Below are 576,716 nucleotides of genomic sequence, written 5' to 3'. Positions count from 1 at the left end.
CAACATTAGCATTCATTTGTAATCAAGTTTCTGGCTACCTGATCAATGAAAATCGAAAATTCACTCTTTTAGCTCTGTTTTGGTCTCAGCCAGCTCCTCAGACAAAATATCCTACTATTTAGCATTGAAATGCACGACTATAATCACAAGCCACTTGCTGACATAAAGCTGTGGTCCATAAAATCATCACAAAACATAAAAGATCATGACGATGCTATTATTGCCATCTAAATATAGTCTAGAATTACAGCACTGTGGTTGTATGCCTCCGCCAACTGGTACAGTTTCTGTAAGTTTGTACCAAATTTGAAGACATTCCCTCAAGCTGGGCTTAAGATATCATGTTCAAGAAAAACATAAACATACTTTGTGAGGCCACCGTGGCCTTGACCTTTGACCTTTGGCTACCAAAATCAAGTGAGTTAATCATTGAATCCAAGTGAATGTTTTGTGCCAATGTGAAAGCATTCCATGATGGTGTTCCAGAGATATCACCTTCACAAGTATATAGCTGAATATTTGCTTTGTGCGGTCACCTTGACGTTTGACCTTTGGCCACCAAAATCTAATCTGTGCATCAATGAGTAGAAGTGAATATATGAACCAAATTTTAGGAAATTCTGTCAAGGCATTCTTGAGAAATAGCTTTCAGGGGAATGGGACAGACAGACGGACAATCCGAAAACAAGGCCTCCGGGCCACTGGCTTTCGCCGGCGCGAATATAATTATTTTAAGCGTTTTGCGAATTTTGACTCTCTATCGGCAAATTAACTACACATACCATTCAGTGTAGGGAGCTGGAGAAAGAGTCTATATCTGTGCTTTAAAACCCAGCATCTCAACATTTCTTAAGTACGTCATGTCTTCTGCTATGAAGTAGGCCAATGATTTAGTTATGGCTTCACCCTGACCTGCTCGCCATGTTTGTTTTTCCTTTCTTATCCACTGACTCAAACAGTGTTAACTGACCTGAATCCCTGGCTGAATCGCTCTCGCTTCTTAAGACACTGCCTCACATAAAAAAGAGGGAAAACACTATCAACTCCAATGCTATGATAAATTGACTTTAGCGACACAACTTAGACCTTAATGTAGCATTTCCTGTTTCTAGTGTTTGATGTCTTGTGTGTATATTTACCCTATGACATTGTGATATACTGGCCTTGCACTGTTTGATATGAGATGCTCAGCTTTATCTAACCTTCTTACTATCTCACAAGCGATAAAACCTATTCAGTCAGCGTCATGGAACGGTTTAATCTTGTCTTGTGTTGTTGAAATGGTTTTGGTGAAAGTGAAGAACACTTGAAGCTACTGTATGTGTAGTTTTTTATGGTTTCACACTACAGATGAAATAAACAGTATATAAAGAGTGTTGCTCTTTGAGTTTGCCTGTGAGGGTCACAACACTTCTATCACAGTATTCCTATTTGTCTTTTTGGTTTCCTGAACATTTAAAGAACCTGCAATTACAACAACTGAAACAAGCTGAATTCCACACTGCAGTTAAACTTAGCTACATATTAACGTGTATAAAACTCAGAATCATTAGTAGTAAGGGAATAAAAGCTATCAGCTACTCCGGACAAATATTGCATATAAATAACTATTAATTGAAACCATCTTCCCTGGAGATGTGTCAGCTCCCGGGTTCTTTCTCATGTATAGATACTTGCTAAGTGTTTTCCTTCCTTCCCCGGCCTGTAAACAGCTGCTTGTGCTTAAGCAGTAAGATGTAAATCTTGACGCTGGCTGTTTACGTAGCCCAACCTTCTAATCAGGCAGACGTATAATTGAGTGACGCGTGGTGTCTTTATGAGTGGAGCTGCATTCAAAGGGCAGATCCCTGTATTTATGTCTCTCTTTCTCTCTAAAATGGAAGTAGCTGCCTCTCATCCCGGTTAGTTCGCCAAATGGAGCATGTGTTTATACGATTTCTATTGTAAGTTGTTTAAGTGTGAGGTCCGCACAGAGCTAAACGTTTCCTACTGGTAAACTGATTTTTATAGCTGAGCGGAGCATCAGGCATCAAACGGTTTTCGCTTCATTCCGTTTGCGTAAGAAAAAGTTATAATGACATGGTATTGGCTTTAAAACAAAAGCATCTTGTAAATAAAGTCATTGTGCACATTCTTCTGATATGAGACAAGTGATAGACTTAAAAACTTAAATATAGACATCTCCTTTTTTGGTTTTAACCAAAATCTAACAAAAGTAATTTCACAATTTGATAATAACCCCCTTTCCTAATGATGATGGTAATTATAAACTGCGTATCTGGATCAAGGAGCAACCCTCACTGTCTGATCAAAGCTTCCGTGTCCCCTATTTACACAGGAAATTAAAACAAAAACAAATAAACACTGTGCCAATTATGTGCAGCTTCTAGTCAGAGACCAACCTCAACATATTTCTTCAATATTTGAAACACGCGAGCAAGGTTTGGACCCTCTCTTGTGATCTCTGAGATCCCATATAATCTGGAGGTGGACTTGTTGCTCAAATTAGTGGGTAGAGAAGTGTGCCACATGTTCAGTATCCATAAATATTGACTCTGGCTTTCTAGCTGGCCGTCTCTGACCTTGGTGGGTTTCCATTTTGGGACCAACCGACCAAGCAGTCGTGCTTCTGCTGTCAAACACATGTGGATTGATGAAGATTTTATTGGTTTCCAAATTAAAAAGACAACGTTGCCCGAGCATGGAATTAGAGGTGAGTCACTACAACAAATCGTTCCCTGGTTTTCGAGCACCATCTCTGAAGATTATCTCCTCATAGGTATGTTACTGTATGTTAGGACTACAGCTGGCTCAAGACGGAGGAATGCGAGCTCTGTGTCTAGCCAAGTTGCTGTTAACAGCAGGTGAAAGGCTAATAGTTGGATCTGCAGTGTCATCTCAGGGCTTTGTCTGCCCCCTGACTCCTGGAATGTACATGATGACAAGAGAAGGCCGCACCGTCCACATCCAGCACAACATGTGTGCACGCATACACACACACAGGGTCCATAAACATACTGCAGCATGCAAAAATATTGAGCATGAACAGGACCCTGGTGAGCAGGGGACAATAAACAGTGTCTTCTTTCCTCCTCCTCAGGATGTACGTATTAAAACAACGAAACACATACTATCCTAATCTCCCTCCAATAACCTCAAACATTCCCCATTGAATAGATTCATTATGCTTTTCTCCTAAGTGTTATGTATTGCACATTGTTCTCCCTTAAGGGAGTTTCCATACAAGAAAAAGATACATCAATTAGCTGAAGCAAAAGTACACAATAGTGGTCATGATAGTGCATATTATTCTTTTGGTTAGTGAAGATGGGGGATGAATGGAAGACACTGTACCAGCGAAGAAATCTGACTTTCAGATGATTAGTACAGGTGAGTGTGTGAGCCGCGTGTTTCATAAGACAAAACCTCCTCTCACTAACCAAAATTTTAGGCCTATATTGTCTTCCACTCGTCAAAGAGGGGCAATAAATTATGATGACATGGGTCAGAGCATAACATAAAGAAAAAAGAGAGAGTCGAACAGTAACTACAGATGGGACAGAGTCGAGTGATTCATGACAGAGGGTTCAGTGGTCTGAGAAATTTCAGTTTTGTTGTTCCTGAGCGCAGACCTCGAGGCCTCAGGGGGTCGGATTTAAAGACTAGTCTTATTAGTCCTTGCCGCTTGGACAAAATGATTCCCAAGAATTCCAGTTTAAGCTGATAACTACAGGCTGAGGCTAAATAATTATTGTGAGGATGTACACATGCTCTAATGAATTGTTTTTAAACCCACCTGTGGCTCCCGGGAAGACTTTGAACAAATTGCTAAGGGACCACAAAGTATTTAGCTCAAGTCAGCTGAGGATTATCATAATAAAACTGGTAACCTTCATTGAGTTTTCCTGCAGTTGCATTGTGGTTATTTTCATCTAATAGAGCGTAACAGTGACTGCCCACGGCTCTGGTCCCGGAAGTAAATTTCCCACTCATTTTCTCCATTGATGTTTTCAGAAAATCCTTGTAAAATGTGTTCAGCCCGGAACCAGGCCGACAGGCTATGAAATTAATTGTGACCATGAAACATTTGATTCTGAGCAAAATAAAAAAAAACAAGACTGTGTAGATAATTATTTTAAGAGTGAAGAAACTACGCATCCCATAAACCATTGCGAATGATCCCTTTCCAAAGACTTCCACTGCTTCTTGAATGTCATTTTCACCTCTTTGGACTCTTTTCCTCATCTCTAAAATACCGCAACTTGTTAGAAAGGGAAATTATTGCGCTGTGGTGAATGTAAAGTAATGCTGAACCATCCAATATTAACCAACATGATTTTCGCAGTAGCGGTAAACACTTCCATGGTCACAGCGAGCCTCACCAATCGGAGACGTCACTATTACACTTCACATTGTAGGGCAGTGTAGCACTTCTCCATGACATGTTTTTCTTAAAACGCAGTGAATATCACACTAAGTTGATGCTTCTACAGAAGCATATAATATAATTTAACAATCTCGTAGTTTTTGGTAAGTCTACCATGGATGGTTACAATATTATGGCTGATCTCTTATCTTTGAGATGCATTAGCCAAACTAATCTAAACTAAGTGTTTACATTTTTCCACAGCAAAGGTGCCTTGGTTTATTTCCTTTTTTGTATCAAAACTTAGAAAAGACTTTTGGGATTTTTTATTACAGACGTGCTCCTTTTTTGCCTTAAAAAATGACAACCTGCTTCTTTCCTGCAGAAAGTAAAGCAAGTACAATGTTATTTATGAGTATAGAGTCATTATCTCTTCTTCAAGCTTCAGTCCATAAATACTATACTAAAACTAGTTCTTGTTAGGGAAATATTCTGGAATGGACGTTAAATGTGAGTGTGGGAAACTGCACCTTGAATGTTCTTGTTTTGACAAAACTGCATTTTCACTTGAATAATGTTTCCTCTTCCTCTTCCAAGCTATGAGTCATTGCTCTATAAAGCATCTAAAAATATTGCCGGAAGAAAAAGTTGGTAAACTTGTGTCCCGATGTGGCCGAATGGTGCACAGTGTTACAGTATTATCAAATGTCTTGACCTTGAGTTTTACGCTGCGACATTTGGAGACTATTTGCTGCTATCAGGAACAAACAAATGCATGCTAGAAGGAAATAACGACACTGGTGATGACGACGGTCACACTGGGGTTAATGCAGTCTGGCTAAGTCACATTTAACCCCTCATAGCCCTCCTCAGTAGGTCGTTCATTTCTGATTCAGATAGCATATCTTGACCTTGCCCTGTTGGGCTGCCAGGGTTTCGCTCTGTGATGTTGTTCTTTCAATCAGAATATAATTGGATCAGCGGCGGCGATTAGATAAGTGCGATGTATCTGGCTCAAAACAATGATATATATGGTATCAAAGCTGCATGATCTTCTCAAAACCACTCCAACCGTCACTGATCAAGTCCCTCAACGGCCTCGGCTAGACACATTCCACAGTGTTGGCCTGACACAAGCAGTGCCAACACACACACCTTCACATGCCCACTAGTTAAAATCACACACTTTATATACAGGAAAAAAAGAGGGAGAAAGCACTACATAAAGCCGTCTCTTTCTAATCCTCTCACTCAGGTAATTAAAGATACTCACTGCAAACGGACTGAGGCCTCATCCCCCCCCAATCTACAGCTTCTAACTGAAGCCAAGCAGCGTTTACCTCCTGGGTTTGAGTTTAGAGCACTAGGTTCACCAAGTGGTGTTTTGACAACAGCCGAGACTCAACATTCACTGCCGACAGATTAACACAACAAGAGAGCAAATCCAAGCAGCATGAATGAATTAACAAGTTCTCCCACACCCTGAGTTTATGAATGACCAGAAGGTATTAATGACCGAATGAAGAGTGGAATAGATTTATTGGGGAAATTGGAATAAAGTTTATGACACTAAGAGTTACTTGTAATTGATTTTATTGATTAACTAAAAAGCAAAAAAAAAGACAGAAGAGATTCACAAAAACTGTATACAATGAAAAGTTTTTGGATCCGTGTAGAGGAGAGACCGAGAAACTTGCACACTGCCAGTCAGGTAATGGGACACACCTACGGGCCACTCTGTATTTTAATTGCTAAGTGGATGATCTGGGATTATCCCTCATAAAATGTAACTGTCCTGAATAGAAACAAAGATATCTTGTGATCTCTGCGGGATTTAATCTATTGCCATCTCTGCAAAGAAAACAGGCCCGGTGCTTTGCCTATAAACACAGCCGCCTGCCCCACCATCATCACCTAATGGAAGTCACTAGAGGGAATCAGAGGGGGCCTTTCTTATGGAGATGACCCGACCATTAATGCTTTTGACTACACCCCGCAGGCTAAAAACAACCGAGCAAAGTTTCTCTCACCCCTCTGAGAGCCACTGAGAGCTTGCGCTGAACAAATGCGGCAGGGACTCTCCTAAGCATGCATGAATCTTTCTGCATAAATGAAAATCGTTTTACACATGTTAAAATATGATATGCACCATATGTATCTGGCCAAGGTGGATCTTTAGGCATGATTTAGTGAGCACAGAGTTTAAGAGTATGGAGTTTCAAGAGGGAAAAAAAGTATTGTCTTCCTGGGAAATTGATGGGGTTTGTGTTGAGACAACCTCACTTTGCTCACACGCAGTATTGCAGTATTGCAGATATAAGACACCGACACGTGTTGCCAAAATCTGCCACCGATATTTTGATAAAGTGCCGTGAATTTGGAATGCAATGAAAAGATTAATCCAGCCAGGAGGAAGCGTGAATAAATCAACTGTGATGTCAGACACACACGAACAAGCACCCACACACAGTGCATTTCAGCAGGAGGATGTGATAGTTCCTTCGCGGGGTCCAATCTAAAACCACAAAAGCAAGAAATAGCAATGACGTTATCTATTAGCCTCATTCCAAAATCGACATTTGTTTGATCCGGATATTAACACCACATGATGGATTATCTGTTCATTGGGGAAAAAAAGCATAGAGTGATGTGTTTTTTGCTGTGTGTGGTCAAATTTGGAGGATCTTTATGTTATTTTAAGTTATTTAAAAGTATGAAGCAACTGCTATACCTATAAATGGAAAAATCACCCCAAAACAAACAACTAAAAGCAACAGTATGGGTTTGCATGTTGACTTAACAACTATTTTTATGGTGTGAATTTCCAGGAAATGTACAGACACCAGAGAAGCAGAGTAGTTGGTATTGAGGATACATTTTCTTATTTTAAATATATGTGCTTAAAGAGTTACTGGGATAGGGGGTGGTGGGCTGGGCATGAGATTGTAAAAGTGACTTTTTCAATAGTTTTCACTCTTATGACCCAGTCAATTGCAAAGAAACTTCATTTGAGGGTGTCCATGAGAGAATCTTACCAAAAATGGGGTTCCCTGGCTCTAATGTGTGCTTATTTGGCATGCGTTAAAGTCTGGAGCTTCTGGGCTAGTGGTCCGCAGGAGGTGCTTTATAGTGGACGAATGATTGACAGCCCCTCGGTGACATCACTGTACGACAAAAAGAGTCGCTGGGGGAAGAGAAGGCACCAATCAATTGAACCAGTGCAGTGTGGCGCACTGAGCAGAGGCGACGCGGCTCCTCGCACTAGCAGCAACAGGGTCCAACGGAGCGACACTTGGAGTGGAGGGCGCGTATCTCTCTCCAAAAACTTTTTTACGCCAGCGACTTGTTCTCTGTTTGAAGATGTTCAGCCAAGATGCTTTATACTTAGATCGCTCCTGTCTTCGCGAGCCCGCTTCCTCATAGAGCTCACATAACTTTTCTTCTCCTTCGTTCCGTACCGACGGAGACCTATAACCCGAACTTGCATCTGGTGAGAAGTATGTGCGAGAGGCGATCGGCGACGGGCACGGACTCTCTTCGGTCCCCCAAGAAGAAGCAGCGTGGATTAAACACGAATTAATGTGGAATTTAGCGGAGCCCAAAGGTGGAACGACGACCAGACACAGCGCTTCCTCGTCAGGTAAAATACGGCTGATGTTTTATTGAAACTATTAAAAGTATCCCCCAGAAGCTAAGTCTTAATATCAGCAGGTATAAAATAACTTTCTTTGTGGGGGGGAAACTGTATTTTAAAGATGCAACCCGTCACTTCTTCTCCTATGTGGCTTCTGGGGTGTGTGCGTAAAAGTTAAAGCGTTCCCAACTTAAACCTCGGGGAATACGCTAAGAAAGTTTTAAAAAGTTGCGTCTTTGGAGATTGTGATACTCAGATGATATACTTGGTTTATTGATGTCCCCTGTCCCGGGCTACATCTGGCCCTGGTACGCACGTCAGATCTAACACCTGCGAGCCTCTTGAAGTAACTCTATCCCTTATGATTATACATGACCGTCAAAGCCTCTGCAAATAGAGGCTTGCAGCACCGTCTGTGCGCCTTCTCCTGCCGCTGTGTGCCCCTGCTCCTTCTCCTCACCGCATTCTTTCATGCTTCTTCTTGTGATCTTCACAGCTATGCAGACCTGAATTCCCCTTCCTTTCATTTCATTTCTCCAAACATGATTTCTTTTCCTTTCTAACCGGATACCCTTTAAAAAAAAAAAGAAGAAAATCTGAAATCCTCTTTGATTTGTCATTCCCCCTCTGCTTTTTTTTTTTTATTTGTTCTTCTCTTCCACTGCCTCCTCACCTTGATATTTTCATGTTTCTGCTCATGTTAAGATCAATCCTCTGCTTCACTTAGACGCGCTGTATTGCCGACGGGCTTGCTGTCCACAGCCCCCCCCCCCCTCTCCCTCCCTCTTTTTTGTTCTACTTCAAAGTGAAGAGGTGTCTTCCCTTTTTAACCTGCTCTCCTTCAATCATTCCTACTGTATGGAGGGATCACACACAGTTTGGGGAATGCCGCAGTGAAGCCTCCGCCGTGTCTACCTCATGTCAATACCTCAGCGCCAGTGTATTGACAGAAACCAACTTTCTCCACAGGGACTGACTGATCATGGTCGCCGTGGTCCGCTCTTTCATGGTACTGCTGATCGCTCAGGTGTTGCTGGAAGGTGCTACGGGACTTATCCCCGAGGTCGGCCGGAGGAAATACAGCGAGTCCGGGAAGCAGAGCCCCGAGCGGTCGGAGAGCTTCCTCAACGAGTTCGAGCTGCGGCTTCTCAACATGTTTGGACTGAGGCGCAGGCCGACGCCGAGCAAGCAAGCGGTGGTGCCGCAGTACATGGTGGACCTTTACCGCATGCACTCAGCAAACGGAGACCACAGCACTAAACGGCCCAAGAGCATGGGGAAGCACGCAGATAGAGCCGCCAGCAAGGCCAACACGATTAGAAGCTTTCACCATGAAGGTATGTATTAGTGACATACCTTTACCTGTCAGCCGGAGAGCTCATAGCTCTCTCAGACAACCCAAACCTATATTTAAGCATGACTCAGTGCCTCAACACTGAACTCAGTCTTCACTGTTTTATGTATGGTTAGTCATTTACAGGTGACACGCGTCCAAGTTATTTGTGACTCTTAAATAAGTTTTGGGGGGCAGCTGAAAAAGTCACTGATAGGATTTACAAACAAGCATCTCATGCGTAATCAGCCGAAATTAACGTTATATGAAGTGATGCAACCTTTAAGCAAACATTGCCCCTGCGGAGCTGTCACTGGCTTCAGAAACATCAAGGCGCGGTGGTTTCCCTGGGGTAATTTGTTTCTTAATAATTGATGGTGTTTGCGTGGGCTCTGAAAACAGTTTTTCCAGACACGCACCGCAGGAGCAGGATAAAGGGCGGTGTGCCTTCGCACAGGTGATAGTCATCACCCCGTAACTTCAATAACACACGACGTGACATTATACTAACACGCATTATGACAAAGTTATCCTGTCAGACTGAATTCTGAGTCATTTTTTAACAGGGCTGAAATTAGTGCGTGGTGAAGGAGGAGGAGGAGGAGGGCTTGCGCTCCTTATTCTTTCCAAATCACCCCTCTCTCCGCGCTGTGCGCCATTACGCACGTTCCAATAACACCATAATTGCTCACTTAGTTTATATGCTGGGTACCCGCTGATTGTTGAATTCAGTGTTTCAGTTTAATTGCATCTTACGTCCATGGCAACACATGCTGCTCAGATGAATAAGGATCACACACAACGTTTATAGGGCCTGGGTTAAGTGCATTATAGTTCACCAGTCATACACTACGTGTTTATACAAGGTCATTTATTTGGGACAGTGCACGTTAATAAACAGTGCTGTAAATGCACCACAGTTAGCCAACAGGCTATTTCTCATGTGCAAGTGGGTTATTCTAAACTGTCTTAAATAATCCAACAGGTGACATTTAAATACGACTAATGCTTTATTTATATACTATTAAGTTCAAGGAAACAGAGCGCTTCGTCTATTCATAGTGTTATAATGATTTATGTATGATTAAAAAAGATCAAAGCATCTGCTGTTAAACATAAACTGACTGTATCAACCATTCAATCTCCTGCAGCCTATGTTCTGGTTTTTACAATATACAAGTTACTGCGTCCATAGGGGCTCTACACAAAGTTCTTATACAGAGTCTTAAGTGTTTGAGTGGGGAAGTTTCCATCAGGGGTGAGTCAGAGGGGTGGCTGAGTGGTTGCTTGGGTGCTCTCCAGAGGCCGAGTGCAATGACACCCAGTGGCTACATTGACACACTACAAACAAGCCTGGCCCGGGCAGCCAGCCCGAGTGAGTGCTCCCCTGCCCACTACTGGAAACGTCTGCCCATGGCCAGCACACACCTTGACACCACTAGCCATTACAAATGTGTTCAAACTGCGTAAACATGCGCCCCCTGGCTCTTTCATCCTACGCTAACAGAGCTGAAGGATTGTTAGTCTTTGTCAAGCGCTGTTAAATTATTGGCTTTAGTCCAAGCATGTATCTACAGATGTAAGTTCAGCACATCAAAGCTCTAATCATTCATCACATCTCACTGCTGATATTAATTTCACTCAGATAATTAGTTTCACTGCTATCAGTTTTCAAAAATGAGCATTTTTCCGTGCCAAATTGAACATTTCTACTATTACACAGGAAGTGGCTGCCAGAAACAGGTCTGTGATGAATGACCCAACATTAGCCTTTATCTTTTGTTTTGGCATGGAGTGCAAAAAGAAATTAGGAATGTTGATACACTCATATCTGTGGTTCACACGTTTTTGTCAAGCCTAAACTTGTTCACGCAGCCGTTCATCTAAAGGGAGACAGACAGGGAGAAGAGTGAGAGCGCTCCTGCAGAAAGAGACAGAGAAACAAGCGACAGAGGAGACAGAATGAAAAGAGGATTTGGGGCTAAGAGAACAGAGGAAGAAGGAGATTTGGGAAGCTGGGGAAAGGAAGAAAGAGGGGGATTGGGGACAGACCAGAGGGAACGAGAGACGGGGGGCTTTCCCACACCAAATGAGGAGTGATATGCCTAATTGAGGTCTTTGTACCTCTGGAGAGAGGTTTAGGATGAGATGGTGGAATTTCCTAACTGCCTCCTTTGAAAAGGCTCAGAGTTCAAAGTTTGTGTTTATGTTAGCTCACCAAAAAAAGATTAAAAAGTGCGTCTACACATCATCTATGATCTTCATAAAGTGAGAGTTCAAAGTGGCACTGCATTAAAGAAAATTGCAGCTTTTACAAAGATTTCTATCATTCACAGTACAGTCAGGACAGATGTCTTAGATGCACTTTCAGGGATGATAGCATTTCCTGACTTTGAACTGTAAAGAGTTCAAACTGTTGATATCAAACATTGTGCAGCCACATTTTCCTTTGGGGTCTATACATTTTTCTCTAGATCACAATAGATATTACCAGCTTTTAACAATACCATATTTACAAGTGGTATTAGAGCTGGCTCTTCCTGTATATTAGCCTTAACCTAATCAATACTAAACAGGTTTCTATATACTTTTTTGTCTATAAAGATTTTTGATTTCCATGTGCACTTATGGAAATTGTATGCAGCAGTCAGTTCACATCAGGCATGTTTGATCTTATAAATAGATGGAAGCATACTGCTTTCATCTTCTGACATGTAAGCAGGTAAATTTATGAGCATGACACTAATGCTGTTATTACATCGCCATGATAATTTGTCTGCTATTACTCAGTCAAACATGCAAAGTGTTGTGCCTGCATGACAATGCCCCACACCCACTCACTACAAACACGTGGCAGCTTGGCTGACTGCACAAAAAGAAGGCTGCAAGTTGTAAGTGTGTGAGTGGGAGAGGGAGCAAAAGAAACCATGGGAGAAACCATCCTTTCATGGTTTCATACATCATTCCATGCTCACAGGGGAACCATAAAACTGACAAGGCTTTAATCCTAGAAGTTGCTTCCCATTATTGTACCATGCATAACTGCTTTGTTTCATCTTTGGCATGCATTTCACACCCCTATCGTCTTACAATATGTTCGCCTCTTTTTTGTCTTTTGTAGAGTCTATGGAGGCCCTGGCCAGCCTGAAAGGCAAAACAACCCAGCAGTTCTACTTCAACCTCACTTCTATCCCTGATGAGGAGCTAATCACTTCTGCGGAGCTACGCATCTACAGGGATCAGGTCATGGGAGCAGCAGCCCCGAACATCAGCTCCAGAAACAGCACTACTAGCGATAGTGGTCCTGCTGGTGGCTTCCATCGAATCAACATTTATGAGATATTCAGAGTTCCTGCCACTCATGGCAGGGAACCTCTAGCACGTCTGCTGGACACTCGGCTAGTGCAGGACTCTTTAAGCCGCTGGGAGAGCTTTGATGTCAGCCCCGCTGTATCTCAGTGGACCTCCGGCAAAGGCCACAACCATGGCTTCATGGTGGAGGTACTTCACCCAGAGCAAGGGGCGATGGATGGGGAGCATGCTAAGAAGCGTAGTAAGCATGTCAGGGTGAGCCGGTCCCTGCACCAGGACCAGGACTCTTGGCCACAGGCTCGGCCCTTGCTGGTGACGTATGGCCACGACGGCCGCGGGGACTCAGTGCTCCACACACGAGAAAAACGTCAAGCAGCCCTCCGCAAACAACGCAGAAAGCAACAGCACAAGGCAAGCTGCAAGAGGCATGCCCTGTATGTGGACTTCAGTGATGTTGGCTGGAATGAGTGGATAGTGGCACCCCCTGGTTACCACGCCTTTTATTGCCAAGGGGAATGTCCATTCCCCCTTGCAGACCACCTCAATTCTACCAATCATGCCATTGTGCAGACGCTGGTCAACTCAGTCAACTCAAACATCCCCAGAGCGTGTTGTGTGCCCACTGACCTCAGCCCCATCTCCCTGCTCTACCTGGATGAATATGAGAAGGTCATCCTGAAAAACTACCAGGACATGGTTGTGGAGGGATGTGGCTGCCGGTGAGCAACGGACAGTGGGATGGAGAGAAAGCGGGAGTGGGAAAGAAAGACTGAAAGGTTATTATGGACACCCGGTTTCCCAATGAAGACGTTTATTTATATGAAAGATAGACAAAAAAGAGCTATTGTGGAAGAAGAAAAAAAACTATATATGAATATATTTATGTCTACGTAAAGTTGGGAAAAATAAATATTTTAATCAGAGGAATATTCCTTTACTGGTTTTGAAAATGTATTTCTGATGTACATTTCGAAATGGGTGCAATACCACATGAAGTATAATGCTCAGATTTTTATTTTGTATTTATTTCTATTATAACCACTTTATTTGTAAATAAATGTGTATTTATCATGAAAAAAAACACATGGTCATTCCGATTTTCCAACATCAGCTACAGGGAACCTCACTCGCTGTTGATGTATCTGTGACAGGGGCCAACATGAGCGTCTGACATGAACAGGAGGGAGTTTCGAATTCTGACAGAAATTAGCTGCAAAAATATAACACATGGCAAGAGGCTCACACTGCACTGATTGCAAACCAAGCATTGAACTCTTTTGGTAAATGTAACTGGAAACCAACAACAACAGAAGCGAAACGAGGAAAGTGACGGGGGCAGGTCAGGGTGCCACTGGTGTAATGAACTGTAGTAGGGCGTAGGGTCACGGGACGGGAGTGACAAGTTACAAGCTCACAAATGTGATAGACTCCCAGGGGAGGATTAGAAAAACACCAGAGCATGTTTTCATGCAGCACATCTCACTGCAAAGATCCATGGGAAGGAACTTCCAAAAGCTAGCTTGTTTTTTCAGTTCCGAACCAATATTACAGATTTTTCTTTTTTTAAAGAAAAACTACAGCATTTCTGAAAGAGGTCTGACAGGGCACAAGGTTTACTTATCATGAGATTTGAGAATGAAAGATTGCGAACTATGGCAGCCAGACAACAGACCTTCAGCAAGAACAGAGCCTACTGACACTTTAATTATTTAAGACAAACAAACACACACCTGCACCTGTCCACACGCTGCACATGCTCAAACAGATTCTGCTCCACTTTGGCTGCCTTCCTTTGTCATTTCTCAGTCATAAGGCGTTGATGTGTTTTGGGCTGAAAGATAAAACAAAAACAAGGTATATTTCACTCTGAAGCAGCAGATAATGAATTGCAACAGAAACAATACCAAAGATTGACACAAAAAAAAAGCTAAAGAGTCACATTTTAGTCACTAAGACAGTTGGAATAGCTGGCTGGCTAAAACAATACATATGACATGTTGTGATAAGACAGTTTGAAGTGTTAACACCTGAGTCAATAGCATTATTCTGCAGTGTTTGCAGTGGAAACAATATAATAGGTTAGACCCAAACTGCCCTAGAAAAAGACATCAAAATTCATAATGCAGCCACAATAGCAGATCAGATAATGAGAGGGAGAAGAGAAACATAGACCAAGAGTTCTGTCTGACTGCGTTTTCTGCTGTGTTTGCATTAGAAAGGACTTGGAGGGATCACAAGGCAGCTCAAAATGCTCTAAATAGAATGTTTTTTATGTGAGCGCACATTGGGACCGTGGAATGTTGGTTTTCAATCTCAGACACATGCATACGCTTGCATGGAAAACCAACATGGTTGTTTTTTCAATCATCTATTCAAGGGTTTCCTGGTGGGCTTTTTCTCTTCAAAAACAAATGTGCATTGAACAAAGATACGCTTGTTACTTATATAGGAAATGTAAATCAAAACATTTCGGAGGAGCCATGAGACTTTATTCACGGGCAGTAAAAACACTGAAATGTCCCATTTTTTTCGCGGGCCTCAGATCGCGTCTGTTTACTCATTCTTATCCTCCAAGGGTGTGCAGCACCAGTTTACTCCAGATGATGCAACGATCCAATTATTTCATTCTCTCCCAACATGCACACAAAAGATCCACATACACACACATGCACCTCCTCCTTTCCTACCACAGCTCAGTTTCAATCTTCTGCATGTGTTATTTTATTCTACCTTGCATCTCCACCCCCCTTGGTCCCATCTGGTGTCCATTTCTCCTCTGCGGATCCCACCATACCACAGCCCCGCATATGGGCTGCACATACCTCTGTCAGTAGCAGCACCGTTTTAATGGACTTCGGGGGGAAGTCACTTCACTGGCAGACTTAATTAACATTTGATAAAAAAATCTTTAGACCCTCCCCCGCCCCCCCACACACAAAAAAATAAGAAATTGCCAAGAGTTTCTGGAGTGGCGTGGGGGATATTTTTCGCATAAAAAAAGTGTGAGATTTAGTGGTTTTCCTTTATAGTTCCAGTCCATAAACCTTTCATTGGGTTGGGTGGAAATACTGCTCACTGGGAGGGTGACACATGGGAAGCATGGCTGAAACGCCCCTCCCGCACCCCATCCAAGCTGAACTGGGTTCCATTTGTACTGTGAGTTGGCCAGTGTTCTTCCGAAAATCTGGGGTTTCTTGTTTTAGAGCCACATTACTATCAGGCAGCTCCTCAGGGACCACTCCTTAACTTCTCACTAAGAACAGGGGTCAGGGGTCAAAGTAATAAGGACCTATTATCTCCACCATTACTGACTGACTTCCAGGCTCATCACGTCATCACAGGCTAGTGGCTTCAAGTGTGGTCAACCACTGGTTGGGAAAGAGAACATATTTGTTTTGCAGGATCCATTCTGTTTATCCTACGTGCACAAAATGGATTGTAAAAAATTATTTAAAGACATGAAAGAATTCACGATGAGCTAAAAAAAAAAGAAAAAACAAGTCTGTGTGTGACTGTGTACTCCACGATTTAGTTATAAAAGCGAAATTGAGAGATATGTGTTCTTGGCAAAGTCCTCTTCACCTGCTACACAGACCTCTGCAGAGTCACTCTCCGAAAACAGATTCCCCCCTTCCTTCTCCGTGAACATCTGGTAAATCAGTTAAAGGTGTCCTTCGCTCTTTGTTTACGCACAAACACACAACAGAGCAGCCGCACGGCTGATGAGCATAACACTGGAAGCTGGGCTCGACTAGCGTGGCAGGGCGCATTCGTTTTGTTTGGTGCGCAGAAAACCACACCAAAACTATCTGCAGCTCCAAACAACCCAAATCATAAGGGTTGTAAAATCATATTTCCAGATTTCTGGCTGGCCCAGAATTGGAAAGTATGTGGCATTCCATGTATCTTTGATGAAACAGAGGACTTGGTCGCTATGGGAGATCTCAGTTAGCTCGGTGCCAAAGTGGGACACGAAAATGTAGAGGAGTGAGGAGAGACAGGGGCCACTTTAGAGTCTTTTCTAACTTCGGATCTTTTCTCCTTCATGTGCGGCACACGCTAATTTTAGAGGTGGTGCACATGGTGTTTTTTCTGTATTCCGAGAACAGCCAGCGAGATGACGTCCAGCATAGCTATGACTGTGGCATCTGTGCTGCAGCTCTGAACACATCAAACAGTCGGGCGTCCACAGATTCAGGAGCAGAGCAAATATGGAAATAACTTTTCCAGAATGACTGCGAATTCGATAGTACTTTTACATATATACAGTCTTAGCCTTTCATTTGTCCACATGCACATGTCTGCAAGACAGTGCAAACACAAATTAAAGCATACCTGTGAGCACAGAAGTTTGGACCTTTTTTAATGTTGGTTCATTCAGACAACAAAATGGTTGTAGTAAATGACAGCAACATTACTAAATACAATTAGTACCTTGCTTTTTAAATATGCACTGCTACTACCATTAGTGTAACAACTAATCATCCCTGCAATCACAGTGGAGTTGGCCTGGAGTGACATGCTGAAATCATTAAGTCTGGCTCGGGCTCAATGGAAGAGACCATAATATGGCCTTATATTCACAGCAGAATAGTCTTACTGTTCAGCTATGGAAGAGTTAAAAAGCTGTCTTATAATACTCTCGAGAACAAGGCAATGAAACCTTAGAAGATGGACAAGAACTTAGGCCAAACACTTTTTATTGATGAGCGATGGGGGGCAGCAGCAGGGGGAACAACCTCATGACATGAGAGCTTTTCACAGTGACACAGTGGATACAGTGCGCAGCTCTCGCACTATCCTGTTCTCTATCGCTGTTTTGATTGCAGTAAATAATATGAAATACAGTGAGAGAAAATACTGGGGGATTTTGGTACATTTTCCTTTCCTCTTATTTTCACTGTTAATCTGTAATGAAAAAGTCCACTTTGTGGACTAACACATTTCCACAGAGGGTACAGGAAGGAGTTCCATGTGGACCACATATGGGCTTTCTAAAACTGGCTTGAGGATGGATTTGCCTCTAGACACTGATCTAAGGTCAGTGTCATGTTTACTCCTCTGATGGTTACAGTTAGGTTTGGGTGGGGGGAGGGTGAACCGAACTGATCCTGGAACCTTGCCGAAGGGCGTCTTCTACACCCTGAGCTTGAAAGGGGCTGTGTGGTTATGGGAGCGGCCTCCATCTTTGTAGCAGGAAGTGAAGAGATCAATCACAGGGAGCTACATGACATCTCCCAGCATGCCTGTTAAATAAATGTCAATCTCTGCCACAGTAAATCTCACGCATTACCACGCATATGACTTCAAATCAGCAGTCTTCTCTCGGAGCTGGCAGTGATAAAGAATCCCTCATCTATTTTGTCTGATGACAGATCGTAGATAAAAGCTCATAATACACAGTTAATAATGTCAGATAGCTACAATATTTCACACACACACTCCATTTCTCTTATGCATACACACATACCAGTCTACATTAATAAATATTTTTCGTTTTATAATGCAAGTATAAAATGTTTATGTTTACAGGATCTTTTAATCATCAGTAACCAGTAGGTGGCAACAACCTATCTCTAAAACTGTCTGGATGACACTAGGAAGTCCCTTGAAGTGCTCCAGGTGTGGAACCCAGTCCACCAGGCATCAGTAGATCTTCAAATATAAAAAGAGACCTGTTATTGAGTTGGGGGCCTCACTCGGTGGTCTATGAGAACAAGCTGGTGCAGAATCTTTTGTACTTACAGCAGATTACCAGGGGGCTGCTTCCAGATGCAGTGCACCAGGGGAAAACAGACTGTCCTTCCCTGGGTGGTACAGGACAAATCCACTCCCCACACTTTTCTCATTAGCGTAATAAGCTTTGTATAAACCACTGGGTTGCCATTGTCAAGGACACACGCACCATCTATCCATCCATCCGTCCATCCAGTACATCTGTCATACATCTCTGTGCTGATGTAGTGCAGGTTGGAAAATGTTGAAATGCGATGCTTGCGAACACTTTTGGTCCAAATTGTATGTTGACAGTATGTGCTTTGTTTTATTAAAATTGCTGTTTCGAATCGTGCATTGTGTATAGTACTTTTCTAAAATATATCAAATTTAAAGGTGTACAGTACAATACAGTGCACATCTCTGTACACCAAAAGGAACATTAATGCTGGAAAAATGGGAGAGACCGGAAAAGCAAAATATTATGTATTGTTTTGTAACGCTATATGTATAATGGCACAAGGGGAAAATAATTTTCCATTTGCAGCACTTATATTCAAAGCAGGCTTCATCAACCTGATTGCAGAGGGAGATGAGAGAAGCCTGTTTATGTAAAGAGCAGGTCCACAACCTGAGGGCCCCAGCCAGCTCTGCTACGGGGTGTAACTCACACTCCTTCACCCCGCTCTCCCACAGCCTGTCAGTGGCATGGCAAAGTCTGCCTCACCATGCTTCCTGTGACTCACTTCCTGTCCCAGCCCTGCACCTGCACTCCCCTGGGTGATGTCATGGCAGGTTTTCCTTTTGGTGTCGCACTGCTGAGCACACTCCCCATCTGGCATAATGCGCGTATGCATGCGCGTGTGTTTGTGTGTGTACATCTATTAGCATTATATAGCACAGACATCAGTCAATGGAGGTGCAGTGAATGTGGCCCTTCATAGATTTAGTGATGACCTCTTCAGTGACATAAAGACTTTGACTGCAAAGTAGACACATCAAAACAGACAGGTGAGGACGAGGATAGTGCTAGATGGAACATTGACTCATTCCCAAAGCGGAATAATTGTGATTCTTTTTCTCCTTTTCTTCTTTCTTCTGTGACATATAAATATGTCCTTTTGTTGCCTCCTTGTGTTTATGCATTCAATTACTTGAATCCCACTGAAAATCCTTCCTGAGCTTCACGTAATGAAAACTTGACCTTTGTGAGAAAGGAGTAGTTCTGTTTTCCAGTGAGGAGAAACAACCTCTAGATGTCCTCAATATCTGTAGGAATAATTACAGTAGGCCTTTCTACCATTGGTGACCGCAGTGAAAATGATAGATGGAGGGGAACACACTACTTGGACAGACCCATGAGTAAATGGAAATATTGTATGAGAATGAGTGCATACTTTTTTCCCTTATCCTGGGCCGTAAGAAGTAATGTTTTTTTAACCAAACCAACCATTTTTTTGCTCTTTTCCCCTCAGATTGAAGACAAGTATGTACGTGAACAGGCAGGAAATGCCTCACAGGTCCGGTCAGCAGAGGAGAAACCCGTTAGAGGTCAAGGGTCGCAAGAAGAAGGCAGCAGCCTTGTATCAATTGTCATTTCCTTTTCTGGTACATTCACAGACCTCTTGCTAGTTTCACTCCTTTATAGAGTGTGTTGTAGATCATTAGTTTTTGCTAGCTCCCTGTTGACAACATTGGTTGCTGTACTGGTTGTCTGTGAGAAACTTAGCGCTGTGTCCTCTGGTTTGGTGTCTGTGACACATCCATCTAGCTCTGATCCTGATAGATGGTACAGACCAAAAAGAGGCAAGAGTGCAAGAGCAAAGAAAGACTCAGACCCAATCTGGTTTTCTTTGACATCCACATAACTCCCTCATGACTGGACTCATATCAAGTATATTCATTGCCGGTTTAGGACAAAGCAGTCTTGGTGAAAGTTTAGTTGTCATGCACTGTGGTTATCTAGTATCCACAGTCATGACAGTGGAAATTGATAAAGTATACTTAGAAATGTATTTTCCTCATTAGAATGGGCAGCATTTACAGAGCCACAGTTTACCAACATTCAGGGGTTGACTGAATCTCTGTACTGTCACTGTGCAAACAGCGGGCGTTCTGTTGACTGGGACATAAAATAGTGCTGTTGGGTTTTGGGTTTCCAGAGTGGGATCAGGGCTGCAGTATATTGAGTCCATGTGGGGAGTGCGTTTTTAATCTGAGCCTTACCCACAGTCCTTCCTGTTTCTAATTTGGTGCTGCAGTGGTTTTGTCCCGAGGCCAAAAGCCTCTCTTCCACAGAGTGTCTATTTCCTCTGAAGTGAATAGTAGCAGGTGTGCTGGCCTGAGATCCCTTGGAGAAGTCTGCTTATGAATGGCCCACATCTCAGTCTTTCTCACCTGTCTTTGTTTTCTTTCTTCTTCCTTTCATTCTTATTTTCCATTCTGTCTCCCATTCTTTCTCTCTTCTTCACATACTTTCTTTCTTTCCTTGTTGTTATGTCTTCACCACTGTGCGGTCACTCCTATGTCTCGCTCATCTCTCCTGTTTTTCTTTTATTCATACCCTTTGCTCTCTTTTCTTCCTTCAAGATCAAGGTGTAGTACTTTGATAAGTCATAAAGCAGAAGCTTATGCTGATGAAAACAATAAAATACCACACCAAGAACAAGGGCAACGCAATCACTTATCAACACAGCCAGACATCGGACATAACAAATCACATACAACAGTGAAACTGTCAAAACATCCAAATTAGGTTTAGAACTCGGTTTATTGAAATTGCCTTTGTTGCGCCAGACAAAATACCACAAATCCTTTCGCAGTAAGAACCATTACTAAACTGAGTAAATTTAACTTAGACAATTACAAATGTATACTCAAAGCAGACATCCCCTAAATAATGAATACAGACATATGCAGAAAGAGGAGCAGGACAATGTGTCTGTGTGAGTGAAAGACTTAATCTTCCACATGCTATCATGAGGCCAGTCTGATAGCTGAGAACTCATCCAATCTGTGAGCAGAGGAGACATGCTGTCACGCTGTTTCAAGGAGGCACTGCGATTGGAATTAACCTATAGTGACCTTCACTCCTCCTCCCCCCTTGCCCAAAACACACTCCCTAATGAGTTGGGCTTGAAAGGGTGCAGCCTTTGTTGTAAGGCAAATAAATCCTATCAGAGCAAAGTCATATTCTCACTCATCTCTGAGAAAAACGAGGCAAAAGAAATCATGTTGGTTGCCAATGATTTGTAATTTAACACAGGGTGAAATGCAGCTGCAAGGCCATTAAGAAAATGAGAGTCTAACAAAAGGGTTGCTTAACTGAAACACATGAACTCTTAATGATGTTTGTGTTCGTTCAACTTTGCTTCCACATCATTTGCCAAAGTACACTTTGGTGTAAAGATAATGTGCTTGCAAATTCTGTTCCCAGATTCTGGGAGTCTGGTCAGACCATTGTCCATTCTGGCTATATTTTCTTTAATGACAATCATAATCTAAATCAATATTAACTGTACTTTAAGAGGGATTTTAACTTTCAAAATTATAGAAATTATTTAAATTCTTGTCATTGTCAGCCACAGTCAACGTGCCTATTCAATGTACTAATTTCTCCATCAAATAAATAGCATTTGACCCTTTAGTAACAATGGAGGTTCTCCAGCCTCTGTTCAGGGCTCCTTCTCCCTCCTGCTCTTCTGATTCAGTGCCAAAGTCAACCATTGGCATTTACATTTCCAGCCATGGTGTTTCCGGCATCTGCACACGCTTGTGTTTACACAGGATGTTCAAACTTGATGCAGATTAAACAAATCCAATTTGGAGGCTGAGTTCAATCACCTCCTTTATTTCAACATTAAGTAGATGAAGCTGGGGGCCAGATCACCACTAACATTTCCAAAAGCATTGGGTGGGGGGAATGATCTGCAGACCAATAAGTCCAGAAAGTATTTTGAGAGTATTTATATGCGGATAGATGTCATCCGCTAGTTCCCACAGGCTTGCATGTGGTTGGTTTTGCTCAGTGTGGTGTCGTTTTTTTTTTTTTAAATCCAGCTCTCTCTGGCAAGTATTGTGGGCCTTCTAAGGGCCCATGGGTAGTTTGGCATTGGTGCTGTTCCCACACTTATGGTGTAAACGGAGGCCTGGCTTTGTGCTCACATGCCCAGACCAGGCACACGTAGCACAATTTTTTGTTATGAACACTGAATTATGGCAGAACTTTTTACTTCTTGCATCAGATAATCACTGATTACTTAAACTCAGGAAACACAGTATAGGTCAGACGCCAATCGTGCCAAGTTCACTTTCTCATATGGGAGAGTCGACAGCTTCCAAGTTTGGCTGATGGCAGTCTACAGGCTTCCTATCCCAGACCGCTTGTTGAGAAGACTTCAACTCCACGGGATCAGGATTGAGAAGAGAAATGCTACAAAACTCTGACCTTTTCACAAGTAGAAAGGGACCTTTTTGGATTCAGAACAGCAGTCATTTGTTCAACAGGAACTTTTAATTGCTGCTCACTCCAAGTAAGTTTGACTGGTGTTTGTGTCCACACCTGGGTCCTCTTTCACATTTGTGAGGGGTTCTGACGTTCCGTGGCACCTGTTTGGCTATTGTCCAACTGCCCATCTGCTCGTAGCCAATGCTGCCATCCCACTTCTACAGACCAACTCCTTTCAGGATGGCTAGCCGTCCACCTAATTGTATCACATTCTACAGGCTTTATCCTGGCATTCCCTTGCCAGCTAAAGGTTGCCGAAATCTCATCCGCCACATCAGAGGGGCCCTATTAACCCCTGACCCCTGGTTGGTGTGTGTGGACAAGGTCGCTCCTCACACCCAACGTCGGGCCCATTAACACGTCGCCCAACAGCAGAAAAACTATTTTGACGGGCTGTAATTGGCGCTAAGTGATGGTGGACAAAGGCCCCCTCTGTGCTGCCCGCTGGACTGAGCGGTACTGACCACTCTTGGAGCTTCACGCTTGACATTTCCTTTCTGAGTCCAATGTGAGAAGAGAGGAAATGGGGAAGCCCCTTCCTGCACCACCACCTCCTTCTATTTCTCCATCCCTTCAGCCCCTTATGCTATTTGCCATGTTGCTTCTTTGAAAACGTGAGATAATGAGGTTCTAGGGTGAGAGCTGGCCAGAGCAGAATTGCACAGTCCAGATCTGTGGAGGATGATTAATCCAATGGCAGGCCATTCCTTTCAGAGCCAGCCTAATTAGTTTATGTTAGCTGGACAAGGTCAGGGGGCGTGTTTGACTGAGGCCTTTTCTTAAAATGCCACAATGGTGTGATGATCTGTGACTGCAGGTGCAGCAATCAGCTGCTTTAATGTTGGTTTCATTGGGTATTGGCTCGATGGTTTAGTTGCAAATTGGCAAAGACAATGATGTCTTCTGCTAATATTTCATTTTCAAACAAATCTACTGCCATCTGGATTTGCACGTTCTATATTCATGAACTCAAAAGTTAAACTGGTCTACAAATAACCAGGGAAAACCCCTCAGTATTGTATGTGGGATATATGATGGCAAGCCAGGACTTCAAATAACTAAAAACTATGAAGAATAATTTAACTGGTAGTCTTGGCTCACATTATTGTATTGCTAACCCAGAGTGCACCCAGTGAATTACAAACCACGTAGAGTGAGTCATTACGCTAGTATATGAAAGTCCCTCCTCCTTCATTCGTATCACCATTTACCTTGACTGAATTCATACTTATGGCAGATGTGGATCCCTTTAATGATTGACTGTAATCCCAAATTCCCCCTTGCTGTGTACAGCTTGTGTCCTTAGCAACACTCAATGAAATCCAGCCAGGCTTCTCTCACACAAAGATGTATACTTAAGACAGGTCTAACTCCCTTCCCCATAGGCCATGCCATGCTCTCATCCCCATATTTAACAGCCTGACGTCAGACAGGAGCATAGCAGGCAGCAGAAGAGACTTTAATACTAAATCTCTCCCCCTGTCATTACCAGCCTGTGTGACCGCCTATCAGAGGCCCTTGAGTGATGTGGGAAACCCTGGGCCCTGTCCTCCCAACCCCTGTAGGCCAGGCCGCCTGTTCTGTCCAAACCAAACTGAAAACTACAGGACAGGCACAGTTAGGGTTGACATCAATGAGGCACTGGGCTCTTTATGCCCACTCTGTGGTCAGGAGGGGAGAAGCCTGGATATTAATCTCTCTCTCGTCTTTACTCGAATGCTTTTTTCCCTCTTTCCTCTTCTCACCACGCAGGCCGTATTTCTGGGCTCTCCATCCCATTAAGGCTAAATCAAACGAAGGCAAAGACTGTTCCTTTTGATAGCTGTTGTAACTGCAGTTGCAGAAGCATCCTCTACCTAACATGGACGTTAGGTAGAATGAAAATAATGATCTGGCTGGTCCAGAGGGATGGATTGTACCAGCAGCTCAAGTTGAGGTCTGGGTTATTTTTGAAGACAATCTCTCAATTAATAATTGCCTGGATTGTGTTGATTTAATCTGAATGAGTCAACCAAACCTCCATTGGCAGTCAAGACCACTGAATCCCACCATATTTTTATTAAATCCACACACAATTCAAGTGCTGGCCTCTTATTTGCATACCTTGAAAATATGAAGATACAAAAATTGTTATTCCAACTAACAACCCAAACTATGCTTGCACAGGATATATGCCGCCTTTTTCCCAACACCTGTGAGGAAAATAAATAACCCAAACATGCCAGCTCAATCAGTGCACCAGCCCATGTGATGTGGGTCATTATGAGAGGACACCTGCAGCACCCAGCGTCCCCAGTTGACTTTGTAAAAGCCTCATAACTGGGTGGGGGACAGAGGGGAGAGCTACAGGGCCAGAACCAGGTTTGGCCCCAAAGGCCTTAACTATCACTCCAGTCCAAGGGTTGCCTTTGGCCTTGCTAACTGTTCCATGAAATGGGCCCCAGGAACAGTGCAACAGGCCGCTCACTGTTAGCCAACAGTGCTCCCTTTGTGTGAAAATTGTCAAAGCTGGCTCTTTTCTGCACTGGTCCTGTCCTTCTTTTGAGCCTCAGCTGTGAGCAAACAAAGCTGGCTTAAAGTTTTGCATGATGGTTAACTAGCTAGCTGGCTAGCCACATTCGTGTTTGTGTGAATGGAGCAATGGAGTTTGTGTTTCCTGTGTTCTGCAGGTGCGGCTTCAATTGCTAATGAGAGAAGGCCCAGTCAATGCCGCACTGATGAGGCCATCATAAAAAACGATAACTGTATTTTTCATGGTTTGTGCGTAATGGAGCTCAAGAATTCATAATGTGATCCAAATTCTACATTAAATGCATTGGCAGTCCAGTTATTGAAATGTTCATTGTTTAAAAAAATTACTACAAACTGTTTAAATTTATTGTAATTGTTAAATTTAATCGAAAACCATTCTCAAACTTTTGTGATAAATAACAGCGAAGCAATTTAAATAAATGGGATGACAAGCACTGTATTATATTCCTATAAGGACTTAATGGTAAACGTTTGGGATTTTATCTTTTCAGATTTAGTGGTTTTGCAGTGACAATATCTGGGGTATTCTACTTAATTTCTTACTATATATAAGTACATATCCATACATATAAACATTTGTATTAATTCCAAATGTGTCAACACAATACTGTCAGAGAGATTAATATGGAAAATATTGAGATATCAATATTATATTCTACTATATGTCTGGACTTAATCCAAATGTATAAGTACAGTGTTTTTAATTTGCATATTATAATATATATAATTTGTTTCCTCTTCTCTATCTTCAACTGCTCATCTGTGAGTTTATTAGATTTTTTTAATATGGTATCAATATAATTTTATAGTCACTATTTAATTTGGATAGTTTGGTATGGCTTCTACTGTAGTTTATTTTTCAACTCAGTCTTTCCAGAGAATGACAAGGTTGTTGTTTGGCTGTCACTATAGATACATTATTCAAACTTGAGGACTGTCAACAAAGGTGTTCAATAGTATATTACATTGCATATAATACAGTAGCAAAAAGCTATATAACACTACAAAAATGAGCTATAGCTACAATGTCGTATTATATTATTTATATTATATTTTTTCTTATATATTGAGAAAATGTATGTTGTGATTAGGCATTATACAAACAATGTTTTATTGAATTAAAAAAAGTGTTGGCTTACAAAGTCACACAGCCACAGCAAAGTTGCCAACAAGTGATTCCAATACCAAGCACAATGATGGATTCTATTAGCCAATTCAGTCTGCGTTATCATACACCTGGGCTTCATTTATTCCTCTAATATACTTGTACAAACGCATTAATTATCCTCTATTCATTTCATTTTAGGCACAGACATCATTGCTGTTTATCTCAAATGAAATTTATTGTGTTGTTACAGCATAAAATGTTTTCCTGAAACAGAAGAAACATCTATTAACAGCTATTTGTTACGGGGCTTTATCTGTGGTTGAAATGGACCATCAAGTCACCACAGAGCTGGGTTCACATGAATGAACTCCAGAGAAACTGTGTTCAATTTTAAAAGCCACGTGTAATACCAAGAAGCTATACAACATGACAAAAATTTGCTATAGCTACAACTTCCATGGTAAAGATAAATGCTTCACTATAGATAAACTTTACTAAAGCACCTTTTTCTCTATTTCCCCCTTTTGGATGGAAAGGAAAACCAGTAGCACTTGGTTTAACCACGTTTCGTTTTTCATAATTGTTCCCAAGGTTGCTGTTTTTTATTTCTGGGCTTTCCGTGCCAATATAATTCAATTTCTGCGGCCAAGCTAAATATTTGCAGCATGGCTTATGCTTCTAAACTGAGCTGTAGTTTGGGCAAAAAATGAGGTTTGCCTTGCAAGCAGTGCTGTGTAGACAAGGCAACTAACACATTCACTGCTCATCAACAACAACTCTAGTTCTAGTCACACCATCATTGTCATTAATTGCTCTGTTGTGCAATCTTCCTTGGCATTAAAGTCTTATTGCACTTCAATCCACCCCTTGTGTCTTTGGGCTACGTGCTACACGGTTTGATGGTAAACTGGCTGTTTACAACTTCTTAGGAACACATGACACAAACTGAAGGGAGTAAGAGTCATTTACAGTCAGTTAAATTCCCTGCTGAGAGGCCCTGCTAAATGCTTCTTCCACAGACCTTGCTGGGAAATATTTGCAATGGTTTCCATCCAGATTTGGGTCACTTGGTTCCACATTCACTGCACAGGTGAGCTGGAGCAGGTTTGTTTGGCATTGGTCATTGGCTGTCCTTTCCTTTCAACAGGGCTGGGAAAGCAGCACCACAAACAGCTTGCGACGACAAGAGATGTTTTTGTCCGTAGCTCACCGAGGCGAAAGGACACAGCTAAGCCGCCTGCTGCCAAAGCAGACCCGGTCTCCCAGGACAGTCCCTGGGGGCTACGAGACCTGCTGCAGTCCAGTCCAACAGAGGCAGAAGGAGAGTGAGAACTCTCAGGAGAAAAGGTAACTCTGTCAGCCAGCCGTGCTGCTGCAGCATGCCGATGAAAACAACCTCTTTCACATGAAGTGTGTTTTGGCTTCCAAGGCTGTAATCATGGATGATTAGTCTAAGAACTCAATTCTGGAAGGGGACTATTCCTTATTCCTGTCACAGTGTCATAAATTATATTTACCTACCACCTTTCCCAACTGTCCTGAGACATAAAGGGAGACTTGACTGATCAGTGGAAATCAGGCAGGTGTGTAATATTAATTTAAATATTACAAAGTTAAATACACCTCATTACAGAATGTGTCTGGTCCAGGTACAAACACATGATCTCATGAGAGGTTTAATTTTAGTTTAAGATGTCGGGAAGAAAGATTTATTGAAAAGCCTCTAAGCTAGTTCAGCTGTTACTTTTTTTACTTCATAGTTTAATGAATACAATAACAAAAGTAAACTTTTGTAAAGGGTTTCGGCAAAGTTAAATGTAAGACTTTTTAAGAAAGAAATTTAAAGCCTATGTGAGGTAAGACAGAATCCCAGGAGTCCCAGAATGACTTACAATTCCCTATAATTGAAAATAAGGTAGAGTGGCCAAGTAGAGAATAACCCTCGACACTCTACGTTATATTGCTAACTACAGGCAGGGACAGTAGGAATCCATATCTTTACTACCACCAAGTGGAGTATACTGTTATAAAATAAGACCAGGGTGTTTGTAGGCCATCAGTTATCAGTTTCACCTTGGTCTTGTTTGTAGTTTTATTATAGCGTGCGGATATGTGAAGTGAGGATATATTATGAAATTCATTCATGGAAGTTTTTTTGGCTTGTAGTTGGTTAATGACTCAAGCAGCATGACATGTTACGAGGACTGATGTCAACCGTGGCCAGATCATCACCCCACAACAGGTGCAGCCTTCTCTCTTCCCGTTCCTCATTCTCATCCTACTACAGTTTGTTTTCCCTCTAACATGTGGAAAACATCTGCATAGGTGGTCCCTCTGACCCCCCCCCTCCCAATTTCCACCCTCCTCATTTACTCCCACCCCTCAATTCTCTGTCTGTCTCTCTCTCTCTCTCTCTGTCCCCTTGAGTCTTTCTCTTTTTCGTTAGTGAAGGGAAGCACTGATTGTAAATATGGAGAGGTGTCAGTGCCAGAAGAAACGAACCGCGTATTTCTGGATCCAAGCTGCGAGGTTTACCGAAGCATATTTTTATCATGAAAAGCCAACATGGAATGGGACGGCCGTGCGCAGCTGCTGGTCTAATTTGCTCTAAGCATGTACAAATAGGACGGCCCACACAGACCATAAAAGTGGAGTGGAGGTTTTGCTCAACGCGGCACTTTTGTCTGACCAGAGGCACAAGGATGCCTTCCAAAGAACAAACAGATCACAAAAGAAAAGAGAAGATAAAACACACAGGCACACTCACATGATAGTTTAAAATACAGTGGAATAACTCAGAGGAGGACAGACTCTGCTGCCTCAGTGTTATTCCACAAGTAAAGTGCTTCAAGCACTGTTTACTAGTATCAACTCTATTTCATATTTAAGTGCTAAAGTTATGTAATATGACCTCATTGTTACTCATGTACTTACACATTTCAAACTTCCTATCCTCGTTATTATTATTTTTTTTATTTGAATCAATGTCTATCATATACTGTATGAATGTATGTATGTATCTGTATCTGTATCTATATATACTGTATATATATATCTATATATATAGATAGATAGAGAGAGATATATACATAAATACATACATACTCACACACACACTTTTGTATTGTATGTTGCACTATTGTATGTTTTGTATGTGTGTCATGTATGTACTTTTGTTGTATTTGGGAGAAGCCAAATACAACAAATCCATCAATCCATTATTTTTTTTTTCATAACGTTGTTTCCCATCTTCAGAGCAGCACCAGTGTCTCTGTACATGTTTGATCTCCATACATTTTATTGCACCATGGGAAGTTTTATTTGCTCTTCAGCAATTTGCTCTGGAAACCCCCAGCAGATGCTGTGAGCACTTTACGTTTGAACACGTACACGTTACATGCCTGTGCATGAATACACAGGTACACTCACATTTACATGTGTCTGAATGGGGTTCCCCTTTAGATACCGGATAAATAACGAACTTCAAACAGTAAACTAGGTGCTAATGAACTGGATCCTGACAGGGTTTGCTTTCCGAGAGCAGAGACCCACCCCACAATGGATCCATTCACAGGATCTCAGCCATGGAAAGTGTTGGTAAAGTAATCCCGCTAGAGTTTATGCAACCTTTTCTAACTCTCAGTACGTCTTTCTCCCCTAAGGCCTTTAAGGCCCGGCCAAAAACAACACTGACCTGCATCAGCTGATACAGGCAGAGGCTACCCACATTTGCATGTTTCAAAATGGCACCCATTCACAAACAGTTGGCAAATTGATGTGGGGAGGAAAGGAACACAACGCCCTGCTTCCTCTTACACTGTACCTGTGAAATCAGTCACTGCAACTTCAAAGCCAGTGTCAAGGGTCGTTGCTTCCATGTCGCTCTGCGGCACAGGACGTGGTGGGTTGGAATCTGAACGCCTCCTTGCACATGTGGCCAAATCGCCCGACATCCTCTGCATGCAAGAAAAGGTGTTATTTTATCTTTGAGAGAGTATGGGCAGTGTTCCCACTCTGTGTGCACTGACAAATCGAATAAAAGTCAAAGCATTGCATATGGCTCTATTCAACACATTTGATAGTCACACAGGAACAAAAATGTCAGCTGCTCAAAAACTTTCAAGCGCACCTGCTGAAACTGACAAAGAAGGATAGAGAGAGTTGGACGTGAGCGGGGGCACTTCATCATAAATTCTGCCAACAAAAAGAACAGTGAACTCCTCGGGCTTAATATCTAAAGAAAGCCCACTTATCTGTCTTTCTTTCTTTTTTTGTTCCTTTCAATTTTGGACAAGCAGAGTATTCCTGAGGTGAACGATTTCCAACTATCCGTATGTGCTGTGTTGCTCTATATCTTTTATGCATCTGGGCAGCGAAGGGATGAAATACTGCCGGTGACAGGTAAAGCGATACTCTGCGATGGAAGTTGTTTTACAGTAGCCACTTTTCAGAAAGAAGTGCAATATTCAAACATGTGATATCCTGTTCCAAACCACAGCTCAGAGCCGCCTCTCCTCTCCATGTGAGGGTCACACTGTGCTGACAACCTGTATTTATGGCTATCTGACCTGACACCATGAAAAGTTTTATTTCTATCAGATGTTTCCACGCAAGGAGAGGTGAACAAAAAAAAAAAAGGGATATCAGTCTTGGCAGTGTTGTACGGAAAGTTCAAATGTAATTGAAAATGCATGGACGTTTTTGCAAGTTTTACTTCTTTTGCACTTATTAAAAACCTTACTTCTTTTTTTATATTTTGAATTTTTTATAGCATTGGCTGCGGCTTGGTAACATTTTTTTTTAAAGCTTTCAATGGAAACATCAACAAGCAACGACGTAAGATGCCACTGAAGCTCCTATGGCTCCACCCATATAAATAAACAATTAATTTTAGAAATAAAAGAGCCTTTGTACTGAGCTTCCACTGCAGTGCAACGGTTACACAGTCTATCTGAGGAGGGTAAATAGAGATACTTTTATCAACAAAGACTCTATATTTAGTCAACCACACAGCTCTAAGACATAGATCCTGTCTTGACCATCACACCTGGGCCTGCCTGATTCTCATCATGACAGAATTTTATATTATACTGACATTTGTAAAACAAATAACCTGCCAGGTGCAGGCTGTCCTTTCTTGACTTTTCTGGTTTGGTATTTCATGACAGCTACGGAGGTCAGTGAATCACGTTGAAAAAGAAAGTAAGAAACGGGACGAAGACATGATTTTAACAGCCACGAAGAGACAGAAAAAGAATCTGCGCTGTAACACTCCGTAGGCCAAGGGGCAGTGTAGCGTTTATTCCCCAGAGCCCTGTGCTGTCAAGAGACTCTCTGCCAGTGCCGTTTCTCATGCCTCCTGACCCCCTCAGCCCCGGTCCCACAGGATAACAGCCGTGGTTGTGTTGGGATATAGGGGCTGAGGTGAAGGGGATGCGGAACACCAAGGTGAGCGGCGGTTAGTAACCTTATGAAAACAACACCTTTGAACAGTGTTTACCTCTGAACCGTGTATGAGGTCTTCATTGACACGTCAAAGACGGCGGTGAGGTAAGTTAGGGTTCTTGTTGCATTCATTACTCCCCTCTCATCTATCCTACCTCCTCACACACATCCTAAGACGAACAACCCCCCCTTGCTCCATCTCACCCCAAAAGCATGGGGCTCAGCAGCATGAATGGGGCATTGTGATGCGTCTCCGTCACGGCAGTGAATGTTTTCACTTCCATTTGATCCGTCGGCGAGGCTGCTAATTGGGTAAGCGTGTTCCCAGGTCACCAGGAGGTTTCTCTTTCCATAAATACAGAAAGCCGGCAAAGGCTTCTACAGATGTTGTTTCCCACCCGCTTCCAAGTAGGTTCAGACCAGCTTCAGGCAGTAGATGTAATTTATTGTGTCTAAAACCACAGTCCAAAATTTTCCCTTCTCTCTCTCCTCATCACTCTAAAAGCTGCATTTTATCATTCTCCCTGGCACTGCAGTAGAGCTGATATTTGTCCTGTGCTTTAGCTTGGACGGTGTGTACTATGTTGCCATTAGAACCACAGGTGTCATGATGACATGGACGTTACTTTGTCTGTACTCCATCCAGGCCTGACAGCTCCAGATGATGTTATTTTCCATGTGTCTGTCCACCAGTGACACAGTTTATGAGGCTCAGGGTTTATTTGTTTGTTTTTGTCATGGAACTTGCATTGCCTCTCCTACACAAGGACTCAAGACAACCTTGTTTGCCAGCACTAAACTCTCAGCTGGAACAGGGAGTTTAGACAGACTCACGGCAGTGTTGGCTGCACTTGATCGGCGAGGTGTGGTAAAAAAATTGGTTACATGTTTGAAGAAACTGTCCTTTAACTGGAGAGTCTAGGGTGAAGTCCTTGTGTTGGCAAAGACCCATCACGCTGAAATGTCCGTGAATACTCATCAGTTCTAGGGCGGTCCTCCTGCAGCCGACTGTGACAGATTTTCTCCCTGGATAGGACAAATAGTTCATCACTTAGTAAATAATAAAGTCCATCAAAAAAGGAGACAACACTTCTGATGTCTTCTAAGATGGCATGTGGTGCTTTTACTGGACTAAGAAATTAGAGGTAGAAAAAAAGTATGACAGCCAGGTCAGCTACTGTTAGTACATGAACAGAGTTACTCAAAAATATTCCATTTGTGTAAATATGCTGATGAAATTGCTATTTCATACCATGATATGAGTTGTACAATATAATGATACATTTTAATATACAAATACAAAATACAAATAACAAAAAGCAACTGGGAGTATCCTAGAATACATTGCTGTCTTCCAGTGGTAAATTATTATATCATGAGATGAAGGGGATGATAAATATTCTTATTGTTAGTACAGATTGGAATGTGTCTCTCCAAACTGGTTCATAAACTTTCTTCACTCCCCTGCTCCTACAACTCTGACATGGTCCGATGGCGCCACTATGTGGCAGCAGCTGAGCTCTGTTCGTATGTGGTGAAAGGTTGTATTGGATGACAGAAAGTCTCAGTCTACTTACAACCACAAGACCTCCTCTCATAACCCATTATTCCCTTACCTTTCTTAATTTCAAATTGCTTATTGTCTCTCTAAAAATAAATACATTCGTGCAGAAGGATCCGTGCAATACTTTTAAAGACTGTGTGAATATTACTGCGGTGCTAGATTAAACTATTCTGGTTACAGCAGGACTAATTACTCTGTGATTTTTGCCCTTCAAAAGACCATGAAAATGATGAATCGCCTAAAACAGTCAAAAAAGAATAACAGATTTTTTGACTGTTTGACTAAAAAGTGACAGCCTCAACATCATGTGGATTTATTGCATTACAAATATTTGGTTTTCGTCTGTTTGCTTATAGTACTTACAATAGTAAATTGAGCATTTCCTAATTCACACCTGGTTGACACGTGCATTGGAGAATTAATCATGTACAAAGCAAATATTTATGTAATAACCTCCACCAAGGAATTGATTTCTTTCTTTTGCCAGTTAGAGGTTGTCATTTGTCAAAAATACAAACATTCGTATTATATAAACTAACATAACTTGTGACGGCTTTGCTTAAGCTGCCCAATTGCCCCCTACAGACATAATCTCTTTTTTTCCATTTGATACATGATGTCCCTATGTAGTGGAAGTATGCCTTTTCTTTAAGTACAAGCAGGGCAAAAATATATTATATGATCTTACCAATAGAAACCAGGGGGTGGCAGGCTTCACACATGGGCTCACCTCATGACCAAGTCACTGAGAGTCCACATCATGCACAAACTGCTGAAGAAACACACCTACATATAAAAAGCTACAAAATTGGCTGTAACTCAGTGTGATTGGCTGGTTATCAGTCGAACACCATTTGTCCAAATAGGAGAAATGCCAGCCATCCGTTTTACTGATGTGTATTGTAGTTTCATAAGCTCATAATGGGCAAAAGCCACATTCTGGTGATTCATCTTGAATTACTCATTGGGTGGGATGTGGGAATTAAGGAGGTGTGGGCTGATTCATCGGAGGTAAATACTCATCATGTGGTGGGTCTGTCTACTGAATCCACTTGAACTGAAGAAACACCCCTGATAGGATTTTCTCATTTTCATCATAGAGAAAGAATGACAACAAACTACAGCATTGCAAACTGTACATGTCACCAAAACACGTCTAAATGAACATTAGCATAACCAAGACCTACCTTAACGTATTTAAGATAAGATTAAACTTTATTGATCCACACACCCGGGAAATTCATTTGTTACAGCAGCAGGCAGGTCAAAATGAGGTTGACAAGAGAATACAAATATTTAAAAAAGGCAATAAAATTCAAATAAAAAAATTACATAAAAAATGCAGAGTACTTCCTACGCAGACTTAGACTGTTCGGTATGAGCACCGACGTCTTTATTCTGCTGTGCTTGAAAGCATAATTAGATATGGAATGGCTTCATGGTTCGGCACTCTCACGATCCAGCAAAATAAAAAATTGAGAGCATAGTAAAAACAGCTATGAAGGTGATGGGAATAAAGGACTATCCTTCCCTTCAGATCATCTACGAAGGTTCTGTGGTCAGACTGGCTCACAGGATCCTTAATGACCCGTCACACATTCTGTTCCCCGAATTTGACCGGTTTCCATCAGGCAGACGTTACAGAGCCTATAAGTGTAAAGCCAACCGCCTCAAGCTCTCGTTCATCCCAACGTCCATCATACTATTCAATAAGGAGACGAGTTGATTCGGTCATGTATCTTTATAACCCTTGCACTGGTCTAGCACATTTCACACTTTGGTTTTTAAGATTTAATGCCAGTTTCTGTTTTTCATCTTGCTTTCTCCTTTTAGTGTTTTATCATTTTAAGTGTTTTAGGGAAGGTGCAATATTCAACTCACTTTTATTCTGCATTATTATTCTGGGTCTAGCGCGATATGTCCTTGTGTACTGTGTTTTGTTGTTGTTGTTTGTTGTGAAATGTACTATTCTGCAGCTGCTGTAGCACTTTGGCCCAAGACAAAATTCCCTGTGGAACAATAAAGTACATTTGATTTGATTTGATGTACATTATATACACCAAGAAAAAAACTGCTGTATCCTCCTCTTCTATTGTGTCATTGTTGATAAAGACAGAACAAACTGGTCTCAGGTTAATTATCTACTTAAAAATACTATCAGGTTAAAAGACACTGTAAATAATTGAACACAAGAGGTAATGGTAAACCCAAAGGTTAGAATTTATTATTTGTTTATCATCTGCCAAGGGACAACAGATGGAAATTAGCATTCTTGCTAACTCCAAAACAAATGTTTGTTACACTAAGTACACAGGAAAAACACATATTTTCAAACTATATAAATGTTCTCCAAAGTACAGTGTATGCGCGCACTGTATTGATATGTTACTACATTAATATGTAACGGACAATTAGAATAATAAGGACTGATGAAGAGTGAGCTAACTGTTATTCTAGCTAATTCTGGTGTTTACTTTGGCCATAGTTTTCTGGTGAGGCGGCTAGCTACGTGCAACGTCTGCGTGACGTCATATAGCTAGCTAGCCCTTTATATTTATCTCGCAACGACTACGTAGCCTGAACGCGTTTGGTGACATGAATGAAACTTGTGTTATGGTGTGTGACCACTGAACACACTCACCTCCACCTCCACCACTTCCTGTTCCCACCTCCCTCCTCCTCCACAGACAGACGCTGCCCTCCAGCTTTACCTGTGTGAACCAACGGGTTGCGTCTGGTGTGTCCCTCCAGGAGGAAGCCTCATTCCTGCGTCACCTCACTCCACAACACACTTCCAAGAAAAACTGCTGACCGGCAAGAAACTTTAAATCCAGGTAAGAACTGTTTCACACTTTTATTTAGGCAGAGTTTAGGAGCTTTTATCCATGTGGGTTTCAATAAAGGTGGAGCCTCATGTGCCTGATGGAAAACAATTGTATGATCCATACTTGGGAACGTGTGATGTGTCTCTAATAGACGCGCAGGTCAATGTTTCATTTATATAGTGTTATTATACATAGTATTTGTCTTTGGTGGCTGAACAGCAAAACCTGATACTTGATAGTTGTTGTCACAGGGTTCAGTTTCTCTATTTCAGACCATTTGGATCAGTTTGAAAGATTTTAACAATACCAAAAAATGCACGATGGTTTTAAACACTGTTTTGTGTTTGGTGTGTGTGTGTTGCAAAGAAGCGTTGTTGTCTTTTTACAGCACTGGAATCCTCCACTTGTCACAGTGTAAGTCCGATCTTTCCGCGTGGAAATGAGACATTCAAATGCTTGTATGTATAAATCAGAGATAACACATAAAGATTTAGTATAAAGAACACTTAACACGCCTCCTTTCAAACATTTTGCATTTGATCTTCTGTTTTGTTTTTTACTTTTTCATGAGCCCCAAATTGCCCTCGGTGCACCTTCCATCACCTTTAATCGATATAGTTTAATATTTTAAGAGTGAGCTCATCCCACTTCCAACACACCTCAACAAGAATTCCCTCAGCAGACGTGCAAGCCCGTACCCTGCTCCCTACAGCTGCAAAGGGAGGGCGCAGCACAAAGAAAAGTAGAGTGTGTTCTCAAAACCGAGCCCTCCAGCAACATAGTTTTACACAGTGTACACATACAACAGGCTACCCAATAAATCATACAGGTATATCTGTTAATAGCCCCAGTCTAAAACGATTGTGTGCTTATGACTTTGCATCTCTTTGTTCGCCCGATTTACAGCGTTCAGGTGTGAAATGGAGAGAGAATGGTGCAGCGTGTGGAGATTGTTGTTTTGCATGGTCTCTCCTGCACCAGATTCATGTCCCTGCTCGTCACACATTCCACGGCTCTACCCTCCCTGCTCCTCCTCCACCCGTCTCCGCTTCCTAACCTGGCTGATTTCATCCATTTCTCTCTTTCGCCTCTTTAAACTCCAACAAACCTCCATGATATATGTGTCTTTTAAGTGCAGAGCTGCGTTGTGTCTGTTCTGTGTCCTCCGGAGTCTCATCTCCTTGTCCTGCTGGCACCATCCAGTACATCTGTGTGTTCACTGATATCTTATTCATAAATGTATGGGTTGAGACGAGTACTTCGGGGGCTGCAGTGTGAACCTGCAGAGATACTGCAGGTTGAAAATCAGTTTCACTTAGAGCAGAAAAACTGAGAGGCCTGTTTGTTAACTGCAAGCCAAGTTAATTTGGAAGTTCCCACAGGATGTTGAGAAACACTTAATCTGCTTACTCATGTTTTCACCGCAGATGTTTCCTAACCTTCCAAGGAAAAGCGGCCAAATGACGTCCCCGCTGTGTTTCTAAAAGGGATCCTCCCAACACTCCTTGTGATGCGATATCTAAACCCCCATGCACGGTCTCCCCTCTTGTCTTTTCACAACAGGGCGATGATCACGGCAGAGTATGGAGAGACCTCATGGGAGCTGTCCGTGCAGGTGGATCAAAAAGACGGAGACGAGTCCATGAAATTTAAGCTGAGGGTGAAGGGAGACTTGCACATCGGAGGCCTCATGCTGAAGTTAGTGGAGAAAATCAGTGAGTGTCTTTGAAAGGTTAAAAAAAACAAACTCTTAATGCATTCTGCCTTCTGGGTCTTACTGTGTTTACATTGGGTAGAATCTGCTTTAAATACCACTGAGAAAGACACCAAATGTGTACGCATGTGTAACAACAGAGGTCAGAGACATTAGAAATCAAGCTTCCAGTTGTGGCTTTGGTCCCCAGACTGCTGCCACAACAGGTCTGTTAGTCATGCCACACCCTTATTTGCCCTGTATTTCTCTACACTGCAGTGGCATTGTTTAGTCACAGTGCACCAGATTGTCTAGCCTCAGGGGCTAAAGTTCAGCCGGGATCTGATATCTTGTCACAATGCTCTGTAACCGTGGAGTGGCTAACCTTAGCAAGGTGGTTTAAAGAGCATGAGACTAAGAGCAATAGATGACTAAGTAGCTTGTCATCGGCAGACGGATTTCAGCCCAGCGCAATAACATGATGTCAGGTCGACTCATAATGCTGCACTTTTATCATGGTCAGCCACCTAGGCAACAGTGGGAACAGGAAGTGATTGTTTTGCTAGCTGTAGTAGTGAGATTTCAAAGTCTCAAAGTCCATTTCAAATTGACCAATAAATGTGAACAATGCCTTTAGATTCCAACAACCCGTTCAACTGGATATATGACAGAAGTATGGGACCAATAATGCCAGTATTATAATAGTATGATTGACTTTGTCTGCAGAGGCTCCACAGGACTGGTCAGACCATGCCTTGTGGTGGGAGCAGAGGAAATGCTGGCTGCTTAAGACCCACTGGACCCTGGACAAGTATGGAGTTCAGGTAATATCTCATTTTTGTATTTTACTCTCCACAAAGCAATTCAAATATCCCCTATAAATGTATTTCTACAAATCCATTTGAATGCCAATGGCACAGTTGTATATCCCTATATCTATTCAAAGCCATACATTCAATTCTCTGTATCAAAGCTCCTTAAGGCAGGGAGAACCATCAGTGGTTTTATATAGTCAGCCACCTGTGGAAGCTTCTGAAATCAAATCATAGCTTCATACTCCATCCATCCATTATCTATACAGATAGACGACCCTCAAAGGATATACAGCTTATCCTTTGAGGGTTGTGGGAGGGGAACCGGAGCCAATCCCAGCAGACTTTGGGCGGTGTGCCCTGGACAGGTTGCCAGTGTATTGCAGGGCCAACATACATAGAGACAAACACTCTCATCTATGGACATTTTAGAGTCTCCAATTAAACTAACTGTCTTTGAACTGTTGGCGGAAGCTGGAAAACCCAGGGAACACCCACACACACAAAGGGAGATCATGCAAACTCCACATAGAAAGACACTGGCCGAACCAGGATTTGAACCCAGCTGTAACAAGCTCAATTTGACTAACCACGTCAACACAGCCCATAGCCGTTTGTCGGGTCAAAAATTCTACCTCATGTTGGATAGGTCAAGGAACCATAGAACTCCTGTTGATAAAGTGATAACATAATGTTATTGTGCAGAAACTGCCGAATGTAGGTGTCCATTACATACACTGCATGTGCAAACATCATTTTATACCACATACCGTGTAAATGTAATCTGCTCCACAGATATTTAAGGAATTACCTCTTGGTGTTAGAATCCATGAATGGGGACGTTTACATTAGCCCAGCCAAGGCTACAAAAACTTCAAATCTGCTCATTAAAGAAGGAGGAGAATAAGTATTAATTTTGCTTGGGCGACTCATATGATTTCAAATATTTTGCTCCCCAGTCTGATGCTTTCCTGCGCTACACACCCCAACACAAACCCCTGCTGCTGCTGCTTCCCAACATGAAGACCATCATAATGACTGTCAGCTTCTCCAGTGTGGTCTTCAAGGCGGTGGGAGAGATCTGTCGAGTGCTCGGTGAGTTTCTCCGTCTTTTCTGAGTACATTACCCCTCTCTTCTTTCTGCTTGTGTGATTATTAGGACTCACTTGTCTTCCCTCAACCTTCTGCGTTTTGCTCCATTCCAGGCCTCAGGAGGGCAGAGGAGCTGTCCCTGCTGAAGCTTCCAGATGATCCCTCCAAGAAGAAGAAGAAGAAAGACAAGAACTCAGCAGAGCAGGACATCTGGGACATCGATTTACCCAGTGGGGGAGCAGGAGGCCAAGGTACCGTGAAAGACATGAATGTGTCTCACAAAAGGCCGGCAGCATCTCTGAAGAAATTATACACTAATACTCCTGTATTGAAAAGAGAAAGATGCACTCATCAGAAAACCTTTGAACCTTTGAGGGTCGTGGGACCCATCCATAACAATTTGACCGAATGTGGTCTGGTGTGATCGGATCTATATCCGAGCTAAGTGCGTTCACACCTGAACTTAAAGCTATCCACTTGAGATTGGATTACAAAAACCACATGTTAATACCAGGTGTGTAAGGGGCCTTTGGCCTTGACAGGGGCGCTCTACTTTAAAGTTTAGATGGATTTGATGAATTTAGAACAAGGGGAGTGGTTCCTAACCTGGGTTATGGGCCCCCTGAGAGGAATGCAGCGCGCTGGCAGGTTAAGGTTAAACTAAAACTGAATAGATCATTTTAAAGGAAAAAACAAATAATATCGGTAGCTGCCGCACTGCATTAATTGATGAAGCAGTCAATAATGTAAGAATATATAGTAATAAGAATAATATAATAAAACAAAAGTGGTCTCTATTGCTAGTGTCACTGTCACTGTCACTGATTCAGTTTAAAGCAATACTATGTAACTTTTACCAAGCAACAGCTCCCTCTGCAGCCACATGTGGTGATTCATTATGTTGGGTGATAAAGTGGTTTTCATGTGGAGAAAAAACAAAGCCTATGACTGTGTTGAGAGGAGCTCTGACTGAACTGAACGGTGAATGTTACCCATGATCCCCGGCGTCTGGTCTACTGTACTGTGCTATGGAACTTATTGGTTGAACTTTCTTTAACTTGAAGGGATTTTGACAGTGAAACTGACTAAAGGTAGTCGGCCAGAGATTGTCTGCAATAAGATATAAATTCTGGTTATTGAGGGTGCAGCATATTTAATTCTGTGTTGCTTTGGCTGCAGGAGAAGCAGTGAAAGTAATAATATCCATTTCCAGTACACTGCCTGCTACTGAGATCTACAGTTTTCATCAGTGAGATCTGAAAGAATTGTTTAGTGTTCTTCCTCAGTCCTACGCTGAATATGCAGCTCAGACTTCACTACTGTAAAAATCTTTCTAATGAAGAACTTTAATCTCTGCTGCCTCTAAGGTCAGACCAGGTTTTACCTTTCAAGTTCCATCATCCTTTATTTAGTGATTCTTGTCCTCCCTGTCAAAGTTTTATTACCTCCGCTCTGTCGGTTTTCTTTGTTTGTTGGTTCCTTGGTCAGCAGAATTGCGCAAAAACTACTAAACATATTTCCGCAAGTCATTGTTGATGGGTGGAACATGGGCCAAGAAGGAAATCTGTTATGTTTTGGGATGGATCCAGGGAAATTATTGTGAGATAGGTTGCTTTTTATATTTTCACTGATTTTCCCTGGGAATAATGCATTGAACTTAATGTTGGCATTAGCAGACTGCCCTACAGTGACAAATAGGGCTACAAACCTGTAACTACCACCAATATTCAACTGAAATAATGTTGATTCAATTGGGAATACCGTTTATATGTCTCTTCAACAGTTTTAGAATCTATGTGTAAATGTACTTGGCAGAGTTGGTGCAGAATGTCAGAGTTCTGTTGGGCCTTGGGAGAGCTTTTCGCTCCACTGAGTGTTATTCTAGTTTCTTTGTCTTTGAAAGTTAAAGTTGAAAATTATCTTTTGGTTTCATAAGTTCTTTTGACCTAACACTCATTTTAAATGCTAATTCTTAGCAATTTATGCTGAATCATATACTTTTTAATGCATGCATGCATTTATCAATCCTCTATTTTCCCCAAAGGCTTCATGTACATGACAGCTACCTACGACTCAGAGAACAGGCTGCCTGCGTCTGCCACCAGCCAGTGTTTTGGAGAAATCCCTCTTGCTGATGCTCAGCCAAACTTGCCGCCCGCTGAGTTGGCCAAGATGTACAAGTCGCTCTCGCTAGTGGACAAAGCAGTCAACAACGCAGGGTAGAAACACTGTTGATTCAAAAGTGGTGCTGTTACACAATTTGGATGATATTTTTCTATCCTCAGCCCATATGATTCGTTATTGTTGTGATTGACAGGTGGTTGGACTCGTCTCGATCCCTCATGGAGCAAGATATTCAAGATGACGACAAGCTTTTACTTCGGTTTAAGTACAATGTTTTCTTTGACCTCAATCCCAAAGTAAGTGACCCAGAATTTATCAGAATTTATTTGGGGGGGGGGGGAAACTGAAATAACAAGGACAGACTTTACTTGAAATTTGTGTCTGTGTGTGTGTGTCCGTGTTTGTGTGTTTTAGTACGACGCTGTTAGGATAACTCAGCTGTATGAACAGGCCCGCTGGTCCATCCTGCTGGAGGAGATAGACTGCACTGAGGAGGAAATGCTCATGTTCGCTTCACTACAGGTAAACACCTCCTCGTCATAGTTGTGAAAATCATTTGAAGGGGATGTATATTGTTTCATACACAAAGGCAGGTTAGATATGCGAAGGTAGCAATTGTACAGCAGCTTGTCCCCTTTATTATGATTTCCTTGCATTGTCGTGTCAGGGCTGGTCACTGTATTAGCCAATAAGAATTTTAAATAGTCAACTTGCTCATCACTGGAGCCCAATTTTCCATTTTCAATTTATTGTGTACAAAAGTTTATGATAACTGTAAAGTTTTAGCTGAGGCTCTCACTGTGTCTAAATGTCAGCCGGTCTCAGCTGTTATTTTGCAACTGTTGGGACAGTGATTCAGAAATCACAGTGATTCAGAGGGAGATCAGCGTTGCGCTCACCTACACACTGATGCAGCGGCTGGCTCACAGGGCTGTGCTCCAACCTCCCTCTGACTCACGGCAGCTTTGCATAACCTCTAAAGTCGTGTCGGAGATCTTCATAATGGCTTATACTTTGAAAAGTAAATGTTTGATCAATGTTCTAACAAGTAAAACCTCTCTTTTCTCCTCAGTATCATATTTGTAAACTGACCATGTCGAGTGAACCACTGGACCGCTCCAACGAACCAGAGATAGATGAAGTGGAGGCGGCGCTGTCCAACCTGGAGACAACGCTTGAAGGCGGACACCCGGACAGAATTCTGGTAAACATTTTTTTTTTAGAGCTGCGGTGAATATTAACAGTAATTTCCAGGTTTTCTGGTCTGTTACAGTCGGACACCTGTTTTTAAGCTGAAGTTGATAGCTAGGCCTCTGATGATTGCATGTCTTAACACGGTGATGTAACGAGAAGACACAGGATGATTGACTGTTGTTTGACCCGCCCCCAGGAAGACATTACAGACATTCCAGAACTGGCAGATTCCCTCCGGCTATTTAGGTAAAACCACCTTTGTACACATTTTACTGTCTCACATGAACATGGCCATCTTTTTTTCTGTTCCGCTTACAGCCTCGTTCTTTTTTGTGTCTTAAATCAGGCCTAAAAGACTGACCCTGCGGCCTTACAAAGAATACTGGTTTGTGTTCAAGGACATCACCATTTCCTACTACAAGAACAAGGAGACTGCCAATGGAGAACCCTTAGAGCAGTTTCACCTCCGAGGTTAGTGAGAAGAAACGATCTGGAAACCCTGTTTTAATATCTTTTGTGTTGTTGCGGATCAATAACCCTCAGTTAAAGCAATCTCATTACGTTTGATTATGTGAGTAATTCTTCTCATAGGGTAGAAAACAAAGTTATTCTCATTTCCTCATAATGAATATAAAGTTGTATGAATTCACAGTTTGTATTAGATTGTGGTTAGAGAATTAAATGAATTATATCCCGGTATTGAAATGACAAAGCACAAAATCTAAGATTCTGTGGTAATCACCATAGTAACTGCAGTTTTATTATCTATAAGCAGATCTACTGTATCCCACTGCTCTGTATCTGCAGCTTAAGTGAATACAACATATATTCACATATCTTCCTCCTCATTTGACAGGTTGTGAGGTTGTTCCCGATGTCAACGTCACAGACAAGAAGTTTGGCATCAAGCTCCTGCTCCCAGTCGCTGATGGGATGAACGAGGTCTACATCCGATGTGACAATGTAAGGTCCAGCTCCATATCCGTTCGCTCCACAATTTATGAGATTGCATTCTTTGGTAACTGGAATTAGCAGATCATTTTGTCACTGTTGTACTGTTTTACGCTCTTCAGGAAACACAGTACGCCAAGTGGAAAGCCGCGTGCATCCTCGCCTCCAAGGGCAAGACGATGGCCTACAGCTCCTACAAGTCAGAAGTGAGAAACATCCAGTCCTTTTTGCAAATGAAGAGCCTGGCGCCCCCTCCCGGTCAGGCGGCTCCCGACCTCGACACGATGGAGATGAACGCCGAGTGTTTTGTTTCCCCGCGCTACGCCAAAAAGCACAAGACCAAACAGGTTGGTTTGAGGCTCAAACCAAAGAGCTCGACTTTGCCAACAGCCATCAGTGTTGCATCACTGTTATAGCTAGGAAAAATGTTTGCTAAATCTGCCCGTCGTGATTTTGTTTTAAGCTGACAGCTCGTATCCTGGAGGCCCATCAGAACATAGCACGGCTGTCGCTAATGGAGGCCAAGATGCGCTTCATTCAGGCATGGCAGTCACTTCCAGAGTTTGGTATCAACTACTACATTGTCAGGTACGGTGCAGTATGTACATGTCTGTATATACTAATATACATTTAACTTCACCTGAATGATAACTTGAGGGATTATCCTTTTCTACGTGATTCAGATTCAGAGGCAGTAAGAAGGATGAGCTTCTGGGGATCTCGTACAACCGTCTGATTCGTATTGACATGTCCTCTGGCCTTCCTGTCACCACGTGGAGGTTCGCCAACATGAAGCAGTGGAATGTCAACTGGGAGATTAGACAGGTGGGCGATCCTTTCACCTGACTCAGCTGTTTCTGGGTTATTGCATACAGACAGAATTATCTCAGAGACACGAATACCTAATCTACTTCATGTAATTCCAGGTGACCATAGAGTTTGACCAGAATGTGACAATAGCCTTCTGCTGTCTGAGCTGCGACTGCAAGGTGGTGCACGAGTTCATCGGCGGATACATCTTCCTGTCCACACGAGGCAAAGACCAGAACGAGTCACTGGATGAAGAACTGTTCCACAAACTTACTGGAGGACAGGAATGAGATTAGATATGAGACTGTGCTTCTTCGAGTGCAGCTGTTGTTTATTTACGTAGCTGTTACAATGTGAGAGTTCCGTGTTGCAGTGTCAAATCACAGCCAAAGAAAATGTCTTACTGCATCACAGTCAGAGATGATACATCGTCACTCACAGAACATCATCATTTTTTGTCATCATATATCCTCCCTCAAACAGTGATAACAATGTACCCTGCACTAGAACAATAATGGTGTTGATGTAAATATGTAGTGAAGATTTGTCTTTCTCTCAAAACTTGGATGAACTTAAGATTTGTAAGAATTAAGCTTTTTTTTTTTTTAAAGGTGAAGTTATGTCCTCATTTCAACAGACACAATGTTTGTAAAAAAAAATATTAAAGGGTGTTTTTATAATTCACTGCTTGTTTTGCATCTGTTCAACCGCTGAAACTCAAACTGAATTTTCTTTTTACATTTAAGGTAAAACTAAAATTTCATTGTGGACATATAATCAGATGTTAATGTGACAAAGAAATGTCGTACTTTTTCTTGAATATCCTAATATCCTTCTTGTTTCTGGTGCCACACAGCATGAAAACCAAAAAGCTCTGAGGATGTGTCAGATTCTTGAGTGATTTTATGAACAATTTGACTTTAAATCTGCTTTTAGAAACAATGAAAGCTTTAGAGAAATCTTTGAGACATTCTTTGCGTAGAGAAGTCTGATACTTGATTGGCTGCTATTTTCTATGCGGTGGCTGAACCTATGTATTTTGAATGTACTGGTATGCCATATGTTTCACATTGGTAACAACCTAAATTATTATAGTCATAAATTAGTCTGCACTGAACTTCAGCCAGGAGGTTTGAGTCATTCCAACCCACACTGACCGTTTTGACTTAACGCAGCAAATCAATGCTACTTTTAGCATGACTGGCAGAGGCTTTTATCCAAAGCGACTTTCGAATCATTGACAACACTAAGCTTCACATTGCTATACTTATGCTGTATTTAATTCAACTTCAGTCGAACTTAAAACATTTTTTCCTGACATCACTATGATTTACCCTCCGACTGTCATTAGGTAATTTGAAAATTACTCACAACTTTCTAGCTGTCTCCCAGGCTAGATCATTTATTGCATTTTGATTGAATCGTGTTGTTGTGTTGTGTAGGATGCTGTCTTTTGCTCGTGTCAGCCACCTCACTGCTGCACTGCTCTACACTACACTGTGGGCTGGTTGAGTTGGCACACCATTGAGAAGCGGTTATAAAACAGCAGATTGTGGCCCCATGGTGGGATGACGCGGCACATCTGCTGGATTGCATTTCAACACAGTTTATTAACAGCGTTTGGGTGCAGAATAACTGTTAACTGAGCTGGAAAGCAATCCAGCAGTATCAGTGTGTGTAGTCTGTAAACATCCAGTTTGAATTCAATACAGTGTTTGAGAATTTATCACGCAATATTGAACTCTTTTTTTGTATTGTAGTATTTTTAAGAATGCACATCACCCATTTCCCATCTGTTCACACATTTATGGAACATGTTGTGAAAAATGCAAAACATGTTGAAATATGATTGGTTCAGTTAATTCTTTCTATAAAAATAAATATGTACAATAGTTTATTATTAAACATAACAATGTAATAAAAAAGCATATTTTAACATATTACAACTACTTGCTATACTGCACATAACTTTCCCTCATAAATATGTGAATAAATGAAAAATGGGTGAAGCGCAATAGACTTTTTTAAAAGTCTAGAATATTAGCTTTTTCATACTGTGATAATTCATAAAAGTCTATCATAATCATCTCTCTCTCTCTCTCTCTCTCTCTCTCTCTCTCTCTCTCCATTTATATTTATGTGTGTGTGTGTGATTTAAACATATTACAACTACTTTTTAAAAACATATTACAACTACTTGGTATATTCCATCACTGTAATGCCCTAATCCTAACAGGAAAATACAAGTTGTGGAACCAATCATGCACGAAATTCGTGAAAACAGATCAAATGGATGAAACAAAACCTGGGTGAATATACCCTAGATTGAATATATAAACTAAACTATGAAACTAAGCTATATTCATACATTTCCATCAATTTATCTTAAAATAAAATGAATCTATGTTCAGTCCAGTCCTTGCTTATCGATGATTCAAATTTCTACACCTCTACCTGGCCTCATCGCACTTCGCTCCTATTGGCCGCCGAGCTCAGCGACGCGTCTCCAGCGAATCACAGACGGCGACACTGAAGCGCGGGCGCTGTCTCCACTCTGCAGTCGATTGGCCGTCCTGAGAAGCAGAAAGGTACGCTAACACGTGGAAATTGTAACTCGTCGTGTTTTGCTCTCACTTCAGGGTCGTTTCGTGCCTTCTCCCCACGGTGCCTTGTCCACGGAGACTCAGCGCGGTTAGCTGAAGGCTTCAGTTCGCTGGCAGCTCCGCAGTGAGCCGCTTTATCTGCCCGATCATGGCGGACAACGGGGACGACGATGCTCAGTACAGAATCAAAGAGGGAGACTACGTAGTGTTGAAGCGAGGCGACATCTTCAAAGCTATGCAAATACAACCCAGGAAGTAAGTTATAAACTCTGGAATGTAAATATTTTAAATACAAAAGGAACCTCAGATTGTTATCATTTATTAAGATTTCTTGACAGGCAGGGTCCGGGTCCTAGCGAAACCAAAACTGGCATCTCACAAAGTGACGGATGCATGTGACCGTGTTTGAGCTTCACAACACTGCAGCCCTACACAGTGAACTATCATGACGCGCCATGTTCATCCCTGGTTTGATTCCCTCACAGGAAGGTGATTTTTGAGAAGCAGTGGTTCTTCTTGGATAAAGCAGTGGGTCATTTATACAGCACCAAGTTTGAGATCCTGTCCGGAGGGAACCTGCAGCCCAAGAAGCCGAAGGACCCGGAGAGTCCTGGTGGTGTGTAACACAGCAGGAGCATTCAGTACACCTGTCTGCTGCGAGAGCCTTTGACAACAAGTTGTTCTTTCTTTTCACTCACAAGTTCTTCTCATGTGTCCTTTACAGATGCAAAGGAGGCAGGCACAGACAACAGACACATCCTGGATGATGGGAGATCACAGAAACTGACCAGGGACGACATAGAGACGCTCAAAGAGCAAGGTCTGAAGGGCCAGGTACATCAGCAGCCTTGAATTTACACACATACAAAGAGAAAATCATAGCACGGACACTTATCAGGTCTGTTTTAATAAAGCTTTTTCACTCCTAGGATTCTGGACCAAGGTCTGAATGAAGGTTCATGTCTTTGTGACATTGTTTACATTTGATCCAGTTAGTTTTGATGTGACATTGCAATTCAGGCAGCACACTATAGACTTTTATATGACATGCATACGTCCTGTCCTCATCACCTAAGTTGGCTGCGTCTACCTAAACTTGACGTTTATTAGTTTGTAGACTGGCGTGCGTCTGACTAGTGTGTGTTATCTGCTTAAACGAAGAAAATTCATGAATTGAACATTTCATTAATTTTGACGGTATGGATTGTTTCTCACCTCCTCCTCTTGGTTTACCATAATACAATATCAGTATGGTATTCCTACCTGCATCACAAACGTCAGGTGCAGCTTAGTTCAAATGCACCAAATACAAGTCCTCGCTCAAACATGATATCGTTGGAGGTGAAGAATGCAAGCAATCGTGTGAGCCTCTTCCGCTTCTTTCAGCATTTGGTCCAAAAGTCTGAACTATTCACTATGCACCTGTTACACCTGTTATTATAGTTCAGGCTAAAGTAAAACAAAAAAAACCTTTCACACACATGTTCTTTGGGCAACGTAGTTGAATTTGAGTTGATCCACATACTCAGTGGTAGTTCTGTTAATACACGCTCTATCATCAAATGTGTAATAATCTGCAGCTGAGAATAGTCTCCAACAAATGCACTTTTAAATCCTGTTTTGAGAAATGTGTGCTAAAACCTTCAGTTAAAGATGTGTCTGTGGCAGAAATGCCACAGGCAGAGAAGGGAAATCGAAAAGTATTAAGATGCGATCGAGCACATTGCTGGTTTCTGTCTCGTCTTTGGACACTTATCTTTAAAACTATCAGATAAAATTAAGTGTGTTTGTGTGTATGTGTGTGTGTTCCACAGGAAATCGTTCAGCAGCTTATAGAGAACAGCTCCACATTCAGAGATAAGACTGAGTTTGCTCAGGATAAGTACATCAAGAAGAAAAAGAAGAAGTGAGTCACTTCCAATTACACAAACTCAAACTGTTACGGACTAGGAATAATGCAGAGTGCTGTAATTAGTGTTATCAGCTGTTCCCGTCTCGTGTTCTTCCAGGTACGAAAATACCGTAACGGTTCTAAAACCGTCCTGTCGCATCCTGGCTATGATGTACCACGGCCGGGAGCCGGGGAAGATCTGGTGAGTCAGCACGTGGATCAACAGAATGTGTGAAAATGGCCTTTTAATGAGCAGGAAGATGTGGAAGTAAGATGTGTATGTTTCTGTGTAACGCAGCCACCTGCGGTATGACTCACTCGCCCAGATGTTGACTCTAGCAAACATCCACGCTGGCAGCAAGGTTTTGGTGTTTGAGACTTGTGCCGGCCTCGTGCTGGGCTCCGTCATGGAAAGAATGGGAGGTAATTAAGTCCTGTTAACTCTCCTGCTGTTTTACTTAAAGATACTTATACTTTCTATTGTATTTTGTTCGGAACTTTCAAAACAAAGCCCTTTCTTTGCCCTCTGCGTAATTACCCTCCATTTCCTCCTCATTTAGGCTACGGTTCAGTGATCCAAATGTACCCAGGAGGTGGGCCCGTTCGAGCGGGTGTGGAGAGCTTTGGCTTCCCTGCACATTTCCACGATACGCTGCATGACTTTCCCATCTGCCATGTCAATGCTCTGCTGGCAGGGACTCTGGACACTGCAGCCAAAGACCCATGTGCTGGTAGGACCTCCCTGTTTTTTTAAATCATCTCTCAAAGATGTTTATAGGTTTGTTTTCACATGAAACAGAGTCAATACGAGCAAGTACTGAAATGCCCCCAAAATACCAACCGTTTCCTGGCATTTATGCTGCCAGTGCGTGCGAAAACAGGACAAAGTAACATCATATAGAAAGATGCCTGTAGTTTCTTACCAATTTGAAAAGTCTCTTCTCAAAAAGTGCCACCATTGTTGGGCGTGTCATTTGGCCGCCTCGCTTCGTCCATATCTTTAAGCTTTTAGAAGACGTTTATAAATATGGTCGAAATACAAGCAGGAGTGTGGACAGAAGGCTCTGTCTGTTCTAGAGAATCTAATGTTGAGCAATGTCTAAATGAGCCATATCAACTGATTAAAAAGTCTTATGTGTTCCTCTGATAACTATTTTACTATTATCTTTGCCATTTATAAACCAAAACATAGACTAGATTAATCTGCTGTTTTAGAGAATAATATGCAGAAAAGGTTGTGATTAGTTTTATTCTGTGACACTAAACTGACGTGTATAATTCCAGATGAGAAGCAGTCCAACACGGCTGAGGAGCAAAACCCGCCCGAGGCAGAACCGCGGGGCAGTCCGGAGGAACAGAGCATGGAGACCAATGCTGGTGATGACACCGCTGCGGACCAGGAGAAAAAAGAGAGGGAGAAACTCAAAGAGGCTAAAGTATGTCCAATATTTACTAACCCCACTTTCATACAAATACTTTACTCATTTACTTTTATGCTTATAATGAGAAGGAAGTAGTCATTGGGCACATCTGTAAACTCAAACTGAGTAAAAACCATAATTTGCTCTTAGCGAAGACAGTTGACGTACGTGTGTATTTGCATATAGAGCGTGGAAATGAGATCCGATCCCAAGTGGTCACAGGAAATACATTCACAATGAATTTTAATACCACCTATGAACACATGTACTTAACGCTGTCCAGGACAGATGTTGATATCAGGTTTGAACAGGTCCTTGTGTCTATAAAATCATTTGTTGAAAGAAAGACGATCCATTGATGTTTCCTACCTGATATAAAGTTGCCTTTTTATTTGGTATAATCAGGGTATCACCAAGAAATAGAAATGTCAAAATTTAATGTGGCAAAAAAGAGAGTTGGGGCACTGATTTGTTTTGTTTTCTTTCTTTTTTTTAGGCTCAGGGAAAAAGGGTGAAGCTGGAGGAGAAGCGAAAGAAGCTGGCAGCCGCCGCCTCCCTGCTGGAAGGCAGAAACGCAGACGGGTTGGTGTCAAATTGTTTATTATTTAGTTCTCCTCCCCTCCGCTGTTCCGCTCTTTTCAGCATCAGCATCTCTCTCTTCCGACTGTCTGGACTGCACCGTGTAGTCAACAACGGTAATTAAAACTGATCCGCAGAGATGAAGATTTGATGAATGATAATTAAAGTAAAGTTAATCATCTCCATAAAAGTCATGATAAATAATTTGCCTTCCTCTTAGCTCACGCACACATTACTGCACAGTGCCCGTACAAGGTGGACAGAGTGATTGCATTGCAGTTTCCTGTCATGTTAAATGAAAACGATTTGCTTCACAGCTTCTGTGTAATTGATGGATGTGGTGTTGTGAGGGTCAGATGAATAAGTATTGATCTGGTTAGGCTGTTAACTTGCCCCCCCTCTATATCATACCAGCCACATCATACACACCACAATAGATTTTCCACATGTTCCTAAATCAGAGTCCTTTTTACCTGACTGTCATCTCATTATAGGAAGTGAAATGAATGTCTGCAGTAGGAAGGCACTAAATCCTGAAGCTTTCCAGTGAGAAGTCACATGGAGAGAGATCCCCTACCTCCACATTTCCAATAACGTGTATTTCACATCAGACATGTTTGCGTGATCATCCGTTTCTTTTGAATTACAGGTTGATAATCGCCAGCCGCTTTCACCCGTGTCCCGTCCTCATGGTCCTGCTCAAATTCCTCTCCCCCTCCAGGCCTTTCGTCGTCTACTCCCAGTACAAAGAGGTACGGTCGTCATGACTACTCGCGTCTGCTCGAACCAACGCTATCGATGTCCTTCACAGAGTTTAGTTTAATTCAGCTGAAGGATCTCTCATTATCTGCCTCTGCACACGGGTTTTATTGCTAAAGAGTTCCAGCGGGAAATGTCCTTATTTCATTACTGCGGCGGACATCGCTGTCCCTGCCAAGGAGTTACAATGCCTATCACGTCCCTGCACTTATTACCTCTATTGTGCTTATGTTGCTAAAACGATAACGTGTGTGTGTGTGTGTGTGTGTGTGTGTGTGTGTGTGTGTGTGTGTGTGTGTGTGTGTGTGTGTGTGTGTGTGTGTGTGTGTGTGTGTGTGTGTGTGTGTGTGTGTGTGTGTGTGTCGAGAGTCATTGCATCTGCGGTCGTCTTCCTTAATGCCTCTTTTTCATTCCCCCCCTCAATCTCTGCAGCCTCTCATCGAGTGCTACACAAAGCTCAAGGAACAAGGTGGTACGGTCAGCCTCAGACTCGCAGACACCTGGCTCAGACATTATCAGGTAAATTAGTTTTTATGCCTCCACGCCAGCGACAAGCTGTGGCCTGAGTCCTTATGTTTTCAGGTTGACCATCTGTCCAAGGTTATGTCCCATTCTTCCTTATCTCAGTAACACTTTGAGGGGAGTTTCATTACATCTGTACGACAGACTCAAACTGAAGAAAAATAAGAAAACAAATATCTCAAGATGATAAAGCGGAGCCCTACATTTTCGAAGACTCAGATGAAGATGTTAAAAAAGCTTTGGGTGATAAGTGCCGACAGCGGTGTCGATGTGCTTTAAAACAGCAGCAGCAGAATTAATACGTTACGTCCTTCCCTCCGTCTGCTGCGCCGCCTCTCACCAGAACGGGCCGGAGATCTCCTGCTGCGTTGTTCATGTGTGAAAAGGCAAACTCCGGAGAAAGTCCAGACTTCTTCGTGCAGACATTCTCTAGAGTTCATGCCTGAAAACGACGTATGCAACAGCGCCCTCCGAAGCCACAAATGGTGATTAATTCTGTCAAACTCTGCTGCTAAAAGCAAGTGTCGCTTTAAGTTTATCATGTCTTTCCCGAAGAAGAAAATCATTAATGCAGTCCGTCAAGTGTGGATTTACTGGAGTCACCCCTCAGGCCACATCTCAGTCAGTGATCTCAGGGCAGGTAATCTACATTTGGCAGAATCAATTATTTGCGATAAGATACTTGTCACTGCCTCGAACCCCATTATCACAGACCCTCCACAGCATTAACTCCCACTGCCCCTTTTTTTGTACTTTTGTGTTTACATACTCAAGAGTTTTTTCCCCTTCAGGACCAATGTGTTATTTCCTGCAGCTCTTCCTGTAGAATTAATGCATCCTGACTTTCTGTGCCGTGCCTCTAGGTGTTGCCCAACAGGACCCATCCTCTGCTGCTGATGAGCGGTGGCGGGGGCTACCTCCTCTCAGGGACAACGGTCGCCACGGACCGCGCCAAACCCACAGGCTCCCAGCGAGCTGATGAACCAGCACCAAAGAGACTGAAAGTGACAGACACTGAGGGATAAACAAACACAGAAGCATCAGATCTTATAAGGGCACATTTCTAACGGCCTACAGGGATTTTTCCTCCGGGCGCTGACCTTCCTTTGTGCTGAACTGATTTGACACATCTGTGATAAGGGAGACAGAGTGTCTGCTTTGCACACATCAAGCCTCTTCTCCCGTCTTGCATGTTCAGATCAGTGCAGAGGAAGGCGTCATACTAAGGAGTCGATTGTAAGCCAGTTTAGGCTCTCGGAGCTCAGTGTATGTTTTATGGAAGAAACGGCGGAAATAATCATTTGCGTGCTGAGAGAAACTGACAGGTTTGTGTCTCACGCCTCAAGACCTGGTGTAAAAACAATAAGTCTCTCCAGCCTCTAGGTTATTACCTTTTTTTTTTTTAACTTTGTTATCCCTGCAGAAAGTGCCATTTGTTTTATGATCCTGTTGCTTATGAAGCTTCACAGTGCGCTACATCTGTATCTTTACAGAATAAAAAAAGTACTAAAAGATGTCTGAGAGCTTTTTGTTTTTGTTTTTCATCAAAAAAATAATCATAATAAAGAGAGATCTTTGTTTGGTCCCAGAATAACTCCCTTTTATTGAGCACAGACTGAGCAAACTCTTCAGAACACAATTATTCCAATAATCTGTTCCAGATATATATTATGTATTATTTTCACATTTTCTCTTTACATGTATAAACATCAAAACCATTCCCATGCGGATTAAATTGAGAACATCAAAATATCACAAATACAATGATAAACAAGTTGGTATTTTTTGGCAAGGCTCCAGGTTTTGTTTATGTTGGTACACAGTAAGCACACTGAATTGGCAGACATGCGGTAGGACGGCAGCTGCAATCCTCAGATGGCGTCTTCATATGCTGTCCGTCCTGGCTTAAGCACTGTTCTCATGCAGCTTGGTGGCGATTTTCTGGAACTCCACGTCCATGGCTGCTAGGTTTCCCAGATCTTTATCCTGAAAAACACGCAGTATTTATACATGAGTGATTAAATACCATCCGTTTTGCTGTCATACCTAAAAGAGCGTGTTTTTGATCATGTGTGGGACATAAATCTGGAGTGAATGAATTGACCCCTTTTCTCTAGGCCTGCTTCACATTTGCCTAATAAGCAGAATTTGTCATTTCAGTTGATAGAACCATTATCCCTTGAGCTGTAGTGCTCTTGAAATCATAAATAACCGCCCATGGGACGAGATGGGGAGGTAGCCACGGCCTTTGCTCTCCTTTTAATGGGCACATTACAGTTTGATTGCCCTGGGAGGCTATAATCACGAGATTCCTAGTGTGGTTATTGCAGCAGTCGTGAATGCTGGTGAGTGCAAAAAGTAAAAGTGGGACAAACCAGCCCAGTGAGACTAGAGCCCATGTGAGTAATGCAGGAGTAGATTCTGAGTATGACAAGAGTTGGAACGAGTCACTGCCCGTGCTTTTCTCTGGTGTCTCTGGGACATGCTCGTGAGGGACAGTTCTGGATGCCCATTTGCGCAGATGCATATTCACTGATGCTCTGTGGTCGTGAGGGCTAAATCCTGACATCTCCGTGTCAACTGGAGATTTCCATAATGAGCCCGTGGCTGCTTTCCCCCCCCAGTGAAGCTGATTGGTGGAGGGATGAGCTTAATGTCCGCACGAGGTCATTGGGATATATGGTGGAAACTGTTCATGGAAATGGCTTTAGACTGAAAATGATATGTTGTGTTTCTTTTATCCTTCTCTTTCGCCATTACTTTTAAAGTATGTATTGTTTTATCTGCTGTCTTTGGATGTTTACACTATTAATTTGCTTTGCTGTGATCTTTTAAATTGTATTTCCACTCTCCTCTTTGTGAAGCACTTTGTAACAGCTGTTTTATTATCATTATCATTATTGATCATCGATATTATGCAACATGCAGGTGTCTCTTCGGGGTAGACTGTTTTATTGTAAACTTTTATGATTTGCATTTATACTAAAATGATCAATTTCTGCCTGAACCCTTGCTGCTGCATAGTGCTGCCATCAGCACAATTAGATCTACTATAGATATAGCTAAGTATTCTTCCTAGACTTCTGTACAGTGGCCTAGTTAGAGCTTTAGCAAAGTCAACATGACAGCGATTGCACCCCCACATCAGCCATAAAGGTCTTTTTCTTCGCAGTTAGTGAGTGCAGTGTTTACCTCCTGCGGAGTGAGGGCTCTCTGGTGCGTGCTTCTCTTTGCAACCTCCTGATTAGAATGGTCGGACAGCTGGTTTATCTTGTAGCTCAGCAACTTGGCCAGGTCGTCCATCTGAGCACATTCAATGCAAAAATGTGTGGTCCATATAAGGATGCAAAGAAACAAGCAATTATATTGTTCCCGTTTCATACAAGCAGGCAGAGAGTGGAAGTCGTCTCATCACGCTCACCTTAGTTGCTGCGTGTTGATCTGAATCCCTTTTAAACCAGGCGGGATGGTAGAACCCTCTGTAAATCCAGGGATTACGCTTCTCTGCCAGATACCTGAAAAGCGGCTGCAGTTAGATGCTGAACTTTTCATGCCAGTATATGCAGGGATTTGTTCATTTTCACTATGCAAAAGTTGATTTTGATTTGGCTGCTATTACTGAACACTGCAACGTTTTGTGCACTGGGATGCAAAATACAGACATGCACAATTTAAGAGACAAGAGAGGAGTACCTCAGGGCTTCGTCCCTGTCCTTTGCAGCCTCCTCTGATTCCTCTGAAACACCCCTCTGTTCCTCCTCGTCCTCTGATGAGTCTCCACCACGTTTGTGAAGTTTCTTTTTGTGGTGGTACCGGTGTGTCGGCTTCCATATGCGCTTTTCCACCTCTCCCTCTTCTTTTCCGTGTCTTTTGTCAAACCCCCAGTACTCCTGGCTGCGTTCTCCGTCCGCCTCGTCTCGTCTGTCCTCTGAGAGTTCTTCATCACGTTTGGTTCTCCTCTGGTGGTACCTGCCAGGCCTCCAGTTCCTCTTCTCTCTTCCAGAGTCAAAGTCCCAGTTCTCCTGGCTGCGCTCTTCATCTGGTTCTTCCCTGGCTTCTTCTGAGAGCTCTTCATCACGTTTGCTTCTCTTCTGTTGGTACCTGCCAGGCCTCCATTTCCTCTTCTCTCTTCCAGAGTCAAAGTCCCAGTTCTCCTGGCTGCGTTCTTCATCTGGTTCTTCCCTGGCTTCTTCTGAGAGCTCTTCATCACGTTTGCTTCTCTTCTGCTGGTACCTGCCAGGCCTCCATTTCCTCTTCTCTCTTCCAGAGTCAAAGTCCCAGTTCTCCTGGCTGCGTTCTTCATCTGGTTCTTCCCTGGGTCCTTCTGAGAGCTCTTCATCACGTTTGCTTCTCTTCTGCTGGTACCTGCCAGGCCTCCATTTCCTCTTCTCTCTTCCAGAGTCAAAGTCCCAGTTCTCCTGGCTGCGCTCTTCATCTGGTTCTTCCCTAGCTTCCTCTGAAAGCTCTTCATCACGTTTGGTTCTCCTCTGGTGGTACCTGCCAGGCCTCCAGTTCCTCTTTTCTCTTCCTGTGTCAAAGTCCCAGTTCTCCTGGCTGCGTTCTTCATCTGGTTCTTCCCTGGCTTCTTCTGAGAGCTCTTCATCACGTTTGCTTCTCTTCTGTTGGTACCTGCCAGGCCTCCATTTCCTCTTCTCTCTTCCAGCGTCAAAGTCCCAGTTCTCCTGGCTGCGCTCTTCATCTGGTTCTTCCCTGGCTTCTTCTGAGAGCTCTTCATCACGTTTGGTTCTCCTCTGGTGGTACCTGCCAGGCCTCCAGTTCCTCTTTTCTCTTCCTGTGTCAAAGTCCCAGTTCTCCTGGCTGCGTTCTTCATCTGGTTCTTCCCTGGCTTCTTCTGAGAGCTCTTCATCACGTTTGGTTCTCCTCTGGTGGTACCTGCCAGGCCTCCAGTTCCTCTTGTCTCTCTCATTGTCAAGACCCCAATACTCCTGGCTGCGCTGTTCGTCTCCCTCTTCTTCTGATGGCTCATCGCCACGTTTGTGAAGTTTTTTCTTGTGGTGGTAGCGGTGTGTGGGTTTCCATATGCGCTTATTTCTCTGGTCCTCCACCTCGTTCGCATGCCTTTTGTCTACATCCCAGGACTCTTGGCTACGTTCCTCCTCTGGCTCGTCCCTCTCGTCTCCTAAAGACTCCTCATCTCGTTTGGCTTTCTTTTGGTGGTATCTCCCAGGCCTCCATTTGCTCCTTTTCTCCCGCTCTTCTTCTGCGTTCTCATCTCTCTTTTCCTTCTCGTCACCCAGACTCCAGGACTCTTGGCTGCGCTCGTCCTCTGGGTTTTCCCTCTTCTCCTCCACGGATTTCAGGAGTGCCTCGATGTCTTTCACATCGGCTGTCTTTGTCTCTGTATCCTTGGGCTGAACTTGGACCACCTCCTCATGAGTTACTATCCCGTCCCCGCTCTTCTTGTCCAGCGGGACTTGTTTAACCCCTGTGACAGAGCAAAAGAAAGATCACGAGTGATGTATAGATCCCTTTAAAATTGCCCTTAGGGACACGTTATGATGGATTTGTCATTTAATTTCAGTCTAGATCAAATTGATTGTGACGGCGAATCACTTCTGTCATATAAGAGAAAATGTTCTCTTGAAGGTAGAAGTGGCATGAAAACTGTGATCATAATAATCTCAATTACTCTTTTTTAATGTTACCAGCTACTTGGCAAGATATTCAGCGTGACTGTATTTTTATCAGCTTGAATCTACCAGCTCCTCAGTGTGCAGCGCATCAACAAACAGCATTCTCCTTAAATGACCTATTTTAAATCTATGTAGGCTACATATTACAGTATTTTAATGTTCTGTTCTGAAGCAACATGGGACATAACAGCTACCCGTGCGCTACAGACCTGCTTGGAGAATGTCCCTGCATTCCTGATCCAGCTGAGAGTCCGGTGTGGAGAGAGCTTTGGACAGGACCTCAACCAGGCATCGTGTTACCTGCAAGAAATCAAACAAACTAAACATGCAGCTCCATGCTCGCATCCAGGATTCACTTTATAATCATTGAATTTTATCAGAAAAAAACATACCACTTCTTCTCTCTGACCTTCTTTCCCCACTGGAAGCGCTAGATTTTCTGCATAAGAGGAAAGAAAAAGTATTTAAATGTGACATAACAGAAAATGGGTTTGTCTGCATGCATTCAAATAGAGGAGCCGTCTCTGCCTCTGTCCGTGGTCCTGAACTGACTTCCACTAACTTCAACAGGGAAAAGCAACAGTAATCCACCAACCTGTCAACAGAGCCGCCACCGCAACAACAAGAAGAAGTCTCATGTTGGGGCGAGGATGAGATCAGGGTAAATCCCACATGTAACAACAGCAGCCGTGCCAGGGAGTCCCGTCTCTTCGCAGCAGCAGGAGAGAGCTGCGCTGCTCTGGAGCACCGGAGCAGAGGGGAGCGCCTCAAATAGGCAGGAGGAGTGGGCTGGGGGAGCGTGGGAGGAAGCCTCCAGGCTCACGGCTCCCTTTAGTGTCACGACTCATTAGACCTGCAAGAGAGGGAGAGAGTGTGAGTGGACTGGAATTGCGCACGGCGTCGACATTTCATGACAAGCTCGTTAGAAATCCCGTTAGTGTCACGTTTCGTTCAGGTGATGTGGTTTTAAACTGGTTTTCATCTTGTGTTGTGCGGTAAATGCCACAAGACGCTTGAGGACAAACCAGGAAGATTTGTTAATCCTGCACCATGACTTTGTGTTTATTTATCATTCATCAATTGTTGCCTTTTAATCACAACTTGAGGTTTGATTCTTACAGTTTTTCCCTGGATCCTGCTAGTCCTTGATTATCTTGATTTTCTTAACCATGTATTAATGAGCCTGTTAGTATAGTGCATGTCTATTTGGAATGGGCATTTTTCTTGTTGTGTGTTGATGCTCTGAAGCTACTTAAGAATTATTAGTTAGTCCTCCTCAAACAGTTCTACAATATACTGTCACTTTTTATTGTTTGTGTGCTGGACAGCTTTTAAAAACATGGGTAGAGTGAAGTTACCAAACTTTTTGTTCATCCTACCTGGTTTATCTGCATTGAAGATTTTCTAGTCTCATGTTAAAATTTGTAAAAATGGGGTTTAAATATAAGTTTGAAGGATTTACTTAACTGCTGTTATATTTCCATACATTGCATGTCTATGGCTATTTCCGAGGTCTGTTAAGTAATCCACACAATCTTCAGACCCAAGTTCACAAACTTTCAAAATCAATGCTCTGTAATTCCGCTCGGTATAATGTATTCCATCAACAAAATTAACATTTTCCTTTTACTTTGAAGACATACTTGTAAAGAGGAAGTGATTCTATGAATGTTGTTGCCATAACGAAGATCACATTTGTGGAATTAGTAGGTAGATACTGAAAGGCTTCTGTGTCTTTGGTTTGACTGTCCGCATTTATGTTAGACCAATACAGATCCATGTTATATTAAAAAAAAACTCTATTCCCCGCTGTGAACACAGATTAGAGATCCAGGCATCTTTCGTCTGACGTCTGTTTTTCTGTTTTTAATATTTTAATGTCATAACCTGATTCAGCTCAGTTATCCCTCTGTTGAATTGCATCATTTCAAGTTATGTGGAAAGCCCTCTATAGTGCTGCTGCTGTTGCATTAAATCAGATCCCAGACATATTCACATTATTACTCTGTAATTAATTCACTCAAAATAAGATGCGTATTTTCTCCTTTGTGTTTCAGAACAGGCATAACAATGTCTCCCGTTGAAGTTATGTAATACAGCCTTTTTGCCCTACTTGTATGCTATCTTAAATTAATAAATATATGATAATGTGCAATTTATTAAACAGAGTAAATGTCACAACATGTGCAGCTGAGGGGTTTGACCAACCCTGAGTCCGAATTAAGCCCAACTGACTCCTCGGTAATTCATTCAGCCAATATCTCATCATATTCCTCATGAGATCTATTGAGCTTCAGCATCAGCAGAGGGAAACTAGTTAATGAGACGTGGATCAATAGCGGTTGTGGTTAACAGTCAAGGGACATGGACGTATTAGAGGACTGCACTTTTTCTGCATATTTCCAGTTGCAGACCCAGTGATGCTCTGACCAGAGTGACTGAATGTCTTTTAAAAAAGCATTGCTGCAGAGAAAAAATTATAATTTGTGTTTGTATATGTGAAAGGACAGTGATCTTATCCTCACTTTGCATTTCTTCTGTTTCTAATTCTGTGAAACTAGGCTACGTCTGAGCTGTATCTCAATCAGAGACGGCCGCTGTCTCCTTGGGATGAGCTGACATGTGCGGCGACAGAGCTCGAACATAGTGGGCACGGCTCAGCGTGGCTCAGAACATTCAAACTGACAACTACTGGCATCTTCTTTTTTGTCACTTTGCATAATATTTTTGTTCTCTTGCTTTCTTGTGCCGCGTTTTGTGCAGTGGCACATGATTGCAAATTATGTAATCTGTATTTGTACATTAGTATATAGAAATATTTATATGTATATGCTTGTATATAAACAGGTAGGAATTCACCATAGAATACTACTATACTATACTACACTATATTATACTATAGTGTACAGTACGATAATGCACTGTAAATAACTATACTATGCTGTAGTGTACTGTACGATACTATACTATACTATACTATACTATACTATACTGTAGTGCACTGCACGTTACTGCACTATACATAACTATACTATACTATATAGTACTAGTATGATTTAAAATGTAATTTTACATGGGGTTTTTCTCAGCCTTGACCTTAATGCATATGGCAAAGCACATGCAGTCACGTCTCAGGCACCATGAGCCCAGAAACTGCAACAGCTGCGAGCGAAATGTGAATGTCCTGCTCTCTCATCTGTGCTCCTCATGCCTGCACGACTGGTCGCTGACATCCATCTTTGTTTCTGCAGACGGCCTCCACTGTGGTCGCTGAAACAATTACTGCTCAGAGCATAAAACAATAATGTCAGGCAGTGAAACTGAACATCCAGTGCAGCCAGTGAACCTGGTCTTTTGTGTGAAAGATAGAGGGATAACTTTCAATTTCACATGCACTGTGCACAGTGAGAAGTAGCAGCAGCAGCAGGATAACGGCACTCTGCAATTTCCTCTTTGTTCCCCAGGGAGCAAGTCATGTCTGTGACCGAGGATCAGCGCTGCACTGTGAGCCTTCCAGCCACTGGATATCAAAGGCAGTGAACCACTAAATTATACAAGTATCTCGCTCGGGACAATGTGTGTGTTCCCCGTGAATGTTTGTGCACTCGCATGTGACACCGTGTATGTGTTTGTTTGTGTGGCCGTCACTGTTATTGCTCCAGGCCTGATTAATATTTTAGTGAGCCATGAAGACATAGGCGCTTACAGTCAGAAGGCGAAGGAGGGGGGGGATTTCAGAGGGAAAGCTCAATGTGTTGGGATAGGCTCCGAGAGCACGACTCGCAGATCAGTCCCTGTCTGCGACTACGCCACTCCTTTCATCACGACAATTTACATGCATGAGCAAAAGGCGAGCGGCAAAGTGCCACGCTGCATGAAAGCCTCAGCCAGGCCTTGATGTTTGGTGGGGACAAGCTTTGTGTTGGGCTTTGATTATAGTCCAGGAACAATGGGGAGTATTTCTGTGGTCGCCTTTGGTCAAATAAACTCACTTTTAACAATAGGAGTCTGTTAATGTAGGATTATGGATTCTTTTGTTAAGTAGGAGGTTTTATTTATAGCACAGTCTCATGTCTAAAGGTCTAAAGCAAAGGATTCTCACCAATTAGTAAACATCTATCAATTTCCAGGATGTGAAAACGATTTTTAATTAACAAAAGTATTAATGCCGACTTAAATGACGTGAAAACTTGCTGAAAAACATTTAAAAACTTGCAAGAAAATGTGTTGTACTACCAGCCCTCAAGAAGCATCATCATCTGTTAGTGATAGAGACAGTAATACAACACAATCAATATTATGTGTTAAGAACTACTTATAAAATGAAAAACAACCATTGAATGGATTGACCTAAAACATGGTACAGATATTCATGGCACCCAGAAGATGAGTCTCAGTGACTTTGGTGGCCTCCTGATGACTTCCCTGTGTCATCAGAAGGTAACATTTGTCAATTATCCAGTCAAGTATCTCAACATGTGCAGGACATTGACTGAATCGATACAGTCTTGGTCCCCAGAGGATGGACCTATAGACATTGGCGATCCCTTAATTTTTTCTCTGGTGCCACTGTGAGGTCGTCATCTGTAGCTTTGCGTGAAATGTTTCAACATCTGGACTTTCATTACATTTGTACCTACCTTCATGGTCTCCATGGATAAATCCTAATGACTTTGATGACACCCCCAAGTTTCATCTATCGCCTATTCGTCCAATACTGACGTTTCTGACCACACGCCTGCAAAACTAATGACAGTCCCATCAGCATGTTAGCTCTACGTTAAACGTGGTAGGCATTAGCATGTTAGCTCAGCCTTTGTGCACATATTAGCGTTAGCACTTAGGTAAAGCTCCCACAGAGCTGCTATCAAGGATTCATTGACACAGGGGTCCTCTTCAAGACAGAACATTAAGATTATACTATACAGCAGCACTTACTAGGTCGTATTTAAGTGGTGCATAAACTAAATCAATAAACACTCTTAGAGACGTTTATACTTACTTACAGTAAACCAGCAGGGTAACAGGTGAAGTGGTGCGGAAAATGAAGCCGGATAGGCTGCACACTGCAGGTATCATTACAAAGCTGCTTGGCTGATTATGCATTAACAGGATGATCGATACTTGTATCTTTTACACAATGTGTCTGTGTTCCCAGATTCATCAACTGTAGTGTTAGTACCTCTGCTATTGTAGCAGCAAGGGTGCTTCTCAATACAACGCTCAATAGGACCTCAAGGGCCTGTGCAAGAGTGAAATGGCCAATAAAGAGGATTCAGCTCTGAGTTATTGTGTAATACGGGATGTGAATTATCCTAATTACCAGACACACCGGTGAAGGCTTATTAAAATATGTTTCCTAATTATAATCCTTTAGTTCCCCTTCACTTCTCTCTGTTTTTGAATTCAAATACGAATGAACTCCACAATTAAACATCCTGAACTACAGTGACCTGTGAAAAAGTGTGTGTGTGTGTGTGTGTGTGTGTGTGTGTGTGTGTGTGTGTGTGTGTGTGTGTGTGTGTAAAAGTTGCAAGCTTGAGTTCCTCTGCCCTCTATAATTCAGACAGTGTTTTGGTAAAATTTCTTCATTCCAGTAATACAGAGTAAAAGTGAAGATCTTAATGAGATCTGTGGGGAAGAAAAGGATCATGACTAAGTGAAGATAAATCTGATTAAATTATAAAGTTGGGAAGAGGAGGACAGTGTTTATGAACACAAGTAAAAATTGGAACTATTGGATTTCACTCCTCGACTTGGAGGACTGGAGCTGGAGGTTTCACTCCGAAAGGACGAATTTTGTTTTATTTATTCATTTTATTTCATTTAAATTTTAAAGAGCTCTACTTTTGTGTTCTACACTTATGTATAAAATTCACAACGCAGTGCCGGTAACTCCTCTCGTGAGAAAACAAAAGTCTTTGATTTCAATGGTCAAATGGTCACGATATCATCAAAACTGGCTGCATACTCCACTTCTCTTATATTTGCTTTATTTCCAGAATAAAAATCAATTCCAGACAATATCATTTCACTGGATGATTCTTTTTTCTATGTGGTTGTGTCAGGGTGCGCAAAAATGGCAAACGTGAACCCAAAAGCACGACACTTGAGCAGTCTTAGGAATAGCAAGAGTTCTGGTTTAATGGATGATCAGGGGTCAAAAGCCAGGCAGACAGTCAGAGTCAGCAAACAAATCCGATAGGGAGCAGGCGAAAAGGGAATCCAGAGTCCAAAAAGGCAAGTCAGAGCGGAGATCAGGCAGAGCAGTGAAACAAGAGATAACACTGGAAAGCTAGGAAAAACACACTAGACAATCTGGCAAAGAACGGAGGAATTGGGCCGGTATATCTACTGGGTGACTGATGACTGATAGAAAGCAGGTGAGTCTTGGGGTGGGGTGAGGTGAGGAGTGGCTGAATTCTGAAAGGACATGAGAATTAGTATATGTAAAACAAGATAACAGAAAATGAGAACGCTATGAACTGACTGAAGTTGTGACAGGTTGACGGTTAACTGAAAAGTGCTAATGAAAGCCACATGGTTATGGATGATGATAGGTCAACAACAGCCCAAAGAGGAGGTTAATACAAAGTGTAGATCAGTAGCAGACAGGAGGGATTTATTGACCTCATTAAATCCGTGTCCATCATGGTTGTAAATTGATGTTTTGTTTTGATCATTCTTTTTATGGTCCTTTTAATTGTAGCTTGATTCATTTGTTTATATAATGAAGACATTCAACAATATAGGGGTCATTTGATCAGAGGATTCAATTGAATTGCTAAACTCTGATTTGTGCTTGAGGAAAGAAAAAGTAAGTGAAGCCTTTGGAATTATCTGCACTTATATATGTTATTCTTCTTTTGGTCAATCATGTCAATCGTCATCAATTATTAATTTATTATTCTCATCTATAATAATTACATCGCTGGAACATTTACTGTGTAGGTGAGAAAAACGTGCGTGAACTCAAAGGCTAATGACACTAATAAAAGCTAATTGGAGTCAGTGGTTAGTGAACCTATGAAACAAGATTGGAGGTGTGGGTTAGAGCTATCCTGACCTATATAAAACACTCTGATGTGATCCGTGGTCATTATTTGTCGATAAAGCTCTGTAACTTAAGCTTAGTCTAGAAGAAATAATGTTCCCATATCCATTAAAATAATAATAAATGAATAATTTGATTTTCATAGTGATGATGTTTGGACCCAAAGCTCTTCTCTTTCCTAAAACACTGCTGCTGTTGCTGCCGCACATCTGAGAAGATGCTCACAAAGCTTTTGTGTCGAACCTCTGCAGTAAATAAAACTTTTATCGGCATGCTGCTGCATATGATTTCCATCGTGATATGCGTTTTTAATAATTCATAGATCTTCATGAAGAAAAAAGGCATGTGTAGGGGACTAATATTTCTGAGGTTGTGCATTTCAGTGCAGATCAAATAAATCTCCACAACTGGTGAATTTAAATGTGGTCTCATAAGGTCACGTTGGGCCGTAGTGAAGTTGCCCGTTTTCCACCAAAAGTAAACCTAGTGCTAGTGCTGAGCTGATGCCAGTTCAGAGCTGATTCAACTTGTGAACCTTGTAAGAAACCAAGTTTTGGTTGGTCTTGTTGGGCAAGATAATCCCGCCCCCAGCCTCTGACGTAGAAAGTTCTTTCTTCTAGACCAGCAAAGAATTAGTGCCACGCTGGAACCAGTTGTTAGGCTGAAGCATAAAGAACTGGTTCCAGATTAGGCTCTGACTCTGAACCAGCCTTGGTCCTTTAAATATCTTGGTGGAATAGGGCTATTAGTGCTCTCTAGTTTACTGTAAGAGATAGTTAAAGGACCATTCACGTCCTTCCATCATTCCGTTACTTCCTTTCTTAGCAGTTTCAGCAAGTAGTTTTTTGTTGCTGTCTGTACATATGACTTCAGTACTTTACATGAAAGAGCTCACTGGAGAGAAAACGTCTTCAGTTTCCTAATCTGTTTGAGGCAGGTAACAGGCCAAACAGGCAGGTGCACAAATCGGCAGGCAGACGATGATCTGAGGTGAAAAAACAGGAGCCAAGATTTGTCGATACCGCCGCGTAGTCAAACTGTACAACATGGCAAAGGAAGACCAGTGTTCTTATACATGCATCAGGTGATTGGTGGAAATCAGCTGCAGGTGTCCCAGGAACCTGCAGAGGTAAAAACACGCCCATGCTCAGACCTGCCAAAAAACACACACACACACACACTCACACACATCAAGCATGCCAAACCAAAAAGTGTTCATTCATCCAACATTATTCATTCACACTAACCGACAGAGGAGGGAGGGGCGATCAAGGTGCAACCCACGATACATTCCTATGGCTGGTTTCTGATTTCACATGCAGTGTCTGTTTCAGTCTGTCTTTTCAAGGCGACCCTTTAAATCCCTGCTTTCCACACTCGCTTCACGTCATCGATGTTCCCCCCACTGATGGCCGCCGAGGAGCAGCACCAAAGACCCTCACTGCTGGAGAGGTGCAGTTCGCAGGTAATCATTTCAGTGCTCTTGGTCTGTTTGACCCTCTGCTTCCACACCGAGTGAATGTCAAACACCTGCAAGAACAACTTTATTTTATCTTGGGCTGCAAGTGATGTCTTTTTTATTGCAGGAAAGTGTTTTCTTTTATGAGTTTTGGTTGCAAAGGAAGATTTATGGATTTATTCCTGCTCCCTATAGGAGACCATACATAAAGTGTTGAGAATCTCTTAATCTTTCCTGCTGTGACCTTTAGCTCTTTGGTTAAACTGATACTCGAGTGATATGGATTCAGGACTCAGACAAGAGCAGGACAGAATTTGATTATTTGTTTGATTTCCGCCTCAGGCTCAAAGGTTCAAAGGTTATCAATAAGGCTATATCCATACCACTATGGATACACTGGATCAACTCCAATCTGTCACATCACACATGTTTTTCTTATTTAAGAAGGGAGGAAATGTTATCCATGCAAATAGATTGCTAAATATAATAGGCCTGTAGAGTCACTGCCTCATTTAAGTGGCACTTTCACAAAGGGCTCCTCACTGAGATACAAAGAGAGGAATACAAAAATGGGTGAAACGAATAAAGGAAAAGCAATAGCATTAAAATAAATAAGAACAACAAACATTAGCATAAAGGACTTTTACAAGGAGTGCGTCGCCCTTTGTAATGAAAATCTACAGAGGAGGTTTAAATCGATAGCGGCGAGCCTGCCTCTCTGCGAGGACACCCCCACCGGTGTCGAGATCAATGGCAGTTTGGGAACGGAGTCGTGTTTTTTCCTCACCCTGACTCACTTTTGAATGGATTGGTGTTGGCACTTGTTTGCTTTGAAAAGGTCTGAACTTTTTTATTGGACATGAGCCGCTCAGACTTTAATCTGATTTCACTCAGCTGGGGGAGTTGGGGGCAAGAATGCATGTTTGAAGTGAGTCGTGCAGATCCTCAACAGGCGGAGTCAATCTCTGCTGGTCTGTGTGGAGGAAGACATGGATGTCTCGCCACTCACTATCACTCATTGTTGGAAAGTGATGGCAGTGTATGCTGTTGCCTTAAAGAGCGTTCAAGTAGAGAAGAGTCTTTGTCTTCTTTCTTTCATTCCCTCTGGTGCTACTGAGAGACAGTGGCTCGTTGCCACGGGAGCAATTGCTTTATTTGCGGTGACATATGCTAACTGAATGTTCCTTGCTGCTTTTAACCCCTGCATCATTTTGGATTCAATTCAGTTTTATTTATAAAGCACCAAATCTATGGGTGCTGTAACCATAGATTCATCCATCCATTATGCCAATTATCCTTTTAGGGATAAGGCAGAGGAGCTGGAGCCAATCCCAGCTGACATTGGGCGAGAGGTACACGCTTGACAAGTCGCCAGCGTATCACAGTCCAATCCAAGAACATCAAAGTACCTACTTTTCCTAAAGAACCTGCTCAGACGTAACATCTTGGAGAGATTGCATGAAAAGATGCAGTACATGGGACAAGGGCCCTGACTCAGCCCTCGACTACTTCAATTTCATATGCACCCATGAATACATATTGATTGAAGCATTGACGGAGCAGATAGAGTTGCCAGCTCATAGAGTAAATGCCCTCATGTGGAAAATGGAAAAAGATTTTCCATCTGTTGAGATACCGGCAGTTCAAGGGACAAGGGGGCAGAACAATTTTCATTTGTCAACACTACTCCTGGCACTCTATTGGTTGGGAAATTTGGACAGACTTGGAGGAAACCCGTCCAAGCAACAACATATCTGATTGCAAGCAGAGCAAATCTAACCCCATCCGGGTATATTTAAGTGGGAGCGTAGGCTTTTGAGTGAAAGCATTACAAAATTGGAGTCCTGATCTAAAAGTGAAAAACCAGGCTCATAACATACATAATAAAAGGCACTTGACAGAGAAAGGTTGTGAACTTACAATATTATAGAGAAACCCGACAGTTCTTACAACGAGCTAGCACATGGTGACAGTGGAGAACTGGAAGAAACATCGAGCAGAGCTGGACTCAGGGAGGGCAGACATCTACCTCGACTGGTTGGGGTGAGAGGAGAGAAATGAGGGAGAGAGAATATGTATTTACACTACTGTAACATCGATATTAGTCGTACTACTATTAAATGAAGAGCAAACGTAAATCGGCTGCATCACAGCTGTCCTATCCCCTAAACAATGAAATGTCAGACAGCACAGGGTGATGGGTGTTGATTCGGTGCAGTGCTGATGTTGATGTGGGACATTTTCCTGAGGGCACAGTTTGTTGCAGGACTTGTGGCAGGCCTTTTTCTCCCATGAAGAGTGAGCGTGAGCAAGAGCCATTGCCCAACAGACGCTTCCCCCCCCTAAACACACACAAGATGACTGATTAACGAGCGAGGCTTCAGTTTTTTAATGAGCTGAAGATTAAAAAAAACTCCAGAATACCACATCATGCATAAACTCCCCCACAAATTGGCTGCGTTGCCTCTCTAAAACCAACCATGAAAAATCAACCTGTCCGCTAATGATTCATAAAATGACAAAGCTGCAATATTTTTGATAAATCATCGCAGGGAGTTAATGATGTGCCAGTGACAATAAAGTTTAGTGGTCTGCAAAGAGCATCCTTTAGAAAATAAATGAGTTCCCTAAACCGCCATGCACTTTGCAAATAAACCAGTATATGTTAGTATGAAGAGAAAAAACAAAGAATATATCAAAGTGCCTCCGTGCCCTGTTTCGATGTGTCGCTGTCTTGATTGTGGCAGAGTTGTTTTCATCCTGCGATACTGTTTCTACTTGTGTTAACATTTCAAACTAGTGAGGAGGAAAGAGAGGATGAAGGAGATTGTGATTGTGATTGTGCTGCTGTCCAATCAGTGTTACGATTTGGTTTATTAACTGAGACTGATGAGTGGGTTTTTTTACATAAATATTTCCCATGATACTCTGCTGCGCCTCCCTTGACACATTTAACAGCATCACACAGAGAGATCATATCAAATCTGTGGATTCTTCTTCTCCCTCTTAATCTCTTTATGTGACTATCTTCCCAATTTTTCCCCCTCAGCACAATTTGAGTAAATTAATGAAGTAAGCAGCCCGAAAGTGAATATGCTGTAATCTTGATACCACGGCTACATTAGCTGTGTTAGCATTCTAACTACGATTCATAATACTATCAGCACACAGACTCAAAATAACAAATTATAATCAAACTTACCCAAAAAAGAATAAATTGCACATACAGTACATCAGTTTGATAAGAACTACCGACACCATGTTTGAAAAACTAAATTGACGTGTATTTTGACTTTTTATTTCGGCCCATGTCCCATCCACTAACATGGAGGAGACAGGGTTTATGGGCAATACTGTAAGGGTTTTGTATTCTGTATTCTTTATTAAGAGTGTTTTCTGTTTTGTCATTACCTTGTGTTTCTTGACTTCCTTGTGTTTATGTTTGTCTGAGTTGTTTCGGTGTCCCTGTGTTCTGTTTCCTGTTTTATTTTGTAGTCTCTGTTCATAGTGTGTTTTCTCTCTTCACTTCCTGTTTTATTTTGTTGTCTGGGTTCTTGTGTCTAGTGTCTAGTTTTACTTCCTGTCTGTGATTGTCTGCACCGGTCCTCGTGTGTTTCACCTGTGTCCAATTGCCCCTGCCTTCCCTGTGTGTGGATATAAGTCTCTGTGCTCCCCTTTGTCCTGGTCGGATCGTTGTCTATCGTCATTATGTCCCGTCCTGATCTCCTGTGTAAGCCTCCTGTGTTTTCTCCCGTGTGCTTTTGTTTCTTCAGTTTTGACCTTTTTGAGATTCCTGCGTTTATTCTTATTTTTCTGTTAAAGACTGTTTATTAAAAAGACTCTTTAGCTCAAACTCTGCATCTGGGTCCATCTGCCTCACCTATCCCTGACAAATACTGCAGCCAGCCACCTGGGTGCAATCAAGATGCAGGGGAGTTGTTGTGTCACCCAACTTTATATACAGGTGCATCTCAATAAATTAGAATATCATGGAAAAGTTCGTTTATTTCGATAATTAAATTCAAAAAGTGAAACTCATATATTATACAGATTCATTACACACAGAGTGAAATATTTCAAGCGTTTACTTCTTTTAATTTTGGTGATTATGGCTTACAGCTAATGAAAACCCAAAATTCAGTATCTCAGAAAATTAGAATATTGTGAAAAAGTTCAATATTGTAGACTCACGATGTCCCACTCTATTCAGATAATTAACTCAAAACACCTGCAAAGGTTTCCTGAGCCTTTAAATGGTCTCTAAGGCTGGTTCAGTAGCCTACACAATCCTGGGGAAGACTGCTGACTTGACAGTTGTCCAGAAGACAGTCATTGACACCCTCCACAAGGAGGGTAAGCCACAAAAGGTCATTGCTAAATATGCTGGCTGTTCACGGAGTGTTGTATCTAAGCATATTCATAGAAAGTTGAGTGGAAGGAAAAAGTGTGGTAGAGAAAGGTGCGCAAGCAACCGGGATAACCGCAGCCTTGAGAGGATTGTGAAGCAACGGCCATTCAAGAATTTGGGGGAGATTCACAAGGAGTGGACTGAGGCTGGAGTCAGTGCATCAAGAGCCACCACGCACAGACGTATCCAGGACATGGGCTACAACTGTCAAGCCACTCCTGAACCAGAGACAACGTCAGAAGCGTGTTACCTGGGCTACGGAGAAAAAGGACTGGACTGTTGCTCAGTGGTCCAAAGTCCTCTTTTCAGATGAAAGTAAATTTTGCATTTCATTTGGAAATCAAGGTCCCTGAGTCTGGAGGAAGAGTGGAGAGGCACATAATCCATGTTGCTTGAAGTCCAGTGTGAAGTTTCCACAGTCAGTGATGATTTGGGGAGCCATGTCATCTGCTGGTGTTGGTCCACTGTGTTTTATCAAGTCCAAAGTCAACGCAGCCGTCTACCAGGACATTTTTGAGCACTTCATGCTTCCTTCTGCTGATAAGGTTTATGGAGATGCTGATTTCATTTTCCAGCAGGACTTGGAACCTGCCCACACTGCCAAAAGTACCAATACCTGGTTTAATGACCATGGTATCACTGTGGTTGATTGGCCAGCCAACTCGCTTGCTATTGCTGCAAAACAGAAAATACAAAACAAAAAACCACAGCAGTAACTACAGCGAACGCTATAAACCTTTTGTGACCTATGGTGAAACCCAGATGTGCCAAACGCCCAGTCTGGAATTTACCAAATGCAATAACGTTGGCTGTTATCTTGACCATACATTTACAACTCTCTCAGTAAAAAGGAGACACTTCAAGGACTGAAGATTACCTCTTTGTCCTGCTTTGCCCACTAGTCAGTCTGCCTGTTTTTTTGTCTTCAGTTATTAATCCACCTCTGGTTAGAAGAACAGACTCAGGTTTTTATTTTATCCTCTTATCGAAATGGCTCCAGGGAAGGAAAGCGGTGGACTTGACAATCTGGCCCTTGATGTAGGTATCGTGACTTTTTCTGAGCGGGAAATCATTTACTTAACTTTACTTACTTTTGCTGTCATATTGTGGTAAATAGTTATGCTTCTGATTAAATGCTTCTCATAGGTTTTTAATAGATTTGTAATGGTTTATATTTCTCTGCTTTTCTTGCTTTAGTGGATTTGCAACCACTTTATACAAACACTTAACAATAGATACGATTAACAGATTAACAACATGGAAATAAACATATATCTCCATGTACTTTCATCCACATATATATATGAGATAAGATAAACTGTATTGATCCCACGCCATTGCAGCAGCAGATAGTCAGAATGAGGCGAACACGTGAATGTAGAAAAAATGTATAAAATAAAAAATAAAACATTAAATAGAATAAAAATACACAGAATATTTATATAATACACACATTGTATCCAACCATTGCTTCATGTATGATACTACTTACATTACTTACTGTATTACTTATTTTATCAAATGTTTACTTAATGACAATTAAGAATTGTTTTGTTTTAACATAACAACAATCATAGCGATGGTTTGTGCAATCCTTTATTAAGGTCTGACCTAATTGGCGGCATATGTTTGATCCAGTTCTCTCAAACTACCTCAAGTTTTCCACTTCCATTCTGGAAAAGAAAGTTGCTTCTCTATCTTATACTATGTATTACCTCCAGCCAGTCCCCATCCCCATCTGGATGTTGAAGTTGAAGAGAAAAAGTGCTGCCCATAGATGCACTATATAAATGTGTGTGTGTGTGAATGGGTGAATGGCAATAGCCTGTACTGTAAAGCGCTTTGAGTGGTCATCAAGACTAAAGTGCTGTATAAATACAGACCACAGACCATAGTCCTCTATCTTAGCTACTGCTTTTCTTCAGCCTCTTTTTACTAAAAGCCTTTTTTCATCTCTTATGTTCACAGATGATGGACACTCTTCATGGTCAACATGTTTTTAATAATGCAATGTTAAACTTAAATGGACTGTATAGGTCATAAAAAGTTATCTTAGGATAACTGATAATTGTTCTATGGCTCTGGGCGAGCCCTTGATATTTATTTACTCTGTCTTTGGTTGTGCTTGTTTTTTAATGACACGACAGATTGGAGAACAAGTGAATGATCAACCCAGAGAAAAGGCGCTGAAGACACACGGAAGGAGCTGTGCAGAAGATGGCGACAGAAATAAACCAACGTATTGCGTGACTGATGTTCCCCCATGGTACCTCTGTATTTTCCTAGCCATACAGGTGGGTGTGACCCAACAAGTGTTAATCAGCACATTCAGATTTAGTTTACACAGGAGATATGCAATCCCTCTTTGCCTTGTATCAATTCTATTAAAGAAGACAATACTGAATGGAGTGTAAACCACTATTCTTAATGTGTTGGGTATTAGTAGTGGTGTCCTCTCTACCATCTCTACCATCTCTGTCATTTTTGTCCTCTGCAGCATTACCTGACAGCATTTGGTGGGATTATCGCCATCCCTCTCATTCTCTCCGAGGGCCTGTGTCTGCAGCACGACAGCCTGACCCAGAGTCGCCTCATCAACACAATTTTCTTTGTCTCTGGCCTGTGCACCCTGTTGCAGGTCACATTCGGTGTCAGGTCAGAATGTCGTTCATGTAACCATTCACCATCCTGTGAGGATATATTGAAGATTATAGAGATGAACTTTAATTTTAACCTAAATTTGGACCATTTCTCACTTACTCACATTATGGAAACAACCTTAAAGTTGCACGAAACAATATTTTTCGATTAATAATGTTTGTTTACAGTAACAGACCCACGGCCCTGTCAGCCTGTTTTCCAGCAGCACCATTTTTGCCATTTCAAAACCTTCCCACTATCTATTGGCTACGACCATAGCGAATTGCCAGTGAAGATTTTCATGCAAGCAGCTGAAGCTGCAGATATTTTTTCTTAAGACTTGACAGAGACCAGAACAGATTTGAGATGAGAGTGAATAAATAGTCTTAAATTCATCTGCTAGACACCTGTCAATAGTGATCTTGCTAAAGTGTTTGCTAACATGTTCACCATTCTTAACGGTATTAAGTCACTGCTATCTTTTAGCCCGAAATTCAAGAAGAATCTTAAAATTCTTAATTTTACAAGCTAATGTTTTTCTTCAATTGTTAGTAAAATAAGTGTAATTATATATAAATAAATTTGCTATTAGCATGTTAGCCTTGTCATTTTGAGCATGTTAGCATGCAGACGTTAGCATTTCAGCTCAAATTAATTCTAACAGCGATCATGAAGACCTCGTCTTGTTATGTAGAAAAAAGGCTCACCTCCATTACTGCGTTTGTTGTTGCACATGCAAATTTGGTTTATTACAAAATCAGTTTCAATAAAGGCAAAAATGTCCGTCAAATGGGAGCTAACAAGCTGCACATATTAAAACATGTACAACTTAGCTCATGTCCTTTAACTGCTTTGTTTTGGATTGTCTTTCTCTTGTTAACTAATTTGTCTGACACAATCATTATTGTTTATGTCGAACTCCGTAGGCTTCCCATCCTACAGGGAGGTACATTTGCCTTGGTGGCACCTGCTATGGCTATGTTGTCAATGCCAGAATGGGAATGTCCAGCATGGACTCAGAACGCCAGTCTGGTCAACACCTCCTCGCCTGTCTTCATAGAAGTGTGGCAGACGCGCATGAGAACAGTGAGCCCTAAACATTTGTCTTTGCAGATTTAGATAAGCCATCGAAAACTGCTGTGGAGCTCATGATGAATTCAGTCAACTTATGTGGTTCCTGCTCTGGGACGTGACCACAGATTGTAAATAAAGATGGACAACGTGTCTGCAATTCCTCCCACTAACCAGAAATGAAGCCAAAATCTCCCAGATGCGAGTGTTGCTGTGTAGCAGTCTGTGCAGAAGTTATCAGGGAAGGAGCCACGCGGACAACAAAAGCTTCAACTAATTAAAACCAAATTTACCAGAAAAATATACACTTGGACAATCAGAAACTATAAAAAAAAAAATGGATTTGATGTGTACTTTTTAGTTTGGTCCATGTCTATAAACTTCCATGTACAACCTATACTGCAGCCAGCCAGCAGGTGGCGATCAAAAATCTTTGGCTTCACTTTTGAGGAGTTGTCATGTCATCCACCTTTTATATACAGTCTATGGATGTAACCAGTACCTCTGCCAAGGAGGTTATGTTTTCTGTTCTGTTTGTCTCTCTGCAGCTTTACGTACATAACTCTGGACTGATTTTCTTGACACTTGATGGACGGATGGGGTATCGGGCCAGAAAGGCACAGATCCGGACCAACTCGACATTTTCACCAATTTTCTCCTTCAATAATTTGTGTATCTCAATGAAAGAAGGATATTTGGGGCCTAATATCTATGGTGTGAAATTTCATGTAGCTTGATTGATTTTAAGACTGTTGGGCCTTGGCGGAGGTATGCACTCTACTCAGTGCTCTACTCTTCTAGTTTTTGTTGTCTCGAACTCAACTAAAGGAAGAGTGTTGATGCAAATGCTTATATTCTCCATTATTATGTTCCTGTCAGTTGCAAGGTTCCATCATGGTGGCCTCCCTCCTCCAGATCCTGGTCGGTTTCTCTGGCCTCATCGGTTTCCTCATGCGCTTCATTGGACCATTAACCATGGCCCCCATTGTCTCTCTCATAGGCCTGTCACTGTATGACCAAGCTGGAGCCAAGACCGGCAGCCACTGGGGCATCTCTGCCATGTACGTGAGCACCAGGGTCATGGTGAATGCCTCAGCTGGAAAGGAAATGTTTTACTGTGTGAACAGGCAGCATTGGGTTATAGAGTTAGAACTGACCTTCTTTCTAAAAATCTGAAATTATAAGACAAACTAAATTCAGCTTTAATCTATCGCCAATCAATTCAGAATTTTTTTAATTTGCACATCATCATGCAAATGACAGTTTTTCTCATACATGCAGGACCACAGTGCTGATCATCCTGTTCTCCCAGTACCTCCGTCTCATACCGATCCCGGTTCCTGCGTACAGCAAAACTAAGAAACTGCACACTTCGAAATTCTTTATCTTCCAGACAATGCCTGTAGGTCCTTTGGAAACTCATCACTCTTTGTGATACATAACTCCTGCCTCTACCTCGAAATACTGACACTCACACTAATATTAGATATTGATTAGATTCTGCTGGGCATTGCGGTCTCATGGCTAGTCTGCTACATCCTCACCATCTATGATGTCCTACCATCTGACCCAGCTCAATATGGCCACCTGGCCCGCACTGATGTGAAGGGAAATGTGGTCAATGAAGCTCCCTGGTTCATGTTACCTTATCCTGGTAAGTTCACAAGAAAAGACAAGCCTGCTGTGAGATGTTTTTTATAGACTGGTCCAATAATCATCAGTTTCGCTCATCACTCAGGTCAATGGGGGATGCCAACTGTGAGCCTGGCAGGTGTGCTTGGCATCATGGCTGGAATAATATGCTCCATGGTGGAGTCCGTGGGCGACTACCATGCATGTGCCAGGCTGTCAGGGGCACCGCCTCCGCCCAAGCACGCAATCAACCGGGGCATTGGTGTTGAAGGGCTTGGCTGTTTGTTGGCAGGAGCTTTTGGCACAGGCAATGGCACCACCTCGTTCAGCGAGAACGTGGCAGCCCTCGGTATCACCAAGGTAATAAAAAACCATAGAACAATATTGACTGCTAACACTTTTCACTTCTACCAACTCGAGAGTTTACTCATTTCAAATGATCTTTTGTGTGACAACAGGTGGGTAGTCGCACTGTGATTCTCCTGAGTGGAGTTTTCATGATTTTGATAGGGATGCTGGGTAAAATTGGGGCGGCATTTGCAACTCTCCCCACCCCTGTGATTGGAGGGATGTTCCTGATCATGTTTGGAGTCATAGCTGCTGCTGGAATTTCTAATCTACAGGTAAACAACAGCATGGTTTTATTTTTTTCAGTGCTTCCTGAAAAAACTATTCTCATTTGCTTATAGCACTGTTTTGCTGACACATCTAATTTTTCAGTCCACAGACATGAATTCCTCCAGGAATATCTTTGTTTTTGGGTTTTCCTTGTTTTCTGCACTCGTCATTCCAAACTGGATCAAGAAGAATCCGGATTGCATAAACACAGGTATTATCAACTGGAAATGTTCATTTGTTTTTTTGGCTTTCACTTAATATATTATTTTATTCAATCAATTAGCACAGACACTGGTCTGAAGATGTAATGACTTGACTGGTACTTTTCTGTCTTGATTTTGCTGCGTGACTCAGGTTTGAAAGAGCTGGACCAGGTGTTGTTCATATTGCTGACCACTCAGATGTTTGTAGGAGGGTTCCTCGGCTTCTTCCTCGATAACACAGTTCCTGGTAAGCAAGTTGTTCCTGAATGAAAGAGCATTAAATGCACTTGACAAATTTATAGCAGTTCAAGAGCTGTGTGTGCACCTCTACTCTCTTAAGAGTAATTTCCAATGATTTCTAGATAAATCAAGTCTTCTTTCAAATGAAAAAACATGTCTGATGTGTCATTTGAAGTATTTTTCTGGGAGAATTCATAAATACAAAACATCCTGTAGCATAAAGTTTCTTTGCGGTGTACACCTGTAGCAGAGCTGAGATTCTGTGGCTTCTTAATATGCCTGTCAGTCAGTCTAATATTTCCGAGGTGCTGCTGCCTCTTAAATCTGTCTTCTCATTGCTCGCTCCACAACATTGTTAGAGAACCACAAAATAAGAAACATGTTTTGCTTATTTTCTTGAATTTGATGCAATCATCAGCAACTGTTACCATGGAAATGTGGCTCTCAGTCGTAGCCTGGGGGTCGAAAGGCTAACTGGGCTGATACATATCTTCAGTATTTTGTCATTAAAGCATTATAAAAAATAAAAAAAAACATAACCTTAAATACTGATTAAGGACTTGAATAATTTAATTGCTAACTGAGCTCTTTGTCGTCCATCTGTTTCTTGAGGGTGGTGTGTTTTGAGTTTAAAATATATTTGCGAAACCGGGCCCAGGGCATATCATTTATTACAGTTGTATTGATTTTTCTGCTGATATTAAATCATTATGTAAATCACAGCCTGTTACAATGTTATTATGGAGAATAAAGGTTGAACTCCTGTAACAGTCTTTTCAAAATACCATTTAGGGACTAAACGTGAACGTGGCCTTTTAGCCGGGGACAAAGTGCACCTTGAAGACACTGGCAACACCTTAGGAAGTGAAGAAGTGTACGACCTTCCCTTCGGTATTACCTCTTGCCTCGCATCCCGGTCTTGGGTTCATTACATCCCTTTCTGCCCATGGAAGGGCAACAATGTGTCACAGGGCCAAGGGACTCAGCACAGCACAGAGGGCACTGATGAATTTGCTCTATAAGGTCTGAGGTTGTTTAATAAAATACTAAAACAAAAGCTACTTTTTTTTAAGTCACATTTCTGTTTCTTTTAAATTCCTCTAAGCCTTAGAGTCTAAGGCTTAGACTGTAAATAAAGATGGACAACATGACTGATCCTCCTCCGTGTTAGTGGATGGGACATTTTATTTATTCTAATGATATAAAAACAAGGAGAAATGTCACAGTCAACTTTATTGTCAATTCTGCTGTATATACAGGACAGAAAGAGTACTGAAATGTCGTTTCTCTCTAACCCCCGGTGTAAATAAACTGTAGACACAACATATGTATAAATACGCAACATATAAAGTACTCAGCAGTCAAAAGGCACAGGGAAGATATGATGTGTGTAGTGCAAACTGGAAAAGTGTAAAAATGAATTCAGAAGTGCAAATATACTTCATGGAAAGTTGTGTAAAATAGCAGTTAAAGCAGCCGCAGACATAGTAAGATTGCAGTATTTACAGCGATTGACAGCTGAGCATGTGCATGTTAAACTGTTTTACAGAAAGAAATTGATTATTTTTGCTCTCATGTTCTTTGCACCTTATGATTCAAACAGATATGAATTCCTTTATATTCTTTATTATCATTATCATGATAGCATATAATGGCTTCATCCCACCGTCGCTGCTGCGCAAACTCTGGCACTAAATGCGCAAAATGGCAGCATCCAAATCTAGGATATGTGTTCTGGGAAGAACACAATGAAACAATCAGAGCGCCACCATGTTCTACCACCACTCAAAATTATTACAGTAACTCACAGCAGACAGAAAACTAGAATAATGTGCTCTTCATTCGCCCTCATTCAAAAGGAAATGAAATTGAGCCAGTGGGTGAATGTATTATCGCCCGGCCCTATCTCCACACAGATCCAGACTTCTGCTTTAAAAAATCCACAGCAGCGGTAACCCTCTAGCTGTTATTGTGTTGGCTTTTGCAAAAAGCAAACAAGAGATAACGCATCTCCTCGGCCTCTCTCTTTGTTTCCCATGCCTGCATCTCTTCCTCTCTGTATTCATTTCCTCTGTCTGACCACCTCTGACAGGCAGGTGGGATACGATGCAACGCTTTTGATGTGTGGAGCCATCACTTTTTTCCCCCCAGGCCCATTTCGACTGCTGGTCAATGGTTGGCTGCACACTGATATTATTTCAGGATGGTAAAGCACTGGGTCCTGAGCGTTAGTTATATTCTAATTTTTTCTCTGTGTCTATATTGCCACCTCACCGAGAACACATTACAAAATATTCCATTTTGTCAGGTGGCGTTCCCAAAAGTGATTTTGCACAGTAATTCACACAAGGGTTTTATATAACTGTGCCTGCAATCTGCGTTTCAATGGGAAATGATCCCAATAACTCAGCATTTCAATGCTTATCAAGGACAGTTTCAAATTTACCAGCATTTTTCTCCCCTGGCTCCTTGAGGAATTGCTTTTATTTCCCTTTTCGAACTCGACGGCATATCATCTGTCCTCCCGGCTTCCAGGCATTTCATGAGATCTATTGAAAGCTCTTGAAAAGCTTCTCAACTGCCAACTTTATCTTTCTGACATAAAAATGACTGCTAATGGAGTTTGCAAGAGAACGGGCCAAGGAGACAAACACGACAGAAAGAAAACAAGGGAGATGTATTCATGACCAGAAGACGGGACCATGATGCAGGCAAACGTTCTCTACACACTCGTGATTAATTCATTCAAACACAAACAATGTAAATAGGGACTATATTTAAACTGATATAATCCACTGTACCCATGTTCTGCATCCTGCATGTTAACTGTATGTGCCTTCAAATGTCTCCTCTGCCTCACGGGCTGGATTTCCAATATCAGCCGTCGTTTCTCTGTTCCTAGCAATTTATGTAATGATCACCAGAGTCAAATCGGCCGTAGATTTTGACCCTAAGCTGGACATTAAGAGCCCATTCTGAGAGTATTGATCTGCTCCCATTGAGTGTAAGGTTGTGGCAAGAGCAGGGAAGTGTGTAATGTCCTCGCAGCAACAGATCGTGACAATAACGATTATTACATCACAGTGCATAAGTCAGGTTAAGCCTCGGGCTGCTTTAGTGGGTCTGTTGATTTCCTGAGCTCAGCACAAGTTTCATGATTCTTCACTGTTCAGAAATACTGAATGAATCAGCAGCACTGAGCAGGAACTGCCACTCGGGATTAATTCCATCAATTCTTTCTACTTCAATTGTTACGTCCTTAGACTGTATATAAAGATGTCTGACATGACAGCTCCCCTACAGTGAAGCCACGATCATCACCTTGATCGCCCCCTAGTGGCTGGCTGCAGTATAGGTCATAAACCCCGCCTCCTCCATGTTAGTGGATAGGACTAAAATGTGAAAATAAGTTATTCTCAAAGATGGTTTCTGTCATTTTAGTTTCTCTCATCACACCGATGCTTGGACAGGTTTTCTGTTAAGTTTGCTTTTAATTAACATCATGATTGAGAGCTGAAAATGAGTCGCGATTGGTCAAGCCAGACCTTATAGGATAGTGGGAGGACATGGAGACGTGTCGTCCACCTTTATATTCAATCAATGGCTGTGTCTCAGTATCCTGTGCTTCATTTTCCTTATTTTTCCTTATAGTAAATACTGTAATTTAATTCGTTATTGAAAAGCACCTGGAAATGGACCAACTTAACATCTTCATTTAATGGTTGGATTTGAATAATTGTTTGAATGTTGCTTCGTAACATCCCAGAAGCACGTATGGGCACTGCCCTCACACTGTTCTCACCTCCAACAAAATATGCTACTTATGTATTTGTATATAAGTAACTATGAGTAACTGTGATTTATTCTTGTTATAATTAAAGACATTTTCCTCCATAATTAATCTGCTACTGTTTAATGATGGAAGCAAGTATAGAGAAGCTACAAACATGTAGATGAATGAGCTCAGGAGGTTGCGACTGATAAATTTAGTCTGTAATGAGAGCACAGCTGGGTGCTGAGAAATAGCCTGAAATATTCATAATGCTGCAGTCTCATCACTCATCGTGGGTCTTTCCTTTACTCTGATATCAAGTCCTCATGTTCACTCAGCCTCTCCTCTCGCTCACCACTTTTCTGCACTGATCCTCTGTGACAGACACTAGAGAAATCAGGCGCTCAAACATGCACTTTGCACAACCTTTCCCGCCCGTAGGAGGTTTCAAGCACTTTCCCAGGTCAGATAAAGACCATGCTTCATCACAGCAGCCTCCCATTGGTATTCATTAACAAAGCCAGACAAAATGAAGACAGCCCTCTTCAAGGAGCAGCTCATCCCAAAATAAAAACTCTCATCATTCTCATTGCCCTCATCAGCCCGTTTCACTGTCTACAAACTGTGAACACTACAATCACTGGTTACAGGCCAGTTGCATGTCAGGAATGAGGGATTACACTGAAGGGAGCCACAGTGCTGATATTGTATTTTCTGCGTCAGTGATATGCTCACATTTTACTGCAATGTGTTTCCCGCCTTGCCTCTCAATGTGTAGTACTTTCATTTAAACGCTAGAGGGGGCTACATGTTAAACCTTATAGTTCTTTCTCAACTATGGTTGAATGTTATGTCACAAAGTCAAATTTTAACCAAAACAAATTGTTAGACCTCAGGGGTACACACAAGTTGCTGCGTCCACATAACAAAAGTTTATCTGGCCTATATTGCCACATTATCATCAAGCCCACATACTGTGTGCAATGATGCCGATTGGTCGGTCCGCTCCTGTTTTCTGGATCTGAGCCACAAGTAAGCCATAGCAATACTGAATGTGAACCAAAGGTGCCAAAGGTGGCTTGAATTAGTTTTGCGCCACATTTGCTATTTTATGAGTAAGGGTTCACATCCATTTTGAGTGGGCCAACAAGAAGGCCGGACATGCTGCATCATTGCCTGAAGTGGCCCCCATCCGAATGCTACCAGGGCTGCTGCCTCGACCTCTCTGGATCATCAGGAGTGCTCCCCCACACACACCCAACAAACACATACAACTGCTTTTCTTCTAGAACAGATAAACCACACTGCAAATGATATCTGACCACAATTTATTTCCTTGTAACCAGCAAAAACTGTAAAAAGAAAAAACTGACATACAATAAAAAAAAATACAAGCTCCAACATACTAGTCCAACCTGAAATTACGTAAAAATACAGTGTGTGCCTTCTATTCATTGTCGATAAACTTAACCACTATCTTACAGCAGCACATGCAACCCTCTCTGATTGGTGATTGTGTGGACACAGCATGCTGCTCATTTAAAGCAGTGCACATGCTCGACCAGTAGGTGTCGCCACCACCCAAGAAACTAAAAACACTTGCATAAGAAAGCAGTTCACTTTTTTTCCCCCACACACACCGTCCTCCTCCTCCTACTCCTCCTCCTCCCCCTCCTCTCCTTCCCCCGACATCATCACTTCTATCAGACATAAATCAGAGTGTATGGAGACCCAGCTGTCAGACATTGAAGAGCACCTCCAGTGTCAGGTGCAGCAGGGGCTTTCGTCACAGAGATCATCTAGCACCATTCTCCTCTCACGACAACAGAGATGATCTTTGCTTTGGTACAAACTGTACTAAACTTAGAGACTCCAATAGTCACACAGCAGCTGCACTCCGGAATCCTGCAGCTTGTTTTCTTTCAGCTTCAGATCTCTGACTGGTCTTGTGCGGCAAATTTCGTTTGAGAATCTATGAAAGTTTTTATCAGGCTGAACTTTTGGGAGTAATGTGAACAAAGCTTGAGCTCGGCAATGTCTGACATTCACTTGAATGGGAAAGCTGAAGCTGGTGCCAGATGACATTGGGTGAGAGGTGGAATCCAGATCATGCTGTGCCGGGCCTCATGACAGGAAAAGTTGTTCTATAACGCTGAAGTGTCTTTCAACTGACCTATCATACTTTTAAGCTGTTTTTATCTCCTGGCCTTACCCAAGGCAACTGGTGATACTCTGTATTTTGATCTGGACATAAGGCTATTCTAACCTCCTGAATGGACTATGACCCTTCACCTCTTGCCAACCAAAGTAGAGTTAATGTGTGAGAATGTGTTGAGTCTACAGGGTCATCAGGTTGGCCCCCATGCTTCATGAGTTACTTCTTCTCTGCACTTTCTCGATTTCATTTTTGTTTTTCGTTGCAGATCTGAAGATCAGTGTCTTGAAATTATGACAAGTGAGACACTGACAGTCTGTTTGGTTTCTATATTTCTATACCAGTGAAGGTATATGGATATACTCTTATATAGAGATACTCATAGATAAAGATAAGATTTGTTAGATACACAGAGGGTGGACTTCAGGTGTTACTGCAGTGTGCAAATTTACAAGACATACTTTAAAAAATTGCTAAATAATATAGAACACTAGATATAGTATGGAAGAGGAGAGTAGTACAACAACACATGCGTACATACATACATACATACATACATACATACATACATACAAAACGTGGGGGGAAATGAAAAAAGAGAAGACATAGTATCCAAAAGTGAAATTAACACATACAGAACTGTTACATATCTATAAATTGACTTGATAAAGATATTCATTTTTCTTCTCCACAGCTTTACCCAGATATCTGTCTAAGTTATATGTTTCAAACCAATACAGCCAACTCAATATTTGCACATCATCCATATTTACAAAATCCATATATTAACTATACTCGCAAAGCAGGACATAGACTGCAGAAGACTGAGAGGTTTAGAAAAATATTATTGTTAATCTCACTTACTTCGTAACTTATTTAGACTTTAATATCAACTCAGTTTCTGGAACAGAAGGCCCACAGTCATCTCAGGTTTAACTGTCTGTAAGATTTCATTTAAGTCTATTTTCTGAATCAGACCTCAGTGTGTGTTCCTGACAACCAAGCACCAGGGACTGCTCGCTGACAAACAGCCGAGGGGGTCGTGTTCTCCCGTGCGAGTTTCTGTGAACCCACATGTCCACGCTTTCCAGGAAAAGAGTCGTCGCCAACTTTAGAGGGAAATATTTGGGTCAACGGTCATGGAGGCCGCGTTGATGACGTCAGTGAGACGCCCCCCCTCCTCCGATCACCGCCCCCGCCACATCCCCGAAGCACATCGTTCACGTGTGTCCCTCTCAGCGGGACAGTATGTCCACACGTGTTCATACTTTTTCTTTTCTTTAACATACATGTGTGTCTACCGCTAATTTGACCTATGTGCCGTCGGCTTTGTTGACAGCTCGTAAACTTCCCACACATCGATTACACGATTAAAGCACATTTGTCATTTCCTATTTTCCAATTATCTTACAAGCTCTGATCGCATTTGCTCTTAAATCATCAAGCATCAAGATTCCACTGAATTACATTGACATATTGGTAAAGAAAAAAATAGGTGTTGTTAAGGCGCTAAAAAAGATATAGTTTTAAATGCTGTCAACTGCGTCGCTTTTGCCTTTTATAGTAACATCCAGGCAGCATTGAGATTCAAAAATCTCCCCTTCCCACTTTGTTTACCACTGTCAGGGGTCAAACATGTGCGCTCAGCTCGTGGTGTAGGAATTTCCGACAAACATGTAATGCAGCATGGTTTACAGGCCAACAGAGATCCGGAGCAGGGCGGAATGAAGCAGATCCGTCAAGATGGAGAAACAAAGTTCAGCACCACAAGGAAACAAGGAAACCGTGTTTTCAGAAATAAAAGCGTCTGATGTCCAACTCAAAAGGTTTAACACTTGAAATCCCTTTTCGAAATATTTGATCTGACAGACATTAAAGGGATGGTTCACCCACAAATGAAAAACCACTCCTTATGTGCCAATCTGTGTGACAATACACATCTGTTGGATCTAGAATTTATAGCTGCAAAACTCTATTTGCTCAGTATTTGCTGTGTAAAATATTAGTTAATGGCCATTGTCACGTTAATACTGAATAATCAGGGAGGCAATTTTTTAATGTATAAACAAGCAAGCCATTTTACATTAATACTACTACTAGTACTACTAATAACAATAATAATAGTAATAATAAAAATAATTAACTGTTATAATGACAACAGCTATATAACAATAATTGTAATAGATTATTGGTTCATACACACCCTGTACTCTAAAATATGAAAAAACAAACAAATAATATAGATCCAATTTATGTTAATACTAGGGCTGCCAAGCAGCACTGTGTGGGGGAGCACTTGCGAACTCGGGACCTGATGTCGCAGCCAGGGAGGGCGGACGGGGACCGGGCGAAACGGCTCTGTGTTGCGTGCGTTTTGTGCACTGCGGGAAGGATAGACACGTCACTTCCTGCGTCCGTCATGCGGTGCTGGTCCACGCCCACTAATCACGCATTATGGTCCACGCCATCAAGTGCAGACCACACCAAAATTCGCACCTATGATCAGAGTCCTGACCTGAACAGAACTCTGATCAGCAAAGAATTCCATGTTGTCAATTTGCTTTAATGAACCAGTGTCAGTGGTCATATATTCCTTTGATGTGTTAGACTGTTGCAAAGGTGAAATATGTATACGATCTGTAGAGAAACAAGTGTTTTGGACCTGAACAGATCTATTAGAATTTGTAGGCAGCACCTACTGCCAAATGAAGTAAGCCTCGTCTACAACTTTAATTCGATTTACATTAAATTCTCACCGTGTGGTCTGCACTTGATGGCGTGGCCCGTAATGCGTGATTGGTGAGCGTGGTTCGCCGTTGCGTGACAGAAACAGGAAGTGAAGCCTGTTTCCGTCACGCAACGGTCCCCGGCCGCCCTCCCTCGCAGCAAGTGCAAGTTTAAATTTAGTTTTACTAGTTAATATTGAAGGGTCTAATTTCCCACCTAACGCCGCGTACTGCAGTGCAGCAATCAGTTAGCGTTTTATTTTGAAAACCCAAACCGGAAGCCAGGTGTTATTCCCGGCGCAGTCAGCTGGACGGATGCTCGTGTAGCGGCTCGTCTGCTGTTCGCTCTCATCTTGAATCCTTTGTTAATGGCGGCTGGTTGCCGTTCGCTTTGTCCGGAACTTTCTGGCTGAATTTTAACCGACACCTCCCGTCAACCACTGTTTTTCTGCTCGTTCCATCTTTATTTCCTCCCGAGCTCAGGCTAATATTGACTTGTTTTTACGAACAAGGCAGTAATGGCTAACGGAGGAGTGACGCTACTGCCGCTGCCTCTGCCGCCGCTGGCTCGGGTTTCCTGTGCCTGATCTGAGACGTCTCTCTGCGGGGTAGAAGATGATTTCATCCTGAACAGAGGAGGAAGAGGCGAAGGAAGAGGCGAAGGAGGAGGCTTCCAAGAGCTGACGAGACACCACTGCCATAAAGTCAGAAGGTATTTATCTTTAACTCCTGTTTATTCTACGTATGTTTTTTTTCTCTGCCAGTAACTGCTGCTTTACCAGCTTGTTATTTAACGCTCGAGTAAACGACCAGCAGGACGAGTCAGCTGCTTTTCAGGTGATATTTGAACGTGATGACAACAGACACTTGGGCTTTTCTCTCCTACTCCTCATGGCCGACGTGTTGATCTATTGATAATGAAACGTATCTTTTATATAGCTCTGCTCCTGCCGCCAACCTTTGTGTGTGACTGTGTCAACCATGGAGACCACTCAGCTGACTCTAGTTGTCAGAGGAGAAACATCCCCAGGTATGTGTGTCAAACCTGAATGAAAACTATTAAACATAAAAAGGGCTGGCACTTATTTGTCAGAACAGGTTTGACCTCAGGAGTTCTCGTTAGATTTAATTATAGATCCAAGGTTTTGTTTTGCCAGTAGATCCTTCAGTTTGTCCTCACATGAATACAGTGCCTGCTCTAAACCTGATGTTTTGGAATGGGCTGTTCTCTTGTCCTGTGTTTATGCTCCAGAGCTGCTTCAGAATTATTCCTTGACATTAGTGAGTCCTCCTCAAACAGTTCTACGATATACTGTCACCTTTTATAGTTTCTGTGCAGAGCTTTTTTATAAACAGTCTATGGTGCAGTATGAAGTTAGAAAACCTTGTGTTCATCCTACCTGGTTTATTTGATTTTATAGTCAATGTTTTTCAATGAATTGAAACCAAAATTGCGTCATTACTGTTCAAATATGTGATTTATATTTAAGTTTGAGTTAACCGGTTTCATACATTACTTGTCGGCTATTTTAGAGGCGCAAGAGGCACAAACTTCAGACCCAGGTTTACAACTTTTCAAAATTAAAGCTCTGTAATTCAGCTCGATATAAACATTGCAGCAACACAACAAATGGTCTGCTCTTTTCTTTGAAGACAAACAGGAAGTCATTCTAATAATGTTGCTTTGACTGTACCTGTGAATGTCTGTCGGTCGGGTATAAAAAATAATCAAATTATCACAATGATCTGCCGTGGTTTGACCCAGTTGTCGAACACTGCTGTAGTTTATCAGAGGATGTAGAATAAGACGCCTCGACCCGCAGAGCACTGGTTGCCTGTTTATTCAAAGTTTATAAATATTGAACTTATTGTGTGTCCAAATTGCACAAAATGTCACTGCACCTTCTTGGGCCATAAAGAATACACATGCCAAGTGTGATGCATTCCACATACAGACAGACAGACAGACAGACAGATGTTAGTGGAATTAGTAGCTAGCTAGATATTGAAATCATGTTTTAGTTGTGATGTGTGTTCTCAGTTAAATTTCATTAATTAGAAAACAGGTCAAACCATTTTGTTGGCCCCATGTCAGCATTTCCAAACAAGTTAACACATGAGCACGTTGTCTATTGTTGTAATATCTAAATTTACATCAGCTAACATGTGAGTTTGAACATTTCTAGGTGAGTTGTTTGCTGTTGTCGGTAGCTGTGAAGCCCTGGGATGCTGGAGCTGTGAAAAAGCTGTCATCTTACATCCTGACAGCAATGATGGGTAAGTTCAACTATACGTTAAATACCTCACTTTTTAAAAACACATGTGTGGTTATGAGGTTACATGAAAATAGTGGTCTGCCCTTCTAATATGTGTGTACGTTGATTCCCTGACAGAAATACATGGACTACAACGGTCACTGTACCTACAGGAGTTGTTACCAACTACCGGTATTTCAAGGGCTTCTTTTTGGAGTCTAAGGTGAGCAGAGTCTCCTTTCTGTATAGTTGTTTACCTTTATAAATAACTGATTTATTTTCTAATATGTATCACAGAGAAATCCTTTCATCTTAATTGTGTTTTTCTTGTCAAAATGATGAATACTGTTTAATTCATGGCTAAGTAAATTCATAGTAAATGTCAGTGTTGTTGTGTTTTTTTTATTGCTCTGACTTTTAAACTGTGATTAAGAGAACATTACATTTGCCACAGTTCTTAAGGAAATACCACTTAAGATCACTTTCACATCCCCCACATGTGTGTTAATGGCCTTACTTAGAGCTCCAGGCAATCTGCCTACTGTAATCTAAGCATGTGAGCCTCGTCCAAGCCTCTGCTAAGCTCATCTCTCATCTGAATATAGATGTATAAAGGTCCCCTGAAATGAAGGAGAAGAAAGTGAGTCAGGTGTTTTCCTGGGAACATTGTTTATTGCAAAGTACATGTTGGGTGGAGCTCACATTGTGTAAGAATGAAAGCCTGCTCTAACTTGACTTCCTCTTTGCCGTGTGGTTTGTCAGACGGCTCCCTTTGATTACTGCAGTGCAATATAGATGACAATAATATCAATACACATTTTTTTTTTTTGGACCTGTGGATGTATGTAGGTACGATGGGTACAATTTCCTCAGCCTCAAATCTACAAAGAGTTCATTAAATGGCGGAGGTCAAAAATCGTTGCGGAAATCGTTGCGATTGCTAATTATGGCTTTATTACAGGTGAATAGGTCAGCCCAATGCGTAACTACAGACCCTTTTCCAAGTCCTTTTATTCTTCACTAACAAATCGACTTTTCAGATTTTAAACCAATGGTGTCTGACTGCCCTAGCTGGGGATTGGTGACCATACCAGCTCTAATTCCTTTCTCACACTCTGGTCCGAAGCCAGCTTTGACGCCGGACTGAAAAGCAGTCCACTGTATATGATTTGAAAACCTTAACATTTTTGCCAAACATTGAAATTGCAGAGCGCAGATGGTCCCTGTCAAGTGATAGTCAATGTGTGGGAGACACATCACCATCCCCGCACGATGAGCCCCACAGGTATAAAATAACAATAAAAAGGTGCACAATGTGGTTGGGTTTGGGAAAGTGTGTCATGCTCACACCTGACATACATGTGAGCATATCGTTCACAGTGCAACATGCATGACAGACGATGTTTTAGTTTTAAAATGCATCACTGTTGTTTGGCGTCCACACTACTCCAGAGTTTTCGAGAGCCCAAAACGGGGACGGCTGCGTTTTAGTCTGGCCGGGCAAAGACAGAGATTTACAGTTCCACCTTGCTATCTGTCCAAAAAGAGAAAACCCTCATCTTACTTTTCCCAATTGTTGCTTTTTGTTAGTATTTTCTGGAAGCAACAACCACAACCAACTGCAGAGTGGACAATCTGCTTCCTGTTTACACCGACACGCACGTCATGTGTGGTTACTGCTGAATATCTTTATATGCAGTAACAATAATTTCCTATATACTGTACAGTACACAAGATATGTTACAATATCTGCTCAGCACTGTGTGCCATGTAGGGATGATAGCAAATATTATAATTTAGGAAATTAATAGGGATTCTACTGGAACTGTAATATACTGGTAGTCTCTGGAACTATTTGGTTTTGTTGCCGTGTGTGTGTTTGTGTGTTTGCTTTGACAGAGATCAGACACTACACTCATTGGAATAATCTATAGCCAATGAGGAAGCACTGCAGTGAAGTAGATGTCACAACCTGATGTAGTAGACCTCTGTAGTTCAAACCCCATTATGTTTGCCTAACACAGACAAAGCTCATTCAGGATGAGCATGATAGGAAGAATAGTTGCAGCCGAGGCCACACCCTGCTCAATGTCCTTTTTGACCCCAGGTTGTCACCCCATCCCTGTTTGTTTGTTTGTTTGTTTGTTTGTTTTTTTTTTTTTTTTTTTTTTTGTATATCCTACTAAAACACTCCAATTTGTTAAAAAATATGAGGTTTATTTTGGTATTCAACCCTGAAGTGTTTGGTTTGGTTTCTGCTAAATTAACCATAATGACATGTGTATACTTAAAGCTGTAGTTTAAGGGTTATAAGGTTTTTGGGAAACAAATGTATTTTATTACCTGCATTTGAGGCAAATCAAATTGAGAGCAAACCAGTGGAGGCTTTAATACGGCACCTTTTTTTTTTGAAAGATGAATGCAAAATGAGGAAAATGCTGTGGTTTGATTTGTTTTAAATTTTTAGGATGATTTTATCCTGTTTCTAATATGTTTATCCTTTATTGCAGCATCACACCAGAATATTGATGACGGTCAATTTGGAATTAACAGTAAGTTGGATAAAAAACATTAAGCCATCTCTTAACTACAAACAGGACGGATAAGACAATATATAAACGCTCCATTTGGTAAAAGTACGATTCCATAAATTTGCTTATTTGTGTATTTAATACTTCAGGATAACTAAAACCCCCTTAGATTTCATTGTTATCTCTTCCTCTTCTTTTATACAGTCATATCGTATACAGTTTATACCGTTCATAACAGAACACAAAACTGTCTCCCCCTTGCTTTTGTTGCTGCCTCCATTTCTCTGGTCGTCATTCATAGGAGGCAAAGTGGATAAACATTTTTCATCCGAAAGCTAAGACGTCCTGCCTGTGTCCTTTCTTTTCTGCAGATGGGGTAAATTGTGTCGACGCTGGGTGGCTTACGTGCCAGACAGAGATTCGCCTGCGTCTGCACCATTCTAAGACGCCTCCGGTGTCCATCACCAAGAAGAAATTCAAGAAGTCTCGCTTCAGGTAGGGATGACACGCAGGTCGATTTCGACACCAGCCAGTGAAAGTTCTCTTTGAAAGTGACATGAGGCAGATCAGCATTACAGTTCTAGTGTTACATTGCCTGCCTGTTACCTGAGTAACAGAAGCCCTGCATACATAACTATTGTAAGAGGAGCTGAGTAGAACATTATCATGATTTAATCTTGTTTTCATGCATTTTATTTACTCTTTGTTTTACCAATCTGTCCAGGATCAAGCTAGCATTGGAGGGCTTTGAGGAGGATGGGGAAGATGAAGAGGAAGAGGAAGATACGTCCAGTGCTGCTTCTTGGAACAAGATGACCACCACTCTGGAGATCAGTATGATCAGTGCCAATGGCTACAGGTCGCGTCACTCGCAGCCTGAGTGTGGCTATGCCCTGGAGCCGTCCCAGTGGACCGAGTACAGTATCCACACCATGGACCCAGACAACCTAGAGCTCACATTTGAGTTCTTTGAGGTAATAACTCCGTTATCTTTATTTACGTGTTTAAAAAAAAAAAAAAGGAAGAACAAATCCGGAATCAAATTTAGATTTATATGGTTTCATTTGATTTATAATCATACAAATCTCATATTTGTTTACAGGAGGATATGGGTCAGCATGTTGTACAAGGGGATGATCATCCGGGACATATGGGCACAGCCTGCCTCCTCTCCTCCACTTTCTGGGAGACTGGCAAAGACAGGGGAGTAGTCACACTTCCCATCATGGGCAGAAATTCCAGACAGACCATCGGGAAAGTGAGAGGTAAGATTTTGTGCAAAGGACTCCCACGCTGATAACTGGAATAGCACTCAAATGAGCGCATACCTCTGCCAAGGGCCCTATCGCCGATGTTCCTGTTTACGCCCTTTCACAGGATCTTTGCCAAAACTTAGGCCTACGCCTTATGAAAACACGTTTAAATGTGCTAGATCTGGATTTTTATTTGGATCCTCACCAAATTTTAAATATTCATAGATATTAGTCACCTAAATATCTTTTCCATCAGGATCTGGGAAATTGGTGAAAATGTCAAAAGAATTCGTCCTGTCTCACAATGTTGAAGAAATAGAAATCTGGATCCAGACCGAAGTTAAAAGGAGTCATACCACATCCTTCCATTAAATGTCATGGCAATCCATTCAGTAGTTTTTGTGTAATGATGCTAACTAACAGACAAACAAACAAAGATAAGAACGTAACCTCCTTGGCGGAAGTAACGATCTGACTTAGAGCTTTGTACAATTATTTTTCTGTTGTACAATTTCTCACCTCAATCATCTCTCTCTCCTAGTGGATTACCTGGTGATTCAGCCCATCCAGGGGCTGCAGTGTGACATGAGCTCCTCGTTCACCAGGTACTGGAAGAAAAGAAGTGCTCTGAAGGTGGGTCACAGAGGAGCTGGCAGCACGCACGCGGCAAAGTGAGTCACAACAACTCGATAGGATGCTTTGTATATCAAATCATTGGTAATATTAGAAATATTAGTTGCAAATATTATTAAATACCACAAGAAGCTGTGTTCTTGTCCTGCATCTGTTCCCTTTCAACAATGTTCTTTTTGAATTTGTGTTTTACAGGCACCACAAAGTGAGAGAGAACACCATAGCTTCATTCAAAAGTGCTTCTCAGCATGTAAGTAACTCAGATGATTAATCTCTGAGCAAATATTTACCGTCAACATTACACCAGCCTTAATTACATGTTATTGTTTCCATGCAGGGTGCAGCCTATGTAGAGTTTGATGTTCACCTCTCTAAGGACGCCGTTCCTATCGTGTACCATGATCTGACATGCTGCATATCCACCAAGAAGGTACATTTAAGGTCGATTGTATTTGATGATGGGCAACTGTAAGGGATTTAGTGTTGAAACCCTTGTTTATTTTCTGAAACGTTATTTTCTGAATCTGTTGGTATTTTCACTTTCCATTAACTAATAATCACTGGAGTGCCATATATTTAGGAAAGTGGTGAGCATAAACAAATATGTAATCATTGTTTCCCCTCGACAGAAAAATGACAAGACTTCACTGGAGCTCGTTGAGGTTCCAGTCAAAGACTTGACTTATGATCAGCTGCAGCTTCTGAAGGTTAAAAAACACAAAACTATGCAAATAAAAAATACACGTTACCCCGTAGATTAAAGTAAAGTAAATAAGAGTTACAGCTGTGCTCTCTCTGCCGTGAGAATCAATATGTCTGTTTCTTAGTGCTTTACACATCTTACAAATGAATAGAAGGTCAAAATGATCAGTGAACAAACCTTTGTTTCGGAGTACTGTAATTATCAGGGCACAGTCACACAGAGAACCTGCTCAGCTAGATTTGTGTAACTTTCACCAGCTCCATTTATAAAACCGTGAAACAACACACTCTTCTGCCAAAGCCAAATTAGACAAGCCCTGTTGGCAAAGTATATGTTTCAACATGTATGGGAAATCGTGGAAATGTAATAATTTGTCTCACTCACCGATACGATCATGCGTGTTTTGTTTCCTAGCTGGCCCACGTTACAGCAATGAAAGGAGATGATCACAAAGGTATGCTCCTATTGGTTGTGTAGTGGTTTTATTTTTTCTCATTTGGCATCACAGCATTTTGCAAAGTGGCTTTGAGTGTGATGAGGTCAGCAGATAATCTATTCTGTTTGTTGTTTAGATCTGCTGGACGATGAAGAGGAAATTGACGATCACCAACCATTCCCTTCACTCTCACAGGTATATTACTTTATGGCGATGATCCTAATTAAATACCTTGTCTAGTCTTCATGAGCTGGTCCCCTTCACATATCGCTGGGTAAACTGTATAGCCAGGAACTCCCTGCCCTCAATAATAATATAGTTAATAATAACATATAACTCATGGCACTGCCGCTGTGAATTACCTGGTAAATAACCAGTTGTTTTCAATTATTTATTCCCCACCTCTCTTCCTCTTGTCCTGCTTCTCAATGTCTTTTGTCATGTCAAAATAAAATCAATGAATTGCATGTTTCACACCTGTTTTTTAAATTTTTCTTACAGATCTTTCAGGCTGTTCCTGAGCGTGTGGGTTTTAACATAGAGCTCAAATGGATCTGCCAGTTAAAGGTGATTTAACAGTGTAAAGCAAGAATTACTTTGAGTTGAATGAGTCATTGTGTGATTATCTGTTATTAATTAATCCTTTGTATTGACAGGACGGGTCATGGGACGGCAACCTCTCATCCTACTTCAACATGAACACCTTCCTTGATGTCATCCTGTCGTGTGTTCTGCAGAGAGGTGGCAATAGACGTGTTGTCTTCTCCTGCTTTGACCCAGACATCTGCACCATGTGAGCACAATTACATCTTATTTTGATTTAATAGTATGGTCATTTTGATCAGCATGCCGAGCTCGGTTTCCCTGTCAATCATTGAAACGTTTCAACGAATCAATTTCTGAATATTTTCCGAATTTAAAAAGACTCATTATCTGAAGAAGTACCCTTATTACTCAGAAGTTTAGTTTCAGTCAGTTAAATGACGACATTTGGAACTGCCACTTATTGCAAAATGTAAAAAATACTGAAAAGATTCTTGCTCTTTACAAACCAATCCTGAAGAAAAACTAAGTTAGCCAGAAAACAGACGCTGTCGTAGTTGCAAATAATTACTCTGCTGAATTCTTGTCATGTTTCCCTCAGGGTGCGACACAAGCAGAACAAGTACCCCATCCTCTTCCTCACTCAGGGAATTTCAGACAGGTATCCTGAACTGATGGACATCCGCTGCCAGACCACTCAGATCGCCATAAGCTTCGCCCAGAGCGAGAACATCCTGGTGAGCAGTTGTAGCAGCAAGTTAAAGATTTATCATGATGTAGCCACTGAGTTTTCCAGATTATATATATTTTTCTACAAAAATCAATTAATGAAGGTAGTTTCATACAGTTTTAAAAAAAGCCACATATAGTATACCTCAGTTCAATTTGGTTTACATTTTGTAACCGTTGTTCTTTCAGTAATAGTGTTTAGACTAAAACGTGACAATCCAGTTGGACGGCATTATTGAGAACGTGGAACTCTCCTCAAATGTACAGCAAGATGTCAGCAGTTCAACTTTAAGTGAATCCATTCAGACACTATTGAAACACAATTGAAATTTCCTAAATCTAAAAAGGTCAGGATTTCTCATTTTATTTGACTTGTTTTAGCATCATGTGCCTCCTCAGGACTGTGTGTAATAGCCCACGGCCCTCACGTCAGTGACAACAGCAGTCCTCATAACAAACAAGTCAGCCAGCACAGTGCAGTGTCAGCTGTTTCTAAGATCATCTGTGGTGGTTTAAGCGAGGATCACAAATGGACTCCAAACAACTTGGACAGTATAATCTGTTATTAGAGTTGAGCTCGGGCTGCAATTTTCTGTCGGAACCCATCAGAGCCTGAGAGAAAACGAACCGAGCCCGACTCAGACCTGACAGGCCTTTTGGCAGTCAGTGTAAAAAATGAAACGGATAGCCAAGGTGACCAACATGTTTTGTCTGGACCTTTCAGAACACAACGAGTCGGAGTTGGTATCTACACTCTGTTATCACGTGTTATGTTGAAGACACATTTGAAGTTGAATAAACTATTACATGTTATGAGGGCACACAGACATTACCAATGCTTAAGCCAACATGAGTATGAGTACATTAGAAGACAATTTATTTTGAGATGAAACGAGACCATTTTGTTTTCTCACTGGACTTCTTTGGCGGCTCCTTTAGGGAATCAGTGCCCACTCCGAGGAGCTGCTGAAGAACCTCACCCACATTCGTGACGCCCAGTCTAAAGGCCTGGTGCTTTTCAGCTGGGGAGATGACAACAACGACCACGAGACCAGAATTAAACTGAGGGAGCAGGGAATCGACGGGTTGATCTATGATAGGTAGGTAGGTTAAAGTGTGACATGCTTATCTGTGGCTGCTTTAGGTGTAGGCAATAAACACACACACACACACACACACACACACACACACACAACCCAACATGACCAGCTTTATACTGTATATCCAGTATAAATGTTCATTGTAAAAGTGCATAGTGTGGTACAAACTACCGCCGGGAAAACAAAGCTTATTTTGATCACTCTTAGAAAAATCTAATCAAACATTCAACACACTTTCCTGTCTTTCCTATTACGACAAACCTCATCATTGTGTTTCCGTCTATTACCTAGTGTCCTGCAAACTCTACAGTACACACTGTGCTGTTGTCTTGTGTTCAGCCTGAAACCACAACAGAGTCACTGAGCAGGGCATTCTCTTCCATTATTTAATGAGTGTGTTCCCAGTGCGGCACCTCTTCATGCGACAGTATGATCACATGGCCTTTGTTATCACTACAGGATTCAAAGTTGTGTAACCAAGTATTGGCACCCATGTTAATCACTTGGCACTTGTGTGTTCGTGCATAAGATGGGTCTGTGTTGTTAGATAAAGCCTGAGTGCACCCGCAGGTCCTTTTCCCTGCGTGGTCAGTGGAGGCTGCTTGCTCAGCTGTTTCAGTTCTGTTTCACTTTTTCATTTACTCCTTGCTTTGGACTCTGTTACCTCCGCCCAGTCCTTGATGATTCCAGACGCATCTTTCATTGAGCAGATTTGTCACCTCCAGGTTGTTGTTATAACTGTAACCTCTTTTTGTTTTTTTACAGAATTTGTGAATGCTTGGTGCCATATTATGACTCAAGTTCTCCAGAGTCATGTAATGTCTGTCTGGTTCCTGCCTGTGTTCTGTCCATTTACTCACTTCCACTTTTCCAACCCTTGGCTGATTTTGGTTTCGGTTCCCCACTCAAATGCTGCTTGACGTCCCATATGTTGCTCATTAAAATGCAACAGGAGCTAAATACAGCTCCTTGACAATGATACAAGACGGTTGACTTCTCACACAGTGCTGCACAAATGTTCAAGGCACTAAAAGTAAAGTGAGCTCTTCAAAAATATAAATTATAAATTATTTTTCAGTTAATTGTAGACAGAGTGCAGTAAACAGAAATAACTTAGATGTAACCCCCCCCCCAACCCTAACACACATGTGAACAGTGATAAGGCAAATGCTGTCTCATTTTATGAAAAACATTGACTTTAAAATTCTAGTTTTTCCTGATTCCAGCCTCTAAGACATATGCTAATCAGATTTAGACAACTTAAACCAATATTTGGTGTGGATACATTTTGCCTTTGCCACACCAATTCTCCCTGGTGCACTTGGAGAAAAGTGTGTCTACATTTACATGGAATATTCTGACTCTTGACCTTATTCAGAATAAGACATTTCTCCAATTATGATGTTTACATGAGCTGCTAATTGAATACTCCATTCATATTCCAGTTGACATGTTACAGATCCTAGTGATTATGGCTCATGTCAACATTACATCACTATGTCATATGTCATAGTCATTCCTCTAATGTCTCTCTGGTTCCTGCCTGTGATCTGTTCATTTACTCACTTTCACTTTACAGTGTCATGCCACTTGTGCACAGCACTGTAGGTCCAATGGCCTAATATTACATTCATGTTTCAGTGATGATAGTTTTTGGGATTTTCCTGTACATGAACTTGTTGTTGATTGGTCAACTGCCATGTTTATCATTTCTGAGGCCTCCTTATGTTATGCTTGGTATGTTACTTGGGGATATTCAATTTAGTTTCAGAAGCAAAGGAGGCAACAAGAGTGAATGGCTTGTTTCGTGCATGAGACTGTTTTCCTTCATTTATTTGCCTTTGTTAACTAAACAAAGTGCATATTTGCATTTGGCTCAAACAACCTTGATCCAGGAGACCTGCACTCAAGCCTTGTGTGTCGAACTATTCAACACACAGACACACAAGCCTATTTCATTTTTCACAAGCATATCTTCTAATACATCCTGTTCCATTTGTGGATTATCTGCTTGTGCTGCAGTTTGGTCCCTTTATAAAGGTGGTGAATGCACTGGATGCTCTTTGCAACCTTTTATCTTTTATTTGGTGAAGCATTTTAGCAGCTTGTTTGTTGACACAATCTATGTTGTATTACATTTCCCACCTTGGATCACTTTGCTCACAGAGGTGACTGACCTTCCTCTCTTGAGACCACTCATTTTAGGAGATGATAACGATACCTTCTAGGACATTTTTGGAATGTCACAGTGGGAAAAGCACAGGTGTAATTCTTGTAACCCCTATGTTATTTGATTATTTTAATTATTTGATATTATTCTATCTTTTTCTTAATTTTATTTTCCTTCTCATGATTAATGATTGCTTGACTTTTATACAGTTTGTATTAGCTTTCATTATTTATTCCTGTAAAAAACTGCTATATAAGCAAAGTTTATAATCTTATGATAATAATGCAAATTAATATTGGCTGAATTGTATTTAGCTGCTTCAGTTTCAAGGTCCTGGTGTTTTGCATTCTACAAATGTTATGGCAAGTCATCAAATATTAACTTTACAACCATTTAATCAAATTTCTTCGAACTTCCGCCTGTATATATCATATGGGTTTGGACAGACATAGATGTAAATTGCAACTTGACTTTTTGGAGGAGGCTCACAACTGTGTCTTGCCTCCAGTAATTCTAGTTCACCCTCTTAAGACATTTATCTATGTTAATTTGACTTGTGTAGAAGTGTTGCCCTAAATGAAACCACCTGTGACTTGCCGTAAGCTATTAACAGGGTTTCTGCTGGGTTATTTATTCTAGGGAAGTGTAATTAATTCTGGGACTCTGATATTCCTTCATATCTGTCGTACATGACATAGGTCTTACATTTCATTCACTTTGGTCTTCAGAAATATCTCAAATGTAACTTGTTGAAACCTGTGTGAAGAATACAGAGGAGTGGCTCACTCTGCGACCAAACCTTCCAAAACACTTATCCAATATCATCACATGACTACTCAGTGGTGCTTGGCAATAATTCAGTATTATCAGTAGGATGGGTCCTTTCATGTTAGTATAATCATACCATCATATGCTCATGTATTATGTCATATTATTGAAATATAAAGTCTCTGATGTGAAGAATAATGATGGATCATCGTAAACTTGATCGTCTCATGATTCATTTTACATGTGCCATATTATGACAACCCATGTTTCAACCTTATCGCCAAGCCCCACTGCTCATCTACTCAAATTCCTACTTTATTTTAGCAAAAATGTTTTCTGATCAGGAAATCTCTGCCATGACTCTGGTATTTAAATGACGGACAATATTCGAAAAATAAACTGACTACTGACCACTAATCTAACTGATGGATATTCTCTTCCTTGACTCTGGTATTTAAATGACGGACAATATTCGAAAAATAAACTGACTACTGACCACTAATCTAACTGATGGATATCTCTTCCTTCTCCTCCAGTATCTGTGAGGAACAAGGAGAGCAGCCCAATATCTTCCAGGTAGAGGAGCAGCACTCCCTGCAGGAGGTCATCACAGAAGAGACCATGCAGAGCTCCTCCTGCTCCTGCTACTCCATCCCCTGCTCCGTGGCTCCCTGCATCGCCTCCAAGACCCATAACGGCAGCACCGAGTCCGATTCTGGCCACAGCTCATTATAATCACACCTAAACTACCTGTCAGTAGACCTCACTGCGCACACACACTCACTCAAGACAACCAAATACAAACGAATAACATAATTACTGTCATGTGTCTTCACATATTTGTTCTGTTTTCTGTTGAAATAGGTGGATGGTTTGCCAAAACTTAAAGGCAGTCATGCCTGTTTCTTAAATGACGGGTGTAGGTATTAGAACTGTCTGCACAAAGGTCAGCAGACACTAAAAGTTGATATTTATTCAGCCAATATATTTCACCTCTATAGTTTAAAGTGCTAAAAGGTGATGCTATGATTTTTATACAGGTGTAAAATTGTATATGTGGCAACCTCATAAGATTTATGATGATGCTGGTTTTCTGTTTCAGCTGTTATGTCTTATCTGTGCATGTAGCCATTGCCTTAAGGGTTGTTTTTAAATTGCAATGAGTACTAGCTTCGGATTGCTATTTCAGGTTTTGAGAAATCATTTGAGAGTGTGTGGCACATCCATCGCTGGGTTAGATTGGCATACTACACAGTGCACGGAGATGTGCGTGAGGATGACAGTGCAGGTTGCCATAAATGAAAGAATATCTCCTGGTGGATAGAACACAGCACTTAGAAACAAGTCGACATGATTGATTTCCTTTTGAATGGACAGTTACCCCTCCTTTCCACAACTTCAAATTCATGCTTATTGACCTTATTCAGGTTGATGATTACACGCTGCATGCATACTGGATGTATTATGTCCTTTATTCATTTTATCTACTTGATTTGAGGCAAAGCTGACGAATGTTATGCAACAGTGCACATGTACCACAGCCTTAATGGTGAAAAGTCTGTGTCTGTTTCTTGTATATTATTTCAAAATCACCAACACTTAACTGATGATCTATTGTAATAGACTTGCGTGAACAAATACTCCAACTCCAACTACCATACTTCCTATAAATCTCCTGTCACAACGCAAAGCTATTTGTTGCTTGGCCGATCTTTTTTGGGAAGAAAATACACTTGAAATAATCATGAAATGAGTATTTAAGGACAAGTGTGTAGGGTATTGGTAGAAATGGGATATACTATTCACAAATTTTTAATGCCGCAAAACACAACCATTTATAGTATGTAGTATACCGTCTGTATATTGATGAAGCCATGCATGGTCTGTTTCTGTATGAATGAGAAACCAGGGAGAATGAAAGGCTCTAGTGTGTAATATGAACTGTGACAAGGTAGTGTAAATAAAAGGAAAAAAAATTAACTTGTTTATTTGACTTATCTCTCTTTCACATTACTTGAGTTTGTCTTGCTGATCAGGTAAAAGTGATCGTTTTGAAAGAATGAATGAAGCAACATTTTGAACGTGGGAGATAAATATAAAGTGCAATGGCTCCCTCTAGTGTATTCAGGACAGTGAATATTGAGGGGTCGCTCCAACTATTAATTATCATTATCACCCATTCCTGTAAGATGGATAAACCAACAGTGTTTGTTTACCTGTAAACTTGTACCTACAGTATCTTACATGAGGCTGTAAGACGATATAATACAATAAAGACAATGATAAGAGGCATTAATCAAACTGACTATCAGTAGCTGCGTTTTATCGATGGTACAGGCACAACCTACATAGGCAACACCCATGTCACACTAGCTGGCACTGCAGTTTAGTTAATAATTGATCAAATAATACAATCACACTTATTTGTAGTTGGCAAAACTAATGATGCAGGTTTTATTTTTTAATCTCAAGGTGATTGTGGAGGGCAGAGGCAATCAGAGTGAATCTTGAAATTTAATTCTCAGCCTTAGATTGCAAATACCTTGGCTACTGTTTAACAATGCTTTAAGATGAGAGAACATACACGTCCTTTACCACTCGTTTGAATCTTTGATGACATGGAGACCTCTACAGGAGGCCCGACGACAGGAGGCCCGACGACAGGAGGCCCGACAACAGGAGGCCTGACGACAGGTAAAGCAGGAAATGTGTCATTCAGAACCTAATCTTTGCACATTCCAAGCATTGTAAGTACATTCCAAGCATTGTAAATGGTCTGTGTTTATATAAAGCCTTTCTAGTCTTATAACCACTCAAAGCCCTTTACAGCCCAGTTTTGTCATTCACCCATATCCATACAGTGCATCTATGTGCAGCACTCTCACTCCCATACAGTTGGCACAGGCAATTTGGGGTTCAGTATCTTCAATATCTTGCCCAAGGACACTTCAGCACACGAAATGGGGGAGACTGGGAACCGAACCAGTTGAGGTAGAGCCAGTGCTGTGAGGGCAAACAAGGAAAGCATAGGCCGGGGCAGAGGTCATCATTATACTATTGTACTCAGATGCCCGACTCTTCATCCCTCCTCTAGTGTGCCATGGCTGCATTGCTCTCTCTTATTCTGCTCCACCATCAATGACTGCTTTCAAATACAGCCATGACAAAAGCAGGATAAGTTACAGTGTAAGTCACCTGTTAACTCACTACACTGCTACCTTTTATCCTGCAGTCACTTCTGTGTGATAACCCTGTCAGTATCTCTCAGACGCCCTGGTCGTCTCCTTCCATTGCACTGGTCCGCCTCACAATTATTAGATAAGCTGGTTAAGAGTCAACATGTTCTGAAACGTAAATAAAACTGTCAGACAAATGTAGTGGAGTACAAAGTACAACGTTTCCTGCTGACATGTAGTAGAAGTTGCATAGTTGCATGAATGTCAACAGTAATTTAGTACCTCAAATGTGTACTTAAGTATAGTACTTGAGTAAATGCACTTAGTTACTGACCAACGCTTGAAATGTACTTTCAGCTTGTTTGCACAAGAGGTCAGTTGTAATGTTTCAGCGCCCCCTACTGTACATATAAGCATCGTACACTGGTTTAGTTGCTTCTTTAAGATTATTTTCCAGACGATAAGATTTTCTATTTTATTTTCAGATCAAAAACTGTTTTTTAAAACTGTTGAATCAAATGACAAACATTTTATGAATATTAAATATCTATCTATCTATCTATCTATCTATCTATCTATCTATCTATCTATCTATCTATCTATCTATCTATCCATTTATCTATCTATTTATCTATCTACCTATCTATCTATCTATCTATCTATCTATTAGTTGTGTTGATATATTCTTTAAATGCACATAGAACTCCAGTGAAATAGTTGGTATTATTTACCTGCATTATTATTCTGCATTTCTGGGTGTGAAATGAAGTCAATATTATTTTCTAAAATGTGTTATAACATTTAACAGTCAATTAATCTTAAAGATACTTTTCACAATTTGCCATCAGCTATTACGTAACACTGGATATAGAAACCACTTCCTCGTTTTGCGCGGGAGTTGTAGTTCCTTCTGCCGTGAAGCCAACTCTCTTTGCCGCATCTGGAAACTTCACCTCCCAGGATGCCGCGCGGCTCGTCTTAAACCGCTAGCTGGTGCACGCCCACGCTAAATCAACCCGTCTTCTGTAATCCTCGGTGCACGCAGCTCGGTCCTCTGCGGGATTTACACTTTGTGCACATTCTCTCCTGAACACCGACACTACAAGATGGACAACTCGGGGAAGGAGAAGGAAGCCATTCAGCTGATGGCCGACGCCGATAAGAAAGTCAAGTCGTCCGGCTCCTTTCTGGGCGGGATGTTTGGAGGGTAAGACAGTACTGCAGCAGAGAAACAGACAGCTAGCTAACTCACAGCAGCCCCAGTGTCTGTACATGCACCCAGCTAGCGTCCAGTTAGCGTCCAGTTAGCGTCCAGTTAGCTCCCAGTTAGCTCCGCGGCTACACACCAGAGGCGTCTGCTTGTGTTTTAGCGTAATTTACAGTGAAATAAAACCTGCAGGTCAGTTAGCTACGTTAGCCCGGTTAGCTGTGATCCCTGTAAACACACCCCTCTCTCCTGGACGCTAGCATGGAAGCTGCGCAGTAGTTAAGCTAACTCGAAACGTGAAGGTACCTCACAGGACCTGCTGGTAGCCTGTCGGGTCGTTTCACACAGTCTATATGAAAATGGAAGTATGTGCCAGTATTTATATGTTGGATTATTTCTTAGGCTCTTGTGTAAAAACCTCCTTTAATCGACCACGTGACCTCACATCATGACTGTGGATGTACAGCCTTTAACCCCATCACACACAGACCTGCAGTTTGTGATGGTTGCCACTCAGCCTGTGTGTGTGTCACACGTTCTCATTGACCACACCATCATTGGTTTGGAGCATCAGCTGCACACACAACACAGTGAAAGCAATGGCATCTATCTATTTGAACCTCTTGCTTCCTTGTTGTGCAGCACTTTCCACTTTGTGTTGAAGGTGATCCATAAATAGTTATTATTATGAAGTTGTAATCAAGTGCAAAATCAAGGAATCTCCAAGGATACAGCTCATTTACAAGATTTTGGCTCATGTGATAGTTAATAATAAAATTAACTAAAATCCAGAGACAGTTGGCATGTACTTTTCCCTGTTATTCGTTTTGCCTATATTCTTATAACAAATGTACCTCCTAAATGTGTTTGCAGATGCTGATTCCTATCCCCTGCTTTATATCTAGGTTTATTTTTAGATTTCATTAAGCACAGATTAAAAGAAATGCATAGTAAGAGGAAAAGTAATAATATACAGTGGGCCAGTGACTTTTGGGAGCTCCATAAATTAGGTGATATATAATTCATGCCATCTTATATGTGGATTATTAAACCGTACAATAGAGATGCAGCAGATAAAGCTGTGTTTGCATGTGTCCAAAATAGAACAAGCAGTTATGCTCCTGTGTGACTGTGTTTTCCCTAAAGCTCCGTCTGAGGTGACCTCCAAATGTTACTACTCAGCAGTATTCATTCTGGGCAGGTTTTTTAATGCTAATTCTGTGGCTGACCAAGCAGTGATGTAATCCTCCGCTGTGATTGAATGGCCAGAGTATCATAACAAATCCAGGCAGCTCCCAGGGGTCCACTTCTCGTCGTGGAGATCTATAATGCCTGTATAGGGTGATGCCTGTGTAAAGGGTGGAGTCCATCCATCTCAGCATTGCATCACCCTGTGACCTATGATGCCAAATGTTTTAGTTTAAATTTCGTACACAATAGTCTGTATGGAAATGTATAGTATGTTCAGTGTATTTACAACCGTTTTCTTTTTTTCTGTGGTTTCTAGAGGACCTCACAAAGTGGAAGAAGCATGTGAGATGTACTGCAGAGCGGCCAACATGTTCAAGATGGCCAAAAACTGGAGCGGTGAGTTTTGTTTCCTTAAGATATCCAACTTATCTTTTTCAACACACCTGAGACGCTGTGGGATTGTGTGCTTTTATTTATTTATTTTTGCTCTGTAAATGCAAAGTGCAGCACTTTCTGAAGGAGCCACAAGCTAAAACGGTGGAATGATGTGCATAAATTAGAGTGTAAGCTAAAAGCAGAGTGTACAGTATGTGTGCATGACATTTTCTTTTCTCTTTTTGTCCGTCTTCAGCTGCTGGAAATGCGTTTTGCAAGGCCGCACGTCTCCATTCGCAGCTGCAGAACAAACATGACTGCGCCACCAGTTTCATCGACGCAGGGAACGCTTTCAAGAAGTCTGACCCAAATGGTAAGAGACGACTGACTGGGTTCAAACCTGACTTCAATCTCTATAGCTGCTTTCAGACATGCACTGAAATCCGGATAATCTCGCACACAGCCACACAAACACACACTCACCTCACTGTGTATAGCGCGTCTGAGTGGAGATTCTCCTGCTGCATCGTTCATGGACAAAGTCCAGACCCAACATGTCAGAAAACGGCTCATTTGATACTTAATGACACTAATCTGATTCTAAAATGAAACATCAACTTCAAAGTTTGATGCAATACAATTATTGCGTGATTTTTTAACAAACTTTAAAATATATATATAAGCCATCCCAGACTAAATCCTGTGTAATTTAGTGTTAACTTGAAAACAGTTTTGTTGTAAAGTTGTGGAGCAAGAGGCTTTCCATAACCAGCAGTGACGAGATGAGGCTGTTCAAGTGGGACTCTCAGAGGATATTAATTAAATATCCCAAGATGAGTCAATGTAGATTGTGTGTTTTTCTAGATTACTGAAACATATTTCTATCCCCAGGCTGAATTTTTAGATTTTGGATAGGAACTCGGGACTGTTTAACACTTTGTGTTAGGCTCTGGTTATGAAGCTGCACTTTACTGTACAATTTGCCTGAGTTGCTTCGCTGTGGATATTTCAAGCAATTGATCCTGTGAGAGTTATTACCCCTAAATTGCCTGGCATTTACAGTTAGTTGATTTATAGGGCTCTTTGTTCTCTCTCTGGCCTCATTTAATATTCTCCCTAAGCAGAGATGTGACCATTGGTTTTGGGGGAGGGGAGCAGTCCACTGAAGAGGAGGCTCTTTCTTGCGGTTTTGCTCTATCTTTACTTTTTTGATTCTCTAACATAAATAACACGAGTGTTGTATCTAAGTGTGAAGGTTCTGTTAAAAGGAATCATGTCTAACTGATGTCTAACCGTTCCCTCCTCTTCCCTTAATGCTGCCAAAAGAGGCAATCAAGTGTTTAAATGCTTCCATCGAAATATACACAGACATGGTAAGATGCTCGTAGAACTTCTGCATCTCATTCACAAGAGTAAATCTGCCTTTAACAGAGCTGGATATCACATCGTCACGATAGATCCCATTCATAATGAGTTCTCTCCTCTTCCTCTTCCCTCCCAGGGAAGATTCACCATCGCAGCCAAACACCACATCAATATCGCAGAGATCTACGAGTCTGAAATGGTGGATATCGAAAAGGTAACGCAATCTACATAGTCAATACGACCATTAGGAGCAATATTTGTTTCAAACAACACTTAAGATTGCACTGTTTGTTGTTTTTCTTTTGTAAAGGCCATTGCACATTATGAACAAGCAGCCGACTACTACAAAGGAGAAGAATCAAACAGGTACTGTTCTCTCTGTTTCTTCTACCAAACTAAAATACTGCATATTATCTATATTATCTCCTATTATCTATTTTCAGCTCTAAAACCTGATACTACCATGTTCAGTTTCCAAAGATCAGGGATAAGACAGTACTCTAATAGTCAACGAGAATGAGCAGCGGTTGAAATAGAGCTTGTATCATAGTATTGTGTAACTTTAACTTTTACATTATTCCCTTGAATGTCATAAACAGACAAAATATTGTCACACAAAGTTCATTCATTTTAACTGCTGCAGCTTAAAGGCTAACATTAATGAAACTTGCACTAAGGCTGGGAGATAAAGCAATCACAAGAATGGTTGCAACATCATTTTCATCAATAGCAATACAAAAAAAGTTCAATTTATATCAATATGTTGCTTATGCTTTGTAAAGGAGGCAAAGAACATGCTTGTTTTCAATGTTCAACCTCAGATTTGAACGTGTTTGCCTTTCTCTACTCATAAAGAGTTTAAAAGTACAACCTTCATTCAGTATTTAAAAACAGAAATAATAATGTGATAATTATCGATACCACTGATAGGAAACGTTTTATCTTGATAACGTTTGTTATACTTTGTACTGTTTGGATCGACCAGATTTCAGCTGTCGCACCTGCATTTTTGTTTGACTGTCTTATTCTCCAATGTTCCATGCTATTGAGCTTAACATTTAAAAAATATAAATAATAGACCAATAGTTCTCATGTACTCTGTACATACAGCATTCATGGTTGGTAACACATTTAGTCTTATTTCAATTTCTCTTTAGTTCTGCTAACAAGTGTCTGCTGAAGGTCGGGGGTTACTCTGCTCAGCTGGAGCAGTACCAGAAAGCGATTGAGATCTACGAGCAGGTGGCTACTGCTGAGATTCATTGTGTCATGCTTTCCCTTTCTCAACCCCTCTAATTAACGACATTTCTAATACATTTCTTATGATTTGGATGCATCTAGGTCGGAGCTAACACGATGGACAACCCGCTGCTGAAATACAGCGCCAAAGAGTATTTCTTCAAAGCCTCCCTCTGTCATTTCATCGTCGACGAGCTCAACGCCAAGGCGAGTTTATACCTTTGTGGTTCGGTCTCGGGATAGGGACGGAGAGCTGTGGTACAATCTAACACGCTGTGTCTCCACAGATTGCTATTGAAAAATATGAGGAGATGTTCCCGGCTTTTACAGACTCCAGAGAATGCAAGTTGTTGAAGGTAAGTGGATGCTGACAACTCAGAGGCAGCCGGTGGCTCAGTGAATCAGTTCTATGAGTAACCTACATTTCTTTTTTTTGCTTGACAGAAACTTCTTGAGGCACATGAAGAGCAGAACACTGAAGCTTTTACAGAGGCAGTAAGTCATGTGTACACTATGAAAGTTTTTGCTGAGCTCAGAAATCCCTCTGCTTCAGCTATTGTAGTTTTGTTGAATCCCGTGTGTATTCAGGAAAGCAGAAAACTGGATCTCAGGAATCTGTGAAGTCTCTCAGGGCTGTGTTTATATGAAACTCGTGCAGACGGAGCCGACCTTCAAAAAACATGTTTTAAAATGAACTCAAAGTCAGAGAGGGAAGAGGCCTCATCAGAGAATTAGAGAAATACTTAACAATATGAAAGATGTTAGTTTATACATTTGCAAAGCTGCTGGTTAAATCACATAACTCTTCTCAGATTATGGAGGTTATGTTTTTCTCCCGTCCGTTTGATTCCAAGCAAGATTGTGTAAAATCTGAATGGATTTCCACCAAAGTTGGGGGAAGGGTGCAGTATGGGTCAGGGGAGAAACCATTCAATTAAGGTGGGGATCCAGGATTTCTTTTGGTCACTTAAACATTGAGAGAGGGTGTTTTTCTTTTACATCAATTTCAGTTTTTTCTCATGGAATAATTCATGGATCTTGATTTAAAAATCAGGCACACTTAGGAAACTGATATCGGTGATTGTGTGAAATGTGGTGCAGCTTGATTGTATTTAAGGGGACTGTTGGGCCTGGCTGAGGTATGGGCTCTACTGAGTGCGATTGTAGTTGAGACGGTGATTCTTGTTGCAGCAAAGGGCTAATATGTGTTTTCAGTCTATTTTTAGATGCAATTTCATGTCTCACTGTGCAAATTTGATAAGAATGTTTATTACGCTAAACCGCAGACAAACACCTATACAAATGTCTTATATCGGGTAACTATTGAGTCAGTCGTGCTCTAGTGTCTGCGTTCTTTTCTGTCTGCAGGTAAAGGAGTTTGACTCGATCTCACGTCTGGACCAGTGGCACACAACCCTCCTGCTGCGCATCAAAAAGACCATCCAGGGCGACGAAGGGGATCTGAAATGAGCGACACGCGGGTTAGAAGCACAGCACGGAGGGACAAATCCATCACGCATGCTTACATACATCCATACACACACACACAGCCACACAAACACACACTCACCTCACTGTGTATAGCATCAGGACAGGGGCGTCTGCTGATGATTTTGAACATCCCACTGCTACCCGTTCAGAGCACTACCTTGCTTTCCTGCAGAGCATATCTGAATCTAGTCAGAATGTAAATCCTCTCGCCCTCACCTCTGCCCAGGGGATTGCTGCATACCTTTTTCTGCTGGAATCCGTGCTGGTGGATTTCCGAGCGGTATATCGTATTGAACCTAGTATTAACGACAACCACTGCATGTTTTGTACTATTATTGTTTCCTAGTCAGACGCAGCTTGTTTTTTTAAAGCTAGTTTATTATATATTTTAAATTATTTAAATGTCTCAGTTTGTTGTACATAAGATTATCATTGTATTTATTTAAAGAATCTACTATTATCTTAATTTGTATTGTGTTGAAGTAGAAGGGAAGGATGAAATAAATGTCACAAACGTTATTCAAAGTCATTACCATTATAAAAAAAAAAAAAATACACTAAAAAAAGATTTTACTTTCCTTTTTATCACCTTCTAGACGAAGGGGGATGATATGCACCAAATGTAGACTGTTAAACATTTCTACCTTTTCCATACATATTCATGATTTGATTACTTAAAAGCTCCTTTATTATCATTTCATTTTTTGTTGATGTAGTAATACTTTAACGTTTGAGGCTGAGATGTTTAGATTTGACCATGTGAGCTGTATTTTTGAATGAGAAGCACTGACGTGGGAACCGTTGCTCCTTCTTCCCAGGGCAGTAATCTTGGGATTACCGCGCATCATTAGTCACTCCTCTCTGTGCCGTGTGCCGTGTCGTGTCGTTTACTAACTCGGTGAAGGTTTACTACCTTTCATCTGGCCAGTCGCTAAGCATGTCATTATGTGTAGGTTACAGTCGTGTCACATCCACTAGTGAGCCAGACCAAAGTTTTTACTAAAGGGTCAGTCGCCCTGCGTATCCAGCTTCTTCCAGAGTGGAATGACAATGGACCTAGGATATGATCTGTATGCTTGTGCGAATGGACAATAATAAAGGTATTCTATCCCACAATGCCCTGCCTTTGACCTCATGTGTGCGATAGAAGTGTTGTGTGATGAGCATCAGTCTGTCCTTTAATCATCTTTCGTGTTCCTATATCAAACATACTGTAGCTTCAGTTCAGTACTACACAGTACACACATTACCAGTAGTGCTTGATCCTATATTGAGATTATAGAAAATCTGGTGTATATTGATAATTTATTAGTGTACCTAAGATTGTCACCCAAGTGGAAATATATATACAGTATTACAAGCTAAAGTGACTTGTTTTTATGAGGAAGGCTATTAAATACATTGTGTTGCTAATGTTTGGCCTGATAAATATGTATAATATATAATTCTGTTGATATATACCTTTTATTGAACTGTTACCTTCCTCTGTGTCTCCGCTGCCATAGACCTGCTGCTCTGTCCAACTGTAACCTGATGCTGTCACATTTGACTGGTGAAAAAAAACGAATCAATATAATCAATCACCTATAATCTAGTTTTGACACGACTGCATCCTGCTCTTATACAACACAATGTCCGTGTCATGTTTAGTGGGCATTCTTTTTAACTGCCCGTCTTTATTACAGTATTTTGATCGGGTACCATGTCTATAACAAATCTACATTTTCTTGTCAAATTAACTCATTTGAAAAGAAACTAACTAATTTCATTTACCTTTTGTGAGGTTTGGCATTATGTGTTAGTAACTAACAATCGCCTTCATTTGTATTCAACTTCATTTATGCAACATTTCACGCGGTACATTAACAAACCATTTGCTAATAATACCCAATACTTGAAATACCTTAGTTACATCTCTTAAGCATGTAGCATTTCCCACTGAATACCTTAACATCGCAACATGTCGTGATAAACACTGAAGATCACAGATGTGACAAAGTCAGAATACGTATTCAGACGTTGCTAATTCCAAAGTATATACAAAAAATTGCATTACTGAGGGGTTGAAACGTGGCCCCGGATAAAGAGCTTTATATTTACATCCACTTTCTACACAGCGTCTTGATCGGGGGTCTTTTTAATTTCATCCAAAGAGTTCTCTGCTGTCTTTTCCTTTTCCTGTCCATCGACGGCTGCCGTTTGTTCGCTTCCGCAAACCATGTCACTGACAATCACAGTCTGAATATCAGGTTCTGATTGGTTGATCTTGGTCTCGGAAACTGGAGACAGAATCGTCTGTGACACAGCAGCTTCCAGGACGGATGACGTTGAAACAGCTGGGATCTCGGAGACCGATGCCAATGTGGCGTCAGAGACGGGAAGGGAGAGAACTGAGGGTACGGACAAAGAGGTGGTGGAGGAGGACAAGGGGATGGGATGAGCCATAGAGACAGGTATAGCGAAGGGGATGGCGGAACCATCTAAGGAAATGAGGTTGGTGCTTGTGCCGTCAGTGGTCATGATGGGCTGGATATGCGTCCCAGGTGGCACCTCGGTGTGGATGACGGTGATCCCGCCGTGACTGACCAGAGCAATGGTTCCATGGCTGGTCCAATCAGGTGGAAGAGTGATTGGCTCGGCGGGAACCACAATGGAATCTGTGGTGGTTTTACCGGCAGCAGCATCAACAGCACAAGTGGCATCAGCGGCAGCAACAGCGTCACCTTCAGCACCAGTGGAAACAGTGTCACCAGTTGCAGCACCACCGCCACTTTTTCTTGATGGGCTCGTTTTCTCCCCTGCTCCTGCTTTTTTTGTCTTTCCCTTGGGGGTGGATTTGGGTTTCTTGTCCTCCACATTTCCCTCCAGAACCACCAGGTAGGTCTTCCAGGGAGCATCGGCGTCGTGAGTCTGAACGTCAAAAGAACTCACGTTAGTTTTCATAGCAGTCAAAGCACTTTAAGCACAACTTATCAGGCGATAAGCATGGACTAGTAGCCCTTATACCATTAATAAAGTAATTTTTTTTTAAAAATGTGTCGGCCCAGTCAAAAAGCCAGTTTCAGCGACACTGTACCCAAACAGTCACATTTGAAAAAACCCTTTCAGATAGAACGACGATAGTAAGGTAAGCACCACTAACCATAGCGTGCCTGCGGAGGGTGGACTTGTCCGTGAAGGTGCGGTTACAAAGGGCACACATGTAGGGTTTCTCCCCCGTGTGGATACGCTGGTGCCTCTGCAGGGCGTTGATCTGGGTAAAGTGCTTGTCACATTCTTTACAACTGTACGGACGCTCGCCTTCAGAGGGAACAAACACACGCAGGTGGAATTAAAACAGGGGGACAGTGAGGAGGTTGAGGTTAAAAGCAGACGATGCCCTCAAATGACCGAAAAACTAAGTGTGACCGATCTTGCAGTTACCTGTGTGTATCTTTAAATGCTGGTGGAGAGAATTCCTCTGAGCGAAGCCTCGGCCACACTGTTCACACTTGTACGGCTTGAAGCCAGTGTGGATGTTTGAGTGGTGCCGGAGGTATTCTTTAGATGCAAAGCTTTTCCCACACGCCTCACACATGAAAGGCTTCTCTCCTAACAAGAGAAAAAAGAAACAGCAGAAGAAACATCATCTTCACATGTGTAGACAGCAGTGTGGGTACGATCCTAAAGGACTACTTAAAGGGACAATCTTAGCTAAGGCACAAACAAAGAGGATAATACAGAAATGTTGAGAGTTGTAATATTAAATCAGTCTTACCTGTGTGTGATCTCTTATGATAAGCCAACATGTGCTTCTGAGTGAACCTGGCTTCGCACTCATCACATGCAAAAGGCTTCTCTCCTGTGTGAATCCTACAAATAGGCACAGTTTAGACCTCAAATACACACACATATGGTATTTGTGTGTATAAATAAAACTCCCAGCTATCATCATCAAATCATAATTACTCACTGGTTTTGTATATTTATGTCCACAGTTGATGATTGGACAGATCATAGACTGTTTTATAAAGACGGACGACATGACGGCTCCCAAAAGTGAAGCCAAAGCATCTCGATCACTTCCTCCATGTTAATGGATGGGATATGGACCAGACTAAAAAGTTAAAGTACCCGTCAAATACATTTTTCTCAAAGATAGTCTGTCATTGTAGGTGCTTCTTATCACTCTGCTGTTTGTTCAATTTTTCCAGTAAGTTTGGTTAAATTCCGTTGTTTGATGCTATAAAAACACTGCACAGAGTCTGGCTCTAAATGCGCATCATGGCAAAGTTTGTATCCAGGATCTTTTAGTGTCATGTTGTTATTCCAGTGGGAGGAAGTGGAGACGCGTCGCTCATCTTTATATACAGTCTATGGGACGGACAGGGACCATATAAAAAAATTTAACTGGAGTTTCTGTGCGACACATTCTCAGACACAGCACTCTGGGAATTTGTCCAAACAGGTGAGTATTGCTCCCTCAACTTACTTTCTTCTTGACTTCCCCAAATTTAAAACCTCAACCCTCTGGTTTACATCGTTATCATTTACACAGCTCCTTCCCCTATTCTCACTTCCAGTCATCATCTGTGAGTTCTGTACCTGCGGTGCATCTTGAGAGCAGCATTCTGGGTAAATCTGGCGCTGCATTCAGTGCACTCAAAAGGCTTTGCGCCAGTGTGTATCCGCTCATGCAGCAACAGAGCCGTTTTGGAGCTGAGTGACTTTCCACAATCAGGGCAGACGTGACGCATATTGTTACGTTCGTGCACCTGAGAAGCAACAGGGGTGGGAGAGAAAAAATGCAGATAAAGAAGTCACGATTAAATATTTTATCAGTAGAATAGCTCTGAATTGGACTTTTAGATAGAGACATTGTTTCGTGCATCCTCACCTGTCTTTGATGGCGGACGACATCCTTCTTTCGTTTGAAGGTCTTCGAGCAGGAGGCGCAGGAAAAGAGTCTCTCGCTGCTGTGGACGTGCTTCTCGTGGATCTTCAAGTTGCTGCGGTTGGCGAAGGTCTGCTGGCAGGTCTCACAGCGGTAGACGACGTCTGCTTTCACTCCATGGTACGTGCTGGGCAAGAGAACGGGAATGGGTCACAGCAATATCAGAAGTGTTGTTTTGAAGTATCATGATAGCTGATCATCTGACATAGCTCCAGCCTTAGAGGTGGATAAACTATTTACTTCAGGTAACATCGGAGAGCTGTGGTTGGAGACTGCCATGCTGAGGAACTGGTGTGCAAAATAATTCCATGTCTTCTTGTTGTGGGTACACGTTGACACATTTCTGAAATCAGTAGCTAACTACTTGACTGTCTCTGAAAACTCTGAAGGTACAGTATGATTTTTTTTGTTCATTTTGGTAATTAAGTATTGATCGTGCTGTTAAGAAGCTGACTATACTATGACTGTCTACTATAACACTTTTGACTGAGTTTTCAGAATCCACTATGTAATTACACTTTATTCCCTTCTCCCTCTTTCTTCCTCATCTAGACAGGTTATTGAAAGAGTGAATTTAGGTTTTTACCAGATTCTTAACAGATCATAAATTGTGTTTGAGAAAGTAGGACACACTAATAAACTAGAATGGCACTGGGTAGAATGCATACCTCTGTCAAGGCCCTTTATGAATCTAGATTTAAATCCAGATTTTTATTTGGACCTGCACCAAATTGCACAACTAGTAAATATCATTTTTTTCTCATTAAGATCAATTAATGATTTTTGAGAAATGAATGAAAATGTTGAAAAAACGCCCCATCTCGCCTGCTTATCTAGATCTGCATAAAAAATCCCACCCCTCCATGAAAATTCATGGAAATCCATTGAGTAGTTTGTGTGTAATTCTGCTGACTAACAAACAAACAAACGCAGATGTTGGTGGAGATGAAAAACAAACAACTGCACAGCAGCAGCTGAGGTTCTTCTCCCCCAGCATCTAACAAAAGCCAGTGACTAGGGAGCGCTAGAGGAAAACCAAATGTTAGTGGTATCACACTATAATACCAACTATGAGATTATCAGGATGTTTGATAATGAGGTTGTGAGCTTGCTATCAGCTGGGCGTGATTGTTGAAAATCTGCTTTAAATTAATCTGAAACTAGTCCCATCTCCTGTCAAATAGTGGATTATAATAAACAATATCAGTGTTTGCTTTAGGGAGCTGTTGTAGAGATCAGTGAATTAATCTGAGGATAACTACAATGTCCAACCTGATGTGCTTCAAGTAGCTCCTCTCGTAGTGGAAGGTCCGCTGGCACTTTTCACACTGGAACTGGGCTTTGGACGTTCGTTTGGACGTCACCTTGGACTCTCCCTCTTCCCCCTCCTCCTCCTCCTCCTCCTCTTCCTCTTCATCCACAGATAACATGGGGTCTTCGGGATTACTTTGCACATCGTCCTCGTTTTCACCGTTGTCCACATCAGAGCCCGGCACTCTGCATGAAGACTCATCCCTTCTCTCTGCTCCGTTCTCTGGCTGAGCCTCGACTTCAGTCCTGTCCTCAAACCCCTCTGCGTCTTCATTGGTAACTTGGTTTTCACTGTTCGAAGCCTCTCTTGTCGCGTTTAGACGCCTCTGAAGGATTCTGCGGCTGGATTTCCTCGGCTGCACCTGTCCCCCTTCGCTTTTTTCATTCGTCACTGTTTTCTTCACCTGAGATGTTTTTGCGGTGACTTCATTCTCAGAGCTCTGTGGTGAGAGCTGCCGCTTCAGAACTAGCCTGCCCAGCTGCTTCTTCCCTTTGGGCCCTTTTTCTTTATCGTCACACTGTAAGTAATAATGATCCGCAACATTTGATGCAGGCGTTTTCTTTTTAGGGGGTTCTAAAGTCTCAGCACGCATGGCCTCATCACAAACCTCTGACAGATCCCTACAGTCCAACAACTCTGCCGCTGCTTGCACGTCAGCGATCTTTTTGCTGGCAACTTCCACTTTACCCGTGTACACAAACTCCAGAAACTTGGAGAAATCGTCAGAATGCACATTTGAGAGGGAGACTGTGTCTCGGGCTACATCCTGGATGAGAAGGGTGTTCTTGAAGTAGCCACTGGATGCTGCGAGCACCACCTGATGGGCCCGAAACTCCTGCTTGTCCCCCTGGAAGTCAACGTGCACGGTGACATCACACAACTGTCCCTGCAGCCTCAGCTGATGCAGAGAAGCCAGGATGTTTTCATGGTGCGACCTGGAGGTGAGCTGGACCACTTTGCGCCTCATGATGCATTTGTGCTGCGGACAGAAACAGAAAAGGAACGGAGACTTGTAAGGCATATGAGTTACCTTAACTTCGCAAAGGTGGTTATTACACAAAAACACAAAAACGTCTCAACCTATTTCTATGGAGGGGTGCGGCATGATCCAAGGAAGAACACGGATCTAGATTACAGCACGTTTAATTCTTAAACATTTTTGTTGACTCCTCAGAGAACAACTCCATGTTGTTCGGTTTATACATCGCACACCCCACTTTTAAAGTATAATCCGGGTTGCTTCAAGCACAGATGATTGCATGGTTGTTGTCTGTTGTTTTGCCCTTGAAATTACACATTTTCCCCCTTAAAGCAGGAGCACACTTTGACCTCTGGGTCCAGTGAGCTGCATGTGTGCCCCTGCTGATCCCCCTATCGAAGCCCTCTATTTGTCCTAGTCTCTGCAATATCTATGTATTTGGTTATAATTACTTCTGCCCAAGGAGGTTAAGTTTTCATCTGCGTTTATTTGTTCGTATGCAGGATTACGCATAAACTACAGGATGGATTATCACGAAACTTGTTGGGAAAAGGACAGAATTCATTAAATGTTGGTGCGGATCTAGTTGATGTGGCAGAGAATAACTCCTGGAACTTGACGAGGGGGGGGAAATCATGCATATCAAGTGGACTGACATTTATGAATGTGTGCAGTTAGGTGAAGATCAGATAAAAATAGAGTTTACACGTGGTTTCATGATGGGACTGACGGGCCTGGGTGGAGGTATGAACTGTGCTGAGTCACGTTTTATTTCTGATCACATGTGAGTGTCAGGAAATCGTGGGGGCAGTTGTGTTGACAGTGCAATTTTTTTTTTTTTTTCACTCATGTAACTACTTATCTTGAGCAGTAGTTCGAGTATTACATGCATCATCACTACTGGGGCGAATATTAGGGCAACGATTGCTTCCCCACGAGCAAAGGGAGCAGCTACTACTCAGCTAATGCTTGTAAAACTCTCTTTACAAGACAATGTGGATCTGAAACACTTCATACATGCGCATCTAAAAGCTCCTCTAGCGGGACAACACAGTGAATAAGATGCGTTGTCTTCATAATGTCCACGGCTAGGACACTCAGCGGCTAACAGCAGAGCCACGGACACGATGCTAAACGAGCTAGGTTGAGCTAACGTTGACTTAGTTATGCAAAAACAAAACCGGAGGAGACAAATGACTTCAACACGGGACATGTGTGAAGCAGCCGCAGCCGCAGCAGCTCGGCGAAACTACCGCACAACAACACGGAGCAAGTTTTCTTACCGTAAGCTTGCTAAAATGGCAGCCCTTCACAAATGCTCGCTGCGTCGGACGGTATATTTCCTGTAGAAATCGCTTCCCCGAGACATCCGGTGCCGAGGAGGCTGATTCCGGATCAGTTCTCCGTCGACGTTAAAGCCGCAGCACCAGAGTGCCACCACTGCTCCTGGATCAGTGTAACGGGTTTGTTCACGAACACGCAACGTAACTTGTCGATATTGAAGATGTTGTACATTCAGGGCATTTCCGGGTTTACTGTCAAGCTAACGTAGCTAGCTAGTGTTAGCTCGTACTTTAAACAGTTTGCATATATTTAATTTTAACCTGTATTCTTTTCAAAAGCTGGGTTGGCTATAAGAAATGTCTCCTAACTTTAAATGCAAGTGTGGGAGAAACGTTAAAATGCTACTTGATGCTAAAGCTGTTCAAATAATACTGAAACTAACAATATTCAGGAATCTATTAATTATTTATACATTATTTCACAGTAAAGGGTGTTAAATTAGCTAATGTTAGCTAGCTGTTAAATCAGATAATGCTATCTAGCTAATTAAACACTCTTCAATGCGAAATAATGTATAAAGGTTTGGTTTGGTTTAAATATTGTTCGTTTAAATATTATTTGAACAGCTTTGGCATCAGTAAGTTCCATCTTAACGTCTCTTTCACGCTTAATTTAAAGTAAGACCACATTTCTTATAGTCACCCCAACCGTAGCGAAGAATACAGGTGAAATATCTACAGAAACTGTTTAAAGTTTAGATTATGTCACAATTGGTGTTACCGTAATTCTAAGCAGAAGCAACCCAAACTGTATTTGTTGTTGCACTGATGCCCTGTGGCCACACGGGGGCGCCGTTGTACAAAGGGAACCGTGATGTGCTTTGCAAGTATTGGGGGGGGGGGGACATAAAAAAAAAACAAGTTTACATTCTTCAGCATGATCAGTTTTCACGCTGATTACTCTGATTCGAGCAGAAAGTTCAACTGGGCAGACGTACTAAACTATGTGCTTTACACTAGTTCTTTTATTGTAATTTATTGTATTGTAGTTTTAGGAGATTGGTACCAAACCTAATAGAAAACAGGTCCGACATGCTGAAAGATTTAAGTGAACTTGTTTACATCCACACGGACATAACTCAGAAATGCATAAAGCCTGCTGTCATTCCAGAGGTGTCTGGAAAGCTACTTGCGGAGTCACTGGGGTTCAGCTCCTCCAGCTGCCAACGGATGTTTTTCTTTCTTTCTCTCTCTCTCTCTCTCTCTCTCTCTCTCTCTCTTCCAGAGGAAATCCATATACCTTACATTTGTCTTAATGAATTCTGCAAGCTAGCAATCTCTCCTCCGTTCCGGTGACTCATGCTGCTCTCTGGACCAAAGCTGCGCAGACAGACCTGACCTGGAACACAGTGTTCCCCTGTCTTTTATCTCATTACTCCCTTGTAAATCACACACATAATATTTTATAGATCTGTACACTATTCATAACTGGTGCTTTCTGGTTCATGTTTCCGTGGAAAACTACCGCACTCTATTCTACATGTGCAGATTTAATCATCTGTAAGTGAATGCTCATGGGAATCAAAAGTATTTGCATAGATATTAATATGCTGTGTTTTATGGTAAATAAGCCCAGAGTTTAATAGAATGCCGAATGTGAAAATTAATGAGACAAGTCATACAAATTAATTCTTGGTTTCCATTAGTGCAAGTTCTGACATGACTGAGGAATGGAAGGAAAACATTTTTCACTTTGGGCACAGTAGTGAAAATGCATTTTTCATTTGTATTTTTCACACTGGACTCAGTCTCATAGAAATGTCATAAAAATGCTGTCAGCTCAGGAACGGCTCCAGTAAAATGATAAGATAACACATGCAGGTTAGGCAGTTATTGTAGTTACTAGTCATGTGCAGCAAGTATAGTCATGTGGAGCATAATGTGATATATTTTCTGAAAGTTCAGCGGCTACAGATTCAGGTCAATGTCAGACGTAAACAGGTCGGTTGTTTGTGATGGTGTCCCAGGACGCTTTGTCAGGTTAAAGATACAGCAGAGAAGCAGACTTGAGGTTTCTACATTTCATCACTGGTTGACACGTGTAATCAAGGGAATGAACTCTCAGCGTGTTGCATCACCGAAATAACAAAAGGTCAAACAGTCGTCTCAAAAACATGTCATTTTCAGCAGTGAGGGATACTGGCTGACTTTTCACATTCCTCCAGGGGCATTTTGTGTTATTCAGAGGGGAGCTGGGGGGAAACAGACGAGGGTTGAGGTGTAGCCTCAGTAGCCAGCTGCATCACCAAGTGGTCCAGTAACAAATTAAAATCCCCACAGATTCATCATCACGTTGTCAGGGGGGGGGAAGAAAGGGTGAGGTGCAAACACTCTCTGAAAGGCGATGAGCTCAGCAAACAAAACATTTAGTCGACGATGGGTCATGTTTGCTCTGCTATGGGTTGACTCCTCCGCAGAACCGAAAATATCAGCCCTGACGCTCCACAGTGCACAAACAGCCGTATATAATATGCACTGTGCAAGAGGGCAAATCTCAAAACCAAGGCCGGTTTGAATTTGAGGCTACACATACACACAGTGCATGAAGCAAAAAGAAAAACACAGAAGAACTCAGTGAGTTCGGTGTTGGTGGTTGTAGCCCGGGTTGGTTTGCGTGCTGGCTCGTACGCACACCCTAATTTGGATGCAGTGAGGGTAAGTCAGTCAGTCAGTGTCCTCGCAGGACCTCTCCGAGACTCATAATCCCCGGCAAGATGAACTTAACCAGTGATGGTAAGCACCAGAACGATTCATGGAAGTGCAGACACTGGTGGTCCAACAATAACCGCAGCATTCTCTTTGTGCTCGCCCATACGACCACACAGCCGATGCCAGACCAATCGAAAACCAGTCCAACTCAGTATTCTGTGGTGTCCCTCTCTTCCCCCTCCAGTCACTGAGCTCTGGTTAAGAGAAAACATGCATCGTGAACTTTGTTTAATCCTCTTAGACTTGTGTTTCAACAGGCACCAATACCTTTTTTTTTTTTTTTTAACAATAGCATGTTTCTGCTTTGACAACGGGATACATTTAATTGATTGAATGCGGATTTGGAGGGCGGTTTAAGTAAATGGACATGGAACTCCACCCATATTTATATAAGTAAGAAATTGGCAGGAGGCAAATATTATAGATGTTTGTGTAGTCTTGTCAAGGCCAAGGTTGGTTTGCCAGGCTACACACAGCAGGCCAGGCCTGTCGATGGCAGTCTCTCCGAACACTTTCCCCTTCCCCTCTTCTATCTTCCCCTTCTTTTTCACTGGCTGGATGCCACACCACACTCAGCCTATCCAGAATATCGCTGGAACCCCTAAAACCTCAGAGGAACATCAAGCAATGATTCACAAAGATGGCAGAAGACTCTTTCGGGGCCAGACACGGTGTTTACCGAAGACAGAGGCCACACACAGGGTCAAATATGATCACAACACGCAAGGTCAAAATCTTATGGCCTTGCTAGTGGCCCCAGGGATCCGCTAGTCAGACGCTTTGGTCCGGTCGGAAATATTTAAACAGCTATTGAATGGTTTGCCATAAAATGTTATACAGATATGTACGGTGCCCAGAATCCTAATGACCGTAGTGACTTTTCATCTTGTCAAAATGTTTATGTTTCCATAACTTTGCTTTACGAGCGCTTTCAAATTTCATGGCAATCTCATCACCCTCAGATTTGCTTAATGTTTACTAGTAAAAATAAAGCGTTAGTAGATGGTGAACCTGCTGCTGAACATGCGATTGTTCAGTCTCGCCCTGAACCTCCTCCCCCCACATTGCACTGTGACAAATAACTTCACCTATATAAAGTAAATTCAGTGCAAAAATAAAGAGAAGCCTATGAATGGTGTCGGTCCTCTTCCCCCTCAAAATAGACTCAATTTCACCGAAAAGAGATGTTTTTTCTTCTCGCGTCTGCCTCGCTCGGAAAAAAAGACTTTCCTTTCATTGATGAAAAGATATACGGCATTCAGAGATGAAATTACTTTCCAAATGGCCTCTGACTCACCATCTCTATTCCCAGTGCTCTCGCTCTCTCTCTGTCTGTCTCTCTCACACCCTCCCTCCCTCCCTCACCCCCTCCTCCACCTTCACTCGTCCTTGCGAATGTTCTACAGTATCTATTGTAACTGTATATGCCACTTAGCACTTCAGACGGCAGACAAACCAGCTCAAGGACGGCCCGCGCCCACTCTTGTGATGCTCATAAATAGACTATTTGTCCAGCCTTACCAAATCACCTTACCCACCGAGCCTGTGTGGGTACTTACGGACATGGAATAGGTTGCACCAAAATAGATCCGTTCTGCTGTGAGAGGGTGGATTCGGGCCTGTAGCCTGCAGCCATAGAGACTAGTGTGTTCCGGGAGACAGCAACATAAAAAGATTGTTGTGCCTTTTTTAAATGAAAAGTAATGACTCACAAAGTCTATCCGTTTATAATGTGTGGAGACTTTTAACATCCGTTTGCAATCTGCAGCACACGAAAACAGGTGGTGTCACCTCCGCAGAGTTTCCCACAATGCAACTCTCTCCCCGCGACTGCGTGGGACATGACCATCAGCACATTCCTGGAGAGCTGGATCCCCAGAAGCAACAATTCCTCCTTCCTCTCTTCCCTCCCTTCCTTCCTGTCGCCCTCTTGTCCTCTCCTTCGCTTCCCGCGGATTGCATCACTCGCCTGCCTCCTGGCCTCCTCTGCTCGGATCCTTTAATCACATATGGCACACATGCACGCTCACATGCATACACGCAGAAGCACACCACAGACACACACACACACACACACTGTGGGTAGAGGGCACCCTCGTCAAGTCCTCATACTGGTTTTGTGGCTTCAGTTGGAATTTTATGGTTGGTTTGAGCGGAGGATTCTGGAGGATTTACAGCTGCTCTCCAAAGACTCCGCTCCTCTCTTTTTCTCCCTCCATGTCTTTGTTCCTTCCCTTCCACCCCCGGTTCCCCAAACCCCGCTCTACCCACTCGCCCTCAAGGTCAGAAATATCCTGCGGTTTAGGTTTTGATCCCCTTGGATATGCCCTTGCTCTTTCCGTCTCTCCCTTCCTTTTCTGTCTCGCTTGTGCTCCGCTCAGACACACACACACACACACACACACACACACACACACACACACACACACACACACACACACACACACACACACACACACACACACTTACTGTAAGTACGCTGCACTACTCCAAGTATTCCCATACAGGAAACACAAGTTTGGATCAGCATAGGCAGGTCTTGGTGCCTTGCAATTGCACACTCACACACACACACACCCTCCCTCCCACCCGGGGTCAACAGGCTATCCATTGGGGGAAGAAAAAAAAAAAGTCATCATAGCTCTCTAAGCTTAAGTTGTCATCACTGACGACCTTATCCATCTTAAATCCACTGGTTCAGCGACAGTAAATCAAAGAGACTGATCCCTAACTTCTTCCTGTAGAGTCACAGTCCGTGGACTGCAACGGCCCCAGCCAGGTTAGCCCTGCTCCTCTGGCTTCTCTGTGTTGTGTAACATGGCAGGGATCCAGCACTTGTGTAATACCAGGGACCTTGGCTGGCTGAAAGAATGCCAGTTCAACCAGTCATCCTTCCATATCCGCGGGTGAATGGAGGAACACCAAGTCTTGCCCATTAAAGCCCTGATCCTGAGTCTCTTTCATGAGCATCAGTCTTTGTAACACAGGTTGCAAGTTTTCGGGAAAATAATAACTAATCTACATGATAATGATTTTGCCATAAATTATTTTTATTCCTCTACCATTCAATATAGTTTGTTTGGAGTTTTTTCACATCATTTGCGAAACTTATTTTTCCGCATCTTTTGAAATCTGCCTTGTTCACATCTATGTTAACATGTTAACAGTGTTTTTCTTCTCTGCCTTTTTTTATGTTGCAGCACTTGTTGAATGTTTGTAAGAAAAAACAATATTGCTCTGTACTGCCTCTAGTGGTCAGAATCTCCACCGTACAACTTTAATGTCAATCCCATAGACTGTTTACAAAAATGTATGACATGACTGCACCCCAAAAATGAAGCCAAAGCGTCTTGATCACCACCTTGTGCCTGGCTGCATCTGCCTCCACCATGTTAGTGGATGGGACACGTACTTAACAAACAAAAAAATAAAAGTGCACATCAAATAAATGGTTTCTGTCCAAGATGGCTGCGTTTCGTATCTGGTATATTTTGGCATCATTTCTGGAAACTGTGGGGAAGTGGAAACGACTTGTTTATAACAGTCATTGGTTAATCCCAAAGAGCCCTACATGGTTCGTCTATGGCCAAATGGCCCCAATCTGCAAAAACAAATCTATTACATCTATTTCACATTACACTTGAATTCACTATGACACAGATAATGTTATGCAACAATACAGAGAGAGCAAATATTGAACTTGGATGTGAATAACAAAGCCCTAATACAGTTGCTCTCTGCAGGGTCCATAGTGATTTCCTGTACCATTAACAGCATTTTGTATTTGATTGTTTATTCAGGAGAAAAAAAGAGCGTGCAGGTAGTCTGTACGGCTCTGTTATCTTTTGTAACCACACGGAACAGGCCTAATTAATTTCTGTCACCACTTTGTGCTTGTAAAACAGGCTGAGCCTCCAGGTGTGCACCCAGGAAGTCCTGCTGGTTTATCTGGCCTCAAGCTGAGTCATCCAATTGTGGGGACAGGAGATTTGACAGGGATCGCCACGGCACTGTTTCCAATTGACGCCTTAACCGGGAAGAAGAAAGACTCCCCCAGTAAAATAAACCACAAATAGTTCTCGAGAAACACTGCACCCCGCCGCTCAGTTTCAGCTTGTTGACACAGCGGCTCAAGACAGATTGTTTTTCAAATACGCAACCGGCTGTCAAATATACAGTGTCAAATTAACTTTGGAGCTGCCTCCCAAAGGTCTGTGTTTTTCATACTGCATTTGTCCATTTTCTTTGGGTTGTCTCCCAGAAGTGGCGGAGACCACAGACATGAAAATACCTGTGAAATGAAGCCCGACCATACGGCCAACTGGCCCAGCCCACATAGTATATGCTGCCTGTCGACATACAGTTAGATGGCAACAGCGTTTTTAATTATTCTCATCAGGGTTTTGTTAATCCGACACAGTTTATTGTTTCAAATGCACTGTGACGGTTTGATTTCTGCTGCCACCAGTTTTTGTTTCCAGAAAAGGGCCTTGTGAGATAAAACACAATCTCACACTGGGTGAGAAAACGGAGGCCTTGAAGTAAGATCTTCAGTGCTGACCTATTCCCTTTTTTACGCTTTGTGGATAATCACAAAATCCTGATAATCCAAAGAAACACAGCTTTGCTTTAAGAGCCACCATTTTCTCTTTGTGTGAACCCTGCTCTCCCTCAACATCCTTTTTGAAAAAGTCCATAAATGGAGAGGAGAGGGGAAAAAGAGTCGGAGGGGGAAATGGGCAGTGGTGGGGGGGGTTGCAGATCTGACAGGCTGTTCCAGCGATGAGACCCATGACTGACACATTTACTGCGGAACAAGACAAGTATGTGAGTGTGTGAGAGGGATAGGATAGACGCAAGGAGTGAGAGGACGAGATAGAAATAATGCAATCGCTCTATTTTGCTCTCTCACTCTCACACGCACACACACAGAGACAGTGTGTGATGTGAACACACAGTGTCTCTTTCTGTCGGCTGAGTGAACTCACGGGACCGAACCTCCAGCTCACTAATTTCATTCCACCAGGGGGTGGGGGGGCACAGGCATCTCACCAGGCCTGTGATCTCTTTATACTCGGAGTGCGAGCCTCGCCACAGACACTGACGTGCCACTTTTTCCATAACGAGCCCTCATTTGATCCGCTGCCACCGAAATGGCCTTCAGTCTGAGACAACTGTCACTGTTTATCCATATTATGGCGATAACAGGGCCTTCCTCTGTGTGGTAGTGTCAGATGAGTGGAGTGTGGAGGAGATTGTCAGTGGAGAAGAGAATGATTCATTGTGCAGCTCTATAATTGTATGATCCAGCATTTTATCGTGGGCATGATGGTGAGATCATCCCCCGCCATTAGACCTGGAGCTGGACCTCAGGACAGTAACATCGTGCACAGACGTTTAAAGGATCAAATCTGTGGTTCTGCACGTCGTATCCCATTAATGGGATAGTTCATCCAGAAATGGAAATTCATTCATTATCTACTCTGCTAACTGCCACTAGCTTAGCAACTTCTGGTGGACATTTAGGCCAAAAACATGGTGTGAATGACCTTGTTTGGAGTTGAATATGATTGTCAGGGCTTGCGGACACTTGGATGACACCATACAAGCAGTATGGATGCATGTTATGTTGTTTGTAGTTTTATTACGTCTGAAGCTTTGGTCACTAGTTACTTCAGTTGTATTGGATTCTGCCCTAACAAAGTTTACCCCTGAGACTCCAAAAGTGTTTTTTGGACACAAATACTTCACCCACTAATAATGAATGAATTTTCATTTCTGGGTGAACTATCCCTTTAACAACGATTTACAAATTCTTCACTTTACTGCTGACCAGTTTCCATCGAACATGAGAGTAAGATTTATCTCCCTCCTCTTACAGGCTGCCACTGGTTTCCATGTATTTCACCACAGTGTGAAAATCATTTAGCTGCAGCTTCAAACTTCTCTGAACCAGATAATCAATCAGATCATTTTACTGTCTTTTCTTTTTGTTCAACCGTCTTTTCAAATGTCATATCACAGATGTACTCAGGTAAATTTGGTGGAGGGCTCTTTAATACTTACTCACTTCCACGATCTTTGACTGAGGCAAAAGATGACATGCATGTTTCTTTCCTTCTTTCTGTCTTTCTTGGAATATGATATGTTATGTTACAAAAAACTTTATTCATCCCTAATTATTCTTTCCTTTTTTATTTCTTACGATGTGATAGGATGCAGTAGGATACAATATGATACAAGATGGATACTTCATTAATTCCTCAACTTTCTTTCTTTCTTTCTTTTTTGATAAAAATTCATTCAAACACTATAACTGTAGCGATTTAGCTTGCCTGGAATAACCTGCATTGATTAACCTTGACATAAACAAACCTTCAAAAGCACCAGCAATCATTCAACAACAACAACAACAGCTACAGCAGCACTGAGATGATATCACTGCTTTATGGCTGCGTGATATTTGATGCATTATGTATGATTTACCGTTTGGAATTGTGTCAAATAATTTCTTTACAATAAATGTAATCCTGCCTCATAGACTATTAGAGTGGGATTACAGTATCAATTACACTTCATTAGTTTGACATAGTGTTATCGTAACATTGTGCACAGAAGTGTGGAGGTCGCCATGACTTTGTCACTGCACTGCAAGTGAGGAAGTTAGTGAAGGTAATTTTATTACAATTTGTCTATCGCGAGTCTCACATCAGAGCACAGAGAAGCAATACACCTCCTCAGCATTGCAAAAGGTAAATACACAAACTGCAGTCATAACCTCTTCTCCTCCATCCCCCCCCCGCCTCCGCCTCGCTCCGTGTGCATGAGTGATAAAAGGCACGAGGACGGGAGAAAAGACGACTGGGTACACAGGTAGATGGACAAAATGATCCAGTTTGCCTCATTAGAGGAAAGCGTGATGTTCCCGGTGATCCGAGCAGGGTAAGAGCCGGGTTGTCATGGCGACCGCGCGGCATTGTCACCGACTGTTTCCGTGGGGTTCTCGTTTCTGTCTGTCTCTGCACATTTGTTCTTCATCAGGGACACTCAGATCACTGTTATTCTACACCACGAGGCTATGAGTCATACACGTTTTCTATTTTTTATTATTCTGCATCTGGAGCAAAAAGGGGGTTTAGAACGCAGTGATACACATGCACATCCATAATAGATAGGAGATACATATACACAACTTGATACACATATACAAACATACACATGTCCATATGCTCTCCGTGCACATGCAAACACGCACTTTCAAATCGCTTTCAACAACGTTTAAGATGTGAGGGTTTGTCAGTATATGACAGATGTGCACCGCACCGTGCACTTCCCATTTCTGAGTGCTTATCTTTCTGTCTCTCTGCCTTTGTGTTCCGGGGCGGTTTCCCCTCATTATATATCAGGTAGATTATGTGCTTTAATCGCCCCTTCAGTCTCACAGATCAGCTGATGTGCTCAGTGTGTTTCCTGCTTATCTAGGCCACCAGATGTCAAAATCCGGGGCTTTATAGAAAAAGAAGAGAACAGCCTTCTCAGCACCAGGCAGCGATAGGAGATGACTGATGTGGAGGAGAAGACCAAACTCTGAGGAGGGGGGGGTTATGAGATGCATGTTTCAGGTACACCGGAGTTGTAGTTAGGGATGCGTAGGACACACAATGACACACACACAGACACACCCCGAGGTCCAAGGTAGAACACAGTGATGAGTGACTGTCTCATCGTTCTGCTGCCATGGCCTACAGCTGTTTCATCAAAGCATCTCTTCTGCTGGCACCTCTTCACACACACGCACACACACACACACACACACACACACCACATATGCCTCTGGGTCATTCATTTCTCCTACCCGCTTGATCTGTCCGCTTATCTCTTCAATCTCCCCCTAACTTGGACGGACACACACACAGACACACACGCACACACACAGACACACACGCACACGCACACACACACACACGCACACACGCACACTGGCATTAACTACATATGGCTTAACTTCCCTTTACATTCCACATATGGATCTATGGAGGGAGGATAAAAACATATCCAAGACATTTGATGTGGATTCTGTGTCAGGGAGAAAGCCTTTAATCATTACAATCCCTTTACTGCAGCGTCTTCCCTCAGTGACTCCCCCTCCCCACGTAAAGATCATGTGCTTTCCATGTTTATCACTCTCAAAGTATCCATATTTGCCAATTAGTGTTTTTAGCGTTTACAACCAACTGGAGAATCATTACAGAATGAACGGTAAAACTCTAGTGTGTGCATGGGTTCTGTAATGATACCTTTGCTTGGAGCCCCAGTTTGTCAATATTAAGACCATAGTCCCATTATAAGTCCTGGTTATTGTCACAAAGGGAATGATGGTTGTTGAGTCTCTCTTTCGCTGCTTGGCTTTTTTTCAGGGCTGCCTCATGCAGGACAAACATGCTAACGGGGATTTTTCAAGCCTCCCTAAATTCGGTCCACTCATAGATTGTATATAAAGATGGACGACATGAAAGTGAAGTGAAATCATCTCGATCTCCCCATTAGCTGGCTGCAGTATGAGTCATAAACCAAGCCTACTCCATGATAATGGATGAGACATGGATAAATCAATGAGCGGTCCGATCTGTCCCAGAATCCATTCTTCAGAATCTATACTTCAGCCGACAAGCGACGAGGTGTCCAACGCTTGAGTATCATGCTTCAACTCATCCAAACAGCTAATGGTACACATGTTCAACAACCAAGGGGGCATTCAACTTCAGCTCTGTTACTAGGCAACAGCAATAAAGGCGGGACGAGCAGGTGACAGAGATCACGGAATGGCTCGGACCAGACTTTCTCATTTCAGGACCAAGGATGCAGCCCCTGAATTAAGACACATCTTATGGGTCCACTGTTATTTCAAGTGTCTGTCCAGGAAGAATTGCAGCCCTGCTCACGTTTGTTCTGCTCAGTAAAACCATGCAGCAGATTTAGTCTTGTGAATATCTCAACACCTTTAACCGTGTAGTTCAGTACCACCGGTCTCCTCTATGTATGTGTGCAGTTTGTGAAATTCTGCTTTAGCTATGCTCTTATTAATCATTTTATAACACAGTAAGATTGGGTTGATTAAGTAATTAAAAAAATCTAATATGAAATTAATGTGACTTCCATAAATCTTCAACCGTCTTTGAAACTGCTTCGATCACGAGCAGATAACCTAAACGAGAAAGACTTGTGTGGTGGAACACGCAGGATTTCGCCATCCTGCAACTGCCTCTCTGCAAAACCATCTGTATCCATCTTCCAATACATTAAATGAACTAATGAGGTGTGAAACTGCCTGTTAAAGGCACTGATTGCAAAGTGTGGGGCGGCTTCCACAACAGGACAGCATGTAAGATGTGAAGGCAGCCACTTTGCAGCCAAGTGCAAATCAAACATCAGTTAACAAGAAAGTCGGAGTCTTGCGTGAATCTCACTGGAGTCTTGAGCTCAGCGGTGCATAGCTGATGAGTTTCCTGCCTAACTCCTTCCACCAGCCAGCCAGCCGCTCCCTGGCAAGCAAGCCTGTGTATGACTCATCACTCGGAGCATGTGATCCTTCTCTTAATGCACGCACGCACACACGCACATACCCACACGCACGCACGCACTCACACACACACAAATGCCACATGCACGCACACTGCCAGGGGCTTCCCTCCCCAGTTGGGCATTACATGCATTAAATCCCTGACAAGCATAAAGAGAAGGGAAGCCCTTTGTGTTTAGGATTGTGTCCGCATCCAATGCGCACGTGTGTGTGTGTGCACGTCTTTGTGCGGCTATGTTTGAGAGTGTGTTGATTTTCCTACAGGGCCACCGTTTGATGAGGGATGAGTCATACGGATGGAGACCCCGAGGAAGACTGGCAGGTTGGTGATTCACCATGTAAAAAAAACAAACTGTGTGCGTGCGAGCGTGCGTGTGCATGTTCTATGCTCCACTCATGTCCTATACACGTTCAGTAACTCATTATATGTGCATGTATGTCCCCATGCATATTTATGTATGCACACAAACATATGCTAGCATTCCAAGTGTATGTGTGTGTACATGTTGTATATACAGTATGTGCAGTGCCGCCTGCTTTGGGCTGTTTTTGTTTATCTTCCTGCAGAGTGAGAGTGGGTATATGCATAATCAGAGAAGCGCCACGGGGGAATTGTTGACTCCATTAATCCAGGACGCAGGAGAGCGTTCCTCATTCCTCGCCACACACCCTCAAATTCACACTCTTATCAGCCCAGCCGAAAAAAAACAATATGAATGACATAATGCAACATGGAGGCAAGAGTCCCCGAGTTCTGTGCAGATTTGATTGAAGTGATCTCATTATTTTCTTGTCAGATGTGTCTACACCTTCGAGGCAGGAGAGTGCAACACACTCTGCAGCAGAGAGGACTTCATCAAAAGATATCACAGGCTGAGAGGAGTAAATTGATATTCTGGTGCCCCCCAACATATCTGCATCTTTCTCTATTATTCAAGTCTTTTGTGTCTGGTGAGGAACATTCCAGATTTGGCGGACAGATTTGGATTGCTAAATGATTCGTTTTGATCATGCGGCTCTGCAAGTTTTCACGAAACTGCGAGTTCCCAATAAACTGCGACAGAGGTTCCTCTGGCAAGCATCATGACAAATGGCAACTACTCCACACTTTAATTAACCTAGCTCCACTCACTTTGAATCATTTAAGGCCAATAAAAGCCCTTGGTTGTGTTATGGATGTGCTGTGTACACCGCGGCAGCACGGGAGGAGTTTACCGGGGCCATAATGAGCAATCATCAGACGAATGCGTCTATCTTTTTACATTAAGATGATTGATCAGCAAGGCGGGGATGCTCGGCTGATGATGAGGCAGTTATCTAGGGGAGACAACGGCGAGATCATTAATCTTCCCCCGTGATGAGGAGGCAGGGGTGTGTGGGTGTTGGGATGCCCATGTGTGGCTTTTTGATAGGTGGAAGCAGCACTTGTTTGTTCACAGCAGCGCTGATGAGGATTTATCAAAAAATGGGAACACTGTGTCTCTCGGTCTCACACACACTTGCACACACTTGCACACACACACACTGACTCGATCTCCCGAGGGTCACCTTGTGCTGCACAAATTGGCTTTGGTTGGTTGAGGTCTCAGTGGTTGCAAATTAGTCAGGCGCTGCATCTCTTTGAAAGTCTGAACTCGGCTCACTCTCCCAACTGTCGTTCCAAGCATCATGCTTTCCGTCTTTTGTTCTCCTCCTCCAGCCTCTCCTCCCCTTTTCTGTCTTTTCGCTGCGTTCTCTTGTTTTCTCCTTTTCCCTAATAATTCCCCCTCGCTTGCCCCCCTCATTTATCAAATCTGTATCTCTTTTTCATCCCCACTTCATCTTTGTCTCCCCCTCACTCACTCACTCCTCGCTCCGTCCTTCGCCGATGATTGGAGTGGAAAGTTCTCCCGCAGTATCACTCAATGCAGCTGCTGTGGCATTTCTTTACTCATTCATTCAGAAGGCTGTTTAATACATCCCGAGTCTACAACTGTTATTCTCCCTCTGCCGTTTGTGTGAATGCATTACTTCAGCTTTACTTATCGTCGCGGTGAATGAGCTTGTTTGCTCGGCGGATGCGCAGGAACTTGGGAAAGTGCTTTCATTTAGGAAGAATGATACTGCTGTGTCACCAAAGTAGCTGAGGCTATTCATTTCCCCAGAAGCTACACTGTCAGTGGAAAGCAACTGACATCAGCATGCATCTTTTCAAAATGGAGAATCCAAAGAGTGTTAACAATCAGGTTTGCAAAGAGCAAATGCATCAATAAATCACAACGAGCATTGATTGCACACTGACAGGTTATTATGTTATGGAATTTGGTTTGTAATTTTGATTAGCAGCCATGTTTGCATCAGTTTTTTTTTCATTCTGTCTCAGACCTGTACTGTGGATTTGAATATTTAGCAACTTATTTTTCACTTATTCTTAATGATGACATGTTTTTCCTGTTTCATTCCTAATTAGTACTGTCATGCATTTCAAAAGCAACAATTGGCGACACGGTGGTGCAGTGGTTTTCAGGTTTCAGGTTTGAATCTCTGTTCTTTCTGTGTGGAATTTGCATGTTCTCACCGGTTCTGCGTGGGTTTTCTCCGGGTACACCAACTTCCTTGTTAGGTTAATTGGGGACTGTAAAGTGACTGTAGGTGTGGGATTTCTTGGGATTGGCTCCAGCTCCCCTGTGACCGTCAAAAGATTGAGCGGTATAGATAACGGATGGATGGATATTTACACCGTCCTAGGGCACAGTGCACAAACACACTTCAATGAATTCATATCTATAATCTACAACAGTGAAACCTGTGAATCCCAGGTAGTGGTACATCCTTCTGCAGTTGCCAGTGGATACATGGAGAGCTTCATCTATCTACCAATTCCAGAAAATGTCCGTCTGTCCGACTGTGGCTCGCATATCTCGATAACCGCCGGCTTCACACTTGGTATGTGTATTGTTAAGGGCCCAAGGAAGTGTAGTGTTGCATTTGCACACGCAATATGTTTAATATTAATACATTTTGAATAAACACATGCCTGGCACCCTGTAGCAGCGGTGGCTACGACTCGTCAACGTAAGTGACGTTGTCGATCATGACGAGTGCGTCCACAACAGCAGGCGCGTGACTCCTGACTCGAGCTTCACCGAACTTTGAATACACAGGTGAGCAGCTCTTTGTGCAGCCGCGCCGGCTTCAGGGTTTTGCAGACTCCCACAGTCGGTCTCTACTTGCTGCACTGCGCTACTTCAATAAGTTAAAAAAGCTCTACTGTAAGATATTGATTTAGATTTGACAAACAAGTGAACATCCATATGTTAGTTCAAATTGTTAGCCAAAGGTGGATACATGGTTGAAACAGCTGTCACTTTAAGTGGTAGTAGTATGAATGCAAACTGACTATCGTTGACAATTGCAGCAAGGTTGTAATATGCATGTTTATCGTACTAATAAGGTTAAATAATATGCAGTTGATAGGACATTAATAATACCTTTAATACATGATGAGTGGTGAAGGTATACTTGAGCTCATCTGACAGGGCTCTGAGGTTTCATCTAAAAAGGATGGGAACCGGTGTTGTATTACAGTATTATCTCTGCCTTATATCTGTGCATTATGTCACTTTGAGAACATACTAGATAGCACGAGCAACAGTGTGAAGCAGTGGTCTCTTTGATCAGAAACCAGCCGAGTCCTCCTCATCTTTTGTCTTGCCACTGGCTGCGTTGGCATGGAAACCCCAGCAGAGTGGGGAACACTGTGGTCGATCGGCAAATGGGTCACATGGACAGGAAAACAAGCGCACGCACACACACACACACACACACACACACACACACACACACACACACACACACACACACACACACACACACACACACACACACACACACACACACACACACACACACACACACTTAAAACTTATGTGGCAACCCACTTAGCATCAAGTGCAGGGTTACAAAGTAAAGAAACCCCTGACCTATTTCACCACCAGGCCAAAGACTGAGCCCCTTTCTTTTGCGCAACATCCCTATGTTGCAACATTATACAGTTAAACTATAAGCTATTAACCATGTGTTTCACAAAGACTCTTTGGACCATTGCAGAGGACTATTTACTTCACTTTCCTTTTTAAACATTCCCCTTTTAAGCTATGTATTATTAATATCTTAGGATGGCTGCTGGTTTGGAAGATGGAAAAGCCATTTGGAAGGCAGATGCAAAGGAAAGTGTCGAGAGGAGCGTTTTTAAAATGAACACTGGTCTCAGCCTCAGCTTCCTGCTGGTGATGCTGAGGCAGGAGGCAGGAAGAGGGTTAGGGAGGCACTGTCCTCGCTGCGAATGAGAGCCCCACACAGTGACTCGTGGCTAGGAGGAGAGGAGAGGAGAGGAGAGGAGGAGAGAGGAGAGGAGAGGAGAGGAGAGGAGAGCTCATTCTCTGACATCCATTCAGATCTTCAGATGCCCTCCTGACCACTTCACAGCCTGAGACACTATGTACTTGGCTCCAAAACAATGTTTATGGTCCAGAAAAGCAGTCTAAAGATTTAGAGTAACAGGAGTTATGTGTGTCTTGGGCCGCTGCCACATCTTGGTGACCTTGTAAAAGTAGCTGCAGGGCGACGTGATGCAATAAAAGATCACGTTTACTGCAGCAAAATCTGGGGAGGCAAACAAAAAGTTTGCAACGGAAAAATAACTTCTTTGTCTGACAACCTTTTGCAATTAGTAGTAAATTGCGACACGAGTGATGTAAAGGGATATAAATCATGCACACACACAGACACACACACACACACATGTGCTTCGACAATCCCACATTTCGGTGTGTCTGGCTGGCTGGCTCTCCTACTTGGTTTGGGGCTGGCATTCAGTTACATCATTCTTCAGAGAACGGAAGCTCAGATTACAGGAAAGGCAAACACAGGCCTCTGGGGTCTGTATGAGTGTGTGTGTGTGTCTGTGTGTGTGTGTGTGTGTGTGTGTGCAATTGCTCTCTCCGTATGCTCATCTTATATAACCAATCAGAATGCCCAACACGTTTCTCTCTATGGATGCCGTTTCGTTTGGGTTCAGATTTCATCATTTAATCTGACACACAGTTTCGGGCCTGTTTGTATAGCTGAGATTCAGGTGATGTGTTTGTCTCTTGTATGTATCCTGCTGAGAATATTCCTCGTTACTGTGCTGGGATACACTTAAATCATTGATTTGAATATCTAAAAACGGCTTTAAAAATCCATTTCAGTAATATTAAATGAACTCAAATGTAATAACTCCACAATGAAGCATCAGCAATAGGAAATATCTGTATTCTGAGAGGGTCATTTGAGGTCTTTGCATTTTACCTCACAGGTTGAGCCTTCGCTTACTGCAAAAAACCCGCCACTCTTCGCTAGAAGGCAACATATTACTGCTGCATTTCTCACTGAGTAGGTAGATAATAATATTTCCAGGCAATGGAGCAGTTTACCACGCACAGGGCTGCATAATTACCATGGAGACGTACAGTAGCTGAGAGCGTCATCGTGAGGCAGGTTGAACGGGAGATAAAGCAGAAGTGGAGACACGGTGCCCCACGGTTCACCGAGCATCTCCTCCCTCGTCTCCGCCACCGAGCGTGAGTTAAATTAGCGGCTGTACAATTAACACGACCGAACGGGCCTCGCAGATGTTCCAAAAGTCAATCACACATCAATAACTCCAGCTGAGGCCGCTGAGCGCCTCTCGCTTTATCTCTCCCACAACTCTCCCCTCCCTCCTGCCTGTCTCTTTCTATCTGTCTCTTTGTCAGACTCTGTCCCTCGCTCCTTCAAACTGTGGCTGGATAACACAGTCTGTTTGAAGCTGTGCGTTTCAGCCCCGAGGATAGATGCATGGGGTACGGTGCGTTTGTGTATGCCGCTGCTGATGCGGCTACTTCTCTCTAGGCGTCTCCGGCTGTCACATATGTCTGCCGCTCTCTTCTCTCTGCCACTCACAGCTTTCATGCCCTGATCTTGGTGATTTGAGCCGGCCCTATTGATTATGTGTGTTGCAGTTCTGCGTCCTATGGGGAGACAGGGCCATGCCAGCAACACTCACATAACGTAATCTCAGTGGGCACCGCTGCCCTTTTGGCCTCAGACGTTGAGGAAAATGATCGCAGACATTTTCGTACAGCAAAAAAAACAAGGTGTGAGTCCAGCTGAAGGAAATCTGGTGCTGGTTATCGTGCATCTTACTCACCCAGTTTGGCAAAAAAACTGATTTCCCCTCCCATAACCCCTGGAGTACCAAGCCACACACGTAGTTCTGGTTTTATTTGTCCAAGTTTTGACAAATCTGTTTGGTTATTTCTATGATCTTAACAGTGTGCAGGTTTCTAATCATCTGCATGTACTGTAGGTGCATGAGCTAAATTCCACAATGATATACATTTCACTATCAAAATTGAATGATGACGCTGGAGTTTAATCTGTAGGACTTTGCATGTAGCAGAATGTTCCATTTTGTAAACAACGAAAAAGGCCTCACCTCATCTTCTTGCATTTAGGAAAACCTATGGGGACCTTCAGTTAATGTGAAAATACAAAAGGCCTTTCTTGTGCTGGGCTACTGTAGAAACATGGTGGTGCAACATGCAGGGGAAGAGGACCCGCCTCGGATGTAGATATTTGCTGTGTCTCTGTTAAGGGTGCGACATCCTTTGGAGGACTTGGTCTACAAGGGTGTGGCATCTATAGACCTATTCCCCGAAATGAGACAGTGTGGTCGAAAGAGGCTTTCTTGTTTGTGTCAACAGCTTGTCTTGCTTCTACCATCTGATGAATTCTACTTGGACTTGGCCCTCAACCACCCGCATAGCTAGCCCTTTAGTTTTGGCACCCACGTGCAATGAATCCTGGGAATAGAATCATTCCAAGAATCCTTTGTTGCTCGGGAATGGAAGGATGCATCAGCTGCATTTGAAGGGGCATGTGAAATGGTACAGCCTATATTTGCACCACTGTGCAGCAATCAGTCTTCAAATGAATGCAGCCTCTTTATTGGGACACAGCCATTAAGGGTTCATGAAGGGTAATTAAAACACAACAGTTACTAGTTTCAGTGGATAATACACTGATATAATCATCATTACGAACATTATATTTGATTTGTGCCGATAAATCCTCCCAAATCCTACACATAAGATGAACAATGCATAGAGAACAGAGACACTTATCTTTAATAAATGTCCTATTCTGACGTTCTTGCTTGTTCCAGAGGTTTTGGTCAAAATCCCACAGCACAATAAATATGCAGCTACAACCATTAGCTTGGTGCTAAGACAGGAATCAGGAGGAAACAGCTAGTTTGGCTCTGTCCAGAGTTAAGATGTTTAACCTACCAGCTCACTAATTAACATGATTTATATCATTAGTTTATTGTGTAAATAAAGTGTAAAATCCACTATTTGTAGTTTATGGGGTTATGTGCAGAATGATTTCTCGAGCTTTATACTGTACGTGCTGGGTGGTAGATTTTATTACCTGTGGAGACAGCAGAGAAGGATAAGTGTTGACTCTTTGTGCCAAGACTTTATCACGTCAGGGATTGTGGTGGCGACCTCTGTTGAGTTAGTGGCATCTCTTTTGGTCTCGAGTTGGGGAGGGATTCTCCACATTCCCTCCACGTAGCCATAGTAAACGATTTTTGGGTTTCTCATATTTCATAACAGATGTGGTCAAGGTAAACAATAAGTCTTCACACTTAACAGGGGTAAAGGTATTACATTGCATCAGTGTCCTTTACTTATTTCTCAGTGTCTGGTTGATTTAACCTATATAATGTGAGTAATATACTTGTTTTGCCTAAATCGTGTGTACAACTCTGTTCACTAAAGTAAAGTGGACTTCTGTTCCTGGAGTGAATGACAGCCCAGACTTATCCTACATGTTCTGAGACATTTTTGGAGACATAAGTTTTGTGTTCGAAGATATTACATATCTTACTTCAGTTATTTTCATGCAAGGACAGTTGTCGATGTAAAGGATGCATTTTGGGGAATCTGACGCAATGTACTTACTTTCAGATGAATTTGATCTCTGTCATAAGCATTTTGGCAGTTATATCATGTGACGTCTCATGCAAAGTGGGCCTGCGCGGGCCGTTGTGTAAATAGGAAGGCATGCAGGCAACAGTGTACACATGAATGGCTCGAATGAAATGTCGTCTCCTTCTAATGTAAGCAGTTGTCAACAAAGACAACAGGGTCAGCAACGCTTGTCATTGATTATCCATGTTGCGTTCTACACTCGTAGCCGAGGCTAACGCCGGTTGTTTTCTTCAAGAAGGGGGTCATGTGATAGGAGCCTTGCGATTCAGCTAAAGCTACGTCGTAACAGATACAAACCTGTGTTTTCAAATGTAGTAGTATAGATATTGACTAAAAGGTTGGGCACTTCTTGAAAGATTACTCTCTCTGCTTGTGTTCTTTTGCAATCCCAGTTTCATCCTGGAAAGTAGTGTCATCATGGATGATGATGAAAGCATTGGTTAGATTACCCCAGACAAACTTGTTTTACTAATTTAATTTCACCAGCCAAATTAAGCAAATGTAGCAAGGTTTTAAGTGAAATCAACAAGTAGATATAAAGTATGCAGTTGCCTAGATTTGTTTTTTGAAGTAAGATCAACTTGAAACATTTTACACATTGTGATGCTTTTGTCAATTGTCTAATCTTGCTGTAATTCAGAGGCTACTCTTTTGTGATATTGTCCTAAATAAAAGTCTGCACTTGCAGCCACACATTGATATGCTGACTCGAGTTGGTCCAAACTAGGCCAACATCCCACATGACTTCAAAGGCTGCGAGACAAAAAAAACACACACACACACATTGTAGTTTTTTTTTTTTCCTCAGCAAGGATTCACGGAGAATTACGATCTTTTAAAATTTGACTAGAACAGCAAGTTCTGCAGTTAATTAGTTCAAGAAATAGTGCACTTCCACCCTGAGGCTTTATTAGCAGAGAATCAGATTGAGCTGTGATTAATCTGTGCTGTGGTAAAATTGAAGTAAAAGGGCACAACATATACTGCACACGCCCGACGCTACTGTTGACACTACTGCTACAGGTTGAAAACTCCCCTCGAGTGAGTGCAGATTGAATTCACCCTCGCCCGGGAAAGAAATTCTCTCCCTCTCCCTTTTTTTCTCTCTCCAGCGTCTCCATCACTTACTTTCTATAATGCAATTCAGCAAGGTGACAATAATGTGGCCCGCATGCAAAACCTGTTGGCCGTATGCAAAACACAGTCACTCAACTCCCGGGGAAGACAAAGCCGATAAGATGGCAGTGATGAGGGAGAAAGGCTGATGGCTAGAGGTTGATGCTGAGGACTCTCATTTCAATTTGCGTAACTCTTTCATAAATCATGTGCAGAGATAGTTATCTGCAGTCGTCTTCCGCGGCGGATGTCGTCCTTGCGAGTAATTTTTCCTCGAGATGGCCAGCTGCACAAAAGTTGTGCCAACTGACGTCTTTTATTGTTGTCTCCCTCTTGAATTATGCTCTTTTTAATTGTTGCGCTCCCTTCCTGACTCGATTGCTCTTTCTCTCCGTGTATTTCCGTCTCTCCAACTGTGGCAGCGGCGTGACTCAGGCACACTGATAGGCTGACTGACTCTTCCACTCTGTTCTCGCTTTTCCACGAAACATCACAAGTGTCATGAACCCCCCCCGACTCCAACTCGAGGAGGGGGGGGGGATGATAGAAGGGAAGGGTAATGGAGGTGAGGCGGGGGTAGATTGACAGAGCTACAGAGACACGCTGAGAAAGCCGGAGATAAACTTTTGACTTCTAGGTCGGGAATAAGGAATCCTGCCTGAAGATAAAGGCAGCACGAATATTAAACCGAGGCAGGGGGAAAAAAAGCCCTTTTTTTTTTAGTGTCGTGATGTGGAGTGTGACTGCAAGTTGTGTCAATGGCAGTGAACAGCTCTCTTAGCAATGAGAAGACGGTGTTCAGCCAAGTGATAATGACTGGTCAATGTACTATTGGTGAACGAATAACCCACAAGTGATCCTATAAAGGTTTTGCAGCGTCTGCCCTGTGATACCACAACATGAAACTGTTGTAACACTCATAAAGATCTACAACAGAAATATACTCACATCAACCACATCAGGGGAAATTGCTGTGTTGCAGCAGCAGAGAGGACATCAGTAATAGTAATAATAAGTAAACATGCAATATAACCACAATTATAAATATAATAGAAATAGTATACAGTACAGTGTAAACAGAATATATTCAAGGAAAACTGAATATATACAGTGTGAGCAGAATGTACAGTACACTGTGTAATGGATTATATGTCAGCCATAGAAATGATAGGAGTGAGTATAGCCACAGGTAAATTAATTTAAACCTGAATGAGTTTGTAGTGACCCTTCACAAAGAAAAAAATGGTGTGTGATATATCTGAAAATAAAAATAAAACTTGCAATAATTGTCTTTTTGTCCTTTGGACAACATATACTTATATACAATGTCACCACCTTTTACATGGAGCATTATTACCTCCCCCAAGGTTTGTTGGTTAGTTAGTTAGCAGGACTATGCAAAAACTACTTGGCAGATTATCAAGAAACTTGGTGGAAGTTGCAGTATGTGTCAGGGAAGTACCAATTACATTTTTGGTGCGGATTCTAATCAGGTGGTGGAGCTAGGATTTTACCTCGTGTTTCCCCCCCGATCATAGGCACGTGCAGTGTATTTTCCCTTATACACACACAACTACGATTCACATCAAAAGACACACATGAATTTCAGTGTTATACCTCACACACATACAGAAGTAAAGCAAATCATGGAGTTCTATTCCAATCAGTTGTCAGACTCCGTGTGTTGTCTGCGTTACTATGTGACTTTGCCATCATACCTACTCTGCCAGTGAATCATTTCCCAAAGTCAAATGATGTAAATCTATGTAAAACCACCCTGGAGTGACGCACACGAGCCAGATGCATTTACATGTTTGAAGTGTGTGTGTGGATAAGAAATCATGTAGAAGAGTATTATTAGAGATGGTTCTCCGTAAAAAGATGTATAGAATAGATGCATAAGGATTTCAGTTTTGCAGTTGCAGAGAAACACACGACCAGGCAGGGACCCATTGATTGAGTGAGTAATATTTGTTGGGAGGTTTATTAGTTTTGTGAGAGGATGAGCACTTCGTACAATACTGTCACTTTTTTGGCCATCGGCCATCCTTTACTGCAATGCAGTATATCACATCTGCAACAGTGTAAAGGAATCAAACTTTTAGTCCTTCTTCTCTGTGATAAATATTGGAAGCCGAGCGACTGAGACCAAATAAATTTGAAACTATTGCCCCAGTGCTTCAAAAACGTTGAGGGGTGAATTATTCACTGAGGCATCCTGATGAAAAAGTCATTAATCAGTCCATCCGAGCCCGAATGGAGACACAGTCTTCAAACCCTGCAGAGAGGTATAAAGGCTGGTTGGAATAAATGACGACAATCTTATTAAAGGGGCCAACAGCATGTAATCTCCTTCCTCTTTCCCCCCCGTCCCCTCTGTCTCCCTGTTACTTGTTCTTATTCTTGTTCCTTCAAATATGCAAAGGAGGCATTTTCCTCCCGCGCTGTAATGAGCACAAAATATGCAAAGTAGATCAAAAGTTGGAATTTAATAAGTTTCATACTCACAACAAATTAGGTTTTTATGGAAGTGTCTCCTCCCACATTTACGAGCTCGCACATGTTTAATTACCGAGCATCAAAGCTGACCTTGGAACAATCAATTTAAATAAAAGCCACATTTTTCAAGACAATTACACCCCCCCAGTCAAAGAGGGGATTGTAAAACTGGAGAATGGAGAGGTCAAACACGAGCAGGTTCGTACCAGTGATGATCTGCAAGCGCGGCAGCGACTGTGCTCCGCTGAACTGATATAACCTCTGATATCTGCAGAGGTCTAATGTCTGCAACACAGTGTGTCAGTCTCTGAAACCCACATCCATTTATGAGACTAGGCCTGCTGAGTCACACCCACACACACACTCGTACACACACAAACACAAACACACACACAAACATAAACGAAGATGCCGCAAGCTCTGTATTCACAAGCTGTATCTCTGCATGAATGTGTCGGTGATATGCAAGAGTGCACGCACATGTGCATACATGTATGCCTTTCTCTGTGTGTGCGTGTCAATGAGTAATCATCATGTCATTACAAAAGCACACATCTTGTACAACCGGGATAATTTTTTATGCCAAGCATGAACCCTCAGGGTGATGCATTAGCTTTAACTCATAAAATATATTGTGAATAAGGCTGGGGCGATGGTAATGTTCCACCTGAGAGTGGCTGGGTTTTAAAGACTGGGTTTTTTCTTCACCACTTTTCAAAGGATGGCCCCTGCAGAATGGCATTATGGGCTTACGGCAGGAAACACATGGTTATGATAATAATGACCCTATTTTAGTTATGCTAAAAAGAGTGAACGGTATGTACTGCTAGAATGTACATCGGTGGGTTTTTGGCAAGTGTTCATTTCGCACCCACCAACCACACACCATATACCCACTCACATGCCCCCATCACGTACAAAATCATACACCCGTTGGAGCTCATGCACGCACAAAGTCTCAGCTTCCATGGGATTGAATTAGAAGAGAAAAATCAGTTTAACCCTTTTTTTCTGCTGAGGTGCTGAGTAGCTCTTCATATCCTGCCACTGCCGGGCGGAGATGGAAGAATGAATCATGGCTTCCAAGAAAATACTCAATTGCCATCCGAGCGTTAAAGCCACCCTCAAAATGTAATGGTTGAATCCCAGCGTTGTACGAGGACAAATGTATCTAACTACTAATTCCACAAACATCGGTCTGTCTGTATGTGGAACACATTTCTCGCAAACCGTTCATTCAATCGGTATTGTAAATTGCCCGAGAAAGTGCAGTGTTGTGTTTGGTGCGATTTGGACACGGGATAGTTCAATATTAATACAAATGAAATAAACATCCGACTAGCGCTCTGTAAGTCAGTGGGGGTGGGGCAGTGTGCCTTCAGTCTGTGGACCAAGTTGAACATCTCTTCTTCTACGTCTTCAGATAAGCTAGAGCATCGGTCGGCAGACGGGTCAAACCGCTGTTCAAAGTAGGTATCGTAGGTGCTGATCTACGTCACAGCAACAACATTCGTAAAATCCCTTCCTCTTCAACAATTCTTTCTAGCTGAATTGCAGAGCTTTTATTTTGAAAAGTTGTTAACGTTGGTTTGAAGATTGTGTTGATCACTTAACATACCTCGGAAATAGCCAACATGCGATCTTGAACACAAAGTTTCCTAACTTCACTCTGCACCATTGACTGTTTATAAAAAGCTCTGCACACAACGTCCTGCACAGAAATGATAAAAAGTGACAGTATATTGTAGACCTGTTTGAGGAGGACTCACTAATGACATGGAATCATTCTGAAGTAGATCTGGAGCTTTAACACAGGACAAGCGAACAGGCAGGTTTGGAACAGGCACTGCATAAGAAAGAGGGCGATAATTACAGTCTGTTAGCATGAGTTATGAGTTTAACATCCTCTCTGTCAGAAGCGGGAAGCCTCAGTTTGATCTACTAAATCTGAAGGCTGCAGATTCAGTTCCCGCACACACTTGTGCAATTTTTCTCTGAAAACCGAACATCCTTGTTGTCCTATCAGTTTGAGTAAAATCCTGTCATGTGCCTCGTGCCTTTTTCCGGGCTGGGGCGCAGCTTGGTGTCTAAAGTGCCTGAAGTGAAGTCAGACCTCATCAGCAACAATCAAGGTGAGGTCCCTCTCCCCAGGCAAAGCCAAGCCATGGGCCACATGTTTCTCACTCACTGCCCTGCCTTGCATCATGTTCTGATCATAGCCACAACAAGAGACACAGCATTGGAAAGACAGCAGGCTGCAGCGCTCGGGGGCTGAGGCAAACGCTGCAAAACTTTGCATCAGGATTTTTTTTTGGGGTAGAGAGGGGGGTGTGTCCAACATTGCTTAAAAGTATAAGAAAGACAGTGTAGGAGTCAGTAACATTCCAAACTTTTGTGATTTCCTCGGTTGCTACATTAGTGCTTTTGCCTAATGGCCTAAAAAAGTCATTGATCGCCGCTGCTCTGCTGGCTACAGAGCCCACGAGCTACATCACAAGTGTGTCTGCCGCGAGTCTGTATCCAGCCGTGATGAATGGAAGTGCTTCGGTACTCCCCCATCAGGAGACATGCTTTCCTGTTGTCCTGCCCATTAATGCATTATAAATGAGCCCACTAGCATCTTCAGAGAGACACGTGAGGCTTGCGAGACACCACAGACCAGCGCTTCCTGTCTTCCAGTAAGGAGCACCCGATACCGCGTGACCTGGTCGGCAGGAAACCATGTGACACAGCAGTCCAGAACCACCAGACCAAAGAGTAGCAGCAGATTTAAAGAGCAAAAAAAAGAACAAGAAAACCGTGATTTAAAGTCTCTCCTCGCTTTGTTTTGACTCAGAAACAATTCAACAATTTAATTGAACAGTTCAGCCACAATCAGCATCGCCACAAATCATTCCATTTGCAGTAGTTCCTGCATAATAGTCAAATCAGCGAGACAGTAAAGTCACAGCCTGCATGAAATTTCCATATGAAGTGATCATCTGACTTGCAAAGAAGCCACATGCGGACACGTGTGTTCTCTGTTGGAGCGATGGCTGCCTCATTTCCCTCTCAGAGTCGCATTAGGGGCTCGATTTTTGGGAAACCTTCTCCAGGTACATGCACTGACGGAAAATCCTGTCCTTTTAATCTACGGCACAGCTACGGTGGTGCCACGTTTGATGTCTGAGCCGAGAACTCCCAGCTAAAGCGCTGCAGCACTTTGAAGTCGCTTGTTGTGCAGGCGCAATAGCAAATTCATTTAATGTTCCGATAGTTGCAGCGTATCACTTGATGGGTTTTAAGCTTGAAAGCTAAAGCTCTGTGAGAGTGGGAATAAAGATTTCTCTCTTTCTAAACCCCCCCGGCTCTGTGCTGTGTGCCACCATATGGTCTCTGATGCTGCTCCCCGTCCCATGCTAATGGAAGCCGCTAGCTATCTCTTACATACATGGAGCATAAATAGAGCACACACAACATTAGCCGGACTGAAAGAAAGAAAAAGAGAGGCCGTGCTGTGATCCACTTTGGTTGGTAAAGCCCCAGAGCGAGCACTGTGGTAATATGAACAGCAGCAGACATGCTCGCACACCACAGACACACATATAGAGACACACCTGCGGACACACACACACATGTGTGCACACACACACGCAAAGCTGCACTGGGAGAGTGGGAGCCACAATGGAAAATCTGAGTCATGAGCTCTCCTTTGCCATTCTGAACCTAAATCATTGTGGCATTGAGTCACTACAGGGCTTCCTGTGTGTTCATCTGCGTGTCTGCGAGTGAGAGTGTGGACAAACACAATCCACAGTCTGGACCCTGCGTATTTAAAGATGTGTGCGGTTTTTTATTCGGTATGCGCACAGCCTCACCTTATTTCCAGTGTTTCCCTTCATATCCAGAACGTGCTTGGGGGATTGTGCAGGCACAGGCAATACAACTGATGTGTGTGTGTGTGTACATGTGTGCAGTGTGTGTTTGCATATACAGTATGGTAAGACCGAGGGGAAACTCCTTTTATGAGATCAGTGGAAACTGCACATACTGTATCCTGTGCTGCTGAAGTACTTATGGGTTGTAATGATTGTAAAGAGACGAGAAGAGAAGAGAAGTTGTACTTTTAAGCGCAGACTTGAGCCCAAACACGTGTGTGGTAGGCAGCTTGTCTTACAGATGAAGGTTGTACCGTAGGCAGTCGAGGATGCTGCAAATAGCAACAGAGAGGGGGATTTTTATTTCTCTCTTATTACCGTCTCACACGTCTTTCTCTTGCTCACCTCTCACGTCTCGAAAAAACACGCTCGCCCGCATCCCACGCTAACTCTCACTTTTCTTCTCGGTGCAGAGTTTCAATGCATTCTGATAGTACATAATAGGGTTGACATGTCAACACAACTCTGGTCAGCAATCACGCACTTTCCGTAGAGATAATGAGGGCTTTTAACATTCCTGTGGCGGCGACAAGATTGTACAAATGCACGCCCGGCGCATGCATGCACACACGCATGCACAGTTAAGGGGGGGGATCTGCAGAGGGCATAATGACCTGTAGCGGCGCTGAGATGTGGTTGCAGTGGCTTGATAAGCAGGATGCCTACATGAAAACGAACGTGATAAAGCTTTATACATTGTTGCTCCTGCTTCCTGGCCGTGTTCTGCTTCAGTTCGATGCTATCACGCGGCACTTGGCAGCCGGCAAGCAGTCATGGTAACGCACTTCCCACACAATTTAAAGATAGCATTTATAGACCAGTCACCGGCCGCGTATATATTGTAGTTTCGTGGAGATGAGAAAAGCACTGTAGGAATAGACATTTAAAACCAGCAGTGTTATTGAGTTCACGTTGTGGCCTCTCTCAATCATTCGAAGCAATCACAGAAGATTGTGTCGAGCACCAAACACCCCTCCGAGACCGCAGTGAAATTTATTTTGAAGCATCACGATTGCCAGTTGTTGATCAGAAGTTGTCTCGGTGTGAGCGAGGGGGCCTGAGTGGATGCGAGAATCTGTAGGAGTGATTATGAGACAGGAAGGTGGGAGGCTCTGAAACTGAAACCAGCCCCAAATGGAATCAGATGCATGTACAGCCAACCGCCATCAGCCCACTGCTCGCTGCCTAAAAGCTTCTGACCTTTGAGAATTAGACGGATATGGAAATTGTTGCTTAACAGGGTTTGAACGCACAAATGGCCTGCATGAGTCTGCACATGCACACACACACAAACACAGGTTCTTGGCCCCTGTGAATATGCAAACACAAATACACAATTGCATTACATTTAAGAGGTACACACATATATGAATTCAGTCTCAGAACGGTCCGTGGCAGAAGTTGCACCTGATTATTTGTTTTACAAAAGCCGTGATCCTGCAGAAAGAGCAGGTAGTAGATGAGTGTTTTGACTCTCCTTCACTTCAGGCAGGCAGACCAGGAGAAATGAAGTGGCTGGCTGCCTCATGGCTGGATGACTCATCCCCATTGATGAGCTTAACAGCCATCAATTCCACTCTAGGGAGTGAGGCCCAGCACTCTCCCCCACCCGCTGCACTTCTGCCTGGGCTAGGCTTCCTCTACACTCCCCCTCTCCCAGCAGAAGGCCTGGAGCTTAAATTAGAGCTCTGGCAGTGGGCCACGAGAGAGAGAGCGTGTGTGTGTGAGAGGGGAGCAGTGAGCAGGCAGCCACCATTCATTCTTCTGGAAGCCTGAGTCAGATTCATTGTAACACACAGACAGGGCTGGGGGCCGGCCTACAGTGGGGCCTGTTCCTTTTTCCACAATGGAGTGGTGCTAGTCTTCTTCTGCAGGAAGGTTCCATCACAGCCTGAGAAAAAGAAACTGCTGTCAGAATGCAACTCAGCACAAACTAGAGATACTTTTATGGCTTGTCTGTTGATTTTAGTGTTTCATCTTTATCATCCACCCAGAAAAGACTGTTTCATTTAAGAGCTATAATAATATGGAGAAGGATTTATCCTCAGATTGGAGACTTTGCTTTGATTCTGTACACGTTGTACATAATTTATTGGTGGTTTTTTTGTACAGCAGCTCAACAGTTATATACAAATGGAAACAAACACTTCAACAGCACATGCACACATAACAGTTTTTATGTAAACTACAAAACTCCCAGTTTGAATCCAACCAGAGACCTTTGTTAGTTGTTTCCTCGTTTGTTTGTGTGTCTTTTAGTTTTGTTTACACAACTACTAGACAGATTTTCATGGAACTTGGTGGAAGGATGCAATATAGGTCTCTTCAGCATTTGCCACAGAAGTCATTCAATATATGGAATAGCCTAGGCAGAGGTATGCACTCTGCAAAAACTACTGCACAGATTATCACGAAACACGGTGGAAGGATGAGATATAGGTCAGGGAATAACCCATTCCGTTTCGGTGCAGAGACAGAGCAGTGGAACTCTCTTTTTCCCCCCAAATATCTAAATTCTATATTTTTTCACTTTCATTGTGAGAAAAGGCATTTTTTTTTAAACATTTTGGTTGATTTCTCAGAGAATAATAATTCATGGATCTTGATGAAAACATTTTTGGGTTTAGGGGACTGCTATTTACGACTGTGTACAACTTGGTGCAGATCTAAAAATCCAGATCTAGTGACTTTAAATGTGCTTTTATAAGGGGACTGTTGGGCCTTGGTGCACTATACTGATGGGTAATAGATCTATAAGCAGATTTTTGGATAAAACTGTCAATATATTATTCACATGAATGAAGCCACTCTCCCTGCTGTTATCAATATCAAAACGTCATCAGCCGAGGCAACAATACCCACAAATCACGTATGAAAAATCTCTTGAAATATCAACTCCTAGTTTCTCGGGGCGAAACTCCGCCGCACGCTTCTGACGGTTCGATCCGCTGAAATCGATACAAAATGAAAGACTTATTACACTGAACATCTGCGAGCCATTGTGCTGTAATATTTGATATTGTTTTCCTCGCCTCCAAAGTGTGATGTTATCGCTGTCTGAGGAGATTGCTTTTTGGATGGCTCGCTCATTTCTTTGGCAGTTATTACATCTGAAGTCAGAGAGGTCACCCCAACATATTGCGCAGGTTATAGAAAGCCATCTGTTTTAGACTTCATATAATGTAGCGGCCCGCTGGCACTCGTTTTCAGGGCAATAACGCGCCGTTTCCAAACTACATCCCCGAAGTAATTTACACCTCAACGTCGCTGACAGGCAGACAGCATGTGCATCACAATTGGACACATTACAGAGAACGATATTAGACACTGAAGGTGCTTGTTCATTTCTCCAGACTTGAGAAAAGTGGATTTAACAGTGTGAGCCATTGCTCTAATCGCTGTCCTTAGCATCAGGGTCATTAAAATTCTCATATGTCGCAGCAGCAGTGTAGTTGTCGGAGTCGCTGTTATCGTCATGGACCTTAATAACTTTCTTTGTCGTTGTTAACGATCAAAGACGAGTATCATTAGATCATTTTGAGATCATACGAAAGCAAAATTGTCTAAATCGACCTAATAATTCTTTAGAATCACATTTTCTCCCGCAGCAGTGGGATTTCTTTGCAAATGTGTCTCATCCGAGCTGCTTTAATCCGGAGAAAACAGTGGATCATCAGCACAGTTAATGGCGATGTCAGCAGCAGGGGTGGGATGTGACTACAGCATCTGTTTAGTCTGATGGAGAGCCCCGTGAAGGAAACGTCTTTCCCTTCTTTCACACACAGGCGCTCTGTCAAAGCAGCCGTATGAATGTATCCACTGGGGAAGAATAGTTGGGTGAACTACACAATTTCCGCTGTTGTGCCCTCATAGAATATACAATACTTCATTATACTATAACAGAAATAAATAAATAAAAAACACGCCTGCCGCATTTTTGAAGATTGATTTTAATTGTGTTACAACAGCAGCTCTCATTTGCAGGTCATTCCTCACCAGGAAATGGGTAGATTTTTCGGCAGCTGCAATAATTACATCACGCTTGTGTTATTTGCATGCGTGTGTGTTTTGCATGTCGTGTGCCAGAGAGAAGAGAGGGAAGCGTAAATTAGATTTGAGAGAAAATGAAATCAAATGGAAATGGAAATGCATCTGTGCAAATGTGTGGGCGAACAACACAGAAGGAGCCTCTCACGTCCTCTCACGTCCTGAACGCTTCCTGATGTTGTCTTTTGAATGAACGTGTTTATTGTTCACAGGACGCGGTGATGGCCAAGGGTGGGGACATTAGACGATGACCTTTGTAAAACAGATGATCCTGGGGGGAATGCAAGTAGGCGAATCTTACTTTTTCACTTTAATTTGGTGCACACACACACACACACACACACACACACACACACACACACACACACACACACACACACACACACACTCTCTCTCTCTCTCTCTCTTGTACTTCCATGTTAGTGAGGACACTTATTGGTTTAATGCATTTTCTAGCCACTTACCTTAGACTAACCTTAGTCAAAACCCTGAACTCAACCTGAACCTACTTCTAACCCTATTGTTTCCATCTCAACAGAACCCTTAAACCAAGTCTGAACCCTCAAACAGTCCATTGAAAAAGTGTGGACCAGCCAAAATGTCCTCAAAACACATACACTGTCTCCATGACTTCAGAGGACATTACATTGATTTACATTGCTTTCCTGGAGACTAAAGTTACTGCTTGCCTAATCCTAACTCTAACTTTAATCTAAACCTAACACTAAGCTTAACATTGACCTAATCCTAACCTTAACCTTAACCCAAACCTTCAACTAAACGCAACCTTAACCCAACCTGAACCTTAATCTAACCTTGACCTGAACTTCACCTTAAAATGTAGTGATTTACATAATGGAGATTTTTTTCCCCCCAATAATTTGACGAGGCAAACAGATTTAGGGCCCCACAACATGAGTAATACCTGGACCACACACACGCAGACACACACACACACACACCTGTGAGGTCAGCATTAAAGCTAAGCTTGAGGTAGTCAGCAGAACGGGATAAGGTGCTGCGCTGAGAAACTCGCAGCAGAGCCGTTCTCATCCTCTGGCTTATCTCCAGATCTGCGCTCCACTTGCAGAGGTGTGATGAGCAGGGGTTGTTCTGCTATGAGGAGGAAAACCCATCAAAGACACAGTCACTGAGATAATATCTCAGAAAACTTCTCCAATGCTCCACCCAGTCTCTTTGTGATACACCACATTAGAGCGCCATCTAAAATCCGACTTAAAATGAGTTGCAGGTCCTTTCTGCCAGACAGTACGAAAGGTCATGCAAATGCTATCTCAGCCATCATCACAGGGATTTCCAGAGCGCTATGAGCTGTGAGACATGGCAACCCCTTTTCATTATCTATTTGGATATGAGCCGTCATTTAAAAAAAAAATAAAGACAGACGGAGGAAAAGGGACTTAAGGGCATAAGCATTCTTCTGTGCTATAGAGACTGCAGTCACTTGAGCTGTAATGGTATGCTAAATACATTGACCCATTCCCGGCGCTGATTGCCACAGGCATGGTTTGTTTGACATGCCAGCCTCTGTTAGCCAGATATGGGAGAAACAGATCATTACTGTCACAGCTAATGCTGTTAATGTTGCTTACTGTGACAGTAATCGCAGGTCCCTCACTCCTCTCTTTTCCCTTTTCTCCCTGAATCCACCCTCTTTGTTTAGTCTCTTTCAGACTCGGGGGCTATTTTGCCTGAAGTGTGAGGCCTTTTGAGACGACAGTCAATTATTATCTTAATAGCAGTACATACGCAACATGGGAATATATGATCAAAGCAGTGCGGCCCACACAATAATCAGCGAAACTGCTGATATTTAGACGTCAGGCATTCCCCTTGCAAATCACATCATGTGATATTTTATGTGACTTAAATGATGCATGCTCTTATCTGGTCTCCACCGCCCTTGATCTGGCGTGACCCAGATTCTCATTTTACAATGACGACGTCCCCTTCCAGATCTCACACACACTTTTTACATCGCAGGCTTCTGCCGATTTGATTTTACTTTAAGGTAAAATGTCTGGAGTAAACAGGAGAGAGGGCTGTTTGTTTGAACCGCCATCCGGCAGTTATACCCGCTGTCTTCAACAAGGGGTTGTTTGACACCCAGTGATTGCACAGAAGTGGGATTTCAAAGCAGCCTCGCGTGTGTCTGCACCTGCCAGCGTCTGGTAGGTACAAACACCGAGGCTGGGCTTGTCACATGAGACGCCGCAGCGCTACAGGCAGGAAGTTGAGCAGAAGGGGGATCAAGTGCAGCAGCAAGTGATGTCCTTGCCAGCACTTCATCAGCGTCTACCTCACTGCTGTATCTCCACCTCCGAGTCTGCCGCTTCCACGAGTTGTGGGGGGGGACTAGACCTGTCTGATGGCTCTGCACAAGAACAGCACAAGAATAATTTCACAATATTTCTCTAAAATTACAGAGCGTACACGCCGCTGCCTCGTCCGCAAATGGAATTTCGTTTGTATGGATTTCATTTTAATGTTGCACGGTCTGAAAGCTGCTTCAGAAGGCTGCTCCAGCCAATCGGGAAATACAACATGAGAGAAATGTTGCATTGCACACAAAATGAAAAACAGCACAATGAAGCTGTAATTCACTTTAGATGATGGAAGTGGCAGTAAGCCGAACATGATCACGTCACGATGGAGTTCTGTGACTGCATCGTGATGCATGGCATAGTAGAAGTGAATGATGACTTCTCGGCATCATTTTCCTTCCTAAGCAGGTGTGAAACATACCTTTTGGCACAAAATCGCTCATAAACTGAGCACAGCTTTCTCTCCCGAGAGATTAGAGCACGGAGTCCCTTGTGTGTATATCACTGTATGTGTGTATATTGCACGTGTGTGTGTGTGTGTGTGTGTATATGTTTGCAGTCCTGTACAATATTCCCTGGGGGATGGAGACTGGTTGCCATGGCAGCAGTTTGAATGTTGCGTAGATTGCGGTGTGTGTGTGTGTGTGTGTGTCTGTGTGTGTGTGTGTGTGTTTTCATGCAGAGGCCAGACAAGGACAGCGTGCTATCGTCATTTCGTAGCTTATCTTGCTGCCTCTGAATCACTGTAAAAAGACCAGTTTAAAGTGACCTTCGACAATGTGAGTGTATCCCTTCAGTGTAACTAAAACACAGTCACATTAGACACAATAGCTGCATAGTTACAGATATAACATTTAATCTTTAAAGTTTCATTCACACTATTATGTTTATGTTTTCTTCCAAGTTATCTAAAAAGAGTCTGTACGGCAAATGACACAGCTCGGATCCATTTGTGTTTTTGTCTACATTGATACAAGCCTCAAAGGACCTTAATATTACATTCATGATATATGCTAGTAGTACATACATTATGTAGGCAGTGGACATAAAAAAGAAAAGAAACCTATCACCATTGTGAAGTCATTTTTGTGTGTTGTATTGTGTTTTAAAACGGACCAAATATCCCTGTCAGTGCAGAGCCCCAATGTTATTTTTGTAACATAACCTCATAATAAAATGCAGTCCAGTACAACAACAACATATTTTGTGTCAGACGAGATCTCTTAGATTTCTATTTTGTGCAAGATTCAAATCTGTCCCAGACTTTTCCTTTTTATAAAATCCTGCCACTGTCAAAATCAACCAACTCCATGTTGTTCAGTTTATTCAACGCACACTCCACCCTCTGTTTTTAATAACTGCGAACAGCCCTGGAACAATACATCATTTTGTTAACTCTGCCCAACAGCATTTAAAGTGCAATCGGGGTCGCTTTTGCACAGTTCATTGTTTTCTGTAGTTGTGTTGCTCTTTAAATTTGACATTTTACCCCTCAAAGCAAGGAACACATCGGCTTTGACCTCGGGGCAAAAATAGCTGCATGAGTGCCTCTGCTAAACCCCCTAACCCACCCCCTCTATTTCTCTGCAATATCTATATATTAAATTATAATTACATCTGCCAAGGAGGTTACGTTTTCATCTACGTTTGTGTGTTAGTTAGCAGGGTTACGCAAACACTACAAGATGGATTATCATGAAACTTGCTGAAAGGATGGTGTATGGTCAGAAGAGATCAAATACAATTTTTGATACGGATTACACAAAAAACTACTCAGCCAATTTCCAATTTTGTAGATTAGTGGGACATGACCCAAGACACAAAAATATAAATAAAATACGAAATACGGATCTAGTGGATTTAAACATGTATTCATAAGGGGACTGTTGGGTGTTGCTGGAGGTATGTACTCTACTGAGTTCAAATACTACTACTACTAATAATAATAATAACACCACACTCATTCGTAGTTTAAAAATTGCAGCAAACAACTTGCCACACAGTGGACGTGGCAACTTTGAGCTTCCTGATATTTCGGGGCCCCATGCAGTGTAATCGCCCACTGTGCTTGGTTGGTAATCCAGCCATCCTCGAGTGGAGCCTCACAGTAAACCTCTTGGCTTACAGGCTCTGCCTGCACATCTGTTCTTACTGTATGACTCTTTCCTTGGGTTTTAGCCGTATTCTGTTTTTCTGTAAGTCCACATCTTTTGTGAACTTTGCAGTTCCCCAATGCTGCTGGTCGTCAGACTGTGAGAGCAAACCCACCATTGAGCCTCCGAGTGTTTAGATGTACTTTTTGAAATGTTTAATAGCTCACTCAAAACTGTTTTATAACCCCAATAGACGACACCACCGGAGATCACGTCACTTTGTAGCCTCTAGTGAATATTTACAATCTAACTGTGGTTCACAAATTGAGATACCATCAGCGAGCATTATGGAAACTATGTGCTGGATATATATTTAGTGGAAAAAGCGATAATCCAGACTGGGTGTAATACTGTAGTACCGCACACTGAGTGCACTCCCCTAATTGTGCTGGCTCCTCTGGCCTGACTTCCCTCCAAGCAGCAGGAATAGGAGAGCTGCGGCTGATTCATCACCAGCAAACGCAGTATGATGTTGGTGTCTTCGCCTCGTGCCTCCAAAGTGTCAAGTGTACTGGAATTTTAATAAATCTGCACGCTTTCTCCCTGTGACGCCTCAGGCAGATCCTTGCAGGTGTAGCAGGGCCAGGAAATGTTTGGGTTTTTTTTGCACAGGGAAGACGATATCAGCTGTCACAGTGAGCAGAGAGAAAACACAAATAAAGACAGTGCTGAAATTGTATTTGCTGCAATTTTCATTCATTTATCCTGGCAGCATTTTTGACATGTCATGCTTGATGCCTTAATGGGCCTGCTGCTTGAAAAATACCCTTATTTCAGTAATTTAGCCTGCAGACATTTACATTTGCATCTAAACCTATAAACTGTCACACCAATGAGAGACGGGGAAGATTGGGAAATGCGTCTTTGCCTTGCAGATGAGCCATGTGGAGGGCTTAAGCTGCTAAAGCCCAGCAATTGCACTCCCGCGGATCTGATGTATGACTATTATTAACCTCCCCACTTATGAGTGTGAGTCACCCTGTCCAGTGACAGAGCTGCCACAAGTCCTCACTCAGCTGTCTGACTTCACGAAGGAGCGATCCAAGCCAGTGACGCCAATCCTGTCTCTCCCCCCTCGAGCCAAGATCCTTCCTCTGCTCGGGGGGGGGGGGTCTCATCTGCGTGACCTGCCACTCACGGCCACTCATACTTCGTGTTGCCTCAGAGAGGAAAGTGGGAAAATGTCTCACCGAAAAAAAAACTCTCCGGGCAGTACACTCTGAATTTGTCAGTGCAACCCATTTTCATTTTTGATTTATCTAATGCAACATCACATAAACTGTTGGTCATGAGCCAGCAGGTTGAATTGAGGTCAACGGAAGTGCCACTCTTGATTTGATCTGCTCAATTGTCCCCTTGGGTTCACTCCCAAGCTGACTGGACATTTTTTTTAAAGCGTCGTGTTCATTAATTTGCGCTCAAACGTTTCCTGTCTTGCTGTAAATGGGCAAAATGCAAAAGACGGTAAAGTTGTTAAGTACTGAGACAGGGGCCGAAGCGTTTCGGGTTCACCGCTAATCCTACAATATGGAACATTTTTTGTGTACTCAGACTGACTTTGCATCATTTCTCTTTACTCTGCAAAGTTTAAAATCTATATTAGAGGACTCTTTTGACACTTGGCCTTCTTTAATGATGAATTATAGAGTTTGTCTGTCTGCAGATGTGAAGAACTTAAAGTGTCGTCATTGTCTCGGATTCTGAGTAAAGACAAGGACACGCCAAGAGTGGAAATTGGCACTTTTGAACCTCTTAATATAAAGAAAATATATAGGGCATTTATTTTCACAGTTACAAATAAGAGCTTTTCCATTGTATAACATATCATAGAAATGCAGGGGTTCCCAAATTATTTAGGCCCAACCCCCAAAATAATGGTGCCAGAGACGTAGGAGTCCCATATTCCAATAGGATATTGATTTGAGCTCGTTTGCAAAAAATAATCTCCTTTGTGTGCACCGCGTATCCTGTGGTGCTTTAAATTAACTGCAACTGATGCTATGGTTAATATGTCATAATCACCTCAGGGGTTATGTGGGGACAAAGGAAATCACAAGGTTGATGAAATACTTTCATTTGCATGGTTCAGTCTTAGAGGTTCAGTGTGTAAGATTTAGATGAAAGGGATCTATTGGCAGAAAGTGAATATAAAATACTCCTAGTGATGTTTTCATGATTGTCTTTCATCTAAATTGTATGAATTATTGTTTTCTTTACCCTAGAATAGGCCCTTTATATTTAAATACGTTATATTTATATCTGGAGCGGGTAGCCCAAACTGGACAAACTAAACACATTTTTAGTTTTTATGACATCTTAAGTCTACCACAGGTTCTCTTTCATGTTTGGAAGGGGAGGGTGAGGTGAGCGGTATTCAGCTGCAACATAAAACTTCACCACTGTTTACATTTTCAAATTTAGTTTCTTTTGTAACAATTTTGGCTGAAAGCTGTTACTTTTAATTTGTCTTGGATTGTGTTTGATTTATGAAAACATTTCATCACCCCCCCCTTTCTGTGTCTCGCGACCCACCAAGGTCTCCCGACCCCTAGTTTAAAAACAATCCGACAAGCGGAGGTTGGGTTTAAGTTACGGTTGTCTGAGGCTCTTACAAAGAGACAATCTAATCTCTAAATCGATTCCTATTACTACAAACAGCAGCATCAACCTACCATCACTGAACCTCCTCCCTGTTTTCTCTCCTCTCTTCCTCCCTGCCCTCGACTCAGTAGCTCTGTCCCTCTTTCTCTCAGTTAAAAACAGGCCTTAGGTCCCAAAGCACCATGGAGGGGCAGAATGTGGCACATGTACCCTGTCCCCAAAATAACTTGTTTTTTTTCCCTCACTTGAAATTGAAGGGTATTGCAGCTGTCGCCCAGCACCGACACGCTCACTATGGGTCCTAAAAAGCTGGAGCATCATGGGAATTTGTCGAGTTCTCAACTGTAAATATGGAAATAAAACCTGAAGGAAGCATGGGAGCACGGTCTGCAGTCAAAACAAAGCTATGAATACGTCTGATTTCAACTTGATGTCAGCACTTTCATTATGACTCAAAGTGAATGTCTTGTTTTTAGGCAGCTTCGCCCTATAGCTTTGATCTGGTGCCCTTTACGCCCACATGCTTTTTGCAATTTTTGGATTACCATGTTGTTCCTCTGCTCGACCCTCCAGCTAGTATCTCACTACCTGACACAAGCTATCTTCCACAGACGGCGTTGGCGAGGAACAATGCTTTCTGTCACTTTCCTTCCTCTTTCCTCTTCCCCGTCTTCCACTCTCACGTTCTGCTGTCTGCTTTTCCGTCCTGCATTCTCCTGACTCACATCATCTCCCCTCTCACACCCGCTGAATGGTCTACTTCCTCTTGCGCTGCATCTATCTTCTCATGTATGATCGAATTTCTCAGAGGAAGTCACCCGCAGGGTTTGGATGTGACAGCGCGGATTCTCGCTGGTGTCAACATGAGCTGGTTACAGCTCTGTTGCTATGTGACAGTGGGTTATTGGCTAGTTTCCGAACATACAATGCAAGGAAAATAACTCTCATATAAGCCGGTTTCATGATGCATTCTAATTAGTTTCATTTAACTGCAACCGCCATGGAAAGCACTGGTGGGTCTAAACCCTTCGGCTTTTCTGTACTGCAACATTACAGGGGAAGCTGACCTTAGATCAGTTTCTACAGGGCAACGCAACCTATTAGGAAGTTGGTGAATAACGTGGCCCTGGGGATTCAGAGATGCTCAGCCATCCTCATCATTGACCTCTGTAGTCTTCCACAGGACACATCTTGTTTCTGTTGTACACTACACACACTCACGCAGTCATAAGCTCTCGCTGGAAGGCACCGCTGGGGCAGCCTGCCGTTACTCCTCGGCATATAGGCGTGTCTGGAGAGCCGATGAACCTCAATGGATTTCTCTCGAGTGCAGCTCTCCACTGCGAATGAGTCACACAGTGTATCAGGGAATGGGGGCAAAAGGAATCTTTGGGGATTATTATTCTGATTCATGCACAGCTGTGGTTTAGGCTTAGCAGAATCCCCTATTTGGGGCCAGAATGAAATGCAGAGATGCGGTGGCAAAAAGCAGAGAAGTACAAAAGCAGCCTATGCATATATGTGGTTATGGAGGTTGTAGTAATGTGTAACTTTTTTGTAGTTCAGTAGCATGCTCTTATTGTTCTCAACTGAATGGGTAAAACAAAGGAGGAGCTATTGTGTAGTGAAGAATGTTGAAGCGCTGTAACAAAGAATAAAGTGGGTGGCTCACAGATTATATCACAGGACCCAGAAACATACATACACATAAGCTAGAGGACCAGAATATAAAAGCTTGTGGGTGCCGTCACATTCTGCAAACCGTGAACCACCGTTTCTCAGATGAGAGGCCTCTGTGTGAAAAAGACATTTCCATGTTGTGGGGGCTTATTCAGGCAGCCACTGCGAGAGAGAGAGAGAGAGACGGAGATTTAGAATAGTGCGTGTGTGCCTCTGGATGCGTGTGTGTGCACCGCTAGTGCCTGCGAGCAGGGGAATAAAGGTTAAATCGAACACTTCTGTCAGTGTCTCGAATCCAGCTGCAAGCATTCCTCTCACCGCCCCGGATTCCTACATGGAATTGCACAATCCCGCTGTCACACCCCCAGTAATCTAGGAAGAACAATGAATAATGAACCTCTTCCGTCCTTCGTTTTGCAATTTGTTACGGGGGCACAACTCTGCAAGACAGGAATTTCTGAAGAGGAGACGTCTCAAAAGCACACGGCCGCATGCCAGCTTTTAATGAATTCTTTTTTATTAACCTTGGCACCAAAATCTGGAATATAATTCCATATAATATCAAAGGGAAACCCTTCCTTTTTCATTTCAAACATGCACATAAACAATGTCCTCCTCAAGGACAGAGCTTTATCCACTGCTCGATGTCTTTGCACTCGGAAAACAGCTGTCAACATGTGTTTCATGCTCCTATACTGTATATGTATTTTTGTGTTTTATTTTTATTTCATTACCTTTGCCAAAGAGGTTATGTGTTCATTAGCATTTGTATGTTTGTCAACAGGATTAGACAAAAACTACTGGATGGATTTCCATGAATCTTGGCAGAAGGATTGGGTCAGGAAGAAACCCATAACATTTTGGTAGTTGTCCGGATAAGGGGGCAGATCCAAGATTTTTCCCACTTTCTTTAACATTGCAAGATTTTTCAACATTTTCATTGATTTGTCAGAGAACTAGAACGGCTTTCAGTAGAGTGCATACCCCTGCCAAGGCCCATGAGTCCTGTTAAATTTGATCAAACTGCAAAAAGGCTAAATAAATGACCTGGATCCGCACCAACATTATATTGGTTCTTTCCTGACCTTTACCACATCTTTTCAATTAAGTTTCATCATAATCCGTTAAGCGTTTTTTGAGTAATCTTGCTCACAAACAAACAAATAAACAAACAAATGCAGATTTGAAAATAACCTCCGCGGCGTAGGTAGTAATTCATGGAACTTGGTTTTTAAATATAAGGCATATTTAGGGGACTGATATCTGGATCTAGTGAATTTATATGTGGTTTCATGAGGGGCCTGTTGGGCCTTGCGGTGGTATACACTCTCTAGTTGCCATTCTAGTTGTATTTCATTGACGTTCCATTCATTGTGTTCTATCTTAATGCGTTTTGCATTCACAACAGTTCTGCTGAGGCTACTCCCTGTTTATACTCTAAACAATGAACAGTGAATCACAACGGTTGCGTGTTTCATTTTCGACATTTCCTGCATTTCCCCTGTTTAAACATAATCTACCATAATGAATGCATTGAGTATCTTCATATCTTCATTTATTTATGACCCTGTAATGATGTTGATGCAAAGCAATGCTGATGCATACTGGATGGGGTCCCCCCCCCCTCCCAGCCTCCACTCCTCCACTCCTATAGCTTTACATTGAGTGATATTTCAGGAGGAAACACATTTGTAACGCAGCACGTACAGTAGTTGCTCTCTCGCTCCCACCAGCCTCCCCCAAGTCCCCCCCATCCAATTTACCAGCATGCGATGCATTTAGATTCCTGGGGGGGTGTAGCCCTCACTACATGCTTCTCACATGACCGCTGCTTCATATTAGAACGCGGGGCCAATGGGGACGCGAGGTGGGAGTGACGTCAGGGGGGAGGCGGATCGGGTCTGCTCGTGTGTGTGTATATGTATATGCATGTGTGTGCGTGTGCATGTGTGCGTGCAGAGGCTCCCTCCCCCTCCTCCTATCAGGCAGCTCCGTGGCTCTGCCGTGTTCCAGGCGCAGTGTGTGTGTGTGTGTTTGTATGTGTGTGTGCGTGCATGTGTGTGTGTGCATGTGTGTGTGCAGCTCGGCCCGGCCTCCCTCTCTCGCTCCCTCCCTCCCTCCGCGCTGAATGGACTAGATTCCCGGCCACGTAAGAAGCACCGCGGCACCACGGGAGAGAGGATGTCCTGCTGAACCGAGGATCGGCCTGGGAAAGTCGGCCGGCCGTCCTTTTCCTTTCCTCTTTACCTTCCAGCACCTTTCAGCAAGCAGCGGACACTAAAGACACGACATCTTTCTTCTTCTTCTTCCTCCACTGGACTAAGAGAAAGAGAGAGAGAGAGAGCGCGTCGACTCCCGCACACAAAGAGCTGCAGCAGCTTTTTTTTTGCTTTCCAGACCGGATGGGGTTTTCTCCTTATGACAACCGCCGTGCATGGATATGATCCCGGCGAACAAGGCCCGTGCACTGACCTGGTACTAGTTAGCCGAGGAAGCTAACCAGTTAGCTCTGCACCTGCTAGCCATCATTTGTCTGTCAACCCGAGCTAAATCCAGCCGTGTCAAGCGGCTAGCTAAACGTGCCAAACATCTTATTTCTAGTGTGTTTGTTTATTCGCTATTTTCCTTTCAGCCGTTTGTTTCCGTTTTAAGGAACCTTCCACCTGCAGAGAGGAGCTAGCTGAAACAAGCTGCGGGTTAACTTCGGACTCGTCATTCATTGTTAAAAAAAAATACTTTTCTTGTAGCATTTCGCTGCTAATTTAGCTCCCACTAACGTCAGGGAAAGTGCAGCCGGTCTGTGCAAAGGGTTTCCTGTCGACTCGGGGGTCGGAGCTCCGGTGTTTTATCCCGGTGTTGCCTCTTGCACGCAGGGACAGAGTGGGGCAGATGAGCCGGTGAAGAGACATTTAAAGACCAGGGAGCGAGCTGTGCCAGCTGTTGATCGCCTGTGGTTTCCAGCAGCGATTCATCCGTGGTGCTTTATTGGCTGAAGAATCTCTAATAATAAAAAAAAGCACCGGACGGACAAAGTGGTGGTGGCCCGGTAGCGGAGGAGGAGGAGAAGCAGCAGCAGGAGGAGGAAGAAGAAGCCCCCCCTCGGTATTGTGGAGCTATCACCCTTATTCCTCATGAACATACAGAGGTCAAATCCTATTAACATTTCACGTTATGGGAGATCGCGGCACAAATCGCACGACTTCGAGGAGCTGTCTTGCTTGAGGACCGCCGAGTCGCACCAGAGTTTCAGCCCCAACCTCGGGTCCCCCAGCCCGCCGGAGACCCCGGACTCCTCGCACTGCATCTCCCGCATCGGGGACTACCTCCTGCTGGAGCCGCTGGAGGGGGATCACGTCTTCAGAGCCGCCCACCTGCACAGCGGGGAAGAGCTCGTGTGTAAGGTCAGTAAACGCAGCGTGCACGGTGGATGTCATCCTACCTTTTTGACTTGCATAACCACATGCATGGTTACACTTGATTTCATGTATTGCCCCCCCCCATCACCATCAAAATGCATTGAACACACTGCACAGAGAAGCACTGTGCTGGTGTATTATGTGCACGGTATTGCAGCAAGCCCCCACCTCATAGCGACGCTTTAATAATTGCTTGAATTGTAAATGGAGAGCTGGCAGAGCAGCCTAATGGAAAAAGTGAATGGGGCGAGCTGCGTGGTTTGGATTGGATTGCATGATGTAACGTTGACAAAGGAGTGAGTAACCACGCACACACACACGCGCGCACACACTCCTCTCGCACTGCTACTCTCGCCTAACCATAGCTCTCCTCTCTTTGCACAGTGCAACGCTCTAATCCTGTTATTTCACCCTTGTTTTTATGCGTGGTGCATTATCATAATCTCATTGCGTCAAAATATTACCCCTTGGTATCTTTTACAGACAGATTTATTTCGAGGAAAGCACACAGGGGCAGGGAGGAAGTTTACAAGCCCCAGCCAGCTCTTGTGACATTGGCCCCAGCATTGATCTCTCTAACCATAAGAAATAAACCACTATTCCCATAAGGTTGAGGTCAACCCTGTGGCCTTTCCATGCCATTTATAGCCCTTATTGACTTTTGAGTATAAGTGCTTAAACAGGCATTGGGGTTGACCCCAAGGTACAGTACATTCCCAGCTTTACAAAGGCTTAAGTGGCTTGATGAATTGAGACAATAGTTATAAGCACCGTTGGACTCATAAGGCTTGACTTATCCAATAATCTGTACCTTTTGACTTGAGATAATGTTTCTTCCTGGCAACAACCGATTAATGGCCTTTGGCACGGCGTGTGAGCTAACTGCTGTTTGACCTCATCTCCTTTGTGCCGGTTTCAATACAGCATCAGTCAATCCAGAGACACAGGATTGATCGCTCCTGCCAAGCTGGAAGCCCAGGTCACAACTTAAGATCTCGAGAGCTGTGGGGCGTATTTGTATTGACTGTGAGCAGATGAGCCCCCCTCACCTGAACTGGGTGTGCTGAGAGTCAATTGGGGGTGTTACTATGGAAACAAAAGAGACAGTACAACCCCAGGCTGCAGTACAATACCGTGCACCAACACAATGCTTTCACTTTGCCTCTATGAATGCTTAGTGTCCAAAGATTAAACATGAGTCTGGTGTCGCAAGAGAGCGTGACATATCGCTCGCATTCTGCTAACATTAGACTTAATTAAAGGGCAATTTCAAGCTCTTCCAGTGTCATTTAATTGTGTGGGGGGAAAGGGAAAAAACCAGACTGTTTGGCAGATGTTCTCGCCCCAAGATCTTGACACCAAAACAACCTAATGAGATATCTGCACTCATTACTCACTCTAGATAAGGGGGGGAAATGGCTAATTGGCTAGAATGCATCTGTAAGTATGAATGTTTCTTATTATTGCAGGTTTTTGACATTGGCCAATACCAGGAGTCACTGGCGGCCTACTTTGCCCTGGGCCAGCACCAGCACATCAACCAAATCCTGGAGATCTTGCTCGGGGAGACACGCGCATATGTGTTCTTTGAGAGGAGCTATGGGGACATGCACTCTTTTGTCCGCACCTGCAAGAAGTTGCGGGAGGACGAAGCTGCCAGACTCTTCTATCAGATAGCCTCGGCTGTGGCACATTGCCACGACAACGGACTGGTCCTCCGTGACCTCAAGCTGAGGAAGTTTGTCTTCAAGAATGAAGACAGGTGAGTTCTGCAGAATAACATTGTCTATGTAATTTACTGTGGTGTTTGTACATTGCTTCATTCTTATATGTTAAATGTTATATAGCAACAGTCAGGATTATATGTTATCATATCTGAGCTTACACGAAGGAGAGCGTAAACTGAGACAATACAAGACTGACATGCCTCTCCCAGATGTTGTGCAGAGTACAGGAACCATAAGCCCTTTGTGTCTCCCTCAATTCTATTTGTGCACATGGTTTTGTGGTGGGTAAATGACGCATTTGTAATCATGCAAAATCATTGTACTTATTCCAACCGTGACATGTTGAACTGAAGAGCACAGACAAATTACCAGGACTAGATTTTGCACGACAAATGATGTACAAAGCTCAGCTTTTGTTACTGGTTCACTTCAGTAGTGATCAGCATGAGAAATCTGTGGAACCACACTTACAAAATACAGGTTTACTGACCCCTGGTGGCAGTGTCTTAAACCTACACCCATAAAACCCAGGCATCTGTTGCCACAGCAACCCAGGAGCTCCTTTTTTATTAATGAAGATGTATGTTTTTATTTGAATAGCAGTTGATTCACATGCAAAACTTTTGATTACTTTACTTTTGTCGTTGCTTACAATAAACCAAGGCTAAAGTTAAATTTATCCCAGCCAACTTATCTAACGCCTCATAGCAGCAGCACAGGCTGCACCTCATTCTCCTCTGTCTGAGCGTGTGACGTTACACTTTGGACACTAACTGTGGAAAAGGGAAGATGAGCTGCCTCACATATTCAGTGCAGGTCCAATGACCTTGAATGCCACACCAGACTGCTCATGAGGCTGGGATGCCGAGCCCCCCCTCCCTTCCCTCCCGTTAAATGATTAATGTCGGGTGAATTTTAAGAGTGGTGGTGCGGGACAGTATTGAGTCACACTTACTATTTGGCCTGTCCAGAAACCTCTTGCACCTTTTCAGCCCTCTTGGCACAGTTAGACCAGACAGTACAGGAGCGATGAGACGAAGCTTCTTTGGAGACTTGAGAGGCCGTTCTGGCTTGAACCCAAGTGTGTGACAAAAGGAGAGAGTGCATGCATAAAGAAGGGGAAGGAACGAGACCAGACAGAAAATGGTACCTGATCCAGCTTCCACAGCATGTGTTGGCTTCCTGATCTGATTTGGTCATACTGCTGCTGTTAGCCTTTGACCAACGAGCAGCCTGTTTAAAGAGCATTGGGCAAAGGTGGGGGACGGCACAACAGAGCCACTTAAACAAGCCCGGTTTATCTCTTCTTTGTCCACCAAGCTCATGAGACATTTTAGGATTAGTTCACATTACATCTTGTATAGCTGAAATAAAGACATTGTGTGATTTATTTTTAAATGTGTGTATTTCTAAGCCCCTTCAACTATAATTGTGGGTTTACACGTCCTCCAGCCATTATCCAGGCAGCGTTATGTTGTATTTGAATAAGCACCCAGCTCTTTATCTCACAGAGAAACAATAGGCCTTTGGCTCAAGCAAACAATAGAAGTTTCCTATTATGAAAATGTGAAAACGGTCTAAAGCACGGTAATAAAGGGAAATTACTATGCTGACAATGAACCCGTCAATGGGGTTATCTGAAAGTACATGTCACAGATGCCAGAAAATATTTTTTTCTGTCTAATCCAGTGCTTCTTGGTTTCGTTTTTCCGGGTGGCTCCCAGTAGACACTATCACGCACACCCTGTCTCTTTGTCTGGCGCATCGTGTATCACGGACCACACACGCAGATGGCAGCATTTGCATAGCCCCACAAGTGTCTCTTACCGTGCACGTGGAAAAATCTTCCTGCCTGAACCTCTCAAGATTCTTTAGTGACAACGCTTCAGAACAACCAGGCATTATTATCAGCCCTCAAGAGTATCTTAGCTGCTATTATGGGGCTGAGAAGAGAACAAATAGATGCTATTTTAAAGAGGGGAAAGAGCACGGGGGGGAAAAAAATCCACATAGCTGCATGCCTGATTCTCTGAGTGGAGCAGTTGCATGAAACCTAAGATGATCAGTCACCCGTAATTGTGTTTCTTTTGAATCGCGGAGGTCTTTTGGTAAGCCTATTTGTACGTTCATGCTTTTTGGCTGAGCTTTTATCTGTGAAAGGAAATGTCAAACTTAAGCCCAGAGCATTATGTGCTCTACTTTCTCTGATTACCAAAAGTGATGGATCTAAAGCTCTTTAGATGTCCATCAAAGTAAATTATCCCACTCAATTGTCCCTTCATTTTTCTTTTCTGTTTGGCATCCAAACATTGGGACCATGGTTGTAATCATCACTTAATAACAGTCACATGAGTAGATGATCTTTATGTTCAATGTGTTTTTTTTTTTTCTCCGTTGTGTGTTTCCAGAAGCCTCGTGAAGCTGGAGAGCCTTGAGGACACATATATCCTGGATGGTCACGATGACTCCCTGTCAGACAAACATGGCTGCCCAGCCTATGTAAGTCCCGAGATCCTCAACGCCAACGGCAGCTACTCGGGGAAGGCAGCAGACGTCTGGAGCCTGGGTGTCATGCTTTATACCATCCTCGTGGGGCGCTATCCTTTCCATGATGTTGAGCCCGGCTCTCTGTTCAGCAAAATCCGCAGGGGCCACTTCAACATCCCCGAAACGCTCACACCCAAGGCCAAGTGCCTGATCCGCTCCATCCTGCGCCGGGAACCCGCGGAGCGCCTCACCTCCCGGGAGATACTGGAGCACCCGTGGTTTACCTCCTCGGGGGCGCTAGGAGGCGCCGCCGTGCACGGCAGGGCAGAAAGGGAGCAGGAGCAGATGGTGCCTGAGGTGAACATGGAGGAGGAGCTGGAGCAGTTCTTCAGCTGAGCAAACACCAAGCACAAACGGACGACTCCGCCACGGTCAGCTCGCCACGCTCACAGCAGAGCCAAAAAACAGTAGTGTAGAGATTATTAGGTGAACATTTGTCATTTATAATAAAGGTGTTTCCATCCTGTTTCCTTTTTCCACCATTTCATGGAAAACCTTGAGCCTGGCATGACAAATGGCATCTATAATGTCACCTGGCGATGCACCTCCTGATCGGGGATTCTGCCGCCGGACATGCAAGTTGCAAACAATGTAGCAAATGTTCTTATTTTTGGATTTGTTTTCGTTTAATGTGGTGCTCATAAAAGTAGACACATTCACCATTTTTGACACTATGGAAAGCATGAAGGGACATAAGAACACAGGAAACCAAGGAGAACAATTCAAACTGCAATGCCACACCTTTTCTGATTAGTTTTGTTTTTGCGTCGTAGCTTTAGGTGGCACCAATTCTAACCACAGACCCAGGGTCCAAAATCGCGCGTTCTGTTGAACTAAAACACGATGATTATTGCTGACCTGGGATCACTGGTTAAAAGATGGAGCGGCTTCAGCTTTTTCTCATCATCCTCATCGTGTTTGGCCTCGACTTTGTTTCACCGTTTTGGTCTCAGTTTCACGTGACAGTCACTCAACTCCTTGACGGCCTTGTTTTCAGTCATTGTTATGTTTCGGCCTCCTCGCTCTCTTAAGCCTTTATCACACCATCCATCACCACACTTTCCTTTTGATAAACTTTTCTTTTCCTGGTTTTGTTTTTAAGCCGTTTCCGGTCTGTTGTTACTGCTGCTTTAATATCACTCCCTTAAACCTCAATCTTAAGCTGTTTTTCTTGGTAAGCCTCCAAACATGGCATCATGCACTTGATGTGTCGGGTGAATGGACGATTCCACCTCTTAAAATTAGCTTCCTCTTATTTAAATCCATTCTTCAGTTGTAGGAACGAGGACGTAACATTTATTTAAATTGTAACAGTTATATATATATATATGAATATATATAAATATATAAAAAATAAATAGAAATATATATATATATATATTTAAAACTACATTGCAGGGTTTTTCTTTATTCAGAGATTCCTTTTTCATGTATGATGTAGGCAATATCTTGACACAGGACAGGCAGGAGGAGGAAACGTCTGTCTGAAGTTTTAGAGTACACAATATCTTCTGTGCCAGTATTCCTGTGGCCCGACAGCCCATGCCACCCGGTCTCCCCCTTTTTCTTTAAAAAAAAAAGCAAAAAAAAATACTTGATACAAGATATTCAGTGATAGTATTGCTATGACATGCTCACGCCAGGACCTCATGTTAGTTGCGTAGGTTCTGTGAAACGATCATGCTCGGAATGGGTACCAGTGGACATGTTTTGTCGTATCTCAATGTTACTTGAATTTGTGTTTTTATCTAGTCATCGGCATGTGCCCCATGAATGCTATAGCCTGCCAGGGGGAGAAGTGGGAGGGAGGGTGCTTGGTTTTTTTTTTGTTTTCGTTTAGTTATTTTTTTTTCTAAGAAAAGTTGAAAACATGAAAATTCTCAATTTGCTACTTTTCTGAGTTGCTTTTCAATAAACAATAAAAAAAAAAAGAAAAACGATTGCTTTTAATGTTTTTGTAGACTGAGCTACCTTTTTATTTAAGTTGGTTCTGATTTGGTGCTAATGTTTTAGTCCTTTTTGTTTCACGGAGGGGCGTGGTGCATGGTGGGATATCTGCCTCAGATGTTCTGATTGTATCGTAACAGATTCTGGTGTTTTTGTCCAAATTTATTCAGTAAATAAATTGTGAACTGCTATTTTGAGTTTTTCATTTCCTTTTTCATTACAAAACTAGAATGGCACTCAGCAGAGAACCACATTTAGATTCACTACATCTGGATTTTCTTGCAAACACATAATTAGCAGTCCATAAACAAGTCATTCTTGGAGAAATTTAGGAAAATGTAGAAAAAAGCCCTATCTCACAATGTGAAAGAGTGGGGGGGAAACCGGGAACCGCACCGTTCTTTATTGGGTTGTTCCCTGACCCATACCACATCCTTCCACCGCGTTTTGTGGAAATGAGTTTCGTACTTTTTGCATAATCGTGGTAACAAACAAACAGACGAAAACACGGTTGATGTAATGAAAAGCTAGGAGCCAACATAACATGCAAGCATCACACTGTAAGAAAAGTCAAAGTCATTTTGGTCCACTACACATAATACAAGTTAACCACTCTGCAAATTGTGTACCAGTGCTGATATAATACCAAGTCCCGATATCTACACAATGGTCAGAGCCATCTGAATCCAGAAAGTACACGTTGATTGCTTATCAAAGAAACCCAGACATCTTGTCATCCCCCCGACCCACAACTGAGTGATTCCCGCTCTGTAATGTGCCACTTTCACATACAGCCATATACGCTGTGAAAGAATTCTATCTGCACTTCGAGCACTCTCAGCCGGTGCGCCCCGACGGAAGCAGAGACATCATAAGAGAGGCCCGTGGAACGAGAGAGCGCCTGTTACCACTTTGATTGCAATCACTGGCCGAACCTGAATGGGTTCTGAGTGAGCGGGAGGAGGAACGAGGCCTCTGCTCCGTCTCGATGGCTCCATCAGCCGCACTTCATCGGAAAATGACGACACGGCACCAGGGGGGGAAAAAAGCTTTTGTTAGTTGAATCATCTCCCCGGTGGCAGCCTCAGAGAGAGAGAGAGCCCTCGCTCGTCCTGTCTGTTTAGTATGACAACACTGCAGCTCCGCAGGGACAGCTGACCCCCCGCTGACCTCATCCCATGTTTGTGTCCCTCGGACCAAGAACATCTCGTCACGATCCATTTGTTCACACGGTGCGAGGACGTGTGAGTGTGTGTGTGTGCTGTTGTAGCCCAAAGTCTCTCTTTAATAGAAGATAAATGAAAATCCTTTGCCACACTTTGACAATTTACACTTGTGGGTCGTTGCTCGACAGCACACGTTGTCAGATTTGTGCGTCACCCTTTGTGTTTCCTGGGTTTGAAGAAAACTTTTTGATGCATGGAAACACAAGCCCTGCCTCGTCCTCCAGCTGATTCCTGACAAAAGATGACGGTTTTTTGAAGATTGGGAAATTATTTCCAAAACATGAGGTCCTCTGACGAGCTTTCTAGGCCAAACACGCTCCTGTGACAGACTGATCAAATAAATCTGTTTCTGTGCAATCTAAAGGCGAAACGAATGGATCACTGTGGTGCTGTGTATTCTGGTTCTATTCAGCTGGCTGACGAGCAGAACAACTTTGGAAATGGCAACTTAATTTCATGTGGATAAAGGATTCAGGGACACGTGCGGTGGGGCTGAGTGCTCAGTGGACAGGTGATAGCCTTCATATACTTGAGCTATAGTGAATGTTAGCCTGACCTCTAGTGGCAACAGCGAGTGTTGTGGCACAGTGGAAGAAAGGAGAGGGAAAATATTCCATTATAAATAATAGCCATGCATAGAATTCAATATTATATTAACTGAAAGGGCTGAATATTGATGGCTGCGGTGACTCGAGAGGCTCAGGCCTCAGGATCATCCCCTGTCTCTCTCACCACACTTCCTGTCTCACTGTTACTTTCTAATGAAGGAAAAAAGGCTAAAATATACTAGAATTATCTTCATTTATAATATTATCTTCATAATTATCTTCATTTATAAAATATCCCCATTCAGTGTTATCATATACCTTACTGGAGCATTGAATGGAAAGGAGGTATAAGCTGTAATTAATGACATTATACATTTTATCCAATATTTAATAATGCTTTATGATTCAGTGATGAACTGTGAGAGCACCCTTTGGGTTTGGGTTGTATCACGTTTATTCTCTTTTTAGCTTTTCCATTTGTTCCCCTCCATTGACATCAGACCTTCCTAGGGCAGGATATAGATGTGTTGACTTGACGGCTACTAAGAACCACTTATTAATGACGTGTTAACATTTGTGATCATTTTCTAACTTATGCTGATGCTTTTGTGTAACGTGAGAAGCACTTGATCATTTGGTAGACTTTATTAATGACTCAACAACTTGATGTTCTTATGAACCCAAGTTTTGTGTAAGGTAAAGCTGGGGAACTCACAAAAGACTGATAAAGCTTGTGTGTGTGTGTGTGTGCATGTGTGTGAGTGTAGGGGGTCCTATAATTCTGGAGTTCCCATAATGCAGCTGGATAACTTCTTTCATTGGACCATTTTGCTTAGAAAATGCCCACCTCTTTCCAAACCCCACAGCTCCAGTAATGACTCACAAAGTCTTAAGCCTACATTGTTAACCACATGTTGTGTATGTGAAATCTTAATGAAACTGAGATGAGATTTTTTTCCCAACACTCCCTCTAGGCAAACTGCATTATTATATTTCTAATCTGACCTGGTATATACATTCAGATTCCAGTTATAAAACTCATTGCCGGCTGCGAAAATATGAATTTACCGGCTGGTGAGGCCCAGGACCAGAATTGCAGACGGCCACATTTTCTCCTCTGCTTGCTGCTGTTGCCTGTTGACAGGAATGATTCATCTCATGTTTACACTGTTCATTTAGCACAGTGCATTTCCACAATCTGTCAAGCTGACAGTGAGAGCTGTTGACACTCACAAGCCATTTCAAGACTTTGGAAACACACTGAGAACAGCTCTGACTGGGGTTCAGTGTGAGCTCGTTTATTGACGTGTGTTTGTAGCTTATAGAAACATCAGGACAGTGTTGAAGCTGCTCGGGTAAAGAAGACATTCACTGAAAGAAGTTTATTTTCCCCCCTTATTTGACATTTTAGTGTGTTTATCCAATGGCTCAGGGTCAAAAAGACACTGAATGGAAGGTTCACTTCATTGAAACCCACACATACTGTACACACACATACACACACAGTCATGTTACATTGTCTTGCATTAATTTAGTTTCCCGGCGAATTACTATGACCTTAAACTTAATTACTACTTGCCTAACCCTAACCTTAACCTGAACATAACCTGAAGCTAATCTTAACCTTAACCTTAACCTTAACCTTAACCTTAACCTTAACCTAAACCTAAACCTAAACCTACATCTACATCTAAACCTGACCTATAACTTGAACTGACCTAATCCTAAACCTAAAGATAAACCTAACCTTAACCTAACCATATCATAACCTAACCATATCATAAGCTAAACCTAACCAAACCCTTACACTTAACTTAACCTTAACCTTAACCTTAACCTTAACCTTAACCTAAACCTAAACCTGACCTATAACCTTAACTGACCTAATCCTAAACCTAACCTTAACCTAACCATATCATAACCTAAACCTTACCCAACCCTTACATTTACCTTAACCTTAACCTTAACCTTAACCCAAACCCAACCTAACCTTAAAACATGGCTTCACCTTAAAATTGAATGATTTACGTTATTGGGACTTAATTTACTTAATTGTCGCAATAAGAAAGACAAGTCCCTATAATGTGACTGAATGTGCAACACAATGGTTCATGTGCAATCCACTCACTGTGCATATTCTCCCTCTGCACATAGTTTTCTTGTTTTTACACTGTATATATTAGTTCTAATATATTTTTCTGTATGTTTTATATTCTTTACACTGTAGTATTTTTATCCTTACACTTAAGTATTGCATGTTACTTATTACTTACTGATGCCTATTTTTCACTCTTGCTGCTGTAATATTGCACATTTCCCCATTGTGGGACTAATAAAGGATTATCTTATCTTATCTTACACACACACACACACACAATCACTCCTGTATATTCCTACAGTCTAAAGTCAAGTCAGATATGCTGTTGCGGCTGCTTGTGCTTCCAAAACATGTGCAGCTTGTGCACTATCCTGCAGGCCTGGAAAATCCTGCTGTCACAGTCGGCCTAATCTTCTTTTGCGATCCAATCTCTGTGGAGCTTAATATCAGTGTGCGATAACAGATGTAGGGAGGACGTACTCTGGGCTGTTTTCTCTGATAAACGGGAGATATTAATAATACTATCTCCCTACTGTGGGAGCTGGTCTCAAAGCAGACACTTGGATGAATTTGTCTGTTTATTATTTTCCCTCACTCTTGTTAAGAATGAAGGATACTGGATGTGTTGACAAGTCAGACTGTTCCTTGGACCGTCACCTGGTTTCCCCCTTAGGACTTGGAAGGAACAATAATATTTGTCCAGTTCTGATCTAGACGTGTGATACTGGACTGCAGACGATGCTGATAAGAAAATGGTCATTCAGCCTCGAGGGTAAATTGAAAGGTGAACAAACAAACTTATTGTGGGAGCAGCTTTAAAAGGGAGCCATCCCCAATGTCCCCTAATGTCTCCTCATTTGTGTAAGTTTCCTTGGCTACACCAAATTACAACCAATATGGGAATTAAATCAGTAGTGTCATTATGTTTACCCACAAGCTTGCGGGGAGGAGAAATAGTGATTCATTCTAAAGGATGTCATGTTTGGGTGTTTGTGTTCTGGTCTTGCTGTTCCGTCGGAGCACAGGACCAGAGACTGATGTCTTGCTGCTGTACAGCACTTGCTCCTCAGTTGCTCCTCAGCAGGAATACAAGTATTCTGCAATTCAATTAAATCAGTCTGAGATTCATTTCGATTTTATGTTACTCCAAGGAAGGGCATCGCTGTCTCAGAGGGCTGAAAGTTTTTCTGTGTTCCATCAAGCTGCTCCAATTAAGGTTAATGGCACGGCTGTGTAACGACCCTGCTACAACAAGGCCCCATTCAAACACCACTGCTATTGTATCTGGGCCCTGGCAGAATACAGGCGTCTCCCAGTGGAGCCAGTGGGTTATGAAGGTGCTTCAGTCAGCACGGTCCCCAGGCTCGGAGAAGGTGCACACGGGTACCCTCGGGTGCTCTGGCAGCGGAGCTTTGTGGCAGGGCACCAAAGACAACACGCAGACAACAGATGGCCTCTGTTGTCTTCCACCCAGCCATGAAGCTTCTGCTGGCTCCGGGTTACAAAACCCACTGAGCAACAGAGACGCCTTTAAAATGTCTGCAACCAAGTCAGGTGGAGTCTGTGTGGCCCAGCTTCGTTATGCGGAAAATAATCAACAAGCGCTGTGTTTAACACAGACCATTAAAACAATAGATTTTAATTTGGATGTAGGCTACAGTATATCTCCTGCCCACATTGCCCACATGGTGCCCATATATTAAAAGTGAATATGTCCCTGGGTGTTGCAAGAGGAGGAAGAGATCAGTGCTTTCAACACTAGATGGCGCTCCGCAACAGAGTTTTTGAGCTGAAGCTGAAGATGAGAGATGTGGACAGTTTTCATTATTCCTATGACAAAATATTGTTTAATGTGTTCTGTACTGAACAGAAGTTAAATTTAAAATAGGCACACATACACACACAGTACAAGATTAGTACTACAACTAATAATAAGAATAATAAAATAATAAGAATAATAGTTATTAGTTAATAAAATCCTGGCAGATGTGTCTTTGTGTGTTGTTATAATAATATTATTTATCATAAGAAGAAGAAGAAGAAGAAGAAGAAGAAGAAGATCATCATTAACTACTTAATTGTTTAATTACAGCTAAATTTGTATTGTTTATTCTGCTTAAGTTTTGTTTGAAATAAGCAAAAAGGAAAGTAAGTGTGGTTTGATCAGTCTAAACAGACAACCCATTGACCCTCAGATTTTATTAAAAATGTTGTGATGTCACGACTTCATCGTTTTCCAATGAAACCTTTCTCATCACAAACCAGTGAGATGAGCACAGTCAAACATACAAATACAAAAAACTATTTATGTGAACTAACCAAACCTGTTCTAACTTTGACAGATAATGTGTCTTTATGTAAAACCCTGTCACTCCTAGTGAGAAGCCGACTGACTGAGACAAACAGGTTTCCGGGGCCTTTAACCCTCTCGGCTGAAAACATTTGATGCTGGAGGAACACGGACTGATCACTGTCCTTTAAATACTTGTGTGGTGGAGACCACGATGATGTTAATCTGGTAATTAACTCTTAACAAGCCATTTAGTATCCGCTTACACCAAATGAAGCATGAAAACCCCCCCCTATGCTTTTAAAAAATTGCTCAGCCCAGTGAATAACAGTGTATTACACTCCAGGGAGCGAGTGTGGGAGTCATGATTGTATCAGGCCTCACATGCAGCTGGAGGAAATGGAGGAGGCATCATCCCAATTAAGTGCGCAGGATATTTTTATGCAAGTTGTTCATATTTGACACATTACCCTAAAATGTTTGTTTTTATCACGAATCGCCCAAATTATCTGGTCAGTAAACAGCATAATCAGAGCCTCAAGATGACAGAGTAAATTGGAGAGTGGCCTTGCGTGCTGTCTTTGCTTTTCACACTCTTTTGTCAATACCCAATTATCCTCGCTGTTGCTTTCACAGATAGTGCATGACTTAAAATAGCTTTTTTGGGGGGGGAGGCATTGTTTTCTAATCGCAACAATCCAGGGTGACTTGATGCATTGATCAATCATTAATGGCTTTAAAACAGCGGATGGGCGAGAGGTGGGCCGTAGCAGGAGAGAGATCACAGAACATTTTGCGTAGGGTCAACATATAAAAAACATATTTCCCTTGCAAGGACCCCACCCCAACAATATTTGATTTGAAGGCTTGAATGGAAACGGATATATTGTATGTTGGGGAGAAATTGGAAATTGAAGGGATAGGGATGAAGAAAGGGGAATAAAGGGATGAGGAAATGGGGGATGAAGGGATGCAGATTCGGATGAGGGAAGGAGGATGAAGGGATGAGAGAGGGGATGAGGAAAGGTGGAGACAGGGGTGAGGGTATAGGGATGAGGGAAGGGGTATGAAGGGATTGAGGGTAGGGATGAGGAAGGAGGATGAAGGGATGAAGGAAGGAGGATGAAGGGATGAGGGTATCAATGAGGGATGAAGGGATGTGGGTTGGGATAAAGGAAGATAGGTTGAAGGGATGTGGTTAGGGACGAGGGAAGGAGGATGAAGAGATGAGGGTAGGAGAACGAATGGATGAGGGAAGGAGGATGAATGGATGTGGGTATCAATGAGGGATGAAGGGATGTGGGTTGGGATAAAGGAAGATAGGTTGAAGGGATGTGGTTAGGGATGAGGGAAGGAGGATGAACGGATGTGGGTAGCGCTGTTTTCCTTTGTTTCTTTCTTTTCTTCTCTTCCTCTCTCTCTCTCCAGGGAAGGGACAGGCGGGGTCGAAGAATCTGAGACAAACGGTTATATGTGATTGGAGGTGTGGTTGAGTCGTGGTTCTGCTCCTGAACCCAAGTTAACTAGTTTAGTTATTTGGCTAATCTGCCATGCTTTACCTCCACAAACAGCTCAAAGTAAAGATGAGGCTACTCTGAGAAGTTTAAGTAGCCCTGACATCTAAGGACAGCTACACTGACTGCATCGAGCATACAATATTTATGTCTTATGGGCCTGAACACTAATCGTCATACAGTAACTATCCAGTTCTCTGGGGACCACAGGCATGAATGTAATTCTAAGCACTGCAGCAAATAACATTGTGGAAATTAACTGTCAAGGACATTATGTCCCACTGTGGTGGGTCCCACTTCTGATCATATATGTCACTCAAATGTATGTGACCTCATCAACTTGGTAATTTTATAAGATATATATGATGATGATAAAATGCATTCATTGTTTGCAAACTGTACTTATCCAGTTATATATCTGCTAAAGTGGTAAAAAGCAGCTTTTCCCCATGTCAGTATGGGTTTGTAATGTTACTTTATGCTATGCAACATTTTATCTCTCAGAATAATGGATTTCACACACTGACAAATGAAGTCGACTCAAAATAACATGCTATTTTTGTCTGTGTAACCTTTCGCAGGGTAGACTGCTAAGTATTAACTGAAAATCTCAGTGCAGTCTCAGTCGTGGTGGGCTCACTCGCGGTACCCCAAAAGCTTTAAATCATCTGGCTCAATGAATCAGAGTCTCAACTGAGCCAAATTGCCTGACTGTGCCCTGTGGGATAGATAATTGGGTGAAACAGGTTTGGTTTTTTTTTTTTCTTCTCGCCTCACAGAAGTACAAGAGAAGCAGGAGAGAGGAGAAAACAACACGGACTTCTCATTTTAGATAAAACCTCTGAAGCGTGCAGTCTTTAGTTTTTTTTTTTTCTTTTTCAGCTGAGTTTCGCTTTTTCAATAATGCAGTCAGGAGACTGTAACATCCTGCCTTCCTGCCCTGGCTGCGGGCTATTTTTGTTTTTGTGCATTATTACAATTTGGCTTGCACGTTTAAAAATACAAACAAGCCCCGTTCAGTCTGAACTCATGTTAACTTCGACAATGAGCTGTGTGATAGGGCCTGAACCAAACTTGTCCTAAGAATGTTATTTGACAAAAAGGGAAGAAAACACTTTCACTGATTGAAAGACAAGATTTTTATTTCGAACATTTTTACAAATCTTGGGCAGCAGGAGCATATAGGAGCTATTTGTTCTTCACATTAAAACTTATATGCATTTTTCATACGTAAAAATAAAAAACCTGAACAGTAATGGTAAACAGTAATAGTGTTAGTATTAAACATGGATTCATGGCCAAACAGCATCCACCTAACATAATAAAGGCTTAGTGGCTTTATACACATGGCAGTCAACTATCAGCATGAAACACTGTGATGAATTCTCTTCCACCAATGCATCAATTATCTGTCCACTCGTCCATCCGTCCATTATCTGTTCCACTCATCCCTTTGAGAGTCGGGGTGGAGCTGGAGCATCTTGAATTCTTTTCATTACAAGTTAATGGATCAACTCTTGAATGTAGATGAATGCAGATGAATGTAGCTGAGCTCAAAACACATCTCTCAACTGAGCTTGTCAAAAATCCAAAGAGCCACAGAGCACAACTTTGGACAGGCCCACTTACTGTGCTATTTAAGCATAGAAGAGAACTGCATCCAGTTTAAATTGGTTTTACACCATCCACCAACCTTGAATGGCGGCAGCCAACTTTGTGCTCGACCCAAGCTCCAAACTTTATAGAATAGAACATGCGGCAGAACCCAACACACAGCATGTTATTGGGACCCATCGGCTATTATCACATCTGAGTTGGTATGTCTCTTATGAGCAGTTTGCTATTTACACACCAGTAGACACAGAGCGATATTAGCATTCGCTTCCCACAGCTTTTCCACTGAAAACAGCTGCCTGCTGTGGCTAAAAACAACACAATGAGGGGACTGAACATGAACCAAATTACTAACTTTGTGGCAGGGAAACAAAACTTGATGGAAGAATGGGACACGGGCCAAGAAAGAATCCATTCAATTTTGGTGCGGATCTGGTCAAAGGTCTATATCCAGTTCTTTCTGTGCCATTGTAATTAAACTTGAGCATTGTTATGACATTTTAGCTAATTTCCTAGTCCATGTGCAATGCATGGAAAATCAGCCATATTTAGGGAAGTGACATCTATGAGTGTGTGTAAATTGGTCCGACTTGATTGAACTTGATTGGGCTTTGGCGAAGGTATGGAAACCGATTGTCATTCTTGTTTCATCATGTGGCCATTTTACTACAATTATTTCTGAAAATGTAATATAATAACTTTGATAGAAACTGGTGAAACAAATGAGATATCACTTTCACAAAGGCGTGTAAATCAAGAGAGTCAATCAAGAGTAAATCATGGCTGACTGTAGATTCATCTGTGTTGCTCCTGGACAAGCAAACTGCCCACAAAATTCCAGTTGTTGCTTTTTTCTTTGTAAATATCGAATGCACAACATGTGTTCAGTTTCAGTAACTGCTGGGCCCTCCTCACGCCAATTATCCATCTAAGTATGAAAAAAACAATGTCCTCTTGACCCTTCTGATCATTCTGCTGGGTTTTTAAATTCACACTCTGCGGTGAACAATTGCACACACACACACAAAGCACCCACACACAGGCGTGCACGGACAATCCGACACGACGAATGCCAGACAACGCTGCAGAGTTGTGATGTAATTAGACTTGTTAATTGGAAACGAGCCTTCCGCCACCTGCGGCAGCGAGGGTGTGAGTTTGTGGTCATCTCTATAGAAATGGTCCTGTTAATTGTTTTGGTTTCCAGGCAGCCATGGTGGGGGAGGAATGTGACAATACCATTTTTCTAGTTGCTCTCAAGTTACAGCTCAAACTGCACGAACCGCCTGCATAAAGGGACGTGGAGATCAATTTGCTGGGTTTATTTTCACAGGATGGGAAATCTAATTCACATTCCAGCCATTTAAAAAAAAAAAAGGAAAAAAAACCCAGACTTGAACATCAGCGGAAGAATGGCAGCCAGTCAACCACGCACTAACCACCTGCGTTCCCTGACAGGCAGACAGATAAGGAACATCTTGTTAGACAGGAGAAATATTTTACATCAAAACACAAAGAAGCGCTTTGATACTTTCAGCGGGTGAGGAGCATAAATGTCATTATGATTTAATGCAGGCCAAGTACCTCCACCCAAAGGCTCTCCTCTAACAACATTAGCATTTCTGAAAACCTGGCATCGCTGCTCCATTCTCTTCACAGCAGACGAATCATCCTGGCCATAAATTTCGTCTGACTCTTTCCTTTCTCTTATGCCGTTAATCCTGTTTTGAATGGGCCTTGTTGGGAATGCTAACATGCATTGATTTATCCGCGGCTGATCACAGAATCACAGCAGCTAATTAATCATTTAAAGCAGCAAATTATGTGTTGGTCAGATCATGATTTGCAGAAGAGAAGTGGTGCAGACGGTCTGAACCTATGGTGTTTCATTTCCAGACAGATATGGATTTCATAATGGATAAACACAGACTCACTGTCTGCTTCATTTCCCTCTAATGAGAAAAATCTGTTGACTCTTCCTGTTTTTCTAATTCTACTTAAAACAACTGGAGTCTCCCACACGAGGGCGGGGTCATGGCTGTGCTGAATACAGAGAAGAAATGTACATTATATCTGCCTGAGCCTATGAAATGAATGATGATGAATGTAATTTCCAATATGCAAGGAAAACATTTCCCACTATAATTTCTCCCTATTAAAATCAAGATGAACACGCAATAGAACGTACCACAAATAACATTCACCTCATTGATTTGAAACTGGTTTCCCTTGAAAACTTTTGTCATTATTTTTCAGTTAATGTTACAACTTTTTAAAATCGATTCATGTACCCAGGGCGAGAATTTGGTCATCCAATAGGAAAAGATGTAATCTTTTATCATTAAGAATAAGCTAAACTTTATTTATATTGCACTTTTCAAAACAGGTTACCAGGCGCTTTACAAGATGAAGTGATAAAAGAAAAACTGTCTAAAAATCAAGCAACCATTAATCATGAGAAGCCAGAAGAAAGAAAGAAAGAAATATTTAAAATTATCCCATGAAATGGGAAATGGGGGCTACAAATGCCATTGTATAAAAATTGTTGTAATAAAGTTAAAAAGATAAAAGTAAGTTCCGACGACAACTGCAGTGCTGTAACCGAAGTTACACTATCACCCATATTTAAATAGTGAAAAAAATATGTGCGTACTGCACACAGATTAATAAAAACAGATGTGAATTATATTCCTAATTTCTGTCATTCAATTTTACATACTTTCATCAAAGCAATCACTTTTTCATGGACGTGCACTTTGGATAATATTTTAGATAGTTAATACTGAGTTTGGCTCAGGTTTAACTGTGCAGCTATATACTGTGAGTATCGTCTGAAAACTCTTTGCTGTAGATCCCCCAACTAATTGGATTTTAAAACATTTCTAGAGACCTGACTTGAGGGTCTGTATCGAACTCTACCACCATTGATTTTGCATCCCTTCATTTCACACCCTGTCAGGCATTTATTCAGAACAACTGTTGCAAAATGCAAAGGTTGCACAGAAACCTCAAGTTGTTTTTTTCGAGGCGGTTAAACAATGTGTAGCTGACACACTTTGTAGTTTGTACTTTGACGCAAAGTACAAACTACTGGGATCTTGGAGGTGTTGCCCACTGTTGGACGAGGATCATTGACCGTGAAAGAACAGCACTTGCACAGCTTGTAGGTGAACTGGTATTGAAAGTGCGACTTGGTTGATCTATAGCCTGAAGTAAATATTTGATAGAAAGAAGTTGATCGATAGTCTGAGGAAGAGAATAAAAGTATCTACAGTGAAACGAAAAAGGTTGCTAGGTTTCAGAGTTTTCACACCAGAACTTTGCAGTTCTTTGACTTCTATACAACTTTAAAAAAAAAACTCTATTGCACTGGACACAAAACCTCCTGCAGGGAAGGTATGAGGCTATCTCCTTTATTTACAACCTGCGGTCTCCTTTGTATTCCATTCTGGATTATACAGAAAACAAATCCACCAACGGGAAGATGAAATGATTGTCCGGCTCATAGAGGCGGTTTGTTTTTCCCTCTGCCCCCCATGAGCCCAATTACTGTTGTTTACACACTCCAGATTTTGTCACATATAGGGTACAGTATAGAGGACGTGAGTAACAATACCCCCCCGCACAATCGCTGGCACTAAAGGTAAATGACTGCAAAATAAGCAGTGACAGATAACAAAACAAGTTTCTACACGCAAACAGAGGTTTACAGGGGGAACAAAAAGAATTCTGATAAATGTTAGGTATTTATTTTCCAGAGGCTCCAATTTAGTTTTTAATTAACTTTTATGCTGGGAAGCTTGTAAACAGTTCTTGTAAATATGTGTATTTTAATTTTCTCCCACTAAATTAAAAATTCCTGCCACACATTAATAATATGACCTTAATTCAAACCTTTAGTTTTGTACTTTTACTTTTTGTAAATACCAACATGGCCCGAGCATATACTCTCTACGGCCCCATTATCAAACTTCTAATGTTTCAAAACACTCATTTATCATTTTACCATCGGTGCAGATACAGATACACGAAAACAAAGGCCCATTGTTGTTCCCTGCTCTCTCCGTACTGCGTCTTCATCATGTCTGCCTTTAACTGTGGAGCTGCACTGCGCCCCCCCGCTCATCCTCCATCTTCTCCCTGTGATTTGTGAGTCATGCTATTAAAACGTATAATCATCTAATAGGCCCACAGAGTTTTGCTCCATCATTGAACATGATACTCATTTTCCTTTGGGAGAGTCATTCCATAAAACCAAGATCTCCGATATAGGGAGCCTCGTCCGTTAAATGTTAAAGTACTTTTTTTCGAAACTAGCACCTGCTGGCTCAGATTAGGCTCACTTGTCTCTACAGCTGATTAGCACACGCCATTGCTTCGCCATCTCACTTGCTAAAAGGCTCAGCTGAAAGACTTCTGAAATTACTGCAAATAGAATGTGACCCCTGATAATGCCAACTATCTATTCTGCCAAGAGTGACATTTTGATGTGAAGCTGCATGTCTCAGGAGGGGAGAACACTTAAGGGATTTACCCAGGCATGTTAAAGTGCATATATTTAAATTGTATGCGTTTTAACATAATATTTATATGGTTAAAAGCGAGTCGTCTGTTTTTCTAAGCACTGTTTTGTATCAATCCGACAACAGACATCCACACATCTCAGAAAACTATTTTATACACCTCGACTGTACATACAGTGGAAGTTATTAACTATTTAAACGATAGTCTATAGAAACATGATACATTAACTCACAGTGGTGGAAAGTAAATTTACACAAGTACTGTACTTGTTAAGTTATACTTACTCTACTCCTACACTATATTGCACTTTTTTCACATTTGCAATCATTTCATTTAGTAGATATTTTTCAATCTAAAGGTTCACCACAACCCCACAGTTTTTTTCTTGTACATTTTTCTGGCCTAATAGACTGGGGTGTAAGCTGAGGTAATCCAATTCAAGAGGAGGAGTAAAAAGTGATAAGGATATAAGCCGTCCTGCCCAAACAGTTGCAACAGAAATCATAGAAAACCGAGCAACATGCATATGTGAAATTAAACACTATAAACACAGCAAATCAGAAGCTGTGTATATTCAGCGTTAAATTGATTGTGTGTCCTTGTGCTCTAACAAGTATGCTGAATACATTTCCTTCTTATATAAAACCCAGCAGTCTTTATATCCATATTAACTCGCAGTTTTCTTCGCAGCATTTGTTGGCACGTTATCGCGTCCTTTGGATCAGTGGAACAGTGTGAGGCCATTGACAGAGCTGTGTTTTCTGCATGAGGTTTTACATGCGTGAGATTGATGTGCCACTCATAATAAAACAGTGCTGTTGTGCTACCAGAAGGGGAAAAAAACTTAAAGTAAATCATCTGAATGCTTTTACCAAGCTAAGGCTGATAACCACCAGTGTTGCAAGAGAGTGGTAATGAATTTAATGTAACATAACGTAACACGACGTAACATAACACGACGTAACATAAAATAATGTAACATAACACAAAGTAACATAACCTAATGTAGCACAGCATGGCATAGCAGAGCATTATACAACATAACATAACATAACGTAGTAAAGTAACCTAGCATTTTATATACATTACTTTGCAGCTAATCTGCATTTACTTTTCTCCAGCCATTGACTTTGCACAGGTCTTTTTCACAGCAGACATTTTGACTTGTCATAATGGGAGAAGCACATTAACAATGGTTCTGCTCGGTGTTCCTGTAAAATATGACAAGGAGCTGACACGGACAATACCAGCACCTTGACACTGAAGGAGAGAAACTCAATTCTGCCATCATTAATTAATCATCTGCTTTGAGTTACACCGGGCTCACTTATTCTGACAAAGCCTGTGTGCTATTGTCAGAAGGACTTCTGTGAGAAGAAGACATATTGAAATAAATGAGTAAGCGGGTTACTGTAAGGTGATGCTGCATTTCTACTGTATGCAGAAAGTTTTAACACAAGAGTTTTCTCTCTGGGCTGCAAATCCCTGCTCAGGCTGCAAATATCTGGAGCGATGTGGAAAATGATGTGATGTCACCACACACACTATGTGCGCTTAAGAGCAGGATAAAGTTCCCCTGCCTGCATTGATTGGTAGAGACGTCAATCATAGAATGTGCACACGCCCTCACAGTCCTGAGGGGAGAACTAATTGTGCAAAGTAAGAGATATCACCTCTGTGAATGTGCCATGGATGGATACACACATCCAGCAGGGGCTCTAAAGGAGAATTTCTACAGTAAACCAATGGACTCTAATGGATTGTACTTCACTGACACACAGGCTGCGATTGTGGGTAGTATACAAAGCTCCTATATGTGGACAAAAACAGCAGATTCTAATGTCCCCCCCCCCCCACACAAGTAGCCTATCTAAGAAGAGGGCAAGATAAGAGCTGGTTGAATTGTTCAAATGGGAAGAATTTGCATAGATGGACTTCAGGCATCGTTCATTTTCTTGTTCATTTGTGCGCTTTACCTCCTAAAACATGTCAAAATGTCCTCGATGAAAAAAGGCCATTTTCTCTGAACACTGTGGTTGATTGTTCCCAACTTCATTAAACCCCTTCCCTCCTGCCTTTGCTCGACCGCATCACATTGCTCAATGTGCTCGTGCAGAAGTGGTTAGGAAAGCAGAAAGGACATTGATTTTAGGCAATTTGTATCCAGCCAGAGAGAGCCCTGTTGATTTTCATTCGAGCCATCTAATCCGGGGCTGATTTACAACTCGGATGCAAAGTGAATGTAATTGCCAGCACTTAACTACCAGGTAGTGTGTAAAAAAACAGCGGTGCCGTGGACACTGCAGGCAGAAGGAGAAACCGAGTGAGGGGAGGATTTCGGTTTGAGATTTTCACATGTAGAATTACCTGCATTCATATTTCCCAGCCTGAATTTAGAAAGAAGAAATAGTGTTAACTGTAAAGACATGTAACACTAATTATAATTGTAGAATAGTAGAGGCTGGAATAAAATCGACTGAGCTGCATGAATCTCAGTCCCTCTGCAGCCCCTGATGACCCCGGGCTGCACCCCCCCCGCCCCCCACCCCCCGGGGTTCCGGACTGGAGCAAGTTTGCAGGTGCATGCACTTGCGCGCAGTGGCGGGTGGGCGGCGCTGCAGGGCCGGCGTGTTCGTGAGTGAAAGGGGAGGAGCAGCACCGGGAGTAAAGTGGCCACACGGTGTGTCAGTCCGTCCAGGCAATCGCTCCCATCTCCGATCCGCCGCCGCGCAGCGAGCACAGAAAGACGCGTCTCTCGCCAAGTCCCACGGCACCGCTCCACTTGGTGACGTGCGCCGCGGAGCGCAGACAGGCCACCGACCGACCAGCCCGTCAGCCGCTGCCCGCTCCTCAGTGTCGCTCCCCCCGCTGGGAGATGCAACAGCAGTCCGTGCGGGATAGAGACTGCGTCCAGGCATAAGAAGCAGCAGCAGCGTCGCAGCGAAACAAGGACGGACGACCCCGGGGGACCGGAGCAGCGAGTGGCCGGTAGGTGAACGCACAGTGAGCGTGTGGCCGCGGACAGTGTTCGCCGCGTGTCCGCTTCATCTGGACGTGTTTTCCGTGTCCGGCAGGAGTTTGACACGGCGCACGGACACTTGTCCTGTGTCGGGTGAATGAGAGAGAGCGAGAGGAGGATGATCAGTTTCACTGCCACCCCCTGAGCGCAGGGACCACAGCCTCCAGGATGGTGCGTGTGTGTGTGTGTGTGTGCGGGGCTCGCGTTGTGCGCAAGCGCTCCCGCAAGAAGGAAAAAAACTTAACTTCACGCCTCAGAGATTGTGGGAGAAAAACTAGGTGAATACAGTGAGGTCGTGGTGGAGGTGCAGGTCAGGAACTTAGGAGCAAGGGGCTGGGGACTGCTGGGGCTCAGTCTCCTAAAACCACCCCAACACATCCCATAATTTAACTTCACAAATCTAGAATGAAATATAAGCTAAATGATTTATTCTGAAGTTGTTAGTATTAACACTGGCCTAAATGAAGCAACTGTTTAACCAGTGTTGCCTCACATCTTTTCAATTTCACTTTGTGTTTCCAAACTAGACCAAAATATAACAAGTGCACAATTCAATTTGAAACATTTCCTATCCTCTCCCAGTTCCCTGCTGCCTGTGATGTGCACGAGTCTATTTATAAAAACCCTATTATTATTGTATCCTGCAGATATGTGTATGTAAGTTGTAGCCGCCACTCTGCAAGATCCATCCTCCAGACAACAAAGCATTACTCATCACAGGTCCCATGCCTTGCTCCGGTGACCGGCTGCAGCCTCGTGTGTGTGTGAACTGCAAGCCCTGGTTGGGAGTGAGTGAGGGGACACTGCCCCGGTCCTCACACAAAGTTAACTGATGATCCATTTCCAAAACGCTGCCAGCCGCCCCTCCATCCATGAGCGCCGCTGTTTTCACGTTCCTGCCAAGTGAGAGAGAGAGAGAGAGAGAGGCTATTGATGAAAGAATGAAGTTATGATCACATTTAATCTGCAGTCTGTATTTAACGTGATTTATTATCAACTTACAAAAACACTCCTCCATCCACTCTGGTCTCAGCACTAATGCTTGTTTACGAGCCCCGGCAGCGGCATATGTTATTATTATTATTATATATATAAATAGATGTGCTGTCACTTTACTGTATGTGTTTCTATTCCTAAATCCATGTACCCTGGGCTTGTTGGTGTATTAATGGGCCAAGCATGTGGGGCAGGAGCGGGACACACTTCCCCACTGATGACATTTTAAAACCTAGCAGGCTATCGTGAATCAAGGCAGGGATTAAGGGCTTTAGTCCCTAGTCCTCCCTGAACAGCCAGGGAGCTCTGCACTCGATGAGGTAAGACAATGCATTTGCCTCAGAGCCGGGGCCATTTAGCAGGGGTCTTCTCGCCTCATCTGCCGCGTGTGTGACGGAGAGTCGTCTCTGCATATTTAGAACAACCAGTCACAGTAGGTGGATGATTATGCAGCAGCAGCAGCAGCGATATACAGAGGTGTATGTTTGTGCCACGGAGCCTCATTGTCAGGCGAGGCACACACCTCAGAGGAAATATTGTGGTTTCTCTAGTTTGTCACAATCTTCTTTTACAGTAAACTCAATCAGGGATAATCCGTCTATATCAAATGTGATTTAGGGTGGCCTGGGAAACCGCTTTGGCCCGAGGAATTAATTTACAAATTACCCCCGGGGCATTTATCCTGTTAGTAAAGGCCAAGTGAAAAACAACCATTGTTGGTCAGCAAGTTACAGCACTGTAGCCTGAGGTTGTGTATGTATTTTCCTTTACAGGGTGATTTGATTGGCGTGTGTATACCGGGCTGTAAATTCTGTCATGCAAGGCAGCGCAGGTGAAACGCTCCACAGTATATTCTCGTACTTGGATGAAGTTGCGATCCACTGATTTGCCCCCCCCGGTTACGATGGCCTGCAGTGAAAAGAAGTCCAGAAAAACAGAAGCTTTTCCAGGCGTGCCAGCCAGACTGCGGAAAGCCAGGCTCGCAGCGCTTTTCATGTAGCAGCAGTCGCACAAACAGAGCGGTGCCTCAGCTGCTGCAAGGAGGCAGCACGGAGGAGATGGAGCCATTTCTAATGTGTCTTTTCAACGTAGCTGCGATGCTTCTGTTTATCGGCAGCCTCCCGTATTAATGTCTGAATGCAGCCGGCCATTACGCTGATTGTAGTGGAGCGGTTCGTAATACACAGCCAATCTGGACCAACCCACACCCAATCAGAAATAACCATGGAGAGCAATTGAGCATGTTTATTTGATGCCTTGCCAGGTAATAAACGGAATTTTTAAGAAGGGTGTTGTTGTTTCTTTTTAATTTGAAAGAACATGCTCCAGCAGATTTTTAGATTACGTTAAGTCCCTGGTTAAAAAAAACCCCACTAACACGTGCTAACATCTGGCTTTTTGTCTTCGATGGGAATGCACAATCGGCTTTCACTCCCGGGTCAAATGACTCCGCGGTGGGCGCAGGTTTTTATCAGCTCGGGCACTAATGGGCAGGGACGGAAACGTGACACCTTGGTGAACACGCTAATTTGGCAAGACAGCGAGTCACGAGATCGCTTTGTGATGACGCATCGGGGCAAAAAACTGAAAGACAACAGGAAAAAAACCTGCGTATTTCCACTAATATTGGTGTAAAAAAGGAGGTAGTTTCAATGGGCTAATTTGAGTAACCCTAACTCACTTTACCTGCGGTCAGTGTCTATTCGGATCCTAAGCAGACGAGCGCAGACACTCCCAGTCGTTTCTTCGTCGTGCGCTGCTCACGTGGCTCAGAGGCTTTGTTGGCTGTTGGAAACGTGGTGATCCTACGTGGCGCAGAAACAAAGACCTGCTCCAACACACCAGCGTCTCGCACCCAATTTAAATTTATTATGAGATGCCAGCATGTTGTCGTCTTGATTGGAAAATTTTCAGTAGATTGTAGATTCAATGGATTGATTCAACGCTTTAATATCCGTGTATCTGCAGGTAAAAAGCGTTTTTGTGATCAAATCCTGATTGAGGCGTTATCGCAGTTTTCCAGAACATTAATCAAGCAGGTTAAACATATGATTTATACCAAGAAGAACTTAAGTGTCTTGACTTGAAAGTCCTTGTTGCTGTGTGAAAGTTTCACATGAGAGAAGAAAGATTCTTTCATTTTGCGATTTTCAGATGCCACTTAACCAGGAGAATAGTGTAACAGCCCTCTTGAGCCTGGAGAGCATGACACTGTAGTGCACTCCGCACATAAATATGAAGTCAATTTCAACCAAAGCCTAAAAACAAAAGGCGAAGGAGGGGGGGGGAAAGCATGAGCTGCATATTTCATCGCTGTTGGTGATATAATTACTAATTACTTAATAAGAGCAAGAAGAGCCACATTGTTTTGTACTTAATTTGTGTGTCTCTGACCAAACTATTAAACGTGTATAATGGCTGCATTTAATTAACAGGAGTAGCTGCACATGTTTCTACAATTTGGTTTTAGTCCTGTTACCAGAAACGTTTTTTTTTTTTTTTTTTAAAGAGCTGCTGGTTGATTACATTTTTTCGTTTAGACAAAGCCACGCGAGCTGTCTCCCTTTGTTTTCAGAGTAAGCTAAGCTAACTGTCTGCTAGTAGTAGCTTTACAGTTGCAGTACAGACAAGAGAGTGTTGTCAATCTTCTTATCAAATGAGCATATTTCTAACAAATATTAAAAAGTATTATTTTAATTACAAACAATTGTAAATTCTTATCGTGCTTTTATTGGTCTTAGTCCCCACATTTTTGAATTCCAGTTTGGACTGGGCAATACAAGGATATCCATGATTATTTTGTAGTTTTCATCAATAGCAATATAACAAAGGTCCAATACATAGATATATTGCTAATGCATTGTACAGTGAGGAGGTGTTATTAATAAACGATTTACCTCGGATTTGTAAAATGTTTTGCTGTCGATCAAATGTCATTCTATGTTCATAAAGAAGAGTTTAAAAGCACAACCTTCACTCAGGAGCAAAAATCAGTCTTTACACCTAAAAGAAATAATAATAACCACATTTATCTTAAATTAATATCAATATAGACTATACACTTTTTTTGTTGTATAACCCCCGGTCCTACATGGAAGTAATGAATATGTTGCTTTTAATTTCACTTAAGCCTATTCACAACATATTCTTGTTTTCCACTGCTCGTCCTTGTTTTTGTTCTGCGGCAAACTCTCATTTGAATCGCCCTCGGTGAGCATTGCAAACAGACTCTTATTGCTCGACTGCCACAGCCACATAAGTGGTACAAGCAGGTAACTGAGTGCAGTATGTTTATCAAGGCAGCAGCACCTTTTTTTTCTCGTTTTTTTCCCCACGTAGTCGCGCTGACAGCAGACACCAACTTAGTTTATCTTTACCTGTTGGAGACAACAGTCGGAAATGGGCTTTACCCGAGGGCCCGCAGTCAGCTAATCGTTCTGAAGTGGCACCAAAGCAAGCTCGGTGTAACTCCGTCATTTAAAGAGATCCGGTCTCCCATTGATCATGGGGGGGTTTCAGGATGTCCCGGCCATGTTTATTAGCGAATCAAAGGTAACAAGTTTGATGGGAAAAGATCTGAGGGAATGCTTGATCTGTCTTGAGTTGGTTGGCTATGTGCTGCTTTGATATCGACATGATGAAGGAGTCAGCGGTGAAAGGAGGAGGATAACATGTAATTTTCCTGTAAGACAAAGCAGATTGAGGCCATCTATTTTTTTATTTTTTTTAAAAAAAATTTCCACTATCAGGTGTTTTCAAAGTCCCACCTGTAAATAATACGCGGCTGTGGTGTTCACAGTTTCTATTAATACTTTTAAAAAAAAATCCTTGTAGTCGAGTTATTTAATGAGGAGCTATCGAGAAATGTTGCAGCTCCCTGAACAAATAGATGCTGGTGTTGACTTTATGCAGTACACCATCTGAGGAAATATTATTCTTCTTCCTCCAGACTGACAGGTATGACTCATTTTTCTGAGGATCAAAATGGACACAGTAAAAAAAAAAATCTTCGGGTGATTTTTTTTTTTTTTTAACATTCTTTAGCATCTTTAGAATCGGTCTACAATTCCCACTGCAGCCTTTAATGCTTCCCTCGTTGGGTGTCAGTGGAAGCGCTACTGCTGCCTGAATATGAATCTAGTTTGATCAGAGGCTATTACAAAAGCGTAATACACTCGCTAATGTACACGGGGCAAAAGTCCACGAGCAAACGCTGTGTTTCCGAGCTGTTTGGAGATCAGTGAACAATCTTCAGCTGCCCTCTTGAACACAGTCGCTGAAGGGCTAGTGATGCTGTTGTCGTATTTTTCAAAAGCCGGCGGTTTCCCCAGTTCAGAGACCCAAATTGTCTCAAAATGCACTAAGCTCTCAACCTTCTACCTCCATGGAGATTTGAGTTGGTAGCTCACTTTCAAATGTTGGTTCGGGTCATTTTAAATCGGTTTTTCGTAGTAAACTTCAATAAATTGTTATCAAATACTTCAAGCGTGGGTTTGTAGGAGGTAAAATACGACTATTTTATAAATTACCATATTAATTGATATTTAAATGCATAATAACACAACATGGAACATAGAGAACATTTATATGTACATCAGTAAATCATAATTGTAGAGGATGTGTCATCCGTTATCTTTTCTCCTTTTTAATGCATTTGCTTGACCAAAAATGCCCATTCATGGAAAATGAAAGCAAAAAACAGCTGCTGATGAAAGCCTAGGTGAAGCGCGTAGTCTTTTATGTTTCCATCCATCTTGTCTGACACTATACAGTGGACATGCACGGTCCCCCTATTTGCTCAGCGCTGTGTATTAACCCTTGTGTTATTGTGGCCTTAATGTTCTCTATGTAGTCCATCAGCCACGTTCTCCAGGAAGCAGGTCCATCCAAGCCTTGGCTGCCTGACAAAACGCGGGGACTCATTAGGGGCCTGAGCAAGCGAGCTGACAACCAGGAGCCAGGGCCAAAGGGGCCATACTTATAGAGATAAAGACCCAATTCCTAACGTACCCACAGCTTTAACCCAATGTCAATGCATGCGGTGTTGGGGAATATTTGGTTTCTTGCTAAAAGAAAAGTCTACTTAAACATAACTGAGCCTAAAAGTGGAAGCTATTACCTTAATTTAAATACCCACAGAAACAAGTTGACACTTTGGGGGATAGGGGGTGAGGAATTGGTCCTGTGAGGCTTCATTTCAGGGCCCTTGTAGTCTGTGCTGTATATATACTCACCATATATGATGAGCTTACAGGCTTATCATACGGTCTTTTAGTATTGCACTGCAGGTTTGCTCCATGGAAAGGAGAAAGATGTGAAGAAGGTGGACATGGGAATAGTCTTCTCCACCATAGCCTTTTGTGTTTTGCTGTTTTGTTTATGCTCCCATTAAGCCCCGGCTCCAGGAGTATTTCTGCTCTGCGGCCGTACGACAGCCACAGCTCCCCTGGCATTTGGTTTATGAACCTCAGTCATTTTAATAAGGTGTATTTTACTATCTTATCGCCACTTTTGAATAAACATCATCTTTTAATAAAAATGTAAGAATCTAATCCTGGCATGTCCGCGCTGTTAAAAATGCAGAATACAGCGGACGTCATTTGGGAATGCGCCGGCCCTTTAGAAGGACATGGATGTATTATGTAATAATTCATTTGAAATTGAATAATTGAATCTGCCTTGAGGAGGACTGATGGTTCGAGAGAGAGGGGCCTGCTGGACCAGGTTTTTGAGGTGGAATGTTCAGACTCAAACCAGCGCTGTCCGCTTGAGGCAGACCAGACTTCAAATTACTTCTCGGGGAAAACTAATTTCTTTGGCCACTGAAGTCAGTCGAACCCATTTCCCCACTCCTGTCTTTCCTCTCAGGATCATGGGGAAATTATGATAAAACTATTTGAGGTTTGTTACTGTCACTTAAGGATTGCTCTACACAACAGTTACATAGTTTACGAGCTGCGGTAATTGGCCTGTGGAGTTGTTTTTGTCTTGGTGTTGGCAAGAAACAAATCATAATAAATATTTCGAAACTATTTTGATGTTGAGCAGGCATTCCCAGATATTATCATGTGACCATTATACAGAATAACCAGAAGTGACAAGCTGTTGTTCCCCTGCGTCTCTCGATATCGCCCACTTCTTTATCCTCCAACATATATATATTTATTCCAAGGAATCCTCTCATTCTGCAACTGAAAAAACTCCTAAATCATTCATCTCCAGCAAGGAGTGAATATGTAAATAGTTCCCTGTTAATGGAAGTATGCATAAGAGCGACTCGCAGCGGTGTGGCCATTTACATACTCCCAACAGTGCAAGTTTAAAGGTTGCTTTTGCGTTAAGAGGATTCATAAATCATGTGTTCGCAGGAGGTGTAATGTGCATCTGTGATATCATCCCATTTACAACCTGTTTGCCTTAGTCTCTGGATGCTTTCTTGCGAGGAATGGAACCGTTTATAGTGGCCGTTCGGTTCCAAAATGTGCTCTCGCTGCCTGTCAGGGGGTCGAGCTGTTGTCACCGAGACTTTAGATGAGGATAAATTGCAGGTTATCACGTTCGCTGTGTCCGTGGGTCAGCGAAATATAAAAAAAAAAGCACTATTTATGTTCGTGTATATCTGGGTCAAAATATCAAGTAGCAGTCACAGGGACACGGCTCTTACATTTATGTGAAAATGGAAGCCGAGTTGCTTAACCCTTCTTTACATCTCTGCAGTTCATCGGAGTGGTGGCCCCTCGTATCGGAGGCCAAGGAAATAAATTCACATTGAAACTCCTGTGTGGAACGACATGAAGGGCCATGTTTTCTGCTCACTCTCTGTGCAGCTCTAATGTGTTGCAGGGTTTTTTTTTGTATTCAAAGACACACGGACATTTGGCAGTGATAAAACTGGCCGTAATGATAACATGGCTCCGGCTTAAGGTCCTGTAAAGACATCTTTTGTCGACGCTTGTCTGCCTGTGGGCCTCGGTGTAATTTTTATAGCTTTTACCGAATAGACATTTCTATTTCCAAAAGCATTTGCAAGATAGGCCTATCCATTCCCTCCCTCTCCAGGACATGAATGCGTTGCTGCTCGGAAATTTTATGAGAGAAATATTTAAACTGTAGTTACAGCGCCCTGTGATCGTTTCTCAGTCTGGCTGACACGAGGCTGCTCAGAATTTGCAGGGAGTAGCTGCTCTGCTTTGTTTTCCCCAGCCATGTTGCAAATCGTGATTTTTTTTTAAATTTTTTTTTTTGCAACAATACCTTCGCCCTGAAATTAATAGTCCACTTGAAAACGGCTCCCGCAGCCTCTCGAGAACGGAGCCACTGTGTTGGCGGCCAAGTTTGATTATTAATGGCGTGTCTCTATCTCTCGGGCCCCAATTGGTCTATGCTGATTGCCGAGCATTCTGATTAAGAAACACCATTAAAATTGATGTATTATGGGTCCGAGTGTTTTTCACAGTAAGATAGCTGCTTCAATCAATTGATAATTACATCAGTGATTTATTGCCGGGGTTCATTTTGACACGTTTGCAATAATTGGCATGGTAGAACTTCTGTATGTTCTCTGAAGGAGAGCGAGCGCCTTCGGTTTTGAGATAAATTGAAATGAACAAAAGCCCCCAAATCATTTCACCCAGGTTTATTGTGCCATATCCATCCAGATCCTGAAAGAGGTATATTTCCAAATTTTTTAAAGTAATCTTATCTTGTACTACAAGGTATTTATCCTTTTACTTATCAGTTACTGTGACCCAGATGTGACTTTTTGCACCCAAACTGCTTTTCATCATGGATAATATGCAAGTAGTTGATTAGAGGAAGAGGAGACGAATCTAAATCTGTAGGGAGAAGTCAATTAGGTAGGTAATGATCTAGCTTTGTGTGGAGTTAATGGAAAACATCTCTAATTTCATGGCAAAGTAAACAATTTTCCTTTGGGGGTTTTTCCTCATTTTCTAGCCGTTTTATAAGAGAGAAAAGTCAGATTTTATTTATACAGCACTATGTCAAAGTAGTTTTCGTGTTTTAGTAGTTTATTATAATCTTAATATGTCATGAGATAAATGAGAGGTGGCAGGAAAAACAAAATATATTTAGGTTGAATCTTTATTACAATAAATATCTATATATTCCCAGTTGGACCCATTCAAACTTTTAATGATGTCTCACTTAGCAGAGTTTTGGCACAGTTACATAACCCTTAGTCAGAACAATTTTTTGAATTTTTTTTGAATCACTATGTGCAACAGCAGCCGCTTTTCAGCTCCATAAACCGACGATGGAAAGCATTGGTTTTATACCAGCGAGCTACTGTCTTTTATCATCCTCTCGAGGAAGATTTGGCGAAGTAGCCATTTTTAAGAGTAAAGATACATGCCTACGTCCACCATTTTTCATCTAAAAAAGCAAAAAAGCTCGGTCAAAATCGTGTTCTTCGGACTATTAGGGCCGACGTGATGTATGTGACTCAGTCAGCAAAACATTATGAATGAGCAACCAATAACTTCACATATTGACAAGGTTTCTCTGTCTGCTTCGCCTCAGACGTAGAGTTCTGCTCTGCAGCCGTTGCTGAGAACTGCCTCTATCATCAGCGTATTATCTCCAAGACGAGCAGATGCTTCAAATGTTTAGACATTTTTAAAACTAATGTTTGGCAGCATAACTGCTATGAAAAGGAGAGATGGTGCGAGGAAAGAGAGAGAGAGAGAGAGAGAGAGATGTACCTGTGTAAATGGTTTGCTTCTTAACTGCCCAGCATAATCGCAGCCTTTTAGATGACTGTATTCCCGTAGTGCTGCAGTTTAAAGAAGGAAAGACAAAAACAATTCAGCTCTTAAATTCTTTCTCTTCTGCGTTTCCTCAAATACCAACAACTGATGTGATCTAATTTTCTTCCTCCTCTCTCAAGCCGCCTCATCTACTTTTACTACAGTAAGAGATTGCCTACATTGCCCAGAATGACTTTTCTGAGAAATCTCAAAAGAAGTTCGTGAACGCACCTGAGAAATTCAGCTGTGTGTGTTAAATTTTTCACTGGAGAGAACGGGCAGCAACCATCGAGAAGGCGGGGGAGGAGATGTTTTCCTGCTTAGAAACAGCAGAAATCACAGCCTTCTCTAGCGCCTGCGTTCAAAACAGTCCATCACACAGAGGATATTTCTTCCCTGTCACATCTGTCCAGTGAACAACAAGCATATTGAACTTATAGTACAAAATATCATCATCATCAGAAATAAATACAAATAAAAAAACTACTTAAAAAGTTCAAAAGCAGCATGCCAGATATATTTATGCCTGAATATCATTTAATTTGGCTCTTTGGTATTTTTTTTATTACTAAAAATTGTATTCAATTATTTTAATGTCTCAATGATATAGATCTACTTGTATATTCCTCATGTTATTGTCTTAATTTGAACATTTCAGTCCTGTTAGGGTTTGATTTTTCTTGCTGTCGAACTACAGCACAGAGTTTGTCACCGTGCAGTCTGTACGTATGCTCAGTTACGTGGTTCTCCTTTCCGAACTACGGCTTCTCCTTCACACCTTCATCTTGTTACGTTTTCCATAGGGATGGAGGAGTAGTGGTCAGGAAAGGAGATTCCCACCGCAGCCTTAGTTCAACATTACTGCATTACTCTCTGGTTTACCTCTTCTTGATCTGTGTTCTTTGTCTGTGTTGAGTTGAGACAGAGAGGGATTCTTTGATAGTGGGAGTTTTTAGATCATTACCTGTAGTTAATTTTGACCATTCTACATTTGGAAGTAGAAGAATACACCAACATAACATTATAACCTTTTTCTTTCACACCAAAGATACAATCATTTGTTTGCCACAATAATATTTATTTATGCACGAGTCATAATTCAGAGCAATAAGGGATCTCTGCCACGGTTTTCAATAAGAAAATGTCCTTGTGTACTCGATCACAGTCGGGGACGCACACACAAAGAACAAGATGTGGTGACTTCCAAAGGCTGCCACAGTTGTGGAGTCACATGATAGCGTCTTTTTTTTTTTTTTTTTGGAGACACCAGCACCATTGTTACCTTTGACAATGAGGGCTTTTGAAGTGTCATCTCCGATGCGAACCCTCTCCTTTGTCGTCATCTTAAAAAGAGCGGAGCCTTCAGTTATGCATGTGTTTGTAGTAAATCCTTTTTTCATTTGCCCCGGGAGCTTTTTCATCTGCGACCATATGCTTTCAGTTTGACCTTTTCCATCGCCAAATTATCCGGCGTTGACCCCTGCTGTTCTCTCAGGACAGTTGGGAGAGTTATTGATAGTTTTTACTCAGGAGTCTCTGCGGAGCCGTTTATCTGTTCTCCAGACCAAAGATTACATTAATAAATCTCTTGATGCACTTTGTTCCACACTTGAATCGTCAGTTTTTTTTCTCGTTCTTTTTGAGTGAAGGGAGGCCTTGTTTTTTTTTTTTCGTCATTAACAGATGGCGAGCGTGAGGATATCCGAGCCAGATTTATAGACGTTTCATTTCATTTTCCGTTTTACAGCCTCGTCACATTCACCAACTGTTATTGTTTCTGCAGGTGTAGACGGCAATACTCATAAGATCTAATTTGTCTGTGATGAGCATCCCCATCCACCGGAGACCAAAGGTACGGTAAGATATGAAAAGCTCATTATCTTATGTCCCAATAAACATTTTATTATGCTACAGACAAGACACACGGCACGGTGCGGTAGAACAATAAAAGAGTCAGTCTTATTCTGCCTCATCGTTTCTGTTTCCCCACAGAAACCATTGTGGACAATTGTCACTAACATTATTGTTATGGCAAGGAAATAATTTGTTTATGAGAAGAAAATAAATTTGTGCTCTCGTATAACAATCCCACTTCTCTTATCTCAAACGCGCAGCACTTGATCCTTGTGATACAGCTGACTGTGTGTGAAGTGTACATGTTCTGCAGTGTTGGCCTGGTTTAGCGGGGGGTTGATCGTCTGGAATTATTTGATATATGGCGTCATTAATTCTGCTTGACTTCCCCGCCGTGTCCTGAAAATGAGCTATGTGTTTCTCCCCCCGCAAAGATCTCGCAGTTCTGTCGGCGAGTAGAACGCGAGATCGCTCGCCGGGCAAATTACGGGGGTTAGAGAGTCTGATATCGGGGTCATTAGGAGATAGGATTACTCCTGGACCGCGGGACCCCAGGAATGAACGGGCCCCTCTGGTGGTCTGCTCAGCGCTGATGAAATAGAATTGAATTAATGGGGTTGCCCACTGTGAGGACTGATTAGAACAACATACTGCTTTTGATCCCTGAGCGAGGTGACCGGGTGCGTGGTTGCAGGCACACGGGGGGGTTGGGCTTTTGTGTCTGTGTGTGTATATGTGTGTATTAGTGTGTGTGTGTGCCTGTCCTGGGTCAGTGCGTCACTGATGAACAGGACTCATTACTATGTGCGCTCTTTGCTGGGCTTCAACCCTCACTGGGGGGCTTCAGGTGTAAGATAGCTCTGGTATTTGGTTTGTGTGCTGTGGAAGGCTGCTAATGCCGTGGCCTGTGGTCCGAAGCTGTGGCCCGCCATGCTGCGTTCGGCAAATGAACTGTACTGCTGCATACAATTTTTAAAAGGCTCATCTGAGATCACACCTGCAGCTTGTGTCCTGTAGTCCTGAATTGTAGCATCCATGTTTGGTGGGATTCTATAAGTGAAACAGCTCATAAACCCTGCATTGTTTGAGTTAGCCATTGATATTTACCACTTTGTCGGTTTAAGTGCAGCTTCCTTTGGTAAATTTCCCAGCACCCACACTATAGAATTTGATGAGGACGGCTTCATCACAACATTAAAGCCGCCTTCAGCCACTGAACTCCAGATATTCTCCTGGAATTTTCCAGAGGGGCTGAATGTGAGAACGAAAATGTCCGAGTCAGTTGCTCCAGACAAGTTTTTCCTGCCAGCGATCTAGTAAGAATGTTGGAGAATGTTCGAGTGAGCTCATGTGAGAATACAGCAGGACATTGTCCGGAGAATTCACAGAGAGCGAGAGGGTGTGTTGTTGACATTTATAACACGTGGACACAAACCTGAAAAACAACAACAACCAAACATTTCCACCTATCCCAGAGACACATAGAAAGGGAAGGCGTCAACTTGGAAAGACAATGAGACTTGAGAGGTTTTGCCGATAAGGGCCTACTCTCCGACCTGTGTTTGTCAGGCGGTCACACAGCATCTGAAACCTCCTCTCCCACGACTTACCGTAATCGACACTCTGACATTCCTACTAACATTCACGCAGCAATTGAACAGCTGTGGGGAGGTGAGAAATCCCATATTCAAAGGGATTATCGCGTGCTGTCGCTTTCAATTACGGAGAGCTCTCCACCCTGTCCTTTTGAGTGTGGCCTTCCACAACAGCCATCGTCATTTCAGTCTAAAGTGGCTTGATGACATTTCATACACCCTTCCTTTCTCTTTTTTTTTTTTTGTATTAGCACAGCCAATAAGCTGTTTAGTATCCAGCAGCTAATCCTACTTTAACAACCAATGCCCCCAGGTTGGGACTCAGGCAGATTGTGGTAACAGTTTTCAAACCAACATTAAGATCCCGTAATTCTTTGGTTATTGTTTTTCTTATGAAATGTTGTTTTGAGTCACAATGTGTCCATAATAGGAGAGTTTCTGCTGAGTATAAAAAGGGACAACAGAAAGTAATACACTAGATTTTGTATTTGTTGCAACTTCAGTGACTATTACAAGAAAGGTGTTTAAACTTTAAGGTCCACCCTGCATTAAACCCATCTACCCACTAATAGAAAATGTCTATGAGAATATGTTATAACCGGCGGTTAGCTGCCGGCTATAAGGTGCCAACATCCGTCTCCGGATACCCATAAAGCCTGGACTGGTTTGGGGTTTTTCCATTAGTTTCTGTGACTGTTCTCGCGACTAAACAAACTGCACTGCATTTAGGTCGGCGCAGCACGCAGACTTTCATTTTCACCGGCAGGCAGGCCCGGTGTGGTTATTTGTTACCAAGCCAAGTTTGCATTCTGTTGTTCTCACATGAACTTAAAAAGAGCGAGTGATCCAGAATTTGTTTAAAACCACTCCAGACATCGTTGGTGTGACTGTGCCCTAGACACTCACAGTGGAATGTGAGACCAAGGGGAAAAAAGGCGTCGAAAAATTACAAAAATTCCAAATGATAAAAAATGCCCTTCTGCCTTTCACAGCTTTTTGAATGTAAGCCGGTGAAAAACACTTCAGTTTTTTTTCTTTTCATCCACCTACGGAAGTAATGGTCATGATCACCCCTTGTTTGCCGAGCAGCGCGCTGTTTACGTTCGGCCCCCAGACGGTTAGTCGGAGCTGTCTGCCAGAATCATTCTCTAGGCCAGTAATGATGGATGACAAGCTTCTGTGAGGAGGAAAACAAGTCCCCTGGTGGCACGCTATAGGGCCGCTCAGACGAAGGTGCCATCAGCCGGCTGCCCGCTGCACTGGTTGTGGGGGTGGGGGGTAAATAAAAGACTGGAGGGCTCTCTGGAACTGATGCGGCAGAAAGCTACATCCCTCCCGTTGAGGAGTGCAGTAAATTATAGTGAGGCATGTGCAGTGTTGTTTCTCATCAGTGATACTTAATCTCCTTGTTTGAACAAGAAGTTGCAGCCTGTGCAGGACTCCAATAAACAATGCAGTCGAAAAAGTGTTCCGTGCTCGTCGTCACTGTCGATCGCTTACTTTTGTCGTTTGTAATCTCTCCTCTGAACGCTGAGTTTTCTGTTTTTCTCTGGACCATCAGAGGCTTTTCTTGGACGTTTTCCTAGGTTTTTTCCTCCACCTTACTCCTATATAGTTGCTGTAGCCTACTCCATCATTATCAGGACAGTTGCTCCCCTCTTTGGCTGAGGCAAAACAATGATCTGCCTCATGCATCAGTCGGGAAATATCACCTTCAACAAAAGATTTAAAGCTGCTACACTAGAGAATACAGACAGATTTACTGTACCTGGCTATAGGCTCCAGCAACACTACTCACTCGGGAAGGGCTTGAATTTATCAGACATTTATTTTTATGTAAATGTTGCACATGCAAGCTTTGAGTTCTTAGGTTGTTTGCTATTTATTCAAATGTTCTACCCCTTAATGATATGTGGGAGGGGTCTCTGGAACGGTGGCTTCACACATGCTATGTACTGACTAAGGCAAGATGGCAGACAACACTGTATTTCAATTGTCTAATAATTTTGGCAGAGGGGGTTAACCAAAAACATTAAGATTCATTCTCTGGAAAAAATTAATATCCACAGGACGTTCTGTGTAAATAAGGCCATTATTGTTACTTGAAGAAAAGCTTTTATGAATCTTTTGGTTTTGATTATTCTGTCAAACCACTTTTTCCAAGGTCAGGACTTCACTTTGTCCAATTTGGATTTAGTGTTCAAGGCAATCCCCGAGAGGTACAAATACTGAGTATTAGCTTTTGTTATTATTATTGACTAATCTGCCACTTCTCTTCTCAGTTAATTGGTCAATCACTTGTTTAATTTGTTCAATCTAAAAGTCCAAGGTGACATCTTTGAATGGTTAATGTCAGTTACTCGTTTTGGATTAATCCAGCACAGAGAGTCATTAAGAACATTTCAAATGCTCTCTGGTCAATGAGTATTTATACAAATCTTCATGCGATACAGATTATGTTCTCCTGACCCACAGGTTTTCCTGCCTTATATGTTCCACACATGTATTTGTATCATGCTTTGGTAAAGAGAAGCTTAGTTTAGTTATATAACACAGAATTTTGCATAGGTACTGTACTCTTCAACATATACTGCAAATCTATAATTATGTTGGGTTTCTAACTAGGTCGCCTGGAGACAGAATTATAATTCAGTGACACTGATATCTGATAAATGGGATAAATAAGAGTATTTTTAGTTTTAGTTTTTATAAATGCATAATCCATCGTGGAAGAAAAAAAAGTAGTAATACATATTTTATTTGTGCCTCGTGGCCCCGTCGTGTCATCTCCCTCTGCTGCATTTTTCAATTCGGTTAAATGCAGCTGTAGTAATGATAAGCTCTCTCTTTAAAAGTGCTGCTGTTGAGTTCACTTGAGCAGGGACGTCCGCCTACCGCCATTATTAACACAAGGAGTCTTCACTTGCTGACAAAGGGGGGGGAAAGCCTTGAGAAGGGCATTTATCTGGGAGAAGCGTGGCTAAGTGTTCAGCTGTACAGACAGGAAATTATAGAGCCGGTCCTGGGCGAAGGCATGTTATAAGAAGAAATGTAACGTTACTAATGATGTGACCTTTGACCCGGCCGCCACGAGGTGTGTGTTGGATATTGTCTTTGCTGCGGAGAGCAATCAGGTGTGCAGGGAGGAGGGAAATGGAAGCGGCACGCAAGGTCAGGCTTTTCAGAAGCCTCCCCCATCGCCATTCGTGGCTCGACCTCCAGCCCTCACAGCCTCTGGTGTACTAATAAAAAATGGCTTCCCCCCTTTGTTTCCCAGCCACCCAGGGATCCCATTCACTTGTCATTACCAGACCATAACACAGGCGGAACATAAACACACATGCATAAACACAGGCCGCAGCGCGCGCTGTCACATGTACCTGGTTATATTCTTGTCACATAAACAGTGAGGCATTGTCTCTTGCACGCCCCTGGAGTGATTAAGACGTAAGGCACCACGGGGGTCCGCCCATGCTTAAAGGAGCATAGAATCCTAAGAGGCTGACGCACACAGACACACACACACAATCACCAACGCAGCAGGGGTTTGGCATGGCATCTTATCCCGGCCATTGAGGCTAATATCTGTGAATGGGCCGCGCTGGCACTCTGAGCACCACTATCAGTGTTGTCTCTTTTACTTCAAGTGCCCTCAGGGACTGTGCAGCATACACACATCATCGGGGAGAGGGAAAGTGCGGAACTACTTTATCTGGAGCGTCCTCGCTCAATAGCGGCTGAGCAGTGGAATATGGACAACACTCCCACATTTTCACGTCACTTAAGTTTAACTGTCAGATCATGTTTTGCTCAGAAGATAAAATGTCTCCACTTTGCAGTTAAGAAGGTGCAGCGCTCCCCCCGATGTCACCATCATGCGCTCACACTGATATTTAAATAACCGGTTGTACAAGTTATTTTGAGCATTAATTCTAGTAGCTTTCCAAAAATGGGGGGGGAAAAAAAAAAGCTCAGATTTTTAACTAGACTGAATATGTGGCCTTCTGCTGAGACGTTTTTCACTTGTTTAACCAGACAGTGAAATTAAAAAATCTCTCTGTCGGAGCTAGATGGGCGACAGTGATATTGAGCTAAAGACGAACATTACGAGACATAAATTCAGCCGCAATAAAAAAAAAAAAGTCTGGCATCTGATCGTTTTTTTTCATAGACACATGAGCGGAGGAAATAAAGGGCTTTTTTAAAAGCAAAAAAATCATCAATAAACATAATTTACCAGGTTGTATTCATTTATTGATATTCATTTTTGATTTATTTAATCTTCTATGATTCCTTTTTTTATGTTGGCAATTCAGCCGAAGAAAGCGTCGTTCTACTCATCCCAAAAACAAATCCTGTCAGTTGTGGTTTCTCTCTGAGCTCCCCTGTTGCTAAACCTCCATTTTTCCTTTTGGTGAATATGTCCTTGCAATCTGACGCCATCGAGCACCAGGCTTTACCATCTCTGGTCACACACTGTGTCTGTCGAGTTCAGCTGTCTTAACAATATCTACACCTGAGTGCCCCCGTGTGCTCGGCCTTCATGCAAGTGATGCCATATTGATTTTTATCCTGGGTATCTGCTCTTTGGCTGTGGAGAGACGTTATGGCACATATCATATCAGGTTTAAGTGTGTGTCATCGGTTGCTATGTGAGTCTGAGTTGGTTATCACGGCAGAAGGTTTAATGTTTCCGTTTATGGCTGCAGACGAGGGTTACAGGTCATTTCATGTGTGCAGAACATGATTGTTATTTTTTTTGGTCTTATATTTTTATATCTGGCCAGTAACATATTGTTTTATTTCACTGTGATGCCCACGATAATACTGACAGGATGCACATATAGTATACTGCCTTGTCTACACTACTACGGACACAACCTATGTTTTACAAAATATCTCAAGGAGAATGCAAAAAAAACGACTACAAACGCTCAAACAAGCATGCCGGGCCAGTGGGTGGCGATCCGTCAAATACCAGAGAAGAACACTGTGATCCAAGTATATTGGGCGAGGCAGACCGCAATGTGATGCAGAAATGCTTGTTATTAGGCGCAGCAGTGAAACAGGTATATAGCTGCCGTTGTTGTTGTTGTTTCTGGTGCATGTTAATTTCAAGCAAGCTGTGACGTCTGTTTCCCAAATTCTGTTTTCCATGTACACAGGGATTTTAGTGACTTGATGGATAGACAGACGGATGGATGGATGGATGACGGACAGATATGTGGATGGAGGGATGGATGGATGGATGGATATTTATACCAAACTGGGAAATTCCTGTATTAAAATAGACGGTTTGAGATGTCGCACAGTGCAGCAGCTTGGTGTCCAGCTCCGGTTCACCAGCACACTGACATTGTGAAAACCCGCTGTCCACTCTCTTCAGCCCCTGTCACATTTACAAAGGTACATTTGAAAAGGATCGAGTTTCCATGCCAGGTGTGAAAACCTCCTTTTTAACCTTAATTACATCGCAGCTCTGTAAGGACCCAGCGTTTCCCTGCTGAAATTAATTCCGCCAACAGGGCTCTTATCAAAGAATCCACATGTACCTTCTTATCACCTGTGGTCAATGGCTCTGCCTGAAAATGTACACTACAGAGCATCATCATCTGCCAAATTTCTATTTGGATATATCTGAGCCGTAATGGCCATCTGCAGAGTGCAACTCATTACGGCTCGTATCTCTGTCCGCACATATGTAGGTGTAGTCTCAGATGCTTTTTACAACGTTTTCCTCTGCTGTTCACGAGCGTGACTGAGGTGCCAAAATTAGTCCGCACGCACACTGTTTCTGCTCGAGGCAGAGAAAAGCTACAAGTGCATTTTCCATTAAAACAGGGACGTGAGAGGCCGGAGTCATTTATCTGAATGGTTATTGCTGGATTCTTTCAGCAGAGATGGCAGAGCTAATACAGACATTAAGCAGCTGAGTGATCGCTGGCATGCTACAGGTCATTTGCAGTTATGCATTAAGCCGGGCTCTTGAAATAAAGGTTTGCTCTTCATCGTCTCTCTGTCAGTTTTATAATAAAGACGGGAAGCCGAGACAGTAGTCTCACCTCTTGATATGCAGGTTACACATTGAGTGCACATGTTGGACTATTAACAGGATCCTCATGCAGTAATATTTATGGGACACAGATGTCAAAAAGATTCTGTAGGGGTTCAGCAGAGGTGACCCCACACTTGTAAACGTGCATTCCTGCACCATGTGTTTTTCCTCAACTCTGCCCCCAAAAGCTTCTTCCAAAAAATCCAAAGCATACCACTCAGGAAAAACAAATCAACTCTCAAGCCACATGCATACTACTGAGCCCATCTCTGTCCACGCAAGAGTTTTGGCTCTGTATCAGTTTTAATCCCTGTCCATACTAACATGCCTGAAAATGCACATCACATGACCACTCGCAGCGTGTGCGTGCAGATGTACACAGATTGCTCGAATGATAACTCCTCTTCTACTGCATTGAAGCAGTTGTAAGATTGTAAGATGAGGAATTTAACTCCAAAACAGCTGTAAGCAAAGACAACAGGGTCAGCAAAGCTTGTAATTCATTTTCCATGTCGCGTTCTACACTCGTACCCGAGGCTAATGCCGGTTGTTCTCTTCTGAAAGGCGGTAATGTGATAGGAGCCTGATGAATCAGCGAAGGTTACGTCATGATCGAGAAGACCCAATCAGAAAGTGACTCTGTTTCTGCCCGTCCAGACTCAAACGCAGCCCTGCGGTTCTCAAACTGAAAAGGGGCCAGCAGCCTTTCCAGACTTATCCATTTGAGCAACTCTAAAAGGGAAGTAGTCTACACATGCGTATCTGTAGCAGATGCTTTTTCAAACTAAAACGTAGTCGTATGGATGTAGCCTCAGCTGGAGATCCTGCTGCTTAGTAAAAATGATCAATATTCACAACAACTCAGCCGGCCTTCCGCTTCTAAGTTGTAAACAGAAAAATGAGAAGCTTGTAAAATCGGTCTTCAGAGTGAAGCCGGAATTTGTTTTTGATTTAAAAAGAAATGGACCCTATAGTGTGAAGAACCTGAGCTGTATGCAGTATGCAGTATGCAGTGAGAGCCTGGGCTCGGCATGCTGTCTGAAGTGTACTTCAGATATCAGTGAACAGGTGTTCTTGGCTTTGGAGAGCAGTTGAAACGGAGGCTCTAGTCTATATGTACCAACCTTCTTTTGCTAGACCAGGTGATGAAAGACCAACGCGTGTCAGTGAATACTATCAAAATACTGTGTGTCAGTGCAGTCGTCCCACAGGTGTTACTTCAGAGACGCCACCTACAGAGTTCATTTAACGTATTGATTTGAGTCGGCTGACAACGCGCTGGAGTTTCAAAGCATCCTGCGTGCATTTGCTCGAGTCTGTCACAAACCTTTTCTTTGCCATTTTATCTCACCGTGTCACTGACGCGCTGCTCTGCAGTTTTTTTTTGTATGTAAAACGCGGTCTGTGTGTCTACCTTTTGTCAAACTTACAACCACCCACTGAGATCAGATTAAAGAAGACATGTCGAACACAACACCTCACAAAGCATGCTGGGAAGGAGCGACACATACAGCGTGCGTGCCACTCTATGACAGCTGAATGAGCCGCTGATTTAAGTTGGTGCGATACCTCCTGTAATTGCTGCAAATCTGATTCGGATGTATGGTTGGTGGGGCTTCTTTTTTTTTTTTAACTGAGCCACTGTAATATGTTTTTATGAGATTTTCCATAATCTTGTTTCCTCTGGGATTGTTGCTGCACATATGTCGTTCTCTATTTTCTCTCCACGTCTCGTTTGGCTCTGAGGTGCAGAAGAAACTTGATCAGAAACTCATAACGGTCGATGTCCGACTTTTTCTCCCTCTAACTTTTCCGGCAGTGTTTGTATCCATGACACTGTTGTTTTCAGTGTGGTGCTCTGGTAAAATACACAAATTTCAACATTTAGCTACTTAATATAGTGTAGACGTGTGCATTTTGCATTAAGATTATGTATATAAACATCTTATTGGGTTGTGTATATAGGTATATGAGATTTATCCTTTAAAGAGATGTTTTCAATTCATTTTTCCTTTTCCAATACATATTCCGTACTGATCTGATGCTCGCATTTAAAAGATAGCAACTCTTATAAATAATTTTACCAGCTTTATTCTGCTAACCCCTTACCCACTACTTTACTTTCAAATTCTCCTGGAGTAAATTCATTTTAATGTCCAGCCTCCATCCTCACAGGATAAAAAAGTTTGAAAAGTTTGCCTTACTTTACCCCAAATATGATCATTTTCTTCATCCCCATGGCAAAAAACATGGAACAACTTTTTGGAGGTAGAAGTTACACTTCCCTATCATCTCTTGGGAATGGAGTTTTTTTTTTTTGACATGCCTGGAGTGATTTCTGCACATCCAAGCACAGAGCTGACAAGGTCACCAACCTGTGAGCTTCCTCCCTACATCGCAGCCTTGCCGGCCGCGCTGTCTTTATTCCGTCTGCCCACTCTTTTCCTTTTTAAAAAGTTCTTAAAAAAAAATTCTGTCACTTCTGGGCTGAGAGGGCCTCTTGTTTTGGTTGTGAAAAATCAATAACCATTACAGGAGAGAGACAGAGGAGGAGAAGAAGACGAGAGCGAGCGCGCTGGAGAAGGGAGGGAGACGGGCTTCTATCCATGTCAGTCTGACCCTGCCTGACGGCTGTCATCTCCCTTAATTGCTTTGCTAATATCATCCCCACTCAGCCTGGAACTAGGTCAGCAAGGCCCCTCTGCTGGAGCTTACTTCAGGCCGTCCTCCTCCATGATCTCTCGCTCACTCTGACTTTTATTTTGTGTTTCCCCTCCAGGCTCATCTCAATTAGAGTTAAAACATACAGTTGGAATATGAGAAAGATACATTGTTTCCGAGATGACCCTGGGTTTGGGGGGGTTTAGATTAATCCAATCAGAAACATTTTTTTTCCCAGCAGTAGATAATCATTTATGCACAATGCTCTATTCTGGGATGGGAAATAGGCTTGCCGGAATTAACCTTTATATTTCCCTCAGGTGATGCAAGATCTGCTTTTTCTTTGTCTACCAGCTCTCTGCCGTTAGCACCGTCAGGTCAGACTACAAAGCTTCTCAGTAACAGAGGAGATTAACGTTGAAAACTTTAGCAAATAACTCATTTGCTGTTAGTTTCTCTTACTCTATATGATTCAAATGATAGATTAATCAATTCCTTTTATGTGTTTTGCATACCATGCAGCGGTTTCATGAGGACATGGCTTAACGTGACACTGGACTCTAAATTGAATGCACTTGACACAGTAGGAATTCACTCTTACTGCTGTTGTTTCGCTGGGTAAAATTGCATTTGAGAAAATCAAGGGCTGCTATCAATAACTTTTATCCATAACCGTTTATTTAGAAGCAATTAAAATAGATTGCCTGTTTCACGGCTGAGGACAGGCTGGGTGATATGTCACAAATTCAGAACGAGCAGCATCCATATTCCGCCAATGTTCTTATTTCCGAGCAAAATAAAACGGAAACCATTTGACCACAGTGAAGACTTCAATCACCGTTGAGTCATTAATTCTCAAATGGAACCTGACAGGTCAGAGCTTTGAAAAACTATGAGGTGTGTATTATTGGCGTCGATGCAAATTTCCATAGATCTAATCTCTTTTTACTCCTCAACCAGTATGAAGCGGCTTAATGAAGTCAGGAACTGTTATTGCTGCCAACGCACCATGGTGTTCCGTCTCGAATCAGTGGACGCTTCAGTTATTTTTACTATCAAGCTGGTTTGCATAACAAAACATTCTCCGAGATGAAACTTTCTTTATTTCTTTTTGCTCTCCAGCGTGTAGTTGGCAAACTGTCCCCTGGCTAAAGAAAACAGGCACAGTGGAGACTGCGTTTCAGCGGGAGAGGGAGAATATAATGTGAGTGTTGGGGATGGAGCACGGAGCAGCTGTTTTCTGCCGCAGGGGGAAATGGCATTACTCCCAATGTGCTTTTATGTGTCTGTCATATTTCTGTGGATTCTTTTTTCCCGCGTTTGTCCGGTGAAGCTTGTATTTCTGCATACCTGTTTGACCTTTACAGATAATAGTCTAATAGTACTGAGCCTTTAAGCTTTAATGCCACGGCAGTAGTACTGGCGTCTTGAAGAGCCAGGAACTGATTCTAAAAATACTGCCCTGTAACCTGAAATATACAACATGCAAATACAATTATAAGAAAAGAAATGTCTATTGGAAAAAGTAACAAACTCACCAATAATGTGAAAGTGTTGTTTTTTCTGTGTATGTCTCTATTCTTAATTTAGTTGTGCTAGTGCAGTGTCCGTTCTAAGCCTGTCTGGTAAGAATATTATGTTCTCTGGTTCTGTGTTGATGCTCCAGAGCTACTTCAGAAGGATTCCTTGTCATCAGCGAGTCCTTCTCAAACAGTTCTCCAATATACTGTCACTTTTTATTGTTTGTGTGCTTGACATTTTGTGCAGAGCTTTTTTATGAACATTCTTTGGTGCAGAGTGGAGTTTGTGTTCATCCTACCTGGGTTATCTGCATTGAAGATTTTATCGTCAATGTTTCGAATAAAATGAAACTTCACTGACAGACAGACGTTTGTTAAATTAGTAGGAAGATGTTGTCTATTTTAGATTACAGGCATATTCTTGGGGATCTGTTATGTTTCAGGGGACTCCTCCCCCCCATTAGTCCAGTGTAGCTTGTATTCCTGCATAATAGTTTGACCATTAGATATTGTTCTAATAGCACTAAACCTTTCAAGATTTAATATCACAGCAGTAGTCTTGGTGTCTTGAATAGACAGGAACAGATTCTTAAAATATTGTCGTCTATTCTGAAATACACAACAAACAAATCAATAATAGTTATGCTAAGGAAAAAGCAACACTTTCACATCATTGGCGCGTTGGAGCGCTCGGCCCTCGTGTCTGCGGCTCCTCTGTTGTTTACATCCACAGTCGTGGCTACAGGCAGCCATTTTAAACAAGGTAGTAAAGCACGGATGAGGGACAAGGGGCTAGTAATTGTGTCAGCGGCAGGGCTCTGAGCCAAGAACTGTCAAGACCTCATACTCTCCCCCGCCCCTCTCCGCGCTCTTGGTTTAATGGAGCATGTGAGGGCCAAGGTGTGCTTGGCTGGCCCCAGCCTAGGCTCCTTTCAAACGGCCGGCCGTCTCTCTCTCTGATGGGCACAGTGGAACAATAAGCCTAAGGTGGAGCAGCTGGAGAAAACGTTAGCGTAAGACCCCTTCCTGGAGGTTACCATTTTCGCCTCAGTGCCCTCCGTTTGCTCCCCACAATAAGACACCTCTTTTCCTGACCTATAACAACAGCAATAACCCCACTTTGTGCCCGCAGTTATTTTTGTTGCAGTGCAAATGTGCGACTGATGCCGCGGTGTAGCCCCCACAGCTCCAGGTGCAAATGAGCATTTGGAAACTACAGTCCGCTGACCCTTCCCCGTGAGTCTAGGCTAAGGTGTTTTTTTTTTTTTTTTAACATCTCCATCCTCTGGTGGGCTGTAATCTTGTGTGTACTGGCCCACAGTTGCAGATTCCACACGGGGTCCAAAAGAAGCTTCCCATCCGGGTAAAGAGTGAAAGTCCAGCTGTCGCCCAAACTGTTTGGTTTGGAGGATCTTGGGAGGTGAATAGAAGCAGATCCTCTGGGTTTAGCACAAGGCCTGTTGTTTCGGATCTGCTATTGGTGGGAATGATGCCCAGACTTGACATATCTGAGGTGTCACTGCTCAAGCCACATCCAGGCGTGGTACTAATGAGCTTTTTCACACAGACACATTTCTGATTCACAGTTTCTCCACTCGCTTTGCGCCTCCTTTTTCTTCCTTTCACTGAACGTCATTGTTGCTCACTGCACACCCCACTGCCCTCATAATACGAGGATATTGACCTAATTATAATCACTTTATTGGAATACATATTCAAATAAATTGAACTGCGATACCACTTTAAGCAATTAAAAGCTTTAAGTGATTTATTCAGCGGCAGTAGTACAGAAGAATGTCAGAGATTTCTAACCACACTGGCCCACTTTCTTTGCTGCCGTTTGCATGTTCTCCTTATGAGCTTTAAAAGCTCCATGTCAGCTTTTAGGCTGATTTAATAATATACAGTAAAAAAATCAATTAAATGTTATTGAATTATAGCTGTTTTAAAAAAATTTATGAGGCTAGATAAGGTTTCAAGTCCTTGAGGTGCGATCCTTGAGGAGACAAGATGCAGATGCTTCAGGTCTTAAATTTGTTTATTACCAACACTGGTTTATGATCATCCATCCATTTATCATCTATACAGCTTATCCTATGAGGGACGCAGGGTAAGTTGGAGATAATCACAGCTGACAGTGGGTGAGAGGCGTCGTCAGCCCATCATTCACGGTCACTGACATTTTAAAGTCCCCAATTAACCTAAACCCAAAGCCTGTTTTTGGACTGTGGGACGTACCCGGACAAAACCCACTCAGACACAGGGAGAACATGCAAACCCCTCACAGAAAGACTTCGGGTTTCGAACCAGGAACCTTCTTGCTGTATGGCAAAATTGCTAATCATTACTACTGCGCCGCCAGTTTATGATCAAACAATCAAAAATTAATGACATTTCCATCAGGCTCAGCTGCTAATAACCACATGTTAACACCCTAATTAACACACTGAATTAGGCAGTGCAATTAAGCTATTAAAATGCTATCTTATTTATTACTAATTAGTTAAAAAAAACCTGAGACTTGAATGTTTTTTTTTTCTGTAGGTGGTCAGATGTCAAATCTTTTTTGCCTCACACTATAATAAAGATCAAGTGTCAGGTCTTAATTTTGGCCCTAGTCCACAGTTCTGGCAGTGAGCAAAATAATCTTCAGCAGGAAAAATGAACAGTAATGAATCTTTGTTGAGACGTCTGTCTGAGACCCAGATGACTGCAGACAGCGGAAAGTCCAGGAAATTGTGCAGGTGCGTCCAAGACATTGTTTCATCTCTGTCTGCTCTGTGCGCAACCCAGCACAGAGGCCCGGCCCGGCTCGGCCCGGCTCGGCTCGTCTGTGTTCTTGTGTTGATTAACCACAGCTTGTCTGGTGGTGAAACTCTCTCGGCGGAGCACCATCTGCACCTCGCCGCCTCGCTGTTTGCATCGTACCGCTGATCCCGTTCCTGTGCGGAAGCCAAAACGATCAGATAGAAAGACGTTTACACGAACACACTCCGAGGTTGAACGTGCGAGTCAAATTTTCCCCCCTTTGCTACCCTGCATCCTGGTAAACTGATTTGGAAAATGAGCTTGTTGACTGGCGTCTCCTCGGCTATGCAAGGCCACAGCCTCACAGGGGAAATAAACAGAGGTATCTCCATGTGTCTATGATGACAAGGCTGTATTAGGGTTGCTTCCATTGCTTTTCAAACGGCTTCATTATTTTTTTTCCAGCCTGAATTGGTCTGTGGTGTGAAGTATAAGCAATATATGTATTTGCAACAAACTGCCAGTTATCACATTTGACATCGCCAATTGACTCCCATCAGATTGCATATCGAAGCAGCCTCGCCAGAGATGCGGGAGTGAAAGAGGCACAAAATGTTTTCGCACAAAAACCTCCATCCCAGCAGCGCTTTTAAAAAAGATTTTCTGCTTATTTAGGCAATTCTGTTGTACCACGTCAAACTCGGAGCCTTGTTGTGCTGGAACTGTGCACGAGAAACAATTATATTTCTTCAATGAATCATTTTTTATATGAGACCTGTGAGGACAGATATAATGTAATAGTTAATTTGAATTCAGTCTTCTCTAGGGCTGGAAGATAAAACATCATTTTCATCAATAGCAATAAAACTAATATATATTGATATAATGTTTATGCATTTTGTAAGCACAGTTAGGAGGTATAACACATAATTGATCTACCTCAGATTTACTTAGTGTTTTTATTTATTGTATGATTATAAAAAAGAGCACATTTTATACTTAAAATAAATATTAAGGTGAAATTTATTGTAATAATTTTCGATATCGACTGATGAGGACATTTTTATCTCGATATAATTTTGGGCATATCACTCATCCCTATAGTCCTGACACACATTAGCAAACACCATTCCTCATCATTGGGTCTTAATTGTTAACAGGAGAATAAATTCAGAGTTGGTTCCACTGCTCTCATGGCACCTGTGCCGTGTGAGCACTCTTGATCTGTTGTTATAATCCCCATAGCATGGCACAGCCGGGGGGTGCGATGCTATCTCACTCACGCTGGATAACAGAAACCGTTGAAGGAGGGTTGCTGCCATGTGCAGGCTCCTGTGTGAAAGACATGGATTTATAGAGCGTCAGGCACTTCTTCAGTTTCAGTCGAATATTTATCAACTCTGACGATGATGTTGTTTTAGTATAGATGATGATTAACACTGGATCTCATGTGTTTACCTGTAATGGTGAGGCCGAATCTTTCATGTGGTTCTATCAATTTTGAAGAGAAGGTGATTTAGTTTGTAGTTAAAAGTAATGAGATAAAGAGCAGTGCTGCCTCAGGGATGGCACTGTCCAGTTTGAGGTATCGATTGTACGGATGCCCATGAAATTTGATGTTCATGCAGGTTGTCCGCAGGGTCTTAACAAGTCTGTAAAAATCAAAAATTCAATCGTCTGAATTTTAGGCCTTAAAAAGTTTCAATATAACTTACTAGGTCTGTGTTAAGGCAGGTCTTTACTATATTAAAGAGATACTGTGCACTTAAATATGTTTTTTTTTTAGCTGTAAATTAAATAACTATACACATGAATGAAAATGTCATTTTAATTAGAATTGGACTTTTTTACAGAATACCTGCAAAGATAATCACATTCCCATCGGCCTCGGCTGCACTTTGCATTAGCATCAGTACAGTGCAGCCTCACAGAGCTGCAGGGCTGTGGGCTGTGTGTCTTTTTACCTTATTAGTAATAATTGAAATATAGGCCGTCAGCTATGTGTCATGTGGTGCAGACCTTTGGCTTCTTTCTCTGCATCATTTACTAAAACATTGACCCTCCTTCCCTTGAACACAACTGGCTTTTAGACGGAGTACAGCATTCAGAGAGGACCTAGTGTCTCAGCATTCAAACTCTCACTCCTAATCCACATTGTTATCTCTCTCAGATCACAGGAGCCAGTTAAATAAATCAAGTTTTTCAATAAATCTTTTAAGTTTCACCTTGCATCCTTCAGATTAGTTTCTCTGTGCCTGTTAAATATTATAACAAAGGTCCATGGATTCGGTGACCCCTCACTTTTTCAGGCCGCTGTCAATTGAGACCCAGACAGAGAAGTTGAGTGAACGTGATATTTAATAAATGACGAACAGGACAGTCCTTTTTTCCCCCAAAGTCCTCGGCTCATGTTAAATAGATGGGTCTCAAATTATATTTTATGATTCGGCTAATTGAAGTGACCAGTCATTTTTTATGTCTGTGGCAGGTGCCGTTACTGCCTCCTGCGAGTCGCATTGGCGGGAAGGACGAGCGGCTTCCTTCATTACTCAAGTCCTCGGCATAATCTCATTTTCTCGCTGTGACCAGTCGGACAACCTTAAGTTTCCGGTCTCGCAGGCAGTTTTCAGTAAGGAAGGGGCGGAGACTGAGGATATTACATTTCTGTGTCTGATTAACCTGAAGGTTGAATCAAAAGCCATTTATTCCTAAAGGCTCAGGTATAGCTCATTCTTACATTTCTTTATGGATTTGAAATTAATACTAGAATAGAATATTAAAGAGTGGATAATGAGGAAAATAAACAAGTCAGGAACTCTAGCTGTTTAATAACCAATTATTGTTTCTGCTAAAATGCGTTTGTTTACCAGGTAATTAATTACCACCATCACATTATAGCTTGTCTTGACAATAACAGCCCGTAGCCTGGTCCGTTCCTGCTCTGAGCGTCTGTGTTGCTTTGGTTTCCCCATGGTTGTGATTTGTTATGAGATTCACTAGACAATTTCCAGTTTATTACTGCTGTGTCCAGGCAGTCCCTGATAAGATTAACCAATGTCTATGAATCATTGCTGGAGAGTATTTGAGGCGCCGGTCAGCGGCTGAGTGTGTGTATGCAGGATTGTTCACCAGAGCAGCACAGTGTGCCCCATGCGATGTGAACAACACTTTACAGAAAGTGCCCCCGACCACTGACCCAGGTCTGCTGTGATGACGTCGCGTTTCTTCTCTGGTGTTGCCAGATGCTTTGGATTGAGCGCCTGGGTGCGATGATTCCTGATCTGTGGAGAAGGCCATGATGCGCCTGTGGGGAAAACTACTCTGCGGCCCCAAACCCAATTTCAACTGAAAGATTGAGGAGGCTAACGTGCTCCGGGCAAGGCTCTGAACTCCCTTTTCTTTCTCTCGTCTTGTCTCTTAATCGCATCAGGCTTTTAATTCTTTCATGAACTCGTCTCAGACCTTTTTTAACCTTTCATGGAGAGTGGGGAGATAAGAGGGCCGGGATTGCTGCTCCAGTCCCCCAGAATCTATCTCGGCAGCGTGTTGCATTTTAAGAGGAGACTTCAGTTTTACCATAACACTTCTTTATGGTAACCGTGTGGAAGGAGGTGTTGACTTTGACTGATGGCTCACCCTTCTCACACTCTCACAGACACATCCAGTGTACGTGTGCATCCACACACACACACTAACAGTTGATGAATTATGTATCGTGCACTGGAAACAAAGTAATCGATATAAAATGTCTAGCTTCAGTATTGACCATAAATGTGGTACACGCTTAGAATGAGGGGGAAAAAATCCCATTGCACAGAGGTGTGTGTGTTGCTAATGGCTAAATGTGTAGCACACAAACATGTCTCTTCGGCATTTGAATAGGGTTGAATACAGAAACTGTTTCCTACCTGGCCGTCACCTACAGGCCTGAAATCACAACGCAGATTTCATTGCCATTTTGTTGCCTTGAGCTCTGCACTCAGATATAAACATATACCTCACCGCACTTGTCTAGTTAACATTACATTTACCTCTGGTGGCAACTCTCTACTTGGCGCTGCCAGCACATTACGTTAGCATCTCCAACTCGAGTTAACATGACAGCAAAATGCCAAAACAAAAGTCTGACTGTCTTTCACATGAGAGGATTCTGACACCGGGACGTGCAGCAACTGTTGGAAAACAATTCCAGTGTGACAAGCTTAATGAATCACCAGGTGACGCATTGATATGTTTGAGTATATCATGTTTGACTGCTCGACCCTATGACGAGCACATTAGCCTGGCCCCGGTGGTGGGGAGGCTCTATTAAGCACTGAAGCTGTTATTTAGTTTATCTTAAATTCCAATTTCTAAATTTGCCTTAGCAATAAAAAAAGCTGTTAATTTCTTGCTTTTACCTTTTAGCCACGGTACCTTTTTTAAAAAGTATTGATTTAGCACCAGTATCGGATTAAACCCAAACCATAACCCAACACTACATTTGAATACCCTCAGGTAGCACACATGCACGTGTCTGATCATTCAAAAGCCCCTGTGAGTTGCTTTAATCCTACATTGTATGGACGAATTGATGGATATCAGATGTTGTGTGTCCGTGTTTACATCATGCTCCCCTTGTCTCTTGTCAACTCAGCTCTATAGGCCTAATCCTGACAGATGAAAGTGGTGTTCATGCAGTGTGTGTGTGTGTGTGGGGGCTGTTGCCTGTGATACAGATAAACTGTCTGAGATCAATAGGCTATGTGCGCCACTCTTGCATGTGCACGCCTCCCCGCCCTCTACCGTCAAAAGGTCAGCAGCAGCACAGTCTTTTAACCCCTCGTTGTTTAGCGTGTGTCATGTCCGGCTCTAATGATCTGCATCTGCCTGGGAACCTCACCTCCCCACCGCCCCCGGCAGAAGCAGCAGCCCCTGCCAATCCTCCTCCTTGATTGGCTCGGCGATTTCTTGGAAGATGGATGGTTCCAACGTCCTTGACTGGTTTGCAATATGTGCCACCATACCCCTCCCTCCATCCTGCATTTTTGAATCGCTGCTCTCCGTTTGATGGCAGGCAATTACAGGAGATTGTTTCTCTTTTGTTGTACTCGCTGGCCGACACGGCGCCCCCTTTTCATCTCAGAAAGTAATGTCCTGTTTTGGCTACTTGACAGACGCACAAAGCTCGGAAGACGAGCACGATTTGACTGAGCAAGCGCAGAGATTGATGGCTGATTTATGAGGCAAACGCCGCGGCGGTTTGTTGAAATTAGTTTTCTTTTGCTGTGTATAATCTTGGGACGCTGTGAAAGAATAATTATTGTTTATATTGATGGCCGGGTGTCCCGCGTTCAACACAAATAGCCATCATGCTTTGCCTGTGATTTAGCTCTTCTTGTTGCAGAGCATGAGGAATACATATTTTCAGAGCCAGAGGAAACAGAGACGGCTTCACAGACGCTGCTCTTGTTTTCAGCTGCTGCACTGTTGTGGTTTATTTGCCGTGTGAAGGTATTAACGGTGCAGCTCTTAACAGTCACCCAGAATAGTTCAGCCAATTATGCAGGTTATTCAGATTTGATGCGAACCTTAATTAAAAAGAACTTTAATCTTTCGCTGAAAAAGAAATTATTATATTTAATTATATTAAATCAGTCTTGCAAACAAACAATGGCAACTTTAACCCGGAGCTTGCTTTCTCTGTGAGGTTAAAGATATATTCCCTAATCAACACCATATCATTTTGCAGTGAAATTAGCTTAAAATGAGTGTTTCGTCCTATTAAATCAACAAGATTAATGAGTAACAGCTGATTGCAAGGTATGGATCGCTGCAGGAGAGTGACCTTGGTGCTTTAACATTCATATCTAAAGATGTGGGAAGAAATCAGCATCAGCTCACAGTGCTCGGCAGCAGCGTCCCCCTGATGACTGCGCTGCAAACAATGAGCTTCACTCACACTGGGGAGTGTGTTAGAGAGATGTGCTTCAGCTTCTTTTGTTTTTGTTCCGCTCGCTCTTTTTCTTTTTTTTTTGTTCCTCTGTGCATTCCAGAGCCTGCGAGGCTATGCCAGCCGAAGGGGTCGCTCGTTAAAAATGGCCGCCTCCCTTCCCAGACAGAAGCGGCACCTGTAATGTTTGTTTGTTTACAGAAATAACGTTTTAGAATCCTGCAGTAATATTACTTTTGCTGAGTACTGAAGGAGAAAAAAAAATCAATATCAAAGCTGCTCGTTCAGTTGAAAAAAAGCGCTATACGTGGTGGAGTAGAGGGCCCCAAAAGATCCTGCAGTAATCGACAGGAATACACCCACCAGCCCCCTCTCAGTCTCTCTTGTTTTAGTGATATTTATTTGGCTCACAGCAACTGTGCTTGTGTTTGATTTTCAAAAGGCACAGATTCGGGATGTTAACGGTGGGAATGCAGACATCGATGTTAGACCTGGGTGTTAGAGTCAACAGTCTCTGTGGCATTCAGCGGGTGGAAATGGCATTTGTGACATTCACTGAGTGAAAGTAATATATTCACCTCGCTTGGCTCATCTAGCCCTCACCAGAGGAGACAGCTGCTCTAAAGGCTATGTGCACCAAGTGCACGAGTGTTCTCACACTGTCAACAACTTGCTGTAGAAAAGTTGCACGTTTTTATCAGGGAAAAGCCGATGACATAAGGTTGATGCTTTTCTGCAGATGTGCTGCTATATGTGGCGTGCGCGTGTGTGTCCGTGCGTGCATGCGTATGCATATATTTATATATGCATCAATATCAAGTTGGTGCACACAAAGTATATTCACACTATCACATTTAGGTTATCCTTTGTTTTGTTGTGATTATCACACTGCACCACAGTAAACCTGCTTTACCCTCAACAGAATACTGGTGGAGACGTGGCAGTAGGCTATTACTTTCTGACATATTGCCTCGCATATGTCATTTACCATTTCATTCAAATGATGGACAGGAATGCGTTACTGCATTCAGCTTGTCACAAAGAGCATTCTGTAATATTTTTTCTGTTCCTCACGCTGTGTTAGATGACAAAATCGCAACTGCTGTCATTCTCGTCGCGCTGATGTGAAAGCCTGATGCCAGAATTTTTATTTACTGTCATTGCGCAGCGTGCACCGCCTCCCACAACCGTGGGAGAGGAATTCAGCTGCTCACCTTCAGCCCCAGAGATGTGCTGGATTCCCACTGCTGCAGCGAAGCTTTCATGTCCACAGAAACATGCACTTAAATCACCTTACCAGTGTTTTTCCATGTTTTACACAATTAAATTGAAATGACTACTTCCCCCCCAATTCCCTTCCAACAGAGCAACTGGTTTCCACTCGTTTCAGTTTTGAAAATCTACTCACAGAAAGTCAAACTTGGATCGAAATAAGTAATCCATCACAGTGAACATTTCATCGCCTCTAGTTTTTGTCAAAGTTACAACTTCACTCACTCTGTCCTACTCCTTCATTTATTACTACCTCTCAGCGATGCCTCAGGACTCCAATCCATTCATGGCTTTTCCTGCTTGGATTCCATTGTATCATCAGGCTCAAATCTGAGAACTATCTCACTGCAGGGTGGTTTTATCCAATCCTGTGAGCTTCAAGCTGCAACACCTCTCACATATTTACATCTCAGCCAAATACTGGACACCATGGGTTAGGGTGCCCATATTTAACCCATATTTTATCGATATAGGAAAAACTGACTGAATTCACACAATAGTTTTTCAATGTGAAACTCCTCCTGAGGTGGATTTTCTGACTACATAACTCATGAATGCAGGATTTTATCACCCATGTGTTAATGTTGTGTCCTTGACCACACTTCAACAAGGAGAGTTTTCAAAATTGCCCTTACTCTCAGCTGCATTTTTACACAACAATAGCAGAGCCATAGCACAAAAGGAAAGAAAGAAAGAAAGAAAGAAAGAAAGAAAGAAAGCAAAAGGATGTTTATTGTCAAGGGTGACCTATCCAAAGTCAAGTTCTGCATCCCGCAACTACATTTGTGAAGTAAGATGAAGTAACAAGTAACTGTAATAGAAACTCAAATTAAACAAACATAAATATATTTTAATCAGGAAAGCACTAAAGCTACTCAAGTTACTTATATGACCTACAAATGTAGTTCCGACCTAATCAGGATTTATTGATAAGTAGGTTTGCACATACAAGGAATTTGCTATGGTGTTTTGTGCAAGCATAAATATCAATATATATATATATATATATATCAATAAGAAACAAATACAAAATATAAATACAATCCAATCATTCAGACCAATTTAAGAGGTGGCCTGGGACACATTGTGGTCACATTCATTTATGCTACAGTTTCTTTCCATCCCTCCATGCAAGAGGACAGGTGCGTTTTCATTATGAACCGAAATAATTGTAAATAACGTTTCCCATAAATAGATTTAATTGTTGACGTCGCCACATCTTGCTCTGCTGTCTTATTTCAAATGGGTAAAATCTTAATTCATTGTAGAGCTGTGAGCAGGGGCATGGATTCTCTCTGCATCTCATTGGAGATGAACCCGTCCGTCATAATCAGACTGGCTAAAAACAACAGCACATCTGGTCTATGCAAAGAGTAATGGCCTATGTGTTTATTTGCATATAGAGCAGGAAAGGGAGATCTGATCACAAGTGGCCACTCGAGGCGCACGTGGACACGCATTCTAATGCCACGTGTGAACCGTCGCATCGGAGCTGTCCACTTGCGATCGGGTCCCCAAACACTCACGTTAATGCCATGCACAAACAGAGCCCCGGTTGAGTTGAAGCTACATTCGGGGAATAAGAAGCACAGAGAGGAGGGAACATAGATGGGACCTGTAAGGTGATGTTGAGAGATGATTCAGTGCCTCAGGGCTAATGAGAGAGATAATACGGACTTCTCTCCGCTGCCAAATACGACTGCTGCGGCAGATTCATTGCTGCACCTGAAGGACATCGGAGTGCCCTGTGATGTCCACCCTCTCCTCACCCGTCCCCCCCGCCTTATCACCCACTAATTAGCAAACTCCCACATTTAATCAGCTGATAAGACGAGACCTGGAATACAAAAAAAATAGACTTGAGAGAAGGCAAAGAGAGGCATTTCTCTACTGCCGCTGGATCCTTTGTGCTACTGTAGGGCTGTGATTGACTTGGCAGAGGCTACCTCAGGGCTTGCCAGGTTACTATATTGGTCCAGATTGACAGAGAGTGAGTATGAGTAAGAAACAGTGAAACTAGTAGAGCCCCATTGAGAGAGAGCGAGAGAGAGCAAGCTATTGTATTTACAAGCCGTTTGTTTATGTGCGCACTCTCCTCTCCCCCCCCATGCCGCTCCTCCACCGGAGGATTGAGAAGGCGTGTAGCACGGTGTCCGCGGAGGGTTCTCAACACCGCCGCACATTTTACCGCTTGTAAAGCAATCATTTCCATCCCCACTTCCCCCTCTGTATACCCCCTTCGGCTGCTGGGACCGCTGAGTCAGCTCACCTTCGTATGGAGAGTGGCTCCGTCAACTGAGACGTTATTGATTTGCCCCTGTTTGTAAGGGCGAAATGTTCCCAAACCTTGCAGGCCAATTTTGCTGCACTGCACAGCCAGGAACACTGTTTGGCACTGGATTGAGAGGGGGGAGGGAAAAGCCCGAACATTTCTACTTTAGCACGGGTTACGTGCACGCACGCACGCACGCACGCACGCACGCACACACACACACACACACAGGAGCAGTGACACATGCCTTTAGAAACATCATTAAGCCTTACATTCGTGTAGATAGGGAGGAGAGCATGAACACCAACATAATTATACACATGGATACAGAGGCAAATCCTGACACATACAGAATTACATAGGGTTGACATATAGCATGACACACACACACACTCACACACACTCACACACACACTGTAATCCATTATTTCAGTGTTGCTATAAACATAGAAAATGAATATATCTTATTTCTTATTTATTACTTATTTGTGGATATTGCCCTCAGGGATCAAGTTGAGCCGTGGAGCTGATGAATATGTATTTTAATGAGTGCCAGCCAGCGAGTGCAAAAATGAATGATGCTCACCCCCCCCTCTAATTATTATAATGGCTCCTTGCGCCTGATTTACTAAAGGAAAAACCAGCTTATTTAATTCTGCACCATATTCAGTGTCATCGTCCTTCACATTTCATCTAGAGCTAAAGTTTTTAGCTGTAATGTCGCATGCTCCTAATCCTCTTCTAGAAATACAATTTATTTATAATCAAGTATATGTGTTTTTGATGATTAATGAATGAGAACGTGTTTACTGTTGGGTCAGCAAACTTGTGTGGATATGATTGAATAGTGCCGGCGATCTGCCACCAAATGTGGGCTTTTTCCCACAGGCTGGCTAAAACATGCGTGCTGTGGTGTCCTGGTGACATGTGACATTTATTACCAGTATCTTTTACAGTGGAATTTGTTATGGAGAGTTAAAGTTGGTTGGATAGATGCGATATGACAAGCTCCAGTTGTATTAAGTTTAGCCCGTAACAAGATATGCTCTTGTTCACTCGATAATGCACCATCACAGTCAGTGCCATCTTTGCCAAGTTCTGCCCTCCAGTCTTTTCAGAGTTTATTAAGAGAGGCCATAGGGTGGGCATTTTGAGATGAGGCCTCGCTGGTTCATGGACGAGTGATGCAAGTACTGGGATTTTCAAGAATTATTGAGGTTAGCTAGAAAGTGAAACACACAAAAAAGACTAAACTAAAAAGCTTTCGTGAAAAGTGTGTCTATATCAAAATATAGGACGTCTATAATGTTCGCACATTGATGAATTGCAGAAGAATAACAAATAAATTATTCAAATCTCTACCTTGGTGAAGGGGGTTCTCTTTGTTCTTCTCCCTGGTATTGATTTCTCCCAGTGGCAACGCGTGGGATGCCTGAAGGTTAGACACACACACACAGACACACACCCACACACACACACACACACACACACACACACACACACACACACACACACACACACACACACACACACACTATGTAGATAAATGACTCCTGAGCTCTAAGAGTTTGATCCAAATGAAGCAATGATGTAGCTCACTGGCCCGGGCCCACATTGAAGTAAAGAGTGTTCGGCTGAAGGTGTGATTTGACTGAGTCGGTGTGTGTGTGTGTGTGTGTGTGTGTGTGTGTACTCGTACATCTATCATTCAGAGGATCAGTTTGAGTTATAGAGCTTGCGGAATGAGGACATTTAGGGGAACGTGAGAGCGGTCCACACAACTTTAAAGGAGTGTTTGAGGCTTAAAGTTTTAGAGTTCAGGTAAGGATTAGCTTTTTAGGGGTGGGGTAAGGGTTGTGGTCTGGCGTTAACTTAGCGGATTAAAGCGTGGCAGAGTATTTAAGTATGGCCAATGAAACTTGGCAAACCCGGGGCATTAGAAAGACAGCCTCAAATGAAGGACTGACCTTCTGCAGATGAGGTAAATAAAGACCTCGGCCACTGAGGAAATAAAGCAGCTGGGAGGACTTCAATGAGGTGTTGACTGTTTGACCTGCACTCATGGAAATATCTGCTACTGGACAGCTATTTTCAGAAGCCCCATCTCTTGGGTATTATCTGCTCATCAAATAATCAAATAATTAGGATGAAAACAAAGTACAGTGTTGCCTTTGCATCCCTGTGAGCTTGCAGAAGGATATTATTGGAGTGGATTCACCTGCCCCAAGAGCATCTCAATGGTTTGAGGACATTATGATGTTCTAAAACCTGGAGAAAACAAGTGCAACCTGAGGGGTGTTGTCCAGAAAATTTGAGTCTGTTAGGGGCACTGTAATGATCCGTTAACTTGCTGGTTGGTTGGTTTGTTTGTTTGTTTGTCTGCAGGATAAGATTATGCCCTCCGTAAAACTTGGTGGAAGGATTGGACACGGGCCGAGAAAGAACCCGTTAGATGGCGCAGGTGTACAGACGTATTCTAAATAAGGGAAATTGACTCCTTTCCCATTTCCAGTAGAGAAGCTTGCCTTTCGGTTTTCTTATCCCCAGTGCATCATGTCATGTGACCCAGGTGTCACGCTTCCTTTGCTGCAAATCAGCTCCATAGTCGCCCTTTGACCTGGGAGTGAGTGCAGATTGTATCTATTCCCATTGCAAACAAAGGTATTGGAGGGTATTTGTGTATTTTTTTGGATCAGTTGAAAAGTGGCTCATGAGTGTTTGCAATTTGTTACGGCTTGATTGAATGTAAGGGGACTATAGGGCCTTAGCGGCGGTATATGCTCTGCTGAGTCCCATTGTCGTCACATATTTAATTTGTTGACACTACAGGACAAATGAAGAACTCACCACTCATCTACACTCATCTCAAATCATTTTTAGTGCAGCTATTTTATATGTAGTTCCACTTTAGTTGAGTATTGACTTAACCTCTGTGTGAAAAAGAAAGTGTCTTTCTGGGATACACAGAAATTTTATGTCCAAACAAGGGTGAGTCCATAATTTAATTTCGTTGTGTCAGTTAAATGAATATTTACGTTTAACAAAAAGGAAACCTTGAAGATGGTGCTGCATACTGTAACATACAAATCAGTAATTGCCTTTAGGAGAAAATTTGTCTTTATCAAAAGAGATGCCGACAGTATTCTGAAAAGAGAGAACTGTTTCTAACCTTGGTTATGTTTGTATTTTTCATTTCTCCACTTCTGCATTTAGTATTTGTCAAAAGTCGCCTGCTCTGGTATTGACCCTGATCATCTATGCTTCTAAAACCAGTCTCCTTTACCGTCTCTTCTTGTTTTTCTTGCCACTGTTCTTTGTCTGTCTTCAAATCAGTGCGTTGGTGTTTTCCAAAGGACGAGCTCACTTGTACAAAAAAGTCAAGGCGATTTAGACATTTGCAGAATTCATGAAGTGGCAGTGTGTTGTTATTAGCATGTCTGTGTGTGTCTAAGTCTGGAGTTTCCCCCACCAAGAGAAATCTTCACTGTCAAGAATTTGTTTCTTGTGCGTCCTCTGTATGAATGTATGAGTCCCAAGAGTGACTGATGATATCTCACTAGACCAATGACTGTCTGCCTGTGGCTTCTGCATTTCCACACACAGGTACCCACACACACACACACACACCCCTGGTGTCTCACTATCCTGTTTTCCCATCTCCTGTGACTCTGTCGAGCTGGTACTGCATGAGTGACAGCTCTTGGTTTGTCTGGGTATCCGTGGTTACAGCCCAGAGGCCTGTGCCGGGGGAGCTCAGACCTGTCAGCACTCTCTGAATCCTGAAACCAGAGATGGATGGCCGGGAGCCACCTCTGCCCTGAGCTCTGTGCTCTGTGCGACTCTCCTGCTCCTCTTCGCTCTTTATCCCAGACCCTACTCCTAAACAGGATCCACTGCTGGCAGCTTGATGCCGCGGAAAATGGAGCCAAATATGTCTTGTTACACCTGTTTCTCTTTAGGGCAGGAGAGGAAAGGAACGAGAAACCAAATTAAGCTAATTTGAACACAAAAGGTACAATCGCACTATTCTTTCAGGTAAAGGCTTCTTGAATTATTACAGTCGACTTGTAATTATAGTTGTCAAGCACGAAGCAGAAGTCAAGTGGCTGGGTTTTTGTCTGTTAATCTTGAATCTCGAGCTAACAACCCGGATCGGTGGCCCCAAACGGGATCAGGCACTTACAACAGATCAGGTGTCTGTCCGTGTGCAGTGCCCCGCCGCTTCTGCTTTGACTGAGACATGTTTGACATCGCCAACGCCGGTGTAGCCTGTCGCTCCAGCATCTGAGGCCCCACAGCCGATGGTTCCAAGACAGAAAAAGAGAAGGGTGATGAAGGCAAGCAGAGACGAAAAGCACAAGTGTGTGGGGCTTGTTTTGGACAGCCTGGGGCTCAGAGAGTTGAGGGCGATAGCACTGCTGCCTGTGTGTGTGTGCGCGTGTGTGTGTGTGTGATCTCTCAACCAGCTAATGAGAATATTTAACATTTGCTGAGTCCACAGTGTGTTGGAAGTCATTCATTACTTCACCGGTTCAGTTCTCTCTATATGTTGAGTGTGCAAGATGCCTTGCCCTGGGGCTCGAGGGCCATGCTCTAGAAGGTGCATTCAGTGCAGAGGAACACACCAGGGTAATAGAAGCAACTTAATTGATCATCCGGGATCTGCAGAATGGAGGACATTGGGAGATCTGAGGGCCTTTTAACACTGAAGCTAGTTTTAATAATCGATTTGATCATTTGGCCAATAATCAAGCAAAAACATATGCTACCATGCACAAAGCAATAACACTTAACAGGGATGAAGTTGCTCATTTTTACCATTTTAATTTAGCATGTTGGCATGATATCAGATGAGAAGTCACCCAAACAAAGTAACTACAGTTAATCCTGATGGTGTCTGTCTACAAAATTCCATTAAGTCAACCAATAGTTGTTTAAGTATTTCAGTCTGGACTAAAGTGGAAGATTAGCCATCATTTCCATGTCCTGTGGTTAAAAGACCATAGAAAGACTGATAAATAAAACAATCTGTATATTTTCTGCCTGATTAATAACGCAAACCCAGTTCAGCAAAATATATTTTTTAAGCTCCTCCTTCAAGACCAGAAATAACCATCAGTGGATCTTTAATATTTCTCCAAATATGGTTATAGTTTCACTTCCGTGTGTTGGAAGCACAGAGACTCGAGTTAACTTGACACATTACATGCTATTTTTATGTGTGACAGAAAAAGCTGAACTCTTCCCATCCCCACATTGTGGAGGAAAAATCACTTGCTATAGAATGTGAGCTTTCCATTGTAAACTCGAAATAAAAAGCAATATGGGAGGAAACCAAACATTAAGGATCAGATCTCTGTCTCATTGGCTTCCACAGCCGAGGACTGCAAACTGCAAATTGCTGTGCCACTGTAACAGACCACACACACACACACACACACACACACACACACACACACACACACACACACACACACACACACACACACACACACACACACACACACACACACACACACACACACAGAGACGCATATCAGTCTTATTGCCCGATAAGAGCCCGGAGGCTGTTTCCACTTTCATGTGCTTTGTCTGATGACCTTCTTATAACCAGCTTACATACACTCAGACAGAAACATGTCCTGAGTCGCATGCTCCAAAAATAAGGACTAGACAGTAAGTGTAACCCACCAAATAATTCGGAAGAGCTCCTCCTGTGTTTCTGTGACGTGTCAAACTGCTCAGTGACCGTGATGTGACCTTGCTCCATGCAGACAAGCCGGCAGGGTTAAAGTAAGGTGAGTGCACATGTGTGTATGTGCCCATTTCTTTCTTCTTTTTTTTTTTTTACCACGGTGTGTGCTGATGCTCATGTGGCGACAATGAGCTGCTCCCGTAACTGAGCGGCAGCCTTGCACTCTACCTGACCCCTGTGGTGATGAGCACTAAGGCTGAGGCAGCCCGGCCCAGCCCAGCCGGGCACGGCACGGCTCAGCACAGGGGACCCATGATTATTTAATGACCGATTTCAGAGCACGGGCCTGGAAACATGCCTGCTAGCTGGTGTGTGTGTGTGTGTGTTCTCTTCAGCCACAGAGAATGAACCCATACCCCTGTGAAATAACGTGGATGAAGGTTGACAGAGACAACATGGGCAAGTCAGCATTTTACTGCCGGAGTACGATATGTGAGGAATTTTTCTGAACTGACAGATATGGGAGGTCTCATGACTTTTTTCTGTTGCTCTGTGTCGATTTAGCCTTTTTTCATTTTGTGGCTGATGTTGAATGTGGTTTTGAAACAAAACCAACTCCCGGTGACCCCCTCCCTTCTCCATTTTTAATGGGACATAACGGCAAAGAATTCATTACTCATTCATCACTAACAGCATTTCTATTTATGAAGCAGCTTGTTTATCAGGGCAGGTTGTCTGTTGTAATTCTAGAAGTAGGAACAGTAAGAAAGGTGCCACTTATCTTCATTATGCAGCAAAAATGGCCATCATGGATTTAAATGTTGTTGTTTTGTGGTGTGGTAAAATGTTAAAATCCAGTCTGCAGTTGTTTTGTATGACATAATGATATAAGCTGATCTGAGCGCTCTACACTGTAAAATTGTTAGTGAAAATGTCTGCTTCATGCTCCAGAGTCAGAGTCTTATCACGTGACAAGGATGATGAGGATTTGGGGTCAAAGGACAATAAAAACATTACGGATGTTTTCACTATCCACCGTCTCACTGACGGGTGGGTTAATGTGTTTTGGACAGCGACCGCAGGGAAAACAGTGCTGCAAAACACTGAGATTCATATCTTTTATGTTATTATGGGAGGTGTAAAATCGGGATGGGATCTTTATGTGTTGTTATGTCATTATGCATATGTAAATGAGACTATGATGGGCCACCACAGTCTCTGTAGTTAATGGGAAACACTGTGCACATCATCAAGTGCACCACAAGAGGGAAGCTGGCCGCAGCCAAATCAAACATTTCAGATCTCAGTGAGCGTTCTGCAGATACTGAGCCGACACGTGCTCTCTTGTAAAACGTCCACTGTAATCGGTAACACCGGTGCTGTCACGAGTTTATTCTCCGTTGGGAACCTTTCCACAACGTGGCATCCCTACGAGTAATAAACCATGACTTCAAAATGAAAGAGCAATCTCCTTGTTATTATAATATTTTCTATCTTTCAAACATATTTCCAGTGTGCTCCGTCTGTTAAATCCATGACCAGTATTGACAGTGCGTTTGCAGAGAGTAAACAGTAATCGCAGTTGGCACAGTCGTGGGACAAGTGTTTTCGTGCTTCAGGCTGACTCATCCTACTTTGTGACTGCTAAAGCACAGCATTGGCCCCATCGTAGCTCTGTCTTCGAGAAGCATTTAATGTGGGTGGCTACACACTTTCTCTTACCTGCGCCTGCAGCAATCTTTTCTACGTGACTGAGGAAATCAGGGAGGAGAGAGGGAATGTGTACAAGTAAATAAAATGGTTAAGGGAGTGGGGAATAAGACGGATTTAATGAATGAATGGCATCATTATTTTGTTAGTGAAAAAGCTCAGCAAAGATTACACTGCCCACGAAAGTAGCTCATTTTGAATTTGATATATTTTAGTTGCGGATTTTCACATTTACTATTTAACTTGCACTTTAAATGCTGATTCCAGTCTGATCTGTTAATTCTTCTCATTTTCTCTAACTGTAATCAGGACAGCCTCTACATGCCTGCATCACAAGCAGAGAGATTTTATAATTACTTAAGCAATTTCCTCAAGCAAATTTACTCCCATTCACTTTGGCACAGAAACATCAAAAGTGAACACTACGTTTTGCAAAGTATCATTCATTTCTACTAAAAGTTTCACAATTCGAAAGCGATTTTAATCTCCATTCTGTATCCATTTGCACAAATTAATGTTTATAAGACTTTAAGACCCAGCTGCCAACATGCACCAACCATCAAAGCCCAAAAAAAGACGAACCAAAGGAAGGAGCACTCGTTCACTGGTTTCTGTTAAATTAAAACCAAATGATGCTCAATTGCAAATTACTTTAGGGACCGTCTTTCTCGCGAGTAGTACATTTTAATATTAACGTAGCATGTGTTTCCAGTTATCTCGAGAAACTACATGGTTTGGAACAGCACAGTAAGATAAATGAAAGTATAACGCAGTAAGGAAATTTAGAAAGTCAGTTATTTTCCATATAGACAACATGAGAGAACTTCTACCTCCAGGGGCAGTTGTAAAACCTTCTTGCTTTTATGAGCAGTTTCTATTCTTCAGGATTGAAATTACAGAAATAACTGACATTAGCACCTGAACAGAAAGTTAGCTTTCTGATGAGTTATTCATGCACAGCAAACTGAACATGCACTAATGTTGATCCTCTCAGATTTGGAGGGTGCAGGCCCGTGTTGTGGCTCCTTCAGCTCCCCTGTGTGCATGCCCGACTCTCCACGGAGCCAATCGGTGCAACACTGACAACTCATTGTCTTTCCCTAAGTCACAGTAATTCATCAGCACTTGAGGCGGCTTTGGCTGATTGCATTTTCGACAGAGCAATCTCCACTGTGTCATAGAGAATTTGGCTTTTATGGCTGGGCGGAACTTTGATGCCAAATACAGGGGACAGTGGAGGCGAACACGGGGAGTTCACCACGCTGGGTCTGATTGCAAATTGAAAATCCTTTGTGTATCTGCTCCTGTGCTTGGCTTGTGTACTTCAGAGTGTGAGTGTGTGCGTGTGTGTGAGAGAGAGTTTCAGTGTTTGCACCTCTTGAGATATGATGGAGTTTTTCCATCTGCTGCTCCCTCAAGCCTTATTTCTTTCATCTCCAGAGATATTCATAAACCATAACAAAAATAATGGACACTGTGAACTACCTTTCATCAGGCTGTCTTTTTATATCTGTGGAACACACACACAAAAAAAAGCTCTCTCCTTCATCCTTCATTTGCCATTTCTATGGCCACAAAGCAGCCACAATAGTCACTGTCCAGCCACGGCGAAGCCACCGTAACAGTTTTAATTGACACGAGAATCCCTTTGAGGCTCAACAGACGAGGGAGAAAAATGGCTCAATTTCCTAGTATTTTAACATTTTTTGCTTACGCTTGTAAATTGCGTAGGGGAATAATAAGCGTGCAAACTAATGGGTAAGATGTGCAGCTTTTAAATGTCACTATGTTGCAGGGGCTCCACTCAGCCAGGGGAAATGTGCGTTTCCCAAGAATAAACGCAGGAGAGCCAGGCTGTAACTGCAAAAAGCTGATAGGGTGCAGCATTCAGGGGTAACGTCAATCCCGGGGACGATAATAATATTTATCTGTCAAATGAGGAATGGCCACGAGAAGTTTTTAAAAAACGTAATAGCCTATGGATACTGGATCTATGAGTTTAACCTAACTCCCACTGTGCATAACCTAACTCCCACTGTGCATTTTTTTTCTCCATCAGGCCTGCTCCACTTCAGATTACAAGAAAAACCTTTTCTATTCAAGTGAACTTAAACGAATGTCAGTAAATCAAAACTAACAGCAGGTTGCGGGATTTCAAACCTGAACGTTTTTGTCGCTTGTGTTCAAATGCAGATTTGTCAGTGTATGACCGACAGCTCTGCTCTATGGTTGATTAAATCCAATATTCCCCACTAACTGCTCATGCCGCCCGTAGTTATTCTCTCTTACTTCTTTTACAGCAAGATTTCTAGACTAAAGGCCCCATGGATTATATAATATTAGCGGGTTTTACTCTGCGTATTGTAAATCTCCCGCTTATTGCTTCTGTGCAATGACTAATAACCTCGTGCAGTGTGCGTGTTTTTTCATTTGCAGTGATTCTGCAATCTTAAAGGGAATTTGGACAAACTAGATTATGTAAGATCTAATTTCTTCTCCGCGGCTCAGGCGTCTGCAGAGCTTCCCTCAGTCAAACGCTCACATTGGGCTCGGAGATGCTGGACTGCTCGAGTGGCCTCCGCAGAGTTGTGTGTTGTGCGGCGGCCGATCAATACTTTAAAATTCATATTTACTTCAGTCTGGGCTGTGCTAAAATCTGTACTCTGAATTGCAGTAATAAAAAGGCAAACAGGGGCACTAGAAGACCCCCCCACACACACACACACACACACCCACACACACACACACACACACACACACACACACACACCATATCAGATGAGTAACAGTCATGTAGTCCAGACACTGTCAGCACTGCTGATTGAATTTCCTCATTATTGCATTATTACCCTGAAGATGGCTCTTGGCTATGTGATAGGCTGTTTGAATATGCACTTTATTAGACTAGCTAACCCCCTCCACCTCCTCTTGGTCTCCCGCGGCTCCACCCCTCGCCGCGCCTCAACCTGTCTCAGCAGTTTGGACTTAATTGGTGGAGCAAACAATAGTGGTTTTAGTAGCTGATGGTGCTGATGCAGGTTTGCTTTGTCTTCCGTCTGCGTCTGGTAATATCCCAGTGAAGTAAAGCAGATCAATCACATCAGATTGATACACCTATTGATAGGCTTACAGATCTCTAATCTTTGAATAACCCACTTTTAATCAATCTCTATAGCCTTTGCTGTAATATTCAATTTCCAGGTAGTGCGGGTACTGGGGATGGTTTGGCACACAGCTCATAATAAGTGATGCCAAGGTATCCATTATAATGCAGTGGCAAGTAAGCAGAGCTATTATGACTATGTTCATCATTTTGACTGACACCTCCAATTCACACATAGCTGACTCAGACAAAGAGGGCAACTATTTCAGATTTGACACACACCCCCTCCTTACACTTGAGTGCAACTGTTCAAGTCATTCCAGTGGAAGAAGTAATGCTGACAGGAAATTATACTTAAAGTGCAAAACTTATTTACAGTATGTAAGAGTAAGACGTTTTAATATGTAGTTTTTGGTTGTATTAAGGCAAGTTTTGGGTGCAGTTCTGTGTTAAGCTTTGTTTTTTTAATCATATAAATCTCACAGAAAGCCAGCAAAAAAATTACAGTTGATTACAATTTAAGAAAATGTAGCTACAATGAAAAAATAATGAAACCATATAAACTTATTGAATAATATTTATGTTATGAAGTCGGCTATTGATTATTGTATAGTTGGTTTGATATGTGATTTTTTTTTTAAAAGAAAGTTAATTTGAAAAAACAATGTGGCATGTTAACATAAGATTTTTCTTCCTCCTGCTCCTTTAATTGTATCAATGTATTGTTTTGGATTACACTGAAATGAATTAAATAAACTAAACTAAACTAAAATAGTTTTTCAAGGTTAGTAGCATCCAGCTGTTAAAATACAGTAAATGTTATTCTTTTCTGTTGTTCATAGGTTTCTGATTTTTCTTTTTTTTTTCTTCCTCTGCTTCTTTTACTGTATTTAATTATGATGCACATATTTTTGTATGGGTACGCTCTTACCTACATTTTTATTTATACTTATTGTTGTTGCCTTGGTCTTGATACATTTCTCTTCTTGGCCGGAGGGACTGTAACGAAACCCAATTTCTCCCTGAAAATAAATATTTTGGGGAGAAATGAATGAATTATTTCTGATTTCGTTTTTTAAATGCCTTGGTAATGGATCAGTACTCGATATTAGCCAAAACTCTAAGTCCAGGTATCAGTATCAGGAAGGGAAAATAGATTCATAAATCACATCTGCATTGTAATGAAGCAGTGGAAACAAATTCTCTCATGAGCTCAGAGACCCACACATGCGTAGCCAAGTTTTAAACTTCTTAGCATAGAGCGGCAGCAGAAGAACAGAGGTGGATGCAAATGAAGGAGGTCGAGCCATTTAATACATGGTAATTAGACTCCACTGTGGCACGGAGGTTGACCTTTTCCACTGCAGCCAGGAGTTGTACCTGGACAGAACGGAGCCCTCTGTGGAAATAAAAAAAAACGGTATTAAGTGAAGTCCAGTAAAAGGACAATAGGTTAATGCCACAACCCAGGATGAAAATATCACATCTTATCAAGCGTGCACTCTCTATTTTCTTATTTATTCCTTTCTTCATATGCAATATTTGTAATTGCATTTTAATCTCTGTGGAAAAAAACCCCATTGTCGATTCAATCTCTCCCTTGTTTTTGATGGGAATTTGTTTGCTGCATATATTAATAAATACAACACGTATTCTTGATTGTACAGGGCCTCTCATCCAAATGCACATGAGTCATTTTGGAGATAAAACCAATTTCAAAGCTGCTGGTGCCAATGGATTTGTCTAACAGACAACTTAGTCTGTTTGTATCACTTCCTCCCACTGTTCAAAGTGCTGAATCCATTATTATTATGTTGTGAGTGTGACTGCTGTTACCCTGCCAGCAGTTAATTCGCATTACAAATACTGGATAAGCCTTTTTTAAGTGCATTGGAAACTCACTAACTGATAAGCTCCATGAATCTTTGAATAAAACTACTCACCTCCCTTTTGACTTCCCCCCCCTTTCCGAGGTGTGTGTGCATATATGAACTTATGTAGCCCTTGTCACCCTGCACCATCACAGAAATATATAACAAAAATCAAGAAAGCAAAAATGGAAGCAACTGAGCTTTTTGCTGAAACCCTCGCACGAAGAGAGATTTATCTAATCGTAACATAAAAACCATAACTTGGCACGGCTTGTTTGTCGAGGATTGTATTTCTCCACATGTCAAAATGGTTTGCATGGCGCTTTATTATGTGCGACACCCAATAAAGTGTTTGGAGGGCCTGTCTTTTTTTATAAAAAGGTTTCTAAAAGAAAGTGCTAGAGTTAAAAAAAAAAGAAGAGGATTAAAAGGTGTGTTCATCTCCTGTGGAGTAAGCTGCAAACCTCAACATGCCTGACTAGCTCACTACCTAATGTGCCCCAGTGTTACTGCCAAGGCTGAGGAGCGTGTCATTAAAGATCCCAAATTTGTGGGGTTTCAATCTTCCTCAGAATAAGAAAAAGGGGAGTAAAGTCAGTGATTCTGTCCTCCTGCCCTTTATTAGATTTGTGAGGCTTAACCTCAAGCAACTACAGGCAAACCATAGACTGTACAGACAGATGGACGACGCGTGTCCACATCCTCTCACTGACCAGGAAGCCCAAAAAACCGCTGCATTCAAACGCTGCAATCTTGTGCATATGGATCATGAGTCTGAGCAGTAGTGATCAGGGATATATATGCTCATCATGACATTTCACCAAATCATCTAAAAATGTATTAAAACATTAAAGGCTGATTAGAACTACCTCAAATGACTGAAACCTTTTGATCCATGTCCCATCCACTAACATGGAAGAGGCAAAGTTTAAGACTTTGAGATTAAGTCACTTTGGCGCCATTTGGGCAGCAACCATGTCGTCTACAAGGCAAACACACAGTTTTAAAGCTAAACAAGGTTACGTTAGCATGAAAGATGGAGATAAATGTGTGATCGGGTTCAACCAGTGCTAACTAGCTCTACAGTGCTGCTCCTTCATTGTCATTTCTTCATAGATCGTCAACTGGTGGGAATGTGAGCTTTTCGTCTGGGACATTTAGTTTTACAGCCTCCTTCTTTTAGAATGATGCCGTATATATATTGCCTCTGAATGTTTATTTTAGAGATGTTTTACAGACTTGCGTTAAGATGTAATGGCTGCAGGCCGTGCATTCAGCAAACACACTAACATTAGCGTGTTGTTCTCGCCGTAACTAATGACGTCTTCTAACATCAGTTGACATTTCAGTCGACAAAATCAACGTCTTGTTTAGGACTGAGATGCCTGCTTTTATCTGCCTTTGTCTGAAATCAAGGACGTACAGTTAAAAAAACAAATTTACCATGAATGTTAAGTGGTAAAACTGATACTTTTATCATTGTGAACCACGTTAAATATTGCATGAGGCAGACACCAGGATCCTGTTTTTATCTGAAGCCTGAAGTCTTTTCTTAAAAGAAAAGTTCAAAGACTGCAGAGAGGTTCAAAGTCTGTGTGGATAGTGAAGTATTTAGAGAAGTGATTTCTTTTAAACACTATGATAGCATCTTGAAATGAGAGACTGTGCAGCTGTGTCCTTAAACACATGTCGGTAGACAACAAATTTGAAAATCAAATGAAAATGTTCTCCCTGAGATTTCTTTTCCAGTGCTGAGTATACAGTCCTACCTTCAACTCTAAAGTCCTTATACAGAATAACTGCTGAGGCAGACATTCACTATTTTTGTGTGTGACCGATAAAAGGGAGAGAAAGACTCAAAGAGTCCACTGAGGATGACACAAAAGAGAGGGGGGGGAAAGCTGAAGAACGAGAGATGACAGGGTGAACCTAGATAAAGGTGGCATGGTTTTATACAAGGATGAAGGATGAGCAAACACAAAACAAACCCACTGACTACACACACACACACACACACACACACACACACACACACACACACACACACACACACACACACACACACACTAAGCACAGGGGTCCACAGCTGTGGCCATTTATTATGGTTTGTTGAACACCAATGCTCACTGTGAATCCGACCAGATCAAACCTTCTTCAGTTCCTTGGATACAGCAGCTGATTTAGATACAAGCACACACAACTATAGTTACTGTGTGTGTGTGTGTGTGTGTGTGTGTTTAAACAGTTATATCATTGAAAAAAATACAGAATTTAACTGCTCAACAGCTGTGAGGTAAAAAAAACAGGGTCAGCAATGCTCGTAATTGTTATCCATGTTGCAAAGGGTCATGTGTTTGGGTCATGTGTTAGGAGCCTTACAAATGTGAGAAGGCTATGTTGTGACCGGAAAGGCCAGTGTATCTGTAGATGAGTTGATGCGAAAGAAAATCAGATAGAAGTGCAAGAGTGTGTGAATGTGTGTGTGTTCCGCATCCACGCGTGTGTCTTTTTGTGCTTCCATGTGCCTTACATGAGTTCATTGTGCACTTACATGTGTTCACATATGGATGGCCTTGGGTGTGTTTGTGTGTTTTATTGAAGTATGTGTGGCCGCGCATCGTGCACACGTACGTTATATGTATGTTTTAAAATATTTTGTCGTTGTCTGTGCATTGGAGTCTGTGTGGTGTGTGTGTGTGTGTGTGTGTGTGTGTGTGTGTGTGTGTGTGTGTGTGTGTGTGTGTGTGTGTGTGTGTGTGTGTGTGTGTGTGTGTGTGTGTGTGTGTGTGTGTGTGTGTGTGTGTGAGGTCAGCCTTGGTGCAGTGAGGAAAGTGTGTCATGGGGGACACGATACTTCGGTCCCTCCTGACTGGTCTTTTCAGCCAAGTGACACACAAGCACCGCTGACAAATAACTGAGGAAGAATATCTTTCTCTCTCTCTCTCTCTCGCTCCCCCTCACTCATTGACAAACTCTCTGCACACACACAGTCACTTAGTCACAAGCAGTCACTCTATATCACAGGGTTTCACACCAGTGTTTTGTGCGTACACACACACACACACACACACACACACACACACACACACACACACACAAACGCATACACACACAGACGCGTGCTCTAGCAGACACAAGCAGAAAAAAGTACACAAACACGCAGAAGTGCAAGACACATCTCTGCAGGGTTTTTGTAGATACAGAGTCATACACAGCCAAGCACCGAATTGAATAGTCACACAAAGTCACAGTCTCAGACCTTCTCTCACACCCATGAAGATGTCCTTAATAAGAGGATATAAGGAGACATTAACAAGCAAAGTGATTCGATTGATTTAATGCTAAAGAGGTACACTAGGTCTTTAATTATCACTGCTTCCATCTGTATTTAATTATTTATCATTTAAAATGCATTAAACTGTTTACAGTAAACTTCAGTAATGGTCTGAACAGTAGAAACACCTCTGCAGGGTTGCCCACAGCTTGAGAGTTAAGTTGTGGTGTTGTGGTGTGGTGTGTGACTGATATGCATGCAAAGCCTCGTGCAGTTTAGAGGCGGTGAGTGTAAGCGAGGCTAGGCAATATACAGATGCCCCCAAACGCCTCACATTGGCAGAGGCGAGAATTTACATATTGGCAGGCGTGCTCCTTAATACATTTCACAGTTTGCAAACATCTATTTTTATGAAAGCCAAGTGAAATGCTCGCACTGACGAGCCCTGCTACTTTCAAGCGCAAACACAGTCCATCCGTCTATCCATCTATACCACTTATCATTTTGAGGGTCACAGCGGGGATGCTGGAGCCAATCCCAGCTGAAATTGAATAAGGACTGACATATACAGACGAACAACAATTCACACTCTCATCTATGGACAATTTAGAGATGTTGAATGTCAGTGAACAGAATTTTTCCAAAACAGAAGAGGTGTATATTGTAAATGTTTGTCGTTCGTCTCGGTATGTCGGCCCTGAGACACTCTGTACCCGGAACGACCCTCAAATTGATGAGATAGGATAGTTAATGGATTGATGGATGGATTTATTGAACTCTTACATGTTTCTACCAACCAGTCACACATACATTTATATTTCCCTCATGTATTATTGTGTTACGTAGGCAGCCACATTAGTACTGAAATTGTCCAAAGATTTAAGATCCTTGATTAAGTGAGTCATATGTGAGATTTTGCCACAGTTACCTCTGCCAAGAAAGATATGTTTTCATAGGCGTTTGTTTTGCCTTTAGCAGGATTATGACTATCAAACTACGTAACCAATCTTGGAGCAGATCTGGATAAACGGGAGGATCCAGGATATTTTCCCCTCACTTTCTTTAACATGGTAAGATAGGGTGTTAGCCTTTGTGGCGGTATGCACTATCCAAGCCTAAAACCAAGCAAGTGGAAGCCATTGGGCTCTGAGAAATTCTTTTCTGACCATGTACTTGAAACTTGGTAAACATAATACATAATTATAGTATACATAATGCATAAACATACCTATTCACACATTTTATGAATGATATGGAATTAACGAGGTGAACTACATCAGATCAAATATTATCTGCCCTCAGTCCATGTTAACCGGCTGCCCTTTGTTCTGGATGATAAGCATCCAAACATCTGACATTTTATACTCTAAACGATCAGCCTGTTCATTGGATAATAATCAATACTTTAATCACTTTTAATTAGTTTGAGCTCAAAGTACAAATGTAAAACCCATTCGATAACAACATCCTGTGTTGGGTGCAGTCATTTCTCCTTCTCTTCTTCAGTCCCAGAGAAGAAGCAAACAATAAAGACCATAAATCAAAGTGTGAGCCCAAACTGCTCTAATGAGTTTGAGGCACTGTACAGATACATTCACTGGGTATACAGTAGGAGGCTTTGACTGCTGATTGCCATTCTTACATGACCCGCCCTTTTGCTCTGTCTACTTTTTCCCCCTCCACTCCCTGCGCGGCCCTGCACAGAGGGATGCACACCAACACACACGCCCCAAAATCCGGATCTGCGCACACAAATTTCCACAAGGCTCAAACACAGTAGCTGCACGAGCAGTTTTTGTTTGGCCGTGGTGAATGAGGCAGCCAGTGCAGCGTAGTGGCACAAATACAGTAAACACATTTCCAGCCGGGAAGGGAAGTTGTTTTGAGTCGAAGCGGGCTGTCCCCAGCTGAGCCCGCTGACTGAGAGTATTGGGCCACGGTTCTGACAGGAACAGACCCTGAGAGAGGAAAACACGACGGAGATGTGCATTTTAAGGAGGATGTTGCAGTATTTATTTGTGTCTGTGTACAAGTGGGGGGGGACCAACGAAAAGTGAGAGGAAATGGCATTTTATTGTCTTAGTCTGTTTGCATTTATTTTTTTTGTTGGTATACTGTATGCATGGCATGGAGTTGCATACATACAACTTGTGCGTGTGGGCTTCTTCTGCAGCGGTGTGTAATGGTGTGTGTTCATTATGGTCTGTCTGGGAGCAGAATATATAATACACAGTAATGGTACGTCTTGAGCAAGTGCTTTAACTCTCCTTGGCGCCATTTAATGGGTTGCTTAAAAAGAGAGAATTGATTTCCTGGTTTCTGCCTCAGAGATGCTTCCCCGTAACACCAAGGGCTACTTTAGCATTGCATGTTTTTCCAGCTCTCCTGTGTGTGTGTGTGTGTGTGTGTGTGTGTGTGTGAGGAGAGAGAGAGAGAGATGGAGTGCGGAGGGAGACAGAGACAGGAGTCGGGAGAGAATAAGAGCATGAGAGAGAGTGAGAGACTCTGCAGAAAGGGAGAGTTTAGTTCCTCCCCGGCTCTTTAGAGTTTCCCTGGTGAGTTGGCTGGCAGCTTGTTTGCTGGCTAGGCGGCGGCAGCAGGAGGAGCAGCAGTCGGAGGTAGAGAGATTGCGATAAGCCTCTTCAGAGACAGACAATAGACGCTATAATGCTGTTGGAATTAACGACTGGCATTCCATCATTTCTCATCTGATTAAGACCCAGTGACAATCTTCTTGCTACAGTCTCTAGTTGTCACCAGCTATGACTAATGAACTGTGATATGCTGCTCCTCTGCCTCTCTCTCCCTCTCCCTCCGCGTCTCACTCTCTCGTCACTTCACGCTCTATCGATTATTGAAATGCTCTCCGATCCCTCCCCTGCTTTACACACCCTCGCCGCGTCTCCCCTCTCCCTCTCCGCTCCCTTTCATTTGCCTGTCTCCCCTCCCGTGCCGTCCTTTATCTTGTACCATTCATTTGGATAATTTGATATTTGGAGTTGATAGGGCTCTGAATGGAGGCCCCGTGTTTTTTTACGCACATTTGTCTCCATCTCCCGATCCCTCATTTCTCTTTCTGTTCCCCCCTTCCTCCCTTTTTCAGAGCATGCGTTAATGAAATCAGACTCCAGCCCTTCATCTGTATTAGCGGCATTTGCGGGTCTAAGAGAGACTAACAGCCTGCTAATTTTCTGCCTCTGATTCGTTAAACTGACAGACATTTGCATAATTTAGCCGGCCGCTTTCTCCTCCTCAAAGGTTGCCTGCAGACGCTTCTGTCGTTGCATGGAGCTGAAAGCTGTCAACACAATGGCTTGTTTGATCAGATTTGAATATTTGTTTCGAGATTGGAGCAAGAATCATAGAAATATGTCTCAAAAATGCTATTGATTTTCAAAGGCGCCAAATTGATCCGCTTCGCAGAAAGTTAAATGTTTGATTTATTTTCTTCAGACAAGTTCACCTAATTCTTTTTAGGTTTTTGTACCTCGCTCAAAACATCTCACCTTCAAGGTCTGCTACAGTATTCACACACTCCCACTCCCCCACACACACACACACACACACACACACACACCAGAAATGCGCTCCTGTGTTGGGAGGTGGGAGCAGAGTTTCTTCTACCTTCTCTGTGATGCTGACAGATATGAGCGGCGGCGGCGGCGGCGGCAGCTCGGTGGCATCTCTTTCACCGCTCCCCTTTGAGTTCAAGACTCGCACATTTCCAGTGAATAATGTACACATGCACAGTCACATGCGCAAGCCACATGAGTCTACAAAAACACACACACACACAGTTCCTCTGACTCACACACCCGTGCCTCTCGCTGTCTTATTTCTTACACATTGTGCATACAGGTGTTCCATTAACCTTGTAGGTTGACAGTGTCTCTAGGTAGCTTCATTACCTTCAGCATGATTAGCTCTAAACTAGACTGTTGCTTTGAGGTCTCTCTCTCTCTTTCACACACATACACACACGCACACAAATTCACACAAAAGCACCCCTCCTTCCCCAGCTCCGTGGCCCCGATTGTCAGAGGGCACTGGGAATTTAGTCATGCTTTTCACCATAGATAAGTGGCTGTGTGAGGGAATGAGAAGGTGTGTGTGTGTGTGTGTGTCTGTGTGTGAGAAACCCTCTCCCCGTCTCCATGCATTAATGAAGAGATGCGGTACCAGGTGCCCTCTGTGAGAAATCAAGACAGTGAGACAGCCCAGTAGAAGAGGAGGAAGAGGAGGAGGAGGAGGGGTCGGTAATGTGGTTTGGCATTTCCGCGGCCTCCTTTTCCTAATGGTGCCTCCGTCTCGTTGGGATTATTCAGCCGGCACAGTGTGTCACGGTCGGTAAACCGCGCTGTGCTGGAGGGAAAGGGCGTGCTGAGAGGGGACAGGGGTTGCAAGGTGGAGGTGTCAGGAGAAAGCTGGAAAATGTTCTCAAAAATGCCCGCAGGTATGCAACCTTTATCAAAGTGAAGGGGCCTGAGGGAGGGCATGAAATAGCAACCCCCACACCCCCCACATCCCCACACCCCCCACCCCCAACCCATCGCTTTGTGCTCGGGGATTTGAAAGGGAACAAGGTGAAGAGGGGTGGAAAGTGTAAATCAAAGTCTGCTACATCAGGGGAAAGATGAAAAAATGCTAACAGTTAATAAATAAAATAAAATAAAGATATTTTTGTATCTATCTAGTAAGTTCACCAACATCTGTCTGTCTGTCTGTATGTGGAACGCATATATCACGAAGCATTCATCTTATTGGCTTCACACTTGGCATTCCTATTGTTACATGCCCAAGGGAGTGCAGTGTCTGTAGCAGTCAGTGGGGCAGCGCGTTAACGGTCAGTCCGTGGACCAAGTGGATCATGTCTTCTCCTACGTCCTTGGATAAGCAACATCAGTGCTCGAGGACTGGGTTAAAGGTTACCCTGGTCAAAATTGCCTCTACATTGTTTATTTATTTCATCATATCGCACTGACAGACATTAATGAGTCACAGGTGCCAATCTCTGTCATGGTAACAGCATTTATAGAATCACTTCCTCTTAAGTAATTTGTCTTTAAAGTAAAAGCGCAACCCTTGCTTTATTGCTGTACTACTTTATTTTGGGCTGAGATGCAAACCTTTTATTGTGGAAAGTTGTGAACTTGTGTCTGAAGATTGTGCCTCTTGCTTAACAAAGCTCTGAAACAGTCGACATGTAATGTATGAAGAAATAACGCCAGTTAAGTAAATCATTCAAACTTGTGTAAACCACACATGTGAACAGTAATAGAGCAAATTTCGTTCCATCTCACGACTAAATTGTCACCGCACATAAACCAGGTAGGATGAAAGCAAAGTTTTCTAACTTCACTCTGCACTACACACTGTTCATAGAAAGCTCTGCACACAACGTCCAGCACACAGACAATAAAAAGTATAATGTAGAACTGTTTGAGGAGGACTCACCACTGACAAGGAATATTGCTGAAGTAGCTCCGGAGTATAAACACAGGACAAGAGAACAGCCCATTCAAAAAATTCATGTTAACGACGGGCACTGTTCTAGTTATAATAATTATACATTACTTGTCTTTACAATCCAGATGTTTCCATCACTGCTCCTTCTCGCCCTCTGAATTCAGCTTTACAGGACAATTAAAAAATGGCTGAGAAGAAAGCACTTTGCCCTACTTGAATGTTCTGGAGGGACTACTTGAGAAAGTGTTCCACACTCCTCTGATGAAAAATGTCTGCAGAAATGTATAAAACTGCTCTCCCTCCCGAGAGCGGTTTGGCATTTTTGTTTTACTGATGTCGCCGCCAGCCCTGCTTTTACAATACCTGTAAGTTATTGCTCTGCTGTGAAGCCCCCACCCTCAACAGTTCCTTTCCTCCCCTTGTCTCATCCCTCTTTGTTTCCTTAACTTTCCTTCTGTGGACCTCCCACAAACACATCACATATGTCTTCTAGGCGCCTTAACGTTTAGTCGCATACATCCACACGAGCAGCTGCGGGTGTATCCTTTAATGCGTAAATAAGTTTTTCCATGCTGCTGCTGTCATAGCTCACATCTCAGTCCATCCCTACATAGTGTATGAATTCATAGGGGCCAGATGTTTTTTTTCCTCCTCCTGCTGTACACAAACATGCTTCATCCCTTCCATTTCTGGCTGATCTGCTTTTCCGCCGCTCCCACAGAACCTGGGGCTGACCCTAACAGCATATCAAATTCTACATTTCACGGCTTTTTTTTTTTTTACTGACACTGCTGAGTGCTGGGAATATTATCCGCACATTTATTCCTTCTCCGGGTGAAGGTTTCTCTCTAAATCTGCTCTCGACATCCACGGCCGTGTTTGTCGCCACCAGAGGTCAGGAGGCCGAGGCACTGTCCCTATTTGCGTTGCATGGGTTCCATTAGCATCGATTCCTCATTCTATGTAAAAAAAAAACGCAGTTACTACTAGGCAAGCGGCAAGGCTTGTTTTATTTATGAACATGTGCCCGTAGAGACATCCATTATCTTCAGTGGTTACAAAGCCCTAGTGTAGGAGCTGGTAGGGGAGTGTTCCACAGAATCCCAAACTGTTTCCACCGTGAGCCCATCCGATTTAATCAAACTTCTAAATACAGGACCCAGGGGCGAGGCGGATTACACCGGAACTATAGCATGCCTCATTTTTTTTTTATATCCGTGGAGTATGAAAAAGCCTGGTTCAAACACTTCAGATCTCGCATTGGAAATGAGAAGCGGCTGCTTTAAAAGGCTGCTTATAAGGGGAGCATTGACAGATCCTGTGCTGTCCATGGCAATTCCTTTGATGCCAATCACAAGATAAGCCGTTGCTCATTTGATGCCGATGAAACGGTGGCGAGGGGTTCGTCGTGGCTGTGTGTCACGGGGTTTGTCACAGGCAAAGGACTTAACACAAATCATTAGACCAACATGTCATTAAAATGTGTGGTGTGATATTCGAGCTACATAAAAAAAACCATTCTTTTTCAAGAAGACAGAGACGCAGCGAGTGTGAGACGCCTCATCTGCATCAGTGGTGATGTGCTGCTCTTTGTGGTCAGCTAATTAAGATTAAATTGAGTGGATTGATTGCAGCGGGGTGTGTGCGGCATGTGGTTTGGCCTGTCAACACTGCTGTCGGAGAAGTAAGACTGTGGCAACAAGGGAGAGATGAGAGCGGCCTTGGTCTCGTCAGCCCGAGGACAACTCGTCAGCTGTTTGCACTGTAGTCAGGCACAGATCCTGCGTTTACATTAATTACATTCAGTCGTATGTGCAATCCAGAGCGTGGGCTTCACAAACCTCATTAATGTTTGTGACAGGGGAAAGAATCACGCAAAGTGTCTGCACCATTTAATGTGAAATAATTCAATTTGAAAAAGGAAAACACAGTTGGAGGCATAAGCAATGTATGAAACGTGTGGATGATTGAAAGTTACAGGGTGTTGCAGGCTGCAGAAAGTCGCAGATGTGGAATCAAGTTGAGGACGTGAGAACGTTTATGTGGAAGCCTTTATGAGCACTACAGCCAATGACCCGTCCAAATCTGCTTAATGCAACTAGAGATGTTTCCGTACTGATACCAGCATCGGAAAGGCCTCCGAAGCTGTTAGAAATGCAGAGTCAGGCATCAGCAGGTACGGAAACCTATGTACTGATCTGATACCACGTCTTTTAAGTATATTAGGTTCATGCAGATAAAACCGAGATTTTCTGTTACCTCTTCTTTGCTTCTCCAGAAAAGCTGTTGCACTGCACTGCAACTGGCAGGTACTGTTTTTAGAGCAGCAAAGAAGAAGTGATTTGTAGTTTGCACAATAGAGAAGTCTCACAAGTAGACTTCAGTTTGCAGGGGTGAGCATTTAAAACACTAGCCATCTCAAAACTGTGATACACTTTCACTGTTCTATTTTAATCTCAAAGGTCTTTTGTTTTGATAAACACTTACACAGCTATTTAGAAGAAGTAATTGTTGTGTTTTCCTAGATTTATTTTTGTATTTATCCAGTTATGACTGTCAACGTAGATGTAGCAGCTATTGTCCAAGAAAAAAGACTTTTCCCTGTGATTCAATCAAAAAAGGATCTATCGTCCAAGATGTGTTTTGTGGTTATTATTAATACTTAAACGCAAATCAAAACATGGCCTACTCTCGTCTTTGTCTATACCCCACCAAACAAATTTAACAGGTAAAAAAAGAATAGAGAAACCACACCCCTTTTCTAGATATAATAATAATATCTGCACCCTAAATAAATACTTACAGAAATGGGCTAAATATTTACTTTGGCTCCTACTCTAGATAATAATAATAAAGTTCTATACCATGCCACAATGATAGCAATCATAACTTCTATACAGAGTTAGTACCATTCATTAGTTAGGAGCATTATTTTTTTTATTCACTGGTATTGGATCGGTAATCGGTATCAGCCGATAGTCATGCATCAGTCCCTCGAGACACATCTTTACCCTCAGTTAGCATTGTGCTGCTGGACTGTGCATTTGCTATGTTTAGGTTTTGCGATGTCGCTTATCTAAGCGGCCAGATAACAGTAGATTAGCTGACACCTGTTGCAGCACATCCTTGACTCAAGCCTACTTTTGCATGAACCCATAAAGATACAAAACACGTCAGAGCAGATATATATATATATGCTCTGATTATTTGTGAAACTAAAATCTCTGGTAAATAACCCCACAGTCATTTTCATATAAATTTTCAAGGATTCTTTAAAGAAGGATTAGGATTTTCTAGCTGGTAGTGGTGATAAAGAGCATTTATCCAAGGAGGCTGATGTGTTGTGTTTGTGTTGGGTTTATCCTGCAAGTTAGTAACACATCCAGCCTTTCTCATTAGTTTCCATCAACTGTGAAACTGTACTTAGTCACGTCCGGGGGTTTGCATTTCAGACCCTGTGCATTTTAGCTCACGACAGTAACGTAGCATTTCGTCTCCGAGACGCCGTTTCTCCAGACGGTCATTACTCATTTCATTGTCACTTCCGCAAATTGTATTTCGGCAAAAATTCTGAAGACACTGTGAGAGCTGCCAAATGTTAAAAAGAGTCTGTGATTATTAGTAAAAGGATGCTTCATCTGTCTGAATCTTGCAGCCTACCTAGAATCGACGCACAGTTTGACAGTTGTCCAGTTATGTATTGACGCTTTATGTCACCGTGTCTCCTCTAAGGCTCGGCCGCCTCCATTAAGCTCATACATTTATCTCCATTTGCCCATCTATCAGTCTCGCTTTACTGTAACCCATCCAGCTGCACTGACTGTCCAAAGCAGATGAGACGCCCCATTACTTATTTAGCACCACTTTAAAGGGGTACCCGAGTCAATTGAGAAGCCGCGCTCGTTTACGGTAACAACATTTGCCGATCGGGCCTCAAACACAGCCGGCGAAGATGAAATTGAGCGCGTAGGGATCAAGTCAATAAAGGACATAGTGGATGATGTGCCCTGTGGTCAGATAGTTAAGTGAAGGTCAACCTGCCCGGGCGCTGTGTAATCTGGTGGCTCTGCGGAACGGTGACAGGCGAGACGGGTTCGTAAGGCCAAGGTGGAAAAGTTGCCCTGCCTTCAATATCCCTTTAATCGATGTGACCAGGAGAGAAGAGTGATAGTTTTTACTTCTGTAATGGAATATTTTTTTTTTGCCCTCTGGTATTATAGTGGATCCTTGTTTTGAGGGGGGGGCAGGATTTGATGCATTGAGAACTCATGAGAAAGGACACATGATAAGGGGGCGGGAGGACACGCTCCTCATCCGGCTGTGGCTTTTTCTCCAGCGTGGACACTTTACCCAACCTAATCATGATTCCCCTCCTTTATCTGAGTGCAGACCAACTGTCCAGGCCTATACATCACAGTCCCTCTGCATACACACACAGTCTCCCCTCTCCCTGTCCTCTCTCTCGCTTCTTCCTCGCTATATATTGCCGTGTATCACTCACCGACACTCTGGCAACATATTAAAAAGAGGGATAGTGGCTGCTCTCTGTTATTGCCAGGAAAGTGATTTACCGTGGGGCCACATTCCCACCATATTGATTAAAGAACATGTGTGCGTGTGTGCGTGCGTGTTTCACCTTGCATCTCGCCGGGCTTTCTCATTTTCCCTCTCTGTCATTGCCTCTCCTCCTCCTCCTCCTCCTCCTCTTCTTGCTTCTCCTTCTCTCCTTTCCTTTCTCCCCGACTTTTATCTCTCACTTCACTTCCGCTATCTTTGATGTTGCCAAACTCCTCCGTCTCTCTCTCTCTCTCTCTCTCTCTCTCTCTCTCTCTCTCTCTCTCTCTCTCTCTCTCTCTCTCCCTCTCCCTCTCTCTCTCGTACGTTGGTTCCAGATTCATGTGCCTGATTGTGTGTGAGTGAGTGTACAGCTGAGGCACGGGGAAGGAAGGGAGGGAGGTAGGAATGGAGGGAGGGAGCGAGGGACGGAGGGAGGGAGCGAGGGAAGATGAGAGTGAAAATAAGAGAGACAAAGAGAGGGCAAGGAAGAAAAACCTTTCCCACTGTAATTCTATCTTCTGTAGCCGCGGCACAATTTATTCATTCAAATGATCACAAGCATAAAAATAGCCGAATGCAGGTACTATAGGTTTGAGGCATGTTTAAAATTCTTCCTGAGCCGTACTCCACTACTCCCTTGTATTCCCCCACCTTTGATGAATGGATGAATATTGAACTTTAGTTTAAGATTATTGTCACTATCAGTTAATCAATGGATTCTCATTTGATCAATCGATTGATGAACTCTGCAAAACTGACCAACGTCCCAAACAAGGGTAACAAATCCTTTCTGAGATGATCACATTTGAAGTTTTCAGTGAACTCAACTCCACAACTTGGTTTGCCATACATTTTTTTTTTAGGTCCAATGTATTTTCTCCTCTCGCAGCAAACTTGACATGTTGGCTGACGTTTCAACAATACAGTCACGATGAAAAACTCTGTCGGGTTGTGTGGTTTGGAGATCACTGATGCAGCTGTGCGGCTCTAACACAGAATGGCTGACACTTGACAATTGTAAGCTCCACTCCACACAGAACAGTTCCTGGACACAGCCGTGGAATTTTGGGTGCCTTTTTCATATTGATAGCAGAGCTGCAGTTCTCCAGCAGATCCTGGCAGCGCTCGCTGAGTTTGGCTGCATGAAAGGTGCTCTTTTGTTTTTTTTCTTTAATAAAAGTTAAAGGCATGTAAAACGATAACGCTGCTGCACAGAGTCCTGCACGGGTCCATTTTTGCAAACCCACACCCAAATAGCTCCGTACTGGACCCAACCTGTTACCCACTATTGTCTCCAAGTCAAATCCAGACCTGTTAATATGTGACTTGCAACCTGAGCCATCACTGATTAAAGACACATACTACATACACAGTCACTGCCATACACAGCCATTTTGATGAAGTTGCTGGTTTGCTGTCAGAAGTGACGATTCCTTGAGCATGAGTGACGTGTTGGGTGGTGTCATAGGCTTTCACAATAAAATAAGCTTGTGGCTGATGAGGCTTCATACAAGCTGATCTAGATGTTAAAATACTGCACACAGAATTTTAATTTCTGAATTCTCCCCGCAAAAAACAAAAATTTAAATATATTTTATACCCATAATATAATTTTTAACATGCCGACATCAGCATGTTAGCACGGCAGGACACACATAGTCATGGTGCTCGATAAACAACTTTAATGATTTATTGCTCAGCAAAATCGTTTTCTGTTTTTGTTCTAGTGAACTGATGTAAGACATTTGACTCCATTTATATAACACTGCTTTCACAGTTGCTCTAGCTCCATGCTCATGAATGCTAATCCGAAGAATTACTTTCAGATATAATTACACATAATTGCATAACGTCGAATAAGTACCTTTCTGCCCACTTTTGACTTTTGTCTCTTGTGTTTTTTTCTCTGTCGTTATGTCACTTTTTTTGGGGGGGGGGGCTAATTAAGGAGAAGGTGCATTTTCACAAATGTCATTTCAGTCACAGCAACTATTATATAAACTTCCCATCCCTGACAGAGACGGCTGTTCACTAAATCTGAGCAGTGTCCGACCTTCATCCAACTATAGGTGGGAGGAGGGTCGCAAATCCCTGCAGGATGACGCACATCGACCCATTCAGATTTAATACACTCTGTCAGTGTGACAGGGGTATAAAACTATACTGTGGCAGAACACATTCCCCCAGTCGGTGCCTCTCCTACAATTCAATGCACACCTCGTTCTCCTTATCATTACCTCTCTTTCCCTTTGCTTTTTTTTTGCTCTTTTTGGTCATTTCAGTGGCCTCTCTATTTGTTCATTCCACTTGCCTCGGCCGTCTCCCGGGCCATTAATCTATACCACTCACACTGCTCCTGTGGGCCAGGCCCGGGCCGCGGCGCCTTTCACCGTGCGCTCTGAAAGGCCACTGTGTTCATACAGATATGAAACGACAGAGAGAGACAGAGACAGAGAATGGCTTTTAGAGAGAGAGCACCCAGAGTCATGAGATAAGTGGAGAAAGAGAGAGAGAGAGGGATATGCCGAGATGGGGGAAAATACACTCGCCCCCTCCTTCACTTCTCGTGTCGACCGGGGCAGAAGTGATAGACTTGTGTATTTTGGAGAGTAGGATGATGTTGCCTGGAACAACTGCACCGAGGTTACCGTGGCATCTGCCCTTTTGAAAAGGTTGAGATTTGAGGAGATTAATATGCCGTTGGATCACACTGGGGGATTCTGGCTCGCCCGTCGCTGGCCTGGACATGCAGCAGCCGTCAGTGGTGACAGGGGACTCCAGCAGATGGCCTGGCTTAATCAGGGAGACGGCACTGTTCTGGGTGGATCTTTGTGTGTGGGCACACGTTGGGGACAGTGTTTATGTGACTTGGAGAGGGGCAATGTTCGGATGTGTACTCCATTAATGCATGTGCACTAATACTTGTGTGTCCGCAGCTTTGAAGGAAAAAGCGATGAATACATGCAGCCTGACTCGAGGCTCCGTCATTAACCATGGTAGGAGGAACTGGAGTTGGGGAATTTGGCGTGCGGGAAAATGTGAACTCAGTCTTGCCTCAACGTTAACGTAATTGACAATCAAAGAAAGAAATATCAGCTTTTGATTTAATAGATATTTCCCATTGCGCAAGTCATTTTGACTTAAATCTATAAAAGGTCCCGTTCATGCAGCTACACAAACAACTCGCTAATATTCCGATGCATGTATTCACATTTTTTTTAGCAAAGTGATTACATCCATTTTAGACACCATCAGTCAGGGGGAAGACATAAGAACTCATTAACAGTCAGTAACTTTGAAAACAAATGAATTTGTGTGTAATTACATGCATGATGAATCAGCGTTATTATCTTTTTGAAATTGGGGTTCTACAAGTGTCAGTGTGCTCATCCGTTATCAGCTCTCGGTTTACTGTGGATATTCAGATGGAGGGCTGACTAGATGTTTGCTTTCCTTTCCCCCATCTCACAGTTCAACATGTTCTCATTAGGGAGCCGAGCAGCACAGCCGGGCTGTTACTGTTGTCTAGGATGTCACTTGGGGGGGGGGGGGAGCAAAGGCAGTGTTTGGGAGCAGACCATCCCTCACCCACGGGATCTGGGACCTATTTCCCCACGCTTGCACAGACTCAGGCTGCTGCTTAGGTGTTCCAGAGCAAGGCGTTAAATCACCGGCTGGCCTCGAACTCGGATGGGGCCAAGCAAGGAGTGAAATTTGCGGTAGCGAGAATTCCCTGCGACTGAGGGAGGTTGTAGTTCAGTATATCTCGTTCAGTGGCTCAGTGACAGTAGCTGTTGAAGGCAAGAAAGTGTTATTTGTTCACTTTACTGCTCCCCCCCACCACCACCGTCTGGGGATCTGAACCAGTGAGCTTTCCAGTCATGAGCGTGCTTTCTTTACCGCTGTCCCCGCTGTCAGGAACTAAAGCTTAAACTTCTAACAAGGGAAATTTTGGCTGTATTTCCTCTTCATTTCCTCTGAAATGCCAACTTAACTGGAACATTTAATAGAGCCATTTAATAGTTTCTGCTGAGAAATGTGGGGTCTCGGGTGGCGGTGGGATTTCAGTCTTTGTTAAATTGCCTTACACTGTTATGTTCTTGAATGTGAGCGCTTCAGATGAATGCTCTCTGTAAAAATCATTTATATTTTCATATAATATACTTTATTCAGTCTGTGGATGGAAAATCTCTTCGTGCCCTCTGGTTGGGGTGCAAGGGTCTCTTAAGAAGGGAGGGGTTAAATATCTTGCTCAAGGAGTCTTGGCACACCAGGGGATCAAACCTGAAGCCCTCCGGTTGGACGGTGACCTCTGTAACCGCTTGGCCAATGCAGTCGTCAACAATGTGCGCGGATGTAAGGGAGGTAGGACCTAAACGTAGAGCCTTTGTTGCTTTGCGGGGGGTCAAGATACAATCCAGCCCCGGAGCATCTCTATGGTAATGACTGAGAGAGAAAAATCGAAGCGGCGCAGGGTATCTCCATGGAGATGGAGGTGATGTCATGATCCCTGCTGCAGGCGAACTCTCTGTAGCTTCGGATGCAGCCTCAGACGGAACCACATGCCCTGGTAGCGTTTTACAGGCTGGTCTGCTCGCAAAAAACGTCGCCACTGTAAATCACATTCGCTAGATTCGCTCCTCTTCCGCTCCTCCACATTGTCTCCTGTCTTTCGCCCATGTTCATTTCTCCCGGTCTCTTTTTCACTCGCTCATCGCCGCTCTGTCTCTCTTATTGACGTCTGCATCTCTTGATCTCTCCTCCAGCTTGGCCATGCACTCAAAGCCGGTGGTGTTGAAAAAGATGGATGCTCACTGCCCTCTGTAATCTCCGCAGCAGCCATTTAGATAATTAAGTCACTATTCTTGCACTTGCCTAGTGTCCCGCTAGCAAAGCCGAGCTGCACACGCTGCAGTAATGTAGGAGCCCATACGTTGAGTCTGTGTGTGTGTGTGTGTGCGTGTGTGCGTGCGTGCGTGCGTGTCCGCGCAGCATCAGCAGCAGCAAGGAGAACTGTTTGTTTTGATGCTGTTGTTGGTTTTGTTGAGAGAACAGAGAAATTTGCAAAAGGATGCAACGGAGAGAGAAGGCGACAGCTGGCATGGGCCACAGAGAATACACACACACACACACACGTGAACACAGGCAGAAACACACTGCAAGATTGGCGTCTGGAAATCTGACGCTCCCACACCCCCTAGAAAGAGCACGTGGAAGGGCTGGATGGGAAAGTGTGCACACTAGCCCCAGGGCTTTTCTCCAGCTTCATGTCTTGCCGTCTTGATAATGTGGTGTTTTGTTGAAAGTCAGTGTTTTAATTAACTCAGCAGCAGCGTGCGGTGTGCAGCGGTGGAGGTAGCGGTGCCACTGTTCCTCAGGCTAATCACTTGCCCGGGAAACTGACAACCAAACACTGGCGGGGTGTTGCTAAATCGGTCACGGAAATATTTCAACACGCCGTGGTCATTTCTGTCTGCACGGGGTCCCAGCGCGAGAGCCGTGCATATTTTGTACAGAAAAATGACGGTGGGCACGTGCTGTTTTCATCATGCAAAAGCAAAACCACAGCCTGTGTGTTCAAACTACAGTCAACAGGCGTCTTGGAAACCCTTGCATCATGCATTAACGCAAAAACACACATGCAGTAAGCGCGCGCACACATAACCTGCTATTTCCCAGATTTGAAGAAAGTTTGACCTACTAATGCTAAAAGAATTGTGCTGATGCACACTGAGGAGAAGTTTGCTGTCAGTGGTGCAGGTAGATGCAATATTTCTTAATCCTACGAAAAAATAACCCTCTGCCTCCCGTTTCTTTTTATTCCTCTTCCCTCTGTATACCTATTGTGCCTCATCCTGTCTTTTTCCGCTTTGAATGGGTTGACCTTTGCTTGCACGCTTTATCAAAGAGGAGATGATCGGGACGTGTATGTCTGCGGCAGAATGTGTGCATGTCACCCACCAGTGTTTCATCCATCAAGGTGTCAGATTAATGTACAAAGTGCCATCTCTCACTATCATCGCCTCTGCGACCTGGGTGGAAATCCTAATGGGCAGACGAGATTAGGGCTGGATTCAGATTAGTTGGAGATCTGCTCGGAGTGACTGGTGATTATCCCGCGGTTCAGGTATATTTGCGCGTCAAATGCTTCCCGGTTGTCCTGTAAAAGTAGCTGCTTAATTAAAACCAGCCTATATGCCAAAACAGAAGCTATTTCTGGGTCCGGAGCTGCAGTGTTGAGACATTTCATGTGTTATGATGCACCGCTGATGACACTGTGTCCTCGGATTCTACTCAGGCTGCTAATGAGACATACGAATTGTAGCTAAGTGCTGATTCCCTTCAAACAGCGGGGATTAATTGGTCCCATTATTGCTAAGAATTAGCTCCAACAATGGGTTTGTTGGTTTCCATGCAACTAGGATTCTGCATCCATCTTTGCCTCCCTGAACATCACACTACTTTCTTTCTCACTGCAACCCCCCCCCACACCTCAAACCCTTTCCCAGCTCATGAGACAGACACAGTAACTCCTGTCTTTTCCAGTCTTTGCTTCTCCCTGTAGCTTCCCCTCTGTTGTTTGTGTGTGTGTGTGTGTTTTTTTTCCTTCCTCTGGAACATCAATTAGGATTTCCTCTATATCATGCCTTAAAGAGAGAAAGCTAAAAATACCCAGGAAACCCAGGTTCATTCCTGGCAGATCGGTTTGCTTAATCAATCAATACGTTACAAAAGTGAAAAAAACACATTCCTGTGTCTTTGGAAAGGAAGATCTCAAACGCCCGGGCCACACTAAGTGCGTGTGCAGCGCGTGATGCCTGCGTCACTGATCTGCTGTGTCTGTCGTTCACACAGGGAGTGTTCTCCTGTTTCCTCTAATAAAAGTAGCACTAAATGCCAGCTATCTAAGGTATGAGGCTGTTCATATTCTGGTCCTGCAACAATCACAATACAAATCTTGTTGAAAGCAATAAATGGATTCAATCCAGAGAACAGCGGGCGTGCTTTTACTTTAAAACAGCTACAGGAAGTGTGAAACATTCATGATTTTGACATATTCCACAGATAAGCTGTGTCTCAATTCAGAGGCTGCATTTGAAGACCGATTGTGTCATGGCGGCGCGACAACAGGGTCGAAGGGTCTTACAAATGTGTTCCACACCTGAAGACTCACGGCTCATGCGGACAGTGTGGCTGCTCCAACCTGATAACATGACTGCCTAAATGAAAAGCAAGACGTTCAGTGACGCGCACTCACGCATCCAGTGTGGCGCAAGCGTTAGTAGAGAAAGTTTTAATTCTGTGTAGTTAAGTAAAGTTTAGAAAGTTTTACTGTGCTTGCACATTGCTTAATTGCTGTCGACTCTCTTGCTCCTGCAGATGCACATGTTTATGTATGCTCTACCTGTATGTATGGCCATTGTACGCGCACCATCCAAATTGAGACGCTGTCTTCATCATCTGGTGTGTAGCCGAGGAGGAGAATTTAAAAAGCCACAGTCTCAGGCTGGCGTTGCTCCGGGCTATTCCTGTACCAACAGTCTCTCCCATTATTTAAATATCTGGATGAATACCTCTGTTGTCCTGGAGGAACTGTCAGCACATTTACTAGTGTGCATCTGTATTGCTGCATATGCACCGTGCGTGTGCGAGCAAGCATGTGCACCTGTGACTGCTGCAGTGTGTGTGTATTAGAGGTTATCTATGTGCACGTCCCACAGGGGCCTCTCATTTACAGCAATATCTTGTCCTGGTAAAGTTACAGCATAGCTCTTCTCCCCGGCCCTCGCTTGTACCATGCAACTTGCTGATGGACGAATTGATCATTAGCACAGACCCGTGAGTATAGCGGGGGATTGCCTGCGTGCGTGTGCGTGTGTGCGTGTGTGTGTGTGTCAGAGAAGTGAAAGCTGGGCTGTCACTGGGTCAATATAAGTAAACTCTACTACAAATTGGAAATGGAGCCCTTCCTCTTGGGGAGTATCTGTCACGGGTGGAATAGCAGGAGCTTTTAAACGCACGGCAGAATGTGCCAGCAGAGCAAACATCACACCCCCGAACAGAACCATGACACACAACTCCTGGTCCCACCCCAGCCCTGATCCCATCCTTAACACCCTTCCCTCTATTTCAGGCTACGTAGCCGACACACACACGCGTTACCGCTGTTATGTCTCATTTGCTCACTCGTTCACACCAGCTCGCTGTCTCTCCATCGCTGCCACGTCCTGTCCATCTGTTCCGCTCCCTCTTTCCTCGCGTCTCTCTGCAGCTCCCCGCGTATTCCCACATGGCTTTGTTAACACTGCTCTGTCACACACACCCGACATGCTGCGTGCCGCCTCTGAGTGACAGATGCTGTTCTTTACAGTGTGCGTCTCACATTCCCACCTGCCAGAGAACTTTTTATTTGGGCTAATGACTCCTAACCGCGGTGTCAGATGGGGAAAGTTAAGTTATCGGAGACTCCTGATGTGCGCCCCATATGGGAGCGAACCACGCATGGCATCTCCATGGTGATGGCACTGCTGTCATTAGTGTGTCAGCTACAATTGACCTCGAAGCACATGCAGACACTGGCACACACACACACACACACACACACACACACACACACACACACACACGTAATCCTCTCCTCCTGCTGCTTAACTGAACCTCTCTCTCCCTCACGTACGTGCACACCCACAACATCTCACTTTTCTGTCTCGGGTGTTCTTGCATTCGGAACATTCTGGCACATCAGCAGCGACAGAACAGCCGCTTTTTTGAAAGGGGGGGTCAAAAAAAAAAAAACCCGCCCCTCTCGCGCTTTCCTCCGCCGCGGCCGACTGCTTTTAGACTCATGACGTGACTGACAGCACAATGGAGATGCCAGTCAGCCCATCACTCAGCTCATTAGGTTTGATTGCTGACATCGTATTTCTCACTCTCGTGTGCGTGCTGGAGTCTTTTTGTTAGCATCGGGGCTTCCAGAGGATTAGCGATTTTAATCATTTGTTTAGATTTTCATCTCTCTCTGGGAAGGATTCTCCGTAATCAGCTGTTATTTTAAGTGGGAGTCAGAAAATAGCATTTGGTGTGGGAAAGTCATACCTTCAGGTGAGATTATTAACATGCTGACAGGATTGCGGGAGCTGAAGAGCCTCATTAATCGCTGTAGGGTATGACTGAAATGCTGTCATTAGTTTCTTATAAAACGGGAAGGGCTCTTTTTTTTATAGGCTGGCTTAATATATGCAAGCCTTGCAGCAAAGGTTATCATCTCTCCTCTGAAAGACCATTGTCTCGTCCGCCGCTGACAGTGACTTCATTGGATGTGAAAGAAAATGGGCAAATCTTTATTGGCACCCTCTCCCTGGAGCGCCAGCAGTGCCGAGCAAAGTGTCATTGGAGATGTGATGTATTTAAGTGTTTATCTGGTCTGGCAGAGTCCACAGGTGTCTCGGGTGTGGGTTTCCACGGGCGCCTCATAGCGAGATTTCTTTTATCACATCCTCGCACTTTCCCCCTGACAAACACACAAGCGCACGCACTCTCTCCGCCTCAAGGTGAAATGAGATCATATGCCAACACGTGCACACACACACACACACTCACACAACTCTAAAGGAGTTGCAGATATGTTAGTGTTTGTAATTAGTCTCTGCAATCCACGTGTTTACAAAGGACCATAAATGTAGTGGGATTTGAGTCGATGACACCCGCTCTGCAGGGATCTGTTGCTCGCCTCGGGTTACGCAGCACACGCTGACATGCATAGTGGAAAAAGGATGACAGGAATTCACTCTGAGGATTGTGCGCATATTGAAATGTAGTACCAAGATTGTAAAAATGCCACTCGGGTAAGTAAGTGATAGAATTTGAACCATGGTGATATGAGAGGCTCCTCTGCAGAACAACAACATTAGTCATATGCATACACTTACTTACAACAACCCACATTTATATTTAGTATGAAATGAAGGGAGATGTACCGCGACGTGTGGTTTGGAGATGTAAGATTTTGCTGTCTTTTTAAATATCTTGGCGTGTTTCAGGCCCTTGTGGGTAGTGGTGTAAATCAAAGAGCTTAACTGCATTCATTAAATATTTCATATAGTGGGAGTATTCAAAGTTCAAAGGCCACTTAATCTGCAAAGCATCTTAGTTTGGGACTTGTTTTTTTTAATTAAACCCAACTTTTCTTGTGAATAAACCAATCTACTGACACATCCAGGAAACAGGGGTGTGTTTATTTAAAGAATTGGCTCAGAACATGGAGGGTGACTCACTTCCACAAGTTGTACATCATACCATTTCATTCCCTTCACAATATTCTATTTCCAGTTTCATGATGTTAGAAGATACATGTTCTTACACAGTGTAGCACGGTCAACAGCTTGTTTTCGTCCAAAAAGAGCAGATTTCTCTAGGTTTTACTGGCACCACGCTGCTCCTAAAGCTATTCACACATATTACCTGGCACAAGAGACACTAAAGCCCGCACAGCACCATCACCCATGTAGGGATAAAACTATATTTGCTTTTATTCTAGCGCTTAAATAATAGACAATAGCAAATGTACCCAATAACCCTTTCATAGTCCACAAAGATCCATTCTACATAGATACAAAGATATATGTATATTATGGTGGCGGAGATGTCTCGCACGAGCGCAAACTGAAAACGCAAAAGTGACGACACTACCGCAAAAGCCACATGGCATAAACACAACCACACCTGAAGTGAGCAGCTACATTCTATAGTCAAGTCATGGATGTATGAGTCAAGTGAAAACCAGGACAAATCAGTCACTGCCTAAAATGTGATGCTTGTCTCTTTGAGGACTTACGGTACAGTAGCTTGGAGCAACCAAAATGGAAGAACACCCCTGTACTGTAACACTTCAAATAGAAGGGCATCACATTTTCGGCGTTGACCGGTTTGTCCTGTTTTTTTTTACAAACGACGGCTCACTTGACCGCTGTAAGTAACTCTGCTTTTTATATTGTTATCATCCATTGTCACTCACTTTTGATGTGGTTGTGTTTCAGATATGTGGCTTTCGAAATTTGTGTCTTTTCCATTGATGCATTTGTGTGATACATCTCTGCCACTGTCGTATATAAACTGTTGGATGAACTGATTTATTATCAGAACATTACAAATTGAAATGGCACAAAGCCCAACAGTCCCCTTAAATTCATTTAACCTGCACCAAATTTCTCACACTCCTAGATCAGTTCCCCAAATGTGCCTGATTGATTTTTTTTTTTTAATCGAGATCCACAAATACATTTTAATAAGTGGTTTTGTGGAAATCTGTTCACTTTTTTCTCCTCTTTGGAGGTAGTGATAACTAAATATAATATTAAGAGAATAATAAGAATAATATAAAAGAAGCCTTTCCCAAGGTATTTTTATAACCTTTATAGATTAATTAATTTGCTCTCCTATGACTTTATCCACCTATTCCTTTATTAGAAATAAGAAAGACTGCTAAAAAAGAGAGGGCAAAGATGAATTAAAACGTATTATTTTCTTTCATGACACATGCCCTTGACCTCTACCCATGAAACCCTGTATTCAAAACCTATCCTGTGGAAATATCACATGCTTAACTTTATACTGCCGCCACACTGAAGGTTACTCCACAACGCTCTCTTGTGTGGCCGCTCGTAAATATTCTTCTGCATGATCTAATGGATTTGTTTTCCAGTGTGTCCTTGTTCCTGAGGATTTACAAGGAAGGCTAAAAAAAACGAGTCTGTTTTTGCAGTAAATCACAAAACTGTCTAAACTTGGAAGCGCAGTGGTGGTGACAGGTACTTGCTTGACATCTGAAGAGGATTGATACAAATAAATTGTCGAGAACTGTGAATTGGAATGTTCTCTGCCCCAAATTCTAACATTACTGAAGATAATGTTCTTTTATTTATTTATTTTTCTCTTCCTGTTTTTTCAAGGATTTTCTGGCTGCTCTCTTATTTCTCAGGTGTAGGGTGAGGTGAGGTTGTGTGGGGCCCTGGAGATAAGAAAATATTTCTTGGCGCTTACTCTGCCATTGTTCCAATGAACTATGGAATATTTTTAGAGATAATACCGGCTTATTCTGTTGGAAAATGTGAGGTTATTAAAAAGGGGGGTCACCGTGGACAGAGTGGGAGCTGCTCCATCGTGTGTTTGGACAGAGCAGGCCCTCTGCGAAGAGAGAAATAAATGAAGGGGAAGATTGAGAGAGAGAGAGAGGGAGTAAAATGCATGAAGTAAAAGAATGAAAGGGTGCAGAAGATAGAAATGAAGAAAGAAAGTAAACAATGGGATGGTCACAGCAGCTAAAGATACAGTAGGGCCAGTGCTCCCACCACAGGCGGCTGGGTGCATCGCTGCCATCAAAGCTTCACGGTGACCCTTTCAACTTGCACACGCCAAGCCGGAGATTTGAGCACGTGCGTTCTCATCGCATCCTGCCCAAAACGCTACTTGCATACACAGCCATTCAGTAGTACTATACGCTCACGCTTTGAACGCTCACGCACACAGAGGAGCGTGGCATTTCAAGGCGATCGCTCCACTCTGAGTCAAAAGAAGCAGCGTGACAGACCCCAGCGTGCAGAATAAAGACTTATCATCCGCTGTCATTCTCTTCCTCGCGGACCAGGGGATTTTGCATGGGGCTTGCTGAACCTGGTTTTGAGGTTGTTATTTATTTATTTCATCTGTTATCAAGGGCTCGGGGAGCGTTACGTGCCTTTGGTGAGGAGGAGTACAATGCACTACAAACCCCCCCCCCAGTGATGGATTTCACTACTCAGATCCTGCACCGCTTTGATTTATGATATAATATGGAGTGATACGCTGCTCATGCTACACAAAAGTGCCATACCCCATACTGATGTAATTCCAGCTGCACTGTTGCCTCTATCACAGCCTGCTGTAGCTACTTGAAAAAGGGGGGAACCCTCCAGTGCACTTCAAGGACAGTGTGATTGAATTAAGCAGCCATTAGATGTATGAGATGAGCTGTAATTGCAGGGGGTATTTATCTATTCAGATGAATGGGCTTTGACCACAAGGTCACGGTACTGGCGCGCTGTACTCGGGACAACTCGACTTGAGCCGTGTACCTGTTTGCTCCTGGCTCGGCCGTATTGTTATAACCTCTCGTTGTTGAACCTGAGAGGCTCTGCGTAACAAATCTCGCTCCTCACGGCGCTGGCACTGACGGTGTTTGTTACAGACCTGCTCAGCAGAGCTCATTTCTCTCCCTCTTGTCGCAGCCCTCATTAATGACAGAGAATAGGAATTAGAGGCAACAAATGAGCTGCGGTGTGTTCATGTCAGTCAGGTGCAGCGTGAGCAGATGCTGTGAGCGTTTACACCTTCGTGTGAAAATGTTCTCTCCTCAGTTCACTCCGTGTCTCGTTCTTTCATTGTCTTTTTTCAGTCTTTGAAAACCCTGCCTTTGTGTCTGTTTCACTTCTATTTCCATAGATGTAATGAAAAAAAATATTTAAATCTGACCTACAACTCCTTTCTTTCCGTTTCCCACAGGCCTGCCCCCGTGGTTCCCTCTGAGAGGAAGAGGAAGTGATGTCACGCCACCACCACCGCTTCGAGCGGGACTACCGAGGACCCTGGGAGCGGAGAGACATCCGTCCCTCTGGCCTCCACAATGGAGGAGCCAATCATAGCTGTGCCTCCGCCGTCGTCAATGGCAACAACCGTCCGGGACTCCTTCCCCTCCCAGTGATTCCCTCTCTCCTCCCCATCCCGGCTACAGTTGCCGTGACAACATCCAGCAGCGACATAGCGGTCAAGCGATGCATCGCGGCAGCAGGATCTGTGGCTCCGGCGTCGGCCAAGGTAAGAGCCTCATCCAGATGAATGCCTGGACACCTGCTTCCTCTGACTTGTCTTGGAAACCTCTGAGTGCTTCCTCCTGCTCTGTCAAGTTTCTGTCAAGTCATTGTCTGTCCCTGTGTCAACTTTTAAAATTTGTGAAGACTCCCCAGCCAGATACACTTTCCAACTTTCTTCATGCTTTTGAAGCTTTCCAGCTTCCTTCTCTCTTGTGTGCTTCCAGTTCTCCAAACGGTTCTGCCCTGTCCAACTCCCTGGTATGCCTGTCTTCATGGTTCAACTGTCCCAGCTCTTCAAGCCCCTCCACTCTCCCTCCGTCCCTCTCTCTCTCTCTCTCTCTGTGCTGCCTCCTGCACCCTTCACCCTTATCCCCACTCCAGTTCTGCTACACTCTCCCCATCCAGTGCCCCATTCCTGGCAAACTATTTTTGCTCCATCTTCATTTTTCTCTCTGTGCCAAATGGCAGACTTGTCGTGCCTTTGCCTCCTTGGTAATTTCCTCTTTCATTATGTACGTGACCTCTGACAGAGGCTCAGCCGGGTGCTGCAGTCAGAACTGATGGTTAGAGGTGGTGCTTTTCCAAATAAGCAAACACAAAGGTCCACATCCATAGATACACACTGAGTTTATACGATAGCCTTTTTAACAACGTATTTCTCTTATAAATATGTGTTCCTTCTGGTCAAATCTCTAATTCCTAATGAAGGGATTAATAATATTTGAAGTGTCACATGGTCATGAAGTAACAATCTCATGTTATATACCAAAATATGTAAAACACAATCTTTTAATGAGGCCTCAAGTGACAGAAATAGCAACCTTTGAGTTTAGCTTCTGTGTATTCATCCCTAATTTGGCCATTTCTCATTTATGCCTAGACCTTATACATAACAGTGCAGCTTGGAAATGTCTGAGCGGTGTAGTGGAGAGTGTGTGCACATGTTTACCCACTCGTCCAGGGCTTTGCTTGCTATCTGGCTGTCAGCAGCGTGTGAAGAGAGGGGCCTTTTTCCAGAAAAAGAGTTGGACATTTCCAGCCTCTCCCCTGCCTCCGCCTCCATGGAGACCATTCATCTTCTCTCAACTCTCCTCCCCACTATCAGATCATTTACTTTAATTTGGACCTTAGCGGATCCATCTTGGCGTTTCTTTCTTTTTTTCCTTCTCCTTCTTCAGCACCTTCTTGGTCTCTCAGTGGGGCCTGCGCTCCAAGAGCAGAGGTAAACAATGCTCTGGTAATTTAGCCTGTAAGTGTATCATTAGATACCCTGCTGCATTCAGTGACCACAGACACAGTAAATCTGCTCTGGCACCACATCTGCCCTCCGCTTTTGTGCAGCTGAATAATTACATACATCCTGACAAAGTCGGGCCAACTCCCACTGTGGCCATTGTCATCATTCAATGGCTGCCAGAGCAATTAGGTGCCTTGCCTTGCATGTGAGTGCACATTTGTTTAAAGGTGCACTATATGTGGGACTGTGTGTGCGCGTGAGCAGCAGATATTATGCAGATCCGTCCCTAGATGCCACTCTGTGAGCCTTATTCGGGGATCTACCTCTCTGCTTTGTCTCGCCTTTGACAGTCCTTTGTATCGCAGGCAACAGAGACCAGAAGATTTAAAAAAGGGAAATACCCGGAGTCTGGGCTCTGCTTTAATTACTGCATCGTAAAAGATGCAGAGAACTCAAGTGCCGGCCAACGCCACAGTAGCTTGTCTTTCTATCTCCTTCCAAGCTGTGTGCTGTCCTCGGTTGCTCCCTCTCTCTTTTGTCATCTTCGATCAAAGCCGCTGGGGGTCACAAAGAGTCTGATGGACGGATGCAGCTCTCTCTCTGTGGTCCCTCTGTCTCAGCTCTGTCCATGGCTACACTAAAAAGCTGACAGGCTGTTATTGATCTCCACTGTTCGGAGATTCTCTTCATAAACACGGTGGCCCTCGTGGGCACATTGTCCAATAGCTAGACATGTACGGGTGTGTGGGTCTTCCTGTAGGTGACATATAACATATTACAGTGTATTGAAACTGTAAATAAACTAATGATGTTGCTTAATAGTAAAACTGGGTGCAGAACAGGTGTGTTGTATCGACATTGTTGGCATGATGGTGTTGGTGTGTGTATTTGGCATGCACATGTGTGTATATAGGTGTAAATGTGTGTGGGTGTGTGTATAACAACTGCTGAGAGTTGCAAAGCACCATCTGGCCATATTGTGAATCCTGATGTAAAGCTAACCACATGGAACAGTGGACTAAAGCGGATATAGAGCTACACTTTGTTCCCTGCCTATAATTAATTTTTATGAATTTTTGTGCCGTTGACATGGATCTATAGTTGCCGTGCACACTTAATCCACGTTAGTAATATTACCACAACTATATCGGTATCCTGCTGATGAACAGGGCTCGTTCTTTCATGTGATACTCTGAGTTTTATTAGGTGATAATTAAATGTTCTTTCAAATTAAGTGATTCCTTAGCTGGTTGGGTTTGCAAGAAAAATGAACCCCACTTTCAATCTGGCTTTCCAGCCAAGAAAGCTCATGTTAGGTCAGTCAGTACCTGCTGTGAATTAAACAAAATGTCATCAGTGTGGGATGATGTGGTTTTTACCATCCTGGTGCTGTAGAGGTGTGTGTTCATTATCAGCAAGAAATGTCTGACCCATAAACTTTATATAAAACTAAGCAACATGACAGCTCCCCAAAAGTGAAGCCAAAGTGTCTTGATGTCCCCCTAGTGGCTGACTGCAGTATGAGCCAAAATCCCGCCTCCTCCATGTTAGTGGATCAGACATGGAAGAAATCCAGACCTTCAAAACCAAGACAAAAGTCAAACAACACGTCGATTTTTCTCAAATATGATCTCTGTCATGTAAGGTAGCTGTTATCACAATGATATATGTTTTCTTTTATATTCGATTTTTCAGAAAGTTTGCCATTTCATTGCATCGCATCTGCTGTACTGAACCTCCATGGTAAATGACTTATGACGAAGAAACAACACAGTTCGCCAGTCATCTGTGTTTTTCTTCCACTGTTCGTATTGGTCACTTGTAGTCTATCATGATTGTTCATTGCTGTTTGCTGTGTAATGTGAATACAACTTTATCATATCGCCTCATCTGAAGAACATGATTTGTGCCCGAGTCACGTCAGGCAGCTTTTTGTCACCAATGGTTGGGTTTTAACACTGGGTTGTTGTTTTGTTGTTTGTTTTGTTCCTGGCTGTATACAATCTACAAACCACACACCATTACACTCAGTGTTTTCAACCTGCTCATTAAAATCAGAAGCCACCTTTTTATTTGACACCTTTTGAGTTGTGTCCATTCACCTCCTGACAAAGGAAAACGGCTGTGAAACGGCTATGCTCAGCTAGTTTCGCATACTAATGTTCCGGCCTGTTCATTAGTGTTTGTCAGGATTTTATAGGGTTTAAACATTGGCCAGAGCTGGAGTTTCTCTGTGCTAAAACATTGCTCAGAAAGTGTCCTCCCACAGATAGCCCACTGAGACGTGGATTTCCTTGCATGGGTCCCTGATCCCTTCATATGAAAATGTTAATCCATCCTCCCCTGATATTTAATAGAAGCAGTGCTGGACTTTTTATTTCTTTACTCAGTGCCTATTGAACACAAATGCAGGAGCCAGTGGTTATATTAAAATAATAAGTCGTTATTGATATGAAAAGTGCATCAAGATAATATCCTTTCTTCCCATATCCTTTTTTGCTGTTTACTCCGGAAACACTGCATATTATTCATCTCGTTCAATGAAATTTGCTGGTAGACTTTGCTGGTCTGTGATCTACGGAGCAGTCTCAAGTCAGCGGAATGAGCTATTTGTTTAGCCTGTAGGCATCTCATTAGTCAAATGTTGTTGGAAGCAAACTCTAAGTAAGTCGGCGTTCTTCGGGACCTGTGTTATTCTGGTCAGATAGCGGCAGCGCTGCGATGCAATGAGGGGATCTTTAGAGTTCAATGTGATGGATTTAAAGTTTTTCTGCAGATTACCCTTTCGCATTTTGTAATTGTTTGACAGTTTTCTTGCTGAAAAATGAAAAAAGTCAGTTGAACGCGTTGTATATGAGAATATGTTTGTGAAACTAGTCTGACCATAAGAAGATTGAATCTTTCTCATGGGCAAGTCTTATTGTTTCAGATTGATTTTTTTCAACCTTCTTTTCACTGCACTGTCTCAAAAACATTTCGATGATCCTATTAACTAATAATTTTTTATCGCATATCACACTGACACAAAAATTCACGGGCGCTGATCTCCGTCATGGCAACAACATTGGTAAAATCACTTCGACTTTAGCAATTTGTCTACAAAGTAAAAGCGCAACGTCCGTTGTATTGCTGCATGTTATATCGAGCAGAATTACATAGCTTCTACTCTGATAAGTTGTGAACTTGTGTCTGTGATTGAGCTTAACAGACCTGCAATAGAGGTTTACAATGTGCAATGCACTAGTTTCATTCATTTGACTGTACGAGCATAGGGTCTCATATGTGTCCCATAAGCTAACGTCTTGATAAACAATGAAGATGGATCAACTTAATGTTTTGACATCTCTATTTTTAATTCTTTAAAATCCATCCTCAAGTACGAGTGTTGCTGCAGCTGCAGGTAGGATAGCTGCTCCTGCTGCTTGATCTTCATCTGAAAATGATTCACTGTAATACCTGCTGCTGGCAGTCCATTTAAGTGGTTTTCCTCAGCGACACAGAATCGTTCTGTTCGGCTGAGCACGTCTCCACGAAAAAATCAGCACTATACATCCATATCTTTTTATTGGCTTATTTGCCATACAACTTTTATTGTGAAAGATGCCAGTATCCCATGTGTGATCGCTCCACCTAGCAATGAGTCAAACAAAAAAAAAAGTTTGTTGCTCTACTGCCATTCTCAAACTCTTTAAGAGCAATGATTATGTGAAAATTTGAAAGCACGGTATTTCTGTACTCGTCACGTGTTTGAAAAGGTCTCTATTGAAAGCTGGTATTTGCTGTAAGTTGTCATTATAGTTCAGGTAAGTGAAAAAGAAAATCCCGAGTTCTGGCAGCACCAATCAATAGAGCTAGACTTGAAACAAAATCACACATTGTGTCTTGCTGGTCATTGATTTCCACCAAGTCAGCTCGCCAATTGATTCAAGCCGACCCCATGCTGTGGCCAACACAACGTGGTATCCAGAGAACAGCAGGTGTCAGGGCCTCACTCTGACTCAATCAAAAAAACTGAAAGAAAGAAAACTCACAAAAAGAAAAGAAAATACATCGTCTCAGGGAGTTTTTTTTCTTCAACCAGTTTGAGGCACTGGTGTCATTTTTCTAGAAACATGAGTGACAAGGCGAAGAAATTACGATGAAGTAGATTCTGCCCAGCATCGAAACATTCAGCATTTGTAAGGGACCTGTAGTAATAGTATTGGTGTGTGTGCATCACATAGGCTTTTTTTCTGTTTAAGATCTGTATCAAGAAAAAAAAAAAACCTCATCACATGAACATCTCTCTGGTTGCCTGGTAATGAACAGACTGGAGGATTGTGAAATCACTGAATCTTTATTGAGGGCGAGGCTAAAAGGGGAAGGAGTCTTTTTTTGAAAAGTGGCATAACCTTGTGACGAGTCGCTGTGAAAGATATTGAATATGAGATGATTAAAGTTTAAGGAGGCGCACGCTGGGGGAGGGGGGGTAAGCTGGAGGAGGGAGACAGAACAGAGACAGGGGGAGGGTGGTGGTGATGGTGGAAGGTGAGCTTTGCTTTTGAATTGGCTCCAGATAAGGAGGGGAAATTACGATTGTTCTATCAAGTAGTGGAACTCCACCATGGAGACGTGATGGAATTTTACACTTTCCAAAGCAGGCGTCCTCTCCGTGCTGTCCTAAAGAAAACCCTGCTCGCTTGTCACGAACACGAAACATGTGGCTGCAAGAAAAATGGTCGCTTCGCAGTTTGATATAAAAGTCATCCATCTGCTTTTTCTTATCCTGATAGACATAAATTGATGATGCACCCTGTTTCATTATATAATCCAGAATCTTTATAGTTCGCCACAAATCTTGACAGCAACAAATAACCGAGGAATCAAAGATGTTTGTTGACATTTTATCTCAAATTGTGATTCAAACTGACTAAATTATAAGCGGTGGAGGTTTTTTCCCCCAGTGGTGTCTTTATCTCTCTCTGAGGAGCAGAAAGGTAAACAATCCTCACGCACCGCCGCCTGGATTTGATTTATTAGCTGCTAATGTACGTGTCGTCGTCCTATCGCAGACCCCGCTGCGTGCCGTTTGCATGCGCAGTGAAAAATGCCACAGAATCCATCTCTTAGAAGACAATTCCTCAGAAGTAGACTCAAATTGATTGATGAGAAATGCACGGCGGCGGCTTTCATTCATTATCCACGCGCCACATCATGTAAGACCTGAGGCTTTTTTTTATATTTATTTTTTTTCAGTACGTGAGTCAAGCGTCTCTTTAGCTGACTCTCAGTGTTTGAACAGTTATGCGATTTTAAATATGTAGGGCCAGAGGTCTGTTGAATATTTCTTTTCTTTGTAAGTGGTAAAGTGATGCATCTGTCGGGGGCTGTTTCAGCGCTAAAAGTCAGCATGTCTGACACCAAGCTGAGACGAACCTGTCAGCTCTTTCCGCCGCGTCCGTCCACTTGAAATGTCAGTTTGGATAAAAACAGCCCTCAGTGGCTATATGCAGAAAGTTGCCCTCCAGTATGAGACGTGCCACTATTAGAAATGGCACTTCCATTTTGCTCCTTCTGCGTGGATCTCATCTCACTGGGAAAACCGTGATTTTAACTCCTGGCACCATACATGTGTGTACATGCTGTTTCCGAGGGAATAAATTCACGACTTGTCTAGTTAAATGTGTGCACCAGATTTTAATTTGCTCTGACAGTTTAAGAACTAAGCATCACAGTTTTCCTACGCTGCTGTTTTACTTTCCATTAGTCATGCATTAGTTCTTTGTAATCTTCTCTCTCTCTCAACACAAACATCATCATGATGTTTGCGGACAAACAAATCCACCGTCGGGCGTCTACAGCGGAGTCATTAAGAAACAGTGGACCTCAAGGGATCGACGCAGCGGATTAAGCAGCGATTTTCCTCAAGATGATATATGGAAAGTTTTGAGTGTTAACAAGGCAGCAGTGATTGTATGTTTACCGGGAGCAATTGCACTGGGGTCTGGATGTCTCGGCACCATGTGGGGAGAATTAAAGCTTTTCCACTCGGAATCAGACCAGGCAACGCTGCAGTGATTGCTAATCAAGGACAGAGATACAAAGCAGGACAGACAGACAGCGAGAGAGAGAGAGAGACAGCAGAACCAACTCAGAGACAGACAGACAACTCAGTCGTGACACGGTGGCTACATCCATACTACTCGTTTTTTGTTTAAAACTGGCCTTTTCAAAATAAAAATGATCTCTGTCCCTGCAAGCGTTTTGACTCCTTATCAGTCTTAATCCCCGTCCACACGATTTAAAAACACATATCACGTGAACAGGACTTATGTGCACAACAGCTGTTAGCAAAGTCAAGTCAAGTGATTATCCGTGTTACATTCTACAATAGTACCCGAGGCTAATGCTTCTTCCAGAACGGGTCATGTGATAGGAGCCTGTCTGATCAGCGAAGGCCGCGTCTTGACCGAAAAGACCCAATCAACGAGCTGTTGTGCCTACGTCATCATTTACAAACATCTCTGTCTCCGACCGAACGGACTAAAACGCAGCCCCGGCGTTTTCGAACTACAACGGGGCCAGCAGCTGCCTAAACTTCTCCATTTTAGTGGCTGTAAAACTCCAGAGTAGTGTGGATGCCAGGCCGTATGTAGGTAGCAAGTGTCAAACTGTCAGGGCAAAAGCATTGTGAAAAAAAAAAGGGGAACTGTCAGACTTCAGACTTTTGTCGTCAGCGGTTTTTTTTTATAAAATAGGAGTCAGGAATATGATGACAGATTTATTATTAAATCTCACACCCTCATCACACAGTCGGGCCATCATCATCTTTTATTGTCAACTGAAAATATTGATGGCAGTCGTTTTAATTTAAGGGGAGAAAGAAATCTTTACAGAAATGAAACAGTTGGCAGATGTGGGATGATAATGCAGCAGGTCAAAGAATGGGCGAAGGCGAGTGTTATCTTTGTCTTGTCAATCTCCCAGTGACAGGATGTTCCACAGCTTTCATCCAATTCATATCCTCTCCAGGGTCCCTCTGTGTCTGTCTTCCCTTTTCTATAGGGGCAGGATCCCAGCTGACCTTTTGTACCAGTTGCAGAGCTCCGCATTTACTCATCCCAACCACCTGTCTCTCCCATCACAAGTCTGCAAACCTGGCCAAGTCCTCTCTCTCTGCCTCAGATGCATCTCATGGATTTTAATCTTCTCGGAGAAAATAAAACCGGCCGCAGAGACACGTTATTGTTCAGGAAACCATGGATATCCCAAAATAGTTCGCCCTTTTAGTGCCCCGGCTTTGTGGTGGGTTTGTGTTGGTTACAGTGAGATGTACAAAAGGCAGCATACATGGCTCTGGATGGAGAAAAGAGGGTGGTCCAGTAGGGGCTTGCTTTCCTTTTGTTGCTGCGTAGGGGATGGGAACGGAAAAGCAGGATCCTCAGCTCACCAGCTGTCTTATGAGTCTGGCTCCAAACTGATGGCCTGATGGCTCAATCTAATAACCAGTCATTGAATATCAGATCCAATACTCTCTCTGCTTTTGTGAAAGATGAGATGCGGGCCTCTTCTCTATTAATGTCACAGTGACTGTGCAATATGAGTGCGTGATGCTGAAATGGCTGAGGAGTGTGTTGTCATCCAATACTGTACATCTGCTCTCCCAGCAGCAGAACACAAGAGATCATTGTCTCGCTGCTCTTTGGCTGAGCAGAATCCGGCGCGTCGGACGTCACTACACAAACAGCGGCGTGTTTGCAAAGTGCAGACTCATCTCGGAGGTTCTGTCTGTCTCCAGTGCTCGCTGTCGCTTTGTCTCCTTGTGCTCAGATATGATTCGGAAAAAAGCAGGAGCTCATTCTGTTCTCTGCGGCGGCTCGGCTGATGAAAGTAACAGTCATAGAGAACCCCTACCCCACTTTATCACTCTTGCTTTTTTATCTCCCCCAATCACACTTCCATTACTATTTCAGTCTAATTCTTTGGCAAATCTTCCCTCCCACTGACCACCGCGCCTCCAGCCTCTTCAAACAACTGCTCGTCTTTGCTGAAGCATAGATCCTCATCCCTGCGTCAGCGTAGCCTCCCCTCTGAGCGCGCTTGTGTGAAATTGGATTGCTGATCCGTTGGCGCTGAGTGGCAGAGATGTAATATGGGATAGCGGCAACCGCATGCTCTGATGCTGGAGACAGCTGTTACAGGACACCAAGGGATCACAAATGACGCTTGACTCCGGGTCCTCATCTCTTCAAGACTCGGAAATGCTCGCAGCAAATCTCATGACATCGTAAAGGGGGGAGTGCCGCTGAACAACAAACAGAGACACACAAGGCTCTCGTCAGGCGCGTTGCACTTCACAGCGTGTGGGAGGTTGTCAGTTTTTCTCGATTCGCCAAAGTGTCATGGGGTCAGTGTCAATCCCCTGGCAATTTGAAGTGGCTGCCATCTTACATTTGCCATTATCATTCGTCACCGCGGCGCCGCTGCAACTTCACTCCTCCATTTTCCTCATCACAGGGTGAAAGGTCTCTGACAAAAGGGGGATTTGATACACAAATGAATCCTGTGATTATCACACATTCACCCTCTGTTGGTCTGAAATAGATTTGTATTTTGTTCCCAGCTTCCCAGCAGTCACTGGTTTTTAATTATGGCAAGTTTTCAAAGTAAAAGCTGTTTAAGACACTCATAGAAACTTCTCAAACTACTCCTGCAGCAGAGTCATCGTCTCCATTCTCCATCCTTAAGCTTACTGTTCTGAACAGTAATTATTATGACTAAATGCACTGCTTTCTCTCTCAGCTGTCACCCTTATAAAAGCTCAGGAATAGCTTACACAGTCATATTTTGGCAGAACTGATGTTCTGGTGAAAAGACTGTTTCTTAGATTTGCACAGCTGCTTTTTTGTCACTAAAGCTGCTTTCAGGCATGCACTGACGTCCGTACATTTTCCGGAGGCTCTGTATGTGAGAACGCAAACGTCTGAGTCAGTTGCTCCGGCCTTTTTCCGAATGAGCCAATACAGAAATTCAGAATGAGAATATCCAGACAATTCACAGCAAGCAAGTGGGCGTGTTGATGACGTCACAAGTGATGGACGTGAAACTGGAAATATCTCAGGATGGAAAAGAGGTGTGGTACGCACAGAAGACGAAGATGTCAACTTGGAAAGACAACAGGATTTGAGAGCTTTTGGCGATAAAGGCAGATGTTGTTGATGTGTAAAAAAAAAAAACGCAGCAAGATTTGTTCGTCATCCTGCCTCCTGCACGCCCCCAAACGCTGCTGCTCGCCTGATTGTTCTGGACATTTTCCGGTTGTTGTGGACGTGTCCCACCGAGACCATCTCCTGCTGTGTTCTTCATATGTGAATGGGGAAAGTTCCAGACTCAATTTTCCCGAAATTTCCCGAAATTCATGTCATAAAACAGCTTCAGAAGACTAGCGAAAAGTTTTTACTGACACCTTTCAACCACACAATAGAGTTGATGATTGTCTGAGATAATTTGGACTTCAGGTTTAGTTCAAATCAGCCATTTTGGCTCCAATAGACAATAGAAAACTGCAGTGTAGATGTTAATATCACACAGGACTAATGTGGCTTCTCCAGTCTCAACACGTATCATGTTCAGGCTGCTCTGTAAAACTACCTGCTGCATATTTTAGAGGGTACTTTTCTTTTACAGTAGACAGAATTTCAGTGAACCCAAAAGGACACTCTGCTCTTCTAGTTCAAGGCTGCCATTCATCCATCTATATAATTGAGCACATCATTAAACAAGCAGCTCGGCTCTAAAGTCGTTCAAAAGACCCACACTTAGTATATTATTCCCCCGATACTCCCCTTCAAGTGTTAAATGAACCCCCTGCTGAGCCAAGCTGATTGTATGTCATTTTATGGGCAGAAAGAAAAAACGTAACTGCCAACCCCTCCATCTCTCCATCCCTCTCTTCCTCCCTCCATCTCTTTGTCTGTCCTGTTCCAACACCGCAGAATAAAGAGCAATGGCATTTAAAAAGGTCCACGTGTGGAGGGGGTGGGAGGGGTGGGGGGGTTGACATTCAAAGTGCTGCCACCTTAAGGTTAACTCCATACGAAAGGTGATGGTGAATGCGGGGCTTTTAAAGCATCAGCCGTGTCGTGAGGAATATCAGATATCAGCAAGGGGGCAGACAGAGTAGCGCTTTAAGTTGCACAGGTAAACAATACATCTCCGTCTGCCACATCTGACACCTCGTGGCGCTCTCAGCATCAGCTATGCGGGACACTCAAGGGTCTTTCTCATGTGATGCCGTCCCTGGTTATTTTTGTTCCTGCAATTAATCTGACTACAGAAAGAGTTGTTCCTGGCAGATGCTTCCTCAGGCTGAAACTGAAACATTTACTGTCTCGTTGTGATTTGGAGTAGGTGGGCCAAGAGTGCCCGCACTTTGCTTGACTGTAAATAGACATTGACAGCACTCGCTTTGAAATTTCTTTGCTTGACTTGGTACGGTTTTCAGTTGGGTGCACAGAGGAGACAATAAGCAAGGCTTAAGAGAGCCTGCTTGAAAATCCTTGGAAACAAAATCATTAGCCAATTGACTTTTACTCTCCTCTCCTCCTGAGCTGATATCTGGGAGGGATCTTGGCCATGTTTTGTTTAGCTCCAACGCCTTAGTTGAAGAACACACAACTTGAGGTTTGAGAGCATGAAGTTTGCTTGTGATTCAGACTGAAATATCTCAACAACTATTGCAGGGATTGCCATGAAACCTCCTAGTTATTCACAACCTCTATGAGCCTTATGGATTTATTGATCCTTTGACTGCTTCTCTAAACCTATCATGATTTTTTTTTAAGGTGAAATGTCTGACCCATAAACTGCTTATGAAGATGTATGACATGTCTTCACTTCCTCCTAATATCCAGAAATGAAACCATAACATCAAATAACCAATTAAAACCGTTTATGATCAAATATCTGTAAAGTAGACAAATGATGGCAAAGGTTACGAATTCAAATTTTGTTTAAATTTCATGGGATTAGTTTTATTTTACAGAATAAACGATACACAGAAAATATGCATTCATGTTTATTCTTTACGTTAAAATATATGTCCATATAATATAAGTAATTTCTTAATCAAAACTCGATATATTCGGTTGAATTTGTGTTTTCCTTTTATCTGTATTTATTGAGGGTGGATTATTTTGTCAGTCTTTGTCAAATTGTGATTACAGTCCTAATCCCTACACGGCAATCACACTTAGTGTCTTAGTGTTTGAATATTCTTATGTTCATATATTCACAATCCATCATGCGTAACAGAAAAAAAATAATTTCCTCTGTCGTACAAAATAGTTTGTATGACATTAAGTTGCATGGAGTCATTTTGTTCTTTGTAATTTCTTTTCTTGAATTTAATAAGGTCCTCATTATGATGGACGCTTTTCCTGGACTCCAGACAACTTTTTATCTGCCTCTCATTATTCCTCCATTTCTCTCCGTCCATTACTCGATTGTCGATCTCGAGCATTGTGGTCCAGTTGCTGTGGGCCTTGCCCGGGCTCTGCACTCAGGGGATCTACAGCCGGCTATTTTAACAATACACACATAAATAATAGATGTTTTAAATGCAAATTCTAATAGGGACTTTGGGGGTGACTCAATCATGCAGCAGTTGTGGTTTGACCTTAACTCAGGCTAACCGATTACTGGGAGCTCGTTGTTTCTCATTAGGAGCTCCACGCATCATCACCCTGCAACGTACTCGTCCGCCATAACCACAACCACCGTGTGCGTCATGTCAACGTGTTCTTTTTCGTCTTTACGCAGTTAAGTAGCTGCGACTCGTTGCATGTGCCCCCGTTTTAGCACCATTGCTGCACAGTTGAAGTGTTTAGTGGCGTGCGGAGTTTAGAGTAATGCTTTTCATGACATGGCATCACACTCATCAGATTACAATGGTTGATGTGATGAATAATTTACAAGCAGCGACAGCTTAACGTTGCTGGTATTAAAGCCGAATGCAAAGAGATGCTGACACTGTTGCTATTGTTGTGCTGTTTGTCACAAAGACATTTATTCTGTTTAATCGCCACATTTGGTGGAACTCAACCACTCAGACATCTCACATGGGGATGAAGGGGAGTAGACACTGGCTTGTTGTAAGGAATCTATCACAAAGATTTGGAAACTAGTGTTTAATCTATTACGTCAATTATATGTAATGGACACAATGAATTTAGTATTATGTAGGAACAGCCGTAAAATAGTTGCTGGGTTGTAAAAAGAAAAGTTAAATATGTCCATCTGAAATGTAGCCAATTGGAATTTCCTCAGAATTATCAATAGGCACATAACTCAATTCAATGTACTTTACACCAAGGAAAGGAAAAAAAAAAATATTGGTTTGGCAGATGATACTTGCAGCCTATTAACAATATTTCATTGTTTTCAAGTTAATAGTCGTATATAACATCCATCCATTTATCTATTCGCCCTCTGTGCAGGACCCCAAGGACAAAACACACAGACACAGATTCTGCATGTTTAATCTAGAATCAAAAGAATGTATTCAATATCCATCCATCCATTATCTATACCTCTTATTCTACCGCTTATTATTCTTAGCTAGAGCCAATCCCAGCTGACAGTAGGTGAAAGGTGGAGTACACCCTGCAAATGTCACAAGTGGATACCTGGGCCAAAACCCACAGACACAAATTCTGCATGTGTAAACTAGAATCAAGTGACTGCATTGGAATTATAATATCTCATTCTAAATTGTAGTTGAGTGGAAGTAGAAAGTAGCACGTAATGGAAATATTCAAGGTACCACAGAATTACAACACTTGCGTAAATGTGCTTTTCACTGAGGGAATGCTTTATTGATTTCAAGCTTATAGTATCAGAACATCCAACGATCCATTCATCCATTCATGTGTTTGCCCTCGGTGTAGTAGACCCTGGACAGGTCGCCAGTCAGTACCTGGGCTAAAACACCCAGACACCCACAGGACGTTCTTGCTGTGAGGCATTCACGACGATGATGAAGTATCTTTAAGAAAGAGCAGTGTATTTGGAGACTATTGAAACAATTAATCAGGGCTGTGGGGACAGTTACTGCATCTTATAGAGAAATTCTACCAATGCGTTTCCATAAAAGACACTAAAACATCCCATAAACGGGTGAAAGCACAATGAATAGCTGAGACTTCCTGTAGATATAGTTCTGTAAAAACAGGTTATGAGATTTGATGCTGTGAATAAGGCCGCTTCTTGCCAATCGGATTTAAGGTTTACATCAGAGAACTCTCGACTGCTTCGGCATCAATTTTCCAATCCTGTGTGTTGCTCCAGTGCAGCCTCCGCAATCCCCGCTGCGGAAATCAACAGCAGGCTCACAGAGTTACCTCCAGCTTTAAGTCCCTCCTGATCCCGTACACACGTTTCCAAAGTCTCGGCCGCCACAAAATGCACAGAAACGCGGCTCATCTTCCGAGGAACAACAAAAGGCCACACAGTTTGCAATCCTTCGTAATTTCTGCTCTCATAACAGCACTGCCAACGATATTGCAGCCGTAATCAGATTAGATACTTCTGGGAAATAACAGTTGATAATATTTGAAGAGGAGGATAATATCCCTATTCAAATTAGCCTGCAAATTGGAATGGAATAAATTGTCTGTTCAACATAATATTTTACTGAGTCTGGAGGCAAAGCAATCCAAAAGTAATTGAAAGCAATTAGATTATGATTACTAAATTTGATTAATCTGCTGGATTACACTCCTGGTTGATGATTTGAAGCAAGTAATCTGAGATCAGTAGGGTGTAATAGAATACATTTTTCAAGTAATCCACTACTTGGCCAATGCATTGTCGCACTCCTGACACTTCTCTGGATCATCGTCCACCGAAAATTTGAAGTTTTCCCGGTTTCACTTAAGTTTGATTCTCTCAGACTTGGTGACATCATCTATAAAGTGATTTCCTCCAAACTAAAGTAAACTAATTTCACTGTAATCAATCATTGTCGGTGTAACAGCTTTATTAAATGAAGTAATTACTTTATAATTGCTTGGTGCTTGAGTGGAGCACTTCTTTACGTACCGGGCGTGATTATGACTTAAATTGCTGTACAGGTGTGCGAGCGTCTTGTGCGTTCCTGCCTCTCATCCTCGACGCCTGCGGCAGAAGAGTACGGGGCGCTGCTCGTGTTTGTCTGGGACTTGTTTAAGATGCACCGCTGTCCGGGTGCCAGTGGGCTTGGCGGACCGATTCAGTCTTGTTCTCCGCCATCCGTGCCAAGACGTACTGTCTGTCATTGCCTGTCATTTAGACAGAAAGGGAGTGTGTGTGTGTGGGTGTGTGTGTGTGTCGTGACTCGACACAAATGATAATGTAAGGTATGATTGTTGTACCGCTGCCTGCTCACCCCCCCCGTCCATTACGAGATCCCCTTTTCATTTGATCCATTACAGGTGCTATTACTCTGAGCTATAGCCTAAATGTCAGCCCAGTTTGGATCATATTTCCATTTTGCTCTGAAAAAAAAAAAAACGCGGATGCCTCTGTCTCGCAAAACACAGCCGTTGCCCGTGTGTGGAGGTTGTTTTTGTTGTTGTTGGATATTCTCCAGCTGCCATCTCAATTAAGAAGCTGATTTCAAGGGGCCTGTTTGCACAGTCTCACCACATCTTGAGTGTCTCCTGATGACGTGCTGCATGTCAGTACAGCGCATAAAGAGAACACTCTCAAGGTCAGATTGAAGTTGGAACCATTTCATCATGAGGCATTATGGGAAGTGCTGTGCATCTGAGGGAGCAATAAATATTGTCAAATGTGAGCCAGGCACACAGTCGGTATATACAGCACTTGTATGTGTTATTTTTAGGGTCAGGATTTATTGCAGGCTTGTTTCTTTTTGCAGTGCTGTTTAAATGTTGCAGATCTATGACCAGCCTTCTAGTGATGTCATGTCTTCTCCCTGTTTACGCTTAATGTCACCGTGAGTCCTCGCACAATGAAGAGCAGAACACTCATAAAACAAATATGGAAACAATTTAATTAGCAAAGCATAGCATTTCATTTCAGTTGAAGGGACCATAAACAAGGAGACAGAAAAGTGTTGTCAGGGCCTTGATGTTTGGAGTTTGCATGTTCTCCAGCTTCTTCCAACAGTCCAAAGGCTTTACCGTAACTGGTGACTCTAAAGCCTCTTTTCCACTGGTCAAAAAACCCACTGACGCCCACTAATATCTGGCTTTTGTCTGCAATGAGAATGGATTCAATCGGTATTCACTCCCGGGTCAGGTGACTCTGCGGTAGACATGGGTTTTAATTTACTCCTGCTCTGATTGCAGTGACACCCGGGTCACTACGTGCTCAGCCTCCGGCGCGTTTGGACATCGAACATGGCGCACCGCAGTATAAGGAACAGAAAGGCAAACTCCTTTACTGGCAATGAGAAAGGAGTCAAACGCCTTTTTTAGTGGGTTTACCCGCATTTAAAACCCCACATATACTCGCAAATTTTCATGTAAAATAGGTATAAATTTCACTTAATGTGAGTGGTTCAGCCCTGTGTTTGACAGACAGCCTGTCCAGGGTGTACCCTGCCTCTCAGTCAGTGTCATCAGTCAGCCTCACCATGACCCTCAAAGGATAAGCGGTATAACTAATGGATGGATGAACCTTGTGTCAGAAATTGAAATGTAAATAATGTATATAGTGCAAAATAAAGCGACCTGACTGATATGCTAATCTGCACACCCCCAGCCTGTGTCTTAAATGACTTTGCTGCCAGTGACCTGGAAATGAAGACAATGCATATTGAAGGCATTCTGTATTTGACAAGATCATGTCCATTAACACCAAGACCCCCTCAAACTATTAGATCTAGCACGTCATGATTCATCGCTCACAGTTTTGATAAGAAATGTAAATCTCAGCTCCAAAGAGACGTCTCACTTTCACAGTCTAGGACTTGTTCACTTGCCAGACAAAATCTCAATTATTTCAACCACTTGGACGGAAAATATATGCTGCGTTTCTCTTTCCCAAGAAACTCAAAGAGCTCAGTGTATATTCTGCTCTTTAGTTAGACTGTTTGTTGACTCGCACTCAGTCATGAAAAGTCTTTGCAAGCATTTTCTAATTTGTTCTTGAAGGGCAGTCAAGGCTGCATCACATTAAATCACAGAAAGTCTGGAACAAGCCAATTGAAAATCGACTTCATTATTATCTCAGCCTTTGTGATCTCACAATAAAGATGATTGAAAATGAGGGTGAATTTCTTGGTACTGCAAATTTTGTTTGGCATCTCGGAGATGAAACATTTTTACGCAGAGCAATGTAGGTTTGTGTGTGTGTGTGTGTGTGTGTGTCTTCTCTCAGGGGAATAAAAACTGTGTAATTAGGGTGTGTCTTTGTTCACCGGTAGACAAGGTTAAAAATGAATAAGTGCAGTTGAATAAACCATCTGTGATTCTTTGAATTACATTTGCTGATTTAAATCATGATTCATCAGTTCTGTCCACAAGTGCCGGCTGTCGGACAAATAGCCGACTACTCATTGAAGTCCAGCGGGCTACTTTATTATCATATTTCCACAAAGAATGACCACAATATTTACGACAACTGCACAAGGTGACAGGACTTTACTTGAGGCAAGCTTGAATGCCCCGATTGATTTGTATTATTAATCACATTTAAATCGATGGAGTCTCGCTTTTATATGCTTCAGTTTGCCCTGATTCTATATCCTTTCCTCCTTGGGTATCGCTACACACACACACACATTCACACACATTCACACGGCTGTAGGCAAGGAGGTAGTGGATCCTGGAAAGGTCAGTGGTTCAATCCCCAGTTCCTCCACTCCAAATTATCCTTGGGCAAGATACTGAGCCCCAATTGTGCATCAGTATAGTTTCTGTGTGGTTTTGAGTGGTCGATAAGATTATATAAAGTGCTACATAAATGCAGTCCATTTAGCATTACCATTTACACATGCAGAGCAAATCGGAGCGCAGACACTGCACTGAACACAGCGGAGCACGTGAAGTGATGTTAACTTGAGTTGACAACAAAAATGCTTGCGAGTTAATGTGCAGTGAAAAATAAAAGGCCTATAAGATCTTTATCAAACCACCTGTTCAACAAACGTGTAGAAAAGCGATAATTTCTAATGTTTGGTTCGGCGATCTACAGGAAACGTGGTTAACACAACCACAGCAGGGTGATTAAGCTAATGACGAATTGTCGTGAGGAAACTAAAAACGAAACGTGTCTGAGTGATGACGTTAGTTTTATCATGAAATAGGTGAAGTCTGAAAAACGTACCGAGTGTTTGAAACCAACCAGAGGTACCAGCAGACAGTGAATCACCGCAGCAGCAGAGGGGGTACGACAGAGGACAGTAGGAAGGACAAACACTGACTCATGTCTGCGTTCTTTATTCTCCCCAGACTTCACTTGATTTACGATTTGTAACACATCATTAAGTTAATAGTGATTTTGCTGTTGTGACCATTACAGCTGCTGCTCAACAAATAGCATTTCATTGTAAGGTCTGACGTATCAGATGCTCTATCATGTTTTATAAAGTCAATTTCTTCGCATCATACATTTTATATCCATGGTTTACACAGGTTTATCCTGTCAGATCATTTTCTCTGACGGTTCTTTCCCAGTTCCTAATCCTCCTTCACATCAATTCCCTACATGTTCACGATCAGGTAGATAGAAACATTTGAAAATGCAACATATAAGATCAATTTATAGTAAGGAAAAGTAGCCTTTGGAACCTACCAGTGGCACCACATTGTTTTTTTTATTTAATCTTTTGAGGACTACCCTTTAACCGTTCTAGCTGGCTCCTTTCCCCTCTAGCCTGCTTCTCCATACCCATGTGGAAAAGCCTTGTATGTTGCCCACACAATATGAATAACAACTGCAAGGTCGTCACCGTGTTGTAAGTCTCTCTCCCTACAAGACCGCTGGATTCCTTTTATCAAAGAAGTTTAGTAGCCTATACAGAAGTAAATCAAGATTCTTCAATACAGTGCGCACACACAAAATGAAATGGAAATACCTCAGGCTGAATACCGAATGTCTTGAACCACGTCAGATTTCCAATGCAGCTGATGTTGCCAATTAAAAGCACTGGACTCCTGCAAATGTGTGCTGCTGCCTCCTTCAAGGACAAATAATGAAACTGTGGTTCACACAAAATAACACTCACAATATTTTACAATTATGAGGTACTTGAAGATTTACTCATCAATATTTCTGTGGGTAACACTGTACTTTTACTTCACAACATTTATTTGGGAGATTGGGTGATTTTTAAATATATATAATATTTAAAATACAATAAATCATAAAGTAAATGTACTTAAAGTACATTTTGCTCTTTTAGAATACATGCATACATATACTGAAGTAATACTTTGAATGCTAGAATTGTAAGAGTATATTTCAGTTGTTATACTGCCACTTTTAAGTCTAATATCCTGATATTTAAGTGCTACCTGATGATGTATTAGTCTGAAGTACTAAGATATCTCATACTAATACATCATTGGGTAGTGCTGAGCCTTAGCACATTAACAACATTAACCTATAGTAGCTGGATATTCTATACACGAAGTGACATGACGGACATCAATCAAAACGGTCTTTTATTGAGACTGTTCTCTTGTAAAAGAAAAAAAAAAACTCTTAGGTGGTCTGTGCCAGCAGCTTGTTACGAGCCACAGTTACATTTTATAGTTAGGTGACCTTTAGTGGCCGTAATTGTTATGACAGGAACGAGTCACATAGTCCACGCTAGGTGTGCGAGGATAGATCACAACACACGAAACCCAAATTTGTCTTTTATTTCAACCATGACTGATCCCCAAAGTAAACTGTGGGTTCATTAGTGTAACCATGACAACAAAGGAAGTACTAATCCAACCCGAACCACAATTTTTCCCAGCAGTTTTTGTGCCTGATTGACAAAACCACGTAACTGCGTGTTAATGACTGTAAGGAGGAGAAGGAAGGTCTGCTGTGCTGCCAACAGGAGACTATATAGTGAGCTCATCTGCAAATGAAAAAAAAAACACTTACAGAAACTGCTCTGCGCTTTTTCTATGCGCTAGTATAACGTAATTTTTGCAGGATTATGACATACAACAAAAACAAGTTTATCATTTATTAAGCATGACAGTTTAGTAAACTACTCGTTTAGTGACCATCTGCGTGTAAACTACTTTTCGTGATGCATTGTGGGATACGACGAGTCCACTGGGGTAAAAAACATTCTCACTTAACAGTCAGACATTACTACAGAATGGTGATCTCAGTATATTATAGACCGCATAGTGATTAGTCAGTGATTTGGGATATAGCCGAGGAGACACTTCGGGTCGATGAACTTTAATTTCATTTTACATTTAATTATAATATTTTATTTCTTGTCACAGTTTTAGGTTTTGGTCAAGTCAAAAGATCTCCCAAACTTCATCAAACGTAATCATCCCTCAGCATTGAAACCTAGAAAGAAGCACTCTGGCTACAACAGCCGTTTAATACAGAATTGACACCCAGACATTTCAGTAAAAGCCTTCGTGAGGGTAAAAGAGTTCAATATAAACAACATGACATGACGCAAATGGATTTCAGGTGTTGTGACTTGCTGACTCCAAAGAGCATTTTTGTTTCTCAAGGGTGTTTATTTTATTTTTTCTTAGCAAACTACTTCTCACTTTTTGTCCATAAAGCAGAAACACTCCAGTTTTCTCTTCAAATAGTGAGCTGACATTATAAAATAGCTCGTCTGAGTGTCTGCTCCCGAGCTGTTTCTTAGACTGTGATGTCAACACGTTACACAATTGTTTGATTCAACTCCGAATCTGCGATTTAACCTTTAAAGCTGAAGCGGAGCCCTCGCTTTTTTGTCGCCGAGCAGAATATTTCTTCACATCCTGACACAATGTTCCCGCTTCCGTGTCCAGGGTTCATTATTTTATATTAAGATGTGCCCTGGAAGATCTAGGTTGAGCTATCATTACCTAAAGGCGGCTTTTCCCCCCTCTCTTTCTGCTGAAGACACCCACTTCAATTTATTGTGGTCAAAGAAAAAGAAAACATTAATATGTATCAGGTGGAGACAGAAGGAGAAGACAAAATGTAATAGTTGTTCTAATTCAAATCCTTTAAATTTGTATTGAGCGAGGTATGGATGTGACCGGAAATCTCTTGTGTGTGACCTGCATATTTCCGTGGGTAAATGAGACACGTTAAATGATGTGCCAGAGGGAAAATGGGTCTTTTCAAGCAGCACACACTGTTCCGATCATCACTGATAACCAAGCTGGAAGGCCAGGGACCTAATTTAAGGGCTATTTACCATACACCCGATTTTCTATGGAGCTGCAGCTGGCTGCAAGAAATGGGCAAAAAAAAAGAGAGAAAACCTGCAAGAGGAAAAAATAATTTGTGATCGCGTTTTTTGTGCTGATTATTTTTTTTTTTTTACAGTTTACAAAGACCCCGGTAGTTAATAATTCCATCTCATCTCGACCTCCTGCGCTGTGAATGTTTTGTCGGCTCCTCCCCGGTCTCCGTACTCTGCACTGAAAATGAGGCACTACGGGAGAAGAGGACCCACTTTTATCAAAAAACAAATAGGTGGGACGTGACTAATTCCTGAGCACATCCTCTGGTCGTATCGACGCTGACTGATTCATCAGAACGAAGCAGCAAAAGAAGAGCACCTCTATTTTAATGGGAGTCATAATCCTGGATCAGTGGGATTTGCCTCTGAGAAGCTATTGTTGTCGCTTCTCAACATGTTTAGAAAGATCACATTAGATGTGTAACAATAAACGAGGAACAATGAGCTTTCTGTCTTTGTCATCTGCTCATTGTCTTGACATTTCTTACACTTATCCCATTGATAATCTTTCCTAACCACTCATTCTTTAAGGTGGTGGGACTACCCTCTCTCATAGCGCAGCACCAGTCACCAGTCAGCAAACTGCCAAAGCCCTTTACTGGCTATGGGAGTTGTGACTTGTCCATTGGGAGCAAAGACAGAAGTAATTGGTGTTGTGATAAAGCCACAAAAGCCTCACAGGAAGGAGGTCGCAGTGGTTCGCTGAGTCAGGTCAGTGTCAGACTTTGACCAAGCTTCGATCTTTTCCTAAACCTTAATCAAGTTGTTTTTGTGGCGTAACCAAACCAAACCTTAACCATAGGGGTCTCATTAGAGAATGACTGTAATTTTGCAATGTTGCAAATATTCTTGTGTATGTTTTTTTGGGGGGGGTGGGGAGGTAGGCACAAACAGTACATTGTGTATTTATGTTTTTTGAGCAAGATTTTGGCAGAAATTTGACGGCACGGGGCCTCGTTAGGTGGCTTTGGACCATGGATGTCGTTGCTGTCTTCTGTAAATATTTGATCATAGAATTTCAAGGGGCTTCTCGCAAAATTGGTCGTTGCTGTGGATTAGATGTTTTCAGGGGCCTCCTCTAATCTCGGGGCCACAGACATTTGCCTGCTTTACCTACCCGGTCGCTAAGCCCCTGTTTGTGAGGACTTGTTCTCTTATTTGCCATCTGTTTTTATTGGCGCAATAAAGACCACTGTTCCAACCGTTTAATTCACATGTAGAACAACACAATGAGCACATTTTATGGAATGGCTTACATTCCATAAAATGTAAGCCAATTCCGTGTGTGTGTCTGTGTGTGTGTGTGTGTGTGTGTGTGTGTGTGTGTGTGTGTGTGTGTTTGTGCTGTAGCTGTAGGTAAGAGAACCTTCTCTCGCACTGATGAGTCACACCAGGTTGAGAAATACCACCTTTAGGGACATTTTTTTCCATGTGCTTAATTAAAGCATCATAATGCCTACATCACCACGTTCTGTGTACAACACTAGCAGCGTGTTTGGGTTGTTGTTGCAGTTATGATTTGTATTAAAGTTTATTTGACAGTCATAGAGTTGCTGTGAGCTGGCTGGGGCTCTGACTTTTGGCCTGGCCACATGCCTTCGCAGGGCACTTCCCTCCCGCCAGAGTTATGGGGTACTTGACTTCGTGGAGTTTGCATACCAATGAGAAATGGAAGTGTGTGTGTGTGTGTGTGTGTGTGTGTGTGTGCAGGGGGGTCTTTCTTTTGTTCCCGCGCTGGAATATACAGCCTCGTTTTATCGGCTTAACGGCCTCATTTAGATGAGCCTAATGACTCTTACTAATGTTCTGGCATGGCCGAGCGATTGTCACTGTTCTCGAAAGCAATGTCCTCTGCATGCACATTGTATATCTCCATTATGAGGCCTGGTCTCACTGGAGAACACAACCTATTCATTGTCCCCTTCCATTGCTTAAGATTTACATTGATACAATGCAACATCTCCTCGGTTATAACAGTTTACAGGTTACAATGACTGGGCCATTTTGAAATGTAATGGATTTTTGCAGAAGACTGTGGTTTAGTTATATTTTTCATGCAGCTGTATTATAGTTTTTGGTAAATTTGAAAGCAGTTTTATTAATCCATTCACATAGACGTTATTAAGTGTATCCTGGTTGTTTTGCGTAATTGCTTCCCAGAACTATAGTTTTTGGCCGCAGATTCAAGTCCTGGAAAGTTCACTAAAATGCTAAATACCCTAAATATCATTTCCTGTCGGCTCTTCAAAATTCAAAGAATACATTGGAGAAAAAGGGAAAAGTTTAATCTCCACTTCCAGTCATTATTAGCACTATTAGCTTCCTCTGCGTTCACCCCTATCACTGCTTGTGATGACTCCGCTGTGTCTCGCTCAGTGTGCAGCCTGATAGCTTCCATTAAAGATCAGAGTGTGAAACCAGCACTTGGCTACTCTGTTATGGATCAATTTAAATGAAGGACCACGCTTGGCGTCAACACAGATCAATATGTGGACGGGCTTCCTGATGTGGTCATAACCACCGAAGCAGGCCCATTATCTGAAGCGCTCTTGTCAAAGACAAATGTAAAAGCACATGCAGTCGAATATATGACAGGAAATCAATGCTCCCTGATAGGGACTGAAACCTGACAGCTCAATAAGCTTTGGAGGGAAGATGTTCCCCTCGTATTCCTCCTCGTCCTCCCCGTCCCACCCGAGCTGTATCCTATTCCTACAAGGGACTTAACAGCTCAACCCTGCAGACTATTTCAGATTACAAGCGCCTGTCAACAAGTGCACAGGGAACGAGTGGGTAAGGGAAATATGAATCTGTGTACTACACAGGTGCTACTGCTGAGCACAGAGGTGTCTTTAAAGCCCGTCTCCAGTGGTGTCATTACCTCATTCAGATACAGTAAAGGGGCCGTGCACACTCCTGGTCAAGAAGAGGGACCTATATTTGAAAACTTCATTCAAAAGAAACTAGCTGCATCAGCTGCTGCCAAGGAACTTAAAGATCTTAAAGTTCGAACAATATTTTTCCCAGAACCTTGAACAAATACAGATATATACAGATATACAGATATCCATGCAAAATTGTTGTATCCTAGGGAAATATCTAAGGCGTTGATGGTCTCTGCTTTGCATTTTATTGATCAGCGAGTGTGTGATGTGTCGTCTTACATACGACGACAGAGAAAGAAGACACCCCAGGCTGTAAGCCCCTCTTCTATGTGCATGGGTATGCTGGTTTTATATTTGGCCGCAAGAGCAGTTTTTAGTAACATGACTCATCTATGTAAGTGATTAATCATCTAAAAGATTAATGTTGTCTGTCTGCATCCGTGGAGCAGAAACACTTTTTCATCTGGCACATTATCACATTAATGAAATAACTAAACCGGATAAGAAAAATCGAATCATTTTATAAATGCCAAAGCCCAGTTAGCCTGTTAGTCTTCTGAGAAAGTAGATTTGTTTTGTTTTGTTTTTATGAAGTCCCAGTTTTCATAGATTCGATGCGTGCATGTACTCGCTACAGGGATCCGAAGCAAATCTCTGTAAGTCTTCCTGTTTCACCGGCACTGGGACTGATAAAATGGACACTAAACTATGATTCTCAGCCTCTCAGTTTGGAGGTGAAATGAGGAAAGCACACGAGCATGCCAACTGGCTGGAGGAAGTTGACAAGTTTACTGTTTGTGTGATAAAACTGCAGCTCAACTGCAGTATATGAGTCCACTGAAGAGAGCTGGACACCATCAAAACAGAAAAAACAAAGGAAATACAGAGTGTGGGAGAGCAACAACACGGTCAGCCTCACTGCATCAATTTTAGCTCTTGAAATATGTACCTTCAGTCCAGACAGAGCTTCTCCAGTATTTATCAAAAAAAATAAAAACACAGCCTTTCCAAGCACATAGAGGATCCTCTTTTATAGCTGGTATGAATGGAATTCCTCAATTTCCTACAGAATTCACGATAGTCTGACTCTGGAATGCTCGACTATTACATTTATTGGAATGGCATTTTATATTAAAGCAAAGTCTCCTTTAAATAGATTTCTTTAATTTCCATGCAGACTTCACTTTTGTAACTAGTTCATGCGCCAGTTTGGAACCGTTTTGATTATTTATTTACTTATTTTTACCAAACTGCTTGCTGTTAAGGAACAAATTGAGCTCGGAGGCACCAGCAAATCTTCAAAAACGTCCTAATTTTACTTGTCAATTGTAACTTTCGACACAGGATATGGGCCTTGAAATTACTTTTGCCATCTGTATAGAGTCGCATTTGCATTTGAAAACCCAACAACATTAGAGCAAATCAAGAGAAGCTCATTCAAAGGCAGTTGAAAGGCGCTTCCAAACAGACAGAAAAGCGTTTCGCCTAAAAAAAAATAAAAAAGATCCCCCCATAATTCAAGCAGAGATCTGTTTATCCACCTGCCGCAGTGTAGTTCATGGCTATTGCTGAGTTTCTTTAAGGGTTTTGGGTCTCTAATGATCCCAGCATGTTTCTGAAGGGTATATCTTACCCCAAGCAGAGCTCTGTGTAGACTCCCCCCTGTGCCTGCAGGAGCACAGAGCTGCCACTGACCACTTCATCCTGTGGGATAAAACCAGTCTTTCAGTCTCCACTTACACCCTGGGGGAGCAGGGCTGGAGCTCCAAGGCTGAAGCCTCAAAGGCTGGATCACGGCCACAGGTTACACATGGGGCTGCCTGTGCTTTGCCTTATGTGGACTTGTGCTTTTGGCCGAGAAAGTCAGAAACTCATCAGAGCCGTTTTCAGACATGAACTTTGGAAAATTGGTGTCCGGACGTCTCCCGGAGTTTTCCTTTCACATATGAAGAACGCAGCTGAAGTATGTGCAGGTCAGGCTGCTTATATACATATAAATATCTGCGTTTAGCATATGAGCACATTTCCTTGTGAGGCTTAGATGTCGACCATTGAAGCCCATTTAATTCCTTTTTTCCGGTAAATGCTCAGTAGTTTATAAAAAGTCCCCCAAATAATAGGCTAGTAAGAGGCTTGTGGGCACGCTGTAAATTTGAATACCTCCGTGGAGTCATGAGTGGTTTTGATTTGACTACGCTGCAACGCTGATTCTGCTGCATCTCACTTAATACTGCTGTTCTTAGGCAGCTCGATGAAGTGTGAACTGGCATGTTCATGTCCAGAGTACATATGTGAGGAGCTGATACATTTGACCATTGTGCTCTCATAATGTTGCAACACTGCGTCATTAATTAGGCACATTTACGGCAAATAGCAGCCAGTGGCCGTGCCTGTGTTTTCAGTTTAATTGCTCACATTTATACTCTGAATAGAGGTTTTGCCTTCCAGGTGCTGAGGTGATGTAACACTGTAAAATGCTTTCCATTCAAATTCATTCCAGCAAACCGAATCCTATTGGATGTGGATGGGAAGATTAAAAAAAAAATAAAGCCTTATTTTAACGAGTACAGTGCCTGTTCTAAACCTGTCGGCTTGGAATGAGCTGTTAGAGTGGCCTGTGTTGATGCTCCGGAGCTACTTCAGAATTAATTTCTTTTCATGAGTCCGTTTGTTAGTGAGTCCTCCTCAAACAGTTCTACAGTAAACTGTCGCTTTTTATTGTTTGTGTGCCGGACGTTGTGTGCAGAGCTTTTTATAATTTTTTGTCTCCGGGGCAGAGTGAAGTTAGACAACTTTGTGTTCATCCTACCCGGTGTACCTGCAGTGAAGCTGTTGTGCTTCCATGGTCGACTGGATTCTGTTTGGGTTTTTTTGCACTGATTTATGCTCAAGGATTTTCATAGACAGAAACTGAATTTGCTTTATTACTGTTCACGTGTGAGGTTTAAATACAAGTTTAATTGTTTGGTGTTATTGTTTCATACATTGCATGTTGACTATTTCAGAGGTCTATTAAAGCAAATGACACAATCTGACACAAGTCCAGCACCGGCGATACCCGTGGCTCTCAGTGTCAGTCCAATACAGTGAAATGAAATGACCTAATTGACCAGGCGCAACAGATATAATTTGCCATGGGCCACCAGTTGGTGACCAAATTGTTCTGTGTTCGACACGGCACCTCCTTGGGCCGTTAACAATACACATGCCAAGTATGAAGTGGATAAGATGAACGATTCTGTCGTGTTTCACATACAGACAGACAAACATTTGCGGAATTAGTAGGACGATACTATGTGGTTTACAATAAGCTAGAGTAGAGTAAAGTATTTTGTCAGACCAGAATGGGGTGTTGGCCAGAAGCTGTTCTGTACTTGCAGTCCCTCTTGACCGAAGGCTGCGTCTTTGTCTGCCAGATCTCTCAGTGCCCAGTGAAAGTCAATAGGAGGCTCCATTGGGATAGAGGCATCCATCTAACCGCCTGTCTGTCACATTTATAATCTCTCTGTGTATGAATACATCACAGAGTGAGGGTCATCGCCCATGGAATATGTTCCAGACCTGCGAGAGTCCAGCTCTTTATCATAGATGCTAATGCTAGATGTTATTTCCCCCTGCACTTATAGTCTCTATAAACGCCGAGTCAAATGGAACTATAAAGATGGCCTTGAGAACTCCAGAGTTCAATTGAACTGAGTATCTTTCAGGAGCAGCATCTCCTGCCCTCCCCTTCACCTCCTTTTGTCACCTCTTCAGTCCAAGGAGAGACGAGTGCAGAGGGAGCGCGATCAATTCTGTGAAAACTATTTATCTTGCTACAATGGCAGCACGACGGCCCTTTCATATTTACATTAACATTCTGTGATGTTGACCTAATGACCACTCCGATAAAGGCTGCAGCGTTCACAAAACCTCCTTCCGTCAAGGCAACGTTGAAGTACCGCATGTCGGAGAGCCACAGAAGGTGTATTCACATGATGGTAATGTCATTCCTTTGTTCAGATAGTCGGACTTTACCCAGTGTCAAACAGTAGCTCTTCCACGGCATTTTCCCACTGAATTCCTGCTTGCATATATTGCATGAAGTGCATATACTGCGTGTGTTGCGTGTATTGCGTGTGTTGTAAAATGTGTTTTAAAGCTCCCCACTTTCTTGGCACAGAAGATATTATTTCCATCATATTGCAATATCAATAGGAATACAATTTATTATTTTGTACTTAATGGCTGTTTGCCCAGTTAACACTCCTTTATTACAGCCACACAAATATATATATAATGCAGAAAAACACGCACGTGCGCACACACACACACACACACACACACACAGCTAAATAAAGTAGTCATTTTGCTTCAAATTCAACCACAGACAAGAGCTACAGTCGTCTCTGGGTCTCCGAAGCTGCTGCTGTGACAGGCTGTGGATATTTTGTTCCCCAAACACTCACCACACATCAGGCAGGGTCATGCCCTGCTGGAGACCTGTGTCTCTCACTGTCCTGGTCAGTGCCAGTGGAGGGCAACATGCTCCCTGACACGCTCTCCTGGGAAGTGTTACCATGACAAAAGGAAACCTCCACAGCTCACATGTCCAAGCACTGGTCGCCCTCTGTAAGACACCTCGCTGTGGCGCTTGGTCCCACAGATAGGACATGTTCATGGTGCTGTTACAGCCCAGCCACTTACAGTACGCTGTCTCCAAGAGAAAAGAAACTACAAGAAGAGGAAGGGGTCGAGGTAGTGTATCGAAAGGCAAACGCTGCAACCTCATGGGATATTAGGCGTGGTTTCCAGCCCTGCTCTTCCACTCAAGCTTGTCGGCCTCGCCCCCGCGATCCCGCTTCGTCTCCATAGTATGTGTGCGTCGAGCCAGGAGCTCGTCGAGCCCGTCGGAGTGCCTAAGCTTGAATTTCAGTGGATGTGAAGTGCGTTTCCCTTCAGTTGTTTTGCCCGGGGCTTGAAATTTTACAGTCTGTATCCGTAGCCCTTTCTAGCATATATATATATACATATTTATGTATACAGGCACTTGTGCTGGGGTCAGTGTTTAGCCCTTGTTTGGATTTTCAAAGGTTGGTGCACAACCTGCCAGTCACGAACAGTCAAACACCAGTAATGGCTGACACTTGTCTTATGTTCTTGCTTCAGTGCAGACGACAACTACCGATTTTTTAGTTTTATGGATTTCTCTTTTGGTAAATGATTAGCATTGTTAGGTAGAATAATGAGAAATAAACAGCAGCAACTGAAACACTGATTAGACAACCTAACTAGACTTCTTTTGTGCGTTTAATGTTTTAGATGTTGAGTCTAACAACACAAACATTTCAGCTGCTAAAACACATTTCAAAGCCAATTTTTTCGTAGCACTCAATATTACCCGTCTTTATTTTTGACTCAGCTCTTTGTTCCCCTTGATTTTGGACAACAATAGAGAGATAACACAAGTTTACCCGCAGATTTTTAAAGGAATAGTTTTAAATCGTGGCTTTTGCAATCAGAGCCATTATGGAAGTGGATTTTTACTTATCAACCTCTATCAGTAGGGAGGGATTTCATAAGAGCTTAGCTAAAGATTTTCATCCAGTGATTTCTCTGACTGTTCAAAAGTGTCATTCATTTTATTAAAACAAACGGTCTGTAAATACCGCACAAGATTTTATTTTTCTCCAACTTTTTAAGTCTTCCTTACAGCCTTGATATCTTCAATTAAAGTTTCCTTTCATGTTTGTAGAGTTAAATACTTGGATCAGTTCCAGTGAATATTAATAGTACCTGGATTTCCTCTCTGTCTCTGCAGTATGCAGCCATCATACTGAAGTACGCGCCTTTCTCCGTCTATGGCACCACACTGTTTCGGCGTTTCGGTGTACCGCATTTTAAGATGGCTGCCAAAAAAATGGCTGCTGTAGTCTCTTTGTTTACTCGGGAGATGCTCGGCTATGTTCCAGTCTAAAAGATTGGACACAGCCGCCCCGTGGTTCTGCTCCGGCGTTCAGCACCATTATGACGGAAGCCCAGAACGAAGCCACTTCTCATTTAGGTGTCAGCGCGTTGTCATGGAAAGGAGATACCTCTATACAGTAAGTGAATAATGTCCGAAAAGAGAATGAGTTGTGCGCTCCGCGACGCTCCTGGTCAGTTCCAGACCACACTCAGGTTGGGGCTTTCTAGACGGAGCAAGAGGGGGAAAAAAGAGTTTTTTGTGCTTTTTTTTCTCGCTCTCCGTTTTAGAAAAGCTGAAAATGATCTGTCAAAGACAATGATACAAGACTGTGTGATGGATGGCTGTGGCTTACTCTGCCTCTCAATCTTTCACTCCTTCCTCCTCTGCCATTCTCTCTGTTCCTTTTCTCCGAGGAAAGCCATTATTTCCATCACCCTCCACATCTCAGCCAAATTCACTGTATCTGTCCATGCCTGGCCAAAGGGAAGAAAAAGCCATTCTGTCGGGGTTGAATTTCATTTCCCTGCCTACACATACTGTGTTTTTTATAATTTGTTCATGGTGTGGTATCACTGTGAGATATTATTTTACAGGCGTGCGCCATATAGCAAGGCGTGGCGGTGACTGCTGTTATTGAAATTTTGATTATGATAAAAATTTGATAGCCGGCTGATTGTGGAGGTGTATTTTCTCGTATGCATTTAAATTACACAATAATGTGCAGCTCCACTGTGGACACACCAGGAATCCAGAAAAAGATTCCTACGTCCACCCAGTCACAGCAGATTAACGGAAGAAACCTATCAGGAAAACAAGTGCCCATTAACACACCTTCCCTGATTACAATGTCAGCTGACTGACATGGCACCACGCTGAACCTCCTCCTCGCCTGCGGCCTGTTGTTTTCCTCTGGTGTGTAAAGAGCGTTGCAACCAGAGAAACACTGAACTTTAAAAGGTAGAACATAATCAACCGGACTTCACCCTGCGCATTACTATCTCATTGTGTCTGGCAGTCGTGCTAATGACATTGCACGAGACTAGCTTTTCACTGGGCTATTGTTCGTGACCCTGGTGTGTGTGTGTGTGTGTGTGTGTGTGTGTGTGTGTGTGTGTGTGTGTGTGTGTGTGTGTGTGTGTGTGTGTGTGTGTGTGTGTGTGTGTGTGTGTGTGTGTGTGTGTGTGTGTGTGTGTGTGTGTGTGTGTGTGTGAGAGGCCCCAGCTTTCCCTCAACCATCCTCTTTTTCTCCTCCTCCTCCTGCTTTCTCAAAACCCAGCTATTCTCCCACTCCAGCCCGTTTCCCCCACCCAGTCCTGTTATTAAATCTCATAGCAGTTAGTTGATTTGATCAGTGTGTGCTGTAACGTTGTTTACCGCAATGGGACCTGGGTGTTATAGACACACTAATCTCTCTCCCGCTTCTCTTTTCTTGACGTTCCTCCCAGAGTCGAGCAATAAAGTAATTTCTCTGGGGAAAAACGGAAGCCATCTTCTTAACCGGAGGGGAGCGCGTACGTTCAGATTCACCAACCCATGTCACAGACGCAATAGGTGCAAAGAGCTGCAGCTTACGCACAACGTTCATGGTGCCTGTTTTCCCGTGGAGACCCTGGTGTCCTGCCCTGTGTTATTGTAGGATTGAACCGTTGCAATAACTCACACAGGCAGACAAGGGCTGTCTCGAACTAAATTTGAAGGCAAACACAGGCAAACATTTTCAGTTTGTTTGGATGTGGATGTTGCGGATGACTCAAAGCAACCGAAGCCCTGGATCAACACGAGGCCCCCCGCCCCCCCCTGTATGCACCCACAGCAGATGGGTGGCCAGTGGCAAGAGATTCTGATATAGACACGCTGCTGGCTATTGCAGGAAGGCAGAGTTCGCATAGTGACCGTTGTCAGCGCTCACCATGTCCGAGAGAAATAGCTGATCCGCCAGCCAGGATCAGACTGCTGTCTCCGCTGCCCCGGACAGAGCAGGACGAGTTTATATTTAGTGCCTGATGCATCTTGATTTTTATCTTCCTCTCTTCAATACACAGATTCTGACATGTCTGCAACATCCAGAGGTTTGAGAGGGGAGAAGGATGCTCGTGGTTTTGCTGCGTGTGCATATGTGTGTGTGTTCGTGTGTATCGGCATGTGGGATTGTGCAGGAGAAGCAGATGGATAGCTGCTTCAGATTCTGAGATTACATTTTTTTTCTTTTTTTTACAGTGCTTTACAGTATGAAAAACAGTAAATGTTTAGAATATCACTTGTACATTTCTATAGTAAAAGCAGTTACTTGATGGAAACGTAGTTTTCTGAAAATAGCCAATTATTCAGAAAGTTATTTTAAAGTTATTTTAAAGTATTTAGTTGATTAATTAATTAATGGATTAATTGATTTTGATAAGCAATTTAATTAATTAAATGAAATTATTTTTCCTGGTAAAATATTGAAAAGTTTTTGGAAGCTTTTGTTTGTGTTGTACCTAAAGTCAATAATGAATGTTTTTTTTTCAAATACATGTGCTAGATTGATTGAAAAGAAAAATTGTTTTTATTGCTATTATAAGAATAGCTTTGTCGTTGCTAGGCAAATTCGAAGTTGAAAGATAACACACTAACAATAAACAATTTAAATATACTTAAATTAAATATATAAATATAAATAAGAACTCTTAGCAAAATCACATAATAAATCAAACATAACCCAACTATAATAATTTAACACTAAATAACACTTTCAGGGCTTAATACAGTAAAATACTCGGTGCTCCAAACTCATCATCAATTGTCTCCCCACTGCTGGGGCCCTCGCTGCCGGCTGATGTGCTCCACGTGGGGTCACACTAGGCAGTCTTTCCGATATATCCGTGCATTGACAGGTGACTCATTTAGTTTGTCGTGTTGGAATTGTTTTTTTCGAACATTCGCTGCAGGTCCCAGAGTGAGAATCCTTTCAGGTGAAATACCGCCACGCTTTCGACCGCTTAGCTTCAGGCATTTTGATGTTGTGTCGACTCCAGTTTGACGCAGCCAATAGCTAACTGTGGTGCCAGTCTTCTGTACCCAAGCCTTTTCTATATGCAGCTATTTTCAGATTCATGTGTCTAGGTGTGTATGTGTTCATCCAAACATGCTTGCACCTTTCTGTGCGAGAGCCACATTCCACACTTGCAGTATGTGGTCCATGTGCACGGATGTTGCGTACAGTACCACCACCCCCTATCCCTCCCCGTCCCTCCTCCCCTGCCAGCTTGACAACAAACACAGAACGGCTTGGCACGACTCGCAAGTTATCTATCTGGCTCCCATCCCTGTTCTCCGGCACGGTTTTTTTGTCGAGTCAGAGGAAACCATCTGCTGCCCGGTGATAATGGGCGACCGGGGAGGAGGGGACTGGAAATGGGGAGCGCAAATAAAATTGAGGGAAAATGGCAGGCGCTGTCCCAGAACCTACGGTGCCTTCCTGCCTGCCTGCAGCAAGTCTGCCATCTTAATAAACATCCCGTCTGATATCTCCTGGCTCGTGTGTGTGTGTGTGTGTGTGTGTGTGTGTGTGTGTGTGTGTGTGTGTGTGTGTGTGTGTGTGTGTGTGTGTGTGTGTGTGTGTGTGTGTGTGTGTGTGTGTGTGTGTGTGTGTGTGTGCGCTCACATGTATTCTCACCTGCTCTCAGTGCACAAACATACTTCTGTTGTGTGTCTGTGTGTGTATTTTCTATCCAACCTTGATCATTTTCAAGTTGGGATTGTTTCTGAGCCGAGTTGATATGCTGTCAATGTGATGGCGCTGAGAAAGAACCTTTTCTTTTTTCTTCTTCTCTATTTTTTTTCCCCCCCCGGTGCACTAAAAACTATGACAGATGGATTGGCTCTCAGCAGAGGAGACAGTTTTTTCTCCCTCTGTTTTGGGTAAATGGGTGGGAGTATTAATGAGAGTGTATTATGAGGCGGGTGCAGGGCTAAAGGAGAGTAGAAGAGTCAATGTTGTGAGTTAATGAGGAGTTACCTGTGTAGAGGGGAAGGCGAAGCGTGGCTGAAGAGGAATACAGTCGAGCGCACGGAGCGGAGGAGTCAAAATGCTCATTATAACAAATAGTGGGCTGCAGAATGCAACTCCTCACCTTGAGAACGCTCTGGATTTTCCCTCCCCTAAGTCTCCAGGGCTCTGGGATGGAATTGAGCGCTTAGGGCATTCTCTGAGTAAACCATTTCAGTTTTCTCTTGTCTGAAGTCGACAGGTTGGAGCTGGACAAAAAGACCTGACAGCCTGTCTCCCCTCTAAACCCAGCGTCATTCTCCCACTCCATCACGCTGTTTTCTATTTTGCCTTGAGATGTTTCCTTTCGCTGTTTTTTTTTTTTAGATTTCCTTTTCCTCCAGCACATACAAACTGTCAGGCAACTTTCACCATGGATTTATCGAGGGACACTCGTTGAACTTATCTGCTATTGTGATATTTGTGATAACTAGAGCAGATATTGTGCTCTGTTAATACCGTGCAATTTGTTTAAGGCCCCGTAAAGCTGCCACTAAGTCCATCAGCAGGCTGCAACTTTTTTATGCCTCTATGACGGCGTCAGCAGGTGGCTGGAGGCATTTTGTTTTCGTGTTGTCCTTCCATACGTACATCCGTCTGTCCGTTTCTACACCTGTCCCATTATTGTGAACATGAAAATTCAAGAACGCCTTGAATGAATTTCCTAAAATTTTGAATGAACATTTATTTGGACCCAAGGATAAACTGATTCGATTTTGGTGGTCAAAGGTTACGGTGGCCTCACAAAAAGTATGTTTTTCTGGAACCTGATATCTTAAGATCGGCTTGACGGAATGTTTTCAGATTTGGAGCAAACATTCACTTGGCGTCAAAGTCACGTGACCTCATGTTGTTGTAAACGCAATTTCATTACATCTGGCAGAAACTGCCTTTGACTTTATTAGAATTTGGTGGTCAAAGGTCAAATTCACTGTGACCCCACAAAGCACATTTTTTGCCTTGTGAATGCGATTTCTCATCAACGGACTCTTTCACATTTGCCACACTGGTTCACTTGGACTCTTTGATTAACTGGTTAGATATTGGTGGACAAAGGTCACAATGACTTTATATACCATCTGAAAAAACTGCACTGGTTGTTGGAGGCAGAAACTGTGGTGCAGTATTTCTGGTTTCTCCAGAAATGGCTTTGATCCAATTTGTAAAGCTGCACATTAATTCACTGTGATTTGAATAGTTTGGATTGCAGTTTTGTTGTCATGCAGTGAGCTCGCAGTCTGTTGGGCTCTGGTGGCGTTGCTGTTGGAATGCATGATGGCGTGCTTGATGAAGTGGATGGCGGGTCAGCGAGGATAATGGAATTGAAGGCATGCAGGGATCAGCCAGGAGGACGCAGGAGGGGCCCGGTGACCAGGTCTTTTCTATTAACTCGGGGCGGCTGGGGTGAGCAGGGGGAATCAGGCTTGGCTCTGCCCTCGCTCCTGCCTGGTTGTTAGACCCAGCTTCCAAGCTGCAGATAGGGAGAGCAAATATTGCTCAGGGGTCCAGTGGTGATTAACCCTGTGTTTTCATCAGCCTGGGCTTGCCCGATAACATTTCTTACTCCCCTACCAGAGCAGAAATATTAAAGATATGGCTCCAAAGAAAGGCTTAGAGAACTCTCATTTTGGTTTGGTGAAGTTGAAAGGAATTTACCCCTCTGTAAAAATAAACAATATATATGTATTGTCACCTAGCCTTAGCTTTTCATTTTCTGTTAGAAATTACCTTTTTCCCTGCAAAAGAAAAAAACAGTTTTTCTGTTTACTCAATTTGTTGCATTTGTGATCAGAATTACTCATCTCCCTTAAATGAACACAATGTTTAATCCATTGCAAAATTAAGATGAACAGAATCTCGGGGGTTCTGAATTTAAATGGATTCCACACTAGAAAGTCAATTGTTATTACTTTCTAAAAAGAGAAATATTGGTCTTTCTCCAAAGACTGTTGAGGCCGTGAACAAGATTTTTCCTCCTGGTTCCCATTATACATAGGCTGTAATCAGCACTCAGTCACTCAGTGCTGATTATACGCCATGCTCCATCATTCTTACTTCAATACCTTAAAGAACAATTCAGAGGGCTGTGATTTTCTGCGTTGTTTTCATTCAATGTAATGAATTAACTATTGTACTTAAACCATAGTTGTTGAGGACATTGATTTTAGAGTCATTTACAAAGAAGGTGCACATTTCTCTCGGTTTTAGTTTTTCCCCCTCATATGATTCTCTAATAAGTGATGTTGTTTTCTGTTCCTGCTGTGCAGGTCTCTGGTCTGTCACCCGGAGACAACCAGACCCCAGGACTGCTGCTGGCTCCGGGGGTGAGGTGGGGACAGACGCCCATCAACCAGCTCACACCGTGGGACACCGATGAGCCCCCTGCCAAGCAACATCGAGACAGCGAGCCCACCGGTAATGAATCTCACACACACACACACACACACACACACACACACACACACACACACACACACACACACACACACACACACACACACACACACACACACACACACACACGCGCACACCCACAAGCACACATAAACACAAGCATGCATAAGTACTGACAGACACCTTCACACATCCACTGGTTCCACAGGATGTGAGCTTAAGGTGATATAAGTTTTGCATCATCTGTATGCCTGCACACGGCAGGTTTAACCCTGTACGTGGAGCACTCACTTTCACACACACGCTCACCCGAGACGGCTCTGGCCATCTACGCTAGCCTCCAATGCTAATGAGGCAACTTGACTGCCTTGCCCTACATAAAATACATGCTTGCCTCCACAACATGCATACTTTACATACGCAATCATGCATAATGTACGTCCACAAGCGCCATCTTTACATAGAGCAGAGTAGATATACATATAATTATAGAAGCATCACAGTGATATTAAGAAGTATAAAAAAAGAGTAAAGATATAAATCTATTTTGTTCCCTCACCAGCCGCACACCCTCCCCCCACCGCCACTCTGCTCTCATTTTATTGTCCTTGTTAATGTTATTGTGTCACTAACTGAAGCTGATTTAGTCTAAATTAAACCTGTGAAGTGAAACTCTGAAAGTCCTCCAAATGATCTCCACCAGGTCTAATTTAGACGTCGGCCTTATTCTGTTCAAGCCACTTGAAAACGTGTACAGAGCGGTCGTGTGCGCGCTCGACACTAACGAGTTCAGCCAATGTTGACGTTTTTTACTCAGTTACTTTCCTTCCATTCCTTTCCCTGCCTCTGCCCCCTGCTCATCGCAAATCTGTCTCATTCAAGAATAATGCTGGCGCGGAGCTTGTTCCAGTGGAAATTCTGGCTCAACAAATCCAGATTGTAGACAGCTGTTACTCCGTGGCAGCAAAGCATCACGCTGGAAACACGTTTCAACTCTGCTACTGCCTTTTCAGCTCGCCTCCTAATTATAACTCAGATATCTTACAAAGCCAAGAGAAGCATTTGGAGGTGCTCCTATGATGGAATGATGCGGTTGTGATCGTGACAATGTTGTGCTCTGTCTTTGCCTCCTGCGGGTTGTGCGCCCCCCTGCTGTGTGGCCACAGCTCCCCTGCTGTGCATTGAGGGTCTGGCTGAATTGGCCTTGACGTTCTGAAGACCTTATATTGTGTAATTGAGCGAGACTGGGCTCCCTGCTCACCCCTCCCACTGCGGCAGCTCCTACACACACGCACACACTACAGCATGGATTGAGGTGCGAGCAGAGTGAGATGTCACCGACCCGGCACGCTGTCGCATATGACACTCAAATCCGAGCATAGTGTTGCATATTGATTTGCGTGTGTGCGCTATTCCGAACTGTGACTGGCGTTTGCAACGAAGCCAGCTCCTTTCCACACTTCACTGAGCTGTGTTGCCAGAAAGTTCTCTGCCAACTGTGCCAGAATTAATCAACGATTTCTTTCAACGGAAACTTCCCTGTCGTGTCGGTGGCAGAAAGTTTGACTTTGGAAAATAAGTTTTATTTCTACTTTAGTCTCCTTGTACGAAAATAGTTTGATTCCATGTTTTGGGCTCAAGTCAATTGGGGAGTAAATACATGAAAAACGTTGAGCTTTTAAAAGCAAACTTGCAACTTTAAGAAACCATGTTAATTCTTAGATCCAAGGCGTCAATCAAAACCATGTACTTTATTTTGTTGACTTCGCAGGTGATGCCTATACATGTCGGTCATTGCTGGGTCATCATAATGAAATGTTTCCCTAATTATTTTTCTCTGGTAAAAGATGTAGGAAATGTTGAAGGACAAGAACATTGAACTGGAGGACACATAGGATGTGTATGTATTAATTTCTATTGAATACCATCGCTGAGGTAAAACCTTGAAAGATTATGTGATATGAATATATTATATGGACCCATTTGATTCTAACACTTTTTATCAAGATGAACCACAAAAGAGAGCAAGTGAAATACTGTGTTGGTGCCGATTAGCTCAATGACATGTGAATGGTGAACTGAATTGGCCTCTCCTCTCGAGGCTCCCGATCCCACCCTCTCCTCTCCTCTTTCTTTCTTTCTTTTCTTCTGTCGCTCTTTATCGCTCTCTCCCTCTCCGTCCCTCTCACTATTGTACTAGCGCGGTTAGTATTATGAATAACGTGGGCTTATTTCTTTTTTTCTTACTTAGCTTTTTGCATGCTTTGATTTAGCCTTTGGCCCGTTGGCAGACTGATAGGCTATTTTTGGAGCTTGGACTATGGCAGGAGGAGCAGAGGGAGACGGGGGAGTGAGAAAATCAGAGGGGGAGGGAGGGTGGGAGTCGGCGCTCAGGTCCAATATGGCCACGTCTTCCCAGCACACCCTCAGCATCCAACGCCTCAGGGTAGGGAAATGATTGGCTCAGAGTGTCTGGGTAAACACAGGCTCCAACACAGATAATAGTGCAGACTGCCACATGCACTGAGCAAGTATACTTTCGGAAAAGAGCATTTGTTCATCCAGCGGAAAAACAAATAGTTCAATCTTATTATAGTGTTGATCTTGTGTACAGATCTTTACATTGCTTTGAATATTCTTGTTTTTTGTCACGAGTCATAAACAAGCTTTGACCGAAGCGGAGCAGCACACAGTCAGTTGTGGTGTGGAGGGGAACAATCTTCCACTGCGGTTTTCTTCCTCTATTTAATCATCTGATTCCAGATTTTGAATCAGAACCCTGCACTCGTTTACTAAAATACTAGGGAATTAAATTGACCTAATCTTTCTCATTGCTTTACCTGCCTACCTAATTACCATCGTGCTAACTGTCTGCGGACCAAGTTGAACACGTCTTCTTCTTACAGCAGTCTTCAGCAACTGGTGCAAAACTTATTTGTTCCGCCAGATCATTTTGATTCTCTTTATTTCACCTTATCTGAGTCAAACAGACATTCATTCATTCAATCCAATTACAACATTATTTTTTTTTTTTAGCTGCAATGCTTTGTATCGAATAACAGAGCTTTTTTATTTTGAGAAATTGTTGAACTTTTGGGTCTAAACAATAATAATGAAAATTCAGTTTCATTTTATGAAAAACAATGAATATAAAATCTTTACTGCAGATAAACCAGGTAGGATGAACACAACGTTTTCTAACTTCACTTCACACCTTAGACTGTTTATAAAATCCTCTGCACACAACGTCCAGCACACACACAATAATAATAAGTGACTCACTAATGACAAGGAATAATTCTAAAGTGGCTCAGGAGCATTAATACTGGAAAAAATAAAACAGCCCATTTCAAGATTGCCATTTAATCAACAGACCTCTGAAATAGATATTTAGAATGGGCACTGCACTCGTGGTGTAAAAGTTGGGTATAATATTGATTATTTTCTATTCTTTGCCTGTTTGACCATCAGGTCCCGGGTCCTGGGCTGCACCGGTAGCAGCGGTGAGCCAGCCCAGCCTCCTGCCCCACACCTACGCCCTCCCTCAGCCACCGTCCTTCAACCACAGTGTGACCGCGCAGTCACCGATCATAGGAGTAACCGCATCCATGCAGACGCCAGTGCCCCCGCAACACCCGCTCATGACCGCCCACTTCCAGTCGACACAGCAGCCGCCCTCGATGGTCCTGAGCATGCCCGGCCAGCCTCCGTACCACTCGGCTCTGCCCACCATTGCACCATCAGTCCTCGCTGCCCAGGCCAACCACGTGGTTCACCCGTGCCCTCACAGCGTAATGGGCAACGGCCACCTAACCTCTCACCTCATCCAGCCCCCCGCCCTGCCTCTGACCAATGGACAGGCAGCAGCAGCGCTGGCCCAAAACACAGCTGCAGACAATCAGGACGGTCCTAACGGGCTGCAAATGCTGCGGACAGTCGGGAGGGGGAAGTACGAGTTCAGCGACCCGGGACATCCGAAAGGTAAGCGCAGCCAGCCTCAGCTGACGCTTTCAGCACAGGAGGCTTTCATAATTTTTTTAGAATCGCTCTCCTCCAGATATGGAACCTGTCATGCCAAACTTTCAAAGGCTAAATCAAAGCAGATCTGTTCTGCAATCTGAGCTCAGAAGTGAATCCAAGCCGGGGTAGGTGTCAGGTATTAAATCAATGTAGTCTTAGCTCTCTACTCCTCGTGGCCTCCCCTTATGTGAGGCCTTGCTGGAATGAAATACATAGGCCTCTGCCCTCTGCCTGTATACCAGAGCAGCTTCGATGCCAACAGTCATAAACAAGGCCACAAACACTCAAAGCAAGGGGTTGTTAAAATACAACTTGCAACCAGAGCTAATTCACTTCAGCTCCTCCAAGGTCAGAGAGTAGGGAAGTTCCCCCACTGCGGCACGGAGACATGTGCAGGGACCCTGTGGATCCTAACACGTCTTCAATTTACTTTTTGATATTCAAGGTCTTAAAATATTTGGAAAGGTAGGGGGAGGCATTAAATCTGATCTGGGTATTTTATATTCCACATCAATGACCACCTCTGCAACATCCAATACCTAGTTGATTGTGACGGTAGTAGGGTCTGTGGCTGTGATCTGCATTTTAAACTACATTAAGAACGTGATTGTCCAGCTTTTGATATCACTGGCACTGGCACTCGATAAAGTTTTGATTTGCTATTGGTTTTAGCTGTACGGACTTGGGATGACTAGGCACAGCCTTCGGGCACAGCTACCAGTCATCAGGCAGCATTCAGCACCTTCTCTCCGTCCATCACGTTGATTTATGAGAGAGGCGGGGGCATGTGCGTGTGTGTGTTAATTGTAACCTTATTTCAGGTTTTGTGTGGTGAGCAAAATTTCACGGGTAATTTTAGGAGCAGATGCAGAGGCAAGAAAGAAATATATGAAGCTTTTGTAATGACCTGGTTTTCTGCTTTAATTCACCATAAGATGCAATCTGATCTTCATCTAAATCACAACAAAACAGAAATTGTAGACAAACCTAATGTGCTTCATGTGATAACACCGAAAACAGTAATGATCATTTGTGTCTTTTCTAAATACCCATTAAAGTGGGAGGACAAAGTGGTCATATGCTTGGAAGGACACTCAAGTGTGATAGATATATACATGGAAAAGGGAAATAAGTCTATGCTGCAGCTGACAGCAGTGTGTGCCACATGGTTACATTTGCTGTTTTTACATGTGAGAAAATGTATATCCGCATTAATATTGCAATTAATGATTGCTTTTAAACTCAACACTTAACATGAATTTACTAGATCTGGAAAGAATATTACATTTTCTTTGTTTAGGTTTGAAAAGAGTCTTTACAGTCTTTAAATTTGAGTTACAAAAAGTGTGCTTGGACTTGTAAAAACCTGCAGCATTGCCTGTAGTGGATTCTTTAAGAAGAAGAACATGTCGTGCTGGTTTCAAACTGCTGCACAAAGGCAGCATCTTATATCGCCGCTGCTCTGAAATTGCTTGGAAGTGTGTCACGTTTATCTTTTCCCCGCTCGTAGTTTCGAGGCTCACAAGGCCTACACTAAACACAAGGCAGGAAGAGCTTTCAGTCCCTGCCCTCACATCTCTCTGGAAATCGTTTGAAGCCTTGTTGACTCGCACCGTGTTTGTGAAGGTGCTCCGCCGCTCCGGCTTCATGCCTGCGAGTCTGGGAGCCGTAAATTGGTGTTTGGTTTAACCTTGGAGTTTATGGCGCAGGGCGCGGGAAACAGATGCTCGCAATCCCCCGACCAATTTTCGCATTTAATGAAGCTTTTAATTTAGGTTTAGATTGTTTTCTTTTTCCAGACTCATTTTGATCAATAAAATGTGTGCAAATGAACTTGTAGATTGCAAAAAAGCAATTATTTTGGGTGGGCTGCCTGAGACATATTGAAATCAGGTAGAATTGGAAATGGATAATTAGTCGAGCTTGTCGGCTCGGGCCCAGTCTCCGTCGAGTGAGAGCTAGAATACACTGTCGCGATCCATTAACCATGTACATGTCAAAATTTGTTGACCTTCCTCTCACAAGCCAAGGAATCTGGAGTTTAATTTTAATTACAGTATTTATAAAGACCAATTTGAAAGGGAAGGGAAAGATGCAGGGTTGTAAAAGTTCAGTGGCATTTGCTGTGATTCATATGCATTCAGTTTGCATGGTTACAATTTGTCAGCTTCTGTATTTCAAAGGCAGGAGGGAAAACATCCCCGTGTCAATTTCTAGACATCATACATACTTGAAACCTGGTGCAGCCTTCTATGAAGGTCAAACTGCAAATAGAGGCACTTGAATCCCACATCTCCTCCACCATTTTTTTCCCACCGCTGTTTACCAGTGCATCAACGTTAGTAAGCATGCCATTGGGGCTATATCACAAGGACAGTGGCAATAGGCAAAATGTCGAGCGCTATGAAAATTCGCAGCCATGACGTCTTTCGGGCAGACCTGCCTGCTGACAGGAATACTTAACTTTGCCGCTGTAATAACAACAATGTCACCCTGCATGCCCTTCCCCTCAGTCTCCGCTCACTGCTGTTGTTCTGTCTCTGCGTTCTTATCTTTCTGATTATCTCTGTCTGCTGCTTCCTGTCTCTTTCCTCCCTTTCCTTCTGCCTTATCGCCCACTCCAAGAAGTCACAAATCCCAAGCTCCCACAGGTCTTATGCATTCTGTTTCAAATCAATTAACGCTGCATATCTCTGTGGCGATGGGTGCCTACTGTTCTGCTGCACCGGCATAGTGGTAAAATATGGAGGGTAGAAGCTCCCGCGACCTGCATTCTGGCTCGCTTCTGTTACAATTATCTTACAATTTTCCCTCACATACTTTTCAAAAAAGAAGAGACCGAAACGTAAGTAACGGGAGAAGAAAAGTGAAAAGACGGGAAAGCATCTGCAGGTTAGAGGTCGGTGTTTCTGCAGTCCTCTAATGACTGAGGTGAGGTCGGCGAATCTGATCCCAGGGCAGTGATTGCGGGTTACGCTCATGTCAGGTATAAAAGTATAGGCAGCAAAGGAAGTCAGAGGACGCACACACACTGGTCACAAACACACTGCTTATTTTTCTCAGGAATTTATTTCAGTAACAATTGCTCACATTGTCCAGCACAGCACACACAAACTGAAGAGTCCTGCAGGGGTCCATTTTGGCAAAAACCTGCAAACGGCACACCTGCCAAGATCCATCATGGACCCGACCCGTTGCCCGTAATTATCTCCAAGTCAAATCTGGACCCGCCCAGACCCGTTAACATACAACCCGTGGTAAACACACATGCTACAAACACATATGTCACTCACATGAAATGGGTTATGGCCTCCTTCTCCTCTCGTTGTGGTGGTTGAGTTGTGGTCTTTGAAAAGAGTCTGAATTGCCTTTGCAGCAGCTGTCAATGTTTTTCCTGCGGGTGTTTAGTTCACTTTCACCTGTGGCCGTACTTGTGAATTTATATTAAAAATAAATGGAATCTGACATGTGGGACACTTTGCTTGAAAAGCTGATGAATTATTATCCTGCAATAGATCTAACAAAGGCTGTGGCCCAGGCAAATCCAGGCATTTGTTAACATGAGAGTGTCCATTATGCCTGTGGCTGTTTTCACACCATGAGACTGCACAGTAATACTTTCTTGTGACGGTCAAAACCTGGTCAAGCGTCTCACGTCTGGGGGTTTTCAGCAGTGATTACTTGACGAGCAGTTTAAACACCAACGCCGCTACTTGGATGATTGTGTTGCTGAATGAACAAAAGTTTGAGCCGGCAGACATGACTCTCGTAAGCACTGATGTGCAGTAGAGGTTTTTGGCACTTTTTTTTTTTTTTGATGGCAAAGGCCTTGGATCTTGGAGTAGCTGACAGAGCTCTTCCTCCCTTAATCCAGCTGCACAACAGACCGCTGTGCATGTGCGCGTGTGTGCGCACAACTTCTTGGGTGTGACTGCATGGATGTTTGGTCAGATGTCAGCTTCACAGCCTTAGAGCCAAGCACGGCAGTGACAGAAATCACACTCCGTGTTTGATTTGGCTTTCCCTTCAAAGGGAGCAATTTGTCTTCGCTCTGCATCAGTGGGCACATCAACAACTGTGTGCTCCTCAGTCTGCGTGGCTGTGTGTGTGTGTGTGTGTGTGTGTTTGTCATATTCGTCTGTGCTGGTGTTCACTGTGTATGTTGTGTTTGTGTACGTCTTCTCACATGCCATATGTTTGTGTGGCCATGTGTGAGGATTCACACAGAGCAGCTTGAAGGCAGCTTTAACCTCATCACCTACTGAGATATGTCAGTCACTGAGCTGTGATCTGCCTACCTGGTTTCTCCATCCACAGCAGGGGTTTTTCCTAATACCTGCCTGCCATAGTGCACACATCAAACCACTCGCCATCTTGCCATCTTGTTAATTTCCCTCACACCACATGCTCCTAGGACATTTTGTCTTCATCTTCTCTTCATTTCCCTCAACCTTGGTTTTTATCATAATAACAGGATTTGACCAAGCTATCAATCGTTAAGCCTTTTTTCCACTGGTCAAAAAACCCACTAACACCCATTAACATCTGGCTTTAGTTTGCAATGGGAATGGATTCAATCGACATTCACTCTCGGGTAGACACACGGTTTTTCATCAGCTCTGATCGGCACTGATGGAAACGTGACACTCGGCTGAATTCGCTAATTTGGCAAGACGGCGAGATGAGAGAGCTCCTTTGTTTCCAGCACATTTGTGACGTCAAACATGATAAACTGGGGGAAAAGAACTGCAAGACACAGTCCTCTATTTGCAATGGGAAAGGAGTCAATCCCCTTTTCTTAGCAGGTTTAAAACACCTGCGTGTACCTGCTACTTTTGGTGTAGAAGAGGTATTAAATAATCTATCCACATCTGTAGCTCCATCCACAGCTAAGGCAACTGTCAGCAACTTGTTTTGTGAAATGTGGGAGGTCTGGCGTTGTTGTGAAAGACGCACAAAAGAAAAAAAAGCAAACAAAAGAACAGGAGGAGGCGAGAGTAGAGGAGAGTGTGAACATCAGAGAGAGGGAGATGCTGAGAGCTGATTCTCTGTGTGTCTATTGACCAAGTCATTAAAATCGATGGCTGTCCTGATGAATATCTGCCGGGGGAAGCTAGTGCCGAGCTCAGCAGGGACGGACTCACTCGCTGCAAAATGTGATTGAGCACCATTTAAAGGCAACTCATGACTGGGGAAAACACATTAGTAATCAAAAGGAAGCTATGATTCCCACACATGCGAGCCTGTTTTTCTAAGATTTACCGCTGTTAAACCATGCCAGCCCCTCAAATGATGTTTTTGATATTGTTTTCCCGGCCTCGTTTTCGGCTCCGAGCTGAGACGACTGCTGGGAGCTGTGGTAAAGGCAACTTTCTCCCCCTTTTTTTTTTTCTTCTTGTAAATGCCTAAAAATAAGCAGCTGCTGAAATACAGCCACTGCACAGGTTGGATGGTTTAGCTGGGAATGTAGTTTCAGATCTGTCGGGCCACCTGCTGCAGCACGGAGCATGTGGCTCCTTCGCCCTCTTTTCTTATGTCAAACATCATTTTAATGCTTCCCTCCTCCTCACTGCCCTTTACCGGCTCCTCTCTCTCCCACACACACACACACACAAACACACATGCATGTGTAAGCACAGACACAGGGACGCTCTCACGCCATTACTAGGGGGGGACACACTGGTCGCACACCTCCACCATCGCACACATTAAGCAGCACCCAGCAGCACCCAGCCTCCCCGCTCTGCCCAGGAAGTTCATCTTCCAGTCAGCTCACATCAGCCATCATCTGGGGACCGAGCTGCTCCGGAGCTGCTAGTGAATGCAATTAAGATGCCTTGCCGAGTTAAGATCAGTGTTTTTTTTTTGGCTGTACGGCGAGACGGGACTGGACTCGGTGCACCCAACGCCGGCTCAGCTTTCCTCCGCTCTAACCGCTTCATCTGCCTCATCTTCCCTATTTAAACTTCAACTTCAATTATGCATTCATTTTTGTTTACTTTCGGACAGAGCATATTGGCTCTGTGGAAACACCGTCCACCGGCGTATTGGTTCTTGAGCTGTTACTGCTGCAATATTGCAGCTAAGTGAGGAAATTATAGATCACCAAATGAGTACGATAGTGACTGTTTACAAGGCCACACTGTGTGTGCTGGTGTTGTTTAATTAAAGGAGATAACGTACCTGTTATTTCAAGACTTAGGGTCTTAGCACACCAATTCTGTATTTTCCGTGAGAGTTTTTTAATCCGTCATCCAGTTAAAATTGTCACACGCAGACACCTTGAACTCAGAGTTGGATGCGGGTCTGTTCGCTCTGAGACTTCGCAGTAGAAGATACGAGCCGTGAGGATGATTTCGTGGTCCTCTCACTTATTGAAAAAAGGAAAAGTAAACATTGGTTCGGTCCAATCTTGAGAAGCCATCAGGAACAAGGAGAATTTCATCTTCTCACACAGGAGCTGCAAATTTATCCTGTCCGCTTCCAAGTCTATTTCAGGACGCCAGTGGTCCAGTTTGATATGCTACCAGCACTCAGACTGCATATCAAAAAGAAGATTACACATATCTTTAATCCAGATGATCTCAATCCCACATAGAACATTTTTTTTGACCCAGATTCAGCCCACACTGCCACACTGTCATCTGGCCCACATACTATGTGGTGATTCCACGGTACCGCACTTGGGTCGTCCAATCCTGTTTACCAGATCCACAAGTAATCCATAGCAATACTGCATGTCAACCAAAGATGCTATTTGGGCCTTATTTGCCATTTACCACATGGGCCACTTTAGGATCACATCCAGATTACACCTTGCCCAAAAAAGGTTCACACTTGTTTTGGGATAATTTGGCCACTTTTGCTATTTTACAAGTGGGCCTCTTTAGTCTCACATCCATTTTGTCTGGGCCAAACGAAGGCCAGAAGTGCCACATCACTGGCTGAGGTGGCCCATCCCAAACAAAATGCAGCAAATTAAACCCGTTGCAAAAACTCTAAAGGACAAAGCTTTTGGAGTTTGTGTGTAAGCGTGATTGACACAACATGAGGTCATATTTATGAGCAAAGACCTTTAATCAAATCTCATCAAAGGTCGTTGTTTTTTATAGTTTTACCTTGTTACATGTTTATGATGTTACTACAAGTAATAGTGACACACACACACACACACACACTGCACATCTCTCACCTCGGTGATATTCCTCTGCCGGCTAAAGGAGCTGCCTGCAGTCATCAAGGAGCCCGCAGTGTTATCAATATTATTAGTGGTGCATAAATATTCATTTTGATTCAACCACAGGAACACACTGTTAGCATGACAGGCTGTTCAAACCAGTTATTAAAAACACAGCCAGTTTGTGATAGCCACAGTGAGACCATTAATCATAGCATGCACATTAATTAAACCCTCCCCTTTTTCTTTCTCTCCCTCTTCCCCCGTCTGCATCGCTCTTTCCTCCTCGATAGAGTGCAGACTGCATCCTCGCTGCACATGATACAAAAGTCTTCCACGAAGACAAATATACGGAATTTGGCGATAGGGATGTTTCCTTTTTCTTAATTTTTAATATCAAATATGCTGACTCGGATCAGCGTGCACGCAGAATGAGCGCTGGCAAATTAATTAAAGCCGACGCAGTGTTGCGCTGGGTGACGATATCTTAAAGCTATCTACATCAGGATTAGCTAAAGCAGAACCCCGGTTATTATGATTCCAAAACAGGCTTAACTTGAAATATGAAATGCATGGATTTTCAAGTGTTTTTTTTTTTTTTACTATCTCTCTCTCTCTCACAGTGTTCCTTAGTTCTAGATAACTTCAGTGGGAATCGAAATGGGATTCACGAGCGCCGAGAACGTTGCAAATTATTAATGAGGCTGAAATTTATTCCAGTCACTGTGGACTCAGTATGCGCAGGTAATTCTCTAAAATGAATACATGCAGAATGACGGCGATATGCGTATGAGTAACCTTGGCACACGGGTCCATATGGGGCCTACATATCAATGATATTGACTCAAACATCTCGTTTTGGAGCGGCGGGAGTGGTCTGGAGACCGCTGGGCTCCGTGTTCGGATGAAGCCCAGCAGCAACCCGACGCCGTCTCTTTAACTTTGGCTAAGGATGGCTCCTATTGAGACGTCTAACTGTTTTCTAGTACCGCTCGGCCTCTCAGGAGAGAGGGAGGGGAGAGGGAGGGGAGTAGCAGCAGTGTGTCACAAGAGCGAGAGAGGAAAGCTGCTTGCCCTCGTTCTTTCTCTCCCTCGTTATCGTATTTTAAAGGAGAGGAGCCCCCCCGCCACGAGCCCCATACATTACATCCCCCCGCAGTTAATACAGGGACGGTGGATAGCTCATTAAGATTGATCATTCCTCGTCCACCTCCGCCATGCAGAACGCGGCGGCGGCTTCATTAATCACCGGGATTTGGAGATAAAGCTCAGTGGTGGCGGCGGCGGCGGCGGCGCAGTCACAGGACCCGGAGCCCGACAGCCCGGCTGCTACATGCATAATCACAGACGCGGTGCAGCCAAGGAGCAGCAGGCCCGGCTCCCTGCCATGCTAGAGGGGGCACCCGTACCTACACCTCCCCCTCCCCATCCTCTCCTCAAACTACACTCTCCTCCTCCCTCCCTCCTTCCCTCCCCCGCCCCACCTGTCCTCTTCACTGCAATTGTCTGTCTGTTGATTTCACCCCCAATCTCCCACTCCTGACGTCACCGCTCCTGTGCTGTCGTCTCCCAGCATCCTCCCCACCCCCCACCCTCACCCCAGCATCCACCTGCTTCTCCTACCCTCTTATAGCCTTCTGCTTTTTTCGTCTTCCCTTTTTCCACTCTTTCCCTCGATATATTCCATCCTTACTCTACCTGCCACCTGTTCCACGCTTCTGTAACTTCTTTCTGCTTCCTCCACTCATGCTGGAGTTGGTAGCCATTTCTCTAATAGCCAGTTTTTTTCTTCTAATGCCTCAGTTAGCAAAGTGGCAGAGGGAAATTTACGAGAGGGAAAAATTCAAAAGGAAAAAAACCGGTAGAAGTCCAGGTGGATATTTTCATCTGAATCATCCCATCAATCTGTCTCTTTTGCCTTATTACCCTCACAAAACGTCTGCACTTTTTGTCCAGAGCCACCTCCAGCTTGTCGAGCATTGTAATTACTTTTATATGAAATCTTTATGACTCTGTTTAAATCACCCTCCTACTGTTTAAAGTTGACATCCACGGATGCTTCAGGCCCCATTTGTCTGTCAAAGAAGAGAAAAGACGATTTTTTTTGTCTTTTATTCCTTTCAGGTTTATTTCGATTTAATTTTGCGTTCATGAAATAAACAGGATTCTCGCTCAACAATCGATACGAGTGCTGGGTTAGATTTTAAAAAGCAGTAACTAACCGCTCAATTTGGATTTTAGCTGTGATCACATCCCTGCTCAGTTATAACATCTATTGTAGGCAGGTGGAGGCTCGAGATAAGGACTTTTCCTTTCCCGCTGCTTTTCTTTCCCTCTGTGACACTTTGTTATGCTGTTTTGTGCTATGAATTTTAAAGCAAATCAAAGATATTATTAAATTGAACAGCCCTTGTTCCGACAGTGAATCACTGACTAAACATTTTCTGAGGAAGCCTGTAATGGTTCTTTAATTTTTTCAGGTTTTTCAGTTTTTTAGTTTTTTTAGTTTTTTAGTTTGATGGCTCTTTTGTTCAACTGAGCTACTTTTTCTGAAGCAATTAACCTTGTTGCTTCTTTACATCACAATTAATTTAGAAAGAAATCCACAGTTCTTTTTAATTAAAAGCAGCATTACAACGACACACAAATACCATATTCGGTTTAGTCCTACATTTTTTAAACTTCTTGGAAATATTACATGATTGATGTTGAAACTGTTAAAAGTAATGGCTAAATGGGTGAAATGGATAATGCTTGCAAACATAATTCAGATCGTTAGCTTAAGTATCAGATGAGTGGCATGAGGGAAGCTAAACGTCATGAATAAATAGTTTAAATAGCTAGATACATTCATAGAGCTTTTAGAGGTGAATAGAGATTTTGATTATCAGGCATATTATTGTAACCATCTAATGTACTCTTACTACAGGCTTAGAGATTGTGAAATCATGTAACATGCTCCTGTAGAAAGATACAAGTCCTTGTGATATCAACTGTGTTGTATGGAAAACGTGTTTTATTCAAGAAGAAATACACCACCCACAATCCTCGGGTGAAATAGTGACGTTTAGGATTGGTGGAGCTCGGTGGTAACACAGCCGTGAAACTCATGTCAGCTGTGATTGGCTAGGTTACTAGACTATACACTATATGAAACACTTTATACATAGATGCAAGGTAAAACTACAATATATTCCAACACTATATTAACAATAAAGTTATATTCAAGAGGATGCGCTGGAAGTTGCCTGAAGGAAATCTTTCGCAATGATTTATGGGATGCGCAGCTCCGTCACTCCAACAAAATGATGTACGCAGTCTTGTACCTTCGCCTTTTCCTCCATATTCCTCCATATTTTTTGCTCTGCATCAACTGTTTAATGGTCACGATTAATCTCATAGCTGGTCGACCTGGTTCCGGGCTTGAAACTCCTTTTATGAGGATTTCCTGAAATGTCAGTGGAGAAAGTGATTTGGGAAATTTACTTCCAGAACCAGAGCTGTTTCGAGGCCACCGCTACGCTCCATTCATCTGGTTTACCAATAGTAATGGACAAACACTTGAAAAGGCAAAAGGCAGCTATGTGAAGGCAAATTTAACCAAAGCAAACACCGACAGTTCAAGTGGGTGAAAAAGACAAATCTGTTTTATTTTTCTAAATAGTGTCAGATAATAATCTTTTAATAATTCATGTTCAGGATGACAACCGAGATTGACAAACTGTTATTGTATATGGTTTAATGTTAACTTAGCCTATATATATGGTTTAATCTATAGCAATTATACTTGTTTCATAAGCATTGCATTTGTTTCATCTGTAGAATTTTTTAATAAAGCAGAAGTGGAAGTACCTCACAGAAAAACTGTACTCAGACACGGCACTTGAGTAAATTGTTTTTTTCTTCAGCATTTTTTAAGGAAAATTTAGAGCCTAATTTCAATCGTCTCATGTACATCTGGGCCCCATCCCAAATTTTAGAACACTCACTGCTGAATGTGCTGCCTGCATTTGTGATGAAGTGTGACACCGTTGCTCAGAGAATATCATGCATTGAGTATTCGGGAGAGGTCTCCAACTGGAACAGTGCCATTTGCCTCCATGAGACGTGCACGACCCGCGGTTACGTGGGAGCAAATTGATTTGTGTGTCAAGAAGTGTCAAAGTGAATGTATGTTATACCCTCAAACAGGCCTGCATCTCAAACACCTAATGTCAGGGGCTATCTAATATGACAAGATTAATTGCCCCGAGTCAAATGTCGATGTGTTATTCCACGCATCGCCCATGAAATGGGTAGTAATGCATTATCAATGAGGCTGAGTGTAAACACAGCAGATGTTGCGCAGGAAGCCGGTCAATATCGAATGTTTTTTCTCTTAATAAGGAGCCATAATTGCAACAGGGAAGGAACTCAGTATTCAAAACAGCAGCAGATGTGCGGTAGCATCTCAGCAAGAAAAAAGAAAAAAAATAGTCCAGAAGTTGTTCAGCAGCATTAGTTCGCTAATGTTCACGGTGTGCCCTCTTATCTGAGTGCCGAGCCCAAACTTCTTTCTCACGTAGAAACTTTTAAATGGGTTTGATAATGTATGCAGGGCATCTAATAAATACTAATGACAGGACCAGACATTAGCAAGAATGGCTCCCCTCTCCAAGTCATTATTCCGCAGATTTAGCAACTGACTCGGCATGTGAAGATACAGTATATAACTCCTCTGTGACACGGACAAATGATAATGGCCCGGATGGCAATCAAGAGATCTTCGTAGGCTAGTGCTGCACTCTGTACGCTAAATAGACTTGAAGCTTTAGCAGTAATACAGGCCAGGATGAGATGTCTAAAACAGTAGTACGCTTTTACCATATTAAGTTCACGCAATGTGTTGTGGTGCTAGAGGCTGCGGCTCTGAATAATAGTCTTGGTTACTATCACTATTCTTCTGCTGTAGTCGTTGCACCCGCTCTCTCTCACATACAGACGTTGTTTTCTTATGTAATTTCTTACATTGGCCGGGTGGCAGGATTTAAAAGAAAAAGTGCTGGTTTAGGGAGTTAAACTTGGATTATAACTTTACAAGAACACATCAGCCACACACAAGCAGCGGAGCATGCTGGACACAATCAGAATTTGTGGGGCAGCGCAGTCGTCTAATGGACTGTTTTCTGTCCCCGAGGAGGGAGCCAGAGCGGCAGATGGAAAGAAAGGAGAGAGGGAGAGAGAGAGGCAGGAATGAAAGAAAGCGCAGACAAAAAGAAAGAAAAAAAAAAAATCTGATGAAATGCAAAGATTACTCGCCTGACTCCACCGTAGGCCTGGGAGCTCATCTCAGGTGTGCACTCTGCTGCGAAGGCCCCCTCATACAACCTAACCCTGCCGCTAACCTTTCTGCTTGGGCTGCTGTGACTTTCACAAAGTTACACAGTAAACACATTGTCTTTGGGGAGGGAGGGGTATGTGACATTTATCTTTAAGCCGCGCAGGTGACATGGGAATTTTTTGTTGTTGTTTCTGTTTCTCTGTTTGTTGTAGTCGGGTCGTGCCGCCGCTTCGGGTCATCTCGGCCGCAATGTCGCCCCGTAGAGACCCAGTATCGCACATGTGCAAAGAACGCAAGGAATGCACGCAAACCAAGCTCATAAACACTGGCGAGGTGGAAGACAAGACGGCGTAGCTACATTCTCTCTCACACACACCGGCATCTGTCCTCAGCCAGCAGTGCGTGCCTTGATGTGAAAGGTAGAAGTGAGCCTCGCACAGGAGCAGGCTTTTGGTTTCGGGCCGCGGAGGAGAAAGTAACTTTGTACTTTTAATTAGTGCATAAGTGGAGTTTGCACTTTGTTTTATTTCAGGTCTGCTTGTACTCTAAATACTCAGAAAGGTGAAACCGCTTGACAGCTATTCTTAAAGGAGCATATACGCATAATTTCCTTCGAGTATTTTCAACATTGAATGCACAACTGTACCTCGTATTTCCCTAATGGCAAAAACTAGCTGCCTGTTTTAAGGAGCAGTTTCAGCAGAACTTGGATTTAAAATGCAGATTTATGGTCTGGCACAGCTGCATTTCATCGTCCACGGCAACAGCGGTGGGGGGCGTCTGCATCATTTGTTCCGCTCATGAACCTGATCACCAATAGCACAGATTGTGAAGTTGAAAAGCTGTAAATCCAATGTGTCACGATATTCAAGTTTTCCACTTTTCATATCAGGAAAACTGCAATAGACCCTAAAACAAAATAATTTCAATAGTGATTAACTGAAGCCCCTTTTCCAACCACCAACATCTACGAATATCTCACTTCATCATCAGCTCCCAGGTCTAACTCTGCAGTAGACAGGTTTTCAGCGGCTCCAGCTCGGATCGGCAGTGACACGACACCCGGCTGAATACGCTATTTTGGCAAGACAGCGAAGTGAGAGTGCGCCTCATTTGTTGTGTTCATGACGATGGACATGACAGGTAGCACCTTTTGGCAAAAAAAAAAACTGACTCATCTACTGGCAATGGGCAAGGAGTCAACCTTTTTTTTTGCGGGTTTAAATACTGTCAGAAAACCCTGTGTGTACCTGTAAATCTTGGCCTGAAAGAGGTTTTTAGAGATTTTTACTTGAAGAATTACGGTTTTAAGGTGTAAAAATTGATGTTGTATTGCTAATCTGTGGAATAGTGAACCCCATTAGTCCTCACACTCCAAAGATCATCGCTGTAATAGCAGCAAAATACTCTCCTGTCTCTAGCAGCACACCTTCTAAAACCGTGCCATGCCGGTAATGCCTCTGTAATAACTGGCTCAGCCTGCTGCAACCACTACGTGTCCTGTTGACGTGCCCTTGCTCAGTTTATGTGAGGTGCGTCGTATATACGAAGGGCATCTGATTGCTTAAATGTGTTTAGTACTATGTTTATTTTTCCATAGAGAGTTTTAAAAGCGTTTGGAGTGATTGCTTTGTCCCACTGCCAGTTTCCACACAGGGGAAAACTCTGAGGACGGATGATGAAAAGCCAGAGTGGACCGACTTACCTGACTGAGGGAGGGAGACAACGTTAGCGTTTGTTTGTTTGTCATGATGTCGCGGTTTAAGGTCAAATCTCATTCTCGGCAGGAACAGAAGTGATCCAGTGCAGCTGGCTGGCCGCCATTTGTTTGCACTGTAGGCAGCTCTCTGTTCTGCATGTAAGCAGGTGTGACGCACTGTAAGTAGGTCTCATGCACAACTGGAACAACCTGGATGCTCAGTAAACCATCTCAAGGTGAAGCACAAAAGAAAAACCGATATTCTCTGAAAGGCTGCATTCATGCTGATGCACTGGGCCTCCTGTCCAGATGATTCATTTCACTCACTTAGTCCTGCTTTTTCCACCAAGGTTTATAATGGGGGTGAGACAGAACTCTGGCCCTCGCAGTAATTTATATGAAACAGCAACTTAGCAATTTAATTAAAAGGGGAAGATGGAGAAGTGTTGCGTACCCAGTCAGTTCTAATCAAATCCCCTCCAAATGTATGGTATGTTATCTGCACCAGCCAGCGACTTCTCAGAAGCACAGCATTGTTATTAGGATTATTCTCTCATGACATTGTCTTGCCCAAAGTCGCGTGCGTATGTATTTGGTTGTGTGTTGAGGTGCATTTGTGCACTTGTGCGTTTGTTTCTGCATACGCATCAGCGCCTGTGTGTGTTTTTGCACTGTGACAAAGTCATCTGTTGTGGTGTGGATGAATAACTGAACCCCGAGTTTGACAATGACGTCCTCCGTAATGCTTGAGCCGAGCGTTTGCTAATCTGTGCTACAGTAGGTCACAGTCCGCTCATACAATTTCATGTGGTTAAAAAAACACACCAAAAAAACAACTAAATCTCATATTGGCATCTTGCCTCTTTGGCACTACGATGAATAAGCCAATTCAAGACTCGGGCTGAGTAATAAAAAGAGGGCTTTTTAAAGAATGCCTTCTATTTAATGTCAGTTCCCAAAAGCAGCCTTTATTACGAGTAAGGACATCTTTAATTCCCATTAAGTGTCTCACATAATGTAGGTTTCTCTAATGGTAAGAAATTGAGATACATTATTAAATGATTAGCCAGTGTGCAAATCAACCCATTCATCCAAAGCCATTGTTGGTTCTGGAAGAATTCCTAGTAATATTTGGAGCTGCATCGCTTTATTTCAACAGGCAATTTGCAGAATGCTCAGAGCGATGGAGGAAACCTAAACTGTTGAATCAGAGTCTGTCGCTTTGGGACAATTTGGCCGCTCTCTCTTGCAAATGTAAATAGGTCTGTTGCCCATAGAAACAATTCAGAAGCAATACGCTGCTCTGACATGGAGAATAGATGTTGACTCTGAAGACATTCATTCAGCAAGCCACTACATGTAGTGGCATCTATATTTCCATCATGGCACATGGGGCCCTTTTGTTATGTGTAAAAATCTGCAACACTTGATATGCTGTCTTTCTGCAGCATTGCATCAACCAATCAGAGCCGTCCTCATGCTGTCTCCTCCCAGTGGCAGACAAACTGAAAAGTGACTGCTGCCTCTCACTGGAGCAGTAAATGTAACTAATTAATTCACAATTATTCATTAATCCAATGTGCATCACATTTCATTAGTCCTTCTTTCTACCCCACTTACTTAATCGTGTTGTAATGTCCTTTTTACATGTATATATGTGCAGAGACGACAATGACAGAGTGATTGTGAATAAATTTGTGACCACACCACAAGCTCACAAATGAACATTAAGCTGCCTTCAAGGTGCTGTTGTAAACGTCAGATTGTTTTGTTGAGATTGCATGAATCATATGAGCGAGCGGGTAAACGCGTCAGAGAAATTTGTGTTTTGATGTGATGCAGACGTGACTGAGATGCATCACATTTGTAACATTGGTTCTTGGTTACGTCTTTTTTATTGAGAACATTCTCAGCAATAGATGATATTTATGTTGTGATTTGTGTGTGTGTGTGTGTGTGGGGGGGGGGGTTGTTGTGAGAGGCTGTATGGATGATGCAAAGTATCAGTGGCTCATTTCCTTATTTTTGACTGCAAGTATTTTTGGAACAGTTGAGCAGAAGTTTTGGTCGAATGCTAATTTGCAGTGATAACGGACATTTCAAAACTTCTGCCCGCAACATTAAATCAGCTGGAATCTGGTGTCCCTCAACTTTTTCCCAAAGTGGCCACTTATAGTGACACTTACACAACTCAAGACACTGCAGAGGAGCCTGCAGGTTTCCTCGCACCTTCTTTTGCATGAAGCTGTCATCAGCTCAGCCTGTATGTGGGGAACCGTTAAAAATATCCCCTGCCCCCGAGATATTCTTGGATTGTGATGTTGGTCAGCTTCGCAGACAAGCATACATTTAAGACAGAGCTATTTTCCACCTGTAAAAGGGTTAAACGCTTGAATGGGTCTTTTATTTCAGCGATGATGAAAAAAAAAAACATGAGCACGGTATGTTAATATAGTTGAACAGGATTGTCACATTAGTGGCTTGGCACCATATTGACTTTACCGTTTCGAGTAGGTTCAAAACGCAGGTTTAAAAACAGCCATGGAGGAGTTGTTTAGTGCTAATGATGTGTCAGGGAGCTATAAGGGGACCACACACACACACACAGAAAGAGAAATGGGTTTCCAGGAATATAAATGTATACACATCTTTGATGTGCCGTTGGATCTTGCTAAATCTGAAGTCAATGTAATTACACATATTCCTTTTTTGCTTCTGTGGGCCCGTTATGTCTTCTTTACTTCGCTGTCATGTGACCTGCCCGGATGACAGGTATTGGCACAATAAGTGTTACCTCTCTAAACCCTAATTAAGACGTACTTTTGGTAAAAAACATAATTTCGAACCATGTTGAAATAACAACTTTGGAGGATCTCATATTCTTTTGGAGCATTTTAATTGGAAGTGAAAATAGGCATCATGGTATGATTTGTTTTTGTAGCCTAAAATGCTTTCAGCCGGAATAAACTCCACGATCCTCCTTTGAATTATTTTGGAACAGAAGTCATGTCCCAGTTATTCGGCGGGTAGAGTTACTCCCATGGTGCATCTGTAGGAGGTTAGACTCACTCGACACTGATTGCAAAGAGAAAAAGATAGAAGTGTTTTTTCATTTTTGTCATGCACCAGGGTGAAATAGCAAGAAATCATGTCAAACAAAGATATCAGTGCAAGAAAAAATGAATTAAATTGGATTCATTAATGCAAAGTTTTGGTTTAGCTCAAATGATTTGGTTTCCAGTTATTGACGCTATTATTTCATACATAAATTAGAGGTTTATTACAGAACTACAGAAAATAGTTTTGACACCACCATAGTTAGTACAAAGATACAGTGAGGAAAATCGGAAGCAGCCTTTGCCATCTTAGTGTATATTAAAATAAAGCATCTTCTTTGTCGTAAACTTGTGTTGTGGCGCCTGAGGGAGAGAAGAGACAAGACAGAGCTCTGGTTTGACAGCCACAGGTGTATCCTCTTGTTAAAACCTGTTTGAGGGAGAATGACCACTTGTCACTTTCTGTCCTCTCCCTCCCTCCTGCCTGTCTAATGAGGAAGCCGCCGCACCAGCCGAGACCTGAGACTTTCTCCACTTCCCACCAGACTCAAACGGAAAGAACAAGAGAAACATTGCGTGACATCCTGTCACAGTGTTGCAGCAGGCCAACACACGCTCCCGGGGCTCCCTTTGTTTGTGTTCTTATTCCTCAAAGCCTCTCCTTGTATTTGCCTTGACTTTGTTCTGCTGGTGACAATTGTTCGCTTGCATATATGTGAGTGCGTCTGACCCTTTGCGCCAGAGAGTACATACGGAGGTGCGAGTGCCCAGTGCAGGACAGGGAGCTCTCTGTGCTACTTTACTACTCGAGGTATTTTCTGGCATGCCTGTTTGGAGAAGACAACAAAGGCCCAGACAGTGTCTTTGAGGGGCACCGGTTCCTTTCCTCTGTCATGGTAACCCCCAACCCCCAACCCCCAACCCCCAACCCCCAACCCAGGCTCTGACCATACCCGCTGACAGCATCGCTGAGACTCGGAGCAGCTCGGATCAGCAGATTCGGGCAGCAGGGAAAAAATAAAGCGTCCTCATCGTGGACTATTCTCTGAGGCTTTATGGCTCCACTGCTCTCAAACGCTGAAATCAGGACGGCTAGAGACTCGAGGGGTCTCGAGGACCTCTGATGCCTCGCTTGTGGTGATTTGCCGGGAGTAGTCAGCGGCTGTTGAGACGTCTCCAGACATGAATGTGGCAGTGATTGTTAGAGGTACGTTTTAGGGACCGTTTGGAGTAATTGCGCCGTGAAAGAGACACAGGCTAGATTGGGTAACACACATCTGCTGGCTTTTATCTACGTAAAGGATCATTCGTTCAGCAGATGGCAGCGAGATGAGTGGCCTGATAGTGCTGGTGACATTTTGCACCCGTTAAAGGCTGACATTTAGCCATTGTGGCTTTTGCAATGAACTGTCCTGAGCTGAAGATGGTGGCATTAAACACAAAAGAAAAGACTTGTGAAATGTTGCTTTTGAAATGTGTTGGCCTCCCCTCCTGTTTTGTGCAAATAGGACATAAGTGTGGTTTTGCAGTGTATTTTTTAGTGCATCCCTGTTTGAAATGTTGTGTGAACAATCCAATAAATATTATATATTTAATACTAAGACATTTTATGGAAAGAAACCAAATTATTCCAATTATTGTCTCCTCTTTCAATAATATCTGACAATCCCAAATCAGTTGCTTATCTGATATATGATTTCATCAGAAATGGCCTGATGCATCGAAAACCCTAAAATACATGTTTGTAAAAACCTCCATTTATGAAAATGTTTTAAAATGTATTAGAATTTTTATGTTTTTAATATTGTGTTAATTTATGTTACTATGTGATTTTGGAGCCTGGGATATTTTCAACATATTTTGCAAAAATTTTAGAGAAAAAAAGATTGTCGCTTTTCCAATAAAATTTTTAAAATCTGTTTTAAATTATCGTTTGTTACAAGTAAATTGAATGTAGGATCATTATAAGTGCACAAAACTACATATTGAATTTAACCTAAGCATTTCTAATTTTGTCTCTAATAATAAACAATTTAAGCAACTTAATTTGTATGAATAAGAAAATGTTATAAAGACTAACCTTAAAATCTCAACTTTTTAGATTGAGAGGGAGATATACAAACATAAAAAAAATGTTGCGCTGCTTTTGTTGTTAACAACTTTTAACCAATGAACACTAATGGATTTTAAAATGACTTAAAGTCAGAAATTATATAACATGAAAAATAATTAATAAATAGCTACTTTACTTGAGTCAAAACATGTGCTAAAAGTCAAGAAGTGTAAGACTGTATTTTTAGAGCTTTACTTTACTGGACATTCATTTTGCAATAGGGCCAAGTCTATGTTATCTGTGCCGAAGAAATCTTTTTATTTCCTTTTTGAAAGCTTTGGTCAGGCAGTGTTCCCACCCTGAATTTAAATAACCAGGTTTAAGATGCGGAGATAGAACAATCTAAAAAACACATATCAGTGTGTCAAGTCATAATTTAAGAATAAGGGTTAAATGCTTCCTCGGCCTAAGAGCTGATATTGGGTTTTTCCCCCCCACTGTTGTGCGTGGCACCTGGGGTTGCAGAGTAGAGAGATTACATTATCCAACAGCTTGTGCTGACAGTGAACTCTTGACCATCTCTGTGAGTGTGGGTGTTTTCAATGTGTGCAGTCAGAAACAGGGAAACCATTTTAAAGTGGTGTTCTTATCAAAGTCAGCAGGAGGCGAGAAGTTTTATTTCCCCAAACGTCCATTTGATGCTGCAAGATCGGCGCCATGATGTTTTGGGGTCTGAGACAAAAACCGGTTCGCCATGATTATTATCTGAATATTTATTCATTTCTATTCTATTTTTATTACCAGGGCAGCACTTCACATGGGAATACCCCTCACGAATCCTCCTGACATTATCAGTGCTTTGACAGTAGGTTTCAGGCCTTCTGTTCTCTGCGGGGGGGGAGACATTTTTCAGGGGAGCCAAATGCTGTGCAAGCTTTTTGCTTGGAAAGATTTCTTTTGTGTGCATTTATTATATTTATGCTCTTGGCCCACTCTGCTCGTTCTGTCATAAAGGAACCTTTGAGCTGGAATTTCTCAAACGTCCCCACTTATCGAAAGGCTTTTGTACAAGAGAGACCATTTTGATCAGAATGCCTCGGTCCAATCTGCTTCAGCCCTGCAACAGTGCTGCTGCTGCTTCTTTGAAAGCAGATGCCTTTTGTTATAAAATGAATATATCTTATAATGTCTGTAATTATATATCTCATAATATCTTGTAAAATTCATTCAAATATTATCCAGAATATTCACGTTAAAAGTAGCAATGCAAATACTAAATTTGGCTTCATATCACTTTAAACTAGAGGCGATTGTTCATTAATTAATAAAAAAAAATTCGAGATATACATTTGTTTATTTTTCCAAATGTCTTTTTAACTGTCAATTTGATTGGTTTATTAATTCATACACAGTGTGTATTATGGAAGTTAATCTATTGGGTGAACGAAAATCAACAAAAATTAGTTTCGTCAAATTTGATTGATTTCTATTTATTTAAAGATATTTTCAGTATATTTATCTTGCACGTACAGCAATACTTTTTCATAAAATATTGTTGACTTTGCAGATTTTTTTATTAATTGTTTTGAACACCATTAATAAATCATAAATTAATTTCGTTTTCACAAGTGGCGTGATAAAATGATTAACTGCTATTTGATTAAAAACTGTACAGTGTAGTGAAGTGCTGTCCAAGCTAAAGGAAAGCCATTATTGCAGACATGTACATTGAATTATTGATCAGCTAGCATGGTTTGTTCTAGGTAATTAAGCTGTGAGTGTTGGTGGGAATTGATTGTTGAAAGTTTGAAAGAGAACAAAAAGGTCAAAGTCAACACACCAGTGCTCCACCGCCGCAACACAGAATGTCAGCCAATTCAAACGAGATATGTGGACAATTACATGTCTATTTGTGAAGTAGGAACGAGATTTGTCAGGAGAGAAATGGAACAAAACATTTTTTATATTTAAGAAAACATGGCTTTTTAAATTTAAACCATCAAAAGTCACTTTTTGCTGTATGTATTATAAAAACTGTCTTTCACAAGTTGTCACATCTCACGAGTCTTAAGAAAGAAACTAATCTAATCTAATCAAAACAAGTTTACGTATTTTATAACCAATTATTTTTGATTTCATGTGTCGTTTCATATTTATCAAAAATGTATGCCATAAAATTCTAAATATTCTGTTAGATAAGTTGTGATGCCACAATGTAGAACAAATTTTAGAACTTATTATCAGAAAACACAATCCAGTGTGTGTGTATATATATCGATATATATATAGATATATAAATGGTTGTGAGCTAAATTATATTTTTATGAAAGTTTTCTAACACTGTCTTAGCTCTGCACGGGGAATTAAATTCAAATTCCAAGACGATTCATCTTCATAAGGTTGTAGGAAAAAAAATCAAATGTTCCGCCTTTTGCTGTAAAACAAAAATTTTATTTTTGAGCTTTACTTTTTAGTCTTTTCACCACAGCAACTCAGAAACAGTTGGCGAGCTCCTCTGAAAATATTACTTGTGAATATGCATCCAAATTTTCAAAATTTCCGTTCAAACACAAAATGGTGGGTCTACAGAGGCGCATGTAAAATACATGTAGAACCTTAAAATGGCTCCGTGTTTGGCAACCAATGGCACACGGAGTCACCCTTCTTACAGCAACCAATCACAGTCCAGCACTTGACTTGCCACACCTTGTATTATGGTGCACGCTGATAGGTTACTGGAAATCTCACCCGAGGAAACCCATTGGCCACAGCGCTCGGAGATGTTTGACAGTAGAGTTACTAGGCTGAGCAGCAGAGTTGGCCCCTGTGCAGTGTGTCAACCAATCACAAGGAGCCTGCGCAGGGTGTTGTTATTATTGTGAACAGCTTAGGGGCAGGAAACTACTCTGGCACATTTTATCACTGTTTGCAGTCCGCGACGTGTACTCCAGAAATGTAGCACATTATACCCCTATGAGGATATCTACGTACTTCCCACAAAACAAACCCATGCTGCTATTTTCTGCGTCTGCTGCGACTCCGTGTTGCGCCCAGTCCTCGAGAGATTTGTTTCCTTTAAGAGTATTGAGATGTTGGGTGTTTCAAAGCCGCTGAACATGGCTGTGCCTCACCACACTCCACGCCAAACCCCAGAATGGGGACGCCATGTGCAGTTTCATGGTCCCCGGCGGTGATGAGTTGTTCCAGGGCGCTTCACAGATCCACCCAAGAAGCTGATGATTAGCTTTTCCATCAGGCATTCAGGTGTATCTGCATGGCTCCGAGGGAGGCGGCCATTGTTTGCTGACAAGTGGAGTTCTCTGTCTCCCCCTCTCACTTTCTCTATTGTTGGGGCGAATGGATGGTATGCGGTGTGTCTGATTGGAGGTGAGAGCCATATCGGCCGCTGGAGATCCACTAATGCAAACTCGAAACTACTGTGTATTCACTATTCACAGCCCATGCCCACACAGTAATCAGATAGCTGTCTCACTGACAAACAGCGGTGGGGTGGAATGTGGAGGGAGATGGATGAAAGACAAGGCAAATGCCAGCTTTGTGTTTGCATGTGCATGGTCTGCTCCAACCATACAGTTGTGTAGGTGGTCAAAGCACAGCAGACATATTGTCAGAAAACTGCATCTATTATAATATTTCCCCTCAATAGCTATGCAGCATGTTTAATAACCAGGTCATTCTCTCTGGCCATTCATTTCTCGACGCGATAACTCTGAGGGATGCGCCGCTCTGCGAGGAGGCTTTTTACCAAAGCACGCTCGTGAATTGCACCGTATTTGTCATGTGTCTTTATACGCTATAATTCCAGCTGCAGAATTAATTCAGAGCTGAGCTGCCAGTGTCAGTCAGGAGAATGGAAGGAGCTAAATGAGTAGATATTCCAGCCAAATAGAGGGGCGAGTGTCATTCCAGGTTAATTAAATCCCTGATTTGTGTCTGGCGTGAACACAGACCACTTTCAGGATCATAGCGGAAAATAAAGGTCCTTTATATCAGCTTGGACGTTGCAAATACAATCACAAGTCCGATCAGTTTTGCACGATTAGTGGCTAGACGGTAACGCACACGTCTGTCCGCACACACGTGCACATGCACACACCTTTCTTGGTGCACATGATGTTGACAACAAATGCTTGCTGCTGGTCAGATTGCCGTGTTTACGCTGAGGTAGAGTGGCTGCACTAGTCTCAGGAAAAATGACCCTTCCTACTGATCAAGGGAGGATTCGCCACCTTTCTTATCTATAGCATCATTCCCCGTGTCTCATACAGAACTGTGGCTGCTCTTTATCTCTCCCCAGCATGTGTCCTTATACAGCACAGACTGTGTTTTGTGCCCTAATACGCTTTTACTACGTCTCACAGCCTGCAGTCTCCATGAAATGCTCTGTTAACGCTATAAGACAGTGCAGAAGCCGGCACCCTCTATGATGCTCGGTAGTATACTCCTGTATTTGAATCTCTTAGTCTTTGCCTTTTAGTGGCGTCCTGAGTAGTGGATGGTAGCGGAGATTAACAAAGCTTACAGTTTGGGTTATCTCTCCTCAGGCTGTGGAATATGTTGCTAGTCTCCCGCTGATTTCCATTCTCAGCATCCCCTCATGGTGCCTCATTAAGACGCAGCGAAACAAGAGCCTCCGACCCAGCGCCGCAGCAAGGCCAGGCCTAACATTGTACGGCTGCACCAGATTATACAACTCGCTGTGTACTCTTTGCCTTTCGACTGCACATTGGTTTGCTCTAAGCATGTTTTCTCAGATTGTGTTTTGTCACTTTCTGTTATTGCCGTGTATTTTTTTTTCCCAGCGAGAAGGACGAGGGGTGTTTTTCTATGAGTGAGAGAGTGAGCGAAGGGATTTTGGGGATAAGCTGTTGTTTTCTCATTGAGCAACATTTGAAGGTCAACTCTGTGCTGACTAGGGCATTAGTGAGAAGCCAAAGAATTTTATTTCGATATGAATAATGCATTGACAGTGTCTCTGTTTTCAGCCCACACGTTTTTGTTCACTTCATTTAGCCTGCCGCCATTGAAGTTTTAGTGCTGCAGATTAAATTGAAAGTCAAATACAGTTTAACAAGTGTCTTTCCCCATAACAACCATTTTTTATTTTATTATATTTTCTTTTCTTTTTGTATTCCTACATTATTGGTTCCAGCCCACTGCGACCCCCAGAGGATAAGCCATACATAGATAATGGATGGATGGATAGTTCTGTTAACCACTAGCATGCTTTGACCAATCACAGTACAGTATAGAATATGTGCGCTAATTATTATTTATTTTTTGACATGCACTCTTTTTCTGTTATATTTACATACAGGCTTCATTTTGCTTTGGCCGAAATGTCGAATCAAATGTGCACGTGTCACCTGTTGTCTATCATGTAATGAACACTGTTTCCTAAGACCTGCCAGCAATAATGTGTTCCTCAATCTACACTGTTTAACATTGTGTTCTGTTTCTTGTTGTCATGCTTTTTTTTTAATGCACTTGTATTCAAAGAGAAAATTCTGAACCCAAATGTGGCACTGTCTGTTTCTTTTTCTTCTTCTACAGAGATGTTGAAGGAGCTGAACCAACAGCGCAGAGCGAAAGAGTTTACAGACCTGAAAATAATTGTTGAAGGCAAAGAGTTTGAAGTCCACCAAAATGTTCTAGCTTCCTGCAGCTTGTATTTCAAGGACCTGGTGAAAAGGTTTGCCTTCGCTTCCCTTCTTCCCACCAGCTGTTGATCCAATCTGTTCTTTTCATAGGGCGCATTTGTGTCGCTTTTTTTTTTCTTTCTTCTTTTCCCTTCCCCTCTCTCTCTTGCAGGTGTGTGAAGACTTTGGTTCCTAGCACAGGGCCAGCAGCCATTCCTCCCTCTTCCCGCTCAAATGAATGTATCTGAAAGTGGAGAAAAAAAAAAAAAAAGGTCAACCCTCGTCATTACCTTTCCTCCCCCATGTAGGGCAATTTAACCACATTTCCATTTTAATGAGCAGTGAAAATGTTCCATGACTGGGGACGTTCTAAAACTCACCAAAGGGCCAAAACAAAAGAATCATACCTTCTTCACTTTGGGTGGTAATTTGCCAAAGCTGCACTGTCTTCTCTGGGCAGAGGGATTTTTGTCCCCTGAGCTGCCACTTTTTTTCTGTTGCTGTTTTGTGAGTTCTGCCGCAAAACAGCCTTGTCTTATGCTAATACATCATGGTTAGTCTAATAAGACATTTCAGAGTCATAAACAAAAGGACGAGACAAAAGCGCGTCTAAAACAGCTTAATGAACCACCACTTTCACAGGTTAACACCACCCTTCACTGATGTATTTGTTTGATGTGGATTCAAGAATTCCCTCTCTACTCTGCCCTTCATACTTTTTATTTTTGTTCATGGGCTGTTTTGTTTCCATGGGTGCCTGTCTGTGTCTGTGTCTGTGTGTGTGCATGTGTGTGTCAGCCACAGATCCTTTTAGTGTCTCTAGATGTGTGTGCACAATGTGTGAGAGTGACTGTAAAGTCTGATAGCGCAAGTATGTCTTTTTTTTATCTGCCTTGTTTTTCCGGAAGGGGAATACCACAATTCCCTAATGTCCTCATCCTCACTTCAAATCCTTGCAGGTGTTTCAGCTTGATTGAGAGTCCCCCGGACCCAAAGTTGTTTTGCCGCCTTGCTGCTTGTGTGCGCGAGTGTGTGCGCGTTTGTTCTCACTTGCATGGCTGGGGATGAAGTGCTGAGCAAATACAAAGACAAAACAGAAGAGATGCACACACACACAGTCGCTGGCGGTGGCTGGAACGCCTTGGGGAAGTTTTCCACTTTGCCCCGCAGCCATGCGAGCTCATCAGAAAGCTGCTTATCAGCCGCTGCTGCCGCGGCCTCCTCTCTCGCCACCGATACACTTGTTCCTCCTGAATGGGGACGGAGTGAGGAAGACCAGAGAGAGAGCAGGCATAGAAAAGCCACAGAGCAGCGTTTGTACTAGGATCACTCATCTCCATGACAGCAATACTCGTAGCGCCCGTGAATAAAAAACGAGACGCTCGGTCTTCCTTTGACCTTGACAAAAGCAGAGAAGCTTCCTGAGAGACTCGAGCGGCTTTGGACAGAATTGAAGCCCCCGTGCTGGTCAACCTGTCCATCAGATTGTCTCGTCTCTGCCTCTTATCCGGGAAGTACAGTCGCCAAATCGTTAATGCGTGAAGACGGGGCTCCTGAAAGACACCGCAGCTCCCAGAGGAGTGGTCGGAGTTTCATCAAGCTCATCTTCATGCCTGCTGCTGCCTACACAGTCAGATTTTTCTTGTTTAATTTGACAGTTTAACAGAGCAAATTCTCATTAATTGGTTAATTAATTGTAAAACTGCTTTGATTTATTATCATAACGCCGTAGTTTTTCACGAGATTATGTCTAAAATAGAAATGTTCTCATTCGACTCCGCACTGGAGAATATCTGATGGATTTGTTATACTAATTGTTAATTTTGGGAGGCGTCTCGGCGTCGATTTAATGAAGTCACGATCATCAGCATTATGCTAACGCTGCACCCTCCACAGTGATGGCTGTTGATATTAGAGAGAATGTGGCGCCCTGACTTTATGGAAATGAGAGGTGTGTTAGAAATGGACAGCGGTGAGAAGTTGACAAGAGAAGGACAGAGACGTGGGAATAAATGTCAGTAACGAGCGTACGGGGGGGGGGACAGGAGAGGAGGAGAGCGTTTTGGTCGTAGCTGAGAGGCGTTCGCTGTCAGGCGGAGTGTCACAAGCTTGGTTAGACAGAAGCGAGGACTACCAAAGGCCTCTCGTGTGCCATCCTGGTCACTTTTTCAATGAGTTACAGTGACGCTGCCGGTGGCTCGCTGCCGTCCACATCTTTATAAGGTCACATAAGAGACGCAGAGACATAGAGAGAGAGAGAGAGAGAGCAAGACTTCATCTCTTTATATGTTCGGTACCCACTCTCCCTCGCCCATTTCATTCAGGAGGGGTTCACTGCTGTTTAGAGGCCCTGTCAGCCCACTGTAAACCACGTGTGTGTGTGTGTGTGTGTGTGTGTGTGTGTGTGTGTGTGTGTGTGTGTGTGTGTGTGTGTGTGTGTGTGTGTGTGTGTGTGTGTGTGTGTGTGTGTGTGTGTGTGTGTGTGTGTGTGTGTGTGTGTGTGTGTGTGTGGCCCCAGCTTTCCCTCAACCATCCTCTTTTTCTCTGGAAATGTGTGTGTGCAAATGTATTAGATATGAAGCGTCTACACGTTTTACTTTGTGTGTGTATGATTGTGTGCATGCTTGTGCGTGCGTGCGAACACGAAAGATGGAGGGACATAATTCTCATGTGTTATCCAGGCAGGCTGCCATTAGTCAGAGTAAAAGTAGAGATGTAATACTGGAGGGTGAGGGAGTGCACATCACACTTATTTTCCCTGACCTACACACACACACACGTTTGTACTTCTATCTTAGTGAGGACAGCCATTGGCATAATGCATTCCCTAGCCCCTTACCCTTACCCTCCAAACTAAATGCCTAACATTAACCCTTAACCTAACCTAAACCTATCCCTAAAACCTAGCCCTTACCCCTAAACAGTCCATTAGAGGGGGGTCAGAAACTGAGCACCGGCCAAAATGTCCTCACTGTAGGTTGTCGGCTCAGACTGGTCCTCACAAAGATAGCTGTACAAGAGCACACACACATGCCAACCCAATGACTCACTCACGAAATTAAAGGCCTTATTGGAGAAGAGCCAACATGTAGCAGCATAGAATGACAAAGTAATTATGAAAATTTGTTCAAATTCCTTTTAATCACATTTTGTAGCCCATCTTGACAAGGACTCACCGGCAGAGGAGATTTTGTATCACAAAGGGACTTTCCTGCGTGAATAAAAAATATGGAATAGAATATATAAAAGGGTAAAAAATAAAACACATGCATTTTCAAATTTTTGCTTATCTGGCAAATTTTAAATCCTCGCTTTTCCAACATAATCCTCCAATGTCTGCCTCCCTCTTTTAGGTGTTCTCCTCCGCTGCCTACGCTCACCTAAAATATTCAGGCCTCCCCTAAAGTATATGTTCATTCAACCAGCCAGCTCAGCCCACGGTACCTGAAGAATGTAATGCCTCTCCGAAATGTGCGTACACGTCTGCCCTTGCCCCCACCCAAAAACCTATTACCCTACCCTTTAAAGGACCGATGCACAGAGCAGGGAGACAGATCATCTCCGGTAATTCCATTTTACCCCTCGGGATTTTCAAATAAGTGTGCTCCGCAGGCATTTAATTTATGGCCACTGCATCAGTAATGTAAAAATCTTTCAGCAGTCCTGACACATGCTTTCATGCCATTTGTTTTTCCTCCCTTCTTCCCCCTCTGTCAACTCATGGCTTTCACTGTGCCTGTGAGCCAGAGAGTGTTATAAGATGGGCAGGGAGCTATGTTTAAGCCCATTACAGTGCAGGCCCTGTGTGAACTCTGCAGCTGAGCCCTGTGAGCACTGCTCAGCCCTCTGTTGTTACCTCCAGGGAGACAAAAGACACTGTAATACTCCTCTGGGATTTCAATTAGACGATATGTTCTGATTGGCTGACTTTAAAGGGTCAGCTCATCCAAATCACAAAACATGTTTTCTACACACCCAAATTCTCTTAGAATTTCGAGTTTCAAGAAAAGAGGTTTTCAAAGAATCGAGTCCTGCTGTCGCAAATCTTTTGTTGTTGTTAGTTGTTATGTTAGGAGATCCAGTCCCCAAAAAAACCTGCCTTGATGATGTAGTAACTATAATTAATTTTTTTATTTTATTTTGGTTCTTTAAACTCAAATTTTTACCAGATTAAGGCACTATAATTATAGAAATCAAATAATAAAAGATTTCTTATCGTGTATAATTTTTTAGCTATATATATATGTATACACTTTCTACTATATAGACACTGTCTACTATTTTCAGACAGATCATTTCTTTGGAAGAAAAATTGTTTTTAGAAATGATGTTATCCATTATTTTCTCAAAGGAAATTTAGCTCTGGATTGTTTATTTTTATTAGTGACACCAATAAAGAACCAGAAATTTAATTCCTGGTTGACCCCCATTAGTCAAATAAAACACTTTTTCTAACACATTTTCTTATTTGTCATTGAACTGGCCCTTTAATAACGAAGCTTCACATCCATATTCACATTGGCTTGTGCATTTTGCTCTACCATCACTCCTCAAAATAAACTTTTAGGTAAAGTTTTTCAAGTTTTTCAATCAAGAGTTCTGTCAAACCAAAGTCCACATTTCTTTTCCCCCCCACCTCTCACGCTGATGGCCCTCGGCTCACACTAGGACACAGCTTCGGGCTTTTAAACTCTCCACCTGTCATCCTGTCCTCTTTGTCCTTTTAGAGTGTGTCTGACACAAACCAGGCTCTTTCCAGCCAAAAGAACCTCAGCATCACTCTCGTACCTGACGCTGTAACGTGGCCTCATTACTGGAATGCAAACGCAAGCAAAAACTTGAGTCCCGACACTGACGGAGCTCACACATTATGTGCGTTTATTTTTATAATTTATTCCTGATTCATGTTGTGACAGGGGATGTAAATACAAACCTATTTTGTCCCAGAAAACGTAGGCTTTGCATCGGAGTAACCGTCCATCTTAACATGTCTTCGTATATAGCGAATCTACTTCCACGGAGAAAAAAATTGTCTTGTAAGAGAAAGCTAAAAGTATCGCCTGTAAAATGGGCTTTTTTTAGGTTGAGGGATGTTTTAGGAAGGGTGAGCTTGTGTTTGTGTGCGTGTGTGTACATGTGCGTGTGTGTGTGTGTGTATGTGTCTCATGCTGCTCCCCTCCTTCCTCTCTCCCTCTGCTCACCACCATTTTTGACAGTCTCTGCTGATTTTAAGACTTCCTCTTGAGTAAGTGGTTGGTTCACAAACAAATCTCTTTGCCTGAGTGTGCCCATCTTTTTCTTTCCCCCCTCGTCCTCTCTCTCTCTCTCTCTCTCTCTCTCTCTCTCTCTCTCTCTCTCTCCCTCTCTCTCCCTCTCTCTCCCTCTCTCTGTCCTCTGTCTTCCCTTCCTCCCTCTTTCACTATTTAAATTTGGAGTCTGCAATCAGAAGCAGCATAAATATCCACCTCTTTAAGTAGCTCTAGAAAAAAGTCATTACCATAACACAAGTGCTCAGACAAAACAGACTACCACTTGAGCCGCTTCCAATTGCACTAATTGACCAGGTTGATGAGCATGCTCTTCTTTATATTTTTAGCCCTTTCTCCCCCATCTTTTCTCCCCCGCCTCCCTCCATCACTTTAACCCTGAACAGCACTCCCCCCTCTCCCTTCCCTTCTTCTTGTCTTACTACCTGCCCCCACTGCAGGGCTTTGTGCGGAAAAAGGGGCAATAACACTGTGTGGCTTTTTGCTTTGCAGGAGGAAAAAGAGTAACTGCCTTGGTTTTTCCAGCCAATGTCCATCCAGAGACAAACGCCATTGTCTTTTATTTTATCTTATTTTTTTTTGGATGTCCTTCTCCCCCCTCTCACCTCCTGAGTGCGCTTTAAATGACAACTAATGTCTCAGTTCATACACTACAGGCTACTGATGAGTATTGCGGCGGGGACAAAGGCTCCCTTTAGGTGTGATGGTGGTTTTTGTTTCTTTCGGGGGTGGGCGGGGACATCTCTTATTTAAAAGACCAAGGCACAGTCATGGAACAACCCAACCCCTCCCTCAGAAGGATGGCTGCTGGCTCCCTGTGGAAGAACCGTCTCACCCTGCCCCCTCCCTCCCTTCCTTTTTGCTCCACCTCCCTCTCCCCTCCTCTTCTCGTCGTCACTCTAACCATTTCGTCTACCTGTCTCATCTTGTTTGTTTTGCTGTCCCGTGTCTCACTAAATGCTGACTGTCTGTCATGATTTCTAATCCCACAAACTGTCTCCAGCAGAGAAGTAAAAGACACACACACACGCAGGGAGTGAGAGAGAGAGAAAAAAAGGCAGAGCATTATCATTGTGCCGCCATGACTGACAGAAGCAAACAGCTTCCATCCATCTTAATGTAGAGTACTTTTCATATTGTTGATGTCCGTAGCCGCGGGAGGAGACAAAGTAGTGGGGGCATGTGTACTGCTGGGCTTTGATTCCATTTATTTTGCCCTTGAGTGGATTATTGTTTCACATGGGACATTAAACATGGGTGGCGAGGTGTTATTTAACGCTCTCATACCTCCCCGGGGGGGAACCCTGCATGTGAACTAATCTCGGCCATTTGATCCCGGTGAAGTCACAACGCGGCCCGGCTCTGAAAGCAGCTCCCCGCATATCCCACTCTCTGCATTAGGGAGGGATATCGTATTCTATTTAATTTGCTCATCCAAACACTCCCTGGCACCTCTCACTCCGCCTCGCCAGCGGGAGTGGATGCATTGCTTCGATACCCAGCAACCCACACGGCAGCGGCGTAGGTTCAGCGAGGGCCCTCCAGTGCCACACGCGCCATTTTCATCCTATCACATGTCAGCGTTACGAACTGTGACGTCCCTTTTCTCTTTCTCTCTGTTTTTCTGTCTGATGGCTCCAACGTACTCTGCCATGTATGCATGTCCACCTCTACAACTATGCATACATGTAAACACACGTGTACTAAGCATGCCTGTTGAAACAAAGTAATAACTCCTGTTTGCCTAATCCTTGTTCAGAGGGGACATTTTGTTTCAGATGCAGCACTATAGTTGCAAATGTGCTAGTCCCATAGAAAAGTAGAAACCATCCAAAGTTCTGTTTCTGTCCCCTTTTCACATTATGTTCTTATCTTATTGTGTAATGATTCTCTTATTTTCTCCTCACTCGTACTGGCCAAGGTGTGTTATAGGTGTTGTATGTAGCGTACACGTATCTGTGTCCCTATCTTCTTTTCTGTTCTGTTTCCTCGATTTCCTTCCCCGCGATTCCTCTAACCCCTCTGTCTCTGCCGTGATTGGTTGACCCAGGTCTTCGGGGGAGACGAGGAGCGGGGAGACGCTGGAGCTGAACATGAGCAACATCAGCGCCGACGTGCTGGAGCTGCTGCTCGAGTTCGTCTACACGGGATCCCTGGTCATCGACTCGGCCAACGCCAAGACGCTGCTGGAGGCCGCCAACAAGTTCCAGTTCAACACCTTCTGTAAAGTCTGTGTGTCCTTCCTAGGTAGGTGTGGCTCAGAAAGTGTGTGTGTGTGTGTGTGTGTGTGTGTGTGTGTGTACTCATTTTTGTTACATGTATGGGCAAAAAATGTCATTTCTGAGCTCCTGGTTAAGTTTAGGGGTAAGATTTGAATTGTGGTTAGGTTAAGGTTAGGCGAGGTTTGGTCATGGTTAAAGTTAGGTTGGGTTAAAAACGCTTAACTTAGTGTTACATAGGGGCATTTAAGGTTAAGCAGTTAAGGCCAGGGATAAGGATTTGGGTAATGCCGTCCACAATGAAAGGGAGTCAATGCAAAGTCCTAATAAGATAGCTGTGCAAACTTGTGTGTGTGTATGTGAGTGCAATGTTTATGTCAACTAGTATTCATGATTATTACATCATTATATCCCGATGCAACCTTCCCTGCTGAGTGTAGTATCAACAGTTTTGTGTGTTTTCATGCACTGTCACGCATCATCAATACACACACTCACACTTGCAGAGTTTCTTAGGCAGAACCTTAATTTACCTCCCTTACTTAAGCCCATCACGCTCCGGTCTCTCATGTTTCCAAAGCCAGCAGCTGTGTGAGTACGTTCTCAGTCAGGCACGGTGCCTCTGAACCCGTCCCAGCGGGCAGGACCGAGCGCGGGGGGCAGATTTATAAAAAGGTCAGGGAACAATTGTCACTTAAATGTCAAATCCTCTGGCCTGAACCGTGATGGAATTGAAAAATAGCAAAACAGATTGATACTCTCCCTTGATGCTTCGACAAGGTGTGGAAAGTGGAGCAAAGGGGGGGAGGGGGCCTGCAGGAGGTCACGTGAAGCACAAATGGCATGTTCCAGATTTTAGTGGGTCGGGCGACCAAAAAGCTGCAAATGTCAGGTTTTGCATCCCATTTACTAAGTTGTTTTGTTGTATTGGTAACACAAGGGAAGTGCATGTTGGCGAAAAAGGTCAGCGACGAGAAAGGGAGTGAAAAGAAAGTAAAAGAAAAGCAGCAGTCCACGTTATTGATTTGTTTTTCTCGATTTGGGAACCTAAAAAAAGAAAAGAAACATGGAAAACAGGGAAACCATTAGTAGACTTCATCGCCAGGGAGACGTCAATCCATTCTTCCTCGACAAGGTACATGACATTTCGGCGCATTAGAACGAGAGAGATACGGGCGCGGGCGTGCGTCCTTGAGCAGAAAAATTGATACGGTGTCAGAAATTATTGAAGTTTGTAACAAATACACACAGAAGAAACAGCAAACATCTCCATGACCTACTTTTTCTCACACAACCTCAGATTCAAACAAACACAAACTGTCATTTATTGTGTGACCGCTGCTCAGTGAGGAACCGTGATTGCTTTTTATTATCTATTATCTGGAGGTGAATTGGCGACATGCTCCACACTTCAACTCTTATTACCGCGATGAGAAGCTTTTCACATATTTTTAGTGACTCTACCTAATATTCATTTTACATGCCCTGCATCTCCGTACATCTGAGTGGACTCGCGCTTTTATCCAGCAAATTTAATTACAAACTCTTCTGCATTGCATTGAAGAAAGTGATGAAAGGAATATGCAACATAAAGCGCATATACAAGCGTGCACTCACACGGTGTAATAACTCTTCATATCCACAAACGGCATTTCAGAGGGACATTTTCAAACAGCCCTTTGTTTTGCCACTAACCTCCTCCGCCCCCGACTCTGGTGCAGCGTGAAACCAGCGTTTATTTGTTCTCTGCTTTGGCCTTTGTTTAGTTGTGATCCTGCAGATGTTAGGTGACCTTTATTGGCTGATATTAGTTTAGGGAAGACTCTAAGACTCTGTCTTCAGTGATAAAAGACCTGGCGTCGCTTCCGCTCTGATGGCTATTGTTTAATCAGGCCTCTTTTAGTGGCCACTGACCCAGTCGATCTGTGAGTTAATGTGTGTGTTTGTGTGTGTGTGGGTGTGTGTGTGTGGCAGAGAACCAGCAAGTTTTCCTGTGATGAATGGCGATGTGCGTTAAAAAACTAAAATTACAGACACACAACCTTAAAAGCAGCATCCTTACAAGAAATCACAGACGGTTGCGTAAGCCTTCTCCCCACTGGCCTGGCCACGCGGGTAGTTTTATATTTACTATGAAACTACACAACCACACTGTGTGTGTGTGTGTGTGTGTGTGTGTGTGTGTGTTGGTGTGTGTGTGTGTGTGTGTGTGTGTGTGTGTGTGTGTGTGTGTGTGTGTGTGTGTGTGTGTGTGTGTGTGTGTGTGTGTGTGTGTGTGTTTAGTATACCCCGAGATCTGACAGGACTTATTTAAAGTGGCCCCACTAATCCCAAATCCCGCTCCCTGCCATCCAGCACCTTGCCTGGGCTGTGAGCGATCGATTCCCCTTGTTGTTTGTCCCCGGAGCTTTTTTGAGTTATTATACTTGTTCTCCTTTAGTCTCAGGCAGATACACCCCCCGTTAGGCTACGGCTCTGCGCCACCAGCAGTCACTCTTTCTGTCCCTGTAGCTTTCTATGTCTGTGATCTTTTTATGGATGTCAGAATTTTTTTTCACCCGTCTTAATCAATCTGCCAATGTCTGATTTTTCATGTTTTGCTTTGTCCGTCCCCTCTGTCTTTCTTTCTGTCTCTTGGACCTTGTTCATCGACTTTAGAGAAACAGTTGACTGCAGCTAACTGTCTCGGAGTGCTGGCCATGGCCGAAGCCATGAGTTGCACGGAGCTCCACAACATGGCCAAAGCTTTTGCACTGCAGAACTTCCCTGAGGTACGTAGAGATTCATTATTTCATGTTTTTTCCTGTGGAACAAAGTTGAAGTTGAAATAAATTACGAGTGAGTAAGACTATTAGAAAACTAGAATGGCACTCAGTAGAGCACGTGCCTCTGCCATTAGGTAGAATTCAATCAAACTGCACCAAACTATGCACACTTATAGATATCAGTCGTCTAAATATACTGGATTTTTTTAATCAAGATCCATGAATGAAAGAATGAAATGAAGGATCAAAAACTGCAATGTTGAAAGCTGATGTGGTGGGAATTTGTGTTGAATAAAGAGCAAAGTCAACACGGGTCTTTCTGAGATTTAATTTGGAACATGCAGATGGACTCATCACATCTATTACATGAAGGGAAACTGAGCTGAGTAGTGGCAAGCTCTTCAGGCCGTCTACTCTTGTCCTGCCCTTGGACCTGCCGTGAAGTGTCAGCACTAACACTTAGTGTTCCTTGCAAAGATTGTAAAGAACACTGTGTCAGATGAAAATACCATTTACCGTTTGTGATAAGGAATAAGAAAGACGTAAATAACATAAAGCTTAGAAATTAAAATTTCTGGATTTTCACCAAAATACTGTTTACTGGTAATCTGTCCAGTAGCTTTTGCGTAATGTTGCTTACAAACAAACAAACAAACCTAAACAAACAGAGAATGGTGTCTTTGGTGGAGGTAATGATTCGAAAGTCTTCACCATTATAGAGATAACACCATAAAAATGACTTGTTTTGCTTGAACATCATTTTGTGAGACTTGCTTTACACTGCACAGGAGAATATTTTCTACCCCACTGAACTAATCAGTTTTACATGTAACATATAACATTGACGAAGTGCATTAGATGTTGCATATTTTAAATTCAATCTAGCAAATGCATGGATCTGTTTGTTCAATAGCAAAATTAAAAGGCTTCGCTCGGGTAAAAGCTTTCACCAGATATAAGGTCATTTACTGTAGGAGCACAATGTACTGTACTGTGTGCGACTAACTGCACTTTCCACTTGTTGCCATGCCGCTGTTAGATAGGCTGATGAAAAGAATATACACAAAGACACAAAACACACAGAGACAATGCAAAGACATTTGCCTGTAGCTGACAAGGAATTTTGATAACATGAAACCATGTAGGACAGAAAATTGCTCTCCAGCACTCTGGAGTTATAAAGCAATCTATAGAGCGAGAGACAAATCTGAATTGATTTCTCGCTCTATAGACGGAGTAGTGAATTAGTAAACCTGTAGCTGCAACACATAAATCTCTCTTTGGCTTTGTTACATTTCTGTTTTTGTACAAAGGGATAAGTTAGATATATATACGGCTGGAGCTTCCTGCTTACTGAACATTGGTACGGATCTTCCAAACAAACTCTTGGAAATACAGATGATTGGCATACTTCTGAAAATGTAACTCTTGTAATCTTTCAAATCAAAGCAGCAAAACTGAGCTTTGATTGGCAGTAATCAACTCGAGCAAAGAAAGACTACGGTTCATGAAAGAAAATCACATCAGTAGGGAAACGAGGAAATATCAGAAATCACATTATTGAAGTCGGCATTTCCCAAAGAACTAATTAAATCTGTCGTGAACATGCATGCATGTATGCACACAAATGTGTTCATACACACGCAGGGAAGTCACACTCGCGCGCAACAGATTCTGAGTGATGGGTACTGACACTAGGTACCAGGGATCGATAAGTTGTGGAATGAGAGAAAAACTGCAATTGCATGCTACAACCGTAGCTTAAACTATAAGGTTTGACTGTCTGCGTGGATGGTAAAAACATTATGGACCATAGCACTTGATAGCTCGTGGTAGTGCAAATGAGCGTGCTATTTTTATGAGTGTAAAAACGTTTTAAACTTTTTTTTGTTCATTATAAAACTGTGTCGGGACAAATTAGAATATTGCGGCCTGCCACAGTCTCGATAATCGATGGGAAACACTGAATGTAGTAAATGAGACACTGCAATTTAACTGACTGGTGATTTTGTCTTCCACGACCCGTCAGGTTGCAGGACAGGAGGAGATTCTGAGTGTTTCCAAGGAGGACCTGGTGGCCTATCTGTCCAATGACAGTCTAAACACAAAGGCGGAGGAGCTGGTTTATGAGACGATCGTCAGATGGATCAAACAAGACCCCAACTCCAGATCGCAGGTAATAAAGAAAGAGTGATGAGTGTGTTTGTGAATTGTCTGAGCACACACTGCAGGTGTATCATGGGATGAAAAAGTACGATAAAGCCCTTGTTACCACTGACAGTACAGATACTGTACGTCTGCAGAGCCGTATTACTTTAGTTGTTGCATCGACCCTCGCTGTCGGCCCCGAGAACTGCACAACATGAAAAACAAGAGGAGTTACTCCTCACTGTATCGTAGGTAGTGTTCATCAGCTTTGTGTTTCGGATTGCAGCCAAACGCAGCAGTGGTTGATAATCCCAGGAGCGCTTTGCCCTCAGAATGTGCTCTATTCTTAGTTTCACTTCATTTGTTTGTACCGCATGAAAATAACCAACAAAAAGACACAGCCCCCTTTCTTCTTCTGTCCACCTCACAGGTGTTTAATTGTACTCCTGCTGACTGTTAATCACTATCTAAGGTCATATCGCCGAGATGGGTATTGACACATACTGCAGGTAAAATTTTAAAGAAATGTGGAATCAATAAGCCTCAAGGTCAGCATTTATGAAAAGGTAAATAGATGCAGCGCTGCAGACGGATGTCCATCTGGCGGGCGAAAGCCTCGGGTCCTGAGGATCTTTTATGGATTCAGTCACAAAACCCCATGAATTTGAAACTGACGATTTTAAAGTATTTTATAGCTGTTTAAAAATGGAGGTGAGATGATTATCAGATAAATTACACCAGTCCATCACTGTAAGAGTCACTCACTCAGAGTAATGTCTTCTCATCAAGCAGCAAGTGAGGGAAGCAGCCTTATATCAGCGGAATCAGGTTCGGCACAGACCTCTGCAATCAATGTTACTTTATCGGCACCAACTTTTATGTGGTACATCCGTCAATATTTGAATTTTTCACCTTTCGGATTAAACATTTAGCGTTTATCCTTTGGTACGTGGCGCTCTGAGATTATAGTGAAATCCATCTGGCAGGTATTAAGTGTCGGACAAAGCTGAAGAACAAACTGCAGGAAGCTGACGGCGATGCTTGTCAGAAATAAGATAAAGGGGTTATTCACTTAAGCCATTTTTCCGACATGAACGCCGGAGAATTTCTGCGCAATTGTATCACAACTTTCTCTGGAGTTTGCAGAAGACAGGACGTAACGTATAAATTCCACTGCGGAGATCACAGCACATCAACATCAGCGTCGGCCGGTATCACCAAAACCTCTCGAATCTCGTCGTCTTCATCTGCGTTTTCTACTTGTATGACTCCTCTGTTTCATCCTGACACATTTGTATTGTCGTCGTTTTTTCATCATTGCATCTGTCGTGTGTTAGAAATGGCATCAGTGCACCCACTTGCTCACCGTGAATCCTCTGGAGAATCTGTGTTCTCACATCATGTTTCTACTAGGGGGGGCCGGCTGGAGATCAGTGCATGTCCCAATGCAGCTTTTAAATAAGAGAGAAACAATATAGAAGGTTTGTTTGACATGGGTATCAATCTGTCCTCGGGACAAATCCACTCAAATTGGACTTTGTGTGGGGACTGATGGGAAAATTTGACACGGTGGCCCTGCAAAGTCACATGGAGCCACGAGAAGGCCGGTGCGCAGCTTTCAGGAGAACATACGATCCCTGTCATCCGTGTGGGGGGGGGGGAAAAGCCTCCAGCCAGCTCAGTTCAGTGGACTCCCGCAATCACACACTCTAATGGAGAGGTGCAGAGGTGAGTTACTCTGATGGAGTAGAGAGAAAAAAAAAAAAGAAATGGAACATTTTCCCGGTTGTCTGAACAACCCGCCGCACTGGTTCCTGAGAAGAGACACAGAGTCACCCCGTCTCCAAAGAGAGGGAGAGAGCAGGAGAAGAAGGAGGGGTGGGAAGAGAGTTGGAGCGAGAGAAAGAAGCAGAGCGAGACAGAAAGACAGAAATAGCCGTGGAGTGATTGAGAGAAGAGAAAGCGGTGGCGAGAAATGAAGAAAAGTGGAATGGAGAGAAAGAGCCACTGTGTTCTAATCTGATATCCAGTGGTTTGTGCTCCTGCGCAGAGGCATGACATCCAGGGAGCGGAGATGCGATTGAGCTCTCGGTCAAGCCCAACTCTCCTGCCCATGTGTGACCGGAAAAAAAGAATAAAGAAACAACTAGCAGGGCCTGGTTCCGGCAGAGAGAGCAGGAGAGGAGGACGGCAGGGAGAGGATAGACTGCTTCCCTCATGCCACAGGAGAAGGTCATGCGATCCTAAGGGCTGACTTTACATGCATGGCCCACCACCAGCTCATCACTCCCATGCTCCCTCGCCTCCATCCCATCTGCCCGTTCGGAGGCAGAGAGCAGCGGAAATCACTCCCCCAGAAACTGTGACACTTTTTAATGACATGTCAGGGCAGAATGTCACAGTGCTGCCGAAGAGCTCAGGCAACACGGGGGGGAAAAGCTTGAAGCCTTGAGCTAAGTTTGTATGCGTTTTCATTCGTCGGAGCGTGTGCGTTTATGTGGGTCTTTGTGCGTTTGTGTGTCTGTGCATGCGCTGTGGGTTGTAAGCTGCAGGCTACAGAGTGGAAAAGTGGCATATTGAAGGCGCTGGGTAAATAATATGCAATTTTCTCTCTCCGGTATGCTGTCACTAACATCCAATGGCACCAGGAAACGGGGCCCGGACATCGCTCAGAGACAGAGGAAGAGCATTGGAGTGTTAATAATGGTTTGCTATGAGACACAAAGTCACTGAATGAAAGACGACAGCCGTTACAGGTTTTTTTTTGATTGAGTATCATTGAAGGTTTGCTGCCCTGCAAGCATCTGTATACATCTGTTTCTATATTTAGAGAAAAATGGGTAATGCCGAGGGGAATCTCTCACAGTTTTTTGTTATTTAAAAAAAAAGCAGCCCTAGGATAAATTATATATATATATATAATGTACCTATTACACCTATGTACAGATTGTGCTCGTGAATATGCAGAATCTGTTGGCAAGGGATGAGATTTTGGGGAAGAAGGCTTCTGGATTCTAGTTTAGCCGATCACAGTCCGTGTGGAGACCAAAAGAGGTGGAACATGCGTCAGCTTTTTATTTTATTCCCATTTATATGCAGATAGCTGTTAACAGAACTTTGCCTAAATGTTGCCTGGACCTGAAACACCTGCAAAAAGTGTTTGTTGTTTAATATGTAGAAACATAAAATCTTGTGGATTAGTCGGACTGTAAAGTGTGTACGCCGCATTGGAGGACGGAGTCTTGGCCCGGATATCCAGTGTCTACAATTGAAATTCATATAACTTCCTGAAAAATAGCATAACAACAATTCTGCTCCCAGTGTTTCTAGACAAAGCTCGATTCTAGTAAGATTTGCAAATCAGTTTTTTTTATTAATGCCTGTCCTGTTTTATAAAATCCAGCTTTTAATATCTCAGTCTTGATTGGAGCATCTTGAATTGAGAGTCCGACTCCAATCAGGTCTGACAGCAAAAGGACAATAACTAAGACTAACAAGTTAAAAGCTGAAAGGAGAAGGGGTGGTGCCTGCGGCCGTAACTCCCCAAAACTCCCCAGAAACTCCCTTTCTGTTCCCATAAAGGGTCATTCGTCATCAGACAATAGCCAATGGGCTCCAAGATTGATGCAGATATAACCTCTAAACACAGAGATACTGCTGCTTTGTACATTTGAGACTAAATCACCCTCCTCACTGAATTTTCAGCACACTGCTCCCATAAGTCACATAAACATTAGGCTGTAAAAAGAGTTCCCTGCGTCGTGTTTTCTCTCTGAAGGTGCTGACACAGAGCGACCTGTCCTTCATTTCTCCCCGTCTTTTGTTGGGGACACCTCCCAGACACACGGCTCCAATTATAACAGGCCCGTCTCTGCCAAATCCCTGAATAGGACCTCCATTACGCCTCATTTCAACATATTTCATAAAGGATCCTATCTTGCCAGGTGACTTAACCTGACAAAAGAGGCAGATTAATTGGCTCTTTGGAAAGTGGCCAGCTAATGGAACAGCTAAAAAGGAGAGTTAATGGTGTATTTTCATGATAAAAAAGGCCACCGCTGCCATTAGCAAGGGCCCACTGTCCACTCATCAGAAATAACAGTGGCCTGCCCTAACATTTCTGGCTCCCAAGCCCAATTAATGCAGTCAAAGGTATTATTTCATATGCTTACGGTTTTTCTAGTTATGAATTTGGGGATTTTTGTACAATTCATTCTGCTATTATGGTGATGTGATTCTTTTATTTCCCCTCCAATACTCATTAAGAAGAATAAAATCATTTTCCCAGAACAAATGATGCCATCATTATGTAGTTAGAGTGCAAAATTATCAAAGGACAAAAACTGCTTTGAGGCTGTTGAGGGATATAAACTGAGTATCGCTGTTTTACGATTCATTTACCTTCAAAACCACGACTGACCCTTTCACTTTAAATTTAGCGATTTTCTTTTTAAGCTCCAAGTTCAAAACAGACACTTTTCCTGATCGCACGCCCCTTTAAGAAAAAAGGTTAATTGTTTTTTTTTTCTGAGATGAGGAGCTTCATGTCACAACAATCATCTCTGAAGAGGAAAGAGAAAGTGTTCAGTGGGGATGAATGCGACGCAGGCCACCGCCAGCATGAACTGTGACAAATACGCCGCTCTTGACGAGACACAGCCCGGCAATGGAGATTGATGCAGCGAGCAAGTCGCCGCTTTTCCTTCTGCATCTCTGCCTCCTTTTCACTTTGTCTCTTTCTCTCCAACACACACACACACACACTGGGACACGAGCACACTGTACTCAAACGTTCACACAAGAGTGGGAATCACTTGTACATCAGCGCGAGCACTACTTGTGTATTAGAGAGTGGACGGGATCTGATGCAAGCCAGTGGGCCCCGGACCTCCGTTCTCATCTGTGTCCTTTGTCGTCCCAAAGCGCACTCAGTCCTGATGTGTGCAGCCAGTTGAACCACAGCTACTCAACCCTGGCGGCTGCATTTCCGGAGCAAGTCGAAGGCATCTCATTTCCTCTGAGCTCTCTTAAAAACACAAAAGAGTTGCATGAGTGATACGGTGCATGGAGAACAAACAAATTACACAGTCTTTTCAAAGGAAGCAATCTTCAGCTCTCCCAAGGTTCATGAGGAATAATAAAAATATACTTAACAAAGGCGAAATACAGAGTTTACGATTCAGTGAGTTGACAAACAAGCCAGAAAGTTTTATGTTACAGCAAGAGGTCTTTCTTCCAAATATATTTTGAATTAAAAGAGCAGAACAACGTTTTTAGTTTCTTCCTCTCTGGATGAAATCACGCTGAAATAAGGCTCAGAGGAGACCACATTGCACCTGTCAGTGGTCGCTCAGGGCAGCAGTCAGCGTCTGTCGTTCGCTACATCTCCCTCCATCCCCCGTCCAGCCGTCCCTCTGGCTGATGCGCAGCCATAGTCATGCAAGCGCAAAAAAAACAAACAAAAAAACCATGTACAGCAAAGCATCTCTTGAACCCAAATGAAGTGCCATTTGCAAGAGCATATTTTACTCATCCATGATGTGTTACCAGGAAAAAAAGCACGAGCATGTGTTTTCACACAGAAAACCTGCGCTCGCTCAAAAGGCACACTGAGCCGTGGTCATTTCAGCTGAGTGGGTTTGTTAGCGACGTGAGGCTAAACATGGGCACAAGCCCTATTGAACACACACGCGTGACTCAGTGCGTGAGTGAGTGTGTGTTTGTGTGTTTTATTTTTTTTAATTTTGACATTCAGTGCTGTGTTTTGAGCAGCAGGTCGTCCATTTTTCACACTAAAGCAGACACACACTCCTATCTACTCAGAGCAAAGCAGATAGATACGACAATCCATGTGTCATTTATTTGATGCCGCTGTGGCACTGAATGTCACACACACACACACACACACACACACACACACACACACACACTAAGAGGCACTAGTCTTCGTTGACAGTGGTGGAATGGGAAATGCACTATGGACATTTGTCATCTGTGTTAGCGGATGGCGGCCTCCTGGCGGTTTCTCTGCTTCCTCTGACAGGTTTGAGAGGCTCCCAGTTAGACACATTATCCCTGCCTTCCTGCCTTTCAACCCATTCTGATCCAGTGTGTGTGCGAGTGTGTGTAAGAATAAGAAAAGAGTAATGTTTTGTTTGGCTGTGCAGCATCATTTTCCCTGAGAGTTAAGCAGTAGATGCAATCTGACCGGGGCTGCAGAGCATGTGCATCTGCTACCGCTGAGGGTGTCGACATGGTGTGTCTGTGCACTTGGTCAGTGTGCAACAGCATTCGAGAGGGGAAGTCACAAGGTGTTATACGGGTTGCATATTAGAGTGCAAGCTGATAAACATATGGACTTGTCATTAAAAACTCCAAGGAGAACGGAAGAGAGGGAAAAAGTGTGTGTTGGCGGACCAGCTTAAAAGTAGCATCTCCATATGTCGTCAAGCTCCTGCAGAAACTTTCCATCTGCTTTTTATTAAGTATGAGAAAAGATCATAACCTGTTTTTTTTTTATGCACAATAGGTTCTGTATCTCTCCATCTGTGCTGTAGCTTTTATGATTCAAATCCATTACGTGTTAAAAGTATACACAGATCGCTTGGATGAGTGGGCGAGAAGATGAAAATGACAGGTCACACCATTCGCCTGGTGAGACGGCGCTCACATTCCCTCTGCGTGCCTGTGCATGAGTGAGTGGCTGCTTGAGAGCTCGTCGGAAATGGAAAGAAATGGGAGTCAGATGTATTCCGCCCGCTCTCGTCTGCTGAGTGCACGCACGTCACTCATTAGCCTGGGTTTAGTGAGTATTCTCATTTACCTGGTTCATGTCACACGTAGACAAAATAACAATCGAACCCTTTTAGCATACCATTCATAATGGCGTGCACCAGAGGCATGCACTCCTCACTCACGGTGCTTCCAGAGAGGATGGTAAAAGCCTCCATGCCTTCCCTTCCATCCATATTTACCAGACTTAACACCTGAGGAAGGTTTCGCTCTGTTTAAATATCAGTTCTGTTACTTACCTTTCGGATTAGCTTTTCAGATACAGCAAAACCTGCCTTTGGCTCAGTATCAGAGATGTAGGAAATCTTGACTTATACGCATAAAGCACAAGAATGGAGTAATTTCACTTACCGAAGAAGTAAGCCTCAGTTGCATGTTGGAAATATTATTGTAATCCCACGAGTACATCTGCCTCAAAAAGAGGAGATTTAATCCACACGCGGGTGAAATAATTTTGGCAGTTTGGGTTTTGATGTAAAAAGAAAGGGTGAGACAGGAAGAGAAGATGGAGGAATGAAAGGGCTAAACCATTTAGAGTTGGTTGTATGATATTAATGTCATTGTGCAGAGTGATGATCATTTCTAAAGAAGGGCATTTTCTCTGTCTCCCTAAGACCAGAAGACTTAATCATTACTTCACCCTTCAAAAACATTGTCAGCTGCACTTTTTGTAGAGCCTTTCGAGGATATGGCTGCTCCATGAAGCTACACTTACTGGGAGCCAATGATGATGTGTCTCATCCTTCCACTTCACAAACATGAGGCCAACTTTCCTTTTTAAGTGTTTTTTTATTATTATTAATATTTATATGTTGTGTATGTGTACCCGTGTGGGTATATTTTTTTCGATACAATAAAAAATTAGATCACAAAAAACAAAATCGTTTTTGGTCCCTGCCATGTTGTGCTGGTGACGTTTGCACAGTATTGATGGACTGGTACAGCTGCGGTTCTTCAGCATGATAAGCAGCGTACCTAAAATGGCAGAAACCATGTTTGGGAAAAATGTATTCGACTTGTACTTTGAATTTTCACTTTGCTCCATGTCCCATCTGCTAACATGGAGGGAGCAGGGTTTATGAGTTATACTGCAGTCAGCCACCGGGGCCAATCGAGATGTTTTGGCTTCACTTTTGGGAACTGTCCTATTGTTATTGTTACCTAAATGCTAGCCTTGGCCTGCTTGCATGCTGATGTTCATCAGGTATCATGTTAACCATGTTCACCATCTTAGTTAAGCATGTTTGCTTGCTAACCTGTCTAAGTTAGCAGTAAACACATAGTGCAGCTGAGGCTAATAGAATCGCATTAGTTTTGTTTGTGATGAGTTATGAACATAATTATTAGACAAAGTGAAAATTGGACCTCCAAATGCTGCTCGATGGAGAGTCAGTAGGATTTATCCTCTGGGACCCTGAAAATCTGTGCAAAATTTCATGGGTTGTTGAGGTTTTGTGCTTTGACCAACGTTATTGAGTCGGTCCGACTGACAGACCATCATCTTTAGAACCTCGCTGCTAGCACGGCTAACAAGCTCACCTGTTACAGCAGACTGCTTTTCACTGCTGTAACCATTAAACTGATTTGTAGTATTTGCACAGACAAATAAAGAGCCATTTAAAAGCTGTGCAGAGCAAATATGAAATTACTCCTCCCCCAAAATACATGATTTAAGTATATTTTGTCAGTGGCAAGCAATTTAAAAGAAAACATGGTAATTACAGTGATTAAAAACCATAACAGGGATGAACCTGACCAGTTCCCCCGTGCACCTGACCCCCACTGTATGAAGGCTGTATAACCGCTGACTGGTTGACTGACCTACATTCGATTTGCATGAAAGCATGTGATTAGATAAGGTGCTGCCGCCGCTAATGGCTGCGCCGACTGTCCATTTAACGTCCATGAGTGAATTCCCTGTCCTCAATGCCAGCAAATAAAATAATGAAAATAAAATAAAAGACAAAGTAGCTCAAAAATCCTCACAGAAGAAAGTAGAGGAGGATAAGGAAAGCTTTACTGTCTGTAGCAGTATCAGGGCGACAAGCAAATGTTCTTGGTTTTCTCTTAAAAACACTTTATTTCAAAAGATAAAGCAAGAACCCTGAGTAAAGCATATCTGCAATCATTTCCGCTTGAGTAGTTTCAATGGCTGGCACGAAGCGAGACTTTTTTTTTTTTTTTGTGGGGCCTGATACTTTGGATTTGAATATTAGCAGCAAGTATGCAACTCTCCCTCATTTCCATGCCGATGTATGCGTGTGTGGGAGGAAGAGCGAGGAGCAGGAATGGAGGCGGAGAGAGAGAGAGAGAGAGAGAGAGAGACAGAAAGTGAAACGAAGTGGTAGAGATAGTGAGTGAGTTAGAACTAGAGAGGAAGAGTAATTTTTTTTTTCAGAAATAAAGGCATGGAGGGAGAGAGATGAGGGAGGAAAGAGCCAGGGGGGGGGTATCCCACAATTGAATCCATGCTTGTTTATTTAATCAGAGGTCAGCCTCAGTGATTTGACATTTGTCTTAATCTTCTCAACAAGATTTACAGTCAAATCAGCCTTTGGACCAATGACACCGACCAGATTAACAACAAATATGACCACAAACAACACGTGATTACAGCGCAATACAGTCACGCTACAGACCTCACTGCAGCAGTGTATCCATCTGTCTCTCTCTGTATTCACCATGTGCAAATATGTGCATATGTGTGGGTGTGTTTTAGGTGTTTTCACTCTATGTGGTAGTAGTCCTTACCTTTTTTTTTTATTCCAGAGACCAGATGCTGCGTCTTTGAGGGAGTTTTACTGCCATTTTCAAAGATGTTTGGCAAGTGAAGACAGGACACAACAGATGTGGGTCTGTGTGTAGCTAAGGTTTGCAGATGGTACATATGCTTTTGTTTTTTTTTTACTTCATCTTAAGGTAAAGGAAAGTTAACTTGGGGTGTGTGTGTGTGTGGGCCTGTGTGTGTTAGTAAGTGTACGTGTGTGATCGCACATAGGATATTTCGGTAAAGTGAGGACATCTTGGCCGGTCGTCACTTTTTCAGAGGGTTGTTAACGTGTAAAGACTTGTATTAAGGGTGATGATTTAAATTAGAGTAACGGGCTAGGGACTGCATTAGGCCAACGAGTGTCCTAACAAAGATAGAAGTAAGTGTGTGTGTTTGTGTGAGAACAAGCCCTGATGGATGTGGGTGTAGTTTTCACCGTGTGCCAAGACAATACTGCTAATGAGAACATGTGTGTGGAGCTCTAACGCAGCTTCTTCCGTCCATCATGTCTTGAACTCTTGACCTGTTTGACTGGTTATGCTCAGAGTTCACCTGCTCTTTGAATTCTGAAGGCAGCTTGCAGTGTTTCCCACAGTATGGGATTCTATTTGTAGGAGAGGGTGACTGGCTTCTTTCTTATAAATATAATAAAAAGCTAGACAATACAGCTTCATTGCATCACGCTGTGTAAACGAAATAATGTCTTAGGGTTGGGTTGTTGCGGTTTGATAAGCTTACTTATTGCAATGTGTCAGTGAGCCCACTCACATTCACGAATGCACCTCGAGTGACAGACACTCAGATAGGGTCAGTAAAGAGACATACAGGGATAGTGAAAACTTTATGGATTTTTTTAAGGTCCACAAGAGCGAAATCAATGTGCAGCTCTGCAGTGAAATAAGATTTAACCCATTTTAATAGTAAAAAAAAGTTGAAAATCAATATGTGGCTGCCAATGTTAATTTGTGGTGGGCCACACACACACACACACACACACACACACACACACACACACACACACACACACACACACAGATATCTTTCCCAGGATGCACTGCACATGAGGCAGGGAAACTCTTAGTTGTGTGATGCAAACTCCCCAAAAAACATTTATGTGCAGGGCCCTTCGCTCGACTGCCGGCTGTTCAAAGTAGGAGCAAGTTTCAATTTTGCACATAACAGTGGATGTTTGAGCACATTTATTTCTACCATGGCACTGAGGTCACCACCTGGCTGAAACTGCAGCATATGCAGTTTTAATTTAGCTCTGAGGGTCAGGACGGTCAGTAGTAGACCTATTTCAGGTGACCTGCAGATCTCATGAGCCAAAATCAAACTTAAAATACAGTAAAGTTGAGTCCTTTCTACCTGCATCTGTACTGATTTGAAGGATATTTTAAAAAAAGGGATAGACAGTTGGATATGTGTTTTTAATATTAGTAACACGTCATAAGATCCAAGTAGGTGAGGTTGAGGCAAAACCTGAAGAAGTTTAGGTTGTAATAGAAAAGCAAAGCAGGGAGCCTGAAGCTTAAGTCACCTCAGTTTGTGTGTGACATGACTCAGTAATTACTGGGTCAAATCTCACACTATAGGGGAACTTTAATTGGAGGCAGTAGCTTATCCTGAGCTAGTGATTCTTCCCTAAAGAATATCTCTGTATGCTAAGCAGCTTGCTTTGATTTCACCTTCTCCCTGCGTTTGAGCTGAGGTGCTGGGAGCGACCGTCACTGTTTATGTGGGTATTGAGCTGTTTGTTTGATAAACTGTTGGGTAAGCTGTGTGCGTTCGTGAAAGAGAGGGGCGAGCGTTTGGCTCCGAGCTCGCTCGCAGAGAGGAAATGTCATCAGCAGATTTCTTTGACTGGCGCAGAACCGTCACATCCTCTCTCCCATCCTCTCTTCAGTCCACTTCAGTTCAGTTAGCTTGTCTTTTCAATTTTCTTGTCCTGCTACTGCTCTCCTATTCCTGTGTCCTCTCCTCTCTGCTGTCCCTTTCCCCTCTTGTCCTCCTCTTTGTCCCCCTCCTGTTATCTTCGGCTGTCTTATTTCCTCCTTTCTGGTCCGATGCGCCCGGGACACCGGTGGCAAACAAATGGGACACACGCCAGAGGAGAAAAAAAAAAGCCTCAGGTGGGAGAGGGAGATGCTTAGGCAGAGTGTCAGCTTATCATTTGTTCTCCCCCTGAATAATGTTTTCTGCGAGTGTGTTGTTCTGTCGCTCTCCCTCGCGTGGCTCGGTCATGCCGCTTTGAGCCGGAAAAGGTCAGCGGGGGTCAGTCTCCGTCCAGCTCCCTGTCGCTCCGTCCGCACTTGTTCGCAGCTTTTACTGTCGACACAGATGAGACTCCCATGGGGGGGGTTACAGACCAGCACACGTACACATATACACAATCACAGAGAGAGCAGGAGGAGCTATAGACAAGGTTGCCATGGTAACAGGCTGTCCTGTGTCTGAACACCTTTATGATATAGCATGTATAAATGGTAAATGTATGCACACCCAGTGGTGGAGCAAACAAGCACACACACAAATACTCAATTCAATTCAATTTTGTTTGTATAGTACCAAATTACAACAAACATCATCTTTACATAGTAAGTTGGAGACGTATATAATATATATAATATATATATATACACACACATATTGTATGATGCTATGGTCAAGGATTTTTATTATTATCAGGTTCCTCACTCTTCAAGCTCCCTCAAAAGAAAAGGTGCCAATTTGAAGCTATAATCGTGTCTAAATGTGTCTGTTTTTTGTTCAATTCTCAAATCTGTAGCAAGTAGTGCCTCCGGGCTAGAATGCGTTACATGAACCATTATATTAACAGAAGTGGATCTCGATTTAGCTGCTGCAGATAAATAGCAGTCCGAAAAAATCAGAAGCAGAAGGTGCAAGTGGTGAGATATTCCCTGACGTTTTATTTTGGCTCTTGCGGCGTAACAAAATGCACATATGAAAGTGGGATGGTGAGCAGATCCTGCTGAAAAACATGTGCCAAATGTTATTTCTGTTATATCTTTATCCAAAGTTCAACATCTCCATTGAAGAATTAGAAGGTTCTCGAGTTTCTTTCACTTTGTTTTTGAAATGTAATGAAATCAGTAAATACACCTATAACGGGGCACACATGATAAAAGCTGTCTGCGCTTTGATGGATATTTTTCTCGTTTGTCTTGCTTTGCCGGGCATTTTCTCCTGCACAAGTACAGAAATAGAACGCTAACACATGCAGGGTGTTGAACTGAAGCTTTGAGGGCCTGACACTGACAGTAACTGATCTAAGGGTCTCACTGCACATAGGTTTCCACACTCTTAACAGGCCCATGCTTTTATAAAATATCACATGAGATTATACATGAGCAGCTTTTCCTATCGTCTTTAAAAAAGAAAAAGAAAAAAGAAAAGGGTGATTTGGGTACGGGAAAAAAAAAATCTTATAATGAGATTGGGAGTTAATCCAGCTGTTCTTTGAGGAAGATGTTAGTGTCTGTGTTCACTGACTCTGATCCAGTGTGTTTTTATCTGCGATTTGCTTAATGCTGTTCATGTAAAATCTCTTTGATCATTGCTGGCACATTCACTCAGTCTAAACTAGTTTAGATGTCTGCAGACGCTGTTTTATTAGTGTTTGCTTTTGTTTTCTCTTTATTTTTTCCACACTCGCTGATTGCTGCCTGCAACAGCCAACTGGCCTTTTTATAAAACATGATTTTCCATCTCTCTGTTGGCCTCCTCAGCATCTATCGGAGCTGCTGGCGGTGGTGCGTCTTCCCTTCATCCACCCGTCCTACCTGCTGAACGTGGTGGACAACGAGGAGCTGATCAAGTCGACGGAGGCGTGTCGCGATCTGGTCAACGAAGCCAAGCGCTACCACATGCTGCCCCACGCGCGGCAAGAGATGCAGACGCCCAGGACACGGCCAAGACTTTCTGCCGGTAAACACACACTCATCACACGTAGATGCAAAAGTAAACTGAATCATCTTTAGCCTGGGTGACAGTAGAAGAAGATAGGCTCATGATCTGCCATCTACTGGTGTAATTATTTCAGAACACTTATTGGAGCTCTCTTCAGGTCGGTTCTTTGAAACGGGCTTTTCAATCTGGGTTATGTCTCGTCTCGCTGGTACATTTTTTGTCACGCCATGGCACCAGACTCCAAACACGATATGCCAAACGCCGTGAGAATAAACACATTACAAAACACCTCAATAAATTATAAGACATGTCGCATTGAAATACACGTGAACACAGAAGGATGCTCAGCCAGACGTGACACGGAAGGACGTTTTACTGATTAAATTAACACCTTGTTGGCTGCTTGGCGTGAAAAAAGTTCTTGAAAAGTCCCTTGAAGGTCTTATAGAGTGGTCTTTAAAGACCATTTGCCATCCGCGCAAACTTCAGACGTGAAAAAAATGTAAATGAATGAAAGTAGCAGATCCTCATGGCACTTCGTTCCACAATGAACAACAAAACATTAGTTCCAGGCAAGAAATGTACAATATGGGCAAGTAATGCATGTGTAATTACAACATTTTAGTATTTAAATTGATCATTAATCTATTTAAATGTTTATTGCGTAGAATTATGATGTAGCTTGATAATCATTTATCAATGTATCGTGAGCTCAGACAATCTATGTAACCTTACTTATGCGTTCCCATAAACAACCATCCACTATTCATAATATTAGAGGTGATACAGTGGTCAAGGAGTCCCTGACTTGCCATTGCAGTGTATTCATTTGTGCCCACAGCTGGAAAGCAATGGCTTAGAGCTCCGTGATGTTTTCCACACAATGGGTAGAGGGTAATATTTCCAGATGACTATTTTTTACTTTCCACGATCAAGCAACTGTTCTTCTGAGGCCAAGCCTGACAGAGGCTACCACAAAAGCTGAAAGTCGCCAAGCAGAACATTGGCTTCCTGTGGTTTCTGTGTGCTACCGAGCTCTTTTACAGCGAACGTGTTAACATCTCCTGTCACAACTTCTGAACACCAGCGAAGGCGCGGTCGGGTCTGTCCTCGCTTTCTAAGCAGCCCAGCCAACCGTCCCCCTGTCCAACTGCCGCCGATGTCCAAGCCATTGAAAACCCGTGTTTGTTTACATCGTTAAAATCAAAGAATCATTCATGGAAATTGGAAGGCGCCTCCAAATTGCTTTTGGCCGCTAGATTTCCCCCCCTCAGGTCGGCCAGGGACCTCGTCTTTCCCCCCGTAAAGAGCTGCCTAATTGCAGTGTCTGCCCGGCGTTATGAGCCTCGCACCAGCACACCTTACCATTCAGCACGAGTCATTTTCTGCTTGGTAGAATAAAGATAATTGCCTAACAAATGGCACTTTATGCAGAGGTCAGTTTACCAGCCAGCCCTTGTTGTCCGGCCTATGTGTCTGTTTGTGAGTCAACAAACACTGGGGGAATTCTGTTAGGTTAATATTTTTGCATTCTTAATTGCCTTTAATGCAGTCGCACGAGGGTTTATAAAGAGCCGTTTGCCTCTCGAGAATAGACATTTGTGGCTTTACATGCGCACAGCGTTGTCCCATTACTCATCCTCGATCCAGTGGTTTCTCTTTGTTCTCAGCAGTTTTTTTCCAAGCGCTTTCTGCCAGGGCCCATTTTATAGTGTTTGGTATGTGCATATCATATACGTCCTACAGCCCCATTATGCAGGCTGAAGTGAGTATTGATTCACAGCAGCTTGTGGCTCTGTACAACAGAATTATATAAATGCATAAACGCTGCTGGGATGAATACATTCATGATGCATTATACCCCGATGGCTCAGGGAATGAGAAATATATGTAAGTTTTCCCCATCAAGTTTTGAACTCCTGCAGCTGAAGTTGTTATTAAGACTGGCAAAGTGTGCTGAGGGTTTTTATCAATGTGTTTTTATCAATGTGTTTGTTTCATGAGGTGGAAAAACGTGTGTGTGCCGATATTTTGTTCGGATAAATAAGAACATACTTCGACATTTTGTTTTCGTTGTGTGTATTCCTGAAGGCCTGAGTATGTTTTGTTTTTTCATGCCTGAGCATGCATGTGTGTTTGCAGTCGTAATTGTTTGTGTGCATGCATGTGTTGCTCAGCCATCTGCTGCATTGGACAGGATGGGCCCTGCGCACCGGGGGGGCACCGTCACTGGGACTGCAGGCTACACGTCGGGGACTAGCACGTGGACATGCAGGAAAGAGAGGAAGATTAAATAAAATCTGGTAGAAGAGCTCGAGGTTGCCGAACAACGTGGTTGCCGTGCAGAGGACAAGAAAGTGACGGGACGTGGGAGAACAAGAGGAGAGGTCGGGATGTGGTCAGAGGGAGCGAGGCGGAGAGGGAGCCGCGGGGATCGGAAATGAAATTTGAAGGGCAGACGTTTGATTGAGTTTATTCCTGAAGCTTGTGTCTACTTGTGTAAGCAGTAAGTGAGCGTGTGGGCGTGCGTGTTTGCGCGTGTGTATTTTAAATGTGCGCAAGCAGATGGGGCACCACCTGAGCTCGGTTGATAAGTCTGTCAGGCGGAAAAAAGAAAGGAAAACTGCCATCCGTGAAGCGCTTCTTGCTGAGCGCAGTCAATCTGTGAACTTGTGAGTCGCGTGCATATGTGAATGTATTATAGTGGGAGTGTTTGTGCCCGTGCGGTGTGTGTATGTGTGGACACGTGTTTAAAGTGACTCAAACGTTCAGTCTTTTTACCAGTGATAAATTAAAGTAGCTTTTTTTTTTTTGGGAGACAGAATTTAAACTAACACTAGAAGTTAAAGTATATATATATATTAATACTTGAACATTGAAGCCAGTCTCAGTGTTTGGAATAGCAGTAGTTTAAAGAGCAACTTGCAGGTTATAGATAGCAGTAAATCAGTGTGTAGGAAAACTCTAAGAAATATGCTCAGTTTTCTTTGTTCACATTAATAATAATAACAATAAAAACTACAATGAAAATCGTGGGAGCGCAAACCTCCGCCAAGTCCCTGCAGTCCCCTTTAGTTCAATCAAGCTTCACCAAATTACACACACTCATAGATATCAGTTCCCTAAATATGCCTTTTCATCTAAATCCATGAATTATTCCCTGGGAAGTTGTGGAAATGTTTAGAAGCGCCTGTACGGAATGTTGGAGACAGAGAAAAAATAATTCCTGGATCTTCCCCCTGATCCCCCTGGAATCCGCACCAAAATGAAATAAGTTCCTCCCTGACTCATACAGCATCCTTCTACCAAGGTTTGTGGAAATCTGCTTTGTTGTTTTCGTGTAATCTTGCAAACAATAGGGCCGTAGGTTACAAGATGGAGTATATTGGTGTGGGAAGTCAGACACACAGAACCATGCTCAGCGTCCCCCCTCCCCTCGTCTTCAGGCTCTGTCGAAGCTAAGCCACGGGTCTAGGCTGCTGGCTATTCTTTTCTTCATATTGGACACAATTGAATCTTTTCGCGTAACTTTACTCGAGAAAGAGAAAAACATGTATTTCACTGTCAAACTGTTCCTTTGAAGAGAACTGTGCAGAACATTTTGAAAAGTAAAGTTGTCAGTTCTTTCACACTGTGTGTAGATCACCCTATCTCTGAACATTCAACAAAGAGAACAAGGACAACATATGCTGTGGGCGGCCATTCATGCACTGTACATACATATATGTGTGTGTATTTGTGTATTTATTTCTACAGTGTGTGAGTGTTGTGTGATATAAAAGAATTGCTGTATATTGAAGCACTGTATTGTGCTTGGATGAGTGAATGTGGCTACTGCTGTAAAGGGCTTTCAGTGGTTGATAACACAATAAAGCTCTTCATGAAATACAGTGTGTTTACATATTTGTGATGCGCTGAAATAGGCAGTGACATATTATTACGTAAAGTCCTTACAGCAAGTGGGCAATTTACTCATCCAGCCGACCCAAAGCAACAGTAGCATTAATTTAAGTCAACTGACTAATATGCTGTGTTTCTAATATTGACTCTGCTTTTATCTCTGTTTAGTTTTCACCAGCTCCTGAGGGAAATATCTGTTGGTTTTCAGCTGCTGAACGTTCCACTGTGTTACCATCCAGTCGTAAACTTTGTCTGACTGCCACTTGGTGCTGGGCAGGTAGCAGTGCAGTGGGTGTAGTGAGCTTGTTTTTGCAGGAGACCGTTCCCTGCTGCTGCTGCTGGAGGAAAACAATCCTGCTGATAGAGAAGTGGGAGTGAATTTAAAACAGTGGAGTTATGGGATGTAAAACCAATCCAATTAGTTAGAAATATAATGCTGTAAGTCTCCGTAGAGCTGCAAGTGCAGAGTCGCTAATCATGGATTCTTTACTATCGTGACACCTTTTACATTACATCAAATTACATGTCGTCCTTTTATCCATTTTTAATAATGACTAAAGCCGCTTTAAATATTTTATACCGATGGTTTAAAAACCTGGTGAATCGTTGATAGTAGTTTAAAATGTGTTGGGAAAATCTCCTCCATTCTTTATTTACCAGTGTCATGTTTTTTTTCTCCATCTTAAATCTTTTGTATCACATAAAGGATAAGAAAGCTATGAATATGAATATTAATGGCCTATGAATATACACCCTGCGATGTGTTCAGGAGCGGCATGAGAATGTTTTTATCCAACAAAAAAGACTGATGTTTAATGAGCCATTGCTGCATTAGCTGTAAGCCCTAAAAACAGCATTTCTATTAGAGCTGAATATAGAAGCATTTTCCACACACCCGTTAACTGTCTTGTTTGCTCAGGTTTTTCCTCAAATTGAATCCTGCTGTGCCGCATTGTTGTAACTCCGTTCTTTTCCTTAATTGCCCGTTTTTTATTGAATGTTAATTTTTATATCACACGCTCTGAAAGGTCCTGCCATGTCACCGTGCACTGTGTGCTCCTGTGCAGAGCTAATGGAACCGGCATCAAAATGCGCTGTGTAACGACGCTGGACAACATCTGCACACAGCTGTTTTTCTCTCTCCGAATTACGACGAGGCAAGAGTCGTAAAAGTCTAACCACCGAGACATAAAGTTTATTTTTGCGTCGCCTCGCTGACTGGAAATGAGACAGTTCACTTTCGCACTTTGCACCTACTTTGCATTCTGGAGCGTTTAACTGAGTGAATGGTGTTCACATTAATTTTATTAGATTGTTAATTAAGGGGCCAAAAAAGATATTCGGCCTAGAAATTGGTTTGTGTAATCCTCAAACTTAAACATCATTTTAGATTTAAAGAATGCTTTGTATGCTTGGGTTTTTAATTTGCGTCAGAGTGTGTGTTCAGTGGAGTGTGGCTCGGCCTGCTATTTTCTAACACAACCTATAAATGGTCCGTATTTATTTGGGCCTTTTCTAGTCTTGATGCCCACTCAAAACACCTCACAGTAGTTCCACCCATTCACCGGTTCATACAGTGCATCTATGTGCAGCACTTTCTCCATCATACATCACTTATACCCCTGAGTGAGCACAGCTGTCTGTGCTTTAGGGTTCAGTATCTTGCCCAAAGACACTGAGGCTTAAATGGGGATCGAACCGCCAACCCAGCAACCCTGAATCCAACAGGACATTGATGACGACTGATTTTGTGTCTGAACCTGACACGAGCCCAATGTTTTCCCCGATTACGATCAATGAATCAAATTGTATTTGTACAGCCCGTTATCACATATCACAAGTTTCCTCAGAGCACTTAACTTGATGCGACATCCTCTGCCATCAACCCTCGACTAGCGAGAGGAAGAACCAACCTAAAAACCCACGTGCAGTGTAAACAATGAGGTAGAAAGCACGGCTAACATGACCAAACCCGAATGATCGCCCACACGTGTAGATGGCATTGTTGTGTGTATTTTAAAATGTGTTTTTATTTTATTCATATTATATATTATATGTCCATCCTCAGTGTTCTGCTGCAGTAGTGAACTTGTCAGGACGGCAGAGAGGATGTAGCTGACGTCTTGTTAACAGCCTCGTGACTTTTGGGTCTTGGGTAAAGTGAAAACGATGAGTGCCTCATAGTGAATCCACTGTATTCTCCGTACTGTATGTGTATCCAGTAGCTGCTAATTGGTTAATTAGAGTGTGGATGTGCATCTGATTAGATGTCATTAGACTTTCCAGGGGATCGGGGGGGATCAGCCACCAGGTGCTGGGATTTTCCTCACAAACCTTCTTTCCTTTTTGTCTGAAGACAAATGACGCGCTCTGGTTTCAGTGATGTTTACATCCTCATGTGTTTGTGTGCTTTAAAGGAGCGAGAAAAGTTTTCTTTAGGATACATGATGTGTGTGTGCACTTGCACGTGCACTGGCAAACCTTTGGGTTATGCTCCCATCCCCTCCTCTCTACATGTGTCGCTGTGCTCAGCTGAGAAGAGGGAGGAGAGCACCAGGGCAAACTGTTAACTCAACCCAGCCAAGTGGAATAGCACTCAGACAAATGAGCTGTAATGACTAGGAGACACAGGGGTCCAGCTCAGCTCACACTGTTTCTCTGTCTCGCTTGCATACGCGCCACACACACACACACACACACACACACACACACACACACACACACACACACACACACACACACACACACACACACTGTTAAACCTTTAAGTACATACACTGTGGAAAGGAATCCTTAAACAGTGGCTGCACTCTTTCCGAGGCTGTCTCTGTCTCTCTCTGTCTACTTCATCATCTGTAATCAAGTAATCATGAGTCTAAAGGCGGAAACGCAGCAGCAGCATTAAGGGCCACTGAGAGGAGATTTTCTGGATGCAGCAGGTTCAAGCCCGCGTGCAGCATGAGTGCAGCACAGAACTCTGGGCCCTATACATCAGCAGTCTCTGGAGTCTCTGTGGGCCCCCTTCCTTTCTTGGGCTACATCCACACCACCACATCAACTCTGATACACATACCCTTAGCGTAGAGTTTTAGAGCCACTGAAATGTAGAAGTGTGGAAATGCTGCTGGTCCAGTTGGGGCTGCGTTTTTAGTATCGACAAGCAGAAAAGGAGATGTTTGGAAAACGATGACGTAGACGCTCACACCCGCTTGCTGACTGGGTCTTTTCGTCTCGTCAGGCTCCTATGACCCCCATTCCAGAAGAAAAGAGCTGTTGTGCAGTTAAATTCTGCTTTTTACAATGATACAACTCTTTACGTGTGGAGATGAGACGTTAGTCGAGCAATCTGCAACGATTCCTGTGTCCGGTGGGACATGCCTGCCCTCCTGTTTACATGAAGTAGAGCACATAGCCACGCCAAGCGCCAACAGTAAAACACACGAAAATACATATCGTGTTATGCATATTATGAATCTAGTGTTTCTTATAGTATAGTATAGTCACTAATGCACTTTTAAGTAAATACTAACACAGTAATGTGTGATATGTGTGTGTAAGTCTGCACAGTGGGAACTCTGACCACGTTTAAACCCCCTTAGCTCCACAGTAGCTTACATTCTACTGTGCGATACTCTCACTGTGGCTCAATGAAGATCACTTGGAGAATCAAGAACCTTATTTTCTTCATTAAGTATTTATCATTCCCAAGAAACAAGACAATGCTACAAAAAAAAACATCTTAGTTGTCTAACCCCTACATTAAGACATTTTTACTATACTGCATAATAAACGACAACTGAAGAAAACTTCACTGGAGTCGTGTTTTCTTGAAAAACAAAAAGAATCAGACTTCCAGTAAGCACTGGCTTTTGATCTCTCTTAGGAGCCAAGACCAGAGTCTAGAGGTTCAAAAGCATATAGGCCTAAAAGCTAAATTATTAAAACGTCAGAAAGATGTTAAAAAATATCAACAACAACGTGTTGTGTTTACTGAGAATATGGTGATAATGAGTAATTTGTAACCAGAATGGCACGCTGTGGAACACACAAGGCCCAACAGTCCTTAAATTCAATCATGCCTTATAGTTAAGCCGGCAAACGATGCAATCATGAAATCATAATCTCCGTTACAGAAGAATTATAGTTTTTATTGTTATTCTCTGAGAAATGGTTGAAAATGTCTTCATCCTCAGCAACATTTGCGGACCTGTCACTGCTCTCGGGGGCTGGTTGTGAAACCGAGGGCCAAGTGTTTCATGATGTTAAGCTCTGTTAGGTTATGTTAATAAATGTGCCATATGACATTGTAGCTGTGTTGCTATTTAATTTATGTTAAATATAAATATGCTCCAAGCTAAAATCGTACTTTGCTACTCTTCACACAAAGTTCAGTCTCATCTGATTTATTCAGTCAATTTATATTTACAAAAACAAACTTCTCACTCCAGGCTTGAGGGCCCTCTCCCATTGGGGCCCAGGGTTTCCCTTCCTCTGAAACGCCCCTGCAACACGCGTTCATTCCTCAAACATGAATTGCAGTAATGGAATAATCAGTTGGAAGCTCCCCCGTAAAAAGATCATTTTTTTTCTTAAACTCGGATCAGAACCTTGGCGTGTGCTGCGGCAGGGTTTGAGTTGCTCCCTGAATTCCTCTGGAAAATGTTGATATCAAATGTTATTGACCGTTTTACATTCCGGCAGCATAAGGACAGCCAAAATAAAACAGTGCGCTGGTTGTACGGTGTTTTTTTTTTTAAATGGCTGGAATTTATTTTAACAGCCCACACAATAGCTTGGCTTGGGTCCACGCGGCATGGAGATAATAAAGCCGGGGCTGTTCTGCAAGGTCTGAGGCCCCTCAGGCGCGACATTCATCTACACGTTCACACCTCCGCCGGCCAGCAGCTCCTTGGAGAGTGGCCGCAGCGCACCGCTGACGCCGCCGCCGCCGCAAAGAGAGGACAACACGTTTCACACTTTGGGAGCGGCAGAAATGCTCATCAGATGACTTTCCTCTCAAGTCTGACTCCCACTGCCTCTGGCTCGGGCCTGATTAACACCGTCTTCCCGATCACCCCGACGTTTTCTCAACTGGTCCTTTCGTCAGCGCTGACAGAGGCTCTTTTTCATGCAATAATTGAATTTATTTGTCATCTTTTCTCTCCGGTTGCACATCCTCAACGTTAACTGTTCAGTGAGGTGATGGCGACGGGGGAGGCTGTCGGCAGGTTGGAGAGACATTTCCCAAGCTTTGTCTTTCTTATGTCAGGATTTTTGTTGATTACTGTCCTGCTCTGTGTAATTATTCAGCCTGGTTTGTCTTTTTAGAGCCAATGCAGCGTGAGATTACTCCGTTTCACCTCTCCAGCTGGAAGAGCGGGATGCGGGAGAATGTGCCAGAAATGTCTTAATCGATCAAAGTGAGGAGTGCCCTTCAGCGGAGCCTCTTCCGATTTTATTTCTGGAGTCTGAGATTGTATTCGAGGAAAGAAACGGAGCGAGTGAACCGCACAGAGAGAGAAAGTTGGATGCAGCTAGTCACCGGAGAATTGAAGTATGTGTCTCTGATATTCGCGGGGGCTTATCAGTGAAAATCTCGAGCAAACACATCTATCTCGTCTCATAAATGTAACATGAAGGCAGTAAATCCAGATTAGATAACCTTTGGTCTTAATGTCTGCAGGAGCTGTAGCCAAAATTAAGTTTCTGTCCGTTTGACCTTTTGACTGGTGACTACTGTCAGGCTGAGTTATCGAAAAGGAGGAGGAGGAGGAGAGGTGTAGGAGTATGCGGGTGAACAATCGCTCCGGCTGTTGCCAGAAAATTTGACTCATTCTCTTCCGAGAGCTGCGGTTCGTGCTCGGTGCCGAAGCGAGCAGCATTTACAGGAACATGGATCAGCCTAAGCATCTCTCATAGCACATCTGGCACTTTGACCCGCTGTACCTGCTGCAAGGCTGCGAAGCTATTCCTCATCCAATATTCAGCAGACAGATTGAACCTGGTTAGAGCTTTATCACCGCGTCTGCTGATGGTGCAGATCTGTTGTTCAGACTGCGTGTGCATGTGCGCCCGTATCTATCAAATCACAATGTATGAGATTCAAATTCTGCAAAAGTTGGAAGGTTCAACGAAATTGCGAGGAAACATTTTCTCCGACTCCACCAGTTGGGTCTAGATGCGCTGATACTGCAGTTTATTTATTTTTTCTCCACCAGATTTTGTCCCTTAAATTTGTGTCAACGTTTCAACACAAGATATGGAGGGGGAAATGAAATTCCGTGTGCACTGCTCACAGCATTGAATATTATATTAGAAAAATTCAACAGCAACATCTCTTTCCGGTGACAGTGTCCCTGTACCTGTGGAAACTCCTCAGAACAAACCCTGCAAAGTTTGCATTGGGACTATTTCTTCAGCTGTTCACAGATAGAGGAGGTATGTAGATCATTCTGAGCGTTGGGGACACGATACTGTTGAGTTTTTAAAAATGAATGTGACAAAGCTGCAAGGACCACGAACTGGATTCAATCACTTTCATTGTTATGTCCCGTCCCGGGGAGGCTCAGATGATTTCCACATCTTCCCCAAGGCCCAAATAGCCACAGAACAATTAATGTACATCTCAAAAATGTATTTACTATCAAGGTTACTGAAACAAAAAGAGAGAATAACCTCTTAGCTTCGGAGTGGACAAAGGCCAAAACAACAAACAAACATCATAATAATCTGTCTAAATATCAACAAGTTAAATTACAATAACTAAGACTAACTAACCAAAAACAGGGAAAAATGTAGTCAAAATAAAATGACAGTCCACTCCTACTGAATATCAAATTCAAAACTATGTGCGTGCAGGCTCTAGGAACAAAAGGATGATGATGATGATGATGATGATGATGATGCAGTTTGGGAGAGGAGCAGGATACGAGACGTCTTGCAGCTCCACTGCGACATTCTTTTACGATGCAGCGGGCCAATCAGCTGTAAGGTGCACCGTTGTCTACCGATCACAGTCTCGTCCTGGCACAGACCTGTTTGCATGCATCACTCAAACATATCCACCACAGACAAGCGGCCGCAGTCATTATGATTGTCAAAACTTGTGAGTCAGTAATTCGAGTCAACTGACACTTGCTGCCACGTTAAATGTTTGTCTCCACTTCCAAGTGCGACAATCGCAGCGGCACAGATGTTTTGCTGAGCCCAACAGACAAATAACAAACACGTGCACACAAACACTCCAAATCATGCGCATACACACACACTGCGCCCTCCCCGGACCCTGACATTATTTGGGAGCCTTTGGCCCCCTGATCCTCACCATAGCAAATTAACACCCTGGGAGAGAAATTGTAGGATTACAAAAGGAAAAAAAAAAAAGTCAAAGAGAGCGAGGCAGCAGAGATAAGAGGAAATGGACCAGCAGTGAGATATAAATGGCTCTGAGCTGTGAGAGTGCAGGTGTCACTGCGGCCGGAATACGTAGTGAGCTAAAGCCCCAGTTAAACACTGTATAACGGCTATATTTACACATATTTGTACAGGTATTGTGTACATTAACATCACAAATCTCATCACACTAGAATAAGTCGTTGTTTTTTCAATTTCATCTGTGATTTATCTGTTGAATTTCTGGCTGCAAATTTTCTTAAGGATAATGGTAGAGTTAAAACAGAGCTCGTACCCTCATAGGATATGTGTATGGATGATTTGAGTTGGACCTTGAGCTTGAGATTATGTCAAAAGCCATTTCCAAAGTCAAATATGAACTTTTGAAGAGGGACTTTGTGGGGCTGCAAACTAGCGGGTGAATCTTTGCTGCCATGTGAATCAGCAAGGCATGGATTTCTCGAGCTGAGGTGTAACCTTTGATTCAACTTCACCCCAGAAAACCCTGCAGTGTCCCTTTGACTGTAGCCGACGTATGGCTGGTTAAAGCAAGGGCACGGAGGCTGAAACACTCGGGTGAAATGTGCATGAGGTGAATAACAGGAAGCAGTGAAGGAAGATGAAAAGGAGAATATATATTGGAAAGAGATGGCAAAGGTTCCTGGGGTTTGAGGGAGACAGACTTGCAGAGAAAAAAGGGAGATAGAGCAAAGTCTCCCCCTTGGGTTTTCAAAGAGAGAGAGGGGGGTATTAACCACGGGGTGAAAGAGGAGAGGAATAAGGGAAGCAGGGTCACAGCATGGGGCAGAGAGCAAGGAGACACATAGCAAGGTGAGATAAGGCCCAGTGTGGCAGCTCGGGGAAGAGGAAACAACATATTTCCGTTCTGTCTTCATCTCTCCATCAGTCGCTCCTCTTCCCAAGTGACTGTACATCTGTGCGTGTCTGTATTCGTGTGTATGTGAGGACCCAGCTTATTCTAGCGTGGGGTAAAACATGGGCAGCGTGGCTCCTGTCACAGACAGGTTTCATTTAGTCTGGAGTTGAGAGGAAGTAACACGAAGAACTGTCAGGGTGTGTGTGTGTGCGTATGTACAGTACGTGTTAGTGTGCGTCACGCTCCGTGGGTGGGCATCAGCTTCAATTTGAGATTCAGGCCTTACACAACCCTGTCAGTCAGTCAGAGCACATACTTTTTAGGGGGTTTTTTTGCCACACAAGTCCCAGCTTGCAATGAGTGAATCCTCCTTTTTAATACTGGGCTGAGTGGGCTCTGTCCAGATGTTGCCCTTGTAGTTTTGCTGGCATCTCTTGCTCTCCTGCGAAGACTTGCTCTGACTGACCATTTGAATCACTCAAACAGCTGTCATCAATATTGTTCTATTAACATTTTTAATAAATCAAATGGACAAACCCACTGGAGCCTGTCTCGCAAAGTACCAGAGAATGCAGTATTAGTAGAAGGGATTTATTATTGTTGATGGAGTCCAGACAGAGATAAGGCGAGTTATTATTACAGGGTCAGTTCAGGGTCAGTGACTATTCAAAAAGGATAAAAAGAAAATAAATAAATAGAGCGTAACAGTGATTTTTAGAATAGCTGTGGCCCTGAAGTAAATTTGTCCTTCATTTTCTTTATTGATGTTTCAGGAAATCCTGAAGTTTAAGCCTGGAACCAGGTCGACCAGCTACAGGAGAAAAAATATTGGAAAACTAAAAGATTGGCAAAAATTAAGACTTATTCCATAATTACTTTGAGAGTAAAGAAACTACGCATCCCATAAACCATTGCAAATGATTCCTTTCCCACGACTTCTAGAGCAGATGTTGTATAGAACAACGTTGGAGTGATTCAGCCCTTTGGAATCCGATCAAAGCCGGCATGATTTTCGCAGTTGTGGCAAACATTTTTGCTACTACACCTGAGTGTTGTCGGTAGTGTATATATTGCCAATAAAAAAACGTTTTTCTTTACACGCAGTTGATATCATACAGACCTGTGGCTTCTACAGGAGCATATCGTCTACCTTGGATGGTTAAAATATTATGGCTGATAATCCAAATTTCTAATCTGAATATTAATGGGATTTCTACTTCCAGTACCACACTGTTGAGTAGTTCGTGAAAGTACAAATAAAATGTAAACTTTGGAAGCTAGGATTCACAAACAAGACACATCCAGTAGAGTTGCTAAAAACTGAAGACTGCTTGTACTAGTAAGCATCCGCTTAAAACTCATTTATCTGCTCGTTTTCCTCAGTTGTTATTTTTTGCTTTATATAGAAAGGTTAAAAATATAGCAGAAATCGAACAAAAGGTCGGCAACAATCAGGAGAAGGAGACATTTTCTCCCCAAATATTGTCATGGGTATAAACTCTGTCAGGAGGAAAAAAAACAAGAGCTGTCAAGACTTGGTTATTCCTTCATCCCCAACCGGCTCGTCTCCATTCTTCGATCCCCCATCCCTTCATCCCTCCGCCAAACTCCCATCAAACCACCGACTGACTGACAGCCGTCCCTGCGAGGCTTCGTTGCCTGAGAAAACTCGCACACACCCGCACAACCATCTGATCTGATGCCGTGACTGCCCCCCCCCCCACCCATCAACGGTGCCCTCTCCTGTTTTGTTGCTTTCTGACAGGCCGGTGTTGGGTTGCGTTGCCTTGTGAATGTGTTCAGGGCTTCGGGGGTCATAGCCGCGCAGCAGCCCTGGCGCCCAGATGTGGATTCTCCCTGACGTGTCTTGTCAAGCGGAAAGCGCAGAGAACAGCCGCACACATGTGCACTAGGTGATAATAAAGACTTGCATGTGCACAGACGCACAATCCGGCGCATTGGAGCGGCATGTTGAATTGCTTAGGTCGGCCTAATTAGACACTGTGGGGGTTCAAGTGTAGTGGAGGAGAAATTGTACACAGAAAAAACAACTAAAGAAATGACTCTTTTAGTCTGTCACCATGTTTTAGGACTAAAGAGGAAAAATTCAACAAAGCGGCAGCATCAGGAAATTAAGTATTTGTATCTTTACTGTGTTTTAAGATGAAATTAAATGTCATATTTCCTTTTTGACTGATATAAACCAAACTTTAAACAGTCAAGCATTGATTGACATGCACGACTAGAAGAGAAAATCCCGAAATGGCTCAGACACTGAAACTTTGCCAAGTTAATTGAGACAGTCAATATAAACAGAGGGAAACGGCTAATAGGATGAAAGGCAATTAGATAAGAAGAGATGAAATTTGTAATCCTGCAAAGGCAGAGAAAACAGCCCAACTTTTAAAATCCAATAAAGTTCGAAAAACGGTGTGTGATAAAGACAAATGGAGCAGAAATATGTAGAGCAATGCCGAGGAGGAACAATAGTGGAACAAAGTCAGTATAATTAATCTGTGTGTGGAGGTATGGTTGGAGGCTCATGAGAGGAAAGACAAACAGCCCATTTTCGCTTCATATTTTTTCAAAGAGCCTCTGCTGTAGCTGCGATCGTCCTACAAAACTACACTCCCATTTATTAGCCGCCCGTCCAAGGTCTGTTAGAGGTCTTCAGGGCCGTTCGAGGCTCGGAGCCGGGGCGCGATGCCACGAGGCGGCGAAAGCTGGCCTACAACGGCAGCGAGTTCAAGTCAAATCTTTTTTAGCAGCGCTCCAAGTTCGCACATCTTTCACACGTGCTGCCAGAGAGGCGGACAACTCCTCCGACCTCTGTATTTTGTCCTGATTGTCCTTGTTTCAGCTCGTGTACCAGACCACCTTCGCCGTGACACCGCTGCAATTTCTCCTTCAGCCGTTACTTTGTTTTTCCCCCAGCTCTACGCAGGGGAAACACATTCTTAAAAACTCACAGAGGGAAAAGAGCGGGGCTTAAGCTGTCCACTAAGTCTAAGCTGTATGTCCACGATATGTCTGAGGTAGTGCTTACTGCTCTGTCTGTTTGCTCAGCCTCGGCAAAGCCCATTGTAGTTTTTATTTTCCCCCTATCTCTCTCCTCGTTTACCCTTTTTTATGCTTCCTTGAAAAAGCTCTCTGTTTTACCAGTTTTGATAGAAAGTGAGAGGCTTGAGAAAGTAAAAATGTGGGGATGGACAGAAGCAGAAAGAAAAAGACAAGGCGCCCATGGCTATGGACAAGCCCGGAAGGAGAGTGAGTGTGTGGAAGGTTATCGATCAGGGCAGATAAACCAGCGGTTCGTCTCGGCCCGGACTGTATGAAGATTAGCTCTCCCTCCTTTTCTTTCCTCCACTCTCTCATTCCCTCTGTTACTCCTTCTCTCTCTCTCTCTCTCTCTCTCTCTCTCTCTCTCTCTCTGTCTCTCCTCTCTCTCTCTCTCTCTCTCCCTCTCTCTCCTTGGCTCCCTTCCCTCTGCCCGCCTGCCTGCTGCTTACGAACACACAGCTCATTTCTGTCTGGCGGCTCGTCGTCCTGCCTGCTCACTGGTGCCTGCTGCTGAAGACTGAGAGGACCTGAGACGTGCACTCGGCAGCCTGCCAACCTGTTTGTGTGTTTTGGATCACTGGTGTCTTTATCCAGAAGCTGCTTGTGTGTGTGTGTGTGTGTGTGTGTGTGTGTGTGTGTGTGTGTGTGTGTGTGTGTGTGTGTGGTGTTTGTGTTTGTGTCTGTTTGTGTGTTCGTGTCTGAGTGCAAAGATCGGGTGAGGAGTGCTGCACATGTTTCAAGTATCTTCTTAATCACATGAGGCCCTCAATGTTTGTGTGTGTGTGTGTGTGCGTGAGACAAGACACATCTCCACATATAAATGTACACAAATTGATTCTTGTGTATTGATTTTGTGATTCTCTGAGCAGTGTGTGTTTCACTGTGTGTGTGTGTGTGGACAGTGACTGTGTCATGTGTGGGAACATAGAAAAACAGAGCAAACTGCAGCCCCATCAGTCCTGGTAATTGAGTTACACTTTGCCATTTACCTTTTTTCCTTATTCTTCGCTTTGCATTTCCCGACAAGCTAACTAACTCAAGGCCTGCTCAATTCAAAACAGCAGACTCGTAATCTATGGCTGATTGTGTTCATCAAGGCTCCCGTCTGCAAATGAAGGTGTTTTTTTAAATCGTTTTATTATTGAATGTATACAAATATTCACATTTCACTCTTAAAGTCGTGTATAAATCTTTTAAACAGCGTGCAGCGTGCCAGGAGACATTATGCTGCTCGTTACTGCGGCGCTGAGCGTCTCAATGGGTCTTTTTGATTCAGTCTTGGCCCTTATTAACTGGTGGAAACCCTGACGGCCTGCTCTCTTTCCGTCTCTTCATTTCCTTTGTCCACCCCCATCCTCCTCCTCCTGTTTCTTTGTCCTCCAGGTGTAGCCGAGGTGATTGTTTTGGTGGGAGGGCGTCAGGCGATCGGGATGAACCAGCGCTCACTGACAGCAGTTACCTGTTTTAATCCCCAGAACAGTAAGTGGTACCCGCTGGCCAGCCTGCCTTTCTACGACCGCGAGTTCTTCAGTGTCATCTCAGCGGGGGACAACATCTACCTGTCAGGTGAGTTAAATCGCTCCACTCCAGCAGCACAAACGTAGCTTTAGAGGATCAGTGGAGGAGGACAGTAGATGCCTTCAGTAGAGAAGGGTTAGCCCTGCATCCAGCAACACTTCACATTACTTCCATCCATCCATTATCCATACCACTTATCCTTTTGAGGCTCACAGGGGCAGCTGGAACCAGTCCAGGTTCACCCAAACAACCATTAACACTCACATTCACACCTCAGGTCATTTGAAAGGCTCTCATCAACATAACCCTGCATGTCTTTGGAACGTGTGAGGAAACTGGAGTGCTCGGAGAAAACCCAAGCAAATACAGGGAGGACATGCAAAATGGCATGCAACTAAATCCATCCCCTTAATCAAAAGTACATCTCCATACAGTTAGATCAAATACATGCTACAAATAAGTTGGATTATGGAATCTTTTTAAGTCATTTGCTTGCATTCAATAAAACTAGAACGGCACTCAGCAGAGTGCATATACCTCTGCCAAGGCCCAGCAGTCCTCTTATGAAACCACATTTAAATTCACTCGATTCCCCAAAAAATGTGGGACCAAAATGAACAAACTCATGAATATCAGTCCTCTAAACAGGCCTGGTTTTTTTTCATCAAGATTCATAAATTATTCTCTGAGAAGTCAGTGAAAAACTAAATGTTAAAGACCTGACCCCCGATCCAGATCTGCACCAAAATGTTTGGATAAATTTGCCTCAAGAAACTCGAGCGAAACATTTTTGAGAAAATGGAAATACAATCATGTAACATCTGCAGTTTCCTAACAACCAGGAGATGAAGATATTTAGTCATGATGCATTCTGTGGTTTTGGCATCAATAGTGATAGTAGTGGTAGCAAAAGGTTACGTGATACATGATCAAATACTTACTGTTGACTTTCTTGTCTCTGACCTCTTTTGTCAAAGTCACTTGCACCATAATGAGGCTCCGGACTCCAAACTTGACATTTGTGATCTGTTATTAAGGACATTTTCACTCTGTATCAGATATGATTCAGTAAAGTGAAGCTGCCCAGGCTGCAGCCCTCCTCCTGTGACCTTTAACAACTGTAAGTGTTAAAAAGCGTCCTGCCCTCGGGCCTTATTCATCAGCTGATTCGAACATTTCTCTCTGCCTAAGACAATAGACGTCATAGTCATTCGTTTTTTTTATACAATGTCTCTTCTATTCACCTTCTGTGGTGCATTTTTCTTTAAACTTGACTTTTTTCTCTGTCTGGCTTTACAGTGTCTGCAGTGTTCTGCGGTGTATTTTGTTCCACAGTCGCACACTGTGCACTCTGTGACTCCCTCTATGAGACACCTTTAAGTTGCTCCTCCAGAGCTAGACTGAATTTCTCCCTCCACGGTCCATTTGTGCGAGAATCCTGCACGGTAATCAGACCTTGACATTGCACCGTGGAAATGCAACAGGATTTGTCCTGCGTGTACCTTTCCTCTCCCCTTTTTTCATATAAATGTAAATTTGTGTTTGGGCATTGGAACAGGTCTGCATGTGTCCGCTGGGAGTCAGGCGGCCGGTGGGGAAATCATAGGTGTTCTGGCGAGCCAATCAGCGGGCTCTGGTCTGTAACCTTCCTCACACTGGGAGCAGGGGCGCTGAGACACAGCCGGCGTTACATGTCAGGCTGCACAGCTAACAGGGCTGCTTTAAAGAGAGCTCAAACAAGGACAGTTTTGTTGCTTGGCTGGTTCACCTGCAGCAGGAAACGACTTTCTGTCAAAGTTGTCCAAGTCTTTCACTTTTCCTATAAACCCCCCAAAAAAAGATTTGGGAGTGAAGATTTTGCAGAGAGAAATAAAAACAACTTTACAATCTTTATCCTGTCACTTGATGCCATAAACCACATGAAAATTGTTTATTGCTCTTTTGTGCCACAAGTTGAACTCACCTTGGAGATAAGGTTTCCTTTTGCACTCTTGTTTATGTTCCAAAATCATCTGAAGAAACAACGACGGATTTAAGAAATTACAGTTTCCTTTCAAATGTATTTTCTAACATGAAGAAAGAGGCATGCTGCTGCTCTATGGATGTAATGTGGTGTGCCTCTTAGTGTACGTTTGATTGAATGCAAAGAAATGAAAAGGCTGAAGACTCCAGAATAAATCTCTCCAGTTGACAACCTGCTACATTCATTTATTTCTCTTTTAGAGCCAGACGAGGATTTTATTTTTAGAATATAGGACAAGATGTTGAATATTCCTGTTATGGGGAAGCTGAAAAATTAGCTTTCTTTTTAAATTTAATACAACATTCCAGTAACTTGTCCTAATACATATATATCAGAGTCACTATATTAGAGCAGGGACTTTTTCATACCTGCAACTGTCACTCAGGAACTTGAAAGTTTTTTATGAGTCTGGTTAAAATGTAGGTAAAGTTCCTGTGTTTCCCAATAGGTACTTGTTTCCCTGTTTTCTGCTGTAAAAACACCCATGTAATCACCTTTCATATTTATTAATATTAAATATTCACTCACCCTCATGCTACACATTTCAGGTGGTACGGAGTCGGGTGTGATGGTGGCTGACGTGTGGTGCTACATGTCCCTGTTGGACAACTGGAACCTGGTGTCCCGCATGACGGTGGCTCGCTGCAAACACAACAGCCTGGTGTACGATGGGAAGCTCTACACCATCGGAGGACTGGGCGTATCAGGGAACCTGGACCACGTGGAGAGGTAAGGGGCTGCGCCGAACAACAAACAACTCCAGCAGCTCCCAGCTGGCAACCGCCCAGTCCCATTAACCAATTCCACAGCCATCTCTGTAAACACGTGGATGCAAAAAAAAAAAAAGTATGCTGGATTGCTGAGCGATCCAAATAAACATGCACTGTGCGCAATGGAACGTGGCAGATAGTGTGGCGTGTAGCGGCGTGGCGCAGCATATTTGCAAAAGTGTTTGTACAGGTTTGTTAGCGTTTATGCGAGAGCCAAGAGGTGCAGAGGAATGGAAACGAGCTGGTGCATATTAAACGGTCACAGCTGTGAGTGTGCGAGAGCGACAGAGCACCTCTTACTTGTTTGCGAGCGGTGCATGAGTGAGAGGCTTCGCTTTCAGAGAGCAGAGTGGTATACTTTGTCTGATTCTATCCACTTCAGCAGCGACACATCATCGACACTTCACTTGAAGGTTGTCCACTGTGGCCTATTCAGCCGGGTCTTTACTTCTGTGCTCCTGTGCTCCTGCATTTGTTATAAGTCTTTGGCATAAAACCGTCTATATACAGTTCTCATGAATTCCTAGTGACAAAAATGAGATTTTCCAGATATAAGAATTGGATTCATATCGTTTGACTTTTGCAACGCTGGTGCCGCTGTCTTGTTTTTCCTTCCAACCAGGGCTAAGGCCTGGCGTTCAGCGGCAGGTGGGGGGGCTGCCCCCCCCCTGCACGGCAGAGCGAGATTAACCAAAGCAATCAAAAGAACATTACTGACTATATTAGAGCAGGCCGCTGCCGCTCATTACCTAGCAGCTCAATTGATCTCCAAAGCTGTTCGCAATGCACAACAGTCCTCCAAATGAAACAGCCTAATTTGATATTTCCCCATAATGCTGCCATACAGTGTCGTTATGACAGGGGGTAGATGGAATATTTTCCCCTTAATGGAAACGCATTTGATTCCTCTGTCTCCGAGCTGCTTAATTTGAGAGCTGCCGGCACATCTAGGGCATTCCCCGGCTCCGAAGAAATCAGTGTTTTCGCCGCACGGTGCGTTTGTATGTTGCTCCGCCTGTGCCCATGTGTGCATTTTTTTGTGCCCTCGTGAAGCTTCTCCGAGGCGCCGCGGCAACCGGACGCGATTATCGGCTCTGAAAAACTTTAACCTACTTTCCCTCTCCCTAAGAAGTGCCCCAGGCCTCTTCTGCCTGGTGTAACGGCCCCAGCGCTGCACTCTCAAAGGTTGCATGGGCAAAGGGAGACACAACAACCCACACACCGAATGAAACAGCTGGAGATCGGTAGAAGATGCTCAAGCTGAAGCAAAGGGTTTGTAACACGGGGGGTCGAGGTTATTTTGACCGGCCTTATCATGTAAAAGCTAACAGGTCTTTTCATCTGTTTGCGCACATTGACAGAGCAGAAAACAGGCTTGTTTCTAAGCAACCCAGGATTTAATTTAGTCTTCTTCACAAACTGTTGTATGGAGCGAGAGTCCTAATTGAGTCACAAGGTCTAATGATTCATTAATCTGGCAGTAAAATGTTAAAACACATGAGTTTGTGTTTGTTACAGGGGTCGTAAACAGGGCAGTAAAGGAATCGTCTCAGGCTTCCATTGAAAACATGTCATATATATTTTATCTACACAAAATGTGTTGCGTTGACCTAGTGCGAATGCCTTTAACAGGGATGCACTGTGGATTAGTCCACAGGCAAACATTGAGCGTGTGAGCTGCATGTTCTTTTATACAGACCAGTGTCTCACTGTATTAAGTGCTGTAAAGGTGACAGCTCTTAATGGGGAATAACAAAGGCAGTGCAATGATGGGACTATTTTTGCCTCCTTAGGTTGTGTGCTCTTGCATTATAAGTTTAGGTTGGTAATGTTACATTTTCAATAAGAAACGTATTATATGCTGGAAGCCAACTTTGATATTGCGGGTATATTTTCATAATTGAATAAGCTGAGTATTGCAGCTCTCCCAACTTTCATATATCTGTGTATGTATATATGTGCATATGCCTCCACAGAGAAAGTTAATCTTTTCTTTGTTGAGTGTGTGTAAAGAAACTAATGTGTTGGGTTTCACATAATTTACAATAACGTTTTTTCGATATTTTATTCTGAACAGATTCGTCTACCTCCGACATGTGTTTGAAAACATGGTGTTCATTATGAGGGAATGACAATGCGGCCAGCTGCTCAGAAAGCACAAACACCCGTGTTCAAGCCAAACTGCAGATTTACACCTTTGAGTAATAGTCCCACCACTTTTCTCTAAAAGGTCACTACTTTAATGCAGGTGACAACAGAGGCAGGATAATTGGTTGTTTTTGTCACAGACTTCTAAAAATACATCGGTGAGTCTCAGCCGAACAACAGCGCTCACGAACAACAACGTCACACACACACCGTCTCTGCAACCTGAAGCAAGACTTCACAGTCATGGCTGGAAAACTAAAAAACAACAACATTAGTGCATAATGAAACAACAGATTTGTCAGTGAAGAGTTGAATTCATCAATATATACAGACTGTTTATAAAGATGACATCACAGCTCACCAAAAGCCTAAAAGTCTCCTAGTGGCTGGCTGCAGTATACATCATAAACCCCACCTCCTCCATTTTAGTGAATGGGACATAGAGCAAAATAAGAAGTCCAAATACATGTCAACAATTTCTTTTGGTAGTTCTTATCACGCTGATATTTTAAGTTTAGAATTAGTGTGGTTGCGGTTTCGGGGTGAAACATGACTGACAGCTGGGATTGGCTCGCTATTGGTTGAGGGTGTCTGTGCGGCTGTGGCTGAGGGGTAGAGTGGTCGTCCTCCAACCAGAAGGTCGGCGGCTAGGGACCCAGCCCATGTCGAAGTGCCATTGGCTGAGCCCCGAATGGCCCCTCATAGATGTTGAATGCACTAATTGAAAGTCACTTTGTAGCTTGATTTGGAAGTAGCTCATGGTAGCTAATGTTAGCAAATTACAGAAACTCCAGAGAGAGTCAGTTAGTTATCTGTTTGACTCCCCTCTATCAAGGCTGCAGCATGGCATGAAAGTTGATGGTTATTTACATTTGCTAAGTACTGTTATTAAAGAAAAATGCAACCAATTGGAAAACCTCTCCTGCACGTGTGTATCTCCTCTCCTCCTCGACACATGCAGTTGAGAAAATGACAGAAAAGAGTGAGTCTGATATCATAAAACTGTGTCCCCCAAAAAAGGAATTAAAATCATCTTGGGATTACTCTGAACAATGGGATTGTCCTTAAGGACTGGTATTCAGTTTCGAAAAAAGTGGATGCAAAGTGGATGCTGCTAAAGGAGGAAACATCAAATGTGTTCACTCGTCTCGGAGAACATTGCCCATCTGTGCAGATCAAAGTCTGTTTCTAACTTTTGTCCCTAATGAAAAAAATAGGAATCAGAAAACATACTAAATCAAAATAATATTCCGCTTCCCAGCTCCAGGCTACGTCTGCGTTTTCTGATGACTTACAGACACACACTGGCCCTGATGTGTCACCCCATACAGAACCTTCCTGACTCAGGAGGCAGTAGAAAATATTTCTAAAGAGCTGCATGAAAAGCGGTTGTTCAACCAAAAACAGGTTCTGTTTTCGTACCTTAAAGGGTCACTGTAACCCCTGACTAGAGGGGTGCTCTTAAAGTGCATACCTCTGCCAAGGATGGATGTTTTGCTCCGTTGCTGCATTGTATAGCTGTGTGCTACTTACTCGTCCATTAGGTTGTTGTCGTCCACGTAGGTAGTTAGACCTCATAGTTTCAGCTGCAGTTTCGGGCATGTGGCGAGCAAAGCACTTCAGTCAGGAGAAATCTTCCTTTTGTATCTGCATAAGTTACATTTGGAGGTATAGCTCTGATCTGGGACCTCCCTGCCCTTCCACGTTCATACGTGGAAAGCTTAAGAGAGGGAGGGCAGCAGCAAGACTCCCAAAGGGAACAGAACAGAGTTGGCATCAATGACAACAGAGATTACACTGAATAAATCAAACATAGTATGAAAAGGGGGAGCTGGGGTGGAAGTGGGTTGCAAAACGGCTCGCAGAGGAAGCAGCAGGGGTAGGCAGGCTGGAGCGGCTGAAATAAGGCGCCTTGTTTCAGCTTTGCCAGTGAATGCATGGAAGGGAGCCGAGCCATCAGCTAATATGGGCTGGCTTTGATATCAACTGCTGTAGCTGTCAGGTGAGCTGAGTTTGACTTGCTGGCCTGCCTGAACTAACACTATGCTCATTTTCTGTCACACAAAATCTGTCACTCGTTAGTGTGTGTACCTGTTTACCGAATGTGTTGTATGTGAGGGGACGTTTGTGCGCTTGCAGCAACTTGTAATTGTGGACGATTGTGAAAGTAACTTTCATCTATTGTCTCAAATTGGAGACATAATGTTTTGATGACTGACACCATGACTTATGGACTATAACGTGTCCCGAGATAAGATATTTAAACACTGTGAAGGAAACCCTATTGGGGCAGGTTGTGCACCTGAATGTGGGTGTTTGTTTTGCAGAGGAAGAGCAATTTCAAAGATTAAGGAGGATTTGTGACTCCACAGCAGATTTGTGAACAACAGGCAGCTGGTCTGTCACATCAACTCAAAAGACAGGTGCTGTAAATCATTCACAATCTCGGCGCCTTGGTAAGAGCCTGACAGATAAACTGCAGCAATTCATTTCACGAGAACTATTATCAGCAGTTTATTTAATTCCTCAAATTCATTTTTTTTTTTTTGTAACAAGACACAGCACAGATTTACAGACAGATTAGTTGTTTGAAATGCGAACGCATCTTGACTACTACTTTCTCTGTGGAAACTGTCACGCGGATTTGTACTTTTGAACCTGAAGAACGTATGTCGTCTTTTTTATTTTTTTTACTTTATTTATTGATTTTCACATATAGAATTAATAGTAATTAATACAATACTTGTTATTACTGTTGCCAGTTAACAACAAACCAATGAACAAACAAACAAACATCCCCCTCGGCACACACCCCCTTCAGAGTGATACACAATTAAAAGCAAAAAAAATAAAACAAAAATGTATAAACAAATAAATAAAAAGATAACTTAGACAGAGTACGACAATCCAATCCAATGCTCAAACATCTTTTTAATTTTTAAATATGGCAATGCAAGCAAATAGCAACTTATTTCACTACCATTTAGTCTACACAGGAGCGCCTGAAGTTTGCTCCCACATACATTGAAAGCACCTTTTTGACATTTTTTTTCTTCAGTTGACATTTGAATCAATACACAGATCTCACAGCCAGAAAAGAGAAACTGTTGAAGACCACTCAAGATCCCTTTCAGTCCGTTTGTGAAGGCGTTCTGTTTTGATAAATGAGCCCCATTAAGTGCTGATCCTTTATTTTGTTGCTAACCGCCAGATTTGGCAGGTGTGGCTCTGCCGTGGGCCAAAACTCCTAATGATGGGCAACCGGTCCGCAGCAGGACTCAACTCTGTCCAGTGGAGATAAGAGAACAGTTACTCAGCCTGTTTTTGTCACCTCCACATGAGCAGGAAGGAGCTGCCTGGGTGTGACGTGCTGTTGTAATAAGGACACCTAATAGCATTCTGAAATCATTAGTCAGTGCATGTGAGTGGCTGCCTTGTTTGATATGCAGGTGGCTGCTGGGGAGTGTAGCTGAAGGCTGGGGAGTGGCTCTGATCGCTGCAACAGCCAGAGTCGATTTGCTGCGCTCATACAGTGATTGATGCGGAGATTGTTTACACACGGCCGATATTTTTTTCCCATTGTGTACGCGTCTGCATTTCTGTGCTCACTTATGTGTTCCTGCTCCTTGAGTGTATGTACATATGTTTGCCTCTGTTCACACACACACACACACACACGCACATTGTGTTTTATTTGTGCGTCAGCATATATCCGCTAGCCCTGGCCAAGGTCTCTCACCTTCGAGCTCTGGCTGTGGGAACGCCGACCCCTAATTTGCAGTCCTTCCCGCCTCCGCTGCTTCTCATCTCTCCATCCATCTCACCGAGGGTTTTCACGCTCCTGACCGTGAAATTCACCCACATTCACAATTATGTCTTCAATCAGAGCCATCTCCAAGCCAGGAGGATGCAGCCCGTCTTTGGGAGTGGCAGGAGGTCCAAATAAAGACTCGGAGGACCGAGCAGGCGCATTCCTTGCTCCTGCTCTCTACACTAATGAGTGACAGATTTTTAGGGATGGGAGCAGTCGAGTTCAGGGGGCTTTTAACTTGCAATCAGGTACCTTGGGCCCGCATGCTCCTCAGCATGTTGATCCATCAGCAAACCAATATGATTGCTGATATTGAATAATTCATGGGTGTCTAATGATGTGTCAATCACAGATGGTTTTGTTTTATTTATTGCACACTATGCACAGGTTTGTGCGTCCTCCAAACTCTATTGCAAGTTAATATTGCATGAAGACTGTTAGCAACATGACACTGAGTACAGCAGCTAGCTCTTCTCATCAGGGATGTTGCTCTGTTTGGATAACAAGTCTGGAGGAGAGGGGAGCAATTTGCGAAGATCATGTTCTCTGGCTTTTACATCTAAAATGAATCTTCCCACTAGCATATATGAACATGCGCCCATAAAATCTTTGGCGAAGGCTGCGCTCTTAATGTGTTGTCTTTCAGGTTCATTAACCGGCACATGTACTGTTGGTAATGTGTAGGTGTCCTTGATCTGGGTTTTGTTATCCAGGCTTTTTCTCTCTCCTGCTGAATGTCAGGATTGCTTTTTTTTGTTTCTATCTCTGAAGGTTGTTGAGTTCCTCTGTGGTGGTCAGCCTCACTCTGATGTTATCCTTCTCTTAACACAGCCTTCTATCTATTTCTTGACTTTTTTCCTACTCAATTAAGTACAGTTATACTTTTGACCGGCGTAATGGGCCATTTGGAGAACGTTGGCTCAGTCTAACGCAAGAGGCAAATCGTGATGCCTCGGCGACCTTGCGGAGGAGCAGCGAACGGCTCGTGGGAGAAATTTCATCAAATCAGCCATGACAGAGAACATACAGCGAGATGGAAAATCCAGTGGGAGGTTTCATCATGCCTCACGCTGCCCACAGTTGAAGTCCTCTGTGGGTTGGCCTGCAAAGCGACAAGTCTTTAAGTACTTGATGTCCACGGGTGGTGCGCACACTGGATTGCCAGTCACCCAGAGAAAGGTCCCCTTCTGTGGGGACGCCGAGGGTGGGAGAGACCCCCACGTCGCTCTCGGAGAAGGAAGATGCTTCCTTCAGCTGCTCTTTGAGTTTCGGCGAGGCGGGGGGTTCTCCTCCTGGCTGGCCGAATGGGCGTGCTCTGATGGGGATCTGCTCCCTTGTGTGCAGTTAAAAGACGCCGTCAAGCCAGAAAGTGGAGCTCACTGTCAGTCCAGTCCAATCAGAAATATTCAGCTTACACATACTGCCACCTCAAACGTCGTACTCCCTGTATGCACGTGCATTTTAAACACACACGTTACATGTACGCAGACAGCTCTCTTACACATGCAACACAATGTCTTGGTGATGGAAGCCCTCCTTTGTCCATCTCAGCTCCCTGCCCAACAGCACTCTCTTTTGGAGACAGTGGGGAAATAATCAACGGGGCGATGATGCTAATAACAACAGAGCGCCCCCGCTGCTCTGCAGCCCCGGGTGTTTGGGGACCCTTCAGCGAAAGAGTTGAGAAAGAGGGGAATGGGGAGAGAAAGAGGAGCATGCTGGGAAGAGTTTAGCAGTGCAGAGCCGACGAGGAGGTAGAGGAGAGGGATGTGTGGATGAGGCAGCCCCCCAGGTGGGCCGATACGCTCCCTCACAATCAGTCACACTGGAACCAATGGGCTCGTGTGAAGACGCCCCTCACTCTTCTCCTCTCGGCCCCTGCAGCCTCTCCACAGCAATAACGAACTGATGAGCTTGCAGTGCATGTCTTTTATACGTCTATGTGTGTGTTGCTGTGTGGATCATCACCACATACTAGGTCAGAGAGCGCCCAGGGCTAGTTTTTGAGGGGGGGGCACAGCCAGCCCCTGCTAGCCTTGCAGCATGGCACTGTGGATGGGGGACATCGGGCTCCCAGAACCCCCCTGCCGCGCCGGTTCCCCCCTGCTGAGCTAATCCCAGGATTAACCAACTTCACAGCCCTGGCCCCTACTGCGCTGTCAAGGCACCGGTTCACCCTCCAACCCCGTTACCCCCTCTCCCTCCACCCACCATCCCTCCCCCGCAGTCATAATCTCATATACACCCTCATTACCCCTCGATGGTGCCGTCCCGTCCCCCCCCCGCTCCCTTCTCAAACGTCAGTGTTGATTTTCACTTCTTGTGTCTCTGTCTTCCTCACTCTTTTTTTCCTGCATCCCGCACAGATCCTGTTTGCTTCACAGCTAAACATTCAGTTTGATAAATGGTAAAATGGTCTGTATTTATGTAGCACTTTTTTAGTCTTGATGCACACCTTAAACATTTTACAGTACCGTTTTTTGGACAAATCCGCACGCAAAATTGGGCAAACGCCGAAAAAAATTAAAAAACCTTAGGCAAACTCTTGAAACTTGTTTGACTTGATCCATCCATCACAGTGAACATCAGGGCTGCATTATTGTCAAAAGTTACACAACACTGATGAGGTTGTAAATAAATTTCTTCTTAAACACTTAATTAGCTCCAGTGTTGAAATAATAAGTCAATTAATCATTTTTGTTAATGGCCAATAACTGTGTCATTTTTCAAGTCCTCTGAAAAACCGATTCCAGCGTTTCCTCCGCCCTCACATCTTTGGAAAGTGAATATCTTTCTGTTGCGGATACAAGAACAAAAGCAATTTGAGGAGCTGTTTTTCCGATTAGTAGTGAAGCAGCTGAAAACACACTCGCTCGCATTTTCTCCTCTGGTCTCTCTGATTAGTGGCATGATTGAAACAACCACACCCCCCCGAGCAGTTCGTCTCATACGTCTTCATTTAAAACTCACAGCGTACGTCTTGTGTTTTTTTAGACTTAATTTTAAATGTTGAAACAAGCCTCAAATACTACACAGGCTTCTGTGTCGTGTGTTGACAGAAAAAATCCTCCTGTGTGTGTGTGTGTGTGTGTGTGTGTGTGTGGTGTGTTGCGTGTGCGCGCTGCATGCACGTTCAGTCTTTTCCTTGCCTCTCCCTGCAGCTGCCACTGCATCTCTTAGAGATTCCGACGCTCCGGGGCTGAAAAGAGAGTGGGCCCAAATCAAGCCCATGATCACGTCTCCCTCGTATTTCTCTCTCTCCGCTGTTCCTCACATCCCTCTCTCCTCCCCCCTAGTTTCCTCTTTTAACCACAATCTCTCTCCATCTCAACTCTCTAGCCTTTCCAGCTCCTTCTGTCCCATCGCTCCCTCTGTCTCTTCACAGCGCTGATTAGGTGGGCAGGAGATGATGGGTGTATTTGGGGCCTGCGAGGCCGGTGATGTTGAATCTGTCTGACATGCTCGAGCAAAGACAGTGTCTCCTCTATATTGTCTTCTAATGGCGTGCTGAGGTCCCGGAGACGCGGAGGAGATGGTGCAAAGAGTGTGTGTGTGTGTGTGCGTGCGTGCGTGTGTGTGTGTGTCATGGTTATAGAGAGACATTGGCGAGCGGTGGCAGGTGCACCGGAGGATGGTATTAGGGAAAAGCAGAGAGGGGCGGCAGGTAATGACTAGTATGAACAGAATGTGCATCCGCCTCGTCGATAAACGATGGGCTGGCACTTCAGACAATTGCTAGCCTTTACCAACAGCCAAGTCATTTTTCTGCGGCCTTCTTTCTTGCTTCTGCGCCTTTTTCTCTCTCTCTCTCTCTCTCTCTCTCTCTCTCTCAAAAACAGAAATGCAGGTGTAAAAATAGCACATTCCCTTCGTACCCCCCACCCCCCCTCAGTCAGACATGCTGGAGCAGTGTAGTGAGTGTGTTCGCTGGCTAATTATCAGTGGTTAGGATGTGACAGATGCCGCCGAGATGGTTGGCAGCCAGTTCGCCGCCGCTGCCCGCCCTTCTCCTCGGGAGGAAGCAACGACTGACCTTTCCGAAAGCAGGGCTCTGGCAAACCATCGCAATATGTAGACGCTGCGCCTGGCAGGCACCCGGGGAGGGATTCACTCTGGAGGTGGGAGGGTTAGTTGTTATATATAGATTTGTCCTGTGTGAAGGTGAAGGTGCTCACATTAATGGGAGATAAGTGCAGACTGGGCGCTTTGTCGGTTCAGGTCTTGTAATCGCACGTGTGTACACTGCAAACATACATGTAGTGTGTGTACAGTACACTCAGTACAGTGTGGAGAACATCCTTTCCCTCATATATAGGAATGATTACATGTGGCCGTTGAATACACTTCCTCTGTACTATTTTTGATGCATTAATGTGAATAATAATTTATTGATTAATAGCACTTCATGTCTTTTTGGTGATTTTTATTTGTTTTATTTATTCATTCTACTCATTTATTGTACTCATACAGCCAGAGCTGTTATAGGTATGTGGCTCAGGAGGTAGACCAGGTAGTTCCCTAACCAGAAAGTCGGTGGTTTGATCCCCGGCTCCGCCCGCTCTGCATTCTGAAGTGCCCTCAAGCAAGATACTGAACCCCAAATTGTCCCGATTGCTGTGCTGACAGTATGTGAATAGTGTGTGTGTGTATATGTTAATACATTTATATTCACATATGAACGTGTTAATTGAATAAGATCGCAATATCCCTGTTCACATAAGGGAAGTGATAATTTAGTCATTTTATTTGTCACAGAACAACACAACACACACTGTAGCTCCCTTAAAACACACAAAACTAACCCTTACAACTAAGCAATCAAACCTCAAGTATCAGCTGCATCCACTTCCTCCCTGGGAATTTGGATGTCAATTTAAATTTTAAACCCCCCCGCCTCAGCACAACTGCCCGCCGCCCGCCGCCCGCCACCCCCACAGTGCTACTTTACATGGCTGCTGTCAACACAGGGGGCTTACTTTGTTAATGAAGTGGGGTCTAAGTCTTCCATCTCCCATCTAGTTTTGAAGAGGGTGGAACAGTAATTGGTTTACGACCTAGACCACCGGCAGCACTCTTGTTCCCTGTCCTATGTGACATTCCCATCCAATTAAATCTGTGTCTACTCTCATACACACACACACGTAGAAACACTAAAAGAGAACACTCTCACTATTATCATGGCACCCTACATTCTCTTTCAGATAGTTGTTCAAGGTGCCCTCTTTTTTAGGTTCGCACGGGTGTTGAACAGCATATCTGCAGCTGTCTACATATAAAGTTTGTGTGTGCGTGCATGTTTGTGTGTGTTTGTGTGTGTGTGTGTGTGAGAGTGAATATATACTTGGACAGATTGTGAGCTCACACACTGAGGAAGCAGACTTCTGCTCTGAATTAGTTCATTCACAGGGATTATGGGTAAATCTGTGTGGCCACTGGATGGATCGCTCGCTGTCTCACAAGGATTAACTGAAGGTGACACTGAGGTGGCAGGTCTGTGTCCATCTGTGTTTGTATGTGCCACAATAGTGGTGTGTGTGTGTGTGCGTGCGTGCCTGCATTTATTAACGGTGTGTTATTAGCCTGAAATTTGCTGTAATCCATCAGAGTTAATGAGTTGTGTGTGTCCTGTAGTGATGGCAGTGGAGTGTGTTGTGTGTGTGCGTGTGTGTGTGTGTTCGCTTTTGGCTGACCTTGACTTCAGTCTGTCGGATGAACACACTTCCCAGTCGTCCATATGGAGAGCAAGACTCCATCAGATCCCCAGATGTCATCGTACACAATCTGTCAGATGTGTGTACTACGAGCAAATAACAAGCCGAGCAGCTCTGCCCTTGAGAGGGAACGAGGGAGATTTGGGAGTTCATAAATGAGTTAATGTGTCAAAGGTTAAATCACTGCTCCCAAACCTGGGGCTCAGAATCCCTGAAGGGGTCCCCAGATAAATCTGAGAAGAGTCACGGGATAATAAAGAGAGAAATCATCTCACTTCACTATTTATCTTCTATGACTTTGGTCTGTTTTTTTCTGCGTACTGCAGCTGTGTCTGCGCCCCAAACGTCTCCTCATCTCCATTAGTAATAATAAAAAAAAAACACTTACCACTGATTCGGTTTTGTTTCACTTTCTCTGCAGTGTTTCTCCCAGACTTAATTCAATCTATGGCAGTAGCAGGGATGCACGTGCACCAATGTCAGAGTCAGAGTGACAGATACACAGACTAAAGAGTGAGAGACACATTCTCATGTGAGAGAGAGAACTGGATTGCACGTCTACCAGTGACTACCGCTGAAACTATGAGGTCGGACTGTCTGTGTGGATGCTAACAACTTTATGGACAATATATGAGCTTGCTGCAAGTACTGCTCCACACAACAATAAAATGCAGCAAAATGGAGCATAGTACAACAGAGATCTCTTGTGTTATTATTAGAATTGAAATAAAAAATGTTGGTTCATTATGAAACTGTAGCGAGACAAATTAGAATATATATGGCCACCACAGTTTGCGTAATTAATGGGAAACATTGCTTTGACAAGACGAGACAGGGCATTAGCCGTGGTGGAGGTATGCACTCTCAGAGCGGTTTTAGCTGTTGAAGTTTTTCGTTCTTGGTGAAACAAAACAGTTACTTTTGGTAGTTGGTTTGTGATGCCTCAGTAACTTTCTCTTTGTATAAAGTAGGTGATTGCCTTTGTTTGGGCAGTGCAGAAGACGTTGTGTTGGCTTTTACGTGCAAGGATGTTTATTAGGTTTTAATAGAACCAAATACAGTAGATAGTAGTTACTAAGAAATTGGGAAGGTGTATACATCCAAATGTATTGGTCTCTAAATAGCTGTTACAACCCAAGCCAGAAACAACGTGTTGGTGGAATTCTTTTGTTCAACGGTGGTACCAGCAGGAGACTAGAAAAATGAAGAACTCTTCATTAACTTTGTATTAAAATGACGAGCGACTGCTGTTTTGTTCTTCTTTGCCGTGCCCCTTATGAAGCTGCAAACACGTCAGCAAAACTGATGTGCTCCATATAGGATGCAAATTCCCACACATTTACATTTCTGAACAGCACAGCGCCCTTCCTCTCCAAGGCAGGACTCGGTAGATTTCACCGTCAAACATTGATTAGCAATCTAGGGGGAGAGAGAACACCGCTACAAACAGCTGTCACATACAGAGAAAATCAACACGAGGAACAAAGGTGCATACAAACGAGTTCAAATTAGTTGTCACGAAGCTGCTGTTTTGGCTTTCATCTCTGACAATTTGTGTCAAAGCATGAATTAGAGTCTAGCGAAAGGTTAGTTTGCTCATTTGAGGACCTTTGTATTTGCAAGAAACTCTAATGCAATTTTAGTTACATGTTGAGATCACACATCTTCATGAAACTCTTTCACTGTCACCAACTGTAACAAGGACATCTCCATTCACTAGATACTGCAACCAAGACGTGTAAGTGGCCAAACACAGACATTCAGACGTTGCGGTTTAAATCCAATGCAGCTACAATGGACTTTTAGTATAGGACTCAAAAGTATCTATAAAGAGTAGTGTCAGGTCCTCGGAAACAACAATATTAAATCAGACGAGGACAAACACATTGTAAATGTAGAATGGCACTCAGTAGAGTGCAATGCCTCCACCAAGGCCCGTCGGTCCCTTTTAATGTAACAATGTTATAAGAAGTGAAACAAATTCCTGGATCCACAGCAAAATTCAATAGAGCTCAGCAGCAGTTGTTCCAGAAGTAAAAATCCCATTCATTTTTGGAATAGAGATTTTGATTATCAGCCATAATATTTTAACCATCCAAGGTAGACGTAACACAAGCAATGAGTCTGATATCAACTGTGTTTTAAGAAAAACATTACATTTCATTTAGCTGACGCTTTTATCCAAAGCGACTAACAATAAGTGCATTCAACCATGAGGGTACAAACCCAGAACAACAAGAATCAAGAAAGTACAATTTTCTTCAAGAAAGCCAAACTACAAAGTGCGATGTTTTATTCATGATGTTAAGGACACGTGCTACACTACCCACAATCCTCAAAAGTAATGGATGTGATTGGTGGAGCTTACTGTTACCATGGAACTGCTTACCACAACCGCAAATGATCGTTCAGTGTTACATAATGTTCACCACAGAGCAACCATGATTTCACTTTCTAGCTTGCTGTGTTTTTTTTAGAGATGAGGAAAATAATCCAAAGAGGTGAAAATCACTACAACGGGGTTAAATTCAAGAAGAAAGGTGCATGAAAGAGATCATTTACAATGGTTGATGGGATGTGTAGTTTCTCAACTCTTATGACACTTATAATAATTAGTTACACAGTCTACTTTGTTTTTGTTTTACAATATTTTTTTTCTCTAAATCAAAATTTGTTATGGTCTAGATTCCTCTAGTAGGTGGTCGCCCTGGTTCCAAGCTAAAACTCTGAAACGCTGAAACGTCAATGGAGGAAATGATTCTTGACGAAAGCTGCTCTAAAACTAGGCGGTCATGGTTAAGTGCAATGAGTTCTTCCTTGGATCATGCTCCACCCCCTTTTTTTGGAAATCAGTTGAGTCGTTTTCGCGTATTCTTGATAACGACCAAAAAAAACACATCACAGATGAAAACATAACCTCCTCGGTGTAATAAAGACCAAACCCATTATTAGACCAACTGCTGCTTCAGGAGACCAACATGCATATTATGATTTCATTTATATCCACAAATCATGGATTGGAAGCAAATGTGTGTATGTGTGCAAGTGCCTAGTGCAGGGAAAATGTAACCGAACGTGTGCGAGTGATGTGTATACGCGAGTGTTGGTGCCCAACTGACAGCAGGGTGATAGTGGAGGTGTGGTTACAGGCCTCACAGTTTCTGTGATGTGCTCTGACACACAGATGGCAGCTGACACAACACAGATAGACACTGTCCTCTCGCACCCACTCGTCCTCCTCCTCAAAAGTGGATGTTCCCTCTCTCATGTGCCTCTATCTTTGTCCTGCCTTCACATTGAAATGAATGCAAAAAAAAATACTATCATCGCTCTCCTTTCCACATATTTGTTTCTCCTTCTTGACCTTGTCTCCCATTTCTCCATCCTTCACACCTTTCCCTCTTGCCCAGGTGTGAGTTGATCATTTTGGACGAGATACAAATACAGAGCAACAATTTGCTCGAAAAATGAAAGTTCAGCAGACGATTTCAACTTAATTTTTTAAAGCATAGAGCAGTTTAGGTCATGCTGTTGAGATTTCCCCCCCGTGCAGCTGCTAATGAACATTCTTGGTAAACACGAGAAATGTTAATTTAAGCAAACGATGCCTATATTTGTGTGCAAATTGTTTTGCGTGCCCTCCAGGCCATGGCTGATTCACACAGTAGCCTTGTTTTTCCTCGGGCCAATCACAACCTCTCAGTTCATTACTTCTGACAGGAGGCAGAAGGCTAATGAGGGATTGATTCACTCACATTCCCACTCTCTTCTTGTGCTTGTTCCAGTGACAATATAGAGAAATGACAAAACAGACATGGGACTGCATGCAAATGTCTTAATATATTGATGTGTTCTGGTGTAATGACATCTGACTCCAGATGAGCGAGGTGGCAAACTTGGGATTTAAAGGGGAATTCCCGTATTTCTCAACCTTGGGCCTCTGTTTATAAATGTGAGTGTGTAAGTGAATGACACTTACAAAAACTTTTGGAATCGGTCCACTAAATCACCTGTGCCAGCAACCGCAACACAACGGCACTGCCTACAATGTTAACTAATGGGGCAACTGCGACAGTCCACAAAACGCCCACTTAAAGTGCTTTTTTTCACCAGTAAAAGGCTTAAATTGTTGTTGTTATTCTCCTCATTCGCTCTTCAATTTGTAAGAGCTCTTCGTCCCTCTACTCTGACTCAAACAAGTAGAGCAGACCATCGAAGTCAAATGCTTCGTTAACATTGTCTACATCAGAAAATGATTCAGCCATTGTAGTTTCTCTCAGTAAAATCCTCCCTCCAACTTTCTCTCACTCACGTTTTCACCTCAGTCTTCCTGCAACAACACAAGTCTCAAAAGACTAACTGTAAAGTAAGAGGAGACAGTGTTTATGCACACATATCTTCACATATTCAATGCCCAAACCTTTATATAGTAATAACATTTTATTTCACTGGGACTTTCTACAACACCAAAGAACACTCTACAATACATCATAAATAGCACATAGCATTATGTTGTAATGAAAAAAAGAGTACAAAACATCAAAGACAAGTCATTTCAAATCAAATATTGTCACCATATAGCCTAGATAACTCTGATTCACACTCCCAACACAGTAGGTTGCCATCCGCCACTAGACCGAACAAAGAAGGAGAAGCTATCACATATCAAGGGTAATAAGAGATACAGTACCGAATGGGGAAGAAGAAGTGGGATATTGAAAAACACAGTGGATTGACATTGGTTGCCACCCGCCAATAAACCGAACAAAGAAGAAGGAGATATAACACAAAATCTAAAATCAAAGAGCAGATCAAATAAGAAATGTTATGTATGGTGGACTGATCTCAAGAGATGTGTTTTGAGTTTGTGATGTGAGGTGGCAGAGAGTTCCTGAGTTGTGGTGCAGAGCAGCTGAGGGCGAGTCCCACAGTGCTGAGTTTAAATGTGTGGACATTAATTCATACTAAAAATCAACAGAGAATAGAGAAAATCAAAGAGTGTGAATTAAATAAAACTAAAAAAACAGAGTATGCAGCCATGCAAGTTGCTCTGTGAAGCTGTACCTAGGCACAACAGTGCTAAATGCTAACATATGCTCAAAAGATCCAAATATTTACCTTCTTCAGCATCTTCAGATTGCAAATTAGCATAAGAGTATTTGCCAAGAAGTACCACACATTAAGAATAGCTAAGGGCGATTGGTTCATTAGTTTTACAAGTATTTGTTCATGAATTATTCGATAAATTAACAATTTGACCTGCCGGTGGCATTAGATGAAAGGCTGGTGGATCAGCGGGTGGCCGTAAATGTCTTCACCAAGCATCACGACAATCAAGCCAATAGTCGTAGAACTATTTCACTTAAAATCCTAAATGGCAGCCCCCACAGCTGTGACGATTAAAACCAAATGCGACATTTTCGATTTGGATGCAAACTGAAGATGTTCCTTTTTTTTTTTTTAAAACAGATACCAACTCCCTGTTGAAGGCCTCGTGTATCCGAGGGTTTGTGTGGGCAGCAGAAACAGAATGCAGGGCAGACGGAGAGATGGCGTTCATGCGAGAGAGATAGCTAGCTGGGGTGTTGCAGGGATTAATGTGAATTTGTAACTTAAGGGCATGAGTTGCTGCTTGATAGAATCTAGAGCATCAGCTCCTTTCTGCAGGCAATGAACGCATTTTTTTACAAACTTGCTTAAATTGCATCCCAATACACACACTCACTTTTTAAAGGTTACGGTTTTGTTGTTGTTGTTGTTGTTGTGGGCCTATGTGGGGTAAGCGTAATTAACAACTTAAATGAGTGCAGGTATTTTTAATATCCTGTCTAAACAGGAACTTCCACTGCGAGCTGTGTGCATCTCAAGGCCTTTAATAGCTATATGTGCACGATGCCGCAGCTATTGTTACGCAGTCAGTGTCTGCATGCCATTGCCGTGTGGTTGTAGCTGCTGCGTGATGCACTCCTCTGGCTCTTAATGGATCTTTTTGTCAGCATTGAGATGCATAGAGCCCGAGTGGTTTTGTTATCTGATCGAGAGGTGTGTGTGTGTGTGTGTGTGTGTGTGTGTGTGTGTGTGTGTGTGTGTGTGTGTGTGTGTGTGTGTGTGTGTGTGTGTGTGTGTGTGTGTGTGTGTGTGTGTGTGTGTGTGTGTGTTTTCTCTCCTCCCTCTGACTCCCCACCCTCGTTACTCACTCCACATACGCTGTAGTCTGTATCTCAGGGGAAATGGATATGTGTCAGTATTTCAAACACTGTCAGCCCATCAAACCCAGTTTATCGTGTGAGTGTGCGCGTGAGTGTGTCAGCGTGTGTGTGTTAGAGGATAGAGATATGAAGATAAGTGTGGTTCATCATCCACAATCCCTTGCAGCTAACCTTATTAGTGAATTGGTGGAGATGCCTCAGGCTCCTTGTAGATGATTAGATTGCATCATCACATAATATATAGCCTAAATATTATATATATATATATATATATATATATATGTATATGTGTGTAAGCAATACAGACAACTGGTGCGCTATATAGTACATGGTATATGAGGTCAGCTCAAAAAGGAAGGCATTGGTCAACAATTTTCTTTCATTCATGCAGGGCAATGTAATTGTAGACTAAAGATGACCACATGACTGCTCCTCAAAAGTGAAGCCAAAGCATCTTTTTCGCCACCTAGTGGCTGGCTGTAGTATAGGTAATAAAACCAGTCTCCTCCATGTTATATAATGTGACACAGGCCAAACTAAAAGTCAAAGTACATGCTAAGTAATTATTTTATGTCTTTTTAGGTATTTGTTATCACACTGATGTTTGATTTTAGTTGGTTATTTTAAGATTTAAAAACAGGGTGAAGTGTTGTGAATGACAACATAGACTGACTCACGGAGGAAGTAGATACACGTCTTCCAACTTAATATACAGTCTTTGATTAAAACAACGTGCTGAATATCTTATTCATATGTTTGACATTTACTTCTCTTTGCTTTAGCACGCTGCTCCATCGTGGCTGCCTCATAAACAGAAAAACAAGACACACACATCAGGACTTAAGACAAACATGCAACTGAGCAAATCTAGTGGAATGCTGCATAATGCTTGCGTCTTTACTGCATGCATTAACTTTTATGGTCTGTGACCCAGATGTATATTTCCTAGTTAATGTTATGGAGAGAGGGCCCCCGGGATAATATGTGCCTATGTGCCACATTTTCTGAGCTCAGCGTGATGACATCATCACAGGGTGACATATTCTTCGGTGGTGAAGCCCTCGCTCAAACACGTACCATTTTGTTTTTGAAAAGGACAGAGATAGATTTAGAAAACAGGGCAGCGTATTTTTGGTTTCCTGCTGTGGTTTTCTCGACTCTCTTGTCTTCCTCCTTTGCTTTTTGGAGATGAAGAACCACAACTATTTTTAGAAAGTTGAATCTAAAATAATTTCTCAAAGATACTTCGATAAAGATAAAGAGCTAAGTGATCTCCCAGCAAAGTCAAAGGGCCCTGATGGCAAAGGTGCGAGCCATGCTTTGGGACATTAGGTGACATGCTACTTCATAACTGATCATGTGCACTCATGTTGCAACAGGGTAGGCAGAGCGGGAAATTGCCCGGGGCCTGAGCTGAGAAGGCCCCCCTTAGAATGGATGATAATGTTTGTCCACAGCAACGACAATTATGTGAGAAGCCCCTTAAATTCTATTATCGGCTATTTGCACGAGAGACTGCAATAAAAAAAGCCTAATGAGGCCCCATGCCAACAGCTTTGTAATTTCTGAGGTTTGGTTGAAGACTAGAATGTCTAAATGTGTGTGTAAGATGGGTCTGGGGTGGTGGTGCTGGTGGTTTGCACTCCCTTCTTTGCTATGTTTGCTGCATTTTGTTTATAATGTGATTCTAGAAGAATCATTTGAAGATTGGAATGATGTGATTTGGTATCATGTTTTTCTTGGGTTATCTTTTGGTTTGATGTAGGGCCCCCCCCCCCAGGTCTCTTTTGCTTCGGGCCCCCAAAGTCCCTTGAAACTCTCCTGTACTTCACTGTATTTACTTTTGAGCAAACCCCACATACACATCCTGCTGCCATAAAGACTCACCAGAGCTTATGGATTAATCTGCCACAACAGTAGTTCCCATCAAATGCACTGTTTACTGTTGTTTTATTAACATTTGCCAAAAAAGTACAATGCCAACTATTTAATAAAAATCTCTCAACCTTTTGCAAAGATGACACCATTTTTAAGATCAATATCTTTAATCTTACGGACGGGCTCGTGGCTAAATGTATCAGACAGGGAAGGAGCAAAGTATTGAGAGGCTCTCTAAAGCTGTTGTTTTTGAAATACAAAACAGCAGCCTCGTCCTTTTCAATCAGATTGTTGATACACACAGCAGAGCCAAAGTAATAACAACAATATGCTCTGACCTACCCACTGCGTACATAGTGCAGGAAACCTCCTCCTAGGCAAAATGTTGAGGATCTGAGGAGACGAGTGGACACTGGATGTTCAGACTAGAAGTGAGTGGGGAGGAGGAGGTGTGCCTCGCATCACTGAAATGACAGCAGATTTAAAGTTTGACAGCAACGACACAATTGGCTGATGGAGATCATGGCAAAATCTGATTGGATGACCATTTATTTATTTACCATTATTATCAAACAGTCTTCCCCATGTTTCTCTGCCCACCCCAACCGGTTGAGGCCGATGGTCGCCAACATTGAGTCTGGTTATACATATTTCTTTGTGTTTTTTCTCTCTGCTTGTTCATTGTGGGAACTGTTGGAGTTCTCTATAATTTGAGATTATGTGTGTAATGAATTGGCGCCATCCAAATAAAACTGAATGAATTGAATAGCATTGTGAATGAATGAGACGTAGAGAAAGTCTTCATTAACCCTTGGGGCACCTTGAGGACATTCTTTGTCCATGAAGGGGCTAAAAGGAAAGGTTTTCTAAACGCAGCCCTAAGGGTTAAGCTCCCAACCAATGGAAACTATTCTATGGTATTTAACGTATGGTATTATATACTTTGTCCATAATGTAGGTTGTAGGGATGTCACGAGAACCAATACTTGGGTGTTCAGTTTTATAATGTCAATAGTCTTTTCTTTTTATTTAGTACTTGAAGGCTACATAGCCACTGTTGTATTTTGTACGTTGACATATTTTTATAAAGGAGGAGTTTTTTGTAAATGTTTTTTGCCGTGGTAACAAATTGGGTATATTGACATCCCTAGTAGGTTGAAAACTGGTATATTAAGTACCATCAGTTTATTATGTGCATTAGGAGCAGACAAGCAGGTGGGGAGACGACAAGTCCATCCAAAATTCTCTAACGTGTTCTTTTCCTGACGGGTGAGTGAAGAGGAAAGCACAGAGATGGTACTCTTCTTTACCAATGCGATGACGTTTATACCTTGACATGGGATTAAAATTGTGTTCTGCGACGCACCAGTCACAGCACATGCTTATTAAGGATGTTTTTCTTTATCCAGATTACACACTCAGAGGAAAATCTGTTTGCCTGTATCTGAAATGTCTCTCTCTCTCTCTCTCTCTCTCTCTCTCTCTCTCTCTCTCTCTCCCTCTCCCCATCCAAACGGTCTTCCTTCCTTTCTTTCTGTCTCTCTCTCACGACACTGAAGAACACAATCATTGTTTGTTCTGTTGTAATCCTGCAGCAGCATTTTCCAGATGATTGTCCCCGCATGATAAAACAAGCCCTGTCAGGAGCTCCAGCCGATTACATGGCTTCATGCAGAGATCAGTCCTTGTGTATAAACACTGAAGAAGAGGAGGAAAGAGAAAGAACAATCAATGCAGCGCAACATGTTGACGTATAAACTCCTACACTGTCTTAGTGACAATAAGAAAAGAGCTCTGTCTGCCTTTTCTGTATGACGGAGAGATTCAGAGGAAAAGGAGGGATTTCTTCTTTGTTTTTGTAATGAATGCAGTTTTTCATTCTTCCTCTGTCTGTCTCTCTCTCTCTCTCTCCCTCCTCCATCTCATCTGCCTTGGAGACATAATTGAACAATATACTCCCACTCAGAGAATCTTTTTAGTGTCAGTTCTAATGTCACGGTTCATATTAAAAGCTTGATGGTGAATCAGTCATGTAATGAATTTAATCAGATTTGTGACCTCTGAGACAGTCGCAGACGTCGACTTTCCTCTGACCTGCACTTGTTCGCTTTCATCAAAAACTCCTGACCCATTTGACGGCTCGATAGCTGTGCCGTGTTTACATTAATGGCCCCTTAAAACCCCTCCTCTTGATCCGCCGCTCGCTAAAAGAGACGGGGGTCTCACTTGAGCAAGCCATTATCTGACAAAGTTAGACTGGCTGTGGTTGTTCGGCATATTTTACATATTCGTCTGTGCTTCTCTCAAGACAGTGAAGAGGGCAGAATCCGATTCAGATCATTTGAACCGCACAAAGTCCTCAGAGAAGATTACCTTCGATTTTTAGGGTTGGATTGTTTCAGGTAATTTTAAAGCTTCACAACCTGTGAACACAATAATGACGTGTTATCGCCTTGTGAACCTGTGAAGATTAACAAACAGCTGCTTATTTACACATTCAGCTGACACTGATCATCTAAATAATCAGTATCTGTCTAGTTTCAGCTCTGTTCCTGGTAACTGATGGAAACCGAAAAGGTGTAAATGTCTGGCTCTGTAGCAGCTAAGTGCTCTACTGTGGCCCTGGAATTAACATTCACACTAACAGATCTGATCGTAAGTGGTAAGCTCTAAGTTTGTCTGTTCACACCTGGTATTAAAATACATCCGCCTCCTGTGACCACTTGGGATAGGATATCACTTCCCTGCTCTAGATGCAAACTAGAAGGGCACTCTGAGAGAGGATACCTTCGACAAGGCTAATGCCATATCTCGCAATATTTTAAAAAGTGAAAAACATCCTGGATGCATCCCCTTAATCTACCTGTCCTTCCTTGGTCAGTGTTTATTTTGTGGCTACAAATTAATCAATGTACAGGTACTGAGAAGTGGAAAATTACTTTGGGTTCACGATGAAACTTTGACGGGTCAGAAATGTCAGATGAGTAGCTGTGTTCACCGGCTAGATGCTAACTTGTCCGTTGGCTGTTTTGGTGATCTCAAAATTTACACTCAAAGCAACACTTTGTAACTTTTACTAAGCAACAGCGCCCTCTGCAGCCACATGCTTTGATTCTGTTCATTGTCTGAGCGATGAAATGGTTTTAATGTAGAGAAAAAACAAAGCCTAACAATCTGTTGACCGGAGCGCTGATGGTGTCGTCCGACTCACTGAGACTCAACTGTGCGAGGGATATTACCCTTGAGCCCCGGCTTTACGAACCAAAAGATTTACAGCTGAAACAAATTCACCAAACCCTTTCAGAATTCCTCATATTTTAAAAGTTTCCTCTCTGAATATAGATGTTAAACGCTGGTTTTAATGACTTCTCAGTCTCAGCGTTTCTCTTGGGCCTGAATCCGACAATTTTGGCTGCGACCATCAGTTACACCCTTCTCACCGGAGGCTGTACCTGATCACCGAAGTTGCACAGAGAAGAAGAACAGGTGTTCAGGGTGAGCAGAAGGAAAGGAGAGCAGCTCCACTATTCCAAGTCAGTAAGCCATCAAACTAATTGTGGAGCTGCCATTTTTAGATTTAAAAAAAAAAAGAGTTGCATAGTGTTGCGGTTGAGCCAAACTTTGAAAATGAAAAAGCTCAAATGAGCTGAGGAAAACTGAAAGTTATTGCAGTTTTTACTTTGTTGTGTTTTCAGTCAAGTTTTTTGAGAAAACGTCACATTGGAAACCACATGACAGGATCTGAGTGATGTGATGTGAAGATGTGTCTTTACCAAGATTTTAGTCTTTCTTGTCTTTAATCTATTTTCATCGTGGCCAGCTGTTTGCTGTAGTTCCTTTTGGCCTCATGTCTTAGCCCCTAATAAGCTTCACTCCGCGCTGTCTGACCCTCACAGTTCTGCACCTCCTCTGATGTGGTCCGAGGGGTAATTACATCTGCCAGAGAATGAGACATGTGTTAGTCCTTCTGTCTCAGCCCAGTTACTCAACCTGATTCTGGTGTGTGTGTGTGTGTGTGTGTGTGTCTGTCTGTGTCCATGTTTTCACACTGCTACTTGGCACACTGAGTGTTCCGAGTCCACCTTTTCCCAGAGTGTCTTCTTTGTCTCTTTCTCTGACTGCCAGTCAATTTAAACCCTTCGCATCGACCGCTGTTGCCAAGGACATGATCAGACCCCTGAAGCGAATATTCCCGAAGGCTAATTCGCTCGTCTCCTCTTGCGCTTTATCTCGCGGCCTGGAAGCTGGAATGCAACCGGCGCTTCCAGGTGTCATTTAAATTCAGCCTAACTTTGAAAAAGGAGCTGAAGCAGTGAAACATCTGCAGCTGGAAAATAATATCTTTCCACACATGTACGTCTTTGCGGGAGTGTTTTGTGAAGAAGTGAATATGAAAGTAACAGGAGCAGACACCTGATGAAGTTCATTGACCCCTGTGGGAAAATCACACTTCAAAAAATTGCCTTTAAATTGACAGTGTGAGGGTCCTCGTTTCTTAAATGTTTAGCGTTTGAAGTGTGAGGATTCTTCTCCTGGGGGACGCGTGGGTTTTCATGTAAAGGTGTTTTTTTCTTCTATAACAAAGAGACAACCTTGATTAAGGAGGCTTGCTGTTGTCTGAATGGATGTGTGTGTTGTAATCACAGATCCTGGATCCATTTGCGGCTCTTTAATGAAGCCCACTCCAGCTGGAAGGCTGTCGGCGTGGCTGCTTTGATCAGTGGCCCGTGGACACAGGATTGCGCCGCTAACACACTGTGCTAATGGAGCCACGGGGCAAAAGAAATACACACAAACACATGTCTGAACACTCACAAATGCAAATGTGAGAAATAAACATATAAACACACCCACACCCTCCACTTCTGACAAGGGCACGGCCCTGCGAACGAGCATCTTCTTGTCATGCAGCCCATTGTGTCAGGGCCCTTTCATCTGTCTGTTTGTGCTGGTTCGGGTCGGTTGAGTTTTCAGGCATAGCGTTGAAGTCTCTGCCAAAGGGGGGGGGCTCACCGAGGAAGGTCCAGAGCTCGGCATTGACACACAACCCAGCTCTAGAGAGTAATGGCTTGTAGCTCCCAACATATGTTGCTTTGGGTAATTGCTTTAATTGCTGTCATTGTACGTAATGGTCGGTCTTTTTCATCTTCCCTGGTGGTGTAGGCATTCTGCTAATTACATCTGTCAGCCCTGCAGCTAAAACGAGCATTTCTCTGCGAATTCAGACCAGTTGGAACAAAAAAATCTGAATCTTTCTGTATACTGTTGGTGTGTGTGTGCGTGTGTGTATGTGTATAAATGAGACGGCATTGTAGCAGAATAATTTACAGACTCATGTGGATCTTTTTAACGTAAGTGGGGTCATTAAATCCGTCAAGTGTGAACCTCGATTTGGTTCTTACATCATTCATCACGATTTAAGATGTTTTCTTCCTCTTTTACACCAAACTTGTCAGGTAAACATGGGTTTTTCAAAATGCAGGTAAACCCACAAAAAGCTGATTGACTACTTTCACATTGCCGGTAGAGGAGTTTCTGTGTTGTGAGTCAGGTCCGTCGTCACAAACGTGTAGGACACTGTGAAGCTCTCTCAACTCGCTGTCTTGCCATTGTTGCATTTTGCTCGACACAAAGAAAAACATTTACGTTGCGCGTTGTCAGTGACAAATGTCATTGCTATTTACACGCCAACGCCCGGAAGTTCAATGCGAATGGTAACGGCGCATAAAAAAAAGAAGTGTATGCATTCCTATTGCAGACAAAAGCCCACTATACCTTGGATAACAAAAAAAACACTATATTTAGTAGCACTTACATATAGCACTTTGTAGTTGTACTTGCTTGATTCTTGTTGTTCTGGGTTTGTACCCTCATGGTTGAATGCATTTATTGTTAGTCGCTTTGGATAAAAGGGTCAGCACTAACCCTAACCCCTAACCCGAAATGAAATGTAATGTAATATAAAAAAGTTTTTTGGTTTTTTTGACCAGTGGAGACTGTCATAACTTTTCAAGATGAAAGTTACTCTCATTGTGTACAAAAACGAAAAATATCAAAAAATGTTAATTCTTATTTCTCTTCTCTTAAGATACGACACCATCACCAACCAATGGGAAACAGTGTCTCCCCTGCCAAAGCCGGTCCATTCTTCAGCGGCCACCGTGTGCGGAGGAAAGGTGTACGTGTTTGGCGGCGTGAACGAGGCGGGGCGCTCGGCCGGTGTCCTCCAGTCCTACGTGCCGCAGAGCAACACCTGGAGTTTCATCGAATCTCCCATGATAGGTGAGAGGGGCGACGGCTTCGCTGTTATTGTCACACATTCACAAGCGCTTTCATTCACACGCAAGCTTCGGCACAAAGTGTTACATACAAAGAGTTATGTCCTCTGGGGGATGTGTTGCCATTGTTGCCGTCACTTTTTGTATCCTCACAAAGCTGTTGTTTCCTATCTAAAGTGCTGTGTATGAGGATGTGGTTCGATAATCCCAATTGTTTTGTTTGGTTTCTTTTCCCTCATTATGCCTTCCACATTTTCCATTTGAGAGCAAACAATCCACCCGCTAGTTAATTTGCTCTCCTCTAACACATCAGAAAAAACATGAACATTAACGCTTGGTTTTTAATAGCAATGTAACAGCCGAATTAGAAAAGTTACATATTACTCAAACCATTAATTTACATGCATTGCTTTTATATGTGGTCGCTGACATCTTCTTATGTCTTTAGAGAACAACCAGTTGTCGTTGAGCCTCCATCATCGTTTCCTGGTTTCCTAGCAACAGGGTTGTCTCAACTCTACCCACTTAAACATCATCTCATGTACTTGACTCCTATGGTTGAAACCATCAACTCCTGATTGCCATTTGAAGGCAACTTATTGTCACACAGTAGATGAATGCCCAAGGCTCTATAGTAAGTGGTTCCTATTGCCTCTGCACTTCATGCACTGGAAAACCCTCACAATGTCTTTAAAGCTGCTTTCAGTACATGCACTGATTTATGTGAGAACACAAATGTTGATTACATATACATGAAAACAACTTAAAACTAGGAGTGCTACACTTTGAAAATATGCAACCGATACATGCCACCCCCTCCCGTTGGCCCCTTTCGTCAAAACATATGAACGTTCACTGACCGACAAGGTCAGTTAGTGACACACAGGTTCGCCAGCCAATCATTTAATTCAGTACGAATTAGCTTTTTCAGACAACTTCATCTATTGACAGCCAGCGGGACATTAAGCAGATTTTTAACAACTCTACCTTAATGTGTGGAAATCCCATTTTAATGTGCTGGTCAGTTTTCTGGAGGATAAAGAATATTGCAAACCCACAGTAGTCGTCAGTATTACAGCTTATTACAGCGAGAATGTTGATCCACACTCGTGTCAAGAGAGAATTCAGTAATCAGTGTGTGTGACCAGTCGTTCCATATCATTGCTCTGTCACTATAATGCTAAGACCAAAGCTGAAATAACTTGTTGGTCTGACAATAGTTTTGACATGTTAGTGGCCAAACTGTTCTGTAGTTATTCGACGCACAAACCTGCCGCCACATTCCAGTCGAGGCCACCAGAGGCCTGTGAAGGACGCTGCACCAGGAGGAAACCTTTAACCAAGCTGCCATAACTCAAGGTAGCAGGAAAAACGCTCAGTGAGCAGCTGTGTTTGCTGTGGAAAGATCCAGAAATATGTCCTTGTAAGTTGCAGCACAGGGATGATGGCTGTTGATTTAAAAAAAAAAAAACACCCAAAAACACATCCTGCTACTTCTCGTTTAACATTCGGGTCTGAAAAACGTATTAGTCACACAAACAGATATGTGACGTTTCAACTCGAGCAACACAATTAATTGCTCTAAAATGATGGTTTGACCTTTTGGGGAAAAATGCATTAATTTGCCCCATTTTGAAGAATTAAACAAGAAACATTCTCATATTTGTCTCTTAAATATAAGGTTTTGCTTCATTTTAAACCCAGTTGTTAAGCACATTTATAAACAAACCCAGTTGACCAAAGTGCTGAAAGAGAAGAAATCAAATTTGATAAAATAAAAAAGCTATTTTGTGAATAAAACCAACTTAATGACACTCAAAAAGCCTGCAAGAACACAAGGGTCTTGATTTTAGTCTTAAACATGGGGGCAGAAAGGGAGCACTTACATGTTAAAGAGACTGTTCAAAGGTTGAGTGGAAAGGGGGCAGAGAAGCTCAGAGAGGTTTTCAGGGCCCAGATCCTTTAGTACTTTAAAAACTCAGATTCCATCCTGAACTTACCGCGAAGCCTGTGCAGTGATGCAAGCACAGGTGAGATGCTGGGTCTAAAGTCAGGGGCATCTGAAGTCAGCATTAGAAGACGGATTGCCTCACAGCAGCTCAACGAGACTGTCCCATTCGTAAGTCCCCTTCAAATGTGGCCTCTCATAATCAGGAAAGACAAAGGCTGCGTTCGAAATGTCCATTTTGCTTTTCGAAACCTTCCTAACTGAAATGAACCAGACATATGTCAGCAAGGGTTAGGAAAGGAGCTTCAATGCTTCCTAACTTATGTCCTTTAGCATAGGAAACGTTGCTCTTATGACACGATCCAGAACTGAATCCTCACGTGGTCCATGAAAGTGCCGTTGTTTGTGGGTGAAGGAGCCGGCCCCTGAATTGGGACACAGCTGCCGTCTCTCTTCCTGGTTCCAGTTACAAAAGGTTATAACAACATGTTATATCTTGTTTGTTTAATTTGCACACAAACAAAAATGTAAAATCAATAATTAACTGTTTTATGTTGGATTAATCTTGGGTGGTATTGATCTTCTCATCTACAAAAAAAGCACAAAAAAAAAATTCCGATGATGTTGAAATAGTCCTTTAATTCTGCAACAGAAATCTTATTTACAAAGCAAAATAAAAAATATATATATATTTACTTTCATTTAGATGAATTTTCTACGCAAATATGAATTCTATATTTGAAACTGGATTACCCCATTTAGGATGTTGGCACATGATGGATTCACGGGGAGGAGAGCTGTCTGAATGCCGCTCACAGAAGAAGAGAGGCATTAGTGTCGAGAAGACACAGGGTCACAAATGAATATCAATTCAAATGTTTCCTGACACGAAGTTGTTCTCGTGTCATTAAAGCGCCGGCACGGAGGCGCTTCCTGCAGCGCCGTGGCCCAGAAACCGGCTCTCTGTTATTAGTGGCCTTTTACAGACACACACTACTATGAGCGAAATGATGATTATGTAACCCGGGTGTTTGGGGTGAGAGCTGAATGGTATTAAAGGGCTGGCAGAGCAGCTGGCAGAGGAGAAATGAGAGGGAGAGAAAAACACACAACCAAACACACACACACACACACAAACCTCTGCTTACCTCATATCAACCATACATCCCCTGGGGGCACAGGTACACAGCACATGAATTATGTAACGAGCCAGGAGGTTACTCCGCGTGTGTGTGTGCACGCATTGTGTTTGTCTTTTTATATATATGTGTGTGTGTGTGTGTATGCTTGCGTGACAGATGCAGACAGACACACCGTCATCCGTCAGGTTGTAGATGAGCCTGCATCTGACAGCCAACGAGCCAGGAGATAATGGACGGGTTTAGTGCTTCCTGTGAAATTGGGCCGGCGATGATTTTAGTGAGCGGGTGGGGAGCACTTCTCGATCAACCCTCTGCCTCCCTCCATCACTCTCCCTCTCTAATCTCCCCGTTCATCTCTCTCTCTTTCTCTCACCCCGTCCTCTCTCTCTCTCTCTGTCTCACTTTCTCCCCCCCCCACACACACACACACACCTCGCCCCTCTGTCTCTCAGTGCTGTCTTATCGACTGACACAAATACAGCTGTGTGTATGTCTGTGTGTGTGCGTACGTGTGATATCCAACTGCTTGGACCATCTCCCGCCTGGACTGCAAATGGGTTTCACAAACACATATCAGGACCGACTTCCTCTCCCTCGCAGAGTGACAAATAATATTGCTCGTGCCAAAAATAGTCAAGAAGTCTATTGAGATACGCGGTGTCTCAACGGCTTTGTTCATCTATACCGTCCTTTGTCTTCCACCTGTCTAGTGAGCGCTGTATGTGCTGGAACATGGAGCATAATTGAGCACCCACACATGCAGGAAACTATTTATGAAGCCTCATTGCTTTTCTCAGAAGGTCAACTCACTGCAGCTCACTCAAATTACCAAAATGCCAAGGTTTCCAGATATTTGTCTCTGAGATTTCTGCCTCAACCCCACAACAATGGAGGTGAAAGGAATTTTGTTTGTACCATGACATTAGAAAAAAGTCAGCCTGACACATCTCAGAAAAAATGTCCTTGCTACTGAGAAAAAGCCGCAGACCTCTTTAATTTATCATTTCTGTTAGCGCTGCAACATAGATTAGGCAAATAGGACTTTGACAGGCCTTCCAAAAAATTTCCCTGAAAAAATGTTTTGCTGGATTTGTATAAAAATCCTTGAACACGTATCTCATTTGATCGAAATTAGAAAGACTTTAATCTCTTTATCTCTTTTTACACACACACACACACGCACACATTTATATATATATGGGATGGCAATGTTGGTCTACCCTCATCCAAACATATCTCGATAACAAGCTCACATAAAATACCAATCATGCTAAGCTTTAACATAAACATGTTGTTATTCTTATTATGTATACGTTGAATACTGTTTATAAAAATGGGCTACATGATGGCTCTCCAACAGTGAAGCCAAAGTGTATTGGTTGCCCCCTGGTGGTTGGCTGCAGTATAGTTTGTACACCCTGCCTCCTCCATGTTAGTGACTGGGACAAAAGTTGAGGTACACGACAAATACCTTTTTTCTGAAAGATGGTTTCTGTGTTTTTTTGTGGGTAGGTTTGTACAAGGGTGTATTATTCCTGTAGCTTTAGTTTTAATTAGTGATGTGATGCTCAAAGGAAATGTCATGATTGACTCGCTTAAAAAGTACAAGTGTCACTAAAAAACACTAAAAGGAGAATTCTTTTCTTTTCTTAATTTAGGTGAAGTGGCTCAAACAAAGCCGTTTACAATTATACAATTTCACACATTCTCTCTGTCTCTCTCACACACACACACACACACACACACACACACACACACTCCAGCAGACCCCCCCTCCCCCCAGTTTTCACCCAGCATGCTTCACCAGGTGACACAGGCCTCCATTGACTTGTCGGCTCGGGGGACAGGAGAGTCGAAACGCCACGTCCAGATTGCTCCATCGGGAAATTGACTGGCGAGCAATTACTGGCACCCATGACGTCGCAGCCAAATGGGGAAGGGCAATTGAGGGGTGCTAATGGAGGAAGAGGAAGGGAAAGAGCAGGAGAGGTGGACAAGACGTTTCCATAGTTACCTAATTGGACATGCCCCCGTTCCCACATTCGTTCTCTATCATAGCGAATAAAACACATCATCGTCTTCCTGCTCTTTTGGCCCCGTCATTTCAAAGGCTGCTCTTATTCTCCTCCCACCACATAAAAGGACATTGTGTGAAAGAGAAGAAAATAATAATAAGTTGTCGCTGCCCCAATTACCTTGTTGTTATCTTATCTAAGCTTCTGGCAGCGAGAAGTGAAGGTTCTTTGTCCTATTTGTCCTACTCCCTCATGCTCTCTGCTGGGACGAGGGACGCCGGAGAGGATAGCCGCCACTTTGTCCTCCATCTTTATTTTTCTTTGGAGGAGAACATCTTGTTAGATTTCTTGGTCCTGCTCCATGTGTGACTGCACGTTACTGTGTCGATGTTGTGCCGCGGCTCAGCGACAACGCCCGCTGTTAGGGAGTCTGTATCAGAGAGAGCAGTCTTATCTAGATCTGCACAGTATCGGTTTGATGGAGTTGCCTGTGATATATATTTGTGTGTGTGTGTGTGTGTGTGTGTGTGTGTGTGTGTGTGTGTGTGTGTGTGTGTGTGTGTGTGTGTGTGTGTGTGTGTGTGTGTGTGTGTGAGGCTGTGGTTGCGTTCCGGTTTTACAGCATCAGATATCTACTGTTATGATGCAGGAATCAGATAGCGATGGATGTGAGGTGAACAACAAAGTGTTTGTTTAAACAGAGACCACAAATTCCATTATGGCTGTGTGTGTGTGTGTGTGTGTTTTCACTGGTTTGCTCGTCCTTGACCTCAGCCTGAGGGTCCGCAGACTAGGTGACTAAGCTGTTTTAGCAGGGTGTGAGAGGCTGTGTTAACTTGTGTTGCCCTGCAGGTGCAGCTGTATTTCTACCACTGTTGCGCTGTTAAAACCTTGTTTTGTTTTCCGTCTTTTTTTTCTCTCCTTCCCTTCAGTAATTCTTATGCAGAGTGTGGTCAGATACTTGCATGAGTTTTCTAACCTCCGAGCAGCGAAACCACACAGGATGTATTGCAAGGGTTTGTGTGAGAATTAAAAAGTTTTCAGCTGATGCAGACGATACGTGCACGCTCTTTGCTGCGTGTTGTTTCAGCAGAAACGGCTCGTTTTCTGCATCGGCGGCCAGGGGATAAGAGCGAAAGCAAAGTGGTGGAGAGATCTTGAACCCCGACAGCAGTCCTCCGAGGCTCGCTGGTTGAGAATGAGATTTACCTGCCTGGTGATCCTCCAAGCACTGTTGGTCCACGAGAGAGAGAGGGAGGGAGGGAGAGAGGGAGGGAGGTATGAAAAGATGGTGAGTTTCTTTTGGGGGGAAAAAAAGAAAGAATCCTTTGAGAGGATTGTGTTATTATTCTGCCTCAGGTGCCGAGCAGAGAGAAATGAGTGTTCTGTGTTTATGGGACCTAACACAAAACACCATGTACACGAGCTTACACACACACACACACACACACACACACACACAGAGACTGGCAGCGGCATATCAATGAGATGAAGATGGTAAAAGAAAATAAACACGTCAGGCAGATTGCGAAGACCAGTTGAGATAAGTAATTGAAGCTGAGGCATCCGATGGAAGTTACCATTAGATCTCAGTGTGTATATGATCTGTGTGGTAAAAGAACACATGAAACAATCAAGTGAAGTCAGCAAACTGAGTTGGTTGGTCCACCACTTTAGTGTAGACTAAAATATCTCAACAGCTATTGGCTAGACTGACATTCTGTTAAGATATTCATGTTCCCAGGAGGATAAACCACCTTTGAATCAGGTGATCCTCTGACGTTGGCATTAGTGACTTTGACATTTGAGTTTTGTGTTCCTGCTCAGGATGATTCATAATAACTTTGATGAGCCTTTAAATTTTGTTCTTGCGCCATCATCAGGTCAAAATGTACAAAATGTATTAAAGTAACGAGTTTAGTGCACAGACTGTATATAAAGATGGACGACACATCTCCACTTTCCCTCACTATCTAGAAATGAAAATACCCCGGATATGAATGAGCCATCTGGCGCTGATGGAGCTGTGGTATTAAGGTCCTGCCAATATTCACACTCGACCAATCACGAGTCAGTCTCAGTGGTCAATCATGACATTTGACCCAATTTTTTAAAGCATCAAATAAATCAACTAAACCAGAAAAATGAACACTTCAACATGCATCAGTTTGATAAGAACGATCTCGAAACTTTTACTTGAAGTGCCTATACTGCAGCCAGCCACCAGGGGCCGTTTGAGACGCTTTGACTTCACTTTTGGGGAACACTCATGTCGTCCGTCTGTATGCCAATTAGCTAATGTTTGCATTTTAACAAGCTTAAGGGTTAACATTAAGCTTAACGTCGGTATGCTAGCATTGCCATCGGAAGCATGTTAGCACGCCGATGCTAGAGCTACTAGCATGGCAGCGACTCCTCTCAGCGGCTGGGGTGAAGGCCTAGAAAAGGGTTGAGGCGGTTCACTACAGCAGAGGAGCGTTTGTTGGCTTGTGTCATCATTACCAGGGCATCGGACTTCACCCCTCCTGCCGCCCGTCCCCGATGAGGGATGTCCGTCGGCTGTGGCAGAAAGCAGACGGCAGCTCGATGCCAAGTGAAGGTGCATTATTCATGCCGGGTGTAAATTGGCCAGCTGCAGTCTGCTCGAGAGAAATCCCTCCGAGTTTGAAATACACGTCCTCTTCCCACACAGCACGGCTGCTGCTCGCGAGCTGCGGGTTTCCAATGGCATCGTTCCACCCAAACCACTGTTTCATTTTGTTTCCCCATCATCTATAATTCTTCCGCGGTGCTCCTTCAACGCCTCAGCGCTATACACTGTATCAGATTGAATTATACAGTATGCACAGTATGCAGTATGCCAACCTGTTCACTCATGTATTTTCAATATATGTGCAGTGTTTTCCTCTTTTATTTATTTCGCCCATTCTCTCTCTCCCCCCCCATCTATGGAGGTGCCAGAGGTTGTAATGCAATTGTGAATCATTGGGACTTAGGTAACTCTTATATTGCTGCCCAACCCAAACACATTCAGGAGCAGAACCCAATAAAGCCGCAGTGATTTATGAACAGTGCTTTTTTACCGGTTCACCATCTATTCTGTTTCTTTCTCGCCAAGCAATCTTGTGAATGGCACATCTGTAAAGTGATAAGGAGAATGTTGATGATGATTTTTGCATGCGGCCGGGGGAAACCGCGGGGAGACGAATAGGCGGAGGAAAATAAATTGAGACCATTACACTGAATGGAAATTTTCTGCTGTGTGAGAGAATGGTGTGCAAACAATGGTTGTGTTTTAACAAAAAGCTCTCCTCTCCTCTCCTCCCCCCCCCCCTCTCTCTCTGTCTTCCTCTCGTATCTCTAGATAACAAATACGCCCCTGCAGTGAGCTTAAATGGCTTTATATTCATCCTGGGAGGAGCCTATGCTCGAGCTACCACTATCTATGACCCAGACAAAGGCAACATCAAGGCTGGTCCCAACATGAATCACTCTCGGCAGTTCTGCAGGTAAGAGATTATTAATGCAGCAGCGCCACGTGTAAGTTAAATCCCCAGAGTGGATTTTTTTTAAAGAATTTTTATTTTTTTTTCTTTTCTTTTCTAAATATCAAATTCCAGGTCTGTCTTGTGCGAAGCTTCAAAAACACTGAAATGATTTTATTGCACAAGCTTTAAAAGATAAAACTCACACTGATCCGTCAGTCGTCGTGTTACAACACGAGGCTAACGGCTGCACAGGGAGAACATATTCAGGCCGGCTAATTAAAGTTTTAACAAATCCAGTTGTGCGTCTGACAATTATCCTATCATGATGCATTTTCATTTGTGAAATTTCCCCCTCGGTTCAAAAATAGCTTTCTAATTCATGGGCTTGATTTTTTATTTTTTTTTTCAATTTGCTTGATCAGCAACATGGCTGTGAGAGACAAGATGCATCTGGTCAAAAAGATTTAATTGACTTTCCCTTTTAATTTCCCTGTTTTACCCTGAGTTATATTATTTATTTATTTGCCTGCAGTTAGGTGAGTGCAATGTTTGTGTTCTTAAAAAGGCAGGAAACTGCGGAATGCATCTGAAGCTCTAATAGAATTTGTGGACACCTAATGGCTGATAAGGGCAGATAAATGAAAATTAACAACAATGGGATGGTGTTCTAATATCCCTGTCAGCTCGAGCCACTGAGGTGTGCTGCCTGCTGGATAATGAACCCAGTTTTCTACATTCCAGGCTCTTTTTTCTGCAGAGGCTAAGAAAAGAAGGGAGGAGAGAAAAAGGAGGAGAAAGAGAGAAGTCTGAGATGCATTTGGGAAGCAATTACAGCCGGTGATCTTATGTGCCGAATGCATATCATAAATCACGTTGTCAGAGTTATTGATAAGCTGCAGCCGACCACGCCAGGCAGCTGTTCTGCTACATTTAACTAAGTCTGACACAACAGAGGAAGAGATGTGGGGGGGGGAACAACAAACACGCTAAAAAGAGAGCTGCTCAGAAAACAGCACTATCTGCACTGCACGCTCCAACACCGAGGCTGGAGTCTCGCAGGACATCGTGCAGGAGAGCTGATATTCTCCCCTCGCTGCGTCCACGCAGCCCCCTGCAGGCCCGCACCTCCCCGCAGGCCCGCACCTCCCCTCCGTTTATCGAGGAGAGCTGCTCCAGGCTTTGCCCCTGTGCTCTCTCCATTCTGGATCAGCTGCGCTTTCTCCCTGAGTAGATTTAGGCTTTATGTAATAATCTTTTTTAGTCCCAGCAGTGTTTTCTGCAATAGGACTGCGTGTGTTTTTTTGCCCTTGCGCTCTCTCTCTCTCTCTCCGTGTGTGTTTGAGCGTGCACCTTATGTAAATGCAGATCGTTACAAACCCCAATAGGAGTACAAAGCCCTAATCAGCTTACAGCCCAAGTTTTAATCCTCTCTGCACACAAACTCTTGTTTCTGTTTCTCATATCAAATGAGCACATTTGTACAGATATTTGCTTTTTCATTATTTTTCTCCTTTGCCCTCAAGAGGGAATGTAATGTGTGTGTGTGTTTTTTTTTTACCCGAGCGTACAAAGTAGCCTTGTTGGGCATGTCGACATTGATGTCAAATAAACTCCTGACGCGGCCCCCAGCGTGACAATCAGCGTGTTTTTTTTTAGAGACGCTGTCTTCTGTCTGGCTTTGTTGTCTGGTCACGATCAACAACAGGAGTAACATTCCTGCTGCTGTGACTCACACTGTCGCTATCTCATATCAAAGCTACACCTGCGTATCCTCACCGACATACCTGTCTTCCTGACACTGAGTTCCTCTCGTCATTATTTGTGCCAAAATGTGTGTTAGCTTAGCACAAAAACTGGAAACGGGAAACTGCTAGCCTGACTTGATCAAATAACAAAATCCAGCTGCCGGCCCCTCAAAAGCTCATTAATTAACTTATATCATGTTTGTATACTTTATTTTAAAAATCAATGTGTGAACAGCAATTGCTCTGAGCAGTTGCTTAGCAACCACCAGAAACTCCAAGAAGTTATCGGTCATGGTCAAAGAAACAATCACATAGTCTCTTGTAAAATGGCAATTTGTTGTTTTCACACCTGAATCTTTTTTAAGGATTTAAACAAATAACATTAAAAATTAAATTTGTATCTGAACCAAATTGCACAGTCAAAAAAAATGAGTCTCTTTTTTTAATCAAGACCCATGAATAAAAGGCCCCACCATGTTGACAAAAAGTGATATAAAATTCCTGGATCAGCCCCTATATCCAGATCCACACCTACATTTAATGGATTCTTCTTCGGCCCATCCTTCCACCATGTTTCATGGGAATCTGTTTTGTTGTTTTTGTGTAATCTTGCTCACAATCACATAAATCAGCCAATAAACAAACAGGGGTGGAAACATAACCTCCTTGCCAGGGGTACTGATGGGCTGCTGAGCTAAGAGGCTGTGGACTATTGTTATATGTATCTAATGGAGAGACATGATCTGTCCATTAGCTGTCTCATCCAACACTCCACAGTAGATACACACATTTACTACAAAAACGTTCATCTGTTCCGTTAAGAATTCAAACCTTTAAAAAGGAAGAAAACTGAACAAAACAAACGTTTGTGTCTTTACGCAGTGCCGTGATCCTGGACGGGAAGATCTACGCCACAGGAGGCATCGTGAGCAGCGAGGGGCCGGCCCTCGGCAACATGGAAACCTTCGACCCCTGCACCAACTCCTGGTCGCTCCTGCAGTCGCTGCCCTGCCCGCTCTTCAGACACGGCTGCGTGGTCATCAAGAAGTACATCCAGAGCGGCTGAGGGCAGCTCGCACCCGATCACACTGGGTCGACGCCAAACACCAGCTGAGCTCCGGTTGTGGGACGATGCACGACGGCAGCTTAGGGCCGGTCGGTCTGCGACCTCCGGACTTGACGCCAGCATCCATCCACCCCGTTACCCGTCCCTCCCACGCCCCCCCAAAACGCCCTGTGCAGAATGTACTCATGTTCAACTACTCGGCCATGCCAGGTGGTGATGCCTAACTTCCAGTACTGTACGTGTCATGGTAGTAGTTCATCTTCTCATCCAACAGGCACAGGGGCCGTCTTAGTAATTTACAAGCTTTGTTTTCGATTTTAAGTTGTGTCTTTTCCAGATCTCTGTGAACTCACCAACTCCCCGTTTCTTTAACAAACTGAGTCTGCGCAGTGGAAGCCATCGCAGATCCAGATTCTTGTCTGATTGAGTAAATTTTGTTCAGGCTTTTTAGTCATTCATTAGAGCGGAGAGTTTTGTTTGTGGTGTGTGAAGGTTTATTCCAGTAGTGACATCTACAGGACAGGAGGAGAAGTGAAGGAAAGGACTCTGTTCCTCTTGTGAAAGTGAAATTCCTGCAGCCAGCTTGAGTTCAAGGTCATTTAGAAAACAGATATGAACTTCACGTAACCCAGTTCTTTTAATGAATTGCTAAACATAGGAAAAACATCCATAAAATCTGGGTCAGGTAGTGTTAAAAAGAGAAAGTCTTTATTTTTCTTTAGTAGTTGCAACCTGATTGAGGTATCATCTGAGTGGCCTGTTTTTCCACTTGATTTTCACTCATGCTCTCTGGGAAAAAAACTGATTCAGAGAGAGGGAATTCTCCCTTTCACTGACGTCTGATGAGATGTTAGAATTGGGGCTGTTCCTCCGGATAAAAGCACAATAATCACCTGTAACTGTTCTCATTCAACTTATCTGTTGATCCATGTTAATTTCTTTCTCTTTGTCTTACACCAGTAGCTCCTCCCACCTTCTTTTTGATTTGTACAATGTGTTTCATTGCAATCCACAAAAGATGTTGGGTTGGTATTCTGTAAATACAAGAAGGAAATATGTATATTTTAAAAACCTGAAGGCAATTCTGTATAAATGTTTTTAGAAAAAAAAAAACGGATAGGTTGGAATCAAACGGTATGTCTGTAAATCTGTACCCAAAAAGAGGAAATTAACAATTATTATTGAAACCTAATACATATACCAGAACAAGAAACACGTCGTCAAGTCTGGTTTTTTTTGGCATCTGTGATTCTAGAGGTATTTTCAGCTTTCTCAAGGAAGATGCAAGGTGGCTGAGAAGTCTCACACAAGCAACTTAACGGAAAACACAAAAGGCAAAAGCCACAACCACAACGGAAGTGAGCGACAACGAAACGAGCACAGTTACTTTCTGTGGTCAAGTGAGCTGTCATTTGTGCTGACTCACCTGTTCTGTACATCCATGACTTGAGTGCAGAGAATAACTCCGCTAGTTTCGTTGTCAAAATCCGCTGTCACTCACTTCTGTTGTGGTTGTGTTGAGGCTGCTTCAGTTGTGTTTTCCGTTTACATCTTGGCCACCGTGGAAATCACTCTGCTTGAATCAGGTAAGTCAGGTTTCAAATGAACATTTACCACAGAGTGAGGGTGAAAAGAACCTTTTGGTACATAAAAATACCAAAGAGTATTATAATTATTAAAGAGTTATTTTTGATAAGGCTTATATTCACTTATATATATAATATAATATACAATATAGAAGCTTTCTGCCTTTAAACCAGAAGCAGGTTTTTCTTATTTGGATACAAAACTAAAGTAATCCTGAAAACACTCCCCCAATCTGCCTTTTCACAGCTTTCTCATTTTTTCCAACTTTACCGCACGAAAGAACAACACTTCAAATTTTACAGTTTGCACCTTTTTATTCAAGTATATCACAGCAGTTTATTTGAGAAATACAGTAAATGTTTCATTTCCAAATATAACTTACACTAAAGTAACAATTGCGAACAGGTGTGTTAAATACACAAAAGAAAAGAATTGACAAAGCTATGAAAAGTCTCGACTAAATTAACTTTGAAAAAAATAGGGAAGAACAAAATCATTTCGGGATAGAACAAACCCTTTCTCCTTCTGCATACTGGACTAAGTAGTCTCAACTACCAGACAAAAATTGGTTGTTAGTCCAAACTGGCTACTATTTATAACAAGAAAGGAAGATCACAATGTATGACATTTAAAACTACCCATATATTATTTCCCAATGTGTTTTTAAATCCATAAAAAGTAATTCTCTTGGCAGAAAGTGAACAAGAATACAAAAGTTCATCTGGTCCTGTTTCTCTTCCTAGGGTTTTACTCAAAGACAATACGTTTTTTAAATATCCTGTTCCATCCTAATAATCGTCACTTCCAGTATGCCACAATCCGTAACCACTTCAAAACGAAGAAAACACCAGAACAATAAAATAAATAGAAAAAGTCGAAAGGGTATGTTGTCGCGTGTTAAACCTGAGAGACCTGTAAACCCTTTATTCCCCCGTACACGCCCCCCCCAAAAAACCTGCTACACAAACGCTGAGCGATTCAGCAAAGTTGTTGTAAAAACGGACGCGTGTTGCTTCCCCATTCTTTAAATTTCAGACTTACAAAAAGACAGTTGACTGAATATTAGGTGTAGAACATGTTTAATAATAAATAAGAATGAATGAGATGAACATTTTGGGGGAGATGATCATGTGTAAAGAGGCAAAAAAAAAAAAGTCCTCTGTAGATTCGGGGTGATGATGTGAAAGAGGAGCAGATGTAGGACGCCTCCTCCGTGTCAATGTACAGTAGAAAATAAGACAACCTGAATCTAAAGCATAAAAAAATGTTTCCTTAAAATGTATGCGATCGTCATCTGGCTCAAATGCAAACGTACATAACACTCAGAGAGATATAAACAACTGTTGGGTTACTGCAGCAGCCTTGGTTGCACTGATCTGGTACAGAGGATGGTACTGTGGATGTTGCAACAGTATTTTGGGGGGAGGTGTGAGAAAAAGAAAATACTGTTTATGTACCCAGTAAACAGTTTTTAAAATAAATTAAGCTGAGGTAGCGTTGGTTTTATTCTTCTCTGCAGTAGTCCAAGTGCTAACCTGTCGTTGCCAGTTTGCGTTTTTTTGTGTCACCCCAGAATCTGAGAAAAAGGCAGAGGTGAGCTGGGGTCAGAGTTTCACCGGGAGGAGTTTGAGGATTGGAGGGGGAGGAGCGCTCTGAGAGAAAAGAAGAGGGCCTCCGTCAGGCTACACCTGCTCGGAACAGAGCACCGCTCCCCCGAAATCAAATGTGGCATGAAAAAATTCAGTAAACACCTTCATTTACTGCAGACAGAAAAAGAACATGTACTGTGTGGGCCACAAATGAGAATCCAGCTTCTCTCGTCTGGTGTTGAGAAAAAAGAAAATGAATCGATGAAGTCCTAACATACACATGTGAAAGAACAAAATCAAATAAAATCATGTAATGCTTTGTACACCTTAGTGATGGGCACTGCCTAGAATGGCCTTGTTCAATATGGAATCACAACACATGCAAAAAAACACCAAAAAAAATCAACTCAAGCAAAGCATCTTATAAAAAAAGTTAAAAAAACAGTCATCAAATATACACCGTAATACATCAGTCGTATGAGCGTCTAACAGAACATTTTCAAACAGGATTCCTGTGAACAGGCGCTGTTGGTGTCAGCACCTTTTTTGAGGGAGTGGGATAACGCTTGGCACGATCGATCACTCGACTCACACCATTATTATTATTATTATTTATGTTTCCTATGAAAAACTGAAGAAAAACCTTCACCTGCGGTCGGATCAGGTGGAGACCAACCTCCCCTGACTGCTTTGTGGTACAAGTTGAACACATTTAAATTCAGTAACAACACAAACGTGAATATATTTTCTTCCTGCTTTCAAAAAATTTTGTTGGCCCATTTTGACATTTTAACTGAGCAGAGATGTAAAAACCTAGATATGACGTTAATCAACCTAATGGCACAGAGATATATACAATTTTTTGCTTCAAGGTCACTGTGACCTCACTGATTAAGACCCACCCCAACTTGGGTTCATTGTCACGAGACTTAAGTAAATAATACCCAAAAAAAAAACATCCTGCGAAATATTTCAGAGTTTCATGAGGTTTTAAATAAGGCACACGCTAGGCAGTGCAAAACTACAGACGCGTTCCAATTTATACTGCTTCCAGTATCTCAGCCGGGGGTGTCGATAGAAATCATCCACTGGTGGGCAGAAGCTGGAGTGGGAGCGGAAAACATTCATACTGTGAACAAAGTGAGGGAGGGAGGATGGCGTGCAGATAGCGAACAAACTATTTAGGACACGACAATCTGCTGAGACGGTGAAGGACAGAGGCCGTCTGTGAGCAAACGTGTGGAGTGAGGTGGATTTTACAGCTCTTGAAAAAAAAAAAACAGGGAAGGAGGGGAGAGGGGAGGGGGGGCTAACAGCTTTCCACACCTGATGACTGCTGAAGAGGACATAATCGCTCCTCATCCTGCTGTGCTAACCTCAGCGAGTTTGTGTTTGCACTTAAAAAGTTCTCTGTAAACTCCAGTTCTGGTTGAGGGTCCTCGACAGTGGCTCAGATATTCAACTAATCAAGTAACTAAAATGGCAGAGATAAAAAAAACGAGCCGCGTGATATCGGGGTGATAACTGGCCAGTGATGAGGCGCCACTGCACTTATGGGCAAGATGGGCTCGGCAACGTAGTTCAGCAAAAAGATCTAACCCCCCCGTTTTGCGGCACTTTGCATTCACACCTCTGCTGGTGAGGATCTAAAAGTGTGTGTGTCTTTGTGTACACATTTCTGGTGTGAATTTGTAGAAATGCATACATACCCATACCCAATCGTCAGTGTGTGTGTGTGCAAGAGTGTATGCACGGCTTGCTCCGGAAAGAAGCGGCCAGGTTGTGATATGACATCACCCGATCTGTTGGTTTTGCTAGTCATCGAAGTTAAGAAGTAATCCCAAGAGCAGCATGGATAAAAGTTAGGATAGCACCCGAGTAGCACCAGAGTTGCCCGTCACCGTTAGTGTGTGTGCATGTGATGTGTGGCTGACACACCTCCAGGAGTTTGGTTGTGTAGAATGGGTCTGGATCTGGCCAGGTTCCTGAGACGATAGCACCATTGAATGTCTCCATCCTCAACCTCGTCCTCGCGCTCCCTCCTTGCCAAAAGAAGGGGGCTGGATTTTTTTTCGTGTTTGTTTTTCCGTGTCAAGGGCTGGACTCAGAAGCTCCTTCACGTTCTCTCACTCAAGTTTGTGTCTTTGTGGTCCCAGGCTTGTTCAGGATCTACCTGACAGGTACAGTTTCTCCAGGTCACAGGAATGTATCAAAATGCTGGATTCTCTCCTCCATCTCCTGCATCACAGACAGACAGAAGCACACAAACACACACTGCTTAGTTTCAACCACCACAGCAAAGTCGGATGTGTGTATAAAGCATCTGTGCACGGTTTCAATATTACTTGGAAATTTCCCACAGCAAACAACAGCTTTCACCATGATAAATGATGTAAAATGAAGCAAAGCTGTGCTGGAATGAGACAGGCAATTTTTCTCAGCATGAAAACAGCAGAGTTTGACACTGACTAAATCTGAACAGAGCCGGAGGAAGAGAGATGGATGTTAGGCTGCAATAGACCATGATTAATGTCTTGAAGATGTTACAGTGTGTGTGTTCTCTCATCTGAACGGCTGAGTCAGTGCGTCAGACGCCGCTACCAAGATACCAATCAACATTTACAACAGTTAAAGATAAGGCTGGGTACCAGACTCTGTACTTTTAAGGGTACTAACCGGATTACGTGGGTAATACCGGGTACCGATTCACGATAAATCAGTCGGTGCCACATTTCGGTACCTGTGAGCGCATCTGAGTATGTTTTACGTGAGTGAGTGAAAGAGAGAGTATACGCATCCGTGTGATGCATCCCTGGAATGTGATCTGGCCAAGCTCATTTCTGATCAGTGCACAGAGTCAGAACAATGGCGAGTCAACGGCGCAGACACCCAGGGAGCCATGCACGGCGCCATGGCTCAGACCCAGGGACCGTCAGAGTGCGCTCAGCCCAGTCACAGCTCCACCAAGGCAGACACCCAGGGAGCCATGCACGGCTCCACTGTGTTCGCTAACAGTGTTCATTTGGGTCTCTTCAAATGTGTTTGGATGGTAAAAAAAAGTTACTTTTTTACAGCTTTTACTGGCTGTGTCAGTAATTTACTGCTCCTCTCTGTGTCTCTATCATTCGCGCTGCGCACTGTGCCAAACGAGTTGAGCCAAACCGAGCACGCCCCGCCATCTCCTCCGGCTCTCCATACATTAACTGATTTTCCAAATTCTGTTGTGAGAGAAGAGAGCAGCGGAGTCAGTGTGTGTGAATGTGGCGCCGTTACCTTTCCTTCAAGTTCCTGGACTATCATACAGAAGCTATACAATTCTTTAAAAGTAAGCAATCACTTATAGTGATGGATTTGGCCCGCGACAAATGTGATCACTACAAGTGATTTCCACTGTACTGGAATATTGTCGGGAGGTAGCAGGAAACCTGACGGAGAACCTGATGGACTTTTGTTTTGTTAAACAGTAAAGTACTGAAAAAAAAGGACCGATGGGTAGCTGTACCGAATTCCAGATACTGGGACCATTACAGGTTAAATTGTGAACGGCACCCAACCCTACTTAAAGAATATCAACTTCACAGGAGGCAACAATATTACACTTTGAAAAGAGGGGGAAGATTTTCCAGGGGAAAGACGCACTCTTACTTTGAGACCAACTTTTGCACCACAGACACCAACATTGAAGAATTTGAGAGAAAGAAAAAGCTATTTGCATAATTATTACCCAGTAGCAGATATTGCAAACGCCTTTTCAGCTAAGTAATACAAAAAAACTGATAAAGGCAATATCTTTTATAGCTGTAATTTCTTCAATGTAAATCTATTTAAAAGTGTTTGTAATAACTCCCAAATCATTTCTTTAACCAATACAGAAAAGGGCAGCAAAGGTTTTTGCTGAAACTGAGATGATAGGTTAATTAAATCCTTAATATTTTGACAGAAAATTAATTGTTGAATACAAAAGGCAAAAAAAGTAACGACTTCCAGCTTCTTGGACGTCAATATTTGCCAGTTTTCCTTATCTGCTACAATAATAAACTAATATATATTATATTTTTGGCGCAACAGCTAGATAAAATAATAGACTGTATATAAAGATGGATGACGCATCTCCACTTCCTCACATTCTGGAAATGAAGCCAAAATACACAGCATGCAGTAGTCTGTGCAGGGGATGGCGCAACGGTAGCGAGGTCCAACTGATAATTGCGCTCAACCAATTGTGGGCCAGTTTCAAGCAGTCTGTTATGATGTTTCACCATCGATGTTTTGATTGCATTGAATTACTACTGGAAAGATGAACGCTCGAACAAACATCAATGTGAAACGAACTACCTCAAATGACAAAGGCCATGTTTGTAAAAATGTATTTGATGTGTACTTTGACTTTTTAATCTGGTCGATGTACCAACCACTTACACGAGACAGGATTTGGGAGCTGTACTGTAGCCGGCCACCAGGTGATGATCAAGACACTTTGGCTTTACTTTGGGGAGCTGCCATGTCGACAATTCTTACATATAGTCACAGAAACTGTGATGGGCAGTGTGTGTAATGGATAATCAGCTTAATGGATGTTACTTGTAGCATTGAAGATCAGATCAGAAGTGTATTTCTTGAGTTTTTCATTTCATATTCCAGTCAGTCAGTCTCTAATCAGAAATTTGGCCTGAAAATTGCATGTTCTTTCACACTTTCGATAACTTGTGAATTCAATGCCATTCTACAGCCAACTCCTGATTATCATTGCCATTTGTAATCCTCTCGTGTCCAAATAGTGTTTAGCTGGTGCCAAAGTCTGAGAGTTAAAGGAGACCGAGTGCGTTGCGGCCAACTGTTCATTAATAATCAGGATAGTGAAAACCATACCAGACATATCCTGCAGTTTATTCTGAATAGATTTGAAAAGGTCACAGGGCTGACATAATGCTGCACGTGTTTCTGATTTGATCATTTAATTGCATTTATAAGATCCATTAGGCACTTAGCACTGGGAGGGACCCAGTAGGCGAGTGGCTCGGTTATTGGGTCGCTCCCAGCTAGCTGGACCATTTGCTGTTTCCTGTAAAAAAAACAACAACTAAAACACTCATTTAAAAAAAATCCCTAAAAGGTTCAGCTCTTGCTTTTAACATCTTTCTGCTTAACTGACTCTTTCACTGTAAACTTGCACATCAACACATAAATAAGCTCTTTGCCAGCTTGACGCTTTGCACCTCTCTGTGATCATGACTCCATCTGCTTGAAGGCCCATCACCTTCTCATCCTGAAAACACACCAGACGATCTAACAAGCCTCTGCAGCACCAACTCTCTGTCTCACTAACATACTCCGTCGGAGAGAGAAACACAGATCTCCATAAGCCCTGGCTGCCGGCCAAATAGACGCCTATTCACTGAAGTCCAGTCGGCTACTTAATTACTGGAGTTCATCAAATAGTGACTGGAGCCTTCATTTACCTTGACTGCAGAAGCTAGCTTCATTTGAGGCAGGCTTTTGTTCAAGAAAGGAACCTTTACAATCCAAAAGTATAATTTGCCTTATTTTAATTCAAAGCCCTGTTTGGCCTCTTCCTGTCAGGCCATGGCCGGGCAGCAGTGCATTCCATATACACACATGGAACAAGTAAAGAGGAGAGGCTGTGGTGGACACACTAAACCAGCTGAAGTGAAGATAACTCATATTGACAACAACTTCACTGGTAACTGTCAGTGCAATAAAAAGTTAAAAAGGCAAATAAACACTTTGTCAAACCACCTGTTCATCAAACATACAGTGAAAACGATTCAGTTTGCATTCTCCAAGCTAAATGCTTTATTAAACCATAGCACGGTGGTTAAACTGAGAGTGAATTGTTATGGAGAAGCTAAAACAAAGGCTGTCTGTCTGTAGACTGAGTGATCATCTTAGTTTGACCTGAAACTGGGAGATTCTTGTAAACTGAGCTACTGTCTGAGACTAACAGGGCCCCCCATCTCTCTTCCAGAGGTACCTGCAGACAGTGAATCACATCAGCAGCACAGGGAGGATGACAGAGGACAGATACTGACTCATGTCTGTTTTCTTCATTCTCTCTAAACTAGAGATATCACGTTCACAGGGCAAACAATGTGCTTGTGAGGTCACCGTGACCTTTGACCACCAGAATCGAATCAGTTCATCCTCGAGTCCGAGTGAATATCTGTACCAATTTTAAAGAAATTCCCTTTAAACGATCTTTAGATATTGTGTTCACGAGAATGGTAGGGACAACCCAAAACATATTGCCTCCGGCCACTGGCTGGGGCCGTCTCGGAGCCAGAGAAACACTCCCAAGTATAAGGACTATCGAGACCATCCCCACAAATGACCTACTGCCTATGACCACCCTGTGCTGGTTACTCTTAATGGAGAGCCATGAGAAACATTAGCCCTGTAGTCCTGTCATTTATTCTCTATTATGGGTGGAAGACAGCCTACATGTCAAGAAGCTCTTGCATAGCTAATGAGTAAAAATGTGGCAGAATTGCAGATAGAGTTTTATTTCCCTATAGAGCAATACAATGCATGTTAGAGAAATCCAGAATTTTGTGCACCACACTGTTAAGATGTCATCAACTTGTGATGTTCAACCGATTTGTGACAAAGGTATTATAAATTGCTTTGGCGTAACCACTTTCTTTGAACCCATCTTATCTCTTTCCACACCAGTTACTGATTTCCTTCGTTTCCCAGATCAAATTCTCTGCAACCCCAGGGAGAGCAGGCTTCTCGTGTAGATTAGGAAAGTAAGAACAACAACAGTGCAAGTTGGGGGAGTTTTTTCACTCACGAGAGAACAATCTTGTGTATTGTGCCTGAACGAAGGTGTTGTCTCACAAGCTATTGACAACTGATTCACAATGATGAAAGCCGGTGCTGTATTGCTTTCTGTTCTGCAGGGGCGACTGTCACTGAAAAAAAAAAAATACGGCTTTCTCTGACTGTTTTATGATGCTTTTCTCTTGACTGTAAAACAATAGGTGTCTTGGCAAGTCTCAAAAGAAATCCCTACCCGTCTTCAAAGCCAGACGTTTAACATTAATGATTTAAAGAGTACACATGCTCCAAATGTCTTCACGTCATGAAGGCAGGACATCTCATTTCACTGTCTACCTGCAGGAACCAACATGATGATGCTAAATATCTAGGAATCCAGTGTATTTTTGCAATCTCTATCGGCAATCTTCAGCAGCAAACACACAAATGGGCAGAGAAATAAACAACTCTTTGGATGTTCAGCTCAATCGGCCAGTGAAACAAAGTTCTGGCATCACACAGAATCAGGTTAAAGGTCAAAGGCTCCTACAAAGTCTGTAATTGCGATCTGAGACACAGGCAAAATGAATTACTAAGCCAAGGGTGATATGAACGCCAATTTGTAGATGGGAGCATGGCTTGGCTTGTTATTGTGTACAGAGCAGAGATGGTCCCTCTGGCGTTAACTGGAAGCAGGGTGCCGTCCACTCCATCTGCTGAAAGGTCAGCTCCTCCAGAAGACGGAGACAAGCCGTACCCAGAGGAGGACGGGGGTAGAGTAAAGGAGACAAATGTATGGACACGCTCCATTTCACTCGGCTCTACAGCACACCACGCGCTGCAACAGAGTGCAACATTAAGTGGAAATGGCTTCAGCCTCCTGCATACGTCTATCTATGTGCATGTATTTTTTTCGCATTCTCCGGGGAGTAACAAGGAGATGACCTGCTGGGGAGCCGGGATGTGTGTTGGAAATAGAGGTAAACAAAGCACGTGCCAAACGAGCTGACATTTCTGCTCTGGGAACACCAATTTAGGCTGGCAGTATGAGATGAACCCAGACGTGCACTCTCTCCCCTCCACCACCAGCCGGCCTGTAGACAGGCGGCACCACCTGGCTGACTTCTTCTCTCTCCCTCTCTCTCTGACAGCCAGGCTCTGGCTACCGGCACCAGGACACTGCCATTCCTGGCCCGCTGTCTGCACTGACATCCTGCAGCAGCAGCAGATGACCAGATGGGTTTCTGGGAAAATAGACAGCAGCTATTTCTGTATGGATCATTGTCAAGAGAGATTAGAAATGAATATAGAAAAGAAAAGACCTTGTATTGAGGGTATTTTGTTGATCCTTACTCACCATATGCACAGAATTTAGTGTATTTTCCAAAGAGGCAATCACCACGCTCAGAGTGCTATAACCGACACTTTTTACGAAAACAATTTTTTACAATCTCTGACCTTGAAAAACAGCTACTATGCGACAGCAATTAAAAACCTCCAATTATTTTTCTATGATTAATAAAATCAAGTAAAATTAAAAGTAGTGTATGCTTAAGTGTGGTAATTCCTGCAGACATACAGGCTGAATTGTATTAGTAAGAACTATTAAATTCAAACTTTGCATCTCAAACTTTTATGATTTATTTCGATGTTTACATTCAGAATGTTTGAAATAGAATACCAGTGAAATGGTAGTTTTCCCTTTTCCATAAAAAAAGCTAAATTACAGATTATAATGAAGCCTAACTGGAGCATCGGGTGGAATCAAAGATTCTTTTAAGAACTGTTTTGGATTCCAGCTCCTGACCTTCTTAATCTCTGTAGATTTCACACAAACAACGACTGAATGCAATCTTTTACAAGTGCTCAATTACATGTCCCCGCTGTCCTCATTAGATCCTATTGTGGAGCAACAAGAACACAAACACAAACAAAGAGACCTTAATTTCAACTAAACCCTGAGCTACTCCTGATATATACCCTTTCTGCCCGACTCCACTTGCACCTAGTTGTGGTTTTTGTCCCGATGCTTGTCACTTCCAGATGCTATTCCCCATTTCAGCGTGTCTCAGTGAGTAGATGTCTAAACCAAAGCTCCCAAATGAGGTATATTCAATTTCAAACACTTCCCAGATTGTATTTGCTGCCATCAACTTTCCCACCATGGAATGTTAATAATGTTACTTCAATGAATGTTAAAAGGTTTTTCAAACATGCATCATTCAGCACGTTACTTTAACCGAGTCAGATCTGCAGGACAAAATTTAAAAACGAGGCTACATTCGCCAGATCATTGGTTTCCTAACCTTGCAGAACTACTTAATTATCATTTCATTTGTATTGCACACAAAAGATGCCCCAGGGCCTCATATTCATTTGCAACTAAATTTGCCTTTTTCACATGTTCATTGAGAGCAGTGGTCCACCGCCCCTTTATCATAATTTTCAATAAGGTAAAAAAAAAAGACGATCAATCCATTAATGGAGAATATAATAAGCAAATTAAAACACAATGACAATCACTATTAATTACAGTTATAATTAGAGTAATTTGTAACTGATAATAATAATAAATCTGTCAAGTCAGAGACCACATCATCCCGACATCTTGGATATATCACTGTCCAGAGATTTAAGATGTAGTAGTAATAGTATTAGTAATAATAATAATAATAGTATAAAAATAGTGACATACTGTATACACCACACCATGAAAGTAGGATATGAAACCCTAGGGGAAGCAACTAGTAAAATGGGGTTCAAGTTGAACTTTGGTTAAATAAAGGTCAGCCATGATGGCAGTAGCGGACTAGTATATTTTCCCTACATAAATCATTAACTCAACTTGGTTTTCACTGATATATATAAATCTGTGCATTCTTTCTGGGTACTGACACTTTGTGATCAACTTTATCTTGTATTTCGTACTCTGAAATTGGTCAGACAGTTTAAGACAGTTTATAAAGGCTGACACAGAGTTCTCTCTGTCACTGACCTCCAGTAGCTGGGTCTTGTCATACTCTCTGCGGTACTTGTAGATACACTGGCTGAGAACGGAGTACAGTCTCTCCAGCTGCTCTACGCTGTAGCCAGTGCTCTTCTTCACCACCATATCCAGTAGCACCTACAGGGAATGACAAAAAGAGAAAATACATCAGTAAAACACTAGTATTAACACATTCATTACTAATTAGAGCCCACACAATATCTGAATTCCTCTACTTGATTATCTTGACTCCAAGGTTTCACAATAATGACATCAATAGAAAATTTGAAAAATAATAATAATGCTTTCAGTCAATTATAATGCAACTTTCATTGTGTATCTTTTAAAAAAAACTACATATTGCGACCCCTCCCAACATCCCTGCGGTGGATCAAATAGCCATTTACAACAGGAGGCTACAGTCAGACTGGGTAAGTAAAGTAATGTGGCGACACCATAGATCTTCACAGAGGCTATAAATACTGATCTCATGGTCACTTTCCGTCTTCTCCTAGGCTCCACATCTCTCCATGTATTAAGTGTGTTGTGTGCATTCAACAGTAGCATACACATTTCTCACTCGTCCACACATTCCATTCACTGCCGGTGCAGTTTCTCCACACTTCATGCCTTTTGTGAGTAGTTTTGTTGTTTATTTTCCAATAAAACCTTCAATCTGCACTTTATCCAGACTTGTCTCCCCACTTTATGTGACAATAGTAACACCCACTAGGGTTGTGAGGATAGACGGAATTGATGATCAATGATGGCCAAAGGAATAAAAGTTATTAAATCTAATTTCATGAACAGATCTGCCTTGTTTTCCCATTAATCTAAATAATATCATTATTCCAAGCAGTAGTACGTTTAAATACATTTTACATTTAACCCTGCTATAGTTTTGCATCTGTATCTCTTATATATAAAACCAACAGTGATATATACACACACAGAGCTTTCTGACTGCACTGTTTGTGTTTAGGTGCCCCACTGATGCTAAAACAGAGCAGACGAGATCATAGAAAGACAGAAAAAGGAGATTTCTTAGTCTGCTAGCTTTCAAATTTTCATGGCTGTAAATAAAACCTCCGGCCAAGTGAATTTCAAGTGGATTGAGAAAGAGACAGTGCTGCAAGCCATAAACTGCTGTTTCTATTCATTGCGCCGACCCTGGGAGAGAGAGCTTTTCTCAACAAGGGCAGCCAAACTAATAATAATACAATAACTAATACCTAGTATGAAGTGTGAAACAGACGGTAACTGCAATACAACAGAGAGAAACTCAAATATTTAAGAGGCACTGGATTATTTACACAATGTTTTCATGGTGTGTATTATTAACATGATATCAATACTCAATATAAAAAAACATAGCTATCATCAATACTAGAAATATCACAACAAAGCTATGACTAATATGCTTCATCATGTGAATGGAGTCGTAACAAAACAACAGACAGTGCTGAATAACCAGTCACACAAGCTAAGCGCTGATGTTGGTGCACGGAGATGAAGAATTTGGAGGTCAGCTCTATTCAAAAGCAATTAAGATTAGAGTGACAGCTAATTAAAGCTAATCATAATTAGAACCAAGTTTACATTTCACTGCTACTTTAATTAAAACATTCTGGACAGTCAAAAGCCCTTTTAATTGACCTGTTCCCCACATTGTGTGTGTGTGTGTGTGTGTGTGTGTGTGTGTGTGTGTGTGTGTGTGTATTTAAACACAGGGCTCATCGGAATGCATGGACAGAGAGCGCATGGGCACAATAATTAAAGTTACCATCACATACTCAAAGCAAACAAAGAAACCACAGTAGAAATTAACTGGTGTGTATGCGTGTGCACGTGTGAGAGGGACGAGTGACCACGTTTCAAACACATAACACCAAGGCAATGTCAAGATTAATAAGACGTGTATGTTTGTCAAAGCCTCTCATCAGCCAACGTCTGAGAGATAATTATAGTGAGCCAAAGAAAAATTACAGAGGCAAAGAGGTTAGCATTGTATTAATCGCTATGCTCCATCTGACTGTGATTTCTGTTTAAATGACAGAACAGTTGTCTTCATTAAGACTACATGCTGAGCCCTCACATCAACAAAAAAAAACTTCAGTAAAAACTTAATCCCAAGACAGACTTTACTCATGACCAGATCCTTGACTTTTAAGAGCAGTACTTCTCTTTGAAAGGACGCTTTTACTTTGCAGCACACAAACGCCTCTGATGGAGTCAAGGAAGTGAATTTAAAACACGGGCTGCCCTTGGGATCCACTGTTACTGTTAGCAATTCAGCTGCCTGCCCAAAGCGTTCTACATAAATATCATGGACAGGCTAATTCATCTCTTGCAATGTGACACTGTAAACATTATGAATATAGAGTGGCACCAGGTCAAACTTTCTGCTGCGGGGAATAGCTAATCAAGTCAAAGATGACCCGGTTTCCAAAAGATAAAGATGAAACATGTCTTTAAAGGGATAGTTCACCGAAAAATGGAACTTCACTTATTGATGTATTCACCACTATGCCGATGGAAGGGTGGGTGAAGTGTTTAAAACATAAAACACTTTTGGAGTTTCAGGGGTAGACAGCGTTGCAGCCAAATCCAATACAATTGAAGTAAATGGTGATCGTTTTTCAAACTTGGTGTAGATTTCGAGTTGAATATGAATGCCGGGGCTTGCGGACACTTTGATGACACCACAGGAGCAGTATGGAGGCATGTTGTGTTTTTTTCTTTTGTTTTATTATGTTTGAAAATTTGATCACCAGTTACCTCAATTGTATTGGATTTCACTGCAACACTGTCTACCCCTGAGACTCCAAGTGTTTTTTGGACTCAAACACTTCACCCACCCCTCCATTGGTATCGTTGTGAGTAGCTAAGTGAATTTTCATTTTTCGGGGCACCATCCCATTTATGCAAGATTACTTTAATTCCTTCTTTTACAATTTAAAGACAAAAGGGACAGAAACAAATGTTTGGGCACCTTTGGTGGTAAGTGTTAAATACCTTTATGCCAAAATTACAGCTTGTGAACGTTTTTTGTAACAGCCAAGAGTCTTTCAATTAATTGTTTGGGGGATTTTCATCCATTCTTTCTTGCAAAAGACTTCCAGTGCTGTGAGATTCTCGGGCCAACTTTCATGCCCTGCTTTTGAGGTCTATACACAGATTTTCAATGATGTTTAGGTCAGACGACTTTGAAGCCCATTGCAAAACCTTCAGCTTTCGCTTCTTGAGGGAGTCCATTGTGGATTTAAAGGTATTTTGAGGATTACTATCTTGTTGTATAAACCATCCTCTTTTCATCTTCATCTTTTTTACAGACCGTGTGATGTTTGCTTCCAGAACTTGCTGGTATTTAATTGAATACATTCTTTCCCTCTATCAGTGAAATGTTCACCGTGCCACTGGCTGCAACACAAGCCCAAAACACGATCGATCCACCCCTGTGCTTGACAGTTGGAGCTCTTTTCATGGAATTCTACACCTTTTCCCCCAAACAGACTTTTTCTCATTGCCGACAAAAAGTTCAATCAGTTGAATTTCATCAGTCCACAGGACTTTATAAAATAAGGAGGAACTGTGGAGTCCAGTGCATGTCTGAAAGCAGCTTAAGTGTTTCATCCTTACTATGGGTCAGATACAGAGACAGCAAAAACTCTGGATATTGCTGCATGATTGCTTTTATCTACCCACAACAATGTGGACAGAACAAGTACTTGGGCGACAAGGGAAACTGTTGAGCTTTTTTAGAGGTCTGCATTCTTGAGTTCTTCCTTGGTTAAGGTTATAGGTTAAAGGTCCAGTGTGTAAGATTTAGGTGAAATTGATCTATTGGCAGAAATTGAATATAAAATAATCCTAGTGATGTTTTCACTAGTGTGTAATCGTCTAAATTGTACAAATTGTTGTTTTCTTTACCTTAGAATGGGTACTTTATATTGACATATTTACATCAGGAGCGGTCCTCTTTACGGATGACGCCATGTTTTTTAACAGTAGTCAAACTAAAAGAGTTTTTATGACAAATGAAGGCTACCACGGGTTCTCTTTCATGTTTGGGAGGTGAGGGGTATTCAGCTGCAAATAGACAATCTGAAGCCTAAATTGGAAATAATTCCACATACTGTAATGTTATGAGGAATCCACAACAAAATCAGAAAAATGTCATTTATAAAGCAAAAATGCAATTTTCAAGGTATCTCAGCATCCTGTTGACTATAGACAACCTCAAGTTTTTATAGATAAAAAAAAAAAAAAATGATCATATGGTCGGAATATGGTGTCTGCAAATTATGTCACAATGTAGTAATTAATTAATAAAAAAATTATTTTTGCAACCAATAAGATTAGAGACAGCTCATTTAGATGAACCAATTATTGTCATCATATGGTATAAATCATATCAGGATGACGTCATTGTGAAATGGCATTATTACAACATTCAAATGTTAGAACTGCCTGATTGGAGTATATACAGCCTACAAAGGGTATACATCACCCTTCTGATGCAAACCCCTACATTGAATATCAATCGGAAAGAAGAAAGCATTTCAAATCTCTCTTGTATTGTGTCACTGAAATCAGGTTTCATTTTCTCTGCTTCACCAGCCTGACCTCCAGTGGGTTCTTTGCATTCTGAACTCAAGAGACTGGAAACATGACTTTGAGCAGATAATGCCTTTCAAATATTCACACTTTCATAACTTAATCTGGCAGTCGAGCAGGATTAACCGGTAATATGCCTTTGACATAAAAAGCTCAACCTGGCCAATCTAATAACTTTGGGTCCCTTGACGAATAAAAAGTGCATACAGAAGAAGACTAAGACTTTCTCTAATATTCAGAATTCATGCCAAGTGATAATGATCATCACGGCTGCCTTCAGAAAGCAGAGTCAGCTGCTCTGTTGTGGGCATATTTTATTGGTTTGCTTTATATACAGTGACTCGGGTCTAATATCAAGGGACTTTTTAGGTTTCATAGTTTCGAGCCAGCTCTGAGAACTCATAAAAAGAGGACCAAATGGAGCACATCATGGTGAGATACCAATTTTAACAATACAAGCATAAAAGCTTTAATAAGCATCATTACAACCCATCTCGCATGTGTGTAATAATGTGAAATTCTCTGCGAAGCACTGCTATAGTCTTCCTTTCATCCAACTGCTACTGCATTGCTTTCTATTTTTCATGGTTTCTATCTCTTGCTTTCAGTGCATTTCACCACTTTATAGTGCACCTTCTTTTCTTTATAGTGCATTTTCTCACCTCCAGCCCATTTCAATGTTTTATAGAGCCGCTACTCACCTCTTCTTCAACCCCATTTTTTCCGAAAACGCTGCTCTGACTTTGTGTCCAATGCGTGTCTTCTCTTTTGCTTCCTCTTTGTGGGTTTCCTTCCCTATTCTCTCTTTCTTTATCCCCTCAATTTATTCTCCTCTTACTGTTAGCCAGCTGATTGTGGCCATGTAGTTCCCGGCCTTTGTCAGCTTGATCAGGATGTGTGCAACAGTGTGGTCTAAATGGTGTGAGTGTGTCTTACACAAGCTCAGTGATTGAGTGAGCCCACTGCACACAAAAGGGCAGTAATCCCAAGCATTAAAGAGTGCTACTGACTTGGACCATTTAACCTCACCCACTCTAAACTCCCTGCTCCATCTTCCCCCTCTCCATCGTCACTCACAACTCTATCTATCCCTGTGTTTGTTAAGACCACAGATGGGGTATGGAGTTGGTCGGTGGTTAAATTCTGCCGGATTTGATCATAAAGGGAGTCTTTCATGGTGTTAACTTACAGGATTTAATGCAACACTAAAACTGGATTTATCTTTGCGTCTAATAGTATGTGCAGCATTCTGATGGGACAATTTCAATATTTAAATTGCATTTAACAAAACTCTAATGCTATGCTAGTCCAATAAAAAAACATAACAGAAAGGTAATTAATACTGAAAAATATAATAAAACAGAAGTGATTCATGCAACTGGATACAGGCTGGAGACCGGGCACAATAACAAGACACATTCATCACGCAGTGTTGCAGCGCTGCTATTTAACCCCTGACCGCTGAATCGGATGACATGCTGATTCTAGTCACATCATCAACCCCATGCACGACCATGCTGATATAACTCCAGACCAGGCTAAGATCATAGAGAGCCTACACTTATTATGAAAGGCAGAGACACAGCTATATCAATCTACATGGTTAATGTGTGTTACAGAGAACATATTATATTAGGAAATGAATAAATGTCACTTAACGCAGTCTGCAAGCTGCGCTAGTTGCCGACACCTGAGAATCTCGATTACTATTAAGCAAATTTCAGACATGAACTTTGTTTTTTACATATGAGGAACGCAGCAGGATATTGTCCTGGGTAGACAACAATAATAAAATATCAAGATCATGCAGGTGAGGGATGGCATCAGGGTAGATCATGCAGGATGCAGGACATGGCATAACAATTCTGTTGTGGAAATCACATGTTTTTGATAAGAGCACATAGAGACTGTCTCATTGTCTTTTCAAGATGACATCTTCTTACAGCATAGCAACTCTTTTTGATCCTGATATTGTATTCATTTGTTTTGCATCCGCCGCACGTTAGAAACAGGATCAACACGCCCACTTGCTCGTGGTGAATTGTCCTGACAATATCCTGCTGCATTCTCACATGGGCTCACTCAGTTTTTAGTCTAGGAGGGCTGGCTGATAAAGTTTGGAGCATCTGACTCACAGGAATCCTCTTCAGATAATTTCAGGGCAATATCTAAAGTTGGGGCTTGTCTAAAAGCAGCTTTAGTCAGGGAAAAACTAGATTTTCTATTGATATGTTTAAAGAAGTCGACCCCACAATATATAATAAAACTAAAAGAAATTACAAAATGTTTATTGCACTTTGAAAATGTTGTAGCGTGCTAATTAAATGTGCCAAACTTTTTTCTGTGGTGCAGTGAATTTATTATTCTATGATATACTATTCTTATTATTCTTTGATCACAGAGAGATGCTTCACTGGCTTCGTGCATGCGTGCATGTATGCCGCTGAATGTATATGAAAAGCCTTTCTCAGTAATGAGCGAGAGAAACGAGTTACACAGCAGCAACGGGGGAAAAAACCCAGGGATTTGAAGCCCAACATTCTTTATCACCGGAGACACTGTTAAGCCCTCAATATCTGCCTCTAAAAGAACAATCCAACCCCTTCTTCCTGTTTTAACTTAAGAAAAGAATTAATAATAAATGATTCTAGTTCGCTCATTACCATGTACGGCTTCATTGAGGGCAGAAGCTGGCAGTGGGGCTAGTATAGAGAGATGTGGATGGTAAAATATCAAGTCACAGCGACAAATAATGTGGCTTACAGGGCACTTGGTCACACAGGTAATGCAATATTGATAGTGCTGCAAGGGTCAGGGAGAATGATGACAAAACATATTACCATGGTCCCAGCACAGTAAAAAGAAATGCTCTCCCCCTTTTCAGCTGGGTATGTAAAATCCTGCTTGGGTTGACATCTCATCTTAAATATGCAGGGCCTGGCTTTACTTCCAACATTAAAACCAGTGGAACATGCCCAGCCATTTAATAGCTGTGAATTCTGTTTAGGTCATTACAGAGGAGGAAGGTCATTTGTGTCAGAATTATATTAATTTGCATGATTTAATAAATGGTATTACTTACGTGTACTTGTGGTTTTAATAATAATTGGCATAATTAAGATGTGAAGATGGATGTAAATTAACAGCTCCATGTATTTCAGTATTCACGTCAAGTTAAGCCTAGATGTCACTAAGTTTATCAGTGACTCAGAAATCATCATAATCAAAATACATTTTCCAGTAGAGACCCAGTCAGACCACATTGATAAAATGAATAGAGATTAAGGGCCAGTTTCCTGGACAGGGTATAAACTAAAGCAGGACTAGGCCATAACAAGGGCTGGATATCGACACAGATTTATTTGATTTTAAATTGAAGACCAGTATGGATTCAAGTTGACTTGATTGTTGATGATTTAGTTACATTGGATAACTACCAATGTGGCATGAATCATTTCTCAGAAGGTAAATTTAAATTGTGAGCAACACTGCAGTTTCCTTGCATATAAAACTGTGTACGGTGTGTATTAGGGGTGTAACGGTATACAAAAAGGTAAGGGTTCGGTACGTTTTAGGTACAGTAGAAACAAGGAACAGAAAACTATGGCTGCATCACCTACCCAAGTAATTTTTACAAATGTAAAACAACAAAATAAACACTCATAAACAAATAAATAAAAATAGTAAAAATTAATATCCATTAAGGCGCAGCATGTAGAAAATGACTGTACTTAAACTGCACAGTTATTGTATTGTATGATTATTAATTATTATTATGCATTTTCTTTTCTTTTTTCTCCGAAATAATTAACTACCACCACATTGTTTGCAGAGGTGGCCCTGCTGGTACAAACAATGTCTCCGCTGTGGAGAACGCTCTCACGCTAGGGACAGAGGTTCATAAAGGGCTCGTATGACGTGCTGGCTGAAATGCGGACGAGAGGGAACTTCGTAACGGGGCTCGTTTACTTTCAGTGTGTGTTTGAACCCTGAGTTCTCAACAACAGAGAACGGTCGCATGTCCGCGGCTATAAATACACCTATGACGCCTGTTATTGCTTTGACACTGTCTGAATTATTTGCAAGCGGCAGCTTTAATGCTGCGGGGGAGCTGGGTTTGCACTGAACTGGATTTTTTCCTTGTCCCACTAATGTTATTCCCAATGTTAGTGGGACATCACTCTGGTGATGCCGTTTCAAACGAGTCGGCATGTTCGATGTGCTACCAGCTACATGTCCGATAGCAGTTGTGCAATGTCTGCAAACAGCTTTTGTACGGTCCACTTGTCTTTGTCCGCCATCATTATAGTGACTGTGAAACTGAAGATTTCTCACATAGCAGACTTAAATGATGAGGGAGGGTATTCACACTCCTGTCTGTGGTCGCTATGACTACGAGCCTACAGCACATCCGATCTTTCCCTAAAGTTGTCCCTCGGAATTTGAGACCCGTATGTACAGAAATAACTTACGCACATGGACTCGCTGCATAAGTTCGGTACACGTGCGTACTGAACCGAAAGGCCAGTCCCGACAATTTTCCCTAGTGTGTATTTCAGTCATAAAACTGTGGATCAGGGATTTATTTTCCTTGGCAAATTCAAAACTAAAATATGATGCATCTTAATTTTTATAGCCAACACAAGACACATTGAGTTCAAGTGACAGATGCTTTAACTAAGTACACACATACACTTAAATTATCACTGCGAGCAGAGAGAGGACAGAAACTGGAAGTTTGCTCACCAACTCATATAGTTTGTGTTGACAAGACATAAGCCTGATCTCTGCAGGCAGCTGTTAGCTAGTGTTGATTCTCCAGCAGGGAGAGACTGAAAAGACTCCAAACACTGTTCACTCGACTTCCTCGGCTCCTCCACAAACCTATGAAGGAATATTTACTTATATTGTATTTTCCCAATCATATTAGGTCTTTAAGTATCTATGAAGTATTAGACCATGCTTCTCCATACATGTCACATTGAAGTCAATCAAAATTAGGGTTGCACCTATTGATAATTTTTTTTAATAAAGTAAAACTCAGGTAAATTTCTGGAGGAATATCAACACTGTAAATTCAAGTTTACAGTTTTCAAGCAGTTTATCAAAAAAACTATCTTGAAGTAGCATAGTAGTTGTATCAATGTCTGTATGAAGCCAACAAACTGACTGTGAAATAAAATGAAGTATGTATAATTCAATTGAGTTCTGTATTTTAACAATATTTATTATAAATTTTCACATTGAACTGGAGTGTAATCTAATGAAATAAATATTATTTTCTCATTTCAAGTAAAATAAGGTTTGCATTTAAAAAAAAAAGGGCTTTTGAAAAAGGCATCTTAAAATAAAATTAATTTTTGAAAAAAATATATAACTACATATCACATGTAGCAACGGTCTGATAATCTAATAACAGGTCTGGTTCCATATAGAGCGGCTTCTGGGACTATTGGTGACCTATGCTCGAAGATCGTGGCCGATTATTTTCGCTTCAGCTTGCTCTTCAGGTGAGTCCATGCTTTGACTGGGCGCAGCCACCTTCCTTACGACGCGTTCCCCCAGCCCTAATCAAAATAAGTCCATTATTTATCTTTGGCATAGCTGTTAAGATGCATTTGCCCATTCTCCATCAGCAGTTACCATGGTAACCAAAGCTACGGTACAGACACTAGAGATAGGACAGCCAGAGTTCCCAGAACACACTTCAACAGCCAAGATTGACAGCCAGCAAAGTCTCATTGTCTTTTCTGCAAATGGTCTCCAAGTATGACAAAAGCACTGCAATAAAGTGAGTCTGTGTTATGTGAGGATATGTTAATATAAAAATACTGAAAAGCACAGCCTTCAGAATTGGGTGGCATTAAACAGCATTAACTTGTATCTCTCTTCAAGCATCAATAAAACGCTTCCACTTCAGACATCTAGGTCTCCTGACACATCTTCCAGCAGCTCACAGGATTTCCAACACAATACCAAAACCAAGAGCTCAGATCAGTGTGCAGGGTCGTTTTTCAGCCCGTCCCTCTCGTAGATGGCATCAGCTTTGAGACAGTTAACCATTCTGAGTGCCAACACTACACTGTCTGCCCGAGTGCAACTGTTCAGGTCACAGTTTATGAGACGATCGGGACTCAAGGTGTCTCATATAGCCCGCTATTTTCTATGTTGCCTTAGTTTTCTTTAATTAAAATAACTTTTTTTGTGTAGGTTGCAGTAATTTGATTTCAACGAAGTAGAAAATCTATACATCATGCAGCTCTAACAGAGCCAGTTTCAACAACTTACCACTACATACTCAGACCTTTGCAGATAGACATGTTTATACTGAGAAAATGTGCACAAACAAAGACACATACCAGGATTTTAAGAGTCAATATTGGGCCATAATTATACTAGTCAATTTTAGTTAGATAGGTGTTTTTTTCCTAAAACATATTTAAATGACTATTCCTTAAAGGAAGCCTCAGGGGGTAAACTTTGTTAGAGCAGAATCCAAGATAATGAGTGAATTTTCATTTCTGGCTGAACTATTGAGATTCATTTTCACCAACTACTTTAATACCTCCATGCCCCTGAGATAAGACAACCTGCATCTTTTTAAGATCCAAGCTCATATGGTAGTGAAAATCCAATGGATTCAACTTTGACCTCTTGGGTAATGCCTTATGTTGTATTAATTCAAAATACAATAGAATAAAGCTGAGTGATGTGGACTGACTAAAATGCAATAATTAATTTATTGTTTGACACGTGGGAAAAACACAAAAAGGAAAATTACTTTTAAAATATTTTAAAAAATGCATTAAAAAGAATTAAAAATTAAATAATAAAAACTGAAATACTGAAATCAGGCAAATTAAAATGTGAAGGATAATCCCCTTCTCTACAATATGTCTGGTTCTCACGTATTTGCAGCCCTGTTGTTCTTGTTTAAACAAGGCGAAATGTCAGACACATTCTTTTGAATTGAGTGTCACAGCGCAGGCCACAGACAAATAGTCACTTTCGTTTTCTCTTTCAGGGAACTTCCCTTTGCAACGCCTAATGGACATGATGACACCTGCAGATTTATCAATGAATGATACTATGAATCCACACAGAGATAATGATGCAATTCCACTACAATTATAAGAGCCATGTAGAAATATTCTACTTAGCCTTTAAAATCACCAAATAATATAACAATTGTGTGTATAGATATATAGATATATATATATAGATATATATATATAAAACAGTGTTTTTTTCCCTATTCAATGCATTTCATGGTAGCACTATATAGGAGCATTTTAAATATGTACACGGAGTGAGCTGTGATTTTTCTTTTTTATTATGGAATAAAGTTTGCAGCAGTTTTTCTAATTTAAATCGAAAATATCTGACGTTACGCCTGTAAAGGATGTTGAGGTTTTACCTTGAACTGTGAAACTTATGAAAGCCACAGGTTTCCCAGCTTATGTCTGGAAAATGAAATAGGTGCGCCCTGTTATAAATGAGGCTCTGCAGGTCAGCTCCAACACAATCACCAGGAGACACCTGAATCTGCTCTATACAAAGTCAACTTCTACCTGTTTCTTAAAGATGCTTAACAGGATCTTCTTCGTTTGCCTTTGCCTCTGTCTCTACAGTGCGGGCTCAGCGATGAGCTGCAAATGGATGGATCATAAATTCAAACAGTTCAGCGAGAACTCTTTGGATCTACTAGATATGATGGTGAGTGAACTTGTTTGCATCATGTTTTAAAGTCATTGAAATATCTGAATGAAATAACACATGATGTGTGTGATGCAGGTTCATAACTCCACCAACACCACTGAGGATGCTGAAGTGGAGGAGAATGTGGCCTTCCCTGAAGATCTGTACAGCCAGGCATCACAAGCCTCAGTGAGTAAAATAAATACCTGCAGTGAATAAGAAACATAAGAAAATACTTGATTTTCTATTCTTAAACATAAGAAATTGTTTTCAGAGAAAAGTGTGTATAATAATATTTCTTATATTTCCTATCATTATCTTCAGTTTTGGAAACTTGTTTTTCGTCTTCCTCTGAATCTTCTTCTTTTTCTTCTTTCTCTGATTCCCCTTCTGATTTCTTTGTTTCATCTGATTTTTCATTCCTACAGGCTCAGGACAAACTTGGATTTACAGTGCAGGTTCTGAACGGGGTGGCTGACCTGTTTGAGAAGGATTACAGCTCTGCATCATGGGAGGAGAGACGAGTGGATGACTTTCGCAATATTGTGACCCAGCAGGCTGACGGCCTTCGCTCATGTGTACGTGTCAGGGGGGATGAACGCAGCCTCACTCATTTTGTTTCCATGTACTTATTTATGTTGCTCCTGTTGACTGAAGGGATGAGCGGCGCAATTGTTACACTAATGGCGATTTTTTGATCTCATCAAAGCTTATTTTTCTTTTATTCATTTAGATTGCGAGCCACAGCCCCAAGAAGAACAACAAGAAGCTGCACATGTATTTCAAGAGACTGTCAACAAATGTCCTGAAAAAAATGGTAAGTCTACCAACCCACCTAACCACCCAGTTACCTACCTACCTTCTGCCTTATCCTCCCCATCTACCTACAGCGTCTATCTACCCATCTACCTATCTATCTAATGATAATATTCTTGTGTGTAGGACTACAGTGCTGAATCCTGGGAGCTGATCAGGAAGGAAAGCAAAAATCATCTAATGAGATCATACCTGCTGATTTCATCTCTACTCACCATCAACTAGAACCTCTCCATCAGATTAATTTATTTCATTTATTTATTCATTTATTTATTCATTTATTTATTCATTTATTTATAGAGAGCTTTGTCTATTTATTAATTGATTGGTTGATGTGTTTTTTTCCCTGTGAGGAAAATGCAATATACATTTCTTACATGTCATATCCAATAAAAACATGTATTCTCCTACCAAATAGAAAAGCGATTGTTTTGATTCCTCTTGCATCAACAAAAACGATGTAGATTTCTTTATTTATTACTAAAATGCATTTCTCAATACAGAGTTCACTTATTCAGTAAAGACCATGCAGTGTAAAAATATGAAGGTTGTTCCAATTAGAAACACGAGGTTCCCGTCTGTTATTTTATTTCTTTATTTCTCTTGACTTGTTTATGTGTGTTTTTTTTCGTTTGTTTACTTTGCATTTGTGGAAACAAATGATAATAGGGACAGAAAGTTGGACACAAAAAATCCTAAATGTACACATTACTGCATCCATAATAATCCCTTGATAATACATCGGTGACAGGGGTTAGGGGCTCTAAGTGCTATACTTGTATATGTGTGGTAACATGGTGAAGCAGCTGCTAATATTTTAATGTCTAAATGTCTCCAAAAAACAAAAAACTACAGGGATTCAATTTTAGTTAATGCTAATTTCTTTGTAGTTTTAACAATGGAGATTGACTGCACGGACTGATTTGCTTCATAATCTTACTGTAGATTACAGAAGATATGCATCCGTGTTTGAAATGAAGCTAGCTGTAATACAGCCCTGGGTTTATGAACACTGATTATGCATTTTAAATATTAAACTGGATCAGGAGTTTATAGTTAATTTGACTTGCCTCCCTACTAACTGAGGATGTTAAGCACAGAGTCAGTCAAGTTAAAGTTCAGTATCACATACATTTTTCACTTGTCTTTAAAGGCTCCAACATGAGTTTCAAAGGCAGATCAAATCTCTGAGAAGGTAAAAATTAAACATAACTATATGAAACAAAAAGGCGATCAAATTAATATTCTGTTACCTTTAATAAAATTGGGGATTTATCTGGGATTGAACATTGTTGGAAACATTTTGGATTAAGTCAACAAAATGTTCCATACTATATCTTTAAATATGATTGAAATCAATTCAATGATATATACATAATATTTTAGGATTTGTCAATATGTATCACAGTATTGTAATACTCTGCACGTGTTACAATGAGTTTCCATAAAGTATTTTCTCTCTCTTTTAGCACTAACATCCGTGCATTGAACATAATGTCATTAGTAACTGCAACAGAGGGAAGTATGCCACATACTGACTTAACTACCTTATCAATCTTAACGATTCTGATGTTATCCAGCCATGGCAGATTATAGACGTAATTGTTCGACATTATACCCAGCACTGCTATCATGATATTATGCAAGTTTGTCAGCGAGGTGTTTTTTGGAAAAATTAGCTCGAGACAATTAAACTCCAAATATTATAGAATAAAATCCATCCCTGTCTGAAAATAATTATCCTCCAATAGGACAATGTGGCACAATCTCATATCTCACTATTTGCCACTAATCTTATGAAGACATTGAGGCTGATCCATGGCGTTTTTTTCTTTGATAAAATAGGGCTATGTTTCCAACAACCCAATAGGGAAATGTGGAGGAGCTCATAAAATATGAAAGAAATACCTTCAGAGGATGAGCATGTAGGGGGGTGTAGATAAGTACGAGATCAAGGTGACAATAATGAATAATGAGAGATGTAAAAAAAAAATATATATGAAGCAACCTTTACTCGTCTAAATTAATTTTATTGAAATTTTTCCAATTTGACAGGGGAAAAAAAGTTTTGGAGGATAGAGACTTCATTTAAGAGGTATGTCGAAAAAATATGTCTGGTAAGTGGGCTGCAGGAAAGAATTTTAATATTTTGAGTTCAAGACAGCAGAGATCCAATATCACCAAGTAATAATAGGAGAGAAAGTTTAGCCCTGACTTAACACAAATAACCACAAACACACCTCAAAACACACCTGTAAAGTTACCCGAAACAGAGATGATGCTTTTAAAATAAATTCAATAGAGGCAAAAAATCCAATAAAGGAAAAGTTTAAGAGTAGGTCAAGGGTATGGAGAGGATTGGCGATTGACCAGGTGTGGTTGAACTTAGAGTAACCCTCAAGGGAAATAAAGGTCCTTTACATGTGTAGTACAACCAGTGTGTGTGTTATGGAGGCTGTGTTAAACACTGAGATCCGCTGACCGAGCATTAAACATTTCAGACCGTATTATTATTATGCATTAAGAGAATAAGTTGCCTGCTTAAAACTCTACAGTAAAATTCTCTCAAGGGGTTTTTAAGCAGTCAAGTAATGGGGCTTTTAATCTATTAACATGATCTTCATTTTAAATACATTATCAACACAGTTTTAATTGATATTTGAAAGCAAATGCAAGACACTCAAACTTCTAAGAGTGATGTTTGTTTGCTGATATATCCTACTTGTCATGTTTTTATTTCACCCTGACTTATATTCTCACCTTGGCTGTTAACTAACAAATGTAATAGCAAAACCATTCACTTAAAACTCTGTGCTCGCACTCAAATATGTGCTTAGATTTCCTGAGCTCCGGTCTCAGCTCTTCTCCTCACACTCATGCTGTTTCTTCTGCGCATGTGAAACGTAGGCTCTAGGATTTCTCTTGCTCAAGCAGGGGCTATTTGAGTTGAAAGGACAACAATATCTGAACGGTAAATCAATAAGTCCTGCTCTCAAATAAAGCTAAGGGGGAAAGAAACATAACCATCCACATTCCCATCAGCACAAATGCTATGAAATGTTTGCTTTCACTGGAAGACCAACACTGCTGGCTTCTATTATCACTGCCAAGGTTGACAAAAGAGAAGCTAAGCATTTAATAATAACTACAAAATCCAACACAATGTGATAATACAATGTGGTAACACACACACACACACACACACACACACACACACACACACACACACACACACACACACACACACACACACACACACACACACACACACACACACACACACACACACACACACACACACACACAAGCCCAGGGTTAAGTGGGATACATGAGGTGTGAGCACTAAAAACGGGCAAAATGAATCACCGTAAAGGTTTGGCAAAAAGGAAAACTCATACAGAACATGAAGAAAAGGGGTGAAATTTGTATGTTGTCTGCTCTATTGACACTACTGGTCCTCACATGCCTGGCCAAGAGGCATAGCTATGCAAGCAATTACATGCAAATAGCTGCTCTGTCAAGGCCATCAGTGGCAATGAATGAAAATAAAAGAAGCACTTCAAATGCTGTCTACTTTATTGACAATCAAAGGCTGGTCCAGCACTACTATTAAGCTGTTCTCTTTTGAAGAGACATGTGGCGTGGCTACTTCGCCAGAGGGGCCCCCACTGTTATTAGAACTAAAACGAAGGACGGTGCCATTTCTGTTGACAGGCTTCTCTAAAACAGTAAATCCTGACATGCTGTAATAGCTAAGCGTCAAGCCAAAGAGATTTCATACCATGCCAGAAACAAGAAACACTAACTCTTTCTAGGCAGCTGCTAAAGAAAATCGCAGAGCAGATGATAATCTATGTGTTCTTCGTAAAATGGAGGAAAAATTGCCGGACCAGATTGGATTTCATGTGACTGAGTTCTCATTCGCAATCGTCAGCACCACTTCTCCCAGCCCATCTGTGGACAAGTGTCTGATTATTGATGAAAGAAAACAGCTGAGAATGAGAGACATTTCGGAGAAGTGATAGAAACAAGCCTCAGGAGCTGCTTATTCATGCTGAGGAATTCATTTTGTTTTAGACGGCATCAAGCGTCATCTCAGTGAAACTGGCAATAACAGAACTTGATTTTGCTAAGAGAGCAAATAACTGTGTCCTGGCTCTGAAGGACGGGATGTGAATACTGAAATAATAACATCTCTGTCCTACAGGCTTTGGGTGTAGGGTCTGTGAACAAACTCATGACTCTGATAGTATTCAATTCCGGAGAGATTTCAGAGCCTCCTCCATCAAGTTAAAAGTCAGAAGTAATGAGCCCTCTACAATCAATGAATATGACTGAAGGAAAAAGGAAAAGGAACAGTACACCACTGACTGCGGGCCCTAATACACATCAGGCACCGTGCCAGTCCCGGCTCTGCCAGCAAATATCTGCTTAAATGGTGACTCTCATCCTACACACCGGAAATTCAATTTGTTCCGTAAGCCTGGGATGAAAAAGCAATTATTCACAGTCCCCTCTTTTCACGATCTGTTTCTTTAAGATATCTCTCTTCTTCCCCCTTCTAACAAATAAACCCCCAGATTAGTGCTGTGTGTGGCTGTTCATAGGGGCAGCCAGTTGAAGCACTAAGATTCAAGCCAACTGAAAAACTTGTCAATCAATTTGAAAGATGGGAGTCAGATTCGGCAAGACAAGACCTACCTTGCCATCTCTTTCATCCCCATCGGACATGGGTAAAAGCCACTATATAATGGATTGATGGCATAACACTATGTAGTATGGAGGACAGAAGTGAGAGCATGTCAGAGGAACCCTTCTTTTACACCAATTACACTACACAGAACGCCTTAAAAAAATGCCCCCCTACCCGATCGGTGACGAGTGCTGTCAAGGGATTCCACTGAGCCGAGACTCCAATTTACACTTGGGGTATTAGGTGGGACCCTAGCGTGACTGTGCAAAGTACCACAGAGCTGCTTCACATGCTCTCTGTTACTTGGAACACATCCTGGGATAAGTTGGCAGACCTAGTGAGGCAGACAGAGACTCATGTTTGAGTCATAACCTTATTCCATTCAACTGTTGTACGAACAATACCTGTTGATTGAGGAATGTGAAAATCGCCTGCCATCGTAATTGGCTCTCTCCATCTCTGTATAGCAAGGATACAAAAATGTGATAGTTGAAAAATAAGGGGAGAGAGACTGTGGCATAACTATAGGGTGAATGGAAAGGCAGGATAAGCCTCAGAAGTTTAAGAGTCAGCCCTCTGAGAGGGGCAGTTGGACAGCGTCAGCCCCAGGCAGACCTATGGATCAGGAAACTTAAGGCTGGTCATCCATGATTGAGTTTCCCAACCCTCCATACATTAAATGCCTCAAAGCTTGCAATGCCTCTACTGCATGCCTCAGTCAAAAAATGATGGACTTCTAATATCTCTTAAACCAAAACTGGCCAGTATACGCAGATTTTTTTTAAATGTTGGTAAATCCCCTAAAAGAGGCGATTGACTCCTTTCATTGCCAGTAGGAGTTTGCTTCTGTGTTTTTTTTTTTCTTTGGGCGTCATGTTCAAAGTCACGATGAACCGAATTAGCGCGTTCAACCGGGCGATACGTTTCCATCACTGCTGATCTGAGCCGATTAAAACCTGTGTCTACTGCAGAGTCGTTTGCATTGGGAATAGATTAAGTCGGCATTCACTCCCGGGTCAAACAGATGTTAGTGGATGTTGTTGTTTTTTCGACCAGTGTGAAAGGGGGTTTAATTATCTAGATACTTGCTCTTTGTAACCTTTTCTGCATTTGGAAACCACAAAAGGATGGATTAATGGCAAGTGCAGAAGGCTTCTGAGATGAAACCATACATCTCAGGAGCCAGTGCACGTGACAGGGTACGCAATGCAAGAAAATGAGGGAACGGGTCTGGCTTCTTGCAAGACCTCGCTGCCGGCTCACGGATGAGAACATGAATGCTTCCCCTTCGAAATGGGACCACGCCAAGTGTGATCGTCAATGCCATTTTCACACCACCCCCCTATTAAGTGTCTGTGCACAAAATGTGATTTACCAACCCATGGGAAGCAATAAGTGACTAATTTCGAGCATTGAAATTAACAACAGCTGGTTCTTTTACAGAAGGGAGGAGAAACCACTCAAGAAAGCTCTTCAACCACACTGGTGACAACATTTAAACAAGCACCCGTGTGAACTCAAAGGAGACAAAAACAAAAGCATATTGGTAACATTTTTAGATTATAGCTCCTCTTTTCCATAATCACAGCGTAATTAGTCAGTTGCAAAACTTTGACAGCTCACCACAGCTGGTTCTGCAGCATCAATTAGTCTATATTCTAGTGCTGTCTAGTCTCACTGTTGGATTTCAGGGCCCTTTATTATAATATCTAAGGTTTCTTAATTCTTTATATAAAAAAAAAAGTGTATTAATATTTGGCTGCACTGTAACTTCTGAGTATTCTGTGTCCCAGGATCGTCTATAGCTGCATTATTTCTTTTGCATAATTATTTAATTAGTTTATTTTTTGGAATGTGTTGCAATATTCTCTGCAACACATTAACACAAATTCCTATCAGATAAAAATACTAAATACACAAAGTCATCACGGTCAGAAGAAATGACCACGGATATTCAAGCTACTTTTAGACCAGATGTCCGCACAATTGGGTCAGGACTTTCTCCACTCTCAGATGCATTCACAACAACACAGACATTTCCAGAGCCTTCAGGCAAGGGGTGGTGCAGCATGCAGAGGCAGGAGGTAAGGTAACATTAATTCCACTGTGGAGATCACATCTTTATACGTCATCAACACAGTACATCACTCACAGTGAGGATCCCCTGCTGTATTACAACATGGGCTCACTCCGACATAATCCAGAGTTTTAACTGGGGGGGCTGGCAGGAGAAAATCTCACTCTGTCATTTGCGTTCCAAAAATAATCTCCTGAAATTATCCAGAGTTCAGTGCATGTCGGAAATCAGCTATATTCTTCTGCCCTCTGCCGCATCATCATTTTGATCTGTAAAATCTCAGAATTACAGTCAGGCCATAATACTGAATCAACCCAGATGTTAAATCCTTCATGGTCTGAATTACAATTTCAAGTGTGTAAAATAAAGAAAGAGTGTGACAAGGGAGTGCGGTTTTTAAAAAGTTAAAATCTTGGCTTGAGGTTGGATTATATTTAGGAGTGGGGATAGGGCTTTTCTGTAATCATCATTTGTGCACCAAGGTGGTTCCCTGAGGTTTGCGCCTTCAAGCTCTGTAGTGGGTCCAGTTTTAATAAAAAATACAGAACGTCAACGTGCGCTGCAACCGCAGTCAGTGGACAAGTCAGTGGAAGATGAAACAATCAGGTTGAAAACCTGTAGGTCGTTACCAAACACCGTTTGAGAGAAACTTTAAATATAAATTGCTATCTATCACACTGTGCACACAAAAAATAATATTCACAATTTTCAGATGAAGGGAATGCACTTTAAAGCGACAAACATCCAGCTGAAGTATTTACATTTACATTTACATTGAACAAATAAAGACTTGATGCAACTTCTTCTCAAACAGGAGTGCACACATTTAGTAAATTAATGCTAAGTGGTTAGTAAAACACTAGAAAATTGGTTTTAAGAGCTTCCACATTTAAATCACCTCAAATACCAGATACAGTGTCTTAAAAAAAAAGACAATTTTGTCCTTGTGAATTTCTTTCAGGCCCCCAGTCTCTGAGCACTTACCATTTTTCTGAGAATGCAAGAAATATTATTCTAATATATTAACTTTTTATAGCTTTGAGGGCACGGTGTACAATTTGGATAACTCATTCTTCCATTCGCATCTAATAATAAAAGCACAGGTGCCACTAATAACAATGAAAATGGCTCTGGTTTATTAAAGCACCCCACTAAGTCATGACAGTTTAACTATGAGCCAGAATACACCACAGTGGCACCCTGAAATTGAAGTAGCGAAATGGGATACAGCTGTCCTCAATTCACACCTTTGTATTCTTTTGTTTGTACTGAAAACATGCTGAATTATGACCAAAAACCACAAACTGACAACTTTAAAGCACCGTTACACCACCAAGGGACAATACCATAATTTAAAAAAAAAAAACATTTTACCGTAAGTTGCTGGTGGTCAACCACGACCGGAGGGACTGGTTGTGGCTCTTCCTCAGTCGTTTCAACAGATTCCTTCAGCTGCTCTGATGGGCTCCTCTTGCATTTCCTTACTTTGGAACCTCCTGTGAAGATATGAAGGGATGATTAATGGAGGGAAGGTGAACTGAGAGGTATGCAGTTTTATGAATTAAAGCAACTTTCAAATTAATGGGAGAGCTAAATTTCAGAGCTCAATTAGTTTTTCTCATGAAACATTTGAAAGCACAAACTGGACGGTTTTATGGAAATAAATCCCAACTGCCATGGCCACAAGATTAATGCAAAACTAGGGTATGAGAAAGAAAGTCTATTTGAAGCTACTACCAGCTACTGAGAGCACAATATTTCACATCTGGCCTCTTTCCTGTCCATTTATAACAGTGTTCGGGAAATGTTTTCGACGGGAACAAAAGGGCTGGCTCAGCAAGGGAGCGAGGAGGCGGAGCAGCTGAGTTGTCATTTGAGGAGCCAGGGTTTGTTTGTGTTCTGCGGTCGGATGATTGTGTCATCCTCTGATGGCTTCTCCATATTCTAAGCAGCATCATCATTACTTCGGCTTTCCAGCTTGGCCTCTGCCCATCACAAGCCAACCAGGCCGGTAATCAAATACAAACGTATTGGTTTGTGTCGGACTTGAACACTACACACTAGTAAAAGGGACATATTGGCTCATGGCAGAGAAACTGAATATATGTGGCGGTTCAAAGATGGAGAAATGCGCTGTGAATCTTCATAGACTAACACCATTGAGGATATCACCAGGGTGTGGCATTTTTATATTCTGTATAACTTATGTTACATTATTCATGTTCTCTTCTCTATTTTTAATAGCTTAACCAAGTGAAAGTCAGAGAAGCTGAGTATGATCATAGTTACATGTGGGGGCAAAACGCTGGCTGAATGTGTGAAAATTGATCTACTCTTTAACAGGACATTTAACAGGACGAGGTAAAAGCCTATCACTGTATATGGCTGAACAGTGTATGGTCAATGTGTAAAATGAACACCTGGTTACTGGAACTGCTGTAAACAACTTGACAATGGAAAGCTGTTGAAGGCTTCTCACGAAGTCACTTAATGTCACTACATGACGCAATACACAAATTAGCATATTCATGACATAATCACATCATATTTGCATTCTGCCTGGTGTCAGCTCGTTTTAGCCTTTTATCTGTTTGCTACTCTTCTTATTCTGTTTTGACATAAACATGCATTTTAATAGATTTAATAAACTCTAATACATTTGCATGTTTTTCAGTTTCTGCTGTCAGACGACGGAACAAGTAAGAAGCGGTGACCGACCCAATAAGAAAACATGTTAATCAGCAGTCACCTACAAGCCATTTTCAATTTGATTTGCACTGATAAAATTCGTCACACATAATTTAAAGAGAACGTATGGGCTGTGATTTCGGCTGCAATATAATCAGTCAGGGAGAAAGTAAAAAGCTTATTTTATGTCTTTGTCAGGTGCCGTGCCTTCAAATGAATAAGAGGCATATAGAGATGCACCTCTAGAGGTAAAGACTGACCTTGTCCTCTTGGCACAATTGCAATGACTCTTCTCCAGAAAGTAGCTTAAGGTTACCCAAACAGTTTTAACAGTTGGTGCATTTTTTTTTTTTTTGGGGGGGTAAATCTGTAAATCAGGCGACAAAAGTACTAGGTTGATAAAACTGCCTGTAAACATACCTTTATGATAAAATAGAAACTGTTGGAACAGAATTGTTTCAAAAGCCCAGTGGCCAAAGGGTTAAATCCTACACAACATTGGCCGATCAACCAATAATGTAACCTAGTGACAGACTGACTTTTAAAGAAGCTGTCACTGCTGTTGTAACCAGCCAAAAACTAAAAATAATCAATCGAGCTGCTTGATGGCTTGTCCAGACATTTTAAAAAGTGATCGACAGGCTTGGCTGCTTCAACTGAGGCTCAACCTAGACAGTGAAAAAGTATGTGAAATAAACCATGCCGCGATAACTTACCAAATTAGGTTACTTTTACTCTATTTTATTTTTACAAAAAATGTTATATATAATTTGCACACACAGAAGAGCACTGTGTTCTATTTTACCAGTCTACTCATATACCTTCTATGTCTTGATCTTCGTCAGCACTCTCAGTAACTGCCCTCCAATCCTGGTGGGGGTGCCCCTGAGTTGGATGGCTCTCATGTTTGTCTTTGTGCTCTTCCTGCTCTGGCTCATTAGAGCCTTTAGCCATGCTCAGAGGAGTCCTTTTCTCAGCCTCACTGCTGCTCTTGGGGCTCTGCAAGTCCAGACTTTCCATTGACTCGTTTCCATTCACACAGTCCACTTGTGATACTAGGAGATCCTCTATGTGCTTGGACTGGGCCTCAGCATCTGAGGACTCAGATGTTTCTGCCAGAGGATGGAGCTCAACCTGCTTGGCCTGGCTATGCCCATCTGCCTTGGGGTGAGAACTGTCACCAACGCAATACAGCTCAGTGTCCTTCTCCATGTTCTCAGACTCTCCCTCGTTGACTGTGGTCTCCTCCTCCTTAGGTATTGGTTCCTCTCTGGCTTCATTGTCATCTGGAGGTTCAGCAGGAGCCACAACAAGTGGCTCACTGGAGCTCTCCTCCTCAGTGGAGGGGGCATGGTGATGGTGGCCATTGGGTTGGGGACCTGAGGTATCGCAAGACGATTCCTCATCCTGTGTCAAACATGAATCGCTGGGTCCTGCAGCTTCCACTTCTGCCTCGGGCTCATCCTCATCCTCTTCCATTCCTTTCTTGTAGCTCTTCTTTTTACGGATGATGCCCCGCCCCCAAGAAGGCCGCCGGCGAATCTTTCGCTTTATATGATCTATGATGAAAAGAGAAAGAGAGTTAAGAAACTTTATTAAATCAAGATAACTAAAAGAAACCACAATTCCCACAAGGGAAAAAACAGTAGTACCACTTCATTTCAGATGCTTTTGACTACATGACTGGACATGTGATTCTCAGACCCAACATTTCTCTGAGGTAAAAGACTGTTTGGTTCTGGCGCTCAGTTGAAAAGATGCAAAGGATGAGGATGACACAAGGCAACACTAAACACAATAAACCATTGTTTTCTTATTGTTAAAACAGCTGAAAGTAATCCAAGATTTTAATTTCTAAACTGCAAAATATTTTCTCCCTATTGTAAAAGATACTGTAGAGTAAGAAAAAAAGTTTTCTCCTTCGTATAGCTTGCAAGTTGACTGCATTTAAAGCTGAACATTTGGTCCTTCTCCAAGGGTAACAAGCAATGGGTTACAAAGACGACAGAGACCGTAAGAGAGACAGAGACAGCAGCCGGTTATATCACTGATATTTGGACACTAATGACAACAGATGGTGCTTGGGGTTTTAAGAGGAAGGGGAAACCAAAGCCTGCTCTCTGAGAGTGCAATAAAAGTGCTGCAGCAAGCAAAAAAACGAATGCTACACTGGGTGAAACTTCAAGGCATTTGCCTTCATTTACTGGTTTCCTGAAGCAGACACTGAGATACAGGCCCGAGCGACTAAGTCAGCGAGACAGAAAGAGAGTGCCTGTGACAGAAAGAGACACATAGGGACCAACACAAGGCAGTTTCCTGACAATGGCCTGTCAGGGAGACACACACCCTAACCCCAAAGGAACCTTTGGTCTTTGCATCAAAAGGCATTCACAAATTAAAATCATCTGCTGAGTCCCATGAGGCAGCTCTGACACTGCATAATTCAGAGTAACGCCAGGATATAAAAAGTAATTCTTTCATAAAACAACTATCTGAACAAAGGACAAGGAGATAACTTAAAATGTGTGTGTGTAAATCAGATAATCCGTGGATAGAATCACTAGATCACAGTGGACACAGTCAAAATCCATAAGTCCTCGCCATTATAATTCTGTCAGGAACGAAAGGTCTAATATAAATCTGGGATCTTATGCAGAATAAATAACATATGCCAGCTTGGTTCTCGAAGGACTAGGATTCCTTTTAAGTTATTCATCAGAGACTATACTGTAAAGTGTATAGTGAGCAGAGCTTTTTGCCTTAATACTAAAGAGGCTCTATTCTGTTAATTGTACCTACTCGAGGACATGACTGAGCAAACTGACCAGAAATCACGATGTACCTTTCCCTCTCCCCACCAATGCATGTATCCAGTGATAACCTTTTGTTAAGTATTAGTTTGTAATTTATACCAATACCTAAATAACAAGAAAATGTAAAAAACTATAAACTAGACAAAATGGGGTTCATGACTCAGGACACTCCACTTCAGGAACTGTGTTCTCAGGTGACCCTCTTAATAAATGACCAGCCACTCATTTCCCGTCACACACCAATCATCACACCAGATAACCCAGTGGTGTCAGCTTATGCTGCACAACAACTGCAAAAAAAATAGCGATTTACATGTGTTTATACAGTGGCTACATTTGCATATGTACTATATCTTATCACACATACTTTCAAGGACATTTCAAAAGAGTAAAACTTCTTACAAAAACAATATATGCATCTATATCTGGAGGACACTAAAGAATATGTAACATCTTAGTCAAACTGCTGGGCAAAAGCATCCAGTACCATCATTTTCTTCAACTTTCTCTGTTGCTTTTCTTCACTCTCATTATGTTGTCTCATTATGTCTCATTTGACATCAAACCAAATGACCATGCATTGCTCAGGCTATGAATGCAATCAGGCTGGGGGACTAAGGGATACCTTACAAAAACAGAGTAGCGAGCATTCTGCATGTACGAAACAATGGCAGCACATCACAGAAAATGATCACCAGTCTCCCACAAATATCTACACAGACTGGTAATGGTTAGAGAAGAACTGGGCAGTTTTCCCTGTGAGACTACCAGCGCTGGGGGTTTAAAAAGAACAGTGAGACACATGCCAAGGTCCCACATCCACCAGCAATCAAGCCCACAGTTTGTAATCTCACTGTCAAGAGGGTACAGGGGCTGCTGGCAGACTTGATTTTAAGGTGGGATGCTGCTTTGGCTTTTGGTTCCACCTGATCTGATCTGGAGGGAAAAGGCAATTGGATACGTTTTCATCTCCAGCTATGACTGTCGCTCTGCTCTGCTGTAAGTGAGGGACCAGAGGTGGAGAGGAATTGGATATTTCTGAATGCTGGCATCCTATTAATAATGCTTCTTTGTGTGTGTGTGTGTGTGTGTGTGTGTGTGTGTGTGTGTGTGTGTGTGTGTGTGTGTGTGTGTGTGTGTGTGTGTGTGTGTGTGTACCTCTTATCTTTGCAGAATGCTTGGACCACCATTTATTTAACCTTCAGAATTTAGATTTTATTTAGAAATGTCATGCTGCGATGTCCAGTGCTTAATCATAACGTGGCTGTTTTGTTTTTTTATCAATTTCAACACAGGGAATATTACTTTTTGCCCAAAGTTATACGTTTATGCCTTTTTTTATATATTGTCACTTTTATCAAACAAAAGTTAAGGCAAACTTCAGCATTGTTAATCTTAAAAGATGATAAAAGAAAAAAAAAAGCACATCAGCTAGCACTCCAACAGGGGTTGTGGGTTCAGTACTTATTGGTATTTTTGAGGTCGGGTGCTGCTAGCTGGCTCTCATAACAGGTCAGGTGGATCTGGGTAATAGAAAACCTTGACTCATGTATCACCAACAGCTGCTTATTTTCAGCTGGCCCTTAACTTGCTTTTTAAACCGCTCTGAAAACATATTTTCCACTGTCAAATTTTTTACACATACAGACCAAAACATATAATCCACAATACAATTTTTTAATTCTCGCTAAGGCCAGTAATCACCTATCACTCGTGAGGAATGGAAATTTTAGACTGGATGGCAGCAAACGACTCACCACACTCCGCTCTTTAATTATGTATAAAGATTCATGTAGCGGCAGAAATATTTTAAACTGCCATCACACGTACTCGTTAGAACAGTGTGTGTACATGGACACGTACAGCTTTTGAAAGAAAAAAGCCCCGGGGAGATGAGTATCCAAACATACCAGCAAGTATTAAATAAATAAATCATTCCAGTGACACTGACAATCCAGCGGCCTAGTGGTAATGTCTTTAGGCGGGATTGTGAATCAGTGTCTCTGATTCACTTATTTATTTGTATTAAATAATTCCTAGTATGGAGTAATCAGATCACAACCCATCAGAAGACGGTCATGTTTTTAACAGAAGACATAGGGAGAAAAAGCTCTGAAGAATCTGGAGCATAAAACTTACAAATTGACAGCTTCTATACTGTGTGCAATGTTAAGGGGGGTTTTCATTGCAAAGGCATACAACTCCAGATCCACTGTCTCTATAGCATAGGCAAACGAGTAAAAGCCCCAAAGCCATGTCAGTATAATACAGATGGGCTTCTATATTGAGTTTATAGTAGGGCCATCCAAGCAAACTTTGAAGCACTCCATGCCTATAGTGTTATACATTATGGTGTGGGTTATTTATTACTTTTATATCTTCCCAATCTCACACTACCCATAAAGGCATAAAATGCACCGATCTTAGTAAGATTGATATGATTGGTCTCTGGGCTCGATGCCACATTATCATCAGTACTAACTCATACTTACTGTGTACCCCAAAGCTAGTTAAACAAATTTAGGTAAATCAATCCAATCTCCCGCTGATCTTTGCCAAGGAAAAACATTCAGCACTGATTAACATTTAATTCTTACATTAAAAAGGGACATTGCATCTTTAAAAGGAAAAAATCGATATTTGGGAAAAACACTTACTTGCTTTATTAGCAAGATGGAAGGGCTGACACCTCAGTAATATCTGTGAACTACAAACAGCTAGAAGACTGAAAATAGAAGGAAACAGCTCAGTAGCTCTGTCTACAGGTAACAAAATCAACCTTCAAGCATCTCTGAGGTAAGAACAACAAATTGTTTAATTACTTTTATCCTTCCCTTTAAGTAAGTTTATCCACCTATGAAATAGGTGTAATATGTAACAATATTAACACCAGTAGAGGTGGAGTGGAATGTTCATGCAGATGTTTCTATATTGGAGAAAATAATTCCTCCAGTTGGGTGATGGGCGGATGAGTCAATCTCTACTCTACACTAGCTCAGTCAGCTGAGTTGTGGCCAATGTGAAAGTGAGCCGTCCTAAAACGTAGAACCAAACAAATGTTTGTCTGACAGACTAACACTGTTACATTGTCAGATAGTTAGTGGAAGATGAGAAAATCGCATTTCAAATCAATTCAGCCTAAATTTTTTTCAATGTCATTATGTATGACACACAGTGTAATCACTCACAAAGAAATGACTCACTTTCACTCACTGTTTCACTTGTAATGAGTGGGTGTACTATGAAAATCTACAAATTTAGTTAATTTAATGAATATTGTTGCAAAAATAGTCCAAAATGTCCATTGTTTAGACGGAGATGATAATATTCAATTGCCGATCTTATGCCCTTCAAAGTCACTGTGAATAATGGGCTTTGTGCAAATTCCTGCATAGATACAGTATTATCAGAGAGCATGCAGACTACTGTAAGAATAGCCAAAGGCACAAACCTAGCAAGCAACTCAATTTTTTTTGTCATTCGGGTTCATTGGAATCGACTGGACTCGGGGCCTCAATCTTGTAACATTAATGAAATATTGATCAGCCAAGTTCTCATCACCTGCAACTGATGGGGAGGAGCTTGGAGTTAGGAGTTGTGTCGCAGTCTTAACATAAACATTAGGGAGAGAGAGAGACATACACCTGAGTACAGAGGTGCAGCATGAATGTGTTCGAGAAAGGATGAATTTGACTTGTAATGAAAGTTGTACTGTGGTTGATAAGACTGAAAAAGCACTATATACATGTACTAATAGATTTTTCAGCAAGTAGCTTATTTCAAACTAAAGTTCCATTATATTTCAGTGGAGAGAATTACCACTGCTCCCATTTATCCACTTTAAAAAATGTGCTTTTTATACCTCTTATAATAACTGTAATTACAACAGTTAGTGGCATTAGAAGAATGTCCTGGATATATGTTTATATAACATAAGTGGGTTTTTTTCATTTGCCAGGTCCAGATATACTGTAACTTAGTTGATCATGACATTCTAAGCAGATGACCAACAGCCATACATCAAATAGACTATGAATCTATGAACAAGCAAAAATAAAAAGGCTTTGCATTCATTTTAGATATTTCTATTTGTGTTTGTAATTAAGGAAGTTAAGGTTTATTAACAACGCTCAGTATGCAAAGGTTGTGCTGTTCTAAGCATAAGCAATAAAAAATATATTCCTGAAAACTATATTTTCCCAACGGTATCCCTCTCTGAGCTGTAATTAACACAGCACAATGGCAGTATATCCACGGCCATGACTGCTGAACAAATTCCAATTCAACGGTTCCTGATGACTTTCACTAAGGAGTGATTTAAAATGTTTCTTTTTTGAAAGTGCACATAAAGCAGACTATTAAAAACCCAGGTCAAATGGAACACACCTTTCAAGATAATATAAAAAAAATAATGATGTATTTATATGTCTTAACTGAGCAATTTATACCCCAGAAACTCTACATATAGAATTCTAAGCATAGCTGGAAACAAAATGAAGACTATATATCAGGCTTGAAATAAAAACCGAGCAGAATCTCTTAGTTTCTATTCAGCTGATCTCAGTTCAGTTCATCTCTAGGATTATCTTAGCAATTCATCAACAATTTTCCACCATTGATATTCATCTTGAACTGCTGCTAATGACTGTCTTCATTATCAATAATCAGATAGATAACTTGTTTGGAATATGTGATTACGTAAAGGAAAGCAAAACGGAAGACAACAGGGGAAACGCTGTAGGAGACAAAGTAGACAAAAGATCGTCATGGTGACACAGGGCCTCAGGGCGTCTGAGTCATGAGAGGAAGACATGCAGTTTGTCAACTGATGTGACACTTTGCACTGACACTTAATGAAATGTCCAGATCAATAAATGATCCCATCATTGCCTCTTGAAATGAAAAGATCAGTCACTTCCTTCAATTGCGGTGTTGCCCTTCCTTTTTCCGTCTTTCACTCCTTTTCTCTCACATAAAAGGCTACATGGCCATATCCCCCTGCCTGCTTTTACACTCATCAAGGGCTTTTTCTTTCTATCCTGTTTACAGGACTGCATCACATCTTTTCAGCATTTTTGTCAGCAACAAATGAATGCTGTTCTACCACATTGCTATGGTGTTCTATTAGATTTAAATCAAGTGACTGTGGAGGCCACTAAAGTTCAATGACCGCATTGTCATTTTCAAGAAACGAGTTTGAGACAACTTTTTCTTCAAGACACAACGTATTATCATACTTGAAGTCGCCATTAGAAGTTTGTAAATTGAGGCCATAAAAGGTTGCACACGGTCAGCAAAAATACACAGATGTGGCCAGGATCCAAAATAAACCACCCACCAATTGTCAGATACAGGTAGACTTTCTCTCGGTTGAGATCTCAGAGGACCATCTCTACTACCTCACTAGCAGGAAAATGCTTGTGGCAAAACAGTCATCAAATAAAAAACTATCCTCAGTCTCTAGGGCATTTTGATTTATGTGTGCTCTGCTTTTGTCCTCTCTCTGTGCCTTTGTCTGAGACACGCACGCACGCACACTCTTTCTAAGAAAACAATTGACCATATCCATAACCAAACAACGAACAATATCCAATCACAGGCAGAGTAGGGGTCTTTCGTGGAATTTGGGGGGGAAACTATCACTTGCCACCACTCTGAGTCAAATACTGACTGAATAAAAGCCAACCTTAAAAATGAAAGCCCACGGAGGAACGTGATATAAAATAAATACTGTTTCCACAGAGCTTCACTTTACATTACCACCTTAATGATTCAGTGTTTTCCCCCTTCACATCAACTTTTAATATTGTGACTAATTAAATCAAAATAAGGTCCCTTCATACGGAAGCGTATTGCATTCACTTGAAAAAAAAAAGTTCTGTTTTTCTGAGATAACTAACTCGGAAATTCCGAGATAAGTTCTGTTTTTCTGAAAAAAAAATAAGTTCTGTTTTTCTGAGATAACTATCTCGGAAATTCCGAGATAAGTTCTGTTTTTCTGAAAAAAAAAAAATAAGTTCTGTTTTTCTGAGATAACTATCTCGGAAATTCGGAGATAAGTTCTGTTTTTCTAATAAATTTTTTTTCGAAAAAAAATTAATTAGAAAAACAGAGCTTTTTTTACATGCTTTTATTTTGAAAGTGAAGTTCCTGTATAGACGCTATACGTCAGGGCGCTAATATACGGAAGCGTACTGCATTCACTTGAATGCAATACGCAATAGATAATTGTAATCTAGTATTTTGATGGAGTTACATTTTGTATGGACGTTTCGCACAGAGCCCTTGTTCAGCGGGCTGCATGTAACTGTTGCACTCTTAGACAGTCTTTTGTTTGGCACGATTTCTTGTATTAGCGCCATGACGTATAGCGTCGCTTCAAACTGTCAGACTCTCCTTCTGTATCAATAACAGTGAACCACAAAAGACTAATGCAGCCGAGCGTGTTGTTCTGTTATACTCTCACAGGCCTCAGCCGGAATCACACCCGGTTACTTTCCTTCACACTTCAAAACTTCTATCGACAGAACCCTCCTCCGTTAGAACCCCTTTCAAAACAAGAGTCCCAACCAACACCCTGCTTATAACAGGAACTACACATCAATCTTCCATATTAAAGCCACTAAATAAAATAGCTTACACTAACAAACGAAATATTTGAATTATGGAAAAAAAATAATCCTTCATCTATCTGTAGCATATCCCCGAAAGATGGTCGAGACTTTCAACTGATGTTTTCAGGTTTATTTGAAACTTCCCTAAACAACACCGTAAGAGCTTGTGCCTCTTCGGAGGGTCGCTAAAACATCAAACTTTTCCTTTGTGAAGTTACAGATTCATAACAGGAAGTCCGCGTCTATACCGGAACTTCACTTTCAAAATAAAAGCATGTAAAAAAGCTCTGTTTTTCTAATTAATTTTTTTTCCTGGTTTTTTTTTTTTTTTTTTTTCAGAAAAACAGAACTTATCTCGGAATTTCCGAGATAGTTATCTCAGAAAAACAGAACTTTTTTTTTTTTCAAGTGAATGCAATACGCTTCCGTACCTTCATGCCATAAATGCTGTCATTATATTATACAATATATTAATAAAAGGCTAGTACAGTCCATTGTGCTTTAAGTAATTAAAACACCATTTCTGGAGATAGTTTACAGCTTTACCTTGTGCCCGTGTGTGGTAAAAACTAAAATGGTGCATTTACCATGGTTGGATGCAACAAGAAAAAAAGATTGTCAGGTAACACCTGTCTGCCAATGACATCTAACCAAATCTCTCCCATTACACCCAGTGCACTTTATATTTAAGAATCTTATAACTTTGATGGATGAACCCAGAATATTCTGCCACCTTGATTTGCTAAATCATACAAGTTTATCTTTTTCAAATTAAAAACAAAAACACTTAGTTTTCATTTGAATATATATATATATATATATATGTGTGTGTCACTATATATATGTGTGTGTGTCACTATAGCCATTTTACAGAGCTGACAACTCCCAATGTCACTCAATATCACTGGTTTAGAGGAATCACAAAAGAATGGACAGTAGACCACTTTGTAATTATGTCAAACCTTGCTACACATGTTCAAAAGCTTGGCTATGCACTGGCTGCATATCAATACAGCAAAGAAGGAATGGTCACAAGGTGGAGGAACTGAAGACATGATTCAGTCAGAGCATCTGTCTCTTTCTGTCATCTCTGCTGCTCAGTAAATGGCCAGTGGGATGACGGTGCCAGTGGTGCCCCCTTCTCAGAAGACAGATATGCCCTAATGCACCAGCAGCTCCAAGTACTACTGAAGATGTCAGCCTACGCCCACACGTGCATGAAAGCCTTCCAGCGGAAAGGTCTGTTGCCCAAAGAAGAAACACGCAAACCGACAAGATGCGAGGCAGGAGTGAGGACGTTAGGAGCTGTGTACTCTTTTGAATCATTTGGATTGATATGCATTATCACACTCCTTGTGGAGGAGGAAGGAAAATGGTCATGCTCCTCGCAGGAGCCTTCTGGGGAGAATGACAATGACAACGTACATCTCGTTGGTTAAATTGCTGCTATATTCATATAACAAGTTACTGCTATGCTTTCTTACACTCTGCAGACTGTCTGACAAAAGCCATGATCTGGAGCCATATCCTATTCACTGTGAAGGATAGCCATTGTACACTTGCTCAACTGATTAGGTTAGATACCAATTAGATACCCTGTGAGTCTGTTAAGGGATTGAAGTCGTCACAGCTGTATATTTATAGGACTCGACAGAAAGGGATATTAAATTAAACACTGTTTACACAGGGATTCTACACTTTACATAACCACCTTACTGAAACAGTTTTTCCTTTTCATATTTATTGCTTTTTTTTTATTGAGACAAATTAAATTACACAACTTCTCTTCAAGTCACATATATGGTGTCATAATATTACACTGAATTAGTAATAAAAACAAAGTATATATTTGCTCAAAGCAACCGTTTACATATCTTCCGAGTTCCAAATTTCAACAATCCTGAGTCATTTTGATCCTCCTCTCGGTGCTAATGTCTGCTCCCTTAAATGACTAAGCTGTAATATATTCCTATTTACTATTAGTGTATTTGTACACCAAGTTTTCAAAAGTCATATTCAAAAGTTGAGACAATGGTCTCCTGCTGTTCCGAACAGCATCGAGGGAGAATGCTGTGTTATGATTGCTGATCACTGCTGCATGCAAGACATACTGCTGTGCTCACAAATAAGAACTGAAAAGCAGAGCCCATCTAGGATACAATTAGCTGCTCCATCATTCAGAATAAAAGCTAGTTTAGGCTAAAAATAACAAGTTTGTGCGACACGACAGGATTCAGTCTTTTTTATAGCTTGTCCGAACAGCGACACTCAAAGATAGTGTGAAAATCCAACTGGCACTGGAGAGAGAGAGAGAGATGTGATGTAGTTTAAATATAAGGATAACTGCAGTATGTCTACCTTGGAGTTACAGTGTACACATTACGTGCAATAAATAGCTGTGAAACAAATCTACGACCTTGAGAGATGGTTGTATACAGCTTACTCCCGCATCTCTGCACACCGGACGATGGCACACATTGTCATGGTCATGTCATGGTCATGTCATGGTCATGTCATGGTCACCGACCCCTCAAATATGACATCAAAGAGCTGCTGGGAGAGTTGGTTTCTGAAGCTATTTGCCCATCAGACAAGCAGTTCTGACCTAGTGTACTGCTGCATCAATAGCGTTGAGTTTCTGTAGCTATAAAGTTCGCCCTGTAGGGGATTTTGCTTCAGTACATCACATATCCTTTTGTTGTCCAGGGAAAATAACAGTTTACATTGTTTGGCATCTCCTTGTGAGAAAAATGGGATTCCAGTTTGTTGTGCAGTTGTGTTTCTTTCAACTAACTAATGACAGTTTTCTCAGACAGTGACTACACTAAAGGCGATCTTAACTCAAACTCCCAAAGGTGTAATTGGTGTTGGAGGGTTAGTATTGATTGGTCCCAGCTCTTGCTATGGCTGATTTGACAATTCTGCTTATCAACAGAGGCTGACAACAAACTAAAACCTCTGTTATCATTCTTAACAAAAAAATGTCCTTATTGAAGATGGAAGTTGTCTTGTTGAAATGAAGTGAGTCTGCTTGTTCGGACTGGTACAGCAACTGAATGGTCTATTTAAGGTGTCGAACTGAGTTGCACATTCATAACCACCATTTGTGCTGCTTGTGCTTCCAATGCATGCATACACCACGGCTGCCCCTGTATCCACACGGGAAGTTGTTTAGTTGTTTTTCTTTCTTCTTGCTTCTCCTTTTGCATTGTGCTGCGATAAAAAATACCTTAGAAAAGCTAAGGTAGTGATTGACTGCAGCTGAATAAAATCTTTACATTTACTCACTTCCCGAATATAACGTAAAAAAACTGTTCTCCTTGAAAATGTTGGGTTGGTCTAAAAAGTAGATTAAATTGTCCAACAAACATTGGCAATGTAACTGCAATGATAAAACTTCAAATATAAAGTAAAAGTTATTTCTAAGTATTATTTGTATTATGTGCATGAAAGATACTGTAAAAAAAGTTTGTTCACTGTATCAACATTTCTATGAACACATTTCTCCTTTTCAAGTTAGTGGCTGTACTTTTATGAGATTCTATGGCAAGTCAAGTTCATATATCCAGTCTCCCCACTTATATTACAATCACATTTTAAATCTTTGAATATTTCTATGAGTAGACTAGTGTATCGTTATATTGTTTGTAACTTGAAATCCTAATTTTGATAACAAACTTCAGGAAAAAACAATAAGGCCGAGCAAGATGTAAATACCTTCAGACATTTATACTACAAATAAATGTATAGTGAATGGACGAGTGTAAAACAAGTTCTTTCAAGAAAGCATGAAAGCAGAACAAACAAAGGCTTTGCAATAAGGATCTATTATGTGAGGGAGTGCTGGGAATTTGAAGCTGTTTATTTTTGATGTCATAGTTTATGGTGACAATGGACTAGATTGCATTAATGAGGTGCCTGTGAATGGATGCATATACAAATATAATGGATTTAACAATCCTGCACACGAGAGCTGATAAACAATGCATTCGTCAGAGAATGAGGCTCCATCAAAATTCAATCGAAAAAACGTGATCATACCAACATGACTCAATTTAATGGCTAAACAAGACCCATTCCTGACAAAAGTATGTTGTCATCCAAACAGACGCAAAGGTCCGTGAAGGAGAGAACGATTTACAGCTTATTATTATCACTGATGGAGACTTGCATGATGGTACCACCTGGTTCATAAAACAATTATGTTACTTAAATTGATCATGTTAATGCCAAAAGGGCATTAGTCATTGACATGTCACAGATAAGATGGCTTAAATAAATAATGAACTATTCATAGGTTTCACTTCACTGATAAGTTACTTACTGTCCTTGACACTTGTGACAGGTCTTAATGAGTGGTTTGCTGGAAACCGGCAGCTATGTTGAAAGAAAATGCATCTAATCTCTGGGTTGAAAGGAGAGGTGGCAATTAGCCTGGATAAGTGTGAGTCTAGGAGTAATCTGCTGTGGGCATTAATGGGCGCACTCGTATTCTTATGGTAGTCTAATTTGACTCATGTCTCTTGATGTAGCCATCTCTTTTAGAGTCCCCGGAGATGCAGGCAGGGATGGTTGAGTTGAGTTTGTTAGTTAATTTCCACACACAGAACATGTAGACATTAGCTCATTAGCAGACATCAGTCCAGGAAAGATGATGTAGTAGAATCTGTACCAATAACAATAAAAACTGAAGGACTAAGGCTATATCCATTTTACTACATTTTCATTTGAAAATGCATCAACTCTGGTACGGAACACTACACTGGAGTTTTAGGGCTGTGCTTGCTGATTGGGTCTGTACAGTCGATACGTAACCTTCCCTGATTTGTCAGGCTCCTATCACATGACCCACTTCCACAAGCAAACAACCGGCATTAGCTTCAGCTACAAGCGTAGGACACAACATAGATAATCAATTACAAGTATTGCTGACCCTATTGTCTCTGCTGACAGTAGTTGGGCAGTTAAATTCTGTATTTTTGACAGAACCAGTGTTTCCCACAAAATGTATTCAATCTATGGCGGTGAGAGAAAGAACTGCATGCCACAACTACAGCTGAAACTATGAGTTCTGACTGTCTGCGTCGATGGTAAAAATGTTATGGACCATAAAAACACTCAAACATCAGAATTATTAGTTTGATGTTTTCAGTGGCATTCTCAGAGTTAATTAAGATAGTTACCAGAAAACCCTAATACACAAGTTGACCGCATTATAAATAGCTCTTAGGGGGAAAGGGATGCCAGTTCATTTACTACAGTTAACTTACCTAGTAATGTATTTAGTCTAATTTGGATGTCTAAATCAAATCCATAAGTAATTCCAACAAATCAAGCACTAATGCATTTGGCTACCTGACGTTTACTAGTTTCTGATGTTTACTGAAACTGACAAATAGACTGCTCTACGATTGAAAACAATGTGTAAAAGCCCAGGAGGCCTTGTATAATTTTCTATCTGTAGTACAGCCTAAATGCTGTGATCCTGGCATCGTCTGTACAACATTAAGCGTAGCATCTGAAAAGGCAGCGACCAATTTATATCATAGTTGGGAATTGTCTGCATTATAATTCATTCTGTCTCACACATTCACACTCTCTGTTTTCCTTTTCCATCAGCTTTCTAACATCCTTGGGCGGCACAGCTTGTAGTCATTGAGCATGCACAGAGGCAGTGAGCAGCAACGCTCAATCATTTCAGTGCAACTCTTCGGGCTCATTTCTTTCAGGCAGAAATGTAAGCTGTTTACAATAATATGGTTATCTCCATAGCACAGTAATAAAACAAGGCATTAAAATCCCACGAAGAGGATCACCACCCAACCTTGTCAACTGTGTACACTTAGCACGCAGCATCAACTGTGCATGGCGATATACTGGGAGTGGAAAAAAAGACCCACAGACACAGGATGAATCTTCAGAAACACGCACACTGATGTCAGCTCATCTTCAGCCGAAAACAATAAATGGAGGCAAGAGGCATCATGGATGATTTTACATTCATTTCACGCTTGGTGCCACAATCCATGAGGAATCTGTGCCCAAATGGCAGCTTACGCTCAGTGCTTATTCGCTCGGGGCTTTGCATGCTTTGCATAGATTTTATTAGTGGGCGCCACAGGGTCTCAGAGTGTGCAACTCAAGATTGTTTTTGCCTGGTGGCAAATAGGAGCTGGGGAGAATTCAGTGTCCAGTTCTAATAACTAATAATGTCACCAGCTCAGTTTCAGGCAAATTAGGCTTTGTTTTCTCTTCCTGACTGGCAGCCTACTTGCTTATTTTGTACAAATGTATTTAGGTAATACATAATTTCTTTCATCATCTGAAAGATGGATCAAATACCATTTAGATTAGTTTATGGTAATTAACTTAATAATGATATATAAAATAAATAAAAATGTAATTTACATGATCTTATTTGAGTATGAATGTATTAGTGCAAACACCTATGTTGGTACGATAAATTAGGTTTGATTAAAACCCTGTTTTTCATTGCATAATTGTTTATCACATTGCTCTTTCCAATTTTCAAATGTGGAACAAAACTTGTGACATGAAATCTGATGGAGTGATTAGCTGACACGGAAAAGAAAAGGTGATGGCAAGAGGAGTAGCAAAGGGAGAAAAGAAAAGTCTTCGGTCCTGAGGTTTGAAGGGTTTTGCAGGTCACTTGGATTGAAGGAGCAATTTGGACAGTTATGTAAACCAGCCAACAGTTAGTCCATATGTCAATTAAGTCTCAAGTTTTCTGAAATGATGCAAATGCCGAGTTCATTGACTCAAGCTTTACAAAAGCATCAATGGCGATGACTGGTTTAGAGTTGATTGGGGTAAAACTCATACTTGGGAGAGATACTAAGGACAAGAGCTAGCATGCAAAACACACTGGCTTGAAGGTTAAACTCATCCATTCTGTGAGTGTAATGGATCGTGTGTCCTTGTAAAGAGGGAAGGCATAGATGAGAAACTCAGGTAAACAAAATTGTCTTCAAAAGTGCTTTGTGTTTCTTAAATGAAAATGTGGCTTCTTATCAACCCATTTCCTTGTGCACTGTGACCACCTCAGCACGTTACTGGCCGTGTGCCCATTGTCCCCTTGACCTGAGAAAAAAAAAAAATTCAGGCCATCCTTTTATGCAGTTACTGCTTCAGCCTGAGGTGAAAGGATATGAGAGTGTTTATTATGACTTTAAATATCCTATCAAGGTCTTGTGATGGATTGACATTGGCAACGGGGAGTGGAGCTGTCTGTTTACTGTGATGTGAGATACAAGGAAGGGGAGAGGCAAGACGCAGCAGTGTTCAATCTACATGAATGCAGCCTGGTGGCTGTTGCCTTGGGCGTGCTTTTGAGTGACGCAGAGGACACATTATGCAGCGTCTGCATCGTTCTTCATTTCTTCTGCAATCAGTTCAACAGTTGAATAAGGACAACTGGAGGAGGAAAAAATACTGGCTCACTGTGCCAAGAAAGAGAGACTGAGAAAGGTTTTTGCCAAATTGGAAAAGCAGCACACGACTTATGTTGGAGTGTGACAAATACAGAAAACAAGAGAATAATCAGATATGAAATTTTTGTTTAGGCAATGCATAGCATATGCCTTTTGACTGTCACAAAATAAACCCAGCTGATTTAGCGTGCGAAAAACAGTCGTGAATGAATAAAAAAACTGAGATGACTTAATTATTGATGAAAGTAAAGCACTCCATATGAACCAGATCCTTGTGGTGTTGCACTACGAATGAACCCAGGGCTGTGCACAGGTAATGGCCTTGCTAGGTTTGCTAGTCCTCCTGGGAAAGAGCGACAGGAGAAAGGCAAGGGGGAGGAGAAAGAATAAGGAAGTAGAGAAACTGATAGAGCGGCCCATGCACGCTAATGGAAACCACATTCTTCTTCCCGTTTTCTCGTGCATTAACAGCAGCAAGGTCGACCATCCTCCTACACCTGATTGACCTGACAGCAGCAGACAATGTTCCAGCTTTCAGCATTGCAACAACTGGACTTCATCCGCAGTTACTGCTTTTAAAACATGATTCAGAAATATCCTTGGCCTTGAAAAAGCCTTTTGCGTAACTTTCTCTGTACTTCCAAACAGTGCATTTCATTCCTTCCACCACCACTTTGTGTTATATCTGAATGTCACAGGCAACTTTCAGCTCTAGGCAAACGGAAAAGAGGGTTGGAAGGAGAGGTGGCCCAGATAAAAGCCATATAGAACTGAAGATACCAAAACAGCTCCAGATAGGCTTCACCCTACAGGTAATGATTTAAGATAACCTGGACCTTCAAGTTTCCTGACCTTCAACAGAAGAGGAAGGGAGAGCCAGCAACCCCAGAATGACCTCTCTACACTGGGTGGATTTTCATGAACTGTTTATTTCTCGCTCTCTTTTATTTAAATATCAGCAGAGAAACAGGCAGTTCCTCCAACAGATGCACCGCACTTTCACTGTGAGGCTGTGTCATATCGAGACATAACTGACTTTGTGATCAATTAGCCTAATAGCCGCCTTGCTGAGGTGCTCCAGGTGAGAACTGGCTGCCGATGTCACAAATTAATCACCTGAGTTCGCCTAATTAATTAAGACTCTGGTGGAGGCTGATAACGACTCTCCCAAGAGCTTCTAAATTGGTGGTCCACATCTGTGACATTTAGCTTTGTAGATAAAGACTGCAGCGAAAAGAAGTGTGCACGGACCAACGGTTGGCTGTAACCCGTAAAAACAGATCTGTCCCGATTACAAAGTCGAACAATCCCCTTCTTATACTTTAAAAATGTGTGAATAAATAATGATTTTATTTTAGTTTACTTAAATAAACGTAGTTCTAGGCCTTGTTAAGAGACAACCATGTGCAAGTTTAGAAGATGCACTACAATATGATGTGATGGAATAAGATATGTTGAATATGTGCTGTCATAGGCTGTCGTTACTGTGATGTGCTGCACAGTACCAGATTGAATGTTTTCTACATTTCCACCCTAAAAAAAATGGCCTGTATCAATCCTGATGTAACAGTCTTACATTGAGGCTCCACTAGTTTACCCTGGACTGATTTTATGGGGATAAAATGACATCTAAATATACCTGCTCTACCATATTTCCCAGTTCATCAGGACAAGATAAACAGCACTGAGCTCAAGACTTAGACTTGCCCAGAGTCTTACAGAATTTATGGTAGCCAAAAGAGGCCCTCATCTCTCAAGAGGGGAGCCATCTCCCAGGGAAAAGGAATGGTTTACACACACAGCAGGGGTTCTATTAGCAGCGATCTCCTAAGAGACAAGCGCCACCTTGTGTCCATAAGTTAAACTACAAAGACAGCAAAAAAAAAAAATCAGGCTCAACTTTAGCTTCAACAAACAGAATATTAACATAATCATAATTTTTCAATTAAAGTACTACACATTCCCTGCCTGCACACTCCTGTGTGATGTAGACTCTGTACAGCTCACCCTGAAATGTGAGGGTGCTGCTTTCAGGCCATCTCAACCTCCATATTGTCCAGGTGGAAGCTAGAGGGCATTTTTCGGATTACATGTAAAAAAAAAACTGCTAACCCCTGATTTGTTCAGGTAACAGCCTCATTAGTCTGCCCCCTGCTCGTGCCCGGGCCTCCCTTCACCCTTAGGCACCTGCCGTTTGCCACAGGTGGGCATGTAATTGCTCTGTGGCGTGGACATGTTCTGAGTGTTTAGGAGTGAGCAGTCTTGCTAATGAGGCCACTCGCTGTGTTGCTTCTCTACTGCTGTAATGCATGTGTGCGCGAGTGTGTGTGTAGGCAGGTGTATGGCATCACATACATCTGGTACAGTGATGGAGTGCAACACAGCTGCTTGCAGCTGCATCAGAGACTGAAAAATCCAAGATGAGAAAAGGAGTTGAAGTCTGAGTGTGTGTGTGTGTGTGTGTGTGTGTGTGTGAATAAAACAGAGGGGTAATGTGTCATTTGTGTTTTTGTTTGAACTCGGGATGTGTTGCATTCAATGTGTGCATGTCCCAAAAAGCTACTGCGCATTTATTTAATAGGTGAAGTTAACAAAATAGTAAAACAATATCAACTATTGAAATATTGCAAGTCATTTGTCACCATTACATGAGCAAATTGGTTAGATAATGTACAGTATCCAACAAAATAAATATTATTAGTGTGGTGACAGTGTGTATTCCTGTAATCTAACTTGTCCGATAAAAGGAGTCTCTGTTTGGGGTAAAGAGGGAGCTCACGTTCATGATCACTCTGTATTTCTCATCAATCACCCGGCTCAGGTTGCAGAGCAATTATAAAAGTGTGTGCTGCGAAACACTGAATACCCACTAGTGGTGCACTGTTTGTCAGTGGCCTCGCCCTGAGTGCTGCTCCTGGCCGGCTCCTCTCCTGCAGCGTGGTGCTTTCTGGTTGCCACAGCGCCCGGAGCTGCCGTCTGCGGAGTTGGCGTCTGGAGGTCTGGAGAGCCCACAGAGGATCAGTTGCAGACAACAGACAAAACTCTTTGGAGTGTGTGTGTGTGTGTATGTGCGAGTGTGGGTGTTTGTGCAAATGGGAAAACACTTTTGAAAGGCATTGCTGGAAAGATGGAGAGAATGTGTGTGTGTTGATTTTGTGTTTGTGTGCGTGTAGGACAATGATAAATGTGATCTGATGGACGAAGATGACCAGAGGGTTGTGATAGGGTGAATGTGGCACAACGACATGTCAACCAACAGCAAATATCGATACAAACACGAAAAAAATACAAATAATTATTCCCAATGGCTATATGTTTCACTCTAAGAGCTTGACAAGAATGAAAAGAGAAGTGGAGCATAAGGCCTTGAAAATGAGTCATTTGAACATTGACATGAAGTGAGTTTTTGGCCGAGATTATCGCAGGTTCATCGCAGCTCCCTTGTCTCTTTTCACGGTGGAGAAAATCCCACCCAGTTGCGCTTTGAGTTGCGAACAATGCTGTGACTGGACATCATGCAGTGCTCGGCTAATTGATAGTTTTACAACAGGACCTTGACTGCGAGATGAAATATTTACACTGCTGTATTCCTCCGCTCAGGGAGTTGACTTCTGCTCCTGCAATATTCATTTAGCATCTTGTGCTTTTTAGTTGCTAAAAGAGAAAATCAAAAGCAACAGAGTGATTTCTGAAAATTGCTTCCTCTTTGATAAGTTCCCCGCTTGACATGGAGGAGTCAGACCTTTGTGGCTCGAGTCAGGAGTCAATAGGCCCTCACGGGGGGAGCACTGTGCATACTGTAGATAATACTTTAAAAGAGAAACCAAGTCTACTTGTGCAGCTCCCTCAGTGCAATAGAACAGAACAAAAAGTAGCGACATATGAGTCTCTGTGTAAAGTAAAGACAAAAGGCATATTTGATGGGAGAAGTACTCTGTACTACAAATGTCTCTCTGATGTAAGAGAATGGTTCTGTTTTCTGATGCTGTTAAATTAAAAAGAAAGTGGAGAAATTGGTCTCCCAATAAAAGAAGAAATGCACAATGTAGGAGGTTAGATTTTTTTATGATTCTGCAGTCTAGGTTAAATATTTAATATGTGTTGTATAAGTAATTTTTCCAGTGCACTCCGATACTGTTGATGCAAGATATAAAAAAGGGACACAAAGCAGACTTGTCGTCCTACAAATCCATTTGTAATGGTTGAGTGTGAGATTTTGTGCATAACATGTGCAGGTGTGTATGCACATGCTGAAAAATCACATATAAAAAATTCTATTTAAACCCCTTTTTACTTTTTTTTTTTTAAACTTACATGGATATAGTGTTTAATGTACAAAAGTGTAAATTAAACATACTACTCTAAGTAATTTCCAGGGGCCCTCTCAATCAAAACAATAATTTAAAGACCTAGTTTGATGATGGGAGTTGTCTTCACCATCGTTGTCGAGGAAAATCTACCAGACTCGACTTAGGGGCAAATCAGATTTGCTGGTAAGGTAATGTATTTAAGTTGTAATCATGTTATGCAGCAAACGACAATGATTGACCGTGAACCATTACGACTGACACACAAACAACTGACTGGGGAACTGGCTACTAGTGTGGTTTTCCTTCATCAAACAACATTTGTCATGAAAGTTACGGCAGAGACAGGCAAAGCGACAGGTAAAGCGGATATGATGCAAATAAAAGGTGAAAAAAATGAAACATTCTGATTTCTCAGAGTTTGAACATTTTAGGAAACATTTTGGAAAATTCAAGTACTGAGTCTATAAACATAACTAAATCTACTTCTAATGAAGCATTATTACATATTATATCTGTAACCTCATTTATTCTTGATAATATTTGACAACTTGCATGAAGCCAATACTTAAAAAAGTGTGCATATTATTTAACTACAACATATGTGTGCATTTCTATGGGCGTAAGGATTAATCAGCATTATCCAAAGTCCATTCAGCACTGCTTGGGGCTGTTTGGTGAGCGTACAGATGCAAGGCGCCAAGCAGACATCTAGCACAGAAGGTAGTGTCTGGAACACTGGAGCCTCGGGCATCTCTCCTTTCTGCGCCACATACTCTGCACTAAAAACTGACTGCTTCATCAAGTACTGCTCAGCTACATAAGACATGTTTTAAAGGCAGGTTTCTGTTTTCCAGAAGAAGCTATTGAAGTCCTTCAATAAAAACGGCAGAAAGGACGGGCGAAGAATAACAAGGTCACATTATTCAAGTAAATGAGTATTGTGTGTACACAAATGATGCTTTTAAGTTTACAGTTATAAGTGGTCCCAAATGTAAAATGATGAATTCAACCATTCCTAGACAAAGCAATGGATATTTATCAAGTAACTGAAGATGTAACAGGGAAATGACTCATAGTTAAATCTGATGAATCTATTCTCTTTTTTTGAGGTTTACGTTTTAATGGCCTCAGACAAATACAGACAAATGTAATAAACTAAAAAAATGTATTGTTGCAAAACCACATTTTTCATAAGTAGCTATGTGGTAATTATGGAAATGTTTGCGCCTGCAAATTATTAATGTTACATAGATCTGTTCAAAATGTATGGTGCAACCTCTTACAGGTGCAATAGTGTAGAGAAATGGGTTTGCATTTAGGTATAATAGCAAGTGTGTCTTCGTTTAGTAACTGAACATTCTGCTTTGTTGAAATGTTTTGTTGTTCTTACCTTTCTTCCTGCGCGCTTCCTTGATCTCTTCACACATGCGGTCAAACTCAGGGTCGAGCTCAGCGGCAAATATAGCGTGGGCAGAGTCCTTTAAACTGCACGCTCGGTGCCTGATCACCTTGTCTGAGAAAAGAGGAGACAGCAAAACGAGTGTCACATAACATAAAACTCTTTGAAGGGTATGCCCTTTGTAACAGAGGATATGAGGCAGTATTTCTGCCATTACAATGCAAGAGTTTTTATTCCCTTAGATATAAATTTCCTTTTCTCCCATCATCAAGGCTTGTGCTGGACAGTAGTTTGCAGTTTGATGTTGCATGTTCTCTACATCCTATCATGCATGTAAGGCAAAGAGTTGATGGAAAGCCTTCCCCATTCTACTGTATCTGTGAGAAAGGGGGTTGTAGCATTTTCTCACAGTTTGGAATATAAGTATGGACGCAGTATTGGCTTTTTGTTTGAGAAATTTAAACGAGAGAACTCAGACATGAAACAAAGTCTTGACATCCATTTAAGACGAGGGTGGGTGCATACATAAACACACACGTGAAGACAAGTACAGTATACAGGACAAATTACTGACATTTTTTTTATGCGCACTCATTCTCTCTAACAGGCACAGTCCTTCATAACGTTTATGCTTCTTTACCCTTAGATGTATGACAGCATCATTAAAACTCTCCTCCTTTTCATGCTCTCACATTCATGGAGAGAGAAAAGAAAAGAAAACTCAGATGAAGAGGAAGGCCAGAAGCACAGCTACTGTAAACAGGCCGTCTCTCATTACGGCAGGCAGAAGGAGAATGGTTCAGGCAGAGAATGACAGAAGGGTCACAATATGCCAGCTTCCTTTGTCTAATGAGGATGGCTGGCTAATTGCGCTGGAGGCTAGATTTCTCTCCGTGTACCTGTGTGCGTAAGACAGTATTTCTAAGTGTGTGTTACCTGCAAGTACATTACAAGGGCAAAAATGCCTTCCACTGGTAGGCGTCAAGGTCCAGGCACAATAACGAAAAGGTAATCAGCATCCTTATGGGCCCTGCCTAACCTCCCCTTTAGAAACAGAAAAGGGCATCCTAGTAAACAACCCTGCAGTTTACATGTTCTTTCATAGGGAGGTTAAGGATTAACGCCCTATCCCGTCAAATATTTGTTACACCGAGTCGCATTGTTGAGATATTGAGCAGATATTATCCTTTTAACATGAAGTAATTATTTAGCAAGGTGGGGAGGTAGAAGACAAGGAAGCCGACATGATTTTACATGGAAGACGGTACGATGAAGACAGTGTGAATGACAAGGATAACCCGACCACAGAGGGATAATGAGGGTTTTTTCTCAGCACTTTGTGAGCTGGTGTAGAACTTCCCCAGGAATCATAATTGTGCAGGGTCTGGGCTATATTCCCCGGGCCGGGCATTGGATGAGCAGGCAAGAGCCTTCGTTAGTCTTCTTTATTAAACTGCGTAATTGCATTTTTCCGCTTTAGTGTATCATTTGTAGAACCTGCATTCCAACAAATGACCTAGGCCTTTGCCTGCAAAGACAGAGATATGATTTATTCATTTGAGCTGGCAGAGAATTGCTTCCCATTAGTATCAGCCAGCTATATCCTTGTGAGGGAACCGAAGCAGCTAAACACACAAGGCGAAATTAAAATGGTCATATCAATTGAATAGTCAGAAGCAGACCTACTGTATGCAGCTTTCAATTAACATTCACTTTATTTCTACTAAGGATTTGATTCTAGTAGAAAGAACTTTTTTATTCTTTTGTGCAACAAGTTTTTTCCAAATTGTCCATGTTTTTTTGTGTACAAACAAACATGTATCTCTCTTTACACAGGCCTTCTCTGTCATGCACGAAAGTAGAACATTTAAACAAGTTATACAAATCCAATTTATTTGGAAGCTACTGCAAATAACAGGCCTCTTTGTTTGTTTGTGTGTGTGTACATGAGTGTTCCAGTACTCATTATGAAGGCCGTATTCGGCTTAAAAAAAAAAGGTGCTGAGGGGAAGGGGGGAGGAGGTAAAAGTTGGTTCGAATTGCAAGAAAGGAGACAATTACATTTTCATGCATATGCAGCCTTTCTTTAACTACAGAGCATGAATTACACAGTGGTAATGCTATTTTCACTGGGCTATATGCATTTCACTTCATTTTAATTTCCAAGTTGAAGAAAACTATCTGGAGGTTCTGCAGTTTTACTGCCTGGAAGCTCTCTTCATAAGTCATTCAGTGGTAAATCTAATTACTTTTTTACTCACACAGACTCAGCCTAATGGAACACAACAATAACTAGAGAAACAAATTAAACATATTTAGATAGTCCAATGTTGACTTATTATCAATGGTTAGTAATATACCACCACAAAAGATAGATTTAGATATAACTATTACTATATGTATTATAGATAATGGTATAAGACATATGAGTTTGGGATTTTTTTTAAATCAACAACCTTGAGAACCTGTTAGCTTTCCTACTGTAGGTTGTATGGGAAGCTCCATCACTGTAAGATCAGGAGAGAGTTCATCTCTCTAAACAGATTCTCTATGTGAATATACAGTACCTACAAAAGTGTTGCTGTTTGTGTTCTGTGTGGAGAAAGGTTGGACTCTTGTGGACTTGTCACAAGGTAAACAGTGTACGGCAAACAGAAGACAGAGTCTTGGCCCAGATATACACTGTCTACCCAAATATTGTTTGTTGCCCCAGAGGCTTATTTGTTGTTAGCTATGGGCTCCAACGTTGATAGAGATAGAGCTGTGATGAACTTAGCACGAGATTAGTGACATGATTGTGCTTACGTACAGTACCTAGAGGCACTGTCTGTTGGATAGCAAGCACAAAAATTGCGCACACATTTTTAAGTATTTTTTCTCTACATTGCATGTGCATGCCTGTAGAGTATCATAGAGGTATATGCATGTGTGTATTCATGAATGTAATTTTCCTCCTCACCTCCAGGGTCTTTGTCAGGATTGTATTCTAAAGCATTACTGGAGATGAGGTCAATATCCCCCAGGAACTCTTTCACTGTCAGGTACTTGTGGGTGTCAATCTTGGTCATGACAGTAGACAGGTCCATGGGCTGCAGAATCACTTCCAGGTAGTCTGACACCTGACACACAAAAACACAATATTAATAAAGGTCTAAAACCAGCTTTGTCAAACTATGGACATACCAGAGTGTGCATTTCTCTCCGAATGCATCCTCACTTGCCTCATCAATGTCAACTGGCTTGCTGAAGATGTTAAAACGTTTGTCAGTGGCCAAGCGTTTGGTCACATCCCTGAGAAAGAGCCTGAGCTCCCGTAATGTGTTCTCCTCCTGTTCAGCAAGACGGCGCTGTTCCTCTGCTGACAGCACTCTGGGGCCTGGAGCCTCAGCCACTGGCAGTACCTCTTCACGTCTCCCTGTTCGGAAAGAAGAAGAGGACAACCCAAAATAAATACACTTTTCACACAGCTCCCGTCAATGAGCAAGATGTAAAAATCTGACACCAATAGTTTCAGAAAAAGGGTAAAGAATCTGTCTTTGATCGCAGCTGCACAACAAAACACAAAGGCCTCAGCTGGATGCCAAATCCCTACAACCAACTAGGTATAAAATATAAGCAGAGCTGGACATAGGCTAGAAAACCAAACAGTTCCATCTCAAACGTGATCTGTGTCCATTTCCTTTAACACCATTAAAAACACAAGAAAAAAAAGTTAGCCTTGGAAAAAACATGTTTTAAGATTCTTGCAGATGAAGAAAATAATACAGCCACATTCCTTCCCAAACAGAGATTTTGAAACACACTAAGGAATAGCCTCTGGCCATGACAGAGTGATGAAGCAAGGTAAGCAGATATCCTTCCTCTTCTCCCAAGGCACCAGTCTTAGCCCAAGGCATCTGCAGACATCGTTAGGAGGGCTCCACAGCACCTAAGGCCACTTCACTCAGGAGCTGCAATCCAAACCCTGATTCTAATTATGGCTAATAGCGGCCGGGCCTGTCTCAGAGTAATTCCATTCCCTCCTTCTGTGCTGTCCTCTCTGCTGGAAGTCAGCCTGCTGTCTTAGTCAGGCCGGAACCCCTGAAGAGCACAGAGTAAGTAAAGCAGGGGGCCCCTACCTTATGTCAATGAGGAATTGGCAGTGCGCTGCTAGGCACCATTTCCATTCAAAAGCCTGGGTGGACACTTCGGTCATATTGAACGGAGCACTGGAGAGCACAGAGGAATGTGACGCAACAGCCCCTTGTTTAAAGATTGACATTTAGAAGACCCCTTGTGACGCCACCTTTGCTTGTTTACACTGAAACGCACAAAGCATGTATTCTGCCACATAATGTGTTATTTCAAGGCGCCGGCGTCCTGTCCTGCCATGAAGACTCTCCCTTTTCCACAGACTGGCTTTAAATCTACCGCAACTGCAGACATAAGCAAAATAATGCCCCCTCCAAATCCGTGTTTGTACTTTTCATATAGAACGGCGAGGTGTAATAAAAGGAGCTTAGGACATTGGGTAGTTGGAATGTATCTGTCCGAGCTCACATTGGGCCAATTTTACACTTGAGTGTGCACAACCTTAAATATCTTGCATCTTTATGCCTCTCCTCTCAATCTGATATGAAATCGATTCTGAACAGGTCCATCATTTAACTCCAGTGTGCAAATGTGATGTAGGTGCAAACAGGAGGATCCTGCAAACACGCCAATCAAACAACTTCTGATCTAAAAGTGAGAAAGACTGCAAACACGTGGACAACACTGCCCTCTAGGAATGACAGCAGAGATGTACGGGTGAATACAGTATTTACCTGTGTTCCTGAGGCGTGGTGGAGCCCGGGTTGCTTGGACCAGCAGCAAGTTAGAGAAGAAGCTCCTCCTCTCTTCTTCTCCTGGAGGGCACAGTGTTACTACCTCGCCGTAGGTCCTCTGGAACAAACTTCTCACCTGTATTCAAAACAATTAGGGAGTTTGGAAAATAGCCATTACCATATATTGTAAACCCTGACAATTTAAACTACTTTTTATTTATAGAGAATGTAGAACAAGCATGGAAGCAATGGTACAATAGCACTTGTCATTTATGTCACAGATTCTGTCCTCTGTCTGAGGTTTTGTTCATAGGGCAGTACAGTCTTATGTATGCATATGTGTCCGTTCTCATCAGCCACTACACGAGGTGAAAGCACAACTGAACAAAGTAGAAACTCAAACACACTGCTTGGATAGTAAATACTTAAATTTTTTAGGTCCAGCCTTCTCATTTGAGTGCAGACCAGTGATAAAGCATTATTCCCCAGTATCAATTAGTTTTTCCTTTTTTTTTTATGCCAATCACTTTCTTGCTTTATTCATAACATATAGAGAAAAAAAGAATGATAATGTGATACATAAGCCATAACCCAGCTACCTTACTGTCTAGTGAGAGTCTACACTGGGGCTACAGGGGGCATCAAAGATCCCAACCCTGTTCTGTGATTGAGCTCTATGAGGCTAAGGCTGCTCCCGACGGGAAGCCCTGTTGCTGGCTAAGCACCTGCTTTCCACTTTATCTCCCCCCATCTGTCTTTCACATCGATCCCCTCCTTTACGAATGGCGTGTTTGTTCTCCCTTTCTCTCTACATCTTCCTCTGTTCTCTTTCTTATCCTCTCTCTCTGGATTGCACAAGAGGGGGGGGGAAAAAAAGGAGGAATGGAAAATATACGAGGAAAACAGTAGGGGAGACTGAAGCCGTCAAAGTAGGAGGCAGGTAATGATTATCAGTACTTTTCATCACGGTATGAGCGGCAGGGGTGTTGACACAGGGAGGGCTAGCAGATCTGTGAGGATAGATGAATGGTTTTAAAGAAGGATGGGCTTTAAATGAAAGAGCTTGAAATAAAAAGAAAATTGGGGACTGACTAGAGAAACTTTAAAATACAACTGGACACCCGTTCTCATAGCATGATCAATTCTCACCTTAAACCACACTGACAATGTGAGTACACTTTAATTTTTTCAGGGATGCTCTTTCACTATTTCAACAGCCAACTAGGTGCTCAAGAAACAAAGGACCAAATATGAAAGAATGGTACTGTCTGACGGGAAGATTTTACCAGGCGAAATATAAAAAGTCAGTCAGCTCGTGTTGTAAATTTGTTTATTTTTTACATTTGCAAAATAATTCAGAGCAGATAATAGGTAACAAACATTTTCTCCACAAGAAAAATGTCTTTAAGATGTTAGCAAACTAAAGATGTAAACTGTAACACCGAATAATGGTTGATGTAAAATCTTAGAAATAAAATAATGTAGCGTGCTCAATGACTTCACCTTAAAAATTAACCGTCTCAGTAACTCAACTGTGACAAAAAACAATGAAAAGGAATTTAAAAAAAACTATTAAAGCAATCTGGCATTTTGAGATAAACCCCATCTGCTGAGCTCACAAGGCCAATAAACAAAAATATGTCGCACACATTTGCAGAGTGCAGACATTTTCTGTGACTTATATTTGCATAATGCAGTTCTACTTAAGCAGAGATAATGCACATTTTCTATTTTCCAATATTTTGTGTTCCAAGTGAATAATGCATTAGCATTGACCAAATTTTAATTTAAGTTAAGCAATTTTGTGTCTTTTTTGCTATTACTACTAAACAACATGTTATCAGCATTATCGAGCAGCCGTTTGCCACCCATCTCACTAAATATCAGTAATGGCAATTGAAAAACCCATATCCAAAATCCACCAAAAGTAAAGGGTCTGAATACATTGGTGAGGGTGACATAGCTGTTGTTTACTACATTACATCTGTTGTCCCTCAGCACTGACACCAGATTCCTGGTGCATCAATAATCGTGTCCTTGGGGCAAAATGGAGCGTAACATTCATAATTAACATGCAGTTCATGCATTATAATGCACTTGTGATGCCACAGAACACAGATCCCAAAAAATGTGTTAAAGCGGTAAATATAAATACTGATGCGACGCCATCTCTCCCTGACTGCTGTCAATAACGGCTGTTACTTCACCCTGACAATCTCATGTTCTAGCAATTTCCATCAGTCCTCCACCGAAAAAGCAAGTCAATCTATGCATAGTAAACGGCTGTTAAGGGAGGGAAGGAGGCCATGTAGTTGGACCCGAGCCTGCAGTGTCAGTTTTGGCTGGGGAGGGATGCTGCCTGCTCCCTGCTGAGGTTTGGAGCTGAGACAGCAGCTGTCACTGTGTTCTCGGAGCCAGAGAGTGAAGCAACACTATGAAAGATAGCCAAATCACTTAAAGCACCAAAGACTGTAGCATGTCCATGACTAAACATTAAAACCAAACGTTGCCCGAATAATGCTCCAGAGACAAAAAAATAAGCAGCATCGTTTAACAAAAACACTTTCTTGATCCAATTACTGGACAAAACTAAAACTGTAAGTTTGCGAATCATACTCTCTCTGGAAAGCCTGGGACAACGTTTCAGTGGGTCCAACTACAAGATATGATCCCCTTAGCATCATAAACACAGAGCTTGTAATCTTTGCATCACACTGAAAATCACCATCAGCTGTAGCTCTGTGGAATCTGTCCTCAGTGTTTTGGACAAACAAGCCTGATTAGACGTGAACTACACAAAATGTCTGTACAATTTGGTCCAGACTTTCTCCGGCGTTTCCCTTTCACATATGAAGAATGCAGAAGGAGATTCTCCGTGCTGATGCGTTCACAAAGAGAGAGAAAAGCACGCAGCAGGCAAGACATAACGTATACATTTCTCTACGGAGATTACGTGTTTTGTTTACAGTACATTGACATCAGCCTGTAGCACCAAAGGGGGGGGGTGTTTTGCGTCTGTTGTGTGTTACAAACATCATCAACACTTGCAGTGAATCCTGCTGAGAATCTCCTGCTGTTTTCTCACACTGGCTCACTCGGACTAGAGTTTTTACTAAGGTGCAGGCAGTTCACTAAATGTCTGACAACAGCAATACACACAATTCGATTTTCTGACTGTTTTTGAGATGAATGATTGAGGTCATGTCAGAGAAGGATGAAAACAAATAACAGAAACCGTAAACCGTCTTTAGTTTTTAATTGATGTCTTTATCTGGTCATAGGAAGGTTCAAAATAACATGAGATTTTGCTCCCAAATAACCAGAATCGCTGATATTCGAAATAATTCATTGAACAGCTGCAATTACCAAAACTGCTAAGCTTTCAAGCGGAAGCTTGTCTGAAGCACCCAGTGGGGCCAAATGGAGCTTATTTCAAAGAGATCAATCTTCAATTCATTAACAGAGCAGCCAAAATGTCAGCGGTGTTAAGAGTCAATTTCTCAGAGTAAATAAAAGCATAAACTGGGCAGCAGTCCAGCACAAGGGTAATGCAATAATGTTCATCTTTCTGTCAAGCATTCATCATCACACATATTACAAAGGGTTTTATCATTGTCAGTGTGGGAGGACAGAGGCCAGTTGTGTAGTACAAGCAAACTAATGTGCTCTTAAAATTGACTTTATAAAAGAGTAAAGAGAAGATGTTTTAAACCTGCTGGTTTAAATTGGGCTGTTTGCTTGGCCTGTGGTAATGCTGGTTGCTGTTGTCTCTCTGAAACTTTAAAAGTGACCTGCAGTAATTGAGCCCCAGCAAGTTAAGCAGGACTCAGTCCACAGAACCATGCAGTTGTTCACCTGTTTATTCAAAGCTTGATAAAACTCGACTCAGTACACAGAACCCCGAGCTGCTATGAAGTGCTGGTCGCCCATTTATTGCAAACTTTATTAAAACTGAAAGTATCGCAGGTCCAAATCGCACCAAATTCAACACTGCACTTCCTTGGGCCCTTAACAATACACATGGCAAGTGTGAAGCCGATAAAATGAACAGTTCTCAAGATATGTGAGCCACATAGACAAAGACAATTATTTCTGGAATTGGACAGATAAATAAAAAAAGTTAAGAAAGAAAGTGATTCACAAGCGCAATGTTGTAACCCTACTGTGAACTAGCAGTGCGAGTCACTAAAATGGATAGCACAGAAGAGAAAGTCTTCTTAGTCTAAGGACAGCCTTGATACCCTCATGCTGGCTCAATTTTGCCTTGAGCACACCGTTGGTCCCATCAAGTTTCCCAATCAACATTGCTTTGTGTTCAATGACCAAAGAAAAGGTAATATAAGGAAAGCAGTAATTGCCAATCCTGCACGGTTTCTGCCAGTCACCAGGTATGTAATGAAGAGCTAAATGGTCTGCAGGATGTAATTACCTCCATTTTCATGCTTAATTTGTTAACACAGCATGTGAATCAAAGAAAATGCTGGAGTTAAGTAAGGTAAAACCTAAAAACAATGCAGAGAATTGCAGGGAACTATCAAGCAAAACATAAAGAAAGTGAAGAATGGCATGAAATAAAGATAAGACTAGAAGAGAATAGGAACGAATAAAGAGAAGAAGTGGCGACTAGAGCTTTAGAGATTAAAAAAGCCCAGGTGTCTCCCTGTCAGCTACAGGGAGAGAAAGATCCCAGGAGCCCTTCCAGCTGTGAACCATGTCCAGGGTTGATGCATAAATACAGAAACAGGAAAGAAAGAAAAAAACAGTCTGCACAGACATTCTGATAGGGTGTGTGTTTCCTGGGCCTGCCAACCCTCTGACCTAATTAAATCCCTTCTGTTGCTTGACAAGAGAGGACCCTCCTCCTCCTCATTTTCCTCAATCTCTTTTTCCAGTCTAATTTTCTCCCATTTCCCCTCACTCTCTCAATCCCTCCCTAACAGCCAAGCCCACTGCGGGTGGTCTGACTCCGCTTTGGCTTTCAGAAAGAGAATAATAAATCCAAGGGAAAGGATAAAGGAGCAATGCTGAGGATACCAAGGGAGAAAAGTGGGCAGTGGGATAAATGACAAGAAAAGCCAGATGGAGCCAAAGTAGATAAAAACTCTGTGGGTGCAGAAGACCTTGACTGTGAACTCTGTGTGTGTCTGCACCAGTGCCCCTGACTATGAGAGGAAAGAAAGAAACCTTTGAATCAGGATTTAGCCTCTATTCCATTTTTTTTTAAAGACTCCAGGTTAACACACGACCCTGTCAAAAAATGGAAGCAATTTCATCAAAAGTAATATGCAAACCCAAAACATATGACAGGCCTCCAGTTAAATCTGAAAATGTCAGCTCAGATGCGTACGCGGGTGTGGCCACTAATACCAGGCATTAACATGGGTCTTGGGGGATCCAATCACTAATATAAATGTCAAAAATGCATTGAGACCCAATCGCTCAGACAGCATTTGGAAATCTGGGTTGCCTGTGGCCACATTCTTTTACCAGTGTGTGCGCGAATGTGTCTGGGTCCACATCAAAGGACCTCCCTACTCAACTGGCATCCTCTCAAAACACACACTTTGTCCAGGACATTTTGACAAGCATGTAGAGTTTACAAGTGCACAAAACATATTTGGCTGGAACAAACCAAAGTAAACCCCGGTTTGCCATTTTAGGATTTCCTCATTTCTGGCAGAATAGGCACAGGAAGTGCATTGCTAGCCTTTCACCAGCTGAAAACAACACCTCTGGTCATTGCAAAAGGAAATTATGCGCTTATTTAGATACTGATAATAAGTGGTCACTCAACACGCATGTGGAGACCTCTTCTAATGTCTTGGGTGAACCCTACTATTAGGAACTTTCCTCTTGTGATCGCATCATACATGGCCAGGTATGAACAGAGCTTGTGTGTGTACCTCTTCTGACAGCTGTGAGTAGTGAGTCTCCGCAGTGGCGAGGATAAGGATAGGGCTGAAGGAGGGCACATCCTGCAGCAGGGTGAGGAAGGTGCTCTTCACAGTGTCACCCACTGCCTCCCACCACTCAGAGATATGTGGCATGAAGACAACACTGGGTACGCTGCGGCAGGCCTCACGAAATACCTGCAAACACACAGATAGGTCAGTGCTGCCTCTGTATTGACCTTAAGTCAGGTATGTTGTTTATTCTCTCCAACCTTCAACCACCAATACAAATGGCCTGCATGTGCGTGAATATCTGCACATACATCTGCATGCGTGTGTGAGTGTGTGTGTTACCTGAGCACAGGACTCTTCTGGAGTCTTAGCACTGACAGAGTAGAGAGTGGGCAAGTCCAGGCGATGCACTGGCAGCTTGTCCAGATGGTGCAACAAGGCAGGGGCCAAGTTGGAGCTCTGTCCTGAGCCTGAGGCCCCCGTCAACAACAGACGAGGCCGGTATGCTGTGGGCTGTTTGAGGGCGGAGCTGGAAGCAGATGGGAGTTCATAGTTAGCTTTGTATATATATATATATTACGTCATGATCACTGACTGTTACACATAAGAAGTTTAAAAAACGTTTGGTTCATTAAGAAACTGTGGCGGGACAAATTAGGATGTCCCGTGACACAGCAGTCTAGAGAAAAAGAAAGGCTAACGCTGTTACAGGTCTGACAAAGCAAGGTGATAAATGGAGACCCTGACACCGAAAAGAAAGTTTGACATACCAAGTTAAGACGTTAGAGGAAGCATAGGAAAAGCTGTAAAGTCTGCGCTAACATCGGCCTTCTAATATATAAAAGAGATAACTTTGTGTACCTGTGATATGGGCACACAGAGGGCAGCATCCCCGCAGCATAGGCTCTGCTTATAGCAGATTTAGACGATCTGCATTTGCTCATAATTCCACTAATCCTACTGAGAGCTCTGAAAATGTGAGGCAAGCCAGAAGGGACTCGGTCTCTGCCCTCATCTTGCTCTTACATGATTATGGTTTATCTGTGACTCCACCTGAAGGACAGTAAAATTGAAGCTACTAGAGATCTGTGGGCTCCATTGTGGTGCAGTTGTCTGATGAAGTCAGAGAGCCAATAGACATTAAATGCTGGTGAAGTGCTGTCTAAATACCTTTTGTTTACCAGCAAAAAAAAAAGGATTTATATATATATATATATGTGTGTGTGTGCGCCTTTTATATAATCACACACAGCGCTTTAATAGGGAAAAAAGCAAAAGCATATTGTATATGGTTTGAAGACTTGAAGCTTGATAAGCGCTTACTGGGTTCATCAATAAGTGGTTCCAATAAATGAAAAGCAAAAGGTCAGTGCTTGATTAATTCAGTTTCTTCTTCCATCTCAATTTCTGTCCGAATTTCTGAACGGAAGCAAAGATTGTGAGTCAGATTTCAGAGCTGTCTTTTTGCCGTCTCTTTTCACTTTTATCCTCTCGTCTGATCTAACCCTGTGGTCTCCACTAGATCTGCCTGTGAAGCCACTGAGCGGTTTGATGCTCATTCATGTTGTTATACAGTTTGACATGTTTAATGACTTGTGTGGGAAATAATGGGTCATGTTTGAATTTAGAGTTGTCCCTCTGAGGTTGGGTGGTGTGAAAATCTTCAAACCAATTTAATATCAAGTCAAACATCAGACTGGACCGGTGTACCGAAATGCACCACTAGGTGTCACATTTGACTCAGCGAACACTCCCAAGTGGAATATAATGAGACAGAGACCATGAATGAGTGTAGTAACAAAAAAAAAATGTTGTACTTTCTTAAACTGCAACTTGCCACCATATGTCCATGAAAAAAAAATGTCTGTGGACTTACGTGGAAAAATGGATGAAGGGTCTGTGCATTGCAGAAGAGAGATGACTCTTTGGGGAGGCAGCAGGCTCGACTTCAAAGATGGAAGCAGAGCCTTCCTCGTCGTCATTGTCGCTGTACAAGTCCTCTTCTAGCAGTTGATTGTCACCGCCTAGGACAGAGAAGAGCACTGCTTATACAGCCATGCACAAACAGAAACTCAATTTCCCTGAAATTACGGAACAATAATGATGGTAAATGCACTTAAAAAGGTCGTTAGTACAAAGTTCAATCCTAAAAGCAACACTATCGCTGACATTAATGTGGTCATTCCGCCAAAAAAGGTGAGAATAAAAAAAGGATGCTGGCTTATTAGGCGAGACGTAATGTGACTTTTAAGTGACCCAGCAACCTGGGAAATTCATGTCATTATTGGGTGCAAGAAGTACAACTCTGGGACTGTGCTACAGTGCAGCTAATCTGGTGTAAAGACTCTTGACTGGAGTGGGAGCTGGGTTATTGAAGTGCTCACAGGATGACTGGTTATCCAATCTCTGCACAATCACTTCTGCATACTGTTCAGCGTACGCGTTTGACACAAAGCACTTTGTAGTATTTGATTATCTCTATCTCTCCACCTTATTACAGAAGTGCCAACAGGGAAAGCACACTGAGACAGGTAGCAGGGGAGAAGAGGGCAAGATAGAGTCGAGGCGGGAGAAGCAGCAGCAGGAAAGTGAAAACAAATGATACAGCAGTGCGAACAAAAATCTGTGAAGTACGACAAAAAAATGTCCTCGGTCGCATCGGTGTGTCAAACATGTAACTGGTGTGTCTCTGTATTTGACCAAGTCGGGTCGCTTCCTCATCTCATCTCCTCTGCGGACTTACACTCACACACATAGGCCCCTGGCTGGCTCCGCCCCCACTCACTCACACACTGACACATGGACATTGAAGCAGAGAAGACAGAGGAGAGGTAGTGATCCAGGAGGTAACCGCGAACAGTGACGACAAAAAGTGTGAATACAGGGTTTCCATGGCGGACCGCTAACGCTAAGCGATTAGTGCCGCTATTTCAGGATCAGAGCAAAAGCAACAGTTAGTTTGTACCATGTCCAGTTATAAGGACCTGTCCTGAACGATACTGAAGTTTACTTTGTGTTTGTTTGATTCGCTCCAGAGTTCATTTATCCTGTGCCAAATGTTTAATATATATTCTAGAGCAATTTTTGTTAACAGAGCCAGGAAGTCCATTTTTTTCATTGTCCTGGTTGTGTGTAGTTTATTTGTCAAGAAAAGGTATAATAGGTGTATTATTGAAGAGCCAAAAGGCGCAGTGAAAACATTTGGGTGCACCTAAATTATGTGCTGGTGCTCCTAAATGAAGAAGTCAGGCACACCAATGTAAAAAGTTAGTCTAGAGCCCTATGCAGCTCAAACTATGTGCCCCTGGGTCCCAGATCCTTACCGTGTGTGTTGTCCCTGTCAGCACACTGAGCGTGGGGGAAGACTCGGAGCAGAGCTTTCAGCACCAAGGAGAAAGAGCTTGCAAGAAGGGGCCTGAGGGTGGGGGACAGGGCTCGGCCAGGGGGAGCCAGGGCCCTCTGGGAGGCTGGGACGATTGTACTTATGGCCTTGCTGAAGTCGCCAGGCCCCAGGACGATGGATGTTACATCTAGCTTCAGTTTGACGCTGCTGCCGTAGATCTGGGGGTAGCGTCGACGCAGCGCCACCAAGGTTGCCTCTGTGCAAAGTGCCTTGATGTCAGCACCACAGTAGCCTTAGAGCAAACCAGACACACAAAAGTTAGTTAATATTTCATTCCTTGATTTAAAAAAGAGACCATTAATGTCAAACAGTTTCCCAGTGATAATTTGACATCAAGGATATAGTTCTATTTACAGATGTCGCTCTTACCGACACATTTTTCTGCAAGTTCATCTACAAATGGCTCAGCTAATTTGGGACTCCAGTCCTGCGTGTGAATCTCCAAGATTTGCTTTCTGGCCTGAAAAGAGGATTTGTGGTGGACAAGGGTAAAAAGATGAGGAGGAGGAGGAGAAAAGAAAGCAGAGTCAGTACATTAAAGAACACGAGTCTCTATATAGCCTTCCTGCAACAATAAGCCAAAAAACACTGATACTGCCATGGTGTCAAATAATTTTTGAATTTATGTGTCATGTACATGGAAAGTTGCATAAGACAAAAGAAAAGAAAACAAAGCATGTCATTGACACCCCGGGAAATCACATCATTAATATCATAACTTAAACATGTCTTACTGAGTATACTGGTATAGGGATGAATACAGAAAGCCGGTATTAAACAGGATTTAGGGCTAATTTGTATAAGACTGCAGTATCAATAAGCTGAGACATTTTCGCTTCTGCTCTGTACTAGAGACATGAAGAAAATAAGTTTTGCTATTTATTAGTCCTACATGAAGGTTATCTTGCAGAATCTCTCTCACCAACTCGACATGGTTACACGCATGCCCGCACAGAAGAACACATTGCAAACTATATAAACCAGGCGATATAGATTTAATAAAAAAAATTAAATATAAAATACCACAATCAGCAGAAAGCATAGTCCACCGTCATTACTGTTTTTTTTATTTTGTATATTGATTGAGAGCATGAATGGCTTTAGGAAAGAAACTGATCAGTTCCCGTAGCGCCTGTAGGGTGGTGGCCAGGGCAAGAACAGTCTTTGACAAATTGACTCAAGTAATATGTAAGAACCTACAGCCAAAGTCCATCACACAAATTTAATTAAGTCATATAAGCATAGGTTAATGATTAATGTAACCATTAGCCAGCCGATTGTTATGCGTCTGTTTGGAAACACAATCTGAAATGGTCAGAGCATCATCTGAACTCAAGAGGTAGAGAGGGTTGTCCAATAACCAGTTCAGTAGTGCAATCCCTGGCACCTCCAGTCTGCATTCAAAGTGTCCTCAAGCAAGATACCGCACCAAATTTCCCCAGATGCATGTGCCAACAGTGTTTGAATTGTGTGTAATAGAAAAAGCGCTGCATTTAGGAGCACTGTATGAATGTGTGTGAGTGGGTGAATGCAACTTGTAGTGTTAAGCAATTTGACTGATAGATAAGGCCGGAAAAGATACAGACCTTTTACAATTCAACTAATCATTCAGAAAATCTGTGTTTCAAATAAGTAAAAGCAGTGGCAGATTTACAGATTTGGAGGATGCAGGCAAACTACCACAAAGTAAAAACACAAATAAAAAGGCCCTCATGCAATAATTATATACTCATTCCTACAACCTGTCACAGTACCAGATTGATAAGCAGTACCAGTAATAGGCTCTGTGCAGATCTTAAATCTTAAAAATACCATTCCTAACTGATGGTGGCCTATTTTTCCCCATTTCGAACCAATAACGCCAGGAGAAAGATCAAAAACTAGCTCTACTGAAGGGCTCGCTCCCACTTCAGCACAGTACGCTCGTCAATTCACTGCAACGTCTCTACAGGACTGTGCTTTGATGATGAGGCTTTAACAACAAAGTGGTCTTTGTCATGAACCAAGGGCAACAGTCTTCATCATCTTTCATCACATCTCCCCTTTCTATGCAAACGGCACAGCTGGGCCATAATTCATACAGGCTTCTTGTGACACCAGGAGGGAGCTGAATAGAGAAGATCACCACTTGCACTATAGCAAGGTTTTTAATTAGTCAGAGTTCACTACTGCTGAGCTTAGCCTCCACTGGCCTGCAGATTAGGCTTTGATTACCAATCATCCTATGGTGTGGACAAACGATGCAAGGTGACCCCATTAAACAGAGTCGATGAGGTGTCACATACACTGAGCTGTTGGTCTGACACACAGTCACATTGACACACATGTAACATTGTTTTGCGAGTAGCGGGGGGGGGGAAACTAGTTTCCCCAAGTGCAGCATTAATGCATTTAGATCGGAATCATGATAAATCTGCTAAAAATTGATTTTAAATTTTCCAGTAAACTAATGAGCATCTGCTTGTTGGATCAAAACGCCCAACAGCAAATTAAAAAGAGCAGAGGAAACTCTTAATAGAGGCTGCGTTTACTAATTCTGTCACCGGACTTAAATAATTAAACAGTAATTACATCAGCATTATCTTGTGTCTCTACCTGGGTGTACTTGTGGGTACAGTATTGTATATGCTTTAAGCTACCCTTACACAAAATACTGCAGGCTGTTACCTAGTATTTGTTTAGAGAAATACAGACTCAATGCAATGTTTTAGGTTTGCTAATCAGCGCCAGACTTCAAGTGATAACAATGCCTGTGTCCATTTACACATGTCCAATATTGATGTTCGGCTTTGTCTCACCTTCTTGTCGGGCAGGTTGAACAGAAACTCCCGGTCAAAGCGTCCAGGCCTCCTGAGTGCCGGGTCGATAGAGTCAAGTCTGTTTGTAGCACCAATGACCACTATCTCCCCACGACTGTCCAAGCCATCCATCAAGGCCAGCAGAGTGGACACAATAGAACTGGACAAAGGGAAAGAGATTATAAGACATTTAGCAATACTTTCAGTATTCTGCTGTATTTAAAATTATACCCCAAATAACACCAAGCAAAAAAACTGCCTGATTATTTTGCAAGACAGTAACAAAATAAAAGCTAACTGTAATTTATTGTGCACACAATGTTCCTGAGACACACTGTTCCTGACTCACTCACACACACACACTATTGACCAGGGGCCTGTACTACGAAGCGAGTTCAACATACCCAGGTTATCTTTCCGATATCAGGGTGAATTTAACCTAACAATCATAAAAGGCTAAGCGGTCACACAAAGCTGGTTATCAACTTGTTAAGTCAACCCAGGCTTTCCTACTCTACATATGAGCGTGTGTGCATGAAAGGGGCGGCGTTTACTGCGTATTACTTAGCATTAGTAACCATGGTGATTTACCCGATACGAAGCTTGTTCACTTCGTAGGACCGAAATCCCTTAACTAAACCTTAAAGGGGACATAGCATGCCCATTTTACCACAAGTTGATATGGTTCCTTGGGGTCTGAATGAAATGTCTGTAACATACTTTGGTCAAAATACCACAAGGATCATTTAAAACAGCACCCTTTTTACCCTGTATAAAACAGCCCTCCACAGAGTGACCTGTTTTGAGTGCCTGTTCCTTTAAATGCTAATGAGCCAGCTCCCCCTCCCCCTCTCCCCCATGATTTTAAACGATATAAATTACATATTTTATATGATATAAATTATCAAATATGCATACCATACTTTGTATTCCCTTCTGTTGTTCTGGAGTTTTAATTTTCCCAATCACATAATTAAATGTCCCCCTCTGCCCCCACTACAAGCACACAAGCAGACAGACAGAGAGAGAAAGAGAGGGGGCTATGAAGACCATCATTTACCCCGAACCCCGACATTCAACGGGTACAACAACAAGCGGAGAAAGCAGAATCGCGGGCTGACCTTATATATACAGTCTATGGGGCTGACCAGCGGAGAAATGCAGTCCTCTGTGAACAGCCAGGCGGCTGCGTGCTGGAGAACGGCGCTGCGCAGCCCGCAGCGGCGCTCACACGTGTACCCGGCGTAACTACTGTAACCCGGCGTAACTACTGTAACCCGTGACAGTAGAGCTGAACACTGCGGAAGTCTTCCACACAGCTGGCAGTGTGGAAGACCGCGGGAGGCAGCGCAGCGCCGTTCTCAAGCGCGCAGCCGCCTGGCTGTTCACACGGGACAAGCATTTCTCCGCGCTGGTCAGCCCCATAGACTGTATATATAAGGTCAGCCCGCGATTCTGCTTTCTCCGCTTGTTGTTGTGCCCCATGAATGTCGGGTCTCGGGGTTACAGTAGCGCTGTACACTGCGGAAGTCTTCCACACTGCTGGCTGTGTGGCGCTGACACAAATTCCAGCTCACGCACGGGAGAGCGAGCGGTCGCTCCCGAGCAGCTGCTGCAGCCTCCCAGTCCCAACGATCCAGACAAATGCCACATGTGAGTGAATCGCGGGCTGACCAGCGGAGAATTGGGAACGGCGCTGCGCTGCCTCGCAGCCTCGCTGCCTCCGGTGTAAACCCGGCGTGGGGGGTGAGGTGGGGGTGGGCCAAGACCATGTAGGGAGACTTCCAGTTCCTTGTTACGACACAAAACCCAGGAAGCGCAATCGAGTCGCTCAAGCATGACGTTTCTGACTTAGAGGAACTATAACAAAACGAGCGAGTGTTTTTTCCCCAGAGTTTTTGGGTTGGTAGACATGCCAGATACCCACATTAACCTGTAGAAGCACTAACAAAGTGGAATTTGCATGCTATGTCCCCTTTAAGTTACCCCAATAACCGCAAATCCTGCTTCCTAGTACAGGCCCCCAGTCTCATAACAAATAAACAAGGTCTTAATTCTGCAAATACTTGGTCCATCAAACAGGCATAATGAACAAAACAGTGTGAGACAAAAATATCAACTGTAATGTTTCCCTGTTGATAAGATCTCCCTGTGTGTAATGAGCTCGTCCTTTTCCAATTTTAATAAATTGTGCTCCAGGATCGAAATGTTACTCATTTATTGCAAATACACATTTTTTTAGATAGCGATCTCAGCGATCGACTGCAAGCTGTTTGTTTTAGAAGTGAAATTGTTATAATCGCCGATTTTTTTCCTGCTCTGATTGCTTAATGCGAGTTAAACAAACAAATATGAACTCTAGTATCACTTATGTGAAGCACTAAATCCAGATGCAGCCACAATGTCTTCCAAAAGAAAAATCAAAGCTGCAGTTCCAGCAAACCTCTGCCACCTTTTGGCAAGGAATGTAACAGCAGCAGCAGTTTAAACCTGAAGACATACTTGCATGCAGAAGTGCGCAAGAGGAAAGACACATTCAACACTTTCAGTAACACATATCATCCGATTGTGAAGTAAAGCCAAGGTTTTTGTAGACGTTTGTTAGCATTTAAAAAGTTGTGTGTAAAGTGGATTAGTTTGGTTTGAGACTCTGAGTGACTTACAGGACCTTGATATACTTAAATTCTTTCACTTCCACTTTAATTATGATTCCACACTGATGATCATGGACAACTACGATTGAGCTTGATTAGTAAGTGGAACTGATGTAGTAATTTGAAACTGGGCCATGTTGGATGAACCAGTATGTTTCAAGCATAAACAAATGCACAGAACAGTTGTACATTCTTGTATGAGGGTTACACCACATTAGTCTCACCTGTGTATCTGGTCTTGCCTGCTGGAGCGAACGGGAGCCAAACCATCAATCTCATCGAAGAAAATAATGGATGGCCTCATCAAGTACGCCTGAACAAAAAGATATGTGTAAGGTCAGGCCAAAGAAACATTATGCTCATTTCAGTAAGTGAAAAATAAGTTACAATAGGCAGCACACAAGAGACACCATTGAAGCAGCAAACAACCAGTTTTCTATTTCCAAATTGTGAATAAATAAGACAAGTGATGGTTGCTAGGATATCAAATTTGCTTTTGGCCTTACCAAAGCACTGACTCACCTGATCAAAGAGCAGGCGTAGCTGGCGTTCTGATTCGCCGACCCACTTGCTGAGGCAGTCGGCTCCTTTCCTCATGAAGAAGGAAACCTTCTTGTCTCCCTGGCTACACTCGTTGGCAAGTGCCCGCGCAACCAGGGTCTTTCCTGTCCCTGGTGGGCCGTAGAACAAACATCCTCTGAAAAATGGAAGGGGATAGGAAATGTGTTTTGTAATTTATAGAAACACCATTTTTTTTATGTACATATGGAGACATAAAACTAAAATTTCATGACAGTTGTCAAGCGTATCTGTTGTGGAGTTTCAATTTAGTCTCTTTTTCCATCACTCAACAAAAAATAGTTACAATCTAGAAACAACCTGCCACATGTTAGTTCTTCTCACCTGGGAGGCTGAATCTTGAATTTCTCAAAGATCTCAGGGTAAAGAAGCGGGAACACTACCATCTCTTTTAGTGACTGAATGTGATTACTGAGGCCACCCACGCTGTCAAATTTCACCTGAGGAGAAAACACAGTTTCCACTTAACATGAATATTTAAAATCTTTGAAAAATATTAGGACGCTCTGTTTGACTACAAAACAAATTGTGACTTCCAAACTACAAACTAATACTAAGATCTACATCTTTTTGTCATTTATTATAATTTCCACTCACAGAGCTATCCAGGTTCATGGGATCCACATCAGCCAAGCTGGCACCCACTTTCCCCCTATCGCGCAAAACCCCGCTTGCCAGGTCTTCTGAATTCAAGTTCATGGGCAAACATCTGTAAAACAAATACAAATAATGTGAGTGATTACTTCTGAGGAGTACAACTGCATCATTGCCATTGCTACAACTCTTGTACCCTATCTAGCAGCCCTAGATACCAAATGATTGAGAGATCATTTTAAAGAAAAAGGACATTATAATAAAAAAGTGTTTCAATCAAAGTAGAGGTAAATCAGAGGCAGATGAAAGGAGGTTGAAATGCAGAATATGGACAAACAGAAGTCCTCACCTGTTTCTGGCCCGGGTCATGCTTTTGCTTTTTCGCCGCTCAAACCGCTCTTCATCAGATGACGAGGTGGTGTCACTACTGTGAATGGCATGTTTCTTCACTCTGGAGAAGTGTGAGAATCTAGATTCAGTATCACACCACAACAGTCCTCAATGATGAAAACAAACCTATTTATAACCACAGACTGGATTCGGCATGGTATTGAAAAAGCAACTAATTACTAACACAACGTTGTAAATTCGGCATCAGATCTGACAGGGACTTTTCACATTACAGTTACAGTTCGACTAACCTTATATGGCTTCTTCGTGCTGGGGATCTGTGGGTGTCAAAAAGTGAGGGGTTGCTCTGTTTTCTGTTCACAGGCTCTGAGAAAGCAAACACAAAACAACTGGTTGTCACAGATCTAGACTTAGGTGATATCAAATCAAGTGGACATGTGGCTGAAAATATTCATATAGGCAAGATTGATTTAGAGGGGAAAAACAGTAATTACCAATAGGTGGTGCCTCGTATCTCTGCACTGTCTTTCGCTGCCTCAGATTGTATGGTCTGTCATTTTCCTCTCCTGCCTCTTCTGCTTCATCCCCTTCATCGTCTTCATCGTCATCCCTGGCATCATCCTCCTCTTCCTCGTGAGATTCTGAAAGTCACAAATGTGGTTTTCAAACTTCAAATGAAAATACTACCAATATAAGCTTGCAGAAGATTATCCAAAACCATACTAAGCAATTGCCTCTTTGGATTTGAGGAGGAGATACATCATAAAGATTTCATGATCTATGCTTCACTTCACTGAATCATGAGTGAAACATTAGGACGCTGACCTTCCGTCCCTTCTTCCTCCTCCTGCTCTGTTTTGCTCAGGACTTTGTGGTGTGCTGGCATGCTGAAAGTGCTCCTGCGCATGGATTTCCTGCGCTTCACCCGGGAATACATGTCCATGTTTTCCTGAAAGAACACAGCCTTAAGGCTATCACTCATGTTCAAAAAAGATAAAAATGCAGCTGCACTGTACTTTTCTAGTTCGGCTTATTGTGTTGCAGCACGGCCACACTCACCTCCACAGTGTCTCCAGTCCACATGCGAAGTCGCTCCACCTCACGGTTCTGCCTGATGCTGCTGATGTTGTCCATCTCCTGAAGGACAGCCTCAGCAGTGCTACACAAACAAACACACAGAAACACATAGAATATGACAAACTGAAGGAACCTTTAAAGAAGAACATCACAAATCAAAATTTGTGACTAGGAGATGTACAGTAGGTAATCTGCAGAGCACCTTTGGACAGTGGTGCTACTGTGGTGTAGCCTCTTTATTCCATGTGAACTCCAAATGAAAGAATGATAATGAAGGTAAAATACTGACATCTGTTTTTTCAAGGTGCTTTGTTTTAACTCTTGCGATGTTCAAAAACTGCAGTAAATGGAGCGACAACACCCACACTGCTTAGACAAAATGAACATTTTATGACAATAAAATATATAAAAATCAAAAGTCCACTTAATAAACTCTATAAAAGTTGGTTTCAAAATCAATGTGCCTAAAAGAATAATGATTGAAAGTCAAATTGTATGTATTTATACATACACAAGCTTTCTGAAGACAGAAGACCTGGGTACCTTAGCAACCAAATAATTCTCAAAAAAGGTTCAACTTTTTGTACAAACAAATTGTTTCTCAGTCATGCATCTTCTTTCTTTTCCTGTGTTCATAGCAATACTGTAGAACATGTGTCAGCAGTGTGGGTGCATACTACCTGTTGACTAGCTGATCAAACAGCAGGCTCTGATTGAGGTGTTCAAACTGGCTTTTCTTCACCCGGCAGCTCCTCTTCAGCTCTACATGGCCATTCATACGAGAGTGATCTCCACCTCCGCTCTCATCATTCCGGTGACTCACATGTGCTGCAGGATTGACAAATTTTATTAAAGGCCAAACTTTAAATTATTTGCTTCCCAATTGCATATGTTCAGTATACAACTTAAAAAAGGATAAAATTGAAAAGAATTGAATTACCATGCCCATTCTGCATTATGCGAGAGGACAGCCTAGGAAAAACAAAGTGAAAATATGTATGGACATCTGAAAATGGCAATCAATTACACATAAGTTAGTCTGCTCCACTGATTGCATGTTGTTTAACTAAATAACTATATAGACTACTCCAACTGTTACTTTATACAGATAAATTAATAAACTAAATTACTTTCATACAACTCTACGAAAAAAAATGTTTTATTCTGCCAGGGACAACCTATCATAATATGCTCTGCTTTCACACACCATTCACAAATACTTATGATGAATGAATTAAAAGCCAGCCACTGACCTAGTGCGGTAGGTAGGGATGTCCCAGCTGACCCTCTGGCTCTTGGTTTGTGGGGATGGAGAGGTATCACTGGAGCTGGGCTCAGAGGCCGTCTGCCTCCGCGTCCGCTTGGAAGGGGGAGCCAGCCGGGGGCTACTGGGACTGCTCACATCACTACTGGGCTCCTTCTGCACAACAAACACCCCAGCAACATTTAAGAGAGGTAGAAAGCAAGTCGTTCAGTCAACCAGAATAAGCGAGCAACGGAAAAACAGACTGTGACAGCTTTTTTTTTCAAATTGGCGTAGCAAAATCCAGCCTGTCAATCATAACATAAATCTGAATATTTTGCAAAGAGTAGGCAAGCATGACCAAACTGATCAAGTAAATATCAAATCCACAATAACAAAGAAAAAGACAAAACTACAAAAGCCAAAACAAGAAGTCTTGTCAGAGACATGGCACCTTGATCCCAACTCCTCAATGTATTTCTCACTATCACAACACAGCACCAAGCAGACATATGCCCTTGATGCTCACGCCCTTCACAGCTCAACTTCCCTGCTGATATGAGAGAGTATCTCACTGTCGTCATAGGCAACTGTCTGCAATGCCTGCAGAGGGGTTTGTCTGACAGGCTGGACCGACGCAGACAGACTGAAAATTGCAAGATGCATTAACAGGGAAGCAACGAGCAGAGGTGGCCTGACACTTGCACCTCGAAAACAGTACATCATTGAAAGAATGTCACACACCGATGGCCATTTTAAACCACAGGTGTCTAGGGTCTTGCAAAAAACAAGCTTTAATTCTTGGAAACCCGATAAATTGTAGATGTGTAAGGGCTATCACTCTAAAGCCTTTCAATCAGAGCGTTGCATTTTCATGTGTCATCAGTCAGCCTGGCTTGCAATCCACAAGACTGGAGATAAGCCCAGGAATGACTCGAATTTGTTGAACCACAATGTAGAAAAAGTGTAAGTCCTCGCCAAATAGCCCAGTGAAACTCCAAGACATGTGCTAATGGCTCAATAAGTTGTCAGATGGGTGATTTATGTTGCTCGCCCGTGCTAAGTGCGATAATAACCGTAAATTGCGCGTTGACACAGAGCCTGTCGACTTGCATAATCTCTGTGTTTACATTTTGAGACAAAGACTGTCAGGCAGCTTGTAGGTCAGACGACCAGGGGGGAAACTGAAGCCATAAACTGAGTATGCGTGTCCAAATAGTAGTAGAATATCACTCAGTTTAATGACATATCCACGCTTTTACACGCACGTATGGTGGAAACGGACTGTGGGGGTCTTTGGGGTACACACAACAGAAAGTTCACCAAGTTCAGACTTGCTAAATACGGGACTGGAGCCAGCCAACTGTTGTGAACCGGGGACTCCCTTCCCCCACTGTAAGCTAACAGGCTAGCTCCAGCCAACAAGCGCTAGCTCAACTATCGCTTTATCTCTCCACATTTGAGAAAAATAAATGAGCAGACAGCCCCAGAATGGGGACGTGACACGCGGCTGGTGGCCCCGTGTCCAATTCCCTGTTGTCTCTGAAATACGGGGCTAGTTCGTGGAGGCAGCAGTGAAACAAGTGAGCCGGGTGAAATTGCCAAACACAAAGGGAACTGAAGTTGGTGCTAGCCGGGAGTGAACGGTGCTAGCTCGTGATTTGACAGCTGTGGGACGCGTTCGCTGCGGGTGACACACGCACGACCCGCCGCGTGCACTGCCCGCGTTGTGTACCTGCGTGGCCGTGCGGGTGTCAGGCTCGACGGTGCCCGCGTTTGTGCGCGAGCGACGCGTTTTGTGCGGAGCACCTTGAGGCCACGGCTACGGCTACCTAGCCAACTAGCGAGAGAGCCGGACAGGCAGCTAGCTCAGCCGGCAGAGAAAAGAAGACGCCGGCTTACATGTTCCTCAGAGTTCGGCTCGGTTCTCGACGACGACCGGGTCCTGGAGGAGATGAAGGGGCCGCAGCCCGACCGAGAGCTCTTCCTTGTGTTCACCATGTTTTCTGTTTTCTTTTGTCTTGCCCTTACTGGTTCTCCCTGACCGGCTCCAAACACTGGCTCAGTGAGCGCAGCATAGAGGCGCCATTTCTCTCTCTCTCTCTCTCTCCCTCTCTCTCTGCCTCTCTCTCTCTCTCTCTCTCTCTCTCTCTCTCTCTCTCTGGATGTGGGACTGTCAGGCAGGTGCATTAGTTTTTGCTGACTGGTCGATTCCCACCATGAACTAGTGCCTCAGTTATCATAAGGAGAATATACCAACATCACACAGGATCACTTAAGTCCACACATGTGATTGCGTTTATGTTTCATAAGTGGCAGTCTATGGTTTGGTATATTTAAACACTCATAAATTCGTAAAGTTAAATAAAGTCACTTAAATAAATTATCCTGAGGCTCATATCAAGTAATATTGAAGGAACAATTTTAGGAAAGAGAAACTCTGCAGTGTTTGGAAAATTGAGTACACAGTGTACCCATCAAAGGAGTTAATCCCTGGTTTGAAGCTGACAGGAAACACAGAGGAGTTGTATTTAATTTACTGCAAAAAGTTCACGACATAGTTCAATTCAGTCTCATAAACTAGACACAGATTGAATATTGGTGACTGTCAAACTCAATGCAACTCAAGTGTAAAGTATTGAGAAACGAGGATCATTCACCCCTGTCGTGTTGTGCTCCGGGCTATGTACACTGTGTCCTTTGGTTCCCACACTGGAGAAATATGAGAAAATAAATGAATGAATCATCAGGGTGAAATCACATTGTGATGTTAAACCTGTTGTTCTGTCTCTACTGCAGGTGTGGCAATAACAGAGGACTTCAAGGAGGATGCTGTTTAAACAAATATTTCATAATTTTGGCTACATTTTTGTTTGCGCAAAACATTATCAAAACTTTTTTTTATTTTCTTGGAAACCTTATAGCACTATGTTCACACACATAGAGATTTCAAAGGCCCAGTTTGCGGATTCAAATTCTGTTACTTTATAATTAAATTACTTGAAAATGTAATGATTTAAAGCAAGAACAAACTAGACAAAAACTAATCCTCATGGTTTCTTAGCTCTGTTCATTAATTCTAATCTTCTAAAGAAATACATTTTCATGGCCAGCTTAAACTAAGTTAATTACTCACAATTATTATAATTATGTAAAAAATGACATATAAATCCTGTCAGCATGAATATGGCACATTGTGCTTTTACATTACAGATAGATAGATAGATAGATAGATAGATAGATAGATAGTGAATTTAATTAAATGAATTTGAATTGAATTGATCTAAATTGAATTGAAGTGAGTTGAATTGAATTGAATTGAATTGAAGTGAAGTGAATTAATTTGAATTGAACTGATCTAAACTGAGGTGAATTGAAGATGTGCTGAGCCAGCAGTGTTTGGTGTGTGGCGTTACGACAGTCGCTGTCGATTTACGGCCGCGTTGCGTCACACAATATTGCTCAGCAGAAGAAGAAGAGACGCAGCAGATGTGTACTTCTGGATCAACCGACCACACGCTGACTGGTAAATCACTGTCTTACCTTAACCTCGATGCGCGCATGTGAACGAGCTGCCATGGTGTGTGTCTGTGTGTGTAACAATCCACGTCGTGTTGAACACAGCTCATGTGTTGTTGGCCCCATGCACGTCCGTGGCGCCGTGACGCCCACTTACATAATGAACCAGAAATAACTGCTGGGTTTGTTTGTTTGGATAAAATGTTTTTAAAATCATTGTCATCCGTTTTAACACACTGGATGTCAGCGGGTCAATCCACGTCTCAACCCGCCAAGCTAATAAAGGTCGACATTAACACACCAAGAAGCTGTAGCTCTTTAGCTGACTCCATCACGACCTGTGCTTTCACTGTTTAATACGTGTGTACTAATGCGTCTTCATGTGTTTAGATGGGAAACACAGGAGGTCATGAAAGAGATTGATACTGTGGGGGGTGAGAAAGATGACAAGTGGTAAGTAACAAGTGCATTACATATTATTATTGTTATTAGTAGTAGTAGTAGAAGTATTATTATTATTATTAATAAATAATGAAGACTGTACAACCAGCTCTGCTCCAAGTAAAACTACATGCACCACCACTATGGACTGTCACTTTAACATTTCTCAACTGTGCAATATTCACTGTACTATATTCATATTTAAAAATAAATCTGTGCAATATAAACGGTTATGTGCAATCCATTCACTGTACATATTCTGACATACAATATATTTGTTTACACTGTATACCGGTTTAATTACATTTCTATTTTTTCTATATATTGTTGTATATTTCTATTTCTTTATATTCCTTCACCCAAGTACTGCATGCTACTTATGTGAGGTCTCCCGCTGCTGTAACATTGCAAATTTCCCCATTTTGGGACTAATAAAGGACTTCTTATCTGATCTTATCTTAAATAACTTAATGCGAAATGACGTTTTGTGACCAGCACAAATACACAGCACGTAGAAGAGGGGGGTATTAGACTTAACCACATCAACAACAAAAACAACAAGTTAAAGGTTCAGTCTGATAGATTTAGGTGAAAGGGATCTATTGGCAGAAATTGAATATAGAATAATCCTAGTGATGTTTTCTCTAGTGTGTGATTGTTTAAATTGTAAGAATAGTTTTCTTTAACCTAGAATGGACCCTTTATATTGAAATACTTTACATCTGGAGCAGGTCCTCTCTACTGAGGCCGCCATGTTTTTTACAGTAGCCCAAACTGGACAAACTAAACACCTTTTGAGTTTTTATGACAACTGAAGGCTACCACAGGTTCTCTTTCATGTTTTGAGGGTGAGGGTGATGTGAGGTGTATTCAGCTGCAACCTGCAACTTCACCACTAGATGTCACTGAATCCTACACATTGAACCTTTAATTACATATATTGATAAAAATGGTGATGATGATGATGATGATATAATTATAACAATAACACAATACAGTTTGGTGACCAACACATAGACTCAAGACAAGAGGGGGGGACCAGACTAACTACATCAACAACAAAAAAAGCAAAGGTGATTCAAATTATTGTTACAAGTGTGTGTGGATGAGCGTAAGGTTTTTGTTTGAGAGCAGAAACGACAGTGTTACAGTATTTGCCAGATAGAGAAAGAAAGAAAGAAAGAAATGCAATGCAATGCAATGCAATGCAATGCAATGCAATGCCTTTGGGCTTCACTGGTTGAGCACTGATGACAGAGAAGAGCTGTGGTGAATCTGGAGGTGAGCAGTTCCATATAACATTATTCCACTTTTTATTTTATTGTAGGCAACTTAAATGAAACACTTTTCCTTAAAGTATTCCAAAAATCTCAAGTCTCACTGCCTATTAATCAATTTTTCCTCTGACAAAAGCAGGAGCCAAACAACTGTTCATAAAATAAACCTTGCGTCCGCAGGCTAAACTCAATAAGACATTTAATGACTGAATTACACACATGTCCATTTCCTTGAAGGGCTGACGGTGAAGAGAATGCAGAGGAGGCTCCGATGAAGCGTAGTTTCTCAGTCGAGGACCTTCTCGATGAGGTGGAGAAGATTTGTTACGATGCTTCGGGGTCATCAAAGGTCAGGAACAACTTCACCTCACTAAATCCTCTGAGCCACATCTGCAAATTTACATCATGCAGCTGTGCATGCAATGGGAAACTTCATCAGCTTTCTTTGAGTTACCTTGCATTGATATAGTCATATTGTTTATGATTAACATTTAACATATTAAAAACACATATACAAATAAAAATAGAATGACATTTTATCTGCAGCGTAATACATTTAGGCTGACATACCGAAAAAGGTTGCATTGTTATATAGAGCAATCTGTCATGACATTCCAGGTAAACCATGACTTATGGACCCCGCTCCTTTGTTCATACTAACCTACTCATGTTGACAGCTGCATAGCCACCAGTGTCTTTGGCCAGTTTACTACCCACTGAGGTTGCTGTGTTTCAGGCCGATCAGAGCTCGTGTGTGTGGCCTTTCTGTCCAGGTGGAGATGGTGGTGAGGCTGTGGAAGGACGGCTTCACTGTAAACGATGAGGAGTTTCGCAGCTACTCCATACCAGAGAACCAAGACTTCCTGGATGCAATCAAGAGGGGGTGAGTTAATTTAGGCCATGCTCGAACTCTTTAAGAGTATTCAAGATTAAAGCATGCTGCATATTATTCAACCGGTGTAAAGCACAAAAGAACAGCAATATCATGATGTCTGATTGGGTTGTTGATTATTACCAGGGAAACAGTAATTACCTCAAGCTTGCTGAAAATTAGGGCTTTGATGACTCAGTGTTTGGCCCATACTTTCTTTGAAAAGCACTTAAATTGAAAACAGCACAATGTGCAAGTGGCCTGTGTTACAACACCTATTTCCTAGCTGTTGATAATCATGCAATGCCATTATTACACAGATTTCCTATTGCTTCAGATATTTCTGTTGGCTTTCATCCATTGCAAGCTGCTGTTACCGGTACTTGACTGACTTCCTGGTTTACAGTCAAACAAGAAAGTAAATTAAAGAAGCCAATAACAACCATGGAATTACACCATTCCCCTGTCATATGTGCATATGATGTTGAGTTCAATGAATGTAAGGTCAAAACTTGTTTGACCCATTAATATTAGACAGCTGACTTAATTTCAGTGTCATTACCATTACTGTACAGCCACAAAGCTTCTGTCTTTAGGCTCTAAATCCAAACCTATTTATTTAAATATCAGTAAAATGAAATCCTTGTACACTTATTGTAACCGAGAGCAACATCAAACCTTTGTTCAACCCAAGGGTGTATGATGTGTGTTGCCCAGTTCAGACTGAGCACAGATATAATCGTACAGCTTTACATTACATGAAAGTGTACACTGTGTCTATACAGTGTATATATTTGAGAGCTGCACCCTGCATGTATCTCATATGTAGCATAACGTGTGCACTTGTGGTGATTCATTGGTTGACCTTGCAGTCAAACCTCTTTGAGTCCCCAAAGGGAAAATTAGCTCCTCAACCAGGCTCCATAAGACAGATAAAGCATAATGCTCATTACAGCTCATTTGTCATATTGATCGATCGATCATATTTTTCCCAGAGAGCTTCCAGCAGAGTGGGAGAGCAGAGCGGAAGAGCAGGAGCTGGAGATCAATGTGGAGGACCTGATAGAGGAAAATTATGTTCCCAAGAAAAGGGCCTTTCACCCTTTTAGCGGCCGAGGATACCGACTTGGCAGGTAGGAGATTGTCGCAGCAAAAATGTTACCTAGTAAACCGCTGAATTTCAGAGTGTGACACGTGTTGATTAATAATTTTCCTTTTGTAAAAAATAATTATTTCTCATATATCTATGATCATAGGTCAGAGGTTCCTAAACTTTTCAGCTCCTGACCCCCAAAGTAACCCTGTCAGAATCTTGCAAGCCCCATTATCCCAAAGAATATGTCTCACAGGCCCCAGGGGTTTCCTGACCCCTTAGTTTGGGAACCAATGCCACAAGTAATAATCTACTTGTGTGTTGCCATTATTATATACAGCCCTAGTAGTGTCTGTGATGTTCCAAGATGCCATACTGCTTTGTACCACTAGGTGTCCTTCTGAATCCATGTATCAAAAAACCTGCAAATCTGACCAGGCCGACAGTCACACCAATGAACCGAGAGCCGCAGCATTTTCAGAGCATCACTTTATGAATACTAAATTATCCCAAAATATTTTTGTACTAGATTTTGTCTGCCCACACACAGCTGTTATCAAAATTTAGAAAAATGCATACAGCACAGGCTATAAATACCGTCCTCCAAACTGGCTCTTAATCTGTTATTTATTCCTGCCTCTCCCCAGTGTTGCACCCAGAGTTGTGGCCAGGTCACCGTCTGTGCATGAGGATGGAGAATCTCCTCCTATTCCCATGGTAACACTAGACCACGCCCTTCCCGTCACCTCCCTACAAATCTGGTTGGCCGACGGCAGGAGATTGGTTCAGAGGTTTAACCTATCGCATCGGTAAGTATCACGGTGTCAAGGCCAAAACGCGTCTCTGCACATCTCAATCTGTGAGCTCGACAACATCAAATATCATCCTCATATTTAAAAAAACAGCGTAGGCATCCCATGTAAGGAAGAAAAAAAAGATTCTCTCTACTCCTGCTTTGCTTTCTGCAAATCCCATAATCTCGAGCGTCGCAGGATAGAAGTAGCTCAAGGAATGACAAAAGATTTTTGTTTGCTCCAGCTCAAGAGGTGGCGAGGGGGGGGTTTGTTGGAGGATTACGTAATGCTTTGTTCTAGTCTGCTGGAGTTTGAACGGCACGGTGCATGTTCTATCCCCCTGCCACAGTGCATGTGGCTGCAGAAAACATAATCTGAGATGTAGCAACGGAGTGGATCTATAAAATCCCCAGAGAGAGAGATTGCGTAACTCTGATGCAGCTTTTATATAACAGGGTTAGCAGCTAAAGGATAGAGAGGACTGAACCCCTGCAACCTCCAGCTAGTCTCGTTGTGTGAAGACAAGCGCCGCCATAGGATCCCTTCTGCACGCTGAGTCGTGATAAATAATAGATGATGATACCAGTATAGTGCTTTATAGTATCTGGCAGGGGCCAGTAGGGAATATTTCTGTCTATTGTTTTTATTTTTATATAATTCCGTTTCTTTTCCAGGATCACCGACGTGCAAGATTTCGTAGGGCGCTGCCAGAGGAGCTGCCCGCCTTTCGTCCTGACCACATCGCTTCCTTTCCGAGAGCTCAGCGACAAAGAGTTGAGCCTGGAAGAGGCAGACTTGGCCAACGCTGTCATTGTCCAGAGACCCCTGAACACACAGGCGCCGTTTGGACACTCCTGACCAACAGGGCCCTGTAATTCACATAACACGCCACTTCTCCTCCTCACCGACACACCCCCACCACCCAGATAGCAACCTCAGCGCCCTCTGTAACTTAAAACCTTAATATTCAGCAGTTTGTGCTGCATTTGATGATTGTTATTTCCCTCTACAGTCTCTGTGTGGGATTATCTAATGGAAATGTTGTCTGTTACTTACAAAGGTGCTGCCGAGGTGTTGTCAATACTCTGTCTTCTTCCTCTCGGGGGCAGTGTTTATCTACCAGTGGAGCTCCCCTAATTGCAGAAAAACCATTAACACAAAACCATATCTATCGCCCTGTGCAGATGGCCGACCACGTATGTCCATCTGTTGGTTTACTACATGGGACCCTGCATTCACCCTTCCCCCATAATCCCACACCACCAACAGCCAGCACCAACAACCAACTCTCCAAAGTCTTCCCAAACTGTGATAACCATTTTTCTGCACTATCTACAGTAAAAAAACAAGCAGCTGATCTTCCAGTTTTTATCGTGTAGGTTTACAAAAATATATATTGAACATATTATACTTCTTTTGCACCATACATTATATGATGAAAAGAATATATATATATATAACAGCTTGCTATTTATCTTGGCCTGACTGATAAGGTCCATCAGTTTTTGTGCCAATTTGCCTTTTTTTGCGGGACGAGATTAAATAAAAAATGTAATTTGTATTCTTTCATTTGACTGCATCACACATCACGGGACAATAAAAATCTTCCTCAAACTTCTGTGCATTTGTATGATTTATTTATGAAGTAGTGAATCTATATTCATATTAATGCTGCCCAGGTGTTGTGTGCAGACCGCGGGTATGGTGATTATGGCATTAACACCAAGCTGAACCTTGTTTCATGTTGTAATGCAACATCTGTGCTGTCAGTACTGATTTAATGGGGGCTGAGATTAAGGAGGTGGAGGAGGGGCTGCTGATGTCATAAAAAGTCCGATTTGGAGGAGTGATGTCTTCACTGTTGTTTCCCGACCTACTGAATATGAAAAGCATTTATCTAATGGCATGAAGTGGAACTACACTGATCACTGAGTTTAACAGCGGCCATTAGGGTGTAGAAGTCAGTGGCTTCTGAGTTGAAAAGGGGTGAAGAAAAACATATAATTCAGATGGGGTGAAACAAAGTTGAATCCTTGCTCTTCATTTTTTCCTCATGAGTCTTGAATCTTGTTTTTTCTTGGCATGTGTGAGTACACGCTTGTGCTTTTACACGGGTGTGTGTGCTTGCGTCTCTGTGTCCGAGCTATTCTGCCAGGCCTTCGTGAAGAAGGCGAACACCATTATCCATCTTCAATATTTAAAGCAGTGGGAAGGAGGGAGGGATGTAAGTGTGTGCATTTGAGATGACAGCCTCAGGATGGTCAAGGTCAGGGGAAGGAACTCGGCAGCAGAAACATCATAATCCCTTCTTGAAGAATTACCCTCTTGTGAGGCCGTGCTGCACATTTTAGGATCTTTTAACCCGAACGTGCTGGCTGTGAGCATCACTCGGTTGACAGCCAGAGGGGGTCTGGCTAAAGAGTAAAAGAGAGCACATTTCCTTTGTGCTACATATTTAATAAGGCTAAGTATGCAGGGAATTACTTTCCCTTTAACTCCCACATTTCCTTTCAGAATGACCCTTTTACTCGCGCAGCAGCCAACCTTTCATTTTGCACATTCCTCTTCACGCATTATCGGAAACATACCCGTTCTAATGCAGGTCATATGCCTGACTTCTCATGTCTTGGTGCCTTTCCCTTTGTCAGTAATGTAGTTTTGTGGTGTGCGTGCTTGGAATTCATTGGAGAGGTGCAGGGTTCAGGAGCCGAGGTCTCCATGACATGTTTGTTGTCATACTCTGAGGAGAGGCTTACTGTGGAGAATAATCATCCCGCGCTAAAAGAACTGCTTATGAGGGGCTTTGTGGGGGGAAAACAAAGGGAACTCAATATGCCAAAAGTCATATAGACTTAAAGTGAAAGGCTCTGTAAACATAGCATTAGGACTATATCTCAACCCAAACCTGAAAAATGCACAGAAAAGAACATTCTTTAGTGGATTTAATTAAGTCCAGCCTAAGAATAATTTATTCATTTGGTTTGATGAGATCAAGACTATGAAACTGTTGTCATTCAAAAATGACACACCAGACATGTGCACATACAGCAGACAGAGAGATGACTAATAAAAATGAAAATAGAATAACTTTAAAAGCAGCATTTACTGTTAATTGCTCACACAACACAGTAAATCTAAATATGTTGCACATGAGAAAACTGAGTGAATTGTACACTGGCACATTGCAACCCCAACCCTAATCTACCCACTTGTGGTAGATTGCACAAAAGAAACACAGAATTAAGTGTAGATGTAAATTGCTCACATAGCCCGTAAATGTAAGTATATTACACATGAAAACAAGTGTGAGTGCATTGAACTTACTTAGAGATAGACTCTACATCAAAATATATCCCACTGTGAAAATCAAACTGACATCTTAATCCTGCCAAAGAAACTAAACCGAAAGTCTGTTTACACATCGGGATGCCTGTGATTCAGACTAACACAACAGGCCTGTTCAGAGTGCAAGGTGGCACAGTGAATTTAATCCACAACTATTAGCAAAATATTTGGTTCTACAGGTTTGGTTGCACAGGGAGTCGACCTGCGGGAAGAGCTGGTGAACAGCTGGTGACCAAACCTCCTCCTAGCCCCGTCTCCGTACTGTGTTGTTTACTCCTCAGAGCGTTTTACTGACAGAATATTTCAGTCAACAAGCTTGCAAACTACCTATGCGGGTGGTAAATTGATAAAAACTGATATTTGTACACCATTTTAAATTGTTGGCGTGACCAAATCTGCGTTATTGGAAATGGCCACATGGGACTTTGGGAAATACTAGTCCGGACACTTTGGCCTCTGCTGCTTTGCTTTTGACAACAATTCTTTTAATCAGTCTTATGAGTCCGTCAGTGCTGAATCAGTGGAGTGACCCTCTAAGCATTGAGGCACACCACACTCACACTACACCTTATGTACTTTGTGCAGTGCAGAAAACAATCACAAATGACTTTAGATTTTGGTACACACTATAATTATGCAAATGGTTATATAATAATAATGGTGCTGGTGGTGATACAGTGTGGGAAATATGTGTTTTAAACATGATGGATGCTTGAGCGTGTCAACTGTTGAATTCTTGTCACACCAACACACCTTTCTAGTTCCTCGTTCCATAGAATCGCACATTTAGAACCAAACTAAAATTTCAAAAAACATTCCTCCACCACATCACGTGGATTATAGGTGTGTTAGATACTTGTTTATTGATGGAAACAAGTTCAGGGGATTTCTCATCTATGTGAAGAATGCAGAGGCACATGCGACTCACTGTTGTGTCACTGTGTCATTGTCACCATGTCACCAAAACACTAAGCAAGACTCATGGAAATATAATTAAAAAGTTTTTTTGCATAGCCTCACTACAATAGGTTTACAGCCAACGACCACAAACCACGACACACACACACACACACACACACACACACACACACACACACACACACACACACACACACACACACACACACACACACACACACACACACACACACAGTCTTGTGACTTACTCTAACTTTAACCATATTTACTATTTACCTAACCCAAAACCTAACCCAAAACCTAACCGTAACCTAAATCTAACCAACCTGAACCTAACCATAAGCTGAACCTATAACCTAAACCTAACATTAACCTAAACCTAAACCTAAACCTAAACCTAAACCTAAACCTAAACCTAACCTTACCCTGACCCTAATCTAAACATAACCTTAAGATAGACATAACCTTAACCTAAACCCAACCTTGAACTAACCCTAATCTTAAACTAAACCTTACCCTAAATCATGTCTGTCTCCATTTAAATATTTAATGATTTAAGTCATTGGGATTTGCATTTTGTGGCTATGAGGAAAATAATTCCCTACAATGTGGCTGTGTAAAAAGATTTAAATCCAAGAGCGCGCGCGCGCAAACACACGCGCACACACACATTGGTGTCCCACAGTATTTACCGTCACGGCCGCTGCAGGGCGCAGCTCCGTCACTGCAGACCCGAACCTCAGAGAGAGTGGAGGCGCGCAGACCATCTCCATCCTCCGCAGTCTCGGTCTCATCCTGCTCGTCCCTCTCAAGTCAGACCAGCTCCGGGCTCACTGACTGACCCACAGCTCCGGCTGCTTCTCCATCAACACGGGGTAAGATGATGTTGTGTGTTTTCTACCAGTTTGTGTGTTTTTTGTGTGTTATCGGTGCGCAGAGGAGCGCCTGCTTGATGGATGCACTAACAGTGATAGTAAGATGAGAGCAGACAGCCGCACAGTCCTGCACGGGACAGAGACGCGTTCTGCGCGCTCCTGTTCGCTTAGTTAGAAAAAGCAGATGTGCAAGCGCGTCAAATAGAGCAAGTGATGGTAACAACCTGGATGACCTGTACACTTACTGGTACTCTGTGTGTGCGTGTGTGTGCGCGCGCGCGCGCGAGTGTGCTTGCAAAGGTATTACTTGTGTTGTTCCTGCAAGTCCCCAAGGGTTTGGGTTGGGCTTAGGTTTAGTTTTAGCTTAAGTTAAGGTTAAGGTTAAGGTTAAGGTTAAGGTTAAGGTTACATTTAGGTTTCGGTTAAGGTTAGCTTTAGGGTAGGTTTAGTTTAAGTCAAGGTTTAGGTTTACGATAAGGTTAGGTTCCGGTTAAGTTCAGGTTAAGTATGGTTAAGCTTTACGTTAAGGTCACGATTTGGTTAAGATTAAGGTTAGGTTTAGGTTTAGGTCTAGGTCTAGGTTTGGGGTAAGGTTAAGGTTACAGTTACCTTTAGGTTTAGGTCTAGGTTTAGGTTAAGGTTAGGTTCTGGTTAAGGTCAAGTTAGGGTTAGTTTAAGGTTTTACATTTATGTTTATGTTTATGTTTATGTTTAGGTTTAGGTTAGACAGGTAGGAACTCTGGTTAAGGTTGGAGTAAGTCTCCCTGGGACTTCGTCATAATTCATAGAGACACAACTGTGTGTGTGTGTGTGTGTGTGTGTGTGTGTGTGTGTGTGTGTGTGTGTGTGTGTGTGTGTGTGTGTGTGTGTGTGTGTGTGTGTGTATGTGTGTGTGTGTGATTTCTTGGTGCTTTCCTCTACATCTGTATTCATCTGTGCTCTTGTACATTCATTTGTTTTCAGGAGCAGGTCTTTGTCTGTGCTCATACGTGTGTGTTTATGCGCCTGCATTGTTGTGCTTGTATGTTGCAGCAAATGCTTGTTATTGAGCGCAGGTGTGTGTGTGCAACATATATATATATATGTGTGTGTGTCTTCTTTGCATAAGTGTGTGTCTGATTGTGCCCTTCCCTCCTGGCCTCATTCCAGACCACAACAGCATGTGAATGGCGGCAGAAAGCGGCAGAGTTGTCACAGAGGAGCAGGAGGAGCTCCCAGCCCACGGAGCCGTCACTCACACCCAGCACACCCGCAGTCAGAGCCACATCCAGTTCCAGTCTCCGACCTACACCACCCAGTGGCAGGCTCCTCGCTCCGTCGCTCACACTAGGAGTCACAGTCACACACACTTCAGCACGTCGTTGCACACGCAGCCTCAGAAGTACGGCTGCCGCCTCACGCACAGCCTCTCAGCCATGACCAGAGGGGAGAGGGGAGTGCAGGGCTCTGAGGGGAAGCTCACCAAGCCCACTGAGCCGCTGTTCCCCAAAACACCTCAGCAGGTAAGATCACCTGTTTGGATGCTGCGTTTCTGTTATTCCACAGGTTGTCATCTCACGTATTGGTACCATTTGTCCTTACATGCCTGTTACACTTGGCTGTGTAGTGGGAGAATCTCACGCATCTACAGTTGAGTTTGTCTGTGAGCGACTTGACATGATTAGATGTAGAGAGAGAGAAGAAGAAAAAAGATGGAAAGTGTGATCTCTCCAGTCGCTTATCTGGTTGTGATTAATCAGCTGCATTGTTTTCCTGTGAACTCTAATCCCCCAGATTGTGGATTCAATGGCTGGAAGTTGATAGTGTTCATTTGAGAGAGGTTCTTCCCACTGATGGGATGACCTGCCTGATGGTGATTGCTGTCTTTTGTCTTTATCCCGGTGATATCCCGGGACTTTGGTGACGAGACAGTTGTAATCAAAGGGCGCAACAGGAAGCGAGAGAGTAGAAAGGAATAAATACAAAATTTTGCTAAACGCAAGTAGACTGAGGTGACTTGCGTGTCAGTTTTTTTTTGTCTTGTCTTATGTCATTTAGCTGCATGCCTCACGCATGATGTCATTAGTGTGTGATAAGTCTGTAAAGCTGGCATTGCTCTTGTGTGAGAGTGTGTGGATGTGTGTGTGCGTGTCCTCACACTGATACTGCTCACATGCACACACTGTTAAATCAAGGCGAATGCAGTGCTGTCCCATTAGGGAAGGCAGATACCGCCTGATGCAGACGGGGCTTCTTGTAATTCCATGCCACGGTTGTTACTCACTCATTTTCGAACCATGATCGAACCAGTTCTGCCACTGTCTGGTCTCTGCCAAACCTCTGTCTGATATGCAGTGTTTTGTGTGCGTGCCTGTGTTACAGTGACTCTTCTCAGCTGAGGTGGATGATGTGCATGCAAATATGGAGGCAGATCTATGTTTAACTTCCTCTAAATAATGCATTAAATAAACATAAATACTGCATGTCAGATTTTTTTTTAAGTCATTCGTTTGAGACAATATGCTAATAGTGAACATTATGTTTCTGTAAGATGCTTGGCATTGTCGCCTCACAGCAAGAAGGTTCCCGGTTTGAATCCCACCTCGGTCGGAGTCTTTCTATAGTGGAGTTTGCATATTCACCCCGTGTGTGCGTGGATTATCCCCAGGTACTCTGGCTTCCTCCCACAGTCCAAAAACATGCCGATTGGGGTTAGGTTAATCCGAGACTCTAAATTGGCCGCTGTGAATATGAGGGTGAATGGTTGTTTTTCTCTTTGGCCCTGTGATGCCCTGGAGTACTAATGGAGTGTTATGGATGTGGATCGGTATCAAAGGATCGGTATAGATACTGGATGGATGTTTCTTTAAAAAGTGATGACACAGTTTAATGAGAACAAGAAAATTAGAAATTTAAAATTGACTCAACTTAATGAATCACATATTTTATAGTTTATTCCACTGTTCCACTGAGGATGTTTGAATTTCATTGAATAATTTATCTGAAGGACAAGGAAGAAATGCCAAAGGTTTATGTACGATACATATCTACTAAAGATGCCTGAGGCGGACATGATACATGAAAGACGTTGCTCTCTTTGTGAATGAAACAGAATGATGGATCCTTATTCAGTAACGGGTAAGCTGTCACAGCTCAAGCTTGTGAAGAGCCTCCCAATCCATCACAAACATAGAATTAAAAAAGAATGAATAAACGACTGGTTTCAAATTCTGTCCATTTCAGATTTTGGATTGTTTCCTTTGGAGTTTAGCCAGTGTCCCCGGGCTTCTGTTGACATTTTAGTGGCCTGTTGCCATCGTTGACATATTTCACCTCTCATACTCCGTAATCCCTAATCTGAAGTGATGGGGACCAAAACCAGCGGCTTTCACTCCCAAGTCCAGAATGTGTGTCACGACCTTGAAAACCAAATCAACATTTTAAACTGCTTCATGGATCCATTTGACCAGCTTACTAACTTAGGCAGAGTGTGTGCATTTTATTTGCAGAATATAACTAAGCTGGCTCGGGATCTTTTTTTATTATTATCCCCTCCTTCTTTCTTTGTAGTAGAATTATCCTCAATCCTGATTTAGGTTGCGGTGCAGTTCAGGCATTTTAAATTGTTTTCCCCCGAGCAGTTAAGGATTCATTAACTTTGGAGATTAGTCTTATCTGTCCTTGTCCCCTTGCTCCCTTGCTTGTTGACAGTCCGAGCTCCGCAGATGCTCCCTTCACTTTGAGCCGGTGTTTCCATAAGCATGTGTGCATGAGGTTTTGTTGCTGCGTCCAGACAACAGTTGACGGGATATCCTGTTTATCCTCTTTGATGATAAGAACTCAGTAATGAAAGCTTGACAGTAAGAGTTTGGAGGGAAAGAATAAGTGTTTAGAGTGTAAGAGAGAGAGAGAGAGAGAGACAGACGGAGCAGTGCTGTGTGCACAGAGTATTTTTGCACATCATCAGTTAAGCAGCATTCTCCAGACGCCAGAGACTTTGATTTTTTTTCTCTCTCCAATTAGCTGTAATTGCAGTGAGAGTGGGAGAAGAGAGAGTTTTGAAGTCGGGACCGCCGCACAGCCTTTACTTACCTCTGACCCGCTTGTCTCGAGATTGAATAATTACACACCTTCCTCCTGGTAATTGTCGTTCTCGAACCCCTCCGTGTTTTGATGGGGCAAAAAAAAAGAGGAAGAGAAAACGTGAGCCGGATAATAACAGTGTACGGGTCGCGGCTGTGGTTACTTTGGTGATTTCCTTCTTTCATAAAGCTCGGAGGGGAGCAGCTGCGGGCCATGGCCTGGGCCACTGGATGTGGAGTGACACTGTTTTCTGTGTGTGTGTGTCTGACACCAAAGGTTGTACACAGAAGAGAGGAACAGCCAAGGGTTGATATGTGTGCACAGCCTCGGAGACAGTCGTAAATATCGGGCTCCCGAGACTGTGGTGTCTTGTCTTATTCATGTGTGAAGATGAAAGCCTGCCCTTCTCGCTAGACACACACACACACACACACACACACACACACACACACACACACACACACACACACACACACACACACACACACACACACACACACACACACACACACACACACACACACACACAAATGCACACACACGTGCCTGATGGTTTTAGCAGAGAGGAAACTGAGCTGTGGATGACTTGGTGGGTTTCTTAGGCTCCTCCATCAGCCTCAGTGTCTGCACAGATAGACCACAACGCAAACAGCCAGGGGTATCCTTCTGATCACACACACACATACGCGCACACACACGCGCAAACACTCACTCACACACACACACACACACACACACACACACACACACACACACACACACACACACACACACACACACACACACACTTAGAGACAATTTGCATCTATTTCAAGTAGGGGAATTCAGATGAGAAAACAGATGCATCACAGTGAACACACCTTCCACCCACTGTACATCATTACACTGAATCACTGAATGACAAGGTGATGGAGACAGAATGCTATTTTGAGCACCCGAGGTAGAATGTGATAGAATTCCGATTATGAATGACTACCGGCTTCACTATCTGTGAGTCACAAGTCTGCTTTCATGACTTAATTCATTCCAAAGCGACACACCTACTTCCCTAATGGCGTGTCCGGGGAGAGGTTTTCACCGTACATGTTCCTGTTTTTTGCCAAATAAGGACAAAACATTAAACATTTTCATGAAACGCAAATTGAAAGAATAAAAAAGAAAAGGAAGTGGAGATGGTCGGATTTTAAGGGTTTCAGGTTAAGATCTGCTAACACATGTTTATTGTGTAATAAAAAGTTACAGTTCATTGTGTAAAGACTGAATCATTGATGATTATTCGCAAGAAAATGACACAGTCTTTATTTATATCACTGACTTCTTTTTCCAGAAATGAGTCTGATGAAATATGTGAATAATACGTACCTCTTATGATCTAAATATATTATTCTTTTACATTATTGGCTGTAGCCTTGAACTATCATTACTCCATGAATGTGTGACTTGCAAACAATTTGTGTCCAAAAATACATTAAATTTTGGAGGCAGTAACCTCACGTTAAGTTTAATACAGTACATATATAAATATTTTATAACAGTAAGCAGTTACTGTGATTTTTTCAGTGCTAGGCATCTTTTATTTCCCACATTCCCCATCGCACCTGGAAGGAGAGTTATCATAAGAACGCTTGCAGTGCAGAAAAGTTAATGTGCTCATTAGCATCCTGACCTACAAGACACCATTATCTTACTAAGTATTTTTCTCCTCCCTTGTCACCTTTCTTCCCACAGACCGACTTGAGCCAGAAGTTGACATTATGCAGTAAGCTGTGTTTCGCCATCGGAGGTGCGCCCAAGGAGGTGGCTGGCAGCGCCACAGCCTTCTTCCTGCAAATCTACCTGCTCGATGTCGCTCAGGTAACGTTTTTAGGGACAAAGAGGAGGAGAGTATTTATGAAAGCGGGTGTGGATCTCGTAAACGAACAAATGGGTTTCGCCGTTTTATGCCTTCTAGTGATGTAAACTCCAATCTGTCCTTGTTCTGCTCTGCAGATCACCGCCTTCCAGGCCTCTATGGTGCTGTTCATTGGTAAAGCCTGGGGCGCAGTGACTGACCCCATCGTTGGATTTTTCATTACAAAGAGCAAATGGACCAAGATTGGCAGACTCATGCCTTGGTGAGTTCACCGCTCACACTACAAATACAACTCGTGTTTCTCCATTACTGCTGTTTCTCATGTTCTAGACCTCATCATTTCTTTTGTTTTATGTTTGCTCAAAAGTCGGGTTACACAGTTCTGAAAAAATCTGATTAAAAACATCTGAATGCACACACATACTGTAATAATAATAATAATAATATAATAATAATATTGTCATTACCGGGAATGGCCACTGTTGCTGTCAGGTTATTGGCACAAAAGAAAATGATTAAAATTATATTGCTGAGCTGTAATGCATTAATTACAATTACCTTACATAATGAAAATACAGGAAGCATGTTTTGTGGCTCAGGTAGTAGAGCGAGCTGTACACTAACTAGAGGGTCGGTGGTCTGATCCCCAGCTCCCCATGCATAAGTGTCTTTATATGCATACTGATACTGAACTGCAGTGTGTGAAGGTGCGTAATAGAAAGTATGAATGTGGGTTGTAGTGTAAAGTGCTTAGAGTGGTTGATAAGACGAGAAATGCTAAATAAATACAGTCCATGTACCATTTTGAGGTGTTGTGAAAATTTTATATATGCATTTTTTATTTCTTTTATTTTAAGAAAATAATCTTAGGCTAAATTTCCCCCCTCTCCTCATTGAAGACACGGCAAAGTGCTGCTGCTGTTGACGTACAGCTGACCTTGCATAAAGCTCTGTAATTTGTTGGCAGATTGTGAAACACGTCTTGGTTTTCTCAGACAAAACAGTGGCCGCTAATGTTTGCGTGAGATCTAAACAAAAACCAGCCTCGTGCTCCAGATCTCGTGTCTTTTTAATGATTATTCTCAGGCCTCTCACCTGAGGATTGAGCTGCATAAACAGCCATTGTGCTTTAATTACACTGCTCCTGGCGCTCCCACTGATGAGCTATACATACTTCAAGGGCGTGGGCTGTTCTTTTTTTGCGGTTGATGCCCAACAACAACTCTGCAGCCATGGAAGTTCATCAGCGTTCTTTAAAAACATCTCCTTCTGCTGAGCTGCTGCGTGACATATCATCACGTTTGTCTAAACCCACATCATTCAGCTTGTTTTTGTTTGAAAGATGGTTCCCTGTGTTTCGTGACCTTTAAGAACAAGTTAACTTTAACTGTGTCTCAAGTCAGGGGCTGCATCCTTCGGAGCACGAAGAAGGCGATCAATTTGGGCCACATAGACTGCGAAGGCCAAGTCGAAATGAGGCGGTCTGGTCTACAGAGGATTTCCTACAGAGGATTTCCGTGATTGGCTAGCTTGTCACCAGCTTGTCCCGCCCTTATTATTGTCAACAGAGTTGAAGTTGGACACGCCAAGAGAGTTTTATTACCCCCTTGGTTTTTTAACATGTTAGCTGTTAGGTTAAGTTGAAGCTTGATACTCAAGCTTGGCGTCATGACATCATTGTCACCGAAACAAAATCAATCCTAGGATAGGTTGGGCTGGGAAGGATCCACCTGGGGAGCCTTTGTTTCTCTGGGATGGAAGGAAGCATTTGAATGAGCCTCCGAAATAGGGAAGTCGAGTCATGCTCCTGTGACACAATCGGGCTTCATATGCAGACTGCAAAGGATGCAACCCTGAATTCAGACACATTGTTTGTGTTCTATACTAAGGGATTATATGAAGCCATGAACACATTTTCCATTAATCACCATTGTCAATGGTGAGTTTTAATCGGCTATATGTGTATTCTTTGTGTGTGTGTGTGTGTGTGTGTGTGTGTGTGTGTGTGTGTGTGTGTGTGTGTGTGTGTGTGTGTGTGTGTGTGTGTGTGTGTGTGTGTGTGTGTGTGTGTGAGTGTGTGTGTGAGTGCAGTATATTATGAACACACTAGCCTGGCATTTACTGTAATTACACTGCTTAATGCCTACTGCATTATAAACCATAGATTACTCACAAGCTGACAGTGGTGGAGGGGGACAGGTCCACTGTGGCCGGTCACGCTCGGTAGCAGGCTTATGCTGATGGCTGTTAAATCAGCTTTGATTACCTTTGGGCAGCTGTAGGGATGTGTGTGTGTGTATGTGTGTGTGTGTGTGTTTGTGTTTGTGTGGGTGTGTTATTTTCTACCCCTTTGGAAAGTCCCCTCTGCCCGTCCAGCAGGAAGTGCTTTTCCTCATCTGACTGTCCCATCCACGGCGAGACGTAAAGCGATTTGTATCTTCGCCTGAGCTCTTTAGGATGAAGTCATTTGGACCAACATGTCCCCGCGGGTGTTGAGATGTTTATTATTATGCGATCGTAGTCGAGCATCATCCCGGAAGCAAGTAGAGCCGTGAGAACACACAAGATTGTGTCTATAAGTAAAAGACTATGTGACAGTAAGAGAATATTAATGGTGGAAGAAGTACTCCTTTATTTATAAGTAAAAGTATCAATACAGTAATGAAAAAAATCTTAAAGTTCACTTAAGTAAAGAAGTATGGTCAGTAAAACAAAAACCTATCTGGACCCTGGGACTGGTATTATTATACAGTATATTACATAGATGAATAAATAATTATTAGATGAATAAATGCATCAGTGCATAGTATTTTAATGCATATGCAGCCACCTCTAACCACTTTGCTTGGTTAGTTTTATCAAATGGTTCCCAGCTGAGGAGTCAGCCTCCCCTCTCAAAGGGTCTCAAAGTAAATCTGGTGGGTCGTGAGATGATTAATGAGAAAAGGAAAAATAAAGGAAAAATACAAATAATGCTCTGCTGCGCAAATCTGTTTTCACTTTTTGGAAAATATTTCTGAAATATTTGCTTTGGGTGTCGAACAGTTATTTAAACGATTACCATCTGAGAATTTCGGAGGGAGAATCGCACTCCGGTGGCTCTGCTGACAAGTCAGACGTCTAAAAACTACAAACAGGGGCCCCATTTAAACGATAGAGTTTATCCCATGTATTTCGTGTATTTCCAATTTAAAATCTTAGAGGGGAAATGCCCTGAATTTGTGAAGTTGTAAAAATCCTTTTGCATTTTGGGTAACTAAAGCAGTGCCCATTTTAAACCTGCCTGTTTGCTCGGCCTGTGGTGATGCTGGTTGCAGCTTTCTTTCTAAAACTGTATATCTAACTGTGAGAGGTAAACACCGACTGCAGAACCCTGAAGCTGTGTCCCCGCTGCTGCACAAAGAGCTCTTCACCTGTTTATTCAAAGTTCAATGAAGCTTGGCTCAGGACGCACAACCCCGAACTGGAGAATCAGTCGTTGCTGTTCTTGTGATCGACAACGTCACTTGCGTTGATGAGTCCCATCGGGATGGCTCCAGAGCTCTGGTCGGCTCTTTGTTCAAATCTGATTAAAATGTTATTCATCACGTATCCAAATCACATCGAATTCGCCGCTGAGCTTCTTGAACTCTTAGCAATACACATGCCAAGTGTGAAGCCGATAAAATGAAGGGTTCTTGTGTTCTTGCTCTCTGAATGTGCGAGCCACATTCAGAGAGAGAGATTTCTGGAATTAGGAGATCGATGTAGCATTGTGGGTAATGAAGGCAGCAGGTTTTGACAAGGAATTAAGAAAGTGTGTAATATAAAAAGACCATATCTCTGGTTTAATTGCATTGATTGTGGCTCATGCTCCTTTAATTTGTGAAGATGTAACCAAAGCTGTATAATGAAGCTGCTAATAGCCTAGATAAATAGGACCTATAGTATTTGAGTAAAAGTCGTTAGTTTCTTATTATTTCTGGGGTAAATTAATCCTACAAAACCCCCAAATCATCCAAGGAAACACACTCTCACCTATCAGACCTCTCCTAAATCCTCTCTGTTCCACTGCACATCCTCTAATTAGCCTGCTCTAAGTGTCAGTGAGGAGACTATTGTAAGTGTCAGCCTCCTATAAACCTCCTCTGTCTTAATTAAGACTGTGCAGATAACTGTAGGTGTGAATGTGCATTAATGCGTTTCTGCACGGGTGAGAAAGTCAGACACTGTTTTTAGCGAAGCGTGCCTCCCCCCCGAGCACAGTCATCTTGCAGGAACATTCTAAACTGTCCCATTCACCCGTGCGGACCCCGGGGCCCTTTCATTGCTCAACATGACCGGGCGGTCAATACTGCAGCACCAGCGCTGTCGGCCCGCCTTTGTTTAAGCAAACAATCGGGAGGAGAGTGAGGCTGGGGCGGGCTGGACCATGCTAGAAATGACCGTCACTGGCCTCTCTCTACCTCTTTCTCCCGCTTTCTCTCTTCATAGTTCACAGTGCCGAGGAGGTCAGAGGTCGGAGCCACGGCAAGGTTTTGTCACAGTCACCTAAATTCCATCCGCGCCCTTTATTTTATCCGTAGATGTGCTGGTGGTACTGGCCTTTAGTCCAGATGACAAATACAAGAAAGGGAGGAGAGGTCAGATGATGTATTGGTGTTTGCACATGTCTCATACTGTTGATCGTCCATCGTCTGCCCTTTTCCTCTTCCTTTTTAAAACACACAGCTGTTCGCTTTAACCATAATGACACACACCAGTTGTTTACTCATGAATTATACATGGCCCGTGGATTGTATCGCCCCCAAGTCCTGAGAAAAACACAACACAGCAGAATTGCTTCATGCTGCGTTTGCTTGAGTCTTGAGTGTGTACTGCATATTTATATGTGTGTGCGTGTGTGTGCGAGGGATGATATGTATGGGTTTTAGAAGATTGTGGTAGTTCCCTTGCTTGCGTGTCCCTCCCAGGACAGATTCCTGCCATACTGACGACAACATAATCATTGAGCAGTCAGCTTAGTCCCACTGTAATCTGCCTGAAATATGGCCTGATTTTAACGCCGCTTTGAAAATTACATAACACAGCCACTGTCATGCATTTTCTGATGGCTTGAAGTGCTGACAGCGGCTGCTTTTATGGAGCACAGAGGCATACAAGTTGTTCAGATAATTGTCATTCTTCAGGGGCGAGAAAAATGTAGGGCAAAAAAATATATAAAAGTTGTTGTTGCTTTTTTCACCAATTCCACAACTTTGTGTCTGTGTTCTGCAGGATGGTGGGTTGCACTCCGTTCCTGGTGGTCTCCTACTTCTACCTCTGGTTCGTTCCTCCTTTCATCAGCGGCAGGTTCATCTGGTACCTGGGCTTCTACTGCCTCTACCAAACTCTCATCACTGTAAGTGTTGCATGCATGCTCTTTCAGAATCTCTGTGTATTTCATCTTTAAAATAACTAGAAAAATCCACATTGGCGCGTGATGCTTCATATTGCTCAGCGGGATGTCAAGTGTGAAACCTAGATAAAAGCTCCAGTTGATACCAGAGATGACACGTTACATACCGTACAGATAAAAGGCTACGAAGTTTAGAGAGAAGATGATTGTCATCTTCACGCCAGCCGCCGACAGCTCCTGGTGAGATTCACAGTTTGATTTGTGAGACGAGCAGCAGATCAGAGCCCAGATACCTCACCTCAAAGTGGAAGTGTAGTTATTTAGGTTGCCTTTTGTTATTGTGGAACCTCTCTGCTCTGCTCCGCTCTGGGGTAACCCGTATAACATGTGCTGCAGAGCGTGTAGACCGCCGCGGCCGCACTGTGGCGAGCTGTAATGGCATGTCATTCTAACTACTTGATAAGTATATGGTCAGTCCTGCCAGGAACCCTCTCGCTGGGTAAATGCTGGTTACCACTTTTAGCCTCCCCTTCATTGTCTCTGGATCTGGCGTTTGTGTGGCGTTTGCTGGGAACGGCCAGCTGTCGTCATTCAGAGGGTCGCAGTCAGTAAACAAGAGGTTAGAGTGCAATATGTCATCCGCTCATGCAATCAACGGATAATGGGTTTCCATCAAATTAATCAGTTCTCACTTTCGCCTTCGTGATGGGATAGTTAATCACGCGCAACTCAATAAATGTTTGCATCCAGTAAAGGCCCCCGTAAATGACACGCTGCATAAGAAGCAGAGGGCTGAAAAAAATTCACGGCCGCATTTATTTTCATCGCATGCTAGTTTGGCCGCAGTGCTGACTGAGCCCTTGTGTAAATTACAAAGTGAAGTATAGCTGGGTTTGTTCGCCTATTCTCTGGGAGAGGTGGTGAGGAAGGAGAAAACAGATCTGAGGTTCGCCAACATGGAAACTGCAGAGATGCGTTTAGTATATATAGTCGGCGGAGAGAATATTGTGCATACGTTTTCTTTCACGGGAAAACGTAGATAAAAGACGGCTAAAGATATCTGGGGTGCTCCCATCTTATTGTGAGTCAAAAGTAAAATGCTAACAAGGCTGAAAGTCCAACTGGACGACGTGTCCCCACTTCCTCCCATTGTACAAAAATGAAGCCAAAATATCCTGGATACGGGTTCAACCGTCTTGCGCTTTAGGCATCATTTTGATCCAGGGTCTGCAGAGTAGCTATCGTAGTGATGTGACGCAGTTTCGCAGGCACAATCTTCGGTCTCAGCTGTCGATCATGACCTTATACCTGTTTTAATTGCATCTAATAACTAATTAAAACTAAACTTGCAAAAAAAAAAATTGTATTTGGACATACATCAATGTGGCCAGACCTGCCTAAAATATCGAAACCATCTTTAAGAAAAATGTATTTTACATGTAGGCTGTAGGAATTTTTTCTATGGCTCATGTCCCATCCAGTTACATGGGGAGGCGGGGTCTATGATCTGTACTGCAGCCAGCCCCCAGGAGGAGAGGAAGATGATTTGCTTTTATTTCCGCGGAGCTTTCATGTCGTCTTCAGACACAGTTGTGTTCATCATCCTCATTTCACACGATAGCCTGCTATCACAAATTGGAATTTTGACTTAATGGCTTATGACATTTATGGCAATCCATTCAATCACAGTGTAGCCCCAACGTCATTAGGATTCATCCTCTGGGGACCAAGAATGCTTGTTCACAGTTTCAAAGCAATCTCTTCGACAATTGATGACTTTTCCAGCTGCTGTGTCCGACTTTAATTTATTTTTTGTTTTATCTAAACCTCGACTGTGTCTCTTTGTTCCATTTTAGTGTTTCCACGTGCCTTACTCCGCTCTCACCATGTTCCTGAGTACGGAACAGAAGGAGAGAGACTCAGCCACTGCCTACCGTAAGATCTTACAACAAGACACAGGTTACTGAGCAGTTATAAACGCACTTTACTTTAATAATTGTATCTTTAATCGCTTGATTGCAGGAATGACGATGGAGGTTCTGGGGACGCTGGTGGGAGCCGCCATCCAGGGCCAGATTGTGGCCAGCGCTCACACGCTGAAGCACTGCCCGACTCACAACGTGTCCGCCGGTTACCTTGGCAACAGCAGCGGGGCCGAGATCATCAAGAGCATTGTGCGCTCGCAGGACCACCTGTCACACGCTGTAAGTGTCACGGTGCCAAGCCATGCAGCCCAGGTGTGCTGAAACTAGGCCACAGAGTTGGGTTGAAAATAACTTCGGGAGCGTCAACTTAACGTGGAGCGTGTGTGTGCTCAAGGCGGTTTACTTTTCCTAAACACCCGAGTGAAAAGGACGATTGTTCGAAAAATATTTCCACATTATAGAGCGTCTGCAGGTTCTGACATCCAAATGGGCTTCGTGTTTCAACCCGAGTAACCCACAGGTTTGAAAGGAGACGCCAGTGTTTGATATCTGAACCCGACATCCTGAGCCGGCACCCCTCACAAGACCACAAAGGGGGTTCCTCCCTCACATCTCCAAAGTGTGGCCCCATTACACTGAGGGGTCTCCACAGTCTGTAACTCATTAAGTCTATTTATACTTCACCCAGCACATTTGAAAGGCACCCCCATATTCAATACGCTGGGAATATTAGTCTTTTTACTTCAAGGCGACTGCAACTGACTTGGAGGGAAAGGACACATTCTTCTCCACATATCAGTTTGCAGAGCTGCAAATAAACACGGCCCCTGTTGCTGTGAATCTATCATGTGAAGATGAAACGAGCCAAGAGTCCAGACTGTCCTGGATTTTGGTCGCACCGCAGCTATTTGGGATAGAAATGGGTGCTTTTCCAATGGATTTTGGGTGAACCCTATCAGGGGCGACCCGCTGGCCGGTGCCAAACCCTCCGCAGCCACCCGCCGAATTCCTCCGCGGTCACTGGTGAGGGTGGCACACCGTCTGCGTCTGCCCTCGGAAACAGGGAGCGTTTGATGTGCGTAAATAATAATGAGCCGCTAGGGCTGAGCCACACATGGAAAAAACAGCAAACAAACAGAGGTTGTTTAAGGCAGAGCAGTTCCTGTCGGGGTGTTTCAGCTTTAAACGGTTAAGGCTGTATTTTGGGATGCAGATGTACTTGAGGTTTTCTTCCTGTTTGTATTTGCATTTTGTGTGATGCGTGTGAGTTTGCACTTTTACCACCGATGTGGAAAAACAACACAGAAAGTAAATCATACACTGATAAAAAAAAAATTTAAAAAAAACAGTCAGAAGAACTGACTGGCACCTACTGTGGCAGTTTTCTCCGCAATGAGACAAATGACAAATTGTCGAGTCTCTTAAATGTTTCAGGCATTTGGGAAGAGGATGAATTAAAGATTGAGGGAGAGGCTCAGAATAGATTTGTGCTGCCTCTTTAAGGACAGATGGATTGATGTAGGTTGCATGTTTGTTCTGTCTCTCCGCAGAGGGAGGTGTACATGATCGCAGCCGGTGTTATTGGAGGAGTGTTTCTCATCTGCACGGTGGTGATGTTCCTGGGAGTTAAAGAGAAAGACGGTAAGGCTTTCTCTCTCTGTGTGTGTGTGTGTTTGTGTGTGTGCGTGCGTGCGTGCGTGCGTGCGTGTGTGTGTGTGTGAACAAAAGGGGCTGTCAGAAAATGTATAACTCAATCATTTAAAAAATTTGAAAGAAACTCAAAACTTGACGCGGCCCCAGCTTCTCAAATGGGATGATTTGAAACTATTTACTTTTAGATAGTTCACCGGAATATTCTCCTCTGCCAAGCCCCAATAATCCCCTTAAATTCAATCAAGCCGCACCAAATTACACACAATAATAGATATCAGTCCCCTCAATATGTTTGATTATTTTCATTAAGATCCATGAATTATTCACTGGGAAATTGGTGGAAACGTCCAAACAGTCCTACATCCCCTAATGTTAAAGAATGTGAAAGAATAATCGGGATCCGCACCAAAAATGAACGGATTCTTCCCTGATCCTTCCAACATTTTGGTTTTAAACAGTTTTAATTGGGGATAAAATTAGTAACCTGGGGTCATCCTTCAACTTCAACATTCTAAAATCTATGTCTGACTGCAAGTTGTATTTTGTGGGGCACCTTTGTTGAATGGAAGCCAAAGAAGTCGTATGAAATTCACTTTCTCACTGTAAGTGGATTCTTTTTTATGGTTTTTAAGCTAAACAATACTTCCATAGGAACAGGGTCTTTAAATGACATGTTTACAGGCAAATAAATGTATATAATTCTTTCAGACATGTACTGAAGTCCGGACATTTCCCCCAAAAAATGTTTACGTGACAAGGCAAAGGCCCAGAGTCAGAACACTCAGGACATTTTCTTGAACTTCTCCTGCAGCTCCCTAGTAAAACATCTGAGATATCTGAATACAGCAGTAAAATGTTGAGAAAATTCCCAACGAGTGAGTGGACGAGTTGTGATGACGTATCTAACACACAATGGACGTGAAACCGAAAGAATACAAATATCTACACTAACAAAGATGTCAACATTTGGCGATAAGGTTCGACATGATGACAGCATTTGCCCCTTAGTTTTATAACATGTGTCCTGTTAGCCGTTTGGTTGAGTTGAAGCCTGATTCTCAAGGAGTAGACAGACGTCTGGTCGCTTTTCGGCGCCATTACCTCTTTGAAAAAACGGTTAACCATCAAAGTGCAATGGATCCTGGGATTAGTTGGTAGGATCCACCCGCAGTGGAATCTGTACGTCCTGCGTTCTCTATGCTTTCCCCTGAATGTTCCAGACATGTTCCTGTTGTTGTGAAAGTGTCTGACCTGAACAATCTCCTGCTGCGTTCTTCATATGTGAAAGGCAAACTGTGGAAAATCTCCCGACCCATTTCACGTCTGATAGCAGCTTGATTTTCATATTGTTAATATTTAAGTTAAGGGTCAGTTTCTCCCCTTCACTGTATATATTCACATGTATTTCTTAGTAGGACGGTATATATGCAGTTGTGAAAAAATACAGTTGTGTATTTATATCATCATCTTTTGTAGGCCTACTTTTCCACCACACTGAGAGTACTACTTCTGGAACCCTGCCACTCTCCGATCTTTATTACGCTATAAATGTCAACACTCAGTGGGACAAACAGCCTCCACTGCAATGCAGGGGCATCTCCACCTCCACCTTCCTCTCACTGCCTGACACCCGATACGCCGCTCACGCTCACGCTCTATATTCCACATGTTTCAGATCCGTACGCCCCGAGGTCAGAGAAGCAGATCCAGTTCTTCCAGGGCTTCATCCTGGTGATGAGACACGGGCCGTACCTCACCCTCACCGCCGCGTTCCTCTTCATCACCGTCGCCATTCAGGTAAATGCGAATTTATTTAGGCAGCACTTCTCAGACATGACCCCCGACATTACGGTAAATGGAGCCCGTCCTGGATCCTGACAATGCAGGAGAGAATGGCTGGCGCTCAATGTTGATTTGATCAATGTAGAAGAGCACTTAACTGAAAGCTCATGTTTTTTTAAAGCCTCAGGACTCTGGAGGGTGATGCCAGCTGCGTGCATTCTTTCTTCTTTTTTTTATGTCTGTCACTTGTAGGCAGACAGTCTGATACCTCCAGTGTTAGACTCTCCTACATTTGCATCAAGTCCGTTTTCTGTATATTTTTGCTCCTCCCTGATCTCAGAGGAGGTGTCAGTTGTCATCTGTGGAATAAATCTCTGCACAACAAGCGTCAGCAGCTTCTCCAGTCACTTAGTTTGGCGCTCAGAGCAGCGAGCTGAGTGCCTAGCGACAGTGCTGAGTAGACAAGCGTGCGGAGTGAATATCTGAACGTTTAATCTCTGATCCCTTGCAGCTGGTACAGAGCAACTTCGTCCTCTTCTGCACCTACGCCGCCGACCTGAGGGATCACTTCCAGAACATTGTGCTGACCATCCTGGTGAGTGCAGCTGCAGGCGCGGATTCACCTCACAAGCCCACAGACACCTGTTACGTAGACATACCGGGTTATTTAACTTAAACTGAACAACATCAAATAAACATCCCAATCATCAATTGTAGAATTTGCACCCACCGTTCCTCATTGTTGTCATCATGTAAACTTTGAGTCCTGTTCCCCATTAACTCTTTTATTATTCCAGAATGGGGTTCTCAAAGTGGGAAATGGGGACCCTCAGGGGTCTTTGAGTGGTTGTGAGGGGTCCCTGGCAAAAAAGAATCATTTGTTTTTACTGTAATTTCATCCATAAGTAACACACTGATATAATGTTTGACTATTTTGGTCCTATAATAAAACCTCTAGAAGCAAAAATCTTTCTGTGGTTTAGTTTTTGTCCACTGTCATATGCGGTATGTCTCATGTGATGATCTCTCTGTGTGTGTTTACCCAGGTTTCTGCTGTGATAAGCATCCCACTGTGGCAATGGTTCCTGCAGAGGTTTGGGAAAAAGACAGCAGCTTTCTGCGGTATCACGGTGAGTGCACTTTTTATTTTGGTTTTTCCATGGTAGCCTCAGAAACTAGTACCCTTTGATGTTTGTGCCACCTTGTGGACAAATTTGGGAGTGTGCCATCCTTGTTTTAGTCTTCCACATATCGCATAAAGATGTATATCTGCACCGAACTCAGCTGTTCATAGATATTAGTATGCTTCACATGCCTGAGAAAAGTGAATTGCTTCTTCCTTGGCCCCTTCCACCAATTTCCAAGAAAATCGGTTTGGTAGTTTTTGCGTAATCCTGCAAACAGTCAGACAAAAAGCAATGTAAACCTCTTTGGTGGAGGTGTAAAGGAAAGATATCATGTTAATAGAAGATACAGATAGTTGTCAAAATCTACACAACATTTTTATGCATGAAAAAGAATAAATGATGTATTTAAACATCTTTGTGTTCCGTCTGTCCAGTGGATCATGCCCTTCACCTTGATGCTGGTGTTCATCCCTAACGTGGTGGTGGCCTACGTCGTGGCTGTCTCCTCTGGACTCAGTGTGGCCGCCTCGCTCCTGCTGCCCTGGTGAGACTCAGCACTTCAGAGCGCGCTGCGATCAAGTGGATCAAAATTCTGACAAATCACTTATGAATATGCTTTTACTTCATGTGGGAACATCTTTCGCAAGATCAGATGAATCCAGAGTTTCTAGTTTTTTTTTGCCGGGGTGCCCCAGTTTTTTTGATTTCAAACTTGGACTGCAAACTAGGCAGAATGAAGACTGTGTAGGTTTCCTGCTGGTACTTAGATTCTGTCTTTGTCGACCTTGTAATGGACATTTAGGGCGTCTCCCTGCCATCTGTCAAGTGTAGGTTCAGGGAAACCCCCTATAAGACTGAAAACCATAAAAATAAATACAGTGTAACAATTAAATACACGTAACAGTTCGAATCAAATCAACTTATAACCGTTACAAATTCAAAATCAGCTAAACGTTTGTTTGTGTACGTTCAGCCCCGCAACATGTTTGTCTGCGCTGTGGCTTGGCAGTTCATGTCAGTCCCCTTTGATTTCAATCATCATTCAAAACACAACAGTGCACCAACATGCTGTTAGTGGTGAGTTGTTGCCCAGAGTACCCCCGTGCATTCACCCAGGTCACACCCCGGTCACAGAAGTGAGGTCATCTTTTAAGAATTAGAGGCTGCGTAAGTGCGTCGACTATAAATCATCTGTACTATCATTGAGCTAAATCAGTTCCTAAGGTAAAAGCAGCGTCTTCTCTATGTGTGTGTTTTCCAGCTGACTCTGCTCCTCACTCATCTCCCTGAAATCCCCAAATTACAGGGGCCTCCCACTGGGACGTGTTTATTTTGGAAGGGGCTGATTGTTTATCCAGTCCGTGGGCCGAGACCGGCGGTATCGCCCGCTGCTCATCATCTAATCGTGTTATTAGCGTCTTTAATTTTAGCCCACGGGTTTATCAGAGCGCCGTAAGCAGGCCTCACGTCATCAGTTGCTTGCAGTGTGAGGGAGGTCTCAGACGCACATCAGCCTCAAATGTACCACGCTTCAGAGTATTTTTAAACAACATGACACGTGCACATACATTAATTCACTTCTGCGCGTGTGTGTAATCCAGGTCTATGCTGCCAGATGTGGTGGATGACTTCAGACTGGCCAACCCCTACTCCAAAGGCCACGAAGCCATCTTCTACTCTTTCTACGTCTTCTTCACCAAGTTCGCTGCCGGCATCTCCCTGGGAGTGTCCACCCTCTGTCTCGAGTGAGTCTGCATCAAACACCACACGGGCACTGTTTATTTTCACGCTGCACGACGCTCTGTATATCTGCACTCGTGTCGTGATACATAGTAAAAATGCATTAAGCCCAGACCCAATGCATAATTTATGGTGCAGAGGGTGTCGCGTTTGCTCATTTGCAGAGTGCTGCCGCGACAGGCTGGATGTCGATTTCCTCTAACCTGGGCTTAAATGGTCTCTGTGTGTGTGTGTAGGTTTGCAGGCTATGACACCGGCGCCTGCAAACAGCCTGCTGCTGTCGTGTACACCCTGAAGCTGCTGATTGGTGCTGCTCCAGTGGTCTTCATTGTCACAGGCTTGTTGATCCTACTCCTCTATCCCATCACTGAAGACGTGCGGCTCAGGAATAAACTCTGCCTGGACGAGCTACGGTGAGTCTCCACAGGTTCACACCAACACCAGCATGTAAAGGAGCACTGTGCATCTGTTTTACACATTTAGTTCATTCTACTCAGCCTCAGAAAACTGTTGGATCATGTCTTCTGTGGCGCTAGAGGGAGCTTTGATTCGATTATTAGGGTTATTTCTTTCACCCTGATGATATAATTCTAATAATAATAATAACTTGGTTTATACAGCGCCTTGTATAAACCAAGTTATTATTATTATTAGAATAATGGTACCCAAGGAGTTCGGGAAACTTTTGGGTTCTTGATACTACTACAACTACCACTACTACTACTACGATTAATAATAATAACTTGGACTTATATTGCACCTCTCAAGCCAGCTAAGGAGTTTTTGAAATGTAAACATTTTTTTAGGAAGCTAGTTTGGGGTTCTTGACTTTCTAAAAAATAAACCTGGATGACAAATTGAAGATGTGGACCCTTACCGAGGCAGTAAAGCTCTATAGGCTTAATTGTGTTGCATTATGTGGATTTGTAGGATGCAGAATCTTTGGAGCTTGAACCATAATAGAGACTAAAAGTCCAGATATCTCAACCCTTTCATTGACAATATTTTGCGTCTGGTTAGCGCCTCCCTGTGGCCACTTGAGGTTACAACATAGATAACCCTTAAATATCTGAATTGTGGAACAAAGTATTGAATGCCCGCATGGTCAGATGCCCCACTAGATAAATCTTTTGCAGTAGAAAGTGAGATATTTCTCTGAAGTTCAGTAAAATATATAATAAAGTCGGAGAAAATGGAAATAAAAAAGTACAAGTGCTGTAAATGCTCTTTCCACCAGTGTAACATGTCACTCATATCCATGTCTCCCACAGGAAACAGAGCATCAGCACCAGAACTACGGAAGAGTCGAACAACGTGTGACCTTGACTGGAGTGAATAAATAAAAAGAAAGCCACATATTCCAGTGGCACAGCTGGAAGTTTGTTAAATGGTGTATATTACACTGATAAATAGTTAAATTGTTTTAATGTAAACATTCTTCGTTTCATTTTCACATGTACTGGATAGTCATCTTGGATATATATATATATATATAAAAATATATAAGATTACCTAATTTATATAAATGAATGTATATTGCTATTATTTGCTGTGTTTAGCTCTACAACGCTGTTATTTATTTATGATGTATAATTACAGAGAGTTGATGATATGAAATGAATAAATGTTGTAGAGGTTGGTTGGTAGACAATACATGCCTGTGTTGTGTTTCTTTGCTGAGGAAGTGTAAGCAAAATAAAATAAGAAAGGAGAAAACACAAGTTATACAAATTTAATATTTACAAGGCTAACAACAAAATACATTTTCTCTGTATTTTATTTTGTCTTCCATGACAAGACTGCACAGCCATGAAATGTGTTGAGTAGCGCCCCCTCTAGTGGTGAGCTGAGTTACTGTGATAACATAAATAAAGGAGAAAATCTCATGAGCATGTTTTATCAGCCGAACACCTCAGAGAGGGTTGGTAAATTAAATAATAACCTATTCAGTGTATACGTGCTAATCCAGAATCAGAAACACTGCATTTGTATACACCTTATTTTATAATGGGTATGATGTATATGTGTATATCTGCAATTCTCCAGTAAAACACAAAACCAAACATTTACATCATACAGTAGCCTATCTCAGTTCTTGTGCCAGAATATCGTCATCATCTCTAAAACATACAGCACTCAAAGCTGTTTGTGAGGAGCCATCACAGCACAGCAGGTGTCCTGCTTCAATAACAGCACTGCTTAAAAAAAAGAAAAACCTGGCTCAGTGCTCAGACTGGTTTCATTTCAAAGCAGTGACATGTAAACATCACATCTCAACAGGCAGCCCTTTTCACATCACTTTTGTTTTCACATACAAAAATAAATTTGAGATACATTTCTGCTTATCTGAGTTTTTGCATATTTGTGCGCTCTGTTCGCTCTGCGTATTTGGATCAAGCCAATGATATTTAAACAATGTTTGTACAAGTCCATGAACTGAAGTGGGTGTGTGTTAAGAGACACTAACTACGTCGAGGCCTCTGGGTATGTGCTGGGGTTTAAGCCGGGGCCCGGACTGGATGGGCAAGAGGTCTCTGGACTCGAGGGAGTCCGCAGGTTCATTTTCCGCTTCCCGTTCCGCACCGTGAGCTCCTCTTTGGGCTTGAACGTCAGGGGCACAAAGCCATCTGCGTCTGCCACAAGTACAATCCACAGTGGACCTGGAGAAAGAACAGAACACAGACTTTTGGCTCAGAATCACAGATTGGGGGTGCCCAGCGTACAGAGGCTTGAGTCTTCCTGCAGCAGCTGCAAGTTTGCTGCCCGTCTTCCCACATGCTCTCTCCCTATTGATGCTTACTATCTTGTCAACAAAGGCATAATGTCCCCAAAAATATAAAAAAACAAAAGGCATAAATTAAGATGGACTGATGGATTGATTTTTGAATTGCTTCATGTCCCATCTACCAACAGGGAGGAGGTGGGGTTTATGACCTACACTGCAGTCAGCCACCAGGGGGAAATCCAGATGATTTAGCTTCACTTTTGGGACTTTTGTGCATCCATCTTTATCTAGAGTCTGTGGTTGGAACTAAAGGAGGCAATACAAATCTATTGAAAGACACTATTGTGTTGCGTTATGGGAATTTATTGGATGCAAAAATTTTGGAGCTTGAACCACAATAGACTTAAATTTAGGATATCTCGAAAACCAAACTCACACACACACACACACACACACACACACACACACACACACACACACACATCAGTGTGATAAAACTACCTAAAACGACAAACCATCTCTGAGAACATTTTCTAACATGTTCTTTGACTGGTAATCTGACCAAATTCCCAACCACTACCTTGGAGCTATACTGCAGCCAGCCACCAGGGGATGATCAAGACGCTTTGGCTTCACTCTTAGGGACCTGTCGTGTCGTCCATCTTTAGATAAAAAATCTTTGAATACATTGCTGCTGTGTCTCAGTTGGAGACAGTCAGTCTTTGCTACACAGGACAAAACACCATGCACATTAAAAGGTAGTAAGCTGCTTTCGTTTAAAACCTTATAATCTGACCTAGGCTTTTAATCACTTCCAATTATAGCTTATGTTAACAGTAGAGGTTCTATAACAGTAAAAATGAATTCAGTCGGCAATGTGACGTTTAGAAAACATCTAAAAAGTAGAGAGTTTGATTTATATAATCTACTGTGTGGTGACTTCCAGGTGCCCGTCACACGAGCTTGCTCACAGGGGGAAACCTTCCTCAGAGACCTACCGGGAGTTTCCTCTAAGTGGATTTGATTTATAAACCCTCTGTCATAGCATGGTTAATCCTACAGGGTTTTAAGGAGGCAGCTTCGTTACTGCTTCATAACAACAAAGCAGATATAAAAAATATATGACATCAAACTGACAGCAATGCAATCCTGAAAGTGATGTCAATTTTGAAAAATGGCAGCGAAAAAGTGAGGCTGTACGTACCATACATCATCTCCACTATGGTTAGGTTGAAGAGGTCTTGGAGGGTGCGCAGACAAAGCCTCCCGTCACACAGCAGCACTGGCCTCCGCTCATCAATGAACACATTTTCTGACAACTGCTTCTGCATGTGCACAAATATAGGAAAGGTAGAGAGAATCAGTCAAATAAAGCAAGCTGCGTGCAACAATGCATAAACTACAACAGGCGGTTTCACAGGTAAAGATTTAGCGAGTAGAGCTGTACCTGACATGTGACATTGGCGTAGGGGGGTTCAGAGGCATTGGGGTAGACGGTCAGGGCCTTCTTTCCATTCTGGGTGTAATCTCTGATTTCTGTCAGGCACTGCTGAACGTCTGCAAAGCGAGTAAAAAGCCTCTCCATGTTGTTGCCGAGCTGCTCCAGCGCACGCTCCTTGACGGGACCCGGCGGCTTCTCGAGCATGGGCAGCGTCTGCTCGGCATGGAGCTTGTCCGACGGCTCGAAGCGAGGAGAGCTGGCCCGGCTGGAGTCCCTGCTGGCCTGGCCGGCCACTGCCAGGTTGGTCATGCGGTTGATGTGGTCCATGTCGAAGTTCTCCACGGTGATGGAGGAGGCACTGGAGATGGCTATGTCTGATGCTCGGTCAGAGAGGTCCACGGAGCTGGTGACGGGGCTGGGCTCGCTGCTCCTAACCTCCTCCACTAGCTTCCGCCTGTTCCTTGGCGATCGAAGTACTCCCCCTCCAGGCAACACCAAGTCCTTTATCCCTGTGCGCTCCCTGTCGTACTTGGAGTTCTCAGAGAGCCTCCTAATCCCAGCGAAGAAATTAGCAGGACACTCATGGTTGTGGGTGGAGGGGGGTGGTGTATTTGGAGTCTCTTCATTGAGCATCAACTCTTTGGCTTCTAGACGGAGAATGTATTTATCTGTGTTAGAAGACGGGAGGAATGCAGGGTCGTTGGACTTCTGCCTGCCCACCATCAACAGCAACATCTTGTCACTGAGGAAGCAGACTCCTTTAGGCCTCTCATTCGTCTGCAGCGAGATCTGCTGAATGTTCGGCATCGCAGAGGCCGTGATGCAGTACACAAGCACCATGTTGCAGGTGTTGGAGGCCACCGCAACTGTGGAACCACGCGGGTCGAAAGCAAAGATGTCTGGGACCAGAATCCCAGGGATGCTGACCTTGCGGGTGGTAGTGACTTTGCGCTCATATGTGACCAGGATGAGGTGTGAGGAGTCCTGTCCAGAGCCTGTCAACGTGTCTCTGCGTCGCAGGTGGATGAGCGGGCTGGGGTCAGAGCGACGGTGCCTTGACAGGAGGTGGGTGAGGTCCAGAGGGCCTGAGCTGGGGATGTAGGACCGCTCAGATTCAAAGGATCTCCGTCTCGCGTCCAGAAGGCTGTCGTCATCTGGCCTCACAGCATGTGGGCTTTGCGGGGACCCTGGCTCTGGCGGCATATCGAATGCCATGCCTGCATTTAATCCACAGATTTTGTCCAGAGGTAGCTCTGTGGCCACAGCGACTTGTGCCTCAGCTGTGGACTCAATGGCACATATGTAGCCTCCCACATCGAAGATTGGGCAGAAAGAGCAGGCCACCAAACTCTTCTGGATGTCGTTCCAGATGTAAGAGTGCAGAGCACTGCCGATAGACACCACCAGGCGTGTACCATCCTTAGTCCAGCATGCACAGTGGATGAGTCCGCTACCTTTGATGTCGGCTTTGATTCTCCTGTTGTCCACCCTGACAGAAAACAGCACAGACGCGTCCCTCTTGGTGAGCACGGCCAGAATGTCCACTTTAGGATGCCACACACAGCCCTGTGAGAGTAAGGGGAAAGGCTCGCTCATCTCGCAGGTTTGAGTGCACAGCAGCTTGTTCTGCTCGAGGGCGCTGAGCTGGAGCTGCCACACGGTGACATGCTTCTTGTGCTGAACAGCCAGCAAGGCTGGGGAGTCGGAGCAGCACAGTGGGCCCCAGAAGAGCCCGAAGACGTGCTCAAACTGTCCTATGACGTTGGTGTCCCCGAACTTCACCTCGCCGTTGATGAAGTAGAGAGAAGTCAGGCAGACCTGCTTGCCGTCCGTCCATGCTATCCCATGCACGGGGTGAATGGCTTGGTGCAGGGTGTTGAGACCCGTCCTAAGCAGCTTTGCCTTACCAAGATCCATCCTGGCAGGTATGAAGACACGTGCTACAAAGAGAAAAAACAAAACAAAACTCAGAAGGTAACAATGATGAGAGACCGGTATCTGATCTGAATGGGTGCTGCACAAGAGTAGCTATTGCTACCTATGCAGATTAAGAAGAGCCGAGCCCTCTCTCGTGTCTCCTTCCAAGTACATGCCTTAATCCCCTCTGCCTGAGCTGAGGCCGTTGTGACGAACACTTATAGCTGCTTATGCCTGAATGACCTTAACAGCACACACGGGTCCTGTTGGGACCTCGGGGCATTAACAACATATGAGTGGAGCGGGAGTGTCTCATCACAGCACTCACTCGTCTGGTCATCTGGTTGGATCATCACTTTGGAGAGATCTGATCGCCCTTTAATCAAAATGGGATTTCCCACATCCAATGTGAAATGCCAATGAGACAAAGAAATTGATTTGAGATTAACATATGTAATAATTTTTGTATTGTGTCAGATGTTTTTATATTTAACTAGTTCACCTGATTGATATTCACTTTATTTAAACTTCTTTATATTCTCTATGACATTGCTGAGCTGACCTTCTTGCACAACCCTTTCCACTGCACTGTGTTGACCCTGTGTTAACTAACACATGACAACTAAACTTACACTTCCAATGTACATGGAGTTAAACGAGGTGAACTTCCAGCCTCCATTACGAGCAGGGCTGTTTCAACTCATTCACACAGGAGGAAAAACACTCGTTTAAACAGTCTGAAGTTTATACTCATTCACTTATTCGTGTGTGTAGTAGCAAGCTAGCTAAAAACGAGCGGACAATTCAACACCGACATGTATTTAGTATTATTAACGTACCTTAAAAAACGAGACGCATCTCATGTGGACTCCGTGTGAATCATTTAAAGCGAGTTTCACTTGCTTTAATCCACGTTTTACCCAAATCTGTCCACAACGTTTCTCCCATGCGACCCGGAAGCAAAACTAACCAAGCGGCGCATTTGCATTATGGGATATGTAGTTTAAATACGCTATTACACGGTTACCCGCATGGGGTCCCTACGCACGTGTGGCAAACACAAACGCGCTTAAAAATGTATTTTTTTAAGAGGATTGAAAATGTTAAAATATGAGCTGTCTTAAGTTATATCGCCGACGAGTGACTTTTAATTAAATTAGCGCAAAGCTGACAGTTGAAGGACTACATCCGCTGTGTGGCGCCAGAGCTTGAGCAGGCGGGACGGAGACGACGTGCGCGCCGCAGTAGAAGATCTCGCCGCCGCCTCTCGCTCCGCACCGGGAAACGTCTTGGCTGTGTCGCGGTCGGCTGCAGCTCCGGGTCGGCGGTGGTCGCTGAGTGCATGATTCCCACCGGTACAGCCCGACTTGTCGCCGCTAAATTATAATTTTAGGTTGTATGTGCTAGAGCTGATCCCCGAGGAAAGCGCAACCATGGGAGTGGAGGTCGAGACGATATCTCCCGGTGATGGTGAGTTGTTTTCATCCGCTTGTGTGCGCTTCAATGCGGGGGTGGCGTCGGTGTGTGGTGTCCGGGGCTCGGTACTTCCCCGGGAATGTCGTTCAGATTTTGTAAGATTTAAAGAACAATTGATAAAAAAAAAACACAAAATTCAGTTGTGTATGAGATAAGTTAGTTTACTCAAGAGGTGGATATAAACTAGTAGTATAATTCGGGATATAATTAGAAGTCTGTGAAGGACACATTTGTACACTGTGCATCAGCATCTCTGACGCCGGGATACTGTCTTTCTCAAAACACTCCATATTAACTGACTCTTAAATGAATGAGATCTTAAAGCTAATTCTGCAAGTTTTTCTCTTTAAATTGAGAGTCAGCTCAGAGTGTAACTGTTTGACAGGGAACTGGTGGACCTGTAGGTTTATTTCTCTCTTTTATAAATGCATTGATAGCCAATAAGAGGCTTGCGATGGTCCCTGAGGGAAATAAACCTCCAGGCCGAAGTTTTCAACAGACAACAGGCAGAAGTAAGGTATGGCATTCCTGCAGGGAACACCTCACCAGACTTACCCCCTGTCATTGTTCTGTAGAAGATTAAGCCGACAGCCTCTGAGGTGAACCAACACACTGTGACACTTGTTCTCTCTCTCTCTCTCTCTCTTTGCAGGACGGACCTTTCCAAAGAAGGGCCAGACATGTGTTGTTCATTACATAGGTAACTGACTCTTTGCTTTCTGCAGCCTGTGAAACCACATGTTTTCCTGTCCCCTTTGTTGACGGAGGAAATTTGTCCGCGTGTCTGTTTCATGTCTGGAGCACAACACGGCTCACTCTCAGGGTTTACACAGCCTGTCAGACATGTGTACACCTGTGTGACACTCACACCGTCAAATGCATGGTGTTACCACAGCCACACCCAGATAACATTAATTACAGCATATTTGGGTGGCTCGTTGTGTCTTTTGCGCCATGCGTTTATGTAATAATGTACACACACACACACACACACACACACGCGCCTTCCTTTTCCTCTCTCCCTCTTGTCAGATTGGCCTATTTTGAGACGTGGCAGTGAGTCGCTGAGACGTTTGGGGAAATAAATTGGGGCTGTTCTGTGCCCCTGGGTTGGCAGACCAGACAACTAGGTCAGACAGAAAGTAAACAAAACCCAGTTCACGTGTCATCAGTCTGTCTGCGTATCACAAGGGTTATTACACGGCTGTAAAAGTTATTGCATGCTTCTTGGCATTGTCTGAGTATTTTTTTATTGGGTATGCAGCTTTTACTTGTGCCTGATGGAGCTACTTGGAATGGGTCCACATGAGTGACTTAATCTGTGGTTCTATTGATTTCTAGGCTTCACTCACTTGTTAGTAGTACATACGAATTGCAGCTCTGTTTGACCAACGAGTATGTGGTTATATTTAGACTGGTACATAACAAATGTTGTGTTGTTGAACTTGGTTTTAGGGACAGTGGAAAAAATAATCAGATTTCGCCTTCTGGCCTGATCTTTGCAGAGATCAGCTACTGCAGTAAGAAATTATGCTATAATTGGAAATGATACATCTCGTGTACATGAAGCTGCTCTGTTGATTTCCTCACTGGGCTCATGTTGTAGACTGAGGCTTTGTCTTTGGACAGATTGTCCTGTATCTACCAGTATTTTGAGTAGTGAATTAGTAAAAGCAGATGATTTGTAGTCTCCACCAGCACCTCATCCCACTGCACTTACTCCATGTTCTCTGTTGTAATGATCACATCATCTGCTGGTGTTTTCTGCAAACCCCTGAATCTCTGCAGTCTCCCAACTACAAGATCTAATAACTTCAGAATTTGCCACAGCCTGTTAATGACCTGTGTCGGCATTCAAAGTGAACTCTACTTTTCAAACATTCTCTCATTCGTTCAAATTCCCCCATTTCCCTCTTTTCTTTTTTTTTTGACCGACAGGATTTACTCATAAGCTCCTGGTATTTTAGCAGTGGTGGCACGCGGAATACAGAGTTAAGCCAAAGCAAGGACCCTTTCCAACCGAACACAAAAAGAGAAACAAATATGTTATTGCATCAGTAGGGGAAATGAGTTTGCAGTTGGGAGACGGAATAAAAATGTCGTGGCATTTCAGAGTATTGCTCTACACCATGTGAGAATCTGACCTTGGATATAAGGTGAGGATTTGCTTAACAATAAGTAATACTACTCTCTCTGTTAAGCGTGTAACTACATGTAAACAGGTCACACTATTAACATTATGTCAGAATAGTGTTACTCTATAAGACATTATAGCTCTTTGATAACTGGACGTGGAGTGTGTGAGGAGTATATGAACTTTTCCCCCCTTCAATGCTTTTCTGTGGTGATGATGCAAAACACGAAAATGATCATGGAATTCACATTGAATCATTTTTTTAGGGCCCGAGCACCGAACGGTGGGAGGCCCAATTGAAATTGTAAGGATTATTCGTATTTATTTTTTTGGACGGACAGACGGACGGATTTTATTTTGTTTATTATTTTTCGTCCGTCTGTCTGTCCATATTATTTTTTTGTTTGGACGGACAGATGGACGGATTTAATATTTTTATTTTTTTCCCGTCCGTCTGTCTGTCCGTATTTTTATTTTTTGGGGACGGACGTTCGATGTCCATTTAACTCTTAATGGAACCGTAAATGACAAAATGGACATCAGGCTGACGTGTGAATCGTTTTTCAATAATTTTAATATTTTTTGTTTTTATTTTTTAAGTGAGGATACATACAAGTTTGTGTGGGGGGGTAGGGAAGTGGAGGAGGGCAGTTGGGATGAGGGGATGGGAGACAGGATTAGGGGCGTGGAAGGATGGGAGAGGTGAAGGGGGTTAACAGGGTGAAGGGAGGTGAGAAGTTGTCTTTCTCTTCTCCTTCTTCGCCTCCTTCTCTCTTTGCTTTTTCTCTCTCTTCTCCTGCTCCTTCTTCTCTTTCAGCTCCTTCTTCAGTCTCTTTTCTTCCTCCTTCTGAGCTTTTCTTTCATCCTTTCTTCTTCTGGCCTTGTCGCTGTCTGACATGAGGGCCAGCTCCTGAAAAGACAGAGATGACACGTGTTTCATTATTTTCACTCTCAAAGTCTAAATCTGAAACAAACTCACAATCCAACAAGTTATTGTTCAAATAAAACTGAGCTGATCAGGTCACTTACCTGAAGCTTAATAGTCTTCACAATTAGGAACTTGATATCCTCATCCATCTTCTGAGATTTGATTTGTGAGTCTTCCTGCAAATTGAGCAACTTCTTCTCCGTGGCTTTAACCAGACTCTTCAGCTCCTTGATTTTTTTTAAGGCAGGTCTCTTGCTCCACCTGCTCACTCCTGAGCTGATCCTCCAGAGTGTTGACTTTAAGGTCCCAGTCAGACTTAAGCTGATGGATCTGAGTCTGCATGGCCGTCAGTTTTTCCGTGAGCTCATCTTTCTTATCGACCAGCGCGGTCTTTTCACTTTGGAAAGTGGCAATTACTTCATCTTTTTCCCTGTCGACATCCTCAACCTTCTGCTTGTACTCACGTAACTCCTCTGTTATCCTCTGAATGACAGCCTGTGGCTCTTCGGGGGGATTGTTTAGGAACTGTATATCTTTGTCCTTCACGATCAACCTCTTGTTCATTTCCCTCAGCTTGGACTCTAGTCCTCTCTGTACCACCTTGGCATTCTTCAATTTACTCTCCAATGACGCAATCCCAGCCTGCATCCGTGTCTTGTCCTTATTCCATTTGCTGTTCTTGCTGTTCATCAGCACCTTAAGAGCTTTGTTCTCCAGCGACAGCTTCACATTCTTTAACTCTGAGACTTCCAGTTGTTGCAGGAGGCCTTCCATTGTTTACTCTGAGTTTGGCTCTGTGTTGCTGTTGGAGCAGTTGTCTTGTAGACTTATGATTCTCTCAGCTGTTGACTGATAGAGTTTTCGTTGTGGTCTCGGTGTCGGACTTGTAGAGCAGTCTTGATCTTTTGTTCTGTTGCACTCTTTGATCCAACTGATTTTTTGAACAGATCTATATGTCTGTATGTAATGTAAGTGTAAGCCACCTACTGGCAACAGGAAGTAAGCTTTGTTTTATAACTATCATTCGATTTACATGTATTTCTCACCAACGCGGAGCCGTGTGCCCGGTCGCGATCGCTCTCTCAACCAACCGCAACAGGTCCCGAGTTGCGTGTGCTCGGGCCCGTTCAGTGCTACAACGTAGCCCTAGTTATTTGGGTTATTCTCCTTGAACGGAGCTAATGTGGATCAGGCACCCAGGAATTTGTATCAGAGGTAAACTACTGAGGATTATTACCTTGTCAGATCAGTGCGCTGTAGTACACACAGAGACTAACCCACATTTGTTTTATTTAGAAGCGCAAAGACAAGATTAGTTCAAGATCTAATAAAGGGATAGTGCTGGTAATGGAGGTTAGCAGTTGATTTAGCATATAAGCCTATTCAAGTCATTCATCTGTCTGCACACACTGCACCCTCCACTGCACCCTGCACTGATATTATTTTTACAGATTGCAAAGATAAACCATAAGGCTATGGAGAGGGTGACCTCCCAGTACTAACTGGGATTTACGACCACTGTGATTGCAGCATTTAATGTTAGAGAACCTGACTATCACAGAAACACTCTTACACACACCTCCTAACTGCTGTGCCCTTTTTGATCCACAATTTCACCTTTGGGATTTTAAATATGCAGACAGACACAGATATGTGCGTGACCCGCCTCTGACTCTGATGAGAGTTAAGGTCGCCCAAATTAGTAGAGCGATCACTTGCCAAAAGGCAGGTTGGAGCCATGTTGCCATGAGAGTGGTAGGATGAAATGATTCATAAAGCCTCTCTGTCTTTCCAAAGACTGTATGTAACGACGGACGAGATGATGGCTCCACAAAAGTGAAGCCAAAGTGTCTCGATCGATAACTGGTTGCAGTATAAAACATCTAACACCAAAGTATCATTGCCGATCGGAGCCTATAAAATTGAATTTGACCCGGTAGTGAAAAAAGCTGATTGTATCAATATCCATTGCCTCCTCCGTGTTATTGAATGGGACATTGACCAAACCAATATCAAAATACCCGTTCATTTTAGGAAGTTCTCATCACACTGTATGTCCAAGTGCTTATTTTTCCCGAAAGGTTTGGTTTTTATTAGTTATTTAGTTATAACAATGGTGTGAAACATCTATCTATTTTACTCTTGGATTATTTTTCACCAGATTATTTTGCCAGTCATTATATATGACTGGCAAAAAGGTTGAAAAGCTAATAGTGAATAGCTTGATTTGGGGGCAGATGACAGATTTGAAGAAGAGTCGGGGTTGAAGAGCTTGTGAACCAGGCTGGGTCAGGAATCCTGCAACCACAAGCTAATTTCTCTGTGTCCGGCTGTCACTGAAGGAAACATTTTTTTCAAAGCAGACTTGATATCAGTCAATACGTAGAAAACCACTGCACCTTGTGGGTTTTCCTGATTGATAAAGTCTGATACTAGGCTGTGCCGATAAACAGTCCAGTCTGCAGCTTTAGGAGCAACAGGCGTTACTTGATATGATGTCATGCCTAAATGTGGACGTCATTCCTTACCATGTTTGAGCTCCAGACATCACCGTGAAACGTGCTGAGGTCGAGCCCTGATGGCTCTTGGGAGTGTGACGCACAGAAATAGACGGACTGAAACACCAGGTTGTATGTCAGGAGATGCCACACTTCAAATGCAAGGGACAGTGTTGCTCCTGAATGCCATGGGAAGCAGTCCCGAAGTTGTGAATTTAAAAAGAAAGTTGTTGACATGCAGCTTCTAAATGAGGACAAGAAATATCCTGAATCAGCTTTAGCGCTCTGGGAATTATGGCATTCGGTTGTCCTGTTTTTTTCAGAGTGCATAGCATCAGAATGGATATGAATTTAATGTAGACCTAATTTTATTCTACTTATTCAAGTAGGGAACACCTTGTACTGAGTTGTCTGTACACAGGTTTTAGTAGTCAGGATATCTTCCTGCAGAAAAGATAGGACAGGAATATAAGGCAAACTGTGACAGTGACTCTTGAGCACATGAATAATAATTGAGCAAGCCCTGCTGGTCCACTGAAGAACCAGACACCTCATACCTGGTTCAGAATTGACTTGCCCAAGGAACATTTTCATGCATGCACCAGCAACAATTTTGCTATTTATTGTCTTTGCTGTAAATACAATACACAAGCAAGATTTTATTCCTCCCATTGAGACGTGTATGCTCGTAGCTGTGAAACGCGGTGGCAAGACTACAACTTTGTCGTAGACAGATAGCTTTACACGCATCTCATTTCATCCACACTAAGGCCAAGCGGTGGGGGGTGGGGGTTGTTGTGCTGGCAGGCGTCCTAGACAGGGGGTGAGACAGGATACAGTATGCTGAGTAAAAATAACCCCACCCCTGCGCACTACAGCTTTTGCTGCAAAATGTGGCCTGAGCACTACTGAGAGAAAGCCTCTCATGAGGAGGGAGAGAGTCTGGGCCTCAGGAAGGGAAGGGTCCTGCTTTGTGATAACGCAGCAGTGATACAAGTGGGGTTTTTACAAGCAGTTTTGGATATCTTTTCTTTCCTGTAAGATAAAGACTGAGAGCCAGCTGTGAAACATTTAGCTTTTGTTGCGTGGCAAAAAGTTAAGGCAGTTTATAGTAGATATATATGTGTGTGTGTGTGTGTGTGTGTGTGTGTGTGTGTGTGTGTGTGTGTCTTTAGAACAAAACTTTTCTTGCTATTGTTTCAATTTTTTCCCTCAAACTGGTTTTGACCAGTTGCCAATGTGTACCACAGCCTCTGTTGGTGTCCAACCCTCTCCTGGTCTATGGTGGCCCCCTTTGGACCACTGGGAGTTGATACTGCTCTGGTCTATGTAACAGTGTGAAGTATTGACCAAAAGCACGTAAAGTGCGTAGGTGTGCAATCTCTCCTACGTCAGCAGCCTCTCAGCAGACACCCCAACCCAGCCAGTGGGGCTCATTAGTGCAATGCCAAGCATATGATTCCTCACTGACTTCCCACTCGTGATCATTGCCAATCAGAGTGTCTCTGCAGCTTGCAGGCACTGCAGCCAGAAAGTGAACCTGCTTTTCTGCAGTTGATGCTGGAGGTTTTTTTGAGTCTGGGCAGCTCGAATGCTCTGTAGCAGGTGGCCTTTGCCTTGGTGCTGTGTACTTGATGACTCTGTGGTCAATGCAGGCCCAACCCACTGATATCTGGCCTACTGCAATTCTTGGAAGTGATAGACCTACTAAGTTTAGAGGAGGGGTGAAAGTGGAGAAGGAGTACAGTATACCAACATTCATGTGACTAGATGAGCCAGACACTATGACTAAACTTCAGTTAACACGCAACTTTAAATGCCAAGTATTCACACTTGTTAAATTACTGCAGAGAACATTAAATCAACAGGGGATAACCAGGGCGACCTCCAAACTGACAGTAGATGTTGTGAAATATTTGGCTGAACTAGGGTTTAAAAAACATCATTCACCTTATTGGTGAATTACTAATAAATTCATAATAACTGAGTACTTTATGTATATAAATCATTAATTGAATTTATAAAAGCCCCAAAACTCCCAATCTAGGACATATATCTATCATGTAGAACACTCTGCAATGGTCGCACCACATTTGGTCGCACCACATGATATTTTTCTAGTTCAGTCAAAATTTACAGCCACAGAATTGGCCACCTAAAGAAAACAAACTAGGTCAGCACAAAAGGTCACTATGACATTTATAATCAAAATATATATTTTTTAGAAATAACTTAGAATTCATAGTTTTTTTGAGGTCATACCACATGATATCCAAATGTGGCAACTACATACCAGCTGTGAAAAAGGTTATTTTTTTCCAAATTTGAGAGAGAGTTACAAACCTGTTGCTGCTTCCATGGGTCCTTGGCAAAATGGTTTATGATGCAACTTCCTGTCTTTGAATGGATTTCAACATCAAAGTCCCAAATTGGTCCTTTCTTGATGGTCGCGCCACATGATATTTCATAAAATGGACATCATCGGACAAAGTTTGTTTGTATACTATGATGGAAATATAAATGCAAATGCTTTGCAATTTTGTACAGGATTACAAAAGACTTTGGAAATCATGCCAAATATGGCAGAAAATAAATTTGAATAGATTTTGAGTAATTTCAAAGAAGTTTTCACAACAGCAGTCATGGCCGGACGGTTGCACCACATGATATTTTGACACTTTAAAAAACAGAAACATTTAAATAACTAATGGTTTTTGGAAATTTAAAGTGTGTACATATACGGGACAGGTACTACATATATATATATGATATTTCTTTATGTATTTAAACCTTTTTTTAACAGAAGAAAATGCAGTCGGACAGAAAATATAGGCGTCACGTCAATGACCCATATGTTTTATTACTTCTGACCATATAGGTGTAAAATGATGTGATCTGAGATGTCGTCCATATTAACTTTGTTTGAGTGGAAACAATTCATCAGTGGAGCTTTTTGAGGAAGGAAACTTTGTTATTCATTTAACATGTCCCTCCTTCACGAGCACTGTATCTCGCTTGACCACTGCAGATAAAATACTCAGAATAACCTCTGTTACACCAAACTTGATGAATATACGCAGTGTTTAAAAGCAAGTAAACCTGCTTATAAAGGCGATTGACTCGTTTTCTATCTATCAGTGGAGGATTTTGCCTCTCTTCGCTGTCTTGCTAAATAAGCGCGTTCACCCGGGTGCCTAGTTTCAATCACTGCCAATCAGAGCCGGAGCCGATTAAAAACCTGTGTTTTCTGCTGAGTCACTTAACCCGGAAGTGAATGCTGATATAATCCATTCCCACTGCAGAAAAAAGCCAGATGTTATCGAGTGTTCGGGTTTTTTTGACCTGTGGAAAAGGGCTACTTAGGGAGTAGTAGTCATTGTGAAGTAGTGTCTTGGCTGTTGAGAGAACGTTCTCAGGGCATCGCCTCAGATGGCCATGGGGATTCCCTCAAGGGAAAGTGGCAGAGGGGGAAGTTGAGGAGGGCATGTTAAAACCACTAATGAAGTGGGGCCAGTGTTTCCGTGCCTTTAGTAGCGTCTAATGGCCCCAGTGTTGTTATCACGCCTGAGTGGCTGGTCAGCGTTCTGAAGGAGCACAGTCCTGCGCTGCTCTGCCTTTGTTACCCTTTTCTCCCTGTGGTCTAGATACAGGCGAGCAGTGGCCTAGTTAACTTTAAAAATAATCCACTGAACCAGGCCATTGCCTCCTGATTCACATTCCCTTTGTACATTTGGGTAATTGAAACAGACCCAAGATCCTGATAAGAAACCCCGGCCAAAATAATTCCTCAGGCTGGAGCCAGCGCCACATTTTTATTCTTTTAATCTTAAAATGTGTTGTTCCAAAACATAATTAACTAAAGGAAGGGGTTTGAATTGATAAAGTATCACACTGTACTGCATGTGGACAATTAGTAACATTACATAAGAGCAGGCGATATGCAGCAAAACAACCATTGAAATTAGTGTGATGTTAGTTTTGATTTTGCAGCACATAACCAAAAATGTGCAGTTAATTTACCGAATGCGTCTCAACTCTCTGAATTTAGTTTTCCTCCCTTCTCTCTTGCAGGTATGCTGCAGAACGGAAAGAAGTTTGACTCCTCTCGAGACCGGAACAAGCCCTTTAAGTTCAAGATTGGACGCCTGGAGGTCATTAAGGGCTGGGAGGAAGGAGTAGCACAGGTGAGAGGGGAACGCTGAGGAGCTTTGCTTTGCTACATAATATGGAGTAGCTTTTATTTGTTTATAACTGCAGTTACAGCTGTTAAGTTCCCTTTTTCATGTATGTCTGTGATGTTTGAAGAGACGATACCACCCATTTGGTCCTAGTTCGTATACGTGTGAAAGTCGTATTATTACTTGATAATGCAGTAAAAAAGATCAGATGATTCTTAAGTAGTTTTCTATGGGGGTGTGTTCAAGTCCCATACTTTTAACACATTGCTGTGGGGGGGGTGCACAAAGTAAACACAGCTGCTCTCAGACAAGGCTGCGTCCTTCGCTGATTCGTCAGGCTCCTGTCACATGACCCCCTTCCGGAACAAAACACCCGGCATTAGCCTCGGGTACCAGTGTAGAACGCAACATCGCTAATTATAAACTAGCATTGCCCGTGCACCCTGCTGTGTTTGCTTACAGCTGTTATGCAGTTAAATTCTGTATTTTACAAAGATGCAACTGTTTACATGTGTAGGAGACAAGCTGTTATTCCAGTAATCTGTGTACACCAGCACGCGCGTGCCTTCTCGTTTACACTGGGACACGCATGGCCAGTGTGCGCAAGCGGTCACGTGATATGCCTTTACAAGCGTGTTCGTATGGACAGGGATTAAAACTGATACGAAGCCAAAACGATTGTGTGGACCGAAGTTGCTTTAGTTTGAATAAGTTTCCTCAAAAGTATGAAATTATGTATCTAAAATTCTCTGCCATATTTTTGCTTTTGTCAGCTAAATTGTAAAGTAAACAAAAATGAGTTGTGATTGGTCTAAAACATGGAAGTCACCAGTTTGGTTTGTTAACCTGTAATATATTTTGCAATAAATAAATAAATAGGAGCTCGTGTTAATGTTGCGTGTTTCCTCCTGTGGCAGGTTAGAATGTTTTCTGTGATGAAGACCTGTGTGTACGTGTAGGGTCTTTAAAACGGCACATGAGAATAAAGAGAATAGTCAGTTATGTTTTCATTTGTTCCGCCTGTCCTGCAGATGAGCCTGGGGCAGAGGGCTAAAATCACTTGCACACCAGATATGGCTTACGGAACGACAGGCCACCCCGGAGTCATCCCCCCCAACGCCACGCTTATATTCGATGTGGAGCTGCTCAAGCTGGAGTGAAATACGAAGGCTGAAGGTCGACGAGTTTGCATTCGCCACGACCTGTTTCCACAGGGTGCTGCCTCCTATTGTTTCTACAATCTTCTACTGTTACAATATTTAAACGTTTACTGCTGCTTTGTTTCCATCCTGTCACAATAAATAACGATGCAAGAAAATGAACACAAACCACATTTTGGTTTGTTGTTTCGAGATGCTATATTTTCATTTAATGTCATTGAAGTTGTAAATTTTGTTCAACCAAGAGAAAATCAGTCACCTGATGAAAAGCCTAAGTACTACGTTGCAATCGAAATATACTGCCTTACAGTTTCAAGGACAGGGGGCATACATGTGTTAGATACTTTTGCTCTATTTTAACTGGGCATTATATACCAGTCTCTGCATTGCCACTTTGGTTGAGGTTTGTCCCGTGAAATGTTCTGAACAATGTTGCTTTTTTAAGTATATTTTATATCCCTCGTAAGCAATTACTGCAAGTGTACCCTGTCCGATCTTACCCAATCCAACACTGTACAGAACCCCGCAAGAGGCGTTGCTACTGCTGTGACAGTTTATTGACCAACTCTTCAATAAAAATGGCATGTACCTTGTTGAGAAGTCGGCGTCCTGTGTGTTATAACCTCCACCAAGCAGGTTGTGATTTCACCCCTGTCCAAGAAAGGTTGGGCTGTGTGTGTGTGTGTGTGTGTGTGTGTGTGTGTGTGTGTGTGTGTGTGTGTGTGTGTGTGTGTGTGTGTGTGTGTGTGTGTGTGTGTGTGTGTGTGTGTGTGTGTGTGTGTGTGTGTGTGTGTGTGTGTGTGTGTGTGTGTGTTGTTACCTGAAATACTGGGAATCCTTGCAGCGCCCCTGGGTGCATCCACATGAGATAATGAGGGACAGGAGGGAGTTACAACACAGAATTTCAACGAAAGACAAAAATAAACAGATATAAGGCGGAGGAGGAATCTGAGAATGATGGACCAGGATTGGCGGTAGCTCTCTCTGTGGTGAGCGGCTCACCTGTGGAGCTGCTGACTGTTTATCGATCAACTCTGGAATAAAAATTGACATGTGCTCTGCAAATAAATCCTCAGCCAGTGAGGTTATGTTTTCGTCCCTGTCCGGTTGGTTGGTTAGTTGTTAGCAGGATTACGTGAAAACTACTAAATCGATTGATGAAAGGATGGGACATGGGCCAAGACAGAAATTTTGGTGGGGGCAGATCTAGGATCTTCTTTTTGTAATTTTCATCAGTTACGTAGGGAATAATTCATGGATATTGATCTTTAAAAAAAAAATCAGCCACATTTAGGGGACTGATATCGATGAGTGTGTGCAGTTTGGTGCAGCTTGATGGAATTTTAAGGGACTGTTGCTGAAGGTTTTTGCTAAACTGTGCCATTCTGACTAATAATAGAGGGCATGCCTTAAGAGAGCCAGTGCTTGACAGGAGCTTCTACAGGAACAACGCCTCCTGGTGGTGAAGGTCATCAGCAGCCTAGTGAAGAACAGCAGTGAGTGAAGTCCTACTTGCTCTGAATGGAATCTGTAATGCAAAACGATGTGTCTGTAATAAAAGGCTACAACATGTATTTTCCATATAAGTTACGTCACTGTGTATAATTAAAAACACCCACTTGTGAAAATACACAAACAATAACCCACGTTGCTTATCTCCACTAAATTCAACAATCTTTGCTTTGACATCTACTTCCGGTGTCGCAGGTCGAAGTTCGCAGCACGCGATTGGTCGAATGTCAATGTAGTGAAACTTCATTGGTCGGACGGACACACGCCTTTAGTGAACTTATGAGAGAACAACACAGGACAAGGTCAGAAAATTATCCTGAAACATTTAAAAACCCCAAAGTGCTGGGAGGCATTTTAGCAGCGCGGTTCACGTCAGTCGCTGTCGTCTCGGTCTCCCCCCCTGCTAACCTCTGTAGCGATGCTACATCTGATGTTAGCTAACAAGTGCGTAGCTTAGCAGCGCAGTTAACGTTGCTGCAATTTAAAGTTGTGCTTATTGTCTCTGTTACATCTCGTTGGAACAGTCAGGTCAGTAGCCCGCAGTGATCTAACCACCCAGCTCCTTTTCGTGACCTCAAATGTGTCGTGTCTGTCGGTTTTGTTAGCTAGTCGAAACGTCACAAGGGAGCTAACGCCCTCGCTTTTATGTTTCTGACGTGTAATCTGTCCTGCTGACTGTGTTCAAGCCTGTTTCAACTGTGTTCACATTGACTGTGAAACAGGGGAAGTAGCTGTACCGTCTCTAATGCACTGTCAATATACATGAGTGAAGATAAGATGATTCCATATTATGTGATGCTGCAGCAAGGAGGACAGTCACAAAATAGACATCAGTACAATTCATAATAAGTTTAGTAGTTTATATAGTGTGTGCAGAATACACACAGTGCACACAGAATATACACAGTTGTAAACAGAATATACACAGTGCACACAGAATATACACAGATGTAAACAGAATACACACAGTGCACACAGAATATACACAGTTGTAAACAGAATATACACAGTTGTAAACAGAATACACACAGTGCACACAGAATATACACAGTTGTAAACAGAATACACACAGTGCACACAGAATATACACAGTTGTAAACAGAATACACACAGTGCACACAGAATATACACAGTTGTAAACACAATATACACAGTTGTAAACACAATACACACAGTGCACACAGAATATACACAGCTGTAAACAGAATACACACAGTGCACACAGAATATACACAGCTGTAAACAGAATACACACAGTGCACACAGAATATACACAGTTGTAAACAGAATATACACAGTGTAAACAGAACAGTGTAACAGATGGCCACTGTTGTTTCTTTTAGATGATTGTTTTCTTACATATTGAAGTAGTCTGTAACAGGTAGTGGTCGGTACATTAAAGTAGTTTCCCACCAAATTAAACTGCAGACTAATGTGTCAGCGAGCTCGGAACCGACGCTGACAGTAAATTTCTGTCTGAAAGAAAAGCTGCTTGGATGACATTCATGCGGAATTGATGGCTGCCTTTCTGACGCAGAAACAGTGCCGTGCAGAGACCTTCACAGGGAGAGGTGCTCAAAATTGTAAAAACCTATAATTCAGTCGAATTCTATTTTTGCAGCGCCAAATCACCACATTCTTAATGTCAAGGCACTTGACATATGAAGGCCAAGACCTGAAAATATTACAGAGAAACCCAACAGTTCTCACAACGAGCAAACACTTAACGACTGTGGAGAGAAAAGCTCCCTTTTTTTTTAAAAGTAAGAAACCTGGAGCAGAACCAAACTCAATTTGGGCGGCCATCTGCCTTGACCGGTTGGGGTGAGTGCAGAAAAATAGGGGAGAGAGGAAAGGTGGCTGGAAAAAGAAGAGCGAGGGGGAGAGGGATTAGAGAGAGACCAGGAACAGTTGTGCACCAGTTGCTGGTAGTGGTAGTAGTAATAATAATAATAATTACATTAACAGTCAAAATAATGGTTGAGATCTGGATCCTGCAGCTCTGGAGTCAGAAATACCTGCAGAATGAGAGAGAGAGCGAGAGGGAAAGAAATACTCCAACATAATTTTGTAGCATAATTATAGCAACCCATATTCAAACAGACTGAAATATGGAATCTTACAAGCATCATACCGTTTAGGATAATCGAATTTCTCCAGAAGTGAATTTAAGTTCCTGTACTTCTGCCACTGAACATTCAAGCCACGTGAAAGCCATGAAGACGAGCAAAAAATAGGACACTTTGAAAATTGAGGGTCAAATGGGCAGCTGCTTGATCACCCAAATCATCAAATTTAAAACAAGACTTAATCTCTGATCAAAATTCTAAAATTGATTTGTTTTTTGCTTAGAGTCACTTGGACTAAAAACACACTCCCGCTAACATGCAAACATAACTAACAGCTCACTGCTTCATATCTGTTCATTCATGTCTTCCTCAGGTGATCCATGTGCGTCTGATCGAGCCAACAGGGAACATGCTGACCGCACAGAGGGCATGTGCAGCGCTGGCTGCCCGGCGCCTGGCTAGAGCCTCTGTCTGCACATGCACACACCGCTCTCTGATCCACACGTCCACGCCCTGGCGGGACCAGACTGAGCTGCATCCTGAATGGGCTGCTCTGGCCAAGAAACAGCTCAAGGGGAAGGACCCAGCTGATCTGATCTGGCGCACGCCGGAGGGAATCAACATCAAGCCTGTGTACACCAGAGCAGACACAGCTGGCGGTGCTGATGAATTGCCAGGAGTGTTTCCCTATACTAGAGGGCCATATCCCACCATGTACACCAACAGACCGTGGACAATCAGGCAGTATGCTGGATTTAGCACCGTGGAGGAGAGCAACAAGTTCTATAAAGATAATATTAAAGGTAGATTTGTTATGTACTTTTCCATTTTTAGCTGGAACACTATAGATTCAATCTTTTGTGCATTGACGTCGTCTTATTCCACAATGGCAGCATTTGTGTTTTGTGAGACATAATTTTTTACACATCGGAACTGTACACAAAGTCACTTACATCTCCTGGTATCACCTCATTCACATACAATAGCTGACTTTGCACCAGTACAAATTTGAGGGACAGTATTTCACATTCATACTTAACATAAATTTAACTATAGATTTGTTTTATTATACAAGAGGCTACACATTTAATTTAATGAAATTTAAATAAAAAGATTGTACAACTAGATAAATTAAATTAAGATAAAAAGACAAAAACTACTGTAGCATTGTCATATATTCAAAACTATTGCAGAACCTCGATGAAGAATTGTAACCTTTAAGGTCACCAAAGCTTGCAAAGGCAAACAAGGAAGTCTCAAATCTACACCTAATTACTCTTGAACTGAAATCTGCCATTTTGCCTCGAGAGGTGTTCAGCAATTTAGACAACTGGAACAAAAGCTGCTTTCCATATGCTCTAATTAGAAGTCAGCTTATTCCAATAATCAAAAAGGAAAATTAAGGCAAAGTAAAACATTAACAAGTCTATACTGGGAAAATTGACAGTATAGGGTTGTTAAAGTGGTGCTGACAAGAAGCTTTTTCTTCATATTTGGTTGGTACAAGACAAACTGGTGAAATCACATAGAGTCTGGTCAATACACAGATTATTAACAAATTATTTATTTTGTGGTTATAATTGTTATGGACTGCTATTGCAGCAGAAACTGCACATGGTTTATTTGCTTGTTTTGTCAGCAATGAGTTTTAAGTAGTTTTTTTATACCCCATCTGTAATGCACATTCACGCCGCCCATCTTCCTTTTCCCACCTCGAACCATCAATTTCTTTCGCTCTCTGTTTTCAGCCGGACAGCAGGGTCTTTCTGTTGCCTTCGACCTCCCGACACACCGTGGGTATGATTCAGACAACCCCCGCGTCCACGGAGATGTCGGCATGGCCGGAGTTGCCATAGATACAGTTGAGGACATGAAGATGCTGTTTGATGAAATCCCACTTGAGAAGATGTCTGTCTCAATGACAATGAACGGAGCGGTTATCCCTGTGTTGGCAATGTTTATTGTGACCGGAGAGGAGCAGGGTGTGTCCAAAGCCAAATTGACAGGCACCATACAAAATGACATTTTGAAAGAGTTCATGGTGCGCAACACCTACATTTTCCCCCCGGAACCATCTATGCACGCCATTGCCGACATCTTTGCTTACACCTCCAAGGTATGTACCGGCTAACTTTCACCTGTTCATGTGCATTCATCAAACAGTACTCGAAAACTATTTCATACGTTTTCAATGTTACATATTAAATGATACTTTTGTTGATTCTCTGACTTAACCATGTTCACAGCACATGCCCAAGTTCAATTCGATATCCATCAGTGGATACCATCTTCAGGAGGCTGGAGCTGACGCCATCCTGGAGGTGGCCTACACCATCGCTGATGGCCTCGAGTATTGCCGCACTGGTCTGAAAGCAGGATTGACCATCGATGAGTTTGCCCCAAGGTACAAAATATTAAGCAAGGTGTGAAGGTGAAAGATTCTGATTGACGTAATTGATTGACATATTTGTTGCTTATGACTCTGGCCAGATCAATGAAATAATATTATAAATTTAAGATTCATTGGAGCAGAAACTCTCACAGTTCACGTTATCTCCAGTCATTTTGATGCCAACTCAACACAAAGCATAAAACCGCCCATTGTTGATGAATCTTATGAGCTCTCAGGTCTGCCACCTTTGAAATAACACTATGGTCATGTATAATAATAAAAGATGCATAATGTGTCCATTTCCCTGACACATAACCACATTCCTAAACTACTGTTTGACTAATGCGTAACAACAAAATGTCCCGCCTCACAATTACCTGGGCCTTTATTTGTTGAACCAGCAGATGGGACTCAGACCAGCATAAAGCCAGATTGAAAAGCTGCTAGCCAGATCAAACAATGCCATGTTTTTTTCTCCCCCTTTGTCATTTTCAACGTCACAACCACACTGACAACTGAGGTGCTGTCTCGCTTTGCTTTCTGTCAAATTAGCCGGGTGTTGCTTTTCCATCAGTGCCAATCGGATTAAAGCCTGTGTCTAATCAGAGTGAATGCCGATTGATTTTGTTCCCAATGCATAAAAAAGACAGATGTTAGTGGGATTTTTGACCAGTGGAAAAGGAGCCACAGCCAAAGCCAAATAATTCAATTAAGGCTTTCAGTGTATTGTCAAAGGAGCAAAGGGAAGAGTTTCTGCAGTGCGGTTTGTGTGATTTCTTTACCAAATTACTCTCTCAGTTGTCCTCCCTAATAAGCAATATTAATTAAATCAAGCCGCACCAGATATTACGCACTGATTACGCGTGATTTCTTTCGTCGTGATCCATAATCTTGGAGTTACCCATAATACATCCTCTATATGTGATTCTCTTTGGCTTTACCTTATTTCTGTTCATTGGAAATATAAAATGTCGTGCTTCCTGTCCCTAGCCTCCTACATCCATTACGTCCTCAGTACTTTCATCACTTTGATGACTGCGAGGTTACGAGGGCCTGACCTTTACTCCCTGTAATGATTTCACACACACAGGTCACCCTCAAAGATGTCACTTATTTTTGAGACACGGAGGCTTTTCAACCTTTCAACCAAGCTTTCATGTCTTGCTACAGCCAATTTGCACGACTCACGGCCTGTACTTACGCTTGAGTTCGCGCAAAGACTGAACAATTGACTGCGATGTCAGAGTGCCACAGTGGTGGGCTTCCAGTGAACCGTCATAGGAGCAAAGCACATCGTTTCTGCAGTGTGGTTTGTGTGATTTCTTCACAAAATGAAGGCAAATGCTTTCTCAGTTGTCCAGTTAGCACATTTTTATTCTAGAGCTGAAACGGAAAATCAATTAATTGATTCAGCTGTTTTCAAACGAAGGCAGTGAAGCAATGCTGAGCAATATCTTCTGCCTTTCGCTCATATTTGCAGGATTTACAGCTTCTCTTTGTCATTTATCTTTGAAAACTGAGTTTCTTTTTAGGTTTGTGTCTGTAGGTTGAGCAAACAACTTAATTGAGAACGTCACAATAGGCAATATGTGCGTGTTGATGATCTTTCTAACACTTGACTGAGGCCCAAAAAAAAAGAATACTGACAAAGATGTAAAGAGTGTTTTTGGTGATAAGGCTAATGCCAGCGTAGATGTGCTGCAAACAAAAACATGTGAGCTACGTTGCAGAATTTATATGTTTACATCTTTTTTGTCTGCTGCCCTCACCTGAGTGCTCTGGAGGGTTCTTTGTTGTTGTGTCTGAGCAGAGAATCTCCCGCTGTGTTGTTAAGTTTGAAAGGCAAACTCCAGAGAAAGTTTGGACCCAATTATGAAGATATCCTCCTGAGTTAATGTCTGAAAAAGGCTTGACTGCACTGGCTTATATTTTTTTTTTGCAAAATTTATATCAGTTCCCATTTATCTTTCTATTTTATTGACTGATTACTTTTCTCTTTTGCAATTTATGTTGTGTGTGCTGTCAGACTGTCATTCTTCTGGGGCATTGGGATGAATTTCTACATGGAAATTGCTAAACTGAGGGCAGCCAGGAGGTTGTGGGCCACGCTCATTAAGGACAACTTCCAGCCCAAGAATGCAAAGTCTCTTCTCCTCCGCACACACTGCCAGACTTCAGGCTGGTCCCTCACCGAACAAGTAAATAAAAGTCATGGTCATATAGGAATTTTAACAAAGTGTTAAAGTTAACCTGAATGGACAGCAGTTACATTTTTCTTCTGTGGTGCCTTTCGTAGGATCCATACAACAATGTGGTCCGAACGGTGATTGAAGGCATGGCGGCTGTGTTCGGGGGCACCCAGTCACTCCACACCAACTCATTTGATGAAGCCCTGGGCCTGCCCACGGTGAAGAGCGCTCGTATTGCAAGGAACACCCAAATCATCATCCAGGAGGAGTCGGGCATTCCCAACGTGGCCGACCCCTGGGGGGGCTCGCACATGATGGAGTCTCTCACAGAGGACGTGTACAACACAGCCATGAAGGTTTGTCAACTGCTTTGGCTTCCTCTGAAATTAAGGAGGGTTTTTTCGACCCTTAAATTGACTCATGCCACACAGCTTAGGTCTAATTTCTCTCTTTGAAATCCTTTGTTCAAATATTGTTTTAGAACCATCTTGCCTGTTGAGTTTTAGTGAGGTTAATAACATAATACATGAAGTGACTACATAAGTAATGCATCATCATAGAAACTCATTCACAACCTGTGTTTTCATTTGTACAGTTCATTAAAGAGATTGAAGAGATGGGAGGCATGGCCAGTGCTGTGGCAGAGGGCATTCCAAAACTTCGTATTGAAGAATGTGCAGCACGTAGACAGGCCCGCATTGACTCAGGTATACCACTCAGATATACATTCATGTATACGTCCTGCTCCTCTGCTAGTTTCTACGTCATGTCTTAACCTAGGCCTGCATGGGACATTGCTGTTAATTAATCTAAAGTGGTCACATTTCTCACCAAGTTTGGCGTGAAAGGTTGAATTTATTGTCCTAATCTTCCCTTCATAGAATGTTTTGAAGAAACTGCAACACAGCCTGAGATTTTTGCTCTTAAGGAGTATTTCCACAAACCAAGTTTTATTTTAATTTTTCCAGAATACCTCTTAACAAGCTTTATGGCTGCTGGTTCCTATCTTTTAAAACCTTAGTTTTAAAACTTCCTAATACTCGGTATCGTCTAAACTTTCAAGCTAGGGAGATTAGTCCTCTTTGCCATAAAAGATTAAGGGTGGATTAAACCTTTGAAGAAGTTAACTTCTGAAGTAAAACTATAATAAGTTTAAATATTCACTTTCGTCCAGTATTTACTAGTCGTGCTCTGATTTGAGTGTGAATTGAATGTGATGTTTAGTTTGCAGCTGTGACTACTAAGATTCTGATCAAATTTTCTGCAAAAATATTTAAATTTAAACCTATTGTAAGTGCACTTAACCTGAACATGGGCCTTGTTAGAACCCAAAGACCAGATCTGAAAAACTGTCAGCCAGTACCGCAAAGCTATGGCATGGATCGTATCACAGCTTGACTCCAGCTGACTCTGTGTATTCTTTTCCTTGTGTGAGGAGACATGTTATTACGGGGAAATTCATTTGAGTCTTTGAAATTAACTTTACAATGACCCCTAAAGCCACAAATGATTGTGATGGATCTGGACAGATCCACGAGTCACTGGCGAGCTTTTCTCTCTAATCCCCCTGACACCTGCCCATATTGTTATTCATTGGCTTTCTGATTCCCACTAGCGGTGATGTCTCTGCTGCTGGCAGATGAATTTGAATTTTTTCAGCTTTGCCACATAGATTTCAGATTGTGACACTGCTCACTATTATTTGGGAACATAGAGAATTATAAGCACCATGCTGCTTTTTGTATTCAGTACCCAAATTTACTTTGGGTACTTTTAAGTTCAAATTCAGTGGGGATAACTTGAATGAGGTGAAGGGTTTGAGGGGTTACTGGAGCATGTAGGTGAGAACAGACTTAAAGGAGAAGAAGGGATTAAGGGTGATAAGGTCAGAGCCTACGCTGTCTTTAATGTTTCTCATTCACTTGTTGGTTACTGTTATGTGATGTGTTCAGTTTCAATTTTAGCTTCTTTTTTCTTGTTGGTAAAGATTTATTCTTTCTTTCTGTCTTCTCTCTAACAATCCTGAAACGTTGTTGACAAATGTACGCTTTTTTGGTCCAGATGTTATTGGTTTTTGCTATTGGTTTTGTTGTTCATTCCTTTTTTGTCCTTTCCTTTTTAGGATCAGAAGTCATTGTCGGTGTGAACAAGTATCGTCTGGAGAAAGAGGAGAGTGTCGAGGTGCTGGCCATAGATAACACTACTGTACGACAGAAGCAGGTTGAAAAACTGAAAAAGGTCAGTGATCTTTCCTAATTGACTTCTAGCTAAACCAATACAACCTAAAAGATAAATATATTTTTTTAATGAAACTTTCAAAAAATACCACAAACCAAAGTGCTGATAAAAGCAGGAAAAGACAACAGAATATTGAGAAAAAATTGTGATAGTCACATAATTGCATGTATGTGATTGTAGTTTCAGGAAAAATCACACCAGGTCAAACTTTTTTTTTACCTGGCATTGTATTTGATGGTTTCCCCTCTGTAAAAATCAAGCAGTCAACTTGTCATTGTCCAAGTGTTCTTCCTTTCGATCTTTCGTAAATACATACAACGTTAATGTGAACTGACCCCGCTGGAAGCCATTCAGAATACGGTATTGGAACTGACAGGAGAACACTTCTGTACCTGCGGTCATTGGCCACTTTAGTATCTTGGGTTCACTCGCCTGTGGTGAAAGGTCAATGTGCATGAAAATGTGATTACATTTGGAAACAGGGAAGTGTTGATGCCGTAGGACATGACGGCCAAATCTGTGGAGCAGAATGAAATTAAAGGTGATGTCTGTGTAGATTCTCAGTCATCCAGGTCATGGTTTTACAAGAGGAGCTGAATCGACTAGATTGTAGTTATTTGTTTCACCTCTCATCTAAGAGTCTTCTTGAGTTGAAGAACTGATACTGAATCAGTTTTCATGACTCTACAACTGGACTCACAAGATGTGGGGATGGGCTTGATGCCGATACCGATATTGGGGAGTAAAAAACTTCAGATACTGATATATTGGCCGATATATAGATATATGTAACAACTGAACGTCCATCTGCAACGCATATCTCGAGAACCGTTTATCTGCCTCACACTTGTTTTAAGGGCCCACCGAAGTGCAGTGATACACAGGGATGTTTAGAACAGGCAGTGCCTTAGTAAAACTTGAATTTAGTAAATATACATTTAATAACCAAATATCTGCTGCAAGGAAAGTCTATGAGCTGTTTGATGTAATTCTCATGGTTAAACAGTAAATACGAATGTAAAAAGGTTTGACATTGTCATGTACTCTGTATCTAGAGAATTCCATCAAATTTTGAATGCCATGTTTATGTCTTGTAGGTGAGGGAAACTCGTGACCCTGAGACAGCAATGAAGTGCCTGGCAGCCATCGAGGAGTGCGCCCGAACCAGGGAGGGCAACCTTTTAGCCCTGGCTGTGGAGGCAGCTCGAGCCAGGTCAGACCCCCCCACAGTCATGATACTCTCAAATTGCAAAGACCACTTTGTTGTTTGCATAGATTTAGCCTCAGATACCAGACATACTTGTGATAATGGTTCGTAGGTTTCCGGCCTCATAAATAGTGTCTCCTCTTATAGCGTCCTCTGTGATCTTATCCTACACACATTCACTCGTCAGTAGCATGATCATTGTGGTTATTTTTCTTAAAAGCTCTTCTGTTCATACTGAACTTTGACCAGTATGTTTGTGGTCAATTATTCTTGATAACCGAGGCTGTCATGTGGCCGCTCCTTAAATAACCGGGCTTATTCAAGAGGGCTAAATGCATGCTCTATGGGAAGGTTTCAATCACATCTGATTAGGGGTGGGCGATACATCGAATATAGTCGATGTATCGCAGCTTGTTCCACGTGAGATGTATAACATGAGTCTATCTATCCCATGCCAGTTTAAGACTGTTAGACCTTGAATCTATCTCAATATATATATAATGCTGTATACTTTCATATTACCAAAACTTTGTCATTTTCACTTTTCATTTACAAATTATACTGAAGCTACTTGATTGTTGCTGTTTTATTACTCCAATGCAACAGTTGTGGTAAAGTAGACCTGTGAATCTTTCAGATACAGGAAGGTGCATTAAACGTACAGATAATGAAGCACGCTGCATGCAAAATGAGTTGGTTGCACTGCATTAATTATCATTGGAATGATAAAAACGTATTTTTGAAGACGCTGTCTGCTCCTCTCTACAGATGCTCCGTTGGTGAAATTACTGACGCCATGAAGAGAGTGTTTGGTGAACACAAGGCGAGCACCAGGATGGTGAGCGGGGCTTACCGCAGCGAGTATGGGGAGAATGAAGAGATCGCCCTGACCTACAATAGGTAGAACATAAAAATAAACAGCATCTGGATCATCATGGTGGATTGTTTCCTGTATTTCAGCCAAGTTAAGTTTGTTTTTTCTCTTGAATCTTAAGAGTTTTAGAATTTAACAAACACGAGGGCAGGAACCCGCGTCTGCTGGTGGCAAAGATGGGACAGGATGGTCACGACAGAGGAGCCAAAGTGATTGCCACAGGGTTCGCCGACCTGGGCTTTGACGTGGACATCGGCCCACTGTTTCAGGTTAGTGTCAAACATCAAGCCAAGGCCACTTTGGGTGCGTTTGCAGCGCGTGGCTGCTGCTTCGCGGATCTTGTTAGAACAAATGAATGGATTCAGTCAACAGAAACTCTAGAGTGCTTTTTTTACTTTAGAAACTGGTCATTTGCTGCCTACGTCACCTCAGACAATGGCTATACATGGTTAAAATATAAAGCTGCAAGACAAATGAAGGATGATGTATAATATCCACAGGAAACCAAGTGAGATTACGAAAACCTTGGGTTGGTCAAATCTTTCACTCTACTTTTAATAGTAAATCAAGGGGGGGTGGCCATTCTTCTTCATAAAAAAGTGCAATTTACTGCAGCAGACATTATCTCAGATCCAAACAGGTCTTATATTATAATTTCAGTTTCACTTTTTCAAAATTTTATAAAGAAAATTATCTCCAATATTCCTACCCTAAACTCTCATAATTTAATATTTGGAGGAGATCTGAATTGCTTAATTAATCCCACTCTGGATAGATCCAACCCTACTTTAAAACCGCCTTTGAAAATGGCGAAGACCCTGTCGGCTTTTATGGATCAGGTTGGATGTATTGATCCCTGGAGGTTTAAGAACCCCACTGATAGGATTTTTTCTTTCTATTCACATGCCCACCAGACCTACTCTGGAATAGATTCTTTTTTTATTGATAAAACTCTCCTTCCTTCAGTGGCTAACATAGAATACTCTGCAATAGTAGAATCTGACCATGCCCCAGTAATTTTCGATCTATCATTTAATCTCTTACAAAAAACCCTGTCCCCTATGGAGGTTGGATTCCCTTCTGCTTGGGGATCTTTTGTGATGTGATAAATAGAGTTATTGATGAGTTTCTTATACATAACCAAAAAGATAATGTATCCCCTTCTCTTCTTTGGGAGACTCTTAAAGCCGTCATTGGGGAGGAAATTATAGCTTTTTCTTCTTTGCAAAATAAATTACGTAGAGAGAAACAAGATCAACTCATTAAATCAATCAGAGATTTGGATTTACAAAACTCAACGATACCATCTCCTGAACTTCAAAAACAAAGATTAAATCTGCAAAAGGAGTATGATCTACTGTTGACAGGCAAAGTTGAAAAACAACTATTAAAAGCTCGGGTTAGTCATTATGAATATGGTGAGAAAGCAGGAAGGTTATTAGCTCATCAACTTAAAACTACACAATGGATTTCCTAGTAACCTCTTTGCAGAACCTGTCATGGTGTTAGCAAGCCAGATGTGGGGGTTACGGAGTTAGCGTAGCACAGAGCTAGGCTGCTTGAGGGGATGGCTGCACCACGTACTGGAAATGGGTGTTATTTTAAGGCAAAAAAAGTTAACTTTGAAAGTTTACATTTACAAATGTAATGTCGACCAGACAACGTTGGATGCAACTTCTGAAGAAGAATAAACCCGTATTCTTTGTGAGAACTGGCCGTTGCTAAATATGGCTTAGAATAACTTGGCGTTCAAGTTTGCTGTCTTTTGACATTGTGATGTGAAATGTTCTTAAACTGGTCTAAAAATGTTTTTGGCTATTCAAAAAAATACACAACTGCTGCTCTTCATTTAATTAAATATATTGACTTACTCTCAGCACTCCATTTACATGAGTAAATACATAATGAAATATCGTACAACATGCATTTGCATGTTACGGCCGTCATTTTCAACAGTGCTTCCAAAACAATGGCCTTGGGAAAAGTGCTGGGGCCAATGATGGGTCAGGATAACTCCTGAGCACCACGTGATACTGCATGAAGATTTTAACAAACGATTCCAGGAGCGCACAACTTTAAAAGTCAAGTCGGGCATCAGCGATGTTGCTTGTGATGTACTGTATTCTTGAATGAAGAGAGCATTATTTTGAACAGGATTTTTACTTATCTGAAATCTCTGAGGCATTGTTGAGGACACTCAAAGAACACTTTTTTACTTAATCTGCAAGCGACTTATAAGTTATCAACGTTACTGAAGCATGCAACTCATGAAGTAGCTGTTTTTTTAACCTGCTTCATAAGCTAAAGTCCTCTATGAACACATAACTGTTGTTATATACAGTATTTACCAAGCAGAATAGAATACAGTAATATAGTAACTTCCTAATTATCAATTTTATATATATATATTTTTTTAATCGACTACTGAAAGTCCTGCAAGGAAGCGTGCAAATAAAAATTACATTGAAGTATTTGTTAAAAGACCTTCATTGGGTCTAATGCTCTTTCGTATTTTCTTTGTTTTTCCCCCTCTGTGTTTGTGGTGCACAGACTCCAATTGAGGTGGCCCAGCAGGCGGTCGACGCAGACGTTCACTGCGTCGGGGTGAGCACACTCGCTGCAGGACACAAGACGCTGGTCCCGGAGCTCATCAAGGAACTACGGAAGCTCAACAGGCCAGACATCCTCGTCATCTGCGGAGGTGTCATCCCACCACAGGTGACCTCTGAGTTTCATGATTATTTTTAGATTTTCATTCTTCATTATTCAAGTAAAAAACAACTTATTACAAAATGTAGTTCTTGATTGGAATAATCTGATAATAAGGAATAACAGTGCCGCTCCAGCTTTCTTGTCGTCTGCACGCATTTGTGAATCGCACCAGGGAGCTTACCTCCTCTGATTCACTGCCTTGTTTTCAGAGAGGCATGAGAGTCGTGTTTTGACCACAATGAAGCTGCTGCGCTATCAACAAGATCGCCATCGTGTGTGGAACCAAAGTTGAGATAACTGGGCTTTGTTGTGTTGGCACATGACATTGGAGTAAATAACAGCGGGAGTCTTTTAAATTAGCCGTGTTATCTGATAGAGCCAGCCCACTCGACTTTCACAGCAGGTGTGGACACAGTTACAGCCACAAATGTTATCTGTGTTTGACAAGCACAATTCAGTAATGAAGCACTTCTGGAGGATTTTTTTCTTTCTAAAAGATCTTTGGAAAGGCTGCGTGAGTTCTAGGTGTCAGTCTGATAACAAAGATTCCACATTTCTGACCTGGTAGTCATGTTGATAATGCTACCACACTCTGCACCCTTTAGCTATGCCTCTCAGAACCAGTTGAATAGCAGTATTACCCATCTATTAGAGAATGGCAAGAGTGGAAAACAGGCAAAGTAAAAGCTCATGTTTGTATGGATAATATTTAGCAATATCCAACCTCAATTTCATGTGGATGCTAATAATAATAATAACTAACTAATACTGAAACAGCATTGTGCACAGTAATCTTTATAAATAAATAAATTCCCCCTCAACTCTCTCAGGCACACTCTGTCTACATAGCCTCCAGCATGGCCACCAGCATTCTCTGTGCCATTGGAAAACATTACTTAACATCTTGTGTCTTGTTGACAGAGGACCAATCTTTTGGGATGAGGAACTCCCCTGATACATATAATTATCAATATCACACAATAGGATACCTTGATTTCAAGCAGTGCAGATTCATTTCTAATCATCCTGCTCCTTTCATTCTTAGTGATTCTCTGTCAAACACATTTCATCCCATTTCTTAATTATAGTCACATAACCTTCTAATCAACAGCATTACCTCATAGGGACGGTGCCCATCAATCTTTCTACGATGTAAAGAGGGTTGAGTTCCTCCTCAGCTGCTCTAAGGCTACATCCATAGCACCACCTTTTTGCTTGGGTGTGGCTTTTTCAAGCTAAACCAATCTGAAAGGGTTTGGCTTAGTATCAATTTTAATCCCCGTCCATACTAACCCGCCTGAGAAGGTACATCACGTAAACTTGGCATGCACGTGCCGGTGGACACAGGAACTGCTTGAGTAGTCGCGCGTCTCCTACGCAACAGTTGTATCATTGTCATCATCATCAGGGTCAGCAATGCTTGTTATTGATTATCTTTGTTCTGTTCCACACTGCTCGTTGAGGCTAATGCCGGTAGTTTTCTTCCACCCGAAGTGGGTCATGTGATAGCAGGTGCATTTTCAAACTAAAATGTAGTAGTATGGATGCAGCCTCAGTCTAAACTATTCCTCTTCCTCTTTTGTGTGTGTCTGTATGTGTGTGTTCACAGGACTATGAATTTTTGTACCAGAGCGGTGTGTCTGCCATCTTTGGTCCAGGAACCAGGATCCCACAGGCTGCAGTGGACGTCATTGACAACATTGAGAAGAGTCTGGAAAACATCCGACAGGCCATGTGAACTCTTTTTGAAAAAATTAAAAAATAAATGGAAAAGAAGTGCAACTCCAACTAAAGCTGTCTATTAGTGCTGTGTCGCAAACAAACAATAGAGTTATGAGTGAGAGTAAACTCTTCTGTACAGTTTTCAGTTTGACTGGTCGCGTGTGGCTGTGAAAAACAAAGATGTCCTTCCCTGCTGGGAGTTCACAGCGTGTGCCGCAGTCAAAGTCAGTAGCAACCAGCTGGGATGTCACGGTTCTCTAAACCAATTCTCTGTACATCAGATTTGAGTTTATCACTAATAGGATCCTCACAGTTTGCTGTAACTTCACAAAGGAAAGAATATCTCATCACAAAAATTGTTTAGTTCTCTTATTATTGTTTGGAACGACATAACATCTAAAGAAAAACCGTCACAGATAGTGTCTTCATAACCTTTTCAATGGTGATTTATACAATACTGTGAAGTCTGCTCAAGTGTGAATTGTAGGATTAAGTATCCTTGAAATCCCAGAATACAAGCATGAACCTGGACTATTGACTAACACTAAAGATTTAAATGTGATGTTCTTTGATATTAATGACTGTCTTAAGACTGATACTCACTTGAGAATAGATCATGATTTACATTAATGCAAATGAGGATTTACTGTGTGCCTTGAGATGAGCTGCTCAGCATTTTTTGCCTTCCAGTATCAAATGTAGTTCAGCAATATAAACCTTGGAATATGATGCTGTCATCGTGACTTTGCTATTCATCTAAATAATGCAATTTAATATAAAACACAAGACAGCCCTGTAATGCTTTTATTGTGAAATGTATGTGTGTTATTTTCAATGAGGTGTTATTAGTGCCTGTGTTGTTGACAGACATTTCACAATAAAGGCATTACATTCCAGGGTTAATAATCTCATCCAATATAAAACATAATACAACATGATAAACATTGGAATATGGTGATTTTATTATGAAATGTGTGTAGCAGAGTGTGATTAGTGCCGGAGTAGTGGAAATACATTGTCATTTCACAATAAAAGCATTACATTCCAGGGTTTATAACGCCATCCAATATAAAACACAAGACAGCATTATGAGCATTGAAATGTAATGCTTTTATTATGAAATTTCTATTCATCTCCACTATATGGACACTACATTTCACAATAAAAGCATTACAGTCCATGGTTTACAAGGCTATCCAATATAAAACATTAGACATTGTTATAAACTTTGTAATGTGTAATTCAGTCACATCAAAAAAAAAAACTTTAGAGCCAATACTTTTAAGTTCATGGACACTGTCATGTTGACATGTTGCATTGTTTTGATTTCTTTCTTTGCTGCATCATGTTTCATTTAACCAGCTTCTGATTATATAGTCATAGACAGTATTTTTCTATGTGAGATGTTGATTCAGTGCTCTGCTCAAAATAAAACATGTGGACGTGTGGACGTGACTACTGTGTAACCTTTTTTCTGAAATACTCAGTTATGGAAATAAGTGCACCAGTGATTGAAATTTAACTTCATTCATTGTCCACAGAGGTGATTCTTGGGTCGGCTGCTATACGCTGTATATTTAAGGCTGCCCTAAAGCACCATAACAATACCAGTGCTTTGTACCAGTATAACCATCTAAACCTACACCTGATTATGGCTCCTTTGATTACTCGTCTACTGGACAACTTTTTGGGAATATCCTAGTGTTCAAGATTTAAATTGACATATTGCAGTACATAGTTATTGTGGAGTTACTGTTTCACTCTTATTCAACTAGTGTTTGGAGTTGCTGTATTTAGTCTCTGGTCGACCCCCTCCTCCTTGAATTTGATGCTTCTCGTCTTTGCGCCCTGAGCTCTGGCTGAGTGGATTTTAATTAGCATACCATAGGTGAATGATGTTCACATGTACGACGGATACATTTGTGTGACTGGAATTCACAATTAGCATAGTGTGTTCATTAAAAACAGCCACTGCTCTGTGTTATCATAGAGTTTGGAAGTGATACAGTATTATCCAATTATGGTGTATTTATGCTAATAAACTGTATTCAATCAGTGTTTATTCTCAAACATATCCAATGAAATGTGCACACATACATTTATTGAAGGTTCATAGCTGTACATTTACAGACTTTAAAAATAATTTTACACTTACAACAGTAATACAAGTGAAAATAAAAAACACAAAAAAAAAAGGGAATTTCAGGTGATAAAATATGAGGAAAAATAATCCCTGGACAAGAACAGATCTCAGTCAGGAATTATGTGAATTATGACATGAACTCTTTCATCACACAAATGATTTTTTAGGCTGTGTTGTATACAATAGCATACTGCTGCGCTGCAGCTGTGACTGCAGACAGTGATGGGGAAAGTTCACACAGTTGAAAGATTAAGAAGGATAAAAACTTCAGTTTGTCTTTTTATTATTAACAAATCCCATGAAATGTCAAACACAGTAATCCATTTATCCTCCTAACAAGTACACACTTTGGTCCGAGTCTAATACGGCTAATTTATTTGTACCTTAGAACTCCAAAACTGTGCCTGTCCTTATTAATGTGTTCTGGAGCTTCCGACCATATCGTACAGTCCTTATTAGCAGAGTATTTTCAAACGTTCTATGACTGTGGGCACCTATGGGACCTCTTCTCTGTGTTGACGGCTAACTGAGCAGACTCTGTTAATGAATCCGTTTGCTGATGAGGACTGTGATACGGTCAAAAGCTCCAGAACAAGCAGGGTAGTGAACCTTGGGTTGGGACTGTTTAGTCAACTGGTTGTTCCCAAACTTCACAAATGAACAAGTCAAGCTTAACTCTGCAGATGTTCAGCAACTTTTGTAAAGAAAGTTCAAAACTTACTGATAACACAATCCGCCTGCCAGTACCTCTAAAACTAAAGGAGACATGTAATGCTCATATTTAGGTTCATAATTTTAACTTGGGTAATTTAAAATGTTTTACACGCTCTAATGTTCGGAACACACGTCACTTTCCTCGAACTATCCATTGCTGCAGCAGCTGAAAAGCACATGTTCTCAGCCCGTCTGTCAGGAGCTCCCTGTACTGCAACCGTAGGCTTTTTAACCATGCAGACCTTTTACATTCATAATAAACCAATATGACACACGAAAAACTGAAAAAGCACGATATGTCTCTTTTACCGTGTTATGTTGAATTCGTAACAACAACATGTTACGATGGATTTTGAAACTATAGCTGTTCCCTCTGTTTATAGTCCTTAATGCTAGATTAACATGATGCTGTTTTGACTTCGATTCACAGAAACAAAGAAAAAATAGATCGATCTTTTGCATTTGGACGACACACTCCATCACAATGACCTCTAGCCTTTTCGCTTGACAGTACATAACAATTACATAGTACATAACACAGTTTTTGTTCCAAATCTTTAAATGATAAAATAATGTCAGTCTTAGCCTTTAAATATAACAGATGCTCACATTCCAGATGAAGCCTAACATACTAAAAGTGCAAATATGTCTCATACTCTTATGACACACAATAACAATTATCTGTGTCATACTGCCTTCTTCCAAGAACCCAACAACATGGAATATATTTGTTTTCATTGAGGCAGATTTTTGAAACATGATCCACTTTCAGCTGTTTTAGTTTTCTTTGAAACTTTTGGTTTTGTGTCACAAAATCATCAAAAAGCAACTATTCAAGCAAAGTAGCTGCAGATGTAACTTTGAGATTGAACTAAAATAAGTATTTTTGTCCTTTTTTGCTGAACAACCTTTGGTTTGTTGTGTGTTTTCTTGACGTCTGTGTGGCTGTCTCGTTTACAATGTGCTGTGTAGTCAGGTAAACATGGGCAGTACATGGGAATGACCAAACTCAAAGCAGTTCACCGCAGTAACTTCTTCAGTGGCAGGTTTAATCAACAGAGTGTTAGTTAGCTCTACTTTATAGCTTAGCTGGTTGACTTTCACAGCATCGTTGTGCAAAAATGCTTTCTGGGTCAGGATAGCACACACTAGTTGTACTGAAAAGAGAGGTTTCTTGATAATGTTTTGTGAAAGAACACATTATGAGACCATCTGATGTTTCCTCAGTTTAGAGCCGGAAAAGTCTTTCAACCCAGAGTCACACTTTGCTCTAGCAGCTCAGACTGCGCTGCTATTTTGGGCCTGATGTCAGCACTGACCATGAAAATGCCTGTTTCATTGATGGTGTTGGCAACTTGGCACGAGTTCAAGTTGAGGCACTGCCCCCACAGCTGCTTTACCTCGCTTTTGAAGCTCTTGCTGAACATGTAGTAAATCATGGGATTGTACACAGTGGAGCTCTTCGCAAACATGCAGGGCAGAAGGCTGACCTCAGGTGGGATGCTGCTGCTGTCGTAGATAATGGACCACAGGCTCACCAGGCTGTAGGGCGTCCAGCAGCCTATGAAGCCCACGCTGATCAGGACAGCGATCTGCAGGAGAACAGTAAAGTTCAGTAAAGTTCAGTAATGCATAGATAGTTGGACACCTAAAAGTAATGGGTAATGGCTAAATATACTAATGGGTGAGATAGCTAAACGTAGCTGATACATTTTTACATAGTTTATGTCGTGGATAAACCAACTGAAGTAGCAAACAGTAAAAGGTAAATAATGCTAAAGATAACTTATGAGTACTCATTGGAATAGATAGCTAATAGAACTGGATAGTTTGTTAAAGCTAGAGTCTGACAGATATATTGGCTGGGCAATATACGTCAAAGTTATTTGGTTGTCTTTGTGTTTTCTTTTTATTTCTGGATATTTAAGGTATAGTTTATGGTAAACCAGTAAAATATCAAGCCTCAATTACATTGATTTATCATAAGGGTATCACATTCACATTGACAATGACAATGTTTTAAAATATATAAATGTATATACATATATAACGATAAAACGGTATCGGAAATCTTTTACTCCCTAATATAGGTATCAGCATCGACCCTGAAAAATCCTCATCAGTCAGGCTCTAGTTGAGGGATCCGGCTTAGCTTGTTTGTCAGCAGGATTCCTTTAAAATGACTGATCAGATCCAGACATTTTATATATATTTATATATAGCATTGCCAGATAGGGCTGTTTCTTACGTTCCCAGGGAATAATTTGTGGATCTTGATATAAAATAGTGCAGGTCCAAATAAAATCTGGGTTAAGTGCATTCAAATGTGGTTTCATAGGGATGTGGACTTTTTTCAGCAGCTGTACGATAACTAGGAATTGAAACTTTGCTGTATATAGCAACATGGAATTTCAAAATGCCCATATAATCATTTTACGTCACAAACCACTGTCCCTACAATCTACTGCTGAGGAGACACTTGGAGTCCCCAGGCCTGTAGTAATAGATTTTACTCATCATAAATAATCACTTACTATCAACAGCCTCCGATGCAGCTTGACAATATTTTGGACCTGGTTGGTGTTGTTGGACTTTCTGTAGATGAAGTAGAGCTTGATGGCGATGCCAAAGTAGCAGAAAACGATGATGAGGGAAGGCACGACGAGGTTGGCTGTGAAGATGGAGATGATGAAAGAGAAGCCCTCTTGTTTCATCCCTCCCCAGGCAAGGGAGCAGGACAACCCGAAGGGCTCCGGGCCGTATCGACCCCAGCCCAGTAGAGGGAGCAGAGCCCAGATCAGTGCCCACAGCCAACACCACATGCACAGCATCTTCACCTTCTTCCAGCTGATTCTCTCCTCTGAAGAAAGAAAGAGAGGAGTGGTTTGCTTTCTTTGTCAGGCTGCACATTGTAGGCAATATTGCATAAAACAGAGATATGTAGTAATCATAACTGCAGGACTGTTTGCAGGAACGATCAAACAGTCGAAATGAAAAAATTCAGCTTATATACACTCACCGGCCACTTTATTAGGCACACCTGTTCAATTGCTTGTTAAGACAAAAATAGCTAATCAGCCAATCACATGGCAGCAACGTGGCATGGTTGTTTGGTGCCGGACGGGCTGGTACGACCAAGGTATGCAGAATACCATCTCTGAACGCACAACACGTCGAACCTTGAAGCAGATGGGCCACAGCAGCAGGAGGACCACACCGGGTGCCACTCCTGTCAGCTGAGAACAGGAAACTGAGGCTACAATTCGCACAGGCTCACCAAAATTTGACAATAGAAGATTGGAAAAAAACGTTGCATGGTCTGATGAGTCTCGATTTCAGCTGCGACATTCGGATGGTAGGGTCAGAATTTGGCGTAAACAACATGAAAGCATGGATCCATCCTGCCTTGTATCAATGGTTCAGGCTGGTGGTGGTGGTGTAATGGTGTGGGGGATATTTTCTTGGCACACTTTGGGCCACTTCGTACCAATTGAGCATTGTTTAAACGCCATGCCTTGTTGAATCTATGCTACGAGGCAATTAAGGCAGTTCTGAAGGTCACATTATTATTACTATTTTCAGTTTTGCTCCTGACTGCATAAGCATTACATCAATATACAGTATATTAGGGTGTTTGTCGTTCTCTGCTCATAAAGAAGGGTTTAAAACCGCAATCTTCACAATAAGTGCAATGTGACAATTAGTGCAATTATTCATCTTACTTCGGTTCACATATATTTCCATATATCTCATCTACTTTGACCTTCTGGAGTATCAATAAAGCTGCTCATCTCTATAGAAAGCTGTGCACACATGGTACGTTGGGTTTAGAAGAGTGAGGAACAACATCTCTTTTAGGCTATATCTACTGTAGATGTAATGATAACATGGGGGGGAAAATCCAAACACATTCAGACCACGTCTTCACCACGGCCTTATTGTGTTGGACAGCACAGATAGGAGGATAAGGGATTGTTCGGCAGCACATGACTCACTATTATTTATTGATTTTTCCCAAACAGGACTCCAATATTTCTCTCATGTCACATGGACTTGAGGGCATAGAATTTTGTATTCTACATCCAGAGGGTGCTTTCGAGGAGCTGTGTCTGGTTTGGTGTCATGTGTTATTGTTATCTCTGCCTACAGCCCTGTGTGGATGTGAGCCTCGTCCTCGTGGAGTTACACTCTCTGTGAATTAGCTCTTGCATGCAAATTCCACTATGTCTCGTTATGTGAACAGGGTGTCGTGGATGATTTTGTGACGGTTTCTATATGTTTCTATATGCACTGTATATGCTTACATCTACTTATGCATGTGGGTGCATATGTGTGGTCTATCTACAGTATGATTGTATGTTTATTCAGAGCCCTTTGCACGGTGTTTGATACACTTCTTATTACTGCAATTCCCATCCATCTGTAGTTTGTACTGATGATAGTTTTATTATCTCCCACATTCAATTTTTTGAAATCTTATGGATACGAGCTGAATCTGTATTTTTTGCACGTAAAGCGCAGCACACAATGTTCCAGTGTGCAGGCCTTGTTATTTCACGACATGACAGTTGAAGATGGCTACACCCACCTGATACCCCTCATTGATATGCCCAGAGTCAAGAGGCTAAACCTTTCCGCTCTTTTCATTTACGTAACTCCTGCATCCCCTGTGTGCGCTCTCGCTCCGTTGGCCTCAGGCACAGAGCTGCCACCTTGTTTTTCAATGACATGTTTTTTCCAGACAGTAACAGCATTTTTCTTTTTTAAATATTTGAAAAAATATTATGTACTAGGTATTGAATATGTTTTGGTTTGTCTTATTAGTTAAGCATTTAACAATACCTACCACTTTAGAAATTTAAACAAAATGCCGGCATTCATTATAGTTGTGTCATTGTACAGATATTAGCACAATTATAGGTCTTAAAATGTATTTCTTATGGTCTGAAATTGATCCTCAAATCTTAATTTTAACTTCAAACCTACAGAAACCCTGTATATACAGTATTTCCAGAATGTCTAAGTCAATGTAAATTTCATTTATACAGCACATTTAAAACAACTTGGTTGACCACATTGCTTCACAAAGTAAAAGGTCTAACAAGAAAACAGCAACACGCAATACCAAATACCAATAGTAAAAATATAATGAGAAGGAAGTTAGTGAGCTACTAGCCAGCGATACAGCCCGATTGTTTATCGAACAGGACTTTATAATCTATTCAGACAGTCTGCGACATTTAAACCTATTGGAATAGATCAGCATTTGTTTTGCTGCTGAGAGTCAAACGTCTCCAATCTGGCAGACGTACAAAAATCCCTATTTAAATACAATTGTCGGTTTAAACAGAATTACACACAACAGACACATCTGAGGAGCAGGATGAAAGAAAGTCCCTCAGAGAGGCAGCTGGCCAACATGATTAGCTGATGGTGATCAAACAATTTTCACATTAAAAGAAAAAAAGCTCTAATGCAACTTCCATGTGTCTATTTTATTTGAACTAATATTGGAACGGTTTGGCAGATGCAGCTGCAATTAGCTGACTTGCAAACAAAATAGTTTTTTTAAAATGCGGCTTCACCTGCCTACGTGCCCATCAAGGATCATTCAGTTGTACAAGAGATTCCCGATGTCCTTTAGTGCATATATACATATTAAAAGCCTTGGTGAGGCTGTTTATACAGCTGTGTTAACATGAAGCTGTACAAGGCAGAATTGCATTTTAATGCTAAAAGGTGCTTCATTACTGTGAAAATCATTCTTTGCCGTTAGTTTTTATTCTCTTTTGGAGCGCAGAGAACGTGAAAATAAATAATCCCAAAAAGGTTCCTGCATAAACTTGCATTGTAACCACGCTCTCCAATGATAAATCTTAACAGAAAAAAAGAGTGTGTGTTTTGAACTACTCACTGTGGGACTGCAGATTGAGGGAGACAACAAAGCGCACGATGGCCAAGATGGTCAGGTTCATGATGCTGGCGACGCCGAAGAAGAATCCCGCCAGGGCGTAATAATCACAGGTGAAGTCTCCCCCGATCCAGTGGTGGCTCCAGGCGGAGGCCACGGACAGGGGATACATGGTGACAGCCGCTCCCAGGTCGGTCACCGCCAGATTCACGCTCAGCAGCTCCGGCGGCTTCATCCTCGATGACCTTTTGAAAGCCATGATGAGGACAAGAACATTTCCAACGATGGAGAGCACAGCTGGGACAGGAGCGGAAGAGTGGGACACAAAGTACAGTAGTTTCAGTGAACAGCTACGTTGCATGCTGCGATAGTAACAGAATAATTAGGAAGCCTTTTACCTCTGCTACGGAGGTTATGTTTTCACCCGCTGCTTGTAACGCTGCAGCATTACGCAAAAACTACACAACTGAATTAAATACAATTTTGACACAAGAAAGAACCCATTCAATTTTGCGGAGCACCCGAATAAATGTGTATAAGTTCTTGAGGCACCTTTCTTTTTTAATTTATTTTTTAGAAGGATTACACAACAACTACCAAACTGATTTCCACTAATCCGGGTTAATCGATGATGCCAAGGCCTGTGAAGAATTCCAGAAAATTTTGATGCGGTTTACCCCAAAAATAGTTTATTGATGCATTTTTCAATGTTTTTATTCATTTTTCGTGGCATAAGGTGACATGTAATTCTGTGTCAAGTTTTTTTTTTTCTCTTGAGCAGATGCGCGTTTAAGAGTGAAATATATGTTACACTGGTTTTCATGTCCACTGTTAAGGGCTATGGTTTTATGCCTGAAGTAGCTCACAAGCGTCGCTCCATTCAGGTTATCAGACCACTTCCTTTGTTCTTCTATATTTCCACTGGAGGAACCAGACATCTTGTGTAGGATTCTTCGGCCCAGGCGGTGGTAGGTGCTCCTCCGCTAGTTCGACAATAGTTCGAGCTGAACTAATGAAGCTTCATTTTCCAGTTTCCGTCTTCAATTTCTGCAGCAACGGCTTGTTCCCACCTCACATCCTCAAACAGAAATGTATCTTGTTCAACTCTCTTAGCAAACTAGTACAAGAGGATCAAGGCAAAGATTCTAGCATCGTAGGGAAAGTTGAAATGTGTATTGTTGGGTCAGTAGATTAAAGGTGTCTGTTATTGTTTACTGAGTTTGTGATTCCCATTAATTTGCTGATAATATCAAATAGTTAATTCTCTTGATTAGTCGGTCAACTACATGTTTCCTATTGGATTATCTTTCTCACTTTCTGACTTCTCCCTCTGCTTTCTTGCAGTTTTGTCCTTGACTCTGTCACCACATGCTCTCCACAGTCAAGTGAGTTAATTACTCTCATTGAAGTACATTTAAGTAAGGCAGCTCTTTTTGTGCCTCAGCAGTCAAGCCTTCAAACAGCATAATGACCCTCTCAGTTAGGCAGCGTGTGTCCATGGGCAGCAGCTGACAATTCTGACGCTTGTTGTCTGCCCAAGATGTGTGTGCATGATAAGATGTAAGACAGAGGGCATGTGATTCATAGGAAGTGTTATTTCAGTTAACGGCCAAACCATCTTCATGTGACATCTAACTCATTCAGCATCATGACAAACACAGCAGTAGCACAAGCATGTATTTATTTATCCGTTTATAATTGATTAATTGGCTCTACGGTGGCTGGAAACCTTGTTCCTACCATGCCCTGATGAAAAAGGGACTTTTTATACTGGACTCCCTTCGAAGTCAAGGTTGTACTGTAGACACTATATCATATTAGACCTGAGGGATTGTATGAAAACGACTGAGTGGTTGAGGGGGCAAGAGTGCAGAGGAGATCCTTTTATTTGCTGTTTTTCAGATTTTATTTCAGCCTACCTTTGAAATATAATCAATAGTCACATAAATAGCTTGATCATGAGGACAGCATTTACTGGGTCTTTACTTTACAAAGGTGCCGTATAAACTGTCTGTATGATGGTTGTATTGATCTGTACTGAAATGACGCATAGTCCCATTAAAATATTAAGGAGTAAATTGGGGTGTAGGATTAGAGGATTTCCACGGGGTCTTTAAAAAGTCTAATAATCTAGATGTTAGGCCTTAAACACGTTAACATATTCCCTACAGTCTGTCATTTAATGTTAGATTTGTTGTGCTGTAAAATTAGTTTGTTTTTATGAAACAAATTTTTGGCGGCTTGCATAGTTCCAAAACCTTGGTCAGAATTGAATGTGGTACACTTGGGTTCAGCTGTGGGGTTTGTTCCTATTCTCTACTTGGCTACTTCACCTTATCTTCAATTATTGGGAAGTGTGAGTACTTCTGGGACTCTGATATCTGATATATGTCTTGAATTAAGTCCTTATGGCCCTCGAAAGGTCTTATAAGTCTTCAATTGTTTACACCTGCAGAAACCCATGGCTCAAACATAATGCACCATATGTGGTGGGATGGGTGTTGCAGTTTTCTTCTAGTTCAAGAGGAGGGTGAAAGCTTTACCAGAGCAACAAATGTTCTTACAGCTCCTGAAATATCCGTTTGTAGCTTTTGGAGCCACTCATGAATATCCACTGACACCCAGCATGCTAATTCGGTCGCCCCTGATCAGAGCATTGGTTCCATCATTATAACTAACCCCTGTCTTATTTATGCTAGCACAGTGAAGAGGGGTCTGCCTCATCCTAATGACCTGGATCAGAGTAGACACGTTACAGCATTGACTTCCGACTGTGGCTCCGCACTAATGAGAGAGTTACTGTTATGCATTCATGTCTCTGTGGGCAGCAGAGGACTGAAAGGAGGTGAGGTATGTAATGACAGAACCTGCCTGAAGGCTCATTACAACACACAAATCCTGTTCTTACAGCCCAACCTACTGTTATTTCACTATAACGTGTGGTATTTATACAGTATGGATATGACTTAAATAGCATGTTAGATTATCAGAGACCTTATAATAGGGAGCCAGGGAATCTCTATATCAGTTCCCTTAAATTCAAAAAGTAGTTTATGCATATATATGACTGGCAGAGCCCTAACAAGGTGTGAAATAACTGCCACGCCTCAGTAATCGTTGACAGTATTATGAAAATATTGAGACCTATGAGAACATTTGGATTTCATATCATAGTGCCAAAGCGGTAAACGGACACATTTATTTTCATCGCACATGTCCCGCTTTCCTTGAGGTTTTTTTCTTGCTTAAATCATTTTATTATCTTCCCACACTTCTCTCACCTTCAGAATGATATGTGTGCCACCACAGCTCATAGCATTTAAGCTCCCCCCCCTAAATCAATAGAAATATCTCCCATTGGTGCTGTAAAACACTGTCCTGCTACATCTGTTGAGATGAGATAAAATCAACTTTATTTATACCACAGCAGGGAAATGAACTCGTTTCAGCAGCAGATTAGCAAGAGAATAGAATAAAATGGCAATAAAAATAGGAAATAAAAAATCATTTGAAAATAAAAATAAAAATATTAAGAATGTATGCATCATACACACCTTCTACAGATGGAAATATTAGTTGTAGAGAGACGTACTGAAATAAAGTGTAGTGTCACAGGATGATTGCATGAGGATATATACTGGATGTACGCTGTATAAGGAGACATTGAAATCGATGTATATACAGTATATATGCATATATAGACTGTTAAACATATAGGCAGGAATGGTATACAAGATGAATATGTGTATAAAATGCTGTGTGCTATATATATATATATATATGTACTCACATTGTATAATTTCACCATACTAGAGATTTAATCTCTCAAATTGTAAAATACTGACTTGAAATATTGATTTCCTGTCAGTGCTTTACAATATCAGCTTCTACCACAGTCGTCCTTGTGGATAACGGAGAAATCAGCAGGCATTAACACCAGATGTCATTTGAATGTGGACACTCAACTGACCACATCAGTGAAAACAAATGTATCACATGATGTATAATTAACCTTTACTACTCTGCCCCACAGATGCAGCATCAAGACCCAGCTCTCTCCCTGCCTGTCACCCTCTTAAACACGTTCTGTTTGGCCAGAGCCACTGTTCAGGATTCAAGATTCACTTTAGTGTACCATATTGTGAACTTGTAGGGCTCGGGCTTCCACCCAAAGTGTGCAATATGAAAGAAAAATCACGCACACCCTCCATCTTTCATTACACTGTAAATCCACCTCCTCGGTTTTTGGATTGTTCTGCCTTAAGTTGAAGACAGCTATCATGTGTGAAATAGGGTTATGGTTAGGAAGGCTGCAGTTCCTATCATCTCAGGTGCCTGCTACATGGCATTAATCTAGTGAGAGCACTCATATAGCTGTAGAAGATTGCACCTTGATTTACTGTCAGGCATTCAGTGTGATATGGAACAGAATGTGGCATGTAAACATAAGATATCAAAGCAACAATATTGCACAGCATTCAAGTGTAAGCCAGCCGTGGTAGTCATATAACATCATCTTGCTCTTCACAGACAACAGGAGGGGTTTAGATGTCTCTTCTCTAAATGGCATTCTTAACAGAAAGCGTTTATATACCCTATATAATTCAATGGTTAACGCTGCAGGGGACTATATTGTGTGGATCTGTGAGTAGATTTCTTACTGTGATGCTGAATTGGATGAAGTTTACGCATCTTGAATACACTTGATGAAAGCGAGTGGGCACTTGTAAATAATAGATCTGTCTCGGCTGTAGCGTTTTTACGTGTGAAAGAGAAGTTCATCCACCTCATGATCATTTATGAATATATTCCTCATCCAATATTCATCCGCGTGGGCGAACTCGTGTGCGTAAAATGGATTATGGACAAGTAGAAACATCTGCTTGTTCTTTGGTTTGTTTTTCAAGTCACGGAGACTAAATGAATCCATTCACACCGAAACCAGTGAATCGGTAGAATAAAGCCCCCCCACCGAGTGCCTCCATATCGCATTTAATTATTTACTTGGACTGAATTTACGCGCGGCTTTCAACTTACCCAAAACCAGCAGGTAACAGCCTACACCGATGTCCAGCGCTGGTGATAAAGTGGAGGCGTAAATATCCATCGTAAAGGTGAAGAACCTGGTTTAACAGACAACTAGTGACCTGTCTTCATTGGGTGGAGGGGTGGAGGGGGGGACGCCATGCGTCCAGGTGTCACATCCATCTGTCCTCGAGTAGGGAGAAGGCGCTGGAGCAGCCTCTGCTCGTCTGCTCCAGCTGAACACAGCCCATCGCCAGTCAGTGTCCGGTGCGTCATCGGGCTCGTTTTTATCATTGGGCCGTGAGTGTGTGTGTGTGTGTGTGTGTGTGTGTGTGTGTGTGTGTGTGTGTGTGTGTGTGTGTGTGTGTGTGTGTGTGTGTGTCTGTTTGTGTGTGATCTTGTACAGCTATCTTTGTGAGGACCAGTTTGAGACTACAACCTACAGTGAGGATCATTTTGTGACCCCCTTTAATGACTGTTTGGGGGTTAAGACTTGGTTTTAGAGTTAGGTTTAGAATTAGGGTTAGGTTAGGTTAATGGTTAGAGTTAGGGTTATGCATTTAGTATGGATGGTTAGGGTTAGGGGCTAGGGAATGCATTATGCCAATAAGTGTCCTCACTAAGATAGAAGTGCGAACATGCGTGTGTGTGTGTGTGTGTGTGTGTGTGTGTGTGTGTGTGTGTGTCAGAGGGCTGCCCTGTGTGCCTGCTGCTTGTTATATGACTGACTGACATCCGCTCTTTCAAGTGACATAAAAGGCAGCAAAGGGAGCTCATGAGCTATAACTCAACACCCACTGACAGGCTCCATGTTCATTCACAAATTAATCACCTCATCCACCATATTAAAATACATCATGAAGAGTATGAATTAATTGATATGGATTCATATGCTGCTGTCTAGTGGTTTCTATGGCCCCGGTGCATTGTGCAATCATGACCTTTCTTTATTCATGCTTAAAAGGACCTGGGGAAGTACTACATAAGCGAGTTCAACATACCCAAGAGATCTTTCCGATATCCGGGTGAACTTAACCGAACAATTGCAATCTGGCTAAGCGGTCACACAAAGCTTATCAACTCCTTAAATCAACCCAGATTTGCATCATCAAGATCTGAGCACGTGCACATGAAAGCATCGGTGTTTGCTGCGCATGACCAATCACAGACATGGACAAGTGAATCGACAGCAAGGAACAAACTGTTGTATTAGAAAAATAGGAGGAGAACAACAACATTATCCAGACTATAAGAAACACAGTTACAGCTGCTAAATGCAGGAAGGTAAAAAATCCCTGATTGTGTGAATGTGTAAGTAACGGAGCCCCCTCGTGACATTTAGGAAAAAAAATATACTGATTAAAATAATTAAGGGAACACTTAAATCACACATCACTTAACAGGTTTTTTCAAGTTGATGACGTAACAATGTTTCAATGGAACCAAAATCATCAACCCATTGAGGGCTGGATTCAAAGTAAAACATTGGAATCAATTTCATCACTGCAACTCATCATGTGATTCAGTAGTGTGTATGGCCTCCCCGTGCCTGTATGCAATCCAGACAACATCTGGGCATGCCCCTGATGAGCCAGTGGATGGTGTCCTGGGGGATCTCCTCCCAGACCTGGATCAGGGCATCAGAGAGCTCCTGGACAGTCTGTGGCGGTACTTGGCGGTGTCAGATACACCCAAACATAACGTCCCATAGGTGCTCAATTGGATTTAGGTCAGGGGAATGTGAGAGCCAGTCAATGAAATCAATTCCTTTGTCATCATAAAAATGCCTACACACTCTGGCCACCATGAGGCCGGCCATTGTCCTGCACCACGAGGATTCCAGGGCCCACTGCACCAGCGTAAGGTCTGACAGTCACTCTGAGGATTTCATCCCGGTACCTAACAGCAGTCTGGGTACCGTCGGCTATGACATGGAGGTCTGTGCGACCCTCCAAGGACATGCCTCCCCAGACCATCACTGACCCACCGCAAAACCGGTCAGTTTGGTCAGAAACATGCACACCAGCAGCCTGATGGAGGTCATTTTGTAGGGCTCTGGCAGTGCTCCTCCTGTTCCTCCTCGCACAAAGGAGTAGTTACCGGTCCTGCTGCTGTGGTGATGCCCTTCCACAGCCCTGTCCGGCTCTCCTTGTGTAACGGCCGGTCTCCTGGTCCACATGTCCACATGTAAAACCATTCCCTTTTTGGGGGTTGGCTTGCTTTTTCCTTTCCATTGCATGTAGTCCCTTTCATTTGCACCTAAGCAGGTAAAATTGATTCACTGACAGTGATTGTGCGCAATTGGTATTTTGGGATGCACCTGTTGCATCTTGAAACAGGGAGAGACTGAGATGTACTGGGTTTGTAAGCGACGGGGATCGACTTAATCAACCAGACATTATTTCATATTTCCCTGATCCTTCCCTTTGAGGAGAGTGCGCACCGAGCAACAGTGCAGTGTCATTTCAGAGAGAGAGATGAGGGAGGGATGGGGGCTTTCACAAGGTAAATCTATAAACTATTTATCCCCCATTCCAAATAAATATCCAATTTCACAGGATAAACCTACTTAAAGTATTAAAACTATTCTATCATCAGAGTAGGTAAAGGGATTTTGTCTCTGAAGACCCCCGTCCTTCTCAGATACTCACAATCACCATCACAATACACCGAGCTCCACAGGATCCTTTTGTTTTATTTGTTTATTTATTTTTGCTCCACAGGGTCCTCTAAGAATGGTGATGTCACGTTTCAAAGGTATTGACTGTTTAGTGGGCAGAGCTTTTCTACAAGTTGATCTCTTATCTCCAACTAAACCTGCTCCAGAGCAGGTTAGCTGTTCAGCATAAGTTACCATTGTCAGGGTTTTGTACTTGTCAATGTTTAGTTTCCTCCGTTTCCAAAGTGTTTTCTGTTTATTAGTACATCCCTGTGTTTCATGTTTTCACACTCCGGGTTCTGTTTCCTGTTTTATTTTGTAGTCTGGGTTCTTGTGTCTCATATCTAGTTTTACTTCCTGTCTGTGATTGTCTGCACCAGTCCTCATGTGTTACACCTGTGTCGAATTGCCCCTGCCTTCCCTGTGTGTCTGTATTTAAGCCTCGGTTCTTCCCTTTGTCCTTGTCGGATCGTCGTCGTATGTCTCTTGTCGTATGTCGGTTGTCTTCTCGTGTCTACCCGTCCTAATCTCCTGTCCTGCTGTCCGGATCTCCTGCCCTGCTCTCCCTGTATTTCTGTATCCCGTGTCTCCTGAGCCTCTGCACCTCTGCATCCCCCGTGTAAGCTTCCTGTGTTTTCTCCCTTTGTGCTCCCAGTTGTTTTGGCCGTTAAAGACTCGTTTGCATTAAAATTACACCTTTAAGTTTAAACTCTGCGTCTGGGTCCTACTGCCTCAGCAACTCTGACAACCGTGGTGATTTACCCTGATACGAATTTGTTTCGTAGGACTGAAAACCCTGAACTAAACCTGAGGAAAAAAACAAGATCACCGCAAATCAATGACAAAGTTTAATTTATAAATCAAATTAACATGCAGCCTCTGGGAATTTTTTTTGTTTTTTCTGAATCACCAGTCCTCAAATCCATCATGAGTGTCCGACTCATTGACCCACACTGTCCAGACAGCCTCTCATAGATGATGCCTGTGATTAACAAGCAGCTGCAAACACACAGCTCAGACATATACCATACACAACACCTACAGGGTCATTCTGCTGCAAACATACAATATAGATACATAAAGAGATATAGTGCAACACTTAAACAGTCATATAAAAAACGTGGCCTATTCAATGAATACATATGCATTTATTTTCTGGCATTTTAACTGAGGTTTTTTACAATAGACAAAACCCTCACAAATGTTTGGTAACAAGGGGTTTATCAAATTGACCTGGAATAGTGAAGAAAGAAAAAACATCTTAAACCAAGTAAAAGGTGAAACATGAAAAAAGAAATACATTACATTCTCTGTATTTATAAAGTGCTTTTCTAGTCTTGACCACTCAAAGCTTTTCACAGTACAGTTTGCCCTTCAATCATTCACACACACATACAGTGCATCTATTAGCAGCACATTCTTTTCTATGAGG

At 42.5% G+C, this 576,716-nt stretch overlaps 19 protein-coding genes across 34 annotated transcripts; 13 read left to right on the top strand and 6 right to left on the bottom strand.

The window, feature by feature from the left end:
- The first annotated feature begins 7,523 nt into the window (after nucleotides 1-7,523).
- On the top strand, nucleotides 7,524-13,514 carry bmp2b (bone morphogenetic protein 2b). Its single transcript, XM_035143277.1, has 3 exons — nucleotides 7,524-8,006; nucleotides 8,970-9,337; nucleotides 12,455-13,514. The coding sequence occupies exons 2-3, from the start codon at nucleotides 8,983-8,985 to the stop codon at nucleotides 13,366-13,368; spliced, it is 1,269 nt and encodes a 422-aa protein (XP_034999168.1). The 5' UTR covers nucleotides 7,524-8,006; nucleotides 8,970-8,982; the 3' UTR covers nucleotides 13,369-13,514.
- A 22,537-nt stretch (nucleotides 13,515-36,051) lies between these two features.
- fermt1 (FERM domain containing kindlin 1) lies at nucleotides 36,052-45,701 on the top strand. The gene is made up of 16 exons (XM_035144083.2): nucleotides 36,052-36,350; nucleotides 37,905-38,056; nucleotides 38,761-38,858; nucleotides 39,806-39,941; nucleotides 40,052-40,189; nucleotides 41,983-42,157; nucleotides 42,256-42,358; nucleotides 42,477-42,584; nucleotides 43,135-43,266; nucleotides 43,453-43,502; nucleotides 43,603-43,727; nucleotides 44,113-44,219; nucleotides 44,330-44,554; nucleotides 44,671-44,795; nucleotides 44,891-45,032; nucleotides 45,134-45,701. Exons 2-16 carry the CDS (start codon nucleotides 37,909-37,911, stop codon nucleotides 45,305-45,307), a joined length of 1,986 nt encoding a protein of 661 aa, XP_034999974.1. The 5' UTR covers nucleotides 36,052-36,350; nucleotides 37,905-37,908; the 3' UTR covers nucleotides 45,308-45,701.
- Nucleotides 45,702-47,546: 1,845 nt separating this feature from the next.
- Nucleotides 47,547-54,306, top strand: trmt6 (tRNA methyltransferase 6 non-catalytic subunit). Its single transcript, XM_035144511.2, has 12 exons — nucleotides 47,547-47,875; nucleotides 48,106-48,236; nucleotides 48,345-48,454; nucleotides 49,435-49,526; nucleotides 49,630-49,713; nucleotides 49,810-49,934; nucleotides 50,072-50,242; nucleotides 50,796-50,947; nucleotides 51,429-51,514; nucleotides 52,161-52,263; nucleotides 52,703-52,789; nucleotides 53,656-54,306. Exons 1-12 carry the CDS (start codon nucleotides 47,769-47,771, stop codon nucleotides 53,815-53,817), a joined length of 1,410 nt encoding a protein of 469 aa, XP_035000402.2. The 5' UTR covers nucleotides 47,547-47,768; the 3' UTR covers nucleotides 53,818-54,306.
- A 64-nt stretch (nucleotides 54,307-54,370) lies between these two features.
- chgb (chromogranin B) lies at nucleotides 54,371-59,203 on the bottom strand. The gene is made up of 7 exons (XM_035144510.2): nucleotides 59,042-59,203; nucleotides 58,839-58,885; nucleotides 58,656-58,746; nucleotides 56,486-58,238; nucleotides 56,214-56,307; nucleotides 55,985-56,095; nucleotides 54,371-54,778 (listed from the first exon to the last, which is right to left on the bottom strand). The coding sequence occupies exons 1-7, from the start codon at nucleotides 59,082-59,084 to the stop codon at nucleotides 54,698-54,700; spliced, it is 2,220 nt and encodes a 739-aa protein (XP_035000401.1). The 5' UTR covers nucleotides 59,085-59,203; the 3' UTR covers nucleotides 54,371-54,697.
- A 7,543-nt stretch (nucleotides 59,204-66,746) lies between these two features.
- Nucleotides 66,747-78,810, top strand: LOC118099424 (solute carrier family 23 member 1). Its single transcript, XM_035144040.2, has 12 exons — nucleotides 66,747-66,965; nucleotides 73,515-73,661; nucleotides 73,865-74,022; nucleotides 74,934-75,093; nucleotides 75,958-76,139; nucleotides 76,360-76,480; nucleotides 76,576-76,732; nucleotides 76,817-77,070; nucleotides 77,169-77,333; nucleotides 77,431-77,539; nucleotides 77,683-77,778; nucleotides 78,564-78,810. The coding sequence occupies exons 1-12, from the start codon at nucleotides 66,894-66,896 to the stop codon at nucleotides 78,791-78,793; spliced, it is 1,851 nt and encodes a 616-aa protein (XP_034999931.2). The 5' UTR covers nucleotides 66,747-66,893; the 3' UTR covers nucleotides 78,794-78,810.
- A 7,905-nt stretch (nucleotides 78,811-86,715) lies between these two features.
- gpcpd1 (glycerophosphocholine phosphodiesterase 1) lies at nucleotides 86,716-101,525 on the top strand. Of its 4 annotated transcripts, XM_035144037.2 has the most exons (21): nucleotides 86,716-87,136; nucleotides 87,364-87,454; nucleotides 88,611-88,701; nucleotides 88,818-88,902; nucleotides 89,889-89,964; nucleotides 91,190-91,231; nucleotides 91,582-91,705; nucleotides 91,935-92,184; nucleotides 92,313-92,475; nucleotides 93,005-93,134; nucleotides 93,292-93,346; nucleotides 93,434-93,526; nucleotides 93,726-93,803; nucleotides 94,214-94,253; nucleotides 94,372-94,430; nucleotides 94,737-94,802; nucleotides 94,892-95,028; nucleotides 95,380-95,515; nucleotides 96,447-96,607; nucleotides 97,373-97,422; nucleotides 100,082-100,275. In XM_035144037.2, the coding sequence occupies exons 2-21, from the start codon at nucleotides 87,406-87,408 to the stop codon at nucleotides 100,123-100,125; spliced, it is 1,929 nt and encodes a 642-aa protein (XP_034999928.1). In that variant the 5' UTR covers nucleotides 86,716-87,136; nucleotides 87,364-87,405; the 3' UTR covers nucleotides 100,126-100,275. The 4 variants fall into 4 exon arrangements, with proteins under 4 accessions (XP_034999928.1, XP_034999927.1, XP_034999929.1 ...); XM_035144036.2 differs by lacking the exon at nucleotides 97,373-97,422 and having other exon boundaries at nucleotides 100,082-101,525; XM_035144038.2 differs by lacking the exon at nucleotides 97,373-97,422 and having other exon boundaries at nucleotides 96,447-96,611; nucleotides 100,082-100,219.
- Nucleotides 101,526-103,718: 2,193 nt separating this feature from the next.
- Nucleotides 103,719-110,705, top strand: napbb (N-ethylmaleimide-sensitive factor attachment protein, beta b). The gene is made up of 11 exons (XM_035144041.2): nucleotides 103,719-103,928; nucleotides 105,436-105,515; nucleotides 105,751-105,867; nucleotides 106,821-106,867; nucleotides 106,996-107,073; nucleotides 107,170-107,225; nucleotides 108,017-108,101; nucleotides 108,201-108,305; nucleotides 108,386-108,454; nucleotides 108,543-108,593; nucleotides 109,467-110,705. Exons 1-11 carry the CDS (start codon nucleotides 103,828-103,830, stop codon nucleotides 109,566-109,568), a joined length of 891 nt encoding a protein of 296 aa, XP_034999932.1. The 5' UTR covers nucleotides 103,719-103,827; the 3' UTR covers nucleotides 109,569-110,705.
- A 705-nt stretch (nucleotides 110,706-111,410) lies between these two features.
- On the bottom strand, nucleotides 111,411-118,254 carry gzf1 (GDNF-inducible zinc finger protein 1). The gene is made up of 8 exons (XM_035144035.2): nucleotides 118,097-118,254; nucleotides 115,795-116,813; nucleotides 114,466-114,649; nucleotides 114,174-114,343; nucleotides 113,347-113,441; nucleotides 113,013-113,180; nucleotides 112,732-112,889; nucleotides 111,411-112,499 (listed from the first exon to the last, which is right to left on the bottom strand). The coding sequence occupies exons 2-8, from the start codon at nucleotides 116,799-116,801 to the stop codon at nucleotides 111,699-111,701; spliced, it is 2,583 nt and encodes an 860-aa protein (XP_034999926.2). The 5' UTR covers nucleotides 116,802-116,813; nucleotides 118,097-118,254; the 3' UTR covers nucleotides 111,411-111,698.
- A 42,581-nt stretch (nucleotides 118,255-160,835) lies between these two features.
- trib2 (tribbles pseudokinase 2) lies at nucleotides 160,836-168,691 on the top strand. Its single transcript, XM_035143908.2, has 3 exons — nucleotides 160,836-162,264; nucleotides 163,749-164,041; nucleotides 166,415-168,691. Exons 1-3 carry the CDS (start codon nucleotides 161,995-161,997, stop codon nucleotides 166,887-166,889), a joined length of 1,038 nt encoding a protein of 345 aa, XP_034999799.1. The 5' UTR covers nucleotides 160,836-161,994; the 3' UTR covers nucleotides 166,890-168,691.
- Nucleotides 168,692-184,976: 16,285 nt separating this feature from the next.
- Nucleotides 184,977-410,500, top strand: LOC118099782 (kelch-like protein 29). 7 transcript variants are annotated; one of them, XM_035144542.2, is made up of 15 exons: nucleotides 184,977-185,302; nucleotides 196,881-196,949; nucleotides 260,219-260,530; nucleotides 297,306-297,453; nucleotides 300,904-301,413; nucleotides 326,332-326,470; nucleotides 333,735-333,931; nucleotides 336,562-336,674; nucleotides 338,698-338,844; nucleotides 352,128-352,326; nucleotides 368,921-369,103; nucleotides 371,627-371,807; nucleotides 397,694-397,887; nucleotides 406,353-406,497; nucleotides 409,104-410,500. In XM_035144542.2, the coding sequence occupies exons 3-15, from the start codon at nucleotides 260,258-260,260 to the stop codon at nucleotides 409,285-409,287; spliced, it is 2,613 nt and encodes an 870-aa protein (XP_035000433.1). In that variant the 5' UTR covers nucleotides 184,977-185,302; nucleotides 196,881-196,949; nucleotides 260,219-260,257; the 3' UTR covers nucleotides 409,288-410,500. The 7 variants fall into 7 exon arrangements, with proteins under 7 accessions (XP_035000433.1, XP_035000432.1, XP_035000436.1 ...); XM_035144541.2 differs by having other exon boundaries at nucleotides 196,881-196,954; XM_035144543.2 differs by lacking the exon at nucleotides 184,977-185,302 and adding an exon at nucleotides 186,599-186,649 and having other exon boundaries at nucleotides 196,881-196,954.
- A 668-nt stretch (nucleotides 410,501-411,168) lies between these two features.
- atad2b (ATPase family AAA domain containing 2B) lies at nucleotides 411,169-492,984 on the bottom strand. 2 transcript variants are annotated; one of them, XM_035144539.2, is made up of 28 exons: nucleotides 492,712-492,984; nucleotides 490,820-490,986; nucleotides 490,507-490,538; nucleotides 490,247-490,394; nucleotides 489,549-489,648; nucleotides 489,315-489,438; nucleotides 488,984-489,130; nucleotides 488,780-488,855; nucleotides 488,488-488,589; nucleotides 488,142-488,253; nucleotides 487,869-487,984; nucleotides 487,488-487,662; nucleotides 487,190-487,278; nucleotides 484,312-484,471; nucleotides 481,883-481,973; nucleotides 481,434-481,745; nucleotides 479,987-480,134; nucleotides 478,453-478,639; nucleotides 478,111-478,296; nucleotides 472,208-472,343; nucleotides 470,624-470,817; nucleotides 470,362-470,521; nucleotides 467,394-467,516; nucleotides 464,564-464,692; nucleotides 445,637-446,374; nucleotides 443,502-443,623; nucleotides 422,236-422,364; nucleotides 411,169-414,701 (listed from the first exon to the last, which is right to left on the bottom strand). In XM_035144539.2, exons 1-28 carry the CDS (start codon nucleotides 492,808-492,810, stop codon nucleotides 414,660-414,662), a joined length of 4,344 nt encoding a protein of 1,447 aa, XP_035000430.1. In that variant the 5' UTR covers nucleotides 492,811-492,984; the 3' UTR covers nucleotides 411,169-414,659. The 2 variants fall into 2 exon arrangements, with proteins under 2 accessions (XP_035000430.1, XP_035000431.1); XM_035144540.2 differs by lacking the exon at nucleotides 464,564-464,692.
- Nucleotides 434,428-435,582, top strand: LOC118099784 (interferon a3-like). Its single transcript, XM_035144548.2, has 5 exons — nucleotides 434,428-434,559; nucleotides 434,638-434,730; nucleotides 434,970-435,119; nucleotides 435,275-435,358; nucleotides 435,484-435,582. Exons 1-5 carry the CDS (start codon nucleotides 434,428-434,430, stop codon nucleotides 435,580-435,582), a joined length of 558 nt encoding a protein of 185 aa, XP_035000439.1.
- Nucleotides 492,985-494,183: 1,199 nt separating the features above from the next.
- ubxn2a (UBX domain protein 2A) lies at nucleotides 494,184-500,418 on the top strand. The gene is made up of 7 exons (XM_035144381.2): nucleotides 494,184-494,335; nucleotides 494,719-494,781; nucleotides 496,284-496,395; nucleotides 496,820-496,929; nucleotides 497,913-498,050; nucleotides 498,658-498,819; nucleotides 499,479-500,418. Exons 2-7 carry the CDS (start codon nucleotides 494,738-494,740, stop codon nucleotides 499,660-499,662), a joined length of 750 nt encoding a protein of 249 aa, XP_035000272.1. The 5' UTR covers nucleotides 494,184-494,335; nucleotides 494,719-494,737; the 3' UTR covers nucleotides 499,663-500,418.
- Nucleotides 500,419-503,762: 3,344 nt separating this feature from the next.
- Nucleotides 503,763-525,185, top strand: mfsd2b (major facilitator superfamily domain containing 2B). Its single transcript, XM_035144475.2, has 15 exons — nucleotides 503,763-503,942; nucleotides 505,092-505,444; nucleotides 509,733-509,858; nucleotides 509,994-510,118; nucleotides 515,113-515,236; nucleotides 517,090-517,168; nucleotides 517,256-517,437; nucleotides 518,709-518,799; nucleotides 520,487-520,608; nucleotides 521,105-521,188; nucleotides 521,640-521,723; nucleotides 522,155-522,264; nucleotides 523,322-523,465; nucleotides 523,697-523,873; nucleotides 524,732-525,185. Exons 2-15 carry the CDS (start codon nucleotides 505,109-505,111, stop codon nucleotides 524,778-524,780), a joined length of 1,833 nt encoding a protein of 610 aa, XP_035000366.1. The 5' UTR covers nucleotides 503,763-503,942; nucleotides 505,092-505,108; the 3' UTR covers nucleotides 524,781-525,185.
- Nucleotides 525,179-531,686, bottom strand: LOC118099724 (WD repeat and coiled coil containing). Of its 3 annotated transcripts, none has more exons than XM_035144472.2 (4): nucleotides 531,575-531,686; nucleotides 527,633-529,566; nucleotides 527,390-527,510; nucleotides 525,179-526,120 (listed from the first exon to the last, which is right to left on the bottom strand). In XM_035144472.2, the coding sequence occupies exons 1-4, from the start codon at nucleotides 531,582-531,584 to the stop codon at nucleotides 525,927-525,929; spliced, it is 2,259 nt and encodes a 752-aa protein (XP_035000363.1). In that variant the 5' UTR covers nucleotides 531,585-531,686; the 3' UTR covers nucleotides 525,179-525,926. The 3 variants fall into 3 exon arrangements, with proteins under 3 accessions (XP_035000363.1, XP_035000364.1, XP_035000365.1); XM_035144473.2 differs by lacking the exon at nucleotides 531,575-531,686 and adding an exon at nucleotides 530,383-530,654; XM_035144474.2 differs by lacking the exon at nucleotides 531,575-531,686 and adding an exon at nucleotides 529,665-529,855.
- On the top strand, nucleotides 530,821-542,510 carry fkbp1b (FKBP prolyl isomerase 1B). Its single transcript, XM_035144478.2, has 4 exons — nucleotides 530,821-531,013; nucleotides 531,672-531,719; nucleotides 540,651-540,763; nucleotides 541,789-542,510. The coding sequence occupies exons 1-4, from the start codon at nucleotides 530,977-530,979 to the stop codon at nucleotides 541,915-541,917; spliced, it is 327 nt and encodes a 108-aa protein (XP_035000369.1). The 5' UTR covers nucleotides 530,821-530,976; the 3' UTR covers nucleotides 541,918-542,510.
- LOC118099728 (glutamic acid-rich protein-like) lies at nucleotides 533,639-534,967 on the bottom strand. Of its 2 annotated transcripts, none has more exons than XR_004694355.1 (2): nucleotides 534,183-534,967; nucleotides 533,639-534,063 (listed from the first exon to the last, which is right to left on the bottom strand). XR_004694355.1 is itself a non-coding variant. In XM_035144477.2 (2 exons), the coding sequence occupies exons 1-2, from the start codon at nucleotides 534,228-534,230 to the stop codon at nucleotides 533,866-533,868; spliced, it is 246 nt and encodes an 81-aa protein (XP_035000368.1). In that variant the 5' UTR covers nucleotides 534,231-534,967; the 3' UTR covers nucleotides 533,641-533,865. The 2 variants fall into 2 exon arrangements, 1 of the variants encoding a protein (XP_035000368.1); XM_035144477.2 differs by having other exon boundaries at nucleotides 533,641-534,063.
- Nucleotides 542,511-543,591: 1,081 nt separating the features above from the next.
- On the top strand, nucleotides 543,592-560,279 carry mmut (methylmalonyl CoA mutase). 3 transcript variants are annotated; one of them, XM_035144468.2, is made up of 13 exons: nucleotides 543,592-543,731; nucleotides 545,872-546,301; nucleotides 547,247-547,614; nucleotides 547,745-547,902; nucleotides 549,917-550,088; nucleotides 550,187-550,435; nucleotides 550,675-550,786; nucleotides 552,202-552,317; nucleotides 553,415-553,530; nucleotides 554,293-554,424; nucleotides 554,520-554,667; nucleotides 556,949-557,116; nucleotides 558,720-560,279. In XM_035144468.2, exons 2-13 carry the CDS (start codon nucleotides 545,908-545,910, stop codon nucleotides 558,846-558,848), a joined length of 2,262 nt encoding a protein of 753 aa, XP_035000359.1. In that variant the 5' UTR covers nucleotides 543,592-543,731; nucleotides 545,872-545,907; the 3' UTR covers nucleotides 558,849-560,279. The 3 variants fall into 3 exon arrangements, with proteins under 3 accessions (XP_035000359.1, XP_035000361.1, XP_035000360.1); XM_035144470.2 differs by lacking the exon at nucleotides 543,592-543,731 and adding an exon at nucleotides 543,739-543,873; XM_035144469.2 differs by lacking the exon at nucleotides 543,592-543,731 and adding an exon at nucleotides 543,740-543,957.
- opn8b (opsin 8, group member b) lies at nucleotides 559,773-572,903 on the bottom strand. The gene is made up of 4 exons (XM_035144476.2): nucleotides 572,638-572,903; nucleotides 567,604-567,897; nucleotides 564,224-564,549; nucleotides 559,773-563,281 (listed from the first exon to the last, which is right to left on the bottom strand). Exons 1-4 carry the CDS (start codon nucleotides 572,705-572,707, stop codon nucleotides 562,937-562,939), a joined length of 1,035 nt encoding a protein of 344 aa, XP_035000367.1. The 5' UTR covers nucleotides 572,708-572,903; the 3' UTR covers nucleotides 559,773-562,936.
- Between the last annotated feature and the right edge of the window lie 3,813 nt (nucleotides 572,904-576,716).

Source organism: Hippoglossus stenolepis, chromosome 20 (genome assembly GCF_022539355.2).
Source record: "Hippoglossus stenolepis isolate QCI-W04-F060 chromosome 20, HSTE1.2, whole genome shotgun sequence".
Classification (NCBI taxonomy): domain Eukaryota; kingdom Metazoa; phylum Chordata; class Actinopteri; order Pleuronectiformes; family Pleuronectidae; genus Hippoglossus; species Hippoglossus stenolepis.
The sequence above is the reverse complement of the archived record's forward strand: the minus strand, read 5'-3'. Positions and strand labels throughout refer to the sequence as shown.

Bases quoted from the DNA above. Each gene is read 5' to 3' on its own strand.
- chgb (XM_035144510.2), bottom strand. From the start codon at position 59,084: ATGAGACTTCTTCTTGTTGTTGCGGTGGCGGCTCTGTTGACAG. The intron at 58,239-58,655 runs GTCTGTAGCGCA...GCTCTGTCACAG, and splicing joins CAGGGACATTCTCCAAGCAG to GGGTTAAACAAGTCCCGCTG. The intron at 56,096-56,213 runs GTGAGCGTGATG...GAATGTGCTCAG, and splicing joins ATCAACACGCAGCAACTAAG to ATGGACGACCTGGCCAAGTT.
- mfsd2b (XM_035144475.2), top strand. From the start codon at position 505,109: ATGGCGGCAGAAAGCGGCAGAGTTGTCACAGAGGAGCAGGAGGAGCTC. The intron at 510,119-515,112 runs GTGAGTTCACCG...TGTGTTCTGCAG, and splicing joins ATTGGCAGACTCATGCCTTG to GATGGTGGGTTGCACTCCGT. The intron at 515,237-517,089 runs GTAAGTGTTGCA...GTTCCATTTTAG, and splicing joins TCTACCAAACTCTCATCACT to TGTTTCCACGTGCCTTACTC.
- trmt6 (XM_035144511.2), top strand. From the start codon at position 47,769: ATGGCGGACAACGGGGACGACGATGCTCAGTACAGAATCAAAGAGGGA. The intron at 48,237-48,344 runs GTGTGTAACACA...TGTCCTTTACAG, and splicing joins GGACCCGGAGAGTCCTGGTG to ATGCAAAGGAGGCAGGCACA. The intron at 52,264-52,702 runs GTACGGTCGTCA...CAATCTCTGCAG, and splicing joins TCTACTCCCAGTACAAAGAG to CCTCTCATCGAGTGCTACAC.
- bmp2b (XM_035143277.1), top strand. From the start codon at position 8,983: ATGGTCGCCGTGGTCCGCTCTTTCATGGTACTGCTGATCGCTCAGGTG. The intron at 9,338-12,454 runs GTATGTATTAGT...TGTCTTTTGTAG, and splicing joins TAGAAGCTTTCACCATGAAG to AGTCTATGGAGGCCCTGGCC.
- LOC118099782 (XM_035144545.2), top strand. From the start codon at position 260,258: ATGTCACGCCACCACCACCGCTTCGAGCGGGACTACCGAGGACCCTGG. The intron at 260,531-297,305 runs GTAAGAGCCTCA...CCTGCTGTGCAG, and splicing joins TGGCTCCGGCGTCGGCCAAG to GTCTCTGGTCTGTCACCCGG. The intron at 333,932-336,561 runs GTAGGTGTGGCT...CATCGACTTTAG, and splicing joins AGTCTGTGTGTCCTTCCTAG to AGAAACAGTTGACTGCAGCT.
- LOC118099724 (XM_035144472.2), bottom strand. The intron at 527,511-527,632 runs GTACAGCTCTAC...GTGCACATGCAG, and splicing joins ACGCCAATGTCACATGTCAG to AAGCAGTTGTCAGAAAATGT. The intron at 526,121-527,389 runs GTACGTACAGCC...TTCTTTCTCCAG, and splicing joins CATAGTGGAGATGATGTATG to GTCCACTGTGGATTGTACTT.
- LOC118099728 (XM_035144477.2), bottom strand. From the start codon at position 534,230: ATGGATGAGGATATCAAGTTCCTAATTGTGAAGACTATTAAGCTTCAG. The intron at 534,064-534,182 runs GTAAGTGACCTG...CTGTCTTTTCAG, and splicing joins TGAAGACTATTAAGCTTCAG to GAGCTGGCCCTCATGTCAGA.
- LOC118099784 (XM_035144548.2), top strand. From the start codon at position 434,428: ATGCTTAACAGGATCTTCTTCGTTTGCCTTTGCCTCTGTCTCTACAGT. The intron at 434,560-434,637 runs GTGAGTGAACTT...TGTGTGATGCAG, and splicing joins TGGATCTACTAGATATGATG to GTTCATAACTCCACCAACAC. The intron at 435,359-435,483 runs GTAAGTCTACCA...TCTTGTGTGTAG, and splicing joins CAAATGTCCTGAAAAAAATG to GACTACAGTGCTGAATCCTG.
- mmut (XM_035144468.2), top strand. From the start codon at position 545,908: ATGCTGACCGCACAGAGGGCATGTGCAGCGCTGGCTGCCCGGCGCCTG. The intron at 550,436-550,674 runs GTTTGTCAACTG...TCATTTGTACAG, and splicing joins TGTACAACACAGCCATGAAG to TTCATTAAAGAGATTGAAGA. The intron at 554,668-556,948 runs GTTAGTGTCAAA...TGTGGTGCACAG, and splicing joins ACATCGGCCCACTGTTTCAG to ACTCCAATTGAGGTGGCCCA.
- trib2 (XM_035143908.2), top strand. From the start codon at position 161,995: ATGAACATACAGAGGTCAAATCCTATTAACATTTCACGTTATGGGAGA. The intron at 162,265-163,748 runs GTCAGTAAACGC...TTATTATTGCAG, and splicing joins GGGAAGAGCTCGTGTGTAAG to GTTTTTGACATTGGCCAATA. The intron at 164,042-166,414 runs GTGAGTTCTGCA...GTGTGTTTCCAG, and splicing joins GTCTTCAAGAATGAAGACAG to AAGCCTCGTGAAGCTGGAGA.
- atad2b (XM_035144539.2), bottom strand. From the start codon at position 492,810: ATGGTGAACACAAGGAAGAGCTCTCGGTCGGGCTGCGGCCCCTTCATC. The intron at 481,746-481,882 runs GTAAGAGCGACA...GTTTGCTCTAAG, and splicing joins ACTTGCAGAAAAATGTGTCG to GCTACTGTGGTGCTGACATC. The intron at 467,517-470,361 runs GTGAGGAGGAAA...CTCTTTTCTCAG, and splicing joins TCCTGACAAAGACCCTGGAG to ACAAGGTGATCAGGCACCGA.
- napbb (XM_035144041.2), top strand. From the start codon at position 103,828: ATGGACAACTCGGGGAAGGAGAAGGAAGCCATTCAGCTGATGGCCGAC. The intron at 107,074-107,169 runs GTAACGCAATCT...TCTTTTGTAAAG, and splicing joins AAATGGTGGATATCGAAAAG to GCCATTGCACATTATGAACA. The intron at 108,306-108,385 runs GCGAGTTTATAC...GTGTCTCCACAG, and splicing joins TCGACGAGCTCAACGCCAAG to ATTGCTATTGAAAAATATGA.
- gzf1 (XM_035144035.2), bottom strand. From the start codon at position 116,801: ATGAGGCGCAAAGTGGTCCAGCTCACCTCCAGGTCGCACCATGAAAAC. The intron at 113,442-114,173 runs GTACAGAACTCA...GCCTATTTGTAG, and splicing joins GCTCTCAAGATGCACCGCAG to GATTCACACAGGAGAGAAGC. The intron at 113,181-113,346 runs GTAAGACTGATT...TTCTCTTGTTAG, and splicing joins TCATAAGAGATCACACACAG to GAGAGAAGCCTTTCATGTGT.
- fermt1 (XM_035144083.2), top strand. From the start codon at position 37,909: ATGATCACGGCAGAGTATGGAGAGACCTCATGGGAGCTGTCCGTGCAG. The intron at 40,190-41,982 runs GTACCGTGAAAG...TTTTCCCCAAAG, and splicing joins TGGGGGAGCAGGAGGCCAAG to GCTTCATGTACATGACAGCT. The intron at 42,359-42,476 runs GTAAGTGACCCA...TGTGTGTTTTAG, and splicing joins TCTTTGACCTCAATCCCAAA to TACGACGCTGTTAGGATAAC.
- opn8b (XM_035144476.2), bottom strand. From the start codon at position 572,707: ATGGATATTTACGCCTCCACTTTATCACCAGCGCTGGACATCGGTGTA. The intron at 567,898-572,637 runs GTAAGTTGAAAG...CTCCTGTCCCAG, and splicing joins CTGTTACCTGCTGGTTTTGG to CTGTGCTCTCCATCGTTGGA. The intron at 563,282-564,223 runs GTAAGTGATTAT...GTTCTCCTGCAG, and splicing joins TGCATCGGAGGCTGTTGATA to ATCGCTGTCCTGATCAGCGT.
- LOC118099424 (XM_035144040.2), top strand. From the start codon at position 66,894: ATGTTCCCCCCACTGATGGCCGCCGAGGAGCAGCACCAAAGACCCTCA. The intron at 77,071-77,168 runs GTAATAAAAAAC...GTGTGACAACAG, and splicing joins CAGCCCTCGGTATCACCAAG to GTGGGTAGTCGCACTGTGAT. The intron at 77,779-78,563 runs GTAAGCAAGTTG...AATACCATTTAG, and splicing joins CCTCGATAACACAGTTCCTG to GGACTAAACGTGAACGTGGC.
- fkbp1b (XM_035144478.2), top strand. From the start codon at position 530,977: ATGGGAGTGGAGGTCGAGACGATATCTCCCGGTGATG. The intron at 531,014-531,671 runs GTGAGTTGTTTT...CTCTCTTTGCAG, and splicing joins GACGATATCTCCCGGTGATG to GACGGACCTTTCCAAAGAAG. The intron at 531,720-540,650 runs GTAACTGACTCT...TCTCTCTTGCAG, and splicing joins ATGTGTTGTTCATTACATAG to GTATGCTGCAGAACGGAAAG.
- gpcpd1 (XM_035144036.2), top strand. From the start codon at position 87,406: ATGGAGACCACTCAGCTGACTCTAGTTGTCAGAGGAGAAACATCCCCA. The intron at 93,527-93,725 runs GTACATTTAAGG...TCCCCTCGACAG, and splicing joins GCTGCATATCCACCAAGAAG to AAAAATGACAAGACTTCACT. The intron at 94,254-94,371 runs GTATGCTCCTAT...TTTGTTGTTTAG, and splicing joins GAAAGGAGATGATCACAAAG to ATCTGCTGGACGATGAAGAG.
- ubxn2a (XM_035144381.2), top strand. From the start codon at position 494,738: ATGAAAGAGATTGATACTGTGGGGGGTGAGAAAGATGACAAGTG. The intron at 494,782-496,283 runs GTAAGTAACAAG...ATTTCCTTGAAG, and splicing joins GGTGAGAAAGATGACAAGTG to GGCTGACGGTGAAGAGAATG. The intron at 498,051-498,657 runs GTAGGAGATTGT...GCCTCTCCCCAG, and splicing joins CGAGGATACCGACTTGGCAG to TGTTGCACCCAGAGTTGTGG.